Here is a 518,202-nt window from a genome sequence, read left to right as displayed (position 1 = left end):
ACATTTGCACACACAGAAACAACACACACTTCTCTCTCCAAGTGTCAGTTTTATTCTCTGGCTACTTTTTTTTTTTTTTTTTTTGAGACAGAGTCTCGCTCTGTCGCCCAGGCTGGAATGCAGTGGCATGATCTTGGCTCACTGCAACCTCCGCCTCCCGGGTTCAAGCAATTCTCCCACTTCAGCCTCCCGAGTAGCCAGGATTACAGGTGCATGCCATTATGCCTGGCTAATTTTTGTATTTTTAGTAGAAACAAGGTTTCACCATGTTGGCCAGGCTGGTCTCGACCTCAAGTGGACTCCTGACCTCAAGTGATCCACCCACCTCGGCCTCCCAAAGTGCTGGGATAGGCGTGAGCCACCTCTCCTGGCCAATTCTCTGTCTACTTTCATGTTTCTTCTCCGGAGGCCACGCCCAGAGCTTGGATGGGAGGGATCAGGATCACTACTCTTACATCGTTTGGAAGGTACTGGAGACTCAAGAGTAAAGGAAGTGAGACACATAGACTGGACTGAACTTCAGTTCATCACCATCGATGACTTCCCCCTCCCTCCAATAATTAACACCCTTTGGGCTTTGCAGGCACATTCTCGACTAATAAAAGGCCCCTTCCTATTTAGTTACACAAATTATACAAAACTTCATACTTTAAAAATGATAGAAAACATAGACATTGTATAAAGAGGAATAATATGAGCCTTCCCACCATCCAGTGTAGGAAATAGCAATTTATCAATATCCTCAAAACCTGCCATGCTCCCCAAGTTGCCCTCCTCCCTTCCCCCCTCTGTCATAGATTTCATATTTATCATGCTTTCTTTTCTTCATTATTTTACTACATTTGTTTGTGTCCATCAACTTTTTAAAAATTTTTGTATGCATTTAAATTTTACGCAGATGGATCCATGCTATAAGTCTTTTTTTTTTTTTTTTTTTTCATAGACAGAGTCTTGCCTTTGTTGCCCAGGCTGCAGTGCAATGGCGCAATCTTGGCTCACTGCAACCTCTGCCTCCCTGCTTCAAGCGATTCTCCTGCCTCGGCCTCCCAAGTAGCTGGGATTACAGGCACCTGTCACCATGCCCGGCTAATTTTTTGTATTTTTAGTACAGACAGGGTTTCACCATGTTGGCCAGGCTGTTCTGGACCTCCTGACTCCAGGTGATCCACCCATCTTAGCCTCCCAAAGTGCTGGGATTATAGGTGTGAGCCACCATGCCTGGCTGTATGTCTTCTTTTAAGATTTGCTTTGAGGCCAGGCGCGGTGGCTCACACCTGTAATCCCAGCACTTTGGGAGGCCGAGGCGGGCGGATCACGAGGTCAGGAGATCGAGACCATCCTGGCTAACATGGTGAAACCCCGTCTCTATTAAAAATGCAAAAAAATTAGCTGGGCGTGGTGGCAGGTGCCTGTAGTCCCAGCTACTCGGGAGGCTGAGGCAGGAGAATGGCATGAACCCAGGAGGCAGAGCTTGTAGTGAGCGGAGATCGCACCACTGTACTCCAACCTGGGTGACAAAGCAAGACTCCATCTCAAAAAAAAAAAAAGAAGCTGAAAAGAGCATGGGAGATAGATTATGTGAAGCAGGGAAGCATTCCCGCTAACAGGGAACACTTAGCTGTGTTTCTCCTGCTTCTGGAGAGGATGGGATCTCTGTTCCTCTCCCCAGGAATAGGATGATGGCATTACCTACTGTCCAAAGCAAAACACCTTTGAGAATGGGAGTTTAAAAAATATATCAAAACGACACATGGTACTCCATAAATACATACAATTAGTATCTGTCAGTTAAAAATAAATAAATAATAACACTATACCTTAAGAATCTATACCTTAAGAAATATTTTTATGGTGTGACAAATTAGTTTTATTATATTGATGGGCCTATAAAGTCTATTAAAAACTGTTTTAAAAAACATAATGTTTGAAAAACTATTCTAAAAAAATCATACCTGTGTACATTATGGAAAAGAATGTTAAATTCTTTATGTTAACTAAAATACTTTGGCCTGGCATGGTGGCTCACACCTATAATCCCAGCACTTTGGGAGGCCGAGGCGGGTGGATCACTTGAGATCAAGAGTTCAAGACCAGCCTGGCCAACATGGTGAAACCCCATCTGTACTGATAATACAAAAATTAGCCAGGCATGGTAAATTGTGCCTGTAATCCCAGCTACTCAGGAGGCTGAAGCAGGAGAATCACTTGAATCCAGGAGGCAGAGGTTGCAGTGAGCTGAGATGGTCCCACTGCACTCCAGCCTGGATGACAGAGCAAGACTCAGTCTCAAAAAAAATATATTTTTAGTATTAATTTAAAATAACACACCAGGCATGGTGGCTCATGCCTGTAATCCCAGCACTTTGGGAGGCTGAGGCAGGCAGATCACTTGAGGTCAGGAATTCGAGACCAGCCTGGTCAACATGGTGAAACTCCATCTGTACTAAAGATACAAAAATTAGCTGAGTTTGGTGGCATATGCCTGTAATTCCAGCTACTCAGGAGGCTGAGGTAGGAGAATCACTTGAACCCAGGAGGTGGAGGCTGCAGTGAGCCAAGATCGCTCCACTGCACTCCAGCCTGGGCAACAGAATGAGGCCCTCCCTGTCTTTAAATAAAGAAATAATAAAATAACATAAGCTGACTAATTATGCTTACTGCAGATTCACACTCTTTCATTATTTTCTGAGTCATGCGTGTCTCTAATACTATACCAGTGTTATTTTTCTAGAGAATACATTTTTTCAATGTAATCTGTCTAATATAAGCTCAGAACAAGAGCTGCTACATAAAATTTCTTTCACTAACTTTTAAAATATTTAAATTAATAATAAAATATTCAGCCCAAATATTTTCACAGGCAAACTTCTTTTTGCCTCTATTCAGGGAACCTTTCTCGGACAAATATTTTTACAATACAAAACCTATCAAACAAATTACCTCTATTTAAGGTTTCTTGATACATTTTACCAAATTTAGATCCAGCTTCTGAATGGTAAGCTTTCTCATTTATACTTCATTCTGACACAGAATAGAAATTTATCTAATTAAATATAGGAACTCTTTCAAAAGATTCTTCCTCCAGGTCAGGATATTTCAAAACACAATCCCATGATTTCAAAATGAGATCTCGCTGCAGTTTTACACTCTTATCATTCAATTTGTTTTGTTCCTCCCGTCCTTCCACAGGGATAAAATTCAATGTTTTTTTGCTTTGCAGCTTTTTTTTTTTTTTCTCAAGGATTGTTATTTGCTAAAAGCTCCAAAAAGCTAAGGTTTGTGATGTGTCATTGTCTGAATACTCTGATGAAAGATTTCCATCTGATTGTGAGCAGAATGCAATTCTAATCTCAAGCTTTTACAAAACAGTTCTCTATCATTGTAGGACACTTAGGTGGATTTACAAAGTAGCTCTTCAAAGACTCAAATACTTCTCAAACCTGATTGAATCATAGCACCAAACAGAAACTGATCACTGTTTTGACAATTTTTTTGTATCCACCTCAACTTTATTGAAACATTTTGCGGCCCACTTATTCTGCGTGTATAGAAATATATCTAAGCTGGCCACAGTGGCTCATGCTTGTAATCCCAGCACTTTGGGAGGCCAAGGCAGGAAGATCACTTGAGCCTAGGAGTTTGTGATCAGCCTGGGCAACATAGTGAGGCCTCATCTCTATTAATAAAGTAAAATATTGTTTTAAAATATATATATATCTTTAGAAGAGAAATATATCTTTTATGGCTAGAGCTTTCTATTTGTTATCTATTATTGTGTAACAAATTACTCCCAAATTTAGCAGCTTAAAACAATAGGCATTCATTATATCACAGTTTCTGTGGGTCAGGAATCCAGAGAGCTCAGCTGGGTTCTCTGGCTTAGCGTCTCTCATAGGTGGCAATCGAGATGTTGTTGGCTGAGTCTGCCACCAGGTTCAGTGGCGGGGAGGATCCGCTTTCAAGCTCACTCACAGAGCTGTTGGTAGGACACACAGTCTCGCTGGCCGGTGACTGAAGACTCCGACTCCTCCATAGGGTATTCACAACATGGCGGCTTGCTTTCCCCAGAGCGAGAGATTGGAAAGAGATACCCCAAGAAGTAGTGAGAGAGCCTGTGCAACATGGAAGCCAGAGACTGACTGTAACCGACTTCAGAAGTCATATCCCATCACTTTTGCTAGATTTGATTATTAGAAGCAAGTCACTCCATCCAGCCCATAATCAAGAGGAGTGAATGGTACAAGGGTGTGGACACGGGGAGTGGGAGCCATTGCGGTCCACCTTAGAAGTCGGTCTGTCACAGCTTTTACTTGCTAGACCATTGCAACTCGATTGGACACAATTATGAACCGTGTATGCACCTCAATCAAACCAACTAAGATCTCCTCTGTAAGGGTTTGTAACATAATTAATTTCAAAGAACAAACATTGTATATAGTTATTGTGTAACAACATGATGTTTTGAAATATGTAAACATTGTGAAATGGAATCGGAGTCTTCAGTCACTGGCAAATTGGGCAATTAACATATGCATGACCTTGACTTCACGTACTTAGCATTTTTGTGGTGAGAACACAAAATCTCTCAGTAGTTTTCAAGAATATAATACATTGTTAACTCTAGTCACATGTTGTACAGCAGATCTCTTGAACTTATTCCTCCTATCCTCCTATCTAACTGAAACATTTTATTTTTTGAGACAGGGTCTCTTTCTCACCCAGGCTGGGGTAAAGTGGTGCAATCATGGCTCACTGCAACCTTGAACTACTGGGCTCTGACAATCCTCTTGACTCAGCCTCCTGAGTAGCTGGGACTACAGGTGCACGCTGCCATGCCCAGCTATTTTTTTTTTTTTTTTTTGAGACGGAGTCTTGCTCTGTCGCCCAGGCTGGAGTGCAGTGGTGCAATCTCGGCTCACTGCAAGCTCCGCCTCCCAGGTTCACGCCATTCTCCTGCCTCAGCTTCCCGAGTAGCTGGGATTACAGTGCCCAGCTACTTTTTAAAAAAAATTTTTGTAGAGACGGGGGTCTCTCCATGTTGCCAGGCTGGTCTTGAACTCCTGGGCTCAAGCAATTCTCCCACATCCTGGGATCACAGGCCACTGGCCTAACTGAAGCTGTATAGAAATATATCTAAGGTGGGCACAGTGGCTCGTGCTTTTAATCGAAGCAAGCCTGGGCAACATGGACAGACCCGCATGTTGCTGGGACTACAGGCACTCACCACCACACCCGGCTAATTTTTTTCAGGGATGGAGTTTCACCATGTTGGCCAGGCTGGTCTTGAACTCCTGACCTCAAGTGATCTGCCCGCCTCAGCCTCCCAGAGTGCTGGGATGACAGGTGTGAGCCCCCGTGCTCGGCCTTTTTTCCCTTTTTAAAAATCAGGCCAAGACTTTGACTGCAGGTCCTGGGCTGCTTCAGGCCTTAAAGTTCCTGCCAGCGACTTGCCTCTCTCCAGCACCAGAATGTTTCGGTCCAGCAAAGCGATGTTCCCTCTCCCCAGAGCAGTGGGTGCATTGTGGCTGCGTTGTTGTATTTTGTTTTCGTCTAGCCTAAATATTGACTCTCTCTAGAAGCAGTAGATGCTAGAACAACCTTCTTTCCAATCACTTCAGACTAAGGAAGCTCCTGGAAAAGAGAGCAAATATTTTGTTGAAGTGCATTGAGTGAAAACAGAGAGACAGAGAGAGAATGTGCTTCATCTGGAGGACTTCTTTGTCAGACTGGCAATTCACAGAGGTACCAAAGCCTGGGAGATGAGGCTGGACAAATTTCAAATACGCATGAGGGGCTTATACACCTCTGGGACCAGCCTTTACCATTCAGGTGGCTTTGAATAAATTGGGAAGAAAATTGAATAATCAGAGGAAAAGCCTCAGCAGGCAAAGTTGCTCTCAGAGAAGTGACAAAGCAACATACACACAAAACCTCCAGTGCTGACAGAGGACGGGCTGCAGCAGGGCTGCCAGCATTCGTGAGTACCTCATTGGTGCAAGACTTTTACAGGCAAGAGTGTGTTTAACTCTTACGACTATATGATGTGGATATTGTAACCTCTATTGTTTATACACAATGCTAGGGGTCAGGAGTATCCATTTCAGGAAACCAAAGAAGACATTTGAGCGCAGATAAATTTGCATAACCTTTATTCATTCAATAAATATTTGTCCAGCTCTTGTGATATGCCAGGCACTGTGGAAGGTGCGGGAAAGAACACAGTTTCCAATTCTGCTTTCATGGAGCTTAAAATCTAGTTGGCGGCTGAGGGAGGGGAGCTGGAGAGACAATGAACCAGGAAAGAGGTAAAACGAGACAATGTCACAGAGAGATTAGTGCTGCATGGGAGCCTAAAAAGGCGCCACGATGGTAGTGGAGGAGCGACTCCCTTAGATTTGGGGAAGCTTCAGAGGAGAGGGGAATGGGAGCTGAGAAATGTCTAGAACCCACAAAACAGGCCCCCATTTGCCCTTCCTTGGGGGAAGAGTCCACCAGGCAGATAGAAGAACAAAGATCTTCTATCAGGTCTGTTTGAAGGATACAAAGAAGGCCAATGTGGTTTAGTGAGGAAAGGGGATGTGGTAAGTGTTGGGAGGACAGAGGCAAACTTGTAATCCCAGCACTTCAGGAGGCTGAGGTGAGTATATGGCTTGAGCCCAGGAGTTCATAGAGGCTGAGGTGAGATGATGGCTTCAGTTTGGCGGGTGGAAGCTGCAGGGAGCCATAATCATGCCACTGCACTCCAGCCTGAGTGACAGAGTGACACCTTGTCTCAAAAATAAATAAATAAATAAATAAATAAATAAATAGAATTCTGCAAGGAAGCGTACTGGCCCTATCACTTTTATGAGATGAAGCTCAGCCCCATGGCCACACCTCATTGCAAGGGAGCCAGAACGTGCCATCTATTTGTATGCATGTGTGGCAGATGAAAGATGGTGGCAAATCTTTTGACACTTCCATTGCAAGGGAACTGTCTCCCTTCACCTTGGGTCTGGGCTGGCCTGTGTTTGTGTTGACCAGTGGGGTACAGTGGAAGGAAGGCACTGCTTTTTCTGAGTTCAGCATGAACAGGAAAGACAGCCCCTGGCTTGACCTTGTTGGAGCCCTAAACCTCCATAGAATAAGCCCAACTGCTCTGTGGTTGCCATGTTGTAAGGAAGCTGAGGGAGTGGGAGATGCTCGGTTAGACCCAGCAGGTTCTGCCCCCACCGTCTAAGCCATCTCAGCGGGGCCTTGTTTGAAGGACTGACCTACAGACACATGAGATATGATCATATTAAATGGTTGTCTGAGGCCACTGAAGTTTGGGATGATTTGTTATGCAGCAACAGGTGACTGAGACAATGAGGAAGGAGAAGACACTGACGGTGGCAAGCATCACCAGTGTCCGTTCCATGTCACGTTTCCTCCACCTCGGATGGCACATGTGCAGGAAGCACTGCGATGGCCGAGTGCGGCAGCTCACTCCTGCAGTTCCAGCACTTTGGGAGGCCAAAGTGGGAGGATCACCTGAGCCCAGGAGTTCTGGGCAACATAGTCAGAGCCCATCTGTATACAAAATGTACAAATTAGCCAGGTGCGCTGGCATGCACCTGTAGTCCCAGCTACTCAGGAGACTGAGGTGGGAGGATTATTGGAGCCCAGGAGTTTGAGACCAGCCTGGGCAACTAAGTGAGAACCCCATCTCTACCCAAAATTTAAAAAATAGCTGGATGCGGTGGTGCACACCTGTAGTCTCCCCTACTCAGGAGCTGTGGTAGGAGGATGGCCTGAGCCCGGAGGTCAAAGCTGCAGTGAGCTATGATCACACCACTGTACTCCAGCCTGGGGGTCAGAGCAAGACCTTGTCTCTGTTTAAAAAGAAACAAAGACGAAGAAAAAGAAAAAAAATGCAACCTCTTTGTCCCTGCACTGAAGCTAGCTGCTTTTTTTTCCCTGATTTTTCTCCATAGCACTTACCACCTTGCACATAGCACATAAGGTGTGATAGGATTTGTTAATTTAGCGACCGTTTCACCCTACTGGTGGATTTGAGAGTGTGGACTTAGGAAGGTAGTCCATGGCCAAGTGGGCTTCCTACTTCCTTCCCTCAAATGGAATTCTCTGACAGACCCTCGTCAGAGTAGTACGGCTCTGCAGCTCAGACCCATTTACCCAAGCAGCCGCAGGGGAGTCCTCCGCAGAGGGCGCGTGAGGAGGGCGGGGAGAGAACGGGTGCTTCCTTCCTTGCTTTCTGTCCCGGAGTTAGACATCCTTACATTAGAAGCCCAGGAGGAAACTCGGGAAGAAGGAGAAAATTGTCTGTCTTGCAAAAGCCGAACTGTTTGTATTCGACAAATTGAAAAGAAATATTAGAAAAACAAACGAAGAGAGGCATTTCTTTCTTTTCACTTCACGAATTTATTCTTCCTGGGACTCCCCATGGCCTGGTCTTTCTTTCAGTGATCTGGATGCATCCTGGACACACGGCTTTGCTTCAGCCCTCTCTGTGGCTAAGCAATTTTACAACCAGTTTACAGCTATCCATCTTAGTTTCTTCCAAAGAAAGCTGGTTTGCAAGCACAGCTGTTAGTGGCAGATTCCCCATCTTGAGAAGACAACCAGAGAAAAGTAGTGGTTTGATTTAGTTGAGGCAGCGCGGGGCGGTGGGGAGAGTCTGGGGTGAGGTGGAGACGGAGCCATCCCTCTCATTCTGAGACTGGCCGCTGCATCCCGGGGGGCGGCCCGTGTCAGCAGAACCACTGCTCTTTAATGAATTCTGAGCCGAGGGACATGTCTACAGGTTTGTAAACAGATTATTGCTGTGGTGAAGACAGCTTTGATGATTTCAATCTGGAGACAGAGGTCCACACTCAAATAAGATTGTACACCTTGGAGCAGGTTAATCTTTTAGTCTGAGACCCACCCGCAAACTCTAGGCTCCCTCCTGAGCCCTGCTCAGAATTTCATGAAAGACCTTGCCTCTAACACAAAGCAACTCATTCTCTTCCCTTTCCTTCCTCCCTCCCTCCCCCCTGCCTGCCTCTCTCCCTCCTTTCTCCTTTCCTTTCCTTTCCCTTTCTTTCCTTTTCTTTCTGTTCTCTTTCTCTTTTATCCCTCTCTCTTCATTCCTTCTCCCTCTCTTCTTCCTTCTTTCCTTCCTTCCCCTATTTCTTTATCTTTCTTTTCTTTATTTCCTTCTCTCTATCCATTCCCTCTCTCTTTTCTCTTGCTCTCTCTTCCCTTTGTTTTTCTTTCCTTCATCTTTTCCCTTTTTCTTTTGTTCTTTCCTTTCCCTTCATCCCTCCCACCCCCAGCTTTCTTTCTAATTAACTGTCATCTCCGTGCTCCACCCCACCCCACTGGACCTTCTGGAGCAGTGCTTGTCTCTGCTCACCGCTTCTTTCCTCTCCCCTCGTGCCGTGCACACAGTAGGAGCTCACCACATAGTTGTTAAAACAAGATGTTCAGGCAGGAGCCCTCAGGAAGGTGGGGCACCTTGAGCACAGTGTCCCCCTTTTCTGGCTGAAGGCTTGGGGAGCATGGGGGGCTTGGGCATCCCTCAGAGGGAGATGTTGTGAGCTTGCGGTTATTTACAAAACCCGTGTGTTCCCAGCGCCGTGGAAAGCACTTGGCGTGTCGTCTCGTCTCATCCTCATAGCAGCCCAATGGGAAAAGACTTGTTAATATCCCCTAGTTAGGGATAGAGAAACTGAGGCACAGGTGGGTGCAGCAGCTTTCTGAAGGTAGCAAAGCTGATGAGGGGGCAGCCCGGGTTTTGAACTGAGCCGTCAGATTCCAGAGCAGATTTCCTTAGGCACTAGAGAGAGAGAGGGATTCCACACCCAGCCATCACCTGTAGAAGGACTCATCTTCTCTGCTTGTATTTGGAGACAGGGTCTCACTATATTGCCCAGGCTGGTCTTGAAATCCTGGGCTCAAGTGATCCTCCCACCCTGGCCTTTCTAGTGGCTGGGATTACAAGTACATGCCACCGCACCCAGCTCTTTCTGTGTGTTTTTGTAAAATCAACTTTACTGAGATGTAATCTACATATAACCCATTTTAAGTGTTCCATTCCATGTAGTGTGTGTGGTTCCATGCCTCTCCTGCGTGGTTATGCATGGATTAGTGCATGTGTATTCCTGTCATAAGGCTTGGGCATTATTTTCTCCACATTAAGGATGGGGAAACTGAGGTTCTGAGAAGGTGGGTGACTTGCTCAGGGACATGCAGCTGGTAGCAGGGCTAGGGTGCAGACCCAGGTTCATGTGAACCTAGATCCCATTCCTGTCTCCTTTGATCACCTGCTATTCACCCCATGGGTGAGGGAACTGCCACCCTTGGGTATAAGGATAGCAAACGTGACACCTGGCACAAGATGGATGAGATAAACAATGGTTTGTTGGCCACTTGTACTCCCCGCAGGCGAGAGGGCATCACATGCCACATGGGGCCACATGGAGGTTGTCGTTGGAAGCAGACTGTGCCGGCAGGGATTGGGGGCCAGCTCTATAGTGACAAGAAGGTGTGGGTCCCCTGGTTCCCACAGGAGGGTGTCATTGTTTCCGTAATTCCATGGGGGCAGGGAACGGAACAAAGCCCAGGGCTAAGGGACGGGCAGGCATCGTGCCTGGTGTCCATGGTAAGGAGGGTGGAGTGGCTGGGGGGCCTGATCTGTGGGAGCAGAGTGGGAAAGGGGGCTTGCAGTTAGGCCATTTCCCCCGCAGTTTCCCCGGAGGTCAAGGCAGCCCATAAGCCCCGGCCTTTCTTTTAGAGCTCACAGTGCCCTGTCTTACGGCAGCCACAACCTCTCACGCTATGCACATGGACTGTTGTACTTCTGGAATGCTCAGCCAAGCCCCCTTCTCCTTGACACTTCCACCCAATAACAGCGACTCTGCTGAGTTTACTCCATGTCAGGGATCTTCTGTAAATCCTGCAACAGCAGCATGGAATGGGTCCCACCAGGGGCCCACTTTACAGGAGGAAGCACTAAGCCTCTGGGAGTCTGAGTGGCCTGTCCGGGGACACACAGCAAGGGGCGGGTGACACTTGCACGCATATGTATTCACTGGTTCACCTGGGCCCTGTCTGCCAGCCCTGCCCCCTCCTCCACTGAAGGTGGCAGCCCACAGAGTGGCATCTGGGCACATCCAGAGCCACAGCTCTGCTGCCTTCAGAGCCTGAATCCCAAACATCTTTGAAATGGAGTTATTTCTGCCCAAATCAGATTCTTCAGGTTGGTTGTACACTGAGGATTTGCAAGATGAGGTTAGCTAAAGTGAGAAATGATTGAAACCATCACTCAAGCTTTAAACCACCGCTTGCTGTGGCATCGGCCACTTGCTTCTCCTGGTTGGGGGTTTCTTTCTTTCTTCCTTTTTTTTTTTTTTTTTTTTGAGATGGAATCTCACTCTGTCGCCCAGGCTGGAGTGCAGTGGTGCGATCTCGGCTCACTACAACCTCTGCCCCCTGGGTTCAAGTGATTCTTGTGCCTCAGCCTCCCGAGTAGCTGGGACTACAGGCGTGCGTGACCACACCCGGCTAATTTTTGTATTTTTTGGTAGAGACAAGGTTTCACGATGTTGCCCAGGCTGGTCTCGAACTCCTGACCTCAGGTGATCTGCCTGCCTCAGCCTTCCAAAGTGCAGGGATTACAGGCGTGAGACATCCCTCCCGGCCTGGGGTTCATTTCTACAGAACTCTCCAGGATAAGCCCTGGCTGAGCCTCAAGCCAGGCATGGGCAGCTCGTGTGGAGGTGCGGTGGTGGTTCTACCTCCTCCCCTAACCTGGAGGGCGAGAAGCCTGAGGGCAGAGTCTGGCTCTGCTCACGTCTGTCCCCGCAGTGCCCAGCCCAGCACTGGCCACACAGGGATGCTCCAAATAACATCCCTATGCAGACGATCAAAGCACTTGCTTGTTGGATGCTCACCAGGCACTAAACCCTTTACCATGGGCTAACTCACTGAATCCTCCTGTCAACCCCATGAGATACAGCCTGTTATTATAATACACATTTTCAGAGGGGAAACTGAGGCACCAAGTGTCAACACAGCCCTCGCCACTTCGTGGGTCTGAATCACACATTTCCTTTTGGGTGGGATTTCCCTCTGCTTGGAGCTTTCTCTGCATTTCTTCCCTGTTTAGGAGGAGGAGCGACCGTTTCCAGCTATCCTGAGTGGGGAAAGGGAAGATGCTGAGAAGCTGGATCACGCCTCAGCGAAGCCTTGATTTTGGGCTTCTGGCCTCTGGAACCATGAGGCCACGGACTTCTGTCATTTAAGCCGCTCAGTTTGTGATAATTTGTTCTGGCAGCCCTAGGAAACTAACGCACAGGACAAAAGCCATGATGTCAGCAGGGCTGGTTTCTCCTGGAGGTTCCAGAGGAGGCTCTGTCATTCCCTCTTCCAGCTTCTAGCAGCTGCCGGCATTCCCGGGCTCATGCCACCTCTGCTTCCACGCTCCATCTCCTCTCTGACTCTCTGCTGTGCCGTTCATCTCTCTGCCTCCCATGTGTGAGTTCCCTTGTGACTAGGTCCTCCCGCGTCCCTTGCCTTGGATAATGCAGGATAATCTCACCAACATTGTCCATTAACCCAATCACACCTGCAAAGCCCCCCTTTTTTTTTTCCATGTAAGGTAACCTGTCTGCAGGTTCCAGGACTTAGAGGACAACATCCCTGGGGGCCATCGCGAGCTGACCACACTCACATTCTGCTGTGATGATTGTGGAGACCACATGCTCTATACAGCGCAGCCATAAGCAGGACTTCCTGTCTTGCACTGCGTGAGAGTGTGAGCCGCCTGAAGACTCCAAGGTCAGGGGTTCACCCCCACAGCATAGTCTGTTCTCGCCTGTGCTCTACGAGCGGCCCCTCCTGGTGTTCTTCATCATATTCAGCAACATCTGTGAAATCCAAGGGGTTCACCTTGAATGGGTTTCTCTAGCAAAGGGCCAGAGTTTCAAATGTCTGGGGTATCAGGGTATACCCCAAGTATCCAACATGGACACACCACACGAGAGCAAAACATGGGGAACTTACAAAAAGTGTGGGTAAAATTTTACGGTTATAAAATAGGGCTGGGTGCAGTGGCGCACGCCTGTAATCCCAGCACTTTAGGGGGCTGAGGTGGGCGGATCACCTGAGGTCAAGGGTTCGAGACCAGCCTGGCCAACATGGCAAAACCCCATCTCTATTAAAAATAAAACAACAACAACAACAAAATTAGCCGGGTGTGGTGGCAGGCAGCTACTCAGGAGGCTAGGGCAGGAGAATCGCTTGAACCCAGGAGGTGGAGATTGCAGTGAGCTGAGATTGCACCACTGCACGCCAGCCTGGGCGACAAGAGCAAAACTCCATCTCTAAATAACTAAATAAAATAAAATAGGATTGAGGTCGAATTTAATCTTTTTCTCTGAAGGACAGTGGGGCTCAGCTGCTATCTGGATTCCATGTGAAATGCACTTAGCATACAGTGGATTTTCTTTTCCTCCAAATACCAGCTATTTCTAAATTCAACCCTCTCTTAGGCCAACCCCACTCTACTATTCTTACAGCGGGGGAAGCCCTGAGGTTTCCAGCGCATCGGTGAAGAGGGGCGATTTCTTTCCCATGACAATGACAACTCCATTTCCAATGTCTAATTTCTTCCATTGTCATTACCGCATCATTTTCTTTCTTCCCAGGGAGCAACCTTCTGCTCTTTGTTTGCCGATGAGTTACTTGGCCACTGTCACTTCTGAGAACTACTGTCTGGGGCCCTCCTCCCCCAATAATTATTTTTCCAATACTACATGATCCTTAATTATCTCTTGATCGATTTCTCTCCCTGGGAGCTGGTTGTTACTGCTAAGGTTAAGCTCAAGGCTGATGGACAATTCAATCAGATTCACACAGTCCCCAGTCCTGCTAAAGACGTTCATAGATAAGAAAGTGTCACTGTTTGGGTACTTAAGTTAAACAGTGCAGTAGTCTGTGGACATCTGATCAAGGTTGGTAAAATGCTGACCACAGGCAAACATCTTGAGATGTCGGTCAGGAAAAACTATTGGAGGCCGCAAGTGGGGAAGAAAGGTTTAGGAGTTTTTAGCCTTAACAGTGTCAACAGAACTCACCACTAAATAGTTCTCCCAGGACCTTTCATCTGCATTAGGCTCATTATTCAGGGACCAGCTCAGCTACCACCTGCATGAAGCCTTCTCTCATCTCTCCTCACAGCTCCTGAAGGAACCCACCTAAAATCACTGTGGCTGTGTGGGGTGGCTCACGCCTGTAACCCCAACATATTGGGAGGCTGAGGTGGGTGGATCACCTGAGGTCAGGAGTTGGAGATCAGCCTGGCCAACATGGCAAAACCCCGTGTCTACTAAAAATACAAAAATTAGCTGGGCGTGGTGGCGGGCGCCTATAATCCCAGCTACTCGGGAGGCTGAGGAAGGAGAATCCCTTGAGCCCAGGAGGCGGAGGGGGCAGTGAGCTGAGATCACACCACTGCACTCCAGCCCAGGCAACAGAGCTAGACGCTGTCTCAAAAAAGAAAGAAAAGAAAAGAAAAGAAAAGAAATCTCTGCAAACAGCCAACTCCTTTCTAAAGGAATCTTAATGTTACTGGATTAATGCTCAGCCCCCTCTCCGGAGTCATGTGCTTCCCTAAGCCAGTCATAGGAATCTCATTTTAATCACCAGGGACAGGTTGAGGAAGTAGAGTGTGAAATGATTCCAGCCGAAGGGGGACACATGAGGCTGCTTGGAGGCACCTGAGAAATGCTCCTATTTTTTTTTAAAGAGTGAAGCAGAGGAATGAACAGTCCCTCCTTTCAGTCAGACCCATCAGTGATGCCTGAGACCTTGGCTGCCATCCTGAGACCAGGAAGGGAGATTCCAGAGGGGAATCCATGCTCGAACAGCAGCAGAGCAGAAAGAGGGAAGGGCTGCTTCCTCAGTGGCATTGCTGGCTGGCTGAGTCAGGAATCCTGCAAACTTCAGGTCTTCTTTCCTAGACAGCAATGCATTTTTCCTACTGTTCGAGCCACTTGGAGCTGGAGGATAATGCAGGAATTCTGAATGTGCTTCTCCTTGTTGGAGGGGACTCCCCTCTGTACTTGCCTGGTATGGAATCACCCACTTTTGACAAATTGAAAGGAGACATTTATATGTTGTTTTTGTTTTTCTTGGCTGAAAACTTCTTGAAAGCAGTTGTTGGAATCTATTTTCCATCTTCTCCCAAGAAGTCTCAAGAAGCAACTCTTTAAATGATTTTTTTTTTTTCTGGGTGCGGTGGCTCACACCTGTAATCCCAGCACTTTGGGAGGCTGAGGTGGGTGGATCACTTGAGGTTGGGAGTTTAAGACCAGCCTGGCCAACATGGTGAAACTTTGTCTCTACTAACAACTCACACACACAAAAATGAGCTGGACATGGTGGTGTGTGCCTGTAATCCCAGCTACTTGGGAGGCTGAGGCAGGAGAATTGCTTGAAACCAGGAGGCAGAGGTGGCAGTGAGCTGAGATCATGCCATTGCACTCCAGCCTGGGCAACAGAGTGAGACTCTGTCTCAAAAAACAAACAAACAAACAAACAAACAAACAAAAAACCCTCTTTATACCACACAGAATAACAACATCTTGTATAGATTGTCTGGAGTGTACTTCCTTAAAAAAATCTGACTATTCTAGTTACTGTGGCTGCACAACGGATTACCACACAAAGTGGCATCAAACAACCATTGGTTATGCTCACAGATTTCTTCACTCAGGAATTTGGAGAGGACACAGTGGGGACTGCTTGTCTCTGCTCCATGGATGGCTGAAGCCTCACCTGGAAGATCCGAAGATGGGCGGCTGCAATCCTCTGAAGGGTCCCTCACTTATGCATCTAAAGGGTCCCTCACTTATGCATCTAAAGGTTAAAGCTGGCTGCTGGCTGTGAGCCTCAGGGGCACTCCTGGGGTCTCCCCATGGGGTCTCTTTATGTGGGTCTCTCTCTGTGCGAGTCTCCCTCTGTGTGGGTCTCTCCGTGTGGACAAGTTTGCATGTCCTTAAACCATGGCGAAGCAGCTGTCATCCTGCAGAGCAAGTATTATCCAAAGAGGGAGCCAGCTTGGAGCTGTATTATTTCCAGAACCTGCACTAGGAAGTCACATGGCATCACTTTTGCCATACCCTGTTGTCTGGAGCAGTCACTGGGTCACACCAGGATTCAACGGGAGGGGCCATAGAGCACCAATGAGTGAAAGCAGTGTTCGTCATGCTGTAAGCAAAAAGGGGGTGGAGTGACCGCTGTGGCTGTCCAGCACGTGTGTTCCCTGAGCACCTAGGGTTTGATCGGGTTTAGCCCTAGAACCTATATTTTCAGGGTGCTTTACAGGTGGCCAGATGCTAACCCTCACATCCCCCATCCCTCATTTCACAGAAGAATAAAGCTCTTAGAGGGCTGGAGAGTTACCTGAAGGTCACAGCAAAGCACCAGACACAACCCCAATGTTTAACTACAGAAACTGGTCAAAGAGGCGATGGCTCAGCCACATAATGTAATGGTAGGCAGCTATTGAATAAAATCAACTTTATGTTCAACAATGAGAAGATTACGAAGTTACAGTGTTTATTTTTTAAAAGATGTATAAAAATAAGGATGATGGCTACTCTTAGGGGCAGGTAGAATAACTGTGTGTGTGGGTGCACAAAGAGGGTTTCTGTGTGAGTGGTATGGCAGTAGTTGCCAGGGTATTCATCTTATAATAATCTATTATTTATAATTTATATACATGGTTAATTATTAATAAATTATAATTTATATAATTGTTAATTTAATAATAAATTAACAATTTATCAATTTTTTGGCATTCTGTATTTGTGTTATATTTAACTATAAAGAAATTTAAATTAGCTGGGTGCAGTGGCTCACACCAGCACTTTGGGAGGCCAAGGCAGGTGGATCACTTGAGGCCAGGAGTTCAAGACCAGACTGGACAACATGGTGAAACCCCGTCTCTACTAAAAATATAAAAATTAGCCAGGCATGGTGGCAGCCACCAGTAATCCCAGCTATTTGGAGGGCTGAGGCATGAGGATCATTTGAACCCGGGAGGTGGATGTAGCAGTGAGCCGAGATCACATCACTGCACTTCAGCCTGGATGACAGAGCGAGGCTCCATCTCAAATAAATAAATAAATAAAGTAAATAAAAATAAATAAAAAAGTTTTAAATTAAAAAAGACCAAAACAGTTTAGCAGATCCTCAAAAAACTGAACAAAACTATACTTTGACCTAGAATTTTACTCCCAGATTCCCTCCCCACCAAAATATGGAAAACAAATGTTCACATAAAAACTCGTACATGAATATTCATAGCAGCTCTATTCATGATAGTCAAAAAGGTGAAAACAGCCCAAATGTCCATCAATGGTTGAATGAATAAACAAAACGTGACAGGTCCGTACAGTGCAATATTACTCGGCCATGAAAAAGAATGAATGATCGACATGAGCTACAACGTGGATGAGCCTTGAAAACTTTAACCTGAGGGAAAGAAGCCAGTCAGAAAAGGATACATGCTATATGACTTCATTTACTTGGACCATCCAGAAGCATTAAATCCGCAGAGACGGGAATTAGATTGGCGGTTGCCAGGGGTGAGGGAATGGGGAGAGACTGCTTCATGAGGTAATGAAAAGGTTTTGAAACCAGGCAGAGGTGGTGATTGCACACTACTGTGAATGTCCCAAGTGCCGCTGAATTGTTCACTTTAAAATGGTTAATATTATTTTATTTAATTTCATCTGAAAAAAAAAAAGGGCCAAGTATGTTAAGAGCCCTACCATGGCAGAAGAGATCCTGATGGATAAGGAAAAGCAGTCACGAGCTGTCATTAATTGCCCTACGAAGCTGAAGGAATCTATCTCCAGCCTGACTGCCCTGCTGGGAGGTGGAACAGGTGCCTTCTCTGTGGGGGGATTGGGGGGCAGCCTCCCCAGTACCCACGGGCTTAGGCAATAGCTGCCTTTCCCTAATGCTTTGTCCTCCACAGACCCCACCCACATGGCCAGGGTCCTTGGCCTGCCACAGTTTCCTAGAGGACAGGACCCCAGGAAGGAAGGCAAGGTGGGAACAGTATTATTATTTGTTAGGATCTAGGGATTTCATCTGATTTGAGCCTTTCATTAAGAAGTCCACACGATCAATAGAAAAACAGCATTGGGTCCCAGGGAGTCCAAATTTTAGCTGTAGTCCATGGTAATAGACCCAAGGTGGAATGCCGTATCCCTGCAGACTGATCACATCTATTTTGTGAGACCTGGGGAGGTGTGGTGGGGAGAGGAAGCTGTGTGTGTATCTGTGTGTGTGTGGATGTGTGTTCCTAAGTGCATTGTATGGATGTGTCTATGTGTGTTTCTGTGTGTTCATGTGTATAAGTGTGTGTGCATGCATATGTGTCTATGTGTGTCTCTTACCGTGCTCGTGTGTCCATGTGTGTATGCCTGTGTATGCACATGTGTTCATGTGAGTGTGTGCATGCATGTGTATGTGTCTGTGTGTGCGCACACATTCGTGTGCACAAACTAACTAAGTAGGAAGCTTGAGGACAAACCTCAGGGTCTTATCATGCCCTGGAACATTTCATCCAGCTTCTTACTTGAGTTGCTACAAAGCCTCAGGGGAAGGCAGTTGAATGACCTTCCCGAGTCCCAGTAAGTCTTTCATTGTCCTTGACCAAAGGAATAAAAATGCAGCCCACCCAAATATTAACAGCATCTTTTTGTCATCTCAAACCAAACTGCTTTATAATAAAAAAGAACATTACTTTATTGTGTGCAGACCTCAAGTTATTCACTTTCATCCCTCAAAAATTTTTATATGCTCCTAACATATGGAAAGCGGGCATCAATGGCCCATAATCCTGTAAAATGAGAAATCATATATTTTCTGTCCTACAATAAAAAGGCTCAGCTCTGTGAGGAGAGTGGCGCAAGCTGGCTGCTTTTATTTTTAAGCCATCATGATGAAGGTCACTCATTTGCAGGTGGAGAAACATGATGACCCATGTCAGGGGAGTCAAGCTGAGAGGGGGCTGTGGCCTGTGGGGACAGGAGGGGTATTGAGCCTGTGGTCAGCAGGGTTTAATCCTGGACTTTCTCCAAAGCCCTGTCTGTGGTCCTTCCCTCTGGCTTCCCCCTCCTTCCCCTCTCTGGAGGCTTTGTCTCTCTGCACCCTGGTCCCCAGGCTGGCTCATTAACAAGCTGCCTCCTTCCCTGAAGACCAGTCTTGGGCTTTGTTGTTAAAGAATCTGACTTTCTTTCTTTTCTTTTCCTTTCTTCCTTCTTTCTTCTTTCTCCCTTCTCCCTTCCTTCCTTCTTTCTTTCTTTCTTTCTTTCTTTCTTTCTTTCTTTCTTTCTTTCTTTCTTCCTTCCTTCCTTCCTTCCTTCCTTCTCCTTTTTTTTTTCTAGATGGAGTCTCGCTCTGTTGTCCAGGCTGGAATGCGGTGGCACAATCTTGGCTTACTGCAACCTCCGCCTCCCAGGTTCAAGTTATTCTCCTGACTCAGCCTCCTGAGTAGCTGGGACTACAGGTGCCCATCACCACACCCAGCTAATTTTTGTATTTTTAGTAGAGATGGGGTTTCACCATGTTGGTCAGGATTGTCTCGAACTGCTGACCTCCAGTGATCCACCCACCTCGATTCCCCAAAGTGCTGGGATTACACGCGTGAGCCACTGCACCCGGCCTATTTCTTAAATAATGGAATAACATGGTGGATTAGTTTCCTAGGGCTGCTGTAACAAAGCACCCTGTGTGCTGTAAAACATCAGAAACGTATTTCCTCACCGTTCTGGAGGCCGCAAGTTAGAAATCCAGGTGTTGGCAGGCCAGTTTCCCTTGGCTTGTAGACACATCACTCCAATCCCTGCTCTGTCTTCATGTGATGTTCTCCCATTCTCCCAGGTATTTCTGTGTCTGTTTCTCTCTTCTTTTTCTTTCTTTTTTTTAGAATCTTTTTTTTTTTTTTCTGTTGAGACAGGGTCTCGCTCTGTTGCCCAGGCTGTTGGAGTGCAGTGGCATGAACATGGCTCACTGTAGCCTTGACCTCCTAGGGTTAAACAATCCTCCCATCTCAGCCTCCTGAGTAGCTAGGACCACAAGCACGCACGATTACACTCTAATAATTTCAAACATTTTTGTAGAGATGATGTTTCACTATGTTGCCCAGGATGGTCTCGAATTCCTGGGCTCAAGCCATCCTCCTGCCTTAGCCTCCCACAGTGCTGGGATCACAGGTATGAGTCCCCGCACCCAGCCTGTTTTTCTGTCTTCTTAGAAGAGCACCAGTCATTGGATTAGGAAGCACCCTAATCTAGGAGGACTTTATCCTAACATGATTATAACTGTGAAGATCCTGTTTCCACATAAGGTCACATTCTGAGGGTCTGAGTCTTTTGAGGCACTCACTTTTCAACTCGGTACACACAGTGATAGCTGTATAGATGGTGCATAAAGCAAAAATCATGCATGGTCAAAATGACCCTCGAAAACCCTTCAAAAAGGAGACAAAAGGTGCAGCTCTTTCTCTACGAGGGAAGAAATGCTTTCTCAGAGATGCTGGAAGACTCTCCTTACTCATCATTGGCCAGAACTGTGTCACATGTTTCCTCTGGATGAGTCATTGGCAAAAGGAATGAGACAGCCTTGCTTGGCTTGGTCCAATCATGATTCATTACCTGGGACTGGGAACATTATCACCTGTAACAAAATCAATGCAAGCAAAAAGCAATAAATGAACTGATGCTGCTGGGTAGACTGTTTGCCAAAATGGCCTCAATTCTCCCCCTTTCTGTATCCACGCTCCTTGCAATATGACTTTGCAGCTCCTTCATAAACACGTGGAGCCTATTTCAAAACTATGCACCTCTTAAATGTGAGGCATCCCTACAATGGGATATTACACATAGCCCTAAAAAGAAGGAAGCATTGATACATACCACAGTATGGATGCACCTTGAGAACATCATGCTAAGAGTGAAGAAAGCCAGACACAAAGGGCCTCCTATTCTATGATTCCGCTTATGTGAAATGTCCAGAATATGCAAATCCATAGAGACAGAAAGGAGATTTGTGGTTGCCAAGGTCTGTGGGGGAGAGCCGGGGGGATTGGGGAGTTTGGGGGTAATGACTAGAGGTGAAGGGTTTCTTTGGGGATAATGAGAAAGTTCCCAAGTTGACTGCGGTGGTGTATGCATAACACTCAATTTACTAAAATCTGTTGAATTGTATTCCTTAAATGAGGGAAATAGGTGGTATGTGAATTACACCTGATATAGTTTATGTCCCCACCCAAATCTCATCTTGAATTGTAGTTCCCATAATCCCCACGTGTTGTGGGAGGGACCAGGTGGAGATAATTTACTCATGGGGGCAGTTTCCCCCATCCTGTTCTCATGATAGTGAGTGAGTTCTCAGGAGATCTGATGGTTTTATAAGGGATGCTCCCTCAACTTCACTCTGCACTTCTCTTTGCCGCCACCATGTGAAGAAGGACATGTTTTCTTCCCCTTCTGTCATGGTTGTAAACTTCCTGAGGTCTCCCCATCCCTGCAGAACTGTAAGTCAAGTAAATCTCTTTCCTTTATAAATTACCCAGTCTCAGGTATGCCCTTAGAGCAGTGTGAGAAAGGACTAATACAACATCTTAATAAAGGTGTTGAAAAATAATCTACACCTCTTGTCTCAGAGCTGGCCTTGTGACTTGCTTTGTCCTAGAGGAGGGGGCAGAAGTGATGCTGTGTCTGTTCTGAGGCCTCCAGAAACCTTACACACCGCTGACATTTCTCAGACTCTGGGGGTTGTCATATGAACAAGCCCAGACTGGCCTGGGGACAATGACACATGGACCTAGTAACCCCATTTGCCCCAGCAGACAGCAAGTCACCCAGCAGGCATGTGAGTGAGCCCATCCTGGGTTACTCAGCCATCTCTCCAGATGACTGGACTGTGAGCAACCAGCCAAGATCCACCGAGCCACCCAACTGACCCATATTCTCAGGATCAATAATGAGCATGTGTTGCCGAGTCACTACACCTTGGGACAGCAGGTGACCCAGTGATAACTTACACAGCTACCATCCTAACTCTTGCTCAACAGCTTCATCCAGACATAACTCAGACATCACAGCTCATCTATTTCACCAATTCATCAATTTTAGAACCATTTTCATCACCCAAGAAGGAAGCTCAGTGCCTATGAACAGCCACTCCCTGTTTCTCCCTTCCCAGTCCCTGAAAACCATGAATCTACTTTCTGTCTCTCTGGATTTGCATGTCTTTGGCGGTTCATATAAATGGTGTCATTCAATATGTGGGTTTTTTTTTTTTTTTTTTTGGCGACTAGCTTCTTTCACTTAGTGTAATGCTTTCAAATTTCTTCCACATTGCAGCATAGCCTCATAACTTTTTATGGGTAGTATCAGTTATTTATTTGCTTCCTTATTCTCTATCTTTCTCTAGTAAAATTGAAGATCCATGACTTCAGGAGTTTGCTTGTTTTATTAATTGCAGCTTCTACCTTGCCTAGAACTGAACTTTGCACATAGAATGCTTCTCGAATGAATGAATGGGTGGATGAATGAATGAATGAATAGGAAAATCAGTTTGTTTCCCTCCTCCTATTAAAAACAATGTCGAATGACCAAAGAACCTGAACAGGCACTGAGTTAAAAGCTTGTCTGGGCCAGGGCATGTCTCGTTGCCACAGGGGGCAGGCCAGGGACTCAAATCCAGCTCAGTCCAGCTCCACCAGCTCTCTGCACTTTCATGAAGCCACGGGGACAACTGCTTCTTTCCCCAGCTTCACATATTTTGATTCCAGGCTTTTGCAAAGCAATGTTCTTTTTGCTGTTGCATACCAACAACAAAAAAATTCTTCTTTTTGCTTCTGGCAAAATTGACAAAATTGACAATGGAAGACAAAGGAAGTTTTCTTACTTGGTAAAGAAACTGGTTTTGCTTTAGGTGGGAAAGGTTTCCCCAGCTCCATTCCCTCTCGATGTGTGTTAACAGGGACGGGGGAGGCCTCACTCCCTACTGACTACCCGTGCATTTACTTTAATTCCAGGGTCCTGGGTGGGAATGAATTACAGGGTTATTTAAGCTTGTTTTGCCATAAGCCTTGACAAAGTCTTTCTTTTCACAAAAATGTCCTTCATTTTCAAAACTCTGTTTGGCAGTGGAGGGTGCAGCCTGTAATCCTTTTATGCTGTGGTGGTGTCTGTCCTCCACGTGACTAGAAACGTCTTTATTGGCAACATTTTGTCTGGGTAATGGGGGAAGAGAGAGAGACCCTGCCTCAAATCACCTGGATGAGACCCTGGTTGCAAGGGGTAGTCCTATCCAAACTAACGCTGAGGCCCTGGGCTTCGTGACAGCCCGTGGCACGTTCTCAGTTGTTTCTAGCATGTCTAGCAAACCTTTGGAGGTCAGAGCCTGTCTACTCAGGGGTGTTCACTTGGAGAAGGGCAAACACGTTGGGGAGAGTAATAATTTGCAGACCTCTGGAGAACCATTCGGTGCTCCAGAGCTGACACATCCCCCACGCTGTGACTCGCCAAGCCATTCTGTAATGGATGCACGTGGTGCACACCTATAAGAAGCATTTTCAGGCCTAGGGCCAAAAGAATATATCACAACGAAGAAAAATGGTGGCAAGATACATGGGCCAATAGCCGGTAATTCACCAGCGTTGAAATCATAGCCAGCCATTAAGGACTCTGTGAAGGAAGGAGAAGGGAATTCGAATTGTAGTGTGGTCTCTTAGCTAAGTGTCTCCGGGGCTGGCCCAGAGGTGTGAATGCCTTAAACCTCCCAGTAGCTTTGCCTGGTGGGTGGGACTCCTGTGGCCTAGCTGAGGACACTGAGATGAGGAAGAATTGGTGGAATTTAAAAAAAATACCTATTTCCATGTTTTCTTTGCATACAATACCTGCTTGCTGTAAAAACACAAACCATTAAAAATATATATATATCAAGTAGAAGCAAAGCCATTCCTCACCGCAGCCCACCAAGAGACAGCCACTGAGAGTTGCTTGTCATCTTCCTGGCACATATACATCAGTGTGTGTATAAAATGCATTATTGTTTTAACTCAAATGGGATTATAATCTTTATATTGTTATTCATCTAACTTGAAAAAAATCTTGGTATAACTAAATTTTTTACACCTACACAAAAGTAGAGAGAAGAGTATGATGATGTTCACCCACTGAGCTTTAACTCTTGTCAGTGTTCTGCCGAGCTACTTTTATCTGCCATATCTCACTTAAAAAATTTTTCTGTTTTGGAAATTGTTAGATACAAAGGTAGAGAGAAGTCTATCATGAGCTCTCCTGTGTTCCTCACTTAAGAACACAGTTTCAGCAGTTTTTATCATAGAGCCAACCCTAAACCCTTCCTGCTAAACCTCCACCCTTGGATTTTTTAAAAGGCAAATACAGGACGTGGCACAGTGGCTCACTATAATCCCTGTAGTCCCAGTGTTCTGGGAGGCTGAGGCATTCGAGACCAGCCTGGGCAACATAGCAAGACCCCATCTTCACAAAAGATAAATAAATTAGCTGGCGTGGTGGCATGCACTTGCAGTCCCAGCTACTTGGGAGGCTAAGGTGGGAGAATTGCTTGATCCTGGGAGTTTGAGGCTGCAGTGAGCTGTGATCATGCCACTGTACTCCAGCCTGAGTGACAGAGTGAGTCCCTGTCTCAAAAAAGAAAAAAAAAATCAAATCCTGTTTCACCCATAACTTTCTTTCTTTTTTTTTTTTTTTTGGCAACAGCTTTATTGAGATATAATTTATATATCACACATTTTACCCATTTAAAGTATACAATTCAATGGTTTTAAGCATATTCACAAAGCTATACAGTCATCACAATCAACGAACATTTCATCACCCTAGAAGGAAACCCCTTGCCCATTACCCCTTCCCCATTTCCCCTCTCCCAGCCCCTGGCAAGCGCTAATCTCCTGGATTTGCATATTCTTTATATTTTATATGAATGGAATTGTAAACTACGCAGCCTTTTGTGTCTGGCATCCCATATCTCACGTCTTCGAGGCTCATCCACATTGTGGCATGTACCAGTGCTTCATTTGTTTTTATGGCTGAGTCATGTTCTGTTGTATGGATACCCCACTTTTTGCTGATCCATTCATCAGTTGAAGGGCACTTGCGTTGTTTTCACTCTTTGGCTATTGTCAGTAATGCTGCTGTGAACTTTCGTGTACAGGCTTTTATGTGGATATATATTTTCATTTCCGTTGGGTTTATACCTAGGAGTGAAACTGCTGGGCCATATGGAAAACTTTTGAGGAACCGCTGGGCTGTTTTCCACAGCAGCAACAAACTGCATGTTACGTTTCCATTAAGCTGTGCGTGAGCATCCCAATTTCTCCAGATTCTCACCAACACTTGCTGGGATCTTTTAATTAATTTATTAATTATAGAGATGGTCTTACCATCTTGCCCAGGCTGGTCTCAAACTCCTGGGCTCAAGCGATCCTCTTGCCTTGGCATCCAAAAGTGCTGGGATTACAGGTGAGAGCCACCCCGCTGATATGTCTTTTCAAATAAAGTCATATTAGTGGGTATAACTTTCTTTTAAATTTATCGACTTATCATGGAAGTATTAATGGATCAGTATATATCCATATATACTCACATAGTCACCAGCTGCTTCCTAATCCATTATATGAATGTAGCATTCTGTCTTTATCCCTTTGGCTAAGCATTTACATCAGTCATTTCCCATTTTTCAGCATCACAAACAAGGTGACAATGAATTCCTAGACATCTACAGTTTTCTCAACCAGTGTTCCCAAGAGAATTACACTCTCTTGCCCTGAGCCATCCATTGTATGTAAGGAATGAACTTTTCTCCCAGGGGTCTAGAAAGGTGTTAGTTATGTAACCACCCTCGAGAGAATTGATAAAATAGTCTCTCAAGCCACTTTCTATGTTCCGTGATTCACGTGAGCACCCCTGGTTGGGAAGACTACATGTGTTCAAATACCATTTCATATTGTTAGAGTAGAATTGCGAGCTGAGGTTTTCCTTTGACATTTGGGGCTATTTCTAAATTGCCCTCCAAACTGGTCACATCCATTCACAGGACCACAGTGTCCAGCATATGCCTGGAATATTATCATGTTTTACATTTTAATTTTTTATATTTATATAAGTGGAGATGGTGTCTCACTATGTTGCCCAGGCTGGTCTTGAACTCCTCGCCTCAAGACATCTTCCTGCTTCAGCCTCCTAATGTGCTGGGATTACAGGCATGAACCACCACGCCTGGCCATGTTTTAATCTTTGGTAACCCTAGAAGCCCCAAATTATTTGTCATAATTTTTTCCCTCCCATCCTTAGCGCAATTGAAAATCTTGTCAAATGTTTAACAGCCACTAGAATTTCTGTATTTAAGAATTTGTGTTAGAATTGAACATAATTACTCTTTGGGGAAACATGCATTTCCAATACCTGGGTGTACTTCAACATTTAATTCAAGACTTTCCTGACAACTGTTGGGGGCTAATTTTGTCCACCTGGTAAAATACGGTACCAAAATGTGTCAGTAGACAGCAGGCAGGTCTCAATGGACTTTATTTGACAGCTTTAAATTTATGTGACTCCTGATACATTTTTGACTTTAAGGGATTATATTTTAAAAAGTTTTGCTGATAATTGATCCTCTCAACTTTCTTTTTGTATTCACATAATTCCAATTCATGTTACTTACAACCCAAACTCTAGCACTCTTAAAATAACCAGAGAGTTGTGGAGCTTGATGGAAACATACACCCACTGGACTCCAGAACTTTCCATCATTTCATCCCAGGCAGTCCTGCATCCTCCTACCTAATTACTGAAAATATGGTCAAAAGCCAAACAGTAGACTTATGTGTCAGTAACCTGGGACCTGGGGAATGTGTGTTCTCGGTAAAAAATCATCACATGACATTCTAGGATCTGTAATTACAGCTCACCTTCCAGGCACCGTCTTTATGATGTATTTGCAGCAACTATTCACATACCTGAAAACAGTCACCTGTCCTCACCCCGATCTTATTAAAAACATGTGTCTCATAGCCATATAGTAACCATATTTTGCATTTTTAAAAACCATTTTCTCTATTTCATAAAGCAAAGGCAAAATGTACTCCAGAAATATCAAATAATTGCTTTCACTGCATGGCTCCAAATAAAGAACTTTTTTTTTTCTTTCACTTCCATCCTCTTCCATCTACAGAGAGTTCTATTTTTTCCAGGCGAGTTCCCAGTTGGCTTGGAGGAAAGGCTGGAGAGAAACATGGGAGGGCGGAGGGGTTCAGGGGAGAGGGCTGTGGTGGAGAGAGACTGATTTTAATCATGTTGAGGTCCCAGATGTGCCTACAAAGTGGAAGATCCAGCAGTGGAGAGGAGCAGAGAGCCCCAACTGAGCCTGGAGGAACTGGGTCCCCCTCACCTGGGTCTGTGCCTCTGTTTCCCTCCAGAGCAAGGCAAGGGCATCTTCCAGAATGATGCCACTGTCCTGCCCACTTCACAGGCCCTGCACGGCTTGCACTTTCTAGTTTTTGTTTTTGTTCTGTTTTGTTTTTTGTTGAGACAGAGTCTCACTCTGTCCCCCAGGCTGGAGTGCAGTGGCATGATCTCGGCTCACTGCAACCTCCGCCTCCCGGGTTCAAGCGATTCTTCTGCCTCAGCCTGCCGAGTAGCTGGGACTACAGGCGCCCGCCACCATGCCCAGCTAATTTTTGTAATTTTAGTAGAGATGGAGTTTCACCGTATTGGCCCGACTGGTCTCAAACTCCTGAGCTCATGATCTGCCCGCCTCGGCCTCCCAAAGTGCTGGGATTACAGGCGTGAGCCACCACACCCAGCCTGTGCTTTCTAGTTTTTATACATTATCTTTCGAATAGCCTTTTTACATTTAGGGGATGTCTTAGTTTCCCATTGCTGATGTAACAGATACCACCAACTGAAGTGGCTGAAGATGACACACACTTATCATTTCACAGTTCTGCAGGTCAGGAGTCAGAATGCATCTCAAGGGGCTGCTCATCCTCAAGGTGTCTGTGGGGCTGCGTTTCTTCAGGAGGCTCTGGGCAGGAGCTCTTTTCTTGTCTTTTCCAGCTTTGAGAGGCTGCCGGCGTTCCTGGGCTCATGGTCCCTTCTGCGTCCTGAAACCAGCTAAGTGTCCTCTCTCTGTGTCCTCCTACGGGAGTCTTACCTTCCTCTGATTGATGCATGTGCTTCCCTTTATTGCAAGGACCCCTGTGACTACACCACGCCCACCTGGGGAACCCAGGAGAATCTCACAATCCTGAACTCAATCACAGCTACCAAGTTCCTTTGGCCATGAAGGTGACATTTTCACAAATTCCAGGCTGCAGGACATGGACATCTTTGTTCAGCCTCCACAAGGGAAGCCTCACATGATGAATCTCACTTTCCCACTTTAGGGGTCAGAGCCCACATGTCCAGACTCCCCCACCCTGTGCTGTTGCTGAGACACTGGCCGTCGGGGAAGGGCCCCAGCCTCACAGAGGAGAGGAGCGGGAACTAGGCCCCAATGTCAATGTGGAGGCTGGCCAGCAAGTTGCCAAAAATAGACAACAAGCTGGAATCAGAGCAAGGCGTTTGTCACTCACAGGGTACAGGAAATGGAGAGAGCCTCAGCATCACAGAGCCCGCTTCTCTCTCCCAAATGCCACGGTGCAGTGGCTACCCACAAAGCAGGATGCCCCGCAGCTGGGAAGCCCAGGGCTGCAGGCCTGTGGTAGCGCGCGGCCAACGAACCAGTCCTCGTCCCTGTGGAGTTCGCAGGTGCGTGGCAGTCACTCTGTGGGCACCTCAGCCTCCTTGGTTGCCTCCATACCATCTGCAGACAGTGCTCAGTATCAGGGGACGCTATCCTTGCAGCAAGGACACACAAAGATGCCCCAGGACCATGGCAGATTGCTTCCCCCAGCCAGAGTGAGCCTGAGCTGATTTGATGGAATTCCCTGGGATGAGACTTTAGTTCTAAGGGGAACAATGTGAGAAGGAAGCCCAGCCTGGCACTGCCATTTTTTGTTGGCCCCGTTGGTTGAAGATGGGTTTGGCTTTTGGTGGTGGGAGAAGCAGTGGCTATTCTCTCAGTGACTATATATATGGCCAAGTTCCTGGTGCAGAGGTGATGTCCCTCAGGTTGGGGGTCTTCACGCCTGTGCTAGGGGCCCTCTGTGCCCAGTGGGTCAGTAAGAGCTCTATAGCTTTCCCCATCTGGCCAGGCCTGCTGTGTGATTTTGGACATGGTTCCTGGAAATCGGCTTCAATGTAAGTTCTCCAGTCCCGCCAAGGATTCCACAAACTCCCCAATATGCTCGAAAGAAACTTTACCAAGCTCAGTAGCTGGAATCAACCTCTAATCTTGGCAACAACAACAAAAATTTGATCTTAATTAAAGCTGTTCTTAAAACATTACTTCTAGCTGCTGGACTATTTTATCTTCCTTTGCTTATTTTTGCTTGTTAGTGTGTGGCCCTGGAGAAGCTGAGCTGTCTGGGATCCTAGGATTTGTGTGTGTGTGTGTGTGTGTGTGTGTGTGTGTCTGTGTGTTTGCATGTGTATAAATTTAGCAAAGGAAATTCCTGAAAAATTAGCTAGATTTTATACCATTTTGGTTCCTGATAACACAGTGTAAAGTGTGTCTCAAGTCCTGCTGGTTCAGAATGTAAAACTATCTTCTTAAATGCACCTGTCTCTGTGGGGCAGGGTGAGCATTTCTCCAAAACACACCATTTTCTCTGCTAACTCTTCTAAACCAGTGTCTGCAGAAATGTAAAAGGGAATCAGAGAGGAGCATAGTATTAACATTGTCTGTCTCTGAACCAGGAAAACCCAGTCTTCAGCTGCTATTGATTTACTTTCCGTTTGGAGAGGTTGTTATTTGCTCTGATGAAGGCTGAACACAGCTTTTATAAACTATTTCAGCATTGCCCAGGTGAGCACATGCGGACCCCCCACCTCACTGATCTGACAACATCCCAGAGCCGTCCACCTAGAAAAACCCCCTACATTTATATCATATTAAAGACCCTGTTATCTTTTCCAAGCACCTTGGGCTCACAAACAGTTGGGGGTGAAGAGAAGGGAAATGAAAAGGGCGATGTGTCATTTTCTTAAAGACAGGGTGTCAAGACCACAAAAATATTAACTAGGGCAAGAGGAAATATAAAAATAAATATAGCCACTTCTGAATCCCTTTTCAAAATAAACATTTTCTTAATACCAGTGTGTGTAGGGTCCAGGAGTGAATGAGACGCGGTTGCTTATAATCACTCCTGCGCCAGGTGCTCGTTGGGAAAGGGAGGCAAACGCAGCTGGAGTCATTCACAAACAGTCGTGGGGTTGTAGGGGTGAGCAGCATTTGGCCTCTGAAACATACTGATTCTCTGAGGGTTAAGTCATTAGGTAAAGCCCTGTCGTCTTCATCTCTTCTGTTCCCAGTCCTGCATGCATTCTCTCTTCTCTTGGTCACAAAACCATATGATGTTTTGGGGGATGAACCCACTCCACTTTTAGTCTATGAGGTTTTCCTTGGCTCTGGAGGTAGAGACATTTGACTAGGCAATCAGAACACCGAATACCCTTAGCCAGTGATGACTTTATAAGTAGACATGGATGCAGCGATCCAAAAATATTCAATTATATGTATTATTATTTTTTTTTCGAGACAGAGTCTCACTCTGTCGCCCAGGCTGGAGTGCAGTGGCGCAATCTCAGCTCACTGCAAGCTCCGCCTCCCGGGTTCACGCCATTCTCCTGCCTCAGCCTCCCGAGTAGCTGGGACTACAGGTGCCCGCCACCGCGCCCGGCTAATTTTTTGTATTTGTAGTAGAGACTGGGTTTCACCGTGTTAGCCAGGATGGTCTCGATCTCTTGACCTCGTGATCTGCCCACCTCGGCCTCCCAAAGTGCTGGGATTACAGGGGTGAGCCACCGTGCCTGGCAATTATATGTATTTTTTTAATGGTTAGGGAAAAAATGGTTCTTTTTCCTGGAAGTATGGAGAGGCTGTGAAGCAATCTGGGCATTCCCGACAGCCATGGTTCTGCCTGCCTGGAAATGCAGGTAATGCAGGAAATGACAGAACTGAGAGACAGAGAGAGTGACCACACTCAGACCTTGTATGAGCACCTGGATCCAGCTATGCCTGAAGCTTCATAGATCTTTAATTTCAGCTAGCCTCCTCCCTCCACCCCCAAACTTTCTCTTCTTTAGGTCACTTCGAGTTGAATTTCTTATGTCTTGGAACCAAAAGAGTCCCGACTCATATAGAAATCAGGTAAGACTTTCTGTTCTTTCTCCCCTCTACTCCTTGTCTCCCTTTCTGTCTTATTTCATCTTCTCCAGTTCTGCTGTTCTTACGTGTTTTCCCTTCCACTCCAGTTTCTAGCTCTCTGCTAATAATATCATCATGTTTCCTTCAGAGACAAAGTGAATGAATGGCCATTGGTGTTTTAACCACATTAGAATGAAGACAGGCAGGGGGTTGATCCTTGGTCCAAAAGCTCTGCAGAGATTTCCAAATTAGGCTTTATTTATCAAGCATGAATCTCTCCCCTTAAAAGCCAATTTTTCACACACAGAAGGACCTGCACTGAGGAGGCCTGAGATATCTGGGAGTTAATTTTATTTTTGCCTACTCACCAAGGCTTAACATTTACACTCAGGTTTGTGCTTCCAAAGGGAGAGAGGTCATCATTCTCACTCTCTGCATTTCTGTGATTCTCATGAAATGGAATTATATAACCCTGAAGCCTGCAGTTATGAGTGAATATGTTCCAGTATTATTCCGGGTATTTGTGTAGTAAATGTTCTGCTGGAAAAAAATAAAGCAAGCTTAGTTTAGAATTTCTCCTTTCTTACGGTAGAAAATCCCTAATGAGGGCCTGTAACTGCAGCCTCACTCAGGGTCCCTTCTGGATAATACACATTTGCTGTGCTTATTCCCTGAAGAAAAGGAAAAAGAACTTTGACCCTCTGTTTTGGGTAGATGTCGATGAAAGTATTGATAAACTTGTTTCTGAAATAGGCACAATTACACTTTGGCCAGGAAATGCAGGGAAATTGTGTTCTTTTACATGAAAATCAATTACGGAGGCAGCAGCTTCAGAATAATTAGAACATATTAAAATTTTTATGAAATACCAATTCGGACTTCATGAGTGAGAAGAGCCTGAGTACGGACCACAAAGCCCGAAAGAGGTTTCCATGGTAACACCACTTCCCCCCACAATGCTGGTGAGCCCTGGCCATTGCAAATGAGAGGCACGCTCTTTTGAGTTCAACCCACTTCCCTGATTGAAATCCCCCTTCTCTGTCTTGCTCCTGGAGAGGCCATCCCGGGTTTGCTTTTTAAAATATCCCTTCGGCAAATATCACTTGTGACTCCTCAGATGCACTGGGCTTTTCTATTCAAGTGGGAGAAGAGGCAGCCTGAAGGTTCCAGAGTGTCTCTTGGCCCAGCTCACCATCAGTATCAGGAAGATGAAAACGGGGCCGCCCAAGGGCTAATGGAGTCTCAAACTCCCATTCGATTGGGTACCATTGGCCTCACCCCAGACATTTGTGGGGCCCAAAGTGAGAGCATCAGTGGAGGTCCACCTGCCACAGATGTAAATGCTTAAAGGTTACTAATCAGGTGAACAAACAAAATGCGTTCCCTATCCTTGCCTTCAATGTAGGACAGGTGAGCCCCAAAGTTGGGGCTTAGGTTGGAAGGGTTCTCGGCTTTGCCTAGGAAAGAATTCAAGGGCAAGCTGGTGGTGTTAGACAGGAATGTTTTACTGAATGGTACTGCTCCTTGTGGGGCAGGACTAACTCAGGCAGTGCACCCAGAGTTGACAATGTACGGGCTCTTGGCAATTGCATTTATACCTACTTTTAATTATGTGCAAATTAAGGGGAGGGCTACAGCAAATTAAAGGGTGGGTGAGTTAGAACTTTCTAGGAAAGGGACAGTAATTTCCAGGTTGTTGCCAAGGAAAGGGGTGACAACTTCCAATGTGTTCCCATGGTGTTTGTAAACTGTCACGATGCTGGTGGGAGCCTCTTATGCCAATGAGCAATGAGGGCAGCTGGGGATGGCTTTTGTCACCATCTGCTGGTTCTGCCGGTTCTTTCACTTTATCCTGACGGCACCAGATCCTGTTTTGGTCAACGGGGTTGTCACCGGAAAACAAATCCTGCTGGTCTCTTTCCTCACTTTGACACTATGCCTGCATAACAACCCAGAAAGCCAGGCTCCAGTGGAAAACCCTTTGACTCCCTGTAGTTGCACAGGACATGGTACATACAACAGCGAAAGCCAGCCTCAGCCTTGATGCCCGGCGGTGGGTTGCTCACCTTCCCTGCCTCCCGCATCTTTCTCCTGCAATTGGAGAGGCCTCACCTGTCTGCATGCAAACACCTGTCCCCTCCCTCCCGCATCTTTCTTCTGCAATTGTGGAGGCCTCACCTGTCTGCATGCAAACACCTGTCCTCAGAAGCCAGCTCTGCTTAGATTCCCTGCAAACAGCTACTCCCTGGGTGCCTCTCTGGGCCAGGCTGGGTACATGGGCTTCATGGTCCTCTCTTGGGAGGTCAGCCTCAAGGTAGAGGCCCTTACTGCTCTGGAAATAGTCCTGGGGCCATTGTGCAGAGGATTCTCGGGTCCAGCTCTGTGGAGCATAGTCTAGAAGTGGATACCAAAGCCTTGGTGGACACCTCCCGTTGGCCTGTGAATTAGTCTGCTGGGGTTGCCATAACAAAATGCCACAGACTGCATGGCTTTAATAACAGAAATTTATTTTATCACAGTCTGGGGGCTAAAAGTCTAAGATGAAGGTGTCAGCAGGTTTGGTTTCTCCAGAGGCCCCTCTCTTGGTTGGGGTCAGCCTTCTTCTCTCTTTCTCACCGAGGCCTCTCATGGTCTTTCCTCCGTGCACACGCATCGCTGGTGCCTCTGTGTGTCCAAATGTCTTCTTACCACCACACCAGTCAGACTGTATTAGGGCCAACCTAATAGACTCATTTTAACTTAATCATCTCTTTAAAAGGTCCTATCTCCAAACGCAGTCACATTCTGAGATATTGGGGGTTAGGGCTTCAACAGATGCATTTTTAAAGAGACATAATTCAGCTCATCATAGCCTCCTTCACAGGGAGGAACACAGGTAAATGATAATGCAAGGGCAGAGGAACACTGGAGCGGGGTCCTCCGAAGTGTGGGGCCAGGGCAGAGACCCACCGTGCCCACGTGTAAGAGCCAGACTGCACTTTTTATTTGTTTGCTGCTGAAGCTAATGGTCTGGCTTCCCTGCTTTCGGTGACCTCTTTTCACTGCTGGACCATTTAAATGGCGTCCTCAGATCCTAGGATCATATCTATCCATTGCACTAATTCCGTGATGAGCTCTCTCTGGGTAAATCACAAAGCTTTCTTCGTAGATCCCCCAGGTGGGAGTGCAGCCAACATTAGGCCAGTATTAATGGGCCATCAGCACAATTGAACATGGTCCGCTCATAGAAAGTCACCGAAACTGTTGTTAGATTAATCATTTTCAGAACTAAAGAAAGGAAAAAAAAAATCTGCCAGTGATATTGATGAGAGAAGCAGATTTCTAGCAGTTTCCAAAAGAGAAGGCATTTTCTCCACAAGGGAAATGCAGAAAACGGTCGTTTTGGATAGAAAAGCTTTTCTTGATTGATCAAACGATTCAGAGTTTACATTTTAGGCCAAGGGAGCACTGAACTGAGGTTGCTTTTTTTCCTCCTCTCAAGAGACAGCTGAGTTTGACCCTTTGCTAATATGGAAACATCAGTGAACCGTCGATTTTCCTTTGCAGACGGCCAGCGAAGTGAAAATCGGTCCAGCAGACACATGCTTAACTTGTCAATCTGCACCGGTCAGGTACCATTGTCTGACAAATCCCTCAGGATTACATCTTGTCCAATTTTTCTCCCCAGCAACAAAGAGAATATGATAGAATTTGCTGAATGCAGATACTCAAAGAAAACTCCCCACTTGTAGACAAGCCTGTGCGTTCCTGAGGCCCACTGCAGAGGTTTCTCATCCAGTTTCAACACAATAATAAAGAACAAATAAGCAATTCTTTGTTGTAGCAATTAGGAATGCTACTAGTAATACCAATATCTGCACTGAGTAGTTTCAAAGAGCTGAGCAGTGGGTGAAGTGTTTTGCTTGTATTATGAGAATATCTTCCCAATGACATTGGAAGTGAGCCATCACTCCCATTTTACAGCTGAGCAAACTGAGGATGAAAGTCACTAAGTAACTTGCTAATGGCCACTCAGCTTATAGGAAGTCCCTGAGCCAGCCAGATATTGTTTTCTTTTCTCGTTTGTTTTTTTGAGATGGAGTCGCGCTCAGTCACCCAGACTGGAGTGCAGTGGTGTGATCTCGGCTCACTGCAACCTCCACCTCCCAGGTTCAAGCAATTCTCCTGCCTCAGCCTCCCGAGTAGCTGCGACTACAGGTGTGCATCACTATGCCTGGCTAATTTTTGTATTTTTAGTAGAGATGGGGTTTCGCCATGTTGGCCAGGCTGGTCTTAAACTCCTGACCTCAGGTGATCTGCCCTCCTTGGCCTCCCAAAGTGCTGGGATTATAGACATGAGCCACCGTGCCCAGCTAGATTTTCTTTTAAATGTAAAATTAAATGGTTTTTAGTATATTTATGGAGCTGTGCAACCACCACCATGGTCAATTTTAGAAAATTGTCATCACTCCCCAAAGAAACCCCAGACCCTTTAGCTATCACTTCCCTAATCACCATTCTCCCCAGCCCAAAGCAGCACTCTACTTTCTATCTCTATGGATGTGCCTATTCTGAACATTTCATACAAATGGAATTGCACAGCGTTTGTCCTTCTGTGTCTGCCTTCTTTTCCCTCAGCATCATGTTTTCAAGGCTCATCCATGTCATAGCATGTATCTGATTCTGATTCCTTTATTATGACTGAATAATATTCCATTGCAGGGATTAGACCACATTTTGTTTATCCAGTTACCCACTGATGGACATTCAGGTTGTGTCCACCTATTGCTACTGTGAATAATGCTATGAACATTATATATAAGTTTTTATGGGAGCACCTGTTTTCAGTTCTCTTGAGTATATACCTAGGAGTGGAATCTGAGCCAGGGCTTGAGCTGGGTTTGTCTGGCTGCTGATTTTATTTGTATTTTTATTTTTATTTTTTGGAGATGGAGTCTCACTCTGTTGCCCAGGCTGGAATGCAATGGCACAATCTTGGCTCACTGCAACCTCCACCTCCTGGGTTCAAGCGATTCTCTGGCCTCAGCCTCCCAGGTAGCTGGGATTACAGGCACCTGCCATCATGCCCGGCTAATTTTTGTATTTTTCATGTTGGCCAGGCTCATCTTGAACTCCTGAGCTCAGGTGATCCACCCACCTAAGCCTCCCAAAGTGCTGGGATTACAGGCGTGAGCCACCGCACCCAACTTGCTTATGTTAGTAACCAATAACTTTGGGAAAAGCAAAGCTCTTCTGCCCATGAAATAGCTCAGGTGGAAACTGGTTGGCTACTGAAGGATCTGGTCAATATTGGCTATCCAGATGATATGGTTTTTCTCTGTGTCCCTGTCCAAATCTCATCTTGTAGCTCCCATAATTTCCATGTGTTATGGAAGGGACCCAGTAAGAGGTGATTGAATTATGGGGCCAGGTCTTTCCAATGCTGTTCTTGTGATAGTGAATGAGTCTTATGAGATCTGATGGTTTTACAAATGGGAGTTTCCCTGCACAAGCTCTCTCTTTGCCTGCCGCCATCCATGTAAGATGTGACTTGCTCCTCCTTGCCTTCAACCATGATTGTGAGGCCTCCCCAGCCACATGGAACTATAAGTCCATTAAACCTCTTTCTTTTGTAAATTGCCCAGTCTTTGGTATGTCTTTATCAGCAGTGTGAAAACAGACTAATACATCAGATGTGACAAGTGCCCCCCTCATTCTTTTCTTTTTTTTTCCCACAACCTTCCAACTGGACATGACATACTACCGACTTCTGGCCAGAATGTGGCCATCAGGCGAGTTTTGCTTTTCCCTTAGAGTATGTTTACATTATTGTTGTTGTTAGTAGTTGAAACACCTTCAGATGGACCATCACCTCCCTGGTCCCCTACTCCCTATCACTTCTCACCAAGCTTTTCATAGTCCCTGTCTTGACCCTGGAAGCCCTCATTATTGAAAGTGTAATCCCTGAATCAGCCACATCACATCAGTATCCCCAGGTCACTGATTCTCAGGTCTCCAGGTGCAGAATCTCAGGTCCCTGCCCCAGCCCCTCCGAATGACAATCTGCATTTAATTAACAAGATCCCTGGGCAATGCTTACACACTGGAAGGGTTGAGAAGTGCTGGTTTAAGCAGCTGAGTTTGCAACCCTTGCTCTATGTGACTTCAAAAGCGTGAGTTAAGATAGACACCTGGGTTCATGGGTTCTCAGCTTCCTAGACACTAATTTTTCATCCCTGTCAAGATCTTAGAACAACCACATTTATTTCTATCTGGCTGGATGAGTCTAATAATCGGCTGTGATGTCCTCAGCTTATCTGAGACAGATCATACAAACTATTCCTTACCTTTGAGTACTTAGCGAGCTCTTCTAAGGATCTGAAGGGACTGAAAAGTCTTGGACAGAATGTGAAAGAGATCCAACTCATCAGCTTGTTTCTAGAAACAGTCTCTTCCTTGGAAATTTTATAAATAACTTTTTCTGATTATATGGGCAATCTATATTTATTATAGTAAATTTAGAAAATAAAGAAGAGCATACAGAGTAAATAAGAGTTAGGCTTAGTGCCACATAGAAGGCACATTACCTCTAAATAGCTAGTTTTTTTTTTCCTGAAAATACACTTACACACAGCATGCATGCATACACACACACTCTTTAAAAATACAAAATTTAGATCATATGGTAGGCACTGTTTTGTGAACTTCTTTTCCCTCAAAGTATATTGTAAAGATTTTTTCAAATTCACACGAGTAATTATTTTTTCATTCAAATTACTAAGGTAATACTAGTCTGTGGTAGGAGAATAAAGGCCCCCAAATATGCCCATGTTGGCCAGGTGTGGTGGTTCACTCCTGTTAATTCCAGCACTTTGGGAGGCCGAGGTGGGTGGATGGCTTGAGGCCAGGAGTTCGAAACCAGCCTGGCCAACATGACACAATCCTGTCTCCACAAAAAATACAAAAATTAGCCGGTATGGTGGCACATGCCTATAATCCCAGCTACTCAGGAGGCTGAGGCAGGAGAATTGTTTGAACCTGAGAGGCAGAGTTTGCAATGAGCCAAGACTGCACCACTGAACTCAGCTCTATCCTGGGCAATGGAGCGAGATTCTGTCTAAAAAAAATAAAAAAGAAAAGGAAAGAAAGAAAGAAAGAGAAAAGAAAAGAAAGAAAAGAAAGAGAGACGCCCATGTCCTAATCCCTGTGACTTGTGACTATGTTACTTTATCAGGTTTTCTGTGTGAGTCTAATGTAATCACGGGAAAGAGTGAGACAAGAGTCAGAGATGTGCTGCTGAAAGCAGAAAAGGAGTGTGATTCACAGTGAGACAGACTTAACCAGTCATTGCTAGCTTTGAAGAGGAAGGAGCTCAGAGTCTGGAGAAATCTTCAGATGGGACAATGCTGGCTTTACAGGTGGAGAAAGTGGCCATAAGCCAAGGAGTACAGGTGGCCTTTGGACACTGAAAACATCAAGGAGACAGATTTTGCCCTGGAGCCCCTAGAAGGAATGCTGTCCTGCCAATGCCTTGATATAGCCCAGTGTGACCCATTTCACACTACTTCCAGAAAGGTCAGATAATCTAAGCCAGCAGGTTTATAGTATTGTTATAATAGCAACAAGAAACTAACACATGGTTTGTGGTGTTACAGTTCAGAAGAAGTATTAATGAGAAGCAATATTCTTTTGTATCCACCCCAAACATTCCCTAGTTCTACTGACAATTTTTAACCATTTCTAATTTGTGTGATTTTGTGCCTATCTCTATAAAGCGTCATTTACCTATACTGTGATTTTTTTTTTGTTTTTAATCAACTTTAGACATTATCTAAGGACTCTCAGCTATGCAGACTGTCACTACCTCCCTTTCCAGGTCTCCTTAAATTGTTGATGGCCATATACTTACTTTAAATTCCTTAACTGGTGAGATATATACATGTATATAACAAACAGCAATCTCTACTTCTTGACCCATCAATGCTAAATTTTATCTTGTGATGGCTACGTGACAGATGGGAATATAAGTGCTTTTGATATATTTTCTGCCTTCCTTTTCTTTCTTCTTCAGGCAGCTTACCTTTGGGTTGATCACACAAAGTTTAATAAGATTTATTGTTTGGCATCCTGGATCCAAAACTCTCTGCTTAAATATACATTGATTCTAAAAGTTGAAAATTAGTATAACATGAGTACATTATTATGTACATTAACACTTTTTGCACCGTCATAGAGAGTCCTAGAATATAATTGTTCATTCTTCAGTTCTAATAAAATGAGCCTATTCCATCCACTAAGTCAACAGTCACTCATGGTCTCAACATACAAAGAATGTGTTATCTTCATATTGCCATTGAGAACCCATAGATCCTTATTGCTTAACCCAAGGCCGTGATTTTTTTTGTGCAGTTTGTTGTTTCTTCAGAGTTCATGAATTGCTTTTTCTTTGTCTTACAGAGAGAAAATATATACTCTCACCATGTTGCTAAGATCTTCTAGCCTTCTCCTCATCCCAGCTCCTGAAATAAATTCCTCCATTTTTCTTCTTAAAGATATTCTCCCATGAGACATTGACTTCTTTCTTCAGTTTCAATAGATGTTTTCTGTCTACTGCAGAGATGTTATTGTTTTCTTTCTGATGGAGGCCAAGGTTAGTCCAACAGTTTCTTGGGTCCCGTATCTTCTTCTCTAGGATTTTTTTCTAAGAATTTTTTTTTCTTTTCTTGTTCACCTTCTGCACATTTAAGGTAGGTAGGTCAATATTATTGGCCTTTTTTTTTTCTTTTTTTTTTTGAGACAGGGTCTTTCTCTGTTACCCAGGCTGGAGTGCAATGGTGCAGTCATGGTTCACTGTAGCCTGGAGCTCCCTGGACTCAAGTGATCCTCCCACCTCAGCCTCCTAAATGGCTGAAACTACAGGAGCACACCACCATGCCCGGCTAAATTTTTTTTTTTTTTTTTGAGACAGAGTCTTGCTCTCTCGCCCAGGCTGGAGCTCAGTGGCGCGATCTCGGCTCACTGCAACCTCCGCTTCCCAGGTTCAAGCAATTCTGCGTCACCCTCCCAGGTAGCTGGGACTACACGCACATGCTGCCCACATCCAGTTAATTTTTTGTATTTTAGTAGAGACAGGGTTTCACCGTGTTGCCCGGGCTGGTTGCAGACTCCTGAGCTCAGGCAATCCACCTGCCTCGGCCTCCCAAAGTGCTGGGATGACAGGCGTGAGCCACCACGCCCGACCATGCCAGGCTAATTTTTAAAATTTTTTGTAGAGCTGGGGCTTTGCCATGTTGCCCAGGCTGGTCTTGAACTCCCAAGCTCCAGTGATTTGCCTGCCTTGGCCTCCCTGAGTGCTGTGATTACAGGCGTGAGTCACCGCATGCAGCAGGATTTTCATCTGTAAGGAACATCTTCAAAAAAGGGTAGAGTCTGGGGGTCTTTTCATGTCTGAAAAGGACCTTACTTTGCACTCCCCATTGCATGATAGTAGGCCTGAGTTTAAATGTCTAGTCCTGAAGTCGTTTTTCCTTGAAGTCTGGAAGAAATTGTTCCACATTTCTGTGGCAGTGAGTGTTGCTGATGAAAAGTTTGATGCAAGTCTGATTCTTAATTTCTTTATAGGTGAATTTTTTCCTCTCTTGGAGCTTTTAGGATATTTATTTTATCTTTAAAGTTCTGAAATTTCATGAGGATATGTTAAATTCGTTTAGTTAATTTTAATTAATATGTAAAATTACTTTAGTTCTGAAATTTCATGAGTATAGGTGTTTTAAAGGTACTGTGTTCACATGAGGTGACCCATGTGTCTCTATACTTCTGGACACTTTTATTATTTCTTTAATATTTTTCTCCCCTCTGTCATCTCTAGCGTCTCTTCTTTGAGCTTCTTATAGTTCCTGTCTTGCATTTTGTTCTAGGAAAATTCCTCCAGTTTATTTTCCAGCCATTCAATTTAATTTTTAATTTTGGCAATGTTATTTTTAAATTTCCAAGAGCGGAGCAGTTGGTCTCTGACTGTTTCTTTGCAATGTTCTTATTTTCTGCATATAGTTGCTCCAAATATGATTATTAGTGTTCCTTTAAGCTGTCTTCCATCTTCTAAGAGGCTGTGTCTGTGAAATATGTCTATGTCCTATGTGGTCAGCTGAACTGCTTGCTTTTATTGTTCTTTGTGTTTCTTCATATGCCTCACCAACGTGTAGCAGCGTCAGTGAAACAGGTGCAACAAAAAAAGAATTGCCAGTTTGGAAGGTAACAGATGATGGACTGTTTTCATTTGTCATCATGAACATCTCTTAGATGCTTATTGATTCTTTGTATTTCTCCTTTTGCCAGGGAATGGGTCATTAGATAAAACACAAAAATGAAGCTGGAAAGGGATAGCTAAGAAAGAAATTCTCTGGCATCACTGAGTCCTCATTAAATGCTGCACGTCTTTCGCTGCTCTCTAAGTCTGAATCTCCTGGCGCTCCGCCTTCTCCCTTCCCCTCACTGATAAGAAACAGATCCCCAGGATGAGTTACTCCATTCATCCAGGAAGGGAGATGAATTAGTCAAGACCAAACAGGAAAGAAAGACTTCTATGAGGCTTCAGAAAATACTCAGCTAATGAGAAAAGAGACTTTCTGGCAGCTGCCCTCCTTTGTCTTCTCTGCTCTCTTCTTGCCACGACATCAGGCATGTCTACCTTTTTCATTAGATTGCTCCAAATGAAGAGAATTCACCAAGGTGCAGAGGCTCCTCTTTGGAAGTTATGCGGTAAGCTCTTTAGAAATGCAGGCACAGGCTGAATCAGAGAAAAAAGCCCTCATTATTTGGGCATGCTTGCAAGATTTGAACCCTTGTGCAGGGATTGGGGTCAGAGCAAATAGACCACGACAGCAGATACAGATTAACCCCCTGTGCTGTGGAGATTCTTCTGCTGGAGGAGTTTCCTGCATCTCCCATAACACGGTACCACAAACTGGGTGGTACTTTGCTTAAAACAACAGCAATTTATTCTCTCATGGTTCTGGAGACCAGAAGCTGAAATCAAGGTGTCAGCTGGCCACGTTCCCTCAAAAGCCTCTAGGGGAGAATTCCTTCTTGCTTCTGGGGATTGCTGGCCATTCTGGGCTTGTGGCTGCCTCACTCCAGTCTCTGCCTCTATCTTCACAATCCGTCTTTCCTCTGCATATGTCAGTGGCTTCAGATGGTGATGATAGAAGGATGCCAGTCATTGAATTTAGGGCTCTCTTGACTCCAGAATGACTTCATCTTAATTAATTCACTTGCAAACAGTTGTTTTGAAATAAGGTCATATTCTGAGGTTTGGGTGACATGAATTTTAGGGAACTCCATTCAACTCAGTATATGTGCCAAGGATGACTTCTTTTCCTACCACCAAAAATTCAGAGCATCACTCCCCCTTTCTGTTCTCTTTATTGTTGCAAAATTCCCATGTATGGTTGATTGCATTTTGCAAAGATGGCTGCACTACTACATCTCCCATCCCACCTGCTCTAATGCTGTGACAGGGTGGGCTCATGGAATCTATGTCTCCTCCCTTGAACTTGGGTGGACCTTTAGACTAACAGAACACAATGGTTACTGATGATGAATGACTTCCGAGACTAGGTCATAGTTATGGTTTCTGCCTTATGCGCATGTTCTTGTTCTCTCTCTCTCGCTTTCTCTCTCTCTCTCCTCTCTCTTCTCCTTCTCTCTCTCTTTCTTCCTCTCTCTGTCTCTCTCTCCTTGTGCTTTGGCACCTGAACTACCATATAAGAAGTCCAGTCCAGCTACCCTGACACCACCGTGCTGGAGAAACCTCTTGGATAAACCACATGCAGAGACATGTTCAAATCTTCCAAGCCTCATGATCAAGAAGCTTCAAGATGGTCCTAGCACCAGCCCACATCCAACTGGACCTACATGGAGGGTCTGACCCAGAACCAACCAGCTGAGCCACTCCTGAATGACCAACCTACAGAAACCAGAAGAGGTGATAAATGATGATTGTGTTTTGAAGAATGAAGTTTTGGGGTGGGTTGTCATATAGAAAATGGGTAGCTAATTCATTGCCACTTCAGGAAAATGGAGAATCTGCAAGGGGGGCTTCTCTTGCAAATCCCAAAGGCCACCTGCCTGCTGAGTTCTTGAACCTCTTCATTATTAGCTGATTCTGGGCCCCAAAAGAGGAGCTTCTCCAAGACACAAAGAACTTCTCCCTACATGGTTCTCCCTGCCCCTCAACCAAACCTCTCCCATGTGCTGACGCTCCAGGAAGTGGAGACAAGAAGTGACAAGAAAGAGTGGCTTCTCTCCTCTACAAATGGGAAAGGCATGGAGAGGAGCCTTTGTGGCTCAGCCTTCTACAAGCCTTGCTCCTAGAGCAGGCAGTTGGGGGTGGGGCCCAAGATGAAACAGTGTTTTTTTTTTCAGAATCTCTCAAGGCTGGACCCTGACCAGCCTGCAAGTCACCTGCTCCACCATCTGTGGCTCTCAGGAAAGCTCAGGGAGACCACTCAGTCTTCTCAGGCTGTACCTCCCCTCCTTCCTCTTCTCACCCCGCCTAGGCCATAGAGATGGGCTATGCCTCATCCTCAAAGTGCCTCCCAGGAAGTAGAGGGAGGGAGCAGGGAGCATGATGAGGGAAGAACAGAATTCATCATCTCGAGGCTTTATCAAGGTTACAGCTGTGGTAAGGGAAGCTCAACTCTGCAAGGCTCACCTCACAAGTTTCCAGAATGCATCTCCAAATTGTCCAGCTGAAGACTGGAAGACTGGAGCCCTTACCCAGGGGGTCTAACCCCCTTTTGGCTGCAGGGCCTCTGGGGCATCAAGACCCCCACTACAGATTGCACTGGTCCTTGTGATAAGTGGCCTTCTAACTCAGAGAAGTCTCTTGGAAGGAAGAGGAGAGGCAGGGAGCACTGGAGCTGCACAGAGTCAAGGCTGGATGAGGCTGTGCCGTGCAGAACTGCCCTGCAGCTGCAGCTGCTTCCAGAGGCAGGCGAGGGCCCCTGATGCTAGAAGCACCCACCACATTTCATGAGCACACTTTCACCAGCTCCTGATGTTGTATGGCTTGGTGGTCTAACTCCATGGTCTAGCTTCACTGTCAAACATGTAGGGGAAGAAAAGATTCGTATTTTTCTCTACCTTCTTAGATTCATTGACTAGAGCTCTGCAAGTTAGACCAACAAAACAGATTAACCAGAGAAAAACAAACAGGAAGTTTATTGATGTGTGTGTCCTGCATACACACGGGAGAACTCTGATGCGTAACTCAAAGGGATGCTCAGAGCTTGGGCTGATGTTGCATCTGCAGTGAACTGAGTGTGTGTCCCTCCCAAATTCATATGTTGAAATCCTAATCCCTAGAGGGATGGCATTAGGAAATGGGGTCTTTGGAAGGTGATTAGATCAGAAAAGTGGAGCTCTCATGAGTGGGATTAGTGCCTGTACAAAAGGGATCCCCAAAGCTCCCTCTTTGCTCTGTGCCACATGAGGACAGAGTGAGGAGATGGCCATTGTGAACTTGGAGGAGATCCCTCACCAGAACCTGACCACATTGGCACTCTGGTCTCGGATTTCTAGCTCCCAGGACTGTGAGAAATAAATTTCTGTTGTTTATAAGTCACCCTGAGTGGGCTAGGACAGCATCTTAACGAAGAACAACAATTTTGTAGAGAAGTGATAAAACACAAGAACTTTGAGCTTCTAGGACAGCAAGTTGTGGGCAGGTAAAGGTATGAGACAAACGAAAGGACAGCGAGGCTCGTAGGTTTGCTGTGTGGATCTCTTTGATGTCATCGCTGGGCCGATGAGGACTGGAATTGTGTCTGGTGACAGAGAATCATCCTGCCCTTCTTGTAGAAAGCGAGTTCATGGAGATTTGTCCTGTGTCTGCTTCTCAATTGCTTTTAGCTCAAAATAATTCCCATGTCAGAGGGGTGCGTTTGGGGGTGACGTACTCTGAACTCCTACTGCCTTCAAATACCACCAGACGCTTGAGATATGATGTGGCGAGTCTGAATGGAGATGTGCCCTCAGTATTCTGCACACTGAATTTTGAAGCCTTAGTGAAAAAATACAAACTATCTCATTGAAAAATTTTGGTATTGATAGGCCGGGCGCAGTGGCTCACACCTGTAATCCCAGCACTTTGTACGGCCGAGGCGGGTGGATCACGAGGTCTGGAGTTCAAGACCAGCCTGGCCAAGATGGTGAAACCCTATTTCTACTAAAAATACAAAAATTAGCTGGGCATGGTGGCAGGCCCCTGTAGTCCCAGCTATTCAGGACGCTGAGGCAGGAGCATCGCTTGAACCTGGGAGTTGCAGGTTGCAGTGAGCCGAAATTGTGCCACTGCATTCCAGCCTGGGCGACAGAGCGAGACTCCGTCTCAAAAAAAATTTTTTTTGGTATTGATTACATGTAGGAAGGATAATAGTTTAGGTAAAGAGTATTAAATAAAATGTTATTAAAATATATTTCACCCCTTTTTTACTTTTTAATACAGCTTCTAGAAAAGTAACATTACACACATATGGCTTGCATTGTGTTTCTGCCTTTTTTTTTTTTTTTTTTTTTTTTTTTTAGATAGAGTCTTGCTCTGTTATCTGAGCTGGAGTGCAGTGGTGCAATCACAGCTTACTACAGCCTGCAGCTTTGACCTCCCAGGTTCAACCGATTCTCCTGCCTCTGCCTCCCAAGTAGGTGGGACTACAGGCACGCCCCACTAATTTTTGTACTTTTTGTGGAGACAGGGTTTCACCAATTTACCTAGGTTGGTCTTGAACTCAGATGCTCAAGTCATCCACCTACCTCGACTTTCCAAAGTGCTGGGATTACAGGTATGAGCCACTGCGCCTGGTCATGGTATTATATTTCTAAGGACAGCATAGGTTAAATGCCTGTGAGTCACACACACATCTAACACTTGTATTCAGAAGCTATTGTGTGTAAAGTGCAGGGGACCCACGTGGGAGCATGAACAGACAGTTTCTGTCTTTATAGAGCTTACAGTTTAGTGCAAAGCTGTGCACCATGCCAACAGTCTCCCTGTGTTAAGAACTGACTGAGTCAGACTTTTGGCTTGAGCATGCAATCAGGCATGGGCGGCCTTGCACATAAGTATGTCCAGCTCAACCTCTGAGGACATCGCTTATGTAAGAGACATCTACAGAGGGAGCGGGCTAGAAAACAGACCCGTCTGCTTCCCCAAACTTTTTCTCACTCCCTCGCCATCTGTTAACCCAGTAGCAGCTCACCTGGCAAAGGCAGTGTGCGGTCAGGTCCCTAGCAGCCTTGTGGGCAGGACTGTGTTGTTTGATAGCTGGGAAGAATGATAACCTCATTAGTCACCCAAGAGGAAGCAGACCTCTTTCCCTAAAACCTGCTTGTCTTTGATTAACCAAAGAGGAAAAAATAGACCGAAGAGGATGGCACTGGGTGTCAGATGAGGGTAGGAAGGGAAAAGGAGAGAAAGGATGGAAGGCTAGTGTACAAATGACACAGAGGCTTTGCATCCCAGTTGGTGTAGCCTCTCTGTGGCTGACTCTTTTTTTTTTTTTTTTTTTGAGGCAGAGTCTTGCTCTGTTGCCCAGGCTGGAGTGCAGTGGCACGATCTCGACTCACTGCAACCTCTGCTTCCCAGGTTCAAGCGATTCTCCTGCTTCAGCCTCCTGAGTAGCTGGGACTACAGGTGCATGCCACCATGCCTGGTTAATTTTTGTATTTTTAGTAGAGATGCGGTTTTACCATGTTGGCCAGGATGGTCTCAATCTGACTTCATGACCCACCGGCCTCAGCCTCCCAAAGTGCTGGGATTACAGGCGTGAGCCACTGCACCTGGCTGTGGCTGACTCTTTGGTTCTGAGGTTTTAGTTTGGAACTGAAATGGAGCTTAAGCTCTTTCCTACACAACAGGTGCAATTTTGCTAATTTATGCTTGGGGCTGTTGGCAGGTGGGCTTCCCTGTAAACAATGGCACGGTATGCCTGCTTCCTGCAGAGTGTTTCCCAACCTGCAGCTAAATATCTGCCAGGTCATGAGGGGGAGTGAAAGCAAGGAGCACAGGTCTGGGGGGTTGGCTGCCCTTGAAAGCTGCATAGAAGAAAAATCCATATCTGCTTGTCGCCTCATCCCTCCCTGACTCACGGAGATCAGAGAAAACACACTAGGAGTCCCTATTCACTGAAAATTCCTCATATTTACTGAAAATTCCTCAGGCATTTAGCATCATATTGTTATAGAAAAGGGGTCTCTAGTTCAGACCCCAGAGAGGGTTCTTAGATCTTATGTAAAAAGAATTCAGGGCCAGTCCATAGAGTAAAGTGAAAGCAAGTTTATTAGGAAAGTAAAGGAATACAAGAATGGCAGCTCCATAGGCAGAGCAGGGCCTTCCTGAAAGTAAGAGGAGGAACGCGTCCACCCTAAGTATAATACTCATATATATATATAGGATTTTAAAAGATCATGGGGAAATATGTTCTGCTACAAGGGTTTGTGATATAAGATTAATTTTCTTAATTACTATACTTTGCAAGAATCAATATTATTATCTTTAAAGCAAAATGAGGAATGCCTTTGTTCTCAAGATATCAGGATACCAAGACACTCCCAAGTCTGGGCCTGTTTAGTAAATATTATCAATCTGTTCCCTTAACCGTAAACATCTAGAGGCTAGCAACACCTAACTTCCTGGGAAGGCAGCTCAGCAAGCCCCAGCCTCGTTTTCCAGCCCTCACTCAAGATGGAGTCGCTGTGGTTTGAATGCCTCTGACAGTATGCTAAACATTTTGCTTGCAGAATGCTTCTACATGAGGAATAGTGAGGTGCAGTGGGTAGGGACAGGGCCACTGGATCCAGGCTGCTGGAGTTTGAATGTGGACTTTACGCCTTGGTAGCTAGAAGACCATGACTAAGCTGCTTGGCCTCTGGTTGACTCACTTTTCTCATATGTAAAAGGGTGGCAGCAATAACACCACTGTTACAGTAGGTAGCTAGGCAGACATGAGCGGGGCAGGAGAGGCCCAACCTGCCCCAGGAATGGTCAGAGGGTTGTTAACTGTGTCTCTAAAATAATAATTGGTCACAGCCAGTGCCAGGGAAAAGCAGTCTCCCAAAGACAGAAACACTGAAACTGGTGACCAGCAGCTTCCCGATGGGATCTCAGGAGTTGGGCAAGTGGACTCAAGCGCGCACACTAAGAGGCAAAATGGTGGAGTTTAACTGGCATATGACCTTCCTCTAGGAAGGCTCAACTGGTAAGGAAAAAAATGCCTAACGTGAGCATGCACTCAACTCCAGTATACACACTGCACATGTGCCCCCCTGCAAGGGCTGGCAGGCCACTGGGCATGCGGAAAGCCGGCCCCAGAGAAGAATCAGGGGAGAAGGAATGTGGACTCCAGAAGCCTGCCAATGTATAAAACCCCAAGTCAAAGATCAAACCACACACTCGGAGGTCAAACCACGTACTCAGATGTCTCGAGTCACCCGCTTGGTCCTCTTTCAAGTGTACTTTACTTCCTTTTGTTCTTGCTCTAAAGCTTTTTAAAAACCTTTCACTCCTGCTCTAAAACTTGCCTCGGTCTCTCACCCTGCCCTATGTCTCTTGTTCAAATTCTTTCTTCTGAGGAGGCAAGAACTGAGGTTGCTGCAGATCCCTACAGATTCACCGCTGCTAACACTACTACCTACCCATGGGTTTGTTGTAGGGAATAAACCAGTTAATATTTTTAAAGCTCTGCAAACAGACTTGTATGCAGGTACATCAGCGTCATCTCTTACGTGATCATTTAATCCTCATGGTGACCCTATGACAGAGGTACATGAGTTTCCAATTGCTGCTGTAAGAAATTATCAACTTAGTGGCTTAAAGCAATGCACATTTATTATTTTATAGTTCTGGAGGTCAGAAGTCCTAAAATGAAAGTGTCGGCAGGACTGCTTTCTTCTAGAGGTGTCAGAGGCATGTAAACCATATGCAATTTTGCTAATTTATGCTTGGGGCTGTTGGCAGGTGGCCTTCCCTGTACACAATGGCATGGTAAGCCTACTTCCTGCAGAGTGTTTCCCAACCTACAGCTGAAGATCTGCCAGGTCATGAGAGGGAGTGAAAGCAAGGTGCAGAGGTCTTGCTTGCAACTCCATCTTGAATAGGGTCTGGATAAAATGAGGCTGAGACCTACTGGGCTGCACTCACAAATGGTTAAGGCGTTCTAAGTCACAGGATGAGATAGGAGGTCAGCACAAGATACAGGTCACAAAGACCCTGCTAAGAGGCAAAATGGTGGAGTTTAACTGGTATATGACCTTCCTCTAGGGAGGCTCAACTGGTAAGGAAAAAATGCCTCACGTGAGCATGCAAAGTTCTTTACTGCATCCTGTTTTATCCTGTTTTATTTTGGAACTGAAATGGAGCTTAAGCTCTTTCCTACACAGCAGGTGCAAATTTTGCTAATTTATGCTTGGGGCTGTTGGCAGGTGGGCTTCCCTGATAAAACTGGGATAAAACAGGATGCAGTAAAGAAGCTGGCCAAATCCCACCAAAACCAAGATGGCAATAAAGAGTGACCTCTGGTCATCCTCACTGCTACACTCCCAGCAGCGCCATGACAGTTTACAAATGCCATGGCAATGCCAGGAAGCTACCCCTATATGCTCTAGAAAGGGGAGGTATGAATAATCTACCCCTTGTTTAGCATATCATCAAGAAATAATCATAAACGTGGGCAACCAGCGGCCCTGGGGGCTGCTCTGTCTATGGAGTAGCCATTCTTTTATTCCCTCACTTTCTTAATAACCTTGCTTTCACTTTACTCTATGGACTTGCCCTGAATTATTTCTTGTGAGATCCAAGAATCCTCTCCTGGGGTCTGGATTGTGACCCCTTTCCTGTAACATCAGCTCTAGCGGCAAATCCTTTTCCTTGCCTGTCCCAGCCTCTAGAGGCGCCCACATTCCTTGACTCAAGGCCCTTTGTTTGTATGACTCCGATTGGCTTCCATCTTCACATCTCCTTCTCCAACTCTGACCCTTCTGCCTTTGTCTTTCCCTTATAAGGACATGTGTGATGACATTGGAGCCACTCAGATAATCCAGGAGAATCTCCCCATCTCAAAATCCTTAATTATGTCTGCAAAGTTCCTTTTGCTATGTAGGGTAACATATTCACAGCTTCCAGAAATTAGGACATGACATCTTTGGGAAGCCATTGTTGAGACTACAGTGGGTAGATATTAATAGACACCTGTGACATTGGTATGTCTTTCTGAAAGATCATAGGAAAGGGTGATTTGGGCCATGTCCTGCTGAAATGACTGCTAGCTAGTGGAACATACAAGTGGTCCATAGGAGATTGTACCAAACAAGTCTGTATTTCAATATTAAGTTGTATGTGCTAATCCATTCAGAACCATGTGGGATAGGGGTTTGCAAGTGGCTGGATTATTGGATTCCACCATTCCCAAGAGACCAGCGCTTGCTCTAGACTGTTGAGTGCCCACACGGTTATCCCGCTGGTGGCTAAAGGGAAGCCATTCCTGTTCTCTGTGGATGGCCTCTCTTTTCTTCCTGCATGCTCTGTCTCATTTACCCATTATTCCTTCTGCCTTCCCCAGTCCCACCTTTTCTTTAAGTAAATTTCTCAAGGGAGATAGCAAGAAATGATGCCCAGACTCAAGGCTCAAACACTGGTGTCTCTGATCTCAAAGCTTATGCTCTGAAGTCTTAAGAATACTCAAGATAGCTCCAGGGTTTGAGAAAGAAATATTTTCCCTCCCAGTCGCCGTGCAGAACAGGTAACTGACTGCACCGCACCTGCCCTGGGTATGATAAATTCCAAAAAGAACACCCTGAGCTGAGTCTTTGTTCCTGCCGTCACTCTGATGGCACAAGTTATTTGGGTGATGTCAGCAACAAAAACACTGGACTGACAAACAGCCACCAGAGTTTGTATAAAAACTAAACTGGAGGCATTAGAGTGTAACTCCTGGCTACGCTGGGTAGGTGATGTGGCTCACGCCTGTAATCCCAGCACTTTGGGAGGCCGAGGCAGGCAGATCGCCCGAGGTCAGGAGTTCAAGACCAGCCTGGCCAACACGGTGAAACTCCATCTCTACAAAAACTACAAAAGTTAGCTGGACGTGGTGGCGTGCACCTGTGAGCCTGACTACTCAGGAAGTGGAGGTTGTGCACCACTGCACACCAGCCTGAGTGAGACTGTCTCAAAAAAAAAAAATTCCCACTCCTAGTCTTCCTTAAAGACAGCAACAGGAGGAGGCCAGGGAAATTGTGCACATACACGGGGTGAGGTGCACTGAGGCGGAGATGGCAGAGTGTCCACCAAACCACATTCCTGGCACAACCAGGCTGCCTCTCCCTGCTTCCTCTGCCGTCTGTGTTGAAAATGCAGGAGGAAGTGGCAGACCTCACATCCAGGCATGGCCCATGGCAATCCCCCACATAGCATCCTTGTTTTCTTTCCTCAGCTTCTGGTTGATTTGAGAGGATGCTGGGGAGCCTGGAGCTGCAAGGTGGAAGAAGCTGAATGAAAGAGGAAACAGGGCCTCCTTCCACCTTCCACACCATCCCTACGGGACTGTGAAGTGAGTGAGAAATAACCTTTTGTGGGGTTATATCAGTGAGATTGGAGGATTATGTGTTACAACCCCTGGCTACCCTGACTAATGCATCCAAGTATTTCCAACTCCATCGTCTTGTTTCAGCCTTTCTACAACCTCGTGACATAGGTAATTCCATTTTTTTTTTTAAGGCAGGTGTCACTCTGTCACCCAGGCTGGAGTACAGTGGCACGATCATGGCTCCCTGCAGCCTTGACCTCCCAGGCTCAAGCAATTCTCCCACTTCAGTCTCCTGAGTAGTTGGGAATACAGACATATGTTGCCACACCAGGCTAAAACATAGGTAATACTATAATACCTATAATATAGGCAATATTATAATACCATATAAGATTAACTTTAAAGATGAGCATCCAAAGAGAGGAAGTGAGGGAACTCTGGCCGTCTTCATCCCAGGTCACCTTGTCCTGGTTGCTTTTGTGGGATGGGGCAGAGGCCTTGGGGCCAAGGCAGAAATGTTTCCTAAGCCTGATCTGTTATTCTACAAGCCTTTAGCTCCAGATGACTTAGACCCAAGACAGTCAGTGAGGCAAGTGCTATAGCTCCCCAAACCCCAACCAGGTCACTCCCTGCCCTTTCAGGTCTCCTGGGTTTCCTGGCAGGAAAGAAAAGTTAGCCGCTGTACCCGAGAAGCAGCTGAGTGGGTATACCCTGAAGTGGAGGGTGATTGTTTAGCAAGGCACCAGAAATGCAAATGGCTTCAGACACAGTCCTTGCCCCTGAACTATAACAGTCATAGCCAACATGGACTGAGCACTCACCTCGGGCTGGGCACTTTGCTAGGTGCTCATCTTGCAATACTTCATGGAGCCCACACAAGATCCTTATTGGGGAGAATCTCCTGCTGGAATCACTTCCACTATGGTGGAAGGAGAATTGTGTGGTGGTTAAAAGTCTAGGCTCTGGAGTTGGAGCAACTCTACCCCTCTCTAGCAGGGCAATGCTACTCACGTTCATTCGCCTCTTTACTCCCATTTTCTCATACAATAGAGATAATGAAACTATCTTAAACTATCTTTATCCTAAGGTTATTGCCAAGTTTAGGCAGAATGAGGCTAACAATGAGGCTAACGCTGCAATGGAATGAGAACACTGCGTGAGCTCCCGAGTTACTAAGGAGGCTGGGGTGCAGAAAGATTAAATGGTTTGTCAAATGACACCACTGAGCTGACACGGTCAGGATATGCACCAAGTCAGTCTGACTCTGGAATCCACTTTAAACCACTTTGTAGGAGGAAAAGGAATTTGTCAGGGTCACGCACATGAAGAACAAAAATGTTCACTGGGGGCCAAAGACTTACCTCAACCAGACTCACCTTATCTGATGCTCATCTGTTCGGTGGACGTCTCCCAAGGCGTTATGCTAAGGGTATAAATGCAAGTGTGCATTGACCATCCAGAATCCACTCTATCCTTCTCACTGCCTTTTATAACCCAGTGCACCTTTCTCTACATACAAGCATTTTCCTGAATATTGTGCATGGGGCAAATCACATTTGAAGCATAGCTTGGATGTTTACTCGTCAAAGACTACTCCAGTGAGTCCTTTCGTAGAGCAAAGTTTTGGGGAAGATGACTAATGACCCTCAGGGTAAAAAAGTCAACCTAGTAAATGCAGATTTCAGTAAACTCAGGTCTGTGACCACACACTTTAATTTTTTGTATAATAATTTAATTTATTTTAAGGCAGGCATGACTTAAAGACCTACATCAAAGAATTCCCTAATACCTGGAATGGTTTGGTAGCGATGGATTCTGATCCACACAGGAGCAGCATGAAAATGGGAACTGTCTTAGGTCATGTCACGTGGTATTCTGTAGCTCAACAAGGTGTAGGAGCACTGGAAGGATTGTGTGACTGCCACAGCAGCTGGGGAGTAAATGAACATGACCTGGACCTAGAACAGTGTTGCTCTGGGATCAGGAAGGACCAGCTGGGACAGCAGATGCCTGCGCGAAGAGACTCAAGGCAGCAACCGCTCCTCAACTCCTGGTACAATTTCATGCATCACTTTAACCTACTGGAACTCAGACGCATCCCTGGGGAGAAAGGCGGAAAATCTGAATTGTTTGAAATGAATTCTTGTTACTAAAGGTAAAGGACTTCATCAAAAAATAATTTCAGTAAAAAAAAAAAAGAAAATTATATTTTTTACGCACCTGAGTCTTTGGCCTGAAGACCATTCTGCCAGAAATAAGAAGTTTTCATATCTTGAGGTTTTAAAATTGGGAGCCCATTTGCATTTACTATGGTCATTTATTAAGAAACAGAAGATTCTAGAAACTTTCATGTCTGCCTGTGGCCACAAGTGTCCTTGATTTAAGCAGTGGATAGTAATTGAGGCAGAAAGGAGGAATGTTTTCTTATTTGATACTTCTGAACTTAAATCATCTGGATAATTACAGCTTTTCTTTTTCATGAGATTGATCTTCCTTTACCGGAAGATGTCTGATAACTGTTTAAACACTGCCAGGTGTCCCAATAATCTCAGTCCTCAAATTTTTATATAATTGCAGGGTCTGTTGCAATTTGTGCCTATTTTCTCCACTAGAAGACGACACCAGGCAAAAAGGCCAAGTGGGGTGCTGCGGACAGAGTGCTACTTATGCAAACCAAGACAAAACACTCACACTCAATGTATTAATCTGTTCTCACACAGCTATAAAGAACTACCTGAGACTGGGTAATCTACAAACAAAAGAGGTTTAATTGACTCACAGTTCTGCATGGCTGGGGAGGCCTCAGGAAACTTAGAATCATGGCAGAAGGGGAGGCAAGACATGTCTTACATGGCAGCATGAGAGACAGTTAAGGGGGAACTGCCAAACACTTTTAAAACCACCAGATAGGCTGGGCACAGTGGCTCCCGCTTGTAATCTTAGCACTTTGGGAGGCCAAGGCGGGCAGATCACTTGAGGTCAGGAGCTGGAGACCAGCCTGACCAGCGTGGTGAAACCCTATCTCTACTAAAAATACAAAATTAGCTGGGCGTGGTGGCGCATCCCTGTAATCCCAGCTACTCGGGAGGTGGAGGCAGGAGAATCGCTTGTACCCAGGAGGTGGAGGTTGCAGTGAGCGGATATTGTGCCATTGCACTCCAGCTTGGGCAACAAGAGTGAAACTCTGTCTCAAATAAATATATAGAAAAATAATTAAATAAAACCATCAGCTCTTGTGAGAGCTCACTCAGTATCACAAGAACAGCACGGGAGAAACTATCCCCAGGATCCAGTCACCTCCCAACAGGTCCCTCCCTCGACACATGGGGATTACAATTTGGGATGAGATTTTGGTGGGGATATGAGCCAAACCATATCACTCATGCACCAGGAGGCTGAAGGGTGAGGGTAGCCACTTACCCTGATCCCACATGGAAACTGCCTTCTACCATGACTCGGCTGAGAGGATTCCATGGAGGAATTTCTACAGACACCATCTGATGAAGGTTTTTATTTTCCTTTTTTATTTTTTGAAACAGTGTCTTGCTCTGTTGCCCAGGCTGGAGTGCAATGGTGCAATCATGGCTCACTACAGCCTTGACCTCCTGGGCTCAAGTGATCCTTCCACCTCAGCCTCTTTAGTAACTGGGACCACAGGCACCTGCTACCATGCCAGGCTAATTTTTGTATTTTTAGTAGAGATGGGTTTTTTCATGTTGGTCAGGCTGGTCTCCAACTCCTGGCCTCAGCTGATCACCTGCCTTGGCCTCCCGAAGGGCTAGGATTACAGGCATGAGCCACTGCACCCGGCCAGTTTTTTCTTTTAAGTCATTCAATCATTACCTCAGTAAATGTATGAACCATCCACTAGTTGCTCAAGTAAGAAATCCCAGGATTCTTTTGTTTTTTATTTTTTTGAGACAGGGTCTTTCTCTGTTACCCAGGCTGGAGTGCAGTGGCATGTTCCTAGCTCACTGAGCCTTGAACTCCCAGGCTCAAGTGATCCTCCCACCTCAGCCTCCTGATTAGCTGGGACTACAAGCACATCCCACCTCACTCAGCGATTAAACATTTTTTTTTTTTGTAGAGATGAGGTCTTGCTCAACAGAGGCCCAGGCTAACCTCAAACTCCTCAAACTCCTGTCCTCAAGCAATCCTTCTGCCTTGATGTCCCAAAGTGCTGAGATTACAGGGATGAGCCATCATGGCTGGCCCCAAGATTCTTGATCTATTGACAAATCCTTATGGTCTTAGGTCTTACATTGAATTCCTCCAGAAGTAGAACCTGGAACAAAGGTTTGAAAGCAAACAATTGATTTTGGAGCAGTTTATTCCAAGAAGGCACCACTACAGAGCTGGGCCGTGAGGTCGGGAAGGGAAGGAAGACAATGCAGGCGTGTGAACGAGCATACCACCTCTGCGACAAATGGAACTCAGTCCTGCGAGGACTCTGAGGGAGATGGGGTCAGTGGTGTCCTGGTGAACGGCTCTGAAGGAAACTCTGATTTGTAGTTTAATGCATTGAATGGTGTCCTCTCCTAAATTCATGTCCACCCAGAACCTCAGAATGTGACTGTATTTGGACATAGGGTCTTTGTACATGTGATTATTAATGTTAAGTCATGCTGAATTAGTGTGGGCCCTATATGCAGTGACTGGTGTTCTTGTAAGATGCAGCAACATGCAAAACTGGAGGGAAGGCACTGTAAAGATGGGGGCAGAGACTGGAGCAACGCAGCCACAAGCCAAGGAATGCCGGAAGCCACCAGGAGCTGGAAGAGGGGAGGCAGGATCCTCCTCTAGAGCCTTTGGAGGGAGCATGGCCCACTGACACCATGATTCCAGACTTCTAGCTTTCTGAACTGTAAGAGATTACTTTTCTGTTGTTTTAAGTTTGTGGTAATTTGTTACAGCAGCTGTAGGAAGCTAATGCATGTAGTGTGATATTGTTTGGATCCGTGTCCCCACCTAAATCTCATGTCCAACTGTAATACCCAGTGTTGGAGGTGGGCCTGGCGGGAGGTGACTGGATCGATGGAGTGGAGTTCTCATGAATGATTTAGCACCAACCTCTAGGTGCTGTTCTCATGAGAGTGAGTAAGTTACTGCGAGATCTGGTTGTTTAAATGTGTGGCACCATCTTGAGTTAATTTTTGTATAAGTTTACATTAGCAAAGACTTGGAACCAACAGAAATGCCCATCAATGATAGATGAGATACAGAAAATGTGGCACATAGACACCATGGAATACTATGCAGCCATAAAAAACAATGAGTTCACGTCCTGTGCAGGGACATGGATGAAGCAGGAAACCATCATTCTCAGCAAACTAACGCAGGAACAGAAAACCAAACACTGAATGTTCTCACTCAGAAGTGAGAGTTGAACAATGAGAACACATGGACATAGGGAGGGGAACATCACACGCTGGGGCCTGTCAGGGGGTGGGGGATGAGGGGAGGGAGAGCATTAGGACAAATACCTAATGCATGCGGGGCTTAAAACCTAGATAATGGGTTGATAGGTGCAGCAAACCACCATAGTACATGTGTACCTATGTAACAAAACCTGCACATTTAGCACCTGTATCCCAGAGCTTAAAGTAAAATTAAAAAAAAAAAATGCGTGGCACCTCCCTGTCCCTTCCTCCTGCCCCAACCATGGGAAGTGCTTGCTCCTGCTTCACCTTCCACCACAAGTAAAAGCTCTCTGAGGCCTCCCCAGAAGCAGACACTGCCATGCTTCCTGTGCAGCCCGTGGGACCGTGAGCCAATGAAACCTCTTTTCTTTAGAAATTACTCAGTCTCAGGTATTTCTTCCTAGCAGTGTAAAAATAGATTAATACAGAAAGTTGAATCTGTATTAGTCAGGGTTCTCCAGAGAGACAGAATCAATGGATCTATGAAAGGGAGTTTATTAGAGAGAACTGGCTCACACAATTACAAGGTGAAGTCCCAGGATAGGCCATTTGCAAGATGGGGAAGAAAGAAGCCAGTAGTGGTTCAGTTGGAGTCCAAAAGCCTCAAAATCAGGGAAACCAACAGTGTGGCCTTCAGTCTGTGGCCAAAGGCTCAAGAGCCCCCAGCAAACCACTGGTACAAGTACTAAAGTCCAAAGGCTAAAGAACCTGCAGTCTGACGTCCAAGGGCAGGAGGAGTGGGAGGGAGCATCCAACATGGGAGAAAGAAAGAAGCCAGGAGACCCAGCAAGCAAGGGCATCCCACCTTCTTCCACCTGCCTTGTTCTGGTCATACTGGCAACTGATTGGATGGTGCCCACACATATTGAGGGTAGGTATTCCTCTCCCAACCCACAGACTCATGTCTATCTCCTCTGGCAACACCCTCACAGACACACCCAGAGACAATACTTCCCTAGCCATCTAAGCATCCTTCAATCCAATCAAGTTGCCATCTAATATTAACCATCACATAATGTTTTCCAATTTTGATTTTGTAAATATCCCTCCCATGGCTGATTTTAAGCTACCAGTGAGATGGGACTGAATAAGGATTTGGGAAGAGATGTTTATGGTCATACTTTGTGAGCCAATACCACCTGACTCCAGCTCATGACAGAATGGCATACATTCTACACTGTAGAACATGCCTCTGAGTTATTCCATCTGAAGGACATAAATGCTTACTTACTTTTGGTGCATAACAAATTACCCCAAACTTAGCAGCTTAAGATGACAAACACTTATCTCACAATTTCTGTGAGCCAAGAATTTGGAAGTAGTTTAGCTGGGTGGTTCTGGCTCAGGTTCTCTTACAATGTTACACTCAAGGTACCAGCCAGGGCTGCATTTATCTGAAGGTTTGAATGGGGCTGGAGTATGTGCCCCTACGTGGCTTTTGGTGGGAGGCCCCAGTTCCTTACCAGCTATGGGCAGGAGGCCTCAGTTCCTCACCACAGGGGGCTGTCTATAGAGCTGCTTGAGTCTCCTTACAACATGGCAGCTGGAATCCCCCAGAATGAGAAAGTGCAAGAAAGAAACCACAATGCTTTTTGTGACCCAGTCTCAGAAGCCACATATCATTACATCTACCTCATTTTATTCATTGCACAGTGTGGCATAAATTAGGGGGGAGAGACCTATGCAAGGATGTGGACACGAGGATGCCCCTAGATCCTGTTTCCTGACTGTCATTGGCTGAAGGCTGCTCACCAACATGGCAACTCTCTAGCTATTCCGAAAGCATTCAGTCATGTTTTGCATGCTTGTGTTAGGTGCTGTTGGCAGGTACTGCACCTGGACTGTGGGGGAATATGGGTGGGGCACCAACAGTGTCTGTTGTATTCTTGCTGCAAAATGCATCCTACATTTTAAGAGTTCTTTGCATCTCCCCTGCTACTACCTCTGAGCCACTGCAGTCCTTCCCCAGTACAATTGCAAGTAGCCCTCCTAATGGAACACACCTCAACACACTCTCCACCTGGTGGCTCTACTCATCTTTTAAATGGGATTCTGAGAAGCCCTCAGTGGCTTTCACTCTACCCACTCTCCTTGCCATGCCGCAGGTTAGCAGTCTCACCCTTTATGATCTTCTCCTGCACTCACTGCCTTCCAACCACATGGGCATTTTTCTAGTTCTCAAACACGGTGAGCTCACTCTTGCTTCCAGGCCTTTGCACCTGCTATTTGCTTTGTCTGGGATCCAAATCCCCAGGCACAACTGTGCTTATTCATAAATTCTCAGCTTATATGTCATCTCGTGACCACCCCACATAAGTAGTACCTTTTCCACGCATGGCGCCTGGTTATTGTTTACCACACCACTCTGTTTATATCCTTTATAGTGCTATTTTTTCACTGTCTTATATCATCATTGATTGATTTAATGTTTGCTTTTAACTGATTCTCCCCTTCAAGAGTACAAGTTCCATATGGATAGGGACTCCTCTTGTCTACTGCCATATTCCAACCACTTAGACTAGTGTCTCATTCATAACCCATGCTCTGTGAGTATTTGTTGAGTGAATGGATGAATGAATTGGATCTGCTGTGTCTTCACCCCAGTTTGTATCACCCACATCCAGTCTAAGTCCATACTGTCACCTTTAATGGAATTGATTTCTCTTTCCGTGGCTACAGAAATACTCTGAAGCAGCAGCTTTCTAGAGAGTGTGTCCTCACAATTCAAAATGGCCTGAGTCTTCCAATTATATGCCTCATTCAAAGGACAGTGCATATTACAGAAAATGTAAATCTTGACCCCTAACTTAATCTGAATTTTTTTTAAATCAATAAAATTTCACAGTCCGGTAATTTTTTTCCACGCAAATGCCCTCTTTGACAGAAAGAAAAAGGCTTTTTGGACAGAATATTTTGGTTGGTAGAGGATAAATTGAAAAAATGTCATAATTTGCCTCATTCTTTGAAACATAATCTAATGTCTTCCCCAAAAGAAAAATGGTAACAGAATAACCTACTTTCCTCTTCTTCTTAGTTCTACTTTATAAACTTTCTTGATCCACATTTTCAAATAAGCACCTCCACCTCAAGGAACTCCTAAAATAGGACTCGACCGTCAGAGCCCATGGGTTTTTGTTTTTGCTTATTTGTTTATTGTTTAGAAGCAGTTAATAAACCTTTTTGATCAGGCAAACACTCAGGAAACCCACCCAATTTAGCTTCTCCAGATACAAATTTTTAGATGCAAAGACCATCCCAGCACCCTAGTGTGACAGTCAAATGTTTGAATACTTCAAGCCACTATAAAGAACTTAGAACAAATGCCGATTTAAAAAGCCAACGTATTACATGGGCATTTGGCCCCTGTTCCCAATAGAGCTGTGACCTCCACAGCTGTGAACAGGGGAAACAGTGATTTTTCATTGCCCCGGGAAACTCTCTCCAACAACATTGTGTTTTTGTTTTCACTTTTGTTTTTCAATGCCCAGTTCTTGGCAAGCTCTCACCTTTCTGTTCTGAGTCTTTGCACCTGTGCTTTTCTCTGCCTGGTATTTCATCTAGATTCCTAGCCTTTCTGATGCATCCTAAGTCTCCGGTCAAGCCATATTTCCTCTGCGTGGCCTTTGCTGACTTCCCTGACCACCTCAGGTGCCCTCCTTACAACTTGTCCTAGCACTGTCTTCCTCCCCTTAACATTTTCCACAGCTGAAACTTTCTTTTTCTTTCTTTCTTTCTTTCTTTCTTTCTTTTTCTTTCTTTCTTTCTTTTCTTTCTTCTTTTTTTTTTGAGACGGAGTCTTTCTCTGTCACCCAGTCTGGAGTGCAGTGGTACAATCTTGGTTCACTGCAACCTCCGCCTCCTGGGTTCAAGTGATTCTCATGCCTCAGACCTCCCTAGTAGCTGGGATTACAGGTGTGCACCATCACACCCAGCTAATTTTTGTATTTTTAGTAGAGATGGGGTTTCACCATGTTGGCCAGGCTGGTCTCGAACTCCCAACCTCAGGTGATTCATCTGTCTTGGCCTCCCAAAGTGCTGGGATTACAGGCGTGAGCCACCATGCCCGGCCACAGCTGAAACTTTTACAGCATCCAGTGTGAATATTTGGTTTGTATTTGTAATGAACAAAGTTGATGTTCTGCCCACATCCAGATCTCTCCATGCCATGCCTTTTGGTGAATGCCTTTTGTGAATTCCTTCCCCCTGTCTGCCTGGCTTCTTCCAGATTTCCTTCCTACTAGCTGGCACCTGCAGCTCTTCCTTAGAGGACCGTTCTTGGGCACTGGAAGCCCACTTTGCTTACCTCTGCAGAGGCCAAGAAGAGCCTGGGAGCTCACATTGTCCCAGGGCAGCTCTCAACCCAGGAGGACGCATGTGGCCCTGGACAGGACCAGGTAGGCAAAGGTAGCACATCCCGCCTTTGGCAATGCTGTTTCTATCATTAGCTGGGTGATTTTTGGAAGGTTGCCAGTTTTGAGTGGTGCCTGGAGTATCAGAGGGCTCTTTTTCAGGCCTAAGGGATGGACAAGAATGACTGTCTCAATTCTTTTCCTTCTGTTACAGAATAATCCAGGGAAAGCTGGGTGGTCTGGATGTTCTGCAGAGCATCATGCTGACCAAGTGTATTCATGGACCACGTTAATTGGATCTGATGAGCAGGAAGTGGCAAGAATTTTGAGTGACCTGGAATACATGCTCCAGAGGGTGAGAGACGACCTCTGCAGAATGTTCGAATCCTGCCACGTTGGTAAAATGATGAGTGGTCTAAGGCACGTCTACGCTGTTGAAACTTTCCCTACAAGGTACAGTACAAGTTGCTCCTTGTACCTCCCAACACTGAGAAAGAGGAACACTGCTTGGCATGTCGCCTCTGGTTTCAGAGGCAGCCTAGCTTTCTTGGCCACGCTTTCTTGGCCGTATATTGAGAGACTCAACAGGTTGCTAGCTTTTAGTGGGACTCAGAGTGAAAACAAAAATGTCTTCATCAAGTCCAGGCTGCAGATGAATGGGCTTGTCACTTGGGCCATTTGAGCTGGCAGAGCCCATGGCCGTAGAGGTCTTGCTGTTAGACTAGGTGCCCTATGTGGTTTCTGGAAATGTCCAAAACAAGAAGCCCAGTGGAGAGCCCAGGGTTCTGGAGCACAGCCACCTGTCTCTAACAGAGAAGTAGACACCGTTATTCAAATAGTAGCTGCGAGCAATGGTGAGAGTGAGCATCAATAGTGGGTTGAATGGTGCCTCCCCTCATCAAGGACACATCCACAGAATGTGATCTTATTTGGGTTAAGAGCCTTTGCCAATGTCTTTAAGGAAAGGATCTCGAGATGAGATAATCTTAGATTGGGGAGGTGCTAAATCCAGTGAGGATCCTTAGGAGAGGCAGGAAAGGAGAAGACACAGATAGAGAGAAGGACCTGCCGAGACAGATACAGACACTGGAGCAATGCGCCCACAAGCCAAAGGACACCAGGAGCCACCAGAAGCTAGAGAAGGTGAGGAAGTCTCCTCCCCTCGAGCCTTCAGAGGGAGTATGGCCCTGCCCACACCTTTATTTTGGACTCCCGTCCTCCAGAATGGTGAGAAAATAAATCCTGTTGTTTTAAGCCACCAAGTTAGAGGTAGTTGATTGTTACAGCCCTGGGAAGCTAATACAGCATCTGGCTGTGCAACCGGAGCTGCCCATCCTGAGCTGGGGGTCACTAGACCCTGCAGGTTATAAGGCTGCAACTCACATGGGTTCCAGAAGCGATCCACTGAGGATCCACTGTAAGATCCACTGTAAGGTCTGCTGTATGACAGAAGTGGCCTCTCTGGAATGAAGCCTGAGCCAGTCCACACAGAACAGACACTCCATCCTGATGAACAGCCCAGGCTTGGAGTCAGCCTCCAGTGTTTCCAAGATGCCCTTCTCTCCATTGTCACAGATGGCCTCACGAGGGATTCAGAAAGGCCAGATGATAAAGGAGGAAAACCTCAAGCCTGGTAGAAAGATGGGTCTGCTTAGTAAACTGATACAGGCCACAAACAGTCTACACTGCTGTCCCAAGAGGAGCTGGAAGAGCATTGAGTGAAATTCCTTTTAATGGACAGAGCTCTGGACACGTGCCTTCCATCCATGTCACACGGAGAGAGAAGTGGCTTCAGGTGAGGATATACGTGTACTCCCAGGCAGTAACAGGTGGTCTGGCTAGTTGGTTAGGCCCCCTTAAGGAGGAAGATTAAAACTCTGGAGACAAAGAAGTCTGTACAAGGGGCATATGGCTGAATTTGTGGGAGCAGGCACAGAGTGTGAGGTTCACCTATTGCATGTTAACACCAGACTGCAGAAGAGGCACTCAACGAGTGGACAGGATGACCTATGCATTAGAAGCCAGCCAGCCCTTGTCCTCAGCTGCTCTGGTATGCTCAGTTACAGAACGAAAAAAGAGGCAGAAACGGGGGCTGTCCCTGGGCCTAGCAGGATAGTTGGCCTTTGCCAAGGGGGCTCTTGCCACTGCGGCTACTGGGTGCCTGAGCTGTTCTCTGGAGAGACTCGTCCTGGGCCCTCACATGGCTCATCCCTAAGATACTGTGTTGGATTCCCATCACTGCTGGAACAAACGACCCCCAAATGAGTGGCTTCGGACAACACAGATTGATTATCTTAGGGTTCTAGATAAGCATGGATATTTTCCCTTTTATCTAGGTCTTCTTCAGTTTCTTTCAATAGTGTTTCGCAGTTTTCAATCTTCTGCGTATATATTTTGCAGCTGTTATAATTTTCTTACATAATTAGGGCTGTTCTAGCTTCCTTTTAAATAATTTTTATTATGATTGTAAAGTGTTCATCTCTAGTAATGCTTCTTGCTGTAAGGTGTTCTTTTTCTGACATCAGTATAGCTACGTTAGCCTTTTATTAGTGTTAACATTGTACATTTTACCATCATTCTTTTACTTTCAACCCTGCTAGCTGTGGCCCTGGGAAGGAGGCTCTGCACCTGTTTTTTCATCTATGACAGGCGGGTAAACCACCTACCTCAGAAGGAGTTGTAAGTAAATAACTAAAAGATGTTTAACATCGGTCCTGGCGTGGACTAAGTGCTCACTAAATGGAGTCTCTTATTATTGTTGCTGTGGCTATTAATATTAATAGAGAAGGGTAATTCTCCATTCACACTGAGAGAGAAGAGTTTCTTTCATCAGACCTTCGAGTTTCTGTAAGACCACGAGAAGATAGGCTGGGGTATACAGGCAACTTCTGTCGACAATGGGGTGGGAGCAGAAGAGCAGCAGAGTGGAGCCCCTACCCATCGTGGTGTCAATCATTCTGTGCCATAGCTGCCCCCTTCTCTACCTCTGCCCTCTGACTGTGAGCACCTTGAGGTCTCGGCCATTATTCCATCTTTTGCATGTTGCACCAGGCCAGGCACGCAGCAGGTGTTCCATGAGTGTGTGCTGAGTAAGTAATTGAACCAGCAACCGAGAGACAAAGTAGCCTCCTATTTCATCACATGCACACGAAGGAAGAATTCCAGGCTTGCAGTTGTGTCTCTTTTTTTTTTTTTTGAGACGGAATCTCGCTCTGTTGCCCAGGCTAGAGTACAGTGGCATGATCTCGGCTCACTGCAAGCTTCGCCTCCCTGGTTCACGCCATTCTCCTGCCTCAGCCTCCCGAGTAGTTGGGACTACAGGTGCCCACCACCACACCTGGCTAATTTTTTGTATTTTTTAGTAGAGACGGGGTTTCACCATGTTAGCCAGGATGGTCTTGATCTCCTGACCTCGTGATCCACCTGCCTCGGCCTCCCAAAGTGCTGGGATTACCCGCATGAGCCACCGCGCCCGGCCCGCAGTTGTGTCTCTTTCTCCGGTCTCATAGTTTAGTGAAAAGGCAGTGGCTTTTGTGAAGTGGCGCACACCTGTTTAACATTTGACCTTATTTGCAAAATGGGTTGACATACATCCTGGGAATGAATTAGAGGTTATGAGCCCACAGACCCATCCAGGGGATCACATGTTCACACACCAAGGGGAAGTGGGCTTGGCAGGTGGCTGCAGGGCTGGTGCTCAGTGGGGAAGGCGTGTTGGAAATCTTTGATGACTGATCCAATTTGTTTTAGGGTCTAACAAGATTAGGACTCTGTGCCCTCACTAGGTAAGGTCATATGTAGCCCTAAGATTGCAATGAAAGATAAATTTTGAACACCACGAGGCCCCCAAGTGACTGAACTCACCAACAGAAAGTGTTTAATGATAGTGGGCCTGACTCACACAGGCCGGAGTTACCAACCAAGCGGGTGTCCCCTGGGAGGATTCCTGGAATATGGGTCTTCCAGGTTTAAACGAAGATAGTCCCAGAAGAAATGGAACCACCTGGTCACTCGAACATAGACTCTTATTTGTCTGCCAACAACAACGGCAGGTTTTCCTTGAGCATCCTGCTTGAGGGAGGGAATTCTTCAGCCTCGTTGTCTCAGGGCCTTGGAACTAGGGTAGCTCCATTGACCCGAGCGGACCACTGAGGGATTTGCCCAAGGCCAGCAGTTGCCTTGCTGCAGGTTCAGGCAGGATGGGGGTGGAGGTGGCTGTGACCATTTTTTTTAGAGTCGGCGTCTCACTTTGTCACCCAATCTGCACCCAGGCTGGAGTGTAGTGGTGCGATCTTAGCTCCCTGCAGCCTCGACCTCCTGGGCTCAAGAGTTCTTCCTGCCTCAGCCTCTGGATTAGCTGGGACTACAGGTGTACACATCATGCCTGGCTAATTTTTAAATTTTTTGTAGAGACAGGGTCTTGCTATGTTGCTCAGGCTGGCCTTGAACTCCTAGGCTCAAGATATCCTCCCACCTCAGCTTCCCAAAGTGCTGGGACTACGGATATGAACTACCACACCCAGCAGATTGTGACCATCTTATAGTTTAACTCAGGGCAGAAACTAAGCATCCAGCATCACCTCCAACCACAATCCTCCTGTCCCTTGTTTGGAGCACAGGTCTTTTCGAGAATTACAGAGCTAGCCGGGGAGGTACTCAGACACAGGAGCAGATGTGGTATCTAAAGGAAAGGTCTTGAAGCCTCTGTCCTCTCTCACTGCGAACCTGCAACCGTGTGCTGAGGAGGCCGAGGTCTCCTGCAGCTTTGATTAGGAAAATCACAATATATTCCTCTCATCTGCTTCTCACAAGGAGAAAAATTGTTACTTGATGATGTCATGGGGATTCTAATCCCATGTGGAGGATTTTTAGGATGGTTTCCCATAACGATATAAATGCCAGCCCCTCTAGGCAAATCCATGCAGACAGAAAATAGTGTGGTTGTGACTTAGGGCTGAGGAGAACGGGGAGTAGGGAGGTGATAGCTAAAGTGTATGGGCTTTCCTTTTAGAGATGATGAAAATGTTTTAAGGTCTGATGTGATGGTGGATGCACAACTTGGTAAATATGCTAAAAAACATTAAGTTGGCCGGGCGCAGTGGCTCAAGCCTGTAATCCCAGCACTTTGGGAGGCCGAGGCGGGTGGATCACCTGAGGTCGGGAGTTCAAGACCAGACTGACCAACATGGAGAAATCCTGTCTCTACTAAAAATACAAAACTAGCCAGGCGTGCTGGCACATGCCTGTAACCCCAGCCACTCAGGGGGCTGAGGCAAGAGAATTGCTTGAACCCAAGAGGCAGAGGCTGCGGTGAGCCGAGATCATGCCATTGCACTCCAGCCTGGGCAACAAGAGCGAAACTCCATCTCAAAAAACAAACAAACAAAAAACATTAAGTTGTACACTTTAAGTGGATCAGTTTTATGGCATGTGAATGATGTCTCGATAAAGTTATTATTTTAAAAAAATACCTTAGCTTCTACCAAAAAATTTTCTTTCCCCAACCAATCAATAATAACAATCTCACCCAAACCTCAAACAAACAACAATAACAATAAATGCAAAACTGTCAAGGCAAAAGTAAACTTTTTCCCCAGAGGAGAGATTTCACAGTTTCTCACCTGCTCCTAGGGTTTCTCTTCTTCTGTTAAGGACATTGGTAGTTTGCAAAGCTGGGGCTCGGACTGGCAATGTTGGCATCTGGCATAGCCCTGGAAGTTGTGAAAAAGGCAAATTCGGGAGCCCTGCCTTTGTCCTATTAAATCAGAACCTCTGGCGACAGGGCCTGGCAATCTGTGTGTCATCAAGCTCTCCTGCTCACTGATTTTGGGTACTGGTGCGGATGACGGTGGATCAGTGAATGAACACCCTCCTGCTCATTGATTTTGGATACTGGTGTGGATGACGGTGGATCTTATGAATGAAAGCCCTCCTGCTTGCTGACTTTGAGCACTGGTGTGGATGACGGTGGATCTATGAATGAACACCCTTCTCCTCACTGACTCTGAACGCTGGTGTGGAAGATGGTGGGTCTATGAATGAAGGCCCTCCTGCTCTCTAACTTTGGGCACTGGTGTGGATGATGGTGAGTGTATGAATGAACGCCCTCCTGCTTGCTGACTTTGAGCACTGGTGTGGATGATGGTGAGTGTATGAATGAACGCCCTCCTGCTTGCTGACTTTGAGCACTGGTGTGGATGATGGTGAGTCTATGAATGAACGCCCTCCTGCTTGCTGACTTTGAGCACTGGTGTGGATGATGGTGAGTCTATGAATGAACGCCCTCCTGCTTGCTGACTTTGAGCACTGGTGTGGATGATGGTGAGTGTATGAATGAACGCCCTCCTGCTTGCTGAGTTTGAGCACTGGTGTGGATGATGGTGAGTCTATGAATGAACGCCCTCCTGCTTGCTGACTTTGAGCACTGGTGTGGATGATGGTGAGTGTATGAATGAACGCCCTCCTGCTTGCTGACTTTGAGCACTGGTGTGGATGATGGTGAGTGTATGAATGAACGCCCTCCTGCTTGCTGACTTTGAGGACTGGTGTGGATGATGGTGAGTCTATGAATGAACGCCCTCCTGCTTGCTGACTTTGAGCACTGGTGTGGATGACGGTGGATCTATGAATGAAAGCCCTCCGTATTAGGAATCACTGTGGATCAGTCAAGAAACCAAAAGGGAAAAAGTTTTTTTTTTTAAAGATTGGCAAATATATTGTCTTCCCTTTAGCCTAAGGGTTTAATTCTTCTGGGGTTGTATATTTTGGGGTGGGAAATAGCAATTAAGTGAAACAAAACACACCCCACAAGACACTGACTTGTCAAGCCATGAAAAGCCTTTTAATGACAATTGGCATCACAGGTATAAATAAATATCTTCTTCTTTCCATCTATAATATGTGCTACAAATATATTTTTCAAAGGTCCAACCCAGGTTAGGAGGCTTCAAGGACCCTTTCTTAGCTACTGATTTTAGTAATTAAAAAAATAAACACAATAAACACCCCTGGCATCTTTGTGAGCGCCCCCCTGCGGAGAGCATGAGGGCTGTCAGGCATCTTCCTCCTGCAGCCGCAGCCAATGGAGCACACGGAGAACTGGAGTCAGGTGATCACGAAGGGGCTTATTTCACTGGCGTGGTCTACGTTGCCACATGTGTCGCTTTGGATGAATGCATTTTTGCAATGTGCTGCTACACAATTATGCTGTTCAAAAACACAGTTGATTGACAATCTAACATAGATTTTATCTTTAGAGTTTATGCTGGTATACCCCACCCAACAACATAAGAAAAACAACTCAAAAACCCTCCAAACAGTTTTTATCTTTGTTCATGTTCAGCATCAGTTATGTCTTGTGATAGACCAAGCCCACCAGGTTGGCTCTGATTACACCTGGGCGTGGCCTCTTTTTTGATTTAACCCAACTTTCTCCCATATAGGAACATCCCCACGATGACAGGGGTGGAATCCCGAGGGGTCAGGTGGTCCAGGTGGGGCTCTGTTCTCCTGGCCACATCCCGTCTGTACAGCCCCTCACAGGGCCACACCTGCTGGCTTTGCCCTATGGTAGTGGTGATGGATTAAGGACAGTTCCTCTCCTCCCCCAGAAGGCTCTGAGGGCTCCCTCCAATTGTACAAAACCCGCCACTATCAACAAAGCTGGAGGGATATAGAAAAACATTCAAGTTACTACTTAAACAATGGATTAATTGGCATTGTTCCTAGGAACCTATCTAATGAATAGGAATATAATTTATGTTTCATTTAGGAAAAATATACTGCTTGATTCTCAGAAATAAACATTAAATATAAATGCAATGGAAGTCTAGGACACAGAGAGAGAGAAAAAAGGAAAAAGTGGAAAAGAAAATAAAAGATGATCAAGTAAAGATTTAAAACTCCCTAGTTCTATCCCAAGAGGCATCCCTTGTTAAGAAATGACTCCCCCCCAGCTGTGTGGTGACAGTTGAAGGCTGTCCTTGGAAAAGTGAATCGTGAATTAGAATGGAAAATGTCTCTTAGCAGGTCCTATTTTTATATTTTGCTCCTTTATTAGAAATATAAACAGATGATTATTTCTCTTTTTATTTGTCTTGTTGCATTTTTTAACAAATAATTTTTGGTAGCTTGTCTGTAGTATGTTTTGACTCATAAAATAACCTTCCTAATTTTGCCTGTGCAGTTCAGTAACTTGGTCTGCACTCCCCATGCCCCAGACTTTATTCCCCTGACCTTTAAAAATCCACCACCATTAACTGCTAAAAATCCCTTGATACAAAAACGTCTTTTCCTGACTTCAAAACTTTCCAACTGGTCTAGCATGGACCCTGGGACCGTCCCTTCTTAACCCCACTGACAACGCCTTCTGCCCCACTTGGGCCAGTTTCCAGTACAAGGAAGGCATCTGGGCAGGGCCCTTTGGCTAGAGGGGCCTAAGCCTTATCTTTGAGTTTCTCCAGATAGTTTCTAAGTTCCTTGGGGGCACCCACAGCCACGTCTTGACACACCCATTTGATGTCCTCATCATTGCTGCTGACGATGGAGTTCACCGTGGGGCAGCTGTCGTCCGGGGGGATGGTGGTAAAGGTGGTAAATTTCACCTTCTTCCTCTTGGAGGTGGGCGAGTGCAGGGGGTCCTGCTTCTGTTCTCTGCCCTGCCGCCCCCCGGAGTCGGCTGACCTGTGAATCTGGCTCTGCACGTGCTTGTGGGAGCCACCATTGAGCAGGAGATGGTTGCTCTCCTCGCAGGCCCCCGGTCCGCGGTCTATGATGGTGGTGTGCTCGTCCTGGGGCGGCGGCGCATCCCCCATGCTCTCCAGGAGTTCGGCCTCATTGCCAAGCCACACCCAGTCGTGAGAGTGGGTCATGGAGGCCTGACCTTCCAGGGGCACTTGCTTGTGCCTGTACTTCAGGGCAAAGGTGGCGCAGTTGATCAGGAAGACGAGGATGGCCAGGCAGAACACCCCCAGGAGGGCGTACATCCCTATCTCCAGATCACTCAGGCCCCGCGGAGTCTGCACCAGGTCGTTTTCCTCCAGCCCACTCCCGGCCTTGGGGAGGTCCACGTGGGCAGGGAAGTTGGTGAAGTCAATGGGGATGTTCTGCAGCTGCCCCTCTCCTGCCAGCCTGCCCCCGTCTGCCCGACTGTTCTTCACCACTTTGTTGTCCAGCAGGGACCTGGCCGTGGTAGTGGCTCTTCGGAGAGCCCCTTCCTCACGCTCCACGGGAGAGCTGCCATAGAGGTGCCCATCTTGGCCTGTGCGCTCATGGTGCTGGCCCTTCTGCCGGCGGTCGCTGGCGTGGTTCTTGATCTCATCTTCCTCATAGTCCCCGCCGGGGCTGGAGTCAGCATCGTTCTGTCCGAACTTGACCCTGACGTTGCCGACGCCCACAGCCAGGATGCTCTTGCGTTTAGATTTCTGGCAGGCCTCGGCGATCGTCATGTCCACTCGGATCAGTGGGCCCTGGCCTTCCCCTTCGGCCACCACAACGGGCCACCTGGGAGAGCGGGGCTGGGGGACTGACACGACAGCCTCGTCCTGGGAGGTGGCTGCCAGGGAGAAGTCCTTGGTGTCGTAGATGTCCAGGGGCGTCACAGAGCCATCACTGAACTGCAGCCACGTGCTGAATACAGCCTCCTGCAGGGACACAGGCAGTTAGAAGACCACCTGGGGGATGCCTTTTCCCTTAGAAACCCCCTCCTAGGAGGACGCCCAATGAAACAGGGAGCAGGACCTCAAATCCAGACCCAGTAGCTCATGCATCTGGGGAGAAATCATACAGGTTTTCTATCAGGGGCAGAGAAACCACCTTAATTTAAACAAGAACAAATGGGGATGTGACTAACAGTGCCCTCATAATCCTTACCCAGAACAAACAAATGGCAAAACAAAAATCCCTAAGTGAGATGAGGCTCCGGGTGGCTTTATCCACACAGGTATTGCTTGAATCAGTCAGCCGGTGCATGTTCACAGACAATGACTGGCTTCTAGGGCAGGCCCTGGTCATTTTGTCACACACTCTGTGATTAGTGGCCTAAGTATGATGAATGGATACAGCTGTTGTCTGTATCCAGCCTGATGACAAAGGTTGATGGGCAGGAAACACTGTCAGAACCAATGACATCAGAAAGGAACCTCCCCTCTTCTCCCTGCACTGCCCCCAGTGAATTAAGCTTTGCCTGAGAAACAAGAAAACAAGAGCATTTTGCCCTTTAAGGTTGACCCTGTTGAGCCATTGCAGATGCTTTGCTTGGCTGTAGTTGGGCGGCAGTGATGTGTGGGACACAGTACATGGCATTGGCTGGTGGGCCCGGTTCAATTGTGCTGCCCTTGCTCTGCATGGGTAGCAGAGTGAAAGAGGAAGCAAAGGGCCAGTGTGAAGGGGCTGAGTTTATTTTGCAGACTCACTATACTTCTGTCAGTGACCCAACAGCTATGTAAAAACTATTTGCCATTGTGGGGACTGGTAAAAAAAAATTGACTTTATGTGCCTGGCTTATTTTACTCAAAGTAATGTCTTCCAGGATCATCCATGTTGCTGCAAATGGCAATATTTCATTCTTTTTATGGCTGAATAATATTCCAAAAAAAGGGGAAGCTACTGGCCTAGAAATGCCACTCACACCCATGCCTATGTGACTGGCAGATTCTCATGAGCACAAGGTTTCCTGCTGTCTCGCCTCCTCCCCAGGGCAATAATGACATCCTCTCCCCTTTGTGTGCCCACAGCAAACATAATCCCACAGAAGGCCTTATTCTTGACTTAGCCATGGGTACTTCTATTCTGCTTCCAAGAGTGGGAACTCCCATGAATAGAGGAGGGTGAAATGTGCAATCCTAATCATAAAACAGACAGTCCATATCCACTGGGCACTCGCTGTGGGTCAGGTGTTGTTCGCAGTTATTACAGAACGCATTTTCTCCTCTTCCACAAAGTAGGTTGGGTTATGCTTCCTGCCCAAAGAGAGGTTAAGAACTGTGCTCACATGCACGCATATGTTCATCGCAGCACTATTCACAATAGCAAAGACATGGAGTCACAATAGCGAAGACACAAAGTCAACCTAAATGGCACCTGATCCACAGCAAGTGCCCAGTGGATACAGGCTCTCCACTTTGTGCTTAGAATTGCATATTTCAGCCTCCTCCATTCATCTAGGAAAAACTCTCCAGACCATTAATGATAAACTGGATAAAGAAAATGTGGTACACACACACCGTGGAATACTATGCAGCCATAAAAAGAACAAGATCCCATCCTTTGCAGGGACCAGATGGAGCTAGAGGCCATTATTCTTAGCAAACTGACACAGAAACAGAAAACCCAACACTACATGTTCTCACTTCTAAGTGGGAGCTAAATGATGAGAACACATGGACAGATAGAGGGGAACAGCACACACTGGGGCCTATTGGAGGGTGGAGGGTGGGACCAGGGAGAGGATCAAGAATAATAACTAATGGGTACTAGGCTTAATACCTGGGTCATGAAATAATCTGTACAACCAACCCCCATGACACAAGTGTAGCTACATGACAAACCTGCACAGGTACCCCTGAAGTGAAAATAAAAGTTAAAAAAATAAAAAAAAGAAATATGTCCAGTCATATCGTTAGGAAGAGGCAGGATCAGGGCTGGAACTGCTGTGGCTTTAGAGCTGAGCTCTTGACCACTGTGCTAGGGACCCCCTAGAACAACCACTGCCAGAGCCCATTTTATCAGCCCCACAAAGACCATGATGACTCACCCTCTGCTGAAAAAGTCAAGTAGCTGCCTCCTTTCCTCCCTGCCTTTTTCACAGCAAACCAGGTCTGACCTCGTGGCCTTCCTGGACCTTTGTCCCCATCCATCCCGGACACTGTCATTGCAGCCCAGGGAGGTAGCAGCACCCACTCCATGGACGGGGCATGGGAAAATCCTACCTGCTGAGCCAGAGATACAGCAGCAAAGCTTGTGTGCGCTCTGAGCACTGGATGGAGATGTCGCCACTCAAAACCAAAAGCCCACACTTGGGTGGGATAACTACCTCTGTGGTATGCGAATTGGGAGAAAAGAAACTCACTTGAAGTTGGACCTGTGCAAATGCAAATACAACCTCCTTCAGAACAAAACAAAGCCGAGCAACCAGGGCTCAAGAGGTGCTCATGATACAAAGAAAGAAAAGTTACAACCTGTAGGTGGCAAGGCTGCACCGGGAGTGGTTGTGTTAAACATTTACACAGGAAGGTGAGCAGACTGATATGTGAGATCATAGAAGACTCCAAAGGCTATAACTTAAAGGAAACCAACAAAAAACAACAGTCTATGAAATAAAACAATAAATAATGTTATTTATGAAATAATAACATTTCATAATAATACATTTCATAATAAATAAATTTCATAATAAATGTTATTTATGAAATAACATAAAACGAACCAACAAAAATAGTCTATGAAATAAAATTAAAAAGAAATTAAAAATTTAATTAAAAAATTAAAGAGACATTAAAAGGAGTTGAAATTGTCTCAATAACAGCAAATGGGGGCCAGATGTGGTGGCTTATGCCTGTAATCCCAGCACTTTGGGAGGCCGAGGTGGGCGGATCACCTGAGGTCAGGAGTTCAAGACCAGCCTGGCCAACATGAGGAAACCCCATCTCTACAAAAAATACAAAAATTAGCAGAGCATGGTGGTGGGTGCCTGTAGTCCTAGCTACTCAGGAGGCTGAGGCAGGAGAATTGCTTGAACCTGGGAGGAAGAGGTTGCAGTGAGCCAAGATCACACCACTGCACTCCAGCTGGGGTGACAGAGCAAGACTCTGTCTCAAAAAAAAAAAAAAAAAAGAAGAAGAAGCGAATGGAAGCAGAGCAGGAAGGGGTGCAAAGAGCCACGTAGAATTTCTAGAAATGAAAAACACAGTCACTGAAATCAGTGACTCAATGGGTGGTTCGAACAGCAGATGAGACATGTTCAAGGAGAGAATTACTGCAGTGGGAGACAAAGCCACCCACGTTACCCCAAATAGAACCACAGGCATATCAAGAAATAAAACTGTGAAGGGCAGGTGAACAGACATAAAGGAGAGAATGAGAATGTCCAACGCTTGTTTGGTAGGAATTCCAGAAGGAAAAATTGGAGTAGCCTGGGAGCAGCCAGTGTTCACAGCAATGATGACTCTACATCCCGCAGGACCAAGGAAGAATGCTAGCAATTAAAAAAAGAATTCTGATGACATCGTTTGAGCATCTACATGTAGCTGTAGCTGAAGATCCAAATGCTTGGACATGAACTGATACATTCTGCTGTGTGTGAAGGCAGGTTGAGTTGGATTGGGTCATATCACTTGTGTTGGTAAGCCCTGGCCAACACCAGCTGGCTCTGAGGGGTGAGCCTGTGTAGGAAGTTTTAGGAGGGTGTGGAGTTCTCTTTGGGTGGCTGCCCATTCAGCTCCTGCTAGCTCAACTTTCAATGATCAACTTTGCTTTTTTTTTTTTTTAACTTATTTTTTGCCCAAGGTCACTCTCTGGCTTCTGGAATCCATGTGGTTGTGCCTACAGCAAGATGTGCCAAGGAGTTAATAAATGCTGTGGGCAGCCCTCAATGAAGGACTCATGGAAGTTGTTATATTTATCCCAGATCCCTTGCCCCTCAAGTGCAGTAACTCTTCTGGCCTTTCTAGACCGGCATACAGTCGCCCAGCAGACAGGAGCTCCGGCTGCCCTTGGCGGCGGCTGAGTTGGTAATACACTCTACTGGTTGCATTTCTCTTCCTTCCATCACCCCCGACTTCTCTACTGGTATTGTCTTCACCACCTGAATAAACTACTTGCACCTGAATCCTTGTCTCAGGCTCAGCTTCTGAGCAGACCAAAACTAAGACAGAAGAGATGGCTCAGCGATGTTGGTGCTCACCCTCGTCTCCTCTGTCCATATCAGCTGATGAATCACACAATCCAATAAGTCCTTCTAATGCCTCAACCTCATGCACAAATACCAAGTGATTTCTCCTTTCATTTTTCGATCCTACTTTCTTTAGAGCAAACAAGGCTTGGGAGAACATGCAGGCTACTACCCTCTATTTGTAGGTGTAAAAACCATTCAGATTTTCTATTTCAAAGTTGAAAATATCATGAACAAGGTGCCAGCCTTCTACACTCTAAGGGGTGAGATAAAAGACTGAACAGTGTGCAAGTTCATCGTGGCTGACATTTCCTCTTGAATAATTTTTCTTCACAAACTAGATGGGGAAAGAAGTTAACATAAAAAAGCCCCTGAACAGCAGACAATCGGAATTAAAGCCTCAGAACACCGTTGACTTGCCAAGATCCATCTCCATCAGCCCTGCTGCATGATTGAGACTAACTTCTACCATAAGCTCATTACAGAGAGGCTGGAATGTAGTGTTTCATCAGGAGAAGCCAGCGCATTTCCCCAAAGATGAGAAATTCTGAATGACTTAAAATAACACATGCCCAGAAATGATTTAGAGCTCTATCCTTTCAAGAGTCGTGTCTGCAAATCAGATGAACTACATCCACAAATCCCCCTAAGTCAGTGCTAGGGGACACCAATTACTGTCAGCTGATGAAGACAGATGGGCGACAGGAGATGGGGAGCGGCCGGCCATACCCCATGCCAAGGGGGTTGCAATGCCAATCGTCCACCCTAATTCATTATCCATTCTCAGCAAATAGCTTCATGCTTTCAGCTTTCTCTCTCCCACTTTCCTCTGCTCTTTTTTCTTCTAATCCCAAATGTGAGAGTATTACTCTGCTCTTTGTAAACCAGAAAACACCATGTTGATTTCCTGGCCCATCTGCCCCCAAAGAAGACTTGAAGAAGCCAGTGCTGTGGGCTGGATGAGGACCTGCATGCACCCCAGGTCCCTCCTGCTGACACTCTGGGGCAAAATCAGGTAGCAACTCTCTCTTCATTAGGCAGAATTCCTGGAATGGCCCACCAAAGATGTTCTGCGCCAGTTCCCAGAACATGGGCATGGGATGAGTGACTGCTGTCATGATTATGTTATATTGTTACATGGCACAGGTGATAGAGTGATCTTCCTGGATTATCTGGGTGAGTCCAGTGAAATCACATGAGTCCTTAAAAGCTGAGCGATTTCTCTAGCTGGTGACAGAAGGGGAAGGTGGAGAGACTGGAAGCATGAGAAAGACTCCATGCATTGTTCCTAGTGTTGAAGCCGATGAAGGTAGGGTGGGGACTGAGAAGGAATGCAGGTGGACTTGTGGAACTAAGAGAGGATTCCAGCCAGTAACCTGCCAAGAATTGGCAACCTCAGTCCTATAACTGCAAAGATCTGGATTCTGCCACCACCCAAATAATTCTAGAAGCAGATTCTTCCTCAGAGCATCCTGGTAAGAACTCAGGCAACCAACACTGTGATTTCAGCCTTCTGATACTCTGGGCATGAACCCAGCTGAGCCCACCCACCGCACTGTGAGCCAATAAGTGCGTGCCATTTTCAGCTACTAAGTGTGTGGCCGTCGTTACATAGCAGCAGATAATGGGCACATCTCTGAGCACTGAGCATCATCACTCTAGCTCTTCATAGACCCCACTACTGGACAAAGCAGCCACATGGATTTTGCACAGTCTGCACTGCTTGCTTATAACACCAGCCCAGCCCCTGTAGGCATTTGAGTTTGCAGTCCTTGAACTGCACTGAAATCCTGCACTATGGCTGGAACGTTCCAATCCCCCCTAGAAGAACACAAGCCCCTAGACTTTGTCATCATGCCTGCTCCCTTAACCATCACTGCTCTCTGTTCTCATCATCATGCCTCTGCTTTGTAGCACTATCGTGTTCCTGCTAGTGCATGTCAGGGGATCCTAACGCCTGCTACTAACCCCTGGGCCCTGTCGCCTGTCCCAGCCACATGACACCTCCTCCAGCATTGCTCAGTCCATAGTGGGATGTGGATTTAATCTGAGCTTCCTCCCCAGACCGCCTGCCTATTGTGGCCGCAAGTCACCAGAGGAAACTGGGTTTGACGCAGAGTGTTCTGAGTCAAGACTGTCTGCTCTGATGGAGCATCCAAGGCTCTGTGTGCTTTCACTAAAATAGTGATCATAATAACAGCAGCCATTCCCAGGAAAAGAGCTAACACTGGCTGGCATGTGCCAGCCACTGTTTTTAGCAGTCAACATCGTTAAGCCTAATTTAATTTGCAAATGGACTCTTCACAGGTGTTGTTACTTTCTCATTAAGGATTGAGACACGGGTGAGGCGTCTTGCCTGAGGTTACATAGGTGGTAACGGACACAGCTGTGATACCATCTGGGCCTTTTGGCTCCTAACTTTGTACTCTTCTCATAAGTATTGTTCTAATGATGGCATCAGAAGCAGAAAGTCCTGCAGACAAGGTAAACACCCATATGCAGGTTGTTAGGGTCAGACGAGCCCATCCTGGCTGTGTTACGTGGATAACTCTCCCTGCTCTCTTTCTAATTTCCTGTCTTCCAGCCCAATTCTAAGAGTCATTCAGTCACTCAACCAACATTTATTGAGCACCTACTATATGCTGGCCCTGTGATGGTCAATTCTAAGAGTCATTCAGTCACTCAACCAACATTTATTGAGCACCTACAATATGCTGGCCCTGTGATGGTCACTGGGGATAGAGCGATGAACAGGGGGCTTCTCTTGTAGAGCTTATATCCCATGGAGGAGAAACATGCTTTATGTGGTAAGAAATGGGGCGGATTCAGACCCATTCGCTGTGAGCAAAGGCATTTATGAGAAGAGGGTATCATAACTGGGTATGAAAATGAGAAAGAGCCATGCTCAGCGGTGAGGGTGGTGTGTCTCAGGTAAAAGCAACAGCAATTGCAAAACCCCTAAAGAAGTGCAAGGGGAGTGTGTGCCTCAAATAGGATGAGAGAGACTGAGGGCTGCACAAGATAAAGTCAGAGATATAGCCAGGGGCTATGTTGTGTGGGGCCATGTGGGCTGTCAAAGGAATATGGTCTCTTTCTAAGTGCAATGGGAAGTCATTGGAGCATTTTAAGCCAGTAAAAGGCATGATGTGATTTATGGTTTTAAGTGCTTGCTCTCCTCTTGAGAAGAGAGGGGAGTGCAGGGGTAAGAACGGCAGCCAAGAGACTTGGTGAGGAGGCTGGTAAATGGTCTGTGTTGCTCAAAAGCTATGTGGGTAACATGAGCACTTTGTCTGCAATGACATGGCTTCCATTGTGGAACATGGTTCTGCTAACCTGCCCCCATTTCTCACTCCACCCTGCCCCTTTGCTGAAGCAGGCACAGTGGCTGACCCTGCTCCCTCTGAACCTCTGGCATTTGGCCCCCTACCTGTTTGGGGGTCCGCAGCACCTCCTCAGCTGTGACCACAGCTGTTACGGCCTTGCTGTTTTCTGCGTTGGGGTAAAGGGCGACAGACAGCCCAGCCACGAGCTGGATGGCCAAGTCTGTCACCGATACTTTGTCATCTAGCACGGTTATTGTCTTCTCTGCCAGGATGGAGTCAGACAGTGGAGACAACACCTGTGGGATTGGCAGGACACAAGGAAAATCCATCACACCTGTTTCCAGATGTTATCCCCTTTACCAGTAATATTTCTTCCATCCCAACAGGCCTGAGGTCCAGAATACAGGGCAAAGGAGTTACATATCTACTTCACTCTATATGCTGGCCCATCCCATGCCTTCGTGAGAATCAAAGTTACCCTTTCCCCAGGACACCTTAATTCTACCTGTTAAAAAATTGGAATAGATATTAAAATCCATTCTGTCTTTAAAAGGGAATGACCCCTCCTATTTAGATGAAGTATGCTTGTACAATGCACGACCTGGTTAACTGTACATGGTGATCCTGTTGAACAGACTCATGAAGAATTGAATTATAAATTTATAAAAGTGAATTATAAATAGTTCACTCCTCCCACCACCACCACAATGTATCCTCTGCCAAAACATTGCTTTCTGCCTCATCTTGTAAGCCAAATGTTGGGCTTGAGATGTCCAGGGGAAATGACGGGAATGTGCTAACCATTTCCACATATGGTGTAAGGATCCTGAATGACATTCCAGAAAGGTGGATTCAGTAGGGTGGGACTTGAGGGATTGAGGAAAAGGCTGTTCATGCCCCATCATGAAATTTTACCATTCTATACACTTCCTTGAGTGAAAAAGAAGGAGCAGGATTTCAAAGAGAGTTTGTTGAATAAGTAAATGGCAGGAAGACAGAATGACTGAAAGAAGGAAGAAATGAGAAGAATCCATGCTTTTTCCCTGGGCCACTGGTAGAAGTGGTACATAGAGAAGACCATGGCTATTTCTAAGAAGGCATAGGGGGAAAAAGTTAGAAAAGTGTGGACTAAGAAGGAGAATCAGAGGTAGGATGGGGGTGCTGGGAGGTGGTGGGAATGGTGGAGGCAGCCATTGAGAATGAGGTCACACGGGGAGCTAAGAGGGTGCAGCTGCCACCTTCTCCATTCTGTTTGGAAGGAGCTGGACTCAAGATCTGGCCTGGGCTCATCTTCCTGTGTTCCCATGATACACATGGGTTGGGGAATCGGCCACAGTGATCTGCCCACCCATTGACTCTCCCTCAACACTGCACACATGCCCAGTGCTGGGGACACAGAGACTCCCAGCTTCCTACCTGGATGGTCGTCATCCCAACCTCTCGCCCAACCAGGACCCGGCTGTCCTGGAGGGTGGCCACGTGAGGTTCCTCCAGCTTCATGAAGTCTGCCACCAGGTGAGTGATGTCGAACTGCCAGTTAGGACTAAGCAGGTAGTTCGGCTGGCCCCATGGACCGGCGCCCTCAGACACAAACTGGGTGAGGACCCGCACGGTGGCGTGCTGGTATTGCAGTGCGCAGCCCCGGCCCCGCCGCTCCTCCTCGTCCTCATCCTCGCTCTCACGAGTGGGCCTTGTGGGAAGGGACAAAGAGCTCTCAGATCCAGGGAGAGGAGTCTAAGACGTTCTTGAGACAGGCAGGCGCTCACCTCAACCTCAAGGAGACCACATTGAAGACACGAGCGCCAGGACCATGCAAGGGGCACCAAGCCTATCTCTAGGCAACACTAAGTGATGGGCATCTCTTTCTCAAATACATTTATTGAAAAATAAAAGACAAGGGCTAATATGTACCAAGTCTGCACTGTCTCATAAGTAGGCATTGGACACATGTGGCTATTTTAATTTTTATTAATTAATGAATTATTATTATCTTTTTAGAGACAGGGTCTTGCTCTGTTGTCCAGGCTAAAGTGCAGTGGTCCATCCTAGCTCAATGCAGCCTTGAACTCCTGGGCTTAAGTGATCCTCCTCCTTCAGCCTCCTGAATAGCTGGGAATACAGGCATGGACTATCATGCTTGGCTAAGTAAAAAAAAAAAATTCTGTAGAGATGGGGTCTTGCTATGTTGCCCAGGCTGGTCTTGAACTCATGGCCTCAAGTGATTCTCCCACCTTGGCCTCCCAAAGTGCTGGGATTACAGTCCTGAACTACCACACCCAGCCCTAATGTTAATTTAAATAAATAAAAATTAGATAAAAAATTGAACCTCATCACACTGGCTACAGTCCAGGCACTCCATAGCTACTTGTGCTAGTGACCACCATATTGGACAGAGGGGTTCTAGAACATCCCACCACTGTAGAAAGTCCTATTGGACAGAGCTGTCTTACACACTTGAGATGTGGCAGGTCCCATTTTATGCTTCCACATGTATGAACTCTTTTAACCTCATAACACTATGAGGCAAACTCATAATTATTCTCATGAACAGATGAGGAAACTAAGGCACAGAGAGGTTAGGTAGCTTGCCCATGCTCACAAAGCTAATTAGTGGCAGAGATTGGATTGGAGCCCAGGGAGTCTTAATTCTTCCCCCTCAGGGATGTGGAACAAACTCATTGTCTTGGCCACTCATGACCACAGACTAATCTGAAGGACTGGGTAGATTCACAGCTTTCCTCCCACATCGGGCCAAATGCCTTCAGCTTCCCCTTGTAGAGATGGATTCCGCATCTCACTGTCCTACTTACTCTTCTTGAAATGCTCTCTCTTATGAGAAAGGCCCTGGTGCCTGGGGGACTGTCAGGGAAAGAGCCCTGATGGTCTGGGGTGGAGCATTCCAGGCAGGAAGCTGTGAACTCAGGAACACCTTCACTTAGCTAATGTCTGCTAATCCGGGGGTCACAGGGCTGAGAAAACAAGACCCCATACTCTTGCATGTGACAGACAGACAGTCCGGAATCCCAAAAAAATTAGAAGCTTTTGGCAAATAATGATTCCAGCATCCACTAGAAACACAATTAAATTTTATCCAATAATTTGATCTGCACAGAACATTTCAAGCTTATAGATATGCATAAAGCACAGGAAAGGACTGACTTTTTTTTGGAGAAAATAAACCAAACTTCAAATTACCTGGTAACCAAGATGCTAAAAAAATGTATTAACTCCATCGTGTCATTTTGGGAGAGCCACTTTCAAGAGACAGCCTCATATAAGCCCCAGTGTAGAGTGCGGACAACCTGGGTTTGAGGCAAACCTGCTGTTTAGCAGCTTTTGGGCCTGGCTGGGTTATCTGGGAGCCCTGGGGAGATTCAACTGCTGAGACAATACCAGCATCTCTTAAGCATTGGGTCCTTTAGTGTTAAGGTCAGTAAATAAAGTTGTTGTTTTGGCTCTAGGGCATCTCCCCATCCGAGGCTCACCTCTTATTGGTCACAATGGGGACCCTCCAGCCCTTTATCTGGCTGAGCTCCGTGTCAGAGACCTCGATCTGCAGGGGCAGCCGGGGCACCCACACGGTGACACACAGGGGGGCGCTCAGGTACTGGTATGTGAAGTTCACCACCGCATCCATCTTTCCTTTGATCTCTTTGCCATTGACAAAGATGTAGTCACAGCGCTCAGACACCTGCAAAGACAGAGGGAGAAAGGATGGAGGAGAAGTTCATGGAGCCTTGGAGACAATCCTTTTTTTGTTTTTCCTATTATCTTGCAAAGCACAAATGCTTATTTCTGGTTTCTCCTAAAGCAGAGCCTGAGACAAGGATTTGGTGCACTCAGTTTAATTGGGAGGTGACCCCAGGGAGCAGGGGTGAAGGAGCAGATGAGGAAGACAGAGAAAGAAGGAAACCCAATAGGAAGGTGCATTTTTTAGGCTGTTACAGGGACCATGGGCTCGGTTTTCAGAGGCTTCATGAAAAGTATCTAGAATTGTCCACTTGAGGAGTAAGAGGAGGGAATATTTTTAGCTACCATTTCTTATTCCTACTGGTTGAGGGCTTGCCCCACCCGGAACAGAAAACAGAAAGCAGATTGAGGTGAGACTGCAATCAAAAAGTGAACTTGAACTTGTACAGAACTGCAGCTGTAGCTGAAATCTGGGTGGGCTGAGTAATTTGATGTGAGCACCAGAGGTTTTCACACCCTGGGCAGTTATGTCTTTTCAGAAAGTAAGCTGCACCCACAACCCACCCCATCCAGCCTCCAAGGATGCAAAGGGCCCGTAGTGCCTTCCTCCCCAGCATGATTCTCACTAATTCTGAGGTCTCTCCCCTGCATGCACATGCAGGCCTGATGCAGGTTCTTCACGGTCCCCAGGCTTTGGCAAGGCCGGTCCCTGTGCCTGGGAGCACCTTCCCATCCCTATTTGCCTGACCTACCCCAGCTCAGGGGTTCCTTATGAGACCCCTTCTGTGGTCTTCTATGACCCCGTGGGATTATTTATATAATACGTGTTCGTTATGTGAATGGCAGATCACATTAGGGACTACCAACCTATGTTCCCTTTCCCTATGCGCCTCCCTTTCCTTTTCCCCTTTCTGGCAGATTGCTGTCTCAGGAAAGGGATGAGACAAAGCAGAAAGAAAAATAAACACACAGACTAAAAAAATAAAGGTTGCAAGTATGTGGCTTTTGTGTTCCCAGATTATTCATTCAAATATGACTCTATCTACCAGCCCAGAGGGCATTCCCAGTGTAGCAAGGAAACAGCAGAATGATACCTGTGTTCTCAAGCAGGCAGGAAGGGGCAATGTGGACAACAATGAGGGGCCATTGAAGAGGTAACCTGGGCGGACTGTGACCGGTAAAAAATGTCCCCTAGGAACTGTGAACAGAAGATTATAAGACAAGATGTGCCCTTCCCCAAGGCCTTGGCAATAGTTAAATCCCCTGGAAATTAGACTGGTATTCTGTTTCTGCCACCCCGATGAATTGAAAACTGAAAATAGAAACCAAGTTGGGTTATAGAGAAACAATATGACCCCTGTTGAATAGCCAAGCTTATCAGATGTGATTTAAATTGGTCCCATGTGTCCATATCACCTCTTAAACTAAGAAATCTTTGAAGGCAAAAAGTACATTGTGTTCATTTTTCACCTCTGGGTTCCTTACCTCAGCTGCTTATGAAGCAGGAGCTCAGTGAAATGGACATTGCATGGATGAATGGATGGAAGGATAGATGGATAGACAGATGAACAGATGGATGAATGCACACACTGATGCATAGACAGATGGACAGATGGAGGAAAGGATGAACAGATGGATGGATGGACAGGTGAATGGGTGGTGGACAAATGGGTAGATAGCTGGGTAGATGAATAGACAGATGAGCTGATGGGTGGATGCACACACTGATGGACAGACACATGAACGGATGGATGGACAGGTGAATGGGTGGTGGACAAATGGGTAGACAGCTGGATAGATAGATGAACTGATGGGTGGATGGACACACTGATGGACAGACACATGAATGGATGGGTGGACAGGTGAATGGGTAGTGGACAAATGGGTAGACAGCTGGATAGATAGATGAACTGATGGGTGGATGGACACACTGATGGACAGACACATGAATGGATGGGTGGACAGGTGAATGGGTGGTGGACAAATGGGTAGACAGCTGGATAGATAGAAGAACTGATGGGTGCATGCACACACTGAGGGACAGACACATGAATGGATGGGTGGACAGGTGAATGGGTGGTGGACAAATGGGTAGACAGCTGGATAGATAGATGAACTGATGGGTGGATGGACACACTGATGGACAGACACATGAATGGATGGGTGGACAAGTGAATGGCTGGTGGATAAATGGGTGAATAGGTCGACAGATTGATAGACAGCTGAACAGATGGACAGATGCACACACTGATGGACAGACAGATGGGTGGATGCACGGATGGATGGATGGAAAGATGGATGGATGGGCAGGTTAAGTGCTGGTGGATAAATGGGTAGATAGCTGGACAGATGGATAGACAGATGAACTGATGGATGGAAGCACACACTGATGCACAGACAGATGGACAGAGGGATGGATGAGCAGGGCCTTCCCTTCATGGGGATGCCTGCTTCAGGACAGTCATCAAGGATCTTGGGGTTGATGGACGATGCAGTGAGAGACTGAGATGACATGGAGCCAAAAGCTACAAAAACACAAGAAGTTAATTCAAAAGTTTCTAGAAAGTGCTCAGGCAGTGTTTCCTAACCTTTCTTGGGTCATTCACTCTTTTGAGAATACACATAAAGCTAATTCTTGCTGGAGAAATGCACACACATACAGTTTAGTGGAGTATTTCTGAGTTAATGAAGTCACTCGGAAACCCCTCACATAGCACTTAGCATACTAAGCTATAATTGCTGATTTGCTTATCTGTCTTCTGTCTAGATCATGTAGCTTGGAAAGAACAGAGTCCCCTTCTGGGGGGTCTGTGGCCTCGGCCAAATAACATCCAGTGCTGAATAAAGAACTCTTATAATCTGATCACCCTCTCTTTCCCCAGCTTCCGGGAACCATGGATGGCTACTCTGGGCTCAATTTTCATCTTCAACTTGCACTTCTGTTTGGAGAGGCAGCTGGTGAGGGCTGGGCTGAGAGAATTTGCTCCATCTGCTGGGGACAGTGGCAGGGAGCAGTTGGGGACAGTGGCAGGGAGCAGTTGGGATGGGAACACATGGATGGATCTTCTCATTCATGGTCAAGAGTGGTTTAAAAATGTTTACATGCTGATTAAAGAAGGAAGGCAATTTTAGTTGCCATCCCAGGCTTGTCATTAGCAGGTAAACACTGTCCTGGATCTGGGAAGGCATTAGCACAACAGTCGAGCAAGAGTTATATCAGTAATCACTTCTTTAGTCAATGTTGTAATTTACAGACCATTGACTTTTCTCATTTATTACCTTTCTGAGCTCTGGTGGGAGGAAACCTGGCTGCTCCCGAATATATAAATAATTAAGAGCAATGCCAAGGGTATGAAGTAGCCGTGCATGATAGAGCCATCGTCACTGCTATTCCTGAAGGTGTCATAAATGTCTGGGGACATCTCAGGATGCATTAATCATCTCCTAAGTGGCCAGCAGTGAGAACTATCATATGAAAAAGTGAGCCCACTCATCTACAAAAAGGAACCAAAACCCCACAGGAGTCTTTTTAGTCCCTCGGCTTTGTTTCTCAGACTGCTTTTCATCTTTCATTGTGGATGAGCTGCCCATTGAGAAAACTGCCCACTGAACTCCACTCACTCTGATATCTAAACTATGCGGACAGAATGCGTGGTAGCCATGGCCCAGAAATCAGTGTCTGCCTGTAAGGACCCAGGGACGGTGGGGTCACGTGAGGCTTGGTGGAGCCACATATGGTCAGTTGCCATATTCCGTTATCACTCAGGCTTTGGCACCTTCCTGAGTCTGCACCTGCCTCCTAGGAAGAGCCTGGGGGTCACTTTCCAAGGGGAAGGCAGAGGCATCTGCCGGTCAGCCACGGATGTCCTGTGGGAGCCTGGCCTGAATCGTCATCTAGCCAAACTGGTTCTCAGACTTGAGCGAGCCTCAGGGAGGGCCTGTTGGCATAGACTGCTGAGTGTCCATCTCAGATTCAGCAGGTCTGGGGTGGGGACCCACACGGGCATTTGTAACCAGCGGCTGCGGATGCTGTTGCTGCTGCTGCTCTGGGTACCACTGTGAGATCTACTCCTTGCACCCTCTACATCCCGCTCATGATGGTAATCATTTAGTTATGATGCTTGGAAGTGCATCTCTGTGCTGACAACTCCTAAACTCCTGTCTCTGGATATCCACCTGCTTCTTCCACGTCTCCACTTGGGTCTCTAATTAACATTTCAAACTTATGTTCAAAAATCAAGCTCCTAGTATGGTTTTTGTGCATCTCAGGGCACTGAGGTTGTGCTTGAATGAAGTTCAGATACAAGAAAATCAAATGCACGTTTCTTGTACACCCAAGTTTGTGGACCTGCTCCGTTAATATGAATGAAATGCTCGTACACAGTGACAATCCCGCTTCACATCTGCAAGGTGCTTTCACGTCATTTTCTTTCTTTTTCTTTGAGCTCAAGTGTTTTATTGCACGATATGATAAATATAGTTAATAATAGCATATTGTACATTTCAAAATTGCTGAGAGAAAATTTTGAATGTTCTCACCACAAAAAGTTAAGTATTTGAGATGATGAATATGCTGCTTAGCTTGACTTAATCACTGTATAAAGAATACATTATATTCATACATTATATCACTTACTACTGCATAAATATATACAATTATAATCTGTCAATTTACAATAAAATAAAAAATTAAAAAAGAAAACAGAAAAGAAGCCTGGGCACGGTGGCTCATGTCTGTAATCCCAACACTTTGGGAGGCTGAGGCGGGCGGATCACTTGAGATCAGGAGTTTGAGACCAGCCTGGCCAACATGGTGAAACCCTGTCTCTACTAAAAATAAAACAAAAACAAAAACAAAAAAAACAACAACTAGCCAGACATGGTGGTGCATGCCTGTAATCCCAGCTACTCAGGAGGCTGAGGCAGGAGAATCGCTTGAACCTGGGAGGCAGAGGTTACAGTGAGCTGAGATCGCACCACTGAACTCCAGCAAAGAAATGAAAACAGAAAAGAAACCCAATTTTTTTAAAACAGTTTTTAAGGCTTTATTTTTTACCATAAAATCAATTTTGCCTACTCTTCCTAGGCCACCAGGTTTCTTCTGGTTATTATTTGCTTGATTTGTCTTTTTCTCTCTTTTACTTTCAGCCTTGCTGGATCCTTCTGTATCCTGGATGTTCTAGACGCTTTGTAAAAATAAACACTTAGAATGATTTTTCTGTTACAATGTTTCCTCTATAACTCATTGTTCTTTTGCTGGAACTTTTAGCACGTTCATGTGAGTCACAGTGGATGTTTTACTTGGATTTCTCTCTACCATATTATTTGTGCCGTCTATTTGTCCATCCTGTTTTCTTTTTGTTTTGCTTTTTTTTAATCTCATTTTTTCCGTCTTTGCCTATTGTTTTCATACTCAGTTTTTCTAGAGCTATGGACAGCAGTTATGATCCTATTTTTTAGATGAGAAAACCGAGGCTCGCCATGGCTGCGGCTCATCCAAGATGGAGAGGTAGAGTGAGAAATGTCAACGAGAGTTGGTTCAAGATTTGACTGGACCGTTTCAGCCATGTTGTTGATACTAGGATTATGGCCTTGGCTGAAGTCGTCCTTCCTGCCATGTGGCTGTTCGAGTCATTGGCATTCCTGTGGGCAGGTGGGCAGGGGAAAGGCAGGTGCTGAGAGAGGCCACTGTCCAGCAACTGTGGCATGCCCGTGGCAAGGGGCCAGTAGTAGTCCGGAACCTCTCCTCAAGTGGCTCTGCCCACGTTTCCTCATCCCATCCCCCAGGGGCCACTCGGAAAGGCTGTCTCTTTCCAAGTCTAGGCAGGGAACAGATGGTCCACACAAACCTGGAACTTGAGGATTGCTGATCCAAGGGGTGGGTAGGGTTAAGGGAAAACAGTGTGAGCCGGGAAAGCATGCCAGGGCTTAGAGGTAGGCAGTAGGTTGGTCTGCATCCTCCAAACTCATGTCTTCCTGGAACCTCAGACTGTGGGCTTGTTTGGAAACAGAGTCCTTGCAGCCCAGGGGCCTCTTCTCAACAGTTGCCTCTGAATCTAGGGCTATTGTTGGAAAATGTTTAAATAATATCTCCTTTTCAGCTCTGGAAAAATCCTTAAATGATGTACAAGTTCCTCTCCGATGTGCCTGGTTTTCTTCCCTGTGCATCTTCTGTGGGTTTCACACTGTTCACTCGACCCAGCTGCTGGCCTCCCTGCTGGTTCCTGAACATGCCAGGTGCACACCTGCCACAGGGCCTTTGCACGTGCTGTTCTCTTTGCCTGAAGGCTCCTCCCCTACTTGTCTGCCTGATTTGTTCTTCATGTCCTTCAGCTCTTTAATCTGGTGGATCTCAGTCTGGGCAATTTTGTCCCCCAGGGGGCATTTGAGCATCTCTGGGCATCTTGATTGTGATAAATGGGAGGATAGATTTGCAACCGGTATCTAGGGGATGGAGGGTAGGGATGATGGTACTCAACATCTTACAGTGCCTAGGCCAGTCCCCCACAACAAAGAATTAACCCACCCCAGATGTCAATAGCACCGAGGCTGAGAATCCCTGCCTTGCTCAAATGTCAACTTCTCAAAGATTCTTTCTCTGACATTTCCTCTTTTTTTTTTTTTTTTTGAGACAGAGTCTTGCTCTGTCACCCAGGCTGGAGTGCAATGGCGCCATCTCGGCTCACTGCAACCTCTGCCTCTCGGGTTTAAGTGATTCCCCTGCCTCAGCCTCCCGGGTAGCTGGGACTACAGGCATGCACTACCATGCCCGCCTAATTTTTGTACTGTTTTTTTAGTAAAGATGAGGTTTCACCGTGTTGGCCAGGCTGGTCTCAAACCCTTGGCCTCAAGTAATCCACCCACCTTGGCCTCCTAAATTGCTGGGATTACAGGTGTGAGCTACCATGTCCAACCTGACATTTCCATTTTAAATGGCAACTCCCCCGAACCTCCCTTCCCTCTTCCTTGCTTCCTCTCTCTAGATTGCTTACTGTCACCTGATGCACTGTAGATTTTACCTGCTCGCTTTATGTGTCCTCCCTCAGGAGAACCTAAACTCTAGGATGGCGGAGATTTTTGTCTGTTTTGTTTACTGTTGTATACCTGGGACCTAACACCTGACACACAGTGGATGCTCAATAAGTACGTGTTGAAGAATGAATGAATGAATCAGAGCTTGCAAACTGGTGGCCTCCCATCACATTTGGCCTACACAGTGTTGTTGTGTTTTTCAACAGAGACAGGGTCTTGCTCTGTTGTCCAGGCTGGAGTGCATTAGTGCAATCATAGCTCACTACAACTTCAAAGTCCTGGGCTCAAGCAATCCTCTTTTCTCAGGCTTCCAAGTGGCTGGGACTACAGGCACACACCACCATGCCCAGTAATTAAAAAAGCATTTGTTTTAAGAGATGGGGTCTTGCTATGTTTCCCAGGTTGGTCCAACTAATGGGCTTAAGCAATTCTCCCTCCTTTGCCTCCCAAATCTATAGAGGATTAAATGGCCAGAGCTGGTCTCAGCATCAACGGGGTAGAATGTTGCCAAGGTAACCACCACGTGTAGCCTTGGCAGGGAAAGGTGCTCAGGTATCTGGGTCACTGAACACTCCCTATGCTCAGGGAAAACTCAGGGGTAACTGCGCACCCAGTGCCGCCAACACTACCCACCTATCACACACATACACACATATGCACACACATGCACACATACATGCACACACACATGCACACACATGCGCACACAACACACATGCGCACACACGCATGCACACACACACATGCACACACGCGCGAATACACACACACATGCATGCACACACAGGAAGAGATGGACTTTTATCAGTGATTGCTTACTTTATAACAACAGCAAACATTCGTTGACTGGCCACAGTTATCCAGGCACCATTCTAAGAGGCTCACATGGGTCATCTCTCTGAGTCCACACCATAAACACAGGAGGGCACTATTATATTTATCATATCCATATTGCAAATGAGAAAACCAAGGCATGGACAGGTGATGTACCTTGCCCGTGATCACACAGCTGGTAGTCATCAGTCAGGATTTAAACACAGCCAGTCACCCCTAGAGGTCTGCTCTCAGCCATGACGCTGAGCTGGCTCTGCACTCAGGGAGGCCCGCCTTCTCCTCCATCATGGACAGGGTCTACTTCCTCTCCCCATTGTTGCTGGACTTGGCTTTGGCCAGGAAAATATGAACAGAAGTGACAGCCATGCTTGGACCAGTCCAAGCTTGGACTTAGGAAATGTGTACTTCTGCTAGTCGTTGGAACTTGACCATTAATAGCTACTTCCTCCAAAGTAGCTATTAATACAATCTCTCAGTGTGGGCCCCAGAATGGGACACAAGGAACAAGGAGCTGACCACAGCCCAATGGCAGCGACAGGCCAAACCCAGCAGAGCTCACACCTTAGGCTGAGCTGTCCGGCCGAGCCCCGCTTACCTGCAAACCCATAAGCAAGAATAAATTGCAATCATCTTGAACAACCAAACGCTGGAGTTGTCTGTTACAAAGACTTGCTGACAGATGCATTCTGCTAAGAGATGGGATGTGGATGATCCTGACTATAACTCTCACGGCCTTTTACATGGCTTCCCCTCTCTTCCTTACCTCCCATTCACCTTTTTATCTTATTCTATTTTCTCTCCTGTTTAGGCAGAGGACACTGGCAAAATTGAGAAGAAAGCAGGGATTGGCAGAGCCCTGAGCCCGGATTTAGGAGGCTTCCCAGGATGTGGGAAGACTCCTGTCAGAGCTTCTTGTCCTGGAGGGGCCACCGTTTCAGGACATTCACCAGGACCTGACTTTGGGACATTAGTTTAGAATCCCTTTCCTCTCGTTGCCGGTACCTGTTCTCACCCCAGAGAACATCTGGCATCTCCTGTGCAATGTGCCCTTCCCTTGCAGTGGCCAGAGCTGAAGTTTTACATTTTAAGGAGGTCTCTCTCATTACTACAGCAGTTCTCTCATTACTAAAGTGCATTATAGCTACTTCTTTGACATCACTGGAAGAGAAGGAAAAAGAAAAAGGCAGAGAAAAGTCAGGGCTAAGCAATATTTCTGAGACAATGTCTATGCTCTTCCCCTCCCTTTTACATCTTGCCCGGTGAAACGATGGCCAAAGAGAATTCAAATGGCCAGGCAGAAATTTGTTCTGTGATAAATCACACTTTATCCAGCTGACAATGCACAATGCTGCCAAGACTTGGACACATCTCCCGTCGTTCTCGGCTCAGGACTGCTGTCCATGCGGGGGGTTGGCAGCGCTAATGAGCTGCCTGGCCCAGCTTGGGGAGGAGGAAGGGGAGATGGCTGGTTGCCCGCCCCACTTTGGCTGAGGAGACAGGCAGGATTGCGGGTCAGACTAGTAGGGACCAGAGAAAGTCATACTTTCTCACAATAGGATATGCTTCCTTGTAGGATCCAAATGTTGTGGTGAGGAACACAGGCTTGCATCTGTGTTGTGCTAGAGTTTGCACTGCTTTAGGATTCATTTTCCTCATCTATGAAACCAGGATTCTTTCTTTCAACCAATACTTTCTGTGCCCCTACTATGTGCTAGGTGTTTCTAGGCATGGAGATACAGAAACGAGTGGGAGAGACCAGGATTTCATTTAGAGAGTGAGAATAGATGATAACAAGTAAAAAGAAAATAATTGTGAGCAATAAATGCTACAATAAAAATAAAATAAGAAAACATGACTGAGAATGGTGCAGAGACCTCTCTCGTGAGGTGACGTTTAGGCCGGAGATATGGGGGAAGACGGTTCCAGGAAAAGATTCAATAAGAGGCACCAACATTTATTTATTTATTTATTTATTTATTTATTTATTTATTTAATTTCAAACAGAGTTTTGCTCTTGTTGCCCAGGCTGGAGTGCAATGGCGCAATCTTGGCTCACTGCAACCTCCGCCTTCTGGGTTCAAGAGATTCTCCTGGCTCAGCCTCCCAAGTACTTGGGACGACAGGCATCCACCACCATGCCTGGCTAATATTTTGTATTTAGTAAAGATAGGGTTTCACCATGTTGATCAGGCTGGTCTCGAACTCCTGACCTCAGGTGATCCACCCACCTTGGCCCCCCAAAGTGCTAGGATTACAGGCGTGAGCCACTGCGCCTGGCGACCAACACTTATTAAGTGTCTGCTGTACACTAGTTTCTGTTCTCAGAGTTTATATGTGTGGATTCCTTTCATCTTCACACAAACCATTTTACAGGTGAGGAAATCAAAGAACAGAGAAATCAAATAACTGGTCCAAGGTCTCACAGCGAACAGGAGTTGGAGCTGGATTTGAAAGCAACCATCCAGGTCCAGAAGAGCCTCACTTAACCTCTCACTTACACTGCGTGAGGGCCTGGAGGTAGGAATAATTGTGGCCTGTTCTAGAAAGAGAAAGAAGGTGGGCAGTACAAGGTCAGAGAAGTAGGCGGAGGGTGTCATGCCGGGAGAGAGCAGTGTCACAGGTTTATCAGGAGAATTAAATAAGAAAGCCCACAAGTAGGGGAACGAGCCCAGTGCCTGCAAATAGGGACACAGTGAAAGCCTGTGGCCAGGCAGAAACCTCGGGCTTGGCAGATGGGACTCTGTAGAGGGCCGGGCAGACAGAACATATTAGCCCCAGAAGGGTGTTTACAAGGGGGTTGGAAGAGGAGAGTGGTGAGAGGCTTCCAGGATGACAGCCTTAATCAGATCTGACCGCACCACGCGTGCAGTTTCTCTCCCGCAGCTCCTGCCCCAGGTCACCCTCTGCACCATCTGTCTTCTTTCTCCTTAATAAGGCACTCGAGATCCTAAAGCCCTAAAACACAGAGGCAGACGCACAGGGAGGACGGCCATGTGAAGATGCAGGCAGAGAATGCGGTGATGCCTCTACAAACCAAGGAAGAGTGCCCTGTTCCAGATGCTGGAAGAGGCAAGGTGTCCGCCAGCAGCCGTTGCCTGGGATTGTTCCCTGGAGGCCTCGGAGGAGGGGTGGCCCTGTCCACACCTTGACTCCAGACTTCTGGCCTCCAGAGCTGTGAGAACGTAAATATCTGTTGTTTAAGTCACCAGTGTGTGGCACTGTGTTATGGCAGCTCTGGAAAACTGTGACAGAGTGTGTGCACACCACTCCCACCTGGGGCGGGCGATGCTCTGTTTCAATAGCGTTATATGTCTGATATTTTCTTCTTGCATCCGTTTTCTGATTTGGAGTCATTCTTCTGAAGCTTCCTACACACAGAGAGTGTTAACGGCCACGCCAGCAGTGCTGAGGCCTCTCACAGACAATGCAGGACCAACGCCTTCCTAGGAGAACCAACGGGCAGCACCTTGCTGGGAGACGCCCAGAGAGTACCCCGTTCTCCCATTCCTCTCCGCCCTCGGCTAGATCGGGAACCATTGCTTGGATGAATGTCATCAAGGAAAACCCATTCATGGGTGGGGCTGACATGGGCTATTCCCCTAACCCAGGCCACATTAGAAATGGAGAGGAGGTGCTGGGACAGGGAACAATCAGGCGACAAAGAATAAGGGGGTGGAGGAGAGGAGCCCCCACTGTCATCCCATGGAGCTCCCTGTGGCCACAGCCCTAGTTTCTTTGGGGGTCTTCCCTTGCCCCACTCCTGTGTAGAGGTTTGGCTGAAGCTCCGCCTCCAGCCAGAAGAGTGAAATCATGTGACGATGGCCTAAGCCAATCAGAGCTTCTCATTCCTAGCCACAGCAATTGGCTCAGAGGTTAGCACAGGACGGACCTAAGCGGGAGCAATCAGAGGAGACCTCAGGATTTTGATTCAAGCCAGGCCACACAAAAGGTATTTGCTTTTCTGCTAGATTTCTACCTGTAAAGATACCATCTGGGCCGGGCACGGTGGCTCACACCTGTAATCCCAGCACTTTGGGAGGCCAAGGTGGGTGGATCACTTAAGGTCAGGAGTTTGAGACCAGCCTGGCCAACATAGTGAAACCCTGTCTCTACTAAAAATACAAAAAAAAAAAAAAAAAAAAAAAATCCAGGCGTGGTAGCGCTCACCTGTAGTCCCAGCTACTCAGGAGGCTGAGGCAGGAGAATCACTTGAACCCGGGAGGTGGAGGTTGCAGCGAGCCAAGATCATGCCACTGCACTCCAGCCTGGGAGATAGGGTGAGACTCTGTCTCAAAAAAAAAAAAAAAAAGATACAGTCTGGTAGCTGTCTGCAGCCATGGTAGGACAGGACAACTTGTCAGAGACTGTGATCAGTATGGAGAATGCTAAGCCAAGTGATGGAAAGTCGGAAATAACATAAAAATACTGATTACTTCATTTGAGCCCCTGGATCCAGCCATCCCAGAAGCCAGGAAATCTCTTACAGTTCAGATATAGGAACCCCTAGATGTTTTCCCCCTTAACTCGGTTTGGGTCTGTTAACCAAAATCATCCTCTCAGATATAAGGGGTAATTTTACTGGATATCTTCACCAGCCCAGACCCATCGGTGCCACTCTTTCCACCAGCCTCTCAGGAAGGAGGACAAGAGGAGAAACATAAAAAACTTATAAAAATGAAAAACAGGCCGGGTGCGGTGGCTCACACCTGTAATCCCAGCACTTTGGGAGGCCAAGGTGTGCAGATCACTTGAGGTCAGGAGTTTGAGACCAGCCTGGCCAACATGGTGAAACCCATCTTTACTAAAAATGCAAAGAATTAGCTGGGCATGGGATTCATGCCTGTAATCCCAGCTACTCAGGAGGCAGAGGGGTCAAAGTGGGACAGGAATGATAGGATCTGGCAGGAGAAAAAACAAGAATAGAAGAACTGATTTCCAGAGCTACATCTTCCCCGAGGCTAACCAGACACCTGGGTCTCAAACTGGACTGTATCCCGTGCTTCATGAACCTGACCAGAAACTTTTCATCAATGCAGAGACCAGCTGCAAGGTCCGTGAGACTTAAAAACTTCTCTTTCCATTTAAGTGCACTCACATGGAGCCCTATTTGGCTCAAGTAAAATCTGACTCATCAGTAAATGGTCTTATGTTCCATAAAAGTCTTTTATTAGAACAGGATATTATCTGTAGCTTAAATCAGAGGGTCAGAACAACCTGATCTTTTTGGCCAGTTCTAGGCCAAAAAAGGTTTATCCATCAACCTTTCCTAGGAACGAATGTGTGGCATAGCTCCTACCAGTCAAAGGTTTTGATTCTGTGCTTCCCATAGAACTTTCTGTGATGATGGAAATGTCCCATATGTGTGCTGTCCAGTGTGGTAGACACTAGCCACATGTGACTAATGAGCACCTGAGATGTGGCTAGAGTGACTGAGGAGCTGAAATTTTCATTTTATTCCATTCTAACTAATTTAAATAGTCACACATGGTTAGCAGCTGTCATACTGGGCAGCGCAGCTATGGGTAAATCTTAATATCAGTCTATGATGACAGCATATTCCCATACTTGCCTGAGCCTGCTGGGAATCTGAGGCCATGTGGGCTTGGTGATCAGGCAGACCTGAGTTCGAATCCTGGCTCTGCTACTAATCAGCTGTGCGGCTTTGGGCCAGTCACTCAGCTTCTCTGGGCCTGAATTTCCTCATTTGTAAAATAAGACTTAGAGTAGTACCTGCCTCATCCTTTCTCGAGTGATCTACTTAAACCCCAAACCAGAATACCCTGCAGTGTCATATTGCTCTGAGAGTAAAACAAAATTCTGAACACAGACTCCAAGGCCTTGGACGACCTGGCCCTGCCTATTTCATGCATCTTAACGTTTTCTCTTCGTCTTCTTACTCTTCATCCTCCTTCATCCTGGCTGTTCTTTTGTTCCTTGGACTTGCAAAGCCTGTTCATACCCTGGGGCCTTTGCACTTGCTGTTCTTTCTGCTTGGACAGCTCTTTCCCAAGCTCTTGGCATTTAGATCTCAGCTCAAATGCTACCTCCCCAGAGAAGCTTCCATGATGGTTGACCATGAACTAGCCCTGTGAATCCTCTCCTCGTCCCATTACCCTCTTGGTTTTCTCCATAGCATCTACAATATTTGAAATGAACTTGCTTTTATGTTTGTTTACTTATATACTTTCTATCTCTGCTATTACAGATAAATTTGTGAAAGTGGGGTTCTGGCGCAGTTGGTTCATGACTGTATCCCCAGAGCATAGTACGTGCTCAATAAATATCCGTGAAGAGAATGAGGAAATCATAGCTTTGATGAAAGGATTATGACTGTAAAGACTATGGCTGTAAAGCAAGATGTTACTGGGTGTCAGGTCCACAAAGGCCCCAAATGTGCTTTCAGGGCTTTGCCTGGCCACTTGTGCTCCTATAAGCCACCATGAGAAGAATGTTCTCAAGGTGCTGCTGCCTTTTGCCACCAAAATGAGACACACAGAGCCAACCCAAACCCAAAACAAATCTGGATCCCAGCCCACACAACTGGCACACTGAGGCAGGGCTGCTCTACTTAACCCAGGGACCCCTGAGGGAGAAACCAGTGCTTGCTGTTGTTAAGTTACTGAGATGTCAGGTTGTTTTGTTATGCAGCATTATCACAGCAATAGCTGCCTAATGCAAGTCTAGCCTCCCAGTGATTAAATAAAGACCCAAGTCCACTAGCCAATACAGTGTGGAGAACTCTCTGCTTTGAACAGCTCTCAGCTCTCAGCAGAGCTTAGTGAATATTGCAGCTGCCATGACCCCCATTACCAGTGCTACCTGACAATTATTGAGCACTTAATATGTGCCAGGCGTGTCACCTGCCTTTTCTTTTTCAATCTTTGAGTAGCATCTATGCAATATGACTCTTAGGATCTCCATATCTGAGATAAGGACACTGAGGCTCAGAGAGGTTGACTTCCCCAAGATCACTCAGAAGATAAGTGACAGAAAGACATAACAGGAGTCTGTCTGAGGCCAAAGGCAGTGGCCTTTTCTTCCAGACTAAGTCACCACACCAGGCACTTTCATGGCAATGAGCGTCCTCCCACAGGAGACTGGAGACCCCGTGGTGTCTGCTCGGCCTAGGGCGGGACTTCTCAACCTCAGCATGATTGACATTTGGGGTCAGATAATTCTTTGTTGTGAGGGCTGTCCTGGAATCGCAGGATGTACAAGCAGCGTCCTTAACTTCTAACCACTAGATGCCAGCAGCCTCTGCTCCAGGTGTGACAACCAAAAATGTCTCCAGACATTGCTAGATGTTCTCAGGGGGTTCAGTCACCCCACAGAGAACCACTGGTCTAGGGCTGCCTGGGTAGGAGGAAGAGTTGACACAAAGGCATCGTCCTGCATGCTTGAGATGGATGACTGCGTTCAAACTCAAAACAATCTTCTGGGGTAGGCCTGGGGCTTCCCCCATTTTGCAGATGAAAGAACTGAGGCTTAAAGAAGAACTTGTCAGTGGCAGAGTTCAAGCTCTTAAGCATGCCATTTAAACTGCACTTTGAATCCCAGATGGAATGCGGGCACTAGAAGAGCCCCTCAAGGAATGAGCGTCCTTGCTTTACAGCAGGGACCCCAAGTCCACAAAGGGGCTACGGTAGGGCAATGTCACCCAGCTTGGCTTGGAGTCCGGGACTTCTGGATTCCAGGAATTTCTTTGTTCTCTTTAATTTTCTTTCATCTGAGAACCACCAAATGGCTCTTGAGGATAAAGACCTTCCAGAGTTTCTTCCAAAGCCCCTCAGCCATGACAAGAACAAATAGAAAACTCTCTTCTGCTGTCCTGCTGTTTAGGGAGGGATGCCACCCGAAAGCAGTAATGCATCCTGTAGATACCCTAAAAACTTAGGGCTGTTGCCAAAGAACTTCACACTCTCAAGGACTTGGAGCCTGCAAAATCAATAGTAGGTTCAGCACAGAGAAAGTTTAGTGCTGACGGGAGCCCAAGCTCAGGGCAACTATCAGGCTGTTGGCTGAGCAAGGTTGCTCTCCATGTGCCGGAGCTAACGCAGGCACCTTTGGTCACTGGGGAAAAGCCAGGCCTGCTTGTTGCCCAAATGCATTATTTTTAGCTCTGCACTGGGATCCATTAGCTAGTATCGTGCCCTGGAGGTCAGACAGGCTGCACTGGAAATTCAATAGATGAACTTTCTCTAATGATGCTTTAAATCTCAGCATCCCCACCCTGTCCTGGGCAGTGCCTAGCAACCCATGGCTGCAGGAGTCCTGCGGAAGGCACATGCAGGGCTGAGGACCAGGGTGGGGGCACCCAGGGGGCACAGGGTGGGGTATTGTGTGTCAGTGTCATTAGGGTGAGGGGATGTACATAGGGTGCTGTCCAAATAGGAGGTACAGCCAGGTACAGGCATTAATAATCATTATTTTCCTTGCTAACTGACTCCAGTGTCCCCTCCTTGAGGACCACCCCATCCCCAGCAGCCCCCACCTAAGCCCCTCTCCAGCAGTGTCCTATTCATGTCGCCCATCATCTCCGTAAGATTCTCATGCATTTTCTTATTATCTGCTTCTCTCTATCACTAGCATGCTGCTTCCTTGAGGGCAGGGACCGCTTCTGTTCTATTTAATTGCTGTGTCCCCCATACCAGAATGGTACCTAGAAAATGGCCGGCACATCTGTGTTTAATAGATTGTCATGTGACCTGTGAAAAACACGGACTGGATATTGCTAAATCTATGACACCACACTAAGAAAACCACTGCCAGGTAATCTGTGCCATGTCATCAACTGCAAGCAAGACACAGCTTTATGTCAAAGATGTTTTAAAGCTTGGACCCCATAGATGAGATCCTCTAAGATGGACACTTGGGCATTGCAAGCGCTTGTCCATATTGCATGTTTTTCTTCCTATTATTGTTCCTGGGGTTATTGTTGGGCAAGTCATGGCCCTTGGCCCTTCTCTAGGTGCTGCTCCTTCACCTCTTGAATGTGAATCAACAAAGAGGCCGACATCCAGGGTTCTCTCCCATTCAGATGTTATGACTCCTATTAACCTGCACATCGCAGACAAGACTCCTCAGCCCTTATCATACTTTTACACCGCACACTGGCCTGGCTTCATGTTCCAAGTGCTCCAAGGCAGCGATATTCATGATGCATTGTAAGGTGAGAGAAGGAATAGGCAGAAATGCATAAGGATATGGCTCTATTTCTGTAAGACAAACCAGGACTGAAAAGCCCTTATACATGTGTGTTGAATTGTGTAGACACATGTGTGTGAGCGTGTATGTGTATGTATGTAGATTTGCCAATAAGACAGTTTGTGGTTAACAAAAACAGTATGTATGATATCTTATTCTTTAAAAATTATCTGTATATGTGGGTATATGTGTGTAAGAAATGATTACCAAAATGTTTACAATGATTCTCTAAGGGTGATGGGAGTAAAGGTAGTTCTTTCTTTCTTAGAGTTTTCTGGAGCAATTATTATTGTAGACAAATTTTATACATTACTTATATAATCAGAAAAAATACCCACCAAAGTATTTCAGGGTGATTAAAAAGCCTACAAAAATAAATGAAACAAAATATGTATGTATATCGTCACTTGTATAGTTATCCTTGCTGGGAATGCAAATGTGAATCTAAATGAAGAAATACCAGGAAATCTTAAATGAGGAATATTTTATTTAAAAATTTAAAAAAAAAGGACTGTATTTCTCAAGAGTATTCTGTGCGTTAAAAGACAGGGCAATGCTAAGGACTTGCTTCAGCTTAAAGGAGGCTAGAGTACGTGACAATTAAATGTGCATGTGAGCCTGGATTGGATCTTGTACTGCAGAAAAATATGCTCCTCCACAAGACACGGTTGGCCAACTGACAAAATTGGAAAACAGAATATGGATTAGATAATATATTGTATCAACATTAAATTAACTGAAGTTGATGACTGTGGGTATGTAAAAGAATATTCTTATTCTTAGGAAATATACACTGAAGTAGTTAGAGTTAAAAGGCCTTGATATATGTAACTTACTCTGAAGTGGTTCAGCAACAAATCTATCTATCTATCTATTTATCTATCTATCTATCTATCTATCTATCTATCTATCTATCTATCTTCTATCTATCTAAATCTACCATCTATCTAATCTATCACTTATCTATCTAACCTATTACCTACCAATAATCTATTAATCACCTATCTTATCTATCTATCTCCCTTCCTCCATCTGTCCACCCACCCATCTATTCACATATCCACCTATCCATCCATCTATCCATCTACCTGCCTATCTGTCTATCTGTCTATCTAGAGGATGGGAAGAGAGAAAGAGAGAGAGAGACTGAAACTGTGAAAAAGCAAATGGGTAAATATTGACAACAGTAGAACCTCAGTAAAGGGTATATAGTATACTTTGTCCAGTCACTGCAACCTTTGAGATAAGTTTGAAATTCCAAATAAAAAGTAAAATGTTAAGCAAAATTTGAATGTACAGAGACTATATAGCCTAATGGTCAAGAGCTTTTGGCCTTCTAGTTAGAATCCCTTCTCTGCCATGTACAAGTTGCGTGACCTCAGGCAGGTGGCCTCCATTTGCTGAGCCTCAGTTTTTTTCTACTATAAGACAGAATTAATAATAGCGATAATGCAGATGTTATGAGTAGTAAATGAGTTGGTATGCAAAATAAAGTCTCGCATGTTTACCTCTTCTGTTTGGCTGTGAGTCCTGAGAGGTTCACCTTCTTCATCTGCTTTTTCCTTACCAAAATCACAGAACCTTAAATGTGGTAGTTGGTTAATAAATGTTGGCTGAATGAAATTGAGGAGGAAAAGAGGAAGAAAGAAAACAAAGAAGGAAAGAATGAAGGAAAGAAAAAGGAAAAGTGAGGAAGCAAAATCATAAAACCCAAGTCCTCCTGCTGAATCTCAGCCTCCACATTTACACATTGGGTACTGTCCCATCTACACACATTCAAGTGCTTACACGGGCCAAGCAGATAATGGAAGTGGACCAAACATAAGGCAACTGTGATAAATCAGAAGGTGCCGGTGGGAGCTAAGCTCTGAGGATGCAAATGCATTAGAATGATACAATGGACTTTGGGGCCTTGGGGGGAATTTTGGGGGCGGGAGGCAAGGGATAAAAGACTACAAATATGGTGCAGTGTATACTGCTCGGGTGATGGTTGCACCAAAAACCTCACAAATCACCAGTAAAGAACTTACTCATGTAACCAAATACCACCTGTACGCCAATAACTTATGGAAAAATGAAAAAATAAATAAAGGGCACCCCACAGTGTTGCCAGGTGAGCACACTGTAGCTCTGCCAGATCTGCTGGATTTTCCCAATAAGCTGGAGAGGAAACCCTCAGATATGACTCGTGAGAATGCAAAATGGTATAGCCACTTTGGAAAAAAGTTTGGCAGTTTCTCAAACATTAAATGTAAGGTTACCATATGACCAAGCCATTCTACTCCTCTGTATCTACTCAAGAGGAATGAAAATGTATGTCCACACAAAGGCGTGAATGTGAATATTCATTGCAGCATGATTCATAAATGGATGAAACATCTGAAAAGTGGAAACAACCCAACTGAGTGAATGGATGAACACAATATGGTATATCCATACAGTGGAATACTATTCCGCAATAAAAGAAACAAACTACTGCCCCATGCTACCATGTAGATGAGCTTCGAAAACAACGCTAAGTGGAAAAAGTAGACACAAAAGACCATGTACTGTATGATGCCATTCATGGGAAATGCCCACAGCAGGCAAATCTATAGAGACAGAAACCAGCTTAGTGACTGCCAGGGGCCAGGGATGGGAATGGGGATTAACTGTGACAAAAATGTTATAAAATCGGATCATGGTGATGGTTGCCAAACTTAGTATAATTTACTAAAAATCACTGAATTGTACATTTGAAGTGAGTTGCATCCAATTCTTACATTTTTAAGCAACACTGTGCATATCACACAAATATACTTGGAAGCCTCCAGTCTTAATCCCTGATCTACCTAATCAGAGGATTACATGAGATGACCAGAGTTGACTCTGAGTTATTAAGCCCTTACTATATGCTGGCTACTAGGTCATGTTCTCTGTTGCATTTATAAAACTGATTAATCCTCATGCTGACCTTTTGAATTAGGAACTATGCTTATCCTCACTTTACTAAGAAGGAGACTGAGTACTGGAGGGAACGCTGTATGATTCACTCAAGGCTGCACAGCTTGAATGTGGCAAAGCCATCAGGAATTCTTCGGGAGACATTCTCCATGATATGCTTGCATTTCAGCACATTGTACAAACAGAGCATAGACTATTTTTGTTCTGAAAGGTCTTTTCAAAGTGTTTTATATAGTGAACAGTCTTGGAAGACAGACAGTGCCTTCTTCTGGAGCTTCAGGCCCAGTATGATAAAGGCATTGTCTCTTTGGGGAGGTCAGGCAGGCTTCCTGCCTGTCTTAAGTCAGGTTGGCCTGCTTTAACAGAATACCGTAAGTCAGGTGGCTTAAACAACACACACACATTTATTTCTCACAGTTCCGAAGACTGGGAAGTCTGAGATCAGGATGCCAGAATTGCTGGGTTCTACTGAGAGCCCTCCTGGCTTGCGGACTGCTGCCTTCTTGCTATATCCTCACATAGTAGAGAGACAGCAAGCTCTGGTCTCTTTTCCTCTTCTTATAAGAGTACTACTGCCATCGTGGGGCTCCACCCTCATTGAAGCCTAATTACCTCCTAAAGGCCCTACCTCTAATACCATTGCATTGGGTGTTAAGGGCTTCCACATATGAATTCAGGGTGGGACACAAACATACAGCCCATGATAAAAGATGCACATTCTCGAAGGCCAGCATTCCTCTCCTGAAACCCGATCCACTACATGTGCAAGTGTCACTGGCCTCTTCTGCATAAGCCAGTGGGAACTGAAGCCCAGGCAACTGGTGCAGAAAGATGCTGATACAGTGACTGTCATTTGTCTCTGACCTCGGGGTCTTGTGTCTTCTGCCAGCATCCACAAAACTGTGACAGTTTGATTTGCCAGTTTACACTAGGGTGCAATCTCAGAGCCTTCAGAATTCTTGACAGAACTCTGAACTGCCTAAATCCAAAACCTCATGGGCCTGCTGCAGACTAGGCACTGATTAAATGTCAATTCCCTCCCCATCTTCTCTCCATGGCATTCTGAGCTGTACCCAACTAGCACTGAAAATATCATTGATCTCATCAGACCCAAGGCCACAGCCAAGCCTGGGTCCTATGGACTGTGCTCATGTACACTGAGCCTGCCTGCTCTGATGTCCTCACCCAGTTTCTGCTGACTCAAGATTTCACATTGCTTTGTCAACAGCCAGGGGTATCAACTCTGGATTCATTTCAGGAGGCAATTTTCTGTTTGAATACATTTATTTCCCTAAAGATACTGATTATAATTCCTGGAGATATTAGTAATGGACTTCCTGTCAAAATTGTCTTAAGAGTAGTTAAGGATTGCTATGTATACAGCTGTGATAAATTTTGGGTTGTTTCCCTCTTGGTTTTTGTAGGCTGAAAGGTTATTTACCTCTAGAAAAGTTATCAGTACTGGAGGTGTCTTATCAACACGTTACATTCATCAAGTGTTCTGGCTTTTAGGGGGCTTGCAAATCAGTGACAAAGGCCAGTGACCAACAAGGACCTGTGCTGTCCACTGTGGGAGCCACAAGCCACACATGGCTATGAAGCACTGGAAATGGGGCTAGTTTCGATTTCAGTGTGCTGTTAGTATAAAACACATACTAGATTTCAAAGACTTAGTGTAAAAAAAAGTAAAATATTTCATTATTAATGTTTATATAGACTACATGTAGAAATGGTAAAGTTTTAATATAATGGGTTAAACACAATGCATTATTACAATTAAATTCAACTTTTCTTAAAACTTTTTTTGAATGTGGCTATTAGAAAATTTAAAATTTCATATGTGGCTCACATTGTGTTTCCATTGGACAGTGTGATTTAGAACTTCATCCCCCTTTTCCTCTTCCTCCCATGGGCTTTGTGGTCTTTCTGTTAAAGCACTCTGTATTGAAGGCCACCACCAGGTCATATATCACTTCCGGGTAAATTAGGGAAAAAAGCCCTTTCTTGAGATACTACCTCCAACAGTCAGAAGAATCGTCATAGTATATGGATGTTGCTGGAATGTTTACTGCCACCTACTGGAATGCTGTCATGGTTGAGTGTGGACGTCGCTGTGTGATGGTGGCGCTGAGCCCAGTGGACAGTCTAGCATGGTGGTCTATTGCTTGTTCTGGGGGTGGGGTTTGCAGAGAAGTGTTTTTCCATGCCATTTATCCACCTCAACAGTTTGTAAACTTCTCTTCTACTCAGACATGGAGTTTTAAACACCAGAGAGAAGGCTGGTTGCTATCTGTCAGACTTGATTTGAGGGAAACAAAAATCACTACCCGAATGCTTTTTTTGATATTTGTTTTTTCCTGGATGTGTTTCCAGGGTTTACAGAAAAATACAGAGAGAGACAAAATGCTTCATTTCTGGCTTGGTAAAGCCCTCACATCGCCTTATTCTTTAAGCAAGCATTGTGGTGTAGCATCATGACTAATGATGGGAAACACCAGGAATTGCAGTTCTTCCTCCAAAAAACTTAAGACTCTAGAGCACACATTACTCTAGGCAAGCCGTTTCTGGGAAGAGCAAAATGCTGGATATTTTAGACTTTCTAAGCCATATGTTTTCTGTCAACTACTCAATTCTCCTGTGGTAGCCCCCAAAGCAGCTACAGGCAAAATGGAAGTGAATTTGAGTGGCTATGTCCCAATAAAACTTTATTTACAAAATAGGCAGTGACTAGGTTTGGCCCATGGCTCATGGTTTGCCAACCCCTACTCTTTAAGGGTGCTTTTAAACAGTTACCCCATCGGCCAACCCACAGCACAAATGTATTTTGTTTTTTATTTTTTTGCCCATTAAAAAAAATTAGAATTTGCTGCTAACCTTGAAAAACAAGGTTGTTGCTTTTTTTAACCAGAAATCTAGATTTTCCGTTCTTTTGGAGACATAAAATACTGAAATCCCACTACCTCATGACCACAGCTGGTTATAGCAATTTCCTTGCTGGGAAAGACAAAGAGCAGAATCTTGGCTGCTCTTCTAGAATAGGCAGAACCAATTTACCACTTCACTTATTGAAGTTACCTGCTTAGCTACAGTAGGCATTCAGAGTTTGACCCATAGTCCAAAGCACCACTGATGGTCTATCAAGGGATGAGTGGGTAAAGAGAATGTGGTGTATAAACACAATGGAAGACTGTTCAACCTTAAAAAAATAAAGAAATCCTATTATTTGTTAGAACGTGGACGAACCTACAGGACATCATGTTAAGTGAAGTAAGCCAGGCACAGAAAGACAAACACTGCACGATCTCACGTACATGTGGAATCTAGTGAAGTTGAACTGATAGGAGCAGAGATAGAATGGCAGTTACCAGGGGATGGGTAAGGGGACAGTTGTGCAGATATTGGTCAAAAGATACAAAATATCAGTTAGACAGGAGAAGGAATATGTTCAAGCAATTTTTTGGTATAATATGCTACATTTAGTTACTAATAACATATATATATATTATTTGAGATGGAGTCTCGCTCTGCCACCCAGGCTGGAGTGCAGTGGCACGATCTCAGCTCACTGCAACCTCTGCCTCATGGGTTCAAGTGATTCTCCTGCCTCAGTCTCCCAAGTACTGGGATTACAGGTGTGCACCATCACACCCAGCTAATTTTTGTATTTTTAGTAGAGATGGGGTTTCACCATGTTGGCCAGGCTAGTCTAGAACTCCTGACCTCAGGTGATCCACCCACCTCAGCCTCCTAAAGTGTAATAATATATTCTTGAAAATTGCTAAGAGAGTAGATTAAGTTCTCATCACATAAAAAAGATAAGTATGTGAGATGTGAGGTTATGCATATGTTAATTATTAGGTTGGTACAAAAGTAATTGTGGATTCTGCCATTTAAAAGTAATGGCAAGAACCATAATTACTTTTGCATTGGCCTAATAGCTCAATTTAGCCATTCCATAATGTATATGTATTTTAAAATAATATGTTGTGCATTATACAGGTATATGCACACACACAATTTTTAATTGTCAAATAAAGGAAGAAAGACAGGAATGAACCAAAAACCCTAACCAGGTTGGCATGATGTGAAAACAAAGAGATGGCAATGGACACGTTGAGTGGATCAGCTGGAAGTGTGTTGCACATAAGCCTCTGTATAGTTGAACGTCATGTATTTCAGTCTAAATGTCCCTAGCAAACGGGATGTCCAAGTGAAGTTCCCACCGGTTCCATCCAGCTGGCTGTGGAATGACTTACTTTGATAACGTCCTCGTCTGTGGACTTGCACTCCACCGACTCTGAGATGTCCATCACGGCACTGTTCTCCTCCACAGAGACCACCTTGATAGGCATGGCAACTGTCTTTCCTGTGAGTACGGCGGTGTTCAGAATTTCAGTGTCCTGCCAAAAAGAATCAAACACACTGGGTCAAGGGAGATATTCCATTCTGTTGGGAACTGGACAATTCTAGGGGGAATCTCCCAGGGTAAACACCAGGCTGTCCTTGTTTGTACAAGACACACTGTACCATTTACATACTGTACCAGGACTTGGAATAAAGGGCTATTCTTTGGAACAATTTACCAAGAATGTTTAACAGTTTACTTTTAGTTTATTTATGATCATATTTCTAGTTTTCAACAACAATCAAAAAGTATTTATTCTTTTTCTTTATTGCAGAGACCAAGTGGAAGTAATACATCAGTTAGGTTTGGTTGTAAGCAACAGAAACTAACCCTGGGTACCTTGAGCAAGCACAGTAAGTTGAATAATGCTTTCCTCTCACCTCCTGCAAAAGATATCCATGCTCTAATCTCCGGGATTTGTGAATGTTACCTTACATGGTAAAAGGGACATTGCAATTGTGATTGAATTAAGATCTTAAGATGGAAGAATTATCCTGGATTATCTAGGTGGATCCAGTCATCCTAAAGTCCTTATAAGAGGGAGCCATGAAGGTCAGAGGAGGAGGAGGAGATGTTGCAGTGGAGGCAGAGGTCAGGGTGATATGGCCATGAGCCAAGAGATGTGAACAGTCTCTAGAAGCAAGCTGGAGAAGGCAAGGAACAGATTTTCCCTGAGAGCTTCCAGAAGGAGTGCAGCCCTGCCAACATCTTAACTTTAGCCCCTTAAGACTCACTTCAGACTTCTGTCCTCCAGAAGTGTAGGATGATACATTTGTGTTAATTTGTCATCGCAGCATCAGGAAACTAACACAGATCCTTACGGGCTAGATCCTGGATTGCTCCCAGCAACAAAAGAAGAGCTGAAGAAGGTTTTGCAAAGTCCAGATCACCTTCAAGGATACTAAAAGCAGGAAATAATGGGCTGTGTCTCCCAAATAAGGTGGAATGAATGTCTTCAACCATTACTTTCTTTTTCTTTTTTACTTTATATATAAGGGAAATTTATTGGCTCATGTACCTGAAATGCCTATAGCATGGGATATGATTGTGTTCAGAGGGCCAAACAATGTCTTATATGCTGTCAATTTTCTTGACATCTTTTTTCCCCCTTCATCTCCCCTTCCCTCATCTTCAACCATTCCTATTCTTTTTTCTTTTTTTTTGATATGGGGTCTCGCTATGTTGCCCAGGCTGGTCTTGAACTCCTGGCCTCAAGTGATCCTCCCACCTTGGCCTACCAAAGTGCTGGGAACATAGGCAAGTGTCACCATGCCCAGATCATTTTAATTTTTTACTTTTCTTGTAGAGACAGGATCTTGCTATGTTGTCCAGGCTGGTCTTGAACTCCTAGCTTGAAGCGATCCTCCTGCCTCAGTCTCCCGAAGTGCTGGGATTACAGGCATGGGCCACCGTGCTTGGCACCTTCATTTTTTAAAAAATGAAGACTAAAGCAAAGCAAAGTGCCTTCCTCTGTTGCTCCATGGGAGCCCATTCCATCATAGTCAATGGGGACTTTGATTTATCCTGCTCAGACGACTTCACGCAAAACTATTAGTGTCACACCTCTCATGTATGTTGTGATCTGCCAGGTGATGACGAAAATACCTTCTGTTTGATTTTGTAGGATACTACCTGATTGCCTTTTTATAATTCTTTTCTTTATGGACAGATGAAAATGAAAAAGGGCCTTGGCTTTGGGACATCTAATGATGCCAGTTTCTCACAAAGTCCCTTTCCAGAAACACTGCTCTGGTGTGAAGCAGGAGGTGGAAAAAGATTTTCTCCGTTCTTTCTCCAGGGAAGCAATTGACACAAAAATGACCTTTTGCATTAAACAAGGGCGCAGCTAAAAGAGTTATGAGTTTTAAGTAGAGCCTCGGCCTCTCTGTGATGCTTTTGCATCAGCCAGCAGTTACCACCCTCGGCTGTGTCTTCTCCTGGGTCCGTGGGATTCCTGGAGCTGGGCTGCAATCCAGGCAGCTTGCACAATGTCTATTATGGAGGCTAAGAATACTTTAGAAATTCCCCAGGTCTATTTTCAGGTTCATTACAGGTAATGTGCTTGGAGTTCAGTCTTTACATTTTCTCTCTCAGAATGGTCTTTGGCTAATGGCTTCATTAAAGCAGTACATTCCCTCATGGATTGTGATTAGTTTTCTAACGGCTGTTGCAACTACACGCACACATGCGCACACACACACATGTTCACACACTCTACCTAACACTCCCTGTCCCTAAATTGCACTCCACCAAAATTAAGATGGGTTGGACATATATGTATATGTGTATGTATATATATCTCTATCTCTATCTCTATCTATATCTGTATCTATATATATTTTGAGACGGAGTCTTGCTCTGTCGCCCAGGCTGGAGTGCAGTGGCGCGACCTCGGCTCACTGCAAGCTCCGCCTCCCGGGTTCACGCCATTCTCCTGCCTCAGCCTCCCGAGTAGCGGGGACTACAGGCACCGGCCACCACGCCCGGCTAATTTTTTGTATTTTTAGTAGAGATGGGGTTTCACCGTGTTAGCCAGGATGGTCTCGATCTCCTGACCTCGTGATCCACCTGCCTCGGACATATATATTTTTCACTGACCAATATCAATTTCAGGAGCAGAGAATTAATAGTCATAGAAATAACAAATGATAAAAGGAAACTTTGGCCTCCAGAATAAACTGGCTGTGACATGGAGGAAGTTCCCTGTATTTAAAACCACTCTTCTGACTGGTAGTTTGGTGTCTATGAAGTGGTGGGCCCTGGAGTCTGGACTCCTGGATTCCGCTCCTTGCTTTCCCATTAACTTCCTGTGCAATCCTGATCACATATCATATCTCTTGGAATCTTTGTTTCCTCATTTTACAAATTAGCAGGGGTTGGGCTATGTCATCTATCTTTTCGACTGTTGAATCCTAGACTGTCTTAGTTCATTCAGGCTGCTATAAGAAAATAGCATAGACTGGGTAGCTTCTAAACAGCAGAAATTTGTTTCTTACAGTTCTGGAGGCTGGGAAGTCCAAGTGCAAGATTCAGTGTCTCATGAAGGCAGAGAGAAAAAAATGTGTGTGTGCCTGTGTGTGTGAGTGCCTGCGTGTTTATGGGTACATGTGCCTGTGTGTATGTGTGTGCCTGTGTTTGTGTATGAGTGCCTGTGAATGTGTGTGCCTGTGAATGTGTGTGTGCCTGTGTGTGTGGGTGCCTGTTTATGGGTACATGTGCCTGTGTGTATGTGTGTGTGTGCCTGTGTTTGTGTATGAATGCCTGTGAATGTGTGTGTGCCTGTGTGTGTGGGTGCCTGTGTGTTTATGGGTATGTGTGCCTGTGTGTGTGTGCCTGTGTGTTTGTGTATGAGTGCCTGTGTTTGTGTATGAGTGCCTGTGAATGTGCGCCTGTGAATGTGTGTGTGCCTGTGTGTGAGTGCCTGTGTGTTTACGGGTACATGTGCCCGTGTGTGTGTGTGTGCCTGTGTTTGTGTATGAGTCCCTGTGAATGTGTGTGTGCCTGTGAATGTGTGTGTGGCTGTGTGTTTATGGGTACGTGTGCCTGTGTGTATGTGTGTGTGTGTGCCTGTGTTTGTGTGAGTGCCTGTGAATGTGTGTGTGCCTGTGAATGTGTGTGTGCCTGTGTGTGTGAGTGCCTGTGTGCTTATGAGTACATGTGCCTGGGTGTATGTGTGTGCCTGTGTTTGTGTATGAGTGCCTGTGAATGTGTGTGTGCCTGTATGTGTATGTGTGTATGCCTGTGTGTTTATGGGTACATGTGCCTGGGTGTGTGTGTGTGTGTGTGTGTGCCTGTGTTTGGGTATGTGTGAGTGCCTGTGTGCATATGGGTGCATATGCCTGTGTGTGTGTGTGCGCCTGTATTTTTGCGCCTGCATTTGTGTATGTGTGAGTGCCTGTGTGCATATGGGTACCTGTGCCTCTGTGTGTGTGTGCGCCTATGTTTGTGTGTGTGTGAGTGCCTACGTGTATGGCTACATGTGCCTGTGTGTGCCTGTATTTGTGTATGTGTGAGTGCCTGTGTCTGTGTGTGTGTGCACCTGTGTTTGTGTATGTGTGTCTGTGTGCACATGGGTACATGTGCCTATTTGTGTGTGTGTGCCTGTTTGTGTATGTGTGAGTGCCTGTGTGTGCGTGTGCCTGTTTGTGTATGTGCGAGTGCCTATGTGTGTGCGAGCCTGTGTGTATAGGTATGAGTGTCTGTTTACATATGGGTGCATGTGCCTGTGTGTGTGTGTGCCTGTTTGTGTATGTGTGAGTGTGTGCATATGGGTACATGTGCCTATGTGTGTGTGAGTGCCTGTGTGTGTGCCTGTGTATGTGTGAGTGCCTGTGTTTGTGTATGTGAGAGTGCTTATGTGTGTATATGTATGAGTGTGAGTTCCTGTGTGTATATGTATGAGTGCCTGTGTGCATATGGGTGCATGTGCCTGTGTGTATGTGTGAGTGCCTGTGTGTATGATATTGATGTGGCAGGCCTACAGAGTTCTTTGCATCTGGTTGCACCTCTCAAATACCTTTTTAGTTGAGGCCAATTCACAGCAATATGCCTAGCACACTATTTATGTGTATACAATTGTTCTGTCTTCTGAGACCCACCTAAACCCCCGCGGGACCAAGAAGAACACATCATGTGCATGGCTGGCTGGCGGTGGATGCCGCTTCCCTTTATGCTGCTGCTTAGCACTGCTCGGAAGAAGGCTTACACTGCTAGCTGCCTTTCCTCTGGCCCCATCCGGCTCTGATGAGTTTAGCATCACAGAAGGCAGCCTGCTTCCTGAAAGCACACAGGTGTACAATTCCTGCCGACCCCAGTAGGTGTTAGAGACCGCTTATCAACACTGTCTCAAGGCCTCAGAACACGACAAAGGCATAACTATGACTTGGAAGCTTTTTGTATTATTAAATGTTTTTTCTCTCCTTTTACCTTGCTCTGAAGCCCTCCACCCACCTCCGTCATAAATCAGAGAACTGTTCTGTTTTGCTGAAAATAATCAATAAGGTAGGGTTCTTTAAATCATGGTCATTTCAAATTTGAAAAAAGCCAGAGGCTTCTGAGAAAACACATTTTTGTTGTTTGATTTACCCTCATAAATGTAAATTAGTTTGGCCATTTTCTAGGTGAACTATATTTTTAACTTTTAAATAAATAAGAACATGGAATTACTTCTGGAACGACTTCATGGAACACACACAGGCATGTGTGTGTGCCTGTGTGAGTGCCTGCGTGCATGCGTGTGGGTGCGTGTGCCTGTGCGCATGTGTGTGTGCCTGTGTGAGTGCCCGCGTGCGTGCGGGTGCGTGTGCCTGTGTGCGTGCGTGTGGGTGCTTGTGCCTGTATGTGTGTGTGCCTGTGAGTGCCCGCGTGCGTGCGTGTGGGTGCGTGTGCCTGTGTGTATGCGTGTGTGCCTGTGTGAGTGCCCGCGTGCGTGCGTGTGGGTGCATGTGCCTGTATGTGTGTGTGCCTGTGTGAGTGTCCGCGTGCGTGCAGGTGTGTGTGCCTGTGTGCGTGCATGTGGGTGCTTGTGCCTGTATGTGTGTGTGCCTGTGTGAGTGCCTGCGTGCGTGCATGTGGGTGGGTGTGCCTGTATGTGGGTGCATGTGCCTGTATGTGTGAGTGCCTGTGTGTGCATGATATTGATGTGGCAGGCCTACAGAGTAGGCACTCGCACATATACAAACACAAGCACACACACATACACACACGCATACATGCAGGCACACGTACCTATACATAGAAGTAATTTCATGAAGTCATTCCAGAAGTAAATCCATGTTCCTTAACACGGAAGTGTTAAAAAGACTCGGAAGTGTGAATAGACTGAAATATGTTAGGGGAGTTTGACTCACTGGCCACAGAGATGGGGGATTTGTCCCAGGAATGGGTGTAAAACGCCCCACCTCGAATATCCCCCAAGGGTTCTCCTGCAGAGTAGAAAAGAGTGAGGAAATGTATTACATCCACACAACGGAAGACTATTCAGCCACAAAAAGGAATGCATGCATGCAACAACATGGATGGATCATGAACATGTTGTGTGAGGTGAAACAAGGCCAACACAAAGGCCCCATATTACATGGTCCTACTCATACGAAATGTCCACACCAGGCAAATCCGCAGACAGAACGGCATTAGTGGTGGTCAGGCGCTGCAGGGATGGGGAAGGGAAGTGACTGGTAATGGGTACGACGTCTCCTTTTGTGGTGATGCACGTGTTCTGAAATTAGATAGGGATGATGGTTCATAACCTTGCAAATACTAAGAACCACTGACCTGTATATTTTAAAACAGTACATTTTATGGCATGAGAATTATATCTCTATAAAAAAGAAAGGAAAGAGTGTGGGATGGGGCTGGAGCCATGGAAAGGCCACATCAGGCTCAGATCCGGCTTTCGATTCTGGGCTCCCGCGTGGCCTCAGACAAGCCAATGATCTATCTCTACCCACAGCTGACTGACCCTGGACATGGGACTAAGAACAGACACATTCGTGGCTCAGAGACCAGACGTCTGCCTAGTAAAGCAACTTTGGGGGTTTAAATTTCATGAGGGTCTGGAGAAAGGGTGAGCTTAATCTAAAATGTCCCAGAGAGCAGCAAACAACCTCTCTCAATCCATGTGGCTGGGAGTCAAGAAGAGGTAGTAGTTAATAAAAAGGAAAAAAAAAGCCAAGTCACATTTGAGGAGCTCTTGGCATGTGCTAGGTGTTGCTACTATTCTCACCGCTACCCCAAACCCATGAAGCGGGTAGTTGTGTTATCCTTAGTCTATGGATGGGGAAACTGAGGCATGGAGCTGAGTGACTGACTTGTCTGGGGACATAGCCCATACATGATTCAGCCACATTTGAATGTCGAGCCCAGGGCAGGAGTATATGTTCTTGACCACAACTTCTCGGCAGGTCAAGAGCAAGGACCTGAGAGAGAATTGCCTTAAATCCTGGCTCTGCCCTTTTCTTGCTATTATTTAAATGCTCCAAGCATCAGATTCCTTGACTGTGAACTCCCAGAATAATTAGGGTTGTTGTGAAGATTAAATCAGATAATGTTTATGGATTGCCTGTCAGGGTTTGGAACAAAGTCCAAGTTGACTCAAAGGGCAGCTATTAAACATAAATGTGAAGTGTCTCGTATAAGGCAATTGGTGGCTGGAGGGAGGCCAAATTCACCCACTTCAATCTCTCTTTCTCTCTGAAAATTGGGGCTGTGCAGGGGGAGGAATAGAAAATAAAATAAAAACAAGTCAAGCACATAGCAGACATCCAAACACATTTAAAATGTATTTATGTTAGCACTTTTTGTATTCTTTTCAGATTTTTTTTCTTTTACAAAAGAGAAAACATGGCTGATAACTTTAAAATCTCCTCTGTCATTTTTCCAGTCCTGATCCTCAATTTCCCTCCCTAGTGGCAATCACTGTCAGGATTTGGCATGTATCTTTCCAGTTTGTGATTCTTATACTTTAACCAAATATCCATATTTATGTAAAGAAAATATGGTATTGTCTTTTGCTTTTATGTTTTATACAAAAGCACGTTTTACATAGTTTATGTAAATATATCATATTGTACTTTCATCAACCTGTGTTTTGTTTTTCAAAACACTCAACATTATGTTTTTATGATCTATCCCTGTTTGTATAGCTGGAGCATTTATTCCTATTTAGATCCATATTTACATACTGATTGAATTCATTTGTCTCAAAACTGACTAAATTCCATTGTGTGCCTTTTCTATATTTTACTTTTCCATTCTCTTACCCATGGAAACTTACAGTGTTTCAAATTCTTTGCCTTTGCAAATAACTGAATCCCTCCATGTGCATATGTATCCAGGGTTTTTTTTTTTTTTTAGCATCTTCTCATCCCAGAAGTGAAATTGCTGGGTTGAGAGGGTACACATTTTCCTCTTTGATCCTGCTATTTGGTGCTTCCAAGCAGTTGTCATCATACACTCTGAGCAGCAGCGTGTGAGGCCGTCCTTCCCTGAGACCCTGGCAAACCCCCATGATTACGTATCCCTTGGCCAGGTGATGGTTCCAGCTGGTCAACTAAACATTAACCTAGCTGTTGCTGTGATGGGATTTTGTAGATGTGACTAATGCTCATAATCAGCTGACTTTATTTATAAAGGAAGTTATCCTGCATAATCTGGGTGGGCCTGATCCAATTGGTTTGAAAGGCATTTAGAAGCAGAGCTGAGGCTTCCCTGAACAGGAAGAAATCTTGCCTGTGGACAGCACTTCAGTTTGTGCCCCAAAGATCCAGGCTGCCCTTCATGACAGTTTGTCCATGACACATAGCTATATCTGTCTATCTATCTAGCCTATCAATCATCTGTCTATCTATTTATGTGTCTATCATCTATCCAATCTATCTTCTATCATCTATCTAATCTGTCATCTATCTAGTCTGTCATCTATGTATTATCTATCTTACCTCTCGCTATCTAATCTATCTTCTTTCTGTCTCCTATCTGTCTATCTGTCTATCTACCTACCTACCTACCTCCCTCCTCATCTTGTTTCTCTGGTGAAACCTGCTGTTTTACCAGCCTCTTTATTTTAGATATTTTGGTGGGTAGGGTACCATTTACTTCCCTATTACTGTAATTACCGTGCCTGGCTCACGGTGGCCGTGGAGGTTCAGGGCTTGTGGACTGCAGAGACCTGAGAGCCCTAAGGCCTGGCTTTGGGCCAGTCCACGATGCCAAGGTCGTGGGCACATGGGCAAATGGGGCTTGGCAAGCCGTTTTCTTCTTTGAGGAAGCTGATCCCCATCCTTGAACTATATGCTGGGAAAGTGACTGCATAAAGTGTCTGGGAACCACAAACAACAAGTGGGAAGCCCATAGAGAAAGCAGGAATTAGCCTGCCTTACACTTTGCTATGAAAATTTGGCCCTTCTAAGTGGATCAAAGTGGACTTAAGAGGCGTTTCTAGCCGTGCAGGTTAAACTAGTTGGCCGCACATCTCAAAGGAGACCCTGCAGGAACTCCCAGTGGTTGTGCCCAGACCTTACATTCTCATTCCCAAGTTTAATTTCTGGGAAGAAACTTCTCCTATAGAACTGGCTATTTTAAAGCAAGTTATAAGTCATCCCATTTTTGAGCACCAGAATCAGAGAGGAAAGGGGTTCCTCAGCCCACCTGGACGAGGAGGAATGACTTGCCCAGGGCCACACAGCTGGACAGTGACACCATCTTCCTTTCATTTCTTTTATCCACCACACCTGCCACCTCTCTCAAGCGTGTTTTCTCTGAGGTGGAGCCGACCTTTGGTGTCGACAGCAGCATGCATTACGTGCCAGATTCTCTTTAAGCGCTTCGTGTATCCCAGCTCCCTGAACCCTTGGAGGGAGACTCTGTTCTCACCCTGATTTGAAGGGTGAAGAGACGACGTCAAGAATGCCAACTAACTCACTCAAATTCACAAAGCCAGCAGCGCGGTGGAGCTGAGATATGAACCCCAAGTGAGAGGTCCAGCCCCTGGTTCTTACTCTTTGCACAAGACAACCCTCTAGAAAACAAGCCCACCAGTGGGGGTTGTGGGAGTGGACGAGTGGCCCTGAGGGCCTGTCTCACCCTGGACTGGAGAAGCCACTGGACAGTGGGACATGGACATTTTTCATTTCTCTCCAGACCCATTCTGACATCGCTGACTCTTAAATCTATCTATCCAATCCGTCTTCAATCATCTATCCAAGGACACTTAAGGACGCTTAATCCAAGTGTCCTTCCTTCCATCTGTAGCCAGAGAAGCAGTCCATTCCTGTGAGTGCCTCCCAAATCCATGGATTTTCTTCCCTGCCACCTGTCTCTGAGGGAGGAATAACTGGGCGAATGCTCCCCCTCCACACGTACAGACGTCCACAGAGCTCAGGGTGTCTTGCTTGGTCTCCTCTGGGGGCTTGCGGAGCTGACTGCAGACCAAAAGTTTCACATTTTCCTTGAGGAAGGCAACTAATAGGGAAATCTACTATTCACTAATTCAAAGTAGATGCTGAGAACAGAGATGGCAACCATGTGCTGCTTCTCAGAATGAAGAGAAAGATGGATTGAATTTCTGTGGGGAGAGCAGGTGTCTGTAATGGCTTCACAGACGTCTTTCACATCCCATTAGATTTTGCAGACTGATGAATAAGACACAGGAGCCAATTCCTGTCCATGGCAAGTTTTTATGTAAATTTGTTAGCCAAGAATGATTTTTACATTCTCAAGGCTTTTAAAAAAAAGAAAGAAAAGAAAAACAATATGCAACAGAGACTGTGTCCTGCAAAACTGAAAATATTTACTATCTAGCCCTTTATGGAAAAACTTTGCTGATCCCTGAACAAGATCATTTTTCCAACAGGAAGGGCCCTCTTTCCTCCAAAGGCCTCTTTTAGTCTTCAAGTTTCAGGCCATTCTCTCTGGTAGAGCCATGGAGTCATCTTCCTTTTGCAGAAGCTAACTCCTGTCCTTATTGCTTTCTCCTCTTCAGTGGTTACAGCCTCTGATCCACCATGCTTCCAGTGGGACTTCAACATCAGCATGATGGCTTCCTCCATAAAAGCCTGCACCCTTTGCTCAACTTGGCATAGATTTGCATCTTGATAATTTGCATTGCATGTTTGGACCTATGAGGAATCTTGCGCTAAACCAGAGGGGCTCATGTTAAATAGGAAGGGAGATTTGAATTGGGGAGAACTTTATAAGTGGTTGATCATTTACATTTGTGATGATTTTTGTGTTACTGAAAGCATCCGGTTCCCTGTATGTGCTTTTAGCTCAAGGAAGGTGACTATAAACACTTGAATAGCAAGAGGCCCCTAAAACTGGCCTTTCTGGACTTAACCATAGCAGATAACATTACCATACTGCCTGCTCCAAAGGAAAAGTATATGAACAGGAAAAAAAAAAAGATCATGTCTTCCTCTATCTCAGCGGAAGCGCAGTTGGTTGGGGAAACATCCCAGCAGGTTAGGAGGACGCTGGAGACAGTGGGAAGGCACACCGCTCACGTGGCAGGTTCTGGGGAGATAGCTCATGTGGCAGGTTCTAGGGGGAAGAAAGGTCCAGTTTTGAAATTGGAACCCAGAAAAGAGGGTCCAGCTCTCAGCATTCAGAGGGCAGCGACCATCGTGGCTTCATGAGTTCAAACTAAAAAGGTGCCTGCCTTGTGGCCTCCATGGGAGCTGCGTCCCTGCTCCTGCCTTGTGGCCTCCATGGGAGCTGCGTCCCTGCTCCTGCCTTGTGGCCTCCATGGGAGCTGCGTCCCTGCTCCTGCCTTGTGGCCTCCATGGGAGCTGCGTCCCTGCTCCTGCCTTGTGGCCTCCATGGGAGCTGCGTCCCTGCTCCTGCCTTGAGGCCTCCATGGGAGCTGCGTCCCTGCTCCTGCCTTGTGGCCTCCATGGGAGCTGCGTCCCTGCTCCTGCCTTGTTGGAGCTTTGCTTTCCTCATCTGTGAAATGGGGATAATCCCAGTTTCCTCTAGGGTTGTAGGCAAGAGGACCTACAAAAAATCCCAGGTCAGTGCCTGGTACAGAGGTGGCCACTCCACCACCCCAACCCCATCCAACTTCATCCCAGGAAACAGAGCCCACAAACTGTGACACTATTTGAATGTCCTGATTCACCAAGTTGCTTTTGAGCTCCCTGTAGCTGCACCAGACCAATAGGTTCCATTTTTCTGTAACAGAGTTGTGAGTTGTTTTTCACTTGCCATGGACCCCCAGGTTGAAGGTCACATAGCCTGAGCATGCCTAGATGAGCCACACATGCAGACACAGAGGAACCCTGAGTGCTCAAACTGAGGTGTGGGAACTGAATTAAGAACAGGACACTGCATAATACGGTCCAGGATCCAATCAGATCGAGCCCTGGCATCACCCCATGGCAGGATCCAATCAGATTGAGCCCCGGTGTCACCCCATGGCAGGATCCAGTCAGATCATGCCTCCCTGCATCACCTCATTGCAACATCCAATCTCATCACATCTCATTACCCAATGCTTATAAAACCTGGCCTCCCTTCCTGAAGTAAAGAAAAAGAGCTTTTCTAGCTACCAAACAATGATGAAATCTGTTTGCTGGGATAATATTGAGATATTAACTTACGTTTTCCCTCTCTGTGGCTTCCCCTTTCTTCCTCCTATTCAAGCAGGGAAACCAGTTCTGTATGTATCTTTGGGGGAAGGAGGAGAAGGACAGAAAACAAAATGCCTCCCAAATTCCAGAGAGGTGAGGGAGTTCACAAGTATGACAAAATGTTTGGCCAAAATCACGGAGGAGGGGGGCGCTCCCTTCACCCATCCTTCCAGAAAGAAAGAACCAATTTTTTTCTCTTGGGAGGTAAAGAGAGAGGAGGAGTGGTCTTTGGGTTCTGAAAGGAAACACACGTCTGGTTTCTAGGAAGAGATTTTGGAGAAGACGCAGGAGAAGATGCCTGCCTGGTGTCTGTGCAGCAACACAAAGACCTTGAATCCCAGAGGTAGCCCCCAAAAGGCAGGGGCTAGGAAAATAAACTGATTAGATCTGGAGGAAATAGAGCAAGATATTGTGGCAAAAGAGGCTGCCTCTCAATATCCACTCTCTTTTTTTCTTCAGTTACTGAACCATGATGCTTTGGGAGGTGGGTTGGGAGGAGAAACTAAACTTCTCAGCCTCCCTTGCAGCTGGCTGTGACCATGTGACTGGGTTCAAACACAGTGGTTCTCAAAGTGTGGTGCCTGGGCCAGCAGAATCAGCATCCTCTGGGGACTTGTTAGAAATGCAAATTTTTGGGCTCTACCCCAGACCTACTGAATCAGAAACTCTGAAGGTTGGTGGGGCACATTTACCAGTGCTTTACCAATTCCTCCAGTGATTCTGATGTTGTTGAAGGTTGAGAACCGGTCTAGTCCAAAAGTAAACGGAAATATGCAGTACTTTAGAAAATCTCCTTAATGAGAACGAAACTCAGTAAGTGGGGCATTTCTTTCGTCCTTTTTCCCTTCCTGCTACTGGGAATATAGATATAATGGCTGGAACACCAGCAGTCACCTTGGATCATGAGGCAAACTTGGACATAAAAGCCATTTGCTAGGCTGGGCACAGTGGCTCACGTCTGTAATCCCAGCACTTTGGGAGGCCGAGGTGGACAGATCACTTGAGGTCAGGAGTTCGAGACCAGCCTGGCCAACATGGTGAAACCCTGTCTCTACTAAAAATATAAAAATTAGCCGGGTGTGGTGGCACACGCCTGTAATCCCAGCTACTAGGGAGGGTGATGGAGGAGAATCGCTTGTGCCCGGGAGGCAGAGGTTGCAGTGAGCTGAGATCCTGCCACTGCACTCCAGCCTGAGCGACAGAGCGAGACTCCTTCTCAAAAAACAAACAAACAAACAAAAAGCCATTTACTGATGGTGAGAAGGTAAGATAGGAGAAGCCTAAATCTCTGATGACTAATAGTGGTCATGGCCTTACTTATGTATGTGAAATAAACTTATTTTATGTTTCACCTAGAGGTTTTGAAGGTTTTCGGTTATTCTCAGCCAAACTTAAGGCTAACTTATGTAGATATTTCTTTTTATGCTTGAGATGGTGGACAAAGACTACTACTGGTTATACTGGAATGCGTTACAACAAATTCCGGTTTTGTACCCATGAGAAGTCAAGTCCCTGGCAATGATGCTAGATGGTGGCTTGCAGTTTGGGAATGGCAGGGAGTGGTGGTAATCCCACTGTTCTCTGTGGCTGCTGGTGGTGGGTGCCCCTGTGGAGCCAGGCTGACAGCAAGGCTGTTATAAGAGGAAGGAGAAAGCAGAGACTGACAACTCAGCCTAATTTGCAGCAATAGAAAAATTACTCCAAAAGGGCGCTTCATTTTCCCAATTCAAGGCATACTAGTTAAAATGATGCACGGGCCGCCCAGCAGCCGACTGGCGTGCTGATTAGTGAGGGCGCTTGAAGTGTGGGTTCTGGATTCAGGGCAGAGTAGTCCAGAGAAGAGCCATCTGATTAACAAGCTGACTCTGTTAGGTGCAACCAGTGATTTACATAATCAGGTGATTAAGAATACATTACACACACGCACACAAACACAGAGGCATTGCAGGGGAGGCCTCTTGCAATTCCACCCAGTAAGGTAATTTTCCCTCTAAGCAGGCCAAGTGCAGACCCCGGCTGTGCCGCACAGTGCGGTATAACAACTCCTCTCATCAGGGGAGAAAAGAGAACCCTGTTACCGCCGGCTTGCGAAGGGCAGCCCTGACGGAGCAGACCAGGCTGGACACGTTACCTGACCACGCTGCCTCCCGGCTCCCACTTCCTAATGAACCCCAAGAGTCCTGGATGATGTTTTGGTAGAATTGATTAAAAAATGCTTGAGGAGATGCCGAAAGTAAAATGCGTTGCTGATGACAACACTAACAATTCCCCTCATTTCCTCTGCGACTGCCTTAGATTCGGTAGGAGCAGGGAGACCCCGAGGTGGCAGGGCAGGGGACAGAGGAGAGAGGAGGCTTCTCAGGAAGCTCTCTCTCCTGAACATTTACAGGGAGCAAGAGAAAAGACTTTCTTCATCAATACACCGGCAGGCCCATCCATAGGGAGGCTGTTCTTAGTTACGCCTTCTCTGTCACCTCTGTTTGTCTTGACTTTGCAATTCCTTCTAGAAATCTTAGCACAGTGCAACAGTGTACCAATTAAGATCCATGTCTAAAACCAGGCAGCATCTCAGCCCAGCATTCTGTAGCAGAGTACAGCAGGGTGCGTGTGGCGCTGAGTGACAAGAGCTTCCTAGTTAGCTCGGAGATCCTGCAGGAGCCATCAATCATCAGAGCGGCTCAGAGTTATTGGGCATCTACGATGTTGTTAGGCAGGAAGCAATGCACTATTGTATACATAGTCATGATAATAACAGTAATTGATGTGTATGCCTCTGTTAGTTTTCTAAGGCTGCTGTAATGAAGTACAGCAAACGGGATGGCATACAACGACTGAAATTTATTCTCTCACTGTTCTGGAGGCCAGAACTTTGAAATCAAGTTGTGAGCAGGGCCGTGCTCCCTCTGAGGCTGCAGGGCAGGATCCTTCCCTGCCTCTTCCTAGCATCAGGGGTTTGCCTGCAACCCTGCAATTCTGGGTCTTGTGTATGTGACGCTGCAATCTCTGCCTCTGCCACCGTGGAACGCTCTCCCCGTGGCTCTATCCAAATCTCCCACCTATAGGGACACCAGTCATTGGATTAGCAGCCACCTAATGACCTCATCTTAACCCAATGGTATCTGCAAAGACCCTATTTCCAAAGAAGGTCAGATTCACAGGTACTGAGGATTAGGACTTCAGCATATCTTTTGGGGGAACAAAAGTCAACCTGCAACAATGTCTCTTTATTCTTTGCAAAGAATTTTCACATAAATCATTGCCACATTTGACATTCAACACAGCAGAGTAGAAAGGGCTGGTGTCAACACAGCAGAGTAGAAAGGGCTGGTGTCACCACAGGAGGGGAAACTGAGGCACAGAGGGCTTGGATTCCCGCCCTTCTGGCCTCCGGACAGCCAAGCCCCCCAGTGTGCTCTCCCCTTCCTGTGTCAGCCCCTCTGAGCTGATGGTGAATTGATCCAATCAGCACCATTATAGCAGTAAAAATACCAACCCTAACATGGGCCACCTCGCACCTCACCATGATTTTGAGCTCTTTTCAAGTACCAGGTGCTGTTCCAGGCATTTCTGCATGCACTGATTTATCTAGTTTCAACAGCCCAATGAGCCGGCACTTACATTCTCCCCCACTTCACAGGTTAGGAAATGGAAGATTTACAGGAAGTGTAATGAACTAGCTCAAGAACTGGCAGCTACTAAGTATGGAGGTCAGGAGGGGAGCCAGGGATGGAGCCCAGGCCGATGGAACCCTAAAGCTCATGCTCTGACCCACTACAATATCTGACACCAATATCCCTCATATATTGTAACTCAACTCAGAAAATGCAAATGCATACACTAAATATCTCAGGAAAGCTCCTTTAAAAAATAGCTTTATTGAGATTTAGTTCAAACACCATACGATGCACACATTTAAAGCATACTAACCAGTACACTCTCACTTAATCTAGCTTCAGAACACCTCCCTTATGCCAGAAGGCGACTCTAATCCCATTAGCAGGCACTCCCATCCCCCCCTCCTCCCAGCCCCCAGCAACCACTAATTGGCTTTCTGCCTCTATGGACTTACCTATTCTGGACATTTTATTTAAAGGGAATCATACAACATGTGGCCCTTTGTGCCTGGCTTCTTTCATCATATTTTCAAGGTTCGTCCACGTGGTAGCATGGATTGGTCCTTCCTTCCTTTTAATGGCCTGATAATATTCTATTATATGGATAGACTACATTTTGTATATTTCTTTCTCAATTGATGGACATTTGGGTTGTTCCCACTTTTTGGCTATTACGAGTAATGCTGCTACGAACATTTAAGTACAAGTCTTTGTGTAGATGTAGGTTTCATTTCTCTTGGGTTTACACCTAGGAGTGCATTATGACAGGTCCTTTTTAAAAGTAGGTAATTACATAGACTTTTCCCCAAGGCGAATTATCTTTCTTTAACTCTGGTGAACTGACAAAGTTAGAATAATCCCGTGGATTTATGAATCTCCTTCCTCCAAATTGGCCTGAGCACTTTTCTCCATGCTATGAAATCCACTCCTCTGCCATTATTTTTGTGGTCATTCCAGACAGCAATGGGGGCTCCAGAAGGGCTTTACCCGGGTCAGGGGCTGGGAAGTGTGGCCATGCTGGCCACCAGGCAGGCCTCCTGTCCTGGGCCCGTTTCCCGGAGCACGCTCCACTTATAGGCACGTGGAGGCATTGTCCTCTGTCTTCTGTGAATCCTGCTCCTTGTGGCTCCGAGAACTCTGTGTTCCGAGCTGTAAACGTTCTTGGATGGTGTCTCATTAATTATAGCTTATCGGCTGCCTTGCGAGTTGCATCTTAATGAGTGACCCTCATCGCTGACCCTTTATTAGCACAGGAGTTCTTTGTTGGGTCCTGCGTCTCTTCCAATTTTGTAAACACAGATCAATGGGATGTTGTGGGGCTGACGTGTCCCACTTCCCATCCCGGAGGAAGGGGAAAGCTTCCTTGCAGGTGCTCTGTGCAGCTCTGCTCCTGGCACCGACCCCGCCCCACAGCCAACAAGAAATCCCTTTGATGTGCAGACGAGGATGGGGTAAGGGTTCTCTCATTATCTAGTTATGTGGCTAGATCCTATTTCAAGAGAGTTTACTCTGCACACAGCAGCCAGGGCCAGCCTTGGGGTACCTGAAAACCCTAAGGATAGAGAGGTCAGAACACAAAGGAGAGTCATCCTTGTCGAAATGACCTGCAAGGGTCCAGGCATGTGACTTCTGGACTGTGGAGAAGGGTGCTAACTGCATTAGTCACATGGAGCTGAAAATAGAGTTAAAAACCCTTTAAAACTTCAATGAGACCAGGCTGCTGCTCTGCTCAAACGTCCCGCTGGTTTTCATCTGAGTCAGAGTGAAGCCAAAGTTCTGTGGAATTGGACCCCTTGGTTTCCTCCCTGCTTCTCCTCCACTCCATCATGTTTTCCAGCCACAGCATCTTGTTGCTATATCTTAAACATGGCAGTCTTTGCATATGCTGTTCCTTCTGCCTGGAGTGCTGTTGCCCCAGATATCCACATGGCTCCACCCTCACCTTCCTTCACCCCCCATTCCCATTCCCTGCTATGGTCTCCCTAGCTGTGATCACCTAGGAGACATTGTTTTATTTCAGCTTTGAGGCCTTCTCTGTCTCCCTCTTAAAGGGAATCTCCATGAAGAGATGTTGTGTCTCTCAGTCGCTGTTCCTCCCCCACTGCCTGGAACAGTGACTGGGCATAGTAGTTGCTTAATGAACATATAGAGCATGAAAGAAAAGGAGAAACCATTTGCACATCTTTCCTATTTGAGTTCTAAAAGCATTTTAAAGAAGGCAATTTGAGGGCACGGCGCTTTAAGACGAAGGCCTTGAATTAGAAAGAAGCAGCAGGATCTTGGCCTGCTTCCTGCAGGAGCACCATCAGGACCCTGGATGGAGTCGTTGTCTGAAGAGCCAGCCTTGGAGATGAGGCCAGGGCCCTGTGCTTGGGCTGCAGACAACTGCAGATGTGAAGAGACTCTGCAATCCAGGAATGATGGATAGCTCAGGGCAGCCTGTGTGTCAAGACCAGGAAACAAAATCTTCAAGCTGCAGCCTTGGGCTTGGGCAACAGGAGATCCAGGAGTTGTTACCCCAAAAAACTGTGAAGTGGGTAGAAACCCCAAGAAGGATGGGGCTAAATTTTGTTTCTTACTCCCTGATGGAATGGTGGATTTAGAAATCTGGGCGAGGCTCAGGACAGCAAGTCATGGTTTGAATCTGCAGTCCCCATCTGAGGGGTGGAGATTTATACCCATGCTGCTGCTCTGTGGTCTACGTGGACCCTCTGACCCCCTTCTGATTGGTCAGTGTTATGACTCTGGTCTGTTCTGATTCGTTGGAGCCCACACCACTCCAGTTGGTGGAATTTGAGCCTTACCTCATTTGCATCCATGTAAATGGGACATTTCAAGTAACACATGAGATTGGCTCTGCAATTTCTCAGGTGCCCTATGAGTGACCATGATGACTCCCTAATCTCCTGATGAATGTGGGCCAGCAATGACTTTTTTTTTGAGACAGGGTCTTGCTGTGTTGCCCAGGCTGGAGTGCAGTGGCAAAAAAGTTCACTGCTCACTGCAGCCTGTAACCCCTAGGCTCAAACAATCTTCCCATTTCAGCCTCCCGAGTAGCTGGGACTGCAGGCATGCACTATCCTTGCCCTGATATTATTAATAATTCTTTTTGGTAGAGATGGGGTCTCACTATGTTGCCCAGGCTGGTCTCCAACTCCTGGCCTCAAGCAATCCTCCCACCTCAGCCTCCCAAAGTGCTGGGATTACAGATGTGAGCCACCATGCCATGCTTCCCCCACCTTTTTTTAAAAATAAAACTTTATCCATATTAAAAGTCTTACAATAGCAATGGCCTCCTTTTAATGAGACTCTTACATGAGGTGTTCATGGGTCTTCTTGGGGTACCTGGAAACCCCAAGAATATAGCAGTCAGAATACAAAGGACAGTCATCCTTGTCAAAATGACCTACAAGGGTCCAGGCATGTGGCTTCTAGACTGTGGAGAACTGTGTTAACTGCATTAGTCACATGGCATTAAAAACAAGCCTCATTCCTCTTCCCTACTGCACTCTGAGTTTCTGCCAGAGGTTACCACTGGAGGAACATAGACTCACAATAGTAAACCACTTAACAGATCAATCCTGGGGAGATGCAACTCGTCTCAAATGGTAGCTGAGCAAATTTTCCTCCCTCCCTGAGGACATAGCTAACAGCTCTGCTGGCTTGCAGTAACAGACCAATAATTCTGGGCTGTCACTGCAGGGAAACCCAACTCCCTCCTCATTTACTTTCAATTCATTCATAGTGCAAGCTGGGGTACAGGAAACAAACTTTACTTATCTGTCAATTTGCTTCTAATACAAGATAGAGAATCCATTTCAAAACGTGCATTTAAAAAAGAAAGCAATTCAATTTAAGCAGGCACCATCTTTGGAATGCCTCATGCTATAAATGAGTTATTAAACAGGCCGTCCTTTGGGGTGGCACATGGGCTAAGTGGCACCAACTTGCCTGAGAAATGGCATTTTTTTTCAACCTAGCCAAGAAAGGAGGCAGTTGAGAAATACATACTTCTCCAAAGTGATAACCTCTTTACTGTTTGCAATATTTTGCATCACTTGGGTATAAACACATTATTGCTATAAATCAAGGGTATTTTCAAAGTCAGTCCCAAGGGCAGAGCCTGCTCCAGCAGTATTATGAAAGAGGTGAAAGTGGCCTGTGGTATCTGTGTGAGAGGCATTTCTGTTGTGCATCCACACCTGGACCTCTTCTCTGTCCTGAGCCACAGGGAAACGTCTATGTCCCAGATCCTTTGCAGCCAATAAAATACGAGTGCAAATGATGTGTGTCCCTTCCAAGCTAAGGCAGAGAAGAACCAGTGTGTCAGCTCTCTGCTTCCTCCCTCCCTGGTGGCACAATCAAGGGTGGCAGTATCACAGGATAGTGTGAGTTGGATCCCTGAGTCACTGGCTGGAGGGGAAGCCAGGCTGACCTGCACCGCACTTTGCATGAGTGTGATTAATACACTTTGGCTGTGTGGAATCCCTGAAATTCCATCAGTAGTCTGTTGTGGGAGCTAGCTGGAGAGCTGCTGATAAATCACCACGAGAGCCAGGCTGGCAATCACCTGGACACGATGGAGTTCTCCAGTAAACACACTCACATACAATGCTGATGGACTCCAATAAACACACTGACATCCAATGCTGATGGACTCCAGTAAACATACTTATCCAATGCTGATGGACTGAGCTAAACACACTCACATCCTACGCTGATGGACTCCAGTAAACACACTCATCCAATGCTGATGGACTCCAGTAAACACACCCATATCCAATGCTGATGGACTCCAGTAAACACACTCATCCAATGCTGATGGACTCCAGTAAACACACTCACATCCAATGCTGATGGACTCTAGTAAACACACTCATCCAACGCTGATGGACTGAGCTAAACACACTCACATCCAACGCCAATGGACTCCAGTAAACACACTCATCCAACGCTGATGGACTGAGCTAAACACACTCACATCCAATGCTGATGGACTCCAGTAAACACACTCACATCCAACGCCGATGGACTCCAGTAAACACACTCATCCAACGCTGATGGACTGAGCTAAACACACTCACATCCAGTGCTGATGGACTCCAGTAAACACACTCATCCAATGCTGATGGACTCCAGTAAACACACTCATCCAACGCTGACAGACTCCAGTAAACACACTCATATCCAATGCTGATGGACTCCAGTAAACACACTCATATCCAACGCTGATGGACTCCAGTAAACACACTCACATCCAACACTGATGGGATCTAGTAAACACACTCATCCAACGCTGATGGACTCCAGTAAACACGCTCATATCCAATGCTGATGGACTCCAGTAAACACACTCACTTCCAATGCTAATGGACTCCAGTAAACACACTCATATCCAACGCTGATGGACTCCAGTAAACACACCCACATCCAACACTGATGGGATCTAGTAAACACACTCACATCCAACGCTGATGGACTCCAGTAAACACACTCATATTTAACGTTGATGGCATCTGGTAAACACACTCACATCCAACGCTAATGGACTCCAGTAAACACACTCACATCCAATGCTGATGGGATCTAGTAAACACACTCACATCAAATGCTGATGGACTCCAGTAAACACACTCACATCCAATGCTGATGGACTCTAGTAAACACACTCATCCAACGCTGATGGACTGAGCTAAACACACTCACATCCAACGCCAATGGACTCCAGTAAACACACTCATCCAATGCTGATGGACTGAGCTAAACACACTCACATCCAACGCTAATGGACTCCAGTAAACACACTCACATCCAATGCTGATGGGATCTAGTAAACACACTCACATCAAATGCCGATGGACTCCAGTAAACACACTCACTTCCAATGCTAATGGACTCCAGTAAACACACTCACATCCAACGCTGATGGGATCTAGTGAACACACTCACATCCAACACTGATGGGATCTAGCAAACACACTCACATCCAACGCTGATGGACTCCAGTAAACACACTCATATTTAACGTTGATGGCATCTGGTAAACACACTCACATCCAACGCTCATGGACTCTAGTAAACACACTCACATCCAATGCTGATGGGATCTAGTAAACACACTCACATCAAACGCTGATGGACCCCAGTAAACACACTCATATCCAACATTGATGGGATCTAGTAAGCACACTCATATCCAATGCTGATGGACTCTAGTAAACTCACATCCAACGCTGATAGGGGCTAGTAAACACACTCATCCAATGCTGATGGGATCTAGTAAACACACTCATATCCAATGCTGATGGGATCTAGTAAACACACTCACATCCAACGCTGATGGACTCTAGTAAACACACTCACATCCAATGCTGATGGGCTCCAGTAAACACACTCACATCCAACACTGATGGGATCTAGTAAACACACTCACATCCAACGCTGATGGGATCTAGTAAACACACATCCAACGCTGATGGACTCCAGTAAACACACTCACATCCAACGCTGATGGACTCCAGTAAACACACTCACATCCAACACTGATGGGATCTAGTAAACACACTCACATCCAACGCTGATGGGATCTAGTAAACACACTCACATCCAACGCTGATGCACTCCAGTAAACACACTCACATCCAACGCTGATGGACTCCAGTAAACACACTCACATCCAATGCTGATGGACTCCAGTAAACACACTCACATCCAACGCCGATGGACTCCAGTAAACACACATCCAACACTGATGGACTCCAGTAAACACACATCCAACACTGATGGACTCCAGTAAACACATTCATCCAATGCTGATGGACTGAGCTAAACACACTCACATCCAATGCCGATGGACTCCAGTAAACACACTCATCCAATGCTGATGGACTCTGGTAAACACACTCATATCCAATGCTGATGGACTCTAGTAAACACACTAATCCAACGCTGATGGACTGAGCTAAACACACTCACATCCAACGCCGATGGACTCCAGTAAACACACTCATCCAACGCTGATGGACTGAGCTAAACACACTCACATCCAGCGCTGATGGACTCCAGTAAACACACTCATCCAACGCTGATGGACTCCAGTAAACACACTCATATCCAATGCTGATGGACTCCAGTAAACACACTCACATCCAGCGCTGATGGACTCCAGTAAACACACTCACATCCAGCGCTGATGGACTCCAGTAAACACACTCACATCCAACACTGATGGGATCTAGTGAACACACTCACATCCAACACTGATGGGATCTAGTAAACACACTCACATCCAACGCTGATGGACTCCAGTAAACACACTCACATCCAACACTGATGGGATCTAGTGAACACACTCACATCCAACGCTGATGGACTCCAGTGAACACACTCATATTGAAAGTTGATGGGATCTAGTAAACACACTCAAATCCAACGCTGACGGACTCCAGTAAACACACTCACATCCAACACTGATGGACTCCAGTAAACACACTCATATCCAATGCTGATGGACTCCAGTAAACACACTCATCCAATACTGATGGACTGAGCTAAACACACTCACATCCAATGCTGATAGGTTCCAGTAAACACACTCATCCAATGCTGATGAACTGAGCTAAACACTCATATCCAATGCTGATGGACTCCAGGAAACACACTCATCCAACACTGATGGACTCCAGTAAACACACTCACATCCAAAGCCGATGGACTCCAGTAAACACACTCACATCCAGCACTGATGGACTCCAGTAAACACACTCACATCCAGCACTGATAGACTCCAGTAAACACACTCACATCCAGCACTGATGGACTCCAGTAGACACACTCACATCCAAAGCCGATGGACTCTAGTAAACACATTCATATCCCACGCCGATGGACTCCAGTAAACACACTCATCCAACGCTGATGGACTGAGCTAAACACACTCCCATCCAACGCTGATGGACTGAGCCCAAAGGGGGCCCCTGCTGGGGCACTGGCATCTCAAAGGAACCACAGGTAGAGAGAAACACTTCCAAGAGAGGGATGAGCTAGCAATGGTGGCTTGAGTCAACATCCATAGGCTATCAGGAGAGAGAATTTGGAGGCTGGTTTTCTTGGTGCCCATAAAATCATAGAAAGCTTTCATCAAGTGAGGATTTGGGGGTGTGACCATAGAAACGAAATCTGGATAACTCAAGCGAGAGAAGAATGTGCTGGAAGGATCTCGGGTGCCCCACAGAATTGGCGGTCAGGTGCCATGACTGGGCCTGGGCAGTGAGGGCTTCTCCACGTCTTGGTAGGAAGATGCTGGCGAGGGGATGCCAGGTGGCTTCTGTTCTGTCCTTGCATCGCCAGTCAAGAATCAGAAAGACCCAGTTGGCCCAGCCTGGGTGGTGCCCATCCCTGGCTGTGGCAAGGCCGTGAGAGAGGGCTCTGGAGGAGAGAGGCCGTACTGGTTCTGAAAAGCCACAGCGCCATAGTCCACCCAGACCCTCCACAGACGGTGGCTTGGGCACAACCACATCTAGTTTCCCAGGCTTTCTCCAGTGCGGCCAGGAGTCCCCCCTCAGGGTCGCCTCTGATCTGTTTCAGTGAAGGCCAGGAGGTTCACAATCTCAGTGCCCCATTAGTTCCACTGCAGCTCTCAGCACAGAGGACTCATTCTCCCTTTCAACGCTGTTCGCCCCCAAACCCCATGAATCCTACTTGACCCTAACCACAGGTTGAAAGCCCAGCACCTGCCACTTAAATAATAGATGGCACCGCCCTCTTGTGGCAGAGACTGGCAGCACAACGCGTCCCAGCAAACATCTTACCTGTCGCGGACTTTTCTGAACAAAGAACAAGCTGCAGCTCACACACCTGACCAGAGGAAAACGGACTTTACTCCTCTCATATTGTCAACACCTCCAGAGCCCTACTGAGGGGAAATATACATGCCATAAAACTTAACAATTTAAGCGTATAGTGCCATGGAGTTTAGTAATTTTATACAATTGTGTAGCCTGTACCACAATCCAGTTTTGGAACACCGTTATGCAGAAAGTCCCTTGTGCTATTTGCAATTAATATGTGCTTCAAAATCCAGCCCCCAGCGATCACTGATCCTGCTTTCTGTCCCTATAGTTTTGCCTTTTTTAGAAAGTTCATCTAAATGGAATTCTACAATATGTAATTTTTAAACGCTTCACTTACTTCATCCCAGTGGTTTCTTTATGGCCAAATAGTTTTTCATGTATTTGATTTATTTTTACTTATTGTTCTATTTGATTGCCAAATCATGTTTTATTCTTTGGCTACCCACAAATTTGTTTATTCTTTCCCCAGTTAAAGGACACATGGATTGATTTTGGGTTTTGGAGATTATGAATAATGTTGCATGATAACATTTCCCTTCCTATCTCCATGTGGACAAATGTTTAGCTTCCTGAGAGCAGAATTTCCGGGTTGTATGACAAGCATACATTTCACCTATTAAGAAACTGGCAAATTGTTTTCCAACAACTCTTTGTCACCCTACTGCATTCCCACCACCAGCGCATGCAGGTTCCAGTTCCCCACATCCACACCAACACTTGGTATTGGCCACTGTTTCCATCTTAGCTTTTGTCGTGCATGGGAGGCGATATTTCATTGTGGCTTTAATTTGCAGTTCCCCCATGACTAATGATATTGACCATTTTAATTTATCTACCATTTCAGATTTCAATTAATTTCTATTGTAGGTTTGGGCTCAAATCCATTTTCTAATATTATATTTAGACCTTGCTTTTTTTTGGCTCAAGTTCATCGAGCCATTACTGTAACATCATACTTAATCTTTATGTTGGAAAATTTGAAAAGAACCAGATAATAGGATGAAAAGGAGGCATTCTGGCTTATCATCAACCAAAAAATAAAAATAAAATAAGTGAAAATCTAAAGAAAACGAGAGCAGTTGGAAGCAGCTTGACGTAGCAAACAAAACAATAACATGTTTTATATTATCAACAATTTAAATGATCAAAACACATATAATTAGATGTACTTCTCTCTCCTCCCAAATTTCCCTGTAAAAATGGATTTTTAAAAATCTGCCCGTTGTCTATCCCAGCAAATACAGTGTCCGAATACTGAGATTTTTGGGGCCCCAAATGGACGTGTGTGATGCTGTCAGCTGAGCATGTGACTTGCCGCTGCTCTCTGGCCAGTTTTTCTCTGCTCTCGGTGAGCCAAGTTCCTCAGCCGAGGTTTCGTTACCTCCTCAATTGTTAACGAGCATGTCTGCTGAGGAGTCTGGGAGTATCCGCCAGAACGTGAGGTCCACATCAAATGGGTATGCCCAGACAGCAGCAGCCAGGGGCCTCCCTTGCGGCCCTGGGTTGATCTCTTGGATTAATTCAAACCTTTTGCAAATTAGTGGAGACATTTTCCAGTTTCCTGTGTCTCAGCCCAGCTTTGCAGATTTAATTTTGAGAAGCACAAGCGGTAATCCGGTCCTGAAATCCCTTGTCCCACGTGGTGTTACTGACATATTGGACAAATAAAAGCCTCTGGGGAAAGAAAAAGAGGATCTTGTCTCTTTCTTTGAAGTGATTAAGGGGAAGTGAACTGGTGCGTCGACGCCATGGTTTTTCTGGCAAATTCAAGAAAGCATTCTCTGAAGTCAGTGAGAGATCGCTACAATGATAAGAAGAGACCCGGGCATCAGAAGACACAAACATTTCCTGCCCCCTGCTTTAGGACACTTGCGAAAACTCTCCTCAGTCTCTGCCCACTGGCCCAGCTGGTGCAGCACAGGTGAACAGCACACACTTGGAAGCCAGTTCGCTGGATTCCAACCACAGCCTGCTGCTTCTGAGTTGTGTGTCCTTGGCAAATTACTTAACCGTTCTGTGCCTCCGCTTCTCTTTTAGTTTACTTTGCATTGCCATAAAGGATTATCTGAGGCTGAGTAACTTATAAAGACAAGAGGTTTAATTGGTTCATGGTTCTGCAGGCTGTACAAGAAGCACAGTGCTGGCATCTGCCTCTGGGGAAGCCTCAGAAAGCTTTTATTCAGGGAGGAAGGCAAAGGAAGGTTGGCATCACATGGCGAGAGAGGGAGCAAGAGAGAGAAGCGGACGTCTCAGACTCTTTAACAACCAGGTCTTGCATGAACTCATTACCACCAGAAGGATATCAAGACATTCATGAGGGATCGGTCCCCATGACCCAAATACTTCCCATCAGGCCCCACCTCCAATGCTGGGGATCACATTGCAGCATGAGATTTGGAGGGGACAAACATCTAAACCATATGAACTTCCTTCCCTTTAAAAACAGGAAATACCTGAGCTCAGGAGTTCGAGACCAGCCTGGGCAACACAGTGAAACCCCATCTCTACTAAAATACAAAAAATTAGCCAGACATGGTGGCACACACCTGTAGTCCCAGCTACTTGGGAGGCTGAGGCAGGAGAATCACTTGAACCCGAGAGGTGGAGCTTGCAGTGAGCCGAGATCGCACCACTGCACTCCAGCATGGTGACAGAGTGAGACTCTATCTCCAATAAAACAAAATAAAACAAAACAAAAAAAACAAAAAATGGGAAATAAGCTGGGCGTGGTGGCTCATGCCTGTAATCCCAGCACTCTGGGAGGCAGGTGGATCACTTGAGGTCAGGAGTTTGAGATCAGCCTGACCAACATGGTGAAACCCCATCTCTACTAAAAATACAAAAAAAAAAAAAAAAAAATTAGCCGGGCATGGTGGTGCACACCTATAATCCCAGCTACTGGGGAGGCAGAGGCACAAAAATCACTTGAACTTAAGAGGTGGAGGTTGCAGTGAGTCGAGATCGTGCCACTGCACTCCAGCCTCGGTGACAGAGTGAGACTCCATCTCAAAAAATAAAAACTTAAAAAATAAAAACGGGAAAATAATACCAATTTTAGATTAGTTTCCCGTGGCTGCTATAACGCATGACCACAGACTTGATGGCTTGAGTAACAGAAGTTTATTCTCTCAAGGTTCTGCGGCTGGAGGTCCACGATCAAGGTGTTGGTGGGGTCACGCTCACTCTGAAGACCCCGGGGAGGTTTCTTCCTTGCCTCTTCCAGCTGCTGGTGGTTGCAGGAATCTTTGGTGATCCTTGGCTTGCAGCAACCTCACTCCAATCTCTGCCTCCCTCTTCCCACAGTGCTCTCTGTGTTTCCTCCTTTTCTGTCTCTTATGAGGACACTTGCCATTGGATTTAGAGATCACCCTAATCCACTATGATCTCATCTTGATCCTTCACTTAATCACTTCGGCAAAGACCCTATTTCCAAGCAAGGTCATATTTACAGGTACGTGGTGTTAAGACTTGGACATACCTCTTTGAGGGACACAACCCAACCCACTCCAGATCTCACAGGGACACTGGGGGGACATGTCTGCAGTTGTTGTCTTAGTGTTATTGAGGGAGATGCTGGACATGGATCTGTGGGGAAGATGATGGAAGTGTGTTCATGCAGGGACAAGGGCACAAATGAGGCCTGAAGGCTGAGGAGGCCTGGGGAGTTGTGTGAAGGGGGCACCGTCTAGTGTCAGGACCCAGATCTGAGCATTCATCTCCTGACTCTGCATTCCAACCACGGGCTATTGCACTCCTCCCTCTGGGAACCTCCTGTGTTTTTCTCTTCATCTCTTCAGCCCTTTTCTCATCAGCAAGTGTGGCATTTGTACTGGAAACCAAGCTAGCCTGCAGCACACTTTTAGAAAACAGTTTTATTGAGATACAACGCACATACTATACAATCCACTCACTGTGTGTGTGTGCGTGTGTGTGATACAGGGTCTTCTTGCTCTGTCACCCAGGCTGCAGTGCAGTGCTGTAATCATGGCTCACTGCGGCCCAACCTGTTGGGCTCAAGTGATCCTCCTACCTCAGCCTCCCCAGTAGCTGGAACTACAGGTTTGTGTCACTACACCTTACTAATTTTTAAATTTTTTGTAGAGGTTTTGCCATGTTACCTAGGTCTTGAACTCCTGGGTTCAAGTGATCTGCCCGCCTCCGCCTCCCAAAGTGTTGGGATTACAGGCATGAACCACTGAGCCTGGCTCACTCATTTAAAATATATAATTCAATGGTTTTTAGTAGATTCTCAGAGTTGTGCAGTCATCTCTACAATCAACTTCAGAACATTTTCATCACCCCCAAAAGAAACTCTGCACACTTTAGTTGTGAGTTGCCCCCAGTCCCTCCCAGCCCTGGGCGGCCACTAAGCTCCTTTTTGTCTCTGTGGATTTACCCCTTCTGTAATCTCACATAAATGGAATCATACAGCATGTGGTCTTTTGTGACTGGTTTCTTTTACTTAGGATAATGTTTTCAAGTCTCATCCATGCTGCAGCAAGCATCAGTGCTTCATTTTTATTGCTGAGTGACTGCAGTACTCTTGAACTGAGAGCTACTAAGCAGAAATCATAAATTAAAATGGCTATATCTCTGAGTACTTCCCAAGTGCCAAACCCTGTGCTAATTACACACATTATTTTAATTGAAATGCTTACAGAGGTTGGGCAGGCAAAGCAAGGAGGTGAAATGGACTTTGTAGAAATTATTGTAAACCCCAGCCCACGCCTGATCCAAAGCTAGCAGGGATGCAGCCTCCAATAGGCCTTGCTGATTTCTGTCTTGTGGTCTGTGAGTTGCCAGATATTTTCATTCTTTAAGTCAGGAATCTGGATTTATTTGTGTGAAATCTCCCAAACAATAAGTATGAACAACAACAAAATTCATCTTAAGATTCTGACAAAGAACTTCTTCCATGTAACAGTCTTCACTTGTAAAGCAAGAAAATGGTATTAACATAGCCACAGTGGACTTACACATCCTGTTTGTAACCCCAAAGTCAATTTGGGAGGAAGGATGACAAATTCATCTTGTTTTTCCCAGATGTCCCAGTTTTAAAACTGGGAGTCCCACATCCCAGAAACCTCCTCAGTTTCAGGTGAACAGGGATGGTTGGTCAGCCTACTGGAAGACCGCAGTCTATTCCCATAGGTATCCATGTTTGACATATTATGGCTGTCCACCTTTGGGAACTGCTCTCAGAGTTAATTTATGAACACAAGAAAGGAAAGAAGTCAATCCCTTCAATTTATTGTCACCTTCTTTTGGGTCAAAAATGCCATTCTCTTTCTCCAATTTTCTCATTTATCAGATCTGATTTTTGGCTATTCTCAAACATGATGTCACCACTATTACCATGACCATGACCATGATTATCATCACCATCATTCTTGCCATCATTATTATCATCATCATCACCATCATCATTGTCATCTTTACCACTACCATTATCACCATCATCATCTTCATCACCAATACCAACATCATCACCATCATCACCATCATACCATCATCACCATCATCATCATCACCATTGTCATTATCAACACCATCATCATCATCACCATCATCATTATCACCATCATCATCACCATTGTCATTATCATCACCATCATCATCACCCCACCATCACCATCACCACCATCATCACCATCACCACCATCACCATCATCATCACCATTGTCATTAACACCATCATCATCATCACCACTGTCATTATCAACACCATCATCATCATCATCATATCACCATCATCATCATCACCATTGTCATTATCACCATCATCATCACCACCATCACCATCACCACCATCATCATCACCACCATCACCATCACCACCATCATCACCATCACCACCATCACCATCACCACCATCATCACCATCACCACCATCACCATCACCACCATCATCACCATCACCACCATCACCACCACCATCATCACCATTCTCCTCTTCATCACCACCATCACCATCATCATCATCATCACTACCATCATTACCATCAGCACCATCATAATCACCATCACCACCAGCAGCCTTACAGTCATTATAACCACCACAACTATCATCAATGCCATTATCATTCTCCTCCTCTTCTCCACCCTTTTACTATAAATATTTTCCAATTTAAGGTGTGCCAGTCAAAAGATAAACCCTGGAGCCAGAGATACATAGGTTTAAATTCCGTAACCACCTTTCCAAGCTGTGTGACCAGGGTATATTAGCTCTGCCTTCAGGCCTCAATGCCCTCACCCGTAAAATGAAGATAATATAGGTTCAGACACCGCTGAAACAGATGCTATGAGGATTAAACGAAATAATGAACATGAAGCACTTAGCATGGTGCCAGCACTGAGGAACTGTTAATTATTATCACTGTGGAAATGAAACTCAATAGGGTTCAGCAAACTTTGATCTTACAGATTTACCAAACCAGGGCAGCTCTAATTTCTGGAAATTCTTGCTAGTTTTTACTCTGACTTCCTCTGGTTAGGTGCCCCAGGATTACACAATCCTATTTTGGGGGATACTGATGATGTTTGCCTGGAAGGGGGATTTTCCATGACTGACACCAAGAAAGACAAAACAAGACCAAATATGTGAAAGCATTTTATAAGCTGTAGAGCACTGAGCAGGTGTCAGGAAAGGAGATGATGACTCATTATTTAGCCTTCAGTCACTCACAGAGCTAAGAGGGTTATCCAGTCCAGTTCTTTACCCCAACCTCTGCAGAAGTGAAGACAAACACACAGGGTCAGGCTTCCCATGCAGAACTGGAAGCTTCTAGAGGTTTTGCAGAAAATGAAAGCACTCTCATGTTTCCCATGGTGTCTCTCTATGCATAAATAATCTCAATTAAAATCAGCCCCCAAATTATGGCTGACATTTTCTTTTGCTGATTCTGAAAGTCCCAGGGTTCCTACCTAGATATGCAAGGCTGCAGAGAAATTAGGTCACAGAAAGACAAATATTCGCAGTTGAACTCAGCAAAGTTCTGTTCTGGGAGCTTCTGCTGTGCCAACTGTGGGATCCCACTGGGCTGTTTGTAGCAGAGCAGGCCTCATTTTATCTGCAGTGCTTCCCAGAAGCAGGTTTGTATCGTGGCGAGAGGAACATGGGGGAGATGCCTTAAAAATGAGACGGTATCCAGTTACTCAGGAGGCTGAAGCAGGAGGATTCCTGGAGCCCACGAGTTCCAGGCCAGCCCGGGCAATGTAGCAAGACCCCATCTCTAAAAATAAAATAAAAACCACTTAAAAAAGAGAACAGCAAAAACAATTTAGAAAAGATTGTGGTAAATACAGAGGCTTACACTATAAATACAGCCTCTCAGCTGGTCTCTCAGCTTCTGCAGTCATCTGAGGGAGGGGGAAGGAGATCAGATAGACTGAGGTCAAGCCCCATGGCAGCTCCTTACAAGCTGTGTGATTTTTGGGTGAATGACTTTACTCTTCTGAGCCTTGACTTTCTCATCTGCGAATGGGAGTAATGCCTGCTACCATACAGAGCTTTCGGGATGACTTAAGGAGCTCCTGAGCACATGGTGAACACTCCACAATGTTAGGTACTGTTCCTGTGGGGATTGTAGGCTGTGGGGAGGATTTCTCACAATCCTCTTGGAAAATCAACAAACCTTGCAAAAGAAGACCTTAAAAATAAAAAATAAAACTACCATGTGATCCAGCAATCCCACTTCTGGAGGTATATCCAAAGGAAATCAAATCAGTATGTAGAAGAGTTATCTGCACACCTATATTTATTGCTGGGTTACTCACAACAACCAAAATATGAAAACAGTCTAAGTGTCCATGGACAGATGAATACATAAAGAAAAATGGTAGATACACACAGTAGAATATTACTCAGTCATAAAGAAGGAACTCCTACCATTTGTGACAATATGGATGAACCTGGAGGACCCTATACTATGCAAAATACACCAAGCACAGAGGGAAAAACGCTGCATGATTCCATTCATAGGTGGTCTCTGAAACAATGCAACTCATAGAGGCAGAGAAGGAAATGGTGGGTGCCAGCGACTGGGGGAGGGGGAATGAAGAGATGTCGCTCAATGGGTGTAAAGTTTCAGTCATGCCAGGTGAATACGTATGTTCTAGAGATCTGCTGTCCAACCCTGGGTCTGTATTAATAATAGGGTGTTATGCACTTAAAACTAGTGTTAAGGGGGTGGATCTCATGTTAAGTGTTCTTAATACACACACACACACACACACACACACACACACACACACACAAACAAAAACCCAAAAAACAAAACAGAACAAAACCCACAAAAGGACATAAGTAAACTTTGGGAGGTGACGGGTCTTCTTGTTACCTTGATTGTAATGACCATTTCACAGGTAGATGTGCATGTCCAAATTGATGAAATTGTGTACATTAAACATGTGCAGATTTTTGATACATCAATTATACCTCAATAAAGTTATTTTTAAAAATGTGGATGACACCGGGTGTGGCAGTTCACGCCTGTTACCTTAGCACTTTGGGAGGCTGAGATGGGAGGATGGCTTGACCCAGGAATTTGAGACCAGCCTGGGCAACAAAGTGAGACCCTGTCTCTAAAAAAAATTTTAAAAAATTAGCTGGTGGTGGTGATGCATGCCTGTGGTTCCAGCTACTTGGGAGGCTGAGTTGGGAGGATTGCTTGAGCCCAGGAGGTCAAGACTGCAGTGGGCTATGATCGTGCTACTGCACTCCAGCCTGGGCAACAGAGTGAGACCCTGTCTCAAAAAAAATATGTGGATGAGAAGAATTTAGAACATCTCCTGAGAACCTAGTAGAACTGGCAGAGCTTGCCTCCCACAGGGAATAAAGCCGAGATTGGGCAGCTATGGGGAGGTGGCTAGACCCGACTTCTGGGGCTCTCCGAATGCAGGATGTGTGGCACTTAGAACTCTTATCCTCACCTTTGTGCCTTTGTCACAACTTGGGGGCAAGAGGAAACTCCCTCTCAGATAAAGGTTTTAGGGCAGGGAGCTGGCATGTTGGGACTGTACACTGTGAGTGACATCCACCTGGGAGCGCTGGCTTTTCAGAAGTTCTCTTTAGGTTCAGAAATAAAACTGTAAGTTGCCCATGGCTCTTACAATGTTCTGCTGCAACCCTGAGAGGTTACAACTTCACTGTGGGTTGCTTTTAGACAATGGAGATCTGTTTCAGGGGCTCATGTGTAACCTGGTGGCAGGTGGCCCCTCAAAGGGAAAACAGAACTCTCCCATATGTGTGCTTGGAAGGCACAAAGAACACTTTTTAATAAAATAAATGAATGTGCTGATTTTGACCTTTTTAAACTCCATGACAAAATCCAGATAGAAACCAAAAAAAAAAAAAAAAGAAAAAACTCATTTCATCTAGCTATTCTCATATTAATTTACAAAGCAAAATACTCAAGATTAATTCTCATTCTAATCTGCACCCACCTAAGGTTCTTGAAAATGAAATTCCATTAACAATTCCTTTTCATTTTTACTTTCAAGAATCTTTAGTATGCAGGGACTTCGGCTTTGGTGATTTCTGCACTTGAGCACAGCAGGAATTCTGTAAGCATTCTGAAAACTTTTTTTGCTTCAATTATAGGATACAATGCAGTATCTTAGCAAGTTTGCTGTTTAGAATCTCTTAACATTATGAAAGCATGTATTGGAGATAATGTCAGGAACACATTTGTAAGTGAATCTAGGTCTGATTACAGCAAATGCTTGCTTTAAAATACTTGCTCTGAGTAACCTGATCCCCATTATTTTTTGTGGGTGATATGTGCACACACACCAGCCCAGCATTTACAAGAATGAAAACTGCTTCTTCCCTACAGCTGCCTGACAGTTATACTTAGAAAAGGAACTATCTACTGCTCATATACTCATTTCCTAATAAATCCAGCCTTTTCCAGGCCCCTTCAGAAGGAAAGGAAATAAAAGGGATACCATGAATCTTAAGCTAATAATAACAGTAACTTCAGGCTCTGGCACAGGCAAAGCCAGAGTCAAAGTCTTTGGTTTGGTGCTAAAACCTAAAATGCAGGTGAAGGAAAAACTAATGAAGGAATGAACACCCTATAGATGGCGTCTGTTTCTCTGTAACGAAGGAAAGTGGGTTTTACTCAGTTTGTAGATGAGATCGCACAAGGCTGCCAAGTACAGTTGGACAGGCTGTGCACAGCACAAGGGCTCCACATCTCAGGAGGTGTCACTCACATAGCAGGCATCATGTATTTTCTGATAAAGGGAAGTCAATTATCATATGGAAAGCACTTTCTAATTTGTTTGGGTTAGTGTTGGGGCCATTCCCTTGAGACATAATGAATTACGAAGAAGCAGCACGCAGATATTTTCAAAGCCATCTGTCCTCAGATAGAGAAGCACTGGTTTCTAAATCAAGTCCCGTCTCCTTACTTTTTGGTTTCATTAATGAAAAGACATGTTGGCTGGGCACAGCGGCTCATGCCTGTAATCCCAGCACTTTGGGAGGCTGAGACAGGAAGATGGCTAGAGGCCAGGAGTTTGAGACTAGCTGGGCAACATAGTGAGACCGTGTCTCTACAAAAGGAATTTAAAAATTAGCTGGGTTTCGTGGCACATGCCTGTAGTCCCAGCTACTCAGGAGGCTGAGGCAGGAGGATCACTGGAACCCAGGAGTTCGAGGATGCAGTGAGCTGTGATCACGCCACTGCACTCCAGCCTGGAAGACAAAGCAAGACCCTACTCAAACAAAGAAGGAAGGCATGTGATTCTTGTACCAGGTAAGCAGGAACCTTGATTATTTTGTTCACTTCCTGAACTCAAAGTCTAGAATATTTTCCTGGTGCTTTGTGGATATCCAATAAATATTTGTTATATGAATTAATTGATAGGCAATTTTGTATATGAAGCTGCAGTTAGCTTGACATCTGCCCTTGGCTCTTATCCCATTATCTTGGGAATATTAATTATTAACCATGATTTTTTTTGGTGGTGGGGTATAACATAAAGGAGTGAAGAATAATCTAGATGAAAAGTTAAATAAATGAAATCTCCACTCACACTTGACTCACATATTTGCCAAGAACTGTTTGGTAAGAAAAACTAGATTTCCATGTGAGAATCAGGAATTAAAGACTCTTCCCAAACATCTCTTTTTGGTACTACTATTTAATTCTTCCAGCCTTCTTAACTAGGTGAGGGTTTCTCAGAATTCCTGGTCTTAGGATCCCTTTATTGTCTTAAAAATTATTGAGAACTGTAAAAAGCTTTTACTGGCGTAGGTTGCATCTATTGATACTCATTGCATTAGAAATTAAAACTGAAAAGTTTTTGAAACTCAAGATGACACAGTCACACTTTATATTTATTGTCAGGGTGATGACAACATCCTATGTCTCTGTGCACTTGTGAGGGACTGTGAGCAAAAAAGGCAAATAACATTATAGCATTTTGGGGAGTCAGCTTCCAAGATGGTCCCAGTAATCCCTGTCCTCAGTAATCACACCCTGTGTATAATCCCCTACAACACTGAATCAGGGCTGTCAATGTAACCAATGGGATGTAGCAGAATCCATGGTGTATGGCATCCGAAGCTGTCATAAAAGGCTCTGCAGCCTTGATCTCTGGGGGGAGCCAGCCACCATGTTGTTAGGCCACTATGCGGCCTGCTTGGGAGGAACTCACTTGCCAGCCAGGTGAGGAGACCACCTTGAATATGGATCCTCCAGTCCCAGTCAAGCCTTCAGATGAGACTGCAGCCCCCACCAATCTCATACCTGCAACTCATGAAAGACCTCAGGACAGAACCACCCCACAGACCTGCTCCTGAATTCCTGGCCCTATATTGCTATTTTAAGCCACTGTGTCTCAGGGAAAATTGTTATGCACCAATCGATAATTACTACAGCACTATTAGAAAAATAGTTTTGATCTCACAGACTCCTTGAAAGGGTCTTGGGGACCTCCAAGAGTTTCCATACCACATTCTGAAGACTGCTGAATGCAGCCATGCAGGATTTAAAGAGATATATTCCATAAAGATTTGAGGTCAGGAGAAGCCTTTGCCTAGAAAAATGAATGGAAAACGCAAGGTTTCATGCTAAGGAGACTGTTCTCATTCAGTGACCTTATTGATTCTGCACACATGGTCGAGGTGCAAAGAAAAGGGCTGGTTGCTTTCCTCCTGATCTTCCAGAAGACTGAGTGCTCCTCCTACTCTGTTATCTTCCCATTTTCGTAGTCGGAAAAAAATTACTCCTGTTCCTCCACTCACCTGGGACTTTAAGCGCACAATTTTACCAGGTGTGTCAGCACAGAAACTAGCATAATACTAATAAATTTGGAGTATGCATCTGGAGAGAAAAAGAACATCAATTAAGTCTGTATGGATCATAAATAACAGCAACTAGCTCCTTTGTAGTAAACAAAGCAATTTCCTATGAACATGGAGGAAGAGCTAATTAATGTTACTGTTACTACTGCTACTAATTAATAATAATGGCCAATATTTTTCTATAGTATTTAATATGTGCCAAGTACTCTTCTAAGTGCTTTACACAGATCAACTGAAGTAATCCTTGCTGCACTGGTGAGGGCTGTTAGCCTCTGACACCTTATTCTCTTTTGTGTCTTCATAACATTGGCAGAATTTAGGCCAAGGGATGAGGGTCTGTGGCTGTGAAGGCCCGGATGCCTCACTCCGGTTGAAGCTCACTTGCCCCTGATCTCTGATCAATAGAGATCGGTATGCTACAACTAAAATAGTAGCAGCCAGATCTGGGGTGTCTGTAAAGCCGGGGGTCACAGGCATCTATTGGGGTTTGTCAGCCCCCCTTCCCCCCATCCCCACTCCAATTATTTTGGCTCCTGTTGGATCTGAGGTTATGCGGGAGGCAGGCACACACCATTCCTGGCCAGTCACAGTCAGGGTGGCTGCTTCAGAAATGGGATGACAATACCGTTAGGAGGAATCCTGGGATTTTTGCTGGAACTCTTGGTAAAGAGGCAGACTTTTTACTGGGGATGAGAAATTGCTTGGATGCCAGGAACTACCTTTGGGAAACTATGCCTGAGAAAAAAAATCCACAGACAGAAAAAGCAGAGCTGAGACAAAGAGACAAATGGCTAGGCTAAAAATGTTCAGGCACCTGGAACCAACTGTGCCTGAAGCTACATGGTCAATCTAATTCATTCTCCATTTGGATTAAGCCAGTTGAGTTGGGTTTCTGCCACCTGCTCCAAAATTGTGCTGATGAAACACCAGGAATTCAAAATCTTCCACTATGCGTTGTTTAATTTTTAGAGTTTAACATACCAGATTTCACACAATCTGAAAAAAAGTAGCCCCATCACTGGAGGATCTCAGAAGAACCACACTAAAGGGTGAAGAGATGAAGAATGATGAGGAAAGAGACTGTGACTCCCTGCAGGGCTGGGGCCGAATCTGGTTCTTGATTTCTAGTGAGTCAACTCCATCACCACAGATGCTCTCTATCACTGCTCTGTGCAGTAAAGTGGCCACTAGTCATGTGTTGCTACTTATGTTAAAATTAATTAAAATTAGATAAAAATAAAAATTTAATTCCTCTTTTTTTCTAGCCAATTTTAAGTGTTCAATGACCGCATGTAGCTGGTGGTCCCCAGAGTGGACAGTGCAGACACAGACCATTACGACCAAAAGCTCCATTACATAACACTGCTTCGTCTGTTTCTAAATGTGAATCTTTCCTTCCCAGACCAGGACCAAAACCACATAAAGTTTAGAAACATATAGAAAACATACACATTATTATTATTATTACTATTTTTGAGACAGTCTCACTCTGTTGCCCAGGCTGGAATGCAGTGGCGTGATCTCGGCTCATTGCAGCCTCCGCCTCCCAGGTTCAAGCGATTCTCGTGTCTCAGCCTCCTGAGTAGCTGGGAATACAGGCACATACCACCATGCCCGACTAATTTTTGTATTTTTAGTAGAGATGGGTTTCACCCTGTTGGCCAGGATGGTCTCGATTTCCTGACCTTGTGATCTGCCTGCCTCGGCCTCCCAAAGTGCTGGGATTACAGGCGTGAGCCACCGTGCCCGGCCCACACATTATTATAACTCACTTATTCAATGTAGATATGTTTTGGCCATCGACTAGATATTGAGCAGTGATCTGGAAGGTGAGGACTAGGGAGTGGACACAGCCAAGTTCCCGAGCCTCTGGGCATGACCGCCCAGAGGGAACATGGACGATGGAGAGGCTGACTGCACAGATAGCATCGTGTCTGGCAGAGATGAGACTGCAAAGGGAGTGGGGAAAGCTCAGAGGGGTTCCAGGTTGCTCTTTTAGGCAGGTTAGTCAGGGGGCCTAGTGAGGAGGGGATATTTGAGTAGATGCCTGGATGAAGCCTGGGAGCCAGCTGTGAGAAGTTCAAGGGCAGCCGTGCTGAATCTTGGATGTGCATGGAGTCACCGAGCAGTGAACTATAAACACAGGCCCAGGTTCTAACTACGCTGATTTGGCTTAAGTGGTGTGGGATGTGGCCAGAAGCTCCAGCCCCTGCCCCCTAGTGACCCTCATGGGCCGTCAGTGTGGCAACCCTGGACCCAGGGCAGTGCTTCTCAAAGTGGGGTCCCTGGAGCTTGTTAGGGATGCAGATTCCTGGGCTTGCCGCCAGCTTGCCGCCTGAGACACCTTGGAGGGGGGCACCCAGGCTTTCCCAAGTCCCCAAGGCCATGCTGTCCCTGCTCAAGTTCAAAGACCCCTGAAACACAGCCATGCCTCTCCCTTAGCCCACAGCTTGCATTTGAATTTTTAAAATTTATTTTATTATGGTAAGAACAGGTAATATGAGATCTACCCTCTTGCCTTTTTTTTTTTTTTTAATTTAGACGGAGTTTTGCTCTTGTCTTCCAGGCTAGAGTGCAATGAAGTGATCTCAGCTCACTGCAACCTCTGCCTCCCGGGTTCAAGTGACTATCCTGCCTCAGTCTCCCGAGTAGCTGGGATTACAGGTGTGCACCACCACGCCCAGCTAATTTTTGTATTTTTAGTAGAGACTGAGTCTCACCATCTTGGCCAGGCTGATCGCAAACCCCTGACCTCGTGATCCACCCGCCTTGGCCTCCCAAAGTGCTGGGATTACAGGCGTGAGCCACCGTGCCTGGACAAATTTTAAAATGCAGAATTCAGTGTTGTCGACTACAGGCAGATCTCTGGGGACTGTTGGACCTGCAGGGCTGAGACTTCATGGCCCTCGATTCATAACTCCCCATCTCCCCTTCCCCAACCGCAGGCAGCCACCATTCTGCTCTTTGTTTCCATGAATTGGACTATCTCAGATACCTCATATTAGTGGAATCATATTGGTTTTTTTTTGTTTTGAGACAGGATCTCACTCCCATCGCCTAGGCAGGAGTACAATGGTACAGTCATGGCTCACTGTAGCCTCAACCTCCCAGGCTCAAGCAATCCTCCCGCCTCATTTTTAAAAAATTTTTTTTGCAGAGACAAGGTCTCACTATATTGCCCAGGCTGGTCTTTAACTCCTGGGCTCAAGCCACCTTCCTATCTTGGCCTCCTGAAGTGCTGGAATTATAGGCGTGAGCCACTGAAACTGTCCCAGGTTTTTTTTTATTCTTAAGATTAACAAAGGCTGAACAAAGGGCCACGTATAGAACTTGAACTCCATTCTCGTTTGAAAAATGAATGGATGATGATGTAAAGCAGGTCCCAGTGTGCATGATGTTTGTAAGAGAGATTGAAATCACTCCAAAGTTATCCCTTGCATCCACACAGACATGTATTCCCCATTTTTTTCCTCCAAAATATTTTCTTTCCTCCTCATGTGACAATTACTTAAAATAAATTATAAATTCATTCATAGATCAATGCTCTCACATGTTTCAAATGATGACATAATTATGAGGCTGTAGAATAAAGGCTGACAGCTTTTAATGTTAGCCTTGGCACCATAATCATATACCAAACAATAAGGATAATGCATCTTCCTTGGGCTGCATTCATTTAGGCAACAGGTATTCACGGAGCAATTTCCATGAGGAAGGAGCTGTGCTTGGCAGTGGTGATCAACACATGAAACAGATCAGAGTCCCTCGCCTCCGGGTGGAGCAGGCAGATGTGGCGGGTCATACACCCACCTATACATCCTACAGCTCCTTGTTACGTGCCTACTGTGTGCCAGGCATTGTTGTAGAAGCTACTGATAGAGTGTCCGCTGCCCACATGGAGCTGACACCCCACTGGGGAAATTCAGATAATGAATGTACAAATAGACATGCATTTTATTTGGTCATGTTACGCAAGAAAATCAAGCCGGTCAGGGCATAGAGTGGCCGGCTGTTATTTTAAATCAGGTGATGGAGGTGCACCTGAGAAGATGTAAGCACAGACCTGAACAGCAGGAGGAAGAACACAGTTTGGAATGTGGGGAAGAGGCTCCTGGTACAGGAAATAGTAAGTGCAAAGGCCCCAGGGCAGAGCGCATGGGAGGGGCTGGGAAAGGAGGTTAGATCTCAGCGTGCCGCCGTGGACCAGACATTGCACTTTTTAAAAAAGTGCAGTGGGCTTTTCAGGGAGGCAAGAGCAGGGAGGAGATGACCGGTTCAAGGCTGTTACTGTGAGGAAGGGGCTCCCAGGGGTCAGCATTGAGCAGGGGAGACCAGTCCAGAGGCAGATGATACATCCAGGTGTGAGATGATGGGGCTAGGCTGAGACTGGAAGTGGTGAGGTGGGGGGAGACTGCTGCATTTGAGATGCATTTCGAGGGATGGCACAGATGGGCAGGTGCGATACCAGAGTGTGCGGCAGGCCTGGGGAGACCTGGCTGATGCCAGGATTCTGCACCTGCACCTGAACCTGCACCTGCACCTGCACCTACACCTACATCCTAGATTTCTCCTGCAGCAGCAGCTCCGTGGCCACCTCAAGTGGTGCAGCTGCTGGCCGTGAGCTGTCCAGCAGTTTCACAGCCATTTTTGGCCTCCTTTTCATGGCACTGACCAGGACCCAGCACTTTCTGGGCACGGAGGCCTGACTCCTCGGCGGAGGGAGCTGGGACACTGCAGAGCAGAGCTGCAGGGCGGGGGGAGGCATCAGACCTACAGTACCTGCTGTCTGGGGTTGAAGGCAGCAGGACAGGGGACCCAGGGCTCACAGGGGCTTTCCGAATGATGGTCACAGGATTAATGTTCACAAGATAATGCCTGGGGTGCCGGTGCTTGGGCACAGGAACCTTATGTCTGTTATGCTCGTTGCTGTTTCCCTAGAGTGGCACTCACCAGTCCCCCAGGGAGTGTCTGGTGGGAGACTAGGAGGCAAGAGACTCAAGGGTAAAATGAGATAGAGACAAAATCCCAGCTGTCAGGGAGCCAGCATTCCAGACTGGGGTGGTTGGGGGAGAGGGATAAATATATACACAAATGAAAACATAAGGAAGATAATGTCAGATAATGATCAGACAGAACAATAATTTTGTCAAGGCTAAAATGAGAGAGAGATGAAATTCCAGCTGTCAAGGAGCCAACATTCCAGATTTCAGCGGGGAGGGGAGTAAACATACAAACAAATGAAAACATAAGGAAGATAATGTCAGACAATGATCAGACAAAACAATAATTGTATTGGATATGCCAAAAATCAGATCAGGCAATGTGCTGGAATGGGGGCAGGGAACGCAGCTGTCAGCACCATCTTGGGGCAGGAGGGCCTCCAGGGATGAGGTGGGCAAGGAGTCCTTAATGAAGAGGAGGAGGAGGTGAGGTGCCTCTCAGGATGGCACAGTGAGGACAAAGATGCCGGGTGAGGAGAGCTGGCAGCATCTGCAACAAGGCTTGCACACAGTAGGTGCTTACTAGGGAGAGGCCCTTGGTGGCTCCTCCCTTGACTCGGCAGGCTGGGGTGGCAGTGGGGCTGGAGTGAGCGTTTCCTTCTGTATGCAGCAGGCCTGAGCTATTTCTCTGTGTGGGTCGTGGGCATCTCTAGCTAGCAGGTGAGGTCTGAGAATCTTTTCTCAGAATAAAGTTTTTAAAGGCATGCAGTAAGATATGTGTGCTCACACAGGAAATCAATTGTATTGAAATGCAGTTACTGGCCGGGCATGGTGGCTCACACCTGTAATCCCAGCACTTTGGGAGGCCAAGGCAGGCGGATCACTTGAGGTCAGGAATCTGAGACCAGCCTGGCCAACACGGTGAAACCTTGTCTCTGTTAAAAATACAAAAATTAGCTGGATACAGTGGCAAATGGCTGTAATCTCAGCTACGCAGGAGGCTGAGGCACGAGAATCGCTTGAACCCAGGAGGCAGAGGTTGCAGTGAGCCGAGATCACACCACTGCACTCCAGTCTGGGTGACAGAGTGAGACTCCATCTCAAAAATAAAAATAAAAATAAAAATGTTCAGCACAGGCCAGGCGCAGTGGCTCATGCATATAATCCCACATTTTGGGAGGCTGAGGTGGGCAGATCACCTGAGGTCAGGAGTTCGAGACCAGCCTGGTCAACATGGTGAAACCCTGTGTCTCTGCTAAAAACACAAAACATTAGCTGGGCGTGGTGGTGAGCGCCTGTAATCCCAGCTACTTGGGAGGCTGAGGCACGAGAATTGCTTGAACCTGGGAGGCGAAGGTTGCAGTGAACCGAGATCGCACCACTGCACTCCAGCCTGGGTAACAGAGCGAGACTCTGTCTCATTAAAAAAAAAAAAAAGAAAGAAAGAAATGCAGTTACCAAAATTCAAAATAACTTCAGGTACTGTAGTACATGTGTTTCTTTATTACTGAATTAAGTAATAAGATGTAGTGCTTTACTTTCAAAGCAGTGAAGAATATAGAAGGTATTTCATGACATCTGTATCAACTGCATATGCTATGACATGGAAATGTGTGAGTTTGGTGGCAGCTGCTAATGCTTTTGGGGCTATGACCTGTGTTCACAATGGTTGTGTCCCCCAAATTCATATGCTGAAATGCCAACCCCCAAGGTGATGGGTTAGGAGGTGGGGCCTTTGGGAGGTGATAAGGTCACGCAGGTGAAGTCCTTATGAATGGGATCAGTGTCTGATATGGTTTGGCTGTGTCCCCACCCAAATCTCATCTTGAATTGTAGTTCCCATAATTGGTACATGTTGTGGGAGAGGCCCAGTGGGAAATAATTGAATCACGGGGGGCAGTTTCCCCTATGCTGTTCTCATGGTCATGAATAAGTCTCAGGAGATCTGTTGGTTTTATAAGGGGTTTCCCCTTTCACTTGGTTCGAAATTCTCTTTGCCTGCCACCATCCATGTAAGATGTGACTTGCTCCTCCTTGCCTTCCACCATGATTGTGAGGCCTCCCCAGCCATGTGGAACTGTAAGTCCATTAAACCTCTTTTTCTTCCCATATTTGGGTATGTCTTTATCAGCAGCATGAAAATGGACTAATACAGTGTCCTTATAAAAGAGACTTCAGAGAGCTCATTTGCCCATTCCACCACGTGGGGACACAGTGAGAAGCCACTGTCTATGCACCAGGAGGCAAGTCCTCACCAGACACTGAACCTGCTGATCTTGAACTTCCAGCCCCCAGAACTGTAAGCAGTAAATGTCCACTATTTATAAACCATGCTGTTTATGGCATTTTGTTATAGCAGCTGGAATGGACTATGATAGGAAGAAAATGCTCAGTTTCAGTTAGAGGTTAAGTGGAAATGCAGGTGTAACTTTCCCATTCAAGTTCAGAGAGCCGTGTGGATTCTCTGGGGGTTTCTCCACCTCAGGACCCCTGCAGGGTGGCTGCAATGCTGCTGCAGCTTTAGGGCACAATCTCCTATTGGCACAAGCATAGGGTCACCCCCCTCCCTTGCTAGTTTCTCTCGGGACTGTGTTTCTTACATTCCAGTGGGAGGGCTCATCATTGAGAGAGTGAGCTGGCAGGTGGCATCACTCTTCACATGAGGGTGGCACTGGGTTTACGGGGCTCTATGGACAGATTTCACTGAGAGTGCTACCTCCCCGACTCAGTAGGATTCTAACCGGCACATGGATGAACATTCTGTAGTAACAGTCAGGTTTCTAGTGTAAAGTGATTTATGAACTACTGTTTGAATACCCACAAATAATATCTGAATACTTTTATTCTTATTAATAAATATAAGTAGAAGTGTAACCTGAAGCTTATTTAAGCTAAAATAACTAGCATTTCCTGAAGACTTACTAAGTGCCAAGCAAAGGTTTCTGAGTACAGTTAGTTCTCGAAACAGGCCCATGAGTTGGGGGTCATTTTCATTCCTTTTTTTTTTTTTTTTTTTTTTTTGAGATGGAGTCTCACTCTATCACCCAGGTTGGAGTGCAATGGCACGATCTCGGCTCACTGCAACCTCTGCCACCCGAGTTCAAGCAATTCTCCTGCCTCAGCCTCCCAAGTAGCTGGGATTACAGGCCCCCGCCACCACGTCCAGCTAATTTTTGTATTTTTAGTAGAGACGGGGTTTCGCTATCTTGGCCAGGGTGGTCTTGAACTCCTGACCTTGTGGTCCACTCGCCTCGGGCTCCCAAAGTGCTGGGATTACAGGCCTGAGCCACCACACTCGGCCTATTCCTATTTTACAGATGAGAAAACTGAGGCACAGAGAAGTCAAATCACTTGCCCAAGGTCACACAGGCATTAGGAGGAGGCATTGGGACTCACCCCAACACAGTCAGGCTGAAGCTGAGCGCCCAATTTCTATACTATTCTCTCTTTAGAAAAAAATATTAAGTAAACGATAGACTCAGTGGTTTTTGGAAATGGCAAAAAATGAGAAAGGCTGTCATTAATCAACACTGTGGCATGGTGTTCCCTCCTGGGCCCTCCTCCTACCTTACGCAAACTCCAATTGACCTGGAAAGTGAGGAAGAAGAAAATGCTGACCTAAGTCATTCCCGCTGATTTTTCTGTTCTAGCACCACTCTTTTCACTTTCGTCTTCTTCTTCTTATTGCTTATGTAAATATTCTCTGTTTTCATTTTTCAATCATCTCTCATGAAGTTATATCATCATTTTTTTTTTTGAGACAGAATCTTGCTCTGTCGCCAAGGCTGGAGTGCAGTGTGGCAATCTCAGCTCACTGCAACCTCTGCCTCCCAGGTTCAAGTGATTCTCCTGTCTCAGCCTCCCGAGTAGCTGAGATTACAGGTGCCTGCCATCACGCCCGGCTGATTTTTTGTATTTTTAGTAGAGATGGGGTTTCACCATGTTGCCCAGGCTGGTTTCGAACTCCTGAGCTCAGGCAATCCGCCTGCCTTGGCCTCCCAAAGTGCTGGGATTACAGGTGTGAGCCAATGCACCCGGCTGAAGTTATATCATCTTATCATCTTTAAAATTAGAACATAGCTTTACTTTTTTTTTTGGCAGGTTTCATTTTTTTAAAATTATATATATACATATATATATATAAAATTATACTTTATACTTTAAGTTCTAGGGTACATGTGCACAACGTGCAGGTTTGTTACATATGCATGCATGTGCCAGAACATAGCTTTACTTTCTAAGTAAAGCAAGTCCCATAATGAAAGCCTAAACTTGGAAAGGCCAGTGCTAGCCCTCAGTCCCCCACTTTCCTTTTACTGATAGGGAAACCAAAGTTCAGATAATGATGATGCTACTAAAGACAGCAATGATTCCTCAAATTTTTTGATTGTTGACTCTGGCAGGCAGTGGGTATGGTATCATTTATTGGAGAATTAATCAGTGACCCTGCAAACATCGCTACCAAGGCAGAACAGCTTCATGTGCATCAGAGATTTACTTTTTAGGCAAAAATCTGGGCCAGTTAGTTGGAGGGGAGGGACATTTTTAAACCTAATCCCAAAGCAAATTTCCAGCTGTGACAAGAAAATACTTATTCTGTCCATATAGTTATTTTTCAACTGAGCAAATATTTTTCAATTGCCCTAGAGCATCCAACCCATCCTTAAAATTCTCTTAGAGAGTTACAAATAGAAACATTTTGAAGTTGGAATAGGAAAGTGGAGATCAGGACGAGATGTTTTTGAAAAACAATAAAACATTATTTTTCCATTGTCTCTTGAAAAGCAATATTCTCCAATCCCTGTCAAAGGAGATCTCCCCCACATCCTACGACACGCCTGCCTCTGCCCTTCTTGAACACAGAAGATATTGCTAACGCGCTTCCCCACGGACCCCAGAGCAGAGTGAAGCCATCCATCACCTGCAGATTGACGTGCAGATCCGATAGCATCTCTGCAGTGCCATGGGTCTGTTCATGTACGTCCGGGTCTCTGAATTTAGCAAGGGCAGAGGATGCAGGAAAACAACCACAGGATGCCCCCAGGTGGGAAAATCCAGTGAAACCACTGGGGTCAAGATACCCCAACAGGATGTCTTAACGGCTCCCTTCCATTTTGACTGTCTATGAAGAGAAGAAAGACCACCCTGGGAATGTTTCCTGGTTATATATATATATATATATATATATATATATATATATATATTTTTTTTTTTTTTTTTTGAGACAAAGTCTCACTCTGTCACCCAGGCTAGAGTGCAGTGGTACCATCTTGGCTCAGTGCAACCTCCGCCTCCCAAGCTCAAGTGATTCTCCTGCCTCAGCCTCCCGAGTAGCTGGGAATACAGGCACGTGCTGCCATGCCTGGCTAATTTTAGTATTTTTAGTAGAGATGGGGTTTCACCATGTTGGCCAGGCTGGTTTTGAACTCCTGACCTCAGTTGATTCGCCCACCTCAGCTTCCCAAAGTGCTGGGATTATAGGTGTAAGCCACCATGCCCAGCCCATATACATATATATTTTGAGGATAATGGTGTGTTCTCAGCCAAAGAGAGTCTAGAGGGAGCGTGCAGCATTTAGCTCTCAGGTATCACTCAGAGTCGTGGCTGGAACAGACAGCCTGCTCAGGGTGGTTTAACTGGAGGGAGTGTTGTAAAGGCTGAGCCATAGAGCTGTGGGCATAACGGAGGGAAAAAGCCAGGGATGGTGCAACACCCCACGCTAGTCCCAGCTGGGAGCTGTTTCTACCCCAAGGCCTAGGGGCAGGGCAAGGCAGTTGAGATGCTGGAGCCCAGAGAGAGGAGAACCACAGAAAACAGACTTCCCAGTGGGACAGGTGTGTGGGCGTGGAGGACCACACGCCCGCAAGACACACATCAGGCCGGGCAGATGAGGATGCATTGTGTCCCAGGGCTCCCGAAACAGTACCACGGATGGAGGATGAAACAACAGACACTGATTCTCTCATAGTTCCTCAGGCTGAAAGTCCGAAATCAAGGTGTCAGCTGCAACACAATCCCTCTGAAGGCTCTAGAGAGAACCGTCCTTGCCTCTCTCCTAGGCTTGGCATGTTGCCAGCTAGTCTTTGCTTCCCTTGGCTACGGGGTGCTATCGGAAGCTCCAGTCTTTGCCACCATCCTCACATGGCCCTCTTCTTGTATCCTCCATGTTCAAATCTCTGTCTCCTTGTGTACACCAGTCATTGCATTTGGACTCCACTCAAATCCAGCATGATCTCCTCTCAACTTCAGTACATCCACAAAGACCTTACTTCCAAATAAGGTCACATTCACTGGCTCCAGGAGTTAGGACTTCAACCTGCTTTCTTGGGAGGGTGGGCATAATTCAACCCATTCCCTCCAGTTCTCTCTGGTGCCTCCCACTGGTTAAAGCCCTCCAGAAGCCAGAGGGCAAGGGAGCCTGGGGGCTGTAGTTCACATGGGCCAGCCCCCAGGGCCCAGAGCAGAGCCGAGAAGGGTCTGGAAGGGCAAACCAGTCACGGGAGAAGGCCCCGCTGCCATCTCCTTCTTGATCATCCTTTCTAGTGGCGTGCTTCATCCAGGGTCTCCAAGGATCTCTCAAGCCCTAATGAATCTCTATGACACCCCAGAGAGGTAAGAATTAGATAATCATTTTGCAGATGCAAGAATAAGTAGCAATCTCTCCTTTAAACAACCCTACTGATTGCCACTTTATTTTTAATTTGATTTTATGCAGAGAGATAGGAACATGTTCTAGGAATTTTGAAAGCTCTGTGTAAGAAAAAAAAAACCCAAGTTACTGTCATGTTTTAGGGGTCAAGGAAAATGATTTCATAATGAGTTTGCAAAGGATGAAAAATGGCAATGATTTGAAACTTTTCAAAATTCCAGGTAAATCTCACCACTTCTCAGGAAATTTAATTTCAGACTAAATATATCAGTCCCGGGGGCAAAGAACTTCTTCCTACACCGCCAAAATTAGTGGTTACTGCCTTCTCTAGAGTTTTTTGCCTAAAATTTAGTTTCTTTGTTTTTTGTTTTGTTTTAATTTCAAATAAGCAGTAGGAAGAAAGTCCATGACGCTAACAGAGCTAGAAATCAGTTAGACCCCATCCCCTTACTCCTCCTTGATTTGTGTGACAGCAGCGTCTGATCACTATCTGGACCTCACCTTAGGAAGTATCTACCTGTTTGCTGTCTGTCGCTCCACTAGAGTATACCTGCAGGAAGGCAAACTTTGTCTGTTGACTGCTGTCCTCTGAGGATATGCAGCAATGAATACCTGCAGAGCTTAGTGTGAGGTTGAATGAATTCTGCTGCTTGTTTATTCCTTTTTTTTTTTTTTTTTTTTTTGAGACAGGGTCTCATTCTGTTGCCTGGGCTGGGAATGCAGTGGCACCATCACGGCTCACTGCAGCCTCCAACTCCTGGGCTTAAGCGATCCTCCCACCTCAGCCTCCCTAGGAGCTGGGTCTACAGGTGTGTGCTACCGCACCTGGCTAATTTTGGTATTTTTTTGTAGAAATGAGGTCTCACTATGTTACCCAAGCTGGTCTTGAACTCTTGGACTCAAGCAATCCTCTTGCCTTGGCCTCCCAAAGTCCTGGGATTATAGGTGTGAGCCATCGCGCCTGGCCTTGTCCATTTATTCTTAAAAAGAGACCAGCACCCCAGCCACTCGCATACAGAAACTATCACTTGGAAATCTGTGCCTGGTCTCTGCTCATGTGGCCTCAACTTGGGATATGAACCCTTTTTTCTTACATTGAAGAAGAACTGAACTGCCAACATTTTAGTTGTCCCAAATGCTCCTTCCTCTGTAGTTCTGAAAGCTTTATGTACGAAAGTGGCCTTGGTCCTCCCATTCAGATACCTCTCTCACCCCATCCCCCAAGCCTAACACTGGCACAGTGGGGACAGCGCAGGGAGGAGGGGATTAGGGAGAGGTGGGTGCTGGCAGGAGGGTCGTGGAGCTAAGACTTGGAGCTTTCCTGCCCTCACAAGGCAAGAGGCTCATTGTCAACAAGCCTGGAGGCAGGACGAGCAAAACGGTGGCCTTGGGAATCAGTCCTCTCCAAACAAAAGAGTGCCCAGGGACCAGCAAGTGAGATTCAGGTGGCTTCCGCCTGCAGGGTCTGCTCTGGGGAGAGTCGAGAGCACGTCTCCCTGCTTTTCCCATTGCATTTACTCAGGGGGAGTCAGAGGCAGTAGGTGACGGGGAATGCTGTGGCTGAATCCTCCTATCCGTGGCTCTCTCCTTGGATTTAAAAAGGAGCTTCAGAATGCTTGATTTTAAGGCAAGAACTTCCCCAGTGAGGCAGATTTTCCATCTGTTAATCCCCTGTTTCACCTTTCTGAAGTTTGTTTTCTTTAAAACGATCAACAAATTGGAAAATATGCTTAATTGGTTCAAAGATCTAACCAGCTGTCTCACTGGCTGCTAACAGACAACACAGGATTTGCTTTGTGCTCAGTAATTTTTTTTAAATTTCTCATCTTCTAGTCAAAGCTGCAGTTTTATTAGCTAGTTACTTCCAATAAAAGTTTACTTTTTGCCTGGTTATAAATGTCCTAAAGCTTATTCTGAACCAAAACTTTGAACATACAGAAAATAGGAGAATAGAAGTCCCTCTAAATTGCCTCATCTATTTTCTAATTTTCCATGTTGCTTTGCATAGCTGAGGTCAAGTTGTACATCCCAGGGGATGCAAAACGGTGATACTGCATGTATTAGTCTGTTTTCACACTGCTGATAAAGACATACCTGAGACTGGGTAATTTATAAAGGAAAATAGATAATGGACTCACCATTCCGTGTGGCTGGGGAGGTCTCACAATCATGGCAGAAGGCAAAAAGCATGTCTTACATGGCGACGGGAAGAGAGAATGAGAGCCAAGTGAAAGGCGAAACCCCTTATAAAAGCACTAGATCTTTTGAGACTTATTCACATTCATGAGAACAGTATGGTGAAAACTGCCTCCATGATTCAATTTTCTCCCATCGAGTCCCTCCCACAACATGTGGGAATTATGGGACCTACAATTAAAGATGAGATTTGGGTAGGGACACAGCCAAACCATAACACTGCACGAGCACCCAAATCCAGTGTTCAGAGCCCAGAGCTCTGTGCTGGTGCTGCAAAGGTGTTTGTTTATCAATGAACTTTTGAATAAAGCTTGTTTGAATTCACATGCATTTACTTGCAAACAAAAGGATCCTGACAAGAGTACAGACATTAGTAATCACTTCACTTTACCTTAAAGGCATTATGAAAACACAACCACCACAAGAATAACAATACATCCATCCAAGGAAGACCTGTGCTCCCTTGAAAAGGACCATTATAATATCTCACACTCTTAAGATGGCTTTTCCTTTTCAAAGTATTTGAATGTCTTATCCTTCTGAAATAGGTCGAAACTGAACACTTGTAATCCAGAGCTGATGCTGGTGTGTGCTCTAGGACACAGGTCTGCAAATTTTCTCTCTAAAGGGCCAGATAGTAAATATTTCAGAGTTTATGAGCCAACAGGCAGAACTGAGCATATGAAGAAGCTAGACAGGACCATTTAAAAATGTAGATATTTAAAAATGTTAAAACCATTCTTAGCTTGCATGGTGTACAAAACCGGGCAGCAGATTGGATGTGGCCCATGGCTTGTTGTTTGTTGACCCCTGTTCTAGGACATAAAAAGTCAAAAGGAATCATTCTCTGACTTCCAAGTGTTTACAGATCTTTATGGTAGATGATACCTTCTGGGGTGCACATCTGCTATTTTGTCTGACCAGCATCTGTTCCCTGTTTCAGTGAAAGCCAAATTTTTCCATGATGCACAGGCTCTTAGTCTCATTCCACACTTGCCCCACCTGAGGCTACACCTGCCCTACCTGATTCCACACCTGTCCCACCTGACTCTACACCTGCCCCACCTGATTCCACACCTGCCCCACCTGATTCCACACCTGTCCCACCTGACTCTGCATCTGCCCCACTTGATTTCACACCTGCCTCACCTGATGCTACACCTGTCCCACCTGCTGCTACATCTCCTTCACCTGATTCCACACCTGCCCCAGGGTGATACATTCCCCAGGCCTGGCCAATCAGAGCAACACATCCTTTTGATTTCAGTGATTGGCTTCAAGTTGGGCTCATGACCCAAGCCAATCAGTTCCAATCAGTCTCTGTCCCAAAGGATTTGCTGGAGTGATTGGCAGTGAGGTTTCCACTCATTTCTTGCTGGACATGATGCTGTGAAGAAGCCAGCGTGGCATTGCCGGGGCCACCTTGTGACTAACAAAGAGGAAGGAGAGCTGAGAAAGGAAGAGAAGCCACTGTCCATACCACATCATTTGCACACGTGGGCCCCTCACACTCCAAGTGTGGTCTGCAGACCAGCCGCGCTGACATGGCTTAGGAGCTTTGAAAAATAAGTACCCAACCCAGACCTCCTAAGTGAGGATGGGCATCTACTCAAAATGTTCCTGTGATCTGCATGCCCGATAATGTTTGAGAAACACTTTTCTAGACTTTTAAACTTACATGAGCCAAGGTGAAGTTGGGTTGTGTTTGTAGCCTTTATAACTCAAAGAATCCTGAATAATCCATTTTCTTATAATCCTGATTAATCCATTTCTCATAGCATGATTCACACAAGTAGCATGTTTGCTTACACGTTCTCATCAGTGTACACTACTAACAGTAATCTAAGAGTGGCCACATTGTGAGTCAGATAGATGGTGCTGCACTACTCAAGCCCATTGTCACTCATCTACTTTCTACATTTCAGGTTGACCTCACAGCCCAGTGACAGCCTCTGAGAGTTCAATGCTGAGTGAGCTCCATCATCCTAAGGAAAGAGGAGATGAAGGGCATCTATCTCAAGCATGGAGTGGGGAGCAAGAAGGAACCGAGTTTGCAGAAAGATGGCAAAGCTGACCATCCTTTTAGCTCAGGGGTTTCCAACCCTGGCTGCACACTGAAATCACCTGGTGAGCTTCTTAAAATCACAGGTGCTCACTTCCACCTCCAGCAATGATTGTGACTTGCTGGACTAAACTTCATGACTAAAGTTGAGAAAGGCCAGGCTCATGAAAAGTAACAACTTCCAGGGTGAGGAAAGACGAGAAACTTTGAAAGTAAACACTCCATAAAATCATTGTAGCAAACATCCCATGACAGATAGGAAGGACACAGGATGCAGTCAGGTGGCTGAATGCAGGAGCATCCAAGGTAACTCAGGACTCACCATAGCCAAGGGAACGATGCCCACCAGGTCCTTCTGGCTGACAAAGATCTCGGACACGGCGATGTCTGTGGTCCCCTTCCGTGGGTACTCCACCTGCCACGTGATGGGCTGAGTCCCTGAAAGGCTGCTGAAACTGGCTATTTCAAAGTTCATCTGCACAACCTCATTGAATAAACTGCTGCTCCTGGAAGAGAGAAAAGAAACTGGCTTTAAGCCAACTTTGTTCAAAGGACCCTTCTCTCCTCATAATAGTACGCAGAAGATAAAGACAAAGAAACACATCTCAGGGATGGCTCCAGGGTTTTGGTGGGGGATCCTGGGGCATGGAACCACCTACAAAGTGAGGACTGGCATCTGGGACAGAGAAGCACCCACAAGTTAAGGATATGGGCCAAGAATATTCAACAATGAGCAGTAACCTGTGTCTGTGTTGATGAGGCCTTGGAATGATTATTACCAGCTCTGCAGATGATGAGCTAAACTAGTTTATCTCACACCTGCAGTATGCACCTGAATGGCCTCTGTTCAGTTCTGTAGGTGTGGCAGATGCTATAGGCTGGGGTCCCCAACCCCTGGGCCATGAACCGGTACCAGTCCATGGGCTGTTAGGAATAGGGCTGCACAGCAGGAGGTGAGTGGCGGGTAAGTGAGCAAAGCTCCATCTCTATTTATAGCTACTCCCCATAGCTCACATTATCACCTGAGCTCCACCTCCTGTCAGGTCAGTGGCAGCATTAGATTCTCATAGGGGCATGAACTGTATTGTGAACTGCGCATGTAAGGGATCGAGGTTGTGTGCGCCTTATGAAAATCTAACGCCTGATGATCTGTCACTGTCTCCCATCACTCCCAGAAGGGACAGTCTAGTTGCAGGAAAACAAACTCAGGGCTCCCACTGATTCTACATTACGGTGACTTATGTAATTAGTTCATTATTATTCAACATTCATTATTCATTATCATTACAATGTAATAATAATAGAAATAAGCTGCACAATAAATGTAATGTACTTGAATCATCCCAAAACCATCCTTCCCCCACCACCGCCATCTGTGGAAAAATTGTCTTCCATGAAACTGGTCCCTGGTGCCAAAAAGGTCAGGGACCACTGCTGTAGGCCACTCACTCAATAGCACCTTCAACCCCCTCTGCTTGTCCTCCTCTGCTATAGGGGCTGAGAGGCCTAAACTACATTCTCAGAACCCCTTGCTGCTAGATGCAGGATTGAAGCAGTTTGCTCCAGTCGGACCCACTCATTTGGGACGTAGAGGAAGAAGTGGGTTCTAGAGCAGCAGCCAGGAAGGCAGTTGGGGTTTTCTGGTGAGCACAGTGGCCCTGGTTCTCCTGGGGCAGCTGTGGGGTGCCCCTGGCATCCAGGCCCTCACATCATCATGCCGAGGGGTGACAGTGGTGTTTCCACCACAACAGTCCTCTGCAGAGGTTGGACCTTTGTCGTCTGTGTTATCACTGGCTGCCCTGTCCCTGGCTGTGTAGTAAATACATTCAATTCAGTGGTTCTCCTAGAGATTATGTGAATTGCCTAGTATCCTTTAATGACATCTCTTCTGCTCAGAGGGGCTACTTAGCTAAAGGGACTCTTTGTCTGCAACTAAGAATTCTGACCAATTCCATGCATTTGAGATATATGTATTTTGGGAACTACCGTTGGTCCAAACTTTTTCATTTTTTAGATGATAAAATTAAAGCCAATAAAGGAAAGATGGCTTGCCCACAACCACATATCTGGCTAGGGCAGAGTTAACATAAAATGTAGCATCTCCTGTTTCCGAGTCCAATGCTCTTTACAGATCCTTGCCTAAGACAGCTGGTGGTCAAATATGACATCACAAGTCTCCAACAGTTTTTTTTTTTAATTTGTTTGTTTGTTTCCTTAGGGCAGGAGACAGCAAACTGTGTCCTGTGAACCAAATGCAGCCAGCTGCCTATTTTTGTGAGTAACACTTTACTGGAGCACAGCCTTGGATATTTGTTTACATTTTCCTGTGGTTGCTTTCGTGTTATAAGAACATGGTTGAGTAATTGCATCAGTCAATGTAGAGCCTGCAAAACCTAAAATATTTCTTATCCAAATCCTTACAGAAAACTTTTGCCAGTATTGGCTAGAGAAGGTCAGAGAAGGGGAAGTTGGCCGAGCTTTGTAGAGCTGTTGATCAATAGAACCGCTATTGGTGGAAACAAGAAGGAAGAGCATGGAAGGCATCACGCTGAGTTTGTAGGGGGGCCAGGGTTCTGGTGAGCCTTGGCATCCAGCCTGAGGTGTCTCCAGTGCCCTCTGCTGATATGCTAAGGATGGCGCTAAGTGGTGGGTCAGTGGTCAGCAAGACCTCAGGCTGCCATCTCCTGGAAGGCTACATGTTTGCAGATGAATTAAAGGAGATTTTCCATGGCATATCAAGAAAGAAACACCAAATATGCTTAAAAACTGCATCTCAAGCATGTGCCAACATGAAGAGTAGCAGTGAAACACTTTCCTTTGCTGGGGCACTAATATCGAGTGCACCATTCCATCTTCAGGGCTTGATTGACAGCCAGAGCACTAACTCTCCACCACATCACCCTCAGTCCTGCTCAGTGGCTGGGGAAGGATATAACGGGAAGGTTACTGCACCAAACAAAGCACTGGGTTTTGTGAATCTTCCTTAAGTTCACAGGGCCGGGAACAGGGCCCACAGAATCATGATTTATGAGATGCTAGAGATTCCTCTGGGAGGGAAAAGAAATCTAAGGTCTTGACCATCAAGCTAGGGGCTGCAAATCTCAAGCATGAATTGCTAGTCTTTAAAAATGAGGGAGAGATGTCTTGAGTCTAGAGTGTTTCCAAACTAAGAGATGTGTTCTTGGTCCAGCAACTGAGGCCCACAGGTGGTTCTTGACCACCAGCTGTCTTAGGCGAGGATCTGTAAAGAGCATTGGACTGGGAAACAGGAGATGCTACATTTTATGTTGACTCTGCACTACTCAACATCCAGGAGATCCTCTCTCACTGCTGGCCTGCAGACAATCTTGCATTCTAGGGAGTTGCATCTCATCTTCTTAGCAAGCACGTCTGGACCTGATTCTCCTTATCTGCCACTGGGTACCAGTACTGGTGCTGTCCAGGAGCTGCATGGCTACTTGACTGACTCTACTCAGCAAGTAATTCACTTCCCTTAGTATTGGATGTGGCAACCATCCAAATGTCCAAAGACCCCCTTTCAGTCCCAAACGGATGCCTATACTGGCACAGAACCACAGAGGTTGCAATGAGCTTTCAGCCTGCACTTCTCTTCACTCTCTTACAAAGTTCTGTGAGCATTGCAACCACTCACATCATCTCTCCGAGACTCAGAGGCACCATATAGAAGACTGAAATAATGACATTCCCATTGTGCAGGGAGGAAAGAGGCATGAAAAAGAAGCCAGCACAACTTCTCATGCTCCAGGAGCAGCCTCCTCCACTGCAATTCTGCTAACGAAGGGCATTAAGAAAGGCATAGTCATGGACAAGGGAAAAGAGAAGGGGTATTTTTCCTTTTGGCTTGAAAGATATTGTTATGTGATTTTTGTGAGCAGTGAGGTGACCTCCCGAAAGCGTTTTGTTGTAGTTGGCATAAGAATAAAAATAACACGTGACTGTTAACAATATACTCACTATGTGCCGGGCACTGGACCAGGTTCCACGCAGACCTTATTCCAAATCCCAATCCAAACCCTGAGGTGGTGATTAAGGTTCTCATTTTGCACCAGTGTCAGAGCAGACACTTTTGAACCTCTGCAGCCAGAAAGTGTGTTTGCATCAACTTGCTCTTCAACCACAGATAGAAGGCAGCAACTCAGCAGGATCCTGTTTGGAACATTCTGTAGCTCCCCACTCAGATGCCCATCACTTGTGAGCCAACTCAACCTAATCTTGGTTTCAGAATGGAAAAAAAAATACAAGTTTCACAACTGGATGAAAACTCCAGCTTTCTGGCAGCTGCACAGAATTCTAGGTCAGGGTGACATCAGGGCAAGCTCTCTGGTGCACTGGGGGCAGGGGCCTGGCTAGAACACCGACATCCGTCTTTCAGGGAGTTGGAGATCTCAGACAAAAGGAAGAAGAGATAGTTCTGTGTCCACCTGGACCCTGGGAATGTGTGTGATAGAGCAAAGGTCAGACCAGACTGACCCGACAGAGAAATGAGCCCCCGGGAGGCCTTAGGATTCAACGTTCTGACACAAGACAAAGAATTCCTCTGGGAAGATACAGAACCAATGCCCTTGTCTCTTTATTTTTGTACATTCATATTCTTTCCTACCCCTTCTCCACCCCCACACAGCCTTTGTCTTCTTCGTCTCTAAAAAATGCATAGTATGATTGTCTAAGTTGAAGAAAATGCAACCCCATTTTGAAACTTGACCCTTTCGTGGAGATGAGTCACTGGGCGATTTGGTGTCGCTGGTTCCGCTCTGTTCATTTTAAGGGAGCATCTCCACTTTGTCCTTGCTGACTGATGGGATGGCTGGCCAGTGGTACTAGAGAGCAGAAGATTTTCCTAGAGAAGCTGGGAATCTAGGCTTTTTTTTCTCTAAAATCTCTGGATTTTAAATTATAAGAACCTTCACTTTTTAGCTATAGCGTAGCTCAGACAACATCTCTGCTGACTCTCAGTTTCCTGCCTCTGGCTTAGAAGGTTTCCCTCCAGTATCTACATATTCTGGCAAAAGCATTTTATAGTTTGCTGTGACCTGAGGTGGAAGATGTCTTCCCAAAAATGATGCATGTGGTGATTCTCCAACTGCAGTGCCCAGGATCCGTGGCACTCCAAGGGGTGAGACAGCAGTGGGCATGGGGCTGGAGCCAGTCCCTAACCCCGCTCCCGCCCCAGACATATTCCTGTTGCAATGAGAGCACCTCCAATCAGATGTGTTGTCAACATTAGGCCTCCAACAAGTCTTTCATTCAAATAATGAAAGAGAAAAGAAGAAATGAAACAATAAATGAAATGAAGAAGAGAGGAGAGAAGGAAGGAAAAAAGTGAGAGAGGGAAGGAGAGAGGAAGAAAGTTAGCAGTTTGAACCAAGGCAAAAAGCCATGGCCCTTTAAGGGGAGCACACACATGTCAGGAATCACGTTGTGGGCTTCAAAGGACTTCCTGACTCACAGCCTGGCTTCCCCAGGTACTGGCTGGATGACCGAACAACTCTGCCTCATTTTCTCTATTTGCAAAATGGGGATGTTAATCCCTCTCATTTTGGAGTTGATATGAATGAACAAGTCAAAGTGCTTAGAACAGAACTTGATGCCAGCAAGCATCAATAAATGGAAGCTGTTTCTTGTTTTTAGCAGGACTTGACATCGCATTCAGGCTCAGTGGCTTTAGGGTTGGCTGCCTAAAGCCACCATTCAGGCACACTTTTGAAGCCTGGTTCAGGAGCTTCCTGAGAACGAACCACAGTGGAGGGGCAGGCTCTCAGCCATTCACTGTGAACTGGGACTCATTAAGATTTGTATACAGTGCATTTCCTGAGTGCCTGCCTCTGTAGACACAATGCCATAATGCACGTTGTACTGGCAGATAGAGACTAAAAAAATAAGAAATCTTTTCTTCTTTCAATTCTTCTGTGGTCAGTGCCTTTCCGCTGACTCTAATCAGACTGAAATATTTGCTAAGCTTTGCCTTGAAGGGACCAAGAGTCTTTCACATCAGCTCATATGGGGCTTGTGATGTTGTTGGAGTAATAAAGAGAGGAATTTAAACACTTAAGTGACTCCAGAGAGCACCCAAGAACTATCACTTGATAAATCAATAGTGTAGATTTCTTGCAGTAACTCTTGAACTAAATTTTCAAAATTGGCTTAAAAAGCTCTTACTCAAAAGCAAATGAATTCTCCCAACAGTCACAATAAAGTTTGGACCACTGGAAACCTAATTTACCAAACCTCTTAGCTGTCAGACTCTATTTGGTAAGAAAATTGAGTCTGGGGGTGAGTTAAAAGCCAAAAGGGCTTTACCTCCCTACTACAGGGAGTCAGGGATTTTAGCTCCAAAGTTGGTTGACAGCTTAGTGCCCGCAGAAAGAAAAGAGACTAACCAAATAAAGAAAATCAGCCTTCTCATAGGGAAGCCGCTTCAGGAGAAGAGAATCACTCGATCCAGGCTTGGCTTTATTTCATTCTACCTCATGAGTATTTCATGAAGGCAAGGACACTTGCTTCCTCACTGGAAAGGGCTTTCTTAGAAAGTCTCATTGACCCTAATGTCAATACTCACATCTGAGGGCTTTCTGGGATCTCTCCATGGTGCTGAGGCACATCCCTTGGTGGCACAAGTTGCAAGCAACAGAAAAGACCCTGCATTGATTGACAAGGAAAAGAGAATGGAACAAATGCCTCAAAATTACCAGGCTGACTGGAGAAATAGGCATGGGGCCTAGGTGGGAGCAAAGGAAGGCTACAAAGCTAGAACTTCAGATGCCAGTTCTAGAGAGGACAGTGCTGTCAAAACTTTCTCCTGTTCTTGAGGCTTTGCCTTAAGGATCCCTCATTCAAAGGTCTGACTAAGGAGCTCTGATTGGCTGAGCTAAGCTAACACACCCAGATCCAATACGCCAGGGGAATGAGAAAGAATCTGGCCTTTTACAGAGGAAGTCCCTCCTTCATCCATGCTCTCTGTACCTAGTTCAGGGTGTGGGATAACAGAGACAGGCAGCAGGGAGGAGCAAAGAGTATGAAGGTCACCCTATTTCCAAGCACCCTTGAATTACATTATGAGTTCAAATTTGAAAAGCCAAACAGGCTGTGCACGGTGGCTCATGCCTGTAATCCCAGCACTTTGTGAGGCCAAGGCAGGTGCATCACTTGAGCTCAGGAGTTTGAGACCAGCCTGGGCAACGTGGCAAAACCCTGTCTCCACAAACAAACAAACAAAACAAAAACAAAAACTAAAAATTAGCCAGGGTGGTGGTGCAGTCTGTGGTGCCAGCTACTTGGGAGGCTGAGGTGGGAGGATCCCTTGAGCCTGGGGAGGTGAAGGTTATAGCAGGGTTGCAGGGAGGCGGGGGCTACAGTGTTGCAGGGAGGTGGGGGTAACTTGCAGGGAGGTGGGGGTAACAGTGTTGCAGGGAGGCGGGGGTTACAGTGTTGCAGGGAGGTGGGGGTTACAGGGTTGCAGGGAGGTGGGGGTTACAGTGTTGCAGGGAGGCGGGGGTTACAGTGTTGCAGGGAGGTGGAGGTTACAGTGCAGGGAGGCAGAGGTTACAGTGTTGCAGTGAGCTGAGATCTGGCCACTGCACTGCAGCCTGGATGACAGAGTGAGACCTTGTCTCAAAATAAAAAAACTAAAAACCCAAACAAGCCACATTTCACTTCTCTCTACCCCATTCTCCAAAGCCTAAAAATTTACAGAAGCAGATAATGCATGAAAAGATGAAAAAAGAAAGAGTATTGCAAATCATATCCATGCCAGTGAAACTGCTTAAAAGATCTGCAATCCTTATGGAAGAAACCTGAGCCTCCCCCTCCTCTAAATCAGGGGCTCTCCATCCTGGCTGAATATTATAATTACGTGGGGAAATTAAAAGAAAAACTATCAATAGCTGTGTCTACCCTACACTAACAGAATCAGAATCTTGAGAGGTGACACTCAGACATTAGTAATTTTTAAACTTAAGTGATTTTAATGTGTTGTCAATGTGGAGAATTACTGCTGTACACAGAAGTGTTTTCTCTCTGTGATTAACAAGCTTTTCACTTTCTTTTTTTCTTTATTTCCTAATTTCTATGCACAGATATGGTTGGGTAGATCTTACAACTCTGGGTTCTGAACTGAACACATTTGGGTTTGAATTCTGACTTCACTATTTAGCAGAGGGGTAACTTGGGCAAATTACTTAACTCACTAGTTCTGAACCGTGGTGACACACAGATAATTCTGATGCCTGAGTCCCATCTCAGAGATCTTGCTTTCATTGGTCTGAAGTGAGTCCTGGCTGTTGGGAGTCTTAAGAGATCCCCAGGTGATTCTAATATGCAGGGATATTAACTTCACCTCTAGAAGAATCGGTTTTTGACCTGTAGTAAGCCAACCCTTGTGAGGCTGTTTGTTGCAAGGATAAATGGCACAGCACATGTGTAGAGCTTAATGCATATGGTAGCGACTACCCACCAAGTGGAAGCTCTTAGCATTGCTACAACTATTTCTCCTGTTTAATAGCCCAGAAAGACTTCAATGCATTTATCTTTCTAAGGCCATGTGTCCTAAGATTTGCTGACGGTACCAGGTGAGTGATGAGACTTTATCCAAGCTCCCCAGGTCCTGATCTAAGTGATCTTTCCAGAATGACATTTGCATCCCTTCCTTCCCCTAAATATAGCTAGACCTGGCCCTGTTATTTATTTTCCTTGCTGCAGCATATGGGAGAGCGTGACCACAAGCTTTGGAGTCAATGCCCTGGGTATGAATCTCACACTTAATTATTTACTAGCCTTGAGACATTACTTCTGTGATTTATGCTCTCAAAACCACAGTTTCCTCATCTCCTTCCAGGGGTGCTATGCATACTTAGAGAGAGAAATGTGCATACCTAACACGCCCAAAGAGTCGGGCACACAGGTGATGCTCCACAAATGGTAGCTCTTACTATGACATCAGTCGTCATGTGAGGAGTAAACACAGCTAAAATTTCCAGGAGTCATTCTTGAATGCTCTCTTTCTTTCACATGCCACACCTAGTCCAACAGGATTATCTTGAAAACATATCCCGAACCTGAGCACTTCCCACCACCTTCGTTACGACTGCTCCAGCCCAAGCAACCATCATCTCTTACCTGGCTCACTTCAATGCCTCCTAACTGGGATATGCCCATTTCGGCCCTAACCCCCTACTTCCCCTACCTCTCTCCTCAATGCAGCAACCAGAATAATTCTGCTGAGATGTGACTCGGGCCAGAGATTTCTCCGGCCTAAACCTCCAAGGGCTTCCCCATCTCACTTGGCTTAAGCTGAAGTCCTCACCAGGGCTTCTGAGGCTGAGCCTAACTGGTGCCACCCACCCTCACCCCTGGGACTCTCCTACCCCTCCCCTTGCTCATTCTCCTCCAGCCCCACTGGCCTCCTGGAAGCTTTCAAACACTCCAGGAACATTCCTGCTTTAGGATCATTGCACTTTGCTCCCTCCTCTGCCTGGAATAATCTTTGGTCACACATCCGGAGGCTTTCTCAACCTCCTTTAGGTCTCAGCTCACATGAACCCTCCCATATCACCCTCTCACCTACACCTCCTGCCTCCTCTTCTACTTCTGGCCTTTTCTACAGCACTCGTCACCCTCCGACCTGTCCTGTGTCTTCCTTATTCATCGTATTTGTTGACTTCTTCCACCTCCTCTTATCTAAAATGTAAGCCCCGTGAAAGGGTTTTAAAAACTTGCTTTGTTTACTGGTGAGCCCCAGCAATAACAGGACTTCATATCCATAAAATGCATTTTAAAAATTCTAGAAAAGATCTACTCTCTGAAAAGCTTGTCAATATACAAGAGAGGCCCCTGGAACCGAGACCTGCCCCTTTGATAAGTCGCTTGGCATGAGGGCAAGAGAGGCAGAGAGGTGTGTCCATCTGTGGCAGAGTCCACAAACTCAAGCGCCTTTGGAAGCCAGGCAGGTAGAAAGCAAGTGATTGCACTGTCACACACAGGCCTTGACAGAGGCTGTGACACACTAGGGGCCCCTCTGCCACATTTAGGGGCAGCTGCACCACAGCCAGGTGGAAGTCTGGGCCCCTTGTTGCCAGAAGGTCTGTTTTCCAAGAATAAAACAGAAGTTTGGATTTTTTAAAAATGGGAAATCTCCCACTGCATAAATGTTGAAGCGAATCCAATTAAGAAAGGAGGCTGGGCAGCGAGGGAAATACAGGCAGGGGGAATAAAACTATGGATGAAACGAAGCCCTTAAGAGAGGAGAGAGACTATGGGAGCTTCCAGTTCTTCCCGGCCCCTCCTATGTGAAAGCCCCAGGCGGTGGCTCCAGGGAACCCCTGGCCACACGGGGGAGGGGTCTGTTGTGCTCTGGAGAGCCTGATGGTTTTTATTTTCCATGCAGGATGCAACTTCCTGAAGCACAGCAGGTGGCCTGCATGGGCCTCACATACCAGAAGTGTGTCATGTAGTCATTCTCCAGCAGCTGAAGCTTGAGCTAAATTAGGTCACACTTCAGGAAGTGCAGTTGCTGAGAAGGCCTCAGAGGTTTGGGTGTCTTGGCTTCAGATAGCCCCCAGCCCAAGCAGGCTCCTGGTGCTCCACAGACATCACAGTGGGCTTCCCAGTGCTGCAATGGTGGGCCCTAGGCCAGCCCAAAGCGGGCACTGAGTCCAGCCCTTCAGATCCAATTAACATGCTGGGCAGAGGGTTCTGCCAAAAAATGATGAATCTTTCAAAGTGATTCTCAGAGAAGAAGGAACTAGGGTGCATGGAGGCTCTAAAGACCCCACAAATGACCTGAAAAGATCAAGGAACCTGACAATGACCCTTTCACATCTCGCTCTCCAATGAGTATAAATTCTCCAGCGTGGGAAACCAACCTTGCTGCCCAGGACCTTATGAGACACCTGAAGCAATAAAAAGGGGAATGAGGGAAAACCCAGTGGTGCCTCATGCATGAAGCTGTCCTCTCCCACTTCCTTCTCCTCAGCCGATGCCTCAGGAGGTGGTTTGACGTGATGCCACTGAGGGTGTCGAAGGCTATCACACCAGATCCGTAATGCACCCCTGTCCTCCTGCCCCATCTGGTCTCTGTGAGGGTTAATTTTATGCATTACCTTGACAGAGCCATGGGATGCCCAGACATTTGGGCAAACATTATTCTGGGTGTATCTGTGAGGGTGTTTCTGGGAGAAATTAACACCTCAGCTGAGTGAAGCCCTTGGCCCCCCACAATGTGGGTGAATGTCATCCAATCAACTGAAAACCTGAACAGAACAAAAGGGCTGACTCTCCCCAGAGTAAGAGGGAATTCCTCCTGTCTGATTGCCTGGGACATCAGTTTTTTCCCTGCCTTTGGACTCAGAATGAAATATTGTCTCTCCTGGTCCTCATACCTTCAGAATGGAAGTACTTTGCTGGCTCTCCTGGGTCTTCGGCTTGACAACTGCAGTTTTCGGGACTTGCCAGCCTCTATAATTGCATGAGCCAACTCCTCATTATCTATGTATCTATGTATCTATGTATCTATCTATCTATCTATCTATCATTTATCTGTCTATTCATCCATCCATCTACCTATCCATAATCTGTCATCTATGTATTATCCATCCATCCATCCATCCATCCATCCATCCATTCATCTATTATCTATGTGTCCATTTATCTATCCATCCGTCCATCCATCTACCCATCTATTATTTATCTATCCATCTATTTATTATCTATGCATCCATGCATCCATCCATCCATTCAACCATCCATCCATCCATCATCTATCATCCATCTATCCATCATTTATCTAGCCATCTGTCTGTCTATCTATCCATCTATTATCCATCCATCCATCCATCCATCATCTATCTACTATCTATTCATTATCTATCTATCCATCCATCCATTTATTATCTATCCCTCCATCCATTATCTATCTTCCATCTATTATTTATCTATCTAGCCATCTATTATCTATCTACCCCTCTATGATCTATCTATCCATTTGTTTCATCTGTCTATCCATCTATTATCTATCTTCCATCCATTTTTTATCTATCTAGCCATCTATCCCTCTATGATCTATCTATCCATTTGTATCATCTATCTATCCATCTATTATCTATCTATCTATCTTCCATCCATTATTTATCTATCTAGCCATCTGTCTATCCCTCTATGATCTATCCATTTGTATCATCTATCTATCCATCTATTATCTATCTATCTATCTATCTATCTATCTATCTATCTATCTATCTTCCATCCATTATTTATCTATCTAGCCATCTATCTATCCCTCTATTATCCATCTATCTATCCATCCATCTTTCTATCCACACGTCCATCTATCCATCCATCCACTCATCCCATCTATCTACCAATCAATTAATCACTCTATCCATTCTATCTATCCTTCAATCCATCCATCCAATCTATTCATCAATCAACCTATCATATCTATCCATCCATCCCACGTATCCATAAATCTGTCTACCTAAATCTATATCTATGGACTCATCCACCCCATTGGTTCTATGTCTCTGGGGAACCCTGACTCATACAAGCTCCTTGCTGGAAAGGCTTTGGATGGGAGAGGCAAATTCCACCAGGGAGAGAGACACGGAGGGAAAACCTGCACCTTCAACATTCTTTCTCGACACTCTCTTCTCTCTACACTTCCCCATTCCATAGCAGCTAATATGACCCTACTTCCACTCTGGCCCAACCACAAGTGGGGTTCTTCCCTGTCCTGACCACAATCAGAGTCCTTTCCTTAAGGACATAGAAGTCTTTGTTTCTAGCTTTGTTTCTCAGGGCCTCCAATTTGCCTCCTGCTGCTTGTGGACACTCTAGTTTGCACAGTTTTATATGATGCTATGAAATATTAACCAGGCAGTTTTCCTTACTGGTGACTAACTGAGCTTCTTTACCGCACCCTGAGTCCTGGAAGGTAGTGAGGAGGCTGCTGTTGCCCTCAGAAAAGCCAGCACAGTGGAAGAAAAGAGATGTAACATTTAGGGCTCCTGAGTAAAAAAGTAAATATATAAAGTAATCTGTAGACTGGCTCTAAGTGAAGAAAATATTCGGGAAGAATACTCACCAAGCCCTCCGCCCAGCATCCACTCCTGGCCAGACTAAACACAGGCATGGAGGGCCTGCTGGAGGGGAGAGGCACAAGTGGGTGCAGGTCCTTTCGAGGGCTGAGCTCAGTCCTCACTTTGAGCCAGTTTCCTGTGCTCTCATTCCCTCTGTTGTAACTGCTAAAAGCAGCATCTGTTCTCTTGGTTAGACCCTGTGGTAAGTTATTAAATGGTCTCAGATGCTACCCACCCCAGTATGCACACCCCTCTGCAAGGGGACTCTGTTGTGCTGTCCATCAAGAGGAGCATCTGTCTCCTCACCCGCCTGAATCTAGCCTGGCCCTGTGATTCATTTCAGCCCCTGCAAGGCTGCAGAACTGATAATGCAAAATTTCCAGGGCCTTTGGGAGCCTTCTAGCTGCTTTTTTCACTCTCTCCGTGCACTGCTCTGAAGCCAATGTGTCATGAAGACCCCTAGATGCAGAATCCTGTGGAGAGGGGAGAAGCCTGGCCAACCCAGCCCCAAGTGACTGCCTCAGATGGATACAGCTCCAACAGAGGAACTGCCCAGAAAATTCCAACTTATAGTGAGAAATATCAAATATTTGTTTGGAGCCAGTAACCTTGGGCCACCTTGTCAAGCAGCAATAGATGAAGGTTCTGATTGCTAGAGTTCTCTTGCTCATTCCCAAGTGATCATAAAGTCTCCTCTGCACTTTGCTGGCAGCATGTGGCAGAGGTAGATCAGGATTAGCTTGGGATGCCCAGGCAGAGAGGAACTCAGAGGAAGCCACCCTAATCCCCAGGACGTTAAAGCCCTGAATGGTATGGAAAGCAGTGGGACATTGGCCTAATTCCAGGATGGGTCACTGAAGTTAGCTGAGGTGAGAACGGAGGCAAGTCTGAACCTGGCCTCAGTTTCTTGCAGGAAGAATGGGTGGAGCAGTGAGGATGGCACAGACCATGTACTTGGAGACCAGGTAGAAACATGGATGCCTTGGTGAATTTCAGGGCTAAACGATGGAATCGTACACCCCTGTGAAGGAAGCCACAAGAGGGTGAATACCTGAAGACCTAACATTTCCCCCACAGGGCAGTGCCATGACGAGCTTGCCCTCCTGGGTCAATCTTGGGCAGATCAGGCAGAGCTCGAGAGGTTGAATCAACCAAGTTTCAACTGGAAATTCCTTATCAGACCTGGAATGAGCAAGATGAAGTTTTCTGCCACCAGATAGAATGTGGGGAGACACCAAGTGCAATGCCTGTTGAAGAAATAGGGCTGCACAGATTGTTTTGCACGCTGGAGCTTGTAGATTGGAAATACACTCATGCGTTGGTAAGCTGAAGTGGATTGTGGTTTAAAAACCTTTCTTATTTTAGAGACACGGTCTTGCTCTGTCCGGGCTGCAGCACACTGGTGCCATCGTGGCTCATTGCAGCCTCGACTTCCTGGGCTCAAGTGATCCTCCTACCTCCTGAGTAGCTTAGGCTACAGGTACTGACCACCATGCCCAACTAATTTTCTTAATTTTAAATTTTTTATAGAGAGAGGGTCTCGGTACATTGCTCAGGCTTGTTTCCTGGCCTCGAGCAATCCTCCTGCCTTAGCCTCCCAAAGTGCTGGGATCACAGAAAAGAAAACTGTGAATATCAGGAAACTCTGCTCCCAGAGCAAGCAATCGGTCACCATACTCAGCCACAAAATGCTTATCAAATGACGATTCTGAGCCTGGCCTCAGGATCTGCAATGCTTTTACCTCCCAAATCCTGATACTAGGTTGGCACAAAAGTTATTTCCATTAAAAGGCAATTACTTTCTCACAAGCCTAATAATAAGCTGTCCCTCCACCGCCACTGCACTGATCCCCTTCCCTACCCTCTTACCAGGTCCTTCCACCTTAGGACGACTCCAACCCGCCAAGCGCCCTCCACCTCAGTGCCCCTGCCTGTGCTTTTCCCCAGGGCTCGCCCATCTTGGCATTCACCCCTGCCATCCATGGCTCACTTATTCATGACATCCACCCTGGTTACACGGGACTCACTTGGCCACTTTATGTATACAGCCTCGGTGCAGGATGCATTTCTATGCATTTCGTGTTCACCATCTTCCTCCTCCTTTCTCTGTCATGAGTCCCATGGCAGCAAGGACACCGTTCTACTCCCCGTGATCGCCTCGTGATACATCACAGCACTGACTCGTAGAAAGTGCACAGCAAATGTTTGCGGAGTGAAGAATGACTGGGTGATTGCGCCAGGAGCCGAGTGCCCCGACAGTCACACTTTTCTTTCCTTCCACAAGTCAGGTTGGTATTCATTTTTACTCAAGAAGGGAGTAGGCCTCTCTGCATAGCTGGAGAGGAGGACAGACGCATCCTTTGAAGCTATCAGCCTTTCCAGAAGGGTTGAGCCCATTCCAAGAGAGAAGCGAGATGCAGAGCTCATTGGAGACCTTCCAGGAAAGACACGCTCCAAGGTCCACTCCTAAAACTTTGCATTTTCAAAATATCACAGACGACAGAAACTGGATTTGCTCCAAAGCTTGCTATTGAATTTTATGCCTGCTGAGCGCTACTAAACACAGAATGAAGAGGCTGAATTAACTATGCAAAAGGATAATTTACAGTTAATTTTCGTAATTGATGGGTTGAGGGTCTCTGTGGTAGCACTAACTGCTAAGACTAGAAGGCCCTGGGGGGATATAGTTTTTACATTTAAAACAGAAGGCTTTCTCTACTCAGCATCCAACTCATTCATCCATTTGTCCATCCATCAAGCATTCACCAGGCACCAGATTTGTGCCAGGCACAGTGGGAGAGGTGCAGAAGCGCATCATTGTGGTCCATGGTGGGCCCCAGACTGCCAGAGGGAGTTCCCTCACACCTGTGATCAGGGCCCCATCCATTTGGCTAAAGACACGCGAGGAGACTGACCAGAGTGCATTGGAAGGCAGCAAGTCTTGGGGCTGCTCTGCTCTTGTCCCTCCATGCCCCCTGTGGTGCCCAGCTGCAAAGGTGTTTCCCAAGCAGGCATGGGTCCACTCCACTTGAGAAAGCCATCCAATTCTCGCTGCAGCACTTCCCTTTGTATTAGGGGTATGAGTCTGTATTAATAAAGACATACCCAAGACTGGGTAATTTATAAAGGAAAGAGGCTTAATTGCTCACAGTTCAGCATGGCTGGGGAGGCCTCAGGAAACTTACAATCATGGTGGAAGGAGAAGTAAACATGTCCTTCACATGGCAGCAGCAAGGAGAAGTGCTGAGCAAAAAAGGGGAAAAGCCCCTTATAAAACCATCAGGTCTTGGCCCGGTGCGGTGGCTCACACCTGTAATACCAGCACTTTGGGAGGCCGAGGTGGGCAGATCACAAGGTCAGGAGATCTAGACCATCCTGGCTAACACGGTGAAACCTCGTCTCTACTAAAAATACAAAAAATTAGCCGGGCGCAGTGGCGGGCGTCTGTAGTCCCAGCTACTCAGGAGGCTGAGGCAGGAGAATGGCGTGAACCCGGGAGGCGGAGCTTGCAGTGAGCCGAGATCGCGCCACTGCACTCCAGCCTGGGTGACAGCCAGACTCTGTCTCAAAAAAACACAAAAACAAAAAACAAAAAACAAAAAACCATCAGGTCTTGTGAGAACTCACTCCCTGTCACGAGAACAGCAGCATGGGGGTAACGGCTCCCATGATTCAATTACCTCCCACCAGGTCCTTCCTATGACACGTGGGTATTATGGGAACTAGAATTCAAGATGAGATTTGGGTGATGACACAGCCAAACCATATCAGGGTCTGTATTATACTCATTCTGGAATAATTTACACTAACAATCTCTGTCCTCTTGTTCAAGGTCCTCAACCTTGGCTGCATGATAGAATCACTTGGTGAACTTCAGAAGAACACTCTTGCTTTTTAAAAAACCTTCCTTTTCTCTTTCTCCTTTGCAGATTCAGCTTATCTATGGCGAGCATGGGTATCACTTTTCATTTTGGTAAAGCTTCCTGGGGTATCCCTATGTGCAGCCACAGTTAAAAAGGATTTTTTAAGGGAATAGTTTCAAATATGGAGATCCTATTTCTGTATGAAAGTAGCAGCAGCAAGGCAACCGTCTCCTCCGGAGCAACATGTCAGAGGCCCAGGTGCCCTGGCCATCATCGCTGCCCCAGGTTTCCCAGTGCCACAGGAAGGTCCTGTCCCCCAGTACCTGGAAGGGCTCGGTCACTGGGTACTTCTTATTCTTTGCTCATCAGGCAGGAAAACCAAGCCCATCCTAGGCAGTTCTGCAGCAGAGATTTAATTCTGGTTATAAAGGTGTAGAAGGAGCAGACAAGTTAGGTAACCTGAGATTATCAACGAGAGGAAGATGCTTCCACCTTCAGGGTCAAGGGACAAACGCTGGGGGTGATGACCCCAGGGGTGAATTCACTGGATAAGAGCTGGGTCTACACTGAGAGTTTCCCTGTGGGAGCTGCAGCCGCAGAGGAACGGGAGCCACTGCCTGTGACACCATCAGAAGCAGAGGGCAAAAAACACCCAGGCTTCTTTTTTCCTTCCCACTGTCAACTGCCCACCAGGGCCTCCTGCTGGCTACATGTAGCCAAAATCCAGTTGGCAAGGGGTCCGGAAAATGTAGTTTGCAGGGATCACTCAACGAAGGAAGGGCAGGAAATGGATTGAAACTAGACAAGCCACTGTGGAACACACTCCCACCCAAACCCCACCCCAAACCCCACCCCAGCCCCACCCCAGCCCCACCTCCAGCTCAGCAGCGCATGGTCCCAGCATTACAGTAAAATGTGGCGAGGGCTATGATATGAAGAAAGCCTGGCACAATCCCTAAAATTGGGGCAACTAAACCCAGGGGGTTAGAGGGTTCCCCGAGACAGGGCCTTTGAGCTGAAAGCTGAACAATAAGTGAGAGAAAGCCAGGAGGAACAGGCAGGGGTATTTTAGGAAGAGGGGCCATTGGGAGTGAAGAGACTTTGAGGAACTGAAAGAAGATCACTGGTCTGGGGGTGCAATGTGCAGAGGCCCAGACACATTCTCACATCGGGGAGCAAGGCTGGGGTGGGATCCTGCATCATTGCTGGGTGGTGGAAGGGGGGCTGGGGAGCTGTCTTCCACACTCATTCCTCTGACTTTTTTTTTCTTTGAGACCATGTCTCACTCTGTTGCTCTGGCTGGAGTGCAGGGGCCTGATCTTGGCTCACTGCAATCTCCGCCTCCCAGGTTCAAGCGATTCTCCTGCCTCAGCCTACCAAGTAGCTGGGATTACAGGTGTGTGCCACCACATCCAGCTATTTTTTGTATCATTATTATTGTTATTATTTTTTAGTAGAGTTGGGGTTCCGCCATGTTGGCCAGGCTGGTCTCTAACTCCTGGCCTCAAACCATCTGCCTGCCTTGGCCTCCCAAACTACTGGGATTACAGGCATGAACCACCGTGCCCAGCCTCCTCCAACAGTTTTAAAAACATAGTTTTAATAACTGCCAGGTCAACATTTTATCTTTAAAAAAGAAACAGTCTTTGAGAAGCTGTCACGTTAGGAGGACGTGCTCTGGGGAGCCCCTGAAATCTTTTACTTGGATGCATCCTCTCCCTCTGATCTCAGCCTTTGCTTTCCCTCCTTGATCACTACGCTCCAGCTACCCTGGGACCTCTGCCTGCTCCACAGACACACCACATCTGCATTTGCTCTCCCTCCAGCTACTCTCTGCATGTTTGCTCCCTATAGAAGTCAACACCCTCAAACACTTAAACACCCGCCTCAGGCAGACACCTTAAGGCCTGCAGCTCCAGAAACTATCACATTGCTAGGCTGTCGCTGTTGCCCTTAACACCATTGGAAATCTTGTTTGGTTTTCCTTTGTTCATTTTCTATCTTCTCTGGTAAGATGTAAGCACCTCTAGATGAGAAACTGTGTTGGCCACTGTTGTATCCCCAAGGTTTAGAATACTACCTGGAAGTATAGGAGGGGATGAACACATCTATATTAGTTAATAATAAGATAATGAATCTATGTTCCTTTGTTCTAGCTTCCAGCTTAATCCATCCATCCTTCCTTCCTTCCTTCCTTCCTTCCTTCCTTCTTTCCTTCCTTCCTTCCTTCCTCTCTCTCGCTCTCTCTTTCTGCAGGCTGGAGTACAGTGGCACTATCTCAGCTCACTGCAACCTCCACCTCCCAGGTTCAAGTGATTCTCCTACCTCAGGCTCCCAAGTCGCTGGGATCACTGGTGTGTGCCACCATACCCGGTTAATTTTTTTTTTTAGTAGAGATGGGGTTTCACCATGTTGGCCAGGCTGGTCTCAAACTCCTGACCTCAAGTGATCCACCCACCTCAGCCTCCCAAAGTGCTGGGATTACAGACGTGACCCACTGTGCATGTCCCCAGCTTAATTTTCTTTGGGGACAGCATGGCTATTTGCATTAACCAACGCTCCTATAAACTTACTGGCAACATTGCAGAAGGGTATATAGCCAACTGGTTAAGCTGATTTGGAGAAGCAAAAGTAAATTGAGGAAAAGGTGGAGAGAAGGAAACTCACTTCTAGGGGGGCACTGTTGAAAGGCCGAGCTACTTAGCATCCGCAGTTTTGGAAAAGCCATTATGGAACGCCTTGAAAGCATCCTTAACAGAAAACAGATGAGCTGAAAAGAATGACCTCCCCGGAAGACAGTGGTCTTCAGTCATTCAAGTTGCTTGTCCCATGGAGATGATAAAGCACTTGACAAAATTAATATTAACAAACAGTCTTCAGTGGGAAGAGCCCTGCGTGGTGGGGTTTCAGTCTGCTGGGGCTGCTGTGCGTGGTGACGGGAAGGCAGGTTCTTTAAGCCCTGCCACCTCTGTACCAGGACCTGCGAAAGGGGCAGCCCAGTGTGATGGACAGAACAGGGATCAGTGAAGCCCTGCTGCCTCTGTACCAGGACCTGCGAAAGGGGCAGCCCAGTGTGATGGAGAGGACATGGGATCAGTGAAGCCCTGGTGCCTCTGTACCAGGACCTGCAAAAGGGGCAGCCCAGTGCGATGGACAGAACAGGGATCAGTGAAGCCCTGCCGCCTCTGTACCAGGACCTGCAAAAGGGGCAGCCCAGTGTGACGGAGAGAACATGGGATCAGTGAAGCCCTGCCACCTCTGTACCAAGACCTGCGAAAGGGGCAGCCCACTGTGATGGAGAAAACACGGGATCAGTCAAGCCCTGCCCACTCTGTACCAGGACCTGCGAAAGGGGCAGCCCAGTGTGATGGAGAGAACACAGGATCAGTCAAGCCCTGCCGCCTCTGTACCAGGACCTGCGAAAGGGGCAGCCCAGTGTGATGGACAGAACATGGGATCAGTGAAGCCCTGCCGCCTCTGTACCAGGACCTGCGAAAGGGGCAGCCCAGTGTGATGGAGAGAACACGGGATCAGTCAAGCCGTGCCACCTCTGTACCAGGACCTGCGAAAGGGGCAGCCCAGTGTGATGGACAGAAAACGGGATCAGTGAAGCCCTGCTGCCTCTGTACCAGGACCTGCAAAAGGGGCAGCCCAGTGTGATGGACAGAACATGGGATCAGGAATGGGGAAGTGGGCGGCTGGCCCTGATAGAGTGGATGTTCTCACTGCAGAGCTTCCCCGCATCCACCTGACTTAACGGCATGGTGGGCATGGCAGTTTTTTCCTGGGAAATTGCCCTTCTCCTACTGTATGGAGCTGTGATGGGAGGCTACGTTCTGGGGGATGCTCCTCTGTTTTAAAGCTGAAGCGGCTGATTCCTCTTTCCCATTCTGTACGGTCAGTGTGACGTCACCAGGTGGATTTCCCTTCTAGGTCCTTGCCATTAAGTGTTGCAAAGAAGAAAGAAAAGAGAAAAGGGCTGCATTTGTCAGTGCCACGGGTGATGCTGGCTGACCCCTCTGCCTGAGGCCCTGGCAAAGGCAGCTGCTGCCTGGCCTCTGGTCTCACTGGGTCAGGCTCACCCCCACGTGCCTCCTGCTGCCTCTTACAATCCCGTGGCCTCCTCCTCTTCACCGCATGGGTCCCTTTGGCTTAGGTTAGCCAGATTTAGTTCTGTTGTTTTGCAACTGATACACCTGGCTTGGCAATTACCCTTGCCCCTCCCTGGGCCCAGCTTCCCCCCTTAGTGAACAGCGGGTATGGTAAGATGGCCAGATGATCTCCCTGCTGTGCCTTAACACCCTGGACTCTAGTAGTATTTGGCACCAACACTTTGGGAAGCCAGGGCCTGGAGAGAAGTCGCTTCAGATGACAAAATCCTACCTTCCTCAGGTTACCTGAGAATCATGTCAAACTCTTTCATCTCTAAATAGTTCCTTGTATTATGACACCAAGGTGGTCTGGCTTGAAATGCAGGCAGACGCTGTGAACAAATGTCTCCTCTGTGAGCCATCTCCAGAGACAGTAAGAGAGTCAGATACCAGAAAAAATGCAGTGGATAGAAAAATAAATGGAGGATCAAAACAAGACTTCCCTGCACTGTTCTCCGGAGAGCAGTGTTTCCTTCCAGCTTCACCGATGGCGGTGACCCATCCTAAGAAGGGAATGCTGGCCGGCGAGCATCTCACCCTCCTCGGATGTGAGGGATGCAGTCACCACCGAAGCTCGTTCCCTTCAGCAGCCGGGACGGACAGCTAGGGGCATTTTTCAAATCACAGGCACTGAGGCCGTAGCTGTTCTACTGAAGCAATCCGAGGGGACCTCCAATTTAGAAAAAGCCATTCTTAGGAGTCTTGGAAGCTGCCTGCATGGAGAGTGAAGATGCTGAAATGAATGGCATCCTCTGAGAAATCAGTTTAAAGGCTGCAATTTCGTCTTAGAGTAAACTGTTTAGGTGGGATCCCTGGACTGAGGGCTGTGGGGAATTGAATAACACTGTGTTCACGCTGGAAATGGAAAACATCATCCTTGTTGAAAAATAGTTTTAGTCCCAGAAGCCTCCCTGTGCTGAAGTGTTACAAAGCAACCGTGACAGCTGTTCTTTCACTTTCTCCAATTCCGAGCCTTGCTTGGGAGGGAGGGTGGCTCCGGGTTCACCAGGTGCAGGGGTGGGAGGTCCCTGGCTACCTCCATTTGCACCGTGCAATGTGCATTCTTTCAAGAAACACCCACCAAGCACCTGCAATATGCAAGGCAGTTCTTAAAAAATGGGGGGCACAGCAGCCACAAAACAAAGACCCCATGTCCCGTGGAGCTTTCATTCCAGTGTGTGTGGGGTTGGGGGGCAGGGGATGGGGGGAGAGTTACAGTGGCTCTCTGTGGTGAATATGCAGCCCATAGCACGTGGCTCAGCACTGAGTGATGCTCCCGAGATGTCAGCTGTCACGGACTCATAACGGGCACATCCCCTTTTATGTGGCGCCCCCCTGGGGTGGGGACACTGCCCAGAGTCTGTGTCAAGCTGTGCAGGGCGAAGGACTCAGTGCTGACCCAGGAGCAAATGATTCTCAGACTCCACAGAGTTCAGGGACGCCTGCGGTGGAGGTGGGGGCTCTCCCTTGGCTGATTTCTTTGTTCCCTCTTGTTTCCTCAGTGGGTGGTGGGGGAGGGGCGGTGGGTGGGCCGGCATTGAGAGCAGGTCTTATGTTGGGGTACAGAAGGAGCCCCATTGCTCTCTAACTCAGGAGAGCCAGAGGTTGGAGCTCAGGCTCCTACCACACCTGCCAGCATTCTTTCCATGATTTGGTAGGCAAGCAGGAAGCCTTAGGCTGTGACGAGATGAGAGAGAGATGGAAACTAAAATGCACTGGAGGTTTGAAGCTGTACAGGAGAGGGAAAGAGTCTGCATTGGCCCCTGTACTATGTCTCTCATCTTCAGAATTGTTCAAGGGATTGGAACCTGGTGGAATGAGTGGAGAAAGAGATGGGGACCCGTAATTAGGGTGCAGATGCCCTGAGCTGGGTGTCGAATGTGCCTCAGCTCACACAGTCCTCAAAACAATGCCGTAAAGTAGGCACCGGCCTCCTGCAGAATCAGGACCTGCCCCAGTGCACAGAGCTGCTGGAGCAGGACCGGAACCCAGACCAACTCAACTCCAATTCCCATGCAGGAATCAGGCATATCCAGGTCAAAGCCTGAGCTCCATGGATTGGCTGTGTGAGTGTCTCCACATCGCAATCTGCAGAGTGGGAGTGAGGTCACACTCGTCATGGGCTTGCCTGGAGAGTGGAAAGGACCAGCTCCAGCTCCACTGAGGGAGAGATCTGTTTCTTACTTTAATTTGAGGAGAGAGAGAGAGAAAGAGAGGGAAGGAGAGAGGAGAGAGGGAAGAGGGAGGAGAGAGAGAGGGAAAAGGAAAATGGAGACAGAAGAAAGAGAGAGAGGTAAGAGAGAAGATAAGAAAGGACAGAAAGAGAAGAGAGAGAGAAGAAAGAAAGAAAAGAAAGAAGGAAGGTGAGAGAGGGGAAGAGAGAGAAAGAGAGGGAAGGAGAGAGGAGAGAGGGAAGAAGGTGGAGAGAGAGAGGAAAGGAAGATGGAGAGAGAAGAAAGAGAGGTAAGAGAGAAGGAAGATGAGAAAGGAAAGAAAGAGAAGACAGAGAGAAAAGAAAGGAAGAAAAGAGAGAAGGAAGGTGAGAGAAGGGAAGAGAGAGAGAAAGAAAGAGAGAGCAGAGAGAAGAACCATGAGAATTTGGATGACTGTGGCTGTGGCTTCAGGGAACCCCACTGCAGAGCCAGGCTGGCTACAGAGGGAAACGTGGCCCTAGGATCCCAAAGGCAGCGGCTCACCCTGAGAAGGGCCCAGGCCTCCTGATTCTCAAAGAATGGAGACAATGACAGGGCCAGGACCCTGCAGTTAAATGGCCCATAAGAAAAGGGAATCTGGGAGCCTGGGGGTCCTCGCTATGGGGGAATCCCTGGAGGTCACCCATCTTCTCTCCCCATCCCCTAAGCCCGTGTCCCCTCCGTGGCTGTTCTGACAGGCCATCCCTCAGCCTCAGCAAGTTTCCAGCCAGGGCAGGGAGCTTAGCATCTCTTAAAACTGCCAATTCCATTGTCACAGCCTGGCTGCCAGGAAGTCGTTCTTTATCTGGAGTGGAAATCTATGGGGATAACTTCCTGCTGTTAGTCCCAAGTCAGCTTTGGAGGATAATGAACTTCACTCATTCATCCATTGCATCACTCATCTGGTCCTTCCATCATTTGTCCATCCACTGAACACACATTCCTGAGAACTTGCCATTCAGAAACTGGGAGGAGTGTGTGGTCATTGGGGAAGATGCAAACACGGGAGCTTCTGTTCCCCTGGGGTTAGGAGTCCCATTCTCAAATGTCCAAGAGTGCCAGTGAGTAGGAGATAAAAATAAGTGAAGCGATACAGGCGTGTAAAAACTAAACAGCAGCAGCATGGTGCTGTGTGATGACCTTAGGCGCAGCCTCCGTGTCAGGGTAGGATGATGACCTGGAGCCTGCCTGGCCCAGTTAAAGGGGCAGCTGCTAGCTACAGGGACCTTCAGCTTTTCCAGTAAGGCCAAGAATCTGAGTATTTATGTAAAGCCTCTCGGCTGTGTCTGTTTTTTTTTTTTTTTCTTTTTTTTTTTTTGAGTCTCACTCTGTCGCCCAGGTTGGAGTGCAGTGACACAATCTCAGCTCACTGCAACATCCGCCTCTCGGGTTCAAGCGATTCTCCTGCCTCAGCCTCCTGAGTAGCTGGGACTACAGACATGTGCCACCATGCCTGGCTAATTTTTGTATTTTTAGTAGAGATGGGGTTTCATCACATTGGCCAGGCTGGTCTTGAACTTCTGACCTCAAGTGATCCACCTGCCTCGGCCTCCCAAAGTGCTGGGATTACAGGCATGAGCCACCGTGCCTGGCTGTCAGTTTTTTTAACTTGGCAAATACTTCAATAAAAGATGTAAAGAGACAAATGGGGCAGGCTGGTGGGAATGTAAAATGGTGCAGCCACTTTGGAAGACAGCCAATCAGTTCTTTAAAGAGTTGAAAATAGAGCTCCCATATGATCCAGAAATTCTACTCCTAAGTGTACATATCATATGGAAACATATCTCTGCATAAAAACCTCTACAAGGATGTTTCTAGCAGCATTTATTCATAAAAGCCCAGGAGGAGAAACCCAAAAGTCCATCAGCTGACAAACGGTTGAACAAAATGTGGTCTATCCACACGCTGGGATGTTACTCCGCCATACAAAGGAAGGAGGCATGGACGACCCCTCAGACCATGACGCTGAGTGGAAGACACCAGTAACAAAAGGCTACACACTATGATTCCACTGACACGAAACGCCCAGAACAGGCAAATCCACAGAGACAGAAAGCAGATGAGTTGTTGCCGGGGGCTGGGGGAGGCGGGGAGGGGTGTGACTGCAAATGAATGGGTATAGGATTTCTTTTTGGGATGAAGAGAATGTTCTAAAATTGATTGTGGTGATAGTTCTGCAATTCTGCAGATACACTAAAAACCATTGAATTGTACATTTTAAATGGGCAAACTGTGTAGTATGCATTTATAGTAATAAAAGTGTTATATTAGAAACAATAAAGCGTGGCTGCAGTGGCTCATGACTATAATCCCAGGACTTTGGGAGGCTGAGGCAGGAGGATCACTTGAGGCTAGGAGTCTGAGAGCAGCCTGGGCAACATAGTGAGGCCCCTTCTCTACAAATCATAAAATTATAAAAACTAGCTGGGTGTGGCAGTGCATACCTGTGGTCCCAGTTCCTCAGGAGGCTGAGATGGGAGGATGGCTTGAGCCCAGGAATTCAGGGCTGCAATGAGCTGTGATGGTGCCACTGTACTCCAGCCTGGTGACAGAGCGAGGCCCTGTCTTTAAAAACAAAAACAAGGCTGAAGAACATATGTCTGCCTGAGCCAGCCTCAGCCTGCCTGCATGCAGCTTCCAGTCCAGCATGTCTACACCCCTTGCCCCTGGACAGCCTGAACCTCCTGCGTCTCCTTATGTGATGTGACTCAACACCATTCTCCTTAATCTGGCAGGAGAATAACAGTCTAAAAGGGAGTTGCCAAGACTGAGGTGCTGTTCTTGCTCTGGCCAGAGGAATCGGGTGGCAGTGGGGGAGACCCGGAGTCCCTCGTTGGGAACCTGGACCTTGACTCACACAGCCTTGGCTCTGACTGTGCAGCTACGTTACGCCACAGTTTGCCAACTGTCATTTTCTAAGCATTGAGAATTTGCAACCTTTTCTTTTTCTCCACCTGCACAGTTTCTGAATTACATGTTTCTCATCCTGTTTTCCTGAGTGGTTTATTTTCTGACCCAGTTGCTAACTTTCGAGTATACATCTCTGTTAAGCTCTGCCGTCTGCTGTGAGGACATCATAACAGGCAGTAGTAAGCTCTTGGATCTGGATCCTGTCATCCCGAGTCTCAAGCAGGCCTCCTTGTCCCAGATCCCTTGTGAATGCACTAACTCTGACTTCCACATTGCCCTCCAACGGGTACACGTGTGCTTCAGCCTGTGGCCAGAGTGTCCTGGCCCTAGCCCAGCCCAGGAGAGCCCATGGGTAGGCCTTCGTCAATCTCCCAAAGCCTCCATATCCCAGAGAAGTAATTTCTTTTTGGGTTATAATGGTTCATTCAATGAACAACCTCCACTGTTTATTTTTCTTCCTCTTGAGGAAGGCACAGTAATGATTCATGAAACTTTGTTGCTTCAAACGTAACAACAACGATGATGATGAATAAGAGTGATTCTAAGCACTGCACGTGCAGTGACCATTTAGTACTCATAATAACCCCGGGAGGTAAGTACGCTTTATTCCCACTTTACAGGTGAGAAAACTGAGGCATAGAAAGCATAAGTACCTTGCCCAAGGCTGCACTGCTGATAAGAGGGGAAAAAAAAGGAATTCAAATCCAGGCTTATTCCAATCCAGCCTCTTTCAGGTATCAAATAGGTGCTACAGGCCCTGGAAAGTGAATGCTGAGCAAAACTTCTACTGCCTCTGTGCTGGGAGATCATTCTGGTATTTCTGCATGTTTTATGACAGCTTTTCATGCTAAAATAGATAATAAAGAATCAGGGAAATCTACTACTATACGATGCGTCACGACGCTATCGAGAGAAGGTAACTTATAAGGGGGTGGGGGGCTGTGGGGAGGGGGAGGTGCAGGCTGTGGATTTTTATACTAAAACCTGGAAGATGAACAGAGGCCAGTGCACAGTGGGCGGACGGGCAGTGTGGGTTGGGAGGGAGGCAGGCGGGGTGAGAGGGACGGTGGGAGCCAGGTGAGCATGGAGGGAGGTCTGGGCGGAGGGATGCAGGCTGCAGAAAAGTCTGATCTTGGTCCTGAGGGCAAGGGGAGGCCCTTGCAGGGCTGCATGCTGGATAGCTTGCTGTGGGGTGGCTGGTGGAGGGGCCTCACGTTCTGCACTAACGCTTGTTCCTTGTGCGCCTTGCCTTCGTGTCCTGCATCGGGAGAGCTGTGCATGACTCCTTTCCAGCCGGGAGTCTGTGGATCCCTCTCCATATGTAGGGAACCGACATGACAACCTGGTTCTCACCCTGGAGCCTGACACACCCTGCAATCTGGGCTGTGGTCGTTGGTCATACTGCTTTCAGGCTCGCTGACTGTCCTCCAGTCCCAAATGCTCCCAAGGCAGCTCCAGTCTGCAGCCCTTCCATAGACTGTCTCATAAAATCAGCAGCGGCATTGCACGGTGTCATGAGTTTGCAAACACAGTCCCTGACTTTCTCTTCTTACACCAGGTATCTTGGCTGGTGGGCTGCTATAATAAAATCTCACAGACTGGGTGACTTATCAACCACAGAAACATACTGCTCACAGTTCTGCAGGCCGAAGCCCAGGGTGAAGTCAGTTTTGGTGTCTGACGAGGGTCCTTCTCCTGGTTCATAGATGCTGTGTCCTCACTTGGTGGAAGGAAAGAGGGAGCTCTCTGTGGCCTCTTTTATTAAGGCGTGAATCGCATCCCTGAAGGCTTCATAGTCCCCACTCCCTAATACCACCACATTGAGAGTTACATTTTAATATATGAATTTTGTGAGTGGGGGGGACACAAACACTCAGTCCATAGCACTGAGGCAAGGCTTGGATTCAAGCAACCCATGGCGATTCCCAACTAAAAGACTCCAACTACGTACAAAAGAACGGATGAATGAATGAACACACACACATATTGGAAACAGATTTTTTTTAATTAAAAATTTTGTTTTTGAGTCAGCTTCTTGCTGTCACCCAGGCTGGAGTGTAGTGGTGTGATCTTGGCTCACTGAAGCCTCAACCTCCCTGGCTCAAGCAATCCATCTGCCTCAGCCTCCTGAGTAGCTGAGATTACAGGCACATGCCACCACACCTAACTTTTAAAAATTTTTTGTAGAGATGGGGTTTCACCATATTGCCCAGGCTTATCTCGAACCCCTGAGCTTAAGTGATCCACCTGCCTTGGCTTCCTAAAGTGCTGAGATGACAGGTGTGAGCCACTGCACCCAGCCAGAAAGAGACATGAAAGTCATCTTGTGACCAATGTCTTCTGTACTCTGGAAATTTGAATCATTTCCTCATCTTAAAATGAGGGTACACCAAAGTGCCTCTGTCCTAGGGTGTTACAAGAATTCAATATGCTTTGCACAGAGTCTGACCCGGATTGAGTGCTATTTAAGAGTTGGATGCTGCCACTGTTATTTTTATTACTATTATCCTTAAGCTCTGGTCTCCAAACTTCATATTTGGAATGCATATCGCCTGCATCATGTTTTCCTCATTCGAGGTAACTATTGTTCTGTTACTTACTTTGTGTTTTCTCTGTAAATCGACTCACTTTTTTTCCTCAAACTTACACACATTTATTTAACAGAGAACTGTATATCAATGCATCACTTTGAAAGTGAGATTCCCTTGCCAATATAAAATCAATAAAGTGAGTGCCTCATTAGCTCTTCCTGCAGGAGAAAGTCCTGAGCTTGAAGGCTGATCCCCAACAGGACTCATTGGGAGAATCTGAGAGTGCAATAGATGCAATCACATTCTCACTTTGTGATTTGATTGGCTTAATGCCATTGTGTACATGATCCACATAAAGTCATCTGCTACGGTCTGAATGTTTGTGCCTTCACTGTCCCCCGGATAAATCCAGATGCTGAAATCTAAGCCCCCGAGGTGATTGTGTGAGGAGGTGAGGTTTTAGCGAGGTGATTAGGTCATGAGGGTGGGGCCTTCCATGACTTGGCTTAGTGACATTACCAGTGAAGTCCCAGAGAGCTCCCTTGCCCCTCTGGCCAGATGAGATTCGAGAGAGAGGATGGCTGTCTAGGAGGAAGGGAGCCCTCACCGGATACAGAATGTCCTGGCACTTTGCTCTTGAACTTCCCAGCCTGCAGAACTGTGAGCTCCATTCCTGCTCTTCATAAGCCACCCAGGCCATGGCACTTCATTATAACAGCCTGGATGAACTAAGATACCATCTTATGTAATACTTTGGGCAATAAGGCCTATTTGGCCAGTGCTATCCACTGCTGCCAACACCCACTGGAAACAGCACCACAAGAACGCATTCCCTGAATGGAGCTGTACATGATGCATCCCCACACTGGGCAATTCCCTTTCCATTCTCCTTCCGCCTTTATGGCCCAACGTATCTGTGAATATGGCTCTAAGTGAAAACGGAAGAGCAGTCACTGAAAAGCAGGGTTTCCAGGTCCTTGGCTCTGTTTTTTCCCATGTCCTGTGACCTCTGCACCGCCAGAGGAGAGCAGGTGCTGCCCAGGAAGGCTCTCAGGGAGGCAGGAATTGTCCCAGGCAGCAGGGAGGGCTTTTGCTGAGTCTGAGCACAGTGCTCCCCACAGCATGAGCCAGACGTGGCTTCAGGGATGAGGCAAGGATGAGAGTAGTTTAAATCGGCTTTATGTAAGACAAACATCTTCCTTCCCGTGCTGGCTTAGCTTCCTGTTTAATATTTGCCACAATTTTCTTTCCACAAAAGGCACAGTTGTTTTGAGAGACAGAGAGAGAGAGAACAAAACAAGGAAGATACAGAGGAAAAGTCTCACACATCATTAAGGAATATTTAAATAAAGGCAGCAGCTTGGCAGTTTTATTTGCTTATGTAATAGTGGAAAAATACAAGCCCAAATCCCATTTCCCCCTGTAGTTAATAATCCTTCTAACCATAACAGAGGAGAATTCTAGTCTTGCAAAGTAGGTCACAGATTGCTAAATATATACGGCTAAATAGATCTTTATAATATATATTATATATTTATAAAAACACAATATATTAATAGATGCCTATACTATAAGTCACATACAAGCATATATTATGTATTTATAATAATATATAATGATAAAGTATGTTTGGCTATGGTCATTGTTTAACTTTTTTGACACTTAAAATAGACATTTTAAATGGGACCCATGCATGCAGTGGCAGACTTTCAAACATAACAAAAATTATGCAAAAATTTAGGTTTTCTCCCATCCCTGACCCTTAATTCCTCAAATCCCCTCCCACTGTAGAGCTTCCCAGAGATCCGCTATGCATTGATACATATATTCCCGTTTTATTTGTTCTTTTGCATTGTGGTAAGGTGCACATAACATAAAATTTGCGATCTGCACCGTTTTTAGGGGTACAGTCCTCAGCATGAAGCACATTCATGTTGTTGTGCAGCCGTCACCACCATCCATCTCCAGAACAACTTTCATCTTGTAAAACTAAACCTCTGTCCCCATTACACACGAACTCCCCACTTCCCCCTCATCCCAGCCCCTGGCACCCGCCCTTGTATTTTCCGTCTCTATGAACTTGACCACTCTAATTATCTCTGCTAAGTGGAATTCTACAGTATTCATCCTTCAGCGACGGGCCGATTTCATGGAGCATAATGTCCTCAAGGTTCTTCCATGCCGTGGCCTCCCTTTCATTTTCTTTTTAACCTCAAATAGTAGCACACCGCACACGCTGCTTGCTGCTTTGACTTTGCGGTATTTCTTAGAGAATGTTCCAGATCATTGGGTACACATGTGACTCATTTTAAATGGCTATACAATATTTCAGTTAAGGGAAGTCCCAGAACTTATCTGACCATTCCCCAATGCCATGATAGATGTCTCAGTGCCTTTGTGCACCTCTCCTGCAGGACACAGTCCTGCAAGAACAGTTGGGTCATAGCCTTTGGGCATTTAACATCTGTCACTGCAGAACACACTCCTGCAAGAATGGTTGGGTCTTAGCCTTTGGGCATTTAACATCTCCTGTCACTCCAGGACACACTCCTGCAAGAATGGCTGGGTCATAGCCTTTGGGCATTTAACATCTCCTGTCACTCCAGGACACACTCCTGCAAGAATGGTTGGGTCTTAGCCTTTGGGCATTTAACATCTCCTATCACCAAACCACTATCCAGAGATGGCATTAGATTACAGGCTCAATAACAATATCCCCAAATATACATTTTTTCACGTGTGTGGTGATTTGGCATCAAGAACATAGTGTTCAAAAAAGTAGCCACGGCCTGTACGTGTAGAGACGTTTCACGGCTGCAAGTGTGAAGACGGTCCATCAGTTGCTGATGCATTCATTGTAGCCCCCAGTGAAGCATGCCTCCTGGACTCAAGCCTTTCCTAACTGTTACCCTGGAATCTAGGCTGGCCCTGTGAAAGGGTTTTCCAAAGACAATTGGCAGACATGATGCTGCACCAGATGGGGACCTAAGTCTTGAGGTGTCGTGGCACCTTCTGCTGTGTGCTCTGGGGAAAGCCAGCTTCTAACTGCCCCGAGGCCACCATGGTGGGAGGAGTGGAAGCTGCCTGTGGGGACAGCCATGTGGAGGACAGCAAAGACCCCCCGGCCCTCGCCCAGTGGAGCACCCAGCTGACAATAGCTGACACCCATTCGCCAGCTGCACAGATGGGGCCATGTGGACTTTCTGGACCCAGTTGAGGTGGCCTCAATGGGTGCCACATGGATCAGTGTGAGCACCTGCTGGGTCTCACCAAAATCATGCACATGTGAAGAGCAGCAGAAAGACGGCAGTGAAAAACTGCACGTTGGGGATGCCTGTTACACAGCAATTATTAACCCTACAGACCATTCGCAGCACAGTGGGATATACACAAAAGGTAGGAAACCAACCCCAGACCCTAACAGTGTCAGTGTTTAGGTAGGGAGAGACCCAAAAACGAGTACTTACACTAGAATATGCTAAGGGCAAAAATACAGTGTGTGCAAAGTGCTATGGTTCAAGAAGGATGAGAACGACTAACTTTACCAGCTGACAGAATTGAAGGGGGGCTTCCTGGAGGAGGTGACATGTGCTCTGGGTCCTCCAGTGATATTGCAACTTTCATGCATAGAACTCCAGAAAGTTTCTCATTAATTCCAGTGGTCTCCTGCTTCCAAGGAACTATTTCCTGTAGAGGCCAACAAAGGTCAGGGGACTTTCTCTGAAATGTTCTCCAGCTGGGGCAGAGATGGTGACTGAGAACTAAAACCATGTGAGAAATATCTCCAATGCCAGCAAGAAGATTGCCTCAACAGTGGATCATCTGCCTCTTTCAGTTTGGATTAAGAAATATGCCTTGGCAGGAGCTGTCTTCATCCTGCTACAAAATACCTGAAATGCACAGCCAGCACCCTGGCTGGAGCTTTCTTTTTGCCTCTTGAAGAGCAGAAATGCTCGGTTAGGTCTTCTCCTACTCATTTTCTCCCAGAGCTCCAAGAGCCCCACAGAGCCATTCAGCAGAGACACCCTGGGGAAGACTCCTCATTCAGCTTTTTCTCTGCAGGAGTGAAACCACGGATGAAGACGTTTGAATGCTGCTCTTTCTGCCAAGGAGGCCAGCTTCATGCACAGCTTCTTCAGCCCTCGCTGGTGTAACTTGTGGTTGGGGTGGGGCGGGGGGCGGCTGCTGTGTGGCCACTGGGCCTCCATCTGGGGGTGCTCGGGAATACTCAGCACACGTTGAGAGAGGGAACCAAGGAGCAGTAGTTCCCCTCCTGTCCTCTAGGGTCCAGCCATTCCCAGCTGTTGACGGAGCTCTCTCAATCTTCCCTGTTCCCAGCATCAGGGCCTGGAGTCTTCCCTGTTCCCAGCATCAGGTAGGACCAGTGAGGTCCAATCAACACCAGTCTGATTTAAGGTGAGCCTTTCTAGAGATGATTGCTGTAGGCGGAGAACTCTTTTCCACCTGCAGAGCAACTTTTCTTCAGTACTTAGCTCAAAATTCTTTTTTGTAAAGCTTTTTTTTTTTTTTGACCAATATTCTGCATAAGGGAGACTTAGAATCTCATCACTGAAATAATTCCCCCCAGTGCATTGCATGCCTTTGCATTTTCAAAAAACTCTTACTTATGTATATGTTGTATAGTGTACGATGTTGGCACACAAGTGCATCTATTTAACCTGATACAGTCATACCTATTAATGAATTGCATGCTCAAAAATTACTTATAATTAGGAGTATAAGATCAAAGATGTTTGGAAACTAATGATATATATTGATTTAATTAGCCATGTCCCTATTGATAAACTTTTGGGTTGTTTTCAGTGTTTTTCTCTTATAAATAATACTGCAGTGAGTAAAACCTTGATGCCTTTTTCTGAGTTCTCTTCTCAGCCACTACAAATGGAACTGCTGTTCCATAAAGTGTAAACATTTATGAATTGAATGGAAAATTCCAAATTGCTTTCCAAAGTGTCTGTACAGGGCTGGGCACCATGGCTCATGCTTATAATCTCAGCACTTTGGGAGGCCGAGGTGGGAGGATCGCTTGAGCCCAGGAGTTTGAGGCTGCAGTGAGCTAAGATTTTTGCTACTGCACTCCAGCCTGGGTATATCAGTCTGTTTTCATGCTGCTGATAAAGACATACCTGAGACTGGGAAGAAAAAGAGGTTTAATTGGACTTACAGTTCCAGATGGCTAGGGAGGCCTCGGAATCATGATGGGAGTCAAAAGGCACTTTTTACATGGCGGTGGCAAGAGAAAATGAGGAAGATGCAACAGCAGAAACCCCTGATAAACCCATCAGATCTTGTGAGACTTATTCACTACCATGAGAACAGTATGGGGGAAACTGCCCCCATGATTCAGTTATCTCCCACCAAGTCCCTCCCACAACACATGGGAATTATGGGAGCACAATTCAAGATGAGATTTGGGTGGGGACACAGAGCCAAACCATATCACTGGGTGACAGAGTGAGACCCTGTCTCAAAAAAAAAAAAAAAAAAGCAGCATCTATATCAATGTATACTCCCACACAGAGTGTGTAAGAGTCTGTTTTCCCTGCATCCCCATTCACCTGTGAGATTATGAAATGCTTGAATTGACACTGACCTGAAATGAAATCTTATTGTTGTTTTCATGTGCATTTCCTTAATTCCCAGTGGTATGAATATCTTTTCCCAGGTTTAATGGCAATTTTTATTTCCTTTCCAGTGAATTGCCTGTTCATAGTGCTTGCCTATTTTCCATTGGGTTATATTTATCTTTTTCTTATTCTCGATACTATTCCTTGTCTGTTACATGGGTTGCAAATATTTTCAACTTCCTCTTCTATGGTGGTCTCCTCGAGAAGTCCATGCAGTCACTGAAGCCTGGGATCCTGTCGTTGGAATCTCTGACCCTCTGATATCTGGCCCCTCGTCTGCCACAGAGTTGGGTGTGGCATTTGCTGAGGAAATGTAGGAAGGATTCGCGGAGCTGAAGCCACTTGTTTGGCTCTTCTAAGCTGGAGTCTGGCAGCCTGCACCCCCTCAGTACACAACTCAATTTTTCTCAACCTTTTCTCAATGGCATAAAACCATAAGCTATACATCACCCCCAATACATCTCTTCGGGGAATCTGAATAAAACATCTGCTTTCTCCATTTCCTCATAACTTTGTTCCTTTATGACTTGGCACTGCTTAGATCGCCCTGAACCAGAGCCCCCTCGAGCTAATGCAGTAAAAAGAGAAGATGAGAAGTCAGGCAAATCGACATCAGCTGCCTGGCTCTGAAACGCACTCCAGCTGGGTCTCAAATGTGTCTAATATCCTGGTTGGTCATTATCATGGCGAACTTTGCATTTTAAAGACTGGAAAGAGGTTCAGATTCAAGGAGCCCAGGATTTGTGGTAACTGCTGTGATGAGAATCCATCCTTTTCAAAGGAAAGTCAAAGTGAGCTGTGAAATACTGCGAAACCCACAGATGGAATGTGTCCTTTGCAGATGCAATAAAGGGTGTTTCCCCTCCCCTCCGGTGGAAGCAGGAGTCTGCAAGGGGCCTCACCACAGACATATGCTGCACATTTGTTCAAGGACTGACTGGGTTTTGGAACTCACTGTGATTTGCAAATTAAACATTTCTTTTGTTAGTGTTTAAAAGGAAAAATTAAAAAAAAAAAAAGATTCCCGGAATGGGGATTCCAACAGCGTTTTGATATGGTCTGAGCACTCCGTCTGAGCCCACACATATCCGCATTAATCAGTGGCAGTGACTTTATATCTGCTCCCTGATCTGGTGCAAACTTCCCTCTGACTCTCTAGAGCCCTCATGATCTTCCTGCAGCTCTAGCTCCCTTTTCTTCATAATAAGACCCTCAGCTTCTGGAGGGTGGGAGGTTTGGTGTTGTAAACTAGTGGTTCTCAACCAAGGGCAATTTTTCCCCCCGCAGGACATTTTTCATTGTCACAATTGGGATAGAGGAGGGTGTGCAGTTGGCATCTAGTGGGAAGGGCCATGAATGCCACTAAATATCCTAGCAGGCACCTGAAAGCCCCCATCACGAAGAATTACTGGCCTAAAGTGTCAACAGAGCCAAAGCTGAGAAGCCCTGGTGAAAATGCAGATGCCTATGGGGTGGGGTAAGTCATATCACTGAGGGTAGCAAGCTGGCGCGAGCGGGCAGTGTAAGTTTAGTCTCAGGGAGCGGTGGGGACTGTCGCTATAAGAAAAATCATACTCCTTCTCCATCCTGATCAATGCCATGTGCAATGCACCTCTGTCCTTTGCAAGAGAATTCAGAAATTCAGGTTTTTAGATAAAATGTGTTGATTTTAAAATCACTGCATGGAGTGAAAAAAATATATCTACTTTGGTCATCCAATTTCCCACGTTGGACCGTGACCTTGGACTCCCTCTAACCAGGCTGCAGTGAGGTAAGATTTATTAATACCTGCCAGGCTATTTCATGGGTTATGTTTGTTTGCTTTTATTTTTATTTTATTTTATTTCATTTTTTGAGATGGAGTCTGGCTCTGTCGCCCAGGCTGGAATGCAGTGGCGCGATCTCTGCTCACTGCAAGCTCCACCTCCCAGGTTCATGCCATTCTCCTGCCTCAGCTTCCCGAGTAGCTGGGACTACAGGCGCCCGCCACCACGTCCGGCTAATTTTTTGTATTTTTTTTTTAGTAGAGATGGGGTTTCACCGTGTTAGCCAGGATGGTCTCGATCTATCTGCCAGGCTATTTTCATGGGTTATTTTTATTTGCTTGTTTTTTAATCCTTCCAACAATTCACAGTATTATTCCCACTTTACAGATGGGGGAACTGAGGCTTGGAGAGATTACGTTGTCTGACCCAGGTCCCCCAGGCAGTACACATGGTGGGTTTGAACCTGTGTCTTTCTGGATCTCTCCTCACTGCCTGCGAACACGTGTGTCACAGTCTCTTTGCTGAACTGTTCCCTTTCTTTGAACCTCCCATCCTCTTTACTTAAATTTTAGTCACCTATCCAGGTCCAGAGCAGTTCAAACTTCTCCAAAGAGCCTTCTTGACCACATACAGCCCACTCTTATCTCTCTCTGGATTCATACAGCAAAGTGGATCAAGACATTTATCCTGGCTCATCTGGGTCAGTATCAATCAGCCCATCTCTCCAGCTTGAAGGCAGGGACTCAGTTAATCATTCTTCTCCTCTGCTTCCCTCTCTCCTGCCCAGCACAGAGGTAGGCACTCAGCAAAGAGCACGTGCATCATTTCTCTAAGTGGGCTCTGTGGGCCTTTTGTAGATCACCCCTGCAGGGAGAGGTTCTGCCATCCAACATATTTGGGAAGCAAGAAGTTTCCTTCCTGCAGGACTTATCAGTGCCTTTCCTACTATGTAATGTGCATTGGGATGCTCCAACAAAGAGAATATAAATTGCATTATCTTCCAAATGTATTTGAGAAGAGAAGCTGGGGGCCAGACGTTTGTTGGGAGGAGGGGTGGGTAATGCAAGAGGCATGTTCATGTTCTCCTTGCCCCAACACATATTCACAAAGTGACAGTTTTTCAGCAATTTTAAAGTAGTATGTTGACATGACAACTGATACATTCTTAATGGAAGACATTAGAGTAGAAACGATTTATTGATACAAGCCAGTATGTTGGACGTGTGAACAAAGCTGGGCTACGAGGCAGTGAGATATGTAGGGAGGGCAGAGCAAGGGCCTTCTTCATGTGTCTCCTTCCCCATCAACTGTGGCACTGAGGCCCGTGCATGGGCTAAGGAGGCTCCTTCAGGTGCTCGCCCCCAGGCTATAAGATGGCGCCACTGGCCACTCCACGAATGGAGCTTCGTTTTCCTTGGCAGCATTCGCTTGTGTGTGGTGCTAGCATTCCACTGAACAGGCTTCAGGAAGTTGGTTCAATTGTTGCAAGGCAGGGCTGGCATAGATAATCCCCTAAAAATAAAACTCCCCTAGTCACCTCTATTTGGAGTCATGTTTTTACGATCTCCCAAATTATAACTGTGTTTATCTATTACTAAAAAAAAAACTTTCGGCTGGGCATGGTGGCTCACGCCTCTAATCCCAGCACTTTGGGAGGAAGAGGCGGGCAGATCACTTGAAGTCAGGAGTTCAAGACCAGCCTGACGAACATGGCGAAACCCCATCTCTACTAAAAATACAAAAATTAGCAGGGTGCGGTGGCAGGTACCTGTGATCCCAGCTACTTGGGAGTCCGAGGCAAGAGAATCGCTTGAGCCCAGGAGGCGGAGATTGCAGTGAGCCGAGATCATGCCACCGCACTCCAGTCTGGGTGACAGAGCAAGACTCTGTCTCAACAATAACAACAACAACAACAACAAAAACCTCTTTAATTTTCCATTCTCAGGTAAGTTTAATAGGAGGAAAGGATCTACTTGGAAAGTCATTTGCATCTGATAATGGATAATAAGGCGACAAGTAGACTTTGAAGGTACAAACGAATTCAGATGGATACTCAAGTAAAAGGGTGTTATTGGTGGGCAGAACAGAAAAAGCAAAGCTGGGAGTGGGTACCCGGGGAGCTCAGACGGAGGTGAGGGAGGGCTGGTGAAGGAGGAATTGAGAATCCATGTTGACATACAGGCTGCGACCAGTGTGGGAGGTGGGGCCGGCAGCCTGCCTCGCTTCCAGGCATGACCTATATTCTAATTTCAAATGCATCCTTCTGTTCATACAAAAGAGGATTAAGATGAAAGCTCTCTTGGGGCATTTGGAGGAAAGAAGGGAGCCATTTAGGCTCACTCAGCTCCACTGGCGTGGAGGGAAGCGGGCCCAAGGCCAAGAATTTAACTGCATTTATTTTTATGGTTGGCTTTTATTTATGGCAAATGATACAGTTTTTTCATACTCGGTAATGACATAAAGTTTTCTCTTGAAATATATTTAAGAAGAAAAAAATGAGTTAATTTGAATATACAAGACAAACTAAATAATAATAGTATGTACTAATGACCTGCGGATATGGCAAACATGGTGAATGGTGTTTAGGAAACTCTTCCATGGCTACCTGAAGGCACTGCAGAGTCCTCATTTGAGGGGAGCCGCGAAGAAGGTGGTATTTCAAGCCTTCTAATAAGGCATCAAGGGCAGGACTAAAAGGGCAGGTACCTGCTTAACTGGAAGTGAGGAGGAGAGACTCATCCCAGGCCCTGGGGGGAGTTAAAGGCCACTGCTCTCTTTGTGACCCCAAGATGAGACCATAAAACTTTTAAAAGATCAATAGCCACTTCAGGAGGGCAAGGCTGGAGCGGAGAGCTGAGTTAATAAAAGCAGAGTGCACCGGTGGCGAGAGGCACAGTTCAATCCCTTGATGGGCCAATTAGTTTCCGAAAGGAACATTTTCAAGGCTTGGGGACAGAACGCTCAGCCACTGTCACAGTCAGAGATCTCACAGAAGCACAGCTTTGGTTCCAAAGCAGCCTGGAAAAGCGAGTGTCACCGGGGCTTGGGGAAGGTTTGTCTCCCAGGTTCTCCTATCCCAAGGGGGGCCATGGCCAGAACCTCTGGGAACAAAATGATGATACATCCCCACTCTTAATGTACCAATTTTTCTCCCAACCGTGAAAAGAGACAGTAACAAATGGGACTAAGAGCACAGGTCCCTGTGGTGTACCCATACAATGGAATATTCTCCAGACATAAAAAGAAATGAACTACTGATACATGCTATCATATGAATAAACCATGAAAACATGATGCTAAGTGAAGGAGGTCCATCACAAAAGACCACATATTTTATGATTCCATGTACATAAAATGTCCAGAATAGGCAAGTCCATAGAGACAGAGAGCAGATTAGTGGTTGATGGGGGCTGTGGGGAGGGAAGAAGGTCAAATGCCTGCTAGTGGATATGGGGTTGCCTTTTGAGGTGATGAAAATGTTTAAGAATTAAACAGTGGTGATGGTTGCAGAAGTATGTAAATACACTAAAAACCATTGGATGGTACACTTTAAAAGGGTGAATTTTAAATATGTGAATTGTATCTCAATAAAATGTACCATGAGAAACAAAAACTAAGAGAGTGATTAATTTTAAGCACATTTGAAGTTTTCTGAACAGCTTTCTGCCAGCAAAATGAAAAAGATTTTCCAACATCATCATCATCGTCAACAACAACAACAACAATGTCGACAACCAAAGCATGGGCCTGGGAGTCAGAATCCTGCCTTCAAAACTCTGCCACCCCTTAGGTGTGCGATCACGGACAAATGGCTTAACCTGTCTCAATTTTCACATGTGTAACACAGAAATAATTGCAGAGGATGGATGTGACGATTAAGAGATGCATACCAAGTGCCAGCAAAGGCTGGCAAATAGAAAGTGTACAAGCATGTCGCTATTATCATTGATTACAAGCCATTAGTCACTCTATCCTAGTTACTGATCCAAGGGAAAGTCTCATGCCAAGGAAGATTAACTCAAAAGATAGGAACCATTGAACAAAGAGAAGCTGCCCACTCACGGGCTGTTTTAATTAACTGAGTACATATATAACTCAACTTCAAGCTGCAGAGGTGATCAGCCTCCCCTTTGCAATGGTTTGCTCTTTTCTGTTTCAATTTTAAGGGCTTCGGGAGAGAAGGCTTTGACTCTACCCTCACAGATACTGGGAGGCCACTGACTCCCCTCCCCTCCCCTCCCCTCCCCTTCTAATCTTTTTCAGAGTCTCGCTCTGTACCCAGGCTGGAGTGCAGTGGCGTGATCTCAGCTCACTGCAAACTCCCCCTTCTGGTTCAGGTGATTCTCCTGCCTCACCCTCCCGAGTAGCTGGGATTACAGACATGCACCACCAAGCCCAGCTAATTTTTGTATTATTAGTGGAGAGGAGGGTTCACCATGTTGGCCAGGCTGGTCTCGAACTCCTGACCTCAGGTGAGCCACTCGCTTCAGCCTCCCAAAGTGCCATTCACTTTTCAGTTTAGGTCCTGACCATGAATTGTACCACAGGGACATTCATGATGCCCAAGAAAGGTGCAAGATATCAGCTGCAGATAACTTAGTGGCCACATATTGTAGGAAATACTCTGACAGGCTTCGAAGTGGACCAAAAGACTACTGAGTGTCATGAATGGTAAACTGTGCCACGTTTGGAACACATCTTTCCTGTTATTTGATTCTATGATGTTTGTATAGTGCGTCGTCCTTGACCTATTTTACAATTCCATAACTTTTAAATAAATGATAGCAATGGAAACAATTCTTGTCAATAGACATACAAATAAATTATGTTCAGTGGAGGGGCAATTGTTGCCCTCCACACCCATGTATAAAAGTCAGCTTTTCACCCACTTATAAATTTATCTCATGGTCTGTATATTTCTCTGCCTTTCATTGATAAAATTTCCTTTGAAATCCTACATTTTATAGACTCATGAATCGTTAAGTAAAATATTTGACACATGTCCTTTTTTTTCTTTTTTTTTTCTTTTTGAGACGGAGTCTCACTCTGTCGCCCAGGCTGGAGTGCAATGGCGCCATCTTGGCCCACTGCAACCTCCACCTCCTGGGTTCAAGCAATTGTCCTGCCTCAGTCTCCCCAGTAGCTGGGACTATAGGTGCACATCATCATGTCCAGCTAATTTTTGTATTTTCAGTAGAGATGGGGTTTCACCATGGTGGCCAGGATGGACTCGATCTCTTGACCTCGTGATCCGCCTGCCTTGGCCCCCCCAAAGTGTTGGGATTATAGGCATGACTCACCATGTCCGGCCTCTCTTTATATTTATAAGGTATGATGACTTTGCTGTGTTTAAAAAAATTATCCTGTAACAATGTAAATGCTGGTCAAAGGTATTATTCCATAATCCTACTGCCGAGAAAGATAAAGCATAGGACTGTCCACATTACAAAGAAAGACACAGCGAGGAATTGTAGTGCATATAGCGGGAGGCACAGATGAGAGAGGAACTTGCATGGTTTTTATTTTATTACCTGTTATCTCTGCTATAGCCTGTTTTGCACCTACTGACCCCTAGAAAAGGGGCCGCAAATACAAATGTCTTCAGAGACCAGTCAGATAATGGAAATATGTGAAGAGGCTGGACCTAAAGTAATGAGGAGTGGCAAGGACAACTGGAGAATGCATTCTCTGCCTGCACTGGCCAAATTCAGTGAAGAAACTCAAAGCACCAGGCCCTTTCTTTATGAGGGCCAAGGAATCAGTCCCTGGTGCCCCAAGGTAGCATGGTTTTTCCACTTGGAACCACCCAAGCCCATCAATCTAGATCTTATGGAACAATCCAGTCTACACGGAAACACTGCCAATTTACCGGAACTGAAGTCTCTCGCCTGCCCTCCAGAAGGGGGCCACTGGGAAGGACAATTGAACTTGGCCAAAGAAACAGAGTGACAGCATGCCTAGGAGCAAGGGCTTCAGATCAGTCAAATTCAGGTGGGGCAGCAGTGCCGCCACGACGGAACAAGAAGTCATGTGCAAAAGTGGCTTCACCTGCTCCAGCCTTGGTTTCCTCATCTGTAAACAGGAGATAATAACGGTTTCTCTATGGTAGGGATGCTGTGAAGATTAAATGATAGCAGCGAAGCGCTTCAGCCAGTACCCGGCATGTAGCTGGTGCTTGAGAGACATTAGCTATTATCATACAAATGGTGCTCCAAATATTAGCATTGGAATGAGCCGTAACTAATAAGTATTGATTAGCACCATGCATAGACAGGATGCTCTGAGCGATATAAAAGTGAGTGAGGAAGAATGCACAATGGAGCAGGGAAATAGAAGTGTCCAGCTCAGATCTGCCAGGAGCAAGGAAGTGGCGTTCTGGCCCAGGGCCCAGCTGTGGAGAGCATGTGGGTTCCAAATGGGGCAGGCTCCTCTGGACTGTGTGGAAAGTGCCCTCGGTAGTGGACATCTGTTCAGTCTGCCCATCAAGCATGTATTCTGTTTTTCCAATAACAGCATCCAGTTTTCCTTGGGGAAACCTCTCCACTCCTCTTTGGTACTAAGGGCTCTGCAAATGGAGTCCTATTTTCACCACTCTCTTTTTTTTTTTTTTGATTGCAAAAAAGTAAAATAAATTTATTGTAGTAAAATATGCATAGTAGATTTACCATTTAACCATTTAAGGGTACAGTTCAGTGGCAGTAAGTCCATTCAAATTGTGCAACCATCACCACCATCTGCCTCAAGAACTTTTTCATCCTCCCAAACTGAAACTCTGTCCCCATTGAACATTAATTCCCCAATCCTCCCTCCTCCAGCCTCTGGCATCCACCATTCTACTTTCTGTCCCATGAATTGGACTGTTATGGCTTCTTTTTTTTTTAATCTTTTTTAAAATTTTTAAAAAATTATTATACTTTAAGCTCTAGGGTACATGTGCACAACATGCAGGTTTGTTACATATGTATACATGTGCCATGTTGGTATGCTGCACCCATTAACTCATCATTTACATTAGGTATATCTCCTAATGCTATCCCTCCCCACTCCCCCCACCCCACGACAGGCCCCGGTGTGTGATGTTCCCCGTCCTATGTCCAAGTGTTCTCATTGTTCAATTCCCACCTATGAGTGAGAACATGCAGTGTTTGGTTTTCTGTCCTTGTGATAGTTTGCTCAGAATGATGGTTTCCAGCTTCATCCATGTCCCTACAAAGGACATGAACTCATCATTTTTTATGGCTGCATAGTATTCCATGGTGTATATGTGCCACATTTTCTTAATCCAGTCTATCATTGATAGACATTTGGGTTGGTTCCAAGTCTTTGCTATTGTGAGTAGTGCCACAATAAACATATATGTGCATGTGTCTTTATAGCAGCATGATTTATAATCCTTTGGGTATATACCCAGTAATGGGATGGCTGGGTCAAATGGTATTTCTAGTTCTAGATCCTTGAGGAATCGCCACACTGTCTTCCACAATGGTTGAACTAGTTTACAGTCCCACCAACAATGTAAAAGTGTTCCCATTTCTCCACATCCTCTCCAGCACCTGTTGTTTCCTGACTTTTTAATGATCGCCATTCTAACTGGTGTGAGATGGTATCTCATTGTGGTTTTGATTTGCATTTCTCTGGTATCTTCACCACTTTTAAACCCTATGTTTCTAGTGGGACCAAGTCACTGGCTTCAAGAAGTGGGCATGTGACCCAGGCCTGGCCAATCGGAGGCCAGCAGAGGCCACAGTGGGCATGTGACCCAGGCCCAGCCAGTTAGAGGCCAACAGAGGCCACAGTGAGCATGTGACAGGTCTGGCCAATCAGAGGCCAGCAGAGGCCACAGTGGGCATGTGACCCAGGTCTGGTCAATCAGCAGAGGCCACAACTTGTCATGTGACCCAGGTCTGGGCATGTGACACAGGTCTGACCAATCCAAAATCAGCAGACGCCACAAGTAAGCATGTGACCCAGGCCCGGCCAATCAGAGGCCAGCAGAGGCCACAGTGGCCATGTGACGCAGGCCCAGCCAATCAGAGGTCAGCAGAGGCCACAGTGGTCATGCGACCCAGGCCCAGCCAATCAGAGGCCAGCACCAGCCACAGTTGGTATGTGACCCAGGTCTGACTAATCAGAGATCAGCAGAGGCCACAAGTAGTCATGTGACCCAGGTCTGGGCATGTGACACAGGTCTGGCCAATCTGAGATCAGCAGAGGCCACAGTACGCATGTGACCCAGGCCTGACCAGAGACCAGCAGAGACCACAGTGGGCCTGTGACCCAGGCCTGGCCAACCAGAGGCCAGCAGTGTGGCACAGTGGGCATGTGACCTAGGCCTGGCTAATCAGAGATCAGCAGAGGCCACAATGGGCGTGTGACACAGGCCTAGCTAACCAGAGATTAGCAGAGGCCACAGTGGGCATGTGACACAGGCCTGGCCAATCAGAGACTAGCAGAGGCCACAGTAGGAATGTGACCCAGGTCTGGCCAATCAGAGGCCAGCAGAGACATATGATTGGTTCAGGGATAAGCAGGTGACTCAATCACAGCCAGTAATTCTCTACCCTGGAATGTTTTGTGTGAACAGTGGAGGAGCAGTCATGGCTTTTTCACTTGATTTATATCTAAGAAGATGAAGACCTGGTACGGGGGAAAGGAAAATCTGCCTCTAAGTGGAGTCAGCACAGAAAATATACCTACTGCAAGACAAGAAGGCACCTCTTAATGGAATAGATCTGAGTTCCTGCATCCAACCGTGCCTAACTGGATTCTCTTGTGGACTCTGCAACAGATTTCAGTTAGATTTTCTGTCTCCTATAACCATGAAAGCCCTTATTAAAATACTCCCTTTAAAGGACAAACACTGTGTGATTCCTCTTACACGAGGTGCTTAGATGAGTCAAATTCATAGAGACAGAAAATAGAACCATTACCAGGGGCTGCGGGGAGGGGGAGTGGGGAATTAGTGTTTAATGGGTACGGAGCTTCCGTTGAAGATAAAACAACATTTTGGAGGTGGATGGTGGTGATGGTTGCTCAACAGTTTCATTGTATTTGATGTCACTGAACTGTATGCTTAAATGTGGTTAAAATGGTCAATTTTATGTTATGTATATTTTACCACAATAAAAATATTCATTAAAAAACATTCTCCTTTGTAGAAGACTGTGTCAGTTACAATATTTTGACTGAACACTCTAGAAACCTAAACTCAGACTGGATTAAATGATAGTGAGATGTACCTTTTCAGCAAATAAAAAAGGGTAGAAGGCAGGCAATAAGGGTTGGTTAATTCGGTGACTCCGCAATGTCATCAAGGACACAGAGAGTTTCCAAGTTTCTGTTCTACCATCCTCAGAACACTGGCTTTTTATTTTTTTGGCCTTGTCTGGTATAGTTTCAAGGTAGCTAGAGCAACTCCAAGCCATTAAACCTCCACATGACTACATCCAAAAGCCCAAAGAAAGCATGTCCCTCCTGTCTCCTGGGCCAGCCACTGTTGGTTGCTTCCCTGACATCCATCCTTTTCTTCTTTCTTGCTAACAAAGCCCTGATCTTTTCAGGGTGGTAACGTGCCAAAGTGAAAATAGTAACTTCCCCAGACTTCCTTATTGCTAGGAGTGGCTCTACGGGTCCCATTCAGCCATGAGATATAAGCAGATGTCTACTGGCTGAACTTGCAAGGAAGCTATTGTTTTTCTTATCCAAAGAGGCAAACAGCGCCAGCCTTCACCTACTTATTGCCTTAGCCATACATCTTCCTCCATTTGCTCTACCTGGAACACAATAAGATGCCTGTGGGTATAGCTGTCATCCTGTGAGCATGAGAAAAGCCACCACATGCCATAGATGGCAGAGCAGAAAGAGAAAAGGAGCCTGGGTCCCCTGGCGTTGTGGAGACACTGAGCCAGCCACAGCCTAACCCTAGCCTCTGAACTTCATGCTGAGTCAAAGGAAAAAAAAAAGCCGTGTTTCGTTAGGCCTCTGCAATCTAGTTTCTGTTCATGGCATCAGTAAAAACACCCATTAGGGGAGTGACACGTAAAAAAGAAGGCAAAACCAAGCAAATTCTGGAATGAAGTCTAACCCAAGACCCATTCATCAGAGCAGTTTTTCTCTGACGTGCATGTCAAAACAAGATTTGTAAAGGCCCATGAATGCACTCACGTGTTGTGAATTACTTGGAAAAGAAACTGACAAGAGAAAGCACATCCCCAGTGGCTGTGCTTCACCTAAGTGTCAGAATGCGTCTTGCATCTTTTCTCAATGTGACCACAGTGTGAGTGTGTGGGGGGTGCGGGGGTGGGGAGGTGTAGATATTTTTCAGCCCTTGAATTTTCTTTCTTTCACCTTTCCACTCCTCTCTGGTGCTAAGGAGCCTAAGACGAGAAGATAACCCCAGTTGTATTCACGGTGGGTTATATGCTTTTTCATATTTTTCCTAATATGGACAGTGTTTATTCTCCATCTCTCCTTTCACTTCTCACGTTAACGGCAATGATAATAAAAGAGCATCGAAAGTGATCAAAGAAAATATAGTGAAGAAAGAAAGAATCCAGGGGCTTGGAGACCAGAAGAGACTTCAATGTATCTGAGGTTGGTTTTTTATTTTATTTAATTTCTTCTTTTTCAGTATTTTGTGATTTTGGCAAAAGATGGAATGCGATCAGGGCTCTATCTGAGGCAGCTGTGTAAGCAATCCTCATTTAACTGGAGACAATGAAAAATTAATCCAAGCCCAGTGTGGCTAAGTTTTCACAGAACCAATGCAACCCCTTGAATATTATCATCCTCAACAGATGTTTGCTGACTGTCTTGATTTACCAAATTACCTGTCAGGTTTTACTACTCTCTCCACAAGCCGCTCTAGTGTGGGCTCTGTCTTCATGTCACCTGGTTAATAAAAAGCTGATGGTATAAATGGAAAATGTAAATTGTGCTTTCTTTTCTTTTACTTTCTTCCCCTCCCCTCCCTTCCTCTACTCTTCACTCCTTGGTTAAAAAATCTGTCCACTATGTATATATTTGCTGTAGTAGGTGAAAGACTTTTTCTTTTTTCACCATTTAAGAGCTCATTAGTGCTTTTAACATCTGTCTTTGTAAGAAAGGCAGAGTAAAAAATATACTTGGGCCTGATTTTTGCTGCAGGAAGGAGACCGAAGAAGGCCTGTCAGACCCAGATATGTTTGTCCTGATTAAAAAAATCATAACTGGCCCCTGCTTCTCTCTCTGACCTTAACCACCACCTTATCCCCTCAGGGGGCCTGCTCCAGCCCTGCTGGACACTGTGGAGACTCCCAATTCGGTCCCAAACTCAGCTCACTGTGCCCTCTGCCTGTGCTCACACCCTTCCTATTCCAGTGTCAAACATCACCTCCTCAGAGAACTGGGTTGACCGCTCCAACTCAGCACGCCCCCGCTCACCTGCTTCAGTATCTCTCATGGAATGTGTCCTCAACTGGCAGGTCACATGTCTACCTGTGTCCTCTCCTCTCTAGATTAAAAGCCATGAGAGAGCAGGGTCTCAGTCTCTTCCGTCACTCAGTCCTAGAAGAGTGAGTGCCCAGCGCAGAGAAGGATCTCAGTAAATATTTTTAAATGAAGTAAAGATTGCATAAAGAACCCATGGTAACAATCCTTTTCTGGCTTCACATTGACTGTGGTTTTCACTGGGCAGATTGTTTCTGAGAGATGGGCACTTTGGATCTTGTTAGTAGAAAGCTGAGGGACACGGGGCTCGGGGTTTCATGACGCCTGTTTTGTGCGTCCACCTCACACCTGGCTTCACCTCACTTTCCCACCTTCATTCTCTCCTTGTCAGTATCAGGAGAGGTTAAGAACATAGATTCTGAGCTAGTTGAAATCCCCACTCTGCCACTTGCCAGCTGTGTGACCTTGGAGCATTTCTTAAACGCTCTGGGCTTCAGTTTCAGCATCTGTAAACCAGAGCTGATAACCACACCCACCTCGTAGGGATGTGGAGATTAAATAAGTCTGCATAAAGTGCTTAGAATAATGCCCAGTCCACGGCAAGTACAGGGTAAGTATTTGCTATGATTATTTATTTGAAATGTGTTTTGGCTTCCTATATTGGAGACAGTATTGTAAATTGTCTAAAATCCTTTGTGGAACAAGGTATGAGCATAAATAATAAAGCTGTTGGAGTGAAGCCAGGAGAATGCATCCTTGCTGCTATGAAAATCTATGATTCTTTTTTCCAGTTTCATATCCTCTGGCTGCCCCTGAAGGTCTTCATCATTAAGGGGCACCATGAAAAGCGTTTGGTCTGTAAGTAAGAGAGAACTGCTCCCTTCTTTAATGGCAAGATGACATTGTTAAGAGGTGTTTTTGAAAAGAAACGAAGCAATCACACTGTTTAGTAAATGTACTCCTGGCATCATTTGTTCCCTAAATCACAAACCCATTCTGCACACCGAGGCACTGTGGAGGAGGCCAGCAGTAAATGTCTCTGCATGAGGTCCACCCCTCAGGAAGGGCTGTGTAATGGACATTGGCTCCTGCGTCATGTAACTTAGGGGGTCCTTTCATCTCTATCTCTAGGCCACGTGGCTGAGATGGGGCTCCCACGGTGCAGCACATGGCACAGGCTTAGCAAATCGAATCAGCACAGCCCATGCACAAGGCATTGGATCTTGTTCAGAGACAGGCATTGTAGCCTAGAACCTTCACATCAGACTGGTCGTCAGAACTCTGGCATGGCCACAGGAACAGAGCTGCTTTCTGCCCTGCTGGACTCGAGCTTGGAAAGGTCAGTGGGGTGGAGACGATATGCCTATCATCCTGCCACGTGAAGCATGAGAATGACTCCAGTGGAGGAGAGCAGAAAGAAATCAAAACACCTTAAAGTGGAGGAGGCCACTTTCTAGTGACATATTCTTTTCCTCAGCTTTATAGAGATATAATTGACAAAGACAAATTATATTAATTCAAGGCATACAACATGATGACTGGATATACATACTCACTGTGAAACGATTACCGTAGTCACCTCTATCACTTTCCATAGTTACCAGTTGTGTGTGTGTGTGTGTGTGTGTGTGTGTGTGTGTGTGTGTGTGTGTCTATGGGTATGTGGACACTTATGATCTCTCTTAGCAACTTTCAAAGTAAACAACACAGTATTATTAACTACAGTCATCGGGTGACATACATTGAACTACTAAATCCCCTTGTGTAGAATTCAAGCTTACTCCTAGTTTGCTAGGTTCTTTTTTTCAATTGAGTTTGGGTTGGCACTTCTTTCTCTTGCATTGAAACAGCCTTTTTGGATAAAGATAGGTCTGTGTGAAACACTCCTTGAAGGAGACATTATGATGTTCTGATTTGGATGGGGTCTTAGAAGACTGGCTATCCTTGAGTGGTCCTGGAAAACTTGAAAGTGGGTTGGGATGTTTTCTAAAGGGTCAATAAGCTGAATTTGCTCTTCAAAATGATGCATCCCTTTGGTATTTTGTTCCCAAGTTTCTAGAAGTGAGGATCCCTGAAACATCTAAAAGCAACACAATAACCACAACTATACCAACATTAAGCACAATGATAATGCTTCATGTTTCCCAGGAGCCTTTAGAAGCACATTAATTTAATTTTCAAAGTAACTGTAGGTGGTGGATGCTATTAATGTCATCACTATTTTAAAGACGAGGAAACCTAGACATAGAGTTTAGTAACTTGTTAAATTTCAGTTACTAAGTTGAATGTTGGAACCCGAACCCTGGCAGTCTTTTCTGAGTCTAAGCTCTGAGGCACCATACAGTACGAACTACGTGATGTGGCAGTGCAGCTGGGAATGTGGCTATTTATCCACCCATTACTCCTCTGATGGAAGATTCAATCAAAGAGATCAATCTCATGTAAGGATGGCGTCACTCTGCCATTCAAACTCAGAAGTAATTTCATGGGCGTTTTATGTCAGTTTGATATGCTCTAGAAACAAACAAAGCAAATACCAACAGCCAGGATCTTTCCCTCTATGGTGTGGCTGCAATCAATATAGGGCCAAACACAATGTTTCACATTTTCAGGTAATGGTTGAACCAACCCAATACATTTAAATAAAACGAGCAAAGAAATAACATTCTCAGGTCCAAAAAGTCAATAGGTTCTTTAGGAAAACCTCCCCCAAACAATATAGGTTTCAGAAATATGCACACAAAATGTCAATCATTTTTTTTCTATATTAGACCTATGTTCATCCTCATGTTATCCTCTTTAGTAGCATTCTTTAATCTGAAAGCCTAGAATGCAAGGGACTCTGAAAGCTCAGAGACAGCTATTGATTAAAACTTTTTTTTTTTTTTTTTTGGTTAGGCTTGGTGTCTCATGCCTATAATCCTAGCACTTTGGGAAGCTGAGGCAGGTGGATCACTTGAGGCCAGGAGTTCAGGACCAGCCTGGCCATCATGGCGAAACCCCATTTCTGCTAAAAATACAAAAACTATCTGGGCATGGTGGCACACGCCTGTAATCCCAGCTACTCGGAAGGCTGAGGCAGGAGAATTGCTTGAATCCAGGTGGCGGAGGTTGCAGTGAGCCAAGATTGTACCATTGTACTCCAGCCTGGGTGACAGAGTAAGACTTTGTCTCAAATTCTTTTTCTTTTTTCTTTTTTTTTTTTTCACCTATTTAGATTATATTATGTTACTGACCTTCATGCAGTTCTTAAGAGTCAAACTATGGAATTTATGCTGAATTTTGGAAAAAGGGATCCCCAAATAGATGGTGAATTTCTTGGAAAGAATATAGCATTTTGGAGATAGAATACCATTTGTTTCTTCTACTCTGCTAGGTGGTTTTGGATGAGTTACTTTTAATGCCCTTAAATATCAGTTTCTTCACCTGTGACATGAATTCCCACTACCCCGTCCAGCTCTCAAAGGTTTATTGTGATGATCAAATGAAATGATATCCATGGAGATGCTTTTTGCAAATTATAAAGTTCCATAAAGACATGAAGAACTTCTTATATTTACATTTTCCTATTGACTATTTTTTAATACCAAGAGTTTATACAAGCAATTCTAGGTCATCTGTAAGAACACTGTGAGTTATGCATTGCTGCGAAAGTTTACCCTAAAATCTGTGGTTTAAAACAACTCACATTTATCATCTCAAAGTTTCTGTGGCTTAAGAATCCTGAAAAGCTTAGTTCTGTCCTCTGCCTCAGGGTCTCTCAAGGCTGAAATCCAGGTGGTAGGAGAGGCCGGGGTCTTATATGAAGGCATAGTTGGAGAAGGATCTGCTTCCAAGATCATGTCGTTGTTGAGAGAATTCTGCTCACCATGGGCTATTGGGCTGGCAGCTTCAGTTCCTTGTTGACTGTTGGCTACAGACCACCTTCAGTTCTCTGCCAGGCGGGCTCTGCCAGCACACAGGCCAAGAAGACAATGGAGTCTGCTAGCAACACATAAACCCCAGGCTTTGCCACCTAATCATGGGAGTGGCATATCACTATTGGTTAGTTAGATATCCCATAATATTTTTGTTAATTAGTTATAATAATTATTATCTTTCTCAGACCATTCTCCATAACAATATCCCATAATATTGGTTAAAAACATTGCCAGTCTAGCCCGTGGAAGAGGACAGGATTGTTTAAAGGCATGACTACCAGGAAGGGGGGATCCCTGGAGACCATGTCAGAAGCTGCCTCCCACAAACAAGAATCCCTGGCTTTCCTAATATCAGCAGCTCTCATTTTGGGCCAAGCATGTGGCACTTGTCAAATTATTTGCTCTTGAGGGCAATCTCATGAGGTGAGAAATACAAGTTCCCTTTTAGAGATAAGGAAACTGAGGCCCAGAGAAGTGTCTTCCCTGAGTTGTACGAGATGTAAGTGGCAGAACTGATTTTAAATGGCAGATGTTATCTCTCAACCCCGTCACTGCACTTACATTGTTTTCTGGAATATGGGACCCATCGTACCCATATCTCAGGGTTGATGTAAGAATCAGAAAACATCATGGTTGAACTGGAATTCCTGCAAAGAAGCAGCACGGGGTGGGCATAAAGCACTGCTGGACAGTGCTGGCCTTGACGCTCCCCAGGCCAGGCGGCACAGTTTGTACTTGAATCTCATGCTGGCTTGCGGGGCACTGCTGGAGATGATGCTGTGATGGCTGAAGCCTCTCCTCACTGACTGCAAAGCCGTGAGAAATAATAATTACTATTTCTCAACACAAAGGTGTTGTGACCCGCATATCTGTGCCCCCCTAAAATTCATATGTTGAAACCCTAACCCCCAATGCAATTGTACTGAGAGGTGAGGCCTTTCAGAGCTGAGTTAAGTTTAGATGAGATCTTGAGCATAGAGCCTCCACAATAGGACTCACGTCCTTATGAGGAGATAAAGAGCCCGGAATGCTCTCTCTGCCATGTGAGGCGCAAGGAGACAGCAGCCTACTGCAATCCCAGAAGCAGCCCTCCTCAGACAACAGGTCTGCGGTGCCTTTATGCCTTTATCTTGGGCTTCACAGCCTCCAGAACTTTGAGAAATAAAGGTTTAGCCATTTATGCCTAGTGTTCCATTATTGGAACACTAAGCATGTGGGAGTTATTTACATCCTATTGCTCAAGGTCATCGCCAAGGTCTGAGTGCAAAAATTCAAAAAATTGCAACCTCAGGCATAAATGGGTTAAGCCGACCAATCTGTGGTATTTTTGTTTGAGCAGCCCAAATGAACTAAGACAAGAGATAATATTTATTGAGGATTTGCTAAGCGTCAAGCACAGTTCTAAGCTTGTCACATTTTTACATTACTTGTCATCCCCATAACAATCTTATGAGATCCCCATTTTATGTGTGAGAAATCTGAGGTCTGAAGAGTCATTCTTCCGGGAATGTACACTGCCCAAATTCAATCACATCAGACCCAGACTTGCCCGAGAGCGCATGGCACAGTGCTAGGATAACAGCAGCAGCTCTACTAATGGGGGACATTAGATGATTGTATCATCATTATCATTATCACTCCAAGGAGCAAACAGGAGTCCTTGGCTTGTGGCAATGGTCGCCTTAAATATTAAAGTCTCTCTTTCTGCCGAGCAGCCCTCTGTGTTGTGCTGGTTCTTGCTCATGTGATTGAAAACTTTTACAAGCCCACTTCTGTCCTTTGCAGTTGAGCCCTCACCTTGCTGTCCAGATGACCTCCTTCCAGAATGGCCTCCAGGACCTGCCAAGGCTCTGGACCTCCTGTCTGACTCCCAGAAGTTCCTCTACTTCAGAGGACTCATGTTGGATTTCTTTCAACATTCATTCTCTGAGTATTTTCAGATTTGTACTTGAATTTGAGTAGAGACTATCAGCTGTCCCCTTCTTCCTCTGTGCCCTTTGGGCATGGCACATGGTTCACCAGGATACAAGATGACATTTCCTTGCTTCCCTTGCAGCTAGGCACAGCTGGTATGTCTGTTCTGTCATGGGACATGACACAGAGCTTCTGGGTCAAGAGCTTCTGGGTCCTGCACTTAAAAGAAGGCAGCAGGCTCCTGGCTTACCCTTTGTCCCTCTCCCTGGCTGGAGTTCATGGTGGTGATGAGCTATCTTGGATTGCACTGACTGTAGCAACATTTTGGGGTGATGGAGCCACAAGCTGGCAGGAGTCTGGGTACCTGCCACCTTTGCAGAGTGGAAGCTGCTACAAGAACTCAAACACACAAACAAGAGAGAAATCTGCTCTATCTTGATGAACCAGGGATTTGGGGGCTGCTGTCACAGAAGCTGATCCCTTTATCCTACTCAATCTACACCCACCATGGTTACAGGGGTGACCACTGTGGTTTTAAGATGGTCGCTTGCCCTTGTCTGCTCCACGGGAGGAAGGCGAGGCATGCAGAGCCTCAGCCCAGGCAGCCGGTGAAGTATTAAGGTGATTTGCTTTCATCCTACACTTAAGCTGCAGTGCTTCCTTCTAAGGTGGGGAAATTAAAGACATGATGAATGAGGCGTCTTTGCCATTTAGCCGGCCTAGTTTACACACCCCTGGTGAGAAAATACTGCATTGGAGATGGAACAAGCAGGGAATAATAAGGACCACTTATGAAGAATTAATGTGATGCTGAAAACAGAAAGAAAAAAAACTTATTAGGTTACCCAGGAAAGGCATGGAGAACAGCCTTACGGAACAACCTGTCATGATGTCTTTGAGAAAAGAAGTAAGAGGTCTGAAGGGCCAATTTAAAGTTATTAAGATAATCTCTCTATGTTAAGAGACTGTCTCTTTTCGTACCGCTTTTAAAAAATAGGTGTTGCTACGTTTTCTCCTGAACCACAACCTCAAATATTTTGCCAACTTAAGAGGCTTGGGTGTCATTTCAGAATGCTTGGCGCCAAGCCACATGGGCTTGTGCAAAGTGACAGAGGAGAGAGAGATGCGGTTTCCAGTTTTGCGGAGGCTGTAGTTTGGGGTAGATGGTGGTGGGAAGGTAGACGCGCATTGGATCCTTATTTGGGGTTATTGGGATAGTCTAACTGGTTGACGGTATCTTCCTGGATCACTCCCCCCAACACCCCACCCATCTCTTCTCTGCCCCACTGCCCTCCCTCGCTCTCCATCCTCCCATTGGCTGGGCTTGCAAGTACTAGCACACCATCTTGAATCATATCAACAAGGGCAGCCTCTAGTGCCAGGAGAAAAGAGACTGGGCTTCTGATGGCATTGCAGAGCAGAGGCACCAAACCACTTTGGATCTCTATGGAACAGAAAAAATTACGTTTTTGAAATTCATACCACTTTAAACAAAGTCTCTTTTGCAAGCAATTGGCCCATATCCTAAGTCATACACTTCTTTATGTGGGTTCCTTAACACTGCACACCTCTTCTTTATAGCATTTGCCATAGTTGCAACTGAATACTTTTTGGCATGCATCTTTTCTAACCAACAATGACGTCCACACGGTCATCGTCCAGACCTAATGAACCCTAATATGCCCACTGCTTAGAAGGCACTTAATAATTATTTGACTGATGAATATAAATACAGAAGTTCAGGTGCTTCCTCTAAGACCTTCCAATCAGGCTGCTGTAGTCAGAGGTCCCTAACTGGGAGGGTTTAACAGGCATGCAGAAGGCAGCGTGTGAAGACTCTTCCGTTTTCAAGCTTTTAGGGGAACAGCCTGAGCTTTCCTGCTCCCTGCAAGTCTCTGATTTCTGAGAGGCAGCCTGGCATGAAAAAATAAAGATGAAGAAGCTCTATATTTCCTTATGATTAGCAAATTTCAAGCTTGGGCAAAGCCATGAAGTTCTTGCCAACTGGAATGACATCTTAACAAAATGTCTATATGTCCAGCAGTGCCTAGTACAACATTGACATAAAAACTTTGCTTCATAAATCCCTCACTGCATGAAGAATAAATCCTCCCCCTGCCTTTATCACAGCTGTTGAGAGGAGGAGAGCTGGCAGGGAGGTCTGGGGGAAGGAAAGAAGCCATGGGGCATGACAGTAGCTTTGGTTTTTGCTTGCATTTCCCTTCCAAAACCTTGCGGCTCCATCATTGACTCCTAGGGCGCCCTTCTTTCAGCACATAGAGACTGTCTGAGCCTCTTCCTTTATCTGTACGGTGGGACAACAGGCTCTAATTCAATATATCATGACAAGCATCATTCATTTATCTAGTCATTCAGCATTCATACTCTCAACACGAGGGCTCTCTGATCCCATTTCTTCATCTGTAAACTAGAGACAAGATAACTCAACATATTGTTACAAAGATCTTTCACTCAGCAATACATGTATTCATGCAGCAAATATTTCCATCCCTTCCCTGTGCCAGGAACTGAGTTAAGCCCTAAACACACAGACGTGAGGGCGATAGGCACTTCCCTGCCATGGTGAAATCTGCATTCTCATGGAGAGACAGATGGCAAACAAAGAAACAAGGTGATTCCATACAGGTGAGTTCTAGAAATAAGATGAAGCAGGTGATCACCATGGTGGTCACAGATAGCCTCTTGGAGAATATTTAAGCTAAGATGTAGAAATTAGAATAATCTGGTCATGCAAAGAGTCCAATCAGAGGGAATGGCAGATCCAAGAGCCCTGGGGTAGAAACACGCTTAGCTCATCAGGGTCAGGTCTCCTGGAAGGCCACTGTGGGAGATGAGTTGCAAGTGATGGGAGAAGCATGGGGTAAGGTCCAGAGTGGGCAGGGGCCAGATCACTCAGGATCTTGCAGGCCACAACCAAGCTTGGGGATTTATCAGAAAGAAATGCAAAGATTGAGCCAACAGGAAGTTCCCTGATCTGACTGAGACAGAATCTCCCTCTGTTGCCCAGGCTGGAGTGCAATGGCACCATCAGGGCTTACTGCAGCTTCTGTCGCCTGGGCTGAAGTGATTCTCCTGCCTCAGCCTCTCCACTAGCTGGGACTACAGGCATGTGCCACCATGCCTGGCTAACTTTTGTATTTTTGTAGAGACAGGGTCTCACTATGTTGCCCAGACTGCTCTCAAACTCCTGGGCTCAAGCGATCCACCTGCCTCAGCCTCCCAAAGTGCTGGGATTATAGGCATGAGCCACCATGCCCAGCCTGATTTATGTTTTAAAGAGAACACTTTGGTCATTTTGAAAAGAAAGATGGTGCTGGCATTGGTGGAAAGAGTGGAACTAGAGAGCCCAGGTTAAGTGAGAATTTAGAGAAGACACAAGGTACAGCCTGCACATGGTCCCTGTTCATACATAGTAGCTGTCCCTGCAGCAGATCCAAGGGGGATGCACCAGTGACTCAGTGGATCCCAGGCTCACAAATACCATGCTAGAGCTTCCCAGGAGTCACGGGGCTGGCTCTGGCACAAAATCCTAAAAATCCATAGCACGATTTCCACGGTGAGTGGTAATCTCAGGCCACTCAATAGCCAAGTCATTTCTGAGTACATAAAATATGAGTCTCAAAGGATCAAACAGCTTATGAGGAACGTGTGGGTAAAGATGGTGGTGGTGTGAATGGGTGCCGTCTCTGTGCAGGGTAACATGCTAATATGCAATGTGTAAATGCCCACACCATTTTACTCAGCTAGTCCACTGCTGGAGTTTATTTCACGAATATGATCACAGAAGTACAAAACAGTCTTTGCATAAGGTTATTCAAAGCAGTACTTCCAGGCAAAAAAAACCCCAAAAAACCTGAGAATAACCTAAATGTCAGTTCATATGGGGGTTGGTTTATATAATTTACACTATATGCCATAATATACAGATGTTTGGAAAAAAAGAATAAAGAACTTTATGTACTAACATGGAAAAAATACAAGATATATTGTTAGATAAAAAAAATTGTTTGAAGTTGCAGTGGGAGAGGAAATGTGTGTGTGTGTGTGTCTGTGTGTGTGTTTGTGTGTGTATGTGTTTGTGTGTGTGTCTGTGTGTGTCTGTGTGTGTGTTTGTGTGTGTGTGTGTGTGTTTGCATATGCATGAAATATTTTCGGAAAGGTATGTGTTAAACTGCAAATGTTGATCACCTCTGGGGGCTTGCACTGGGTGGCTGGAGGCAGAAGTAGATATTTGTATATAAGTCTGTATACTTTTTGAGTTTGGAACTATGTAAATGTATTACATTTTACCCCCAAATAAATCAAGATTATAAAAATAACAAAAGTAGGAACAAGGGGGAATATACCTTAGGAAAGTGACAAATTGCAACAAGCCTAGGACCTTTAGTGTTGGCTTATAAATAGTCAAAGCAAAGAATAGTCAATCACCAGGTGCCCTCTGACTGGGCACTGCCCTCTCTTTTACCTACAGGTTGCCCTGAGGGTGGGAGTAAAGGCCAGAGCCAACCAGCCACTGAAAGGAAGAGGGAGGTGGACAGGATAGAGCTTCCAGTGGGAATTTGGAGTGGATCAAAGTCAGCAGGGCAGTATAGCTCAGTGGTTGGCATGTGCCACTGTATTAGTCTATTCTCATGCTGCTAGTAAAGACATACCCGAGACTTATGATTTATGAAGGACAGAGGTTTAATTGACTCTCAGTTCAGCATGGTTGGGGAGGCCTCATGATCATGGTGGAAGGCAAAGGAGGAGCAAAGTCACATCTTACATGGTGGCAGGTAAGACAGCATGTGCAGGGGAACTGCCATTTATACAACAATCAGATCTCATGAGACTTATTCACTATCATGAGAACAGCATGGGAAAAGCCCAGCCCCATGATTCAATTCCCTCCCACCGGGTCCCTCCCATGACATGTGGGGATTATGGGAGCTACAATTCAAGGTGAGATTTGGGTGGGGACACAGCCAAATCACATCAGCCACCAAGGGAAAATAGTGCTGTGTCTCTGCCACAATTATAATGCAAGATATTCTGTACCACTGTGTAAAAAATGTCAGGAAGAACTTAAGGAGGCCTTGTTCCATAGAAAACACAACTAACACTCCAGGTGGGCACCCCTCATATACTAACCCACTTAATCCTCACAAGCACTCCTCAGCAAAGGTACTATTATTACTTATCATCTCATTTTCATGTAAGAGCCAAGGAGACTGACTAATGTGCGCGAAACCGCGCGACTTCCACGCAGAAGAGCCAAGATGTGAATCCAAGTTGCCGGGCTGGCTCAAGAGGCCACGTTGTTATTTGTGGCGCCATATTGCTTTGTGGAGTACTTGAAATTTGGGCACGATGTCAGCAAACACTTGACCTCTGATGTAGAAAAAAGATCCATTAAATTAAAAATAAAAAGGCAACTGCTCATTTCTACTGCAGTTTGCCACTGTCTTGTGAAGATCAGCCAGATATGAGAAGGAGCCTCAATAACAAGAGTCTGTGAAATCTGAAGGGTTTTCCAAAGTGGATGAACTTTGCATAGCATGGTGGCTCAGTGGTGGCTGAGAAGACTGTGAATATGTTCTCTGAGACACACAGAGCCTTGGGGATATTAGAAATCTAGTCCCAAAATCCTGCTCTAGTGTCCAGTTTGCTGTCTGAGGACCAGTAACAGAGGCATGGTTTCAGGGGGAGGACCTCACCTGTGCCTCTTGGTAAGGCAGGGTCTCTAAGGCGAGACATTAGTTCTGAAATGCACCTGCTTTATGTCAGAGGCCAGAGTATCAGCTTCCCAGCCTTCCCCTAAAACTAATTACTGGTCTGGCAAGAGCTTGAGAGACTTGTTAACTTGATACAATAAATCATTTCAGGACAGATGCTGAGAGATATATTTGCTTCATACATTTTCAGTTTTGACTGGGGACCACATGTCAGACTATGATGGGAATGAAGAAAGCAGAAACTCCTCATTCTGGCCATGAAATACCTTAAATGAGGCTTGGGTGCCAAAAGAAATAAGCTTCCAGAGGTAATGCTGGGCTGGGAAGTGGGAAGGGTCCCTTGGTGTAAGATGACAAACCCGTCAATATCTCTTTAATTAGGAATCTCTTCCTTGTTGGGGGAGAAGAAGGGGCATTTAGAACCATAAAGAAGAGGACTAAAATATTGACACTGATCTTTAGTAGCTGTTGGGCTTGGCAAGTAGTTGAACTCAGAGGAGTTCCCCTGTTTTTCACTTTCATGTTGCTATGCTACAAATCACCCCAAAACGTAGTGGTATAAAACAAAAGCAATCATTTTATTGTTTTTCATTGTTTCTGTGAATCAAGAGTCCTGGAAGGGCTTAGCTGGGTGTCTTTGGCTTGGGTCTCTCATGCAGTTGCTGTCAGATAGTGGCAGGAGCAGTCAGGGGCAGCTGGACACCATGCTCTATTCACAAGGCTCGGGGGTCCTCCTTTTGGCCTTTCCACATGGGATAGTTGGGCTTCCTCACAGCATGGTGGCTTTGGACAATAGGGCTCCCTCCATGTTGGTGCAGGGCGCTTTTATGATTTAGCTTTGAAAGTTACATAGCATCACTTCTGCTCAGCACTATGAGTCAACCAGTCACTACAGCCCACCCAGTTTCAAGGGGAGAAGACAAAGTTGCCACCTGTTCATGGGAGAGTAGAGAGGTTCCAGAAGAGCCTGTGGGTTGGGGACATGGAGAGTATGTTCCTTGGAATATTTCTGAAAAAAGTACAACCTATAACACAGAGTGTCATAATTTGAAAATGGATCATATTAATACTCACTGTATAGTGGAAATGGGTGATGGTGTGGACAAACTGTCCAACACTGTGCAGGTTCTCATGGGCGCCATGTCCTACACATCAGCTTTCACTGCCCAGCATCTATTCCTCCTCTATAGACACATCCTGACTTCCTTTGGGAAAATTCATTTCCTCCATGGTAGGTAGTCTTGATGGGATGATAAACTGTGGGGCTTGCATTTTGAAACAGAATCAAGCAATGGAGAAGCCCCTTCACCATTTCAAACATCAAATCGAGGCTTGGGATGCCAGATCTGGCCCTTCGGTCTCCAGTAAAATCTTCCTTCAGGCTCTTTCACAGCCTCTCCTCAACTGTTCCTCTCCCCTACTCTCCACCCACCACCCCAATGCCTCCAGCAAATTCTCTTGGAAGAGTTTAGTGTCTACAAATGACAGACAACTTGGGCCAGGCACAGTGGCTCAGGCCTGTAACCTCAGCACTTTGGGAGGCCGAGGTGGGAGGATCACTGAGCCCAAGAGTTTGAGGCCAACCTGGGCAACACAATGAGACCCTTTTTCCACACACAAAAAAACAAAAACTAGCTGGGTGTGGTGGTGCATACATGCAGTCCCAGTCACTCAAGAGACTGATATGGGAGGATCACCTGAACCCAGGAGGTCGAGGCTGCAGTGAGCCATGACCGTGCCACTGCATTCCAGCCTAAGTGACAGAATGAGATCTTGTATCAAAGAAAAAAAAAAAAAAAAGTTAGGCAACAACAATAACCTCAATGATCTTGGGCTTTAACAGTCAACGTTTGCCACAAACCCCTATGGAGTCCAGGAAGCCAAAGGCCTGAAGCCTACTGAAGGTGAAAAGGAGGGACAATTTTATGGAGACCCACACAACTTGTGTATCAATAAATTATCCTGCTGCAGATGCTCACAGAAGCCTGCTATAAGTTTTGCGTGTGTGGAGTGGGAGACGTTTTTAACTTGTTTTAGGAGGGGACCCAAAATGTAAGTTTATGCCATTGGTTGGGAGATTTTAATTTGTGGTAGTTTGCAATCTTCAAATATCTCTTACAGAAGGCAGTTGGTCTGAGCAATTTCCTTTAGGGAAAAGCAGATTATTTTAGCACTTCATTCCTCTAAGCACTGTTGAAAACTGTTTAAGCAGCTATGAGCACGTTCCTGTTCCAGAATTCTCCAAAACAAATAGCCAAGCACAGTTATGTATATAAGGTATGCAACTGAGACTGCTTAAAGGAATACTAATGGGCATTTTATTCACCATTTTCAACGATTTTGGGTTTTGTTTTGTTTTTTGTTTTTTTGGAAAGAGCCTTCTCGTTTTATTACCTGCCTGATTTACTTTTCTCCCCTGCAGCAGAGAGTCCCTGAAGCACGATGCTGGCTCTTGAATTAAGGAGCTTGGGGATGCAGCAGCTGCTTCTGTTCCAGGGAGGGGGAAGAACAGGAGAGGCATCACTCACTGTTCTATGGAAGTGTGTGGATCCCAGTCTCCTCCAAGAACGGATGGGGAACACTGGCCCAGAGACCACCCCATCAAACTAGAAGCTGGGTCACAAGAGGAGCAGGGAGAGAGAACTCCACGCCAGGCACCAGGATCCCAATTAGGGCTGACACTTACAGCCATAAGAACCGGAGCTCAGATGCGTGTTTATAGCATCTGCTGGAAATACAGGAGCGTCTGTGCGATGTGCTCTGTTTAGGAGGGCTCGTGTGGTGAAAATGAGGGGCAGCTGAGTCTTTGAAACAGCTGGCCTTCTTTCTAAGTCCCTCCAAAAGAGGCACAGTCGAGTTCCCAGACAGCTGTTTTGCTGCAAACTCTGTACCTGGACAATACAGGCAATCAACCTCCTAAAGAAAACAGGCATTATTTTGACTCAAACAGGCCACTTTTGCACATGATTTACTTCCTGATGAACAATTTTTCCTGAACAATATACGTTTTGTTTGATTTGCACAGGGATTTTAAACATCCAAGCAAATGTTAAAAAATTGAAAGATTTCTGGATTTTCAGCAGGTCTAGAAAAATCCAGAGATCTGGCAACTGACAGCCGGCATTCCCACCTGGGAAGGCTCTAGAGCCTAAAGAATGGATGTGTCCTCTGAGAGGGTGCAGCCGGCCACCCTCCCCGCCTCTCACAGCCTGCAGGGCATGGTCATTCCACCCGCTTCCTTACCCACCTCCTCCTTTCACCTGTCCCTTGCATTTGCGACTCCTGGTTAAATGGCTCAGAATTTCACATGGATGCCTCTGAGTCCAGCTAGCTTTGCAGCCTCTCAGCATTCAGTCCTACAATTACAAGTGTCAGTGACAGCCCCTCTAGGGGACTGATGAAGTATCCCAGGAAAGGTTTCCAAAAGGCAACGTGCATCCCTTGAGTAAGGTTGAATCACGTGGACAGAAAGTGTTTCCTTTTTAGATTCTTTTAGAAGTTTTGAGGTTAAAGTGAAAGTCTCCCACATGGCCCGTAACCAGTCCTGGGCACAGACACCCCCGGAGCTGCAACAAGGAGGGACTGGAGGAGTAAAAGGGGCACCACGCGGGGTCCCTCCCTCTCCTCCCGCAGGCCATTCCTGGCTCCCTGCCTCTTCCCTGGCCCCTTCACTCATCTGGTGCCAGCTTTTGACTTTGTTCCCCAATTTCTATGTTGGGTGTGAAGGCCAGGAGAGGGGTGACAAAATAAAGTTAGGAAGGGCAGAAACTCGGACTAGAAATCCCTCACAGCAGCTCCCTGTGCTCCATGATTCAGAATGGGGGGAAAAGGCAGTGCCATATTGTCGTGGAAATGTCTGCCACTGGTTTATTTATACTAAAACGCTGAGAACAAACAACCCAGGTGCCCCGCGATAGGGGGCTTTCTAAATAAATTCAGGTCCATCCACTTAATCAGTTATTTAAAAAGCTAAGTATGGGACAAGCAAAGTACTTTGGCAACGTTAAGTTACAAAAGAGACGTAACATATTACAGACTGATCTCAATGGTATAAAAATACTTCGATATACTCTGTAAGGCAGGACGCAATAATGGTAATAGTTACATAAGATATGGAATATGGGTTTAAAAAACATATCTTTGAATATGTTTTTATGATTACAAAAGTAAAATAAAGGCATTAAAAAAATAAGCCTAATAAAAAGGTAAGGAGAAGAAAATCTCAGCTTGGTCTGCTTGCAAGCTTGTCCAACCTGTAGCCCACAGGCTGCGTGTGTGGCCCAGGACAGCTTTGAATGTGGCCCAACACAAATTTGTAAACTTTCTTACAACATTATGAGATTGTTTTGCAATTTCTTTTTCCAGCTCATCAGCTATCGCTAGTGTTAGCATATATTATGTGTGGCCCAAAGACAATTCTTCCAATGTGGCCCAGAGAAGCCAAAAGACTGGACACCCTTGCACTCTCGTGTGTCCACAGCACTTCCCTGCACCTGCTAACCCCTTTCTCTAACCTCCAAGGCAAGCACACAGCCTCTTGCTATTAACATTAGCTAGCTAGACTTCAATAGGATTTTTATGCTTTTTTTTTGTTTGTTTGTTTTTGAGACAGAGTCTCACTCTGTTGCCCAAGCTAGAGTGTACTGGTGTGATCTTGGCTCACTGCAACCTCCGCCTCCTGGGTTCAAGCCATTCTCCTGCCTTAGCCTCCTGAGTAGCTGGGATTACAGGCACGCACCACCATGAACAGCTTAATTTTTGTATTTTTAGTAGAGGCAGGGTTGGCCTGCTGGTCTCAAATTCCTTGAACTCCTGACCTCAGGTGATCCACCAGCCTCGGCTTCCCAAAATGCTGGGGTTACAGGCGTGAGCCATCGCACCTGGCCAGGATTTTTATGTTTTAATTGTATTTGTTTATGCTCACCTTTATTTTGTGCAACTGATAGGCATTTTCTCCATTTATTTGTGTACATTAAAGTTATTTTTTAAATAAAACATTTTTATGATTTGCCTAAATATTCATTTGGATGCTTACTTCCCGTGAGTGTCTTTATTCTTTTCTATATTTGCCCAATGGTATGATACCTCAGTTCATGAGACCGTTAGAAAGATTTACTGAAATAATGTACACAGAGCATTTTGTAAAGTGCCAGAGACAGTGAAATACACACAGTATTATTCTGTGTGCTGTCAAGCACTATAAAATCTACAGAATATTATGGTTTTCTATGTAAGTTTCTATTTTTAAGATACTATATTTGCTTCTGGAAGAGATGTTAACAGTAGCGTTTTAATAAGAATGCCTAATGAGAAACTTGAGACACATAAGTGAACCGGTTGAAGTGAAGGTGTTCAGCACCTAACAGCACAGGTGCATGTGGGCCAGTGGGAAGTGGAGCGGCAGGCAGGTGTGCCTACACCGACCCCGCTGGGGAGCCCGCCTCATCAACAGCCTTAGGGGGTTGCATTCCCAACACGGAGTCCCCCCTGAACTTCAGAGTATGCCCACAGTTTAAAGAAACACCTAAGTTTTAGCATTTTCCCTGAAGGAATGAGCTTAAAGTAAGGCTCCAGGAATGCTTGAGGCAGAAACCTTTATCAGATCAAGGTGCAACGTTCGAATCAAAAGCAGCCAGGGTCCGCTCTTCCCTCTTGCCAGTGCTGAGGTCAGACTCACTGCTCGCTTCACTGCTCCCCAGCTACTCAGACTCACCCGGACACCTGGTTTTGAAAAAAGATGCAGACCGAGGAAAGGAGATGAAGGGGGAGGCGGAAGATGCTTCCTAAGGAACAGGAGGATGCCAAAAGAACCGCAAGATGTGTTCCTGCCTTTCAGCACGCTCTCTATGTGCTTTTCTGCCTCTTCCCTGCAGACACAGAAGCATTTGCTTCATGCTCGATCCTCTCTGTCACAGGGCACTGACGGGGAAGGACCTGGGCAGCATGCTAATTGCTCTGTTGGCCTCGCACCCTGTAAATACGACGTGCACTCTGGTAAATTGTTGGCTGACTTTGCCTGACTGCCGAGATGCTCAGACCTCTCCCAGGGTGATGGGGAGCCTGGAAACCAAATGCCACGCGGTCTGGTGTGTGTATGGAGCAGGTGCTAGCTGTCTTCCTGGGTCTGAGTGTTTATAGACAGATGGTTTCAGGACCATAACAACCCTGGTCTTTCAGAGGTTCTAGGTTACAGGGAGACGGCACTCCAGCAGAACAGCTGTTTTGCTTGACAGTTTTCCTAACAAATGCTCTCTCCCCGTCTAAGAGGACATTTCACCAGGGGAGGAAGCGGGAGGGGGGGGGCTCTTATGTTTCTGAGAGTCTCAGTTTGGGTTCATTAGAAGCCGATCATAAGACAAGGATTCATTTGCAAGTGACTGATTAAGGATGTTGTTTCCTTTCTCCCCACGCACCAGGAGAAACTGGAAAGGGAGAAGGGGAGAGGGAAATAGTTCACATTGCAGGAAGAAGCAAACAGAAGGTGTGCTTTCAATGACCCAGCCTGCAGCCTGACCCTGTGGGAAGCTCTGAGTCCAACCGTGTCCATGACAATTCAGAGTTGTCTGCAGTGGGGGAGATGGGGCTGAGCTTTCGTATTCCACACCTGTCCATCATCAGCAAAGAGGATCCCAGGAAGAAGCTCCCAGGCTCTTCTAAGAATCCGCACAAGTGCACAAAAGTGAGGGGCAGCCCCAGGTGGTGCAGTGACGGAAGCAGGTTCAGGATGACAGAGCCAACCCCATGATTACAGACTGAATTGTTCCCTCCAAAATTCATCTCACAAAGCCCTCTGCCCCAGTGTGACTATATTTGGAGAGCAGGCTTTTAAGATGGTAATTAAGGTTAAATAAAGTCCTAAGAGGGGGCTCTAATCCCACAGGACTGGTGTCCTTACGGGAAGATGAAGAAGCCAAGTTCAGTGGCTCACACCTGTAATCTCAGCACTTTGGGAGGCCGAGGTAGGTGGATCACTTGAGCTCAGGAGTTTGAACCCATCCTGGGCAACATGATGAAACCCTATCTCTACAAAAAATGCAAACATTAGCTGGGCTTGGTGGTGCATGCCTGTAGTCTCAGCTACTTGGCGGATCGCTTGAGAGGAGGATCGCTTGAGCCCAGGAAGTCAAGGCTACAGTGAGTCCTGTTTACACCACTGCACCCCAGGCTGGGTGACAGAGCGAGACCCTGTCTCGAAAAAAAAAAAAAGACAAGACACCAGGAGCTTCTCTCTCTCCATGCACAGAGGAAAGGCCCTCTGAGGACACAAGATGCCGAGAGGGTGGCGAACTGCAAGCCAGGAAGAGATCCCTCACCAGAAACCACCCTTGACAGCACCCTGACCTCGGACTTTCCAGAATTCAGATGGTGAGAAAATAAATTTCTGTGTTTTAAGCCAACCAGTCTGTGGAATTTTGTTCAGGCAGCCCTAGCTGGCTAACACACCTACCGAGGGATATAGAGCAGTGAAAGAGATTTAACGGGAACCAGGGTGGAGCAGTGTCTGCCAGCTGGGGTGATCCATTGGGTGTATTTCCTTTCAGGACAAGAATAAGCACAAGCGACAGCTTGTCCTCCGAGGCAGACCTCCCAGGTTTGAATTCCACCTCCAGCTCTTACTGAGTGGGTTTGAAAAATGCATCATGTCTCGGTTCCCCCCATGCAAATTGAGGTCATGGCTCACTGTGTCTACCTCGAATGCTTGAAGGAGGATTAGATGCTTAGGAGGATTATATGCAAAGCATTTGGAGAGCGCGAGGCACACAGCCAGCACTGCTTGTCTCACTTATGATTCTTCTTTCCTCACTCATTCAAGTGCCCCTGTTCATCCTATGCTGAGCACGACACGGTTCATCATTCGCCAGGTGTGAGTTCGTATTTGGGACAGTCTTTAAGTATCTCATCTTTGAACTTCCCCCGATAAGACTCCTGGCCGTAGATTGTCAGCATGGTAGCTGGCAAGTACCAGGCACTTGACACATAATTTGTTGAAGAAACGAACATGGGAAAGGGGATGTCTAAAGCTTCCCACAGATGGAAACTGTGCAAGAACATTTCAGCAATAGGGGATATTTTCCGAGCCAAGCAGCCCTTTGACGCGCCGGGGGGTGATGGTGGCTTTACTGAGTGCAGCACGCACTCCCTCCACTCACCCACCCCGTATGTCTGGGTGGTGAGGACTTCCTCACCCCATGGCCTGGCCTCGTGTCTCACGTTGGCCTGGGGGATGTTAATGGACAGGACACCAGTTTTGGTCTTAGGTGAGAGGATAATGAGCTGCTGTGAGAGGAGCACACCCAGAATAACTCTGCCCCTTCAGCCTGGGCCCAGGACCAAACACACATGGACAGACAGACACTCAGCTCAAGGCTTGGAGCTAAGCCCAGCCAGCTCACACCCCAAGGCAGTCTCCCGCCTGAGCTTCCCCTTAGCAGGTCCAGACTGCCCTTGACCTACAGCCCTGGGAGCATGAGAGCAAAGCTTGGACAGTTTCCCCTTGTTACCCAAGGGGGATTGGCTCATGGACCCTTTGCAGATGACAACATCCATGGATGCTTAAGTCCTTTAGATAAAATGATGTAGTAGTAGCATACAACCTATGCGCATCCTCCTGCATACTTTAAATCATCTCTAGATTATTTATCATACCTAGTATAATGTAAATGCTATGTAAATAGTTACTGTGATACCATATTATTTAGACAATAATGACAGGAAAACCAAAGTCTGTATATGTGCAATACAGACACAATCTTCCACTAAAAGAATCTGGAATCTGTGAACACAGAACTCATGGATATGGAGGGCAAACTGTAGTTGTAAATCACTGAGATTTGGGTGGTTTTTTTATGTGGCATGATTGTGACAAATTTGTCCACATCCTAGTGCCTAGAACCTATGAATATGTTACCTTATAAGTCAAAGGGACTTGGTAGATGTGATTAGGTTAAGGATCATGAGACGGAGAGATGATCCAAGTGGGCCCTACATGATCACGGGGTCCTTACATAGCTGACTGATACACTGGATTTTCATACTGCAACACCTTCACAAACCACGTAGCCAGTTCACAAGTGGAGAGGCCAGATACAAGACATAGGGTGGAATGGGGACTATGGCTAATTGGAGATTTTGTGTGTCCCAACAAATATCACTGAAATTTTATTTTTGCATGAAAAACACAGGTCAACCAAGTTCAATTCAGGGACGACCAGTTCATATGAGTTAAAGAATTGGAAGAGAGCAGTGAAAGTGGTGTAATGAGAATGGCACGTGGAGGCAGTCTCTCACACACCATATATTTTCAAGCAATTTTAGGGATTGGGGGGCCCTTGGTGCCCATTCATGGTCCTGTTTGAAACTTATTGACTAGAATGACTTTCAGAGCCCTTGAGGCATCAACAACAGGCGTGTTTAACCACTAGCTGCCTGCCGCTCTCAGAGCTCAGCTCCCCAGATCAGCTACCATCATCTCCTGATGTAGAAGGCTTCTATGTATGGGGATCAATAGGGGTGAGTGGTCATGGGGGATCAACAGGGGTGAGCGGTCATGTGGGCAAAGGGCCAGGGGGCATGCTCTGAAGCTGTGCTTGTTTACAAAGCCACCACTTTTAGTTAGACTTGGTGTGTGTGTTTGGTGTTTGTGCCTTTGAAGAAACAGCTACAGATGGGAATGGTTGGCAGGGGGTCGTAAAACCTTCCAGAACCACCTTTCTGGACCTGCCTGGGGAAGCCGCTGGTGTGACAGCCTCTCCATGGGCTGACCAGTTTCGCCCTTTTGAAACTATTTATGTCTCCCTAGGTTCCCTGTCTTACCAGCCAGGGGATGTGGCCAACACGGGGATGTGGCCAAGATCTGAAAACACAGTTGCAGCTTCCACATCTCAAATTGGTGACTCACCTAAATGCAAAAGCTCACAATGAGATATTTCTTTTTTTTTTTTTTTTTTGTGAGACAGAGTCTTGCTCTGTCGCCCAGGCTGGAGTATGGTGGTGCGATCTGAGCTCACTGCAAGCTCCGCCTCCCGGGTTCACACCATTCTCCTGCCTCAGCCTCCCGAGTAGCTGGGACTACAGCTGCCCGCCACCACGCCCGGCTAATTTTTTTTTTTTTTTGTATTTTTAGTAGAGATGGGGTTTCACAATGGGATATTTCAAGAGCCAAAGGCAAGGAACGAACCACTGTCTGCACCTGTGAGTGCCATCCAGCCAGTGCAGGCTCTCAGAGTCCTGCAGAGAGGCTCCTGCAAGCAGCCACAGTCATGGCCTTGGTGGGGCTCAGTGCCAATGAGGCTTCAGATACTTGACTGCGCAACCCTCACCTTGAAGCAAGAATACACACTCCTGGCTGGCACTGACTGCTTCTGCTGGACCCCGCCAGGAAGGGCGACACCATTGCCCGTGGCAGTGCTATACATAAGAAAGATCTTGCTATCAGACCTCCTCGGCTACCAAGAAAGCTCCATGGGAAGGAACGCCATTCCCCGCCCTGGGAATCTTGGAAGGTGCACTCGCTGGCCTGACCTCGGTACCCCAAGGTGTCCAAACCCAGCATTTCAAAGACTCAGGACTGAATGGACATGACAGAGGCCATGCTGTAAGAAGACAGAGGCAGGCCAATTTGTCTACATCCTAATCCTCAGAACCTGTGAATATGTTACCTTACAAGGCAAAGGGACTTTGCAGATGTGATTAAGTGAAGGTTTTGATATGGGTGATGATCTGGGATTACCCAGGTGGGTCCAACATGACCACAATGGCCCTTATAAGTGAAAGTGGGGCCAGGCATGGTGACTCCACCCAATGCACCACCCGCCCTCCTCTTTGAACACATTTCTGGGGTCTAACCATCTGCAGTGCCTCTTTCTGTGCCTCAGATGCCATTATTCTCTATTTCTGCAGATTCAGATCTTCCTCTTGTCCACAGTCTGCCAAAACATTCAGGATGGCTGACTGTGGAAACTCATGCACAATGCTTACCACTGAGACAGCAAACACAACTGGGGTCAAAGTGGGGTGCCTGGAAGCTCAGAACAAACAGGGTGGCCACAGGAGCCCTTCAGGACTCGACACTATGAGGCTCATCTCCCTCGCTCTGCTTCTCATTCAGGTTCCCATGTGAAGAACTATTCACATACATAACTTTGCCACCTGCTAATGAACACATTCGCTTTCATTTGCATAATCAACACTAATCTTACAGGTTAATTAGACTTCATGTGCATTCGATTCAGGAGATTTAATTTGGCCTCTGATCTCCTGCTTGGAACAAGGGACTCATAAACACATTTCTTTCTGGCCATGTTTTCACAAATCAAAGATTCAGACACCCAACCCTTGTCCCTGACCTCACCTCCGCCAGATGCACTAAAATCCTTCTTGGGGTAATGATGGTGACGGTTGGCATTTGAGTTTGTGAACTGTTTGGGACACCAGATTTTCTTTTTCTCATTACACATTAAAGGAAGGACAGAGGAGTGGGTTCTGTGGGCAAAAGAACAGCGTGGTTCTAAACCAAGCAGAGAATTTGAGGATTTTTCATGGTGACTTGCAGCTGTCACTTAAGAAAATGTGTCCAGTAATAGACTATTTCTTTCTTTAATACCAATCCCTTCAGAAAAATACACTGGCAGAATACAAGAGCCTTGAAAAATAATCTTACGTTTTGAATCCAAGAAGCCACCTTAAGGAAAAAGGGATGTGGACAAAGATTTATGTGGAAGGTGGTTTATTGCTGCATTATCTATAAGAATAAATCTTGGACATACAAGTGGCCACAAACTTATGAAAAAAATGTTCCATATTACTAATCATCAGAGAAATGTAAATCAAAACCACAATGAGATGCCATCTCACACCAGTCAGAACGATGATTATTGAAAAGTCAAAAAATAACAGACGCTGGAGACATTGCAGAGAAAAGGGAACACTTACACACTGTGTGTAGGAAAGTAAATTAGTTCGATCACAGTGGAAAGTAGTTTGGAGATTTCTCAAAGAACTCAGAACTACCATCCAACCCAGCAATCCCATTACTGGGTATATACCCAAAGGAAATAGACTGTTCTACCAAAAAGACACACGCACTCATGTGTTCATTGCAGCACTGTTCACAATAGCAAAGACACAGAATCAACACATCCACAGTGAACTGGATCAAGAAAATCTGGTATACATCCACCATAGACTACTACACAGCCATAAAAAAGAACAAAATCATACCCTTTGCAGCAACACAGATGCAGCTGGAGGCCATTATCCTAAGCAAATTAATGGAGGAACAGAAAACCAAATACTCCATGTTCTCACTTATAAGTGGGAGCTAAGCAGTGGGTACATGTGGTTATAAAGATGGGAACAACAGACACTGGGGACCCCTAGAGCCGGGGAGAGGGAGGGAATAAAGGGCTGAAAAACGACCTATTCGGTGCTCTGTTCACCACTTGGGTGATGGGATCATTCATGCCCCAAACCTCAGCCTCAGGCAACATATAAACGTAACAAACCTGCACATGTACCCCCTGAATCTAAAATAAAAGTTGAAATTTAGAAACAACTTGGAATCAACCTAAATGGTAAAATACAGGCATGGTTGGTTGTTTCTGTTACGTTAAATCCGTCTGATGAATATTATAAAGCTATTAAGAATGTTTTTGAGGAATATTTAATGTCAAGAGAAAATGTTTCCAATACAAGTGAAAATTGTAGTGTCCTTAAAATCTGTACGTATTTGATGATCCCAAATTTGTAAACTAAATATATTTAGCATACATTAGCCTTACACAGGTATAACACCCTGGAAGGAAATGAACCAACATGCTATCAGTGGGTTACCCTTGAGTAGGAAGGATATTGGCACATGATTCCCCCCGCTATAATTGTGCTTTCCTCATATTCTAAAATGAGTCTGAATTGCTTTTATAACCAGAAAACAATTATTTTAAAAAATCATCCAGGATGTCTACAGTGAATCTCACATAGCAGGTGCTTCTCCATTATTGCCACTGACTGTCACCACCTTTCCTTAAATTCCTTCTCACTGAAAACTCAATCTTCCCCTTCATGAAAAAATGAGTACTTTGTAACCGAGCATCTTCTGATAATGTAGGCAGGGCAAGGCCCCCAGAAAGTCAGTTCAGGTGTGGAGGATGCACAAGCCCTATCAGAGCAGAGATGAGCTCACCCGGCTCCAAAGCTGACCCCGCAGCGCTGCAGAGCGAGCGCCCCACCCCGCCCTGCTGCAGAGGCAGAGGGTCCTGCATGGATATCAATGCCTCCAGATTTCCACGTGGTGGGTTCAATAGCTCCTCTGAGCAGCCGCTCACGCGAGTCCAAGTCAAGGCTCTTACGCACCAGCCGGCCTGGGCCCGGGACCAGGAACCACACACGCTTGCAGGGAGGGCACCGCTTACCTGTTGCGTGGGCTGGGCCCCAGGCGCTGGCAGGCCACGGTGGCCGTCACGTGCTTTCCGCCGCTGCCCACCTCCTGCTTGACGCCCCACTGCCGGGGCTCACGGGTCTGAGCACTCAGGATGTTCACCCCCTTCTTCACCTTGGCTCTGTGGGGATGAAGATGGGAGAGAGAGAGAGACAGGGTTAAGGCTTGGCCTTTCCAACGTGCCCAGCTCTGCAGAGTTGTCACCTTTAGTTTCTGTTTTGCTTTTCCACTTTTTTCATATCTAGTGAGAGGCAAAGCTGCCCAGTGGTGGTGATGCCAGGGCAGGGCGAGCGGGATCTGCCTGTGGATAAGGCAGTCACAGACCTTGCTGTCCGGTTCTGAGGGGGAGGAAAAAGGACCCCTGGAATTCACCAGACCAGGAGGTGGCAGGGCAGAGCTGTCAAGGCATGCACTCAGCCTGCCTGGGTCCGTCTCCTCACTCAGGGGGCTCTGCGCCCTGCCAGAGACATTTGGCAATGTCTGGAGATACTTGTAGTTGTCATGGCTGTGTGTGTGGGGGGTGTTGTTATCCAGTAGGGAAGTGAGGAGAAAGGAGGAACGTAGCTAAACAGCCTGCAACCCACTTGAAAGCCCCACCACACAGAGCCACTGGGCCCACAGTGTCAATACTACTAGGAAAGCCGGTCCTGGGTTCATACCCCAGTTTCACCACTTCCTAGCGGTGCAAATTTGGACAAGGCATAACTTCATGCCTCACCTCCCTCCTCTGTAAGAAAGAGCAGGATCATAGTAGCTCCCATTATAAAGCTGCTGTAATGATTAAATAGATGTAAAGAGATTAGAACAAGAGCAGCGCCAGGCATACAATACACACTTAATAAATGTTAGCGATTGTCACATCACTCCAGGGAAGTCCCCAACCTGCTTAACGTGACTTGCCTGGCACACACTTAACAAAGATACATTAAGTCAGGGACCAAAAAACAAAGCAACAAAAAGGCAAAGAGCTCCTCCTAAAGCTGCTGTTGTTTTGATCACACCACTTAGCCAGCCTCAATTTCACTTTCCTTATCAATAAACGGACGAGACAAGTAGCAGCTTGAGCACACACATCTACTCATACCGTTTTCCTTCATCCCACTCACAGGAGAGCAAAGGGACTGTTTTAAAAGGCATAAGACAGTTGGGCACAGTGGCTCATGGCACAGTGGCTCACGCCTATAATCCCAGCACATTTTTTTTTTTTTTTTTTTTTTTGCATCGAAGTATTGTTCTGTCGCTAGGCTGGAGTACAGTGGTGCAATCTTGGCTCATTGCAACCTCCGCCTCCTGGGTTCAAGCAATTCCCCTGCCTCAGCCTGCCGAGTAGCTGGGACTACAGGCACCTGCCACCACGCCCGGCTACTTTTTTTGTATTTTAGTAGAGATTGGGTTTCACCATGCTGGCCAGGATGGTCTCAATATCCTGACCTTGTGATCCACCCGCCTTGGCCTCCTAAAGTGCTGGGATTACAGGTGTCAGCCACTGCGTCCGGCCAATCCCAGCAGTTTAGGAGGCTGAGCTGGGCAGATCACTTGAGCTCAGGAGTTGGAGATTAGCTTGGCCAACGTGGTGAAACCTTGTCTCTACGAAAAATACAAAACTTAACCCGGCATGGTGGTGCATGCCTTTAGTCCCAGCTACTCGGGAGGTTTAGGCAGGAGGGTCACTTGAACCTGGGAGGCGGAGGTTGCAGCGAGCTGAGATCGTGCCACTGCACTCCAGCCTGGGCAACAGAGCAAGGCTCCAACTCAAGATAATTATAATAATAATAAAATAAAAGGCATAATCCCATGACCGGAAGAGGAAATGCAGCCGCAGCAACAGATTTGGGAAACTGGAAACTGGGAGTTCAGTGGATAAAACAAGTCAGCAGAACTTCAAAATGGAGCTTCAAGCTGTCAGTGAGCAGAGTCAACAACCAACACAGTTTCTACCAAAGAGCCCCCCAGACTCAGGAGTTTGTGATAACAGTTACAAAATCGGAGTGAATGAGGACTGAAATAAAGAGGGTTGGCTACAAGTCTGTTTAGGAAGCAGCCAATTAAACTCCCCTTTTTATGCCCAGGTGATGCCAGGACTTCACATTGGGTATGGGTATCAGGGCGAGTGGGGAACTGGGGGTGCCTGGGGGTGCCACACCGAATACAGAGGGACCCCACAACCCCATGTGTGCTGAATGCTGAGATTCGCAGGCGGGTCCCCCTAGACTGCATCTTCACCCTCCAGGAGAAACACTGGATTCCAGAGGGTGATACCATCCTAAGACCAAAATGCAACAGGCATTGACACTATGGCCTCTCCAAACAGCCAGCCAGATGCCCTGCAGTGAAGCCTGAAGTCAGCAAGTGCAGTTGAGGGGCTCTGAGCCTCTCACAGCCTTTTAGTCCCCCTCCTTTATATGAACCAGCAAACAGGAATTGTTAGACACTAAGAAAAGTCTCTACGTGATATAAAGACCGTGATATGCTGAAATAAAGATCTGGTACTCATCCCTGTTTCCTGGCATACAGCTCCTAAAATCCTGGGAATAGTGATGTCTTCTTGTGCACTAAGGAGGTGACTGGTGGCTGGGATTACAGGTAGCTTCAGGATAGGGTTGGTCACCAGAAAGACCAAGGCAAGAATAGAGGGTTTGGACTTTCAGCCCATCCCCTCAATCTCCAGTGGGAACAGAGGGGCTCATCACCACTGACCAAATATTTAATCAATCATACCTAGTTATAAAGACTCCTAAAAGCCCCAAAGGACAGGATTTGGGGAGCTTCCTGATAGCTGAATCCATGGAGGTTCCTGGAAGGTGGTGTCCCTGGAAGGTGGTATCCCAGGAAGGCAAGGAAGCTTCATACTCCTTCCCCTATACCCTGTCCTACATGTTTCCTCATCTGTATCCTTCATAACATCCTTTTTAATAAACCAGTCAACATAAGTAAATGTTTCCCTGAACTCTGTGAGCCGCTCTAGGAAATTAATCAAACCTGAGGATGAGGTCATGGGAACCCCACTTTAAAGCCAGGCAGTCAGACACACAGAGAGAGAGAGAGAGAGACAGAGAAAGAGAGAAAGATAGACAGACAGACAGAGACATACAGACAGAGAGATAGAGACAGAAAGAGAGAGAGAAGTAGACAGACAGAGACAGAGAGAAACAGACAGACAGAGTAAGCCAGGGCTTGCAGTTGGTATCAGCAGTGGGGAGCAGTCCTGGGGAGTGAGCCCTCGACCCGCGGGCCCTGACGATTTCTCCAGGTAGAGATGGTGGGAACTGAACTAGAGGACACCTAGCTGACATCTGCTGCAGAACTGCTCACTCACTTGCCGATGGGAGAAACCACCCCCTCTGCCCCATGCTTGGCCACAGGAGTCCTCTGTATTGGTTGTTGTGGGGTGAGAGCAGAGGAAGTAGTTTGTATTTGTCCACGCAGAAAGACTGAAACAGGCAAACGCAGGGAGGGGAGGGCAGCAACCTACCAGAAATACAGCCTATGCAGTAAAGAATATCCGTGTTTAAGAAAACAGAGAATTGGCTGGGCGTGGTGGCTCATGCCTGTAATCCCAGCACTTTGGGAGGCCGAGGTAGGCAGATCATGAGGTCAGCAGATAGAGATTATCCTGGCCAACATGGCAAAAACCCATCTCTACTAAAAATACAAAAATTAGCTGGGCATGGTGGTGCATGCCTGTAGTCCCAGCTACTCGGGAGGCTGAGGCAGGAGAATCACTTGAACCCAGGAGCCAGAGGTTGCAGTGAGCCAAGATCGTGCCACTGCAGTGCAGCCTGGTGACAGAGCGAAACTCTGTCTCAAAACAAAACAAAACCAAAAACAGAGAATCATTCGCATTCACTAAGAGATAAGAGAAGATATTGCAATCATGAAACAAAAATGACTGCTATATCTTAAAAAAAGAACACGCAGCAGGGACAAAATGAGCCCTTGGAAATTAAAAATATAGCAAAATGGAAAGTCGGTGGAATGGTTGATGGATGAAGTTGAGGAAATTTCCTAAGAAGCAGAGAAAAGACGAAGTGGAAGATAGGAGAAAAAAATTAAGAGGATGGCTTTGAGGTTCAATATGTCAATAACAGAAAAAAGAAACAGAGAAAAGAAAGAGGATGAATCATTAATGAAATAATTTAAGAAAATGTCTCCAAATGAAAGGATGTGTTTTCAGATTGGAAGAGCCCACTATGTGATCAGCACAATGAATGAGAATAGACACACACCAGGCCACGTGATCAATACATTTTGGAAGATGGCGTATGTAGAAGTGAATTCTACAATCCTCTAGAGAGAAAAAAACCATCAGAAAGAATTCAGAATTCATAACAGCCACTCCGTAACCTAGAAGACAATAAAAAATGTCTTGAATATTGAAAGGGGAGATTATTTCCAACCTAGAATTCTGTATCCACCCTATGAGCTCAGTGTTTCCACACACACATGTTCATTTGTTTTTTGAGACAGAGTCTTGCTCTGTCACCCAGGCTGGAGTGCAATGGCGCCATCTCGGCTCACTGCAACCTCTGCCTCTCGGGTTTAAGTGATTCCCCTGCCTCAGCCTCCCGGGTAGCTGGGACTACAGGCGACCACCGCCACGCCCAGCTAATTTTTTTTGTATTTTTAGTAGAGGCAGGGTTTCACCGTGTTAGTCAGGATGGTCTCGATTTCTTGACCTTGTGATCCGCCCACCTCGGCCTCTCAAAGTGCTGGGATTACAGGTGTGAGACACCACGCCCAGCCCACACATGTGTGTGCTAAGGTCATTTACTCCTTACACTCATGCTTGGGAACCTACTTGAGCATGTGTTCCATCAAACCACAAAGTGAAGCTGGAAGGAAGACATGAGACAAGGGAAACAGATCCCAAATACAAGTGACGTGGAAAGAATCCCAGGTTGATGGTGAAGAGAGGTCCTTGAATAACAGCAGAGCATGAGGCATGGAGAAGATTCCGGCAAAGACTTCCCCGGGAAACGAAAATTTTCTTAATAAACATGATGTTCAATAAGTGTTCCTTGAGGACATTTAAACAACTAGAGGAGAGTTTCAGGATAAATATGAGCTAAATATACAGAAAATCAAGAAAAAGAATAAAACCCAATCAGTTTTTAATCCTGAAGATAAGAACTCATTATGCAGAGAAGGAAAAGTAATCATAATTTAATACTTGATTTTACTGTGATTAGCACATGTACTTATATTTTAAACACTGAATATTAATCTAGACAAAATATGATTATTATACTTGAGGGATGGAGAGATAAAATGGGAGGCACTTATGTGGGGGAGAAAAGAGATATATCCTAATTCTCCATAGTGGGAAATTTATAGATATTGCCTAAAAAAAAGTGTCAACATCAGTGCGTTACTCGGTGATATGCCTATAAATACCAGGTGAGGAAAGAATTTTGCCTCTGTGCGTGGAGAGAAGCAGTAAAAGGGAGCAGGGCACTGCAGTATTATTTTAAAATAACTTTGTATTTTTAAATAGTTCAATAGTTTGATATTAAGAGGAAGTTGTGGCTGGGTTTGGTGGCTCACACTTGTAATCCCAGAACTTTGGGAGGTGGGAGGATCCCTGGAGGCCAAGAGTTTGAGACTAACCTGGACAACAAAATAACATGCTGTCTCTACAAAAAGATAAAATAATTAGCCCCACACGGTGACCCATGCCTGTAATCCCAGCACTCTGGGAGGCCAACACGGGCAGATCACCTGAGGTCAGGAGTTCCAGACCAGCCTGGCCAACATGGTGAAACCCCGTCTCTACTGAAAATACAAAAAAAATTAACCAGGCATGGTGGGAGGGACCTGTAATCCCAGCTACTTGGGAGACTGAGGCAGGGGAATCACTTGAACCCAGGAGGCAGAGGTTGCAGTGAGCTGAGATTGTGCCACTGCACTCCAGCCTGGGCAACAAGAACGAGACTCCATCTCAAAATACTACTACTACTACCACCACTAGTACTATTACTATTAAGCCCCATATGACAGAGTGTGCCTGTAGTCCCAGCTATGGGGGAAGCTGAGGCAGCAGGATCACTTGAGGCCAGGAGGAGCTATGATAGCACTGCTACACTCCAGCCTGGGCAACAGAGTAAGACCCTGTCTTAAAAAGTAAATTTAAAAAAGTTGCAAAACAACAAAATACTGAGTTCCCATGTACCCATCATCCAGCTTCCCCCAATGATAATATTGACCATAATTGTGGTCCATTGTCAAAGCCAGGAAATTGATATAGGCATATTACTATTAACCAGGTACATACCTTATTTAGATTTTACACGTTTTCACATGAACTTTTTTGGTGTATAGTTCTATGAAATTATATCCTATGTATAGATTTGAGTAGCCATCACAATAATAAAGATGTGGCATTGTTCCTTCAACACAGAGGAGCTCCTTCATGTGCCCCCTTCATAGTCACACCTTCCTCGAATCCTGTAACTGGTCTGTTCTCTAGCACTACAGTTCTCACACTTTGAGAATGTTGTATACAGGTTTCTGCCAATAAACTCTGCAGAACTATTTGACCTTCTAAATTACATGCAAGAAATAAAAATACAATTCTAAGCTACCCAACAGATGGAACGGACCCTCTCTTGGCCAAGGAGATGCCAGTGAAACCTTGAAAACTGAGTTCCTGGCTATGATGGGATGGGAGGCTGGATACACCTCCTTATCCCCCCTCCTTCCCTAAGCACCATTAGGCTTTCTCCCTGAGGGCTAAACGGAAACCAGCCATTTGGAAAGACTTGCTCCAGATACCAAAGACTGCCTGATACTGCCTTGCCCTTTTATGGTTTTGACAAAAGGGTTCCTTCCTAATAAGAGACCACTAACCTTGCAGTGGTTCTGGCCATCTACTGAGGATGCACAGTGAGGGGTTTCATGTCCTCTGCTTCATCTTTTGATGTCAGAGGGCTGAAAACCCCACCTTGGGATCATGCTATCCCTGTCATCTTTTGCACATGGGACCCATGAAAGGGCATGAAACTCAGCTGTGCATACACATGCTTCTCCTCCCATAAATATTCATGACTCCTCCTATGGCTTATTGAATATGCATATTTATCCTTCTTACTCAGCATAAATCCCTGTCTTGTTCTTCCCATCTCTGAATGGCTTGTTTCTTGCTTCTGGCTGGAGGCTACACTTCCCAGCCTGTCAGAATGGCCACCTGGCAGGCTGCAATCCTTTATGAGAAATAAAGCTCTTCTTTCCAAATGTATGAACCTCATCATTCTTCAGTTGACATATGCAAGGTCATGTCTTATGAAAGGAAATTACACACTTACACACACAGACACACACACACACACACAAGCACCCCCTATTAACCTCCCAGACTGAAGGAGATACATTCTTGTGAATAGTTAAAAGGCTAGACATAGCTGATGAATGTGATTACCAGGGGGTCCCCATGCGGGAACACTGCGGGTGGAAGGTGGTGATAAAACACATCTTCACCTGCCAAACTTAGGAGTCCAACCCTCATAGCAGCAATAGCATGCCAGCCACACAGCCACCTTCTCTTTTTTTTTCATTATACTTTAAGTTCTAGGGTACACGTGCACAAGTGCAGGTTTGATACATGTGCCATGTTGGTTTGCTGCACCCATCAACTCATCATTTACATTAGGTTTATCTCCTAATGCTATCCCTCCCCCAGCCCCCCACCCCATGACAGGCCCTGGTGTGTGATGTTCTCTGCCCTGTGACCAAGTGTTCTCATTGTTCAATTCCCACCTATGAGTGAGAACATGCGGTGTTTGGTTTTCTGTCCTTGCGATAGTTTGCTCAGAATGATGGTTTCCAGCATCATCTATGTCCCTGCAAAGGACATGAACTCATCCTTTCTAATGGCTGCATAGTATTCCATGGTATATATGTGTCATATTGTCTTAATCCAGTCTATCATTGGTGGACATTTGGGTTGGTTCCAAGTCTTTGCTATTGTGAATAGTGCTGCAATAAACATATGTATGCATGTGTCTTTATAGTAGCATGATTTATAATCCTTTGGGTATACACCCAGTAGTGGGATTGCTGGGTCAAATGGTAATTCTAGCTCTAGATCCTTGAGGAATCGCCACACTGTCTTCCACAATGGTTGAACTAATTTACACTCCCACCAACAGTGTAAAAGCGTTCCTATTTCTCCACATCCTTTCCAGTATCTGTTGTTTCCTGACTTTTTTTTTTTTTTGATGGAGTCTTGCTCTGTCACCCAGGCTGGAGTGCAGTGGCGTGATCTCGGTTCACTGCAAGCTCTGCCTCCCGGGTTCATGCCATTCTCCTGCCTCAGCCTCCCAAGTAGCTGGGACTACAGGTGCCTGCCACCATGCCTGATTAATTTTTTGTACGTTTAGTAGAGACGGGGTTTCACTGTGTTAGCTAAGATGGTCTCGATCTCCTGACTTCGTGGTCTGCCTGCTTCGGCTTCCCAAAGGGCTGGGATTACAGGCGTGAGCCACTGCACCGGCCTGTTTTCTGACTTTTTAATGATTGCCATTCTAACTGGCATGAGATGGTATCTCATTGTGGTTTTGATTTGCATTTCTTTGATGCAAGTGATGATGAGCATTTTTTCATGTGTCTGTTTGCTGCATAGATGTCTTCTTTTGCGAAGTGTCTGTTCATATCCTTCGCCCACTTTTTCATGGGGTTGTTTGTTTTTTTCTTGTAAATTTGTTTGAGTTCTTTGTAGATTCTGGATATTAGCCCTTTGTCAGATGGATAGATTGCAAACATTTTCTCCCATTCTGTAGGTTGCCTGTTCACTCTGATGGTAGTTTCTTTTGCCGTGCAGTAGCTCTTTAGTTTAATTAGATCCCATTTGTCTATTTTGCACAGCCACTTTCTCTTAAGAAACTTCTTCTGAGTCTTACATTAAATGATTCACTAAATACACGTGCTACTCTGAACACCAGGAGGCCAGGACGTGCTTGAGGGACGAAGATCAAAGACACATTAGCATGGGAAAGTCCCCATTGCCCCTAGCAGGAAATGAATGCCCCAGTTGTGTTCATAGCATGGACACCTTCTACTTCTACTGCTGGAAATAAATGCCTCTTGCAATGTGACTTGGCTTGAAATTGGCTTTTTCTGCATTTGGATTTTTCTCAATATTTCAGATTTCACTGAAGCTACAAATTGTTCTTTCCGCTTAATAGTGCATGTTCATAGGAGGATTCTCACCAACTGGTGCAGTGGCTGGTGTCACCTCTGGATGGGGTGGGAGAAGGAACCACAGAAATGGGAGAAATGCATAGGTTTAACAGGCTGATTGTGTTAATCGGGCATTTTCTTCGATAAGAGCAGTGGATATTCCTGTCTACTTCAAGGAACTAGTTGTTGCAGGGTTTGTGTCCAGGACCAGAAGTTTTGCAACCAGAGTCAGCATTTTAAAAAACAGTGGAAGTGGGCGGTAAACACTGAGGATGCCTGGCTTCAAGGTGCAAGCCCAGGGAAGCTGGCCAGTGGCAGTGTGAGGCCAACCCCGCTCAGCCAGGCTGCATGGAGGGGAGGAGCTTCCAGCCCTGCTTCTGGAGGGTCAGGCAGGTGTGCTTTTCTTTCTTCATCTGCTGCATCCAGGGTGGCCCTAGTTCAGTGGTTTCCAGTTTGTGGGTCTGCTATTGCTGGTAGCTTGGGAGATGATTTCCCATGTAGCATGGAGCACCAACTGTTCCCAGTACTGTGCTAGACACTGCAATGCATCCACGTGGGACTCAGGCAAGGGCTGGACTTGGTGGCATCTCTGGTCCCATCTGGGTTACCTGAACGGGGCTCACGCCATCTACAAGGCACGTTGATCACTGATGCTCCTACTCAGGTTTTTAGTGGTTAAAACCCAAACGAAACAAAAAATATTTTCCCTCTTTTTAAAATGTGCTTGGCTTGGGTATAACACAGGGATGATTAAGTGTTCCTTAAGGAAAATCAATGTTCAGTACAAATTTTGAACACAGGAAGCCTAATTTCCACCCTGCAAACCATCTATCTCATGGTCAGCTACAATCTTCTTATGAAATTCTCTCCTTAGAGGCTTCTCAGGCCTGCTGGGGTGTGTGAGTGCCTGGGTATGATGAGGAGTGTGTGTGTGTGTGTGTGTGTGTGTGTGTGTATGTGCGCATGTGTGAGGAGCATGTGTGTGTGTATGCATGTGTGTGCACGGATGGGAGGGCGGGTAAGTACCACTTGGCCTCTGGGCCCTGTAAGGCTGTCTGCTCAGGAGCTGAATCTGATCTTCAGAGTACGTTCAAACTGAAAAATGATAATTATTGTTGTTATGGGTTGAACTCCTCACCTTTCCAATCCATATGTTGAAATCCTAACTCCCAGCATTTTAGAATGTGACCGTATATGGAGATAGATCTTTACAGAGGTAATCACATTAAAATGGAGGTCATTAGTCTGGGCTCCAATTCAGTGACTAGTGTTCTTATGAAAAGGGGAAATTTGGAGATAGACACCAGAAGAGAAAGTCCATGGGAACATGAAGATGGCCATCTCCAAGCCAAGGAGAGAGGCCTGGGACAGACAGTCCCTCAGACCTCAGAAGGAATCAACCCTGCCAACACCCTGATCTTTAACTTCCAGCTTCCAGAACTGTGAGAGATTCGTATCCTTCAAGCCCCTCAGTCTGTGGTACTTTGTTACAGCAGCCCTAGAAAATGGATACAGTTGCTAACATGAAAATAAAGAAGCAAGCAATAAGAAAGCAGCCCACCCCTGGCCTGGCCCTCAGGAGGAGGAGCTGCTGTGAAGCTGTCATTACAACCCTGAAGGAACCAGCTGATGTAAGGTCCCATTGCACTGAGCTAACCAACCAGCAGCTGTAGGGTCCCATTGCACTAAGCCTGTTAGCCCAGTGTTCTCTACCCTGGGCATTGCGCAGGAAAGCCTCTGGTCACATGTACATAACAGCTTCTGCACTGAGAAGAGGAGGGCTGGCCCTTTGCAAGTGGTACATCCTGCATACAAAGGCATGGCACACACGCATCCTTGCTCTTCCACTAGAATAAGACTCCCACACTTATATCCAAACCCACCCACTGACCTGACAGCAGCCCTACAAAGCTGCTTCTTCTAAAGGAAGGGGGCTGTGGGTTTTCAGTATTCCAAAGGCCTTCAGAGGAAACTAACAGTGTCTTAGGATCAGGGTGTGTATATCAACAAACGTGGCATGGGTATTGCTGCTGCTTTCATCGTCTCATCCAGGGAGCATGGCCACCCAGGCCTCATGGGTTGATGACATGCTCACCGGAGGGTAGACAGCTCTACATTATCCATGTGGATTTCCCTAGGATCAGGCACTCGAGCTTCACCCTCACATGGTTGGCACATCCATACACTCTCTATAATATCATTTCTTTAATATGTTTCTCTAATTTGGCTACTGCTCTTTTTTTTTTTTTTTTTTTTTTTTTTTGAGATGGAGTCTCACTCTGTCACCCAGGCTGGAGTGCAAATGGCGCGATCTCAGCTCACTGCAAACCTCTGCCTCCAGGGTTCAAGACATTCTCCTGCCTCAGCCTCCCAAGTAGCTGGGATTACAGGTGCCTGCCACCACGCCCGGCTAATTTTTGTATTTTTAGTAGAGATGGGGTTTCATCATGTTGGCCAGGCTGGTCTTGAACTCCTGACCTCAGGTGATCCACCCGCTTTGGCCTCCCAAAATGCTGGGATTACAGGTGTGAGCCACTGCGCCCGGCCTCCTTTTTTTTTTCTTTAGAAAAGTTATTGTTGTCTAAAGTTTTTATTATTGCATATATAGTCATTTTATTATGCATACATAGTCATACATAGCTCCTCATAAAGGAGCTATAGAAAACAAAATTTACAAACTTTTCCCCTAAATACACATTGAAAGAAGCATATCAAAATACAAATAAAAACTGCGTGTTCATGAATCTCATAAAAGAACATCTCCTGCTGCTAGCATGCGTGCAACACTGGCAAGCACTGAAAATGCACAATTTAAAATACACTTTTCCTTTCATAGATGCAGCTTTGTATCTGAAATCTTTCAACACATAGGAGGGAAGAGTAATTAGCAGGGCTCTGCATAGAAACTATTGAAAAACATTGAAAATTACCGTTCTTGTGTTTTGTTTTTAATAATGCGAGCTGGTTTCCATCTCCCCGTCTGCCACCAGGAGCCTTGTGAGCAGGGTCATCTTACTCCAGCAGCAGCTTTATGGGCTGGGTACAGGTGACCTGCCAGTGGGGTGAGGGGGGCACTGTCCTTTTCCAGGCTAAGACCCAGACTCCTGACCCCTTGTGCCATCCCCCTTTGATTTTTCCTAAACTACCTGTCAGGGCAGACTTTCTGCCCCTGTCAAAAGGAGTAGAGGCCCTAGGAAATGAGGAAGCACAGACTGGTTCCAAGGCCATAAAAAAGACTCCAGTGGTCACTACTGCAACTTCCTAAGAGAAGTCATGTGTATGTGCATGCATGTGAGCAGGTATGTGCCTGTGTGTGTGCACACGCATGTGCCTTCACCTGTGGTTATGTGTGTGTATGCATGTGTGTATGTGTGAAGCCACGGAAACCCAGCTCTCTTCCCTGCCTGTAGAACTCCCTGCTCTCTCATTGACCAAGATGGACAGCCACTGCCAGTCCATCTGGAACAAATTCTCCTCATCTCTTTCAGGTTGGCTGTGAAAACAGCTGCAGTCAAACGTGTTTCCAATTGAGCGCTCTTTTTCATCTTCTGTTTAGCTTATCAAACACTGACCCCTTTTGGCCATTACCTTTTGCTGCCTTTTACCATTTACTTTGATCTTCCCTATCAAATGAAAACTTCCCTATCAGTGACTCATCAAATGCTGGATCTCAGAGAGCAGTAGGATTTCCTAAGCATTGTTGCTACTTCTAACTCTATTATTTCTTTTTCCCCTGTTCTGGTCCCCAGCAAGGGGCTACTCCTACAGCAAAAACTTTAGCAAAAGGAATGTTTCTTCATAAAACAATTACCAATGTTTTGCTTCTGTAAGTTTGCTCCCAAGAACTCCCAATTCCACCTTTCCATTCCTCTCCTTCTCTTCTTTCATTGAAACTTCAGGCTGATCAGCATGAACCAACCAGTGGTGTTCTGGCTGTTACATTTTCAGGAATTTGGCAAGCTAGCTGTCAAACACAGCCATTATTCAAATATAAGTCATAAATGTACACATTAATCTATGTTAGAAACAAAGGTAATAAATGCTCAAAACTTAGCACTTCCTAATTATTTCATGACAATTTGATATTATCTGTCCTCTTGAGTTTATGCATTTACATTTACATGGAATGAGGAAAATACTATATAAAGAAGTGTTATTGGAGGCCGGGCATGGTGGCTCATGCCTATAATCCCAGCACTTTGGGAGGCCAAGGCGGGTGGATCACGAGGTCATTAGTTCGAGACCAGCCTGACCAGCATGGTGAAACCTCATCTCTTCAAAAAAATACAAAAATTAGATGGGCGTGGTGGCACATGCTTGTAATCCCAGCTACTCGGGAGGCTGAGGCAGGAGAAGCGCTTGAACAAGGTAGGCAGAGGCTGCAGTGAGCCGAGATTGTGCCACTGCACTCCAGCCTGGGCAACAGAGTGAGACTCCGTTTAAAAAAAAAAAAAAGAAAAAGAAGTGCTATTGGATGTGTGCTCTCAACTCCGTATTCAGTGATGTCAGGTAGCCTGAAATTGGCTATGGTGAGAGTATTTCATACCACAGAATCTGGCAGTCCATATAAATCAAGGTCTTTTTCCTCTAGGGAGCAAGATGTTAAACACTGACCAGCACAGCCCTGGTGAAGGGCTGGCTGCTGTGCCATGAGGGCTGATCTACATAGAAAACTGTCCCCGGCATCTTGCATGGCAATTACCGCTTCGTTCCCATCAAATCATCGTTAGCCTGGGTGCATCGTCTACGCCTGCGGAGACTCCATCTGCACATCTCACCACTCTTCCCACCCCCGCCCACTTTCTGCCTTTTTCACTCCTACTCCATGTCCTAGGAGGCTGACCTCTAAAAATAAAACCACTCAGGGATCCCTTCCCTTCTGGCTCCCATGACGTTTAGCCAAATACCAGATTGAAGGGTAGGAGGGGAGAATTATTAAAATATCATCATTTTGCCATTATCGTGCCTAACAAAATTTGTAATTTTCTAATATAAACATTTCCCTAATCATCTCAAAGATACTGTTTTTCTGTAACTGGTTTGAACCCTCAGAATCCACAGGGTTCACATATAGCATTTGGTTATATTCTTCTATCTCTTTTATTTTTACTTTTTTGTTGTTGTTTGTCTTGCTCTGTCACCCAGGCTGGAGTGCAGTGGCACGATCTCGGCTCACTTCAACCTCCACCTCCCAGGTTCAAGCAATTCTCCTGCCTCAGCCTCCTGAGAAGCTGGGATTACAGGGGTGCATCATCATGCCCGGCTAATTTTTTTGTATTTTTAGTAGAGATGGGGTTTCACCATTTTGATCAGGCTGGTCTCAAACTCCTGACCTCAGGTGATCCACCCGCCTTGGCCTCTCAAAGTGCTGGGATTACAAGCGTAAGCCACCACGTCTGGCCCTTATATCTCTTTTATTCTATTAATAGAAAAAGAAGTGTCTCCCACGTTTTCATGAAATTGGTATTTTTTGAAATACTAAGTCACTTGTCTTATAGAATACCCATATTCTGGATTTATCTGATTGTGTCCTTGAACTGTCATTTAATTTTTTCTTGTATCCTTTGCATTTCCTTTAAACTAGCTGTTAGATCCAGACAAATGAGAAGATCTAGATTTAATGGCTAGGCAAGAATGCTGATGGGGGGTACTCTGTGTTTGTTACTGCATCATACACTGAGTCCTGATGGAGTCCACCTGTATGTAAAATTATTAAAATTTCTGCCTTTTAATTATACTAATTAATTAATAATAAAATATTAATATAAAATATTTTTATATTAAAACATTTCTGAGATGAACAGTGTTATAATTATAAGTGAGTGTTATACAGGGCAAGGCGAGACGATATCTGCCTGTTAGGAATACTGATTGGGCACCAATTTGGAATGACTGTGAGATGCACCATTCTGGAAAGGGCCAAAAGGCAAAGTGAATTTTTAGCCTTGGAACTAAAATCCCCGCTGAGTCCCGCAGTTGACAGTAACTTTTCCTGAGCAGGGAAATCTGTCTGTCCAGCTCTGAATACACAGCTCTTCAGGGGTATGTTCATGGAGAGGTCCCAATCCCATCCTGCTATGAATTATCCACCCAAAGCCCCACGGTGAGCCATGGTCTAAGCAGTGTTCTCAGGGGTGTTCTGTGCTCCAGGGGACACTGAGCAATGTCTGGAGGCATTTTTGGTTATCATGAGTAAGAGCGTGGGTGATACCGGTATTCAGCGGGTGGAGGCTGGGAGGTGATGTTGCTAAACAACCTACAATACACAGGACAGTTCCCCTCACCACCACACTAACTAAGAATTATCTGGCCCCAGATACGGACAGTACTGAGGTTGAGAAACTCTGTTCCAAGGCAGGGTAAGCAGAGCTCAGCAGAGTGAGTGGGGCGAGCAGGAGACACCGCTGTGTGATCAGCAGAATAGCCCAGCCGCGCTCCCCAAAAACACTGTCCACGCATCTGCTGCTCTGAGATTATGACGCTGTGAGCCTACATGAACACACAGTGAAGAATTTTTATGAGCTTGCCTTACCTATTTCAGAATGTAGACTGGCACGATGCTAATTTAATTATGGGAGAATAAACCATCAGGAGGAGAGATCGTGCTGTGGTCCAGGAGAGTTTCAAAGCAAAGCCCACAATGCGTGAGGGCACAAAATTCCGCAGATGAGACTCCCCTAGTGATCTGAGTCTGGAGGCTGGCCAACGGAAGACAAAACCAAGTCTTTTTTGCTGCCCTAACTTACCAGGTTCTTGTGGAAGTGGGGATGTAGCCCTGAAGTCAGCGCTCTGCTATGTTTGTGAGTATGTCCAATCGTAACAACGATAGCAACAGCTGACATTTCTCATTAATATTGCCAGTATCAGCCAGGCTCTCTTCTAAGTGTTTTCCTTGAATTACTTTTTAAAAAATCTCCTAGCAGCTTCATTGAGTGGATTCTTTTGCTATGCTTCTTTTTTAAACAGATGAGAAAAAAGAAACCACAAGCACAGAATGGTTAAGAAACTTGCTCAAGATCACATAGGAGTAAACAGTTAGGAAAGAGTGAGTGGTTGATCCCTGCACTCTGACTACAGAGTTAGAAGAAACCTAGGCAAGTGTTGGCTTGAAAATATTGCCCTGATGCCATGCTTTTTTCCACTATGGTAGGGGAAATGGTATGGATGTAACACACACACACACACACACACACACATACATGCACATTCACGTACATGCACGTTCACATACACAAACACCCCACTGCTAACTTGATGGGAACCAGACTTCTCTTTGGTCAAGAGTTACTGCTGCAAAAGAGTGTATTAATAATAAAACCCCAAAAGGGCAAAAGAGCCCATCCATCAATCCTTAATGGCTCCTTAAGTAACTTCTAACTTCTTACAGGTAACTGCGGCTTCCTTGAGAGACTCAGTGGCCAGGCACGGAGGAGCTTTGGCAGGGGGAAGATGACTTCAGCGCAGCTGCCCTATCAATACTTGATGAGGCTGACCTACTAACTCACCCCTCAAGGAGCCCTGGTCTCTCACTAGTGTTGCTTTCCCCAGCAAGTATGTAAAAACTCCTTCGTAAAAAAACAGCTACGCATGAGATAATAGCACCGGACTCCTGGCTGGGGGTGGCATCACATCCTGGCCACTTTCTTGACCCCACTCCCAGTGCCCCAGGAATTCATCTTTCTTTTGTTCTTGTCATGTTGGGGTGCAATTCTGGACACAGCGACCATCCATGGTTGCTTTCCAATTCTTGCACAAAGTTCCCTGAATTTCTTTCTTAACAGCAGCAGAATGTCCTCTGGAAGGTAACCAAGAGAGACTTCATGAGGATGCACGGGCTGAAACGGATCTTCCTAGCTTGCCAGGGAGTCAGGCAGTGAGGTGCATGGATTACAAGTGTATACTTTGAGGCCCACCTGCCTGGGCTCACAGCTCACTGCCACTGTCTAGGTGTTTTCTATTCTTGTTTATTCCTTAAGGCCCTGCATGATCTGTTCCCCATGCTGTTGCTCCCACCTGCCTCTCTGGCCTCATTTTGCAGTCCTCATTCACGATAATCCAGTCCAGGCTCTGTACTGCTGCTCCTGCCTCTGAGCCTTGTTCTCACTGTTCCCTCCTCCAGAATGCCTTTCCCCCAGGTATCTGCACGGCTGGTGTCTTCACTCTTCTCCTTCTCCACTCAAATCCCACCTTAGGGAGGCTCATATCAAGTGGGATTTGCCTTATCTTCTCTATCTTTTATTTGACTTTATTTTTCTCCATAGCCTTTATCACTCTCTGACATATACAGTTAATACTTTTTGTTGATGTGTCTCCCCAACTAAAATCTAAACTTCATCTGCGGAAGGATGCTATAGTCGGAATGTTTGCATCATCCCCAACTCATGTGTTGAAATCCTAACTCCCAAGGTGTTGGCTTTAGGAGGTGGGGCCTTTTGGGAGGTGATTAGGTCCCCAGGGTGGAACCCTCATGAATGGGAAGGGTGCCCTTATAATAGAGACTAAGGGAGCCTCATCCACTCCACCTCGTGAAGACACAGAGAAGGCAGCCCCTACAAACCAGGAAGGTACCTTCACTGGACTCTAAAGCTGCAGGTGGCTTGATCTTGAACTTTCCAGTCTCCAGAACTCTGAGAAATTAAATTCTGTTGTCTATAAGCCACCCAGCCTATGGTGTTTTCTTACAGCAGCCCTAAGGGACTAAGACAAAGGACTTTGCCTTCTTTGTCCATTGCAATATTTCTGGCATCTAGAAGAGCTCCTGGCACATGGCACACACTCAAAATATTTGTTGGTTAATTTCAATAACTATTTACTTACCAGGTGACTTCCCTGTGACTGACCCTGAACTTGGTTTCTGAAATATGGAGATAAGGCCCAGAGACATTCCTGCAGAGAGCACATTCTGTGGCATTCATGTCTCTTTTCTGCTCCCAATGTGGTAGCCCGTGGAGGTCGTGCCATTGTCTGCCATCTGGGATTGTGAGCTCTATAAGGCAAGGGTCATATGTATGTGGTTCTCCAGGTATGAAGACAAATTCAGGCCTCTTTGATGCCAGGGGCACTTCATGTGACATCAGCAGCCAATTGCACTGCTGCACCCAAGGCAGGCCAGGAGTTGCAGGTATTTCTCCAGAAGGCTAACACATCCCCAGGGCTAACAGCTCAGCTCATATGTGAGCACCCTCTCAGGAACCTGGGGCACGGAGAGGCTGAGTCACTTCCAGCTTGACAGGGGTAAGGCCGATGGGTTCTAGAAGCTTCACTCTTAATTCTTGCATTGCAATAGATCATACACCTCTCAGAAGGGCGTGTGCAAAACTCAGATCAGCCCTGTGTGCCACTGACACAGAGCACATGGTGTTACTATTAACACCTTGGGCTTCAAAAGTCAGCTCAAGAGATACTTTAAAAAGCAAGACATTTAATTATTCCAAAGAACAGGATGTATGGAGGTTGGCAGGTGTGAGGTTGATCTCTCATTGTGTCAGGGGAGTTGCTATAGCTATTAACATTATATTCTTTTACCACCATTCAAAGGAGGGAGAGAGAGAGAGAGAGAAAGAGAGAGAGAGAGAGAGAGAGAGAAGTGCAAAGGATTTCTCTTCAAAGGGCTTTGTTCCTGAAACACATCAGAAAACTTCCCTTTATGGCTCATGGGCCAGAAAACCACCCAAGCTAGAATAGAGTGCTTGGAAAGGCCTTGCCTATCACAACAGATTGGAATTAGACCAATCATGATTCATCCTCTGAGACTCCAGGAAGGCCCACCTTCCTGAGACCAGGGCACCTCCACCTGCAATCTAACAGCATCAGGCTTCTCTTAGAGGTATAGAAGGTGGGAGGCTACTGGGCATTGAGCCAGTCCTCTCAAGGGTCTGCCTCATCCGTTATCCTGGCGGGATCCTTCCAGATCAAGCTTCAACAACTGCTACAGTGGGCAGTGACTAGGGAAGGAGAGTCTTCTATCCCACTCCTCAGAGGAGGGCATTTCCGTATTCACAGAGCACCCTGGGCAAAGCAGGGATAAGAAAGCATCAGGCAGGCATCAGGGAAGATCATAGTTCTCAGCTGAGTGGACGGCTGGCATTTATACCCTAAGTCCGTCCACATCTTTACAGAGAACTGACAGGTTACCTACAGGGAGACATGGCGTTTCCACCTGTGCCCTTTCTGTAAGTAAAGAAGGAAATGAGAGCAGAGAAACCCATCGATCCCAAAGCCTGCTTCAGAAGCACATTTCAACCTGGAATCTCACCGCAAGCTTCTCACGGTGGAATTTTAATGAGTAGGCTTGTTTTCTCCCAATTCACAAATTACTGTTTGTAGCTTCCTGTTTGATGAATTCTACCCTGGAGTTTGCCTTCCAGGTTTAGAATTATATTCTTAGTTGAAAAAAAAGGTGAACAACAGGAGAAAGAAGTAATACCCAGGGCCATAAATGACAGCCTGTCCATGAGCTATGTAGGGCTAAAGCCAGCAGGGGAAGGGCTCTCTGCAGAAAAGCCATGTGATGGCAAGGGACAGCTCCTGGGGCTTATTCACATCAAACGGCAGCACTTGGGTCCTGGTGAGATGGTTTATGCCACCGTTAGTGTTTTGAATGCACACTCCCAATGCCATCGTGTTACATGCTGACTAGGATTGTATGCTACACATTCCCCAATTTTTTCCAAAGGGTACCCCATAGATCAAGGATTCAGTTGCCCTGGACTCTACAATAGCTCTCTTCCTTTCTAATAACAGAATCCCACCTTAAGCCAAGGAACCCAGTCTATGTTGTTGTAGTACAGAGAAATGGGAATGACTCAAAAGAATCACATCACCCTGGCCACGGAAATTGGTTCAGAAATGCACCACGACTCAAGCTTTTTTTTTTTTTTTTTTTTTTTTTGAGATGGCGTCTTGCTCTGTTGCCCAGGCTGGAGTGCAGTGGCACAATCCTGGCTCACTGCAGCCTTGACCTGCAGGGCTGAAGCAATCCTCCCACCTCAGCCTCCTGAGTGGCTGGGACTACAGGTGTGTGCCACCACACCTGACTAATTTTTTTTTATTATTATTTGTAGAGACAGGGTCTCTTTTTTTTTTTTTTTTTCCTGGGCTTGTCTGTAATTCCTGGGCTCAAGCAATCCTCCTCCCTCGGCCTCTCAAAGTGCTGGGATTACAGATGTGAGCCATCATGCCAGGCTCAATCAGAGGTTTTGTTTTGTTTATTTTTTTACAGATTTTTCTGACATGGTAATAGGGAAAGAACATCCCTTTTCAAGGGTCATTAAACAAGGAGGTTGTGAGTCTATGCTGCTGGTGACATCTGGTCTACCTTGTGGAATGTTCGTGAGAAATGGAGAGAAAGATAGACCCTTGGCAACACCATTCAAACTCCTGGGTCCAGCTCTGCTTGAATCTAGTTCTGTCTCCAGATTTTTTCAGCTCAAAGAGAAAATTAGTTTTCTTTTTAAAAAACAAAGTGGTAAAATACACATAACATAAAATGTAGCATCTTAAGCATTTTTAAGCATACAGTTGAGTGGCATTAAGCATCGGCACAGTATTGCAAGACCATCATCACCATCCATCTCCAGAATCTTTTCTTCTTCTCAAAATGAAACTCTGCACCCATTAAACACTACCAGTCCATTCTCCACTCCTCCCATTCCTTGACAACCACCATTCTGCTTTCTGTCTCTATGAATTCGACTACTGGAGACATCTCATGTAAGCGGAACCCTACAGTATTTGTTCTTGTGTGACTGACTGTCTTATTTCACTTAGCACGGTGTTCGCAGGGTTCATCCATGTTGTAATGTGAGTCAGAATTTCCTTCCTTTTTATGGCTGAATAATATTCCATTGTATATCTATACCCCATTCCGCTTATCCATTCATCTGTTTATAGGCACTTGGCTTGCTTTTACCGTCTGACTGTTGTAAACACTGCTGCTATAAACATGGTTGTGTAACTATCTCTTTGAGTTCTGCTTTCAATTCTTCTGTGTATATACCCAGAAGTGAAACTGATGGATCATTCAATTTCCTTTTGTTTTTTCTTTAACAGTCTGGGTTAGGGTTCTGCTGCCTGCAACCAAGAGTAGCCTATTTAATACCAAGGACACCTTCGGCATCAATGCTAATAATAATAATAGAATATTCTCAAACAAAGACTTGGCCCAGCTTGCTTGTGGCCACATCTCAGTAATCATTTTGGATAGACATGAAACAAATCAAACCTCATTCAATATTTCTTAAATGGAGGGGCACTTCTAAAACTTCAGAAACTCTTTTGATTGCTCTGTCTGCCAAATTAATTAAAAACAAGATATCGCCACGTAAATGTGGGAAAACAAAGCATTCACTAACCAATGATGAAGGTTGGCTAGGGATTGAACATAACCACCTTCTGAATCTGAGCTCCAATGGAAAATGAAAATAAAATAACACAACCAAGCAATGCCAAGAAGAGACTGATAGAAAATGTACAGTCTAGGGACAACTGCAGAGAAGGCAGAGTGCCGGGCTAGCAATCTGGAAAGCCTTTGATGGAGGAGGCTGTGCCTGAGTCTGATTCTGCCATGAGTAACTCTAGACACCAACTGCATGTATGAAAATGGAATCGTGTGGCTCCTCAAATACCCACAGGCCTCTGAGGGTAGCACCTGAGTGCAGCAGCAGCTTCCTGCTTGATGTGTGCGCGGCTAATTGTTATGACAAGATGTTACAAGGGTACGTCCAAAATAGCTACAGGGAACATACACCCCAGCGTTCTTGAGATAGCATGGGGTTCGGAATTTCTCCTCTGTTTTCTGGCCGTGTGTCAAGGCGTGGTGTCCCAAGTTTAGGTCTGGAAAATACAGTCCTTACGGTAGCAGCAACACACAGCTCAGCTCCGACCAGGGAATCACTGAACAAAGACCTCATGTATTTAGCTACATGTGAGGACAATAATGAGACTGAGTGAATTATTTCTACAGTAATCTTTACCTCCCTGGCCAAGCAGTACAGGAGTGAAGCACATAATTTTGAACAAGAAGCCGTTGATAGGGATTTTTACATACAATATTCTTATTTAAAATGTTTGTAAGGACTTTAAATATTTTTTAAAAATTGTGGAAAAACAAAACAAAATATATCTGAGTACCAGATTCCGCTCTTGAGCTATGATTTGTAACTTCTGCCTTCTCAGGACAGGCTACAGAATTTCCACAAACAAGGGAAATCTAGCCAAGTTCAGGTCAGTAATCTGGTAGAGTAGATATTGCTAGTTTTCTAACCAAATCAAGGATGGATTTGTCTCTAACATTTAGCATCTAGTTAGTCCTGTATAATCTGTTAAAATTATTAAGAATATATGTGCATATTAGTTAGGGTATAGTAATCTACTGTAACAAAGACATTCAAAAACACTTGCTTTAATAATATGTGTGTTCCCACCGGGGCCTGTTGGGGGGTGGGGGGCTGGGGGCTGGGGGAGGGATAGCATTAGGAGGAATACCTAATGTAAATGATGAGTTGATGGGTGCAGCAAACCAACGTGACACATGTATACCTAGAACTTAAAGTGTATACACACACACACACACACACACACACATATATATATATACACATATATACAGAAGCACAGATGTCATCTCAGAAGCCACTTCCTGACCAGCATATATAACAATATGTGTGTTCCCTTCTGTCTCTTAGAACAGAGATAATCACTTTGAGGATGGTGGAGCTGCTCTCCAACTTTCATGCCAGTGGTTCTCAACAGGGGGGATTTTTATCTTGCAGTGAATATCTGGCAATGTCTGGAGATATTTTTGATGATCAGTGTAAGAATTAAAGAAAGAGGAGAGAAACGCGAAGGGTGGCTTGACAGTTAGCAGGTTTATTTTAAACCTGGGAGTGCACCTTAATAAGCACATTCCTTTCCTTTCAGGTGCACTAAGATAGGGAAGCTAGAGGCAGACTCAGGGGATGTTCCTGCAGCTGCAAAGAAAACACACGGGAACAAACACACAACATGGGAGCAAACACACAACTCTCCCTCCCAGAGAAGCACAACAAAGAGACACAGAAGCAGTCCAAGCCTCTAATAAACTCTCCCACCCTAAATCCTTAAAAACTCTTAGTCTGTAAAAGACCTAACTAGGTCAGAAGTCTCTCCCAGGTTTAAAATAAACCTGTTAACTGTCAAGCCACCCTTTGTGTTTCTCTCCTCTTGCTTTAATTCTTACAATCACAACTGGGGAATGTGCTACTTGCATTTTAGTGGGTAGAGTCCACAGATGCTGCTGGATACCTTATGATGCACAGGACAGTCCCCTCCAACAAAGAATGATCTTGTTCTAAAATGTCAGCAGTGTTGAGGCTAAGAAATTCTGTGGTATACATATCTTCCATCTCTGGGTCTAAGGTGGCTGCTGCAGTGACTGCCATTACATCTGTCTCCCAGCCAGTGGAAGGGTGAACCAAGGGTTCATATTTATACCTTTTCAGGACATAATCTGATAAAAGAAACACATCTCTTTTGCTCACATCCATTCAAAGGGAAACACAATCTTTGTCCTGGGTAGTCCTGGGCCCAGCTAAAATCCAAAATCTCTGCATTGTCAAAAAAGAAAGAAGAAAACGTTGGTAGACATCTATAGTCTCTGACACACTGACCAAGAGCATGCAGGGGTGATACGTGGACTGCTGAGCGAGGGCTCTGAGCTGGTCAGGAGGTGCCTTCTGAGATGACATCTGTGCTTCTGAGAGCACTGAAGAGGGGAAAGGGTGTCTGGGGGAACCCAGCATGTGCCTTTGCAAGTCACTTTAAAGTTGGCGAGGGCAGAGGGTGACGGTCATTCCTCTGAGAGTTTAAACAGATCATGATCAAATTAAATGATATGAGAGGGGCTTAAGTCCTAGAGATTTAATCATAAACAGAGTCTGAGGAAGAAAACCAATGAGCTTGAAATAACATGTGTTTTAGGTGGTTACTGAAAGTAACCAGGGGCAAGACATTGAAAACAAAGAGGGGCAGAGACCTAGCAGAAGTCAGGGCCGCACAGGCAACATCGGAGGAGGTTTCTGGACCTTACAGTAGAGGCTTGGCAGGGCAGACTCTCGAGGGGTCTCACTAACTGCCAACCCCTCATTCTTCCTTGTCAATAGTCCCAGATTTTGACTGGCCAAGGACTTCTAGCGAGGTTGGCCTCTTTCCCCAGCCCTAGGGGAAAAAGTATTAATGAGAATACAACAGACTTGTAATTCCATTTCCCTTACCAGTGATGGATTTAGAAATAAACATGGATTTCAGTTTTGGCCAGTAATAAGGAAGGCTTAGTCCGTGGGGCTGTAAGATTCTGGAAATAATTTCCTTGACCTTAAAGGACATAAGGAAGGGCCATTTTTTCCTTTAGCCTGGACACATGCCTTGTAAAGATTTGATGAATGCAGCTGTAGAAGCCATCTTAAGACTTTGAAGGGACAAATATAGGGACAATGTCTAGCACAGCAGCCTTCACTGTAAGGATGAAAACTGGATGCAACTTATCGTGGTTCATTCAGGACAGTCCTAGTTTACACTTGCTGTCTTGGAATAATTATTACTAACACATTCTTTCACTCTGAAAAATTCCCAGTTTGGATAATAAAATGTGGTCACCTTCTCAACAGGGAATGGCTACCTTATCCATAGTTTGTCTGGAATTCTCTGCAGCAGTAAAGAAGAATGAGGCAGAAGAGGTATCTGTACTAATGTGGAAAGTTCTCCAGGATGTACTGATGAGGGGAAAATTAAGTAATGCAAAGTGATGTGAAATACTGTATCTTCTATGTTTAACACCCCCACACAAATACTAAACATTTATCACTTTAAGTATAACATGTAAATTATACATAATAATATAAAATCCTTAGAGTCCACTCTCTCCACACCAAATACCCTTCTAAGTTCTGTAAATATATTGACACATTTAATACACATTTAACACAAAGGCAGGGGGTGGTACTATTATTCCCACGTGACAGAATGAGAAATAGACACAAAGGATTATGTAAATTGCCCAAGTTCCTGCACGGCTAGTAAGTGTCTAAGCTGGAATTCAAACCATGCAGTCTTTTGCCTTTTGCTTCTGAAATAAGGGTGTGTCCCTGTGCATACACACACACACACACACCACACACACACACGCACACACATGCACACACACACACATTCACACACCAATAGATAATTCAAGGGGATAGGGTAGGCGGTTTAGATTGAAGCTGAAGATCAAAAGAAGTATTACTTTTATATGGAATGCTTTTAAAAATTTACAAAAGGTATCTTCATGAAATGTTTGCATAATTAAAATACAGTAATTACTTTTTAGATCCAGTGAAAAGAGGAGGAAAGGTCTCATCATGGACCCTACGTGTGGCATCAGGTCCCGTTCTGTTGTCCGGGTACCTTCTTCCTTCTGAACTACAACAACCCTCAGTCTCTAAGAACGAGGATGCCAAACCAGCAAGCCACAGGGCAAGTGATGATGGCATGGATACCTGTGTTCCAAGGACGCCGCCTGAACTTTCCATCTTTTCCTCCCTTCCGAAGCTATTGTTGATAAAACTCGTGGGTTAATTGCAAAACAACTCCAGACAAAAATAAAAGACTCCTAGAATATATATCTAGGTGCTTTCTATTTCCATCTCATTAATTGTCCACACATTATTTCATTTTCTGCACAAATAAATCAGTGGCCCAGAAAATGCAAGCTTTATCCACCAGGGCCCAGAAAGCGCAGGGCCGAGCCCTAGAGCCTTCAGCATATATTTGTTTGTGCCACATAAGATGTCGATTCTAATAAAAGAGAAAAGGCTGGAGCTTAACCATGCTTTCCCCTAAGGGTGAAGACTTCTGCTATACCTGAATTTCAATGCTCTTTGCTGAAACTTTCAATGCAACATAATCCTGAGGTTCCTGGCTCTACAGGTCTATTCTGGTCTTTGAGGCTAAGCTCATTTAGCAGCTGACATGTCCCCTTTTGGATCTGTCTGAGGCCTTCCTCCCCGGCATTACACGAAGATTTGCAGAAAGAGCTCAATCCCATGAAGAGCAGCTCCATCCTGGCTCATCTACCCTCCTAGCTCCAAATCTCATTTCCATAAAACTACCTTCACCAAAGACAGGACATGGCTGCTGGGTAAAGCTTGGAGAATTTTACCAATAACAACGTCTGCAATGTTTACATTAATGATACCCCCAAATTTATTATGAAAAGTTCCAATACACAGAGAAGTTAAAACTGTACAGTGAACACCCATAGACCTACCACCTAGAGTCTATAATTAGCATTTTGTTATACTTGCTGTATCATATACCTATTCACTTCTCCATCCATCTGTCCATCCATGGATCAATCTTATTTTTGGATGCATTTCAAAGTGTTAAAGTATAAATCACCCCTAAAGACTTTAGCATGCAAATTATTAACTTGAGTTTGTTGTTGTTGTTGTTGAGATGGTGTCTCACTCTGTTGCCCAGGCTGAAGTGCAGTGGTGTGATCTCGGCTCACTGCAAACTTCGCCTCCTGGGTCCAAGTGATTCCTCCACCTCAGCCTCCCGAGTAGCTGGGATTACAGGCGTGTCACCCTGCCTGGCTAATTTTTTGTATATTTGTTTGTTTATTTATTTATTTATTTATTTATTTATTTATTTGTTGAGACGGAGTCTTGCTTTGTCACTCAGGCTGGAGTGCCGTGGTGTGATCTCGCCTCACTGCAACCTTTGCCTCCTGGGTTCAAGCGATTCTCCTGCCCCAGACTCATGAGTAGCTGCGATTACAGGCACACGCCACCACACCTGGCTAATTTTTTTTTTTTTTTGTATTTTTAGCAGAGACAGGTGTCACTGTGTTGGCCAGGCTGGTTTCAAATTCCTGACGTCAAGTGATCCGCCTGCCTCAGCCTCCAAAATTGTTGGTATTACAGGCGTGAGCCACCATGCCCGGCAAGTTCAATCTTTACAAAATTGTTTTAGAAACAGGGTCTCACTCTGTTGCCCAGGGTGGAATACAGTGGCATGATCATAGCTCATTGTAACCTTGAACCCCGGAGTTCAAGCCATCCCCCTGCCTCAGCCTCCCAAATAGCTGGAACTACAGGAATGTACCACCACACCTGGCTAATTTAAAAATTTTTTTTGTAGAGGTGGAGTCTTGCTATGTTGTCCAGCCTGGTCTTGAACTTCTGGCCTCAAGCGATCCTCCCACCTTGGCTTCACAAAGTGTAGGGATTATAGGTGTGAGCCACCATGTCTGACTCAATCTTTTTTTTAAGGTTTTTTTTTTCCCTCCTTTGGAGGTAAAATTTGCATACAATAAAATGTAAAAGTTGTGACAGCACCCTAAACTCCTATCACGGCACCGAACATAACCATCAGCCCAGAAAGCTCCCTCTTCCTTGCTTCCCAGTCCCTCCCAGCCCCAATCCTAGAGCCATCCTGTGTCCTGATGTTCTTCCACCATGAATTAAGTTGCCCGCTATGGAACGCCTCGGACGTGGAATCACACAGTGCTTAGTCCTTGGTGCATGCCTGCTTGACCCAGCCTAACGCACGTGAGAGCTGCCATGTCGTGCTCACACCAATTGTCCCATCGGAAGAATGTTCCACAGGTTTATCCAGCCTCCCGTGGATGGGCACTCTCACTGTGTCTCGTGTTTGGCTCCTATGGATAAAGGTGTTATGAGTATTTTCCTGAAGTTTTTTTGTGGGTACTTAGTGTTTATTTTATTATTTTTTAAATCCAGTGAAAAGAGGAGGAAGGGTCTCAGTGCGGACCCTACTTGTTGTGGCATCAGGCCTCGTTCTGTCGTCCAGGTTCCTCCTTCCTTCTGAATGGAAACACCACTCAGTTTCTAAGTACAAGGACCTCAAACCAGCGAACCACAGGGCGGGTGATGCTGGCACGGACATGGGCCCGACGTGCCTGTGTATCATCCTATAATCCTGTATCCTGTGGATCCTATAATATACCCTTGCATTATCCTCTAATAACACACACGTTGGGCTGTATTTCTTCTTTAAAATGTTATCAAAGATACTTTTTTTTTTTTTTGAGACGGAGTCTCGCTCTGTCGTCCACGCTGGAGTGCAGTGGCACCATCTCGGCTCACTGCAAACTCCGCCTCCCGGGTTCACGCCATTCTCCTGCCTCAGCCTCCCAAGTAGCTGGGACTACAGGCACCCGCCACCATGCCCAGCTAATTTTTTTTGTATTTTTAGTAGAGACGGGGTTTTACTGTGTTAGCCAGGACGGTCTCGATATCCTGACCTCGTGATCCACCCGCCTCGGCCTCCCAAAGTGCTGGGATTACAGGCGTGAGCCACTGTGCCGAGCCAAAGATACTTTCAACTGCAAATAAAAGAAAACAGAATCAATGGTGGCTAGAGCATTCACTTTTTGTTAAACAGAAGCCCAAAAGTAGGTGATCCCACCGTTAGTTCAGCTGCTTAGCATTTCAAGGACAGAGGTGCGTCCAGTTCTTGTATTTGGCCATCCTCACTGGCTTTTGCACCTCGGCTAGAGTACTCATGCTCACAGAAAGGCTGCCGCAGCTCCTGCTATCACATCCTCCCATTATTACGGGTAAATGCAGGTCACACGGGTGCAGACCTGTCAATGCAGGAGAGCTATCTGTGTGTACCTCTCTCTTTATGCATCTATCAGAAGTCCCCAGTGTATTTGAATGGCTAGAAACAGGTTACACGGCTACCTCCAGCATGTAGGGGAGAACGTGATTCATGATGGCTGCTGGTTAGCTGACCGATGAAGTCCACTATGAAAGATTATTCGATTTTAACCAGGAACTTGTCCAATATGCTAGGGATCGAGTTATCTCCATGGTAAGCCTTATACAACTTTGCTTTATCCGTGTCCAGACTCTTAGCATTGTAGACACCATAAGTAGTTTTGCCTCAAGGAAGTTATTTACTGTGTTTTATTGTTCGGGGACTCAGGATCAACAGCCAATAGTCTGCTCACTGTATTTACAGGTTTCATTTATTTGTTAGTTGTCTGAGTTTCCTCACTAGAATGTAGAGCTGGGAATGTTGTCTGCTGTGTTCACTACTACACCTCCAGTTTCCAGTGCCTAAGACAGCTCAGTAAATACGTGTCAAATGAGTGGCAAATCTGTGCCATCTGTGGTCAAGGTCAAGGTGAATGCCTCGTCTTTGCAAGGGTGTAGAGAGAATTCTCACTCTTGGGTTCCATTATGGTCACTTCTTGCTGTTCACAGAGGTCTCCGTCACAGCTGATAAACAACATATCAACTCTTCTTTAGGGTGAAGACTTTGCATCTGGGGTCAAATCAGAACTTTGGAAGTCCCAAACACTGAACAAATTGCGTCGCCCCCGCACCCCGCCTGCCACCACCACCTCCCACCACATTCCAGACATATGAACATCAGAATAAAAAGAGATAATGAAATAAATGTAAGAAAGTCCAGTATCTGGCCTTGGGCAAATTACTCACTCTCTATGATTCAATTTCTTTATTTTAAAGTGGAGAGAATAATAGCACCTGTGTTTAGCTGTGTTAGGAAGACTGAAGGAGACCGTATCGGGAAGGTGCTTAGCACAGAGTGTGAGCTCTCTGAGTGCTTGCTAAGTAGAAAGAGAAACATGTTTCCCTCCAAGCTTACTGCTTTGAGTTCTTTTGAACTATCCACTTACAAAATTCTTTCATAAATGTTTCTGGTGTTTGGGCTTCAGGGGTGCCGCCAACTTGGATTGTGATGCTTTCTTTAGCATTGTAAGTACAGCACTTTTGTTCACAAGAAAGGGATTTGATTCCTCGGGGAGCTGGACAGGCTGCTGGGATTTCTGACTACCCTGCTGTGCAGTAATTCCGCCTGGCAAGCATTGGAGCCTCAAAACACAAGGAATGGCAAAGCTAACTCAGACCAGCCAAGAGGCGATGCCACCCTCCCTACGGTCTGTCTTGTTGCAGGTTCAGCTATTCTTGGAGGCTGGGGCTGCCTGTCCTTGGAACAGGCTCCGTCTTGATCACTTTTTGGTCAGCTGCAAGGAGGCCTGGATAATTCTGTATCCTGGACCATACCCTGCTGATCGTGCATGTGAGGACTTTGCCAGACACTTTGTCTGAAAGTATTTGTTCAATTAAAGGAAAAGTCCTCATAGCCCCTAGACAATTCTTCAGTAAAAAGAAATCTCTCTAGTGCCTACATCTCATTTTTATACCTGACATCTTTCCTAATCAGCTTTCCCCCTCTTCTCAAGGAGCAAAATCTCCATTTTAATTGCAGATGTCACAGTTAAGCCTGAAAGAGCCAGGATGCTTTCCCTCTCACGCACATCTCACTGCTTGTTAACTAAGTAAAAGATCGTCCAAGATGGGAGGGCCCCATGGCTAAGACTCTGCCAGAAGGCAAGAAGTGTCCCTGCAGAAAGCGTCCACTGTGGATTATTCCTTTCTCCCTGACGAGGGCAGGGCAAAGGAATTAAGACTGGTTTCTGTGTTAGAGTACGTAATGAGATTATATCTCGGCATATTAACCAAGGTGATTTTCATTCCTGGCACAGCTTGTCTCCTGACTCTTCCCCTATACTTGGGGGCTGGAGGAGGGGGAGGCAGAGGAGGTTATTCCATACTGACACCCCGCAGCCATGGACCTTCCCACTTCAGGATGTTTCTGCTTGATGTGCCCGAAGCAGTCCTTCCCCTGTGAGCAGGTGGCTCCCTCCCTTCCTTCAAGCAGATCTCTGTATCATGTCCCCTCCCCAGAGGGTCCATTCTGGCAACTGCATCTAACCCTGCTCCCCTCTGCTTTCTTCTGTCTTCCCCTCTTCTGAGCTGCTTCTCCTCACAGCACCTCTCCCTCCCGGCATATCATCCATCCAAACAGTGTCACGTGCTTCCCCCACCGGAAGGTCAGCTTTACACGGACAGCGGTGTTGCTGTACCCCCTGGCTGAGATCTATGTTCCATATATACGTCTGTCGCATGAACTCAGATTGAGAGCGTGGAAAGTCACACATTCTTGGCTTTAAATTTTCTTGTTTTGTGTGTGTGGCTTCAAGTTTTCAAAAAGCGAGGTGTGGGAAATCCAAAAGTTGCACCAAACACACCTTCTCGCTGCAGTGTGGGGAACAGGCTCTCTCTCATGTTGGTGGGTGCGGAACAGTGCCACTTCACAGCGGCAAATTCAACAAAGTCCTTCCAAATGACAGACAATTTTTCCCTGTGATCCAGCAGCTCTCCTCTGCCTACTTGCAGAGCTTTACAGAATTTACCCCACAGCTAACTCTACCCATACCCAACAGCATATCCACAAGGCTATCTGTTGAAGCATTACTTCAAACATGTTTTGGAAGCATTCTTTTTAATAACAGACATTTGGGAAACACCCAGGTTCTCTTGCCTGGTGAAATAGATTCTGGAAGCTCTACTCGGTGGAATACTATGTGGCAATGAAAAAGCTGAGAGAATGGATATACTGATATGGAAAAAACTCCAGGACATATTGTTAGGGGGAAAATGGAGCAAAACAGGACATACAGAGTGGTTACTTTTGCACAAGAAAAGAGGTAAAAACAAGAAAATATTATCATACTTGCTTATATTTGTATAAAGAAAGATTAGAAGGAGATACAAGAAACAAATGCAAGTGGCTCTTCCAGGAGCAGGTGCACGGGGATGTGGGGGTGGGCGCTGAGATGGAGAGGCCCAGGAAGGGAAGCAAGGCGTCTCTTTGTCTATCTTTTTAATTGTTATGATTTTTGAGCTTTATTTTGCTTTCTAAGGAATAATGACATACCTTAAAAAGAAAAAGAAAAAAAAAACTGGCAGTGCGGTAGGAAAGTGCCTGTGGCCGACAGGGGCGGAGCTCGAGGGGCCTTGGGTTGTGCTTGGACCGACACAGCAGCCCTTGGGAGTGTCAGGCCAGAGAGGGACTGGGCCTGAGGTGGTCTTGGCAGATACAACCATATGGGGACAGTGACCCAAAGGACAGGTGCACCAGCCTCTAGGCTCCTGAAAGGCAGCTCTGAGCCTGCAGGAGTATCTTTGTTCACTAGGAGGCCCTGGGCCAGCCAGACTGTAGCAGTAGGATGCAGAGTGGGGCCTCTGCTCCTCACCAACATTGCACCTTGGGGTGGGGTGCGGGCCATACACTATCCACTCCACCTCCTGGGGCTGGGGACAGAGGTCAGCTGTGTAGAATATCCACCACACTTAGGTGGTGGGGCCCCAGGAGAGACAGGACCCCAAGGTTCAGGTGAGCATCTCGTTGTAATGCTCCAGGTGTGTTGTGATACAAGGCCAGGAAAGTGACACTGTCTGTGGCTCCACAGGGCAAGACACCCAGAAGCCCTGCATTTGGTGTCGTCTTGGACTCTGCCCCACATGCTTCTTCCCTTAGATGGCTTCAATCTATGTCCCTCTTAGTAAGGAACTGGAACCAGGGATACGACAGTTTTTGGTGAGTTCTGTGAATCCCTCTATGGAGAACTGTCAAACCTAACGATGGTTTGGGAACTCCCTAAACTTGAAATGGTGTCAGAAGTGAGAGTGGTTTTGTTGATTGCTCCCTAACTTCTCACTCCTTCCCCAGAATGTCAGCTACCCAGGGCTTAATAAGTGTCTGGTTTATGGAAGGTGCCTGAAAATACCTGCTGGCCGAATGACAGCAGCTGCATTCATGGGTGGGGGCTGCAGACAGTGCAGAGGTGTACTCCAGACAGAGCTCCTACTTGGGACTGCAGCGTGGCTGAATCCAGGTACTTTCTCGACTCATCCACAAATCAATTGCAGAAATCCCTGGGCCCACCCAAATGCCAGGGCCAGCCCTGCATGCCTGCTCTTTCCATGGTGCACCCAACCACTCCATGCCTGCCAGCTCATCAAGGAGGAGGTCCTCCAGCAGGACCTGGAAGGGAACAGCTATCAGCCAGGAGAAATGTAACATGGAGTTACTGGAAAGCAACGTGGACATCGGTGGGTGAGCGGCACACAGCATCGCATTGCAGGCCATCTCCAGTCTGGGAAGCAATGAGCAGCAGGCATAGGGCACTAAGAGAAGGTTCCATCTGCCACTCGCCAGGCGAGGCTGCCCTGTGATCCACGCCCATCTGAGGTGCTTCCCCTCCCAGCATCCCAGAGCCTGCCAAGGGCCTTTGATCCTGCCTGGGGAAGCCCTCCAGGGAAAGTGAGACAATTTTGGCTTATTTCCTCTCTGGTAACTCAGTGGGAACTGCGGTTTACCAGGTTCATGTCCATCTGATGGAAGTGGGACGGAAGCCAGAGAGCTTTGCTTTTGCTGCCAACCAGCTCCAGCGATGCAGAAAATGTGAGGAGAGTCTTCTAGACGGCAGGCTACCAGAATTTACAAAATGCAGGGGGTGAAGTCAAATCAGACCCGCCGTTCTAGGTGCGGGCTTGAGAGGCCTTAGCCCGGAAAGAGATGCAGGGCAGAGAGACAAGCAAACCTTGTTGTTTATTTTTTTAAAAAAGCAAGAGAAAATCTGCCCTCTTGGCAAATCCTGTCCCTGGCCTGCCAGCCTTCAGGGCCATTTATGATGGTGATCGATGTGCAAAGTGTCCTTTCTCAGTCATGGTGTTGTTGGCCTGTAAATGTTTTATAGGGTGGTTGCTTTCGGGATCCACCAACAGAAAGAGATCACATAATTCAAAGGAAGAATAAGTCACAATATAAAAGAAGTTGGCCTCCTCAAAGTAGATAAATATCAAAAGAAAGAAGAAAGCAAACCCAGGTCCCCGATCCTTCTCCTCACCTTAATCCCCTGGACCTGTTGGGATTGACTTTGTATGTCCTTGACTCCAGGCAGGTCACCAGCCTCAGGAGTGTTGGTTAACACCCTAAGAACAATTTCTAACCTTTCTGCATCATAAACTCAGCCTCTGTTTCCTCCAGCATCCCCTACTCAGTAAGGACCAAGGTATGATGATAAAGTCACAATACCAGGAAAAAGGAGACAGTCTGTAGGATTAGCATTTAGTTTGACTCTCTGATAACAGAATAATACGTTCTTTTCCCCTTTTAGCCACAAGATGTTCTCTGGCCTGTGACATGGTACAGAAAGGCTCACTGGCCTTATTTTTAAAAATGAGTATTACCAAATCCTCCCCTGTCCACCAAGAGCCGACCTGGACTTGTTCCCTCTGCAGAGGTCTCAGACCTTCTGGAATTTTCCCCAGTGCTGATGACTGTGATATTCTAGTTCTCCAGCCGTCCCTACCCCACACTCTCAGGCTGCTGGTCATAAAATGACTGAGTTCTCAGAGGGCTCCCTGTGGAAGGCAAATAGAATCTCAGGACCCCAAACTCACTATCCCAAAAGCAAAGTTAAGTTTGGGAAACTGAGTCATGCAAAAACTGCCTCCTTCTTGTTACTCAACAGCTGTGATTTCACCTGTTTGCTTTATCTTGTGTAAAACGCAGATTTACTGAGCACACTAAGAATGCATAGTTGACTGTTCCTCTACCCCTGCTTTCACATGTAAAATGTAGATTTGGTGAGCACTAACCAAAGCCTCCAAAGAATGTGACCCCTGCCTCATTGCATACTCTTTTCCCTTTTTCTTTCCTTTCCTCCTTCCCCTCCCGCCCGCTCTTTCCCCTTTAAACACTGAGGTACTCAAAGCCCGCTTTGGGAAAAGCACAGGTGCAGATCCTACTGTAACTTGTGTTTCCTTTTCCCAGGTACATCCTCAGCCTTGGTAAAATAAACCTCAAAATCAATGGAGGCTTGACTCAGTCATTTGTTGCTTTGGTTTGGTTTGCTTCGAGGACTTGCACACAGCCTAGGCCAGCCCACTGTCCTCTCCTTGCCCAACATCCTTCTGATTCCCACTCGTTCACCCCAATAACATCTTCTGAGGCCCTGCCCTGGGCCAGGCAGGACACTGGGGCCTGGATTTGCAGATGTGAACCAAACAGTCATGGGCCTTCCTCTCCTAAAGCTCAGTCTTTGTTAGGAGACGAATAACTGTGCAAGTCAGCCACGCTGGGGAGAGACTGACATGACATGACACGACATGACATGACATGATATGATATGGTATGATATGATGACCCTCATGCCACTTTCACAGCTCCAGCCCTGGAAGCTGAGCAGCTGGAGGGAGCACGGGTGTCAACAGCTACAGATGGTACCAGGCTGCAAACAGGAAAATGAAGGGCAGCTCTCCTTAAGGAGGGGACACTGGAACAAGGGAGAGCCCAAGAGGGAGAACAGGACAGTTACAAAGGAGCTCCACAGAAGGAGGCACTGGTGGCATCCGGAGCCACGGCCTTGCTCCACACAGAGGCTGACAATGCATGCAGCACTTGCTTGGAGGCCGCAGGAAGTGGCTCTGCACACAGCTGGGGACAGGAGGCAAACCCCACTGAGCCCAGGCAGCAGGACCCATGTCCCCACTCCGCCTCCCTGCATCTATCATTACCAGGAGAAACGGTTGTTAACTCCTCATCTCGAGGGCCGTAGAGCAGGTGGATGCCCTTTGGATGGGTCACCCACTGATATGGTTTGGCTCTGTGTCCCCACCCAAATCTCATCTTGAGTTGTTTTCCCATAATTCGCAGGTGTTGTGGGAGAGACCCAGTGGGCGATAACTGAATCACGGAGGCGGTTTCCCCCATACCGTTCTCATGGTAGTGAAAAAGTCTTATGAAATCTGATGGTTTTATAAGGGGTTTTCCGCTTTCGCCTCTGCCTCATTCCCTCATCGCCTTCTGCCATGATCGTGAGGCCTCCCCAGCCATGTGGAACTGTGAGTCCATTAAACCTCTTTTTCTTCCCAGTCTCAGGTATGTCTTCATCAGCCGCATGAAAACGGACTAACACACCCACAGACAAACCAAGGGTGTCAAGGTGACTCCAGACTATCAGAGTTAGTACAGCCACATCATGGTTAATATTCAGCAAGAATCCACAGATCAGACAATATGTTAGTACCTGGGTGAAAAAACCGGTTAGAGCTCCATCTGAGTGGATTTTTCACCATCTCCTCACACAGCATCTTAATCCCACTTTACAAAATGGTCCTCAGGTTCCCATGCCTCAGCCAGTTTCCTATCACCAAAATGATATGATTACTCACAGAGAAGTCTGCGGAGCCTTGGAGGAGTGAGTCCCTTTCTCCTTCAAAACATGCTTCTGGGAGAGTTTGCTCACTTCATCAAAAATTTGTCAGTGAAGAGTGGTTTCACACCTTTCGAAACATATAAAACGTTTAAACGATTTGATGACTCAGGATTGCTGGCTGAGTTGGCAGCCCTGAAAACAGCCCAGAAAAAACCTGAAGCAGCTCCCCGTCATGTTGGGACTCACGGAGATTTTTCAAACATCTCTCACTGATGTTTCTGGAGCTTTTCCTACAAGGCAATGCAAGGAAATGAAGCACACAGACAGTGCCTCGGGAGAAATCCTGTCCTTTGGATTTTCATCTGAAAGACTAAGCTGCGGGGATGGCTTGGTCTTATTTAAAAAAAAAAAAAAAAAAAGAAAGAAAAAAAAAAAAAGAAAAAAACACCTGGACAAACCTTCGCACACGATTACAAGGGTTTCAGTTTCTTCTCTCTCTCGATCCTAAAATCTCATTATCACATCCCTCTCTGCACGGTCCAGCATTTCCCAAGTACAGTTAGGTCTCCAGGTGAAGTATGCAGTAATGGAATAAAAAATAAACAGGAACAGCGGTCACCCGGGGTGTGGGACAGCCTGGGTTGGTCAGGGATTTTTTGGTTGTAAGCAGCAGAAACCCAACTCAGACTGATTTAAGCAAGAAAAAAATGGTGGAAAACAGAAAACCAAACACTTTAAATTAATCTAGGAGCCCCAAAGCCAGGTAAACCAGGACTTCTTTTTCCCTGGGATCTGCTTTTCTCTCTGTGGGCTTCCTTTTCAGGGTATGCTCTCCTGGGGTGGTAGGAAAAGTGGCCACCACTAGTTCACAATGCTGAAGAAAGAGGGTGCCTTTTCCCATCAGCTACAGCAAAGTTTCAGAATTGAGTCTGAGGTCGTGGTCACACCGTCCAGCACTCACTGTGACCCTGTCTGTTCCTGCTAAGGGCATCAGCCCATTCTGGAGGCAAACACTGTGGCCAATGGAGATGAACATTCTGATTCGCCAAGTCTACTTCATGTGCCCAACCTTGGAATCTGGTGGTGAGGACAGGAGCATGGGAGCCACTGGGATGGTGCATGGGGAGGCCGGGCATTACCAACAGAAGCAGAGAGCAGCATTTTCAGAGGAAGGGAGACGGAAGCCAGGCAGGTTAAGGCAACAGATCTCCATGAAACCTACCCACAATGGCCTAGGGTAATGTTACCCCAATTTAAATTTAAGCTGGATGACCCACATACACTTCTGCATCCTCCTCAAATAGCTCCCACCAGAGCCCCCTCCTATGTCCAAGTCTTGGAGAAGAGGAAACCTGGAAGATCTTGAGGCAGCCGTGCAGTCATGGCAAATCTACTCCTCCACATCTTTGGTCTAGAACTCTGCAAGGAAAACCCAAACATCTCCCACATGTTGACTTGAGCACCTGCCTCTTTTTGGAAGGAAACTTGTGTTTTTCTGGTTCATAGGGTTTTGTTCTTTGAGATGCTCACTGGAAAGCAGATCTGCAGGAGACCCATGTAATGCAGATGATGCTGAGGCTGGCTGCCCCCAGCCATTCCCCACTGCTTTCTCCTGCATCTGGAGAGCTGGCATGATGTCTAGAGACGTGTCTGCTAGCTGCCGACCATGGGTATAAAAGCCACATATTAATGACGGCGAGGTTGGGTCCTGCAGAACGAGTGGGGCTGCTGGCTGCATCATGAACTGCTTATATCCAGGCTTGATACAGAAGAACAAAACCAGGGCCAACAAAACCCAAAATGCTCCATATTTATGCCGCCATGGTCTGGTTTTCAGTTACATGCAGCAGAACACAGCCCATTCTGATGAAAGAGGCTCTAAAACATGGGGACTGGGAGGCTCTGTGGAATGCAAGTGCCATCCCAAATCCCACGGGTCTGACCACTCCTCAGCTCTCTGACCTCCCTCCTCAGAGCTGTCTTCCAGGAGGGAGGCCAAGCCCTGAGATGAGTCTTTGTGTCCTCTATATGGAGAATTTGAATGTCACTCATTCATCCAGTTCATCACTCAATTGACATTGAGTAGCCCTCACATTTGCAGGGCAACGCCCAGACACACACTGAGCAGAGGAGTAGTCAAGCACATTGATTATACTTTTTAATAATGGGCAATGGCTATTGAGGGCCTCCTAGGTGTCAGACATCAGGTTTGGCATGTTTTACATATCACGCTATTTTTACAACAGCCCTATAATATGAGGAACACTTGTCAATTTTTTGGTTGCTATGTTTCTCCTCCATGGGGGTGGGTACCAGGGCCCCAATTTCATCCCGGAAGAACTTGGAATAACTAGCCCCCCACAGACTCCTTTGATTGCAATCTTGGCAGAACTGTCTTTCAAGGTGTGGTACTAGCCAGAGCTAGTTGAGCAAGTAACTCACACTGACACTAGAGATGCCTCCTAGGATTTTGGAAGTTGAGCAGAGGGATGTAGGAGCATGGAGGGAAGAGAAGCATGCTGGAAACAATCTATCTTGTCTCTGGTGCCCTCTCAAGACTGTTGGTTGATTGGCCACCGGCACCTTGATCTGTCTGTTCTCATTCCTTTCCCTGACTGCATTTCCATCAGGTCCTTTGGTTCTGGGAGCCAACCATCTCCTTCCCAATGAGCCCTGACTTTGCTTAATGTAGCCAGTGTTGATTTCTGTTGCTTGCAACCAAAGGACTCTAATTGAAACTTGCTCACTAGGGCTCTCTAACACTGACAAGGGTGCCAGGGCTATGAGATATTCAGTGATTTGTTCATATTTACGTAGTAAGTAATCTTACTTACTACGTAAAGTAGTAAGTAAAGTCCCCAAAATTGTGTATTGTTTTCTTTTCTTTTTTTTCTATCATACTAGCTATTTTTTCTGCAAGTGCAGTAAAGCATTTAAGACTTTGCAGTTAAAAATTATTACGGACTGAATTGTGTTTCTGCTCCCACCCCCACCCCCACCCCCACCCCCACCTAAATTCATGTAATTTAAGCCCTAACCCTCAATGTGACTGCACTAGAGACAGGGCCTATAAGGAGGTAATGAAGATTATCTGAGGCTGTGCAATGGGGCCTTCATCCAATAGGACTGGCGTACTTATTAGAAGAGGGAGAGATGCCAGGGACCTCTCTCTTTTCACTCTCACATGGAGAAAAGGCCATGTGAAGACACAGAGAGAAAGTGGCCATCTGCAAGTCAAGGAGAGAGGCCTCAGGAGAAAAGAACCCTGCCGGCTCCTTAGTCTCGGACTTCCAGCCTCCAGAAATGAATAAATTCCTGATGGTTAAGCTGCCCAGACTATGGTATCATCTTATGGCAGCCTGAGCTGATGAATACAGATATTGCAGCAAACTGTATTTTCCAAAGATTGTCCAACATTGACTTTCACTATATACATTCCCCTTAAAATGTGACTTTGACATTCTTCCCATTGATAGCTGGAATGTGTGTTCCATCCCTTTGAAACTGGGTGGGATTCTGGGACTCTTTTGGCCAAAAGAGCATATTGGCACAACTTCAAGTGTGTTGTGTGACTTCTGGGGCTAGCAGGCTGGGTCATCAATGGTTATTCAGGTTCTGAACTGGCCTGTGGATTCACTTGCTCTTGGAGACCCTGAGCTGTCACATGAACAGCTTGGGGCTGTCCTGAGACCACCATGCTGTGAGGAAGCCCAACTGGCTCTCATGGAGCCACCACCTGGATGGGCCCTGAGATGACGTGAGAGGGAGGGAGAGGGGGAGAGAGGAAAGAAGAAAGCCCAGACAACTCCCTGCTTCTCTCGTTCTCACTCCAGCACTGTCTGTCTGTTCACAACTGCAAAAGGGTTCATGGGCCAGAACCACGTGGCAAAGCCCTTCCCAAGTTCTTGATCCCCATAAACCATGAGAGACAATAAAATGATGGTTGTTATGAGACACCAGGTTTTGGGGGTGATTTGCTGAATAACACCAGAGAGGCTGACCACACTGAGGGTTGACAGTCAGGCCTGGGTTTGAAGCCAGCTCTGACACTTGCCAGCTGTGTGATCTTGAGCAAGATACTTAGCCGGTCTGCACTTCCATTTCCTCATCTGTGTAACAGAGAGAACGATAGAACCTTCCTCATGACATTGATGATGGGATTAAAGGAAAGGATACAGACAGCACATGGTAACTATCCCATAAGCATTAGCTATTGCTATTTCAGTATTTGTGTTGTTTTTGTGAACCAATCTAAGAAGATTATGCCAATAGGAAAAAGTCAGAAACACTGAAGTTCAGAACCAGAAGAATGTTAGAAGTCCAGCCCAATCCCCCACTTTAGATAGATATACTGAGACCCAAAGACTTACATTAGGGGTCCACTGGAAGAAAAACAGCGCTGCAGACTGAGGAGGAAGAGTTCAGCACAGAAAGCTGTCACCAGGGCATTTCCAACAAGACCAGAAACCTCGGCTCCTCGCCTACACTTAAAATTCCTCATTGTTTTGAATCCAAGGTGGGAGAATTTTCTTGACTCTGAAAACTGTACATCAAGCTTTCGTCAGATGAACTCCGAAAGCCCCATGCATAGATAATGTATCTCCAGATGTGACAGACTCTGCTGTATTGAGGTCAATGATAGTCTACAACTTTTCTTCACTTCCTTTAAAAGAAATTATTATTTAAAGGTGGAGAGCATCGAAAGTAAGGCCTTGAGAGTTAATGGGACCATTTTGGCTAGATGCCATCGCTCTGAGAACCTGAATAATGAGACACATTTTAGCCTTCAAGTTTCAACAATGCTCAAGGTAATGGCACAGCTATTATCCCAGCCTCCGATTGACACAGCCTTCTAAAATGCTTTGTGACTGGTTAAATGGGACTGAATGAGAAGTACTTGAGAGATCAGAGCAGATGGAGCATTCTATCTACATGTGTTTTCTATTCAAAGAAAGGGAGCATCCCGGCCCAAACTGGGTGCCGCCAAGGCCTCCACCACAATTTGTAGGGTCTTAGGGTAGGCACATTCCATTGGGGCCATTAGAGTCTCTGGTGAGGGAGTGTCCTGAAAAGGGCAAGGTTATTCCTGACACACCTTGAACCTGTTGCCTTGGCTAGGTCAAGACAAACCAAGAGGCTGCCAATTGCCGATGTCTTCACTTATGTGAATCTTCCTCTCCATCCTGAGGCACATCGCAGCTGGTCGGGGACACTAGCTTTGGATCCACTCTGGTGTAGATGGCCCAGGGGGCTGGCTGCACCATACCACTTACCTACATAGGATCTGCCCTTTAGGGTGAAAAAGGTGATGATCTCTGCCAATGTGTTCTTCCAATATAGCCAGGAAATGAAATCGTAACCAAGTTAAAGAAATTAGAGCTATAAGCCCTGAAAGAGCTACCATTATTATCCAAATGGCCCCTGTAGAAGCCCAGGAATCACCTTGTTCTCCCAAGCCTCTTCCTGACGTCTCCATGGAGAACTGCACACACACATCTCGGTCTTCTCCCTGTGCCTGGCTTGTACCACTTCAAGGACACCCATCACACAGACCACTGTTTGTTCATGTGTTTGTCTCTCCCTTGGGGCTGCAAGTTTCTCGGGAGCAGGGCAGCCTCTGTCACTTCTGCATCCAAAGCATGACTTGGGTGGACCCATGGTTGTTGGATGCAATGTGTCATCCAGGCAGTGCCAACCCTGGCTGCACATTGCAACCACTCAGGGAGATTTCCTTTTGTTTATTTCATCTATAAATATTTGGCATGTAGCTATAAAATAGAATGACTTTCTTCTAAAATGTAGCCATCATCACCTTGCACACAGAAAACAGCAAATGATTTCAGGCAGAAATTTAGAGGATTGGTACTCAGGCCCCTCCCCAGAACTACTGACTCAGGCTTTCCAAGGATGGCTCTCAGGATGTCAAAGTGTTACAGACACAAAGGCTTGGGAGGCAATGGTTGAGAATCATGGTCTAAGGTTTAACAGGTTTCTTTCCACCCACATGTAACCGACTTGGGCCTTACAAAAAGTTCATCTGGATACATAGATGCTGCTGCTGCTGCTCTCAGGTTCAAAGACTCATTCTTATATTTTTATCTTGTAGATTCAGATAATCATTGTGGTTGGCGGTTGAATCATCTGATTTCTCTCCAAGACACACCACCCAACTCCAAGTATTGAAGCCAGGGCATAATTGAAGCTCTGGCCTTCCAGAAACTTCTGGTAGAGCACGTCACAGCCCATGTTCACACATTCCTATTGGTCCATGAGTGGAGAATGTACGTTTAGATGCTTCTTCTCAGCACACAATGGTTTCCATGGTCTCAAGCTGTAACCATTATAAGGATGATAACCCTGCACCACTCACTTAGTTAGGAGCTATGATGAATTTGGATTATTGGCTGACATTCTGAGTCACATAGGGATGCAGGTGGATGGCAGAAGAGAAAGAAAGATAACATTAAAGTGATGATGAGGTTTAAATGACAGTCTCCTCATGTGCATCAAGATTTCAAAATTGACCACCAGCCTTCATTCTAGATTGACTATCTCGAGTGGCCTAAGGATGCTGAAGACAAGAATGGCTGCATCAGTCTTGGTTCCATCAGGGGAGCTGAGCCACCTATGGTACCATGGAATAGAGTCTTAGTTATAGGCGTACCACAGATATGGGGGAGAGCTATGGAAGTGAAGGTATGCAAAGGGAAGGTGAGAAGTCATACAATATTTCGTCTTCTGTGTCTGGCTTATTGCACGTAGCATGTTTTTGATATTTGTCCATGTTGTAGCAGGAATCAATGCTTTATTATTTTTATGGCTGAATAACTGTCCATAGTATGGCTATTCCAAATTTGGCTTATCAATTCTTCTGTTAATAGACATTTGGGTTGTTTCCACATTTTGGCTGTTATAAAAAAACACTACCTTGAATATTCATGTACAAGTTTTGGTACAGATATATAGTTTCAATCCTCTTGCATATATATATATATCTGGGAGTAGAACTACTAAATCATGTGATAATTCTATGTTTAACTTTCTGAGAAATTGACAAATTGCTTTCCATAGCATCTTGTACCATGTTACATTCTCATCATCAATGTATGAATGTTTCAGTTTCTTCCCAACGTCTGTGGTCTTTTGATTATTGCCATCCTAATGGGTGTGAAGTGGTATCTCCTTGTGGTTTTGCTCTGTATTTCCCTAATGACTAATGATGTTGGGCACCATTTTGTATACATATTGGACATTTGTGTACCTTCTTTGGAGAAATGTCTACTCATATCTGTTGCTCATTTTAAAGTGGAATTATTTGACTTTTTGTCATTGAGATGTAATAATTCTTTATATGTTCTAGATACTAGATGCTTATCAGATAATGATTGGTAAATATTGTTACCATTCTGCAGGTTGTCTCTTCACTTTCTTGATAGGGTTCTTGGAAGAACAATTAAAAAAATTTTAATGAAATCTGGTTGATCTATTTTATCTTTTGTTGCTTGGGCTTTTAGAGTTGTAAGAAACCATTGTCTAATCCAAGGTAATAAAAATTTACACACCCATCTGTTTTCTTCTAGGAGTTCAAGTTTTAGCTCTTCCAAGTAGATTTTGCATTAATTTTTGTGGATGGCATGAAGTAGAGTTGCAACTGGGTTGTTTTGCCTGAGGATAACCAGTTGTCTCAGGACCACCTGTTGAAAAGTCTATTGTTTACCCCACTGAATTGTCTTGACACTCACTCTTATGGCTTTTATCCAAAAGACAGGCAATATGAATGCTAGTGAGCATGCCGAGAAAGGGAACCTTCATACACTGTTGGTGGGAATGTAAATTAGTGCAGCTGCTATAGAGAACAGTATGGAGGCTCCTCAAAAACTAAAAATAGAACAATTATATGATCCAGCAATCCCACTACTGGGTATATATCCAAAAGAAAAAATCAGCATATGGAAGAGAAATCTGCACCCCCATGTTTATTGCAGCAGTATTCACAATAAGCAAAATAGGGAATCAGCTTAAGTGCCCATCAATGGATGAACAAATTTTTAAAATGTGGTAAAGATACACAACGGAGTATTATTCAGCCATAAATAGAATGGAATCCTGTTGCTTGCACCAAGATGGATGAAACTGGAGGACATTATGTTCAGTGAAATAAGCCAGGCACAGAAAGACAAATATTGCATGTTCTCATTCATACGTGGGAGCTTAAAAATGAACTTACAGAGACAGAGAGTAGAACGATGGTTGTCAGAGGCTAAGAAGGGTAGTCGGGAGAGGGTTAATGGGTACAAAATACAGGCTGATAGAATGAATAAGTTCTAGTATGCAGTAGCACAGTAGGGTGACTCCAGTTAACAACAGTTTATTATATATTTTAAAATAACTAAAATGGTAGAATTGGAATATTCTTAACATAAAGAAATGCTAAATGCTTGAGGTGATGGATACCCCAATTACCCTAATTTGATCATTACACACTGTATGCCTGCATCAAAACATCACATGTACCTCATAAATATGTACACTATTGCGTATCCAGAATAATTAAAAACTTACAAAAATTTAAAAAAGAAAATCAATTGACCATTACTTGGTGTTTATTTCTGGACTTTCAATTCTATTCCATTTATCCATGTGTCTATTTATATGCCAGTACCATACAGTTTTGATGACTGTAGCATTGTAGTAAGATTTGAAATCAGAAAGTGTGAGCTCTTCAAATTTGCTCTTTTTGAAGATGATTTTGGCTATTCTGGGTCCTTTGTATTTCCCTATAAATTTTCAGATCAGTTTGACAATTTCAGTAAAAATGGCAGCTGGGATTTTGATAGTAATTGCATTGAATTGGTGATCACTTTGGAGAGTAATATTACCATCTTGATAATATTAAGTCTAAGTTTGCCAATTGCAAAACCTGGGATGTTTTTACATTTATTCAGATCTTCTTTTATTTCTTTCAACAGTTTTTTTTTAGTTTTCAGGGTACAAGTCTTCCGTTTCTTTTGTTACATTTATTCTAAGGAATAAATCTTATTCTTTTTGATGCTATCATAAATGAAAATTTTTTAATTTCATTTTCAGATGAGCATTACTCTGTATAGAAATGCAATGCTTGTTTCTTTGCAGATTCTTTTTTTTTCTTTTTGAGATGGAGTCTCTGTTGCTCAGGCTGGAGTGCAGTGGCATGATCCCAGCTTGCTGCAACATCTGTCTCCCAGGTTCAAGCAATTCTCTTGCCTCAGCCTCCTGAGTAGCTGGGATTACAGGCATGCACCACCAAACCCAGCTAATTTTGTATTTTTAATAGAGATAGGGTTTCACCATGTTAGCCAGGATGGTCTAGAACTCCTGACCTCAAGTAACCCACCTGCCTCAGCCTCTCAAAGTGCTGGGATTACAGGTGTGAGCCACTGTACCCAGCCTTCTTAAGGTTTTTTTTTATATAGAACATCACGTCATTGGCACATAGAGACAGTTTTACTTCTTCCTTTCCAGTCTGGAAGCCTTTTATTTCTTTTTCCTGCCTGATGTTTTGGCTGGAACCTTGGGTACAATGTTGAATAGAAGCTGTAACAGTGGCCGTATGTGTCCCATTTCCAATCATCTAAATTTCATCTTGTGGAGAGTAGTGGGCAATGCATTTGAAGAGTCTCCTTTATGGAGAACATAATTAAATAAGGGGATCATTCCATCAAAATAAAACCAAAAATATTTAGATCCTCAAAGAACTTTAGATCCTAATGAGCCCACCCAAACATGCTAGGGGGATGGAGGAAGATTGTGAGCCAGTGGTCTGAAGAATCCATTTGAAGTTTCTCTCATAAAGAACTGGTACAGACTGGGGGTGGTTCCAAGATGGCCGAATAGGAACAGCTTCAGTCTACAGCTCCCAGCATGAGCGATGCAGAAGACGGGTGATTTCTGCATTTCCAACTGAGGTACCGGGTTCATCTCACTGGGGCTTGTCAGACATTGGGGGCAGGACAGTGGGTGCAGCCGAGTGTGAGCCAAAGCAGGGTAAGACATCGCCTCACCAGGGAAGCGCAAGGGGTCAGGGAATTCCCTTTCCCAGCCAAGGGAAGAGGTGACAGACGGCACCTGGAAAATCGGGTCACTCTCACCCTAATACTGCGCTTTTCCAATGGTCTTAGCAAACGGCACACCAGGAGATTATATCCCGCACCTGGCTCAGAGGGTCCCATGCCCACGGAGCCTCGCTCGTTGCTAGCACAGCAGTCTGAGATCTAACTGCAAGGCAGCAGCGAGGCTGGGGGAGGGGCGCCTGCCATTGCTGAGGCTTAACTAGGTAAACAAAGCTGACGGGAAGCTCGAACTTGGTGGAGCCCACCATAGCTCAAGGAGGCCTGCCTGCATCTGTAGACTCCACCTCTGGGGGCAGGGCATAGCCAAACAAAAGGCAGCAGAAACCTCTGCAGACTTAAATGTCCCTGTCTGACAGCTTTGAAGAGAGTAGTGGTTCTCCCAACATGGAGTTTGAGATCTGAGAATGGACAGACTACCTCCTCAAGTGGGTCCCTGACCCCGAGTAGCCTAACTGGGAGGCACCGCCCAGTAGGGGCAGACTGACATCTCACAGGGCTGGGTACCCCTCTGAGACGAAGCTTCCAGAGGAACGATCAGGCAGCAACATTTGCTGTTCAGCAATATTCGCTGTTCTGCAGCCACCACTGCTGATACCCAGGCAAACAGGGTCTGGAGTGGACCTCCAGCAAACTCCAACAGACCTGCAGCTAAGGGTCCTGACTGTTAGAAGGAAAACTAACAAACAGAAAGGACATCCACGCCAAAACCCCATCTGTATGTCACCATCATCAGAGACCAAAGGTAGATAAAACCACAAAGATCGGGAAAAAACAGAGCAGAAAAGCTGAAAATTCTAAAAATCAGAGCACCTCTCCCCTTCCAAAAGAATGCAGCTCCTCGCCAGCAATGGAACAAAGCTGGATGGAGAATGACTTTGACGAGTTGAGAGAAGAAGGCTTCAGATAATCAAACTTCTCCGAGCTAAAGGAAGAAGTTCGAACCCAAAGCAAAGAAGCTAAATCCTTGAAAAAAGATTAGATGAATGGCTAACTAGAATAACCAGTGTAGTGAAGTCCTTAAATGACCTGATGGAGCTGAAAACCATGGCACGAGAACTATGTGACGAATGCACAAGCTTCAGTAGCCGATTTGATCAACTGGAAGAAAGGGTATCAGTGATTGAAGATCAAATGAATGAAATGAAGTGAGAAGAGAAGTTTATAGAAAAAAGAATAAAAAGAAATGAATAAAGCCTCCAAGAAATATGGGACTATGTGAAAAGACCAAATCTACATCTGATTGGTGTACCTGAAAGTGATGGGGAGAATGGAACCAAGTTGGAAAACACTCTGCAGGATATTATCCAGGAGAACTTCCCCAATCTAGTAAGGCAGGCCAACATTCAAATTCAGGAAATACAGAGAACGCCACAAAGATACTCCTGGAGAAGAGCAACTCCAAGACACATAATTGTCAGATTCACCAAAGTTGAAATGAAGGAAAAAATGTTAAGTGCAGCCAAAGAGAAAGGTCGGGTTACCCACAAAAGGAAGCTCATCAGACTAACAGTGGATCTCTCAGCAGAAACTCTACAAGCCAGAAGAGATTGGGGGCCAATATTCAACATTCTTAAAGAAAAGAATTTTCAACCCAGAATTTCATATCCAGCCAAACTAAGCTTCATAAGTGAAGGAGAAATAAAATACTTTACAGACAAGCAAATGCTGAGAGATTTTGTCACCACCAGGCCTGTCCTAAAAGAGCTCCTGAAGGAAGCACTAAACATGGAAAGAAACAACCGGTACTAGCCACTGCAAAAACATGCCAAGTTGTAAAGACCATCGAGGCTAGGAAGAAAATGCATCAACTAACGAGCAAAATAACCAGCTAACATCATAATGACAGGATCAAATTCACACATAACAATATTAACCTTAAATGTAAATGGGCTAAATGCTCCAATTAAAAGACACAGACTGGCAAATTGGATAAAGAGTCAAGACCCATCAGTGTGCTGTATTCAGGAAACCCATCTCACGTGCAGAGACACACATAGGCTCAAAATAAAGGGAGGGAGGAAGATCTACCAAGCAAATGGAAAACAAAAAAAGGCAGGGGTTGCAATCCTAGTCTCTGATAAAACAGACTTTAAACCAACAAAGATCAAAAGAGACAAAGAAGGCCATTACATAATGGTAAAGGGATTCAACAAGAAGAGCTAACTATCTTAAATATGTATGCACCCAATACACGAGCACCCAGATTCATAAAGCAAGTCCTTAGAGACCTACAAAGAGACTTAGACTCCCACACAATAATAATGAGAGACTTCAACACCCCACTGTCAACATTAGACAGATCAATGAGACAGAAAGTTAACAAGGATATCCAGGAATTGAACTCAGCTCTGCACCAAGCGGACCTAATAGACACCTACAGAACTCTCCACCCCAAATCAACAGAATATACGTTCTTCTCAGCACCACATCACACTTATTCCAAAAGTGACCACATAGTTGGAAGTAAAGCACTCCTCAGCAAATGTAAAAGAACAGAAATTATAACAAACTGTCTCTCAGACCACTCAAACTACAACTCAGGATTAAGAAACTCACTCAAAACCACTCAACTACATGGAAACTGAACAACCTGCTCCTGAATGACTACTGGGTACATAACGAAATGAAGGCAGAAATAAAGATGTTCTTTGAAACCAACGAGAACAAAGACAACATACCAGAATCTCTGGAACACATTCAAAGCAGTGTGTAGAGGGAAATTTATAGCACTAAATGCCCACAAGAGAAAGGAGGAAAGATCTAAAATTGACACCCAAACATCACAATTAAAAGAACTAGAGAAGCAAGAGCAAACACATTCAAAAGCTAGCAGAAGGCAAGAAATAACTAAGATCAGAGAAGAACTGAAGGAGATAGAGACACAAAAAACCCTTCAAAAAATCCATGAATCCAGGAGGTGGTTTTTTGAAAAGATCAACAAAATTGATAGACCGCTAGCAAGACTAATGAAGAAAAGAGAGAAGAATCAAATAGATGCAATAAAAAATGATAAAGGGGATATCACCACCGATCCCACAGAAATACAAACTACCATCAGAGAATATTATCAATAGCTCCACACAAATAAACTAAAAAATCTAGAAGAAATGGATAAATTCCTGGACACATACACCCTTCCAAGACTAAACCAAGAAGAAGTTGAATCCCTGAATAGACCAATAACAGGCTCTGAAATTGAGGCAATAATTAATAGCCTACCAACCAAAAGAAGTCCAGGACCAGACAGATTCACAGCAGAATTCTACCAGAGGTACAAGGAGGAACTGGTACCATTCCTTCTGAAACTATTCTAATCAATAGAAAAAGAGGGAATCCTCCCTAACTCATTTTTGAGGCCAGCATCATCCTGATAGCAAAGCCTGGCAGAGACACAACAAAAAGAGAATTTTAGACCAATATCCCTGATGAACATTGATGCAAAAATTCTCAATAAAATACTGGCAAACCGAATCCAGCAGCACATCAAAAAGCTTATCCACCATGATCAAGTGGGCTTCATCCCTGGGATGCATGGCTGGTTCAACATATGCAAATCAATAAACATAATCCAGCATATAAACAGAACCAAAGACAAAAACCACATGATTATCTCAATAGATGCAGAAAAGGCCTTTGACAAAATTCAACAGCCCTTCATGCTAAAAACTCTCAATAAATTAGGTATTGATGCGACGTATCTCAAAATAATAAGAGCTATTTATGACAAACCCACAGCCAATATCATACTGAATGGGCAAAAACTGGAAGCATTTCCTTTGAAAACTGGCACAAGACAGGGATGCCCTCTCTCACCACTCCTATTCAACATAGTGTTGGAAGTTCTGGCCAGGGCAATCAGGCAGGAGAAAGAAATAAAGGGTATTCAATTAGGAAAAGAGGAAGTCAAATTGTCCCTGTTTGCAGATGACATGATTGTATACCTAGAAAACCCCATCGTCTCAGCCCAAAATCTCCTTAAGCTGATAAGCAACTTCAGCAAAGTCTCAGGTACAAAATCAATGTGCAAAAATCACAAGCATTCTTATACACCAATAACAGACAAACAGAGAGCCAAAACATGAGTGAACTCCAATTTGCAATTGCTTCAAAGAGAATAAAATACCTAGGAATCCAACGTATAAGGGATGTGAAGGACCTCTTCAAGGAGAACTACAAACCACTGCTCAATGAAATAAAAGAGGATACAAACAAATGGAAGAACATTCCATGCTCATGGATAGGAAGAATCAATACTGTGAAAATGGCCATACTGCCCAAGGTAATTTATAGATTCAATGCCATCCCCATCAAGCTACCAATTACTTTCTTCACAGAATTGGAAAAAAGTACTTTAAAGTTCATATGGAACCAAAAAACATTCCACATTGCGAAGACAATCCTAAGCCAAAGGAACAAAGCTGGAGGCATCATGCTACCTGACTTCAAACTATATTACAAGGCTACAGTAACCAAAACAGCATGGTACTGGTACCAAAACAGAGATATAGACCAATGGAACAGAACAGAGCCCTCAGAAATAATACTACACATCTAAAACCATCTGATCTTTGACAAACCTGACAAAAACAAGAAATGGGGAAAGGATTCCCTATTTAATAAATGGTGCTGGGAAAACTGGCTAGCCATATGTAGAAAGCTGAAACTGGATCCCTTCCTTACACCTTATACAAAAATTAATTCAAGATGGATTAAAGACTTAAATATTAGACCTAAAACCATAAAAACCCTAGAAGAAAACCTAGGCAATACCATTCAGGACATAGGCATAGGCAAGGACTTCATGACTAAACACCAAAAGCAATGGCAACAAAAGCCAAAATTGACAAATGGGACCAATTAAACTAAAGAGCTTCTGCACAGCAAAAGAAACTACCATCAGAGTGAACAGGCAACCTACAGAATGGGAGAAAGTTTTTGCAATCTACCCCTCTGACAAAGGGCTAATATCCAGAATCTACGAAGAACTCAAACAAATTTACAAGAAAAAAACAAACAACCCCATCACAAAGTGGACAAAGGATATGAACAGACACTTCTCAAAAGAAGACACTTATGCAGCCAACAGACACATGAAAAAATGCTCATCATCACTGGCCATCAGAGAAATGCAAATGAAAACCACAATGAGATACCATCTCACACCAGTTAGAATGGTGATTACTAAAAAGTCAGGAAACAACAGGTGCTGGAGAGGATGTGGAGAAATCGGAACACTTTTACACGGTTGGTGGGAGTGTAAATTAGGTCAACCATCGTGGAAGACAGTGTGGCGATTCCTCAGGGATCTAGAACTAGAAATACCATTTGACCCAGCGATCCCATTACTGGGTATATACCCAAAGGATTATAAATCATGCTGCTATAAAGGCACATGCACATGTATGTTTATTGTGGCACTATTCACAATAGCAAAGACTTGGAACCAACCCAAATGTCCATCAATGATAGACTGAATTAAGAAAATGTGGCACATTTACACCATGGAATACTATGCAGCCATAAAAAAGGATGAGTTCATGTCCTTTGTAGGGACATGGATGAAGCTGGAAACCATCATTCTCAGCAAACTATTGCAAGAACAAAAAACCAAACACCGCATGTTCTCACTCATAGGTGGGAATTGAACCATGAGAATGCTTGGACACAGGAAGGGGAACATCACACACCGGGGCCTGTCGTGGGGTGCAGGGAGTGGGGAGGGAAAGCATTAGGAGATATACCTAATGTAAACGACGAGTTAATGGGTGCAGCATACCAACATGGCACATGTATACATATGTAACAAACCTGCATGTTGTGCACATGTACCCTAAAACTTAAAGTATAAAAAAAAAAAAAAGAACTGATACAGCCAAAAAGGTCACTGGCAAGTGGTCCATAAGAGGACAGTGGGGTAAGCAGACTCCTGGAGGCAACCTGAAGTTGGGAACTGGTGCAGTTGAGAGCCGGTACAACCTCGTCCTTGAGAAAGAACCAAGGAGCGGTAGCCAAAGAGGAATGCCGTGGGTCAGCACCAGGTCCGCAAGCCCCTGGCAGAGGCATGGAGGTCAGTGTCAGCACATCAGGGACAGAGTAGGAGCAGGATCCAGTTGAGGACACGCTGAAAAAGCCCTGAGTGGTTTTAAAAAGTTTCTCGTGTGCTTGCAGCTCTCAGGGAATCCATTGGGCTGTTGGCAATTTTTATGCCAGCCAAAGAGACGTCACAGGAATAGTGCAGGGACTAATCTCCGACTGGCTCTCGCTCCATTGGGCACAAGCAGCCCACTGACATTGCTGAGATGTATGTGCTGCTCCGTGCTGACCAAGGCAGGGCCGCCGGAAGCAAAATTCATGGACAGAATCAATGGGATTTAGATGCCCAAATTGCTCAATTGCAGCCAAATCCATCAACCTCAACGCTATTGTATTTCAAGAAAAATGGAGGCTCCAGGCAGCAAGTTGGTGAAATTCATCTGACCCCTTTTTGTCTCTAGCTAGAGTTCCTGCTCCTTATCAATGATAACAAATGTCCCTGCAGTGGTGCAGTTTGTTCTGTTTGTCTACAGAGCACCTTGCCTGTCACCTTCTGTTTGGCCACAACAGGGCTACACTATGGTCAAGGATTTGGTCTTTGGAGCCAGACAATGCTGGGCTGAAATCTCAACTCCACTCCTTACTCACTCTACACCTTGAATGAGTCTTACTCAAAAGTAAGCCTTGGTTCCCTCATCTGAAAAATTGGTATTATAACTGCAAGTGCTCCTGCGGCCATGAATTAAATGAGATAAGGCAATGAGGGCTTAGTACAGTGCCTGATAGAGGGTAATCACTAAAGAAAGGCTGGAGAGTGCTACTAATGAATCATCCCATGGGATAGAAAGGACAGTCACTATTCTCTTTACGAAACCAATGCAGATTTGGCATTTAGAACTTGGGGACTTTTCTAGAATTGCCTCTTGATACAGAGCCAGAGCTAGTTCTTAAACCCTATTCCCCTGATTGACCATCAATATTATTCCCACTCCACTCTTCAGGATTTGGCTTTGTGATTGGCTTGTTATTGAGCATTGATCAGTGGGTATGCCAACACTAACACAACCACAAAGGCTCTCTATAAGGAGCTTATGCTATGATAAAATATATCATTCAATGTGGCAGTTGCAGAATGCATCATTATTCACTGGCTTAGGTCTCCAGCAGTCTCCTGCCCCTCACTGAATTCAGTGAGGTGCCAGGCCCCACCCACAAAGTCATTCCTCTAAATACACTGCCAGGGGCAATGAGGGTGTGGAAGGGGGGAATTTGCTTCACATTGTCTGGGAGCCATCGTGGTGGCCAGGTGATCTCTTCCAGGGCAAGGCGAGGGAAAGAAAACCCACTGGTGCTTCTGACCACTGAAGGGCCAGGAAAGCTCCTACGACAAAAGCCAGGTACAAGCATTGCCTAGATGAACCACATCCATGACCAAAGCTGGTTCTTGGATCAGAGCAAAACTCTTGGCTCAAAACCCAGTCTCTTTCACACTCGGTGAAGGGAACTGAGTGCTCACCAAGATAGGGCGACATAAGGGCCTCCTTCCCCCAATCACCTCCCTTGCTAGCCTCCCACTCATGCTTATTCATCCATACTTAGTCCCTTCAATTGGAATTCAGTTGGGATTATATCTTGAAGGAACGGCTGAAATGTGAATGTCCAGCCTAGACTCTAAGCCTGTGGCTTCTCAGGCTTATTTTGGGGTCCATGACATGTCTGCAAACACAACGATTTTGGTGGCATACACGTGGACGAAAGGGAACATCCAGGTTCTTTTGTTTGTTGGCTTGAAAAGTATATTTCAGGATGTTGTAAAAAAATGCCAGCTACTGTCCTGTTCAGTTGGTGGCTCTTTAATAGAAGGACGCTCATGAAACAAATATTTCACATGCCCTCATACATATATAGACATGAGTCTGAGTGAGGCGAGAAAATTTCTGACTGAGGCATGTGAAATTTTTTATATCTATATTCCCACATGTATATATATATGAGTCTGAGTGGGGTGGGAAAGCACTGGGAAATTCTGAGCAGGGGAGTAGCATGATCAGACCTAAAGATTTAAACAATCACTTTCACTTCTGTGTTGTGGACAGAATATATATATATATATATATGAGCATATAAAAATATATAATGGAGGGACATCAGCTTGCCTTTAAATCTCACAAGTAGTCTGTCCTGCACTCCTTCTCACGCTCTCTCAGTTCAACCTCCATCTCACAGACATCACGGTAACACAGTAGCAAGCCCTTAAACGCTCTGTGCTACAGCAGCTAAGAGGCTATGGTTTTTTTTTTTTCCAGCTTTTATTCTCGCCTCCTTTCTCCCCCATCCTCTTCCTCTAACATGAGCATGGTGGGCAAGAAGAAAGTCAAGGTGAGTTAGAAAAACCACACGTCTCATCATCTGTAACACCGCTTAGTAGTTGGCATCCTGGTGTGAATACCTGCCCTTCCACCCTCGTCTAGCAGGAAAACGCCCCCATCAGTACTGACTGGGGTGGACAGGGGAGAGGAAACAGCTGGAGAACACGTGGAGGAGAAGGAACGGAGACAGAGGCACCTGCCGCCCACTGCCCGGGGACCAGTCCTGCTAGTCTGCACCCTTGGTCTTTAATTATGTGATCTGGGACTCTCTAAAGCACCCCAGGAGGAACAGCCTTGAAAGGATCCTCCATATGTATTTGTGGATAAAAACTTTTTTCTTGGCATGAAGAATCGCAACCTTTATCAACCTGGGTGGGACGAACAGCACTGAGGTATGAACTGAAAAGAGAAAATTTTATTTATAAAAGCTTTTCTGTTAATGGATTTTTTGTTTTGTTTGAAAACATTCAACTTGTTTTCATTCGGTAAGTAATTATTAAGAGCCCTTTGCATCCTAGTTATTGCAAAGAAAGTTTTTGACGTTTGAAGAAAGTCATTTTCTAGTTGTAGGAACAGAAAACAAGTATATATAACATTAATATACAATATTTAGTATTATAATATTTATAATATCTTTCTATATTTTTTTTGAGATGGAGTCATGATCTATCACCCATGCTAGAGTACAGTGGCATGATCTCTGCTCACTGCAACCTCTGCCTCCCAGGTTCAAGCAATTCTCCTGCCTCAGCCTCCCCAGTAGCTGGGATTACAGACATGCACCACCATGTCCGGCTAATTTCTGTATTTTTAGTAGAGACAGGGTTTCACCATGTTGACCAGGCTGGTCTTGAACTCCCGACCTCAGGTGATCCACCCGCCTTGGCCTCCCAAAGTGCTGGGATTACAGGTGTGAGCCACCACACCTAGCCAATAATATCAATATTTTAAAATACTAAATATTATATGCATAATGTTAATTTGCCAGGTAATAATAAATGGTAAAATCAGTCAATCAAACAGGGTACACATTCAGAGCACTGCTCTCCAATAGAACTGGCTGAGTTGAGAGAAATGTTCTATGATCCACACTGTTCACATTAACAACTAGCCACATGCCATGCAGTGGTAGGCTGGAGCCAGTAGTTTAAATCTGATAAATTTTTCCAGCCAGTTGGTAAATGCAGCCATCTTTGAAATTAGCTATGGTGTGAGTAGTTACACCGTGGGAACTGGCAAGTGCTACAAATTAGAACTCTGCTCTTTCCCATTAGAGAGCCAGTGGCTAAATACTGATCAGGACACCACTGTGTGTGTGGTCAGTGGCCACCTGAAATGTGGCTACTGCAATGGAAGAACTGTGTTTTGAAGTTTGGTTTTAATTAATTTTAATGGAAGCAGCCACACATGGCTAGTGAGTACTTCATTGACAGTGCAGATCTAGAGAATGAGGCCAGTGGCAGACTGTATGATCCTGTGGGTACAAAATTCCAGGACTGGCAAAACTGACCTATGGAGATGTGGAGGGTGTTCCTTGACTATGAAGGGGCCCCAGGGAGATTCCAAGGGTGACTGGAACACTCTGTGTCTTGATGAGCGGTCGATGAAACTGATTACATGGGGCACTTAAGATCTACGTCTTTCACGTGTGTGCCTGTGTATACATGCACATATGCATGCATATATATATATATATATATATATATACCCACACACACACACTCATACACACCATTGAAACTGATTACATGGGGCACTTAAGATCTACGCCTTTCACGTGTGTGCTTGTGTATATATGCACATATACATGCAGGCATACACACACACACACACACACGCACACAATTTATATGTATAAAAGACTATACTGAAGGCCAGAGAGAGACCAAAGTAGCTCATTTTGGGGCAGTTGGTGTAAAATTGCTAAGAATGGTTAGTGTGTTAGATTATGGCCAAGTTCTTCATTTCAGGGCTAGAACAACATAGTGAAGTTGGTCGGGGAAGAGGGTGAGCAAATGCCAGCTAAACAGTTGCTTGAAGGGGCTGATTAGAACAAGGAGGATGGGTGAGGAAGAGCAGGAAGCAAACTTCACTGAGCTCCCTGGAACCAGACACCGGCGGGGCACTCTGCCATAGCATAGCAGGGAGCTATTGAATGAGCAATACCACGCAAGATCTGTGCACAGCCAATCACTCCAGAAAGTCCCTTGGTCGGTGGCTGGGTTTCCGGAATACCCTGGCACCCCTTTCTCCACTTTGGCTCTCAAATGGGCTGAGCTAGTAAGTTTCTAGAACAGAGTAGCAATTTACAGCCTTAGAATCATTACGATTTCCTGACATTGTTTCTTTCTTGGATTTCACACTAGTACTAGCACTAAAAGTGCTGAGCTGTGTGTGTGTGTGTGTGTGTGTGTGTGTGTGTGTGTGTGTGTGTTTGCATGCACACATGTTTACAAGCATCTAAAAACACATTCTTAAAGAGATGCATTTATTTCCGCAGCTGTTGCAAATTCTCTGCCAAGATTCGGTTCAGGTGACATTGGCAATGAGATATAATGGTCACCAGAACTTCCCCGGACTGCCCAAGCGCTGAGAGGCTATGCCTGTCAAAATCTCTCCTCCCACAGGGTAATTTGCTTGTCATTGTTTCTTCAACGATGGTGAGAATATAAAAAGGCAAGTGAAAAATAAAGAGAAAAGGCATGTTGTCAAGGAAACAGCATTTCTCCAGAAGCAGTAAGTATTTTCAAAGTCTTAGCGACCCACACTTTCCACAGGGCAGGGCTTTGAAAAAGTCCCTGAGGCTAACTGAGAAGGAGGGTCTGCTGGGTGGGATGGTCCTTTGCCTCTTAGCTTGTAGACTCTCCTCGGGCTAATTTCCTCCCAATCCATTTTCATTCCTGTGCCCAGTTTTGTGTGTTCCCTTAATTACTTTTCCTATTATTGAGAAAGGGTAGATTCCCCCAGCTCTTGCCTCACTCACCACATGTCCGTCTTGGAGATAGGAATGTCTGGAGAATGCTGTCACTTCTCAAAGTTAAAGTCACCAAGGGCTCTGAATAAAGATGGTAACGATCTTCAAAACAGTAATACTTCGATGTAAGACTGAAAATGCAACAACCCAATGTGCCTACGAACGTGTCCCCACCCAGCCAAGCAGACTGTGTTCTAGGTCCAGAAGGTGTCGCCGAGTAGACTACAAAGCTTTGGCTCTGTCTCTGTGAATTATTGCATTGTCACATTTCTAAAATAAAATGAACACACAACGTGTCAGTCCCCGTCTCCTAAATATGAATGGAAATCTCCGACTATCCAGGGAGAAGCCATTTTTTATGGACTCTACACCTCAAAGTCTAACTTTGAAGCGTTACGTGCTGTAAACATGACATACATCTGCCGCAAAAGGAAAAGTGGATGCAAATTAGAGGAGGAGGAGGAAGAAGGGAAAGGTGCTTTGCTGTCCCTCAGAAACCTCCGCGCCCTCCGTCAGCTCAATATTTGCATCCAGTGGGATGGCTGGAAGGGGGAAGAGCAATCCGCTTAACGCATCATCTTAGTACGGCCTGAGACTGGAGGTTCATTGCATCCCAGAGCAGGGTTTCTCAGCCTCGGCACTACTGACATTGGGGATGGATGAATCTTTGCTGTGGGGGGCTGTCCTGTGTTTTTTGGGGTGTTTTGCAGTATCCTGGCCTCCACCTACTAGATGACAGTAGCACCCCACTCCCCAGTAGTGGCAACCAAAAATGTCTCCAGACACTGCCACATTCCCTTGGGCAAGGGTTAGGGGAAATATCCCCTCCAAATTAAGAACCACTTAAGAGTTAAATGGGAGGCCGGCTGTGGTGGCTCACGCCTGTAATCCCAGCACTTTGGGAGGCCGAGGTGGGCGAATCACCTGAGGTCAGGAGTTCGAGACCAGCCTGGCCAACATGGTGAAACCCTGTCTGTAATAAAAATACAAAAATTAGCTGGGTGTGGTGGCAGTTGCCTGCAATCCCAGCTACTCGGGAGGCTGAGGCAGGAGAATTGCTTGAACCTGCGAGGCGGAGGTTGCAGTGAGCAGAGATCACACTACTGCACTCCAGCCTGGGCAACAGAGCAGGAATTTGTTTCAAAATAATAACAAAAAAAGGGAGCCTTAGTTCAATATTGCTCTTGAAGCCTGAGTCCCTTTCCCAGCATCATTTCAGATGGGCAGCAGGCTCTGCTCACACTTTTTGAAGACATTTTTATTTTTGTGAAAGCCTGTTTCTTGGGGCGCTCACCTCTAGCTGCTAAGAAAACCAACCAACCAACCTTCCTTCCTTCGCTCCTTCCTTCCTTCCCTCCTTCCCTCCCTGCCTCTTTTTTGAGGCAGGGTCTCACTCTGTCACCCAGGCTGGAGTTCACAGGCATGATCACAGCTCACTGCAGCCTCGAACTCCTGGGCTCAAGTGATCCTCCTGCCTCAGCCTCCCAAGTAGCTGGGACTACAGGCATGCACTACCATGTTTAGCTAGTTTTTAAAATTTTATATAGAGGTGGAGTCTCAGTATGTTGCCCAGGCTGGTCATGAACTCCTGGGCTCAAGCAATCTTCCCGCCTTGGCCTCCCAAAGTGCTGAGATTACAGGCATGAGTCGCCACGCTGCCAAAAAGTCTTTCTTTAGTTCAACTGAACTCTTCTTCCTAGGAATGTTTCCCCACAGCTGTTTGCCTTCCTGCATAATGGCCCTTTTAATATATGAGGACGGCCATTCTATCTCCCACTAGAAGAGACATAACAATGAAAAGTAAGATGTTTATAGGAGGCAGAAGTCTTGGAGGGAGATTCGGCCAGAACACAGAAATGTACATATCATCATATATGGAACATGGAAGGTCCCAGAGATTGTACCTGCCTATGATATCAACGTGCTCCTAGAAAATCCACAGTGCCTGCTGGACACCTGCTACCCTCCTTCCTCTCACTGGAGAGCTTCCCTGGAGCTGCAGGGGGCCCTTCCTCCCCCATGTTTCATTCTGCTCCATTCCAAGTTCAAAACCTTGGCCATTTCTGTGATCTGATAAAACCTGTCACTGCTTTTCAAGATGAAAGCAACTTAGAATGTCGTCCCCTTAGTGTCTTTCCATTTTAAAGGGAATTACTTGAGACCAGTGATAGCTTCATCCTCGTGCACTGGCAAACATATAACAACAGCTCTCTGATGGGTGGGAAAACCAAAGCCCGGCTTTATGTTGTTTGCTAGTTTCCATGGTGCAAATGCTCTTCAGTCTAAGCTACTGCAGGGGGATTCTGAACTGCAGTTGGAAGAGACTGGAGGAACATATCTGTAGTATTTTTACCGTTTAGATACAATAAACATGAATGAACTCAAGAGCATAGATCACAGCAATGTAGAGTGTAATCACTGGGAAGCGATGAGCTTTGAGGGTTTATTATCTTTGTTTTTAATGTCGTTTAAATCTATTTATGATTAAATATATTAATTTTGTTTATATAATTTGTATTATATAGAAGTGCAGTGACAATGAAATACGTTGTACTTGTATATAATACAATCTCTAACGATGGCTATGTTTCACAACCCCCTCACTCCATTCCTGGACAATTTCCCACGGGGCTCTGAAGAGCCAGTTCTACAGATGTCCATACACCATTGCTTTGGTTCACAGAAATGTATTCAACAAACACCTGTACAAAGTTTGCTATTGGCCAGGCTCTGCTGTAAACACTTTATCCCAATCCTTATAGCAACTGCATTTTACAAGCAGGGATACTGAGGCACAGAGAGGGAGGAAACAACCACCACAGAGGTATCGAATGGTGGAGCAAGAAGACGAACCCAGAAAACCAGGTGGTGTGCTGGCAGTAACCATGCAGTGTGGAGAATCTTCTGGAGCCCTGGAGCCCCTCAGTGACTCACAAATGATTACCCAGGGGCTCCATGGCCCCTTCGGCTGCTTGTCTTGTGCCTCTTGAGCAAGCTTCTTCCTCCACCCTCCCCTCCTCTCCCCTCACCTCCCCCTCTCTCTTTCTTTCTCTCTCTCTTTCTTGTTTTGAGACAGGGTCTTGCTCTGTTGCCCAGGCTGGAGTGCAGTGGCATAATCACAGCTCACTGCAACCCCAAACTCCTGGACTCAAGCAATCGCCCCACCTCAGCCTCCCAAGCAGCTGGGACTACAGGTGTGTGCTACCATGCCCAGCTAATTTTTTAATTTCATCTTTATTTTTAGCAGAGATGGGGTCTTGCTATATTGCCCAGACTGGTCTCCAACTCCTGCCCAGTACTGCTGGGCTCAAGCGATCCTCCTGCCTCAGCCTCCCAAAGCACTGGAATTACAAGCATGAGTCACCATGCCTGGCCAAGCAAGCATTCTTTATTTTATTTTTGGCTCTGCACCCAGGCCCTGTTCACATACACACCCATCTGCCCACTCACCCAGGGATGTGCTGGACTCTTGCTCTGTGCAGGGCTTGGTGCTGGGAGATAAGCATTGTGGGAGATTCATGGGTGGGAGGAGAGAGGGGACTCAGTGGCTGGCTCAAGGTGTGAAGCTGGGGCTTTGGGAAGAGGGTGCTTGATACTGAAGAAGAAATGGATAAATTCCTGGACACATACACCCTCCCGAGACTAAACCAGGAAGAAGTCGAATCCCTGAATAGACTAATACGTTCTGAAATTGAGGCAGTAATTAATAGCCTACCAACCAAAAAAAGCCCAGAACCAGATGAATTCACAGTCGAATTCTACCAGAGGTACAAAGAAGAGCCGGTACCATTTCTTCTGAAATTATTCCAAACAATAGAAAAAGAGGGACTTTTCCCTAACTCATTTTATGAGGCCAGCATCATCCTGATACCCAAACCTGACAGAGACACAACGACAACAACAAAAATTCAGGTCAATATCCCTGATGAACATCGATACAAAAATCATCAATAAAATACTGGCAAACCGAATCCAGTTATTCAGTTATTTCTGAATAACTCCTGTATCACTACTCCCCTACTTAGAATTCCCCAGTGCTTTCGTCCTCACTCAGGTGAGCACATCGAAAAGCTTATCCACCACGATCAAGTCGGCTTCATCCCTGGGATGCAAGGCTGGTTCAACATATGCAAATCAATAAACGTAATCCATCACACAGACAGAACCAACGACAAAAACCACATGATTATCTCAAAAGATGCAGAAAAGGCCTTCGATAAAATTCAACACCCCTTCATGCTAAAAACTCTCAATAAACTAGGCATTAATGGAACGTATCTCAAAATAATATGAGCTACTTATGACAGACCAACAGCCAATATCACACTGAATGGGCAGAAGCATTCCCTTTGAAACCCAATACTGAAGAAGCAGAAGAATGAGACAAATGGCCCTCATGTGTGTACCTTCCACATGCTCCAGGGTTCTGCAAAGGCTTCTCAGCAGCTTTGCAAGGGCTAGTGTGGTCTTACATTCATTTCCTCATGAGGAAATAGGGGCTCCACCAGGTCAAGCAGAGTGCCTCCAGTGCCGCAGCTGGGAAGCCAGGGACAACCAAGCCCCCTTCCCCTTCCTCTGAAGGAGGCCAAGGCAGTTCAGCACAGTGCCGCATCTGGCACCAAACCATGGATGTCAAGTTAAGGCTCTGAGCTTCCCTTTTTGGGAAGGCAGGATTCAGAATCTGCTCCAGAATCCGACGGCTAGGGTGGGACCTGCGCTTTGACACTCACTCCCTGTGCGGCTTGGAGCCATGAACTGCACACTGCTAGGCCTCAGCTCTCTCATCCGCACGGCAGGGGGTAACAAGCGTGCTTATGGCGATGAGGCAGATTCTAGGGGATGATGGTGGAAAAGCACTTGTCTGGGGGCCTGGGACAGGCAAGCACCCTGGAAGGTTTCCTGCACTCTGGACAGCAGAGAGGTGAAGAGCCGTGGCCCCAAAGCCGTCCGGCCTGGTGGACGTCCTGTCCCCATTCCTGGCATATGAGCAACCTTGGACACACTTCACGATCCTCCAGTGCCTTGTTTTCTACATTGCGTAAAAATCGTTAAGGTTGTTGAAAGGATTAAATGACCTAATGCACACTGAGTGTCTGGGTCACAGCTAGCACCCGTGTACCCTTACAAGGTGTCACCTGCCGCTGCCCTTACTAGGCTGGTGGAAATACAGGCCCGACTCTGGCAATGATACATTCAGGCATCTGGATGTTTCATCACAATAAAAGCAGAACTGACCACACACAGGCCTGGACTCCATGAGCAACTCACATGCACCTGTTCATTCGCGTCTTCAGTTCACATTCATTAATCACCTACTATGAGCCAGGAAGCGTGCGAGATGCTGGGAACAGTGCAAGGAGCTGGACCCTGTGAGGAGCTGGGAGACAACATAGGCTCCGTCCCCACCCTCTCTGAGCTGACAGGGAAAATGTATTCACAAGCCCTTTCCAAGCAGCCGAATCCTTTTTGGTGAATGATGGGCTGGAAGATGATGTATGACTTTGTCCTCTTCCTGCTCAGATAATTTGTAAGCAGTGCAGCAAGGCTTCCCCTCCAGTGCTCTGTGTCCCCCTCACACCAGCCTGGCCCAGGGGGAGGCTGTTCAGGTCTCACAGTCACACTCCTGATTGGGGTGATAAATCTGTACCCTAAATGCTAGTAAGTGGGAAGCTCGGGAATTCCCAAAATTCAGCTCTGACGCGGTCCTCACAGAGGACAGCTGTTCTTTCCCTTCAGCCACAAGAAGGCCCCGGGGTGCTGCAGCAACGGGGACTGCAGCCTCAGAAAAGGGGGTGCAGCCAGATGCCTCAGCTCCCGCATGGGCTGGCTTCGCCGGGGACTGGATGCTGTCACTAACTTGCAACCCTCCAGTAGCTGGCGGAGACCTCTGATGTAGATCTGGAACTATCTCAGACTTTGGGCGCAAGCTTACTGGCTTATTGCTGTCTACTTTAGCTTAAGAAATACAGAGGTTTTAGATTCCACGAAGAAGGTCCATGCAGAATAATCACAGAAGCCAAATGTATCAAATTGCCTGGGCCCGACTGTCCATGAATTCAAGGAGAAAGGTCAAAGAGGAGATTTTTTCTTTCTTTGTTGCCCAAGCTGGAGTGCAGTGGCACAATCGTATCTCACTGCAGCCTTGAACTCCTGGCCTCAAACAATCTTTGCACCTCAGCTTCCAGAGTAGCTGGGACCACAGACACACACTACCCAAGTCCAGCTAATTTTTAAAAATTTTTGTAGAGATGTGGTCCCACTACATCGCCCAGGCTGGTCTCAAACTCCTGGGCTCAAGCAATCTTCCCACATCAGCCTCCCCAAGTGCTGAGATTACAGGCATGAGCCACCATGCCTGGGCAAAAAGGAGACTTTTCCCCCCATGATTTACTGGCAGAATTTTCCTCATTACTGAAGGAATCATTTTTATGTGTGAGGCACTGTTTTAAGCACTCAATCTATATTAATTCTTACTGTTCTCACAATACTCACATGAGATGGATACTATTATCATCACCACCATTCCCATTATCTGGAAGAGGAAACTGAGCTCAGGGAAGTTAAGACGTTTGCTTAAGGTCACATTGCAAATAAGCAGCAGAGCTGGGGCCCGGGTCCACCTTGGCTGGGGGTCAGCAGACAACTCCTCTAAAGCGCCAGATAGTAAATGGTTTTGATTTCTTGGGCCATGCAGTCTCTTGCAACTGCTCAACTCTGCCACTGGAGTGTGAAGGCAGCCGCGGCCAAAATATAAACAAACGAACATGACTGGACTGGGCTCTGATAAAACTTTATCAATGGACCCTGCAATGTGAATTTGTATGATTTGCACTTGTCACAAAATACTTTTTTTCCCCCAGTGGTTTTAAAATATAAAACCTACAGCCCATCTCCCTGGCTGTGCGAAAGCAGCTGACTTGCCAGACCAGGCCTGTAGGCTGTAGTTTGCCAACCCCTACTCTTTTTTTTCCTTAACTTTTAAGTTTAGGGGTGCAAGTGCAGGTTTGTTACATAGGTAAACTTGTGTCATGAGGGTTTGTTGTACAGAATATTTCATCACCCAGGTATCGAGCCTAGTATCCATTAGTTGTTTTTCCTGATCCTCTCCCTCCTCGCACCCTCCACCCTCTGAAAGGCCCCAGCATCTGCTGTTCCCCTCTAGGTATGTTCTCATCATTTAGCTCCCACTTATAAGTGAGAACATGCAGTATTTGGTTTTCTGTTCCTGCACTAGTTTGCTAAGGATGATGGGCTCCAGCTCCATCCATGTCCTTGCAAAGGACATGATGTTGTTCTTGCCAGCCCCTACTCTTAGGCCACCTACATGTATGTAGATCCTGGATGATTTGGTTTGACTTGTCCAGCATTGTCATAGGCCAGCCTTATGAGGTCTCTCTCTTCTTAACTTTTTATTATGAAAAGTCGCAAATGCACAGAAAGGTGGCGAGAACAGTACCATACATCCTTAACATACTGGCCCCCAACCATGACAGGCAGGCGCTGTCGTGAGATCTCTTGGCATAAGTCGTTGAGTGCTGGATAGACAGGATTAAATGAGCAGATGCGTCTGAGTCCTTGTAGCATCTATCTGGTGTGCAAATAGTTCAGGAGGCTTACGTGCCTTTGCTGTACCTCCGGTAATGTGGCACTGAGAGTGCTTGAAGCCAGAGGACTTGTCTTTTCACCTTTCAGTGAGCTATAAGATGGGACAGGTGTCATCTTAAAAGAACAAAATGCTTAAGTACTTTACCAGTTCAATTAGAAGCAGAGGCTGGGTAGGGTTTAAATACTCTCCACTCTACTCATTGGGATAAAGAGAAAGTCCGGGATAAGAGTCCAGCCAATGAAATTTCTAGTGTTCTTTGGGCCAACTCACAGGGAAGGAATTCCTCCCTGAAAGGAGGCCACCCTGACTTCCACTCCTTTGCTCAGCCTTGACGGCCTCCTGATGTTAAGAGGTGGAAGTGAGCCTTTGCTAGTTTGCCACAATGATTATTTTGTTTAAGAACTATAAGTGCTTAGAGATTGAAAAAATAAAAAAATAAAAAAACAACAATCAGTGTTTTTCAATAAACAGCTGATGGCTAAATTGAAGATGGAAATGCAGTCATAATCATCTCGAATGAGCATTCATTACGCGTCTATCTGCATGTGGTATGGGCTTTAAAGGAAATGATGCATTGACCTACTTTTTTCCAATAGAGATGCTTCACCTATTTGGGTTTTGGCAGAGTTTGCAAACTGTTGCAACTTTAAAAATAACTACTCATAGACTCAGGGACTTGAGCTTGTAGGACTATGGAATGGCTTGAAGTCCTAGTGAGAAAATGCCTTTGTCTTGTTATGCCATCATGTTCTTCTCTGGATAAACATATGTTCTTGCCCAATTTTCATCATGGAGAGACCAAGACCAAGTTTCATTCTACAGGGACTTATAATAAAAAGGTGCCTGCCCAGCTGGCCATGGTGGCTCACGCCTATAACCCCAGCACTCTGGGAGGCCGAGGTGGGCAGATCACTTAAGGTCAGGAGTTCGAGACCAACCTGGCCAATATGGTGAAACCCTGTCTCTACTAAAAAAATGCAAAAATTAGCCGGGTGTGACGGCGGGTGCCTATAATCCCAGCTACTCAGGAGGCTGAGGTAGGAGAATTGCTTGAACCTGAGAGGCGGAGTTTGCAGTGAGCCGAGATTGCACCACTGCACTCCAGCTTGGGCAACAGAGTGAGACTCTGTCTCAAACAACAACAACAACAACAAAACAAACAAACAAACAAAATGGTGCCTGCCTATCAGAATATACTGTATTAGTTGTCTCAGTTCTTTATCCCATTCTGAGCCCTGAAAGGGGGTTTGCGGTGCCCTTCTGGTGGAGGTGGTGTCCAATTTCCCATCTCTGGGCTGAGCCATGGACTTATCTTTAGCTAATAGAACACAATGGAAATGATCCTTCTGCTTCCAAGCTTTGGCCTCATGCGGGGAAGGCCTCTGCTTGTTCTTTTCTTCTCTGCTATTGCTATAAGGAAGACATTCCCAGGCTAGCTTGGTGGCCCAGGATGAAGTTGAGATATTTACAGTGCAAAGTGCATCTACCCAACTGACGTGTGAGTGAGTCCAGCCAAGATTCGCAGCAAGATTTAGCAGAATTCCCAGACCAGCCCACTCCAAATCGGCCAACCAGTTCCCTCCCCCAGGCAGCCTTCACAATAGAGAGAAATCATAAATGAATGTTGTTTTAGGCCACTGAGTTTTGGGGGTGGTCTGTTACACAGCAGTAGCTAACTAATATGTCAAGTCACTTTAAACTTAAGCAAACCACAAGCAGAAAGCTAATTTTTCTGGAAAAAATAATTGTGATATATTTTAAGTCCAAGTGAAAGTGAGGTTTTATTTTATGTACAGATTTGGTTTATGAGTATTTATGTGGATAATTGAGACTTTCCTACAGAACGTGGGAAGTATAATAAAATTCCTTGCTTAGGGAATATAGTAGGCAAATATAAAATCAAATGCTGCTCAAATCTAGCTGTGCAATACATTTATCTGAAGTTCCGTCACTTGGGCCCAACTGCCACAGATCAAACATTTACTGGCCAGGGGGTGAGGCCCAAGTATTTTCTGCAAAACTCCCTAAATGACTGCTTGTACTGTGCAGCTGAGGCTGGGAAACACTAGGCTCCATGATCTAAGATCTAAATAGTTAAAATGCAGTAGAGATTTTAGCAAATTCTGTGTTTTCTTTTTCTTCTAACACTAAATGCATTTCCCAGTCCCCATCAATATCAGATCAGACAGGAGGCTTTTTTCTAGATGACTTTATGATGTAGACAGGAAATGCTCCACTTCCAGGCTGGAGGCAGCTGCAAGCCACGTGAGAAATGTTCTTTTCTTCACCCTTTCTCTCCCATTACAACCTCCCGGAGTCATTAAGCTTCGTTCTGTGGCCTTGCTTTATTCTGCATTGCACAGGTTTTGAAATGTGACGATGTCTCCCCAGCCTTTCTCTCTGTACTGCCATGTGCACGCTGCAACCGTCTCCTCAGGTTGCCAGGAAGGATTCCGACTCCCAGGAGCTTGCTGCATCCCTATCTTGTGGACACAGGCATCAGACATTGCTGTTTTCATTCCAAGCGAATTAATCCAATGGACAGCCTTTTTTGGTGGTGCCCTGCCAGTCACAGGTAACTCAGAGGAGAATGCAGGGATGATCAGAGACTGACTCTGAAGGGAAGTTTGCCCTTTGCTGCCTACCTGGAGGAAAGCAGGAACTCAGTTGCAAGCTCACGTCCTAGGGCCCAGAAGATGGCTTGATTTAATGTCTGGACAAAGTCAGAGCAAAAGTCACTGGTAGGGCAGACATTTCTGTAGGTTCCTGAGCCACTGGTGGAAGCGGATGGGGGACAGTGAACCACCTACCTCCCTTGGTCAATCCCAACCCGGTCACTTGCTAGCTGTGGGGTCCTGGGCAGGCAGGGCGTCAGCTTCCTCATCTGTAAAAGGGGTGGCCCAGGGTCTACCTCGTACAGGACTGCTGGGAGGCTTCTGTGAAGTTACACACAGAACCCTGACGCCAGTGTTGCCGCTATGTTCACTCTGCACAGATGAAGGGACCAGCAAATATTGCGATACATATTTGAAAGAACTGAAAAGAAATTCAAGGACAAAAGAGATGGGACTTGGCTGCCTGATTTCCCTTTTTCCTCTACTTGTTGTCCTTTCCTGAATAAAGTGGTCTTCAGTATAAACTTAAACCTAAATTTTTTTTTATTGAGATATAATTCACATACCATGTAATTCACCATCTGAAAGCATATTAGTGTGAATTCATATATTCACAAATTTGTGCAACCATCTCTATTATTTAATTCCAGAACATTTTTTATCACCCCAAGTGCAACCGCATGCCAGTTAGCGGTCCCTCCCCATTTCTTCCCCTACCAAAACCTGCAACTGCTAATCTGTTCTCTGGTTCTGAAGACTTGATTATTCGGGACATTTTATATAAATGAAATTATGTATAAATGGAATAGAAATAAGTACAATATGTGACCTTTTATGTGTAAGCCTGAGTCATTTTATAGGAGAAAAAAGAAATCGCAGGTCCTAAATGCCTAAGAAATGACATTTCGAGTTGGGGGCGGGGTCTTACCTTCTGGCTGTAACCTGACCTCCCCACCTGCTAGTGGTGCTTGCATGGAATTCTGGAAATGGGGTCCCTGGAGTTGAAGCCCTGCTGTGCCCCCACCCACAGCCCTTCTGCAGAATTGTTGCCACATCCTCACGTCCCTGCCTCGTTCCCTTCCACATGTAGCCTCGGCACTGGATTCTGTGCTCTGCGGGGAGAAGTCGTTAGGTAAGTCATTGTCCCGGGCAAAGAAGTATTCCAAAGGGGGCACTGTCGGGAATGTCTGATAACTGGTCACATACAGAAAAACCGAGACACAGATGATTCCTGAGGCTTTACTCCAAGCTGCTGTTTTTAAGAAAGGGGCAGGTTGTTTCTGAGACATACTATGTGGTACCAATTTGTGCAGCTTGCCACTGTGAGGTTTTCAACAGACCACTGCTCAAAGGAGAGACATATTCATAATTCCAGAATTCATAACAAAAATAAGGGACTGCATGGAGTGGCACAAACGGGCTATATTGTAATTTCTTCTCCCGGGATGTCAGAATTTTCTCCACTTCAATGAACGTTCTCATCGGGCATTCTAATTACTATGACAAATATCAAAACATTACCTCTGTTGTTGCTGCAATCTTACTTATGGAAATGTGTCTGGATGTAAAACATGTTGTTCTGCTGCTTTGCTGCAAGATAAACTGTGTCTCTAGTGAAGCTGCCCCATCTGGCATTTGGCAAATGGTTTCTATGGACCAATGACACCCCTAGGTGTGATGTTTTTCTGGAGTTTCACAGTGTGTGCTAAAGGCAGTGAGGTCTTTGAGCAACAATTGAGGGAGCTGGGGTACTGCCTATCCAGGAACATAGACTTCCTGCAAATGGTGGGCCCAGCATGCTTGTGACTCCCCTCCTGAAGAAAACCTGCCAGACCAGAGGTTCTCAAAGTGCTCTCTGGACCAGCAGCATCTGCATCACCAGGGATTTCTTAAAAATGCAGATTCCCAGGTCTCACCCTAGACTTGCCAAACCAGATGCTCTGGGGTGGGACTCAGCAATCTGTGTTTCAGCCCTGGGCAGATTAAGCCCTTCAGAAGATGTGGATGTTTCCTCGAGTTTAAGAACCATGGTTCTAAAATTTTACAACAGGATGATTCATCCATGCAAGGAATTAGTGTAACAGGGACCCGAGATGACAATAAGGTAGTTTGTTATCAAGAGCATCAGGCATTTTCAAGATAACATGGCCTGCAGTGGGTGACTGGTGATCCCCAAAAGATACTTCAACATCCTGGAAACTGTCAATGTGACCTTCTTTGGAGAAATGATTTTTGCAGATGTAAGTAAGTTAGGCATCCTGTGATGAGATCATCACAGACTTTCTAGGTGGGTCCTTAATCCAGTAACAACTGTCCTTATTGGAGACACAAAGAAGAGGCTGGGAGCAGAAGACACGTGAAGATGAAGACAGAGGCTGAAGTGAAGACGAAAACGGAGGCTGGAGTGAAGATGAAGATGGAGGCTGGAGTGAGGATGAAGATAGAAGCTGGAGTGAGAATTAAAATGGAGGCTGGAGTGAAGATGAAGACAGAGGCTGGAGTGAAGATGAAGATAGAGGCTGGAGTGAAGATGAAAATAGAGGCTGGAGTAAGGATGAAGATGGATGCTGGAGTGAAGATGGATGGTGGAGTGAAGATGAAGATGGAGGCTGGAGTAAGGATGAAGATAGAAGCTGGAGTGCAGATGAAGACAGAGGCTGGCGTGAGGATAAAGATAGAGGCTGGAGCAAAGATGAAGATGGAGGCTGGAGTGAAAATGAAGATGGAGGCTCGAGTGAAGATGAAGATAGAGGCTGGAGTGAAGATGAAGAAGGAGGCTGGACTGAAGATGAAGATAGAGGCTGGAGTGAAGATGAAGACGGAGGCTGGAGAGAAGATGAAGATAGGGGTTGGAGTGAGGATGAAGATAGACGCTGGAGTAAGGACAAAGATGGAGGCTGGAGTGAAGATGAAGATAGTGGCTGGAGTGAAGATGAAGATGGAGGCTGGAGTGAAGATGAAGATAGTGGCTGGAGTGAAGATGAAGATGGAGGCTGGAGTGAAGATGAAGACAGAGTCTGGAGTGATGCTGCCACAAGCCAAGGGATACCTAAAGCCAGAAAATGCCAGAAAAGGCAGCAGATCCTTCCCTAGATCCTCCAGAAGGAACCAACCCTGTAGTGTCTCACAGTCCTGGAGGCTAGAAGCCCCAAATCAACATTTCTATTGTTTTAAGCCACTACATTTTGGATAATTTGTTACAGTAGCTCCAGGAAATTAATGCACTGCCAGACTTCATATATATGTGGGCTCCTGGTCATGTGAACCTCAAGAATGGCTACATCATCAGGGACCATTTTATAACTAACAGCAAATGGGATGAAAAACACTGTTCCCAGGCAAAGGAGCCTGCACACCTGCTCTCAAATAAATCCAGGCCGAAGCTGACCCCCAGATGTTTGAGGTCCTTTGCCACAGAGTCCCCAACCCAGGTGTCAGCCCATAGAGCTTCCTGATCCCACCAGGGATATTATCTCCCCTTGGAATTCACAGCAATCATTAGCACAGCAAACATGATATAGAAAGGTCTGCCTTGATATCATCCAAGCTTCTGTCACCATGGTGGTCTTTCCCAACCACTCCGTGCACACATGTTCCCTGGAAGGTAGGGAACAGATTGGACCTGGAGCCCCCTCAGGCTCCCAGTGCATAATGGCCTACTAAGGCTCCCTGGAGTTCTGCCATAAATAACTCTATTTCCCGTTGACTAACCTAATATTTCCCAATCTTGCATGGAAGAGGGTCTCTGACCCAGAACTGCTAGCATCTCACAAGACAGGAAGGTTCTCTGGAACACAGAGAGGTGGGGAGATTATACTGCTTGTTTATAATTGGCCAGACAGGTGAAAAGACGCATGGGGCTGCAGAGAGTGTCTTTAATCTTGTATTATCTCATGGTGTCAAACATCAATATAGAAACCCGAGTTATTATGTAGCCCAGAAGTTTGCAGGAGCACAGAGGCCCCCAACCCACTCCTGAACCATCTGTGTCAAGAGGCACTGGGTACGTGCAGGTGCCTCCTGCAGGACTTACCTGCAGGTCTCTTGGGGAAGCACCATGAGTATGAGGAGTGGTTATTTCATCTGCGTAACCCTAAACTACCCCCAGACTACAGCCAGCCAGTGCGGTTTGATTTTTAGGGAACCGAGAAGACTGCTCTTCATACCTAACTAAATATTTCCAAATTTCCTACTTGAACATTGCTGGAAATTTGACTTCAGAATATCCTTTTTTGGTTAGCTTTTATTTTATTTATGTTATTCAACAAGCACTTATAGAGTGCTGACTTCAGGGCAGCCACCATCTACATACTTGGGATAGCAATTCATTCAATCTTCCACATAGCCCTAGCGGGTAGGAATTAACATTATTCACATTTTCTAGATGAGAAGACTGAAGCACAGAGAAGTCAAGTGATTTGCCCAAGGTCACACAGCCAGGAAGTATTAAAGTCTGTATTACACCCAAGCAGTCTCACCCCAGGATCTGTGCACCCAAGCATGATGCTATGCAATGCTGCTTCTCGGTTACAGGCTGCCTCCCATTTTAATCCCCTTTAGCAAAGATAACTTCTTAAACTCCTATCTTATATATTCCTGTCTTTTTTCAGAGCTATGCCTAGGGCCAGGGGCAGAGCTTGACAACCTCCTTCCATTTGGTTCAGAAGAGGGAAGATCAAGATTCAGGTCATGGAGGTCGTGGGCCATAATTGATTCTTTGAGCAGCAACTAGGGGCCATCTGTGCTTCCACCTCCCTAAATTAATGCCTTAAGATCTCTGTCAAAGAGACCAAACACACAAATACATCAGGAAGGAAAACAATGGCGAGAATTTAAAATATAAGTTGTCCACTGAGGGCGATTTTCCCCCAACTCCACCTGGAGGGGAATATGGCACTGCCTGGAGACATCTGGTTGTCACAGATCGAAGCAGGGATACTTCTGGAGTATCTGGAGACATCTGGTTGTCACAGATCAAAGCGGGGATGCTTCTGGCATTTAGTGGACAGAGACCAGAGATGCTGGTAAACATCCTACAATACACAGGAGAGCACCTCACCACAAAGAGTCATTTGATTCAAAATACCAGTAGTGCCAAGGTTGAGAAACCCTGATTCAAAGATTTCTTGCAACATGATCTATGAAAGAAGAGTGAAAGTACAGAAAACATGCATGGTTCAGGGCAGGGGTAGGCAGATTATAATGCATGGGCCAAAAGCAGCCTGCCGATTATGTGTGTAAATAAAGTTTTATTGGCACACAGCACATTCACTTTGAATGTATTGTCTAAGACAGAGTTGAGTAGCTGCAAGAAAGGCCACCTGGCTTGCAAAGATGGAAATATTTACTATTTTGCTTTTTATACTAAGAAAAAGTGTACAGATACCTGATGTAACAGCCCACCAAAACTTGAACACATTCCTCTTGCATAGTAAATTTGACTGAACGGAATCCAGTTATTCCCCATACATGCAGCTGCGTGTAGTTCATGTATCAATGGGATTTGACTGGCTCTTTAGTGTGTATGTGATTGACCCATGCTGGTTTTATGAACTGGATTATTTCCTTACATCCTCTCCTCCACTGGCCTGTCCTGCATATTTTTCTCCCAAATTAGCAATGGTTGGAAAATTGGCTCCTACCAAGACCGAGAGGTAGCAGAGGAGACCACAGAAAAGCAGGTGATTAGCAAGGATGAAAAGATTCTTCTGCCACTGCCTGAGCGACAGAACCAAAGGGAAGTCAACTCAGCCACACTGAAAACTGGTCTAGGAATAACAGGAAATTCAGAGGACACGCGACAAATGCCTCTTTGCTGTCAGAGTTCACTGGTTGGAAATCGTCCATCATAAGCAAGACAGGATGGTAAGTCGACAAGCCACTTTCTCTGCCTCAGCAGTTGACCCTTCCAGTTCTTATCACCCCGCAAAAATGAAATGAGGGCCACCAGGTCCTGCCATCCACGCTCCACTCCGGCTTTTCAGAAGCTGGTCCACTTGGAACAGGAAACTTCAAATCAGTGGTGTTCAAATAGAGGTCATAAGGTATTTGGAAGCAGATTAGTGGGTGTCATGAAGTCTTTTGTAAGTCATGAAGGAGAACAGAGAAGCATCAGTTTGTAACATAAAGCAAAAGCAAATATTGTTTTCAGAAACTGCATTTCAGATATAAATGTACACACATATGTGTATGTATTTATATAATATGTGTGCATTTATGTGTGTGTATATACATATGCATTTATATGTGGGTGTGTGTATATACACACAGGTACATTTATGTATATAAATGCACGTGTGTATATATATACACACATAAATGCATATACACATTTATATACACATAAATGCATGTGTGTATATATATACACACACATAAATGCATATATATATACACACACACATAAATGCATATATATACATACACACACATAAATGCACATATATATATATACACACACACACACACACACACAAACACACACACACAAAGCATACAAGCATACAAAAATGCATGTTGTGGCCAGGCATGGTGGCTCATGGCTGTAAAGCTGGGTGTATCTCTCGAGTTCAGGAGTTTGAGATCAGCCTGGGCAACATAGCAAAACCCTGTCTCTACCAAACATACAGAAAGTTAGCTGGGTGTGGTGGTGCATGCCTGTAGTCCCAGCTACTTGGGAGGCTGAGGTGGGAGGATCACCTGAACCCAGGAGGTCGAGGCTGCAGTGAGCCACTGCACTCCAGCCTGGGCAACAGAGTGAGATCCTGTCAAAAAAAAAAAAAAAAGCATGCTTTATGATATTACTTGTGTGCACTCACGCTTATATATATGATCTGAGTCATAAAGTAAAATGTGTCTCTGTGCATGATCAAAAAATGAGAAACCCTGCTTTAAATGCTATCTTTATTATCTGAAACACCAGATCTCTTCTGGAAATGGCTTAGGCTGCCAAGACAGAATTAGGAAATCAGAGAGAAATGTTTCCATTTCCTCATGTCACGAAAACATCGTAAATGATCCCTTTTGCTTCCCCTACAAGTCTGATGTAACTTCAACCAAGCGGTATGGTTGCTATGAGGGATGTGTTGAATTCTTTGTGTTTCTAACACCTAAGAAACAAGAGAGTTAGAGAACTAGAAGGAAATGGAGAAGAAAGAAAGTCCAATGTTTCCCACATTGAGTCTGATTCATGATTTTTGTTAGAACCATGACGCATATACTGTTATTTAATATTTTAAACTAATTTTTTTAAAAGTTGTCTTAAGTAGTAATATCTGTACCATGACTCATTTGATGTGATAGTGTTTTCTTTTTTTCTAATACATATTCAACTAAATACATTATTATAAAAATAAAAAAGTTAATGTACCTTCTAACATTAGTGGTACACATGAGACATTTTGGGAAATTCTGACTTTGCCAAAGCCTCTCATGTTATTCTCCACCTTGGCAGTCAGAGATTTTTTGTTTGTTTGTTTGTTTGTTTAGAGTAAATTTGGTCAGGCGCAGTGGCTCATGCCTGTAATCCCAGCACTTTGGGAGGCCGAGGCGGGCGGATCACCTGAGGTCGGGAGTTCCAGACCAACCTGACCAACATGGAGAAACCCGGTCTCTACTAAAAAAATACAAAATTAGCCTGGCGTGGTGGTGCATGCCTATAATCCCAGCTACTTGGGAGGCTGAGGCAGAAGAATCGCTTGAACCCGGAAGGCAGAGGTTGTGGTGAGCCGAGATCGTGCCATTGCACTCCAGCCTGGGTGACAAGAGCAAAACTCTGTCTCAAAAAGAAAAAAAAAAAGTAAATTTGGTCCCTTCCCCATAGCTTACTTGTGCTTTCAGGAGAAAGTCTAAGCCCCCTGCCCTCCCTGCACACCCCTCACTAGGACTTCAGGCTACGCTTCTAACTCCCATCATCCTTGTCACCCCGGGGTTGGTGTTCCCTCTGGACCGCTAGCCCTGCACAGTTAACGCCTTCCCTCTGCTCAACATGCATTCACTGAGGCCAACACCTGCTGAGCTTCAGCACTGAGTCAGACATTGCGTCATCACCAGATACCTCTCTGCCCTCTACTCCCTATGGTGCCGGATTCCCCATCCCCTCCAAGTGATGTCCTTGCACACTGCATCACAGAGCACATGTTTATCATAGGTTCACATACCTGTATGACCGTCTGATTGATGCCCCTCTCCTCCACCGGACTATAAACCTCATGAGGGCGAGGAGCATCCTGGTGTAACACATGATGGGCACACATCAAATGTCTGTTGAATGAATGAATGAATAGATGGATGGACAGATGCTTGTGCCTGTTTTGCAGATGGGGAACGAGAATGCTGAGAAGAACAGAGGGCAGCTTGCTCCAGATGCAGCTGATCGGAAGCTGAGTATTAGAGCTCCAGTCTGGGCTCTTCATCCTGCTCCCTCCCCCATGCTCCATTCTTGCAGAAACCTTTCCCTGCTTCCTTTATCACTGCTGTGTTAAGATCCAAAATCTGGACCTGACCCCTGCTACTGCGAGATGGAGAGGCCAACTTGGAGCAGAATTGTTCCAATTCATGGACTAACAACAACAAATGGAATGAAAAGAAAACACAACGAAACAGCTCAGTTGGCTCACAATCATCCATAACAATTGCTTATGATTAGTCATCTCATTAAAATATAAACCAATTTAATTCAGCCATTTAAGCAACAGCCCAAGACAGCCCAGCCATTATCATCAAAAACTCCATAATGCTCACCCTCTACAAGACATGACAATTTGGCATTTGTATTAAGAATATGAATTTCATGCTGGGATGGAGAAGAAGATCTCTGGCAGCTGCCATTCTCCCATTGTTCCTGGGTGCCAATAGCATCTCTATTAATTTCCTAAACAAAGCAGTGAAGAAACCACCCCAACATACCCGGAGTCTGAGATGATGGCACATATAAATAGTTCAGAAGGAGGATTTTCTATCAAATTAGCAACATGTCTGATGCTTGCACTATGAACGCCATGAGTTCCCAATTCCATGGGAGGTTTCAACAATTCCACTGTCCCTGCCTGACCTTCCAGCTGCCTCACATCTTCTGACCTTCACCTGAAAGCCCCTCTTCCTTATCATGTTGAAATCCTACTCCTTCCACAAGTGCTGGCTCAAAAGCTCGGCAAAGTCTTTATCAGGTACCAGGATGAAGAAATACCTCCCCTCAGCACATTTGCAGCTTTATCTCTTCCCCTATGTAGCCAAGTGTCAGGGCTCCAAACCTGAATGTCCAAGGGGACTAGGACAGGTCATATAAAGAAGTGTACCTGGCCAGGTGCGGTGGCTCATGCCTGTAATCCCAGCACTTTGGGAGGCCGAGGCGGGTGGATCACCTGACCCCAAGAGTTCAAGACCAGCCTGGGCAACATGGTGAAACCCTATCTCTACAAACAAAAAACAAAAATTAGCCAGGCATGGTGGCACGTACTCAGGAGGCAGAGGATGGAGTATGGCTTAAGCCCTGAAGGTTGAGGCTGCAGTGAGCTGGGATTGCACCACTACACTCCAGCCTGAGCTGCAGAAGACACAGTGAGACCCTGTCTCCAAAGAAGAAAAAAGTGTAGCCCTCCAGGTGCAAAAAAGTCATGACCTGGTGGAACGATTGGGCTCCATTTGGCTCTAAGCAATCCATTATTCTCAGTTGCCATAGGTAGTCAGAAAGTTGAATTTTCAAATGAAAAGTTTAAATCTTGGCCATTAAATTGGTAAAATGTAAATTTTATATAAGCCAAACAAAGCATGCTTGCAGGTCAAACTGAGCCAATGGCTACAGTATTTCTTCCCTCTGTTCTAGGATTTTGCTGACTCTCCAGCGGTTCTCTTCAAGGACAACTTGGATCCCTGGGTCTGCAGCTCCCAGAGGGAGGTTGTGCTGGCTCCTTCTTTCCTGTGCTCTCCCCTTCACACATGCTGGCTAGTTCTCCATCGCAGCAGCGGCATCGCTGTCTCATTTCTGGGCCCTTCTCCCACTTTGACTTCCACCTCCCCACCCTGTTCTGTCTTTATTTAAAACTTAGATATATGGTTCTATATGGGTTTTTTTGGCATTAATTTTGATTTTTCAAAAATACCTTATTTTCATGCAATGTTATCTTTACTCTGGAGTCTTTTGGAGGCCCCTTCAACCTCACTCCCAGTGCTTCACTCGCCTTCCCTTATCCCCGGGCCTCTCCTCACCTGTGCACATCCTCCTTCCCACAGACACACCCTCATCACAGCCCTGCTGCAAGGCAATCAGCAACCGGCTAACTGAGCACCCGGTGCCGCAGAACCACAGCTGAGAGCCTAGCATGCATGTAGTCAGGTTCTGCACCTTAACGCGTGGCATGCTTACTGCCACCCTTGAGGGTGTTCTTTTGGCCCTTGGGGCCCTCACACCACACCCAAGCAGGGTCTCACTCCAGTGCTCGTGAGGGCAGGCCTGGGTTCAGGGTAGGATGAGACAGGAAATCCCAGGCAGGCCCTCACCACGTGCCTAGGAGAATGGATTGTCCTGGTGTCACCTGGGTGGACGCCTGGCTGTGGACAGTGCTAGGCATGTCGAGTGTACTCATGAGTATCTCTCATGTGAATGAAGAAATGAAGAGGCCGGGTGTGGTGGCTCATGCCTGTAACCATAGCACTTTGGGAGGTCGAGGCAGGTGGATCACCTGAGGTGAGGAGTTTGAAACCAACCTGGCCAACATGGCAAAAACCCCGTCTCTACTAAAAATACAAAAAATTAGCTGGGCGTGGTGGCAGGCGTCTTTAATCCCAGCTACTCGGGAGGCTGAGTCAGGAGAATGGCTTGAATCTGGGAGGCGGAGCTTGTAGTGAGCTGAGATGGCACCATGGCACTCCAACCTAGATGACAGAGCAAGACACTGTCTCAAAAAAAAAAAAAAAGAAATGAAGAATGATCAGGATGATGAACAGCTTATCTATGTGGGTGTCTCCTCACCAGGGGTTTAAAGAAGGAGACATTTGGACAGAAGACACAGAACTCTGACACTGCTTATAGACCAACAAGCATAGGAGGACGTCTCAAGGGACGTGATTGCAGAAAGCACACCCAAGTCTTGGGAAAACGGGAAATTCCTCCCGGATTTACTCTCCTCCTTCTCTCCCCTCTCTGTGTCTGCTTCTGTCCTACTCTCGCTCATCTCCATTCACTCACTGGCATGTACACCCCTCACCGTTGTCCCTAAGTGGTACCTGAGGCCCTAATGCTCACACAGCCTTGCAGGTCTGCTCTTCTCATCTGTGTTATATTTTGTATTCTATTTATTTTCTTCCTTCCTCCCTCCCTCCCTCTCTTTCTCTCTTTCTTTCTTTCTTTCTTTCTGACAGGGTCTTTCTCTGCTGCCCAGGCTAGAGTGCAGTAGCATAATCATAACTCACTGAAGTCCCAAACTCCTGGACTTGAGAGGTCCTCCCATCTCAGCCTCCTGAGTAGCTCAGACCACAGACATGTGCTACCATGTCTAGCTAATTATTTACTTATTTATTCATTTTTTATAGAGATGGGGGTCTCAGTATTTTTCCCAGGCTGGTCTCAAACCATCCTCCTGGCCTCAAGTGATCCTCCTGCTTCAGCCTCCCAAAGTCCTGGGATTACAGGTGTGAGCCACCATGCTACATTCTATTTTCAAATGCCCTAAAAGGAGACAGGGTCAGCTCAGTCTGGGTGAGATCACCTGCTCCTGGTCCATCAGCTAAGGTCTGGGGACCTGGCTCATGCTGAATATCATCCACCCCCAACTAGGATGTGGGGAGGGCCAACTGTAGTGCATGCAGGGGAGAAAGGGAGGTCCAAGGCAGTCCTTGCCGTGCTGGTGTATCAGTCCTGAAGAGTGTTACCCTTGGAAGCACCATTTAATGCATGGGCTCCCTTTGCTCATGAACGGTATTCTCCAAGGCTGATGGTGGAGGAAAGATCAAAGAAACTAATGACTCACAATGGAAGTGGAGAACTGTTGCCTGACGTGACATCAGGAGATTAGGTGTCTAGACAGAACTTAGCTTGGGGACACTGTTGGCCAATCACTAAACAGGGTTTCTGGTCTCCTCCCTTGTCTGTTGAAATACCTGTGTTATTTAGGGGAGGGCCAGCTGCTGGAAAAAGTAAATGCCAGAGTGTTGGTGGTTTAACATGATACAGGTTTATTTATGACTCACACATGAATCCAAGGTGGGCCCGTGGCTGGAGGCTTGGTCTCCTGCACATGGCCATTCAACTCACATCTTGGAGTTTGCCCACTCCCTAGGACCTCGGTGTCCTCTGTATCTAGCCACAGATAAGGAGGGAGGGAGTAGGGAAGGCACACAAATGGGGCACAGAAGCAACACAGGCCAGCTCTGCTCACATTAGATGGACAAGAGCTGGTGTGTATCTCATGGCACACCGAGATGGGAGAGGAACGGGGAACACAGGCTCTAGCCAGGCAGGCCCTTCCAGGGACATGCTTCAATAAGAAAACGGAAGCATGGGCTGGGCGAGGTGGGTCACACCTGTAATCTCAGCACTTTGGGAGGCCGAGGTGGGTGGATCACCTGAGGTCAGGAGTTCCAGACCAGCCTGGCCAACATGACGAAACCCCATCTCTACTAAAAATACAAAAATTAGCCAGGCGAGGTGGTGCATGCCTGTAATCCCAGCTACTCGGGAGGCTGAGGCAGGAGAATCACTTGAACCCAGGAGGCGGAGGTAGCAGTGAGCTGAGATCGCGTCATTGCACTCCAGCCCGGGCAACAAGAGAGAAACTCCGTCTCGAAAAGAAAAAGAAAAGAGAAGCATGAGTTTTTGGTAAACCACCATCCCTGCCATCATAGATGCTGAAAGAAGAAAGTACCAACTTCCCCAGCTTCTACAGCAAGCAGATGAGGCCATCTGATATAATTGCGGTAGGTTATATATAAAGATGAGGCCATGTGATATAATTGCAGTTGGTGATATATAATTGGAGGTAGCCGGAAGACCTCCAGGCTAGCTTTTGCTTTTCTGATAAGAATAAAAGTCATAGCTTTGGCCAGGATGTCTCCTCTCCTCCTGCTTGAATGTCAGCTTGGAGTCTGTAGCAGCCGTCTGCAGCCACGAGCCAGACACCAAGTGCATGGCAGATACAAGAATCAAAGCCTGGATGTGGCTGGGCTGTTCAGCTGGGGCTACATACCTCCAGGTGTATTGATCTATGAGAAAAACAACCCACTATTTGTTTAAACTGCTGTTATTGGGGAGTTCTGGTACTTGCAGCCAAAAGCATTCCTAACTGTTGCACCCACACTGGGGCTCTCATCTTCTTTCTCTTCCTCCAAAATAGGTATTACAGACCTTCATCAAGGTTACAAGCATTCCTTTTTGTGGCTTACGCATATATGGGCCTGTGGACATTTTTGCTCCCCCTACTACTGATTTAGGGACTTTATACTTTTCTAAATGAAGTAAAATACAACAATAAAACAAGAAGAGATCAAAGAGTTAGAGTGTGGCTTTCCTTCAGGAGGAAGAGCTCCGAAGAATGCCAGATCCTTTCATGTCTTCACCGTGGTGAAGTTTTGTTTCTATAAAAATATTCAGGTTTTCGACTTCACATTACAAACAATTTTGGGAAAACCAGAAATAAATACACAAGAACGCAAGGGAAACCAGGAATGCTCAAACAGGGAAATAAAAAGTCTGACTACATCCTCAGGTCCGCTGATACCTCCACTGTCTCCCTGTTGGAATTCCACCTTTACTTTGGGAGGCCGAGGCCAGCGGATCCCCTGAGGTTGGGAGTTTGAGACCAGCTTGACCAACGTGGAGAAATCCCGTCTCTACTAAAAAATACAAAAATGAGTAGGGTGTGGTGGCTGGCACTTGCAATCCTAGCTACTAGGAGGCTGACGCAGGGAAAATTGCTTGAACCCAGGAGGTGGAGGTTGCAGTGAGCTGAGATTGCACCACTGCACTCCAGCCTGGGTGACAGAGCGAGACTCTGTCTCAAAAAAACAAAACAAAACAAAACAAACAAATAAAATAACAGATGCAAAGCAGAAGCTGTATTCATTCCCAGAGCTCCAAGGAGGCTGGATTTCACAGTGAAGAAGGCACCCACCTTCTGCTGAACACACAGAAAATGAGGCACCCGCTCCAATCCGATTGTGTTTGCAACACAAGCTTTTGCGGTTAGAATGAGGTGTCATCCAAATAGCACTGAAATCTCTGCCTGAGAAGCCTTTTTATGAGCAGGTCCTAGGTTAGGAACTCCATCACCCCTGGAGAATGGAGTTCTGGAAGGTGGGGCTTGGGAATTGAAGCAAAATAAAGGTAGAGGCCTTTGCTGGGGGCTTTGATAGAGAGTGACACACCACTATCACCACTATCACACACATCAACTTTGAATGAATTACTCAAAAAATTTCCCTGGGTGGGCACAGGCCTATGAGATCCTGACCTGGTGAACAATGAGGTGGGCTGGACATCAGTACCCATCATTCCCTCAATGGAGCCTGCTGGAGCAGTGAACAACCTGTACAACTGTGCACAGCAGTCCTGGGCCATGAGGAAGGAGCTCCCGGAAATGAGGAACAATAAAAACTTTGCTTCCCCTTTTAAGGGTCTCCCACTGACAGTCTTCAGGCCAAGTCCCTTTCTCAGACTGTTTTCTTTTTGTTTGTTTTGTTTGTTTGTTTTTGTGGGTGGGATGGGGTGGGGTGGTGATCTACACAGAGTTTCAAAATAACTCAAAGTATTTGAAAATGTCTTCGGATGGGGTCTGTGTGCACTTATCAATTGTCCATAGGCCTCCCCCACCCACAATGCTCCTTGTTCATGACGCTCCCTGCAGTGCACAGTTCTATGTCCCTTGTCTGGACTCCTGCGGCACCTGATGCAAGAGAATCAGAACATGTAGATTTTAAAATGCCAACTGCCTCTTCTTCCCCTCTTTGAATTAATAGCTGCCAGGAGCAAACTTTGAGGTGCAAGTTACACACAGAGAAGATAAATGGCTTTTAAATTTGGGTCACTGACAAGGTCAGCAATAGAATTCTGTTATTGTTATTTTTTTCTTTTTTTGCAAACATGCCTTCATTAACTTTCTTTTAAAAAACAACACAAAGAAGTCCCAGGCTTTTGATGAACACGCATCCTCTCCCTAGCTACTCATTTTCAAGTTAAGTCACCGTGGCAGGCCTGAGCCCTGGGTAGCTGGGGGCTGCCTCTGGTTTGCTGCCTTTTTTTCTTGGTAAGGTCTCTATCAAGCATTCCCCCCACCCAGCTGCTGAGCTGGGAAAAGCTCCAATGGCAAAATCCCAAACCTACTGATGATTGAGTATGCCAAGAGTGGAGTCCTGCGGGTTAGGACAGGAGGGTGCATGAATCTCCCTGATCAAATATGGCCACATGGAAAGCAGCTGCCCCTCCCTGCAAACTTGCATTCATTGACCAACATCTGTAGCTTTGGCTTGTCCAACGCCCATTCTCCCTTTTTCTGGTGACAACTTTTATTTTCTTTTGGGTAGCCATTGCTACTCAGTGGGGTGGCAATGAGTGGCACCGCCTGGGGCACTGGGACTGACCCATACTGTAGCTCTCGGGGTGAGAACGATACTAAAGCCAGGTAAAGTCATTCACAGGAATTGGTTCAGGAATAGCTGCATGGACTAATAGAAGCCACTAGGAAGCAGCTCCAAGACTTTGGCTTGAACAAGTGGACTTACTAAGTTGAAAAGACATAGGTCTGGATTTGCTGGTGGCCACCTGGCTACCCTGTGAGGAGAGGCTGCCTGAGAATGAAGCCATCACAGAAGAAAGCAGGGGTGAGAGATGGGTCTAAAGGCAGTCCTGGTGACACTGTCATTGGCCTTGATCCAGCCATGCCTGAAGTTTGTTCTACCACAGTTTTTATTTAGATGACCCACTATTTCCCCCTTCTTCTCCCCTAAGCCAGCTTGATTTGGGTTTCTGTCACTTATAAGTGAAATCACTCTAGCTAGTTATTCTATCTCCCAACGAGTTCTCTTCTGCAGAATTCACTGGGAAATTCTGACTAGTAATCTCCAAATTTGTTAACTACTAATATGAACCTTTATTACTTTTCAATCTGAGACTCCAGACTCTGCCCTCCCTGGACCTTCAGGCCTTATTTCAACACTTGCTGGATACCACTCGGAGGTGCCAAGAGAATCTCAAATTCAAATAAATTTAAGAGAGCATTCTTTTTTTTTTTTTTTTTTTTTTGAGACAGAGTCTTGCTCTGTTGCCCGGGCTGGAGTGCAGTGGCACAATCTCGGCTCACTGCAACCTCCCACTCCCTGGTTCAAGTGATTCCCCTGCCTCAGCCTCCCGAATAGCTGGGATTACAGGCACTCACCACCACACCTGGCTAATTTTTGTATTTTTAGTAGAGACAGGGTTTCACCATCTCGGCCAGGCTGGTCTTGAATTCCTCGTGATCCACCCGCCTTGGTCTCCTAAAGTGCTGGGATTACAGGTGTGAGCCACCGCGCCTGGCCCAAGAGAGCATTCATTACCTTCCCCTCAAAACTTGGTCTTCTGTCTGTTTTTCTTATTTTCACCAATGACACCACTATCATCCAGGAGAGAGACTTCCGAGTCATGCTCTATCTTCTAACTCCTTTTAACCCTGACATCCTACCACCAACTTCTATCAACCAACAACCAAATCCTAAAGAGCCCACTTCCTTGGTCTCTCAAACCCAGGTCCTCTTCTCTACCCCAGCCACAGTGAGCTCATTCAGGCCCTCCTGATCTCTCAGCATGGGTACCAGGCTCCTGAGGGAGGCTTTCATATGGCCAGCAGTGCAGAACAAAGACTCTGGTTCACATTCATGGAACTTAGATCCTTACTAACTGTGTGATCCAGGGCTCTCAATGGCTACATTCTCTCATCAGTCAAATATGGAAATTAGAGGTATGCAGAGAATGCTTACCTCCGCCTCCACTATTCCCCATTCTCTCCAAAGGGGCTGCTGGTCCAGTCTTCCCCTTCCATGCCTCCTCCAAGGCTGCAGTGGGACCTTCTAAATCCAGTTGTAATAACCTGATACTCCCCTGTCTAAAACCTCTTGTACTGCAGACTTCCAGTGGTCTCAATGATTTACCCTCAATTTCTTCTATAAGAAAAGAACCTTCAGTTTGTAGCTGGGCCACCTGGCCACTGGACTTAATGTCAACGAAAAACTACATTCCCCAGCCTCCCTTGCAGACAGGTGTCTAATTCTGGAGATGTTGGTGGAAGTGAAAGAGGCAATGTGTAGATGGAGCTCTTAAAACAGTGACGTGCCAGAGCAGCAAAGCCCAGCCTGTACTGTGAGTATCCCTTCCAGACTCCACATTCAGTTTACCTCATGTTGGTAGCTTGAAACTGGCGATGGTGGGAATATGTACACCATGGAAACTGGCAAAAGCAACCAATCAATCTCCCTGCCCCCCAGCAGAGATCTGGTTGTTAAATGCTTACTGGTGCACCACGGCTTTTATGTGAAGGGATGAGCCCTTCCTGTCCCATTTCTCCTCCTTCCCCATGATGGGAAAGGTGCCTGGTGGTAGTCACCGGGCAAAGGGGACCATGTTCCGGGGACAATGGAACAAGAATGAGAGGAATCCTGCGTCCCCAGCACCACGAAGTGATTACACAACCCTAAACTGCTCACAGCTGGATGGTATGTGAGCAAGAAAGAAGGAAATAAAATTAAGAAACTAAATTGTATTTTGTCCAAATCATTATTATTTTGGGTTTCTGTTATAGCAGTGTTTATAATATATACTATAATAAATATGTAATATATAATTTTAGTATAATTATATAATTACAATACTAAATATTATAATTATATAATTATAATACTAAATATTATATTATAATACTCACTCCATGATATATTATAATTATATAATTATAATACTAAAATATAAATATGAGATATTCTAATTATATATAATGATACAGAAAATGAATTATGATATATAATCAATCTACTAACTGTAATATCTCCCTATTGTGTACGACAGATATTTTTAAAAATGGGGTTCACTGCTAGGCTTTGTCTGGCTTATTCAGCAGATAAAAACAAATTGTTGAACTAAAATTGACATACTGTATTTTAAATATATGGATTTCTGGCTTCTTAGGAGAAACTGAAAGATTTGACAACTCCCACTGTCATGTGGCCGGCAGTGCAAAACAGGGACTCTGGTCCACATTCGTTGAACTTAGATCCTTACTAACTGCATGATCCAGGGCTCTCAATGGCTGGATTCTCTCATCAGTTGAATATGAAAATTAGAGGTAGGCAGAAAATGCTTATCTCCATCCCACTATTCCTCATTTTCTTAAACTTGGCCCATTTCTCTTGGACCTTTGAAGTTTGGCTGTATGACCTTGACCTGTAACCTCTCAGTGCCCAGCATTAACCTCAGTAAACTCTGCATAGCACTAGTGCCTACTTCATAGGTTGGCTTTGAGAGCTAAATAAAATATATACCATTAGGCATCACTAGACTGCCTAATTTTTTTTTTTTTTTTTGAGATGGAGTCTCGCTCTGTCACCCAGGCTGGAGTGCAGTGGCGCGATCTCGGCTCACTGCAAGCTCCGTCTCCCAGGTTCATGCCATTCTCCTGCCTCAGCCTCCCGAGTAGCTGGGACTACAGGTGCCCGCCACCACACCTGGCTAATTTTTTGTATTTTTTTTAGTAGAGAAGGGGTTTCACCGTGTTAGCCAGGATGGTCTTGATCTCCTGACCTCATGAGCTGCCTGCCTCGGCCTCCCAAAGCGCTGTTTTTTTTTTTTTTTTTACAGATGGAGAATCTCAAATTTTGATGACAGAATGCTGCAATCAAAACTCTCAAATAATGTTGGTGGTAGTGCCAAGTGGTGTAAAACCACTTTGAAAAACTGGCAGTTCCTAAAAAAAGTGAAAAATATGCTTGCTTACCCTATGAGCAGCAATTTCACTCCACAATATATGAAAACATGTATCCACACAAAAACATGCATATAAATATTCATAGCAGCTTTATGCATAATAGCCCAAACTGGAGGCCACCAGATGAATGACAAGCAAATCATAGTGTATTCATATAAGGAAGTGAGCTCTGCAATAGAGGAATGATATACTCACACATGCAACAACATGGATGAATCCCCAAAACACGCGGAGCTAAGGAAGCCAGCGAAAATAGTGTATTATGTAAGAATCCACTTATATGAAGTTAAAGAAGAGGCAAAACTCAACCATGGTGATAGAAATCAGGACAGTGGTTGCTTCGGCATGGAGCAGATGGGGTTATCTGGCAGGGAACATGGAGGGATTTACTGGAATAATGAAATTGTTCTATGTCTTCTTAGAGGTATGGGTTACATGGGTGTATGCTTTTGTCAAAAGTAATCAGAGGCTAGGAGTGGTGGCTCACGCCTGTAATCCCTGCACTTTGAAAGGCCAATGTGGGCGAATCACTTGAGCACAAGAGTTTGCAACTGGCCTGGGTAACATTGTGAAATCCCATCTCTACCAAAAATACAAAAAATTAGCCGGGCACGGTAGCAGGCACCTGTGGTCCCAGCTACTTGGGAGGCTGAGCTGGGAGAATCACTTGAGCCTGGGACATTGAGGCTGCAGTGAGCCAATATCGAGCCACTGAACTCCAGCCTAGGTAACAGAGCAAGACCTTTGCTAAAAAAAAAAAAAAAAAAAAAAAAAAAAAAAAAAAAAAAAAAAAAAAAAAAAAAAAAAAGGCTAATCAGACCATAGAATTAAGGTCTGTGCAATTTAATGTAGTAAATTATGTTAATAAAAATAAGGAAAAATATGAAACAAGAAAAGTCCACGCAAATCACGCAAACATCTCTGAAGACTGCATCGGGTCTCAGATTTAGTCTTTGTGTGTCTGCTGTCAAGATTCTGTTGCCTGAAACTAAGAGAGTTGGTTCCTGAAAGAGCCCACGTGGTGTGTAGGCTGCCATTCTCCCTCTGGTGCAGGGCAGATGTCAACAATCAACGTCCTCCTCTCTCCTTCACTCAGGCATGGCCTCAGAATCCTCCTCAACACATCATCCCAAGCATTTACTCCAAATAGAGCAAAGCTGACGTATTTGCCATCTGGTAGTAGAAACGTGAGCTTCCAGAGTACAAGACTGAAATCTCATTTATCTTTGTTTTATAAACACTCAGCACAAGATGTGACACAGATGTTTTCTGAATCCATGCTGCAGTGAACTTCCTCTCCTTGCTGCTGGGGCCACAGTCTGAGCTCACAGGAGCCAATCTACCCCCGGGCTCCCCCACAGCCCGTAAGTCGGCCTGGATTACTGTGCCCTGGCCCACACCTGTTTTGTCTTCGTTTCCTTGGCTGTTCTCTCCTAGGGCTGGGAGTGCACAACCTGTCATCTATAAACACCAATACAATGGATGTCATGTTTACTTATCACCCACAGAACAAGATCATACGTTTCTATTATAATATGTTTCTATTCATGATCAAAATGACTTGTAGTGGAAAATCTGCTTTCCCCAGCAATGGGAGTAAGGAGCACTCTCTCCTGAACACGTTTACGGTCACATACATATCTCAGTGGGAGAAAGGGTGTTTCTCTCACGATGAATAAGGCTGCTCAGCCCCATCCTGCTTACTGGTTCCCTTGTCATCTTTCAGGACCACAATACTGCTTCAGTAGGTCACATATTCCCCTCCTGAACCTGAGCACAGACGGCCGGGCTGCAAAGCATGCACTTGCCTCCAACCTTCCCACTTCTGTTTCAGAAATTAACCACCTCCTCCGTGTGGGTAGAGCCTGGTCTCGAGTGAAACTGAATTCAGTTGGCAGACCCAGTCACTGCAGACCCACTTAATTGGATTTGACCACCATGATTTATTTACCCAGCAGCTCTTTGCTTCAAGCTGTAATCACACCTTAGACTCATCTTCTCTTGAGCTTGCTTGGAGTACCAAAAATTCAGATTTTTCTTGACACTCTGTAGTCACAGCAGAAAAGGGAAGGGCAAGGGAGAAATCATGAAGGACTTAGTTATATGGCCTCAACTTTCTACCTTTCACACTTAATTTGGCTGATTTTGTGGACATGAGGAGGAAGAAAATCAGCATACAGTATCTGAACCCTGCCACTGCCCACAGGCAAGTCAACCCCACCTGCTCTATGCCTCTCGGCCAATTTTAACAGGGGACAGGATCAACTGCCTTCTTCAGAGAGACTGCAGGCTCCTGTCTCTGTGACAACCCGTCCTCAGGACCAGGGCAGGTGAGACATCAGAACTCAAGCATGTGTTGGAAGCCAGGGTACCTGTGAATATCGGTTTGCACACAAACCTCTTCTTGAATCTGTCTGCTATCTTTGCTTTGATTCTCCTGTTTTGGGGTTGGATCACACATGGTGGAAAGTCCAGCTCAGCATCCAGCCAAGGGTCAGTGTCAACTCCAAGCCATATAAGCGCTCCATCCTGGAGGTCCTATCCAGGGGGTCTCTCAGGAAACTTCAGCCCCGGCGAACACCTCTGCATCCTCCCTCATGGGAGACCCCAAGTGAGAATTGCCCAGCCAAGCCTTGCCCCACAAAGTTAGAGGCAAAACCAAATGGTCATTTTAACCTTCTATATTTCTGAGTAATTTGTAAACAACAATAGGAATCAGAAGACCAATCACATCAACTTCTGGAGCTGGGGGTGAGATTCACGTTTCCTGAAGTATAGGGATAGGTGAGAAAGAGCAAATCCATGGACCTGAACTTCATTAGGATTCTGCTAAGATGAAGGAAGTGGATGCTGGGTAGGCCACCAGTAGTATTTTCCGTAACTTTGAAAAATTCAGAGCATTAACCTCCTGTGGATTAATATGTGCAAAGCATTAACACACTGCAGGCATATAATAAGGACTTGATAAATGATAGTTATTTCTATTATTATTATTCGATGTGTGAATGTGCTTAAGAGTTTCTTATATACCTTCCCAAGGAGCTCACGAGTACACTTTGGTTATCTTGTCTATATCCTTGTGGACCTAGATGGGCAAATATATGCAGAAGGAAAGAAGCATAAATCTTCCTTTCAAATCAAAAGGGCCCCCTTCGCTAGATCTTTTTCATGTTAGGTCTTTTGCCTCCTTCTGTACCTTCTGACCTGTGGTCTCCACACATCTCCTTCACGTGTCACAGCTGTCTCTCCCCATACTGGGATTTTTTTAAAAATCGAACATAATTGTTGAGATGTTGAGGCTTGTCGTACAAAACCTATCATCTTTCTTGGCTTTCTATAGATGGCCAAAGAGCCAATTTTTCTCCCCTTCCTTCTTCTTATTCTGAAACTGCCCCAGCCCCTGCGGGGTGGTGCCTCACCTCCCAACACACACACAACCAGCCAGAGTCATCCACTTTTTTCTATATGCTTCCAACCTGCATGCGCTGGTTTGCTCCCAGCTCCAGAAGGTGGATCATAGTAGATTTTTACCAAAGATGGCTGCCGCCCTCTTTCCCACCCTTCTTGTCTGCTTGCAACATGACTTTGTCACTGCTCCCATCCAGAGTCAAATATCCCTTTCCTTGATTCTGGGCTGGCTCAGTGTGACTCTTTGAGCCCAGCAGTGTCTACATTTGTTCTCCTGGAACACCGTGCGGCCATGTCAAGAAGCCCAGGTACAAAGCTGGTGAGACACAGGAAGGGAGAAACTAGAGAGGTTGAAAGACCACAAAGGGAGAAGCTCAGCAGTCCAGCCACTCCCGTGGGAGACCAGACACAGGGTGAGGTCATCTGAAATCCTTCACCTTAGATTGCAGCTGCATGAGAAAATCCAGCCTATGCCACATGGAGCAGAGACAAGACTGCCAGTTGAGCCCTGCCTGGCCAACCCAGAGAATCAAGAGCCGGTGAAGCAGCTGCTTGTTGAATCCACTGTGCTCTGGAGTGGCTGCTATGCAGCACTAGAAAACGGAGTCAGGCAAACCACCTTCGCAGGGACACTCCGTCACACTGCAGTCACTAAAGAATCAACACGGTCTTGTCTGCCATTTCCTTCTTCAGTTATTATTTTTGGAATAGAAGGCAGGTATTAGAAGCCCCCTGGAAGAGCCAGGTGTGTATCCCCATCTTTCTATATCCATATACTACCATTTCTGTAGTTTACATAATGTTTTTCTTTACAGTGTGCCTTTCTAACTTACACATTTACTACAAAATACAACTTCATATTATCTTCATAAATGAAAAACTCATGCTACTTGATAAAAAATGAAAGTCCACCCTAACGATACATATGTAATTATGACCATTTAATTATTAAATGGTATACTTATAATTAATATCATTTAAAGATCTGGATCGGTGGACAGCCAGAAATGCACAAATCACATTCTGGAAACATTGCCTTAAGTTTTGTTTTTGGTTTTTTTTTGAGATGGAGTCTCACTCTGTCGCCCAGGCTGGAGTGCAGTGGTGTGATCTCAGCTCACTGAAATCTCTGCCTCCCGGGTTCAAGCGATTCTCCTACCTCAGCACCCGGCCCCCTACAACCCCCCCACCAACAGCAGCTGCGACGAGAGGCACATCACCATGCCTGGCTAATTTTTGTATTTTTAGTAGACACAGTGGATCAAGTGATCCACCCACCCCGGCCTCCCAGAGTGTTGGGATTACAGGTGTGAGCCACCATGCCCAGCCCACATTGCCTTAAGTATTAACACACTTGTGAAAATTGCGACCAGGCGTGGTGGCTCACACCTGTAATCCCAGCATTTTGGGAGGCCGAGGTGGGAGAATCGCTTGAGTCCAGGCTTTCTATAGATCAGCCTGGGCAACACGGCAAAACCCTGTCTCTAAAAAAAACACAAAAATTAGCTGGGTGTGGTGGCGCATGCCTGTAGTTCGAGCTATTACTCGGGAGCCTGAGGTGAGAGGATCGCTTGAGTCTTGGGAAGTGAAGGATGCAGTGAGCCATGATCGCACCACTGTACTCCAGCCTGGGTGACAGAGTGAGAGAGACCCTGTATCAAAAATAATCATAATCATAATTGCATTTTTTTATTTTTTAAAAAATAAAAGAAAATTGCTTGGCCTGCATTTCGACTTCCTTCTCTTTTTCAAATTGTTTCTGGATATAAGACTTGGTAAATAATACTTAAAATTTAATTTTTGTTCTTTCAACTTATCACTGTATTTTTAAGTGATTTTATTTTGTTGTCTGGTGGTCGTCCACCTACCCATAAAGTGTAAGCTCCACTGGGTCCCTTTTTTTGTCTGTTCTGCTCACTCTTGACTGCCCAAGGTGGAGAGCTAACACTTAGTAGCTGCTTAATAAATATGTATTGACTAAAGGAATGAGTGAATAAATTAATGACTTGTGGCACAAAGCCTCAAACTCACCCCACCCATCAGGAGGAAACTTGTTTGATTTTTAAAGACTCTCCTGGGAATTTCTTTTTCATAAATCAATATTGTTTGTACAGACCGAAAGTGCAATGCTTACTCCCCTTCAAATTTTAGTCAGTGTCGCAATACATTTTTGATGGTGTATTTATTTTCTGCCAAGTAACAATAGGTCTCATGAAAAATGAGTGGCCCTGCACATTGGAATGTGTGAGGAAGAATAATGGGTTGATTAATGAACCTCACAAAATATGCAGCCCTCTTTCCTGCCGGGGGTAGCAGGCGGAGACTCACACAAATTAAAAAGGATGAAGAGGATCAATTTTCTAGAAATCAGAAAGTAAAGGAAGCCTGGGAAAAATCAAAGGCACATTTTTAGCTGTAGATGCTTGTGTCTTTTCTTTCTCTTGAACTTAGGACAAACAGGAAAAACAATATTTCTCCCTTTTTTTCATTTATTATTTTATCTTGTCTTCCTCTGGTGCTCAAGGATAGAAAAGGGCAGTCTAGAAACGTAATACTGGTTTATTTTTGTATTTTTTTTCTAAAACAGACTAACCCCTTAGTAGCCAAACATCTACATTTTTAGCAAAAGTAAACAGCAAAGAACCCAAATCTCTGATACCAATCTTTCAATGGGGCTTTTACTCTCTGGCTAGAGAGCCACAAACAAGAAACTTTGAATCTGTTTTTGTTTTCAATAAAAATCTTGTTTAACAGCATCATGAATATTCATGCTTTCGGCTTACTTCCAAATAAAAACAAGAGAAGCCAAATGAAACAAGAAAAAAAGAAAAAGTAGTTCACTCAGCTGCACAAAGGTTTGAAGGACAAGATTTTATGTTTTGAGGCATATGCGCCAATTAATAAAAAAGAAAAATAAGGAGAAAAATAACTCGTCATAATCAGAGCACAAAGGGTGCCAGCATCCACAGCAGAATTCCTTGAATTTCCGTAATTGCCTTATTCATTTTGCAGTATTTGCTATATTTGAGAACCAACTATCTCATTATTTATATATTTTTCTGTATACCGAATTCAACCAAACTCACTTTTAAAACATGCAGCCTCACTTCCTTCTGTGCCATCAATAAATTTGATAAGTGAATTATATTTTTTCTTATGCATATGAATACAAATCATAATTAGTAAATAAAAGAAGTGTAACTAAAATTTGGTATCTTACCAGTGGCATGCCTACCATGTTTTTGGAATTATTTACCATAGCCTAGGGCATTTTATTGGTCTTTAATCATTCAACTGTCATTGATGGGTGACCCTCATCTGCTGAGGGAATTGGAAATAAAACAGTGAGAAACATAGGGTCCCTGATCTCAAAGGCTCTCTCTTTGGTGCAACTCCAACTATAAAATGAGTTGGTCTTATTCTATCATTTATTTTTGACCTTGAACACCCAGAAGTCAGGAGTTCAAGGTAGGGCTTCTTAATGTTCCCTGCTATCCAATATGATAGCCAGTAGCCACAAGTGACTCTTAAATTTAAATTAATTAAAATTAAATAAAATTAAAAGTTTAGTTCCTCCGTCAAATGAGCCATGTCAAATGCTCAATAACTACCTGCAGCAAGTGACTGCTTATACCAGGCAGCACTGATATAGACTATTACCACCACTACACAATGTTTGACTGGCTAGCTCTGCTCCAGAAAGCACAGTGCCTTCCTTTCACACCACTGAGCTACTTTTAGTAACTCACTTGTGAAACTCAGGGCCCTACATCCCTCTCTAGGCAGGCTGGGATCGTCAAATCTTCATAGGTCTTGTGGACATTTCCCTAGAAAATTCTAGCATCTATTGCATGTTAAACTTGATTCCACTTCCTAGTAAGTTGCCTTGTTTCTGCTTCTGTGTGTCAAATGCACTTCCTTCCCTGGCAAAGAGTTTCGACATGGAAACGTCTAGTCACCTTCCTGGGAAGCAGCAGCTTTATTTACTTTAATCACTGCATAGCTAAGGAGACACCTGTCAAAAAAAACCACTGCTATTTTTGAGACAATGGGATTCTTTACAGCATGATTAGTTTGTACTCTGATGGGTGACACTGTAACAGAGTCATAGCCAAGCCCAGTAAGATTGCATCTTCACGCCTTGCACATTGGAAAACTGTCATGACATCCTTCATAATGGAATTATGATAACATCAGACAAGGATGAGGTTTCATCTTGGCTTCAGTCCAAATGGAGAAGTCATCCTAATAAACTGTAAACAGACCCAAAGCATGAACTAATAAGAAGTTATCTGGTCTACTTGTTTCTAGCAGTGGAGTAGGTTAACACAATTAACTTAATGAAGTCAAAGACTTAGGCACTGAAATACTATAGTAGACACTGTAAACAAAAACGCCTCCGGGGACCAGGAAAGTAATTTCAGTAAATGAGCAGGCTTGTCTGGGAGGCACTATAGGGAGTGACTGGAGCTACGATGGAGCCGAGAGCACATGCCCCCCAGAGCAGCCTTCTGGCTCCAAACTCTTGGAGCAGAAAAATGGGCTCAGTTTTCAGACCCTCTGATTTTTAAGGTAAAATAAGAAAACAGATTCTAAATAAAATTTCTTTTTTTTTTTTTTTTTTTTTTTTGAGACAGAGTCTCGCTCTGCCTCCCAGGCTGGAGTACAGTGGCGTGATCTCGGCTCACTGCAAGCTCTGCCTCCCGGGTTCACGCCGTTCTCCTGTCTCAGCCTCCCGAGTAGCTGGGACTACAGGTGCCCGCCACCGCGCCTGGCTAATTTTTTGTATTTTTAGTAGAGACAGGGTTTCGCCGTGTTAGCCAGGATGGTCTCGATCTCCTGACCTCGTGATCCGCCCGCCTCGGCCTATAAAATTTCTTAATTTTTAAAATATGACACAGGCCCAACAAAACACTCCTTCAAGCCACCAGACTCTAACCCATGTGCTAAGCAAAGTTAATACGAATTGGTTAATAAATAAGAAACGAAGAGTATAATTGCATGTTCAGGTTATCCCTTATGGTAGATTATAAAAGAGGGCGTATTTTGCCTTCCCTGTATCCAAAAGTCCCTTAGCAGTTTGACTCTGAAGCTCCTCCTATTAAGAAGTGGGATCTGTTTCCCCATTCCATAAACATGGGATGGACTTGTGATTTGTTGTGGCCGAAAGAAGGTGGCAAAAGCAGTGTTATACCAGTTCCAATCCCGGGCATTGGCTCGACTCTTTCTCTTGGAGCCCTGGGACTTCCATGCAAACAAGCCCAGGCTGGCCCGCTAGAGTAGGACACACAGATGGCCCTGAGGCCCCCATCATCCCAGATGATAGCCAGTCGACCCCTATAAGCAGAGCTGCCTAGCTGACTGGCAGTTGACCTCAGACAAATGAGTGAGCCCGGCCAAGAGCAGAAGACCTGCCCAGCGGAGCACAGCACAAATGACAGACACGGAATTGCAAGGTAAAGAAATAGTTGTTGCTCTAAGTCATGTGGTTTTCGGAGTGGTTTGTTAGGCAAAAAGCTGCATAACAGTTCAGTAGCTATATCATTAGGGTTCAAATCCCAGCTCCACCAACTACTAGTTATGTGATTTTGAAACAGTGATGTAACCTTCAATGCCTCCCACCAATTTTCACCAGTGACAACAACAACAAAAAAAATTGTCTTACTTTTACCACATCTAACATTCAGCAGGTTATTTGTTTCAGAAATGGGAGAATGCGGTGGGATCGTTTTAGGAATTATATTACTATGCTTTTCTAAAAAGCACTTGACCCAGCACTTTGGGAGGCCGAGGCGGGTGGATCATGAGGTCAGGAGATCGAGACCATCCTGGCTAACAAGGTGAAACCCCGTCTCTACTAAAAATACAAAAAATTAGCCGGGCGCGGTGGCGGGCGCCTGTAGTCCCAGCTACTCTGGAGGCTGAGGCAGGAGAATGGCGTGAACCCGGGAGGCGGAGCTTGCAGTGAGCCGAGATTGCGCCACTGCAGTCCGCAGTCCGGCCTGGGCGACAGAGCGAGACTCCGTCTCAAAAAAAAAAAAAAAAAAAAAAAAAAAAAAAAGCACTTGAAATAATATCATACGTCTAGGAGTGTGGTGACTCTGACTCTTACTCGCTTATGAAGGCCAAACGTTAAATGAGAAATTCAGTGAGCCAGTTGGCAATTTGAAATTAATCATAGTGGGAGTATTTACACCTGAGAAATGGGCAAATGCTATGCATAAGGGTTTCTATTTTCCCCTCCCTGAAGAGCAGGTTGTTAAATATTGACCAGAAAACCTCTGTATGCCTTCCTTATATACTAATCAAGGCAACAGGTATAGCCTTTTCTTTCATAAACATTTGTTTTAGAACCTCAGCATCCATTTCCTTCCCTGATGGCACCAAATTATTTTCAGGGAATTACCTCTTGCCTGTTGTATAACGTCTTGATAAGACAGTAATTTTAAGGGACCGGAGGTGGAAAGAGCCGTATTCTTTCTCTCCCTGCCACAGGACAGCCAAAGGATGGTGTGTGGCCAAACTCAGCCAATCATGCTTCTTCCCTGGGAGCATGATGATTAAGTAAGTGGACACAGGCGCAGGAGGGACAGGGGCGATCACTGGTCACAACAGCTACAAGCAAGTGGCCATTTTTGAGCCCCAGCTTTCCAGCACTGCCCTGAGAGCTGTTTCCACGGCCCTGAGAGCTGATTCCACTCCTTCCATGCACTGCCCAGTATGCTTCCCAAAAGTTCCCTTTTCCTTAGCACACGTGTACCAATTGCTGTTGCTTGCAACAAGAGAGACCTCAAAACTGGATTTGGAGACATTTCTCCTACCTTACTCTAGGCCTAGTTCCTTGGACTTTTGCATCCCACAGGCTCTGTATTCATTTATGCATTTTGTATCTGTCTATGCAGCAATGAAACCACTTCTTAGAAAACAGCAGAGCAATCAGTCCCCAGAGGCAAAGTATGATGGCATTATTAGGTCATTTCATAATATATCGCTGCTTCAGTAATGACTGAATGCAGGTTGGAGTGGCTGAATTACCCCAGCCCTTCTGAAGCATGGGGTCCCATGCCTGATATAATGGGAGATGCAAAAGCAATCAAGGACAAAGACAGCCTCAGAATTTAGAGGTCTGCAAAGCTAATCTACTTAAAGTGCAAACCCATGCTGTTTTCTTTTAAGGTTACTATTGACTCCAGTCAATAGGTGTTTGCTAAATAGTTGATTAAAGAACTGAGATGGAGAAATTTAAATGCCTTTGAGAAAAAGGGAGAATGGACAACTCATGATCAGGAAAGTTTGGCATTTGCAAATGTGTGGCCTCCAGAGTCAGGAGTTAGACTTTCTTACGGAAGACGCTTGGCATTTGTGGGCTCAGGGACATCCTACATTCTGTCTGAGCCCTAGCAGTTGTCTGTGGCTCATGCCACCAAAAGGCTGGTGCACCTGTCTGCATCCCTCATGGCCCAGCATCTAGAACTTCTTAGATCTGAGACTTGAGCTCAGCATATAATGACGACCTCAGAAGGAGGTAGCTCTTCCCCACTGTCACTGCCCTGTGAGTTTGACTGCTGTGAAATTGCCGCTGATTTCACCCTGGTCATGGGGAGAATCCGGCATTCACGCTGATTGAAAATGGGGCCTCCTTACTGAATCTGAGAAGGCAAATAATTTCGGCTGAAGATACATGTCCAAATACTGACAAGTCTCACACCATCCCCCGTTGCTTTTCTTTTTTCATAGCATGAGTGGGGAAAAGGACATAAAGGAAAATGCCGCATGATGAAGTTGTCAGAGGCTTTGTAGATGACAGAGATTAAGTATCTCACGTTCATTATGACTCAATTATTGTGGTTCTCTGGTGCTTTGTGGCCTCTGCTTTCATGTTCTACAAACAGGGGCTTGGCTGCCTGTCTGAAGATAGAGCATTCTAGAAGCAGCGTGAAGTCCCCAGGGGTGAGGGGTGGGGGGCTTTTAAATCACCATTTACTCTATTATGGACAGTTACTCTTATTCCCCGCAGACTTTTCAGCAAGTGCCAGGGCACTGAAAGAGATGCTCCCTGGAGGTTTGTAAACACCAGGCACTCAGAGTGAGCCCTTCATGAACAAGCCTGGGAAGTGTCTCCAGCGGCAGCCGCCTGGGTGCTCAGCAGAGAGACTGGGGATGGTCCGCGGAGCTGAAGAGGAAGAAGCTTGTCTCCCACCGTGGACAGGCAGCTTCCCAGGGCTCCTGGGCTCTTGGCTGGACACACGGACACCCCAGGACCAAGATATAGCACCTCCAATAGTGACAACCCCTGACCCATCACACACGGGGCTGGCTCTGCCTAATGTTTACTGAGGGCTTTGAAAGTGCCTCGCAAAAAGACAACAAGAGCAGCAGCAAGCTAAGAGTACACAACCACAGGAGAGGCAATGAGAGGAAAAGAGGCCACTCGAATCTTCTAAATAGCACCCTCTCTTTTAATGTTGCTTTGTTCAATTCAGTTCAAATGTGCACGCCGCTGAACTGTTTAAATTAGATGGCCAAATGATAGCAATCTGGAGGGAAAAAAGTTGTAGTTTTTTTTTTTATGTAACATTTTAACTTTTTCTATGCAAAAGAAAAAAAGTCGACAATTTCCATAGCAACAGGCCTGTTCTCTGCTTTTTTGGAAACAGTTCAAGAATTAATTTCAGAATTTTGTATGAGGCTTTTCCAGATACAGGTTAACTCTTAATTGTTTTTTATTTTTTTGAGTAATGCTCTTAGTGGCTTCAATTAACCCCAACGGCGGGAAAGCCCGATATATTTGCCTTTAAACCTCCGTACAAGGTTCAAACACCTTCCTTTTAGTCTCGCCTATCTCCGTCAGATTGAAAAATATAATTTCTTAATGAGTTCTTTGGTCTTGACTTAAGACCACTTCCTAATGGTCGTTCCTCACAGAGTTAATTGCAGAAACAGCATTCGAGTGCAATCAGAGAGGGAACAGAGAGAGAAACCTCATCAAATACCACCCGCGCCAAGGACGTGGGGCCACGCAAGACTTGCTGAGTCTTTGCTCAGAACAAACAGGGAAGATATTTATTGCCACTATCTTTAGCCAAAGAAGACTGGAGTTTGTTTTCTTCTAGGAGTCAGTTGCCTGAATGTGGCCCGACTTGAAAACCAGAGTTTAAGGTTCTGCCCACATTTGCTACACACATCCCTTCCCAAGTATTTCCCCGTGTGACTGTCATCAACAGGCCAATGAGAAGAGAATCTGAAAATGCGCTTAATTCACTACCAGTCTGCTCCCTCCCTGCCTGCAAACATCAAGGGCATCTTTACAAAAAGTTCCCCATGTGGTCACAGCACCCCTCTGGACGCAGACCCTTGCTCCATCCGGAGCCTTCCACCTGGGGAGAAGCACCTTGAGATGCTGTGGGGAATAAAAAGGCACAGCTATGGCTGGAAATGAAGCACAGAGGGGTATTTCCACACTCACAAATCCACGGTGCAAAGATGACAAATGACAAAAGGTTGGTCCAAAGAGAACGCTACAAAGAACTTGAAGAAGGAGAGATCGGGCTGGGCGCGGTGGCTCCCTCCTGCAATCCCAGCACTTTGGGAGGCTGAGGCGGGAGGATCGCTTGAGCACAGGAGTTCAAGACCAGTCTGGGCAACACAGCAAAGGCCTATCCTACAAAAAATTTAATTAGCTGCGCGTGGTGGTGTGTGCCTGTAGTTTCAGGTACTTACAAGGCTGAGGCAGGAGAATCACTTGAGTCCAGGAGTTTGAGGCTACAGTGAGCTATGACTGGTACCACAGCACTGCAGCCTGGGTGAAACAGTGAGATTCCAGCTTTACAAAAAAAGGTGAGTTCATACCTGGCTTGAAGAAAGGGGAACAGGGATGAGAACCAGCAGGAGGCAATCCTGAATGGCAGGAAGAAGCCCACTTTGTGAAGACAGAGGACGGAGCATTCCGGGCAGCTGGAACAGCAATACAAAGGCCCCCAGGTAGGAATGAGCTCTGTGTGTTGCAGCAGGAGACAGCGAGCCTTTAGGACTAGCAGTGTGGGGAAGCGGGATGAAAAACGAGGCTGCAGATGGAGGCTGGTCTCAGGCTGTGGATTTTAGCCTTGTCCGTTCATCAGAGCCATCCAGAGAGAGACTTTAAAATACAAATAATATCCAGGTGGGTCCCAGAGATTCTGATTTCACTGGATTAGGGCAAGGTTCAGGCATTGCTGTTCTTAATTTTTCAAAACATATTATAAAACTATAGAAAAATTAGAAGAATAGTATCATAAATGCCTCCAGCTAAATTTAAAAACTTTAAAAATGTTTAAATGTATGCTTTTAAACATTTTTATTAATTTTTATTTCTGTAGCTTTTGGGGTACTGGTGGTTTTTGGTTTCATGGTTAAGTTCTTTAGTGGTGATTTCTGAGATTTCATTGCACCTGTGACCTGAGCAGTGTACACTGTACCCAATATGTAGTCTTTTGTCCCTCACCTACCTCCCAGCCTTCCCCCTCCAAGTCCCCAATGTCCATTTTATCATTTTTATGCCTTTGCATCCTCTAGTTTAGCTCCCACTTGTGAGAACATATGAGTAAATGTTTTGCTTTTGCTTCTCTGTCTCTCTCTCTCTCTCTCTCAATATATATATATGTATACGTATACACACACATACAATATATATCCATTTTTTTAATGAGCCATTTGAAAGTAACATTTAGACACCATGACATTTCACTCCTAAACACTCCACATGCATCTCCTGAGAACAAGAAACTTCTCCTATGACGGCAATGACCTAATCATACGCAAGGCAGTTTTTATTCATTCAAAAATATCACTTAATATATAGTTTATAGTCAAATTTCTCCAATTGCCAGGAACTGGGGGTAGAAACAGGTGGGAAGTCATTGTTTAATAGGAATGGAGTTTCTTTTTGGGGTGATGAAAATGTTCTGAAACTATTAGTAGAGATAGTAGTTGCACAACATCGTGAATACAGTAAGTGCCACTGAAGCGGTCACTTTAAAATGGTGAATTTTATGTCATGTGAATTTCACCTTAATTTTTAAAATCTCAAAGTGTTCAAAAAATACCCTTTGTAGCATGATTTTCCCCTAATGTTTGCATCCAGGATCGTGAATTGCATTTGTCACCGTTCTTTTGTTTCTGTCCCTCACCTTTTTTTTTTTTTTAAAACACTGACATTACAAAAAGTCCAGGCCAGACCAAATTAAAATTCTTTTAATTTTTTAACAGTTTTATACCTAAAAGTGAACAAAAATACCAATGCCTGAACCTCACCCTAATCCAATTAAATCAGTATCTCAGGGTCCACCTGGATATTACTGGGATTTCACTCTCTCTCTCCAGATGGTTCTAATGAATAGTCAGGGCGAGGGCCATGGCCCCAGGTTTACCAGCATCTGCAAACTGCATGTGCATATGCCCTGGAGAATAACCCACACACTGGATCTGTCTCATTCAACTCTAGTTTAACATTTTTGGCAAGAACAGAAGCCATATGAAGGAGAAATCAATCAGAAACCAACAGCAGTTCTTACTTCTGGAGGGGAGGGAGCAAGTGATGACGAGGCTAAACAGACAGGGAGGGGACTGAGGTTTCAGGATCTTGAAGCCAGATTCCTTTTTCACAGAAGAAAAGACTGAGGCCCAGGAGGCATGACTCCTCAGAACTGCCTAAGATTGCAAAGCTGAGCCAGGGTGAGCCCTGCATAGTATCATTGTTTAATTTTTTAATTTTAATTTATTTATTAATTAGAGATGGAGTCTTGCTCTGTCACCCAGGCTGAGTGCCATGGTGCGATCCCGGCTCAGTGCAACCTCTGCCTCTCCGGTTCAAGTGATTCTCCTGCCTCAGCCTCCCAAGTAGCTGGGATTACAGGCGCCCACCACCACACCTGGCTAATTTTTATTTTTTTTGTATTTTTAGTAGACATGTGTTTCGCCATGTTGGCAAGCTGGTCTCGAACTCCTGACCTCAAATGATCTGCCCGCCTCGGCCTCCCAAAATGGCTAATGCCATTTAAATCACAGGGAAGGCAAGAGCAGGAACATAGGCTGTTCAGGTTGAGCCTCCAACACCAGTTCCTGGAAATATTCCCTCCACTGTCACCAAATGTCTAGTGTTTCACAGACATTGAGAATAAGCTACCTGGCAATGACTCACCTGTCTGCAGGTGACTGCAGGGGACACAAAGTATCTCGGCATGCCACCGAGTCTCCCATATGTGTGAGGAGCCAAAGTCCCTTTGCTGGAAGTATATCTTTGGATGCTATTTCAGCCAAAGCTGCAGATTTGGAAGCAGCTATGCTTTTAGCAGTGGAACCAACTGTTTACTAAGCCATCGCCTTGTAGCAAGCCATGTATGACTTGAGGGGAAATGAAGAAATGCCAGTAGGTAGGCAGTAGCCAGAATCTGGGCTCACTGGACAGGCCCACAGAGGTCAGTCAGGTGGGTACTATGTGAGTGAAGTGGACTGAGAGTAGTCCAGTGAACTGGATGCATGTGCCCTGTCTGATGAGGTTGACCGTGGCTCTGCTCCTCGCACTCATCGCCGTGCAGAACTGCTGACCTGCCAGACCTCAGTTTTCAAGAAGAGCTGAATGCCTGACTTTCTTTGTGACATCTCTTGGGTTTTTAGAACAGTGTTAGCAACTAGGGTAGACATTGTTCTTGCTTTTTGTTTTTACTGTTTGCTTGTTTGTTTTTTGTTTTGAGATGGAGTTTCGCTCTTGTCGCCCATGCTGGAGTGCAGTGGCGCGATCTGAGCTCACTGCAACCTCTGTCTCCCAGATTCAAGCGATTGTCCTGCCTCAGCCTCCCAAGTAGCTGAGACTACACCACGACGCCTGGATAATTTTTGTATTTTTGGTAGAGATGGGGTTTCACCATGTTGGCCAGGCTGGTCTTGAACTCTTCATCTCAAGTTTTCTGCCCACCTCAGCCTCCCAAAGTGCTGGGATTACAGGTGTGAGCCAACGTGCCTGGCTGTTCTTGCTTTTTGTATATCCACCATCATATCAGGAGAATGGTCCCCATTGTCATCTTCACAAGACAGAAGCTAGAAACTCACTTTCCCAGACTCCTTTGCTGCTAGCAAGAAGTCATGTGACCAGGTCTCAACCAATCAGATCTGGCCATGTGATATACTGATTCAGAAGAGAATAAAAAGATGTATTCCTTGGCAAGAGGGGATGATTTTGGAGGGCAGCAGAGATGTGGTCCCAGTATTTAGTGTTGGTAGTGACAGCTGCAAGGTCTCATTCAGGGGCCGTGGCAGCAGGCCCTTTCCTGGAGATGTCCCCACAGAGGGATTTGGCTATTACTCTGGGCATGGTGGGTCCTAACCCTGGCTCTGTTTCTCATGAAGATTTTGTGAGCTACCTACCATTTTTTTCTACATTCATTTTCTGTCTAACCCAGCTAGAGTGGATTCTGTTGTTTGCAGTTGAGAACTACAACTAAAAGAGCACCTAATTCATCTTATGTTTAAAGCCTTGTAGAGACAAAATAAAACACAATTGCTAGACTGATATAGCCAGAAGCCACTAGTTGTGACCTTTGAGTTGGAGTTAGCACCTGACTCCAACACGGATAGCCCCAGACAGGAGAATGGGAGAAATATCCTTTGACTGAGCAAATTCTTTCAAATTGTGGTTATTCATAAGGATATCAGAGAGAGCTATAAGTAGACATTTCCTCCCTTCAAATGACACCTCCAAACAGAAAGAGAAAAGCAAAAGCTCTCATGTTGTTTTGCAATAGATGGTGCAACATACCCTATGAAGCAGCCAGACATGCCCTCGAGGAGGCTGGATGTGAAATGGTCCCTCAAGGGTACAATCCCATATGACCATTCTCGAAGGAGGCTCACAGACTGCTGGGAGCACTATCAGAATCACTCATTCTGCTGCTCCATCATCTGCGGCTCATACGCCTGCTGCCTGCCTTTCCCTTACTGTAGGGGATGCTGTCAAATCCAATTGTGCCCTCCCTTTGACCCCCTCCCCACTACAGTCAGCTACAGAGAGTAAAGATAAAAATACTGCTTAGGAGAGAGGGCCTCTGGGTCTCCAGATGGCCTTGTGTAGGGTGTGCTGAAAGCTGGCAGCTGAATCATTGCTTCATCCTGCTGAAAAAAAGAAAGGTTCTTCTTCACAAATTTTCTGGAAGTTCCTAAGATATAAAGTATTGAATGAAATAGCTCCAGATAGTATCTCTACTGAAAACACTGTCAAACACTAGGCAATTTCTTTTTCCTGGATAATAAGTCTAACATGCACAGATCTCATTCTACAAACTCAGAATTTGCTCCCCCATATCTCCATAATTGAACTAATTTTTCTTTCTGGCCATTATTTCAAAAGCTGATAAAACTGAGCCTCAGGGAGGTGGCAATATCCTGTATTCAAGAGACAGCACTCTGCTTTGTGGCTGAGTGGACCCTAGCGTTGTCTGGGCAGCATGTACCCAGCCTCAAAAGATGCACAAGAAATAACTTACATTTTTTTTTTCATGGTGTTGTGGAGGCAAATAGATGCTTCAAGGTAAAGATGGGCAGCTCCTTCCTTGCCATTGGCTGTCAGAAACTCATTGAAGTGGATGAATGACAACTTTGTACCTCTGCTTTGGACCATACGCTTATGAGAAGCATATGGCCACAGAAGTTGTTGTTGACACTCTGGGTGAAATGTGAAAAGGTCCCAGTGTCTGAGTCTATGATAACAACCAATATATCTTCCCCATAAAGCAGGGTATCTTGACCTTGCCCACCTGCTACTGAATGAGGGGCACTCCTATTACAGCAGACCCAGGAGAACTGGGGGGAAAAAAAGAGGAAGTCTGCTCAGGCTTACATTGGCGTGCATAGATCCAAATCTGAGTGTTCTCAACTTGAATACTGGGAAAAAAATGAAGTGGAGAGAAATGCAAAATAGGAAATCCAGAGGCAGAAAGCAGATTGGTGGCTTCCAGAGGCTTTGGGGAGACAGGAGGGATGAGTAACTACTTAGGGTATGAGATTTTCTTTTGGAATGACAAAAATGCTTTGGGACTAGGTAGAAATGGTGATCACACAAAATCGTGAATGTACTAAATACCACCATATTTTTCACTTTAAAATAGTTAATTTATGTTATGAGAATTTAACCTGAATTTTAAAAGTGGGTGTTCTTAGTACATTTTGTGTTGCTGTAACACAATACCTGAGACTGGGTAGTTTATAAAGATAAAGTTTATTTGGCTTACAATTCTGATGACTGGAAAGTTCAGGATTGGGCATCTGAATCTGGTGAGGACCTCAGGCTGCTTCCACGCATGTGGAAGGTGAAGAGGAGCCGGTGTGTGCAGAGATCACATGGCAAGAGAGGAAGCATGAGAGAATGAGGTATGGAGGAGGTGCCAGGCTCTTTTAAACAACCAGCTCTCATGGTAACTAACAGAGCAAGCACTCATTCCCACCCCACCCTGAACATTAATCTATTCATGATGAATCTACCCCCATGACCCAAACACCCCCCATTAGGCCCCAACTCCAACACTGGGGTTCAAATATCAACATGAGGTTTGAAGAAGACAAACACTCAAACCATAGTAGGGGTTTTAAGAAGGAATTTTTTTTGGACTGACTGATATTACTGTGCCTTGTCACTTGAGGACTAAAAGAGCTAACAGAATCTGCAAACTTTCAGTCACCCCAAAGAAGATTATTTCCACCAGTACATTTTCAGAAAGCCCCTGAACATAGAAGATAATAAACCAAGGACCAAAGCTCCCAAGATTCACCATTTTATTACTCCACTTTTCCTAGAACACAATGTCAATGTATTGCTCTGAAGAGACAATGTACTAAGAAAAGCACAAAGAGATCAGAGTACACTAAGCTTCTGACCAAAAGAATAAAACAGGGTCAAAGAAAAATATCAGAAACAGATTGCCAAGAGATGGGGGCTGTCCTCTCTGAGAGTTTCTACTCCAAGTCTAGTCAGAAATAAGATTTTCTAAGGGAAACAAATAAATAAGATCAAACAATTAAGAAAAGACATAACTTACGATGGCATAACCTCCCTTTCCCTTCTGCTAGAGATGGTATAAATATGCTCACAGAACAAGTTCTAGCCAATGTAATGTAATAGGAAGTCTGCTGCCAGGCTTGTAGGCAAGATTTTCCTCCTTGAAAAGGCAGAGACATACAAGCACACAGCCCTTTATTTTCCATCTTTGCCCCCTTCCTTCCTGCATGGAACACTCACAGTTGGTGAGTTTATCTTGGTGGTGGTAGTGGCCATCTTGTGAGCCCTGGGGCATCCTGGGTAAGTACAGAGGAAGGCAGTGGAGCATGATGGGAAGATCCTGAGTTCATGACAGCATGGAGCTGCTGAACTCATGCCCAGCCTCCTTGTTCAGTAAGCAATTAATGTCCTTATATTTATAAGTCAGTGGTTTGTTTATTTATTTATTTTATTAAACTTTAAGTTCTAGGGTACATGTGCACAACGTGCAGGTTTGTTCCATATGTATACATGTGCCATGTTGGTTTGCTGTACCTATTAACTTGTCATTTACATTAGGTATTTCTCCTAATACTATCCCTCCCCCAGCCCCCCACCACATGACATGCCCCAGTGTGTGATGTTCCCCGCCCTGTGTCCAAGTGTTCTCATTGTTCAATTCCCACCTATGATTGAGAACATGTGGTGTCTGGTTTTCTGTCCTTGTGATAGTTTGCTCAGAATGATGGTTTCCAGCTTCATCCATGTCCCTACAAAGGACATGAACTCATCCTTTTTTATGGCTGCATAGTATTCCATGGTGTATATGTGCCACATTTTCTTAATCCAGTCTATCATTGACGGACGTTTGGTTTGGTTCCAAGTCTTTGCTATTGTGAATAGTGCCGCAATAAACATACGTGTGCATGTGTCTTTATAGTAGTATGATTTATAATCCTTTGGGTATATACCCAGTAATGGGATGGCTGGGTCAGATGGTATTTCTAGTTCTAGATCCTTGAGGAATCGCCACACTGTCTACCACAATGATTGAACTAGTTTACACTCCCACCAACAGTGTAAAAGCGTTCCTATTTCTCCACATCCTCTCCAGCACCTGTTGTTTCCTGACTTTTTAATGACTGCCATTCTAACTGGTGTGAGATGGTATCTCATTGTGTTTTTGATTTGCATTTCTCTGATGACCAGTGATGATGAGCATTTTTTCATGTGTCTGTTGGCTGCATAAATGTCTTCTTTTGAGAAGTGTCTGTTCATATCCTTTGCCCACTTTTTGATGGGGTTGATTTTTTCTTGTAAATTTGTTTAAGTTCTTTGTAGATTCTGGATATTAGCCCTTTGTCAGATGGGGAGATTGCAAAAATTTTCTCCCATTCTGTAGGTTGCCTGTTCATGCTGATGGTAGTTTCTTTTGCTGTGCAGAAGCTCTTTAGTTTAATTAGATCCCATTTGTCTATTTTGGCTTTTGTTGCCATTGCTCTTGGTGTTTTAGTCATGAAGTCCTTGCCCATGCCTATGTCCTGAATGGTATTGCCTAGGTTTTCTTCTAGGGTTTTTATGGTTTTAGGTCTAACATTTAAGTCTTTAATCCATCTTGAATTAATTTTTGTATAAGGTGTAAGGAAGGGATCCAGTTTCAGCTTTCTACATATGGCTAGCCAGTTTTCCCAGCACCATTTATTAAATAGGGAATCCTTTCCCCATTTCTTGTTTTTGTCAGGTTTGTCAAAGATCAGATGGTTTTAGATGTGCGGTGTTATTTCTGAGGCCTCTGTTCTGTTCCATTGGTCTATATCTCTGATTTGAGTACCAGTACCGTGCTGTTTTGGTTACTGTAGCCTTGTAGTATAGTTTGAAGTCAGGTAGCTTGATGCCTCCAGCTTTGTTCTTTTTGCTTAGGATTGTCTTCGCAATGTGGGCTCTTTTTTGGTTCCATATAAACTTTAAAGTAGTTTTTTTCCAGTTCTGTGAAGAAAGTAATTGGTAGCTTGATGGGGATGGCACTGAATCTATAAATTACCTTGAGCAGTATGGCCATTTTCATGATATTGATTCTTCCTATCCATGAGCATGGAATGTTCTTCCATTTGTTTGTGTCCTGTTTTATTTCGTTGAGCAGTGGTTTGTAGTTCTCCTTGAAGAGGTCCTTCATATCCCTTGTAAGTTGGATTCCTAGGTATTTTATTCTCTTTGTAGCAATTGTGAATGGGGGTTCACACATGATTTGGCTGTTTGTCTGTTATTGGTGTATAAGAATGCTTGTGATTTCTGCACATTGATTTTGTATCCTGAGACTTTGCCAAAGTTGCTTATCAGCTTAAGGAGATTTTGAGCTGAGATGATGGCATTTTCTAAATATCCAATCATGTCATCTGTGAACAGGGACAATTTGACTTCCTCTTTTCCTAATTGAAACACCAGTGGTTCTTAATGTTGGGTCACCGGACTGGCAACAGCAGCAGCACCTGGTGCACTAGTTTCTTAGGGCTGCCATCACAGAGTACCACTCACTGGGTGGTTTAAACAATGGACATGTATTGTTTGACAGTTCTGGATGGCAGAGGTCCAAGATGAAGGTATTGGCAAAGTTGGTTCCTTCTTAGGACTTCTGGTAGTTTGCTGTTAACCTGTGACATTACCAATCTCTGCCTTCATCTTCTAAAAGTCATTTTGATCTCTTCTTAACTAATGACATCTGCAATGACTCTATACCAAATGAAGTCACATTCGGAGGGGCTGGAGGTTAGGACTTCAATATATGAATTTTGAGAGACACAATTCAACCCATAATACCTAGGAACTCATTAGAAATATAAATTATATGGGCCGGCTGCGGTGGCTCACACCTGCAATCCCAGCACTTTGGGAGGTCGAGGCAGGCAGATTGCCTGAGCTCAGGAGTTTGAGACCAGCCTAGGCAACACGGTGAAACCCCGTCTCTACTAAAATACCAAAAATAAAAAATTTAAAAAAAAATTAGCCGGGCATAGTGGCATGTGCCTGTAGTCCCAGCTACTTGGGAGGCTGAGGCAGAATAATTGCTTGAACCCCGGAGGCAGAGGTTGCAGTGAGCCGAGATCATGCCACTGCACACGAGGCTGGGTGACAGAGGGAGACTTCCCCTCCAAAACAAACAAAAAAGAAATATAAATTATCCAGGCCAGGTGCGGTGGCTCACACCTGTAATCCCAGCACTTTGAGAGGCCGAGGCAGGCGGATCACTTGAGGTCAGGAGTTCAAGACCAGCCTGGACAACATGGTGAAACCCCATCTCCACTAAAAATACAAAAATTAGCAGGCACCTGTAATCCTGGCTACTTGGGAGGCTGACGCAGGAGAATCTCTTGAACCCGGGAGGCAGAGGTTGCAGGGAGCTGAGGTCGCACCAATGCACTCCAGCCTGGGCGACAAGAGAGAAACTCCGTCTCAAAAAATAAAAATAAAATTATCTGGGTTTCCACATACACTGAATCAGAAACTCTAAGAGTGAGGTCCAGCAATGTTTGTTTCAACAGGTGTTTCTGGTACTCACTCAACTTTGAGAACCACTAGTTTGAGCTACTGTTGGTTAAGCATTGTTAGCTGCAGCTGAAGGCATTTTAGTTCATTCTAGCTGATGATCTCCCACCCTAGGAGAGCAGCCACATTCTTTGAAGGCTGGAGGCGAGTGGTGGCATCCAGCTCTTGTGGATGGAGTCACACTGGCATCGGCTTGCTGCCCGTGTTGCTATCCAGGAACATACATCCTAAAAGAATATTCCCAAATCAATGGAGCTCCTTCAAGGCAGCCCACTGACGCCTTCTTTTTCTGATAACAAAGCCAGAATTTTCTCTTAGTTCCATCTCTGTCTTTTGTACTGCACAGGAAACATAGGGGATTGTGTGGGGGCTATGGCCCTTTTGCCTAGGCATCTCACTGCCATTCCCACTACTGTCCTTCCATGCTAGCCAGGAGGACTCTGAGATCTTGCTTGCTCCCTGTGTTTTATCCAAAGACAGAGAAAAATAAAATCCATTGCCTTCCTTTCTGATTTTCCAAATTTCCCAGGGGGTTTCTCAGATCCTCAGAGCCTGAGGATCCTCTGAGGGTCCTATCAACACTTAAGTTTTCCCAAGTCCCGTCTGACACTCTTTTTCATTTTACCTCCAGTTTAGGAAAACTTATCTAATTTTTTGCAATAAGAAAAATCCTGATGACAGTTTCCCAAATTTTTGCCCAGTTCCAAAGTCAAGGGTGTTAAAAGGTAAACTGAGGCAGGATAATTTTTTTCTTAAAGTTTATTTAAGCAAATAATTCATGAATTGGGCAGCATCAAGCCAGAAGCAGTTCAGAGCTTATGGAGGGAGCAGAAGGGGAAAGCTTTCACAAGAAAGACACAGAAGTAAAGCAAAGAAAATATTGGATTGTTTAGTTACACAGTCGTCTTTTTGTTCTGTTCCACTGGAAAGTCCCTAATTATATACACACACCTCAGTGATACTGCAAATTTGGTTCTAGACCAGTGAAATAAAGTGAATATCACAATAAAGTGAGTCAAACATTTTTTTTTTGTTTCCCAGTGCATATAAAAGCTATGTTTATCCTTACTGTAGGCTATTAAGTGTGCAACAGCATGGTGTCTAAAAATAATGTACATAATTTAAAAATGTTTTATTGCTAAAAATGCTAATGATCAACTGAGCTTTTAACAAGTCACAATTTTATTTATTTATTTATTTATTTATTTATTTATTTATTTATTTTTTGGCTGGTGGAGGGTCTTGCCTCAATATTGATGGCTGCTGACTGATCAGGGTGGTGGTTGCTGAAGGCTGGGGTGGCTGTAGCAGTGTCTTAAAATAAGACAACAATGAGGCTTGCTGAATCCATTGACTCTTCCTTTCATGAATCACTTCTCTGTAGTACGCGATGCTGTTTGATAGCATTTTACTCATAGCAGAACTTCTTTCATAATTGGAGTTAACCCTCTCAAAACCTCCTGCTGTTTTAACTAAGTTTATGTACTATTACAAATCTTTTATTGTCATTTTGACAATGTTCCAGTATCTTCACCAGGAGTAGATTCTATCTCAGAAAACACTTTCTTTGCTCATCTGCAAGAAGTCATTCTTCATTTTCCAAATTTTATCATGAGATTGCAGCAATTCAGTCACATCTTCAGGCTCCACTTCTGATATCTAATTCTTTTGCTATTTCTACCACATCTGGAGGTACTTCCTCTAGTGAATTCTTGAACCCCTCAAAGCCATCCAAGATGCTGGGACAAACGTCTTCTAAAACCCTGTTAATATTGATATTTGACTTCCTCCCATGAATCACAAATGTTCTTAATGGAATCTAGAATGGTGAATCCTTTCCAGAAGGTTTTCCATTTACTTTGCTTAGATTCCTCAGGGGAATTACTATCTATGGCAGCTACAGCCATACAAAGTGTCTTTCTTAAATAATAAGACTCAAAAGTCAAAATGACTCCTTGATCCACGGGCTGTGGAACAGATGTTGTGTTAGCAATGGATGTTGTGTTAGCAATGGATGTTACGTTAGCAGGTATGTAAACAGCATTCATCCCCCTGCACATATCCATCAGAACTCTTGGGTGATTAAGTGCATTGTCAGTGAGCAGTCATATTTTGAGAAGAATAGTTTTTCTGAGCGCTGGGTCTCAACAGTGGGCCTAAAATATTTAGTAAGCCGTCCTATAAACAAATGTGCTGTTACAGGCTTTGTGGTTCCATTTATCGACACAGACAGAGCAGATTGAGCATAATTCTTAAGGGTCCTGGGATTTAGGGGTTGATAAATGAGCAACTGAAAGTCACCAGCTGCATTAGCTCCTAAGGAGAGAGTTAGCCTGCTCTTTGAAGCTTTAAAGCCAGGCATTGTCTTCTCCCTTCTAGCTACTAAAGTGCTAGATGGTCGAAGCACTTTGGGGGGCCAAGGCAGGTGAATCACTTGTGGTCAGGAGTTTACAACCAGCCTGGCCAACATGGTGAAACCCCGTCTCTAATAAAAATACAGAAAAATTAGCAAGGCGTGGTGGCCAGCACCTGTAATCCCAACTCCTCGGCAGGCAGAGGTAGGAGAATCGCTTGAACCCGAGAGGCAGAGGTTGCAGTGAGCCGAGATCGTGCCACTGCACTCCAGCTTGGGTGACAGAGTGAGACTCTGTCTCAAAAAAAAAAAAAAAAAAAAAAGTCCTAGATGGGATCGTCATCCAAGAGATCCAAGAGGAAGCTATTTCACCTGCACTGAAGATCTGCTGTTTAGTGCAGCCACCTCATCGACGATCTTAGCTAGATCTTCTGGATCAATTGCTGCAGCTTCTTCATCAGCACTTGCTGCCTCACCTTGCACTTTTATGTTATGGAGATGATTTCTTTCCATTAGCCTCAAGAACCAACCTCTGTAAGCTTCAAACTTTTCTTCTGCAGCTTCCTCACCTCCCTCAGCCTTCACAGAATTCTTTTTCACAGAACTAGAGCCATGCTCTGGATTAGGCTTTGGCTTAAAGAAAAGTTGTGGATGGTTTGATTTTCCATCCAGACCCCTAAAACTTTCTCCATATCAGCCAGAGGGCTGTTTTGCCTTCGTATCACTTCTGTGTTCACTGGAGTCGCACGTTTCATTTCCTTCCAGAACTTTCCTTTGCGTTCGCAACTTGGGTAACTGGCATAAGAGGCCTAGCCTTTGGCCTCCCCACTTTCCACATGCCTTCCTCATGAAGCTTCATCATTTCTAGCTTTTGACTGAAAGTGAAAGATGTGGGACCCTTCCTTTCACTGAAACACTTAGAGGCCCGTGTAGGGTTATTCATTAGCCTAATTTCAATATTGTTACATCTTAGGGAATAGGGAGGCCTAAGGAGAGGGAGAGGGATGCAACAGTGGCCAGTCAGTGGAGCAGTCAAAACACACACAACATTTATTAAATTTGTCATCTTATATGGGCACAGTTCATGGTGCCCCAAAACAATACAATAGTAACATCACAGATCACCTATCACAGATCTCCATAACACATATAATAATAATAATGTTTGAAATATTCCAAGAATTGTCAAAATGTGACACGGAGACAGGAAGTGAGCACGTGCTGTTGGAAAAATAGTGCTGGTAGACTTGCTCAATGCAGGGTTACCACAAACCTTCAGCTTTTAAACAACACATTATCTGTGAAATGCAGTAAACTGAAGCACAACCAAACAACATATGCCTGTATAATTATAAGTTTGTTGGCTGCTTCTGATTGATTGAGCTTAAGTTCTATTTTTTCTTTAATATATGCATTTACAAGAAATGGTTCCAGTTAAGTTCTCATTATGTTTGCAAATCAAGCAAGGTTAAGGTCACGTAAGAGGCCTAACTGGTTTTGTCTGCTCAGGGATTATTCAGGCCTGGTCTGCATTTAATTTTCTAGAACAACAGTTTCACCCTCCCATCCGTCATTTGTGCTATGGTATCCAATGCCATAGGGACATCAATAGAACTTGCTTGCCCTATGGCTGGAAGCTTGGCAAGAACCACTGTGTCATACGAAGCGAAGTGGGGTGAAAAATCAATTACATCAAAATAAGGTAGGCTGGTGGGTGGTTAAATGCCCACTGCAGGCTTACTAGGAATGTTGTGGGTCAAAGTCTCTTGAACTCTCTGGAGACTCTGTAGCTCGCTGGGTTACTGAGAAGGAGGCCGAGCTGCCCCCAGCACCCTGCAGCCACCAGCCCAGTGAGGTAAAAATGGTGCCTTCCCCCATCCACCGTGATGTGCAGCCATGCCTGGTCCTCCTCTCCCCAATGTGCATCTCAGGATGGCATAATTGTGTCTGTCCGCTGCACCCTTTAGCTCTCCCATCTGAGATACGGAGCAGTGGCCCCACATTTTTAAGAGCCAGTCCCATGCCTGGGCACCCTGTTTTGGGATGTAGTCATTAGGAACTAATGAAATGCATCATAATGAAGGTGTGACACTCTTTCTGCCAGTGTGTTATCCAAGGTAAGCCCCATCTTTGAATACCCCTCTCTGATGTTATCAAAGCCCTGTTCTTCTTGTTTTCTAACAGAAGGGATATTAAGATATACTTATTACAAAGTATAGGCTAACTAGGTTAGCTCCTTGCTCCTTGGTGAACATGAAAATTGGCCTTGATTTCCATGGCTGGTCAACACATGACCTGCAGCCAACATCTGGGAGGAGCATTTCAAAGAGACAGAGCTCCTTGCATTGTCAGGAAAGGCTGCCAGGTTCCCAGCAGAGAGCTCTTAGCAGCCCATGTTCCCGGGCACATTCGTGATCCACAGAGAAGCACGGTGGCTTTTCAGCCTGATAAGCAATTGGTTATAACCTATGGCTGTGGTCATCTACCTAGCCACACGGCAATCAACCATTTATTCATCTCAGGGTTTCTCCATCGCTGCACGTTGACTGGCATTTGGGATTAGAATATTCTTTGTGGGGTTAGTGGGGAGGCTGTCTTGCACATTGTAGGATATCTAGCACTATCTCTAATCTCTGTTTACTAGATGCCAGTAGCACCTCCCTCGCCAATTTTGACAACCAAAAATGTCTCCAGACATTGCAGATATCTCCGGGAAAGTGAGTTTAGGTAAAACTCTTCCCCTGTTGAAAAACCTGTCTTACCTCAATGAAAGCAATGGCATCCCTCCTCCCAAAGAAGGTAGATGCTGCTACAGAGATGGGAGTTCATCAATTAGAATGCTTTCAGCTGCAATCCACAGCACTCAGTCAAGCATAGTTGCAATAGACTCTCTGTGTAATGTCCAGAAAAATACATGTAATAAAAATAATAATGCATTGAAAATGGAGTTAATATTAAGTGCTTAATATGTGCAAATATGTTAAAATTATCTTACTGAAGTCTCACAATAACCCTGAGCTGGTGTTACTGTTATCATCTCTATGTAGAAACTGAAGCACAGAAAGGCTGGGGAACCCGTCCTGGTGGCACAGCTAGAAAACTGTAGGTGCAGGATTTGGACTCAGTTGTCCATCTCTGAATTTACAGCCATCCTCTATGCCATAGGTGTGGGCATCTACAGCTACTTCCTGCACGTGACATGAACCCTTCTCCTTCCAGCACCTGCACCCCGATTTTCTCTTTTCCAAACCACTCTGTCTACACTTACAGACAGCATGTTTTTGGTGGGATTAATCTACCACTTCCAGTTCTAAGGGTAGCCTGGAAAATAGGTATGTTGATAGTTGCTGGCCACAATAAATGGATGACAGTTGGGTGTATGACTCATACCAAGCTGAGACAACTCAATCTGAGGACATTTATTGCACCTATTATAAAAAAGAGGCCTACTTTAAACTCTGAGCAGGGTCGAAGCTGGGAACCCTTGGGGTGACCATGTAGAGAACCAGCAGGAGAAGGAGAACAATGTGGGCGAATGGAGTTGCACAAATAAGTGAGGGAGACTGAGTCCCAGGAACATCATTCATGCCCTGATGCATTTGTACCTGAAACTCCCAAAAGTTTTATAGGGAAAAAAAATTCCTTTTTAAGTCTAAGTCAGTTAGAGTAGCAACCAAAATAAGCTTGACAAATGCATTCCTCTTCTCTCAGGCCTTCGGTTTCCTCATCTGTAGAACGGGTTGTTGAGAGGATTGCATGGCGTATCAGGAATGCATGACCTGCCAAACCCCACACAAATAGGATTGTCTGGAAGCCCAATAGGATAGCCCAAGCAGCAGCCCCCGGAGGAGCCAGCACTCTGGCTCTTGGGACCGACAGGTCCCATCCTGGCAGCACTGGGTAAGCACAGCTGAAAAGGCTGCGCACTCCTTTATTTTGTTCTAGCAAATTCTGCTTTTAAAGGTCCCTCTGGAAAATTCAACAGAAAGAAGCCTTCATCAAGAAAGCATGTCCGCAGTGCTTGCAATATCAGAGCAAAATGACAATGGGCACTGGTATTTTCGAGGAACATCAGAGATGGCCTCTGTCTCCTGCACATTGTACTGAGGAGTGCTTTCATCTGAGTGAGAGCCACAAGCTGGGGGTGAGGATGCCGGGCTTCTCCAGCCGAGTGCCTTAACGGGAAGGTGATGGAGGAAGAAAGTCCTGGTGGATGTGCGTTCACCTAACGTAGCTGGATGGAGTATCGAGAGCTTGGATCTCACCCTGGAGGAAAGTGGGGAAGGGGAGTCTGGAGGATCCAGCCCTGGGGGAAGTGTCCTAGGCTGAGCCTGAGACCCACAGCCTGCCTCTTCCCTCCCTCTCAATCCCATCTACACTGCATCCTCCTCTTGTGTTCCTGGATGTCCCCACTTCCAGGCCACCACCCTCCTTAAATATATATACACACACACACACACACACACACACACACACACACACACACCCCTTTGGAAGTAGAAACTAAAAGGACTAATAAATACAAAAAAACACACCCCACTTCTCTAGGAGCACAGGAAATGGGAGCTGATACAGCAAGGTGGTTCCAGGAAAGACTTTCAACAAGCACGATGCAATCAAAATGCTTTTGAAATAGGGATGCCTGTTTTTTTCCTTTCTATCCAAGATTTTAATTCAGTTAATGACTTTTGGAGTTTCAAGACATAAATGGTGCAGGTTTGCAATATTCAGGAACCCTGGAGCAACGACACGACCACAAACAAGTGCCAGCAGACGGGACTCTAAAGATGCCTTAGTACCCAGAATACTGGAGTACCCAGCATGTTTCTGAAATCATCACTTGCCACCTTATCCTGCCTCTCCTCCACACAAATTTTTAGATAGAAAGGGACTATATGTCACAGGTCCACTAATTCATGTGTTAAATCTTTCACAACAGACAAAGCTGTGATTTGGAGAACTCGAAAACTAAGACGACACTTAAATGGGCTAAAGAACGTGGAAGCAAGAAGGCAGAATTCGGGTCAGAAAGCCTCTGGTTCCTTTCTGTTTTCACAGAGCTGGAGTCAATTCTATGTTTAAATGTTTCCCACAACAGTAAAATCACTCTCCAATGTTTCACGGGAGCTGGGCTGCCTGGCAACCCAGATGTGTTATGGGGAGCTGCGGAGGGGGACAGGGGATGTAGCAGGAAACATTATTTCTTTACTTCTTCCCAAGCAGAAAGAAAATTGTTCCTTTTCTCTGTTCCAGAAGAATACATTTAAAATGACAAGCTGAAGAAAATGAAAACAAACCCTTCCTTTGGAGACATTCAACAGGGGAAATGAATTTCAGACAGACTGTGGGAAAATGAGTTTCCAGAGTTCTCTGAATTAGCTCCAAATCTGCAGTCAATGCAAACTTGGTCGTGTTTTAGGGTCTCTTCTGCTAATGAGGAGTCTGGGAACAGTCAGCTTGCTCCTGAGGAATCCACTCGATCCTGCAGATTTATTATGCCCAGTAGGAAAGAAAGAGCCAACGATCATGCAGGGCAAGCCAGGTATGTGGACAATGCCTTCGAGGGTTTCTCATATCCTCAGATATCAAATAGGTAAGAAAAAACTTCGCTCCCTGAAATGAAGCTATAACGGCATGCATGCAGACTGTGCTCAGTAATTAGAAGAGTGGATTTAAGAGTGCGGTCTAGACTCCTCCGGCGGAGAGGAGTTTATTCTCCACGTGGCGAAGGTCCAGATTCCCATTTGTAACTTTGCTTTTCCACCACAGGGAACACGGCCTGGTGTTGCCAAGGGGCATGTGGCAATTGAAAAGAACCAGGGAAAGACTGAGTGGCAGGCTCTGAAGCACGTCAGGCAGTCTGTATTCTCGGCCATGGGTCAATGCTGCCTTTCACCCACCCCCAAATTCACATCAAACGGGGAACTTCAGAACGCAACCTGATTTGGAAACAGGTCCTTTGCAGATGGAATTAGTTAAGGATCTCCAAATGAGAGCCTTCTGGATCCTTCTGGATGAGGGTGGGTCTCAAATTCAAAGACAGATGTCCTAGTAAGAGAAAGGACAGGGATATTGAGACACAGGAGAAACACAGAGGGAAAATTCACACGAAGACAGGGGCAGGCGTTGGAGAGATGTGGCCACAAGCCAAGGACCATCGAGGACAGCTGGCGAAGGCAAGGAAGGGCCTTCTCTAGAGCCTTCGGAGGGAGCATGGCCTTGCTGGCACCCTCATCTCAGGCTTCTGGCCTCTAGAAACGTGAGAGAACAAAGTTCTGTTGTTTCAAGCCACCAAGTTTGGGACAATTTGTTATGGCAGCCGCAGGGAGCTAATGCATCCTTCTGCTTTGAGGCATGATTTAAACCGAGAGACACAGTCAAGTCCCCCAAACTGCGCAGTGGTGGTCGAGAAGCGATTCTGCTGTCAGCTTCCATTTCTAATTTCTCTTTAGAGCCAGTAACTCTGGTTGCTATGTTCTTGGGTTCTGGCATGTCTGACATCAAGGAGACTTGTCATGTGGCTGCTCCCTTTAACAGGGCACATGTGTGAGTGCCATTCACTACGGCCCCTCCCAGATGAGCGCCAAGGGGCAGGGGATGGGGTGTACCAAAGGCTGGCCGCGGTGTGCAGGTGGGGAGTTTGCATCAGAACTGCGTCTGCATCATGGAGATAGTGTCTTCATTAGATTATGTGTTGATCTGGGCGGCCTGAGGGCCTGGCTAATGGAGATTATGGTGGGGGATGCTGAGGCCCTTTCAAGTATCCTCTTACCACTACCTCTCCCTCTCCCCTGGGAGCTTCCCTCACCTATATCCCTGGCCAGCCATATAGGCGCAGAAGTGTGCTACCTTCAACCCACATATCTGATTGAAGTTGACTGGTCCTTGTTTTGGCCATTCTCACTAATCAACAATGTTGAGGGGGTTTCTAAATGTGATACAGTACAAAGCATAATAATAAATTAGAAAGAGTGGTCTGGTCCTAAGAACCTTGTCAAGTAATGGGCAAAGCAAAACATGTGGCCACCTAATGGAAAAACCATCTGTAGAATAAATTTTTGAAAATTGGCTCAATGTTCAACGTGTAGTTAGTTTAGAGGCAATAAAGAAAAGTCAAGGACAATAGCCTTTTCCATGACACACATCATCTCTTGGGATATCACTTTGTCAAGTATACAATTCAGTATTTAGTATATTCACAAAGTTGTGCAACCATCACCACTACTTAATTTCAGCATGTGTTTATCACCCCAGAAAGAAACCCCAAACCCATTGGCAATCACTCCCCACATGCCACCTCCCGTTGTCCTGGCAACAACTAATCTACTTTCTGTCTCTATGGATTTGCCTATTTTAGGCATTGCATATAAATGGATTCATGTATTACGTGACTTTTTGTGCCTGGCTTTTTTTTTTTTTCCACTTAGCATCATGTTTTTAAGGTTCATCCATATTGTAGCATGTACCAGTGGTTTATTCCTTTTATGGCTGAATAATATATCATTGCATGTAAATATCACATTTTGCTCATTTGTTCATGAGGTGATCTACGCATACAGTGGTATATTATTCAGCCATCAAAAGGAAAGCTGATGTGAACATTTATGTGTTTTGTAATCATGTATATTTTGTGCATAAGTAGGAGACTCACATCTGAGCAGCCATGATTGGCGTTTGTCTATTAGAACAGGTATGTTCCATGAATCCCACCTCTCACCCTCCCATGGGAATCTGTGACTCTGCCCTTTGCCCTGAGCTGGTTAGAAACTCAGGATTAGTCTGCAATGGATTAGCCTCCCAAAGTTTTTTTTTTTTTTTTTTTTTTTTGAGACAGAGTCTCGCTCTGTTGCCCAGGCTGGAGTGCAGTGGCATGATCTCGGCTCACTGCAAGCTCCGCCTCCTGGGTTCATGCCATTCTCCTGCCTCAGCACCCCCAAGTAGCTGGGACTACAGGTACCTGCCACCACGCCCAGCTAATTTTTTTCCCTTTCTTTCTTTCTTTTAAGTAGAGATGGGGTTTCACCATGTTAGCCAGGATGGTCTCGATCTCCTGACCTCATGATCCGCCCGCCTCAGCCTCCCAAAGTTCTGGGATTACAGGTGTGAGCCACCATCACTGGCCCCAAAGTCCTTTTAAAGGAGGTGAAATCCACTTTTCTCTTTTTTTTAAGAGACAGGGTCTCGCTATGTTGCCCAGGCTGGACTTGAACTCCTGGGTTCACACAATCCTCCCACCTTAGCCTCCAGAGTAGCTGGGACTACAGGCAAAAGCCAGTCTTTCAACTCTACCTGAATTTCCTTGACATACAGTGAGATTCTAGAAGTGAATCCACCTATAAACCTCATCCTGTTTGGAAAAATAATACTTCTCTCAGTATTCTTGCATAAATCTTGCACATTTCTTCAAAGGCTTTCTTCCCTGTGTCCACCCTTCATCCTGTTTGTTTATTGGAACATGGTGAGAGCATACGCAGCTGTTAGGCACATGCAGCATGGTGTTGGCTTGGTTGGGGGAGATTTAGTGACTGATAAAATGACTGGGCCTCATCCACCAGTCAAAGCAGGACAGAACTAATGAACCAGGAGGTCCCCATACCCCACAGCTAGGAAAGAACATCACCTTCTGTGCCGAAGCTGAGAAGCAGCTCCTTGCTCTCTTATTTTCTGAGTGCACCCCTACAAAGCAAGGGCTATTAAAGACTGCACGCTTGGCATCTAGTCTCTCTTTCGTTCTGTCTTTATTCGTGAGAGAGGACTACCTCCTTATTTCACAGTGTTTAACTTCAAAAACAAATCTCTTAGGATTTATGTCCTGAAGGCTCCATTATCAGTCCTGACACACAAAACCCACCCAGCAAAGGACAAAGAAGCCATGTAATTGCTGTTCTATTTTCAGTTATGTTTGAGGGACCATCACAAGGCCCACATCCCACAGACCACCCAGATATCTCTATTCTCTGCAAGTCAAGGGTGTAGGCTCATGGTTGTCAACCAGGGTGATTTTGTCCCCCAAAGAAGACTTAGCAATGTCTGGAGACATTTTGGTTGTCAGACCTGGAGCAGAGGTGGAGGTGCTACTGGACTTTTTCTACTGAGTAGAGTCCAGGGATGCTGCTCCATATTTTACAATGCACCAGACAGCCCAACACAAAAGAATTAGCTGGCCCCAAACGCTGATGATATTGAGATTGAGAAGCCAGTCCCTATGCTAAGCATCTCTCTTCACTGCGTTGAGACATGGGGATGTGTCTATTTACTACACATAAATTCACGTTAGCAGCAGAGTATAATCTCCCAGTCAGGAGTGACGCTTTATGACTCTCTTAGCATCCCTAATGCAGGGTTTGGAATTGGTTACAAGTAGAGAACAAATCTCTTCCATGTCTATGAATCACACTGTTCAATTAAGTGGGCTTATTTTAAGTTGGAGAGGATGAATGATCACCGCCTCTGCTCTTTAGGTATCAATTTCATTGCTTACTGACAAGGCCAAACATTCACACCCCCTACCCGCAAGTTCTTCACGTTAATAACCTGCAGGGTCAAGACTGACCTACCTACTTACAACCTGCAACTTGAGTCAAACTAACACTGATTTTGGCAGCAGAGTGATTCTGTGAGCTCAGTCTAAGCTAGGCTTTGGGGAGGCAGTCAGTGGAAGTCATCCCATCCTCAGCATCCCCAGGGGTTCAGGAGCACAGAGGTACACTGAGGTGGCAGTGGGAATTTTCAGAACTGATGACCTCCATTGTCAATATATTTTGAACATCCTTGGAAAAGTAAATAATGCCTATGCTTTCTCTGAGGAATCCTGATCTTTATTTCAAGAAGACTCAGTTAATTATGAAAGAAAACATCCATGAAAAGGAATGTTTATGAAATAGGTTTGATATTAGGCATTTGGTTTTGCATTTATTCAATAAATGTTTAGTGGGGCTTTATTTTTTGCCAAGTCATACACCAAGGGCTGGGGATATAGCAGTGAACAGAGAGATGGAAAAAGGGCTTACCCTCATGAGCCAACCCACTTATATTTGTAAAACCTATCTGCATATGTGTTTTTCATTTCTGTTGGTAATTATTTTATTTTTTATTTTTTAAAATCGGCTTCCAAAATAATGTTATAGCTACAAGAAACAAAGGTTCCATCTTCCACACCTTGACTTTTGGGTCTCATGAACTAATTTGATTATAAAGCGAGGGTTGCCTTTGAATTCACTTTGTGAAGTTGCAAACAAAATCCAGTCTGCTTCTTTTGGCTCACGGAAGAGCGTCCTTTGTGAAAATGATCTTGCCAAGAAGGTTCACGCCAAGTTTCCATGTATGTTATTAGTCCCATAAACATTTCCAAGAAGTCCAGGCCCTCTCAGTGAAACCATTGTGCGAAGACCCATTGGAGAAAGTCTTTGGGTTTCTCAGTGAGGAGACATCATTCAAGGTCTCCCTGCATGTCCTCCATGAATTTCCCAATAGAAAAGATCCAGCAATGGACCTCGATGATCCAACATTCTGTGACCTGGGTGGATTTCTCCTGTGATCTAACCGGCAGCCATAGGTGGAGGCAGCTGGAGAGATATGGATGATATATACACCACATGTTCTTTATTCACTCATTGGCTGATGGGCATTTAGGTCGATTCCATATCTCTGCAATTAGCTATGCATACACAGAGGCATACAGAGTGCTAGAATGGATGCTAGAGACTCGGAAGGGGAGAGGGTGAGAGGTGGTTCATGGATGAAAAGTTACCTATTGGGTACAATGTACGCCAGTTGGGTGACAGGTGCACTAAAATCCCAGACTTCACCACCGTGTACTTCATCCCTATAACCAAAAACCACTTGTACCTCTAAAGCTACTGCAATGAAAAAATACAGTGTTGGTTCCCAAACTTCAGCGAGACTCATGCCAACTTCACTGTTATTCCCACATCTGTGCCCATCCTCTTATATTATTCGCTTCTTGAATATTTTTTCCTTAAAACGATGATTTTAAGTATTAAAGTATATTTTAATTACATTAAAATTATAATACACTATCTAGAAAGGGAAAACCTGCCTCTCCCACAGGCTTTCCATCACAGGAATGGCAGCTCTGTCCTTCATCCCCAACATCCTGATGCTGTGTCTCCTTCACACAAGTGTGCCCACAAATCTCATCAGTCCTAGCTTTAAATTTAATCCAGAATCTGCACACTCACTTACACCTCTGCTGCTGCTATCCTGATCCAAGTCCCTGTCTTCTCTCACCTAGATTACTGCAATACATAAAAATAAGTTACATCGTGACATTCCTTCTTCAAAACCTTCCGGTAATCCCCATCTCACCTGGAACAAAAGTCTTTACAATGGCTCACAAAGTTCAAGGTGATGTGAATCCCAGCTCCCCTCTGAGCTCGCCTCCCCCTACCTCTCCAATCTTCCATTCTGTTTCAGCCACATTTGTCTCCTTACTGTTCCTGTAACAAACCAAGCAAGCATCCCCAGGACCTTTGCACGTGTTTCCCTGCCAAGACCATGCTTGATTCAAATGCCACTTTTTCAACAAAGCCTGCCTTGACTGTCACCTTAAATTGTATTACCAGCACTTTCCATTCTTCCTCCCTTGTCCATTTTTTCCTAAGCCACTTATTACTATCCATTGTATTTACTTGGTAATTATATTATTTCATTTTTTGAGACAGAGTGTCACTCTTGTCACCCAGGCTGGACTTCACTGGCATGATCTTGGCTCACTGCAACCTCCACCTCCCAGGTTCAAGCCATTCTCCTGCCTCAGCCTCCCAAGTAGCTGGGATTACCTGTGCCCGCCATCATGCCCAGCTATTTTTTTTTTTATTTTTAGTAGAGACAGGGTTTCACCACGTTGGCTAGGCTGGTCTTGAACTCCTGACCTCAGGCGATCTGCCCACCTCGGCCTCCCAAAGTGCTGGGATTACAGGTGTGAGCTACCATACCCAACCCAATTTTGATTATTTTTATCTCCCCTAACTAGGAAATCAGCTTCATGCAGGCAGGAAATTTTGCCTGTTTCATTCAGTGCTGTAGAACAATGCCTGGCAAATGGGCAGGGGTCAGTACACATTAATTGAGTCAATATTTACCAAGTGAATGAAAAGAAATATTGTATCCACAGTGAAAATGGAAAACCACTGTTTTGTTTGTTTTGTATTTGGGCTATCAAAAGAAAATAACCATAAACAATGAAAGCAGAACAAAGTTCTAAAATTCCAGATAGAAAAGAAGAAGACTTGGAAACAGTGACCTGTCTTTCCTTTCGCCAAAAAAAAAAAAAAAACAAGATTAGTAGGTGCTGTCAGGATGTTAGAGGTATGCTAGCAGAGAACAAGACTTTTCACTGTAGCATTAGAAGAACTGAATGACAACTGAACACAAAGCCTGTGTACACTGTGCAATTCCATGGTGCTTAGTGTCTAGCATTGTACATCTCTTGTACACAGCTGTGAGCCAACACACAGAAGTCCAGAGCCTTCGCACTCATCCTAGAGAGTTTGCTGTTCATAATGCTCATTTTATGCAGGATGGAATTCCAGGGACTCTGTCTTTGCCAGCTGGCTTGAGGCTAAGCTCTCTGAGGGCCTCTCGGATGTTATCTAGCTTAAGGCAGACGGTGCCCAAATACCTATTGGTTTCTTGACAAATACCAGATTCAGAAAGAAGGGCGTGCAGTCTTGGAGGCTGTACTAACTATGCCCTTTGGTTGTGTCACTTCTTGGCACACATGCACATTTTGATTATTTTTATCTTGCCTACTAGAACATAAGCTTCACTTGGGCAGGAAGTGTTGCCTGTTTCATTCACTGCTGTAGAACAATGCCTGGCAAATGGTCATGGTTGGATACTTGCACATTGCATTGATGATACAGAAACACACAACGTATCTAGGGGCCTGCGAAGATGGCATCTCTGCACAGGAAGGAAGTTCTCTGTATTCCTTAAAAAAAATAAAATAAAAAAATACAGGAGAAGCAGACCGAGCTCATCTTTTCCTAACGGACACTAAAAAGACTCTGGCAGGTGTTCAAGGAACTAATTTTCCAACTGAACTTCCTTGCCTTTGAAAATGTCTTCAGTCACACAGATAAGCTGGAAAGAGATAAGGTACCCTAAAACCTACATTCTGACCCAAACATCCTCTGTAGTTCGGTTAACAATGTTATGCCAATGCCAGTTTCCTGGCCTCAATATTGTACTATGGTTATATGAGGTGGTACCACCAGCGGAAGCTGGGGGAGGGGTCTACGAGCAATCACTGTACTATTTTTGCAACTTCTTACAAATCTGTAATTATTTAAAAACATAAAACGTTAATTTGTTTAAAGAAGCGCCTTCAGTCATGTTGGAGAAACAGGAGAATTGGACAGAGGGGGAGAGAAAGAGGGAGATTAAGGGAAGGAGAGAAACAGAGAGACTCCACATAGAGCAAAATTCCATTTGCCACACTGTTGCCTGCCAATCATTTTGGCAACTCAAATTAAGCCGAGACTCTGAAATGTGTACGCCGTCCGTAACATCCCCTTTTTAATCAGTGAAATTCCATCTTCAGAATGAGAATGAACCTCCAAGACGGGTCTTCAGATGGTTTGTTTGTTCCCTATTCGTTGAATTCCGACACGCCTGAGACACAAGGACTTGCATTTGCACACGTGTTTGGGGAACGTCTGCTGCTCAGACTTTCTCATGAGCAATTGCTTTTAGCCCTTAGGAAATTTGCTTCGAATTTAAAATCTGAAGTAAGGAAATATAACACGTGCCATATCTTGGTGAACAGGGAGTGAGGTGGATCTTCTCTCCCCAGGACTTTGATCTGTGATGGCAAAGATCGGAAGGGAGGGAATACGGCTGCTGCGCTCCACGGCACCAAGCAGTACCCTTTAATGTGACTAAGTCTTACACCCCAGAGCCACGCCATTAGTAACCTCTGTGCTACAAATACTCCTGTCATTATACAAAGACACTGCTTTTTAAACAAAATCATAGTACAATGGGAATAATAGAATTTTGAGAATAAACTTGGTAGTTGTTTTACACAACACACAATGTCTGTTTACTGCGAAGATACAATTCAATGCTTATTGAAGGTTTGACGGGTGTTTAAAAACAGCCCTGTTAGTAATATTCAATATTGACAGAGAAGTTTCAGTGCACCAGACACTGTTATGAGCACCCTGCAAATAAATATTAGCCCACTGAATCCTCACAACCCCATCGAAGCAGGTACTACAATTACATCTGCTTTAGAGAGGAGGAAACTGAGGCACACAGAGGTTAGTTAACTTGCCTACCAACACACAGGCTGTAAGTAGAACAGATAGGATCAGAATTGAGGTCAGCTGGTTGGAAGACCTTTGTTCACCACCACCATGCCTATCTTTGTGATGAAAATTTCAGAAAACAGATCCTCCTCTCTGAAGAGCCCCATCTAAGCATCCCTTCCAGGTACAGCTGTAAGGTTGTGGACCTTAGACCTAGGGACCCAGGTGGCTTGGCTCATGCTCACCCTGGTAGACGCTAGAGACTACATTTTCTGAAGAGGGACATTAACAAAGTGCAAGGGGGAAGATGATCACTCTAAAATTTTACAACTACTTAGCATGCCATGCTGGAGACGTTCTGTCTCCAGCTTCCAAAGCCAGGGATAGATGCATTTATTTCATGATTGATCTGAAACTCAGGGGGCAAGAGGACTTACCAAAAATTAAACTCAGAGCTCCCAGATCAGCATCTTTTCAAATCCAAGCCATGGGGAAACAAACCCAGTATTCAGACCCTTTTTCTGAATATTGACTCTCCCGGCTCCTCAGTCACAAGGTCATGATACTTTCAATAAGCCGCCGATACGCTGACAGCGAGACCTGTCCCTCCCCACCATGATGTCAGCATGTCCCTCACTGACCACCAAGGTTCACAATGCAAATGCAATGAGAATCCCTTGTACAGTAAATCTCATAAAAAGATGTAAGAGTTCATGACGTCGCTGAAAGGGGTGTCATAGCAGTCCTCCAAGCGTATCCAGAAAACATTAGCAAATGAAGATCTGCAAAATTAGTCTACTTAAAAATTGAAAGGAAAAACTATAGAGATCATGACAAGATGCATACTTCAGAAGACAATTATTTGAATCTGTAGGATTAAGATGAGAAACTAATGGAAACCTCTGAACCTTTTTGTAAATGAAAAAACAAAAAACTTTAAAAATAAGCATCCTTATAGCTATATTACAAAAGTTAAACAGAAATGAAATATGCTATGATAGGCTATCATTCTAGCTTGCAAATATTTTTCCAAGCAACTCATTCAAAATGTGATTAGGGCTGAATTCTAACAAGAGCCAAAGCATAGCTGCAATTACAACCTAACTCCTTCTTAACTATAACAAGAAAAAAACATTTTTATCCCATTTATTTTTTAAACAAATTTAAAACAAATACTTCTTTCATTATTATGACATTCTAGTACACATTGTAAGAGGATTTGCTTTAAATGAATTTTAGCCCCGTATTAATTATCCTCAGAAAACATGTGCTCCTGTACCAAATTCTAGAATCATTATACAGAGTGACAGAGCAGCCCTGTCACAGCTCAGATGCTGCTCTCTGTTGAACCCGCCATGGTGACAGTAGGTGGATTATGCTGCTGCTTTGTTTATTTGTATTATAAGATGGAATACCTTTGCTGAAGAGTTTTATGCCCGGCATGTTTGCTTAATTATTGCTAAGCTGTACTCATGCAGTAAGGCCTCCCAGACACTAACTGGCAATCTTTAACACCACCTAATTAAAAAAAAGGGTACTATGTTTGGCTCTTTTCACATATATACCCAAAGTGAGATCTCATCTCTCCCCTGCCTTTTCTTGGGCTTCTTGAACGTAGACTTTCAATCAAGCAACTCAAATGGTATCTCATCAAAGGATTCACAGCAGAAGAAAAATCACATCCCTCTCCAAGTGTGAGGATAACTGAAGGTCTAGAGAGGCGGATTACTCTCATCTTGCTCCTTTTGGAAATAATTTCTGCCCGCCCTTTGCCTCTTCTTCCCTCCATAACCCACGGTGTAAGGAGGGCTGTTGAGAGCATGTGGGCAGGTGCATAATTTGCCTTCCCCTGTTAATGCCAAACGGTCCCTGAAGGTAGTGAAAATCGATGCTTCCTGAATATCTATCTGCCACGCATGGAACCCAGTCTCACACCAGGCATGCCAAAGATGATCAGGGGCAAGCATGGGCACCTACCTCAAGATGAAGAGGTCCACAGAGGAATTGCTCGAGATGGTGACATAGGCCGTGACCACCTCTCCCTGCTTGACTGGCCTGGAAGGCAGCCAGATGACCACGTTACCATCCAAACGCAGCTCGCTGAGCTGGGCGCTGTCCTGGGCCCGGTAAAGGCCGACGGTGCCGATCCTCTGCAGGTGGGACGTGGTTTCCTCCAGCCCATCCTTTCCTGGACGGATGGCGTTGCCCTTCCTGAAGTCACCCCCGGCACAGTCCCCTCGCTCGTTTCCTGGGTGCACGGTGTAGTAGAGCTCCACAGGGGTCCCCTCCGGCTGGTCCATGGACTTCTTCCTCCCGGCACCCACCGTCGGGGCACTGAACCAGCTGGACAGGAGCTCCAGCTCAGCCACACACAGCCCCAGGTCCCCCTTCAGCCGGCAGCTGCCCCGCACCTCTCTGGTTTCTCGGAAAGCAAAGACCCTCAGGCATGGCAGCTTCTCCCCGGCGCCGTGGTCATCCCAGTCTCTGCCCATGATGTGGAAAAGAACCTGCACTTTGGGCCGGCTCAGGTAGACTTTGTCCCGCAGGATGTGGGCTTTTAGTTTCCAATCAAAACTAAACTTATTGGTTGGACCTAAAAAGTTTGAAGTCAACATCAAGTCCAGAGGCACAACCTTCTCCACAGAAAAGGGTCCATAGCTGGCATTGAGCACTGGGGGCTGCCTGGTTTTGTAGGTAAAGAAGGACTCCACCCTCGCCTGCAGGCTGGAGTTCCGCAGCAGGTCCTGGTTGGCTTCCTTGAGGAAGAAGGAGGTCTCTGCTCTGAGGATGTGGTAGCTCACAGGTAGGTAAGGTGGCAGTGAGGAGAATCTCTGTATGTTGTCTGTGACCCCGTGACCCTCTATCACTAAAAAGGGAAAAAGAAAGAAAAGAAAAAGACAAAGACAGGATTATTAATGGGCTGCTCATTAGCTGTTAGGTCTGTAAGCCATTTAGAAATGAGGGATAGAAATTCTGAAGCCCACTTGGCTAGAATTTTTATATTCTTCCTGGAATAAGTCATTAAACGATTCTACATGGTCCACGAATTATGCATATAGTTATATTAGGTTGAAACATATGAAAATGAGAATTCTGTAGAGTAAGATTCATTGAATGGTGGCAGTTTCATAGAGTTCAACTTAACAGAATGATGGTAAATTACCTATAGGAGTAAAGTGGGTATTTTATTAATAATTTGCATGAGTTTAAAATGTACTTAATGGCACTGGTACATGAATAGCAAAACAGGCCAATGAATGAAGTCCATATATAAACTCAAGAACATATGGAAGTTTAGTCAGTGATAAAGGTAGCATCTCAAATCCTGAGGTAAACATAGACTGTTTTTTTTCTTCTTTATAATATTTTTTTTAATAGAGATGGGGTCTCACTATTTTGCCCAGTCTGGTCTTGAACTCCTGGGGTCAAGCAGTCTTCCAACCCCAGCCTCCTAAAGTGTTGGGATTACAGGCACAAGCCACCACACCTGCTGCAAATGTTGACTTTTAAATCACTGGTGCTAGGACAACTGTACAGCCATTAAGAAAAAAGTAGATCCACACTCCACACCGTACATAAGACCAAACTTCAAATGGATCAGCAATATAAATCAAAGAAGTTACATCTTTCAAGCACTAAAGAAAACATGGATGAATTCCTCTATAACCTGGGTTTAGGAAGAGCTTCACAATTATGACTCAAAATCTAAATGCAATTTAAAAAATAATAAATTTGCCTGTATAATTAAAAAATTTGCATTACAAAAATACCATAAATAAAGTCAAAAGGAAAATAACAGGCTGGGAGTAAATATTTGCAACACATATATCACATTAAAAGGGCTAATGGCCCTAATATACAGATCTTGAAATTTGAGGAAAAAGATTTTTAAAAATTGAGAGAGAAGTGAGTAAAGGATATGAACAGATATTCACAAAAATATATTAAAATTATTTATATATATATATTTACAACTATTGAGCCTCACTCACAATTAGAGAAACACAGATGAAAACTACAAATACCACCTCTTACCTATAAGACTGACAAAAATTACCAAGTATAACACACAATGTTGGGAAGTCGACAGGCAATAGACAGTCTTAGTATATTGCTGCTGAGAATGAAAAGCGGTACGACCTTTCTGGAAGGGAACTTGGCATTACATTTGCACTTTTCTTTGACTCTTTCATCTTACTTCTAGGAATCTACTCTGAAGATACACCTCTGGCAATCAGAAAACACATACACACAAGATCATTTATTGCAACATTGGTTTTTTTTTTTTTTTTTTTTTTTGAGACAGAGTCTCGCTCTGTCGCCCAGGCTGGAGTGCAGTGGCGCGATCTCGGCTCACTGCAAGCTCCGCCTCCCGGGTTCACACCATTCTCCTGCCTCGGCCTCCCGAGTAGCTGGGACTACAGGTGCCCACCACCATGCCTGGCTAATTTTTTTGTATTTTTAGTAGAGATGGAGTTTCACCATGTTAGCCAGGAGGGTCTAGATCTCCTGACCTCATGATCCACCTGCCTCAGCCTCCCAAAGTGCTGGGATTACATATGTGAGCCACCGTGCCTGGCCTCAACATTGGTTTTAAATGCAAAATATTTTGACACAACATTCATACCTCTATGCAGAAAAATGGCTGAATGAACTACAGTAAATACACACAGTGGAGTATCATGAACTGCAATAAGAAAAGGAAGAAGATCTGTATGAAGCAATATGGAGTGCTTTCAAAAATATACTGCTAAGTGAAAAAGCATGGTGCAGAAGGCTGAGTATACTAACTTCTGTGTAAGAAAGAAGCAGAGTATATTAGCCTGTTTTCACACTGCTAATAAAGACATACCCCAGACTGGGTAATTTAAAAAAGAAAGAGGTTTAATGGACTCACAGTACCACATGGCTGGGAGGCCTCACAATCATGGTGGAAGGCAAAGGAAGAGCAAAGGGATGTCTTACATGGTGGCAGGCAAGCGAGCTTGTGCAGGAGAACTCCCATTTACAAAACCATCAGATCTTGTGAGACTTACTCACTACCCCGAGAACAATATAGGGGAAACTACCCCCATGATTCAATTATCTCCACCTGGTCCTGCCCTTGAAACATGTGGATTGTTACAATTCAAGGTGAGATTTGAGTGGGGACAGAACCAAACCATAGCAGGGAGATAAGCAAATGTCTCATTCATGTAACACACATGAACTCACATGAAAAGAAATCAGAGTCTACAAGGTTGGTTATTAACAGGGATTGGGTGAGAACCAGGCAGAAATAAAGGGGGCTGAAGATGGGGAGAAAAGATGGAGGGTGTTGCTTTTTTGTATAGTTCTGACCTTTGGAATCATGTTAATGTTTGACATATGATAATAATATCAACACGGGTGAGTAAAAACCCTGAATTGGTTACAAATGGAAAGAAATGAACTTAATTGTATTAATGAATATCAAAACCACATTGCAGGAGGGTAAGGGAGAACTAATCCAAGTAATTTTGGACACATATTTTGGCTATAAATCCTGAGGCTAAAGACAACAGAGAATCATAGACAAACATTGAATGATAGTGAGTAAATTTGTTTTGGACAAAAGTACGAATTAGCAATTCTGAAACTACTTTCTGTATATTTCTTATCAAGTAGATAAGAAACATATTGTGAACCCGGGAGCCTGGTGTCTCACCGTAAGGGAAGGGGTTACAAATATAGAAAGGGACATGGGCAAAATGAAACCTGCAGTGGGTTAGAATGGGATTGGTATATATAAACTCCAGTTTATAATATATATATTCAGATAAAGAAATAGAGGTAGATTGTGTACACATATGTATGTGTGCATGTGTATGTACATAGATGTTTTTCTTAACTCTGTCCTCAATGAGATCCCAAGAGCAATAATCACATCTAGTACCCAGATATTGGTTTCTAAATACCATTCTTCACTAAAAGAAACCAGGATTCCTTGGAAAAGTGTCTCATTCCTAGTACAAGAAGAACCTGGAACACCTATCTTATTGTGTCAGAAAAGAGGAAGGGCCCTTAGAATGATCAGAATATGTCCAAAGGATGCAGGAACAGCAGCACTGAACACACTGAAGATAATTTGAGCATCAAAATAAATAATGATGTTAAAAGATTGTAAGCCATTAAATGAAATAAGAATCTATGACTCGATGATACTGTCATAAAGTCAGATCGAAGCGACAGTTTTTCCTTATGATATGATCCAAACTGATCATTGACAACATTCACAGTAGTGATTGATCCAGGCAAAGGTCATAAGAGGATGCTAAAACTATCCGGTGAGGGTTTCATGAGTAACAGGAGATTCACATCATCTTAAATTGTCTTCCAACAAGTTAGCCCCAAGTTGTTCACTGAATTACAAAGGACACACAGGTAGGTTTCGGTGGAGAAATCTGCCAGGCAGTGCTTTAACCAAGTGACCAAAATTGACATCACCAGGAATGCAGCCAACAGAGAACTGTCCCCCAACATGCACACACAGAGAATAAGACAATATCGGTTCCCTAGTATTTCTGCTTAAATTTGCATAATTTGCATCTAATCATGAGGAAATGTCTAAGGTTCATTCTATGAAGTAATTGGCCTATACTCATCAAAAATGTTGAGGTCATGAATTAAGAAGAAAGTTGAAAGAACTGTTCCAGATTTGTGGATAAAAAGACGTCTAAAGGTACACAAAACTGAAGGCAACACATGATTAGAAATTTTATTTTCCTATAAAGAATATTTTTGAGACCATTGGCAAAATTTGCAATAAGCCTCTAAAGTAGCTAATAATTTTGTATCAATGTTAATTTCTTCATTTTGATAATTGTACTATACTTATATAAGAGAACATCTTTATTTTAAAAAACACATATTCAGGGCCAGGCGCGGTGGCTCACGCCTGTAATCCCAGCACTTTGGGAGGCTGAGGTGGGTGGATCACGAGGTCAAGAGATCGAGACCATCCTGGCCAACATGGTGAAACCCCGTCTCTACTAAAAATACAAAAAAAATCAGCGGGGTGTGGTGGGGTGCACCTGTAGTCCCAGCTACTTGGGAGGCTGAGGCAGGAGAATCACTTGAACCCTGGAGGTGGAGGTTGCAGTGAGCCGAGAGCATGCCACTGCACTCTAGCCTGGAGACAGAGTGAGACTCTGTCTCAAAATACATACATACAAACATATACATATACATATATATGTGTGTGTGTATATATATTCAGAACTAGTGATAAAGTGGCATTATGTTTGCTTGCAATTTACTCTCAAACAGCTTGGGGTGGAGGGGAACTCAGGTGAAAGGAAACATGGTCAAATGTCACCATTTGAGGAACCTGAGTGAAGGGTATATGAAAATTCCTTTCACTATTCTTGTAACTCTTCTTTAAGACTCCAACTGTATCAAAATAAAACTGTTCGTTGAAATAAATAAAATGTAAGCAAGACATCTTGGTCTTTTTTTAATTCCTCATTTCTTCCTTAGAGATTTTTCCTGTTTATATTTATTCATTTGTTGGAAAAAATAGTAATAAGATAAGCCATTTTTCCCATGTTACTCAAAAATAATGAGTCAATGCCCCACCATATTATTATTCCTAAATTCGTTAGATTCTTTGATAATCTTGATCCATTTGGGTGGAGAGTGTCTTTTAGTCATTGATCACCAAAGACACTATCTTGTCATCATCGTCTTCTTTCTTAGCCGGGGAGAAAGTGTTCATTATTAACTCTTCCAGGTAAAATGAGTTAGCAGAATGAATAAGCATGCCACCCTCTCTCCACTGGGTGGGAGCCCAGTTCCAAGGCTCGGGTCCCTCTGGCCCCCTACTGAGATTCAGCACACCGAGTGGCGATACTGATTGGGGTGTAAACTACATGCCTCTGGGCTCTGCATCTGTTGAGACCCGACATCGCAGACTGCTCACTCTGGGGCTCCACCCAGCCTGCAGGTAGGTTTTGCTTGGCCCACAGTGTTTTTTAAAAAAATCTTTATAAAGTGAAACTCAATTTTTTAAAACTGGGGAGTCTCTGGGTTTCCAGCTTGTCTTTGAAGATGGGAGGAACTGGAAACATTTGGGATTTCTCCCCCCATGGTGATGATGGGAGGAGGTGACTTACAGCCCCAGTGTTGCTGTCATCCTACACTGAGCCCGCTGTGCGCCATGGACCGGCCTGCTTGTCTGTCAGGTGCTTTTGAGTTTGAGATTCCTGATTTACAAGATTCAGCTGGCTAAGTTGCTGAATACTGGGGGCTCACAGGCTCAACTCCAAGGTAGGAAAGTGCAGCATGTCACCCCTTGCTTCCAGGGTTATTTGAACCATCCCTGACATCAACAGAAGGACCACAAGCAACCTCCTTGCTATTTGAATATTTTCTTTGCTAAGATCCCCCATGAGCTTATGCTACATGAGGGCACGGCTAAGAACTTGCTACACACTCATGACCCAGACACTTCAACTGCCGCAATTGCTAACTTTGAAAACCCAAGAAAGCCCATCTCCTTGCTTCTGTTTTTTAAAACCCCCAGAAAACCCAAACAAGCCTGCATTCGTATATTGAGAGAGGAGACGGGAGTTGCTCTCTCTCCTTCTTTCCAGCCTTCCCTGCTGTCCCTTCCTCTCAGTGCAGCCTGTGCAACCCGCCAGCATATGGGGCAGCCTGGCTCTGCTGTCCTCTGGAAGGACCCTAATCCTTTTCCCGGCAGGGACACTGGCGAGCAGATCAAAGCTGCCTTTGGTGCTGCAGCCAAACGGACTTGGATTGTCAAGATGGCTTTTCAAAGAAATAACATTCTCTCCTGTTCTCAGCCCAGAGGCCTTGTTCTGGGGTCACCAGCAACAAGGGCACATTCGCCTCCCTCTCTTTAGGGATGGCTCGGCGCTTCCATTTTAACCCCCTAATTTCAGAATCAGCTTAAAACATGCACAAAAGGCCCTGCCGAGGTATGACATTCCAGAAAGAGCTCTGGCTCTATGTCCTTAAACACGGACTATTTAGGCAACTTGTAATATTTTGTAAAAACCAAAAGCCACATCTGATGCTTTTATTTTGAGGTATTTATCCCAATCCAAAAAAATACTCTTAAATCTTGAAGTGTAGGGACTTAGAGACTCATCTGCTTGGAGAAGGTTGTGAGCCAAGGGCTCTGTGAAGGGGCGGGGCACAGGATTCCAGGCCCATCTGCAGTGGGAGCATTCACCAACAGGAAGTATTTGTCAACAAGCTGTCTTGTCATTCATTCTTCATTCTTCCTAGACATAAAGATTCCTTTTCTCTCCTTTTCTTAACTGGAAAAAAGTCTAAAGGAAACCCGTTTGCTTTTAAGCAAATGCTGAGTTTATTTTCTATAAAATACAGATGGAGTGGGCTTGTGGTCTCACCTCCTGTCTTAGGGTTCTTCCATTCTTTGAACAGGTCACTCTTTATCCTTCACATGAGGAAAAGTGAGAAGGGATGAAGTGAAGTGAAGCCTAGCTCATCCCTTCCTGTTGAGCCTCATTCTGAATTCTTCCAGCTCCTGAGAGATTTGACTTGAGTTAAGAAGAGACAGACCATAAAGAAAGGAGCAAGGCCTTGTATAGTGGCTAAGGGAGCTTCACTTTCCATAAAGAGGAGAGAGAGACAGAGACAGAGAAAGAGAGATTGAGACCTGTTGATCTAGATATGTAGCATAATAACAATAGAAGAGCAATTAAAAAATGGCACCCCATCTCCTGTATCTACACGCTTATCTACAACCTTTGCATAAGACTTTGCAGTTCTCCCATCAAGAGGTGGAGTCAGTTTCCCCACTCTTTGAATCTGGGCTGCCTTGTGATTTGCTTTGGCCAAGAAAATATGGAAGAAGTGACAGCGTGCCTCTTCTGGGCGCAGGTCTCAAGGGGCCTTGCACATTTCCACTCTGCCTCTTTTGGACACCTGATAGTAGGAAGAAGAACAAGCCTGGGCCAACCTGGAGAAGAGACCATGTGGAGGCGAGCGGTGCGATCCCAGCTGAGGCCATCCTGCATCAGGCAGCCCATGCCCAGCCCCAAACAAGTGAGCAAGTCCAGCCAAGATCAGAAGTCCTGAGACTCAGGAGGCCTTGAACATGATCAAGCCTCTACATTTCAGGGTGTTTCATCATGAAACAATCCCTCACAGAGCAGCCAGCAGTCATCAAGAATTGACCGTATGATTAGTCCACTTTCATACTGCTATGAAGAAATACCCGAGACTGGGTAATTTATAAAAGAAAAAGAGGTTTAATGGATTCTCAGTTCCACATGGCTGGGGAGGCCTCACAATCATGGTGGAAGGTAAAGGAGAAGCAAAGGCACATCTTACATGGTGGCAGGCAAGAGTGTGTGTGCAGGGGAAGTGCCCTTTATAAAACCATTAGATCTTGTGAGACTTATTCACTATCATGAGAACAGCACAAAAACCTGCCCTGATGATTCAATTACCTCCCACCAGTTTCCTCCCATGATATGTGGGGATTACGGGAGATACAATTCGAGATGAGATTTGGGTGGGGACATGGCCAAACCATATCACCATGTTCTAGGTGTGTTTTTAAATGCTTTCCATGTGGAATGTCAATTAGCTCTTCACAACAATCTTATGGGGTATCATGATGCTCACTTTTTATAGAAGGGGAAATTGAGGAATAGGGAAGGTAAGTAATGTTGCCCAAGATCTCCTGGTTGTAAGTGATGTAGCTGAAACTCATGCCTGGCTGTGTGGTTCTAGATGTTCTGGTCCACTTGGCAACAGGGCTCACCTTGCTCTACTCCCTGCCTCCCAAGTGCATGAGCGTTCATTGAGATGATGCCTACAAAGTGTTCAGCAAGTGCCTGACTCGTAATAAGGGTGCAAGTAGGGTTATATCTTAATTATATCTTAGTACATCCTTGTTCCAGAGTTTTAAATTTATTATCGAAGTTTAAATACATCTTGCTCCTTCATATCTCCAGGGTCTCACACATGGCCACTCCTTCAGCCTAATTAATTTCCATTCGGTTCCCAGATCCACCTCACCTCTTCTATTAATAGGAAGCCTCCCTGACTTCCACACTAGGTCCAGTGCCCCTCCCAAAACACCATGCACCTCTTTTTTATATCTTTTCACACAGCTGTAATTTTATATTTGTTTGTGTGCATGTTTGGTTAATGACCATCTTCCCTAACAGACTGGAAGCTCCATGGGAAAAAGGATAGTGTGTTTATCCAGCAGGGTACCCTTCTGTCTTGAATACCATGTGACTCAGTGACGACTCATTCAACACTTGAGGAATGCATCAAGTTTGACCAATAGCCCAAACATGAAGCAAGCCAGATGGGGGACGAAGCCACTTCACACAGCAGTAAGGTGTACAATGAGGGAAAATGTAGACACCATTTGCTGGAAGGCAGAACTTCTCACGTGTGGTAGGAAGAATTGGAGCCAATGTCCATGGACATTCTGACATCCAGTACCAGGGGATGGCAACCCTCTGCAGCCATTCAGTGTCAGTGCATCAGAGGTGTTAAGGAAACTTCACCTTCATGTAAGTACCTTCTTTGCCTCACATTTGCATACTTTTAGAGCATATGGTCACCCAGAAGTAAACTAACAATTGTTGCAGCAGACAAGAACAATCATTCCTTTCCCCAGTAAAATAATGCACTAGCACCTGTCCATGGGGGCTGCTGAGAATTTATCAAGAACTTCTTGAGTACATACATGCCCAAGACTGCCTAGTGCAGCTCTCTGTACACAGAGCTTTCAACTGAGGGTGGTGTTTCCTAAGCTTCACACCTCCCTCAATCTCATGACATGAACCAGATAATGTATGCACTGTTAATCAGTCCAGGAGCTTACTAATAATTGATAACTTCATAAATTAAAATTGTAATAAATAATGTACTAATATAAATGAATAGTTCTGTTTAAATAATCTCACTGTAAATAAAAAACCAAGGTCACATCCCCTATTTGCTGCCTGTCTATAGCTCTGAGCCATAGTTTGCCATTTCTTTGTTAAGCAGGGAGATTATCAAGTGTTGGTTGCTGAAGATACAGCGGCTGCAAAATGAGATTTTCTCTTAGATAGACTCAGAATAATTCAAATAATTAAGCAGGAAATTCCCACTTTCTCATATGGTTGAACAGGCGATTTTGCGCCATGTCCAGGAACCTCCAACAGCCAACCACAGAGGTGCCCACATGAACGACTCCTCGACGAACCTGTGCAGGGTCCATCTGCACCCACACAGGCTGCAGCACCCTGTACGCTCCCTAAACTTACCTCTCATCTTGGGAAGCCCAGAGGTAGCAGATTAAGGAATCATAAGTGGTTGCCAGCCTTTGCCGTGTGTTTTCTCCCGGAAACGTTATCTCCTGACTGCAAGGAAACAATTCCAGGGCTGCCATGGCATTGCGAGTTCTGACAAATGTCTTTCCTCTTACTCCAGTTCATCTGCTTGCACCAACATCTCCCAGAAAGATAGGATAATTGAGTCATTTTTATTGACCTGAAACAATACCCCTGGAAAAGTCCAATGCTGGTTTCCTACGGCCACGGGAGACAGCCTGGAGAGCAGGTGACAGCTGCACCTGCCTATCTGGCCTCCATGTGGACAGCACGTTCATTGCTGTCTCCCTTCCTGTTTATCCATTTTCTTTATCTGTACCTGCCTGTCAGTGTTGGGGATATTGTGTCCTCCACCGGTTGTTCATCGGAGAACTCTACCACAAAGCTGCAGTCAGAAATTGAGTTTTTCAGATTCTGAGATGGTGGACACCGGAGATGGCCACGTCACTCAGTGCCCAGACAGGATAACACTGGGAGAACGAGCCTTTCCACTAACACGATGCACTGCTTTCATCGCAATGCTCACTTTCAGACGTGTTGACCAGGGATGGATTCTTTAGAGCTGATGTTCTCTGGGCTGGGACATAAAGGATGGTTAGGGCCTGAGGAGGTTGAATGGAATATGGCAAGGCCACGTCACTCAGTGCCCAGACAGGATAACACTGGGAGAATGAGCCTTCCCACTAACGTGATGCCCTGCCTTCATCACAACGCTCACTTTCAGACATGTTGACCAGAGATAGATTCTTTACAGTTGATGTTCTCTAAGCTGGGACATAAAGGATGGGTAGGACCTGCGGAGATTGAATGGGGTACAGCAAGAATTCTAGGATGAAGAACAACATAACCAAAAGATTGGGGAGGGAAAGCTCAGAATCCCAGCATGTGAGGAGTGGGAAGTCTATCCAGGCAGATGGGATGAAGCCAGGGGTTATTCTAAATGGGGTAGGCAGTGGATGCCCACAAATATACAAATATGCCCACAAATATAGTATTTTTACTAGGTCCTGCTTCCCTCTTGAATTGGATAAAAATAAAAATAACATCCCCTGAAATAATCCACAGGCACAAGTGGAATTGTTTTAGGGTGTGCAAGGGGCTTTCAAGAACAGCATCTAAGTCAGGGTTAAGGGTGATTTTCTTGAGAAACACTTGGTGACGTCTGCAGACATTTTTTGGTTGTCACAACTGGGAGGGGGCTGTTATTGACATCTAGTCGGTAGGAGCCAGGGATGGTTCTAAACATCTTACAATGCACAAGACAGTGCCCCCACCACAAATAATTATCCAGCCTACAATGTCAATAGCACTGAGGTTGACAAACCCTGATCTAACTTGATCCACATAGAAAGCCTGAGGTAGTTTGTCAGATATTACATACATAGGAAGAAACAGGGGAAGGACTTTAATCAAAGCCTTCTCCAGCCCAGAAAGAAGAAATGTATCACAGTGGTTAGGAGTTCATGGAGTGACACGAAGTTCAACAATGAATCCTTGTCCCACAACTTCCTAGATGAGGATTTTGTTTTGTTTTGTTTTTGTCTTTTGGAAAATACCTTAAACTCTTGAGCCTCAGAATTCTCATGTCGATGATGGGAATCACATAAGACCGCCTCACTTAAAGCAATAAACTAAGCACTCAGCATGCTTAACAATTGGGAATTGTTGTTGCTATTATCATAATCATTACCATTATTTCAAATGTGTTCATCAGTTATAGTAACAAGCTTTTAAAACTACAGAAATGTTGGGGGTAAGGGTGATATCCACATGCGAAAAAAAAATTGGGTGATGTCTACGTGAGAAAGAAAAATCTGAAATTAAGGGAAGTGGGCTCTTTTCAGGACTTTGGAGGTGTCTCCTGCATCAGACATCTCTGGTTTACTCATATGATATCAGACACCTGCAAAACAGGACTTGCCTTTCTCCATATGCCTCAAGGAGAGCCCTGACTGGATTTTCCTTCCAAGTCACTGCAGCTTACTTGAAACACAAGCAAGCCTGAATATTTTTTCCTCTCTCCATTGGTGATTTATTAACATTCCCCAGACACAGAATGTCTCTCTCTCTGCTAAATATGGCTCATTGTTTCCTTTTTATTGAAACAAAAGGCACCTTGATAAATGGATTATTTGATTTCAATGCCTCTTCTGAACAAAGCCTGAATATCCTTTGCTGAAATTACATAGCGCGGTTTGCAATTTCGTAACCGTCAAGCTCTCCTTTAAAAGAGCAGGTACTTATATTCCCCTCTGAGCCCCTGGGGGGATAGTTCCCCCCTTTTCTCTGGGAGCGCTCCATAATCACTCTCAGATGCTACTCAGTCAGACTCCTAGAAGTACAGCAAAGGAACTGTGCCTTTCAAAGACGAATGCTCTAAAATCTTCAGAGTCTTGGACTTCATCAGCACAAGAAGGGTGCCCTAGGTAGGCACAGAGGGAAATATTTACCAGGCGAAGTTACAAGTCTAACATGGGCTGCTTTAACTGCATGGTGTCAGTGTTTCCGCAAGTTAAGCTCAGCCAATGGCTTGCCTGGTGGCCACGTGGCCGATTCCTCCACATCCTCCACCTGCCCTCCCCCGCTGACCACCCACAATGTGGCTTGGAACCGAGGTCCGTCTGCAGGTGGGTTCTGATTGGCTCAGGCTGGGGCTCTCCCAGGACAGGTGCTCCTCTAAGGGACGGTGTGTCAGTTTCCTACGCTGCTGGAACGAATTACTACAAACTTAGCCATTTAAAACAACACATATGTATTTTTTCTTTTTATATAGTCCTGGAGGTCAGAAGTCTAAAATCAAAGTGTCACTAGGGAAACAACACACACTGGGGCCTAACGGAGGATGGAGGGTGGAAGGAGGGAGAGGATCAGGAAAAGTTACTAATGGATACTGGGCTTAATACCTGGGTGATGAACTAATCTATAAAACAAACCCACATGACTCATGGCTACCTATGTAACAAACCTGCACATCCCTCACATATACCCATGAACTTAAAATAAAAGCTAAAACAAACAAACAAAAAAACCCTGAAGTGTCAGTAGGGTTGTGATCCTTCTGGAGGCTTCAGGGAAGAATCTGTTCCCTTTTCCATTTTCTGGAGGTCACCTGCAGTCCTCGGCTTGGAGTCTCTCTCTTCTAAGCCAATATCTCGGCAGCTTCTCTCGCCCCTGACTTCCTGTCTCCCTCTACAGGGACCCCTGTGATGACATCAGGGCCACCTGGATGATCCAGGATAGTCCCCCCATCTCAAGAGCCTTACCTTAATCACATCTGCAAAGTTCCTTTCCCCATGCAGGTCACATATTTGCAGCCTCTGGCGATAGGGATGTAAACATCTATGGGGAGGGTGGCATTTTGATTATCACAATGACTAGAGGGAGGAACACCACTGGCATGTAGAGATCACAGCCAGTTCTGCTAGGTTTTCTGCACAGCACGAGACTGTTCTACAACCACAAAGAATTGCCCAGATTCTGCATGACGCTGCCCCACTGGACATTCACAGAGGTGAGGAACCCACTTACAGTGATCCAAGCAAAGAGCCGATCTTAAACATCCACTAAATAACTGGGAGAAGGGCAATGATTCCACATACTGTATGTGTTCCAGAATTGCAACTACTGGGGTGGAGATCAGACTTTGATGAAACTTATCTAAAAAGTCGTTGATCCTTTCCGAAAATTACATCACAATGTCCAATCTGCATGTGAAATGCAACTTGCTCCAACATAGCTATACCAGTCTGCGTCTGTGGCTGACACACCCATGGTGACTCTAAATACAGGAGCAAGTATCTGACTACTTCATTCGGCCTTCTAGATATATCTGTTAAAATATTACTTGACTTTGAATTGTTTCTCCTGCCTATGACAGAGCACTATACTGATTTGTTTTTAATTATGTACATATGAAGGTTATCAAATCAGAGATTTCGTTTCATGGCTCATAAAGGTGAGGGTTGAGAATGATTGGTGTTAATCCAGGGGTTGGCAAACTTTTTCTTAAAGGACCATATAGTAAATGTCTTAGGTTTTTGCAGGCTAGAAGACAAAAATCAACATTCTATATAGGTACTTACATAATCTTTAAAAATGTAAATACCGTATTTAGCTTGCAGCCTGTACCAAAACAGGTGACAGGCTGGATTTGACCCATGGTCTGTAGTTTGCCATTCCCTGGTCTAAATCAAACAGGGCAATTCCAAGCTCATTCCCATTACCTGGTTCAGTTACACATAGGCCTAAACCCGTGATTCTCAGAGGCAGTTTTGCTCCCAAGGGTACATTTTACAATGTCTGGAGATTTTTTCTGTTGTCAAGAATGGGGCTGGGGGGCAGGCAGGTGCGGTGGCTTAAGCCTGTAATATCAGCACTTTGGGAGGCTAAGGCGGTGGATCCCTTGAGGTCAGGAGTTTGAGACCAGCCTGGCCAACATGGTGAAACCCCATCTCCACAAAAAAATGCAAAAATTAGCCAGGTATGGTGGTGCGTGCCTGTAAGCCCAGCTACTCAGGAGGCTGAGTAAAGAGAATCGCTTGAACCCGGGAAGCAGAGGGTGCAATGAGCCGAGATTGTGCCAGTGCACTCCAGCCTGGGCAACAGAGCGAGACTCCATCCCCACCCTGCAAACAAAAAAAAAAAAAAACAAAAGAATGGGGTTGGGGGGCATCCTGTTAGCATCTAGCGGGCAGTCAGAGGCCAGGGATGCTGTTCAACATCCTACACTGTGCAGAACAGCCCGCCCACAGAATTATCCAGCCCCAAAGATCACTGTGCTGGGCTGGGAAAGCCCTGCCCCTGGCCAAACTGGGCCAAGGACCTATGAGGAGAAGTGTGTTAGGACTTCTGGGAAAGAAGGTCCCTCACTCTTAAGCAAACGCCTTTCACCCCAGGGGCCAATGAGTGAGCCAGTCTCCCCATAAATACTGTTATCCATCTGGAATCTATGCATGAGTGCCCAGAGACAAGCTCAGCCACGGGTGGGCACAGTGAGGGAAGGGGCTGTGCTTTTATCCCAGGGGTTGGCCCAGTGAGGGGCCCGGGAGAAGCTCGCCTGGATCTCACCTTGCCGCTGCCCTTCCAGCCATGTGAGCCAGTGGACTTCCTCAGTGCGCGAGGGTTTTCTCTCACTATCAGCCAAAAGCTTCTAAGAGGACACACCTTTCTTGATCCAAACTGTGGTAACTCTGCTTTGCAAGTCATATAAAGAAGGAGTCAGCATACTATTTTCCGTAAAGGCCCAGGCAGTAGATAGTTCAGCCTTCGTGGGCCAAATGGTCTCCATTGCAACTCCTCAACCCTCCTGTGACGCAGCCAGAGACAAATGTAAACAAATGACTCTTTCTGTGTTCTAATAAAACTTTACTTTTAAACACTAGAATTTGAATTTCACATGTCAAAAACACTGCCTCTCTATTAAACAACACTTTTCCAACTATCTAAAGACATACAAACATAAAAAAAAAAAGTCTTAGTTTTCAGGCCACCACACAGAAACTGGTGGTGGGCTGTGTTTGACCCACAGGCCATAGTGTGCGGACCCCTGATAGAGAGGAAGTCTTTCCGAGTCATGTTTCATGCATAGGAGAACTTTCTTAGTGTTTCTTCAGTGCATTTTACAATCTGATTTATAGACCAGGTTTACCTCTTTGATTGAAAATGTAAACATGGTTTTTACTGTGCCTCCAAAACAGTTTGGAAATGGAAACCAAAAAGAAAAAAAAATCTGGAGGGATTTAGAGTTGTATAATACAAGCATTTACAGCAGAATTTAAATATGTGCATTTGCTGCTCACATAGCATATGGTTTGAGAATGTTTCGCTGTATCTATTGAAAGAGAGAGGCATCCATTTATCACAGATGGTGGTATTATTTATGATGGAAACTTACATTAACCCTGAGAGTCCCAATTATCTCAATTCATATAAATAAAAAGGACACCATTCCTGTTCTTTATGATGGCCTTTTTCCTCAAAAATAAAGAGCTTATTTTTAATATAGTCCACATATTTTCTTTCCCACTAATTACAGATAATTTTTAAAAACTTGTGTGTACCAAAGAGTCTTCCGCATTTTTCCCCCACATGTGAGTTTCATCTGCTTGCTAGTTAGCATCTGTAGTTTTGTTTGGTTATACCAGCATTTAGAATGATTATATTAATGACAAGTCTTAGGGGACAAAGTAGAAAATGCTTTCCTGATGGTTGAGTAAACAAAAAGAGAAAAGAATACACCAGAAGATAAAAGCAATTTTCTCTTTCATTTTAAAGCCTTTAACGTGTGAAAAGGACATTTAAACTGAGCTTTCCAAGAGGGAATGGGGAATTATAAGGGAGAATTCTGAAAAGTCAGTGGGGAAAAATATCCGTTAAGTGGAAGGTGAAATCTTTTATCCTTGTGACACCTGGATTATCAAGACAGGAGGAGGACAACAGTAAAACCATCACTCAACACCCTGTTGGTCCGGGTGCTGCATATCATATATCGACTTCTTTGTACTTTCAACATCCCTATGCGTGAAGTATCTTTATTATCCCTAATTTTCACATAAAGAGATTGAGGCCCAGAGAGATTGAGTAATTCAGCCAAGGTCACACAGCTAAGAATTCTGAAATCAGAATTTGAACTCAGGATCCCTGTGCCCATTTCTGCGCTATCCTGTCTCAGAGCACAGGCTTTATGTTATGTATTTTTTAAAATTTTATTCATTTCTTATTTTTCACATCAGACGGGCAACGTGCCAACATCATAACAAGGTCTGAGGGAGACATGTCTCACACATGAGGATGAAAACCTTATGAACTACAAAGGTTCACCCTTATGAACTACAAAAGGACCCAGGCTTTATTTCAAATCCGTAACTCACTCCAGCTCCATTTTTCCCTGCGGAGAGAGAGTGTCAGTCCTTGGTAGACACAAAGGTTGCAGAACTATCACTGGCTGATGCCCAGGTCAGTCTAGAGATGCTGAATGCCAGCTTGCACGTATGTACAGCTAGCATCGTGGAAAGAAAGGTCAGGAGATGGAGCCCCTGAATCCAGCAGTGCCTGAAGCTGGAGGCCCCTGTACTTTTCTCCTCCATGGCTTGAGCCAGGCTGAGATGCCTTCTTGTCATTCTTAACTGACTGATGCTCAGCATCCGCTCTGATGGATGAGGCCTCTGAGCTTATCGTGGTTCTTATTTAATATTGCACCAGCAAGACATCCATCTCGGTCTTAACGTTAATCGGGGGAAAAAAATCAACAGAGGGATAGGATAAGGAATGGTCTTCCCTCCATCAACATTAACTAAGAGGCTTGTCTGTACCCCATGCTGCCTTGCTTCTGTAGGGAGCACACAGACAATTAAACTGTGTTTATCAAACTCGTGGGAGGCTGAGCAGAGGGGAGGTGGCCAGTCGCAATAGGGAAGGGCTCAGATGGGAAGAAGACAGCATGGGCGTATGACATGACAGGTGAGGGCAGACTTGCACCCTAATCATTGTTTAGAAGCAGAAGGTGGCCATGTGAGGAGAGAAGCAGGAGGACTCCACGCTGCAGGAGTGCAAGGTTGGAACGCAGAAGAGAAGAAGAAGAGAAAAGCATTGGGACCCAGGCCTTGGAGGAGGCAATGTCCCAAGGGGAGGGGCGAGTGCAATCCACCTCCATGGGGACCAACTTGTTATTTCAAATTGCAAACCCACAGTAAGAGCAAAAAGCAGACCCACTTTTGCTCTGCTTTATGGTGGTTTGTAAGTTTCTCTATGGAATATAGACCCCCTCGTATGACCTTTCACTGCTGCCTGCCTTGCTACACTGCTGCAGCTGGGTGCTGAAGGCCCCTGACCGTTGCAATTGCTCCAGAAAGATGCACCTTCCTTTGCAAACTCACAAACCACAAAAAAAGGCACTCACAAGGGAGACAGAATGGACCATGTTAGAAGACACACGGCGAAGCCCTAACCAGACCTTTCTCTCCCCTCTGTGGGACCAAAGCCTTCAGGTTAAGCAAACCCTATGGCCCCTGGGCACAGGTGGAGACACAGTATGCTGGAGGAAGGGGGAGAAACCACCTTCTACCCGTGGGGGAGTGGCAGAGAGATGTCCTGAGCCCAACTACTAGAAGGCTCCCCCACCCTGGGGCCAGTGAGGCTGTGGGGAGTAGCTGCCAGGGGTCACAGCTGCTGATGTATGGTGGGGGCACCTGATTGGAAGGCACTGAAGCCTCTGAGTGCCATCCGCTGACCTAAGATGCTCCCTGGTCAGTGGCTAACCTAGGGTCACTCTCACTCCTGGGCACAGGCAGACATGTCTAAGGTGTCCACTGCAGCTTTGCGCCTGATTGGAAATAATAGAAGAGGCTATCCACAGTAAACTGCCTGAACACAGCAAACCCCAGGAGAGAATGCAGTGAAGAAAGAAAGAGAAGAGATACAGAGGATAGGGCTCTGTGGAGAGGGCAGCTCCGGGCCAGCCCACCGGGCTCCAATCACAGCCTGGCCACTTCCTAGCTGTGATGGTGGGTGCTCACTTAGCCTGTCTGTGCCTCTGTTCCCATCTATAGGAGCTTCTTAATAGCACACTCCTCTTGGGACCATTTTGAAGATTCAACAACTTACTAAATACAAAGTGCTCAGTCATGCCTGGCACATGATAGGTCCTCAAAAACATTACCTATTATTATTATTATTATTATTTTACTTTAAGTTCTGAGATACATGTGCAGAATGTGCAGGTTTGTTATATAGGTATACATGTGCCATGGTGGTTTGCTGCACCCATCAACCCGTCATCTAGGTTTTAGGCCCCGCGTGCACTAGGTATTTGTCTAATGCATGCGAGCATTTGTAATTCTCTCTCTTCCCCTGCCCCTCACCCCCACGACAGGCCCCAGTCTGTGATGTTCCCCTCCCTGTGACCATGTGTTCTCATTGTTCAACTCCCACTTACAACTACCTATTATTTTTTTACTATTATTAGGAAGCAGTTGGAAAGGAGAACTACATGTACTGGCATAGAAAGATCTCCAAGAAGTGTTATTGGGTGAAAACTAAGTTACAGAACAATGTCAATTATGTAAAAACAAATAACCACAAGTATTTGTAATAATTATGTTTTCTTTGTAGTTTTTTCCCCCACAGAACTTTAGAGAAACACTACCCAGAGCTTATTCAACGGCTCCATGAACTCACTAAGGACCCCGCATCCATGTATCTTTCTGTACCACCAACTCTACTAAAGGGCTTCATGCCTATGACCACGACAAAGCTGCTACCCATCCAGCCATTGCATCTGAGTTCCAGGAGAAACAAATTAAGGGCAAAATGTCTGTATTAGGTAAGTCTGTTTACTTAACCTTTTTTTTTATTGACTCCGGTAACTCAGTGAACATCAGTTTATATATTCTTCCCATCCTGGCTCATAATTGCACCACAAGGAGGTCTAGGCAGGAGATTGCAGTTGGTCCCCAACTTAGGATACTGCAACGTAGGATTTTTCTACTTTATGACGGTGTGAAAGTGATGCCCGTTCAGTAGAAACTGTGCTTTGAATACTCATGCAACCATTTTGCTTTTCACTTTCAGAACAGCGTTCAACAAATTACATGAGATATTCAATACCTTATCATAAAACAGGCTTTGTGTTCGATGATTTTGCCCAGGTGTAGGTTAATGTAAGTGTTCTGAACACGTTTAAGGCAGGCTAGGCTGAGCTGCGATGTTTCATAGGTTAGGTGTATTAAATGTATTTTCAAACTTAGAATATTTTCAATTTACAATGGATTTATCAGCACGTTACCCCATCATAAGTAGAGAAGCATCTGTGTTTTTAACTGGGCACATTGCCACCTCCAACAAATTTAGTATTCTGTAAGTAAGGAGGGAGGCGAGAGTGGATATTATGTAGATAGTTACCATTATTACACAATTATCACATAAGGAACATATCATTTATGCTAAAACAATTATGTTAAAACAACTATATTGATATTAGTAGTTATATATAATAGTATAGTTTAATATTCTATTAAATTAATTTTAATATATTAAAATGAATGAACTATATATTTAATTAAATATGATTTAGTATTCTGTTATTACCATAAAATATTAATAAATTTAATATAATAATTATGTTACAATAACAAGAAACTGAAACACAACGCTATGATTGTATATATGTCTATATGTGTGTTTGTGTGTAAATATGTACTCACACATATACATAAATGTTTAGAAAAAAATTATAAATAGTAAATCACACTTACAAAAGTGATTACCTAAGAGGAGTAGAAGGGAGATGAGATCTTTGGGATGGTCACATGTGTTTTAGCTTTACTAGATTTTTTTTTTTTTTTGGAAAATAAGGGAGAGTGTACTCACACATTAGCTGTGCAATTAACATGCTGCTTTAAGAGAGTGTCCCTTGGCAACAGAGCTGCTATTACCCGATTTGGCTGGCTGAAAAGAGACCAGATATATATACTATCCCGTGTATGGCTCGTATGGTTTTCCGACAGGTGCACAACACACTTTAAAGGTAGAATTTCTTATTTTTTCCCTACTTGTTCTTTGCTATTCTTAAATATCTATCTTCAAAGAAGAGAAAAGGTGATGCACCTAACATGAATATACGAGCATCCAACATCTCTTAGTTTTCTTCTGTGACAAGAAGGAGTCACTAGATGTTGGGCTGAAGGAAAGGACTTTTTCCTTTGTGAGTACCCAGCAGTTCAGATGGGTTAACCCAAGTTGTGCTTGCTTTACATCTCTGGCAACCCCCTTTTTGTGCCTAGCCATGTTATTAAAAGTCCTTACAAAAGTTTGTTCCCTTTCCTGCCTGTAAAGAAGCCCAGAGAGTACCCAGCAGAGGATGCTGTTGGCTTCCCAGGATCAGTTTTCTTCTTGTGTCTGGAATCCGTATGTTCTTGGGGAATGCCATATGGCTGTCTGATGTGGTTTGGCTGTGTCTCCACCCAAATTTCATCTTGAATTTCCATATGTTGTTGGGGGGACCTGGCGGGAGATAATTGAAGCATGGGGGTAGGTCTTTCCTGTGGTGTTCTCATGGTAGTAAGTCTCATGAGATCTGATGGTTTTTAAAAGTGGAGTTTCCTTGCACAAGCTCTCTTCTTTTGTCTGCCGCCATGTAAGACACGCCTTTCACCTTCCCCCACGATTGTGAGGCCTCCCCAGCCTCATGGAACTGTGAGTGCCTTAAACTGCTTTCTTTTGTAAATTACCCAGTCTTGGGTGTGCCTTTATCAGCAGTGTGAAAACGGACTAATACACCGTCTTTAAAGAAGTGTGTATCTCAGCCTCGCATGCACTTAAAGATGGCTGTGTGCCAATATCCAGGCCGGGAGCTACAAAAGGGAGTTGTTGGGTGGAGCTTCAAGGATAGCACCTTAAAAGGAGCACGGCTGAGTCATCATCAGGTACCTTTGCCCATTCGCCCTTTCTTTTTTGCCTGATTGCAATGCTGATCTGATGCTGGAGATGGAGCAGCCTTTTTGTGACCATGAGGCAAGAAGCTCATGCTGAGGATAACTGAATGGAATAACAGCAGGAACTGGGTCCCCCTTGGCACCTCGAAGCATCATGCCAGCCTAGGCTGCCAAACACAAAACTCCTTTCCTTCAGCCCAGCATCTAGCAACCCCTTCCTGTCACAGAAGAAAGCTAAGAGATGTTGGACGCACATATATTTATGTTAATATATGCCAAACACTGAAATTGGAATATAACCTCCTGCCAAACACGGTGCTATCAAAGACAAAATTGATTCTGCAGCAAAATAAACAAGGGCTGTTAATTCATGAGCTTGTGGTGGTGAAGCCTGTTGTCTGTCATTTCCTTTCAGCAAGGATTCAAGAGTTCTAGGAAGGAGAGTCTATTTTATAGAGTAAAAGAGGAAATCCTGAGACGTGTCTGACTGGCAAGGGTCCCATGAAGTTGGGAATTCTGAAAGTGGGGAGAGACTTTCCAATTGGTCTTCATGTACATTTGACGGCCCTGGATTAGCTGCAAGTGAGCAAGGGGGGCAATTTCAGGATATTTCAAAAGAGGAAGATTGTTCAGTGTTATAGGTTGACTGTGGATCGTCATTTCCTAGAACAAGTAGGGGTCAATAAAGCACTATTTTAAAGCAATGATGCTTAGGACAAGTTGCATGCCATGATAGGCATCTCTCAGGACTTTTTGTTCTGCAAGAAAAATATCCCAACTTTGTTTGAACCACCCATTTTTAGGTTTCTGTAACTAGCAGATTCGCACTGTTTGTGCACCTTGATACATCTATGCCTCAGGTTAGAGACCATCATGCAGCTTTTAGCTAGAGAAACGTATCAATCAAGCTTCTCCAACCCACGGCCTGCAGGCCGCAGGTGGCCCAGGATGGCTTTGAATGCAGCCCAAGACAAATTTGTAAACATTTTAAAAACATTAAGACATGTTTTTGTGATTTTTTTTTTTTTTTTTAGCTCATCAGCTATCATTAGTGTTAGTGTATTTTATGTGTGGCCCAAGACAATTCTTCTTCTTCCAGTGTGGCCCAGGGAAGCCAAAAGATTGGATACCCCTGAAATAATATCCTTTTGTATAAGAAAGTTTGAATATCACCTGTTTGCCTGTCTTTGCTACCCCACCTCCTCCAGGAAGTCTTCTTTGATACCCTTGGCCAACACTGGCCCTTCCTTCTCCCTGTGTCTCCTCCCCATCCTTCACCTGGACTACACACTTTGCTCCTTCATGACGTTCTGGGGTCAGGCTCTCTCACACTCAAATCTTATTTGAGAAACTGGAATAGAAGCTCTTTCAAACCACACTGTGCTCCTCCATGACGTTCTGGGGTCAGGCTCTCTCACACTCAAATGTTATTTGAGAAACTGGAATATAAGCTCTTTCAAACCAGGCAGGCAGTTGAGAAGGAGGAATATGCTTTTGCATCAGGCACGATGAAGGTGCAGTTCCTCACTTGTAAACTCGGCTGCCTGGGCAAGTGGCTCCACCGGTTCAAGCCTTTCTTGATGAATGAAGTGGCAGTGACAACCCACCTCCCCCCAGGAGCTGCTGCAGAGGCTTATTGAAATCCCCACCAGGGTATCTCAAAGCACGGAGCTCCCTGTCTCCATAGAGAAAAGGGTCTGTGTTGCATCCACACATCTCTGAGAGAGAGAGAGAGAGAGAGAGAGAGAGAGAGAAAGAGAGAGAGACAGAGACAGAGAGAGCAGAGGGTGGGGGAGACTGCAAATTTTAATTAGAGGTTCAGGTCATAGATATCAGTGGATAGTAGGTATTTTATGACAAGAGGCAAAATTGAGGATGCTATGTAAGTATTTATGTAACCATTTAAAATGAAACCATTAAAAAATATAAAGACTATTCTTAGTTCGAAGGCCATATAAAAGCAGACGGCAGGGGTTTGGCCCAAGGGTTCTAGTTTGCCAGACCCCTGGTCTAAAGTCTGTGTGGGGACAAAATGCACAGGCTCTGAAGGTTTGTGAATCCTGTTTCTGCCACTTGGCATCTGTGTGACCTAAAGCAAGGAGGTTCATTCTTCGTGCCTTAGTTTTCCTATCTGTGGAATGGGGACAATGATACTAACAATACCTACCTCCTAAGGCTGGTTCATGATGGATAGTTCATAAGGATGAACTATGTCAATGCATATAAAACAATTAAAACAGAATCCAATATGCAGAAAGTGTTCGTTAAATGCTAACTAGGATGGTTCCCTCACCGTGTCTAGCACACAGACCAGGGCTACTTAATCTTTTGCTGGGCTCTGGGGTCCTCGGGGAAAGCTGATGGATATTGAAGGTACCTTTCCTGAGGGGAATACATGTGCCCACTTAACATACACGTGCAAAGGAGGGAGTCAGGGACGCCTCTTCCATCCCACCACAGTGAGCCTCTCACATGAGGTCTGCCCTCAACTCCTGCAAAGGATGCTGAGTAAGTTGTCGGAAAAATGATGAGAAAGGGTCTCCTGGCCTTCAGGCCACTCCTCCAAGGCCATCCTGCTGGCCAGCCGCCAGAGTGGAGTTAGGATTTAAGTGTTAGCACCAATCCTACCGTAGTGGTTCTCAAACTGTGGCATACTGTATGGCCACCACTTGGAGGGAGGGTGACTGCAGGAGTCCCTCCATTAGAGTGGCTTGAGAATTTGCATTTCCAAAGAACTTCTCAGGGCAGTTCTGATGTTGCTGGCCCAGGAACCCCACTTTGAGAACCGCAGCGTTAAGGCATCAGCCTCCACTCACTGGAAGCTGATAAAATGCACCAAGAGGACAGCACACAACTCTTCAAATTACAGCTTCAACATAAAAGCCTGGGAAGCTAGAAGATGATCTGATTCTAAAAGCAACCCTGTATCTGCCTGTGTCTAAAAGCAACCATGTATCTTCTCTCCATGGCCACCACTCAGTCCAGGCCACCTGTGCAGATCACCTGGACAGCGCCACAGCCTTTTCTTGGGCTCCCGGCTTCGCTCTTCCCAGGCTGTGACCCATTTCCCCATTCAGCACAGAGGGATCTTTATACATCAGAAATCAGATTCTGTCCCTGTCTGAACTAAAACCCTGTAGACAGAATAATGTCCCCTCTCCTAGAGAGGGCCTCATCCTAATCCGTGGAGCTTGTGCATACGTAAGTTTGCAGGGAGAGGGAGGCGGAGGTGCGGCTACAGGTGGAGGCAGGTGGCCAGTCGGCTGATAGTAAGCCAGGAGGATCATCCAGAGTGACTGGGTGCTCCCCATGTAACCTGGGGTTCTTAGAGGTGGAGGAGGGAGGTGGCAGAGGAGGCTGCAGGGATGCAAAGTGAGCAGGACCCACCCACAGCTGCCAGCTCTGCAGAATAGGGAAGGGGCCAGGAGCCAAGGTACATGGGCACCTCTAGAAGCTGGAAAAAGCAGGGAAACGCATTTGCCTCCGGAGCTGCCAGGAGGAACATAGCCCTGCCAGCACCTTGCTTTCTGCCCGCTGAGGCCCATGGTGGGCTTCTGGCCTCCAGAACTATAAGGTAATCAATTCTTAATATTTTTAAGCCAAGAAAGTTGTGGCGCTCCATTACAGTAGCCCAGAAAACGAATAACCTGCCGGGTGTGGTGGCTCACACCTGTAATCCCAGCGCTTTGGGAGGCTGGAGTGGGAGGATCACTTGAGCCCATGCATTTGAGATCAGCCTGGGCAAAAGAGCAAGACCCCATCTCCGTGAAAAAATTAGCTTGGCATGGTGGGGCATGCCAGTAGCCCAGATACTCAGGAGACTGGGGTGGGAAGATTGCTTGAGCCCAGGAATTCAATGCTTTAGTGAGCTATGATTGCGCCACTGCACGTCAGCATGGGTGACAGAACAAGACCTTGCCACACACAAAACACAATGAAACAATACAAAACAGAAAAGAAAACTTAACCCTTCAGCAGCTTCTCTTTGAATAAAATCTAAGCTTCTTAATGCGGTGAGGGCTGGGCCTTAATTGGCCTGTGTCTACCTGGATTCATCCAATGCCCCCTACTCAGTGTGCCCCTGCCTTTGGCCACATAGACCAGCATGGAATGTTTATGCCAACTCAGAGGCACAGGGCTGGCCATGTCCTCTTCTTGGATGCTCTTCCCCAAATCCTCATGGAGGCTTTTCATGATGCAAGTGCTCCCTCCATGATCAACACATTGGCTGAGCACCTACTATGTGCCAGGCTCTGTTCTGGGTGGCTGTGAATAAAGCAGAGTTCCTGCTAGCATGGTACCTATGTTCTGGTGGGAGAAAACAGAATGCAGGCATGCGGTGTTGGGTGGTGTTGAGCTCTCTGGAGAAAGATGATGTGCTCTGACAGAAGCCTACTTCCTGACCGTCCCAGCGGAAGCAGCTCTCACCCCATCCCTATCTGTCCCCGTCTGTCCCCATCCACCTCCACTGCACTGTCTTCATGGCTCCTCCTGCTATCTCCAAAATGATCTTTGTTTTTTGCTGTTTTCTTTGCTTAGTGTCTCTCTTTTCCTACTAGACTGGGCAGCCCAGGAAAGAGGGACTTTATCTTGTTTGTCCCCAGTGCCCAGATCAGTATCTGGAATTTGGGCGTGCTTACTAAGTATGGAATGAATGAATGAATGAATGAAGTAGGAACAAAGTAAAGGAGTTAGCACCGCTTGGAGCTCAGGCTGCCAACCCCCTGGGTACCCCGGACTCATTTCTGCATCTCGCCAGGGTCTCTGGTCTTTGTCTCTCCCAGGGGGACTCTTGCAGGGTGTGAAGGTAGCCACAGAGTCTGGCAAAATACAAACTGTCACGGTCTTCTGTTGCCCGCACAGACTTCTTTTGGAGCAGCCTCCTGTGAATTCAGTATCTGGTATGTGTTTAGCCAGCTGCCACTGTTTTCCTCAAGCTACGTGTGAAACCAACACTCTGTTAAGAAGTGGAAACAAGATCCTCCCCGTTATTGCATCAAAACTAGGGCAACCGAAATAAACAACACAAAATCAGCGCCCGGAAGTGGAGGGAAGGAGTGAAGCCAGCCGGCGTCAGCTGCACAGAGCACACGGCCCAAGCCTCCTTGGAGGATGATTGTACCTCTTTGGGGTGGCCCCCACAGCAAGGTGATGGCAGGGCCTGCGGGGCCCTCTCTCACCCGGAACACATGCTCCCAGCCCAGTGCTGGTCCAAGCTGGTCAGAGGCTGCGGAGCTCAGACTCAGCGACACCTTCTCCAGGGAAGCAGTCTCAAACTCTAGGCCCAGGGGGCCTCACTGGCCCTCAGACAGTTTATTGCACACACAGCAGTTAAAAGAATGACAGAGAGGCAGGGAGAGAGGGAAGAGAGAAGAGACAAGGGGAAGAAGAGAGGGAGGGAAGATGCCACTTCTTTAAAATTAGAGACAGCACATAAAAACTGAGATTCTTAGTTTCTTTAGAAAAGTTAAGATTTGGGGCAACAGCAGGCTGGATTCGCTGCCTGGCAGCCATCGGCTGGAGTCAGGGAGGGGCCGTCCCTTGGGTCTTCGGATCACCAGAGGCCCCACCTGGCCGCCCTGGCATTCCAGCCCTGCCTGGCCCTGTATTCTCTGGGTTGGCCACGCCAGCCCAAGAAAAGCCTCTTCCTCTCTCCACACTGACACCACGGATCCCAGAAGAGGAAGCCACTGGCCCAGACGCTTTTCCTGGGCTCGGGCTCTTGGAAGTGGAGGGATCCCCTGGGTGAAATAGAAGCCCTGGCCTCTTGGGACTAAGTCAGACCCATACAGGAACCTGCCGGCCAAGGAGCCAGTGGACATTTCTAAGCTCTGCCACCAGAGGGCGGGGAAGGGCACAGGTGACGGCCGGGCACGGCTGCCCAGGAGCAAGCTGGGTCTGGGGTTCCTGGAGCCAGGCAGGGCGACTCCCGCCTGCACGGGCAGCTGGCCTGCACAAACACCCACGTCTCCACACACAAAAATTGCCTCCGTGATTTTTGTCTTTCTTTTTAGACAGATTCTCACTCTGTTGCCCAGGCTGGAGTGCAATGGTGTGATCTCTGCACTGCAACCTCTGCCTCCTGGGTTCAAGTGATTCTCCTGCCTCGGCCTCCACAGTAGCTGAGATTACAGGCCCCCACCACCATGCCCAGCTAATTTTTGTATTTTTAGCAGAGACGGGGTTTCATCGTGTCAGCCAGGCTGGTCTTGAACTCCTGACCTCGTGATCCACCCGCCTCGGCCTCCCAAAGTGCTAGGATTACAGGTGTGAGCCACCGTGCCCAGCTGATTTTTGTTTTTCATCATAATGAATTGAGAACAATTTGGTTCCTTAGAATTGCCGGAGGAGTCTACAATGGAACTCAGTTACTCAAAGCCTTGCAGGGCAAAGCACTGGGTGTGCGGTTCCCTCCCAGGCACAGGTTTCCCAAGCCTGGTGCTCCAGGTGGACAGCCAACCAGAGGCATCCACACCTCCTGGTGCAGAAGCCCCAGATCTGGGGCAACCTCCACGCCAGCATCCCTGCTAGAGGTAAGGCTCAGCTCAGGACAGCATGCACACATGCTTACTTGTCCTGCGGGTTCCCGAATTGGGGCTTTGCTGAGAGCTTTGCACAGCACAACCCACTGCATTCCCATTCCCAGTTTTTAGTTTCTTTTTTTTTTTTTTTTTTTTTGAGGCAGAGTCTTGCTCTGTTACCCAGGCTGCAGTACAGTGGTACATTCACGGCTCACTGCAGCCTCGAACTCCTAGGCTCAAGCAATCCTTCTGCTTTAGCTTCCCAAGTAGCAGGGACCACAGATGTGCATCAACCATGTCTGGTTAATTTTTTAATGTATTTTTATTTTTTGTAGAGATGTGGGTCTCACTACGTTGCCCGGGTTGGTCTCAAACTCCTGGCTTCAAGGGATTCTCCCGCCTCAGCCTCCCAAGGTACTGGGATCACAGGTGTGAGCCACCACACTGTTCCCATTTCCAGTTTTATCAATCACATCTTCATTCACTCAACAAATACTGAGCATCTACTACGCATCAGGACCTGATCTAGCAGAGCGAATGTAAAGCAAATGTGTCCCCTTTCTCTGCCTCAATGTCCTCATCTAAAAGATGGGGGATAAGAATGAAACCTACTTCACAGTGTTATCAAGAAGATGGGAGGACTTAACGCCTGTCACACGTGTAGAACAATCCCAGCCCAGAGTGGGTACTGCCACGAGATCCCTGCTGTGGCATTTCTATTTTTATTTCTCTTATTTCCTCACTTATCTCCTTATCCAGCCTTCTTGCCCCTGAGTTAATTCTCCACAACCATGAGACCAGGCAGGGTCTGGGTTTGTGGAAGGAGGGATGAGGATTTGGGGAAGCCCAACGGAAAGGGAAAATGTGGAGGGAAGTTTCTGCAGGGACAGCCACCTCTGTGCCTGTGCCCCTGGAGGGGGAAAATCAGGGTGTCTCCCCTGTGGTTCAAAGGCAAGCGTTGGCCCTTCCATCAGTCTAGAAAATAGAGGGTTAAATGTTGGCGAAAGAGAGAAACGGTGCCACTTTCAGAGGCCCACCTGTCAGGTCTGCTGGATGGGTCATAAATGAACATTCTGAGAGGGGTACGTGGGCAGGAGCAAATGAATAAAAGGCCACCTCTGATGAAAACACATCTGGCTAAGGAGTGGCTTTCAGAGTTCTGATGGGGAGGCACTTTCTGCCCATAAAATTCCGAATAACACACAGCCTCATTATGCGTGTCTTCTAGGTCTAAGTGTGAGGGGGTCCTACCAGCAACCCCTTTGAGCCAGCGAGAACCAAATACTTCGTGAGGGGCTGTTCCAGGGGCCATAGCCCAGCTCTCTGTGGGAGCACTGTGATCAAGAGGTAGCCTTCACCCCAAGTTCAGAGTAGGCAGCCGGCTTGGGAGATACAAGCCCTGTCCACCAGCAACTCATGGAGCAGACAGCACCCACGTCACTGGTGTATGACTCTCACTTGCGGCTGCGGCAAATCAGAGCCGCAGATCAAATGTCCTTCCCTAGTTATTTTTGATGGGTTGTGTTTTATGCAACAGAGGTTCAGTTAAGGACTTATACCCAAATTGAATTTCTGACATTTCCTCTTTAACTTTTTAACTTCAGAGATGGTTTCTCATTTCCTTACTCCCTGTTCTCCTCCAATGACTTAAAGGATGCTAAAATGGATCTTTAACGTATCCTGTATAAAGCAGAGTCATGATTTTATACATACTGCAGACAAAGCCCACGGGCTCAGGTCTCTTATAGCGGCCCTCACATCAGTTGAAAACGGAAACATTTTAGGGGCAAAAGGAAATGTGATCATCATGTGCCATGTATCAGGCTCTGTGCGAGGACTTGACGTTTATGTCTCGAATCTTTGCAATGATCCTATCAGGCTCTGTGCGAGGACTCGGCGTTTATGTCTCGAATCTTTGCAATGATCCTATCAGGCTCTGTGCGAGGACTCGGCGTTTATGTCTTAAATCTTTACAATGATCCTATCAGGCTCTGTGCGAGGACTCGGCGATTATGTCTCAAATATTTGCAATGATCCTATCAGGCTCTGTGCGAGGACTCGGCGATTATGTCTCAAATATTTGCAATGATCCTATGCAGCAGGTCTCCTTGCCTCCATTCCACAGATGGGAAGAGGGAGGCTGAGACCATAACCAAGTCTCCAGTCACACAGGATTTCAACACAGACCCATGTAAATTCCAAAGCCGAGCTCTTCTCATCACGCTGTTGCCATCCGAATCTGCAAAGGGGTATGACATCCCATAAAGTTCTCGAATATTTTGAGACAAAGGGACGAACACCAAGACAGGAGGCTGGACTTTGACAGACGTGAATGTGAAGATCACAGGTGGCCGTGAAGGCTTTAGGAGCCCGGAGAGGACCACGTCCTGCGTGGCAGAGGCCTTTGCAGGGACTCTATTTACATGGCATTTGGCATGAGGCTCATTATGTCTCAGTGTGCGCATCTTTGAAGGGAGGGTTGGTGGATACTTACTTGAAAGTAGAAGGTAAAGTCCCCTCACTAAGCCAGCCTTTAGTGCCCCACTGTGGGAGGTGGATTTGGAGCGGACAGAATATTCACTCACTGCATGAGGCCTGATGAAGTGGAACAAAAAGTTTCTAGAAATACATGTAAAAATCAGAACTGAACAAGACTGATCCAACCCTCTGACTTCCAGAAGCTTTAGTGGAGCCTAGGAATGGAGTCCCCAACACAGTGGCCTCACCAAAGGCCATAAAAGAGCCATCCGACCCACCATCACGGGCTTGCTTTGCTTTGAATCCTGGAAACTTTGCTGCCAGACCTTGAACATGAAAACAAAGATCCCTCCCCTAAATGGGGTTCTTAAAACCTCTTGACCCTTCTTCATCTGATAGAAACCAAATGGTACAACCCTGCCTGCCGTTGTCATCGAGGCTGGGGATGGCACAACTGCTGGAGGAGCCACCCCTCCAGAGCCCCTGCCCTGGGAGCTCCTACAACCCACGGTTTCTTCTGCAGGGAGGGTGCGCCCCCAGATCTTTTCCCATCCTGTGGCCCATGCTCACCACCTCCCAAACCAGTGACTTATTTGATCCACTTTACTCTCTAAATTGTCTCCTTTGTCTGTCAAGAAGGAGAAGGTCAGACTTCAGCTCCTCTAATGATTGACGACGGGTTGCCCACCTGACTCTTCCCTTGTCCCCTTTTCTGGAACCTGACCACCTCTTTTTGTTTTGTAGGATTTGTTTGTTTGTTTGTTTGGGTTTCTTTGGTGGTAGTGGAGCTGTTTGTTTTTGTTTTGTTTTTAAACTCTGCAGCTTAGCTAAAACGCACCCTTTGGCATTAGCCATAGGGCCACAGTAGGCCAGCTAAACAGATGCAGTTCTCTTAACAGTTTAAAAAGCGTCGTTATGTAGATAATCCATAACTATCCTGATATGGAAGGACTGCTCAGTAAGAGAGTGGCTACACTACGAGGATTCCTGGAAGCAGAGCAGAACTTTGCAAGCCGTTAAGTAAGCAAAATGGCTTAGCCTTTTCCCTCCCTGGGCTTCTGATTCCTTACTGCATTAATGGTGTCTTTATGGGAAAGTACTCGCCTGGAAAAACTCATTCAAGCAAGCTCCAGAAACACCGATGGTCCCCTGCCCTACAAAGACAAGGACTGGGGAAGGGGAAATAGAAACCCCCTGGGGGCGGAGAGAGAAATTCCGTTTGAACTTAGGAATGATAAGATGATTAGGACAACAGGGGGGCTTTGTGTCATTAATCTGACCTGCTTTATCTTGCCCTGAATCCCGGGACACCCAGGGATTCCCAGTCGGATGCCAGAGCCTGAGCACCATGGGAAACGGCTCAAGCATCCGTCCCTGAGGACAGGTCGACTCAGCACGGCTGCGAGCTCCTTAGCACCCGGAGCGTGTTTCCACGTGAAGTTGATTTCACTGCTTGTGGAAGTGAATTGGCCAACGGGCGGTTGGCCATTGCGAAAGCTGAAAATGCATCCACCCCTTGCCCACTTCTAAGTTCCTGCCCTAGAGGAATACACAGACATGCACGTATATACACAGAGCACAAATACACAGACATGTGTATATGCTCATACACACATGTACACAGGGGTGCACATGCGCACACACTGACACACATGCACAGGTGCACACACATACAGGCACACACCTAAACAACTGCATACACACACATGTATACACATGTACACACAGATGCACATGCATACAGACTCATACACATACATACAGATGCTCACGTGCACACACACAGACATGCATACACACAGATACACAGACGCACTCACAGATACATACAGACACAGAGACAGACCTGTACACACACACATACATACACACACACCCACATACACAGATTCACACACACAAATATGCACACATACACAGATACATATATGGTACACACAGCACAAACACACACATACTCAGATACACATACATACTCAGATATACATACCACATAACACTCAGAAACATAGACCAAGAGGATCACTCTTTTATGTGTTTTAGCAGAAAATTAGAATATCTGTTCTTCTGTCAATAGGAGAAAGGTTAAAACATGTATTTATTTATGTAAAAGAATACCACGGAGAGTTGAAAGGAAGACTCTAGAAACAAGAATGGTGACATTCTTATTACTGAATCATTATTATTAAAGCTGGAGGTTGGGTGCATAGGAATAGGATCCTCTCTTTTTATAGATGTTTGAAAATTTCCCATCATAAAAAAACAATAAAAAGAACGACCTAGAGCTGTGCTACCATCCAACACTGAGCCATTAGCCACATGTGGTTATTGATATTAAAATTAACTAAAATTAAAAATTCAGTTCTTTGGTCACACTCGCCATGGTTCAAGTGCTCAGGGGACATTCCCATTATTGCAGAAGTTCTATCAGTCAGCGCTATCTCGATCTTTGATGTCTGGGATCTTAAAAATACCTTGTGTTTTTATCACAAAGGAAATAATATTCCTACAGTGGCAGTCTGTGCAGTACGTCAGTATGATAGCATTTATATAACTTTTTAAAACTCAGGGAAAAAAATGCATTTTTCTGTGAGCACAAAGCTGTATGTACACAATACGTGAAGGGTCCGGGAGCTCGTGCCAAGCTCAGAACAATGGCTTCTTTCGCCTAAGGAGAGGCTGAAATATTACAGAGCGGCAGTGGGTGGCTGAGCCATGGGGAATCAGCTTCGCCATTAAAGTATGAATGTATTATTTGTGTACCTAAAAAAAAAAAAAAGCGAATAACAAAACCAAAAATGGACATCCCTGGGGGAGGAGTGTTGCGAAGGGTCTTCAACGGGACAAAGAGAAGGAGGTGAGAGGGCAGAGTGTATCCGAGACGGTTTCCCCTTTGCGGGGTTGTCTTCCTCTTAAAAGCAAACTCCCCTTTTCCTCTTAAGAGGTTGCTAGACTGCCCACCGCTTTTCATTGCTGACAAAAAGCAAGGGAAGCTTCCGAGAAGTGCTTCTCTTTGAGCCACTGAAGTTTGTGTCTTGCCACTGGCACTCTTTCAAGCCGCCAGATGCCGTCCCCCTCAAAGCTGCTCTTTGTGGAGGGTATTAAACCCCGGCCAGCCTCCCAGCTGGGACAGCTCCCTCTACTCTGCTGCAGCCCAGTGACTGTGCCTTCCGATGGCATCTTCAGAGCAGCGATTCCCGCAGGAGACCCTAGGAGCCACTCCCTAGGAAGGACTGAGCAGGCTTCCTCTCTCACGTCCATAGGTTTGCTGGTCGGTTATATTATTATTAAGCCCTTTCAAAAGAGCAGCCACAACTAGCTAAACTGAGTCCTCTGTAAACACTCAGATTCGATTCTAGAAAGCCGCTTCTCCCTGAAGACCGGCTCCCAGGGTTGCCACGTGTGTTCGGCATGGACAACTTTAGTTTCCCAGGAGAGGCTGTGGGAAATGAATGGGACAAGCTTCACTCTCCTACTCTGCTCCACCAGATGGATTCACAGTCAAGCCCCATCATTTGTGGGATTCTGTATTTGCAAATCCACCTACTAGCTAAAGTCCATCAGTGCCCCTGGTACTTTCACGGGCATTCCCCCAATAAGGCGGTGCAGAGACAGTTTTGAGTGGCTCAAAGCACGTTCCTACCTGAGGTCAAATATGCCCGCGTTGTACTGTCCTGCTTCAGCCACGATACTACATATAAGCAAGTGGCCTTTCTGCGGTCCTTGTAATTTCATGTTTTTGGTCTTCTGTGCTTTCTTTTGGCGATTTTGCTGTTTCAAACATCCCCTAAGTGTAGGAATAAAGCACTGTCTAGTGTTCCTAAGTGCAAGAAGGCGGCACTGTGCTTTACAGAGACAACACCTGCATTCAATCAGCTTCCTTCAGGCATGAGTTACGGTGCAGTTGGCCATGAGTTCAATGTGAATGAGTCAACAATATGTATCTAATCAGGTGTCTTTAGACAGAAAAATGCATATAATCAGGTTATGCATTAATCCATTGATGAATATGTTATGACCAGAGGCTTGTAGGGACCTAGCTCTGTACTTCCCTTAAAACACTCTTTTTTTTAAAGAGATGGGGTCTTGCTGTGTTGCCCAGGCAGGTTTGCAAGTCCTAGACTCAAAGCCATCCTCTTGCCTCAGCCTCCCAAAATACCAGGATCACAGGTGTGAGCCACCATGCCTGGCTTATATTTCCTTTAGAGCAATGATTCAGTATTTGCTAATTTAGTGTTTATGGAGACTTTATAGAAGATACCTACCGTGAATAATGAAAATGGATTGTACTTCCCTCCAATTTCTCTGTCTTAGAAAAGATGGGATGCTCAAATAATACATCTTGCTCCCTTATTATTTAACATCCTGTTGCATATTTCTTGCTGTGACTCAGTGGCATCCAAGGCATTACAGGTCTGGTACAGAAGAAGTAATTCAGGAAATGGGAGGCGGAAGGGCAGGCACTGGCATTTACACAAGATCTCCTACTACATGGATTCTCTGATTTATTTCTCACAAACATCTGGCCACATGCCCTAGGGCATCTCCAACACTATTCATTCCTTCAACACACAGCTCTTGCTCACCTACTATGAGCCTGAGCCAGAACAATAGACAGAATAGACAAACCATCTTTCTGAAGCTTCCTTTCTGTGTAGTAAAATAAGGACAGGAGTGCATGTTGTTTTAATACGGTGATCAGAGAAGATCTTACAGAAAAGATGACTTGTGAGCAGAAGCTTTGAGGAAAGGAGATTTTACAGATAAGGAAACTGAGGCATGGAGAGATTAAGCTCTTGCTGAAAGTTCTTTGGCTCTTCAGTGGCAGAACTGTGACAAGTGCTTGATCGGCTAGTGTCTCTATCTCCACCCATACTCACGGACTATCCCCAGCTCATAGCACAGGGTGAGGTCTTAGCAAACTATTACTGAACAGAACTCTGTACTCTGACCACAGAAGAGTATGTTTCTCCTCTTGGGTTTAAAGTGGGTTGAATGCTGGTCGCTAAAAGCATATGTCCATGCCCAAGCCCCAGAACATGCAAATGTGGCGTTATTTCCTTGGGAAAGGGGTCTTTACAGATGTAATTAAGGAAGAGATCTTGAGATGAGAGCATTCTGGATTTGGAATGGACTCTTAATCCAATGACAGGTGTCCTTTTCCAGAGGAAGAAAAGATGCAGGAAGAGGAGGAGGTCATGTGAAGATGGAGGCAGAGACTGGAGCAATGCAACCACCAGCCAAAACACCTGGAGCCACCTGAAGATGGGAGAGGCAAGGAAGGGTCCTTCCCTAGCGCCTCTGGAGTGGGTGCAGCTCAGATTTGTTGCCTCTAGAACTGACAGGAATTAAATCCCTGTTGTCTTAAGTCATGCAGTTTGTTGCCATTTGTTATAGCAGTCCCAGGCAACTGGAATAGGTTGTAAAAAGCCTAGCTGAGACAAACCAGGCAGAATCCTCCAAACTGTGTGGGCTGATTGACCAAAACAACATGGGGGAGACAGAGGAGGCAGCTGCTCAGCTAATCTGCACCAACATTACCCAGGAAATCAATATCTTTTTCTCACCAACAACCTACCATGTGACCCCTATCTTTCCTTTCACTGACCAACCATAACCCAACCCCATCTGATGGCATGGTCCATGCATGGTAGGGGATGCAGGGCTGCGATGAACAACCAATCCATCATGGCATCCTCATGTATCAGTCTGTTCTCACGCTGCTAATAAAGACAAACCAAAGACTGGGCCATTTACAAAGAAAAGAGGTTGAATGGACTCACAGTTCCATATGGCTGAGGAGGCCTCACAATCATGGCCGAAGGTGAAAGAGGAGCAAAGGCATGTCTTACATGGTGACAGGCAGGAGAAATGCAAGCAAAAGGGGGAAAAGCTCCTTATAAAATCATCAGATCTCAAGAAAACTCACTATCACAAGAACAGCAGCATGGGGGTAACCACCCTCATGATTCAATTACTTCTCCCTGGGCACTGGGTCCCTCCCACGATACGTGGGATTATGAGAACTATAATTCAAGATGAGATTTGGGTGGGGACACCGACAAACCGTATCACCTCAACCTTCTTGCTGTCCCGAGCAGAGGAGAGCCCCGTCATCTTTTGTGCCTAGTGAACTGTGAATTGACCGTCACCCTACTCACTGGGCATGGAGGAATACGCATTACTATGACAGCTCCTTCCACCAGCAAGGCTCACGTGCGGAGAAAGACACTGTAAAAGTGCCAATTAGTGCTTTGATGTAGGCGTTCCTGAAATTGTGCTCTCCTGTCGAAATCTGTGAGTGGCATCGAATGCATTTGCTCTAGGAAATTTTGATCTCCTCACTGGGTAGTGAAGGTGCAAATGAATAGAGGTACTTAATTTTTTTAAAAAAATCTGCTCTTGGCCAGGCGTGGTGGCTCACGCCTGTAATCCCAGCACTTTGGGAGGCCGAGGCGGGCGGATCATGAAGTCAGGAGATCGAGACCATCCTGGCTAACATGGTCAAACCCCGTCTCTACTAAAAAATACAAAAAAATTAGCCGGGCATGGTGGCAGGCTCCTGTAGTCCCAGCTACTCGGGAGGCTAAGGCAGGAGAATGGCGTGAACCGGGGAGGCGGAGCTTGCAGTGAGCCGAGATTGCGCCACTGCACTCCAGCCTGGGCGACAGAGCGAGACTCCATGTCAAAAAAAAAAAAACAAAAAAAAACTGCTCTATTTTTGCACCTCCAAGTGATCTTCTAAAACGGGCACAGTAACAACCCTAACACGCTGGTGAGGCAGCTTGGGTTCCTGGCTCCGTGCTCCAGGCATTGTCACGTAGCAGGACCGATTCTGGATCTCACACCAGCACAAATAACTTGTCCATGGAAATGACGAGGGCAGAGATACAGAGTTGGAAACATCAGAACCTGCAGTTCCCCTCAAAACTCGGCCAGCCCTGGGGAAGGAGCCCACACTGCTCTTCAGAAAATCTGATGTCAGAGCAATGTTGACGAGTCCGCAGATCTACAAGTCGACTATTCACCAACCCAAATCACACCATGTGTTTTCCTACTTTAAGACCTAACAATGAGGAGCTGGGCAGCGGAGAGGACGGGGATGGTTTACAAACATGCTGGGGTGTGTCCCACGGTTTGAAATATTTTCATCACCATCAGGACACACACCTATATACACATATATGAATTCATCTCACCAAAATAAAAGTCTCATTACACAGCACTGTTTTCTCTTCTACTCTGATACTTCCTGTTGTATTCACTTCCATTTCATTCCATGCTAGTCTGACTCTTAAATACCTGCTGAATTTGTCTCATCTCCTTCTAATGGGTCATTACCTACAATGGGAAAAACACCACCTGACAGTGGTGCAATAGAATCCCAACCTACGTGGTAGGCAGGTTCTGTAGTGAGCCCGCTGAGGCAAAAACAGAGTCAAAAGTATCTATAGAAAAAGATTCTCGGGCCAGGCACAGTGGCTCATGCCTATAATCCCAACCCTTTGGGAGGCCAAGGCAGGCAGATCACGAGGTCAGGAGTTCAAGACCAGCCTGACCAACATAATGAAACCCTGTCACTACTAAAAATACAAAAATTAACTGGGCGTGGTGCTGCATGCCTGTAATCCCAGCTACTTGGGAGTCTGAGGCAGGAGAATCGCTTGAACCTGGAAGGCAGAGGTTGCAGTGAGCTGAGATCACACCACTGCACTCCAGCCTGGGCGACAAAGCAAGACTCCATCTCAAAAAAAAAAAAAATCAAGAAAGCACATGGTAAAGGATGACATAAAAATCTCTTAGTTCAGTGAGTCCAGCATCTCCCTGAAGGGGAGTCCAGTTTCTCCCTCCAGCATCAGAGAGATGGATGTTTCCAGAGCTGGATGTCAGCAGTCACTGGCCTGCTTTGGGGGTCCACGCCATAGCAGCAATGCTTATCTTCCCACAGTAAACCCACTCTATGAAAAGCTCAGGAGAACAGAGACCTGTGAGGAAAAACAGGTTTACATCCCATGCCCACTTCGGGGCACACACCTATGAGCGGAATGGCAAGGAGACTGCTTCTTCTTTTAAGTTTTCTGTTCCTAAATACAAAGTGAGATGCATACCCTTTACTAGACCTGTTCATCTGTAAAATAACATTCATTCATGTAACAACACTCTTTAGCTTTCAAAATTCCAAGAGGCTCGAAATAATCTCATATTTGGATCCATCTTTTAAATGTCATCACATGTTGGCATCCACATCTTGAAACCCCTAGAACTTAAGGGGTTTGCTTCATGCTTCAAGTTCATGAGTTTTTCAGTTGCTTATTTTCTCTTTTGTAGTAATAAATATATCATGATTCTCTTGATATCTAAAGTTGACACTTTATAACAAGAGATGTCCCGAAGGCCTTTTTTTAAACCTATCAAACCCTTGAGTGAATAATCAAAGAAATTTCACTCTCAGACAAGTAGGAAAGTTTCAGATTTCTATGACAACATCCAAGAACAAATTCGATCAGCAGTTTCAAAATTTGGACCCTGAGACCTTCATAAATCAGAAGAAGAAAAATAATCTCTCCAATGCACCTGGTTACTTTAAGCCCAGGAAATAATTAGGGCAGGCTACTGCAGTATTTCTTTGGTTTACTTCCTTCTAAAAATCCTTAACTGATGATTTCAAACATTCTTAGTGATTACAGCTTCCTGATGATTAACAGCTGCAAAGTCATCACTATCTCTGTAAGCCTCCTCCAAAGGGGAAAACGGGAAAGCAGAACAAACCCATAGCAAAGCCCCGCTTGAAACTCTGAAGCTTCCCACCGCAGGCAGCCTCAAACGCAAGGTGCTTCCCATGGGCTCCGACATCCCGCATGAGCTGGCCTTGCCTAGGTATGCAAAGTCACCTTCTAAATCTGCCCTGCTACTGACACTCCAGACCCAGTGGCCACCCTGGATATGCCACCCTCGCTCTTGCCTCAAATCCATCACCTTTGCATCCGTCTCTTTTCCCTGGAACATACCATCCCCAACTCCCAACACACACACTTCTTCAAGTGCCTCATTCCCACACTTCCCTTGGGTTTCATGCCTTAGGGAGTATAGTGTTGAATTATGTCCCTCAAAGAGCTGTGTCCAAGTGCTAAACTCCTGGCACTTATGAATTGATCTTATTTGGAAACAGGGTCTTTGCAGATGTAATTAGTTCAGGAACACGAGATGAAATCATCTTGGATTTAGGGTGGGCCCTAAATCTAATGGCTTGTTTCCTTATAAAAAGAAAGGAGAGGGATATTTGAGATGCACAGACACAGAGGAGAGACACGGAGGGAAACTTCATCTGAAGGAGGTGGCAGAGAAGGGAGAGATGCAGCCACAAGCTAAGAAAGACCAGGTGCTGCCTGGAGCCACCAGAAGCCGGGAGATTCCCCCACAGCCTCTAGGAAGAAGCCACCCTGCCAACACCTGGATTTCAGATTTCTGGCCTCCAGAAATGTCTTTTGTTTCATGCCACCCAGTGCGGGGTCATTGTCACGGCATCCCTAGAAGCTGACAGAGGAGCCCTCCCGTGGCCTTCCTGTGACAACAGCTCCCGCCCACCCCGGTCACACTGTCCCCAGTGCTTTTCAACCAGGACAGCCTGGTTGCTTTTCAACCAGCCATCCCACAGGGGACATTTGGTAAGATCTAAGGGCATCTTTGGTGGCAACTCTGGGGAGATGCTACTGGCATCTGTGGCTAGGGGCCACGGACGCTGCTGAACATTGCATAGTACACAGGATACCCCCCACCCCACCCACCCATCAAAGAAGAATCTGGCCAAGAGCGAATGGTGCTGAGGCTGGGAATGGTTTTCATCCCCTGCTGTCTTTTATTTCTGTCTCTATCCTGCAGCATTTTTTTTTTTTTTTTTTTTGAGACAGACGGAGTTTGTCGCCCAGGCTGGAGTGCAGTGGCGCAATCTCGGCTCACTGCAACCTCCACCCTCCAGGTTCAAACCGATTCTCCTTCCTCAGCCTCCTAAGTAGCTGGGATCACAGGCACCTGCCACCGCACGTGGCTAATTTTTGTATTTTTAGTAGAGATGGGGTTTCACTGTCTTGGCCAGGCTGGCCTTATCTCTGCACTGTGGGTGTTGTATGGTCATTTGTCTTGGGCTCCTGTGTGTCTTACCCTCCTGGCCAGGAGGACAGGGACTGTGTCTTACTCCACAGGGTGCCCAGAGCCTAACACAGCACTTGGCATAAAGGTGCAAAAGACACCAAGTGGAAGAGCCAGTAGCTGTCAGGCGCCAAATAGCCAAACCCACCCACTGCCTGGCACACGTCTGCAAATGGCAGGTGCTGGCTCTCCTTCCCACACCCCTCTGCAGAGTGCTCACTGTGCCCGAGAACTTCATTGACTTGTAGTCACTCCAGGGGCACCGGAAAGCCTGAGTCTGAGGGGTGCCAGCAGCAATGGCTCCGCCCAGACAACAAAGCGCAAACCCCAAGAGCTCATCTTGACACCTCTTCTTCCCTCACACCAGTAATCAGTCAGTTCTGAAACCTGACTTCTTCCATATACAACACACACTCCACCATGGAGGGTCCTAGTTTCAGTCCCGTTGTTTTTCGCATAAACTATGCAATAGTCTCCCGGATGTCCCCCAACCTCTGTGTGTGTCACCGTTATCATTCCCACATGCTGAGCCCCTCCCCACCCGGGCCAGTCATCATCCACAGTGCCCCACCTGCATTTCCTCATCGTGTCTTACACAGCATGGAGCAGGGACTCTTATTATCCCCATTCAATAGAGGAGAAAGTTAAAGCACAGAGGTTACATGAGAGACACAGGATCTTAAGCCAGGGTCCAGGCTGGGTGGCCCATGTCTTAAATCCCACTACTCGCCTGACTGAAGCCAGGGGATGCAGGCAGCTGCTGCAGGAATGGAATCTAAGCTGAAGTGCAGCACGCAAGGCCATCTCTGGCCTTGCCCCTGCATCTCCCTGATGCTCGTGTTAGGATGTTTTCACAGTGAACTGCTTGAGCTTCCTCCAAAACCCTGAACAAATTCAGACCTACCGGTGTTCACTCATGCCTCTATCTGCTGAGTGCTTCCTACCTCCTTCCCCATCCCCCAAAGGAATCCTTTCGTATCCTCTAAGATCTGGCTTAGCAGTCAACAACATGAGATCTTCCTGGATCACCCAGTGGTGCCTGGTGCTGACCTTCTGTGCCCCACGGTCCACTGAACATCCCACTACGCTACGCATGGGAGAGGTGAGCCACCAACGAGGAATTGGTCCCAATCATCACCTTTCCTTTGGCAAACATTACTAGCTCTTACCCAATATTCATTCTCTCTTTCTCCCCTGCAAAGTGAACTTGGTTTTGTTGAATTCAGCAAGGCAATGATAATTGGCCTGTCAGCCAGGAATCCCATTCCCTCTGAACACTTTCTCTCTTTCTCAGGCTACCTTGAAGGTAGAGGCAATCCAATTCTGGCCAATTACAATTAGGGGGATATCTGTTTTGGTGGAAAGCTTTTCCTTCCTTGACAAGAAAGGACAGAGAGGACCAGCTCCACTCCTTCCTTTCTTGACCAAGAGTATGATGCCTGAAGAGGTAGAAATGATTTTTTGATCCTGTGGGAAGAGGACAAAACAGCTGAGTTAAACCAAGCAGAGAGATAGAAAGAATGTGGGTTCCTGAGGACGTTGTTGAGCCCTGCCTGAGTTCCTCCTCCGATAGCTTGTGCTGTTAAAGGCAATTATATGTGTTTATTGCATGACACACCATTACTTGTCTCCAAAAGCAGTCCTGACTGGTCTAATATCCTTTGTAATGGGCAAAAAGCACATGCTCTTTGAACTGAAATCCAGCACTGGATGCTTCTGAATGTGTCATATCAGCCCCTATAAAATTGCTGCTAATGAATTCCACTATGGAGTGGCTCAACAGAGAAATTCAGCACCTACTTGGTTTTAAACGTACAAACTCCAGGTTTCTAGAACGTAAGCATGTTTCCCTCTCACTCTGGTTACGATAAAGCCTAGAATTTGGCTGTCATCAATCTCGGGGGTTGTATACAAGTCCTCAGGTTCAGCTTTCTGTTTACAAAGCTTTCTTTCAGTTCCAACTTCTCTCTCAGCCCACATTTCCCCTTGGCCTCATTTTTCTTGTGTTAACTTACTTAATCTAGGAATATATCTTGTCAGCATCTTGATAAGTCTTCTTTTTGGAACTAGACAGGATATGAGTAATTAATAAGCATTCAAATGCTTATTGTGCAAAGTAGTGGTAAAGACATCCCCAATTTAGCTAAGAAAGACCACTTCTATATATTATATCCAGCTTTGTCACTGGAAAACGTAGCTTTTGTTCTCTCTCTTACGTTTATTTCATCTTGTGCTTTCAGTCACTCTGTCTGTCTCTGTCTTTCTCTGTCCATGTCACTCTAGGGTATGATTTATAATTTGTAGATGTAAGTCAGAATACTTCCAGTTACATGAGGCAGAAAACCTCACTGAAACTAACTCACAGATGCGCACACACACAGACACACGCACATAATTTTAAAGGTAAGGATCTTGTGGTAGCTGTTGTAAAAAGCTAAGATTCAGCAATGGCTAACTCCACGGACTCAATGTCATAGGACTTGGTTTCTCTCCATCTCTCAGACTGACTTACTCCATTCTCAGACAGGACCTCCCTTCATGGGGGCAAGATGGCAGCCAGCAATTGAGAGAAGCAAAGTTTATTAGTGGTTGCCTGGACTGAGGATGGCACTGAAGATTAACTCTAAAGAGGCATAAGAGATCTTATTGGGGTGATGCAGATCGTAAGACTGAAGTCATGGTGATGACTGCACAACTCTGCAAAGTGACTAAATGTCACTGAATTGTACACTTAATGGGTGAATTTTACAGTACATAAATCATACTTCAATAAAGTTGTTTACATGACAAAAAGAGGCTGGGTGCAGTGGCTCATGTCTGTAATCCTGGTGCTTTGGGAGGCTGAGAAGTGAGGATAACCTGAGGCCAAGAGTTTGAGACCAACCTGGGCAACACAGCAAGACCCTGTCTCTATAAAAAAATTTTAAAAATATGTTAGCACAGCATGGTGACATGTGCCTTTAGTTTCAGCTACTCAGGAGGTTGAGACAGGAGGATTGCTTGGGCCCAGGAGGTTGAGTCTGCAGTGAGCTGCGATTGTGCCACTGCATTCCAGCCTAGGCAACAGTAAGGCCTAGTCTCAAAAATGAATAAATACATACATACACATATACATACATAAATAACAACAACAACAAAAAGATGACTTCCAGCAGTTGGAAGCCTCAACATTTCCAATGCAAAGAGTATGCTTCTCCCTCAACAGAGCCAACAGAAGCCCCAAGATGAGTCTGTTGGCTCTGATTGGTCTGATTTATGTTACATGCCCATCTTGGAACCAATCACTTTGGTGAGGAAGATGGATGCTTTGATTGGACAGGCGTGGGTCATATGCCTTCCTGGAGCCAAGATGGAAGTCAGTTGCACTTGACTTACATTGACAGAGAATTAAAAAGAAATAATTCCCCCAGAAAAATCCATGTGCTGCTATGAGAAAAAGGGAAAATAGATTTTAAGTAGGTCAGGCAACACTATCCACACACCAATGCACCTTCTGTTCACATGAGAACACAATCCTTGGCCCCCAGAAACCCCTTCCCTTTAAATCCCATCCTACTATGTTAGGATGTTAGATGCGGCTAACATCCCATCCATGTTAGACGAGGCTCCTGTGCATGCTGGTTAGACCTGCGATGATTCTAGAGCCAGGCACCTGGATTGAAAGCCCTGCTTCACCACTTCTATCGGCACAAGGGCAGTAATAAGACTTACCTCAAAGGGTGGTTCTGAGAATTAAATGAGTTAGTATATGAGTCCTTAGAACAATGTCTGGGGCATAGTGAGCTCCTCAGGGGTAGCTGCTATTATTCTGGTGCCGTGCAGGATAAGTTGAATTCTATGAATAAATGGGAAACTGTTTGCCAGTTTTAGGAGCTGTGCTGGAAATTCTTCACTGAGCCTCCCCACTCCACCTCGATCCACACTGCCTTTCTCTGAGCCTTGGGAAGATGACTCTTACAGATGCACCATCTGCACTCCCTCTCACACTGGCTTAGAGTCAAGTTAGGAGATCAGAAGGTTGGAGGAGAGAGGTCAGGGTGCCTTTCCAAGTTCCCCCTTTTCTTGGTGCTGTGCCTCTGGTGGTGGCCACTTCCCTCTGCATCTCTACCTCCGTCCTGCTTGACCCCTTTCCTGAGGCCCCACTCTCACTGGGCTCTAGAAACACTACTCTCCTTGCCTCTTCACCTTTGCTTTGCTGCTGGTCCCTGGGTACCTTGAAACGTCTTGTTTGTTCCTTTAACCCTGCCAATGACTCAGTCAATAGATCCTTCAATTGACCACCCTGGGTAAATTCTGTTTCTTGCTAGGATGTTGTCCCATACAGGAACATTTTCTGGTTATGCTTATGCTATGTTAAGGCATCTTTAGGTCACCTGCAATAGTCTAACACACCTATGACTGTTGCTCAGAGGAAACCAGGCAGCCCCGTGCATGTACCAGATTCTTACTGCAGGAAGGTGTGGATCTCCCTGCACACCTGAGCCCTAAGACTGGCAGGGGGCTTGCTGGCCAGGGCATCTGCCCATCTAAGCTCAGGCCCCCAGGAAGTCAACAGTGGATTTGTTCCATGAAATGGTGTACGATAAGCAGGTGCAGAGGACTCTGGCAGATATGGAAAGGCAGAAAAATTTAGTGCAAAAAGGGAAGACTTTCAAGAAATGCAAGATCCATCAGCAATAAACAAGGGCCTAGAGCCCAACTCTTGCTTTTAAACCCATACTAATGTTTGGGATGGATTTCTAGCCAGGGAAACGCTGTGGCAGATATATCATGATGCATATACTAATTTAGGCTCATATATGAGGGTCTCCAAAATAGGAACAAATGAGGAACCAAAACGTGTGCACAACAGGACTGAAGCTTCCATGGCAGCACGCCTCGATGAAACAAGCCACAGCTTCAAGGCGTTGTCAGTGGCAGCCTTAGGTTTTGGGTGAGAACAACCACTGAACAGGACACATGTCCATCCCAAGGCTGAAACTTGAGAAGAAAAACCATGACCCAGGCAATCATTTTGAGTGATAACTGTGGAGTCTTTTATTCAAATGAATTGGAAGTAATGATGGGTTACAATGCCTGGGTCTTTACTCTCTGCCAAATGCCTGTGTTACCTCCTGCTGTACCCAGTTAAACAGCCCTAGTTAAGCATGAATGCTGAAGCATGAATCATCTGCATCACCAAAACAAGATATGCAACCTGTAAAGCCTCAGTTTTCTCAGCTGTAAAATGGGAATGATCACAGAACTTCCTCTGATTTGGCATCAATGTTTTCATAGTAAACATTGTATCGATGTTTTCATAGTGAACATTGTATTAATGTTTACTAATAAAATGAGTTTTTAATAATAAAATGAGTTTCTAAAAAAACATTGTATTGAGTTTAATGCTCAGTCCAATAGTATTAAACTCATCATTTTAAGTATCAATGAGATAATCTGTGTAAAGTGAATGAGATAATCTGTGTAAAGTGCTTAAGACAGTGTCTGGAATTTAAGAAGGCTTAATAAACAAGAGTTACCAGCAACTTCATTATCACCATCCTCATCTCATTATCATATTTGTCACTGTCATAAAAAGTAAATGCCTTACTAGACTTACCAGTATTCCAATAAGTAAAATCAGCAAATAACCACCATCCACTCACACCTTCTCAGGACACTGAAATGCCCCCATAGAACCTGGAGGGAACAGGAGCTTGCAAAGCACATCCCTGGAGTATTTTTCTAAGTCATCCCTAGTGATCTCAGGGAATTCTCTAGAGTCTCAGGGGCGAGTTCAGTTCCCCAAAGCCTCTCTTCGTGCCTTTGGTGTGCCTTCCTCTAAGCTGCTGCACCAACCTTGAGAAAGGACTCCCTGACTCTCAGTCTCCCGCTTTGTGGAATGGGCTGGCAGTGCTTGTCTTGGATGTGAGATAAAAAACATAAAACAGTTACCTAAAAACAGTGAGCAGAAAACATGCTCTGTATTTCATACCTTGTGGAGAGACAAGATGCTTTCCAACCAATGGATGTTCCTCCAAGGCCAGAAGTGAAATTTCTTCTTCAAGGGCATCTGGGCATACCTTACACCTTCATGCCCACCCTCCTTTGCTAAATCAAGGATGGTCATCATTGTAATAACAGCAAACATTTCCAGAGTGATGACTATGTGTCAGGAACCGGAGCGATTAATTAACCCTTTCACTAAGCCCAGGAGGACCTTCTTATCATCTTCGCTACTTTAGGAAGGGAGAAACGAAGACCCAGAAAGTTTAAGTAGGTAAAGTGCCCAAGATTGACTGGACCTTTTCGGAGCTAGACTGGATTCAAGCATGTTTGTTTGGTCCCAGAGGTGGCAGTCATAACCACTGCGCTACCTTGCTTCAAATCTGGCTTCCCTGACACTCAAACCAAATGGACGTTGCTTCCGGCTGTAAAGCAGAGCAGCGGGGACAAATTAGTCCTGAGCTGCAAGCTGCTATGCAGACTGTGGCCTTCATAAAAGCTCCTAGCTAGTGGGGATGAACTATGCCCCATGTCCATTTGCCAAGTGGGGCACCCTGGCTGGTGGCTAGATCTTCCTGGAAGATGGGGTATTGTCTCCTTCTTGGTCTGCGCAGAAGCATCAGCTTTTTCTAATTCACGCAAAGTTGCCATGTATAAAGCCAGAGCTCTGATAATGTCCTTTATTATCTGACCTCTTTCATCTCCAAAGTCCGGCTGACAGCAGTTAGCACGGTCTAGACCAGCCGCCACTGTCTAATAGAAATAGAATGCAAGCCTCAAATATGGGCTAAATATAATAGTATATTTCCTAGTAACCACATTACAGAGGAAAACAGAAGCAGAAGAAATTAATTTTAATAACATTTTATTAAACCAAATAAAACAAAAATATTATCATTTGAACATGTAATCACTATGTAAATTATTCATGTGATTTTTTTTTTTTACTTTTTTTCATACTATGCTTTCAAAATCTGGTATTTCATACTTACAGCTCATCGCAGTTTGGACTAGCCTCATTTCAAGGGTTCACAAGTACACTTGGCTACTGCACTGGACAGGGAAGGTCTAGAATCACTGGGAAATGGCCACTCCAGTGGACTCCTGGTCTCTGTGCGCTTGCTAGGGGCAGTGCCAGAGCCCTTGGACTGTGCCAGGGAATCATTAACCCAAACTGGAGCCCATCAGATGGGACTGTTGACTATGCACACCTCACTATTGTTTTCCAACCCTCTGGGGTGGAGAGTAGCATTGTCACCTAGGTGAAGCTGCCAAAAACACCTCACCAGAAAAGCTATTTTTCTCTCCTGAAGGTGACCATTTTGCATAATGAGCACAGAACACAGAGCTCAAGTATTTAGCATCTGGAAGAAATGTGACTTCAGGACTGTGCTTCAAGAACAGACACATCTCTGGACGTGTTCTGGAAACTGATCAACCTCTTATCAAAACCCCTAGTGATCCAGACCTGGCCTTCCCCTCCAAGCTCCTGCCTTGAACAACTTCCTTTCCTTCCCTAAGCCCCTGTCACAATGGCTGCCTTTCCTTCTGGTCCAGGGCTTCATTTTCACCTACCTCAGGGCCTTTGCATGTTCTAGTTTCACATTCTAGAATGCTCTTCCCAAGTCTGGTTCCATCTTTTCATTCTGGCCCCAGCTCAGTCATCACCTCTGCAGAAAGCCCTTCAAGAATATCAAAGCCAAGTTCTTCCCCAGGTCCTCACTCCCATGTCACCCATGTGACTTACTTCTGCACACATTTCTGAATTCACGTGATTGCTTAAGCACTTGCTTATTTTTGGCCTCTGTCCACAGGAATGTCATGTAGGACCCTGTCTTTCCGACTCAGGACTCTCTTTCCCTAGTATGTAACTCTGCACGCAGCACATAAGACGTACTTAATACATGCATATTAATTAAGTAAATAAAGCTGGAAGGGGTCTTACAACACTTCCAGTGCCATCCCCAAATTTCATAGATGAGGCTTCTGAAACTCAGAAGGAGGAACTGGCTTGACCACTCAAGGGCACCAAAAGGGTTCTCCCACTATCTTCCCTGCTGCCTGTGTGAGGCTGGGGCACGTTTCCATCTCACAAGCCTCAAACTTACTGAACAGGGTGGGAGACAAGGGCCATTTCCATGCCCTGTTTCCTGAGAGGTCAGATGGCCACCGGAGATCCAGAGAACCATCAAAGAGTTCTGTGATCCGGGGCTATAAGAAGCCGCGTCCAGCTGAGGAGCCAGAAGGTCATTAAGGGTGGCTGCATGCTCTGGTGATGCATTGTTTTAAACCCCATTCTGCAGGAGCAGCTAAGGAAAGTCAGCAAGTTCGCACTGTGCAGTTGTCCACGCTGGGGGGAAATGGCACTAACAGTCTGAATCCAACAGTCTGAACAGTTCCCTCAAAGGCTAGAAAACCGGGTAGGGGACAGGGGAGGTAAAAAAGGAAAAGCAGACAGCATAGAGGTCTGGAGTCTGTCGCTGGGAGGAGAGCCGCGGGCGACACAGGCAGCGACGCACAGCACCTTCTCCCTTCCCGGCCCTGGGCTGGAGGCCGAGCAGGCGCCTCATCCTTGCAACACACATCTTGTCTGTGTGAGCCCCGCAAAGGGAAGTGCATTCACAGCGCCTTCCGAAACACCATCTCGGCAACAAAGCGGGCAATGTGTTTAATCACGGCCCGCGGATCCAGCTGAGTTTACAGCAGTGGGTGGCTTTCAAACCTAACATTGGATCAAAATGAAAAAGTGGCCCTTCCTTTCACCCCGTGACAAGCCTGCGCGTATAAATCACAGCCTTCCCGGGGAGGGCTCCTCGGCACACAATCAACGGGGCAGCCTGGCCACCTCCATCCCCATCTGGACAAAGGGGGCTGGGAGTTTTCAAGGGGCCCAGGAGTTTTTAAAGGCCCCTTGTAAAAATGAAACTCAGACACTATTCGGAGCACAACTGTGGGGGCAGGGAGAGGAGCCATCCTCGGAGATTTGCATTTTATTTGGTTTGAGAGCTCAATGGAAATCACAGCTCCTGCTGGAACCGGTACTCCAACAACCACGGCTAAAATCAGAGGCGAGGAGGCATTTTTAGTTTCCAGACATAATATGCTTTCCGGCTCTAAGAAAAGAGAATTCAGAAATGTGAATTTGGTCGGGAAAGAAGTAGGGGGAGGACAATTCTTACATTAGTAAAGTCACTTAATTAATAGTCAAAGTATGCTAATAATAGCAATAATAGCATATTAGAACTATAATAGAACTAATAATAGTAATAGTATAATAGTGTAAAATAATATCTAATAGTATAATGATAATGACAACAGCAGCAACGGGTAAGAGCTTCCCTGAGTACTCACACCAAGCTGGCTAGACGTTCAAGCACTTGAGCATTCCTATGTGTTTCATTGGTTTACAATTCTACATCATGAGCACTTGGACCGTTCCATTTTGCAGTCGGGGCAAAGGGAACCAAACAACTTGGCTTTGATCAGCCAATCAAGCAAGAGCAGAGTCAAGAGAGGATTACGACAGTGTGGCTCCAGACAGATTCCTGCCCCCAGTGTCGTGTCTCACTTCTCACAATTCAAACCCTCCTGGAGCTTGTTTCAACTCAGGATGCCCCAGTTCTCCAAGTCCCTCCATCACTGGTTGTTAAGGAACAGAGAGGGGTTGATCTGAAACCCGCAACATAAATGATCCAGGAAAAGCACTGGGGACACCTCCTTACCCGCAGATGGCTGACGCACTCTCTACTGACGTCCAAACCTGGGTTGTAGCTGAGGGACTCTCCAGATGGGAGCCAGGGATACTCAGTCCCTCCCAGCCCCCTTTCTGAGTGCAACACTCAGAATGCTGGGCATGGCTCTTTGTCAAATTAGTGGGAATCAGAAGCCCTCAGCACATCAGAGTGGGAGCCCCTTAGAGGCCACCACCACTGTGTCCCTCAGGCCATGGTAGCTTCAGATGGGGAGGGAACTCACTGAAGGTCCCGCAGACCCCCTCGGTGCAGGCAGAAGGTGACCTCCTTCCACAACTGCCACCCGGGTCTCTGTCTGTAAACACACAGCCTTGAAATGGCTTCTGAATGGAAATATTTAGGGACAGAGGAGAAAAAGGGAGAGTGAGAAGGATGGAGCCACTTTGGAAGAAAAGGACCCCTCTCTTGGACTCCATGAGAAACTTTGTCTGCAGGGTCCAGGCAGCGAATCTAAATGAGTGGAGCTTCGCCCAGCATGGGGCCCATCCATGTGCCCTGTGTGAGCGACGGGTCCCCCGAGGGACGGAAGAGCAAGAGACAGACAGTCGTCCAACAGAAAGACTCTGCGAGCTTAGCTAAGTGTGTGTGACTGAGTGAGAATGATGCGGGGGCGGGGAGGGGAGGAGGGGGAGAGAGAGAGAGAGAAAGATAGGGGGAGAGAGGGAGGGGTGAGAGGAAGAGAGGAGAAGGAGGAGGAGAAGGAGGAAGAAAACAGAGAGAGAGAGAATCTGATGTTTTAATGTTGCGAACTTGTTCTAACTCATAGTGCCCTAAATGTGGTTATGGGTCAGGTCAGATGCGGGATCCTGAACCTTTAACGGCAATTTCTGGTTTAAGATTTAGTTACTTCATTCCCTATCCTCCAGCCATGAGGAATCTAACTTAGCTCCTGCTTTCCCTTCAAGGCAGAGTTTGATGTCCCCTCCTCCATGAAGCACCACCAGAGCCTTCCAGGAAGGGCTGCTTCCTCCTCTCTGACCAAGATTCTCCTGGGTTGTAGTTATTGGAATATGCAAATATCCAGCTGCCCCACCACGCTGAGATGAAATCTTGAAGTAAGGGACCCCATCTTCTTTTTTTTTTTTTTTTTTCGAGACAGAGTCTCACTCTGTTGCTCAGGCTGCAGTGTAGTGATGTGATCTCGGCTCACTGCACCCTCCGCCTTCTGGGTTCGAGTTATTTTCTTGCCTCAGCCTCCTGAGTAGCTGGGACTACAGGCATGTGCCACCACGCCCAGCTAATTTTTTTATTTTTAGTAGAGACTGGGTTTCATTATGTTGGCCAGCCTGGTCTCGAACTCTTGACCTCGTGATCCGCCCCCTCAGCCTCCCAAAGTGCTGGGATTACAGGCATGAGCCACCGCACCTGGCCAGGAACCCCATCTTATTCTCCCCGTCTCCCCTGTGCAGGGCAGAGTGGCTGACACATGGTGGGTGCACCCACACTGACTCTGTTAGCTTTACTGTGATTGGGTCAAAGCCTGGAACAACACTGGCACCTTACTGAAGCCGGTTACATAGATTGTGCAGGAAGGCCTCATGTTCCAGTGATTATCCCTGGAAATTGAAAAGTAGGAAGAATCCACTTCAAACAGAAAGTAAAATGTCATTGTTAAGTCGTTGAAGTGGAGTGGGCAGAGCAGGCTTTGATTGGGACTTTCTTTTGAAAAGTGACAGTTATGAAAATAATTGCATTTGATCTGCCTTTTAACAATATATAAGTTTTAATTAAAACCATGTGCTCATTTTTAGAATAGAGTGAAAAAATTGTTACTTCCAGTGAAAAAATGGCAACTTGACTTTTTCCTACAAAACGGAGTGATGGTACTGTCAGTAAATCAATCTATTTATAGTTGACTTTTGTAGCTCAATCGTAAAGAAGGCCATCTTTTTTTCTTTTTCCTGGCAAAGGCTTAGAATGTTTCCTCAGTTTTGCTCAGGCCCTCTCTTCATCTTTTGATATTTAATTCATGCTCTTTTTATTTTCACTTCTTCATTTGAAAGCTGGTGGAAGCCCACTAGACGTTCACTTTGCCATATTTTCAGAGGCTTTGTGGTTGGAGCAGCTCACCAAAAAATCACTTTCATGAACTTCAGGAAATCCTATGTCTTTTGCAAGATTTGCAGACTCACTTCATAAAACACTGCACTGTTTTGCATTTTATGGGTTTAGCATTCCTAACCTGAAAAGTCTAAAATCTGAAATTCTCCAAAATCTAAAACTTTTTGAGCACTGATATGATATTCAAAGGTCACGTTCAAAGGAAATCCTCATTGGAGCACTTAGGATTTTGGATTTTCACATTGGGATGTTCAACTGATATTACATGCAGATATTCCAAAATGTGAAAAAAATCTGCAATCTGAAACACGTCTGGTGCCAGGCATTTTGGATAAGGTATACTCAACCTGTAGTGGCAGATACTTCTAGTCCCCCAAAGCAGAGAATGAACAAGACTCTCATCCTATGAAAGCTGCAACCACTAGCTAGCTTTTTAGCAACTCACACCATTAATGAATCTTCGCTTGAGATGAAAACATCTACCTTTTAACACAGTCTCACAATGGGTAATTAGATAACAGATATCTGGCTACTGAGAGACCTTCTAACAAGATGCAAGAACTCATGGGTGATGAGGCACCCGTCCCCCTGCAGCCCATCTCCAGATCATACTGACTCTCCTGCTTGGAGTTTCCAGCACCGTTTGCTCACTGTCTATTGTGAGGTTTTTATATTTTGCCTTTGGGAAAGGCACCAGGAGAGCTTTTGAGCTGAGGCCACAACTGATGCTCTCCAAACCAACCTGGTCATTTCACAAGTAAGAAAGTGGAGTCTGACTGGGGACAGCAGCTGCCCAGTGAGTGGCTGATGATATCTAAAAAGAATCTTCCTCTCCTGGAGAAATCCAGGGTGTCCTGAACTCCGAGTCCCCCAACCTGCTTGTTCCTGGCTCTCTCTAGCAGGCTGCTCATCTGCACTCCCGCTCTGATGAATGAATTCCACAAGCTTTACGCCTGCTGAAATGGCACAGTCTTGGAGTTGCAAGCCTTTCTGTGATTCACATTTGTTTCCTAATGGGGAATAGCAGCCTCCCTTCTTGAGGAAAATCCTTAGAAGAAAAAGCTTATCAACGGGGCCCCAAGTCCTCAGAAATGAACACACATCAAACATCCTTCACTGAAGTGTATTTTGGAAAGTTAAGAGCCCAGGAATTGAAAGCACATGGTCTCCATCTCCTCCCACAGGCACAGCAGTATTAAAAAAAAAAAAAATCAAAAGAAAGAGGAGTTTGGAGAAATATGTTTCAGTTTTCGTAGAGCCTCAAACGCTTGAAAACAGTTCAAGATGTTGCCCATGATCCCAGCAATCACTGTGTACTCTTTTCCCAATTACAAAGTATTTCAAGACCACCAATGGAGACATTTGTTATATGGGGAAGTCCTGACTTCAAAAGGTCTGTTCTTGCTGAGGCTAATGTGATGGCAAGGGTCAGGCAGGCACTTCTGATCTCGTTGGTGCCCGCAAATTTGAGATTCCCCACATAGACGAAAAGACATCCTTGGAGCTTCTGGCCAACATGTGGAAAACTGCACACAAGTCCTCAGAGCCTTTCAAGTATCCTCCCATCCTTCCCCTCCTGATAAACCCCAAAGAATTTCAGTTGCATCCACCCACAATCTCTCTGCTTTGTAGCAACACAGCTTTGAAGACAGATAGAAATTCTTGGGCCACCTAGGCCAATCCTCTGGGTTACAGACCAGGGAACTCAGGCACACAGAGTAGGTGAGTTCCTCGGAGCAACGAGCATCAAACTCAAGCATTATGATCTAACAGCGAGCATGATCCGCCTTCCCCTGCCCAACTCCTGCACCATGAGCTTCATAAACACAAACACTGTCTTACTTCTGGGTGTCCAATGCCTTAAGCAATGCTAAGCACATAGTAGGAGCTCATGACCTATGTGTTGAGTCAGTGAATGAGAAATATGGTCAGCATGGAGACACTCTATGAGACACAGTCTCAGCTTGCAAGCAAATAGAAACAACTTTAGCTCATGTATGTAGGAAAAGACCTCACTGGTACACTCCAGCTAGGCTAGAGGGCACCTGGAGAATTGGTGGGGAAGTTGGAGAAGCAGGTGTGGATGGACAGGGATCAAGGCGGCTCCTAAGGTCTAAAGCTTCCGTGATGGAAAATTCATTCATTCCAACAGCCTTGCTCAAAACTCAAACTCCAGGAAGAGAGTGTCTGATGGACTTTTCCCTTCACCATTCACCACGGTCAAGTTATTGCACTTCCTGATGATTCAGGCTGAGATACATCCCCTGTCTCGGAATGATGGGTAGGGTCAATTCCTCTCAACTCTAAGGAGCAAGGATGGGAGACAAGTGGTTCCCTGAGGAACTGGGGGTGCCCTTATCAGCAGGCACGAGGGGACATTTATGTTCAAATTAATTAAAACTATATAACGTTAAGCATTCGGTTCCTAAGTCAAACTAGCCACATTTCAGGGGTTCAATGTCCACATGTGACTCATGGCTTCCCTGTGGATTGCAAAGTCATAGGATATTTCTATCATCATCTAAATTCTGTTGGACAGAATCGCTCCAATCAAATCTAGATTCCTCCTATTGTTCTCTCTCTGTTATCCTGGGGTGTGTGTGTGTGTGTGTGTGTGTGTGTGTGTGTGTCGTCCTTTATCAATCTAACATTGTTACTGTATACTTACTCACTTCGCATTTGATTCTTCTATTAGACTATGAGACCTATTAGATGACAGAGCTGCAAGAGCAATCACAATGTTGGTTTCGTTATTGTTGCCTGTCTGGTGCTGGGCAAATCATCAGCATAGATCAGAAACAATAAATACCTGTGGAACAAAATGCAGGCACAACCTCCAAACCCACCACAGTGATTGTCATTCTACCTGCAATTTAACAGAATTTAAATTTAAAATTTTAAAAATTAAAACATCCTTCATCACCCGTCCTCCTGGATTCTAAATTAATATTTTGCCTTCCCTGCTATAAAACTTCACTCTCATTAGCATGCTTCAAATTAGTTTTATCCTGCTATAAAGACTAATTAGCCGCTATCTTTAAATTAGCGCCAATCAGGTTTCTGTTGAACGGCATCTACTTGATGAGTAACACCAACATGATCCCCCAAGAAAAGACACAAAGTGTTGTTTAGGTGTCTGAGTTTTATCTAGACGCCACACTCACAGTGTCTGAGGCTGTATGTCATCAAGGGATTTCACAGAATGAAAACACCCTCAGAGAATACAAACAGAAGTAATAATCTTGGTGTTTGTCTGATTTTAGAACAGGGTCAGGGAATAGAAGTGGCTGTTTTTTCTCATGTGACTATAGCAAATACCAAATAACAAGTGGAAAGTCTTAGAAACTCCTCAAAAAGGCAAATGACATGGTTTGGCTGTGTCGCCACCCAAATCTCACCTTGAATGGTAATAATCCCCACATGGCAAGGGTGGGGCCAGGTGGAGATAATTGAATCATGGAGGCAGTTTCCCCCATGCTGGTCTCATGGTAGTGAATAAGTCTTGCCAGATCTGATGGTTTTATAAAGGAGAGTTCCCCTGCACATGCTCTCTCTTGTCTTCCACCATGTAAGACGTCCCTTGCTCTTCCACCATGATTGTGAGGCCTCCCCAGCCATGAGGAACTGTGAGGCAATTAAACCTCTTTCCTTTATAAATTACTCAGTGTCAGGTATGTCTTTATTAGCAGCAGGAGAACACACTCATACAGCAAAGCAGGTACAATGACAAAGCGAGTAGTAGGTGAGTCCTGGGCTCCACTACTTCATGAGCTTTTGTGACCTTGAGCTAGTCCTGAAGCTGCTCAGAACCACCATTTTCTCATCTGTAAGATGGAATACTATTACCTCTCTTGCTGCTGGGAGCACTGGATGTGTTGATGTGCAGTAGAGTGTCTAGCATGGCCTCTGGCACATGCAAGCACTTTACACTGGTTTGCTATAATACTACCATTTGTGTGACTGGTACCAGGGTGAGCATTCTTCCTATTTTGGTTAGCAGAGCACAGAAAGCAAATTCAGTTAACATGAGTATATGGGCAGGGTTTCCTTCACATATCTTGGAAGCCTGTGTGCGCAATTCAAATTTTGTGCATTTTTTTCTTTTAAATGTTCTTTAGGCCTACATATTGCCTGGGTATGAGACATCGTCCCACTATAAGTGCCTCAATTAGTTTTGGGTATCACATGGAGCTCTCCAAGGTCTCACCTTAAGGCATACGCTCTTACCAGGGGACCCCATGGTTGGTTCAAGGCCCTATTCCTGTGTCCTGTGTGGCCAAGACACTTAGCTCCTAAAACTATCACGCCACGTACTGGTTCTTTAGGAAGTTCAGGCGCACATGCACTAGACACACACACACACACACACACACACACACACAATTTTAAAAGTGGTCATGGCATCTTCTGATAACTGCTTCATAGTATTTGCTACTGCTATTTTTAGTGAAAAATCAAACTCTAACATTAGAACACATAAAATACACTTAGCTTGGTTTTGCTTGACAGTTCATAAATTTAGAAAGCAGTCCAATCCGTGGGTTCTTACCAATTTTTGAGCAGGATAAGCAGGTATTAAAGATTTAAAGTGTCCCGCTGTGCATATGTAGGAATCTTTCTTTCTCAACAAAGGAGACTTTGTAAACCTACCTCTTCTGAGTAGCCACAGCCTGAGGCCACTCCTTTCCCTTCTCCACTCCCTGTGAAACTTCCAGAAAGTGGAGACTGTTCCACCCTGGGCCTCTCTGCCCAGGGCCGTGCAGCTCCAGCCCCAGAGGGGATTCAAACCTCGAATGGCTCACAGGGGTCTCTCCCCACAGATTGAATGACTCAATGCAGGGATGGGACTCTGAGAAGGAACAATGATGCCGACACAAAACCCCCGGGGACCAAGGACACTCCTGGCCCCTGAGCAGGGTGGGGCCGTGTGTTCCATTCATGGTGTCTGAAATTCTACAAGCAGAACTGGAGAGAAACCCAGTCCATGGTTGGGGATGTGTGTGTGATGTGCTGTGGACGGAGGGGAGGCCTCGGGTGGGTGTGGTGGGGTGGGACATTTCTCTGTCCCAAGAACAGAAGTAGAAACCAGAAGCCCAGGACTGCACTGGCCTTACCCTTGGCTGGGAGAAGGGGGAATATTTGCTTCTTTGGGCTCCTTCTTTTTCTTTTTTTTTTTTTTTTTTGAGACGGAGTCTCACTGTTGCCCAGGCTGGAGTGCAGTGGCATGATCTCGGCTCACTGCAACCTCCACCTCCCGGGTTCAAGCAATTCTCCTGCCTCAGCCTCCTGAGTAGCTGGGATTACAGGCACATGCCACCACACCTGGCTAATTTTTGTATTTTTAGTAGAGACAGGGTTTCACCATGTTCGTCAGGCTGGTCTCAAACTCCTGACCTTGTGATCCACCTGCCTCGGCCTCCCAAACTGCTGAGATTACAGGCATGAGCCACCGTGCCCGGCCTGGGCTCCCTCTTAATTTAGCAATCTGACTGCATTCGAACAGAAGCCACTTGTGGGTATTTTGGATGATGGAGCCGGGGGGGTCTCCTGGGGCGCCCTCCATGAATTCCCTTGGTCCTGTTGGTGAGAAAGTGGCAGGACAGAAGGGCTGCAAACCTAAGCCAGGGATAGGACGGGATGACAGCCAGGAGGACAGGAAGGTCTGAGTTTGGTGGGCCACAGGTCTGAACTTTTCTCCCCAAAGTAACCCGATACTTCTTCTTCATTTAAATATATTCAAATTGGACACGTGGGCTCCCGACCTGCTGTATTCAAGAGAGAAACAGACATGCTGTAATTCTGTATTTAACTTAATGGGTTTTTTAGTATAATGTTTGCAGACATTTAAGATGTAAGTGTGTGTCTCTCTGTGTGTGTATGTGTGTGAGAGAGCGAGAAATAGAAAACTACACATGACCTTAAATATAAATGAGATTTTCGTCTCCCATATTTATCTTGGGCAAGTTGTGGGATTCATCTCTATTTAAGGTAGAAATAAGCACATTTTTAGTGGGAAAACAAAAGCAGCTTTGCAAGAAAGTCCTGCCCCCATAACTGACAAGCACAAGACTCACTGCAAGGCCAGGCATGGCGTGAGGTCTCCAGAGCGGGCAGAAGGCTGCAACATTAATACACGGTTCATTACAACCGAATTAGAGGCTGGTTACTCAGTGCTCTAGAAGTACGGGTTGGTCAGCAGCAAACTGATTTTCCCATGAAAGCAGGAAGTGTCCTGTTCAACCCTAGAAAATCACTAATTACGGTTGCTGAACCTACTTAACATGCAGAGCCCCCTACTTCTTGCTTTCTGTTTTAACTCTAGTATCTGGGTGTAAAACATCCCTTCTGGGGAGCTATTGCTGCTCAGAGAGTCATTTATTTCCTCCTAACTGAGAAGACAATAAAATAACATGGTTTTAATATTATGTTTCTGCAGGTGGGTATACATGGAGTCGACGCGTTTTATTGATGCAAATTCAACTCTTTAGGAGACAGAGAATAGGTTAGGTTCGTGTGCCAGAGCCTGTGGATCCTGCCATCCTTCCCAGGGATTTGCAGCTGAAGGCTGAGGCACGGGGTCTGGGTTTTCACCCACTCAGTGGGGCTCCGATCCCTGGCTTCTTACAAAGTCAGCCTCCTGGATTGCTTGCTTATTCTAGTCTTTAAAGGTGCGTTTTCCATACAACCTGGCCCCGAAACACAAGCTAAATATTTCTCCTGGAGTTGAGAAAGAATCCGACCATCCAAACCCTAAGGGTGTTCAAGGGTAATTCATTTCTTCCATCATTCCTTGGACACATGTTTGGTGAGCTCCTGCTACATGCCTGGCTTTGCTCCAGATGCTCAAGATAAAGCAGAGATCAACAATGACAAGACACCTAACCACACAGAGATGACCTGCTTGCAGCAGGGAAAGATAAATAGTAAAATACACCGTGACAGGATGGTGACAAGGCAGGAAGGGGGTAAAGAGTGCCAGGGGGCTGCAATTTTATGTAGGGCACCCAGGGACACCCTCACTAAGCACGTGGCATTTAAGTAAAGCTCCAAAGGAGGCAGAGCTATAAACCATGCAGATGTGGGAGGGGAGCACTTTGCAGGCAAGGACAGGGATGTGCAAAGGCCCTGAGGTGGGAGCTTGCCTGAGCGTCTAAGGGACAGCAAGGAGGACAGTGTGGAGGAAAGGAGGGAATAAGGGAAGAGGGTCAGGGGAGGTGCCTGGGGGTTGGGGAGGTATGAAGAGAGAGTACATAGCATGCCTTATAGATGATTTGGGCTTTTAATCTGAATAAGATGGGAGCCATGGAGGGTGTCAAGCAGAGGGGTGACAATGACTGACAGGATTTAAGAGGATCTCTGTGGTTGAGGGCAGAGTTTACGGCAGCCAGTGAAACAGGAAAATCAGTGTGGAGGCTCTTGCACTGGTCCAGCTGAGAACACCTAGATGATTCTCCTGAGGCCCATGTGCCAGCTTTGAAACTCAGCTTCCTGTAAAAAGCAACTTCACTGTGCATCCTGTCAATACAGATGGCAGCCCCAGAGGGACCCTCCTCAGGCACAAACCCATGCATGCTGAACCCTGCAGAGAGATCCCTTCCCTCCTGAAGATCCCTCCATGGTCTGGGACCCTTCACCTATTCCTGCTCATCCTCTTGGTGTCCCCCAGTGCCCCTGTGAAAATGGAGGCCTCTCTATTTCAATCCTAGGGTTGTTTCTTCTTTGGGCTTCTGCGGGCTTAAAATGTAATATCTCAAAAGGGTTTTCTCTTCCTCCTATAAAGTTCATGTCTTTGAACTGCAGGGGGAGGGATTTAGAATCATCATAAAGAAAACATTTTCCCAAACCGGGATGGTTTCCCCACTGAAAGGTTTGCCCACATTCCCTCTAGAGGGGGTGTGCAGTGATTCTCTTAGGTAGTGGAAGTTGGAAGAGGCACTTGTCCCCTGACCTGGGTGATCCGTTTTCAGGTTTCAAGTAAGCTGGTTTTCAGGCTACCTGGTGATAATGTCTGTGGAACAGGGGGTGATGGTGTGAAGGGTGGGGATCTCACCCAGACCCATCAATCTCCAACTTGTATGAATGGCTCACCTCTTCCTCAAGCCTATAGCTCCGGTCTCAGTGTTCTGCAGACGCACAGATCACATAATGTCTGCAGGTAAAGTGTAAATCACGGAAAGACAAATGACTCCTGACAAACCCCTTAAATTGTCTAGGAAGGACAGGAAAGTTCCATTTCTTCCTGAGTCCTCCTTCTATTCTTGGTGGAATCCCAGAGAAAGCTGTGGTTTTGAATTTAGACACCCTGTTGTGGAAGAGAAGGAAGAGAGAGGTGGGGGAGGGAGTGGCAAAGAGAGAGAGAAGAAGGAGGGAAGCAAAGAAAGAAGGAAAAGACAGAAAAGGAAGGAAGGAAGAAAGAAAAGAAGGCAGGGAAGGAAGGAGAGAGGAAGAAAAAGAATTAAAGAAGGGAAGAAGAAAAAAATAAAGGAAAGAGAAAGAAAGGAAGGAAAAACAGAAAGAAGAAAGAGAGGAAGAAAGAGAAGAAAGGAAGTGAGGGAGGGAGACTTCACCCTATCTAATGCCCCTCCCTCCACTGAGTGGCCGGATCAGAGAGGGGAAGGGTACAGGGTCATCAGCTTCTCAGTCACTCTCCTTGGGGGACTCACACACCTAGGGGCTTCATGCGAGAAAGTCAGTCTGCTCTTCTGTCTGTCTCTTTCTGAGCCAAATAAATGCAATTTATTTGGCCCAATCTAACTGCGCAGTTTGCAGATAATGGTGATTCCAACTGGGTAACCTGGAGGTGAAGAGACTCAAGCCACCCTGGCAAGATCTGCTTCTCTTCTTCATCGACCCTTTACATTTATACAGAAACATCATTACAGCATCCAGCTTTTAAATTACCTGATGTGCAAATGTCTGACTCCAGGTAGCTCAAAATAACAGTATTCTTTTGAAAACAAAAACAAATGGAAAACAACAGCAACCCCGTGATACGAGGAAGCAGCACTCACAGAGCGCATCTTTGTGCTGGGTGCTGTTTTCAGCACTTGGTACCTTTCACCTCACTTAATTCTCACAGGAAGCCCACCAGGTTGCGGCCACTACTACCAGGAGGAAAGTGGGACCCGGGAGATTGAACAACCCACCCTTGGTTCCAGAGCCAAGGCAGAGACAGCACTTCCAGCCAGGCTGCCTCCTCCTGTGCTCTCTGCCAATGTGGGAAAACAAACAGCATCGTTATCCTGACACCATTCAGAGGAAGCAACACCCCAATAAAAAGCTGCAGGAGGGGAGGAGCTGCGCAAAGTAGGGGCAATAAATAAAACGGCTCTTCTGAGTCCTCCTTTGTTGACCTGTCCTCAGCTTTGCTAAGAAAACACCATGGGAGAACGCCCTTGTGAATGCTGCCACTGCATTTCCAGGAGCAGCCGGCCTTGGCAGAAATTGAAGGAGTCGCAGACTCCCGGGGTCTCAGATCGCAGCGTTAGCACCTCTGTTCTCTGTGAAAGTCCCGCGCCATCTTGCAAACCTAGATGGCAGGAAACCTTCACCACGACCACATCTCTGGTCTTTCTCCTCCAGACAGGGAGAAGCAGGTGTTTGCTCAAGTTTCCCTTTTCACTCATGCTGCCAGGAAGCCTCGGGAGTTGCATTTTTAGATTTTATTCACTGTTGATAAACATGGATGATTAGCAGTGTTTGAATTATTTCCTCCTGGTCTCAACCCCACTTCTGTTTTCTTTGGCCTTGATTTATATTTGTCTCTTGTATTTCTCTACTTTGTTATATGCTTTATGAGTGCTAGAGAAGATCTTTTAGAAAAAATGGACAGAATAGCCAAGTATGGGACAGAAATAGGATGCCTGGCTATGTTCTCTGGAGCACTTGGGGCCCCTGAGACCCTGCTTCCCTCCCACCTCGGACAGTTCCCTTGTGCTTTGCTTCCAGATGTCACACTTCCTCACTGAACTAAATTAGAAAAAGGTATTTCTTTCCTTTATGTAATTCCTCTCTCACCAGAAACATGAAAATCACAACTTTGCCCTGGCCCTGGCTTCCTGAGGGATCCTGCATAGGGTGCTATGAGGCAAACTCCTTGAACAATCAAAGCAAAGTAGCTACAGAGCTGTGAACTATTAGACTCCCTGTTTATAAAAGTTAAGGTTCTACAAATCAAATCTATATACCTGAAGTCAAAAGCATTTGAAAGGTGATTGCGTCCATCATCTCCCTCCCTTCCTCCTTCATCTGAGTAATTATGGGGATGGCTGATTTTATGTGTCAACCTGACTAGGTGTCCAGATATTTGGTCAAACATTATTTTGTTGTGTCTGGATGTTTTGGGATGAGATTAACTTTTGAATCAGTAGACTAAGTGAGATGATTTGGTTGTGTTCCCACCCAAATCTCATCTTGAATTGTAGTTCCCATAATCCCCATGTGTTGTGGGAAGGACCCAGTGGGAGGTAACTGAATCATGGTCATGGTTCCCCATGCCGTTCTTGTGACAGTGAGTAAGTTCTCACGAGATCTGATGGTTTTATGAGGGGCTTTCCCCAACTTCACTCGACACTTCTCCTTCCTGCCGCCATGTGAAGAAGGACATGTTTGCTCCCCCTTCTGCCATGATTGTAAGTTGCCTGAGGCCTCCCCAGCCCCGTGGAACTGTGAGTCAATTAAACCTCTTTCCTTTATAAATACCCAGTCTCAGGTATATCTTTATTAGCAGTGTGAGAACAGGCTAACACACTAAGTAAAACACATTGTCCTTCCTAAATGGGTAGGCCTTGTGCAATCAGTGAAGACCTGAATACAACAAAAGACTGACACTTCCCTGAGTAAGACATTTTTCCTGCCTGACAGCCTTCAGACAGGAACACTGGCTCTCCTGGGCCTACAGATCACTGACTCACCTTGCAGATCTTGGGACTTCTCAGCCTCCATAATTGCATGAGCCAATTCCTTATAATAAACCTACTCACATACATGTACACGTATGACATCGCTCTGCTTTCAACATGGTTTGTTTGTCCCTGCCAAATCTCATGTCGAAATTTCATCCCCAGTATTGGAGGTGGGGCCTGCTAGGAGGTGTTTGGATCCTGAGGGTGGATTCCCCATGGATAGCTTGATGAGATTCTCACGGGAGTGAGTCAGCCCTCCCCCTTAGTTCCCACAAGAACTGGTTGTTGAAAAGTCTCACTTCCTCTCTCTCACTATGTGATCTATACACACCTGCTCCAATTCACTTTCCACCATGAGTGGAAGCAGCCTGAGGGCCTCCCCAGATCCAGATGCTGGCACCATATTTCCTGTACAGCCTGCAGATCCATGAACCAAATAGATTTCTTGTCTTTATAAATTACCCAGCCTCAGGTACTTCTTTATAGCAATACAAATGGCATAAGACAGACATATTGTTAAGTAGCATACATTCATATATATCAATATATGCATGTGAATATATATGATATATTTGAATATATATGTCTTCCTATTGGTTCCGTTTCTCTAGAGAACCCTGACTAATATAATTACCTTCTACCTGGATGACTGCAATGGCCCCAACAGACCTTTCTATGTCCCTTCTCAGCCCCTAGGAGTCCAGTCTCCTTATAGTACACAGAGTGAGCCTTTAAAAAAATGAACCAGGTCATATCACTCCTTGGCCCCAGACTCTTCAACAGCTTCCCATTGAATTCAAATAAACTGTAAAGTCCTTACTATGGGGTATGAAAACGGCTTAGGGTCAGTGGTGAGTTACAGGACGACCCCACACAGCACAGGCTTAAATAAGAGAGCAGTTCATTTCTCTCTTGGGTTCTTGGACAGTTGGGGCATTTTATGGAGTAAGAGACTCAGGCTCTTTTCTTCCTTTTGTTTCTACTCCCAGGGCCACCTCATGATTCAGTACAGCTGCTGGGGTCCTGCCATTATATTCATATTCCAGCCATTAAGAAGTAGGCAATGCCCCTACCTTTAAGGTGACTTCCTGGAAGCTACTGGTGCCTCTAGTAATATATGTAACTGCCTTTATATAGCAAAATTTAGAGCACAATTACCAGGCCAAGCCTAGTTGCAAAGGAGGCTGGAAAGGGCAGTCGTTATTCTGGGTGGTCGAGCGCTCAGCTAACCATCAGGAGTTCTGTTCCTCAAGAAGTAAAGGGAGAGTGGATACTGGGAACAGCTCCAATCTGGGACACATGTGGCCTGCCTGGACCACATGAAGAGGACTCTGCCCATGTCCCTGATGCATCCCCCACCCCTTTCCCACACTCACTCTGCTCCAGCCACATGGCCATCTCACCGTTGCTCTTCCTCCAATGCACCCAGCTAATTCCACTCTGGGCTTTTGCACTATCTGTCCCCTCACCTGGACAGCTCCTCCCCAAATATTCACAGTGCCCCTTCTTCACTTCACTCAAGTCTCTGTGAGGTTCCAGGGAGAAGCCTTCTCTTTCACCCATCTAAGGGGTGGCCCCGTCACGCTCTGTCCTCTCTACAGCATTGCTTTGCCCCCTAGCCCTTCTCACTCCCAGCACCCAGCATGGTATTCACATCTCTAACTTGCCATCTAGTCCCGCACCCAAACTCCCACCTCAACGCAAAAGCAGCAGGGATTTCTGGCTACCCCTCTCTTGTACCCTCAGCCCCCAAACTGCTTAAGAAAAAAAATAGACGTTTCATCAACATTAGTTGAATAAACGAAAAAAGGAGTGATGATTTCATGTTATTTGCATCCAAAAAATTCTTCATTTTTGATAATTCATAGAAGACAATTTTGCCCAAATGGGAGTTTTTCTGAATGAAATAAAAATGTAATTGAAGATGAATTTCAACTCACAGGCGGCTATTTTAGAGACATCCTCTTTTGTATTAGATGTGCTTCTCAAAAGTAATTTTTAAGCTGAAATCACACATGTATGCTTGCACGTGTGTGTGTGTGTGTGTGTGTGTACGGTACGTGTTCATACATATTTAGAGAGCCAGAGGCACTCTGGAGGAGACAGAGAAAGAAAAAGAAGTAGAAATATTAATACAGAGAGAGAAAAGAGGAGAATTTACCTACAAGTAGACATTCTATTTTTTCCAATGGATCAGGTGGAAATTTTGCATTACTGCCACCAAAGAAATTACGTGAAAAAATCCCAACTGGGGCACACAAGCTTCATAAGGGCAAGAATCTTTGTCCAGCCTGCTTTGATGGTATGTACCTAGCATACCTGAAACACAAAAGGAGCCCAATAGGTATTGGTAGAAGAATAAATTTGGGGGCAATTTGACAAGAACCTATGAGTGGCAATTAGAAGGAGTGTATGTATGAATATTCATAGAATTTTAGGGAGGTGGGGAGTGCTTGTCTCAACTATCTCTTCCTTTGTAGTAGCATAAACCCCCAACCCCCGTGATCCAAGACATAACTTTAGAAAGAAAGCTTTAGGAATGTGGCACCAAGCTTGAAGGATTCAGTGGTGGCATGCCAAGGGCCACTCATGCTCACCTGGCAGGCAGCTCTGCCCTGCAGCATGGGTCATTTGATGGTGGTGACTCTGCCTTTTAAAAACAAGGGCTCAGCTGGGCACGGTAACTCACACCTGTAATCCTAGCACTTTGGGAGGCCAAGATGGGTGGATCACTGAGGTCAGGAGTTCAAGACCAGCCTGGCCAACATGGTGAAACCCCGTCTCTACCAAAAATACAAAAATCAGCTGGGTGCAACGGCACAACCTTGTAATCCCAGCTACTTGGGAGGCTGAGCCAGGAGAATCACTTGAACCTGGGAGGCACATGTTGCAGTGAGCCCAGGTTGTGCCACTGCACTCCAGCCTGGGTAACAGAGTGAGATTCCATCTCTAAGACCACCCAGAGTCCTCCCCACCCATACCACTTCAGGGTTACAAATAACAAACAAATAACTTCAAAACAAAGCATTTTTCAAATAGAAAACATGTCATAATTGGCAACTGGTATTTTCAGCCAATTCTCTCAGTGACACATCCTCTTCAGATCTCTAGTGACATTTCATTAAGGAGAAACAGATTCTCAGGGATGCAAAGAAACTGCGTGTTTGAGCTGCAAAGAAGCCCTAATGATGATTTACTTTTAGGAAATAAATAAGTAAACACTTTCACCTCACAGAAAGATGACAAAGCTCTAGGATTACCAGGTCTTCTTGGTTGGCTGGAAACCTTCCAGTTTTGGCATAAGCCTCAGGTTTTAGGAAATCCCTCAATTCCAGGAAAACTAGGTTGGTTGGACACCCAAGAAAGGGCCTGAAATGCCAGTCATTTTTACACAAAAGCACTCAGTGGACCACAGCTGCCATCATACTTCATAGTGAAAGATTTAATGTGTTCCTCCTAGGATCAATAGTAGAACAAAGATGTTTGCTCTCACCATGTCTACTTGATGTTGTACTGGAGTTTCTAGTTAGGGCATTTAGGTAACGAAAGAAAAGGAAAAGCATCTAGATTAGAAAGGAAGAAATAAAACCATTTCTCTTCTCAGGTGGCATGATCTGTATTCAGGAAATCCTAAGGAATCCATAAAGAAAAATTACAGCTTACACTTGAATTCAGTAGAGTTACAGGATACACAATATGCAGGCATCAATGGTATTTCTATATGATACAATGAACAATCCAAAATGAAATGAAGAAAATAATTCCATTTACCACAGCCTGAAGAATAATAAAATACTTAGGCATCAATTTAACAAAGGAAGTGCAAGACTTGTACTCAGAAAACTACAGACCATTGTATAAGAAAATTAAAGTCCTGAATGAATGAGAAAGACATCCCATGTTCATGGACTGGAAGATGCATATTGTTAAGATGGCAACACTCCCCAAATTGATTACATATTCATGCAATCCCTATCAAAATCCCAGCTGCCTTTTTGTAGAAAATGACAAGCTGATCCTATAACTCACATGGAATTGCAAGAGACCAAGAATAGCCAAAACAGTCTTGAATAAAAGGAAGACATTACACTGCTGGTGGGAATGTAAACTAGTACAACCACGATGGAAAACAGTATGAGGATTCCTTAAAGAACCAAAAGTAGAACTACCATTCAATCCAGCAATCCCATGAATGGGTATCTACCCAAAGGAAGAGAAGTCATTATATGAAAAAGACACATGCAGGCTGGGCGTGGTGGCTCACGCCTGTAATCCCAGCACTTTTGGAGACCAAGGCGGGTGGATCACCTGACCTCGGGAGTTCAAGACCAGCCTGACCAACATGGAGAAACCCTGTCTCTACTAAAAATACAAAATTAGCCATGTTTGGTGGTGCATGCCTGTTATCCCAGCTACTTGGGAGGCTGAGGCAGGAGAATCACTTGAACCTGGGAGGCAGAGGTTGTGGTGAGCCGAGATTGCACCAGTGCACTCCAGCCTGGGCAACAGAGCAAAACTCTGTCAGAAAGAAGGAGAGAGAGAGAGAGAGAGAGAGAGAGAGAGAGAGAGAGAGACATACATATGCATGCTTATGGCAGCATAATTCACAAATGCAAAGATATGGAACCAACCTAAGTGCCCATCAACCAACGAGTGGATAAAGAAAATGTGGTATATACACACCATGGAATACTACTCAGCTGTAAAACAGAACAAAATAATGGTCTTTGCAGCAACTTGGATGGAGTTGGAGTCCATTATTCTAAATGAAGTAACTCAAGAATGGAAAACTACATATAGTATGTTCTCATCTGTAAGTGAGAACTAAGCTATGAAGATGCCAGGACATAAGAAGGATATAACAGACTTTGGGGACTCAGGGGGAAGGATAAGAGGGAACTGAGGGATAAAAGACTACATATTGGGTACAGTATACACTGCTCGGGTGACCAGTGCACCACAATCTCAGAAATCACCACTAAAGAGCTTATCCATGTAACCAAAAACAACCTGTTTCCCAAAAACTAGAAATAAAATTTTAAAATAAAAAGAGTTCCTGATTTTGAGACTTATTACAAAGCCATATTGATCAAGACTTCATGGAACTAACATAGGGATAGACATACAGATCAGTAGAATAGAATTCAGAGTCCAGAAACAAACCCTCGCACTTACGGTCAATTTATTTTTGACGAGGGTGCCAAGATCATTCAATCAGGGAAATCATCAATGTGGAAAAATCACTAACATCCCTATACGCCATCGACAGTCAAGACAAGAGCCAAATCAGGAACCTATTCCCATTCACAACTCACAAAAAGAATAAAATATCTAGGAATACAGGTAACTAGGGATATGAAGGATCTCTATAAGAAGAACTACAAAACAGTCCTCAAAAAAATTAGAGATGACACAAATGTTAAAACATTCCATGCTCATGGATAGAAAGAACTAATATTGTTAAAATGGCCATACTGCCCAAAGCAATTTATAGATTCAATGGTATTCCTATTAAACTACCATTAAGATACTTCACAGAACTAGAAAAATCTATTTTTAAAATTCATATGGAACAAAAAAGGAACCCAAATAGCCAAGGCAATCCTAAGCAAAAAGAACAAAGCTGGAGGCATCACCATTACCCGACTTCAAAGTACATTACAGGGCTACATTAACCAAAACTGCATGGTACTGGTACAAAAACAGACATATAGACCAATGGAAGAGAATAAAAAAACAGAAATAAGATCACACACCTACAGCTATCTACTCTTTGACAAACCTTACAAAAACAAGCAATGGGGAAAGGATTCCCTATTCAATAATTAGTGCTAGGGTAAGTGGCTAGCCATATGCAGGGGTGTAAGGACCCCTTATAGAAAGGGTTCCTTATACAAAGGATACCATATACAAAAATTAACTCAAGATGGATTAAAGACTTAAATGTAAAACCCAAAACTTTAAAAACCATAGAAGACAACCTAGGCAATACCATTCAGAACACAGGCATGGGCAAAGATTCCATGATAAAGATGACAAAAGCAATTGCAACAAAATCAACAACTGACAAATGGGATCTAATTAAATTAAAAAGCTTCTGCACAACAAAAGAAACTATCAACAGAATAAACAGACAACATACAGAATAGGAGAAAATATTTGCAAACTATGCATCTGAACTTAAACAAATTTACAAGAAAAAAAAACAAACAACCCCATTAAAAAGTGAGCAAAGGACATAAACAGGAACTTCTCAAAAGAAGACATATATGCGGCCAACAATCATATGAAAAGAAGCTCAACATCACTGATCATTAGAAAAATGTAATTCAAAACTGCAATGGGACACCATCTCCCATCTGTCAGAATGGCTACTATTAAAAAGTCAAAAAATAACAGACGGAGGCGAGACTGTGGAGAAGAAAGAATGCTGATACACTGTTGGTGAGAGTGTAAATTATCTAATAGTTCAATCATTGTGGAAGACAGTGTGGCGATTCCTCAAAGACCTGAAGATAGAAATATCATTTGACCCAGTAATCCTATTACTAGGTATATACTCAAAGGAATATAAATCATTCTTTTTTAAAGACACACGTACACATACGTTCACTGCAGCACTATTCACAATAGCAAAGACATGGAATCAACCTAAGTGTCCATCAGTGATAGACTGGATAAAGAAAATGTGGTACATATACACCATGGAATACTACGCAGCCATAAAAAGGAATGAGATCATGTACTTCGCAGGGGCATGGATGGAGCTAGAGGCCATTATCCTTAGCAAGTTAATGCAGGAACAGACAAACAAATGCCACATGTTCTCAGTTATAGGTGGGAGCTAAATCATGAGAATACATGGGGGGAAAACAACACACACTGAGGCCTGTTAGAGGGTGGTGGGCGGGGAGGAGGGAGAGGATCAGGAAGAATAGCTAATGGATGCTGGACTTAATACCTGGGTGATGGGATGTTCTGTGCAGCAAACCACTAGAGCCCTGAACTTAAAATAAAAGCTGGAAATTTAAAAAAAAAAAAAAAAAGAAACTCATCTTTTTTAGGAAGGAAAGCATTAGGCTCAACAGAACCTGCATGTGTATGGTTTGTGTTTTGCTTTGAAATAAGAACAATTTGGATATCTAGATCTACCTATTTATATAGATATATAGAACCAATTCTTAATTGGCCTATAAGCACATAATTTCATGCACCTATAGGTGATAAGTTCATGAAAAGATGCTCAGCATCATTAGTGATTCAGGAAATGCAAATCGAAATTACAATGAGACACCACTGCAAACAGAACAAGATGACTGAGATAAAGACGGGCAATAGCAAGTGTTGATGAGGATGCAGAGAAATTGGACATCTCTTTCATTGCTCTTATGGCTCTATAGTGTAGCAACTTCAGAAAGCAGTTTGACAGTTCCCCAAAATGTTAAAGATGGAGTTACCTCACGACACAGCAATTCCACTTTTAGGACTATACCCAAAAGACATAAAAACATATACTGCCGGCACGGTGGCTCACACCTGTAATCCCAGCACTTTGGGAGGCCGAGGCGGGTGGATCACGAGGTGAGAAGATGGAGACTATCCTGGCTAACACGGTGAAACCCTGTCTCTACTAAAAATACAAAAAAATTAGCCGGATGTGGTGGCAGGCTCCTGTAGTCCCAGCTACTCTGGAGGCTGAGGCAGGAGAATGGCGTGAACCCGGGAGGCGGAGCTTGCCGTGAGCCTAGATTGCGCCACGGCACTCCAGCCTGGGCAACAGAGCAAGACTCCGTCTCAAAAAATAAAAAAATAAAAAGAAATAAAAACATATATCCACACGAAAACATGTACATGAATCATAAATGTTCACAGCAGCATTATTCGTAATAGCCAAAAGGTGGAAACAAGCCAAACGTCTATCAACGAATGAATGGATAAACTAAATGTGGAATATCCATATAATAGAAGATTACCCAGTCATAAAAGAATGAATTATTCATACATGCAATGACACAATGAACAACAAAACCTCACGCTAAATGAAATTAATTCACAAAGCACTGCATATTGTGTTGTATGAAGTTTTGTTCATATTACACAGAATTTTATTGTATGTATATTGTATGGTTTCATTTATATGAAATGTCCCAAATAGGCAAATCCATAGAGACAGAAATTGGATAATGGTGACCAGGGTGAGGAAATCAGGTCTGTGGAGTGACTGCTGAATGAATACAGGGTTTTTTTTCTGGGTGGAAAACATAATCTAAATTTAAATGATACCGTTGATTGTACAACTCTTAATATATTAAATGTCATTGGCTCGTAGACTTTAAAAGGGTTAATTTTATGCATGTAAATTATGTCTCAATAAAACTTATTAAAGAAAAAAATGATTTAGTGGAATATTGCAATCACTTCCTCAACAACAGGATAAGATACTCAGTAAGGGCCAACAGCTCTAACCTTATGAGAAACTGGTAACAGTATAGAGTTACTTTAGGGATATCTAAATAAGGAAGAAGACAGCTCCTTTTTTTTTTTTTTTTTAGACTGAGTCTCACTTTGTCACCAGGCTGGAGTGCAGTGGTGGGATCTCGGCTCACTGCAACCTCCGCCTCTCAGGTTCAGGTGATTCTCCTGCCTCAGCCTCCTGAGTAGCTGGGACTACAACCACGCGCTACCATGCCCAGCTAATTTTTGTATTTTTAGTAGAGACGGGGTTTCACCATGTTGGCCAGGATGGTCTCAATCTCTTGACCTCGTGATCCACCCGTCTCGGCCTCCCAAAGTGCTGGGATTACAGGCATGAGCCATCGCACCTGGCCACAGCTCGTTTTAACTCCCCGGATGCACCTGCACAGACTCAATTGCCTTAAACGTTCCCCAACTGCCACCTGGCAGCATCTGTCACCCTAAACTTCTCTTGGGCCACCTTGCTATCCCAGTTTGCTACATCTCCCTGGGGACATCTTGGGGATCCTGCTTACTTTGCACGATCAAAGGATGTTCAGAACCCCTGAAGATTGCAAAGAATGGACCTCCATCAGCAACCTCTGCACTGTGCAGTCAATGCAAATGCACCGCACAGGCAGCCAGGGCAGGTCCTCCCGGCTCCTAAGGAAATGAAGTTCAAAGGGCGGAGGGGAAGCTCTGCCCACTAATAGGAAACATCCCCAAGCATCCAGCAGGGGCCCAGGGGCCCACGGGCAGAGAAGGAGAGCAGCAGTTCCAGGCAGCAGAATTCCTTCTCTGCCCTCCCTGGGAAGGATCAAAGCAGGATGAAAAGAAAACCCACCTGGTCTGAAGAGGAGCCTTGGCTTGTGGAGCAAAATCAGATGTAAAGGCTTCTCAACACTCTTCAAAGAATCCCACAGAACAGAAGAAAAGGAGGGAGGAAATGATGTCCTGAGATCAAACTGTGAGAGTGATGAGTGACACCTCGGCCAGGGGCATCCACTGGGGGCTATGTCTCAGCTCCTTTCTTCTGTTCAAACAGGTTTGGAAGATTTTCTAGCTTATGTAATCAAGATAACTGGACTCCTTGACTAATACTTTTGTACAGTGGTATTAGAAAGGTGTTCTCAAAATGCATCTAGCACAAAAGGACACTTTCTTCTCTTCCTGTTTCTTGCTGAACAATTTCAAAGAAGCGTGGCCAGGCTGGCTGGGCGTGGTGGCTCACATCTGTAATCCCAGCACTTTGGGAGGCAGAGGCGGGCAGATCACGAGGTCAGGAGTTCGAGACCACCTTGGCCAATATGGTGACACCCCAACTCTACTAAAAATACAAAAATTAGCCGGGCGTGGTGTTGTGCACCTGTAGTCCCAGCTACTCTGGAGGCTGAGGCAGGAGAATCTTTTGAACCCAGGAGGCAGAGGTTGCAGTGAGCTGAGATCATGCCACTGCACTCCAGCATAGGCGACAGAGCGAGACTCCATCTCAAAGAAAAAAAAAAAAAGAAGTGTGGCCAGGTGAACTTTTAGCCTGGAAGGTGGAGTTGACTGTGGTAGTGGAAAGAGAGAGAAGACAGCAGGAAGCAGGGGGTGGGTGGTGGACTGTAATATATAGATATTAGTTGGAATAACTCAAATCACCAGTGGTTTATCGAGTAGTTAAGATATTTCTTTCCTTCTCATTTAAAATACAAAGTAGTGAAATGGTGCAGGGGCTGAGTTAACAGTTCCATGGCATGAGAGGCCCCGAATCTGCATGCCATTCTCTACTTCTACCTCATCCCCCAAAATGGCTGCACCAGTTCAAGCCATCATGTCTACATTCTAATCAGCAGCAAGAAGAAGTAGGAAGAAGCCTACCTTCATTCCTTTCAAGTTCACTGTCTAAAAGCTGCACACTCATGCCCATTTATGTTTATTGTATAGAGTAGTTAGCTCCATTGTGTTTCAGGAGAGCTTGCGTAATATATTTTTTTCCGATAAACTACATAATGTTGACTGAGTCCTGACTTCCCCCAAAAGTGTGGTTGACATTGAGCTAAACTATTTTTAAATCCATTCGAGTAAAATAAAACACCTTGGGAGATAAATGATTAGCAATGACAGTAATTACTTTTTTACATCAACAGACTACTTTTATCTTCCTTTACTACTCCAAATTAAAATACTTACTGAGAATTCCAACAATTGGTAAAAATAACAAATGTATTCCCATTGCCTTTCCATCCTAGACATCCTGAGAATAAATGAAAAGCAACACAGAAGCTGGTTAGTCTTCACCAGCAGATACCCAAAGAAAGAGCACAGAGTTTTTGGGAGGCCGAGGTGGTTGGATCTCCAGAGGTCAGGAGTTCGAGACCAGCCCGGCCAAGATGGTGAAACCCCGTCTCTACCAAAAATACAAAAACTAGCCGGTCCTGGTAGTGGGTACCTGTAATCCCAGCTACTCAGGAGGCTGAGGCAGGAGAATCATTTGAACCTGGGAGGCGGAGGCTGCAGTGAGTTGAGATTACTCCAGACTAGGTGACAGAGTGAGACTCTGTCAAAAAAGAAAGAAAGAAAGAAAGAAAGAGAGAGAGAGAGAGAGAGAGAGAGAGAAAGAGAGAGAGAAAGAGAGAAAGAAAGAAAAAGAAAAAAGAAAGGAAGGAAGGAAGGAAGAAAGAAAGAGAGAAAGAGAGAGAGAGAAAGACAGAAAGAAAGAGAGAAAGAAAGAAAGAGAGAGAGAGAGAGAGAAAGAAAGAAAAATAGAAAGAAAGAAAGAAAAAGAAAAAAAGAAAGGAAGGAAGGAAGGAAGGAAGAAAGAGAAAGAAAGAGAAAGAAAGAAAGAGCATAGAATATCAGGATGGTGAGCAGTATCATTCCCCAAATGGTGTACATTTCATCTTGTCCTTGCAGAACCCCATTTTAGTATTTGGGCTATAGCTTAGATCAATGAAGACTGCTGATGACCAAATAATTAGGCTAATCTATTAATGCCATTAATATACTGGGTCTTTGCTCTATGTATCACCCTGGTCTTACTTTTTTCCCTACTAGTCTATTTATATTTCCTTATGAATTTGTAACAGCTCTTTATTTATTAAAAATAAAATATCTTTGTCATTTTGTTGCAACTAAAATAAGCTTTACTGTAATAAGACAATAGGTCTTTAAAAAAACAACTCAGAAGAAAGAAGCACCGATAGAGTATTCAAGCAGATAAGCAAAATTAGGCAGAAGACTTTTTGAACCTAGAGATATCAGGTGTTAATGTTAGACAGGGGAAAAAAACATTTTCAATGTGAACACTACTCATTTTCAAGGTCTCCAAATTGTTAAGACTACCATGTTCCCAAGCTTTGAAGGCCTTCGGCACATCCCCATACTTTCCACAGAGCGTGTCCTTGCCAAGGAAAAGCAAAAAAGAAACAACAGCTAAAAGTCATTTTAAGACGCCCCTAGTGCCTTATGTAAATATGGGAAGGGACATAGAAGCCCCCTGTAAACTCAAAAGAACCATCCAAATGTTACTGTTCTTTTTTAAAAAATGTCTGTACAAACAGTTGCATTGATGACCAAGTTTGTATTAGAGAAACACAGAAAGGTGGCCAGGAATGGTGGCCAGGAATTGTCCTCACATCTGTGTGGACACAGTTCTGCCAAGATTCTTGGGTGTGTGAGCCCCTGGTTGATATCCCGGAGGTGTGGCCTGAAGCTGCCCACAAGTTGCCTGGAATGAGAAGAAGACTTTACATCTTTCCTCTTCCCTGGCTCCAGGTCTATGTGCAGCAGGATCAGCTCCTCAAATGCATGGAGAGCTGCAGGCTGCACTGCTGCCAAGAGCTTTTTTTTTTTTTTAGTACTGGTGTTTGGGACTTGGGGAGTGATGGGGACCTTCCAGGGGTGAATGAGATGAAGACCCCCTCAACGCAGCTGTGGAAAGACAACAAAGAGCACCAAGACAGCAGTCCCCAGAGCCAGAGACAACCACCCAAGGCTACTTCCTAAGTGGCCTCTAAATCAGTGGGAGAGGAGGGGAGACTTGCAGCTTGAACCGAACAGAACAGGCACATCCTAGGAACACGCTGTGCTGAACCGCAGGCCTTGATATGCAAGCGGGATGAAATCGGCAGACACCCTCCTTTCTCTGAACTTCCTGACTCCTCTGGATAAACCAGCACAGACAAGATTAGAGCAGAAGACAGACAGACCTCCAACCCCCTGGGCTCCCATGGCTGCCCTCCCAGATGAACTTAAAAAAAAAAGCCCTCTGTAACTTGATCCCCTTTGCCTCTAAGAGCTGGAAGCCCTTGGAGGTCCCTGGCACGTCTCCCTGAACACAGACCACATGCTGGCAGTGGGGGCTGACCTCCAGTGCTTTGAAGGAGGGAACCCCCAGCCCCCAACACAGACGCCCACTCTAACAAGGCTCAGAAAATCAGCAGAGGGGAAGAGAGGCTAGAAAACCCTTTCTAAATTTGCCTGCCAGATGTGAAAATCCAGGCAACCCAGGAGGGGCACTCAGAGAGACACAGAAGAACCTTAAATGCTTAAGTTAAGTCCTCCTTAAGGATCTCCTGCTAATCATTTAAGCCAACCCAACGTCTTTACAAAATCGAGGGAATTACCCAAAGCCCTCTGTGTAGGGAACTTCTAAGGGGAGCCTGGGCTTGCCTCCTCCCCTGACATCATGTGAAACAACTCAGGCAACAGTTAATAAATCTTAAGACCCTAGGACGGATTTCATCTTTGTGCAAAATATATATATATATATATATTTCTGCAGAAGGAAAACAAGAAAGGAGCCCAGGATCTGAGTGTAATCAGTTAGCTGATCAGACAGCTGTATAGTCACAGACAGCCAAAAGCTTAGAAAGGAGTGGGAGGGGGCCCGCTGAGAACTCTTGCTTTGGAGAACTTTTTCCAGCTCTTTACCCGTCTATTCAGCAACAGTGATGGGAGCACCCAGCATGTGCTCAGCTCTGTCCTTGGCATGCGACACGCTGGTGAGCAGAATGGCAAAGATCCCACCCCATGAGGCTTCGATAAACAACACACATACTCAATAAGGGCATTTTATAAATGGGTCACATGTGCCAAGGGAAAATAAGGGAGAGCCAAGGAAGGAGCACATGCCCAGAGATAAGGTCTTCCCTGGATGATTAAGCTGTGACAGCACTCGCAATTGATTAAACTTCCACTAATCGGAAGGCACGCTTTTTGGTATGCAGTGATTCCACCTGCAGGAGTCTCGGCTCTACCTGAGTGGACTAGTAATTTCCCACTCTCTGTGATCTAAAAGATGCTGTGTGCAAACCTAACCAGTGCTTCACGACATTGGTCTACCTATTAAAGAGACAACTTTACGTCTGGTCCTTATAGGAATCTGAATATTGCTTTGAGAGGTTCTCCAGATAGCCAGTAAAAATCAAGGTTAAAAAAAAAAAAAGCCAGATGTAAAACGCTACCTCGGAGTGCAAGGACTTCAAGGCAGAGACAAGGAGTGTGAAGTTGGGGATATGTAGGCTTTCTTTCCCTGGTTCCTGTTTCAGGAACATCACACAGCTGGTGTTCCCTGGGGTGTTGGAATCCTCACTGTTACTATAACATCAAGAGTCTCACGTGTTTGTGAACTGGGATAAAAACAAAAAATCTACCTTCAAGTTAGTACATCCATTTCCAGAGCTCCACAAGGAAGGAATTAAGCGGACAGGAAATCATCCAAACATGAGGATAAAAAGGTCTGACAGAGAGTGTTTGAAATATGAGAAGGAGTGCTATGAACTCTCCCAAAGAAAAGAAACAGCAAGGAGACTGATAGAATTGCAAAGGTCTGCAGGGAACAAAAGAATGCTAGGAGCAAGGGGACGAACCTCCCAGACCTGAGACCTCCCCGGGTTTGCAACTTTATTTGTACTTTCAGAACTGGTCCTGGGCAGTTTGGAGGTTCATTTGGATTCCAAGAACCTAAGTGATTCTCAGATTTGTTGTTCTACCCAAGTCAGAAAGTGACTTCAAAACATTTCGTATTGGTGGAATTCCAACCTGCGAAATCAGAAAAAGGTAGGAATGCGATCACAAGTCCTCCTTGGAAAAATCCACACACATTTCCAAAGCCTTTTCTTTATTTAGCATTGCCTAAGCAGCAAAGCATAGCTAATGATGAGGCTGAACTGCGAACACAACACGAGTCCCCGCGAACAATAGAAAAATATCATCAAGGAGTCAAACCCCAGCATAGTGATAATTATTCTTATCGAGTCATTCCCCCATTGAATATAATAAGCCAGACACTATAATCTTCAGGCAAAATGTTGCAGAAACAGCTGTAGTAATGAAAGAACATGCTAACGAGATCAGAGACCATGAAAAAAAAAGGGAAGAAGAAAACAAGAAACTCCCACACCATCTCTTCCAGTTCTCTCTCTTTAAGCCTAATTTCTCTGTGGCTTATTTCTCTTGTTCTCTTTAAAGCAGTCTCTTCAAAGCTGACTGGTTTCTGATTTCCATGGCATTAGACTTAAGTTTGTCATGCCAACTTGGAAGGAGGCCAAAATGTAGATAAAATAAAAACATTCCACATAAAAGCAATGGAGTCTCAACCCAAGCTGGCACAAATGCGGGATATGAAGTGAACACACTCCTTGTTCTGAAACACTGCCTCCAGGAAGCCTCTCTTGCCTTGCACCCAGATGAGCTCTCTCCTGACTCCTGGAAAAGACAGGAAGAAGATGGCAGGGATGCAGGGTTCTGAAAGCTGTTCTCAGTGAGCTGGGTCTTGGGGACTTTTGCATTAAAAACTGGCACTTCAACTAGTGTGTCTCCTGCTGCCAGGGAGCGGAAATGTCACCTCAGCTTAGGGACAGACAGATGGCTAACCAAGATGGTTTCTCATCACTATTGGCTTAGTTCATTCCTGTGCATAGTAGCAGTAGACTCTTTGGATAAATGACTGTGTATTTGAGAAAAAAATGATACATATTTGATATTTAACTTATAAAATAAAAGGAATGACTTCTCAACCTTTCAAAAGAATAGTCTTGCTAGAAATAGTAACTTGGCTTAAATATAGAGTCCCAGCTGGGATGTCTTCATCATATGATTACTTAACTAGAGACATTCTGTTAGGAAATGGGCATACAGTGTCAGCAAATAACCCCTCCCAGAGTACAGATTGCACAGAGAAAATTCTATTTCTCACAAAGCTCTATAATGACCATGTATATAAATAAGAAAGCATCTCTTTATATACGCACATATTTAAATGTAGTATTATAGGCATGCATATATTTTTTAAAAATGCAGCCTCTTCCCATCTAATGAACAAACTCAAGAAGAATTCTATTTTATGCACTGTAATAGTATGACTGTAATAGTAATTAAACCAAAATCACTTAAACATTTACTGCCCAATATTAGACAAATATTTTCACAATAAAGCCTGTTGTATTTATTTAAAACACAAAATGATAATGGAAAATTACCGTGATCACTTAAACCCCAATACTACAGAGGCAAAATAAAACTTTTCTTTCCATTGGTCTAATTTAATGAGCTGGGATAAAGGACTGTGAATAATTAAGGATTAGATCTTTAAGAATATCTACACTCTGTGTTTCCAACAAAATAATTATGAGAGAGAAAGAGATTAGAGTAACGGAAAGAACACCTGGGGGGCAAGGATACATTTCTCCATTTGTCCTGGGTTCTCCTCTCACTAACTGGGTGATCTTGGGCAAGTAACTTACCCTCTCTTTGTCTCAATACTCTCATCTGTGGAATGGGGATAATGCAGGTATCTACCCCATGGGGCTGCTATGGGGACTCACAAACTAATACTGGCTTCATCACGTAGTTACTGAAAGAACCTGACATGTTATTGTACTTGTTTTAGTTTAACTTTCCTCTCTTTTAAAATGAGGATAACTACCAGCCCTTCTTCATGAGCTACAATGATAATCAAAAGAGGTTATTCAGGCAGGAGTGCTGTCATGCACAGCAAGCATTTTAACAAATGCTGGTGATTACTGATCTTCCTTGGCCCCATTCAATATAATGACGGGCAGTTAGAATACAACAGCGATGGTTAATCTTTCTGAAAAATTTGATCTCTCTTTTGAAAATCCAAATGCCAATATGTAAAACATTCAAAAGGCCAATACACAAATGTACCTTTATTGCATAAACGCAAATTTACAGTTATTTATTACGAGGTTGATAAGATGAGGATGCTTTCGTGAATAACAAATTCCTTTGCAAAAGCTAAAAATTCAGATATTACCCAAAAATCATAAATCTATCCCCTATCGCAATATTATCACAAAGCATATTAATTTTTCACCAAGCAGCATCATCTGAGGTTTGAACAATATTTCACAGATAACACAATGAAGAGAACTCAGATGCCAAGTTATACATGAATTCACATATGCAAATCTAAATTTTAAAACGAAATGTGGCATAATCCTGTAACTTTTGCAATCTATGATACATGTAAGACTCTCAGCTTAAAAAAAATCAACATGGAAATCTCCAACTATTTAGAACTAATAAAGTATGAGTGCACTGAGAGATTCAGCCAAAGTAACATTGAAAGGAAAATTTATAGCCTTAGCTATGTGCACTACAAAATTGAAAAAGGGCTGGGCATGGTGGCTCATGCCTGTAATCCCAGCACTTTGAGAGGCTGAAGCGGGCAGATCACAAGGTCAGGAGATCGAGACCCTCCTGGCTAACACAGTGAAATCCCGTCTCTACTAAAACTACAAAAAAATTAGCCAGGCATGGTGGCGGGCACCTGTAGTCCCAGCTACTCGGGAGGCTGAGGCCGGAGAATGGCATGAACCCAGGAGGCAGAGCTTGCAGTGAGCTGAGATTGGGCTACTGCACTCCAGCCTGGGTGACAGAGCAAGACACCGTCTCAAAAAAAAAAAAAAGGAAAGTGAAAAAGAACAAATAACGTTTTATTTCAAGAAACTAGTGGGGGAAACTCAAGTAGGTTAAGATTTTAAGAGATAAAAAAGATTTTTGATAATGACATTAGAAGTAAATGTTAAACGTCTTCTAAAGAGGGTTGATGATGGCCTACATGTCTATGGAACACAGTTGGAAACCATCAGGCTCAATAGGGAGACACTGGCACTGAGGAATGAGAATGCACACGGGCCCCGGAGCTGGCTCCTCTGCCAAGGCTGGGGACTAACACCTTGAATCTCGAGGACATGGTGGGTGGGCGGTGGCGGTCTGTGGAGATGGGCTGGGCTGACACTGAGGTGCAGCCTGGGTATTTCAATATTTTAGTACTTATGTAACTGCTGCCACCTTTCCAGGTCATCTGAGCTGAATGTTGGCACTAAAACTAGACAGCCTTTTTGATGCTTTCCAGCTCTTCTCAAATCTAGAAGTTTTCAGTGTTTGTTAAGGTGGGGTGAGGTGGAGAGATTCCTGAGAACCAGAGAAGGGAGAGCATCCGCGGCCTTCTCCCGTGCCTTCCTCCCTCGCTCCCACACAGCACACACCTGGTCACACAGTCACATGCATGCACACACACACCACACAGGCCACACACTCTCACACTTACACACAACACCACACACTCTCATACATACACACACAACAAACTCTCACACATACAACACACACCACACAAGGCACACACTCTCACACATAAACACGAGCCACACATTCTCACACATACACACACCACAAACTCTCACACATACAACACACACCACAAACAAGCCACACATATATACACCATACATACCACAAACTCTCAAATATACAGCACACACACCACACACAAACCACACACTCTCATACATACAGACAACAAACAAACACCACACACTCTCACACATACACACCACACACACCATAAACTCTCACACATACAACACATACACACCACGCACAAACCACACACTCTAACAAATACACACAACATCACACATTCTCACATATACACACAACCAACACTCACACATACATGCTACACTCACAAACATAAACACAAAGCCCTCTCAAATACACACAACACACACACAACAGACACAGCACACCACTCTCAAATACAAGCAATGCTCACACACATAAACAAAACACTCACACACACTCTCATCCATACAGGCATTTACATGCATATACATACTCTCAAATACATATGTACTCTCAAATACAAGTAACACTTACACACATACACACAACACTCGCACACACATACATACACACAGCACCACATACATACAACACTCAAACCCATGTAAACACAACACATGCAACACGCATATGGTCACAGTCACATGCATAAACACATCACACACTCTCACACATACACACATCTACACACACACACTCCCACACACAACACACACACAACACACATACATGCACACACATACACATAAAAACAGCACTCACATAAACACACAGCGTTCATACAACACACATGCACATACAACACCCATACATATACACACAATACTCACACACACAACACATACACACAAATAATCAGTAAGGCATCTAAACCTTACTTTTCAAAACATGACACTATGTGCCCATGTCATATTTTCTAGCCCTGGACTCCAAAATTCACATTTTCTTTAGCAAATTCTGAGCTGTCTGGAGGGTGGAGGTCTCTACAGGGCCACTAGGCAGATGTCCAAGACCCCAGGGCACTTGGCAAGAGCCACTGCAACTCCTTGAAGAATAAAGATAATCTCAGAGATGATTGGGAACATGCCGATTCCCTTTCTAGAGGAAAAGAAGGGAGAGCCAGGGCTCTGGGACACCCACTCAGGTCCACAGTGGACACACCAGGGGAGGCCCATCCATGAAGGCCAGCACCTTCCCACAGCATGGACTCAGAGCCTCCTCCCAGGTATCAGGGTGACAGGTGCACCAAAGAGTTGCTGCAGGAGCCTACGGCTGTGAGGGTTGCAACCTTTTATTTTTGATCCTTCAAGAAAATCAGAAGTGGTGCCTGAGGGCTTTGGCTTAAAACCTTGACATGTGAGAATTATATGGTCTATCACTTCCAAGAAAACCACTGTGGCTCACAGCAGAGAGAGAAAGAGAGAGAAAGAGAATACATCTTCAAGGAAGAGCTGTTAACAATTTTGAAACAGAAGACAGAAAACTGATGTGGCTCTTAACATTAATATTTCTAGACGATAGTTCTGGGGCTGGCTGGAAAAACAGCTTTTCTAACAACAGAAAAAGGACTGCAGAAGAACAGGGAGGCATACCTTCTTCAAACAAATCACCTTTCTCCATCTTCCCAGAAGTGAAAGAAATGCTTAGATGTCTTAAGACATTAAGAAACCATTTTAAATCATCTCCCCGAAAAGCCCTTTCATATGTGCAAACACTACTTGAAGCATGTTTGTGTGTAATAATGAAAAACAAAATACCATACATGCCCATCACCCAAGAAATGTTTGCAAACATGTGGCATCATCATATGTCCCATAAAATGTAGGAGTTGAAATGCATAAGCTAGACCTACAGGCGTCATCAGGGCTTGAGCTTGAAACTATCATGTTGGGTGAAAAAAATAAACTGGAGAAAGATACAGTATGATACTCTGTATGCCTAGTTTCAAAATGTTTGAAGCAACTTTGTTGCTTGTGGTTAATGGATTCAACCACAACTTCTATGAATGAGTACAACTTCTACGAAAAACAGTATGGAGATTTCTCAAAGAACTAAAAATAGAACTACCATTGGATCCAGCAGTCCCACTACTGGGTATCTGCCCAAAGGAAAAGCAATCATTATATCAGAAAGATACCTACACTGGTATGTTTATTGCAGCACTATTCACAACAGCAACTTAGGATTCAACCTAACTACCCATGAATGAATGATTGGATTCTCAAAATGTGGTATACATAAATATATACAATGGAATACTACTCAGCCATTAAAAAGAATGAAATCATGCTTTATGTAGCAACATGGATGGAACTGGAGGACATTATCCTAAGTGAAACAAGCCAGGCACAGACAGTCAAATATCACATCTTCTACTCATAAGTGGGTGCCAAAAAAATGTGTACATGTGATGTAGAGAGTGGAATCATAGACAAGGAAGACTCAGAAGTATTGAGAAATTAGTTAATGGGTACAATGTACATTATTCGCATGTTGGATGTTCTAAAAGCCCTGATTTGGCCACCATGCAAGAAACAAAATTGCACATGTACCCATAAAGTTGTACATTAAAACAATTAGAATAGATAAAACTCGATTGCTTATTGATGTGCATATATTACAAAAAGTTCAAAGATATGGACTGGAAAAATTAGCACCACATTCACGTTAGTGAATGATAAAGGGGTAGAGATGGGGATGGAGGGAGGACTGTTGGAAGGAGTAGAGAAAACAGGATTGGGGAGCAGAGGAAGGGGCCAAAGTAACAAGGGACTGGGGGGCAGGGGGAAAGAGGGAGTATCCTCTGGGGAGGGTGCAAAGGATTTCAACTTTATCAGTGATGTTTGCTTTCTTTCATTCTTTTATTGTTGGATAAAAATCTGACACAAACAGGATGAAATTCTAGCATCTGTCATTTTGTGGCGGATGTTAGTTATCTCATTCACTATGCTATTCTCTCTTTTTAAGTATATATATATGTATACATTTAAAGGTCTTTTCATTTTTATAACAGGGAAATGTTAACAGTCATGTATATAAAAATCTGATGTTTCTAACAGCTTCTTTTCATAGTCTACCTTCCTAACTGAAAACTCATGGATTCTATTTTTGGTTAAAACTAGAATTTTTCTACTAGGAATTCAGAGTGGGGACATGAGATATAAGTGATGACAGGCATTCCAGAAGATGATTTTCAAAATGAAGGGAAAAGAGTTTAGAGGCATTCTGACTAAATGGAGCAGTCAGAAGATGATCTATAAAATGAATAAAATGAGTTTTTTTCAAATCAATCTATTAAATGATATACACTTTAAAAACATTTTTTAGAGATGGGGTCTCGCTCTGTTGCCCAGGCTGGAGTGCAGCGGTGCACTCACAGCTCATTGCAGCCTTGGACTCCTGGGCTCATGTGATCCTCCTGCCTCAGCCTCCTCAGTAGCAGGGACTACAGGTGCACACCACTATGCCGGCCCTAGAAATACACTTTTAAAAAATGTTGCTTGTATAACATATTCGAGGTTGGTTATGGGGATCACACAGCAGAGAGGAATCACCACCAGATTTTCAAATCACATTAGTTTACTCAATCAAATTGTTGGCCATGGCAACAGAAGTGTAAAGAGAACATGATGTGGGCTGTTGTGACTGGGGCTTTATGTGCACATGCTGGGGGTGTTCAAATATCACGTGCATAGGTGTGTACTTGTTGGCATTGTGCCTGTATACTTGTGCACTTGCAGAGACACCTGTGGGCGGTGGCAGTGATGCTATCTTCTACTCACTGGCTTCATCAGACCCCTGATTTCCCGGGATTTGGTATTGTGCAGACATAACCAGAATGAAAAAGGCCCTCGCCTACAGGCAAATAGAGCGCTTCGTGCCATAGGGACAGCAAGGAAATACACATGTACACATGGACACAGGCATCTAGCACCGAGGCTGTCACGAACTTCCTCGCAGCCGTATTTTACAAGTTTCCATTCAACGGGACAAATCGAACCTCAGCACCTTTAATGAAGACAATCTTGAGTAAATATTTGGCTTTATAAATTTGAGGAACATATCTTCTCAGTAATGTTTAGCCACCCAGACATCTTGGGACCAGCTTAATGGTCTCCACATGCCTTCTCCATGGGGTCCAGCTCTGGGAGCCTCCTCCGCCCCCAACAAAGCTGACTAGCCAAGGCAGAAACTGCAGGGGGTCTCCGAGGTGCAGCACGGCCAGACCTCCGCATACCATCTTCTGATCAAGGGGCATCCATCTGTGGGACGATAATTTAAACCATCTCCTTGTCCACAAACACAGAGAATAAAAAGAACAGTGGGACTCTGCCCCCCAGTAGATCCTGGGCTGGGAAAACACAACTTTGTTCTTCCCTAAGAACCTATATTTTCACAAACCAATAAAAGTTAATCCTCTTTCCGCCAAACCACCTTTACCACACGCCTTCAGCCTTGTACAAATGGCCAGAAGGCTTTGCAGTCCTCGGTCCTCAAAGGATTAATCTTCAGCCTTCCAACTGCTTTTCCTTCTTCCCCACTCCCGGACAGAGTTTACTTAGATCAGAGTCATAAAAGTATATATATATATTTTAAACAGAAAGAAAAAAAATCCAACTATGCTAATACTAGGGTTTTCATCTCCGAAATAATCCGAAGGTTCAACCGTATTGCGGTCTTTAAGAATGAAATACTGAATTCCTGAGATGAAACAAATAGAAATGCTTTGCAAATCCCCGGGTTACCAAAACCTTGCCTTGGCCAATGATGTCTGCGCTGGATTTGTCACTCAAAGAGCAGGCCTGCTCCTTCCCCTGATAAGTCCTGGGGCCTAGGGTAGAAATCTCCGACTCAAGACAATAGCAATGGAAGTTCTCATGGAAACCAAGGGTAAGGAAAACATGGAAAAAACAAAACAAAACCCAAAGCACACAGAGGATAGGCAGGGATGCATCACAACAGTTATCCAAATCTTAAGCCAGAGTCCGACAACCTTAGCTACTTTATAACTGGCTCAAATCACAACGGTGTTTTACAGGTTGGTGCAAAAGTAATTGCGGCTTTAGCCTTTTTTTTTTTTTTTTTTTTTTTTAAGACAGAATCTTGCTCTGTCACCCAGGCTGGAGTGCAGTGGTGCGATCTCAGCTCACTGCAACCTCCACCTCCCGGGTTCAAGCGAGTCTCCTACCTCAGCCTCCTGAGTAGCTGGGATTATGGGTGCCTGCCACCACACTCAGCTAATTTTTGTATTTTTGGTAGAGACAGGGTTTCACCATGTTGGTCAGGCTGGTCTCAAACTCCTGACCTCGTGATCTACCCACCTCAGCCTCCCAAAGTGCTGGGATTACAGGCGTGAGCCACTGAGCCTGAGCCTGCCATTATTTTTAATGGTAAAAACCACAGTTAATTTCGCATCAAACTAAATACCACTGGGCCCCATCCCTAGACAGCAGCATCCTGCCCTCTGTTTGATGTAAGCCGGGGGGTCAGTGTTAGTTCTACCACAACAGTTCCTTCCCCACAGTCAGTGTCATCCCCTCATCCCAATTTGGTCTTATCCATAGATGATGGATATTTTTCATTTAATAATTACTCTTTTTTACCAGCTCATCTAGATATTAGCCTTGTTTTAAGCAACCATGTCTATGATATTAAAGTTTGATGGGCTAGTTATTTTGAAATAGCTCAGCCTAAAAATAGCCCCAAAGCTTTCCAATCACCCGCTTTCTCACTCTGTAAAACACAAAATAAAATTCTAAGCTCCACTCCCCATGCCCCCACACATCTGACTGGGCTTTCTCCTTGGCTAGGGCACTCTAAAATTTAACCTGAAAGACTGGTTCTGACCATAACGGGAAGTGGGGGGTCAAGCAGACCTCATTCTACCCTCCAGCATTAACATGGACACAGACTTTAAGTCTAATAAGAAACATTCACATCTATTCTCTCTGAAGCCTGCACCCAGAGGCTTCATCTGCATAAAACTTGGTGTCCACAACCTCTATCACAACCCAGACACTCCCTTCTGTTGACAAAAACTCAACCAATGATCAGTCAGAACATTTTTAAATCTACCTATAACCTGGAAGCCCCCTGCCCCTCAAGCTGTTGTGCCTTTCTGGACCGAACCAATGTATTTCTTAAATGTATTTGATTGATGCCTTCTATCTCTCTAAAATGTATAAAACCAAGCTGCAGCCGGGCGCAGTGGCTCACGCCTGTAATCCCAGCACTTTGGGAGCCTGAGGTGGGCAGATCACGAGGTCAGGAGATCGAGACCATCCTGGCTAACACGGTGAAACCCCGTCTCTACTAAAAATATAAAAAAATTAGCCGGGCATGGTGGTGGGCACCTGTAGTCCCAGCTACTCGGGAGGTTGAGGCAGGAGAATGGTGAGAAGCCAGGAGGCGGAGGTTGCAGTGAGCCGGGATCGCGCCACTACACTCCAGCCTGGGTGAAAGTGTGAGACTCCATCTCAAAAAACAAACAAACAAACAAACAAACAAACAAACAAACCAAGCTGCGCCCCGGGCACCTGGGGCACACGTTCTCAGGATCTCCTGTGGGCTGTGTCTCGGGCCATGGTCACTCATGTTTGGCTCAGAATAAGTCTCTTCAAATATTTTACAGGGTCTCTTTTTGTCGACAACTCCTTGTTTAATTTTCATCACAACTGATATTTTCTTGTTTGTTTCTACCTGTCTTCCTTATTAAGCAATCTGCTAATGAGGAAGACAGGGGCTGCCTGCCCCATTAAAATCACTCCATCTGGGTCTGGTAAATGATTAAGTGAATAAATGGTGTGATATGACACTGACTCCACTTGCCTTATGATGTAATCTGCACACAGACAAAAAGGTTGGGGATAAAAGAAAACCTAAAAGGAAAAATTACACCACTAAAAGTAAATTTTACTTAAATAGTCGTTCTAACATTTTCCCCCTACGACACGGCTAATCTTGAGCTTCCCAGAATTAAGGAAGTTCAATGTTAACAACAACAACAAAAGCCTCTGCTTTATTAAAAATACAATTAATTCCTGAGTGCTGTTTTACTACGTTGTTAAGAAAGAAAAAAAAAATATTGTGAAGTCGGTAACGAGATGTGGGAGCCATAAAGACATCTGATGAATCTCGAAACTTCTCTGCCTCTTACCTTCCAGCCTGCTCCGTCTTAGGGGCACAAAGGCTAATAGAGATCCTGCTTCAGTGTTCCCTTCCTCGAGAGTGACAGTCTAATTACCCACGCTGTAATCCTGGGGCTTTGCAGGAGCTGTCTCCAAGCACATTTTCTTTTCCTGGGGCTACTGTTCCAATTCTAGATATTGTGGAAGCCTGGGCTGCTCCACCTCACACTAGGCTCAGGGCAGGATGGAAAACCAAGACCCCTCTGGAGAACCAGGATGATTTGTACATCTGCCTTTGCAAAGATATCTGAACCAGAGGGGGATAAGCGTCAGCCAAAGGCTCAGAAGTATTCATCTTTATAATTTTCTCCAGCAGATCTGGCAGCTCGAAAAGTGAAACCCTGCTACACTTGGAAAACAACACTCTCATATCCAGAGAATCGGACACGGAGAAGAGCCCAGGGAGGCTGGGGGGTTCATGGAGTGATGGTGGTGGGGAGGAATGGAGGTGCTCAAACCAAGACAGATTTTTGTCTTACTGCCTCTTTTGCAATTTGATAAATAATTGTACAGTTCCCTCACCCTCATAAAAACAATAAAATGTGACAAATGGTATTTATTCACCTGACAGAAGTGATATTTATCTTTGAAGAAACATGAATGCATGCATTCATTCATTTACTCGTTCATTCCAATACTGTGTGAATACTGGCCATGTCCTGAGTATGGCGTCAGGACCCAGGAATACCACCAAGTACAACCTCCGCACGTGTGCAACGAGGGACCACATATGTCCTGCTCACTGTGGGGCTGCAGACCGAGGAGCAAGAAGCTACCACCGCAGAACCTGCACTCAAGGAAACTGCTAGCTGTCCAACAACCGCACTGCGATGACCTCAGGTCACTGAAATCCTCTTACTGGGAGGGCAGCCTGACAGCCGGGTTGCTGGTGATCCTTCCAGGTCACCAAATGGGGGAACAGCAGGATCCAACTGGGGGAGCACCAGATGCCCACTGGTGAAAGCCCCGAACTGGAAACAGCCACGATATCCTTCAGCAAGTCATGGCCAAGCGATGTAAAAGCATACAGGGAGGTCCATGCTACCATGAAAACATCTCCAAGACACTGAAAAACTTCACAGGAAAGACAAGTATGTATAAACTGCACATTTTAAGTAACTTTCATGAAGAATATACACTCTGTATATACATATATACATACATGTGCATGTATATACATGCATGTATACACATATACAGATATTTAGATACATTTATACAGGCATATAATGCACACACAGAGACACCCATGTATTTTTGTTTTCTGGAAGGATCACAGCAAACGGCGAATGGTGATCCTATGGAAGGTAATCTGTACTGGGGCTGGCAGATTCAATGTTCATGTTTACCTTTCTGTCATGGCCCAATTTTTTAACTAGATACAGTCACTAATGTTTTCCTTGTTTGAAACTTCCAAGAGGATTCTGGGCATTGAATTTAGGGATCTGCTATTAGTTTCTTTCTTTCTGTTTTCCTATACAAAATTAACAGCAGCAGCACTAGCACTTACTGTGACAATAAATAAGAACATGCACTAAAGCAGGACTTATTTGAGACGAACACACTCCCAGCTGGTGTGTGGGCAGCCGCTGCCCTTCTGCAGAGTATCAGGCCTTCAAGTAGTACCTCTCCTCCCCTCTAGCTCAGGAATTCCTCTACTTTTAGGAATTTATATAGATCTACTTAAAATGTTTTCCATGACTTATATGTAAGATTGTTTATAAAATTTTATAACAGTAAAAAATTGGAAATGAAGATATTCATTAATGTAATTGAATGTAGAACATAATCACTAATGTCTCGTTCTTGAAGATCATGTTCTGAAGTCAGAAAATGCTCACAACATTTTTTTTAAAATTTTTTTGAGGTAGGGTCTCACTCTGTCACCCAGGCTGGGCTGCAGTGGTACAATCATGGTTCACTGCAGCCTCAACCTCCTGGGCTCTGGGAATATAGCTGCAAGCCACCATGCCTGGCTAATTTTTGTATATTTTTGTAGAGACAGGGTCTCACCATGTTGCCCTGGCTGGTCTTGAGCTTCTGAGCTCAGGTGATCGTCCCGCCTCGGCCTCCCAAGGTGCTGGGATTACAGACGTGAGCCACCGCCCTTGGCCCACAACATGATTGTTGATGACCAAAAAGGAACCTGTAAAAACCGACTGGTTTTAACTTTGTAAACAAACATGATTTATAAGCCTATACACACATCTATGCTATGACAGACATACACGGATGTGATACCCACACACATGCACTCATGGACGTGGAGAGTCAGCAAGTAAGTACTAGATTAAGAAAAATTGGCAGAAAGTACAAAAAATTACTGACAGTTGATATGGCTGATCAACCTCTCCTTTTAGGCCGGTGGAGACTACTAGTGGTTTGCATGTCATACTTTACATGTTATGTTGGTTTTATAAGCTGAAAATTTGACCATAAGCATTCCCCTGTTTAATTTCAACCACCACCACATCTGGTAAGCAACCCTCTATTTGCACTTCCACTCCTGATCATAAGGAAGGTGGATTGTAGACAGGCTGCTTGCCACGTGACTCTGTGGACACTGAATAAAGACTGGCCCACAGCGACTCTCTAAGCAGATCACACGTCCACAAATTAGTTTCCATGTAGCACAGAGCATATCTGGGGAAATGCTCTTTACTGAGATCTGTCCCTTTATTGAAACGACTGCATTTTAAGCAAAGACCCTTCTGGGAAGTTTTCTCAAAGAGCTGCTTACAGGCCTGGCTGTCTTCTGGACTTCCCTCCCTCTCTTTCCCCTCCTTGCCTTTCCTTGTTCTTCTTTCCTCCTCTCTTCCTCTCTTAATCGATGCCGCCTCCCCAGCGTGCAGTGTTTCAGCTGCACACAGGTACCCAAGCGTCCCCTCAAAGACTCCAGCCTGAGCGCAGCTGAGCATACGCAATCAGGCAAGCTGCTTCCCGGCTCCCTCCAGGACGGTGTCTTGCAAGGGAATTACATTTTCTCCACTGCCATTGGCCACCCGCTGGTTCCTGATCCACACTCTGTTACCGTGCTTATTGGCAAAGCCCATAGATTCTATCTGGAGCCTGGGGAGGCGACAGAGGTGCATCTATCAGTAATCTAATTCCACACGCCTGGTGAAAGGAGCCAATGTTATCACAGCAAAGATTCGCCTCTTGCTATATTGATTTTTCTATTAACAATAAAGGACAGCTGGTCCCCCAACGAGCAAGGCTATGAAGAGAAGACGAACGTCCCCACTTCCCTCTTGGCCTGTAATTTGTGAATATTCTTCGGCTAAAATTCCTGCTTCGTCACGCCTGACAATCTCTCCTTTTAGGCCAGTGGGCTCTCCATTCTGTGTACAGTGGCTCAAGGCCAATCTTCCACTGATGGACCTGACACTTTGTCTTCCACGTCCCCCATCAGTCCAGGCTCAGGAAACTAAGCTGCTTTTAACTGATAGAATTCTTGGCTCTGGTTCCATATCCTTGCACCAAGCCAGGACCTCACTGAAATATTTCTCCTGGAGTTGGCATATAAATTCTTCATTTTTCTGGAAGTTTTCTTCTGTAATGCTCTCAGTACTTCACCCACAACGATGAATATTAGCTGGTTTGCTTGTTTGTCTGTTTAATTCAGTCCTGCTCCACCAGAATATGACACACACAGGAGCAGAGACCTTCTCCACCTTGTTTATGGCTGTATCTGCAGTCCTAGAACAGGGCAGGCACTTGAAAATATATGCTGAATGAATGCATGGGTTCTGCCTTCTTTTACATAATAATATTGCATATTTAATCTTCCCTGGGCCTATTCCTCCTGTTTGTCATTTCAATGGATATCTCTCCTCCAATATGGACAGAAGAGCATGGTTAAAGAGTTAATCTATGTAAAACTCAAGAAACCTTAAAGAAAACAGAGCTGTTTTGGCTAGAGATTATTCCATGCTTACATATAATTGGTGCACAAAATATTAAATAAAGTAGCACCCACTAGATGCTTCACAAGGGTCTTTTGGGGCAGTTTCTCAGACCTATTTCTGTTGGTTACTGATGTCCTTTGAACTCCCCAGAGTCTCTGAAGTGAGCTCTTAGGAGTGACGGGCGTGCGAAAAGATGAAATTGACTCAGACCCCCATGGCGTAGCCATATGTTGTTTTTTGCTGTCCAGCATCCTCCTAACAGGGAATTTCCTCTTTCCCACTGTGTGTAGTGTTTGGAAAGAAGGTAGTCCAGTAACTTATTGCTGTGTCAAAACCATTCCAAAAATTTCTGTCTTAAAGCAACATTTATTTCACTCATGAATCTGTCATTTGGGCAGGGCTCTGCCAGGACGTCTTGCCTCAGCTCCACATGGTATTACTCAAGGCGGTTCAAATGCTGGGGTTAGAACCATGGAGAAGCTCAGTCACTCACATCTAGCAGCAGAGTTGTCTTTCAGCTGGACTGTCAGCGGGAACACTTACAGGCAGCCTCTCTACATGGCTTGAGCTTCCTCACAACATGGTGGCTGGGTTCCAAGGGCAAGCAACCCAAGAGAGACAGATGGAGGCTGGCAGAAGCCACATCAACTTTTATACCCAGCAAATTTGATTCATCAGATAAGTCACAAAACATCTCAGGTTCGAGAGGACGGAAAATAGTTTCTATCTCTTATTGAGAAGTAGTAAGATTCTGGGAGAGTGTGTGGGTCTGGTAATATCACTATGGTCATTCTGGGGAGATACATTCTGGCACTTCAGGTGGGCCAAAGTCCTGGCTTTCCACCACACAAGCCTTAGGGTCTCTGCTGGACCTTCCACCACATCCTGTCTTCAGTCTCATTGGAGTTAGGCAATAGGCCAAAGAGGTGATCTCCGAGAATGTCTTTCTTGAACTGAAAGTTTTTATTGAGATGATTAGAGGTGTACATGTATTTGTAAGAAATAATACAAAGAGATCTCATGGACTCTCTACCCAGTTTCTCCCAATAATGACATCTTACAAAATAATAGTACACTACCACAATCAGGATATGGACACTGATGCAATTCTCTGATCTTTTCTGAGATGTCCACAGTTTTACTTGCACATGTACATGTGGTTGTGTCTTTAGTTGTAACAATGTTTTCCCATGTGTAGGTTGTATGTCCACCCCCACCAGGTAAGGATACAGAGATTTCTATCTACACAAGGAGCCCTCCTTTCTCCCTTTATAGCCAGAGCTGCATCCCTCCACCACCCTCTCCATCTCTAACACCTGGAACTCACTAATCTCTTCTCCATTTCTGACATTTTGTCTTTTCAAAAATGTTATTTGGGTGGGATCATATGATATGCAGCCTTCTGACGTTGGCTTCTTGTCACTCAGCATACTTCCTTGGAGGTTCCTCCAAGTTGCTGTGAGTATCGACAGTTTCCTCCTTTTAATTGCTAAGTGGTATTCCATGGTACACGGTTTGTTTAACCATTTCCCCACTGAAAGACAGTTTCTCCAAGATGTTTAATCTTAAGCAGTGTCATCATAAGGGCAAAAGAAATGTTGGCATTATTATTATTATTATTATTATTATTATTATTATTATTATTTTTCAAAAATGGCAGCCTGGACAGGGACCTCAGCTCCTCCTACAAATCATGGCTGGGCTCCTCTTTAGTGTTAATGGTTTACAAGCCAGGTTTTGTGAGTCCCTGATAGGGCTCTGACAGGTCTGCTTTTGCTTAAATTATCCCAAATCAATTTCTATTGCAGGCAAACAATTGTGTGCCTAATTGACACACCCCTAGAGCATGGGCCTCACATCAACAATCCGAAAATGGACATTGGTGATGGCATCTCATTTCTTGGAGGCCTATTTTAAAATCCTTTATTATTAAATGTTGATATCTTCACCTTTTTCTTTCTTTTTTTTTTTGTATTTATCTTCACCTTTTTTTGTTTCATTTTTGAGACAGGGTCTTGCTGTGTCGCCCAGGCTGGAGTACACTGGTGTGATCTCAGCTCACTGCAGCCTTGACCTCTTATCTCCCAGGTGCAAGTGATCCTTCCACCTCAGCCTCCCAAGTAGCTAGCTGGAACTAAAGGCATGAGCCAACACTCCTGACTAATATTTTTTAATTTTTTTGTAGAGATGAGGTCTTACCATATTTCCCAGGCTGTTCTCAAACTCCTGGGCTTAAGCGATCCTCCTGCCTTGGCCTACCTAAGTGTTGGGATTACAGGCATGAGCCCTTGCACCTGGCCATCTTCACCTTTTGAATATGTTATTGTCAACTAGACTTTAAAAGGTAAATAAAAAATCAGCAAAATAATAGAAATGAAAGGGATACAAATCCTAAATATTTTGGCACAACAAATAATTCAAGAAACAGCTATGCTCACTAATCAATGGAAGTCAACAATAACAAAATTGTCTCACACAATTCCACAAAATGGAGATTTGTAGACATTCAAAATGCAAAAAAAAAGAAAAAGAAAGTTTACAGGCAGTCTCACTTGATCTCACACTTCACTGAAGCTTGAATAGTGAAATAAAAGGAATTAATTTTATGACAAGGGCAATTCATCCGAGAAAAATATACTTAGAAAAAAACCACCTACAGAAACAAAAACAGGAGCGTTCCTAACTAACAACTTTTGGCGACTTGGGTTGTGCCTTATTGGACTATAGGGCTGATTCAACAGGTTTTTTTTCTTTCTTTCTTTTTCAATATCCTTGAGATGATAATCTTTACATTGACAATTTTTTCTAAACACTGCCGCCAACAATTTCATCACCTGGAAATGTCCAAGATCTCACACAGAGCAGGACTTTCTTAGATCATCCCGCGTCTGTTCAAGAAGATGCAAGATGGGAAGGTCAGTGAAGACTGTTCACTTTGGTGGCCCTTTTTTTTTTTTTGAGATGGAGTCTCACTCTGTCACCCAGGCTGGAGTGCAGTGGCGCAATCTCGGCTCACTGCAACCTCCACCTCCCAAGTTCAAGCAATTCTCCTGCCTCAGCCTCCCGAGCAGCTGGGACTACAGGTACCCACCACCACGCCTGGGTAATTTTTGTATTTTTAGTAGAGATGGGGTTTCACCATATTGGCCAGGCTGGTCTCGAACTCCTAACCCTGTGATCCGCCCATCTCGGCCTCCCAAAGTGCTGGGATTACAGGCATGAGCCACCGTGCCTGGCCTGGTGGCCCATTTTTTAATATCCCTTCCTTTGGTGACAGCACTCCAATTGCTTCTCATGGTAACAGCCTCTCCAAGACTAAGGCAAGGGGTCCTGTACTCCCTCAGTCAAAACAGAACACGTGAACCGCACTTGGCCCAACAGACAGACACACACACACACACTGTCTCTCTGTCTCTCTCTCTCTCTCTCGGGACTGCAAATCTTGAGTGGAGGGAGTCAGAGAAAAAAAGATGCAGGAGTTAGCATTCCATTAGCAACCCTCTGACAAGGTCATTGTGTTCTTGTTAACTGATAAGTGTGATATTACTGATCTTGATCATCCTAATGTCTTTCTTGTAATTCCTTCTCTATTAGGGCAACCACAGGGCTTCTGTGGCTGACCACAAAGGAGGCCTGCTCTACAAAGACGAGCAGAGAGTCCAGATCCTAAGCAGTTTGCCTTATGGCCAACATTGTATTTACCCTCCCTCACTGGAACATCTCAGTCTAAGTCACAAAAGTAGGATATGAGTTAACAGGGATTTTTAAGATCCACCCAACTGTCATGATGGAGATGGAGATGCGTAAGCTCTAGGGGAAGTAAGGTCTGGGGGGAAGTGTTTTTGCCATGATAAGAAAGGATCCCCTGCAAGGTGAGGGCCCACAACTTCTGACTCCTGCTGGAGTACTCTTTTCTTGGAGCAACAAATTACTTCTACTCAGGTTTCTTTCCTAACTGTCATGAAAGCATATGCCAGTTCAATATTTTAAGGCTGCTATGCTAGAATGCAACACATCTCTCCGTGATCACTTTAACGTATCCAATCTATTGATAAAACCCCAATTAAGTGTCTCCTGTCAATTAATTAAAGCTGAGGCAAATGAAATACTGGTTTTTATTTAAAGTTTAGTAAAAAATGGCATGCAATTAGCTGGCAACAGACGCGATCTCAGCAGGGTTTCAATTACGTTATGGATGATAGTTTTCCTAATTCAATACAAAGCTGTAATTAAGAATGTAATTAACTCTTGAAGCTGTAGTGATGTCATGCACCACAAGAACACATAATGACCCCTGTTGTTCTCGTGCAAAAGCCTTTAGCAAGTCAAATTAGTCCTCTAGGGGAGTGTGTGTTTCTACTTATCATTTAAGTACACAAAATGATTTCTAATGGGCCTTTAGCCAGTAGGTTGGTTACATGTACGATGCCAGGAAAATGCAAGTAACATCACTTTTCCAGCACCTGCTCTCCAGAGATTTGGAGAACTAGAAATTTGGAGTTGTTTTTCATTACTGATAAAGAGCCATTTGTGGTCCAGCAAAAAAGAAAAGGAAACTCAAAACTGGTCCTCTAGGAATTTATCTTCAAACACAAGTCAAGTTCAGTATTTTTTCCAAACTTCTGTTTTTGATTCATTCCTCAGTAAGAGTTAGGGTGAGATCCGTGTCTGTTTTTTTCACCACCATGTCCTCAAAGCCGAGCCCCAGCCTGACATCCAACAGGTCCTCAATAAACACTTCTTGTCTAAACTAACTCACATACACTGTCCTCTTTCCAAACTGTCTATATTTTTGATGTCTTCTCTGAGACCATAGCACAAATGGCAGAGCCAAAATTTACTTGTTTCTGAGATCTTTACAATTTCCACTAATTTATAACTTTTTTGAGACAGAATCTCACTCTATCACCCAGGATGGAGTACAGTGGAGTGATCCCACTGCAACCTCACTGCTCACTGAAACCTCTGCCTCCCAGGTTCAAGCCGTCCTCCTGCCTCAGCCTCCCTAGTAGCTAGGACTACAGGTGGGTGTCACCAAGACTGGCTAATTTTTGTATTTTTAGTAGAGACGAGGTTTTGCCATGTTGGCCAGACTGGGCTCGAACTGCTGACCTCAAGAGATCCGCCCACCTTGGCTTCCCAAAGTGCTGGGATTACAGGCATGAGCCAATGTGACTGGCCTAATTTATAACCTTTATTCTCCTCTAAAGTGCTCCTTTAAGAAAAAAAGTTCCTAAGGGAATTATGTAAAAGGAAACAGAAAAGAAATGTAGACTATATCAAACTTTCTTTTCAGCTTGACTCATCTTGTTTGTGGGCGGGTTTGTTTCTCCATAGATGTGAGTTTGCCCAGTTTTCTTCCTTCATGTTTCATCATCTGGTATTTGAACATCCAGTACCAAGATCCGGACCCCTAAACAATTGATAAACATTTCTGGCTTGAACAGATAAACGTGTTATCAGCTGAGTTTACTGAACGTCTGTTCTTACTTCTTTTTATTGTATAACCACATGGCAACCCAGTTGCTCTTGGCTTTGTTCCTCAAAGAAATCAGTTAAGAAAGGAGAAAGTTTTGCTTAGGAAAAAAAAAATGAGTACAGAACTGCATTTGGTGCAGGTCAGTAGAGAAGATAAGAGTCTTCTCAGAAGATTATGATGGAATATGTGGTTTTGAGCAGCCAAAAAGTCCCACATGGGAATTAAACACATGCCTGAAACAGATTTGGTTACTGAGCAACAGAAAAGATCAAGCCCTCAGGATATTTATGTAACTGCATTCTAAAGTACATAAGGGTGATAGCTATTCAAAAAATTGAGGTCACATGGATATATTGTTAAGGTCCCAGCTTTAGTTGCGGGTGGTGGGTTCCCAGGTACTCATTACACTATTTAAAAATAAACAAATAACTATGTAAATATGAGTGAGTCACAGATGGCCCCAGGAAAGGAGTGTATCTTGGAACAAGGGTTATGATTAAGCCAATTCTGTACCTGTGGTCAAAATAATAACAATAATATTAATAATGAGACAAAAAAATTAACTTGAGGTGATATAACATTAAAATTGTTTAAATAAAAAGCTGTTAAAAATAATGGGACAGAGACAGTCTCTTCCTCCCCACCCCTTGACACCAGAGGTCCATGAATAGGCGTAATTTTAAGTTGTATTGTGGTCTTTGCATGTCTGTGACACAGAGCTTCAGAGCCTGTTTCCCCAACATTCTACAGCTGCATTTTCTATTGCAAAGCCTGGTTTCCACCAAAGATTTCACAGTGGGCCCTCACTCAGTTCCTTTCTAAATGGGATGCCTGCTGAACTCCCATCCCTTCCCAGGAATGGAAACGTCCTGTCTCCAAAATCAACTACAAATCCTCAGTGAAGTCCGTTGGGTCTATCTTACTGCTGTGGAGGTGGTGGGGAAGGAAACTGAGGAAGGAAGAGGAAGGGAACCTCGCCCCAGTGGTTTTGCCAGCAATGCTAAGATGTGTAGCCCATGTGGGACCCCACACACTTGGAGCCGCCTGACTGTGGGAACCAGCAAGGTCCCTGGGGGTTCCTGTTAGAACAGAGAGTCTAATAGAATTAGTGACAAAGCGTGGTAATATGCTCAGGTGACTGTGCCTTCTTACGCTATGTAAGAAACCAAAACAAAATAAACCTACAAAAGTACTCCTTTCTCCTGCTTGGGGGATTTATTTGATTCTCTAAATGCACTTCAATCTGTCTCTTGGAGCTGCTCTTACAAAGTGTCACAAACTGGGTGACTTAGAACAACAGGAATTTATTCTCTCACTATTCTGGGGGCCAAAGGCTGAAATCACGGTGTCGGCAGGTCCACACTCGCTCTTAGGGCCCTCGAGATAATCTGTTCCATGCCGTTCTCCTGGCTTCGGATGGCTCCGGCTGTGCTTGTCACCCGTGGGCTTGTGGATGCGTCACTCCAGCCTCTGTTTTCTTCACTGCGTGGCCTTCTCCTCCTGTCTCTCTTGGGGTCTGCACATGGCCTTCTCATAAGGACCCCAGTCACTGGATTAGGGGCCCACCTACTCCAGCATGACCTCATCTTCACTAACTACATCTGCAATGACCCTGTTTCCAAATAAGGTCACATGAGATCCTACATGGATAAACATTTTGGGGGGCCACTATTCAATCCAGTGCACTGAGACACACATCTCTCTGTCCTGCCACCATAGGCTCCCGACCCTTCCTGCAAGAGAGTCAACCTGAAAATGCAAGTTTTTTTTTTCCAAAAAGTTGGGTGGATTTGGTGAGTAGAAAAGGCTATCGTTACCCTGGCAGGACTGGCAGCAAATCTCATCTGAAATGGCGCGGTTTTCTTCCTTATTTTAAAACTCAGCTAGCCTCTAATTTTACCCTTTCCCTAGACAAATCCAACTGTGTGGCCCTGACACTTGGTTTCTATTCTTTTATGTAAATATTATGCGCATTTAGCAATACCTGGAAGGCAGCTCCCTACCCCTGCAGCCTCATCCCGTTCCTCTCCACACACTGACGCTGGGGCAGGCACACACTGGCTTCTTTCTGTTTGTGAAAGCTCCAAGCTCTCTTGTACCTCGGACTTTCACATGCCTGTCTGCCTGAGCATGTCCCCTCCAAGGGTTGTGTGCCTGGTCCTTCAAACTGTCCCCGTCCCTGATCAGATGCCTCCTCATTGAAGAACCTTCCGAGACCATCCATCCTATTCAAAATAGACTTCCCATCGCAACCTGCCTCTGGGTAACATATTGCCTGCTTTAATGTTTTTCAATAATCCTTTTGAAATTCACATTTATTTACTTGTTTCCTTGTTTACTGTCTCCCTCCCATTTTACAGGCTGGACAGCTGGAATGTGAGCTCTGTGAATCATCTCACAACCATTTGATTTCATTCCCTGTAGCTGCCTAACAAAGGGCCCACACTGAGTGGCTTAAAACAATGGAAATTTATTCTCAGACAGTTCTGGAGGCCAGAAGTCCAAAATCAGGGTGTCAGCAGGGCTGGTTCTGCTAGAAGCCACGAGGGAGCATCTGTGCCTGTCTCTCCCAGCTTCTGGTGGCCGCCGGCAGTCCTGAGCTCCAATCTCTGCCCCTTTCTTCACAAGGTCCCTTTTCTGTGTGTCTCTGTCTCCTCTCCTCTCCTTATAAACATACCAGTTACTGGATTTAGAGCCCACCTGAATCCAGTATGTCCTCATTGAAACTCAACTAATTATATCTGCAATGACTCTATTTCCAGCTAAAGTGACACTCTGGGGTTCTGGGTGGATGTGAATTTGGAGGGACACTGTCCATTCATGATACCACTGAATTCCTACTATCCGGATGCCAGATGGTAGGCTCTTAATCAAAAATTGAGGAATACATGAGTATGGGAGCTTTCTGTCAATGACACATTCAACTGCAATTTTGAACAGCCTCGAATAGAAGGCCTGATGGGCAGCTAGGAATTCATGCCTTCCCCAATTAAAGATTGTTCCTTATAAAGCTCAGAAATCACCTGAAAACCAATTACCCCGATCTGCAATAAAGACAGAAATGGACAACACATTTCTTCCTTCTTTTCTCACTCCAGGGATATTTTTGGCTCCAACAATAAGTGACTGAAGTAACAGATTTCTCCACTGAGTAAGATAAAAGTCCTTTGATCTCCGAGAGACTCTTGTTTGCTTTTGTGCCAAGAGCTATTAAAGAGATTCCAAATTCAAGTGTCTCCCAGGGACCCTAACCATTTCTAGGGTTTCCCACCCTTTCTTCTCAGCTGTGAGTGATGGATTTAATCAACTTCTCAGACAACTTGCAGGAGGAAGGGAATATCTAGCCTCAAACAAGGGGCAGGTTTTTCTTTTGAGGGAACTCAAAGACTCTCTTAGGGGAAAAATATAATAAAATAAATTAATCCCCACATGCTTGGCCATTTCTTTTGTCCTCCTAGTTATAACGGACTTGATCCCCACACTGTTTTCACTGTAATTCTGCCCACAGCGTCTGTGCTATGCAATCACCTCATGGAGCAGAAATCCTCACTGCCAGTGCCAGCTCTCTCTCGTCCTTCCTAACAGGATCCCAGTTTGACCATTTATTTATGCTCCTCTGCTGGCCCCGTCCACCATCCCAGGGGCTAGATCCTAATTGGTCTAAGCTAATCATGGTGAAAAGAAACCCTTGTCCTGCAGGACCTTGGAGAAAAGAAAGTTCTGCTGCTGTTTGGGCCAGCAAGTCCTTAATCCCCCTATCACACGTGTTCTCAGCTCACTGTTAATAAAGATGGAGAAAAGCCAGTCCCGATAACTGGATAATTCTCGCCTTTGGGAAAAGAATTCTGAGTGCTGCGGGGCCTCCGGTCTGCCTCAGGGTGGTGGCGTGTAGGATGGCAGACTGGGTAGGAATTCCTTGAATGAAGATAGAGACTGGGGGTGCCAAGGCTGATTCTGCCATTTCACATCACTGAGTGGCCTCAGACGAGTGACTTAGCTTCTGGGAACTCTCTTTATGAGCAGTTATGAGGTGATGTCCTATCATATGTGCAGGAGATAGACAGCAGAGATTAAAACATCTGCTCTGACACTGACAAAGTGGATCCCTGGAGATTTGGCTTCATAATGGTGAGTCCAGAGGGCCTGGCTCTGTGCTGCCCCGAGCCTGCCTTCCCAACCCAGAGCAGATGAGAAGACACCCCCTTGCAGGCCGGAGGCTGCCAGAGGAAGCAGCAGCTTGGGCTAAGCTTGTTATGTTGCCTCTCTGTGCACTAAGCTCCTCTTCCTTCCATGAGGAGAGGGAGGATGGAGCAGGCTGAGGAATGGGCTTGCCCTGCAGCCTAGGTAGTCCCTCCACTGGGGAAACACAAAAACAAGGCAAGAAAGCATTCCTCCTCCAGAGCCCATGTGCGGGAGGCAAGCTGAGTGCAGCTGGAAACCATCATTGATTTCACTGAGTGTGCATCAGCCTGTGAATGAAGGTGCATTACTTTCCCAGAGCTGCCATAATAAATTAGCACAAACTGGGAGAGAACTTTATCCTCTCACAGTTCTAGAGGCCAGAAGTCTGAAATCAAGGTGTTGGCAGGGTTGGACTCTCCTGGATGCTCTCAGGGCGAGTCTGTTTCATGAGTCTCCCAGTTCCTGATGGCTGTTGGAAATTCTTGGTGCTCCTTAGTGTGTAACTGTGTCCCTCCAATGTCTGCCTCCATTGCTACATCGCCTTCTATGCCATGTGCCTCTGTATCCAAGTCTCCCTCTCCCTTCCCGTAAAAGACACCAGTCAGCCTGGGCAATATGGTGAAACCCCATCTCCATAAAATGTACAAAAATCAGTCAGGTGTGTTGGTGGGCGGTTGTAGACCCAGCTACACAGGAGGCTGAGGTGGGAGGATCACCTGAGCCTGGGAAGTTGGGGCTGCAGTGAACCAATTGTGCCACTGCACTCCAGCCTGGGCAACAGAGCAAGACCTTGTCTCAAAAAACGAACAAACAAACAAAAACCCCACCAGTCACTGGATTTGGATTTGGGAGGTACCCTAATCCAGTATGATTTCATCATAACTGATTCCATCTACAAAGACCCTATTTCCAAATGAGGTCACATTCTGTGGTTCAGGGTGGACATGAGATTTGGGGGGAACAATATTCACACCCACAGAAGGCACCCCAGAAGAAAGCAGAACTGAGAGAGGGAGGGAAGGTTCTCAATGGTATCCTTAGGGCACCTCCAGCCGGCTGCCCTGAAGAGTCTCCACCGCCCGACTTTGCAAACCGAGTCAGCCCCGCTCCGGGGTCCCTTTCAGCACAGCTGGAAGTTGGGTTTCTGTCGCCACTCAGCATCCTGATGAACCCAATCTGAGATAAGCAGAGGATATGACTCAGCTTCTGAATTTGAGTGGTCTCTTGCCATCACCCCTGCACCGTCAACGGCGGCCTGGAAAAACACTGCGTAGAGGTGGTCAGGAGAGGCTGAGGGCATGATGTGGACAGTGGACGTGGGGAAGAGGTGGGGCCTCGCTGGCCTGCGCTTGATAAAAAGGTTTGAGCAGGCAGCGTGAGGAGCCAGGACCGACGTGAAGTGAGTCGCCATTTGCGGATGGCCACACCGCAGCCTGCGGGGCACCAGGTTCCGGCGGGGGTGCCACGTTTCTTGCACGAAGGAGAGAGGGAACAAAGAACTGTTCTGAAAGTACTGTGGGTGAGCTAAGCGCACCTCTGGGCAAATCTAATGGACTTGATCAACATTTGGTGCTGTCACTATGGCAACATTTTCGGACTTTTACCTTTAAACAACAAAAGTAGAGAATAGAGGCAGAGAAGCGGGTCCCCTCCCAACAAGAGCCTGCTGTGTCCCTCTCATCTAGGGCCACAGCATCAGTCCCCTGTGGCGTACACTCAACGAGAAAAAGGCTTCTGGCTTCCTGAGTGGGTGACACTTCACAATTCCATAATTACAGTGAGTACCAGGAGTACGGTCACAGAAGTGAGGCGAGGCTGCGTGCAACCTTCGGATCCAGCTTAGCTGAGTTAATAAGGGGTGGCTAGAAAGAAGTACGGATCTTATCTTGTCAGAGTGTTGGAGACTGTCAGTGAGAGCTCCCGGAAGATGTGGAGAGGGTAAAGGACTGTGCAGATTTCTGCGGTCTAGGTCTGACTAATTAGCTCTGTGGCAAGCCACACGCTTATTATTAGAACTAGTATTCGTAAGAATAATAGTGTTAACAGTTAATAGTATTTGATAATATAATTTGTATTTTTAATTTTTTCATTTATTTTTTATATTGATAGATGATAGATATACATAGTTGAAGGGTACATGTGATTATTTAATACACCCATATAATTTGTAAAGATCAAATCAGTGTACTTGAGATCTCCATCATCTGAAATAGTCATCTTCTCTTTATTCTGGGAACATTTAAATTCTTCTCTTCTCCATATTTTGAAACACACGGTACTGTAAACTACAATCACCTTGCTAATCTATCTAACACAAGGTCTTATTTTCTCTATCCCACCATATGCTCGTACCCATTAATCAACTTCTCTCCATCCCCACTGGTAGATATAGCTTGCATGTCTGTCCCCACCCAAATCTCATGTTGAAATGTGATCCCCAGTATTGGAGGTGGGGTCTGGTGGGAGGTGTCTGGATTACGGGGGTGGATCCCTCATGAATGGCTTGTTCATCTCCTTGGTGATGAACAGGTTCTCACTCTGAGTTCATGGAAGGTGGTGTAATAGCGTGTGGCAAACCCCCGACCCCACTCTCTCTTGCTTGCTCCCTTGTGTGTGGCAAACCCCCCCACCCAACTCTCTCTTTCACTTTCTGCCACGATTGGAAGCTCCATGAGGCTTTACCAGAAGTCAAGCAGATGCCAGTGCCATGTTTCCTGTACAGCCTGCAGAACCATGAGCCAATTAAGCCTCTCTTCTTATAAATTACCCAGCCTCAGGTATCTCTTTGTAGCAATGCAAGAACAGACTAATACACCCATTATCCTTCTTGGCCTCTGGTAGCCACCAATCCACTCTCTAGCTTCATCCTTTGTATTTAATGGTATTTAACTAATAAAAATAATCATTGTGTTTATCATCACTATTCTCAAAATGTAAATACTTATACATGAAGGTTCATGGCAGCATTATTCACAATAGTCAAAGGGTAGAATCAACCTCTTGATTAGTCAAAGGTTTGCATAGTCAAAAGGTAGTGATCTGTCTGTACAATGAAATATTATCCAGCCCTGAAAAGGAATGAAGAGAGGCTGGGTGCGGTGGCTCACACCTGTAATCCCAGCACTTTGGGAGGCCAAGGTGGGAGGATCACGTGAGGTCAGGAGTTTGAGACCAGCCTGGCAAACATGGTGAAACCCCGTCTCTACTAAAAATACAAAAATTAGCCAGGCATGGTGGCGGGCACCTGTAATCCCAGCTACTCAGGAGGCTGAGGCAGGGGAATCGCTTGAAGCCATGAGGCGGAGGAGGCTACAGTGAGTCGAGACTGCACCACTGCACTCCAGCCTGGGTGACGCAGCGAGACTCCATCTCAGGAAAAAAAAGAAAAAAAAAAAAGAAAAAAAGGAATGAAGAGCTGATATATTTTACAGCACAGATGAAACTAAAGAAGTGATGCCGAGTGAGAGAAGCCAGACACAGAGGTCACATATTGTAGGATTCCATTTATGTGAATTTCCAGAACAGGCAAACTCACAGAGACTGACGGTGGGGTCCTGGTTGCCAGGGGCTGGAGGAAAACGGAATGGAGAGTGACGGATTAAATGGGTATGGGGGGTTCTTCTGGGGTGATGGAAAAGTTTTGAAACTAGAGAGATGTGATGGTTGCACACCATTGTGAATGCGCTGAATACCACTGAATTGTACACTTCAAAATGCTTATTGGTAGTATGTGATGAGAATTTCACCTCAGTTTTTTAAAAATGCAAGTGTTGGTGCTTATTGTGTGCTAAACATTTGAAGTTCACAAAGAAGGTCCTGAGGATCCGTAAGAATAGCTGATTTGCCAAGTGTCATAGAGCTAAGAAGAGAAAAAGCAAGATTTAAATCTTTCTGCTTTATTTTGGCTTCTCATTCCTGAAACAAAACGATACGGCTTCATTCTGAAGCTGCCTCCTTTCCATCCACCCCTGCCTCACCAGGTCTTGGCTGGAGGTCAGCAGTCCCGTCACGGGAGATCACTGAAAGGTCCTTTTTTCTGCTTAAGTGAGGACCTTGATCCCCACCCCTCCCCCAAATTGTCTCCTCTACTTTCTGTCATCACAGACACCCCAAATATCCCCAAAAACTCCCCTCATCCCAGCAGAGCAATGACAATTATCCCTGTTACCACCACTGGAAGAAAACGCTTTCCATCACATTTTTAAAATCCATTTCCCTCTATGGAAACCAAGGGAGAGAAGGTAACTGAACCGGAGAGCTAATTAGTTCACAGGAAAGAAGAGCCTCAGCACCAGGTGATGGGACCAGAAGATTTCTCACGTCTCCTGCTGTGGAGCTGACCAGCAGAGCAAACCCCCGGCCTTGTGCACGGTGCTCAGCTGATGCTTCATGAAGGTCAGCTCCCCCCAGAAGATGACAATGGCTGGCCAAAAACAGGTTGTCCCTGCCCCAGCCCTAGTGAACCCGCAGCTCATCCCTGCCTGGAAGAGCTTCTCCAGCCTAAGGAATTGCTCCTGAACAGAGTGCAGCCCTGTCCCAAGGAAGCACTAAGGGAGATTTACAAACATTCCTCCATTCACTCAGCAAAAGTTTCTTGAGTGTCTGCAACGTGCCGGACACAGTTCTAATTTCTCTGCTGTGCACTGGTCCCTGTGGTAGGGTTAACTCCCTTCCTAAATACCATCGGCTGTGCAATGCAATGTGTTTCCAGAATGTGGAACAAGAAATGCATTTCTAGAATCTGAATCCCTAGAAATAAAAGAAAAAAAAAACTGGCCAAGGGTGATATGTTTGATAAGATTCAGTAACAAATAATAATAATTTTAAAAACCTCGTTGAGGCTTAAGTATAAAACAGACTATTATGGACTCCTGCAAGGGGGAAGTCCAGGGAAAGATCTGGGTCCCAAAGAGACTGGATTTAGGAGCTGAGATGATGCCACTAGAACCATAGGCTGCTTCCATCAGCATGGGCTTTATGCTTAGGAAAGACGGCCACCTGCAGCTCCAGGACTCACAACCCAGGTGTAAAGAGAAGCACTGTTTCCTAACTGTTGCAGATAAAGTCCAAGGACAGACATTCCTTGCCTCTGAATGGCCCCACTTTGAATACCTGCCCAGCCCTGTGCCTCTCATTCCCATGGAATGTACCACGCTCATTGGACAGGCCTAGGGAAGGAATCCCACCCTAAGGGACTGACAGTCAGGGAGGGGCAGCTCCCCTAAAGTAAAGCAGGGTGTTGGCCCATTGCAAGGAGGGCAATGACTTCTTGGGGTGAAGAGACTGGTGGGAGTGGGGGACCCATTGCCATTTGATAGCAGGACTCATAAACTGAGGGCATAAGAGTCATGCAATACGATGACTTGAAGTTCTTAAGAATCCTGACATAACAAGAAATGCACTGGGAACATCTATTACAAAAAGAAAGTAAAAAGTCAAAATGCTATTAAAGAGATAATACAGTTTTTGCTTTCCTTAATTATTAATAGACATCGAGGAATAATTTAGAGTTATATTAAAACTGGATGAAGGAATTCATAATACATTTGGGTCACAAGAGATTATGAAAATATCTGGCCTCATTTTCATGTCACCTGATAGAAATTTATCCTGCAAAACAATTGTGAAATGTAATAATGCATATTAAAATACGGGTCCTTAATAGCTTTGCTGTTTTTTCCTATTTTTTTTTTTTTCAAATCTGGAGAGCTGGAGCTTACAGTTTTATGTGCAGACAATTCTGAGTGTCTTTACTTAGACATTGCTGAATTTCTAAGACACATTTTGACTTCCAGTTGAGATATTTGTATATTTTGATAACTCAACATCCTTTCTCCCTTCATGATAACACCCCACTTTGGGGACAGAAGAAGCTATTACTTCTCCCCCAATTATGTCCAGTCTAAGAGGGAGGGTAAGTCTATGAAACCAGGCGATAAGGTTTCTAGAAGCTCCTTGCCTCTTATGGTGCCATATAACCAAGGGTGGGTGTGTGAACCAACCCTGGGAAACTGAACTCTTGCCAAAGACTCAGAACCTTAAGGATGCCAGAAAGAAGGAGGTTATTCCTTCCAGCAATGGTGGAAGGCTTCATGTAGCTCCTCTCTTTGATTCCTTCAATAATAGTTGAGGGGTTTCAACCACCCTCTTAACCTAAAGGACCAGTCCATATCCTCTTTAGTAGGGCTCACTCTTTGCTTACAGCTAAAGAACATGGGTTCACTCAGTGGCTAACCATGCTAACATATGCCCAGGCTTTTCCCAACATGCCAACGAGAGGACAAAAACCTATCTCACATTTCAGCAATAATTTACTTTGGGGAATCATCACTGATTCTTTCATTTTTCATTTTCTCCAAAACCCTAGCAGTAATCCAATTGATAGATGGGAAATTGAGCTACAGTGGAAGTGGACAAAGGTCTCTTCCTTTTATATGTTCTTCTTGAAGTCTTCAAAAAACAGGACACTAAAAATAACTAAATAGATACCTGCCACAGAAATCCTGCTGTCCCATAAACATTACACCTCAATCATTCATTAGCCTTTAGCTTTCTAAAAATAACATTACAAAAGAGAAAGCAGAAACCCCCAAATTACAAGTTAGAATTTCTTCACAGGGTGGCCAGGTGCGGTGGCTCACGCCTGTAATCCCAGCACTTTGGGAGGCCGAGGTGGGCAGATCACGAGGTCAGGAGATCGAGACCATCCTGGCTAACACGATGAAACCCCATCTCTACTAAAAAATACAAAAAATTAGCCAGGCGTGGTGGCGGGCACCTGTAGTCCCAGCTACTCGGGAGGCTGAGGCAGGAGTATGGCAGAACCCGGGGGGCAGAGCTTGCAGTGAGCTGAGATCGCCACTGTACTCAAGCCTGGGCAACGGAGCAAGGCTCAGTCTCAAAAAAAAAAAAAAAAGAATTTCTTCACAGGGTAAAGAGGTGTTTTCCATGCTGAAATGTTCACATCTAAATGTTTCAACCTGAAGTCACTAGAATGGAAGTCTTTCTTGGGAAGAAAAATCTGCATACCTATTTGGAAAATAAAATCTAGTGTCATTGGTGTCAAACTCAGCACTATCGGGATGAATATAGACTCAGACTGACTTCATTAACTGCACACAATCAGAGATTTTAAAAGCCTAAATTAAGTCTCAAGCCCTGAAAATGGATTACTGACTCCTTGAGATAATCTCTAAAATAAGAATCCATTTGTAATTGTAAATATCACCAGGCTACCGTCAGTTCTAGGCATCGTCTATACAGGCAGGCACCAAACCATTAGGATCATGCTGGAAAGGTCTGCCAGCAATCAGCACCATCTTCAAACATCCAGACGCAGATAAAGCTAGTGTTCCATTTTCTCTGAAAATACCAATAGATTCAGGGTTCTTCTTAAAATAGGCGATTTGCAAATGGCAGTTCTTCAGATTGCTGCTGCCGGGAGGTCTCATTTTTAATCACGAGCCAATTCTTCCATTAGAGCATAAGATAATGATGTTTAAATGTCATCTAATGCCCACTGTTTAACAGCTGTGGTTTTGTCATTCCAGATAATTTAATTTCAAATGGAAAAAAAAAAAAAAGCCACAAAACCACAACACAAAGCCGCAGAATCATCTAAAGTTCGGCGGAAACTTAACGTTTAGAGAATGGATTGAGTTCTCAGGCTTGGTACTAAGGTCAGGATTCAGGCCTTCCAGCTCTTGAGCAATTTGGGGGAAACAGAGTAACTGCCAAGATGGGAGTAGTATCAAGATAATTAAAATGTTAAGGCTCTTTCTCCTTACAAATAAAACTCTCCCTCTTCAGACTGAGGTATCACATGCAATCCTTTCTGTTTAAAGTCGGGGTCTAGCCACCATGCCTAATTTTTTATTATTATGACAGTTATTATAATAATAATTATTATTATTGTAGAGATGGAGTCCTACTGTGTTGCCGAGGCCGAACTCCTGGCCTCAAGTGATCCTCCCACTTCTGCCTCCCAAAGCACTGGGATTACAGGTGTGAGCCACCACGCCCAGCCTAATACGCAACGCTTTTAAAGAAAGGTGGATGGAAAGAAGGGATGAGAGTAGCCCCATTTTCTATCTCTCCCCAACAGGAATCTATTGGCAATCAACCCTTTCCTCGCCCCTCCTCTCAGCCACAGCCAATGGCAACTCCAGCCTCTGTATATTGGTTCATGTCATTGCCAGGTCAGAATCTACCCTTCCAACTCCCCATGGCATCCAAACCAATCTTTCTTTCCACCCAACTTGTCCCATCAAAAAAGCCTTTCCTAACTGAAGTGGCCAGATGCACCTTTATCCACCTCTGAACCTACAAAGCTATGGGCTCTTTGAGTGGACACAGTTCTAAATGACCACTGAGGCAGGGCTACTGAACTTGGCACTTACATCTTCCCAGATTTTTTCACATATGTGGATGCCGTCTCCCCAAATAGATTACAGCCAGTGATTCTGAAAGGCTCTTTCTTTTTTTTCTTTCTTTCTTTCTTTCTTTCTTTTTTTTGAGACGGAGGCTTGCTCTGTCACCCAGGCTGGAGTGCAGTGGTGCAATCTTGGCTCATTGAAACCTCCACCTCCTGGGTTCGAGCGATTCTCCTGCCTCAGCCTCCTGAGTAGCTGGAATTACAGGTGCCCGCCACCATGCCCAGCTAATTTTTTGTATTTTTAGTGGAGACGGGGTTTCACCACGTTGGCCAGGCTGGTCTTGAATTCCTGACCTCAAATGATCTACCCACCCAAAATGCTGGGATTACAGGCATGAGCCACCACGCCCAGCCTGAAAGGCTGTTTCTAAAGCTGAGCATGCACTTACACGCACACACACATTTTCTATCTGATGCACACACAAATGCCATTTTTGAATGTGTAGGGAAGCTCGATTCTCAGGTAAAGAAAAAAATAAGATGTCTCAATAAAAGATAAATTAAAAGGATGTGTTTATCTCTTCAAAAATACTTAGTGACAATCTACTTTTTTGTTACTCACGAACTTGTGTAACATGAAGGGTATCAGTCAGCTGTTACGTAACAAATCATCCCCAAACTTGGTTGGGTTAAAACAATAGCCATCGATTTAGCTCATAATTCTGGGTTCTGCTGGGATCACACATCTGTCCCAACTACCAGGTTAGTTGGGTCTCGTTGGTCAAGAATGGCCTTCACTGGGAAGACCTCCCTGGTAATTTCTCATATTTCATACTTTCACCCATGCTTGTTCACATGGTAACGTGGAAGGTTCCAAGAGAAAGACAGAAGTGTGCAGAAACCTCCTGAGGTCTGAGCTCAGAAATGACTTCCACAATGCCACTTCTAACTCATCCTACTGGCCAACACAATCAGAAGGCCTGCTGCATGCAAGAGGTAGAAAAATAAGACTCTACCTTTTGATGGTAAGAGCTGAAAAATGTCAAGCCTAGCAGCAGCGAGGAAAACAGCCACCATTTCTGCAATCTACCGTAGCAAGCAACGTTGAGAACAGCAGTTCCACGTGCAAACTTCTCCTGATGCCTAAGGCTCAGGATGTATTTTACCACCCCTTTTTGCTCTTTGTTAATTGGACAAACACAAATATTATTTGCTTGAGTTGACCAGTGAATAAGTGGTCAGGAGTTATTTTAAGAGACAGGTCTGAAGTTCTGCAGAAACAGTAAATTAAAATCATTGTTCCCTCATCACGAATAAAGAAAACTTTGGAATCAGGCTCAGTCACGATGGATCCCTACATTGCTTTACTATCAGAATATCTGCTTCTGAACTTGCCCCATAAAAGATCAAAGGGAAGAAGGGAAATGCAAGGCACAACCTGAGACAGTGCTGAAGACACTAAAATTTGGACTCATTTTTACTGATAAATTTTGTATTCCTGCTGTCATAGTATCCTTTCTTTTAAAGAATAATAAATTTCCATTTGCTTCAACACAAGTAGATAGAATAATTCCTTTTGTTTTAACACCCATAAGGAGAAACCTGAACCCACATGGCATCATTAATGCTCTGGCACCCAAGTAATAAATGAACACATATCCTAAGGTCTTGGAAGGCAAAGCTGTGTCGTCCTCTTTGATTTTCCCCATCACTGATTTATTGATTCTTGCTCAGGTTGGAGAATACCATCTGGAGGTCAGGTGGGGGCACACATTGCCCTAGGGTGCAAAGATGCTTCCCAAGTTGTTGGCTGTGAACCTTATTTGAGGTATCTGAAAACTGATACAAGAAGAAGATCAAAATATCTGCAAATGATGGTTTAAAAAGACCCTCTTGAAACAGTTCACCAGGGTTAATCCATTCAACTCTGAACCATCATTCAGCCCGTGGATCTTCAATTTATATAAATCATTTCATATGTATTAAGATGAAGGCTTTGAAGTTTTGCTATTGTGTCATGTAGATATGTTTTATTAACCCTCCCTTACAAGCTGCTCCAAAGAAGTATCTGTGTCTCTTAATACTTGCCACATTCTCTTAAAGCCCTGTTTTCCCTTAGTAGCTCATAGTAATCTATAAACAATAAAAACTTGCTACCAAATTTGTGACACGAAAGAGCTACATGATCTCTTTTAACTTGGCTTGATTTGAATAACAACTGTGTCTTCTGGACAAAGCTAGTGCCCTATGCAAATTATATTTTGGCATCTGAGTCCATTTAGTGGCATTTCAGAGAGGAATGAAAAGCTAATCAGAGGAATCAACATGAGGAGTAGGAATCAGGGCTGAAAATTGGTCAAGTAATCTGATTTTGCATGTTTTGCTACTGCTGCCTATAGAATATATTTACCCATATTTGATTTGTGAGACAGATAATAATAAGATCAGCCAGCACTGTGATGACAGTGGTCAGCTCCTTCCAAGACCCAAAAATTATTTGGTGCCAATGATACAATACAAAGTAAAGAAAGTTTTCTCTCACTCTCTACCCTGATCCCAGCACTTCACCAATGTCAGGCACAAAGGTGAGTGACCATCTGACACACTCGACAGACTTTAGCCATTTATAACTGATGTGGTTTGGCTGTGTCCCCACCCAAATCTCATCTTGAATTGTAGCTCCCATAATTCCCCCATGTTCTGGGAGGGAGACAGTGGGAGATAACTGAATCACAGAGGCAGCTTCCCCCATACAGTTCTCGTGGTAGTAAGTAAGTCTCATGAGATCTGATGGTTTTATAAGTGGTTTCCTCTTTCACTTGGCTCTCATTTCTCTCATCTGCCACCATGTAAGATGTGCCTTTTGCCTTCCGCCATGATTGTGAGGCCTCCCCAGCCACATGGAACTGCGAGTCCATTAAACCTCTTTTTCTTTATAAATTACCCAGTCTCAGCTATGTCTTTATCAGCAGCGTGAAAATGGACTAATACAATACCTTAGTCAGCTACCTTCACAGGACACCAGTAATACTGGAAGCCCATTCTGCATCTGTTTGCCAAGTCCCAATGCAAATGAAACGGAACTCTTTCCTCCAATCCTTGCAAATTTCTTTCCTTTCTTTGATGGCATTATAAATACTACCATCCCATCATTTCTACCTGATTCTTCAAAAATCAAGGCAAATATTCTGGCTCTGGGAGGCACATGGTTCCCAGGGCAGAAGCATGGCAGTCATTTGTAGATGTTAGAGCCAAAAAGAAGATGGGAAACTATTAGGCAGGCAGGCAACGCTAATACTAATACTACTACTAATAAATTTCGATATATTTAATTCTTTGAGATACAAGTAAAAGAACAATGTTTTTAAAATAGAAAAACTTATTTTAAGGGGCAACTACTGGGGAGGCCTGAACACAGCAATGAGGCGGGAACTAGAACTGAGGTCTGGAGAGCTAACTGGGATGAGGCAACAATAACTTGCTCAGGTATTTCTGTTTTTCTCTGCATTTCTGTGTCTATTTGATTTTTCCTCCCTACACTTCCTTTCCTTTTTCATGCTTTCCTCGCCTTCCATCTCCAAGCTCTCCTACTTCTGCTTCCCACAGCACACCTCTCCTCCATTCATTGTTTGTTTCTCATCAGTGTGCATGGTAAAAGGTAGTTGGACCATGGTCCCTGAGTTTTCTGTTCATTTGTTTTGTTTGTTTGAGACAGGGGCTTGCTCTGTCACCTGGGCTGGCATGCAGGGATGAATTCCTAGCTCACTGTAGCCTCAAACTCCTGAGCTCAAGATATCCTCCCACCTCAGCCTCCCAAGTAGCTGGGACTACAGGCATACATGACCATGTCTGACAAATTTCTGAATTTTTTTTTGTAGAGGTGGGGTCCCCCTATGTTGCCCAGGCTGGTGTTGAGGCTCCTAGCCTCAAACAATCCTCCCGCTTACGTCTCCCAAAGTGCTGGGATTACAGGATTGAGCCACGATGCACAGCTGGAGCCTGAGTTTTTAATAGGCGCTTAGCTCCACCATAAATAGAGCCTGGTATCAGCCAAGATTCCATATTTCTAGGGAAGCACATCTTCTTGGTCCAGCTTGGAATGAGTGTCCACCCCTGGTTCTTAGAACTGACTGGAGACCAGAATCACTTATGGAAAATACGGCTGCTTGGTGTCCTCTCATAGGCTTAGAGTCCTCAGTGAAAAGGCATCACTGTAACTCAGGCAAACACACTCAAGAGTGCCCACCACAACTATGCTGTGAAAAACTTTCTTCACAGAAGAAAAAATGCAGGAAGCACAAGGACACACGGAAGAGACCCCTTTCTCTCTCCCATCATAATGCCTCCTTCAAATGAGAAAAACCATGAACTCTGCTTTTCAGGAAGGTCCCAGGCTCAAGGAGATAAGTTCATGAGGCTGGAACCTGAGCCAACACTCTGTAAGCTCTTCCACCTTCCTGTTGCCAGCAATAACCCCAGGAGGAAGAACAGAGGACTTCTCCCAGTCTTTCATCACAGCGGTTTCTCTTTTAAAGCCAGTAAAAAACTGCTTAGAGGACTTCAAAAGAAGCCCAATCCCAGGGAACAAAAAGTCACTGGAGCCACCCCGCAGACTTTGGCTTACGCTTATGGCTATCTCCTTAAAGCACCACCTGCTTTGATCATGGATTTGCCCAAACATGTTTACTCTTGCTCTTACCTGTCTTGAGTTTTGTATTTCTTATTGTGTCTAGTCTAGTATTGAACACTGGCCGACTGTGTCTAGACTACACTGACGGAATTATTTAAATGTGGGCATCCTGCCCCGGTTCCACTGGCACCTAACTCCTGGTCTCTTCCTGGTGTGGGATGTGGGATGTGCCTACCCAGCTCAGTGCTAACATCTTAGAGTTATGTGAACCCACCTGCAATCACGTGTAGGGGTGAGAGGTAGGGACCACATTTCATAGAGTGAAGACCTGGAGGAAAGGAAGAACCTGGGCTGCATGCAGCTTTAGAGACCCTCGGCAGCAGGATTTTCACAAACCTTTACCTTAAGGTGACCAAGCTATACACCCTTGCCTGATTCTCTCCAACCTTCTACCAAAGTTCTCTCTATACGAAAAACAATCTGGAATTGTTTTCAAATTTCAAATTTGATTTTCTCCCATTGCTTGAGAGGAAGACAACATCTATTCTCTCACATCTCTGTTTTACTCTGTGTGTTACTGTCTCGCTTGTCTCTGGTTCTCATCTGGGTCCTCTGAACTGGCACCATCAGCTCTGTCTTTCTAAGAGCATCTCAGTAGCCATGCCATCAATAGCTGGTGAATTCCGTGTACATTGCTTAACTCAAAATCTCATGGACCAGCTCATCTAATGAGACCAGCTCATCTTTTCAAAACCAGGCATCCAGGTATACATTAACCACCCAGGGATCAGGTGTTTCTTGTGGTTGACTCAAACATGGATTCAGTGTAGAAGATGGAAATTGCATGGTATGAAACATGGCTGCCTAACAATTAGGGCTCCAAGGCAGCACAGAGCCCCTGGGACAGTGAGTCTCATGACCAATATCTCTAGTACAATTTTGAGTTTTCAGAAAATTTATCACCTTCCAAGCTCCAGAGTGATGGTTAAAAGGTAAAGGTTGAACACAGGGCTCAGGGTCAGGATACATGGATTTTCATACTAATCCTACCGTAAGCCACCGTGAGGAAGTTATCACATTCATCCCACACACATGTGCTGTTGCTCTCAGCGTTAAATACCAACACTGTATGAAAAATCCAATACCACACTGGGGAAATGATAGTACATACAACCAAATAAAAGAGAAAAAACACCCCTGTTTTCATGGAACTTCAAGTTAAATGGGGACAACATGTATGAGCACATATCTGCAATCCAGGGAAATGCTGTGCAGGACAGGTACAAGGTGCTCTACCAGCGACCTTGGTCCACTCCCCACTGGGGAAAAACATTCCCCCAAAGAAGGCAGCTGAGGTCCTCAGCATGAGTAGATGTGGATCAAAGACAACTCCAGCCTCATCTGCAAAGTTCGTTTTCTTCCCCCAAAGAAATGTCTTCCTGTGAGGATACAGAGGTAGCAGGAGGGAGGCTCTGATGGCACAGTTTAGTGTCTTCAGAGCAGTGGCTGCAGGCAGTTACCCACAGGATGCAATGGCAAAGAATTATGCAGGCACCTGCCGATGCTGGTTTCCTGGCTGTGAGTCGTACGTACCGTAGTTACGTGAGATGCAATCACCAGGGAGAGCTGGGTGAAGGGGACTTGGGGCTCTCTGTACTATTTTATGCAACTTCCTGTGAGTCTCTATTTAAAAAAAAAAGTTAAAACAAATAAACAGACAAAAAAATCAACATAACAATTGCCCTGTAGGAAGAACATTTTGCGCTGTACCAGTTGCCCTTTCGGAAGGAACACATTCAACAAAACACAATGCACATGGCCCGGGGGAGGAGAGGGCGGGAGAACCTGAGGCTGGAGAGCCTGGGGAGCTCCACCACAGAGGGTCATGGGTTAGTTTCTGGAACAATGGGAGCCGCACTGGGGTCTTAAGCAAGGGAATAACATGATTAGATGTGCATTCTCACAGGTGCTCTCTGGCAACATCCTGAACCTGTACTGGGCAGAAGGAGAGGAGATAAAATGGGATAAAAAGAGGAAAATGCTTTGTAACCTTTAAAGCTACATTCATAGCTAAAGGCGGGGTGAGATTACCCCACAGGCTGTCACACCAAACAAAAGCAAAACAGGGAAACTAACATGAAGGAGGGAATATTTTTGTAAATCATTTGATATTGAAGTCATCATCATGAGAAAACAAATATTTTGTTGGGTTTTCTTCCATTTGCTTTATGGCTAAGTACTATTTTAATTGTGAATTGTAGACAGGTTGAGCAGGGCCCCATAATTTATTTTCAGTGCTTGGGGTCTCTAAGGAGGTAAATGATTGGGTTTTAACTTTTTTTTGAAAAATTATAGAGTTTTTGCTTAAAATCATGTGGGTGTCAGAAGGAAAAAGTTCAGAAGAGATACCAAATCCTGGAAAAAGGAAAAGAACTGTGCCCACCAGGAGACACTGCTACACTCTCTGAAAAGATTTGGGGGTGAAGGGTCAGAATTAAAGTCAGACCTTCTCAGTTCAAGTCGAGTGCCTTCAAAGCCAGCTTTTGCAGGCCTTGGTTAAATGTTAACCCTAAGCAGGAGAGACTAAGTGGGAAAGATTCAACATCAGTTAAGGCAAGACAGTCACTATCCCAAGGAGGGCGAAGCTTATTAGAGACCCGGAGCCATGATAGCACCCGTAAATTACTTAGACGCATGACCAAGGAGTAATCCAATAATCCATTTATGACTTTAAATGAATCTGGCTGCACACTAAACCCCTTCTGAGTTTACAAACGTACAATATTCACAGCCACTGGCCTCCTATCGGCAGGAGGCCATCACGTCCAGCCCAACTTCTGCATGGTGTTCACAGCACAGAAAATTAACCAGAGCCAAGCAGTCAATACCATATTATCCCCTTCACTGCAGTTATTTATTCTATTTGTTGCTCTTCATTTCAAGCCAGCACCAACTGAAAAGATGGCCAGTCCAGCCCCTAAAAACAGACCCTTGCTGCTTTCTATTGAATCATGAAAGTTTAAAAAGGGGAAAACTTACATATGCACTTTGCAATTAAGAAAAAAAAAAGACCATTTGACGGAATTACAGCTGTATTTCCTACATCCATAAAAACCTGGGATTTATTTTGTCCAAAGATCACGGGGTGTGTTTTGGTGAAATATGCAGTTTGGGAAGTCTAGTCTAAATCTAGCAATTCCCAAAATGGTACAGAGATAAATATCTTTTATTTATATTATCATATATTTATTTTAATGCTGGTTAGAAGAAAACACTTATAGTATATCAAACCCTGATGTTTTAAAAATAGTTTTGCTAAATTAAAGAAATGCATCAATTTAAAGGAAAACATGAATTTCTTGCCTACTCTTGACTTTATTGCCCCATCTTCTTCCTCATGACACTCACAGTCATGAACCTGACGGAGGACAACTTCCATTCTCAGGTCCAAGTGTTGTTCTATCTATCCCTTTAAGGCGAATCCAGCTCCCTTTCTAGTGACTGGCTACAGAATGGCTCTGTGCTCTAAATATGACCAGAAAGACAGAGAGGAAAGACAGAGAGGAAATTAATGGCTGGGCTGGCCCTCCTTTGTTTTTGAGAGAAGCCTCTGTAAAGCTGGCCACTCCTTCTAGCCATAAACATATAAACTGTGTACCCTAAATACCAGTGTCATCTCTCCTGTGACCATGAGAACAACCAGTCTTGGGGTGAAGCCAGGATGTCATTAGAGAGACAGAAAGACTTTGATCATTAAGGGGAGCAATAAGCCACTGCATCAATTAACCTGGAAACCACCCTACTTCTGGAGTTGCTTTTTAAGATAATATGTTTCCTTACCATTTAAGGCAGACTGTATTCGTGTTGTTATTACTTGCAGCCCAAAGCATCCTAATTATAAAACGTGAACCTCCAATGATTGGGAAACTCAGGTCTCAATGCTGGATAGGCCCTGAGTCCTGTCTCCTGGGTTCAGGCATCAGGCCAAAAGCTTTGCATCTCAAATCAACAAATACTCTCAAAACAAGGGTGCTACTTCAGTAAATATAGGGGACAAAGAGAGACAAAGGGACTTGGACACTAGGAAGAAAGGGAGGCAAGGGGAGGTACAGAGAAAACCAATGTTCACTCATTCTTGCAAGATGCATTTCACTGCTTATTATGTGTTGAATATCCCATTACAACCTGAAGATATGGAAGGTAATAAGGAAAGGCCCATGTCTTCAAGAAATGACAGAGCAGAGAGAAAGACAGAGGAATGTACAACTAAATATGGTCTGAAAAGTACAATATTCTACAAGGATCAAGAAGGAAATAGGAGAAATTTTTAAGGTTTTTTTTTTTTAATTGGTGCTTAAAACTGAAATCTATGACTGGACTGGTCTCTGATCACTGAGCAGAATTTTATGTGGGGCTCTTATTTTTCTTCTTTCTTCAGGTTGTACCCCACCCTTTTTTCTTTCTTTTTTTTTTTTTTTTTGAAGGACTTAAAAGGCACATCAGTAACATTGGAGGGCAAGTCTAAGAAGTCGGGTAAGGAATGAAAGCATACCCAGGGGAGGGGGTGGAAGGTAGCAGGCTGTTACAGACAGGACGCCCTGGACATCACAGTTTCAAGGCGGTCATTATTTATTTTCCATGTGACCCTACACGTCTCAGTTTTCTCATCTGTAAAATGGGGATGGAACTGCCTTCCCCTCAAGTAGGTCTGAGGCTGAGAGGGAATGATGCTGATGAAAGGTCTTAGTGAATAGCTATAGCTATACCAAATATTTATTTTGGGACTGGGTGTGTTGACTCACACTTGTAATCCCATAACTTTGGGAGACTGAGGCAGGAGGACTGCTTGAGGCCAGGAGTTCGAGGCTGCGGTGAGTTGTGATTGTGCCACTGCACTCCAGCCTGGGCAACAGAGCAAGACCCTGTCTCAAACATAATATAAATTTATTTCTAGAGCTAGCTCCATACAGAATTTCAAAGAACCTTGGGGCACTTGAGTACTGGCATCTATTTGTATACAAAACAGGATGAAACAGGATAAATCATTTCTTTCTCAATTTTTTAATTTTTTTTTTTTGCTGGGGGACAAAGAAGCTTGAACTTCTTATCTATCTACCTATCTATCTATCTATTATTTATTTATTTAGGGCTCACACCAAGCATTGGTTCCTCAGATACAAGTCAAAGATGAGGAAAATGGAGGCATTAAAATATTTGAAATCTGACTACAAAATGGCTGTGTTCTAAACGTCTTTGTTCCTTGAAAATTCATGTGTTGAAATCCTCCTCTTCAGAATGGAGGTCTTAGGAGGTGGTACCTTTGGGAGGTGATGAGGTCACGGGGGTGGAGCCTCATGAATGGGATTAGGGCCCTTATAAAAGGGTCTAGGGAGATTCCTCTCCCCTCCACTGTGAGAGGACATAGGGAGAAGCCCTGTCTATGAACCAGGAAGCCGGCTCTCACCAGATAGTGAATCTGCTGGTGTCCTGATCTTGGATCTCTGGGCTCTGGAACTGCAAGAAACAAATTCCTGTTGTTTAGATGCTTCCCAGTCTCTGGTATTTTGTTAGAGCAACTAGAACAGACTAAGACAGGTGCCAATCATAAAATATCAAATTTCTTCCCATGCTCAGAGTGCCACCAGCCATTTCTCCAATGGCTTGCATTTTCTACTCTTTCCAGAATTAGAGAGGGAGAGGAAGTCAGCTGAAGCCTGAGTCCTGTTAGGGCCACCTTGCTGTGTGAGTCACTGAAGTGTGGTTTTGCTGCTGTTGAGCATTGTTGGCTGGTTTCTGCAGATTTGGTAAGCCCCAGTCTCATTCAAAAGCCCCAAAAGTGAGACGCGTGTCTGGTCTCCTTGCTCCTGTTGGTCTGCTAGGCTTGTTCTACTAGGACACCTTTGGACACCTTCCCATGGGCGGTTCACAGAGGAAGATGCTGAGCTAGGGGTGTCAGGACGCCTCTAGTGAACTGGAAGTAGATCCCATTCCTTCCATTTCTCAAGATGCCTCCTCATCCCCAGTCCCCAAAGTGAATGACTGAAGTTTCTACTGCTCTGCAAAACCCAAGATAGGTCACCATTTTATTCCATTCTGATTCCCCCAGCAGACACAACCACCTGATTCCCCTTCGGAAATATTCTGCACCAAATGAAATCCGAGTGAGGTCATTAATTATGAAAATTCACAATGCGTAATTATAATAATTACTCTGATCACATAAACATTATACCACCATGAATAATTTAATAGGAATTGTGCTTTTGAAAAGCATGGCAATTAAAATAAAACCCAGGGAGGTGACAGAGACGATGCGGGAAATATATGCTCCAGTTTGTTCAGAGGAGGCTGTGCAGTCTCCAGAATGCTCACTCTTTGCCATAAAGAATCACTCTCGACCTTAGGAGGTTGGGAGACAAAGAAGGCAATGAGAGACCTGAGAGTTTACAAATGGGCTCCACTCCTGAGAAGTGGAGATCAAGAGTTCAAAGAGAGGCTGTTTTTCCCCTAAATAAAACAAGTTCAATCATCTTTATCTTTATCCCCCAGCAAAATAAAATAAAATAAAAAATCCTGATTGAAGAAGAAATGATTCATCCTGTCTGGACACCAATTCTCAAGTGCCCCGAGGTTCTTTGAAATTCTGTAAGGAGGTAGCTCTAGAAATAAATACAAGTTTTCTGGCCTCCCGATGGGTGGTGTGTACAACTAAGCAAAACAATCAGGGTGAAGGGATTACATTTTGCACTAAAAAGAAGAAATAAGACCAATTTACCCTGTGACTTTTATTAACCATGACAAAATCTTTTTTAAGTACCTTACTAAGTTTGTGAACAAGCAGCAATTTCTGCAATGAAACGGCCCCCTGAGATTAGGGAATTAAGTTATTTGGAATGGTTGGAAAGGAGAGTTTATACTGTGGAGAGGTGCAAAATGAGACCAGAGGGAGTTTGGACCCAGTTTTTAAAGAGGATCCTCTGTCCTCACTGACAGCAATCCAGGAGACACTACAGGTTCAGATTTGCACACTCCTTACCGTTCACAAAAAGCTGAACTATTATCTTGCTGTCCGGCTTTCAAATTTTTTGAAAATCAAGGTCTACTGTAAGAATCACATTTTACAACACAAGTTGGTGCTCGTGCTTGCATATACACACACACACATACACATACCTACACCAACACACAGAAAACACAGACCTACCATGTGAAATGTGCTCTATTAGGAATAGAATTTCTATGCTATTCTGTTTATGAAAGAAAACTGCTGACAGCAACAGTCTATCAAGTTAATTCCACTGTGTCATGATCCACAGTTCTTATTGTACACTTAACAGACACTTATGAAGTGCCTCATCTAGGTACTAGGGTACCTAGGTACTAAGTACACTTATGAAGTACCTCATCTAGGAATTTAGGTACCTAGGTACTAAGTACACTTAACAGACACTTATGAATACCTCATCTAGGAACTTAGGTACCTAGGTACTAAGTACACTTAACAGACACTTATGAATACCTCATCTAGGTACTAGGGTACCTAGGTACTAAGTACACTTAATAGATATTTACAAAGTACCTGCTGTGTGCCCAGCACTCATCTAGGTACCAGGGTTTCAGTACTGGCAACAGAGACAAAATCTATGCCCACGAGGAGCTTACATTCTACTGGAACAAGTTAGAAAAAACCATTGACAAACCCATTTCTTACAACTGCTGGGTGAGGAAGTTGGGCAGGGATTGTCAAAAACAGGTTCAGGTGGGGAAGTGTGGGCCTGTCTCCCTTGTACACAGCAGGAATCTCAGGGAGGCCGGCTTTGTTTCCAAGGCTTTCCTCTAAGTTTTGCCTTTCATTCTGTTTGACCACGATTCTTTTGACTGCAAGAAACAGAAAGCAAACTTGAATGTGCATAAGAAAAAAGTGATATTTTGTCAGAATTCAGCCAGAAAAACAAAACAAAACAAAATGCTGTAGTTACTGGAACAGAAGGGCTTAAACATAGGAATTGATTACGTAGTGAGGCAAGAGTTATGAAGCAGAGACGGATGGTGAGACACCTAGATACCAGCGACAGGAGGGCACCCCGCAGCCCTAGGGGAGGAGGAACAATGGGTCCCAGGGGGTTTCCAGGGGCCAAGGCCACCCGTGGGGCAGGGTGCAAACCAGGACACAGTGCGCAGAAGCTGCCTCCGGTCAGCCGGGGTTCCTGAGACGCCCTGGCCATCACTGCAGGCAGTCCAGGAAGAAAAGCAAGAAAAGGAGAAAAGCACTGTGGCTTTCCCCACTTCAATCTCCCTCCTGTCTTCTGCCACTGCCTCAGACAGGACTAGAATGTGTCCAGAAGCCAGAAAACAAGGGAACCTGGGAGGTGCAGTTCCCTATAATCCAGAAGTGAGCAGGGGAAACAGGATGGATCTGAGGAAGGAAAGGCAGGCACTCAACCAGCACAGGACTCAACCAGCACAGGTATTGAGTGGGATTGCTCCAGGGCATATCCCTGAGTTACGGGAACAGCAGGACAACTGAGCCTTGGGAAAACAGGAAGCTAAACCAGGGACCCCAATCCCTCCCAGACTCTCCTCCCCCTTTCACCTATTTCTGCTGTTCTGGGAATCCCAGCATCATCTCCTCCCGCAGCAGGTCGGCTGCATTCACACAGTTGGTGCGGGCTGCAGGCAGCTCAGCCCCTCAGTATCAGCCCATCCAGGGGAAAAGGGCACCTGGCACTGTATGGAGATGTTTTGGTTGTCATCAGCGAGGCTGGATGCTGCTGGCATCTAGCGTGTGGGGACAGAAACTCTGCACTATAGGGTGAAAACGGTACCTACACCAGAGGGGAACTGGACTTCAAAGGACTTCATTTGTGTCATGACTCCTGGGAGGTTTGCAACACCTCTATAGATATTTATTTCTTCTTGGATGTACTTGCAGGGGAATTCTGGGATCGCCTTGCAGCTGGCTCAGACCATAAGAATGTCCCTCGAGAATTTGGGGATTCCTGTGCTGCTCGGGTCATCCAGCTCTTTAGAGGCCTAAGAGCTGCAGGACCTCACCTCACCAGGAGGATGGTGCACTCACCTACAGCACGCTCCAGTTCAGTGGCTTTCATTGTGGAAAAGATGTAAACTTCCATTTGGACCAGCAATTCTCAACTGGGAGGGGTGGGATATGTATACATCAGAATTCTGAAATGGGTTTAGCATTAAAATGCATATTCAGTCATTTCTATTATGAAATTGGGAAATCACTTATTTCTTTTTTTTTTTTTTGTTAAATGAGCCACAGAAGGCAAAGTGAATCTATTTGTTGTTCTTTTGGCTTGGAGAATAAAGAACAGGATCTTTAAGGGATCATGTTCTCTCCTCTGAGAGAAGGAGTGGAGAAAAATCTCTGGATTTTTATGTTTATTTGGAAAGGGCATATATGTTTAAAGTTGGGAAATGCTGACTTGTATGTTGGTTGATGGGCCCAAGCCCAGCAATGTCCTGGTCTGGAATAATTCAGCACCTGGCCAGGGGGGACCCTATTTGACAATTCAATGGGGCTATAACTCCCGGTGGAACAGTGCGTCACACATCTTCAGTGTCCGATATGGTTTAGCTCTGTGTCCCCACCCAAATCTCATCTTGAATTGAAATCTCCACATGTCAAGGGAGGGACCTGGTCGGGGGTGAATGGATCATGGGGGCGGCTTTCCCCATGCTGTTCTCATGATAGTGAGTTCTCATGAGATCTGATAGTTTAAAAGTGTGGCACTTCCCCCTTCACTCTCTCTCTCTCCTGCTGCCATGTAGGACGTCCCTTGCTTCCCATTTCCCATGACTGTAAGTTTCCTGAGGCCTCCCAGTTATGCTTTCTATTAAGCCTGCAGAACTGTGAGTCAACCAAACCTCTTTCCTTTATAAAATACCCAGTCTCAGGTACTTCTTTATGGCAGTATGAGAATGGACTCATACAGTGTCCCAGCATCACACGCCCTACTGGGTTTTATATGGTAGGAAATAATGTTCCTTTCTGCACCTTTGGATCCAGCCTTTCAGAATTTCAGAAAGTAATTCCTCCACCTTTTCTGGAAGCCCTTTTTTCACATTATAGGATAGGGCACGCAATCCAGAGGTTCCATCAAGGAAAGAAAAGCAGCTGATATCAGATCTGCCTGCCCATCTTCATCAGGGCCTCAGGACAGGGTTTGCCTCATGTGAAATATGAGATAATTTGAGGTGAAACATAGGACCTTTAAACATGCTATCAGTTATGTATTTAGCTTGATGTTTTGGGGAAAATGCAATTAGTATGTAAAACAGTGACTTTCATGGAAATGATTGCTTAGGGCAAAGCTCAGATTAAAAGACTTGAAATAGAGAAAAGCTGTTGTTAAGTAAATGGAAGTGCAGATGATACCAATATAGGCCAAAAATTATTGAGAATCATATAGGGCAGACTGCAAATTAGAAAATGCTGATTTAAAAGTTACCAGCAATTTTCTGTCTTTGAAGATGGGGACGTTAAATACACCTCTTGGGCCTACTTTCTTTCAGAATATTCTCCAAAATGTGTTGTGAGTGTGTGTGCTTGCATGTGTTTTCAGCTGCACCCCTATAAACCAGGTACGCCGTGTTCTTGGAGAAAACTGTAAAGTTACCATTAACTCTAATGAAGATATTCACTGTTTTGGTTAGTCACGCAAATAGATGTACTAACAGGACTGTGCCCCACGGAGTTAGGGACATTTTTAAATTCCTAAATCTGGATTTAGATTCCCTTGTTCTTAAAAACTAACGGCTAGTCACAAGGCTGCATTCACGTATGTGTGTCTGTGTGTGTGTGCGCACATGAGCATGTGTGCGTGTGTATAAGTGTGCATGTATGTTAACATGTGAGAGGGTGTGTATAGGTGCATATGCGCATTAATGAACAAGTGAGAGTATGCAGGTGTATGTGTGTGAGTGCATGCGTATGAGCGTGCATGTATGCATTACAGTGTGTGTTAGCGAGCATATGTATTTGTGCACGTGTGGGCACACATGTGAATGAACGTGCATGTGTGTTCATGAGTGTGTGAATGTGTGGGAGGTGCATGTGTGAATGTGAGTGTGCATGTGTGCGCTAATGAGCATGAGCGTGTGAGCACATGCATGCGTGTGTGAATGTGTGACTGTGTGGGGGGCGGTGCACACATGCAGGCCTGTATGTCTAAGCATCTTCTCCGGGGCAGTAAAAGCCAAGAAGAGCTGGCTGTCCTGGGGAAATCAAGGGAAGGAGGGGAAAGCAAGAAGATGTGAATTTCCCTCAGCCCTCACTGAAGGGAAGGTTGTAAAAGAAAAGGGCTTATTTAGCCTGTGACTGTGACACTCAGGTACAACAGCATGTGCCAGACTTCAGAGACTACAGTGGGTTTGACCCATGAATATATAAGAGTGCCAGCCTCCACAGTGACATGGGGCCCCTGTTGTCCCTCACCGTTCAGAAAGTCCTGTTGAAATTCCCACCAGCTCTGTGTCATGCTGGGGGAGCTGGGAGCCTGATCTCCTCCCCTAGTGCTGCCTGGGAGACAGCTGTGCCCATGTGGCTGTCCCAGGGAAAACTCAGTGGCAGAACTCTACTAGATAAAGAGGCAGGGCCAGAAGAAACCACTCACGCCAGAACAGGACAGCCCAGACCCAGCTGCAGGGGAGGGAAGGAGAGGAGGGTGTCCTACTCAGAGGCAGAGGGCTTCTGAGCCCTTCAGCCACAATAATGGGGACATTAAAAGTAAGAGAGGGCTGGGCGTGGTGTCTCACGCCTGTAATCCTAGCACTTTGGGAGGCCGAGGCAGGCGGATTACCTGAGGTAGGGAGTTTGAGACCAGCCTGACCAACATGGAGAAACCCCATCTCCACTAAAAATACAAAATTAGCTGGGCGTGGTGGCACATGCCTGTAATCCCAGCTACTCAGGAGGCTGGGGCAGGAGAATCATTTGAACCCGGGAGGCAGAGGTCGCGGTGAGCCGAGAGCACGCCATTGCCCTCCAGCCTGGGCAACAAGAGCAAAACTCCATCTCAGAAAAAAAAAAAAAAAAAAGTAAGAGAGGATCCTGCAGGGATAACTGTGGACAACAGTGATATTAAGACTGCACCAAACACACAATCATCCCAATTCAGAACTCAATGTCCGGAAGGGCTAGATCAATTCGAAATGAATGCAGCTATTACCTCCAAATCAACACGGATCAAATTGAGGGACATTCTTCTAAAAAACCTGGCCTGTACTCTTCAAACACGTCAGAGTTATGAAGACAAAAAAAGGCTGAGAAATTGTTTCTGATAAAAAAACACAAAGAGACATTACAAGGAAGCACAGCATGAGATGCTGGACCAACAGAAAAAATCAGTTTTCTTTGGCTTTAAATAACAGTAATGGAATAACTGGAAACATTCGAATAAAGGAGGCAGATACATAATAGTACCATAGCAATGCCATTTTACTTTGACCAATGTGATTATATCAGAGAATTGCCTTATTTTAAGGAATACACATGATAGAGGTATAATGTGTGTAACTTACTAATAATTAATTCAGAAAAATTGCACCTAGAGACACACACACAGATAGATATAGATATAGATATAGATATAGATATAGATATAGATATGCAGACAGAGGGGGAGAGAGAGAGAAACATTCAGACAAAGCTATTAAGAAAAATACTGATAAACAAACCTGGTAAATGTTAATTTGGAGGAATCTAGGTGAAAAGTATGTAAGACTCTTTGTACTATTTTTGCAACTTTTCTGAAAGCCTAAAATTATTTCCTAGTAAAAAGTTTAAGACAATATTTTGATGCAGGAAGTACTTTATACAGAGTGGGCAGGATTTAAACCAGAGGTTCTCAATGCACCCAAGGGACATTTGGCAATGGCTGGAGACATTTTTGGTTGTCATAACTGTGTGGGCAGGGAAAATGCTGCTGGCATCTAGCCCTGCACAGGACACTCCCCCACCCCAGCAATAAACAATAATCTTGCCCAACATGTCAACAGTGCTGAGGCTGAGAAACTCTGACTGCAAAACTTAAAGGAGAAGGAACAAGATTTCTCACAGACATGATCACAAGTAGTGCTGGCAAAACCGCTGCCCTTCTTGGAAAAGCAGCATCATTTGGCAGAGATAACATAGTTTTTCTTCGTCTTCTTTCTCTTATTCTCTTGACCAACATCTTTACTCTTTCTACCCCTCTCTCTCAAGTTTTCCAGGATCCTGTTCAATGGACAATAATCTCACGTGCCCGGCACTCCCTCTCTCCCTTCTTCTGGTACCAACACGTCCCTTCTTCTGGGAAGGGATCTCAAAACTCCAGCTGCATGGACTGGATGGGAACTTCAATGTCTGTGTGGATCTTGCTGCTTTGGCCTCAGGTGACTGTGTGCCCAAACTGAGCCACTTCTAGTATCTCATCCTTTCCATCAAAGTTCAGTGGTCAAAGGCAGAAATGAAAAATGGTCCTGAGGTCATAACCTAGACTATTTGTCCCACACAGCATTTAACAATTTTTTATTTTGCTGTCCACACTTGAAAGCTGCCATTTCATATTTAAATATCCTTATTTCCCGGTTTATGTAAATCAATAAGGCTTAGGAATTATTCTGCCCACACCCACTACTGTCTATGGGGGCCAGAGCTACTCTCACCTGCTGTCACCATGTGGGAGTGGCCCTGGCCTCACAAACTGAGCATCATATTCCCGTTCATCATAGCCCAATCAATGTGCTTCACTCCTGTCTAAGCAGGGGCCCTGGAGGCATTTGAGTTTGTAAGCCTGCATCCAGGAGTGGGCACATTCCACCAAGCAAGGCAGAGTCGTTTCCTGAAATGTTCACGTATAAGCTAAGGGAAGCAAAGACCTTCCTGAGAACTGAAGTCCAGGAGCTCTCAGAGGCCACATTTCCCATAATGTAGAAAATCCAAATGAGAGAATGAAGCCTCCATGAAAGCATGCGTGTGTGTGAAGGAGGCAGAGAGAGAGAGAGAAAGGGAGAGAGGGATAGAGATGGGGAGAGAGAGAGAGAGAGAGAGGAAGGGAGAGAGGGATAGAGGTGGGGAGAGAAAGAGAGAAAGGGAGAGAGGGATAGAGATGGGGAGAGAGAGAAAGAGAGAAAGGGAGAGAGAGATAGAGATGGGGAGAGAGAGAAAGAGAGAAAGGGAGAGAGGGATAGAGATGGGGAGAGAGAGAAAGAGAGAAAGGGAGAGAGGGATAGAGATGGGGAGAGAGAGAAAGAGAGAAAGGGAGAGAGGGATAGAGATGGGGAGAGAGAGAAAGAGAGAAAGGGAGAGAGGGATAGAGATGGGGAGAGAGAGAGAGAGAGAGAAAGAGAGAAAGGGAGAGAGGGATAGAGATGGGGAGAGAGAGAGAGAGAAAGAGAGAAAGGGACAGAGGGATAGAGATGGGGAGAGAGAGATGGGGGCGAGGGGAGGGAGAGGGAGAGAGAGAGAGAGAGAGAATGAATATGTCCTTGACGCCCTATTCAAATCCCAGTGAACCCCTGGGTCCGGCTGGTTCCTCTCCTCTTTTAGTCAATCTTTCCTTGGCTTGCCTGTCTGTAAAAGTTCCTCTGCTGCCTACACTGGTGTTAACCTGTTACTTGTGTTTAAGAGTCTAATGTTCTTCCCTGGCAACGACATTAAGCTCTTTAATCTTTTAAAAGCTGGTGATAAGATAATTTTATTTATTTACTAAAATGTCTTTTTTTTTGTTTTCATTCCTATTTGTAATTAAAACACAATAATTGTACATATGCATGGGGTACAATATGATATTCTGATAAATGTACAAAATGTGTAATGATTAAATCAGAGTAATTGCATATCAATCACCTCAAATACCATTTTTGTTGAAAACATTCAAAATCTGTTCTTCTAGGTATTTGAAAATATACAATAAATTGTTGTTCATCATAGTCACCCTGCAGTGCTGGAACTTATCCCTCCTACCTCACTAAACAGGGTCTTGTTCTGTCTCCCATGCTGGAGTGCAGTGGTGCAATCTTGGCTCACTTCAACCTCCACCTCTGAAGGTCAACAATCCTCCTACCTCAGTCTCCCAAGTAGCTGGGACTAAAGGCACTCACCACCACGCCCAGCTAATTTTTTGTGTTTATTTTTTGGGGTAGAGCTGGGTTCTCACCACATTGCCTAGGCTGGTCTTGAACTCCTGGGCTCAAGCAATCCTTCCACCTCAGCCTTCCGAAGTACTGGGATTACAGGCATGAGACACCATGCTGGCTGTCTTCTACTCTTTACTTCTATTCTATGAGATACCATAGCCTTAGAAAGGGTTATTATTATTAAAATGATAATTTATCCCAAATTCATCTATATCATTTTCTTATTTTACATAATTCCAATTAACTTAAGCCACTGACTTTTAATGTTACTATATGTTTAACTGCTATAGGTAGAAATTGTCTTATTTATGTGGGCTAGAGTTACACGGGAAGTCTAATCTGTGCATAGAAGAGGCACTCTGCTAACCTTTCACCATTATTTCTTACAGGAAACCTCTTGCCATTATTTCTTACAGGAAAGCTGGCTTAGATTGATGTGGATTGGCTTCACATAGGCTTGAGGGCACTCACAGTGTGGTGGTCACAGCACATGTGCCAAGGACCATGGAGATAGACCCAGTAGGTCCAAACCCTGACTCTGCCAATCATTTGCTTTACATTTTAGAAATGCTCTCAGTGTCCCCAGTTGTAGGACTAACAAATGTGCTTATCTCCTGAGGTTACCATAAGAGTAAGTTTACACACATATGTATATCTGTCACACAAATGATGGTCCTCCCAGAGCACTATACACTCCTAAACACGAATGACTGTTTAGATGCTGTATCAGTCAGAGTTCTCCAGAGAAACAGAACCAATAGGATATAGATATGTAAGAGTAGACTTGTTATGCAAATTGGCTCACGTTATTTTCCTAGGAATGGCTGGTCAGTACATGGTGGTACATGGGCCCATGGTCCTCTCTGGTCAACGTGCTCATTCACCACCCCGACCTGCCAAAAAATGGGTATCCTGAGGTAGAGAAGTTGCAGCACATTCCTTTGACTTGAACTTTATAGGATTCTTCTAAACAGATAATATAATGGAGTTCATGTAACTGAAGATACAAACTGGATGCTGCCCCTCTTCCTCCTGCTTCTGAACAGTTCAGCCCAACACCATCAGGAGAGGCCCAGCAAGGCAGACAGTGGAGACTCAGTGGCTGAGGCAGGGGGTCAGAGGAGTGGCAAGGAGGACAGGCGGCATCAGGGGCTGGAGATTGAGTGGACTGAGATGGGGAAGGCAGGGGAAATGGCCTGGCCTGGGATTAGGAAAAGGGAACTACAAACACAGAAAGGAAGAAACCTAGAATGACTCCTGTGGTGCTGGATTAGAATCTGAGGCATCAGTGTGAACTCATGGTTTTTAAGGCAGATAAATAGATTAGATAATAGATAGATGGCTGGAGGCATAGGTAGATAGACACAGAACAGTAGACAGAGAACAGTAGATAGCTAGGATAGGTTAGTAGAGAGAGACAGACAGAGGGAGAGAGAGAGAGAGAGATGCCTAGATACAGAACAGTAGATGGAGGTAGAGAGGTAATGAGAGAGGAAGAGAGAAAGGCCAATGTGTGCACAATGATTTCCTGCCTCTGTCCACTGAGTGGAACTAGAGCACCCCATTAGTCATGAGCACATGCAGAGCCAGGATCTTGATGTCTAAATACCATTTCCCCACTAAAAGCAACTGAACTGATTCCAAAACTGGGGCAGGGAAGGTACAGATGAGCCTTGAGGATCTTACATCCAGAAAGTAGGGCAGTGCTTAAAGAAGGAGGACATGTCAGAACAACACAGAAGTTGTCATAAAATGGCTCCCACTGGCCAAACCTGTGATATTGTGAGCATCAAAATAAACAGTTATAGTAATGAAATGTAAGCCATAGAGTACAAAAGAAATCCAGGAACCCATCCTGTTATAGATTCATAATGAAATGTTGAAATTCTAATGAGGAACAGGATCATCACGTAGACTCTGAACATCTTTCCACAAAATATGTCTTAATTTCAAAGGGAATAAGAGTAACCTCACAGTAGAGAAGCCCAGCAGACACCACCTTAATCAGGTGATCAAAGAGAACATCATTAATATTGTGACACATTTAAATCCCATGCAACCCGATAAAGTACAAAGACAACAGCAGAGCATCCTGTCTGGAGCATTCCTGCCCAAAATGTAGCATCTGAATCACTAATCAGGAAGAAACATCAGACAAATCTGAATGGAGAGACGTGTCACAAAATAACTAGCCTGGTAAGCTTCCGCAGTGTCAAAGTCATGAAATTCAAGGGAAGACTGAAAAAAAGTAAAAACCCATGACAACTAACTGCAATGTGCAATCCTGAACTAGATCCTTCTGCTGTGAATTATTGGGACAATAGTTGATATGGTTTGGCTCTGTGTCCCCACCCAAATCTCATCTGGAACTGCTGTAATCCCAACACGTCCAGGGAGGGACCTAGTGGGAGGTGACTGGATCATGAGGAGGGGGGTAGTGGCTTTCTCCATGCTTTTCTCATCATAATGAGTGAGTTCTCACAAGATCTGACGGTTTTATAAGGGACACTTTTCCTTTTGCCTCTTCCTTTTCCTGCCACCATGTGAAAAAGGTACTTGCTTCTCCTTTGCCTTCTGCCATGATTGTAAGTTTCCTGAGGCCTCCCAAGCCATGCAGAACTGTGAGTCAATTAAACCTCTTTCCTTTATAAATTACCCCGTCTCAGGGGAATTCTTTATAGCAATGTGAAAACGGAATAATACAACAGTATTGTGTGGTAATAATGCAGCAGTGGTAATTCTCTGATTTTGATGTTATCTTGTGCTTTTGTAAGAGAATGTCTTGTTTGTAAGAAATACACAACAAAACATTCAGGGATGATAAGCATCAACTCAGCCAGTTACTCTGAGATGGTTCATGGGACAAAAGTTCTAGGCACCTATTTTTGAAATATTCTAAATGTTTGAGCTTGTTTAAACATAAAAACAACAAAAAACTCCAGCCATTTTCCACTATGTATGAGTAGTTTTTATTTGTATAGGTGTCAGCCTCAGGAGGAAAGAGAATCCAACTCCAATGTTCAAAGTCCCTTTTATGAAGGAACTATTTATGGAAGAAATGAAATAATGAGGCTGGGTACCTAGAGATAAGAAATAGACATTATCTTCACCTGAAGGGGGAAGTGGAGAAGGGAGTGTTCCTCAAGGTCAGTGGGAGCTGGAATCTTGAACAGAGGCCACCCAACAGGAATTAGATTCATGGGGAGACAAAGGCACAGCCAGAGATGGGCCCAAACAAGGAGCGAGTGGGGAACAAATATTCCAGCTTCTCCTTTCTCTTGCCCTCCAATCTCTTGCCATGTCCCCACTAGTCAGCCCCCCATGGAATCCAGCAGATACAAGAACCAGGAGTTGCCCTTTGCAGGGTCAGCCTCCTAGGGTTCAGAGCAGGACAGAGAACAACGGAGATTGTATCCAAAATGTGCAAATGAAAAATAAAGACAAATAGACATTAGGTCATTTGATCCTTTTAAATAACTCCATGAGACACATTTTACTAGCCCCAGTGACAGACCCAGAAGCTGAGGTTTGATGCTACAATTGGCTTTCCCATGTCTACACAGTGGAGCAGGGATTTGATTCAGGCCAGTATAACCACCAAGCCTTGATCTTGCCTCCCAAACAGGACCTGTCTGGAGAGGAAGGGGTCCTAACTTGTTGAAACAAACCTGTTTTAGATCTCATCTTTCTCTCTTCCAACTGGCACTCGGGCCACCTCTTGTATCTATCTCATTTTGCCTCTGATATTGAAGGCAGCCTGGGTTGACAGCTGAGTGATACATGATGTTTGCTTATCCTTGGTTTCAGGCAAGTATGACACAAACTCAACTAGGAAAACACATCTTCATGCTGTCTCCTGTTCATAGATACTAATCCAAGTAGACTTCTGAGGAGGAAAGAGATACTACTTGCTTGCATGACTCTTCTATGTTCCTGTGACCTGTGTTGATCACAGTCTCAAAGCTGGAGATGTAGGAATATGTATCGTTCTTTTTCTGGTCTCAAATGTGGGTAACAACACCCACATTTTTCTCTGCATCCCACTTCTAGCCCATATGAACTCCTCCCACAGCTCCCTGGCCTGGATAATTAGAGCACATTGTTTTCTATTGACTGGGTTGAATGGTTCAGAAACTGGCATATGAAACAAACAGAGCCAATGAAACACAGTATGACTTTTGCTGGGATTATTGAGAGAGAGATATTTGACCCCTCAAGCATGTAAACTTGGAACTTCCAAGAGCCACAAATTAGAACCTAATAAGGAAGCCAACAGTATAACAGGCCGAGTAAATCACTTTTTAAACAAATTCTAATGTTATAATTGAATACCCAGATCAAGTCACATCTGATGCCTCATTATAATATCTTTCCATCCACTCAAAAGATACCTTATACTCATTAGTAGTCCGTCCCCATTATTCTAGTGATTACGCTATTAAGTTAACTGAATTTAAGCATGTTTTCCTTATATAAGGATATTAGGATGCTTTTCACTATTTATGATAGAATTCTGGTCTGTGTTTGAAGTTTAGTCCTTTAATGTAGTCAGTTTTGAGAATCTCTTGTCTACAAGGAAGGAGCCCCTCCTATATCTCACCTGAAAGTAAGAGGCAGATGGATACAAGGGAGGGTAGGACAACTCAGAAATAAAGTCGGCGACTTGAAAATGTTGCCCCTGGCCAGCATGTGAATTTGTGTATCACACTCCTCTTCTGAGCACTCTCACCTCAAATTGACGGGGGCACTTCCCTGGAGCGACTGACGGAGAGAAGAGATGAAGACAGGCTCCATTCTCAGCTAGAGACCTTTAATAAAATGGTGGCCTTCAGAGATTTCTGGCATATAAAACTTACCTCCCCATTTTCATGTATGTAGCAGGCAGCATGAATCTTGGGCTATCAAGATTCAAGAGACTGGCTCAGAATGAAGGACAGATAATATGAGAAGCCGAAGACAGACTGAAGTCATTTATTCACTTGTCCGTTCATTCATTTATCAAGCATTCGGGGCCTCACCAGAGTACCAGAGGTACTAGAGCCATCAGCAAAATAGATAAATACAACCATGAAACAATAGGCTGAAATTTCTGTTCTCATGGAGCTTTAATTCTAGGGAATGGGAAGACAGTTAAATAAGTCAAAGTTATAGTTTATCAGGAGGTGATAAGTGCAAAGAGAAAGGACAAAATAGGGACAGGGCACAGAAAGGGCAGGAATGGAGAACAACAGACAATGTGCATAGGGAGACTTCCATGAGGAGGTGCCCTTGGCACACAGATCTGAGAAGCTGAAAGTGCGTCATGAGGGTATCTAGAAGTTACCCCACAGTAGGCATGTGCAAAGGCCCTGCGGTGGGAGCCTATCTGGGGTGGTGAGCCCAGCAAGCAGGCCCATGGGACTGGAGCAGAGTGTGGGGTTGAAAATGAGGTCAGAAGGATGCTACGGGGTCAGAGATTACAGAGCGCCTTGTAGATCACCGCACAGACTGTGGTATTACCTCTGAATGTGATGGGAGACACTAGAGAATTTGGGGCAGAGGACATGATCTGACCACTAGTCAAGAAGGGCTTAAACATGCAGCTGGTGTTTGCTGAGGATGGTGGACATTTAGATCTTCCCGTCGGGCTAATGAACAAAGTAAGGAAGCACTGTCTCTAGAGGATTAGCAGTGATTTAATAATAATAAAAAAAATGACAGCACCAATTCTGTCTCTGAAGTATATTCCTTTTATGTGGCCAGTTCTGGGAATCCATTATCTTCAAGGAATGGAGATAATGAGTGTGCTTGGAGAATAGACAGGTGAGATATGTGAGAGAGAAAACAAAATTCCCTTTGCCTGGGACTAGATCTTCCAGGACCCTCTATTACTCAGGGTTCTCCTGGGAAATAGAACCAATAGAGTGAGTATATAAGGAGAGAAACTTATTTTAAGGTATTGGCTCATGCAATTATGGAGTCTGGCAAGTCCAAAATCTGTAGGGTGGGCTGGCAGGCTGGAGACCCAAGGAAGACCTAATGTTGCAGTTCACGTCCAAATGCTGTCGACTGGCAGAATTCCTTCTTGTCTTCTAGGGGTGGTCAGCCTTTTGATCTCTGCAGGCCTTCAACTCATTGGATGAGGCTACCCACATTATGCAGAGTAACCTGTTTTATCAAAATCCACCAATTTGTTAATCTCACCCAAACACACACACACACACACACACACACACACACACACATACACGTATAGAATCAAGTCTGCACAAATATCTGGGAACCGTGGCCCACACAAGTTAAGACAAAAACTTAGTCATCATGGACACCCTGACCACCGGGGTTTAGTAAAAAGCTGATGTTTGTAGGCTTCTTGCCTCTGTGAATGGTAGAGGGGACCCCTTCCCACCCAGAACTAACAGGCAACCACACAGTCAAACCACTGCCAGCTGTCACCTCCATGGCATCGGTGCCGCAGGGAGACAGGCTGGGGTCAAGGGCCAGGACATGGCCAGGGAGACAACTGACCAGGAGAAGGCAGTGAGAGATCCCAGCTAGGAAACGTCATTTAGTTAATAGGATATGAACACGACAGATGAAAACACTGAGTTTGAAGGCAAATGAGAAAAGTCTGCTCTCTCAGTCAATTCATTGCTTACAATTAAACAGTGGAAAATAAAGAAAATGGTAACCCGGGGCTGTGTCGTGACCCAAAAGGTTTACAAAAATTGAAGATAAGAACCTATTGCCATTTAGGAGGCAGGAAAGAGGGAACAAAGCCGGAGCAGAACAAATGCCCCGAAACATAGACTTCCCCTGAGATTTTTGTTCTCCTAAATCAGGATGCCAGAGGGGCAAGCCTTTTAGGGTCACCGTATACAGCTGCGGCATGAGAAACTGGCAGGCTTTAGCAACTCAGCCCAGGGATCCCACAGTCCTGGGGGTGAGCACCTGAGGTTGAAAGTAAGGTCTCCTTATCTGCAAGAGGAGGTCAGTGATAGAAGATGCTACTATTGCAGTGCCCATCTCTTATTGGAGGGATGTTGGATGGCTGGATATCAATGAGAGAAGAATGAATGAAGGTCAAGACAAGCAGAAAAGAGGAAAAGCCACCCAGAGGTAGAGATGTGATGAGAGATAAAGAAGGCCACCTTCCTAATTTGAGATGTCCTGGACTTTGTTGTTTGTGCATAGGCAGGAGAAACGAGCTGACCTCCCATGTGGGCTGCCCCCACAATGTGGAGCACACCCGTGAGAAGTGGCCATCCAGTGGCTTTTGATTCCCTTCATTTTGCTCATTTGGTTGATGAATAGGGTTTTGCCTGCTGGGCAGTCATTCCCCATCTTCTGAAACAGCTCCACCTGTGTTTGGGCATCATCACACCTTCTATCTTAGTGGTGTGGGTGGAAGTGACCTCACCCCCAGGCTCCCAGAATTCCTGTGCCCAAGATCTGCATCATCAGAAAACCCCATTCCCTTAAGTCCGCAGTAAGTGGGCGAAAGGCTGTAGTGAGTGCCAAAAATCTGCCCCTGCAACTTTTTCTACAACCGTGTGAGAAGTCACTTTCTTTTAGTTGAGTATGCTGTGTGGACAGAATATAAGCCTGGAGGTGCTGTTGATAATGATGGCCTCTCCAAAATGAAGACAGCAAAGAGGACAGAGCAGCCAAGAGATTGGGAGAAACAGAAACTGTCCAATGACATCACTTGACCCCTGGATCCAGCTGTGCCTGAAGTCTATCTGGACTTTGCAGTTACTGAACAAATTATTTTTTTCCTTCTTTTGACTTTGGTATGGTTTGCTTAAGCTGGGAGTTTTGGCATTTGTAACTAGAGGAATCGTGAATAAGAAACTGAATAATTTGGTGCATATTCAAAAAACATTTCCATCAAACAGGGAAAACTGCTTCAGTGTGTCAAACCCAACCTCATTGTTTCCAGTGGAGACAAAAATCACATTTTCAGGAATACCTTGTTTAGGGCATAAGTAAGAGCTTTTTCTTTTTTGTTTGTTTGTTTTGTCTTAAAATCATCACTAAGCTGTAACTCAATGATAAGACCAGAAACTAGCCTAGAATTGTGTGTGTGTGTGTGTGTGTGCATGCACGCACATGCATGCACACATGTGTGTGTTGAGGCAGGAGGCAGTTTTCTTCAAGTTCCTTTATTTTGGGAATATAAGAATCCCTTGTTGCCTCAAAGACTTGCTAGTAGAATACCGCGTGCCAAAGTGGCCAGCATTTGATCCACATTTCTACAGCATCTGGGTCCGCAGAGACAGTGAGGAAACACAGCAAAAGTAAACATAATTATGGGGCCAGAGGGACCAATTGAGCAAGAAGGATGAAAAAAGTCAACTGCAGAGTTGGGAGAAAAAATTAACCTAAGAGAGAAATGGGGCCTGCTCTGGATGGTTTTCATGACTCTGAGAACTCAGAAGGAGAAGGGAAGCTTAAGATCGTGTCAAGAATATCCTAACACTAAGCCAGATGGAATTATGCCTAAGCTGTAGTTAAGCATGAAGTGGTCAAGGGATGTCTCAGAATATAAACCTTTGGCTCTCTGTTTAGGTCTACAATAAACAAACACCTCACACTTGACCAGTTTTCCTATTCCCCGATATTGTTGAATGCACAGTTCTGTTTTCTTTGCTTTGTGTTTTAAATTATTCTCAGTTATTTTTAAAAAATATCTATGTAAGGTTTCCATTGTATTGTACTGTGGATTCTTCTTCTCCATGGCTTTAATAATACAAATAATGATGGCCCTGATTTATTGAACTTTACTATATGCCAAGTCTTACCGCATGCAATAGTTTGCATGGCCTCAAAAGCGAATGTCCACTTAGAACCTGTGAATATGTCCTTGCTTAAGAAAAAAATCTCTTTTCAGATGTCATTAAGGATCTTGAAATGAGATCATCCTGGATTACAGTGGGTTATAAATCCAATGACCGGTATCCTTATAAGACAGACAGGTAAGGATCATTTAGAATGGGAGGCCATGTGAAGACGGAGGCAAAGATTGCTGTGATGCTGCCACAAGCCAAGAGCACCAGGAGCCAAGAGAAGCTGGAAAAGGCAAGGAAGGATCCTCCCCTGGGGGCTCAGCACAGTGCATGGCCCTGACAACATATGATTTTGGACTTTTGGCCCCAGAATTGTGAGAGGACCAATTTTTGTTACATTAAGCTTCCATGTTTGTTACAACTGCCCTTGGAAATTCATAAAGCGTGCTAAGTATCTCTAGTCCACTTTTGCATTAAATATTGTCAACCATCCTATAAAATAGATATTATCCCTTCTTAGCACAGTGGTCCCCAACCTTTTTGGCAAAAGGGACCAGTTTTGTGGAAGACAATTTTACATCGGACCAGGGGGTGGGGGGATTGTTTCAGCATCATTCAAGCACATTACATTTATTGTGCATTTTATCTCTATTATTATTACACTGTACTATATAATAAAATATTATATAACTCACCATAATGTAGATTCAGTGGGAGCCCTAAGCTTGTCTTCCTGCAACTAGACCATCCCATCTTGGGGGCTAGTGGTGGACAGTGACAGATCATCAGGCATTAGATTCTCATAAGGAGCATGCAACCTAGGCCCCTCGCATGCACAGTTCATGATAGGATTCTAGCTTCTATGAGAATCTAATGCTACCGCTGATCTTACAGGAGGCAGAGCTCAGGCAGTAATGTGAGGGATGGGGAGCAGCTATAAATTCAGAGGAAGCATTGCTCGCTTATCCATCACTCACCTCCTGCTCTGCAGCCTAGTTCCTAATAGGCCACGGACCAGTACCAAACCATGACCAGAGGGTTGGGGAACCCTGACTTATAAAACAAAACTGAGGCTCAGAAAAGCTGTCCTTTATTTTTTCACTACATACACTAGGTCTTAGGGCCAGTGGAATGAACATTGGTTGATTTTTCATCCAGCATCCATCACACCTTCTTTTAGTAACAGCTCTTCAGTTTTTCTCTGGGAGGAAAATCCTTTCCCCTTGGATACAAAATGATGGAACTATTAATGAGGCTGTCTTATACCTTTCTAGATAGAGATGGGCCTACACAATCTGTGTGCATCCCTGAGAGTTAGAATCACCTGAAGAGCTTTTAAACAGTAAAACTGATCAGCCCTGCCTCCACACCCACCCCTACTCCATCCCTACCAAAGAGCCTGATTCCATTGGTTTGGGATAAGGCCTGGGGATTGGTATTTTCAAAATTCCCCAGGTGAAAAGTTTAGCCAAGGTATAGGCTTCTTTCACCCTGGAATCTAAAACATGAGCACTGAGACAAAAATAAGTAAAATGGTTCCTGTTTTCCAACTGCGGTACCCTAAAGAAGCCAGACAATTATAGCTACAGGAACCCAGCACCTGGCAGCTTCCTGCTCATAGGAAACCTCGTCCTTTAGCTTTCTCTGGAGTCAAGAGCTTCCAATCTCTTATAACTTAGTAATAAGCAATTAAGGTATTAAGATGTTTCTGTTGCTAACAACCAAAGACTTCTGACCAATTCATCCAGGAACTGGTGGAACAGAAGCTCAAACTTAAGCTGTTGTTTCTATGATACTGAACCTTCCTAATTAGTCCATAAGTGATAACTCACCATGTTGCTGGCAAGATGAAGGGTATTGAGAGAAGAAAGAAAAAAATGTTATACATAGAAAAGACATGGTCTTCTATATTAAGTCTTTGGGTTACTTTAGGATTCCAGCCATATGCAAGTGTAAACTCAACATTCCTAACACATTATTAAGAACATCCTTAATCAGGAAGAAAAAATGCGTACACATTGTGGAAGACAAGAAATCAGTCTCTCTGGGAGAATAACTGGAATCCATTGTCTTGGAAATTTTGCTGATTTAGACTCCAGATGGGTTGTATTTCACATTTGCTTTCTCCTTGAATGCAGCAACTTCTAAGTTCCTAAAGGCATATAAAACAAGGGAGCTCAGTGCACAGGTAGGAGAATAACATCTTGAAGAGAAACTGGTTTTAAGAACATCAGAAGTACCCATTTAGAAACAAAAGCAACACCATTAATACAATTTTTATTCTTCTTTAATAGACATAAAGATAATTTTTAAATGACAATTCTCCCAGTCACACCTAGGGTACGTGAGTGCATGTACTTGAAAACATAGTAGAGGAAAACAGTGTAAGGAATATACTGTTGTAAATTTCTTATATAGCATACAAAGCACCGTAACATAATTTGAATGCAAGTAATGATTAATTAAAATTGTATTTTGTAAGCCATAGAGCAATGACTAAAATTTAAAAAGAAGTATAAATAATAAGCCAATAGTGGAGATAAAATGGAACCATAGAAAATACTCAATATAAAAGCTGGTAGGGAAAGAAGAATAAAGAGCAGATGGAACATAAATAAAACAATGAGCAAAATAGTAGATCTTAATACAAATAGATGAATAATTACATTAAATATAAGTGGTCTAAACATTACACTTAAAAGACAGAGATTATCAGATTGGATAAACAAGTGAAACCCAACTATATGCTGCCTATAAACAACCAACATTACATATAGAGACATAAGTTAAAAGTAAAAAGATGAAAAAGATATTACCATAAAAATACCAATCAAAAGAAAGCTGAGGTGGCTATATTAATATCAGATAAAATAGATTTTAGAACAAGAAATATTTCTAAGAATAAAGAAAGGCATTACATAAAGGTGGATTGATTGAACAACAACAAAAAAATCCTAAGTATGTACCTAAGACAGTGTTCAAAATACATGAAACGAAAGCTGTCAGAGCTAAAATAAAAAACAGACAAAACCATAACATAGTTGGAGACCTCAATACTCTTCTCTCAATAAGTGACAGAACAAACAGATCAGTAGGAATATAGAAGACCTGAACAACACTATACACATTTAGGGAATCATTGTGGCCTTGGGTAAGGCACAGCTTCCTTAGATGTGACACCAAAAAACCAATAACTAAAAGAAAATATTAATAAACTAAACATCATTAAAATGTAACACCTCTGCTCTTCCAAAGACACATACTCAGAGAAACTATCTTAAAACACTTATCTGACAAAGGACTTGCATTCAGAATATATAAAGCACTCTCAAAAATCGTAACAGGAAAATAATCAATAAAAAATGGGTACAATATTTGAAAAAGATATTTCACCAAAGACAATATAAGGACAGCAATTAAGCACAAGAAATATTATTCAACATTATTAGTCATGAGGGCAAAAATTAAAACCTCAAAGAAATGCCTATTATACACCTATCAGAATGACTAAACAAAATCAAAACAAAATGGATAATATCAAATGCTGCTGAAGATACAAACCAACTATTAGACATGGCTGATGGGGATGCAAACTGCTAAAACTATGTTTAAAAAGAGTTTGCAGTATTTTATGAAGTTATATATACAGTCTGCATACAACCTAGCAATCCCAATCCTAGCTAGTTACTCAGGAGAAATGAAAATATATGTTTGCATGAAGATTGTTGGTGAATATTTATAGCAACATTTTTCATAATTACCCAAAACTTGCATAATTTTAAGGTCTTTTCAGTATGAAATAAACTGTGGTGCGTTCATTCAATGGAATGCCATTCAGCATTGAAAAGGAACAAACTATTGATACATAGGTGACTATCAAATGCATCCTGCTAAGTAGAAGAAAGCAGATCCAAAAGCTGCATACTGCATGATCCTGTTTTTATGACATTTTGAAAAAGGTAAAACTCTAGAGACAAATAACTAATCAGTGGTTGCCAGGACTGGAGGTAGAGGAAGGAGGGGGCTACAAAGGCAAATAGAAATTTTGGAGAGTAATGGGCACGTTCTATACCGCAATCCTAGTGATGTTTACGTGACTGTGTGCATTTGTCGAAACTTAGAACTATACACTCAAAGAGGTGAATTTTATTGTGTGCAAATTACACTTTAATAAGCCTGGCTTTTAAACAAAGTAGATGGCTGTAAAAATGTTCTATCGATCAGATGTTCCATTTATTCCATTAATTCAGTAATACTTTCCTTCACTTCAATTAATATACCAAAGACACATTTTTATTAACCTTGCTTTTTATGACTATGGATGTATGAAATATCTAATACATCCAAAGGCTTTGTTTTAACCTCTGCTCATGGAGGTGTTAACTACTAATATAATTGAGAGTGCTGAGCTCTTCTCTGCATGACTGTAGCCACCCTGGTGATTAAGCTAACTGTGAACAGTGAGATGAACGAAGAAGAGGTTGAAGCAAAACTCAACTGCTTAAGGGAAGGGTCAGGCGAGTGAGCAGAGGAAGAGAGGACCTGAATAAACACATTCTCCAGAGGAGGACACCCCTGCTCAGCTTTGGCACAAGGTAGCCATAAAAGAAATTACACCCAAGATTGGCAGACTCTCGACACTTTTGAGAGAAGTTGGAAATCCTAATTTGCTTTTCATAATGAAGGAGAAAACTTATTTGATCATCTCAGTAGATGCAAAAGAGCATTTGATAAAATTCTATATGCAACTTCTAGCAAACTAGAAATAAAATCTTTTTTATAATGGACAGATAAAATGTATATACAGTTACAGAGTACAATATGATGATTTGATATATGTACACATTGTGGAAATCCTAATTTTTTTATGTGAATGATCCCATTTCTCTTCATTTCATTTTATTATTATTATTATTATTATTATTATTATTATTATTATATTATTATTATTTTGAGACCAAGTCTTACTCTGTCACCCAGGCTGGAGTGCAGTGGCATGATCTTGGCTCACTGCAACCTCCAACTCCCAGATTCAAGCAATTCTCATGCCTCAGTCTCCCGAGTAGCTGGGATTAGAGGCCCCCGCCACCACGCCCAGCTAATTTTTGTATTTTTAGTAGAGATGGGGTTTCACCATGTTGGCCAGGCTGGTCTTGAACTTCTGCCCTCAAGTGATCCACTGTCTTTGCCTCCCAAAGTGCTGGAATTACAGGTGTGAGCCACCGTGCCTGACCAACTCTCACAATTTTTAAATGTTGGGAGCCTTTGAAAAAAAAAATTGTATGGATAAAACAGTACTTGTCTGTGGGTCCTGAAGTTCGCAAGCACTAGTAAAGAAATTTGGGTATAGAAGAAGAACTATAATAGGACACATTGAGATCTGATGGTTTAATAGAATGATTTCCAAGAAGTTGCAATAACTACTAAGAGGCTAAAACACAGTAAGGAATTTCGACTTGAGGGATAAGAAGGGACAAGGATGAAAAGAAAACCTATGTGTCTGTGCTAAGTGTACACATGTAAGTGTATGCAGGACAAGACAAGAGCATCATTCGTTGGTGGCAGCACGAATGCGGGTGAGTTGAGAGGGGCTTCTCCACCCTGATGACATCCTAGGAGGATCCTATTTCTCATCCCTGCTATAGAACGTAAATCCCTTACCAGAAACCCAAAACCCCTAAAGCACTGACAATCCCAAGGTTTGGCTGGTTGGTTGTATTTAATTCATTCCGTGGCCAACACTGATCTGAAGTCAAGCTATTTGGGGTCTTATTATCCTTCTTTAGGTAAAGATTCATACATTGCACACAAAGTCAGCACGATGTGCAATTACAGGCTGCAACTCCAGACGCAGACTAAGGGTGCCATACCACACATGCATATGACTTCATGCCTCTATTTTTCTATCTTTCCTTCTATCTTGTCATTCAAAGATATCAGTAATTCTAAATCTTGAAATACATTTGCCCCCACAGATTTCAGAAAAGAGAATGTGGTCCCACATAACCTTCCCAGAAGGTCTCATATGTGACTAACAACCATCACTAAACTTCCGAGGGCATCTCAGCCTGGCACCGCCCTTCCACTTGCTTTATACAGGCGCAATACATCAACCTCTAATTCAAGGATGTTTTGCCTCTCCTGCCTCGGCCCAAGTCTTAAATCTTAGGAAAAGATTTCTTTCTTTCAATGCCCTGTCCTATTTATGGAACCTCCCAAGAACAATTCTGCCTTTTCCGAACCCTGACAAATTGCAAAGCCTCTAAATCCACAGTCAAAAATAAACAGACAATTGGTATTAAAAATTAATCAGTGGTTTCAAGGATTCCAGAAATCAGCACTTAAATCCGTGTGCAGGAAGAGACAGAGATGGCTTTTTTTTTTTAAAGACAGCAGAAATGTAAACAAGGTCAGCAAACTTTCCTCTCTAGAAGATATCTTACGGTGCAAACGCTTTACGTGTGGAGGAATCCGAGGGGGGAATGAACTGCTGCTTTTGATCATGAGAAACAAACGGAAAATGTATTTTGCAGATGATAAGTTGCAGGCCCTTATGCACCCCCAAATCACGTGGTGAACTTTGTAAAGCAAAAAGCAGGGAAAGAAAGCCCCATCAAATCAAGGTTGCACTTAGCTAGAGGGCAGAGGCGGTTTGGGATAGGGGTGGGGCTTCGCTACGTCCCTAGTTTTCAGCACTTTCCCTTGTTGTGCAAATATCAGCTTCAAATCCAGTCCCAGTTGCCTTTCCAGCCAAATCACTGCCCCCAGCACTGAACACATGGACATCTGTAACAGCCACTCTCGTAATCAAAAGTAAAATCCTCTGGATACACACACACACACACACACACACACACACGGAATGTGAGCCTTAATGAAGAACAGTCCACACTTGCTTTAAAGGGAACATCCAGTTCGCCTGGTTAAATTCTCTCAAGGGCAAGGGGTGAAAACCCGGAGGAGGTCGGTCACGCCCTGCTCAATTAGCACCGCCTTCCTCTGCAAAGTGCTTTACTACCCATTCAGTCATTTTATCAACAAAAAACTGCTGGGAGGTAGGTTGGGAAGGGAATTCTTCAATGGCCACTTTGCATCTAGGAAAACTGAATCCTAGAAACGCTGGAACCTAGAGCTAATTAACAGCAGAATTCAGGCACCAGATCGTGACTGTTGACTCTTTCAAATAAAATAGAAAAGTGCCCCCCTCTCCTACTCCTCCACCCCCGACTTGCCCCCCCTTTCCCTCGTCTCTCACCCCCTTTCCCCCCTCTCTCGCCCCACCCTCTCTTTCCCTCTTCTCTCACTCCTTCTTCCCCCCCCTCTCTCACCCCACCCTCCTCCCTACCTGGAGCTCTTGGAAGAAAGGAACACTTATATAAAACATAGCAAACTTGTCTGGTTGGTGTATCTGGGAAAGCGCAGCCTCAAGGAAAGTAGATTTTTCTGGATTTTCAGGCGGTGCAGAATGACTTTTGAAAAGCAAACGCTACTTTTAAACCTCCATTGACAACTTGTCTCTCTGAACGCATTTCTAGCTCAGCCTCAGAGCATTAGGCGGGAGAAGGGTGGCTTTGAGTGTTCTCTGCTCAGAGCCTGGGGCCGATACTGGACCCGCGGCGCCGCGCGAAGGCTCAGGGCACCCATGTGCGCACCTCCGTTTAACCAAATGAACCCGAGACCTTCGCCAGGGCGCGGGGAGCAGGAAAGCGACGCTCTCCTTTTTCTACGCCCTGGGCGCGCCCCGGGACTCGGGCAGCTGCTGCCCTGGCAGAGCCTAGGCCTTGCTCCCCGCCTGCCCCGCGGCTCCTGGGGCTGGAGACCGCCTCTCCCCGCCCTTCCCGCCGCCGCATCCGCGCGGCCACTCGGCCGCACACGCACATAATAAAAAAGGTCGGAAAAACCACACGGCTACCTTTCGTGAGCCCTGCGGGCGCCATACGTTAACTCCTTTAAATTCCTCCAACCCAAAGCAGGGCCGTCACTCCCATTGTAGAGAAGAGGACACTGAGGTGAAGGAGCCCCGGACAGGACCGCTGGTGAGGTAGTTCCCGTCGCGAGGGACGCACCCACCTCCCCATCCGCGCTCCCCCACCGCAAAGGACTCATTTGAGAGAACCCGCAGAGAGCCCCTGGTTTCTGCCAAGCTGGGGTCCCTGGTGAGCTGCGCGATGAGTGAGCGTTCCTCTAGGGCCCGCACAGAGACCCTAGCGGTTGCGGAAAGGGGATGCAAAGAACCGGGCCTTCCCTCCTGGAGCACCAGCCCCACAGTGCCGAAGCTGTGGATGGGGAGCTGTGGACAGGGAGCACACAGCCGGGAGGAAGGAGCGCACAGAGCGGAGCACCTCTCCTGGATGCCAGTTCCACAGGGTGACTGTGCTGGGGCTGGGGCAGGTCCGCACGGAACTCAGGGATGGGGAACAAACACCGTGTCCCTCAGCCACGCCCCCTCCTCATCCGCGGGGCAGCTCTGGGTCTGGGGGGTCCGGGGTGGGAGATTCGGGACTCGGGACCAGCCTAACTTGCCCGGATCCCGGCGCCCAGCTGGGAGCGCCCTTCTGGATTAGGGGCGGCTCGGCACCCGCAGAGGCGCTGTTGATGGGATCCGAGCCCCCGCCGAGGCCCCCGCCGCACCCCTCGCTTCGGCTGCCCTCACCCCGAGCTCCCCCGGAACCGGGAAGTTCGCATGCGTCGGCGCGCCAGGCACCCGCCCCGGCCTTACCTTTGCCCAGCAGCGCGCCCAGCAGCAGGCTCAGCGCCCCGCACAGCGGCGCCGCCGGCCCGGGGGCCGCACCCTCGGAGCGCATCCTGCGTCCCGGCCGCTCACGCAGCCCGCCGCCAGCCCGAAGCGCAGCGCCCGCCCGCGGCCCCCGCCGGCCGCCCCATGCCCGGGGCCACTCCCGCAGCCCGGTCGGCCGGGCCCGCTGCGTCTCTGCTGTCCGAGGCCCGCCCCTGCCGGGTCCACGCCGCCGCAGCTCCGGCTCTGGCTCTGGCGGCTCCGGCTCCGCCGCTGCTCGCGCTCCGGCCGGGACAACTTTTCTCCCGCAGCCTCCGCAGCCTCCGCAGCCGCCGGCCCGCCCCGCCCCCGGCCCCGCCCCCGCCCCCGCCCGGGCCCCGCCCCCGCCGAGCCCCGCGACCGCGGACAGATTGAGGGTGCGGTAGGAGAGAGTTCGCCTGCCCGCCGGGAGGGGCGGCAGATGGAGAACCCCCCCGCCCGGGCTAGGGAGGGTGTGCCCGGGAAAGAAGACCGGGAGAGGAGGGGGCGTCTCCCCAGGCGGCTGGGACGGCTCCTCCGGGGGTCCGCGCCTTTCCAGAGAAACTCAGCGTTCGCAGACTCCTGCCCGGGTGCCCAACGGACAGCGGCCCGTGGCCCGGAGGGTCCTGCCCAGGGACCCGACGCTCAAGGCGGAGCTGGACTCCTTCTCCCCACCCTCCCGTGGTCACTGCGGGACCTGGTGGTCGTCACGCCCCATTCCTCAACTTCAGGTGGCCGCTGCTTTAGCCTGGAGGGCTGGGGACATCTGGAATGCAAAGTCCCGCGCAGCTGCTGCGGGGAGAGCTCCTAACTGGATCACTGAGCGCGGAAAAGCAGCGCGCAGCGGAGCGTGAAGGCGGGGTGCGGGCTCAAGACAGATGCGGGTGTGCACCTGTGCGTGTGCGGAGGGGGCGAGGCACGAGATCACAGCGGTGTCTCTGGGAAGGGGACGAGAACGCAGAGGGGAAGAAAGGATCATTTTTCACTGCATGTCTGTGGGGCTTCCACTCCCCAATCATCTCCCCGCCGCCCATAGCATGTGTTTTATTATCTTTTCAGTGGGTGGAGAATAGCCCCTCTCTAGACTTGCTCCTGCAATAGGCAATTTCTCTGCAGACTCAGACAAGGAAGATCCGCCCTCCCCCCCCCCCCCCCGACTTCGTTCTCTCTATCTTTTCCCTCTGATTTCTCCAGGGCTGGCCTCCCTCATGGTGGTGATCCCAGGTGATCTCAGCGGCTTCCCTGTGCGGTTCCTGATGCTCATGCTCTGCTCTTTCTGCCACGCGTGGTCTGAGCAGTTTGAGGGCGGGACCCCGACTCCCCCCTTGTGACTGGGAATGAAGGGCCATGGGTTCGGAGGTCTCTGGACGTCCCCTCCTGTCCTGAGCTCCTCACCACGGGCTCAGCATCCCCTCTCACCGTGGGCTGGCTCGGTCCAACATCAAAAGGAAGCCTGAGGGGTCTTTTCTCACCATCAGTGCAGGAAAGAATTTCAAAAGAAAAAAAGAAGTCCTTGATTGAAAGAAAAGAAATGTAAACGAATGATCCCCAGCAACTGCAACCCCAAGTCTTATCTCCCAACTCAGCCCCTAAGGAATGAGCCAGGCATAAGGAGAAATTGGGGCGGGGTGGGGCGAAGGCTTTGCAGGGCACTGGCCAGAGTGGGAGGCTCTCTCCTGGGGTGGGGCCCGGAAGTCTGGGCCAGGCTGGGGGGAGATGTCTCCCTGGTTTTCTTGGCCGGCTCTACTCACATGATGTGAGGAGAAGGCAGCTTGAAAACTATCCAGGCCCCAAAGGGAACGGTAAAAGCTTGATTCTCATAGGCCTGGATAGCAGAGACTTGATTTTTAAAGTGGATTATGCTGATAATCGCCCAATTCTTCAGTACATTCAGCTAGTGTAGACCTGACCTTGGGGGCAGGGGGCAGTTGTAAAGTAGATTTGGGCTCCTAAAACGGAAGGTACGTTTTATTCTCAGTGCTTTGAGCCTGAACATCACCGGGGAATAATTTTTTTTTCATTTAAATGTTCCCAGCATGAGGGAGAAATACACATGTCCCATTGTTTGTAACTGAGGATGGGAATCTGCCTTATCCTCTCTCCTCCCTATTGGATAACAGGGACAAAAAATAAAAACCCAAAGAAGTGCCCTCCACTCCCCTGTTCTATGCAGCCTCATAATGTACCTTCTTTCCACATCATTTCTTTCCTTTTGGCACAGAACATTGCTGTCCCTACTGCAAAGACAAGTCAGGTCCTGGACTACATCTCTGTGATGCAAATAATCAAAACCAGGGGCTACCAAACAAGCCACAGCAAAATAAATACTAATTCAACATGGGGTTGGAGTGGGGAAAGGATTCTCAATCAGATAAGCTCACTGCACAGCACCCCAAAGGCAGCCACTGTCTTCAGGTGATCCTGAATCACAGATGCCCCTTGAGACTATGATGCCTCCGGGCATCCCCTGTGAGAGCCTTCAGGAGACCCAGCAAATGAAAGCTTCTCTGCAAACCTTCCTTTAGGACTCCATTTAATCTATTGCGTGTCCCTCTCAAGAGCAGTCAAACAAACATGCACACAAAACTGAACAAACAAATAAAACAGATGATATAGTCAATTTCTCTTTCATAGGTAAATCCACAAAAATTGAGGTTCATGGGCTAATAAAGTTTTCTGTATTTATTTTTTTTAAGTCATGTATCATTTAACCCCCAAATCATTAATTCCTTAACTTAGATTACTTCCAGATGGTTTTCTGAATTTCATAAGGAACATCAGAGGCTTCTAATCTCCTCAAAGGCTGTTGCAGAATTCCTTAAGGACTGTGGGCACATGGAAGCACTTAACATAATTTATGGGAGAGGAGAATGATTGGAAAGAGGAAACCTGCTGCTTCCACAGGGTTTCAGGGTTCCTAAGTCAATGAGGCAACTTCAGATTGTTTTGTTCATGCTTAAATGTTAAATTGTGAATATCGCATAAAATGAGGGGTGGAACTTGTGATTTTAGTTCAAAGGCTTCTTGCATTGTCTACCTGTAGACGGGACATATGGGTATATATTGCCGAGGACATGGAAAAGAAAGGCTATATGTTGGCCTCATGAAACAGCTATGGTCATCCCGCAAACTGAGTATCAAGTCCTGACTATGGTGCTTACTATTAGCGATTAAAAAATGAGGAAGAAGGAAAAAAGGGAGAAAAATGATAGAAAGGTCTATGCTTAGTTCTGTGTCCTGTCATTGTTCTTAAAACATATAGGCACTATCTGATTTAATCCTCTTCACACTCGTGGGGTGTATTATTATTATCCTTGGACATTTTATTCATTCATTCATTCATTTAACAAATAGGTGTCACTTGCTTACTATTTGTCAGGCCCAAATTTTGGGGTTTTGCCAGTGAACAAAATAGACGAGAGTCCTAAATTCATGGACCTTACATTCTAGTGGAGGATGCAGACTCTAAAGTAATATACAAGTAATTGTATCTGTTAATGCAGTGATATGTGTTGTGAACAAAAATAAAGCAAAATAAGGGAAAAGTCTGATTTGGGGGTGCAACTTTAGGAAGGTGGGTGAAGTGAGAGCAATTTTTGGGAAAAGAGCTTCTCAGGCTGATAAAAATGAAAGTGCAAAGACACTAAGCTGGAGTCCTGAAAGGTCTTATTTTTCTTTCAGAAGGATCACTCTGGCCAATTGTAGACCACAGCCTATAGGAGTAGCCAAGGAAGCCTGAAGTCTAATTAAGAGCTGGTTCAAGGCACCCAGGAGTCTTGGATGCTTGCACTGGAGTAAGAGGAGCAAAGCTGTGAAGTCGAGACAAGGACCAGTTAATGATGCCTAGTGGAAGTGAAGCCAGCAGGATGTGCTGATGGATGGGTGTGGACTGTGGGAGGGAAAGAAGAGGCCACTGTTTTGGCCCAAACAACTGGGTACCTGAGGGTTCTCTTTATGGAGGTGAGGAAGAGAGGGGGTGAGTGACCTTGGTTGGTACATTGGTACAGATGAGGAAACTGAGGCTCATAGAGGAGATTAAGCCACTTGCTGGTATGTGACAGCCCATACATTGAAAATCAGCTCTCTGCACCCCCTGGAAGGAGCCGGGCCAGTTTATGACCACCAACCCTAAGGCAAATTGAGTATTGCATTGGTACGAACCGTAAGCCATATGTCATCCCCTCTTTCATTAACTCCAGGTCTAAGTCTGGCTAAGGTAGAGAGGAGTCAGAGGTGTGGAATGTAGAAATAATACATTCTTCCTCTCTCCGTGTGGATAAAGATTCCAGCCTTTATTCCATCTAATGAAAATATATTTAGGGAACATTTATTGGGGGCCATTCGCTGTCTGCCCTTGTTCCTTTATTTGTTTGCTTGCTCATTCCTCGTTCCATGTCAACTCCATGAGGGGACAATGTCTGACGTGCTCACCCCTGTATTCCTATCCCCTAAAACAAGTGTGTATGTGAAGATAAGTCCTTGTCCAATGAATGAATACTGTAAATCCATAGACTATTAGCCCTACTTTACTAATGAGGAATCTCAGAATCACTCATTTTACCTTTAGTTCATTTAGCTGTTAATAGTGATGATGATGATAATAACAATTAACATTTATTAGGTACTTCCTAATTGCCAAATATCTCATTAACAACCCTATGAACATGTACTCTTGTTATCTCCAGTTCACACATAAGAAAACTGATGTCAAAGAAGTGAAGTGGCTAGTTCAATGCCACTCATCTAGGAAGTGGTTGAGCTGGGATTCAATCTAGACCATCTGACTTCAAAGTCCACATTCGCAACCATTCACTAGACTGATAGGTGTGTGCTCAGGTGTGCCTGTTTCCTACACCAGATGTCTAGGAAACTTGTGTTAGGTCTCACTTGCTAGGTCTCTCTTTGTGTCAGGTTTCACTTGTTGGGCCCTTTTATTTTAAACAAGCACTGAAGAATTGTCCCTTTGTAACTTCCACTTACCATCCCAGACAACCTCTTGAGACCCTTGTGCTTCTCTGGCACTGCTACTTGAACTCAGCCTGTATGGAGCTTAATCGACCCTGAAGAGGACATGGGCCCAGCATCCCTAGATAAGATGCAAGATGCAGGTGACTTTTGGCCTGTGAAAACAACTTTTAAGAGTGATGCTCAAATGCCCATACCTGCTTATCATCCCATTCTCCACGTGGTACCTGTTGGATGCCCAGACTCCTCTCACATTTGTGGTTAAGACCCACAGAGTAGAATCTCTACCCTTCACCCTTCCGCTAGGGTTCAAGGCCAGCAAATGATCAATTTACTATAGGAATTAGGTTAACGAAGCTTCGGATTAGGTTACAAATGGAAGTAATCACACTGGTATTTCCTTAACTGTATTTGCATCATCATCATCATCACCATTATCACCATCATCATCATCACCATCATCATCACCATCACTATCATCATCACTATCACCATTATCACCATCATCATCACCATTATCATCATGATCATCATCATCATTATCACCATCATCATCACCACCACCACCACCATCATCATATCATCATCACCATCACCATCATAATTACCATCACCATCACCATCATCACCATTACTATTATCATCACCATCACCATCACGATCACCATCATCATCATCTCTAACACTTGCAGATTCCTTACTCTGTCCCAGGCACTGTCTTAAGTACTTTGACAGGTGTGGACTCATTTAATCCTCACAACAGTCCTATGACATTACTTTTGTTATTAACCCCACTTACACATGAGAAAATTGAGATACAGAGTTTAGGAGACTTACCCAATGTCACGGAACAACTAATTGGCAGAGCTGGTATTCAAACTCAACTCTCCCACCATAGACTCCTTGCTCTAAATAGACAATTCTCAGACTTTCCTGTGTATACACGTGACCAAGGGAACTTGTTAAAATGCAACTTCTGATTTAGGTGCTAGGGGTGGGGCCTTCTCCTCTGCATTTCTCCCAAGCCTCCAGGTGATCTTGATGTTGTGAGTCAGTGGGCCACTTTTGAGTAACAACTCCTAAATAATTACCCTATTCTGCTCCCTATCTACTTATGCAAAATCATATTATCCAAACTATATTTATTTGAAAATTTCACTGACATTAAACTCTTTCCTGCTTCTCAGCATAAAGCAATCACAAGCATATTCAGTGCATTCTGTCATTCCAGAAGAACCTTGAGACTGGAGAATTCGTCCTGCAGTCAGTTAATAATGGCTATTTAATGCACACTCCTCACCGAACCCAGTATTTGGAGTGGGCAGGTGCAATGACTGGCTTTGGTCTAGTTAGTAGCTGCTCCATCAACTGAGTCCCTAAGTGACGTTAATGGGCACAGACCCCTGCCAACCTGCAGTGGACACAAAAAAAAGGGAATGAGAAGTGAATGTTTGCTGTTGTATGCCTCTGAAAGTTTGGATTATTTGTTACAGCACCTTCACATAATAATCCATCCTCATTGGAACACCCAGGCATTCAAATTCATTGCATGCCCACTCACTCAGCTGCATTCCTGTTCCTTGTGGATGATCAGGTCTTGCAGGAATAAGACCCACTCTGTGTCTATGCATTCTTCAGTTCAATAGTAACTGTTGAGTGAATTACTTATAGGCAGGGTGCCTGCCCTCTGACAGCCCATTAGGCAGGATAATATGCATGCACAAATATCTCAAATCAACATCAGAAAATAGGCACACATTAAATGTTTTAAAGGCCTAGAGAAGATAAAAAATGATTTCACGGCCCACCTGCCCCCACTTATACTAATTATCCTGTTCCCTCTGCTGGCTCTGCCCAGTTCTCTCCCTCCACAGTCCTTGTACTTGCCACTCTCTCTTCCTGAAATACTTTTCCTATCATGTCCCTCTCCTTGCAAATATTATCCCCTCAGCAAAGTCTTTTGTCCCAGGGCCACATCACCAGAAATAAGTACAGAGCCTAGACCATATCCAGCACTCAATAAATATGGCTGAAGAAATTTCATGATGTTTGATCACAGGCATCAGGAACAGTGGGAGATTAATAGTGGAGATGCAAGGAAAGAAAGACAGGTCTTTCTGGCAGAAAGAATGAGACAGTATGCAGGACAGCCCATAAACAAGAATGGAAGTTGTTATAGCCAGTCAGTTCCCATAACCACCAGCCAGAAGATGCAGATTAAACCAGCTCCAACATGTTGGGATTGAATTGGGCTGGGTTCTGCTGTCATATCGATTTCACCCTCTCCACCCCTAAGTCTTTGGATTTATTTTCTCAATTTTGTAGTCCTTATTCACAAGGACCTAAATGTGGAATTGTTAATAGAAAATAATTCAAACTCATCCACGCTACGAAATGCACACAGAATTCAATTCCAATATTAAACTACCTTTAAAAAGCCCCTTCTGGCCGACCATGATCCAAATCCTAAACTATGGGATTACTTGTGATTCACAGCAGATCCAGCCAGGTTCTGGGAAGGAGGACAATGGTGACTTTTATGTGTGATTAGCTGCTTTCAACCACCTTTCTCAGGGCAGACAATCCAGGTAACCAAAGGCACTTCATAGAAAGACCCACTGCATTGCTTTTAACTCTCTTTAAGACTCTCTGATGGCTTGTTAAAAAAGATTGAGCTTCAAATGGAAATCTGCCAAAATTGTGTTGTTTTGACACTTGGAACAATGGAATGCCAATTCCATTAATTTATGTGCGAAATATCTCAGCTCCAGACCCACACGCAGCCTGGGAATGGTTATAGAGTAAACAGCGCTCCCTGGTGGTCCTGACTAGCATTTGTTGCTAGCAGAGAAAAAAGAAAAGCTCAGATTTGGGGGTCTAAGTGGCAAACAAATCAAAAGAGTGTCGCTACATTCAGCAGCATTTCACACTAATGAATGTCTTTGTTCTCAAGAGGCAATAATGGTCACTACTGGCTTCTTTACCTCTGACTTGTAAGTAAAAGTTGTGATACCTCCTGGGGCAGCCCATCTTTGATATGTTCAGCAAATAGTGATGCCTACTTAAAGCTGTGCCCTCGATACAGCTCAGGAGACAGCCGTTTGATCTTTATGGAGCATCCAAGAGATTACAGCTCAGCCCAGCTGGGAGCAGGACCAAGGTTGGTGGAAGGAAGGCGTGAAATTGTTGCCTCCTGCTCACTACAAAAAGCATTAAGCATAAATTGTTTAGGTTGCCATTCTACTTATGGATGGAACTCAAATGGAACTCAATCAAGGTTCAGTGAGGGAAACAGAACCACTAGGAATAGGAATCTATTTTTAGGAATGAGATCTTATATAATTGTGGGAGAAGCTAGAGCTATAAGAGCCAGAAGAGGGAGTCGGAGGATAAGCAGAAATTACTGACCAGCTTCCCTGAGGCTCTGGCATGGGATTCAGGACAAGCTGAGCTTTCAGTCTATTTCAGGGGAACAAATTGGAACTCGCAGGAGATCCAGGGAGGCGGGAGTCTCCAGCTACCAGAGCAGGAAGATGAAAGGGGTACTGTTCAAAAAGTGTTTGAAGGAGTTGAGCTTTCGGCATGACCAAGTCAACGCCTGCTGGATGGATCTTCACGTAGGTAACAATCATAAATTCTGAATAAGATACAAAACAAAAAGAGTAACACAAACACATCAACAACACCGCAAAGACTTCCAGAAGGCCATGAAAAGTGAAGGAAAACAGGAGCTTCTGGAGGTAAGTTGACATTTGGAAGGAGAGGCGTGGAGTGACTTTCCTGTTTTGGTGGCATTTCCCCTAAAAACAGGCCAAAATCATTGCTGCAAGTGACAACTGACACTCCTGTAGAAACTCACTCTTTCTTTTTTTTATTTTTTATTTTTTGAGATGGAGTCTCGCTCTGTTGCCCAAGCTGGAGTGCAGTGATGCAATCTTGGCTTACTGCAACCTCCGTCTCCCAGTTTCAAGCAATTCTTGTGCCGCAGCCTCCTGAGTATCTAGGATTACAGGCGCGCAACACCATGCCCAGCTAATTTTTGTATTTTTAGTAGACACAGGGTTTCGCCATATTGGCCAGGCTGGTCTTGAACTCCTGACCTCAAGCAATCCACCTGCCTTAGCCTCCCAAAGTATTGGTATTACAAGCGTGAGCCTCCGCGCCCTGCCGAAACTCACTCTTTCTAAACTGAAGAACCAGACAGCAAAATCTGTAGCAATCACTGCTACTGGAATGCAGAGGGGGAAATCCAACAAAGGAAAGAGCCAGAAAGAAAGACCCCCAATT

The 518,202-nt window shown here is 45.2% G+C and overlaps 1 protein-coding gene, 1 long non-coding RNA gene, 1 other non-coding gene and 1 pseudogene across 5 annotated transcripts, besides 19 other annotated features; 1 reads left to right on the top strand and 3 right to left on the bottom strand.

The window, feature by feature from the left end:
• Positions 21,340–22,539: an enhancer, noted in NCBI's record as "CDK7 strongly-dependent group 2 enhancer chr12:129238411-129239610 (GRCh37/hg19 assembly coordinates)". NCBI's record gives its function as "activates an origin of replication core promoter dependent on BRD2, BRD4, P300/CBP, MED14 and CDK7 cofactors, with strong dependence on CDK7, by STARR-seq in HCT116 cells {active_cell/tissue: HCT116}" and the evidence as "EXISTENCE:reporter gene assay evidence [ECO:0000049][PMID:35650434]".
• Positions 47,908–48,407: an enhancer, noted in NCBI's record as "H3K27ac hESC enhancer chr12:129212543-129213042 (GRCh37/hg19 assembly coordinates)". NCBI's record gives its function as "activates a minimal SCP1, AML or CMV promoter by ChIP-STARR-seq in primed H9 embryonic stem cells {active_cell/tissue: H9 hESC(primed)}" and the evidence as "EXISTENCE:reporter gene assay evidence [ECO:0000049][PMID:30033119]".
• Positions 57,540–57,719: an enhancer, noted in NCBI's record as "active region_7327". NCBI's record gives its function as "activates an Ori minimal core promoter by ATAC-STARR-seq in GM12878 lymphoblastoid cells {active_cell/tissue: GM12878}" and the evidence as "EXISTENCE:reporter gene assay evidence [ECO:0000049][PMID:35858748]".
• Positions 67,406–67,905: an enhancer, noted in NCBI's record as "H3K27ac hESC enhancer chr12:129193045-129193544 (GRCh37/hg19 assembly coordinates)". NCBI's record gives its function as "activates a minimal SCP1, AML or CMV promoter by ChIP-STARR-seq in naive H9 embryonic stem cells {active_cell/tissue: H9 hESC(naive)}" and the evidence as "EXISTENCE:reporter gene assay evidence [ECO:0000049][PMID:30033119]".
• Positions 67,906–68,407: an enhancer, noted in NCBI's record as "H3K27ac hESC enhancer chr12:129192543-129193044 (GRCh37/hg19 assembly coordinates)". NCBI's record gives its function as "activates a minimal SCP1, AML or CMV promoter by ChIP-STARR-seq in naive H9 embryonic stem cells {active_cell/tissue: H9 hESC(naive)}" and the evidence as "EXISTENCE:reporter gene assay evidence [ECO:0000049][PMID:30033119]".
• Positions 68,494–509,235, bottom strand: TMEM132C (transmembrane protein 132C). Of its 3 annotated transcripts, none has more exons than NM_001136103.3 (9): positions 508,918–509,235; positions 360,785–361,673; positions 232,302–232,448; positions 160,070–160,253; positions 106,845–106,988; positions 82,371–82,576; positions 80,302–80,575; positions 78,990–79,181; positions 68,494–71,315 (listed from the first exon to the last, which is right to left on the bottom strand). In NM_001136103.3, the coding sequence occupies exons 1-9, from the start codon at positions 509,000–509,002 to the stop codon at positions 70,110–70,112; spliced, it is 3,327 nt and encodes a 1,108-aa protein (NP_001129575.2). In that variant the 5' UTR covers positions 509,003–509,235; the 3' UTR covers positions 68,494–70,109. The 3 variants fall into 3 exon arrangements, with proteins under 3 accessions (NP_001129575.2, NP_001373987.1, XP_047285842.1); NM_001387058.1 differs by lacking the exon at positions 508,918–509,235 and adding an exon at positions 508,111–508,413; XM_047429886.1 differs by lacking the exon at positions 68,494–71,315 and adding an exon at positions 71,328–71,753.
• Positions 96,961–97,130: an enhancer, noted in NCBI's record as "experimental_25284 CRE fragment used in MPRA reporter constructs". NCBI's record gives its function as "activates a minimal promoter by MPRAs in K562 erythroleukemia cells, with activity observed for both the introgressed and non-introgressed 12:129163905 variant alleles {active_cell/tissue: K562}" and the evidence as "EXISTENCE:reporter gene assay evidence [ECO:0000049][PMID:34662402]".
• Positions 111,802–112,388: an enhancer, noted in NCBI's record as "H3K27ac-H3K4me1 hESC enhancer chr12:129148562-129149148 (GRCh37/hg19 assembly coordinates)". NCBI's record gives its function as "activates a minimal SCP1, AML or CMV promoter by ChIP-STARR-seq in naive H9 embryonic stem cells {active_cell/tissue: H9 hESC(naive)}" and the evidence as "EXISTENCE:reporter gene assay evidence [ECO:0000049][PMID:30033119]".
• Positions 118,454–119,653: an enhancer, noted in NCBI's record as "BRD4-independent group 4 enhancer chr12:129141297-129142496 (GRCh37/hg19 assembly coordinates)". NCBI's record gives its function as "activates an origin of replication core promoter dependent on BRD2, P300/CBP, MED14 and CDK7 cofactors, and independent of BRD4, by STARR-seq in HCT116 cells {active_cell/tissue: HCT116}" and the evidence as "EXISTENCE:reporter gene assay evidence [ECO:0000049][PMID:35650434]".
• Positions 203,786–203,955: a silencer, noted in NCBI's record as "silent region_5087". NCBI's record gives its function as "represses an Ori minimal core promoter by ATAC-STARR-seq in GM12878 lymphoblastoid cells {active_cell/tissue: GM12878}" and the evidence as "EXISTENCE:reporter gene assay evidence [ECO:0000049][PMID:35858748]".
• Positions 205,840–206,029: an enhancer, noted in NCBI's record as "active region_7326". NCBI's record gives its function as "activates an Ori minimal core promoter by ATAC-STARR-seq in GM12878 lymphoblastoid cells {active_cell/tissue: GM12878}" and the evidence as "EXISTENCE:reporter gene assay evidence [ECO:0000049][PMID:35858748]".
• Positions 232,366–232,541: a silencer, noted in NCBI's record as "fragment chr12:129028409-129028584 (GRCh37/hg19 assembly coordinates)". NCBI's record gives its function as "represses an EF-1alpha promoter that drives an FKBP-Casp9 reporter gene in an ReSE screen in HepG2 liver carcinoma cells {active_cell/tissue: HepG2}" and the evidence as "EXISTENCE:reporter gene assay evidence [ECO:0000049][PMID:32094911]".
• Positions 316,265–317,217: an enhancer, noted in NCBI's record as "OCT4-NANOG-H3K27ac hESC enhancer chr12:128943733-128944685 (GRCh37/hg19 assembly coordinates)". NCBI's record gives its function as "activates a minimal SCP1, AML or CMV promoter by ChIP-STARR-seq in naive and primed H9 embryonic stem cells {active_cell/tissue: H9 hESC(naive and primed)}" and the evidence as "EXISTENCE:reporter gene assay evidence [ECO:0000049][PMID:30033119]".
• Positions 317,218–318,170: an enhancer, noted in NCBI's record as "OCT4-NANOG-H3K27ac hESC enhancer chr12:128942780-128943732 (GRCh37/hg19 assembly coordinates)". NCBI's record gives its function as "activates a minimal SCP1, AML or CMV promoter by ChIP-STARR-seq in naive and primed H9 embryonic stem cells {active_cell/tissue: H9 hESC(naive and primed)}" and the evidence as "EXISTENCE:reporter gene assay evidence [ECO:0000049][PMID:30033119]".
• LOC124903115 (uncharacterized) lies at positions 377,883–377,997 on the bottom strand (annotated as a pseudogene).
• Positions 391,581–392,551: an enhancer, noted in NCBI's record as "NANOG-H3K4me1 hESC enhancer chr12:128868399-128869369 (GRCh37/hg19 assembly coordinates)". NCBI's record gives its function as "activates a minimal SCP1, AML or CMV promoter by ChIP-STARR-seq in primed H9 embryonic stem cells {active_cell/tissue: H9 hESC(primed)}" and the evidence as "EXISTENCE:reporter gene assay evidence [ECO:0000049][PMID:30033119]".
• Positions 392,552–393,523: an enhancer, noted in NCBI's record as "OCT4-NANOG-H3K4me1 hESC enhancer chr12:128867427-128868398 (GRCh37/hg19 assembly coordinates)". NCBI's record gives its function as "activates a minimal SCP1, AML or CMV promoter by ChIP-STARR-seq in naive and primed H9 embryonic stem cells {active_cell/tissue: H9 hESC(naive and primed)}" and the evidence as "EXISTENCE:reporter gene assay evidence [ECO:0000049][PMID:30033119]".
• Positions 394,371–394,872: an enhancer, noted in NCBI's record as "NANOG hESC enhancer chr12:128866078-128866579 (GRCh37/hg19 assembly coordinates)". NCBI's record gives its function as "activates a minimal SCP1, AML or CMV promoter by ChIP-STARR-seq in naive H9 embryonic stem cells {active_cell/tissue: H9 hESC(naive)}" and the evidence as "EXISTENCE:reporter gene assay evidence [ECO:0000049][PMID:30033119]".
• On the bottom strand, positions 482,227–482,313 carry MIR3612 (microRNA 3612). Its single transcript, NR_037406.1, has one exon. It is a non-coding gene; the product is annotated as a microRNA 3612 (primary transcript).
• Positions 508,194–509,032: an enhancer, noted in NCBI's record as "H3K4me1 hESC enhancer chr12:128751918-128752756 (GRCh37/hg19 assembly coordinates)". NCBI's record gives its function as "activates a minimal SCP1, AML or CMV promoter by ChIP-STARR-seq in naive H9 embryonic stem cells {active_cell/tissue: H9 hESC(naive)}" and the evidence as "EXISTENCE:reporter gene assay evidence [ECO:0000049][PMID:30033119]".
• A 137-nt stretch (positions 509,236–509,372) lies between the features above and the next one.
• LOC107987176 (uncharacterized) lies at positions 509,373–513,458 on the top strand. The gene is made up of 2 exons (XR_001749176.1): positions 509,373–509,834; positions 512,632–513,458. It is a non-coding gene; the product is annotated as an uncharacterized LOC107987176 (long non-coding RNA).
• Positions 509,568–510,089: an enhancer, noted in NCBI's record as "H3K27ac-H3K4me1 hESC enhancer chr12:128750861-128751382 (GRCh37/hg19 assembly coordinates)". NCBI's record gives its function as "activates a minimal SCP1, AML or CMV promoter by ChIP-STARR-seq in naive H9 embryonic stem cells {active_cell/tissue: H9 hESC(naive)}" and the evidence as "EXISTENCE:reporter gene assay evidence [ECO:0000049][PMID:30033119]".
• Positions 516,690–517,191: an enhancer, noted in NCBI's record as "OCT4-NANOG hESC enhancer chr12:128743759-128744260 (GRCh37/hg19 assembly coordinates)". NCBI's record gives its function as "activates a minimal SCP1, AML or CMV promoter by ChIP-STARR-seq in naive H9 embryonic stem cells {active_cell/tissue: H9 hESC(naive)}" and the evidence as "EXISTENCE:reporter gene assay evidence [ECO:0000049][PMID:30033119]".

This window comes from Homo sapiens, chromosome 12, assembly GCF_000001405.40.
Source record: "Homo sapiens chromosome 12, GRCh38.p14 Primary Assembly".
NCBI classification, from domain to species: Eukaryota; Metazoa; Chordata; class Mammalia; order Primates; family Hominidae; genus Homo; species Homo sapiens.
This window is presented reverse-complemented; position numbering and strand designations above follow the sequence as displayed.

What these genes read in the sequence shown, in the direction of transcription:
- TMEM132C (NM_001136103.3), bottom strand. Translation starts at nt 509,002, where the DNA reads ATGCGCTCCGAGGGTGCGGCCCCCGGGCCGGCGGCGCCGCTGTGCGGG. An exon ending in GTGGACCTCTTCATCTTGAG is followed by an intron (nt 232,449 to 360,784) that starts GTAGGTGCCCAT and finishes TCATCCCCACAG; the next exon opens with AGCCAAGGTGAAGAAGGGGG. An exon ending in GGGCCCAGCCCACGCAACAG is followed by an intron (nt 160,254 to 232,301) that starts GTAAGCGGTGCC and finishes TCTCTCTTCCAG; the next exon opens with GAGCAGCAGTTTATTCAATG.